Here is a 576716-nt window from a genome sequence, read left to right on the forward strand (position 1 = left end):
GGCATAGTATAGTAGATACTCTTAAGAAGATTCTTGCTCTCACGTGGTTGGAAATTTCTCTGGAAATGCTAGTAAGGCTTTATTCTCTGAAATGCAAAGTCCACGTACGAGTTCTTTCTCAGCAAGAACAAACTCCAGCATTGCTCCCTTTTCAAACGCTTGGCCTCTGCGAGTCACTTCCAGTTAGACACATCAGTGATGTATTACGGGTTTTTGTTCTCCTCTCATTTTCTTCTGACAGTAATGCCAAAAAAGGCTTTTTCAGAGTTGGAAAATTGTTTCAATCATCTTTTCATTCAGTTTTGTGGTCTCTTTCTTCATTTCAGTGATTAAGGACTTGGCAGCGCTGGACTTCTTTTTTGGTTTGGAAGATAGCTTTGGTTTGGAACATCCCAAAATAAATGATGTCCAAAAGTTTCCTCTTTGTCTACTGCGATTTCACAGCAATTTTCATGGCTCAGTTCAGGACTGCCTAATAGAAGAAAATGGAGCAATAATTACTGCCTGCAGAGCTTCTAGCACAGCAGTTATTTAACTAGTTGCAAAATAATTTAAGGAACCAGCAAAAGTCTCTTAGAAAATTTCTTGTTCTATGAAGAACTGCGTACTTTGAGCCAACTGGTAATGTAATTCCTGCGGCCCCAGTCTGCCAGGCGTGGGATGAGCAAGGGTTCACACTCCTGCCTGGCCGAGGCATGAAGCTCACGCCCGTCAATGCTGCCTGGCATGCTATGTGTCATGCCTGCCCGTCGCTTCTGGAAATTTTATCTGTGCGTTCCTTTCAAACACTCCCAATGGCTAAAACCAATATCGGAGTACTCATCCCTCTGGGAAATCCATGGTGCTCACTAGGTTCGGAGCTCACTCTTGGCCCAGCTGTGCAAAGCAGACAGAGTGCTGCCCTAAGGCAGCGGCCAAGATTCCCTGCTCATGCGGGGTACATCTCGCAAGAGGCACCCCAGCACACGGCCGGCAGCCGGCGGCACAGGGAGCAGGGCATCCGGGAAAGCGGCTCATCTCTGCCCTGCACCTCGCTGCAGGCAGCTCACTGGTGCCTGCTCAAAGAGGAGCTCGGGAGTGGGATGAGAGGCTTCAGTCAAGGCGATTTAAACCATTAGCTGAAATAGCTTTGACTATATCTGGTGATAACTGACCTCATTCAGGCTGCATTTTCAGGAGTGTGGAATTGTGAAGCAGCAGAGATTACCTAGGCAGTGCAGAGATCTACAAATGGGCTTTGTCAGATGCCATGGCTTGCAGAGCATCTCCTTCTGTTTTACAGGTGTAGCCTCAGAAATCCAGACACTGCAAAACAAACTCGTAACTAAGCTCTCTGGTGGGTATACGACTTAACTTGCATAATTTATTCTGTTGATTAAAAAGAGCTATTCGTTTGCTCAGAATTAAAAATTCATATGCACATCTGTAATGTTCAGGTCTAACGTTTTCTTGATGACTTTACTTATTTTAGTTAAAAGCCAAAATCCTTGCCATTTCAGGGAAAGAAAAACCCAGTTAGTGGTAGTCATTAAAAGTTATTTAGGCTTTCAGCACATTGAAAAAACTTGACGTGTTTTGGAATGAGGAGCTAATGGTAGTCTTGTAAGCCCAAAGGGAGTTAGTTAAGAGTGAGGCTTCCTAGAGGGTCTGAGGGCACGCTGGCAGGGGCAGGTATGACAAAACCTGGTTCAAGCCTTCTCTGGCCATAGGCTGTCTGTCTGTCTGTGGTCTGGAAGCCAAATGTGAGGGTTTGCTCAGGGTGGTGAGAGTGCTGCTATGCAGCTTCTGGACTGCAGCTGTGTTGCAGCTCGAGGGAACAATGCCAAAGCATTTCCAGCCTGGCTGCCGTCTCAGTCATGGTGACCACCCATGTCCTCATGTGATTCAGGGCAGTAGAAGCCACAGGCTGCCAACTCTAGCCTATGGGGGAGTTTAATCAGATGGAAAGTGTTTAGTAGGTGGCAAAATGGGACATACCAACCATAGCACAGATTTTTGATGGTGCTTTTGGTGTCCCAGGGGGTGCCATTATCCCAGTAAAGATGTTAAAAACAGTGGTTTTCCAGCAGAGAGAGATTTTATTAACACTCGTGCAATCTTGTATGTAAGAACTTAAATTCGTCTAATTATGGAATTTCTTAAGGGGTCAGGTACAAAGCATCCATGTTAATCATTTAACAGGAAACGACAAAGAAACAGTGACTTGACCCATTCGTTTGATCTGAAGTGAGGCAAATAAATGTAAAAAATAGTGACTGTGAAAAATTGTTTTGTTTCATTTCTCTTTTGGTTTGTATTCATTCTGTATTGGGAGCCTTCACAGAGTACTAAGGAACTCCTTTTTAATTTTGCTAAGAATAAACTGTGTCTTCTTCCACTGCCTACCCTTAAAATAAGAAGGCTACAACAGCCTTTCCACTGATAACTATTTTTGCGGAGTGGTGAGTGCTTTCATTTTTAAAGTGTTTTGAAGTGTTTCCAAATTGCCTTCGTCCAACTATCATATTATTTCACTCCATAAATAATGCCCCTATGATAGAAGATGTTATTATTTTCCCTACTGAAAAGAGTGAACCACTCTACTAATATTACTAACACTAAGCAAGTTGACCAAGTTTATATGTTGTGATAACGCAGGAATCCTATTTCCTATTCTAACGCCTATACTGACAAACTTGCTGGAAAAGTACTTCTGTAACTGCAAAAGCATTAGGCATTGATGTGTCTAGCCATTAAACAAACCTATGCCAATACATGAGAATGAAACAGCACTGAAAAAAACAGCCAGGAGTGAAAGAAATAAACAGAAAGACTACATAAATAAACAGAAAACAACTTGTGTTAGGAGTGACTGACTAACAACTCACACCTGCCTTTGCAGAGGATTGTCTCATGCCGTTGCCAAAGGTTTCTGTCTTGCACAGGCTTTTCTGTTGCTGATGGTTTTCTTTTTTCCAATTCTCTGCTGCAGTTAAGAGAGTTATGTTGGGAGGGTAAATTGATTAGTATAATTGTTCATTAATGCACTCTTATTTAATGTACTTTTAGAGGTTATGTTCTTCAGAATGATGATAAATTATGGTAGCTTCAATTAATGTCACTGAGCTAAAGGGATGTCAGCATTTCTATTAATACAGTGCAATTTTCTGAGGTTTTATAATGAAGCTATAAAAAAATGCTGAAACTTAAGATACAAGGTTCCAGTGTATTTTGTGCACACAGTATTCCCTTGAATCTGATCTAATCAATAGATATATTGAGTCTAATGAGATAAAAATAGGGTGGAATGAGTATCTCCTGAAGATACAGATCCCGACTTGTAGAAATGGAAGTATATAAAGGGGAACAAACTGCTTTCTCTTTCGTTTAAACAGGAAGGGAAGGACAGAGAATGGTGACACTGAGACAGTCAGGGGACCTGCGGGGTTGCAGGACACAGGCACATTGCCTGGAGAGCATCTTGCACCCCATGCTCACCTGTTTACCAGATTGCCTGCTGCCCTCTGCCCTGGTGCATCCCTCCCATTTTCTGCATCTGGTGGCCCGGATGTATGGTTAACTCCGTGTAGCAAAACAGTCTTGAATTTCTTAAGATATGTTACAGTGCCTACCACAATAGGGCTTTAATTCTTGGAGGAGCTCGGAAGGAGCTTACACATAATAAAAGGCAGCTGAACTTGGAATAAAAATATGCAATCTAATATTAAAACCAGATCCCAGCCTAAGGAGCTGCGGGTAGAAAATGCTGTCCCCCCTTTAAAAATTGTGCTAGGGCTGATTTTGAATATTTTGGTATCAGTTAATTAGTTGAACAACAAAGATAACTCTAAAATACTGAGATTACAGCAAAAGAAAGGAAAAGGAACAAGCCAAGTATGTCTGCCCAGTGTACTGAAGTCTTTCAAAGGTACTGCCAAAGGAGCTGTAGATAAAACCAACCCAAGGTTTTAGAAAAATTGGTCATTTGCCTCACGAGAGGAACATACAGAGAGAGAATGTTTATTTGATATGTCTTTTTATATATTTTCCTCCTCAGATTAGAGGTAATGAAAATAGTAAGGGACTTGTACTAACTGGTTAGTGCAGTATGTCAGTACCAAAGCATCAAGGAGCTGTTACTTGAAGTCAGATGCAAGTTCTGCAGGAAAAAAAAACAGTCTGCTGAGTAACAGCCTGCCTGATCTGTTAACTGAGTGACAACACCATGGGCTGCGCAGAAAGGGACAACAAAGATACTCCGCTTGCAAAGCAGTCCATTTGGTATCTCATGTCTTCCTGAATATGGAATTGTCTTCTGAAATCATGACAGAACATTGATGAATGGGCACAGGCATTATTATAGCAGTCAATCTCAGGGTAATGAGATACGTGAAATTCCTAGTTATATCGTAATCCTATCGGTTATGTGTATTCTAAAAATAGAGATGCTAAGAACAAAGAAAAGACAAGGAGACAAGGTAAGATGAGCTCAGAGCCTCACAACAGCATTGTTTTCATGCACTGAGGAAGAAGGTATTTATTTACTTTGGTCAAAGTTCAAGGGCTCCACATCTTCACAGCCCATTTCTTCACTGTTTATTTTTCTGGGCTCCCTTTGTCTTTCCTTTCTTAATGTTATCCAAGAGGTTCATAGACTCTTCCTTTCTTTTCCTAATTTATTCCACATTATACAGAAAGGTAAACTGTGCCATACAATCCGCATGATATTAACGGTCTGCAGCAACCAAGACATCTGTAGATGAATGGAGGTTTCAGAAATACAACCGGGTGGAGAATTTGTTTTTGACTTTAGAATTGTGCTAGTCATTATTTTCTAATTCTGCCAATCTCTGGAATACAAAATTAGAGAGACCTAAAGCATACACATGTACAGAATATTAAAGATTAGGGTGGGTTTTAGTTTTTTTGTTTCCTGGATGGACTTGTGCCTAAAGACCCAGATATAAAAATTATAGCCCTTGTATCGAGAAGCCTACAGTCTAAATAACTAGCTTGGAAAACTCAGGCTTTGATCAGCAGCTGAGTGAGGCTGGCTCTGGAGAGAGGCGTGTTTGAAACACACCAGGAAGAAAATTCTCCTGCTTCCCTGAGGTAGCGCGCAGGCTTGTTATTCTATTAGCCTTCTGTTGGTGCTCCACAGCTCAAATAAGATAATGATCCTACTTTTGTCTAAAACAGGAAAAAAAAAAAGGTGGAAAAAAGACTAAAAAGGAAATGCTATCAGGTTAAGTTGAAATGTGTTTCTTTTTGCAAAATAATTCCTAGGTGCTTATAGAGCAAGATTATAAAAATCAGGACCTTGGGCTTACACATGGATATTTGAAACGGGATATACCAGCTCTCTGCTCCAGCTTATCAGTTTGACTGCAGCTTTTAGCGATCAAAGTTACTGCTACCTGACAGCGGTCTTGGGTAACCTTTGTGAAATGACTAATTCCCTCATTGCAGCCTACAAAAGAAAGGGCTTTCTGCCATTTAGCAGTCCCTTGCATTAGGCAAGGCAACGCTTTGGGATCCCCAGGCCATGCACCACTGCTAGATACCCTGCAGTGAGAAATGATTTTTGTCTCTGTTGAGTCCTGAGCAGGCCCTGGGTTACACAGATGGGTACGTCCCTCGTTCTGTTCATGGCAGACCCGCTTGAAAAGTGGCTGGGGTACATCTGCATTCTGGGTTTCCAGTATGTAGGGGGCATTTCATCTGGGGCATTGAAAATCCAGCATGCAGAGGGAAGGCAGGGTGGGGTGGAGAAGCCATCTGTTCAATCAAAAGCAGCAAGGCAGGTGCTCTTCTAACAACAAACATGGTGTTCATAGTACAGATTTATCAGTACAAGGTAAACAAACAGGCATAAACATGGACCGTAACTTTCCAACAAAAGCAGCCTACTGCTGAGCGCTGCCCGAGACACAACAGGCATCGACACCTGTGGTTTTGTAGCGATTGTCATCCGTGATCTGCAATTCTCAACAGATTCACAACTTCAGTCATCACGATGCTTTATTATTATCTCTTTACAAGTAGAAACCATTAATGACTTCATGCAGTGGTTTGGATTAAGCAGATCAAGGATGAATTAACTAATTTGCACTGAATCAGCCAGGAAATCTGTTGAGTGACCAGAAATAGACAACTTAATCTTTAGGGCTTCTCCAAAATGCTATATCACATTATCTACGAGGCCCTGCACCCTGGGATGCAGGATGGTAAAGACCCAGTCCCTGTTACACATGTACTGCACAGATCAAAAAGAAAGGAAAAAAATGTTAAATGCAGTTAGGATTAAGATAATAGTAATTTACAGGTAGCTTGTTTGATTCCTTTGAGGTATCTCTGTTTTCCTTGGGGAAACCATTAAGGTATGGGTAAATATCAAAGGTAGCTTAGGTTAAACTACACATCATCGTTATTTATCGTTGGTACCTGTAGTGCCTAGTGAACTCACGAGCTGTATTCCGGTAAGGAGAAACAGTGAAGAAATGGGCTGTGAAGATGTGGAGCCCTTGAACTTTGACCAAAGTAAATAAATACCTTCTTCCTCAGTGCATGAAAACAATGCTGTTGTGAGGCTCTGAGCTCATCTTACCTTGTCTCCTTGTCTTTTCTTTGTTCTTAGCATCTCTATTTTTAGAATACACATAACCGATAGGATTACGATATAACTAGGAATTTCACGTATCTCATTACCCTGAGATTGACTGCTATAATAATGCCTGTGCCCATTCATCAATGTTCTGTCATGATTTCAGAAGACAATTCCATATTCAGGAAGACATGAGATACCAAATGGACTGCTTTGCAAGCGGAGTATCTTTGTTGTCCCTTTCTGCGCAGCCCATGGTGTTGTCACTCAGTTAACAGATCAGGCAGGCTGTTACTCAGCAGACTGTTTTTTTTCCTGCAGAACTTGCACCCTCATTTCATTGTCACCGATTGGTTTTCACGTGGAGGTACAAAATAAGCGTGTTGCCACGCCTGGGCTACTCCTGCCATAAACCGGGCACCTTTGGTTCTGCGGGCTGCTGCCTGGTGCCCGGTCCTGTCGCTAAGGCTGAAGGCCTGGGGCGCTGGGGACGCACCTGGCCCGGGGAGCAGCCGGGACAGCCCTGGGGCCGGTGGCCGCGCTGGGGGCGGCTCCGGCACGGCGTCCGCCCGGGTGCTCCCCGCAGCGCCGGGTCCCCGCCGCCTGCCCCGGCAAACACGTGCGTGTTTACCCCGAGGCTGCGGCGATCAATTAATTAGCGTGAGCCAGTATTTCACGGGTGTGTCCGGCTGCCCATACGGTAGAGCCGAGCAGGGGCACCGGGCGCCGCTCCTGCCCTGCCCGCCGCGCAGCACAGCTCCCGGCACCTACCGGCCGCCCCTGGGGCCGGGCTCGGACGCTCGGGGCGTTCGGGAGGGCTACGTCCTGCTGCTCAGCGTGTCACCGTCCGAAACACCACTCAAGCTCCGCCCGCACCCCCTCGCCGTGCGGCTCCGGTGTTACCGAGGAGCGCCGCGGTGCCCGCCCGGTCCGGCCCGCCGCGCGCTTCGCCCCCTCGGCGCTGCGAGACCGCGCTCAGCCGGCGCGGGAGAGGGACGGAGGCGGGAGCGCGCAGGTGAGCCCGGGAAGGGCCGGCGGGGCGGGGCGGGGCGGGGCGGCCCCCACGGCCCCCGCTGCCGGACCGGCCGCTTTCCCGGGCGGGGCCCGCAGACGCGCGGGGCTGAGCCGGCGGCAGCCCGCGGGCGCGGGGCGGGGGCGGTGCGGAGCCTCGCCCCGCCCCTCCGTGCCCCGCCCCTCCGTGCCCCGCCCCTCCGTGCCCCGCCCCTCCGTGCCCCGCCCCTCCGTGCCCCGCCCCTCCGTGCCCCGCCCCTCCGTGCCCCGCCCCTCCGTGCCCCGCCCCTCCGTGCCCCGCCCCTCCGTGCCCCGCCCCGCCCCATCCCGGCCGGGGCCCGCGGCGGGCGCAGCCCCGCCCCTCCTGCCCCTCGGCGAAGGGGCCGCGCGGCCGGGGCGGCTCTCCCGCACCCGCGGCGCTGGCCCGGCTAACAAAGGGGGCGCGGGGCCGGGGCGGAGCTCCGCAGGGCCGGGCCGGGAGGGGCGGAGGAAGAGGAGGAGGAGGAGGTAGGGCAGGGGCGGCAGCGGCTCCGGCTCGCACAGAAAGTTGTGGGTCCGCCAGCGCACCGCCGCGGGAGTCACCGTTGCCGGGGGACGGGGTGCGGGGAGGGGCCGGGCCGTGGGGAAGCGGGGCTATCGCCGTGCCCGAGCGGTGAGTGGCGGCGGGTGGCTGCCGGCGGGTGCCCCAGCGCCTCCGGGAGCGGGGCGGCACCGCGGCTCCGGGAGCGGCGGCCGGGGAGGGGGGGGGGGGGCGACTTTGTTCCCGGCTCCGAGGCGGGGGATCAGCACCTGCGGGCGGGGCGGGGGCGCCGGTGCGGGGCGGCGGGGGCACGGGCGGGACGGGGCGGCCGCGGGCGGGACGGGGCGAGGAGCGGCCCCGCCGCAGGGGTGCCCGAGGGCCGGCAGCGCCGCTGCGGCCGCATATCCCGCCGGGAGGAGGTGCCGGCCGGCCGCCGGGCCGGGATCCCCGCCGGGGGGAGGCGTGTGCGGGGCCGGTCCCGGTCCCGTGGGCCTCGCCCCCCCTGCCCGCCAGAGTGGCTTCGTGGTTTCGCCCACACGTGGGTCTCACGCTGCCGGGCCGGCCGGAGGAGGACGCCGGCCCCTCGCCCCCTCCCAGCCGGTGGCCCGGCGCCCCGAGCTGTGGCAGCCCCCGGAGCGGGATGTCCCGCTGGCTGCCGGCTGCGTGGCGGTGCCGCTGCGTGGCTGTGTCCCGCCCCTCCGGGGTGCGCGGGTGGGGACGGGGCGCCCCGTCGCCCAGGGGTGGCCGATGCTTCGCTTTCGTGGCGAGGGGTTAACCCGGCCGGCAGCCCCCTCTGCGCCGCCGCCCCCCGTAAGCCGCGTGCACGCCCCTCGGCGGGGGCGCAGCGAGTGGCTGGTGGGGCGGGCACGGCCGGAGCCCCGTCCCGTCCCGCGCCGAGTCGCGCCCGGTGCAGCCCCCGGTGACGGTGCCTCTGCCCTGCTCCTGCCCTGTAGGTGCTGCAGGTGCCCTCCGTGGAAGCCCCCTCCCCGCGGGTGTAGGCTGCTGCCCGGCCAGCGGGCATGGCCGGCCTCCCTGAGCAGGAGGAAGGGCCTGGTGGGGCGCACGGCGAGTTCAGCGACATCATCAAGTCCCGATCAGGTAAGCTGGCCGAGGCGGTTTGCCCGTTTTCTCCTCTTCTCTACGTGTAGCATCCTCCGGCATTTTTAAACACCACGTTTTTCCAACTGTGTTTTTGGCCGTGTATCGGCAGTACAGCCAGCGGCTGAGGCTCTTTGTGCAGCTGTCCTACAATTAAGTAATAGTAATCATACATATCTTTTCTTTTTTTTTTTTTTTGACAGTGTTAGTCAAGTCTGTTTGGGATCTACCTCCTGCATTGTAATTACCTCTGCTTTTGTAAATAACCATGTGCTTAAAGTGCTCTTATGCAACCTAGTGTTGGCAGCTTTTGTGTTTATTCTCAGATGCTGAAAATGGCAACTGTGGCCGCAGTCCTGTACCTCCTGAACGTGCGTCGCGGTGGTGCTCGTGCAGTAAATTAATGTGCTTCCTCCTTAATGTAAAACAGTTGTCTAAGGCTACTCGCTGAGGCATTTCCTCCAGCAAAACAGTCATGAAACAGATCTGAAGGTTATTGGAAAAACATGTTTGTTTGTTTTTCCCCCGCTGTTGCCTTCTGAGGTGGATGCTGGGGAGGGTAAGGGGGTACTCTCATTTTAGCAGGGGGAGAGCAGAGGCTTTGGAGGGGCAGAAGCAAGTTGTTTAAGCCTTGAGAGAAGTTTGCGCTACATCCAGAGGCTGGATGCTCGCTTTTTTAGCCTCAGAGGAGCTCTTTTCTCTCTTAAATGCAAAATGCTCCTGTTGTCAGAAGAGTTTCCTTCGATATCTGCAATCTAGCAGTGTGTTTTTAAAATGTGCCATACATGAAAAACTGTAGTTCTTCAGTTGGTGGTGATTTGATATGTCGGATTGTGTAGGATGCGGATTTGAATCTGGATTCCATTGGTGTTTGAACAGTCTGTTTCTTAGACCTCCTCTTTCTGAGCCAGTCTTCCTCTTAACTTCCCTTTCATAAACGGCACTTCCAGAAATGCTTGTGTTTTTCCCATCTTGAATTCAGTAGTGCTGGTTTACATTTTCTGCTGTTACTTTGAAACCTCTGGACATGATTTGATTGTGTCTCGCCAGCACCTCTAAGGGCTTTGAGTTTGGGGAAGGCTTGCAGACAGTTTGTATGCATGTATGTATGGAAGTGCTACAGTTTTATAAGAGGTCTGAGGAACTGCGGCTGTATTTGAGGTTTTCCTTGGATGAACAAATTGTACAGTAAGTATTGTTGTTTTGGTTAGGGGAGATGATTGTAAGTCTCCTGTTACAACAGTTTTAACTTTCTTCTTTGTTAATGAGAAAATGATGTATATGCTAATACAAGGCTGAAAGACTTGTGCATTAAATTAAAAATAGCAAGTGAAGATTGGTCTTAAATAATTCATCTTTTCTAAATAGTACATGGGTTTGGATCTGGATGTGCGATTCCGTCAAGTTAATTACGTACTACATAGCTCTGATCTGAACCATTCCTTACAAGTAAACCTGTGGGAGGGATTCCTTAATGAAAGGGCTGAAGTTTCCTGAAGTACAGATGGCAGCAAATTAAAGGCTAGTTGTCAGGACTGGGGAAAAAATATTCTAAGCTATGCTTCCATTTTTCCTAGATAGCTGGAAAAGAGAATGATATTTTTGATACTTAGAAAGGAAAACAGAGTTGCTTTTTGCTGGGAAGACTTCTTCACAGTATAAGTGACTGGAGTAAAGTAGAAGTATTGCCTTATAACTTACTAGTATTTGCGGTAGCTAAGGGTCCGTCTGCATTTTGAGGCTACAGAAAGCAGAACCAGACAAGGTTTGAGATCTCAGTTTACTTCTGTCGCAGAAAATGAGTGGTTACTCTGTTTCTTGCTGCTTCGTAAGTTCATCACCTGCAATACAGGAAATCGCTCACACTTTGATCAGAGAGCATGCAAATATGCATTTAATATTTTCATTCTTAATAAAAGTAGAATGCAAACCCCACTTCTTCTAGGTGGAATTCTTTAAGTGTTTTAATATGTCGTAGTATTTTTGAGTGTGTATTATTCCTATGGATTTTTAAATAGAAACACTGGAAGCAGTTGATCCTATCCTTGTTAAGTAAAAGGAGAGAGAGTGCTGTAGTGTCCTGCGTAAAGATCACTTTCTCTTTCTGTGCTTTCCTGGGCAACTAACTGTCTGTCTGTCTGTCTCTTTCAACATGTTTTTCTTCATCTGTCTGGAACAGATCACCAAGCTGTCAGGGTATCACGTTTACTTAAAACCAATAATCTTCTTAAAAGTGATGGTTAAGATACATGGCTGAATCTTATGTTTTGTTCTAACTTGGAAGAAAATTATCACTTGGAATGCCAGAATCTTTCAGAGCTCAGGCCTTAACAGAGAGTGGTGCTAGTAAAAATGTTTCTAAATATTTGGATATAAATTTAAACTTTAGTCTTTAGTTTATATCTATATCTGTATATATAAAAGACAATATATCAAACTGAATATATTGTCTTTTTTTGTAGTCATCCCTGCTTTTGTTATCTTACTTTGGAAAAGGGGGAAGCAGCTAGAAGGCTGTAAAGGTGGCACTGTTAATGCAGTGATTGGTTATTGAAGACTTGAGCTTTGATCGAAAGTTTCTCCTATGAGACTATAATAAGACACATGAAGCTTTATGTCTGCTCAGGGCTGTGTGGTGCCCATCTAAGCTTGTTCTGCTCACAAAAACAGGCCATGTATTTTTTTATTAATTACTTGTAATTGGGAAGCTACTGATGTACCATGTGAAGGATATAAGAGAACTGCAGAAAATCATACATTTTTTATAGAGCAATCAAAATAAATTAGCAGTGGGTTGGATTTCTTGCCTTCAGTGGTCAGCAAGAAAACTTTCTGTGAATGTGCTATATGCTGTAGCTGTCGTAAGGGATAACTGCTTGAGTTACAACTTGAGTAGTTGTGTCCGTCCACTCCCCACTCCCCCCCCCCCAGTAATCTTGCTTTTGTGACTTGTGACACTAAAAAAGAAAATAAGACTTCTGTTGTCCAATTAGCATTTATTATTTTCTGCTTTTGATGTGGCTTTTCTTTTATTAGATAATTTGTTAGCACTAATCAACATGTAGCTACAAGTTATTTTTGAAGATCTTCTGCACTTAGAATAGAGTAATAGAGATGGTGACCAAAGCTGCTTTTAAAATATCTTTAATTAAAAAAATATGGTAATTGCAAGGAAAGCTGCCTTACGTTAGTAGAAGTACCAAGTGTCTTTTTGCCTCCCTTCCTCCTGCACCAATGGTAGATGCTGATGGTGCTGAGTGTCTGATGTGTAAGGGGTAGGATACTTCTGAATGTTTGTGTTGGGTTTAGATACTTATAATTAACATTTATTTAGCATTATTAGCCTGTGTGTCTATATGATTGCTTGCTATGCAAAAGCAGTCTTCCCTTTTTTCCTTCCCTATAGTATGAATTACTGGTGTGTGGCTGATTGTTATCTTTGAAAGGTATCTTGTGCAGATAGGTGTGCTTTTCTCTTTCCAACAGCTTTCAGGAAGGAATGTGGTGGGATGATTGCCTTACAGTGGTGAAAACAGCGCTGTCATCACTGGGTTTGAAGAACAGATGAGTCCTTGCTATGATTAATTATGGAAAAAAGACAAACTCACTTAAAATCAGTCATGGTAGCTTGGAATGGTAATATATAATTAACCCATAAGACGTGACAGGAAAAACATTTCTGGAAGATTACTCTATGCCTCTGGTGCATTTTAAGATATGAGTTCCTGTCTAAATTGAGGGGAACTTAATTCTCCTCATCTACCTTTCATTTTTAATTACGTTAAATATATTTACTGAAAGACTGCTTTGAGAAATTGTAACTTATTTTTGGAGTTCTTGGGCAAGGTTTGTTCTGGGAACTGCTGCTGCTGTCTGTTGGTGCCGATGAAGCAACGCTTACTTGGCCGGCAGCCCCTTTGCTCTGGGATCTCCCTGCCCCACGGTGCCACATGTTGCCTTTGGAACCAGTTCCTTCGGTCATGCTTCTAGCTGCCAGATTGCTGCGGGCCAAACACGCTGCTTCTCGTTTGTCATTTTGGCTCCACTGGTGTGAAATGGCCAAGAGTCATAATAGTTGCAGGCAGACCCTCAGCATTCCGCTGAGCGGGCGCGGAGCTGGCTTAGCCAGTTTTGCACTGTGTGAACTCTTCAGGGACGTTTGTGCAGGGTGTGCGTGGACAAGGTGTTAAAGGCAAGTGACAGATTTGGTGCTCCTAATTTCTCGCCACTAAAATGACTGTTTTTCAAAACTAAACCTTTAGGCTGCTGTAGCCTGGCTCCTTTCTGTCATTTAAATTGCTTCCTTTTCTTGGGCTGTCTGCTGGGGGCAGGCTGGATGCTGCAGTGAAGACAGTTCTAGGGTATTGCCTAGCATTTATGAAATGGCAAATATACAAGTACCAGGCTGGTTTCTTCTAGTCCCTTGATTGGTGGGTGCAGAAATAACATATGCTGCTCCGTGTGTTTGAAGCACGACTTTGCCTTGGAATAGAAATTGAGGCTCCTCAGGGAGAGAAAAAACAACCTACCCAACCTCAAACCATAAAAGCAGCCCATTGATTTGTGTGTGCTCTGCCAGGAAATGAGGATGTAACGCTGGGCAAGAGCTGCTGTGAGAGGCAGCATGTGTAGTGTTTCTAAAGAGGTCTGAAAGTTGGGGTGTGGAGATGCAGCTGCTGGTGGTGTGGGAGCGCTCATCGCTGAGGCTCCCATGGAGAAGGGGTGCCTAGGTGAAGGGCAGACCAGGAACAATGTGAAGTTCCTGGCTCTACCTCCCCCAGCGCAATTTGAGGATCTGTCCCCCTTTCTTCTCTCAGGTCAGGGGGAAGAAGGAAGGCTCATCATGAAAATATTTGCACATGCAAAGAAATTCTCAAGAGTTGACAGCATTGGGCAGCTTAGCAAAGAATTAGCTATGCTGCCTTTAACACATCTCAGTAGCCGCTCCTAATTTTCCTTCTCGCCTTGGCTATTCCTTCTAGCAGAATCACTTGTCCATGGTGTGTGTGTTGGGGTTGACTCTTGTGAGCAGGGAAGAGTAAGGCAGTATGGTCATTAAAATCTTCCAAGTGCAAGTAAGTGGGGAGGAGGACTGGAGTAGGCAGATCAGTGTAGGTGCAGAAGGGCAGGGGAGAAGCACGTGGGCTGGAGCTGAGGTCATGTTTCGGGACAGCATAGCTGCTGGGCTGCCAGGTAGCAGCATGGGTTGGTGTGCTCAGAGCCCACACGATACGCTTTTCATGTGTTGTATGGTATCCCTCCTTCTAAGGAAAACGCACAATTAGAAGAGTGCAGCTGTTCCCACCCATCCTGGGAGCTGTGATGCCCCTAGCACGAAGCTGGGGGGAAGTGCGTTTATTTGGATGCCTTAATAACAGTCTGAAGAAGGAATAACAGGGTTTAAACATCATGAGGTGGGAGGGAGGAGATGCATTTTCTGACTTCCTATTGTATTGATGAAAGAATAAGTTTTAGTGCTCCATACTTTGTCAGAAGTCTGTTTTATGTCTTCCTCCCCTCCCCCAGTGTATTTCTGGAATGAAATGGGGAAGCAAGCTGAGCTGTAATTTCAGAAAGTGACAGTATATTCTCAGAAGAAAGCAGGGAGTTTTAAAGGTAGCAACAGAAATAACAGGCTAAGGAAATAGAAGAGCCCTCTGGCATCTGTGGATTTGACAGAAGACAATGATACAAGACTGTTGCAAGCTGTAGTTTTGGGAATGAGGCAAGAAACTACTGACTTGTAAATATATACAGCTGCAAAGTTAGCAAAACATTTGCCATCAAGGAGGAGTCAGAAACTGCCATTTATTTATTCATTAGGATGTGATGTCTTTGTCTTCAAGCCTTTTCTTTGAAAGGACATCCATACCACCTGATACTGCCCTTGGAGACAGTAAAAAGAAAAAAAATTACTTGTATTATTGAACCAAAGTTGGGCTCAGCCCTGAGTGGAGCAAAAAAAACCCCAAAACCCAAAACCAACCCCCCCTGAAATACTAATACTTGCAGTTACGTTTTGTAGTCGCTTACCTGTGGGACCAGCAGGTTGGGGCTGGTATGGAGGTGCTGGCCATGCCTCCAGGTGCATGTCCCAGTAGCTGGGAGGCTGGCATGGCCGTGGGTGGTGCTGGCAGAGGCTGGGGCTGGGCTGGGTGCTGGTCCTTACTGGGGAGGCTTCTGGGAGATGGTCAGCTGTAAGGGGCAGGGTGCGGGCAGTCACAGCTCCTTCTGCTGAGGGCAGGGTTGAGTCTGGCTGGTGCGTTATGGGCTGCGTCTTCCCTCTGACTGGCTCTGGATATGAAGCTGCAGCAATGCAGGGAAGGCTGGTTATCAGTGGGGACCCATCTGCCACCATGTCAGTGACCTTCTTGTGAAGGTTTCGTAAGCTCAGAAATGTGTTCACTCTTTAATAATTTGCATTTTTAGGTATTCATTAAGCATGTTGAGATGCTGGGGAGGGATAACTTGAACATTGCCTAGCTTCATTGGTAGTTTCTCTTGTAACAAAGCAGCTTCTGTGCCAGGGAGTTCTTTAGCAGCCTAGCCCCTTTGCAGGAGTGGGGGTCTCCTGCTGGGCGGGGAAGGAGTGGTGAAGAGCTGCTGAGCTTTTAGTTGGTGGGGGATCGGGTGACCGTGTGTTTCAGTAAAAGACCAACTTCGATCTCAAAAACGCTGGATACATGCTGGTAGGAAATGGTATGGCTACATGACAGATACGCATTCTTAAGGTTATTTTGCTTATAGGTTAGGTGCAGCAATACTTTTCAGCCATAAATTATTGGTAATGAAGGTCCTTTCTCAACCTCAACACCTTTTCCCCTCACGTTGTGGAAAACCAGGAGGCCCCACCACCCAAAAACTCTGAGAGACTTTGTAGAGGAATTAGATAAGCATATAAGGGCACTCACTGGTTTTGCATTTAGCTGTGGAGAAACATGCACTTAAGCTGTGAAAGAGCATGCTTTGATGGGTCTGTATAATTCATTCCACAAATAAAGTTATTTTGTTTCTTTGTACTCTGCTTTTATTGCCTAGCATCAAATGTGGTTTTTGCTCCCCTCCTAATTTAAATCATGGCAGAGGACCAAAGGTGGAATTTGTAACAGCCTTTTAAGAGCATATTATTGATCAAGGGAAAAGTGGTGTGATGGATAAGTTCTGAAATGTTTTGCTAGCTTTTTTTTATTGTTGTTAATTTACCATGCTATCCTGGATGAGCAAAGAAGAGTAGTCAGTGCATGAATAACAAATGGTGGAGATTTATTTCAATGTTTTATGGGAGCATGCTGGGAATAGCATGAAGCCATTTGGTTTCTATGTTATTTTAATTGTTATATTCTAAAATATGATTGTATTCAAAGAAGAGAATAAATGAAGTGGTATCTAAATGCCTTCAGACCAAGACCTTTCTGTTCCCTCTTTCTAGGCTTTTACTTCTGTTGTAACTTAAAAATGAACAGCAGTTATGGTCAGCATAAATCACTTCCAAAGAGAGTTCATTGCTCTTTTTTTCTTTTTTTTTCTTTCTAGTTTCTACATGTACATCTTGTTCTTGGATGAGGCTTCCCGTGGAAATTCACGGGAACACATTGTGTTAATGCTGTGCCTCTTTATTGAGAAAAGACTGGAAGTTGAAAGTCTGGTAGTGTCCTTCTGAATATAGTTTTGCTCTCTGTGGGATAGTGGCGCATACTCTTTCTGCTCTGGATGCTTTTCCTCTGTGTGCAGGAATTTTTCTCTTGGATCTGGCTGTAGTGCCCAGTTTAGAGCTTGCTGGTTTGATTTACTGAGCTTAAAAATAAAATAAAATAATATCTAGCTAATGTAACACACTATTTATTCACAATAGAGTTTAAGTTTAATCTCAGATTCATTAAAGATCACAATAGAGTTGTGAAGTATTTGCCCTGGTCTTTCTACTCAAAAAATATATCTGCACACTTTATGATCTGTGCAGGAGGATAGTCTGTCTGGCAGAGTGTCAGACTTATGCAGTGCCCAGGTACTTGCAGGTGAGGATGCCATTTTCTCCCTGGTGCAGAGGATGGGAACAAATGCCTCAGGCTGCTGCAGGTTCCCAGTGGTCTGTGGACCACGAGCCCTCTTGCATCTTTGGGACTCTGTGCTCCTGCCTCTGACTGTTGCCTGGGTGCATCAAGAGAGGTGTGGCCCCCCCCCTCCCCTCCCCCCCCCCCCCCCCCCCAACTTGAATGTTATTGTTTGAATATTGAGATAATTCAGGACAATAGGACACTTATAGAAAATACCCAAACCCCCACTTCAACACCCTCCTCTCCTCAACCCACTGTTCTGGTTTCACTGGATGTTTGAGCATTTATTAAAGCCCTGCAACATACTTTTGGAAGATTATATTGCTGTCTTGATAGGATAAGTCAAATGTTGACTGTTTATATTTATGTGGAAGTGAGTTTAATACTGCAGTGCATGACCAGCATGTCCAAAATTGAACAGAAGAAAGAGGAAGGAAGAGTTCAAATGGGGTTGTGCCCATTGTCACAAATGTCATACCATGCATGTGTGTGTGGTGGTGGTGTTTGGTTTTTTTTTAAGGCTATTGAAACCCAATTAAAATTCATTATTTGCCTTCGTAATGTTAAGAGAAAGTTCATTCTTGATTACAGGAAAAACAGTATTAAAGGAAAGGAGATTGAAAGTAATCTCTGCTGTCCATAGTTTTATTGAGGTAATTTATAGAGTCTCTGTAGATACCAGGCTCCTCACGTGATGTTCTTCACTGCTGCCTTGCCAAATCCCCACGTCCCTCTTCTTTTCCCCCTGATGAAGAGCAACACACAAAAAACATTGAGTAGAAGTGCAGTTTTAGCAAATATACTCCAGCTCTAGCAAAAAGCTTCAAATGCCCAGGTGCATCAAACCACTACAGGGAAAACTCTTTTCTTCTATTTATGGGTATTGGGGAAACTGATGGCATCAGATAATGGCATGTTTCCATGAAGATGCTTTTCTTGTTCCTTTCAGATCTGAAGGAAACTAGATCAGTTGGGACTTACAGAGCTGTTGAGATGCAGGGGCGGAGTGACTGCTGCATCAGCTGCAGGGGTGTCTGTTACTTCTCAGTCCTCCAGCAGAGCCTCTCTTTGAATGACACCTCTTCAGAGTTTGGAAAAATGCCTTTCAGTGCCAAAAGGATTAATCCACTGTCTGCATCTTTCTTACACATCCATGTGTGCATGGCAGGAGGGAGTGTGAGAAACTGATATGAAGTCTCAGGACTGACTTTTTGGGGTCTTTATGTAGACCCCCCTCTAGGGAAGTGAGGCATGGACCAGAGAAGAACCAAAATTTAGTTTATTATTATTTTTTTTAATCTAAAGCAGCTGTTTAGAAAGGTTTTCATTTAGGCTGTAATGAAATTAAGTGGTTCCTAAAACTTAGGAAACTTAAAGTTAATGAATCCATGTAATTTGTATTTTGTTGTTCATGTTTGTTTAATGAGTGGAAATAATTTCTGTACTAGGTCATGAAGGCTATTTGTCTTGCCAAATCTGAGCTAAGAATGTCCTGACTACTTTGAGGTCTTCTCTTCTACTTGTAACCTGCTGGGGTGTATTTTCTGTCACTATATAGTAATAACCTCCTCTTCTCAGCAGGCAGAGTTAAATATTTCATCATTGTTTAAGGATAGTAGTTACTTTGCTTACATAGTGACTAACAGTATTGGGTGTGTTCATCTCAATGGAGAAAATGCAGAGACAGAACCCACCTTTTTTGTTTTTATTTTTTTTTTTAATTAAGAGAAAAAAACCCCACCAAACAAACAAGGTCTTCCTGACTGAAAATACTCAGATTCTCTCTGGTTTAAAAGATGAGTTGATTTTGAGTGAGGCACACAACGCTGTTGCAGTGTGACAGAGCTCTGTGTGTGTCATAGGGTACCATACCTGTGAAGAAAGGAAATGGTATTCACTCAAATATTTTTGCTTACCTTAAGTGAGAGGGTGCAGTGGGAGGAAAGAACAGTACCTGGTCTCACAAAACTGGTTGCTTTTGGGGGGTGATTACTCCTTGGTTGCTAGTTTGGGAGTTGTATTTCTTCTTGGAGAACAGGGAAGTTAATGCCGGGAGTGCAGCAGGGAAGGTGAGGTCCCATGGACTGGCCTGTCCGGGGCATCAAGTGGGACAGTCTCAGTGCTACCAAGTGCCATTCTAGTGTGTCACGCAGCATAAACAAAGCAGCCCCCGGAACAGACAGACCAAACTGGAAGAGCATGCACTCGACAGAAGCAAACTCTGCTCACCCATCTCCTCTTAGCGCTAATGCTGCTCTACTGCCAGTTGTGAGACTAGGGTATTTATACTTCTCAATTTGAGCTTCTGCGTCATTAACATAAAATATGATAGCCTGCTCTCTGCCGGAGTGTATTAACTTGCCTGGATATATACACCTGGTTGAGCTGGTGGAATTTGGAATGGAAAGAGGATGCTTTGGAGTAATTGGAGTTAAAATGTGGAAACTTGAGTCTGGTGAGATGTAGTCTGTTTTACACAGGAGAAGTGTTGTGGCACGTACAAACCAGAGTCATGTAAACCATGATGATGACGGAGGGTGGCAAACCAGGCTAATTTACAGCCAAGGTGACTTTGTAATAGTTTGTGACATCAATTTATTATTGTTTTTCTTGTCTCTGGGGATGACTTGTGACTGAACGAATAATATTTAAAAATAGATGTCCTGTGCAGTTCCAAGTATAAGGATCGTTTTTTAACTTGATATGCGGTTAAAAATAATTATCCAAAATAGACTTAAAAAGTCTCAAACCTTCCTTCTTGAAATATGTACTTCCGCTCTTCCCAGCAGTTGTGTGCTCATTTGTGTGTGTGTTTGCGTGTGTGTGTGTGCTCTGTTCTTCCTCTACCTTGCTCAGCTTCGTAGTTTTTCTTCCAGTTGGATGAAGACCGCAGTGACTGCCTCAGTGTGTGCTGCACAGTGTGTGTGTGGAAGAGCAAAAGAGCTGGAGAGGCTTTTTTCCTTCCTGCTGTCATCCCGGTATGAGGGAAGGGTGGAAGGATGGACGTGGCAGTGCTGGCTCCTGCTGCTGTGGGACGTGTCCTGGCGTGTGGCAGCGGTGCACTGACACCTGGGGACCCCGTGCTCCTGTTTGTCAGGCAGCATTTCCTCTGTGCTGTGGACAGAAGGCAGTTTGAGACAGTCTAAAAATCTAGTGAAACGGGTGGAAAAATGTTGTAATACTTTTTTCCTGCTGAACTCTGCCGTCCTGGCTTTGCCTCCCTGGCCTGGCAGGCATTTGCAGGGAGGGGAAAAGAGCATTCCTCGAGGATTTAGCTGCTGCTCTAGATCATTTTCACAGAAGGTATCTCTGCAAACAGTCCTGTCTTCACTGGAGTTATCTCTATTAATGTTTGCACAGGGAAGACTTGGTGGAAAATGAGCTGAGCTCATGAGAAACTCAAGGGCCTGGTGCTACCAGAGCAGCTGGGTAGGGGAAGAGACCTTGGCTATCTACAAAGGGCCTGGACATGATAAGGCATCTTCCTCAAAACTGGAACGGCTGCCGTTAGCCGCTGAAGGCGCTGAGCAGCAGGTGCCGGGTGGCCACAAGAGCAGCTCCTCGGCCATCCCAGTGGGAAACCTGCCATGGCTGCTTGTTCCAAAACGCAGTCATGGGGGGTGGGGGGGGCAGGGGTTTGGGGTGGTGCCCATCTTTTCTGTAATTGCCTCTTAATTAGAGCCCTCATGCAGACTTGTCGCTCTTGAAGTGCCAGTTCAGATTTTCAAAGGGGTCGAACCACTGGCCATGACCCTGAGCACCAGCCGCGGTGTGGGGCGGGATGCGGCCCGTTCCTGACACGTCACACAGAGGGAATGCCTGCCAGGAAGACTGTGAGGGGCCAGGGAACGCTGAAGGCATTTCTTGATGTCAGGCAAACCCCAACACGTTCTGGGGGAGAGAGCGTTTGTATGCATTTCCACACCAGAGCTATACTGCTTGGTGATCACATCCAAGGCTGAAGGCCAAAAAAAGGCGTTAGGAAGCGTGACCACGTGCTGAAGCAGACACTGAGGGATCACTACCAAAACTTGGTGCTGAAAGATGCTGGTCTAAGCTGAAGAACAGACTTGCAGGGAGCCTTGATATTTTTCCTGGGAGAAGGACATCATAAAGCCATTATTAATCAAGGGCTAGAGAAAAGGCACATTGCTCTCCTTTTCCTTTCCCAAAAATAGAACAACCAAAACAAACCCTTCTGTTGCTGGTATTAGCAACCACCCCGGCCACCACTTCTGTTGCTGGTGACAAGAACATAGCGTTATCATGACAAACAGCCGTTCTGTCCTGTCCACAGAGACAGTTCTGATAAATTCTTGAACAAAATCCCACTGCAGGAAAAAGGGATTTCATTGCTATAATTTATATGAGATGAGATAATGATCCTGACAAATCTATGTCAGAGTCCAAATAACTGGGATGGTTAAAAAGAAGGGGAGCTTAGGGCTGTACATAGAGGGGAATTATGTCACCACATAGACAGTGGTGGATGCCTTTGACAAGAAATCGAGTCCGACCTGTTTCCTTGGTTTGCCTGGTGCTACCAGTGGGTGCTGAGCTGTGATGCAGGGTATGCACAGTACAGAGCGTGCTGGTTCTGGTGCTGAGGTGGCAAGGGTGCTCCTAGGGGCGTTATGCAGGGCTCTCCTGCTCAAGTGCCTCCAAGCTTTGATCTGTGCTTTACGTTTGCGCACGTGGTGTAGCCAAGGACATGAAGTGAGCAATGCATCATGCTGTGGTTGGCAAGATTGAGGTCTGTTTTGCGGTGACTTCTTGGGTGAGGTTGCTGTCATTTGGGGCTTCTGAATTCCCACAGGAATCACACGCAATGTGTGTTGTGTCAGATAAGTGCAGCTGAGGAAGGTACTTGCCCCACAGAGGAATGCGAGTCTGGTACTTCTGCTCCAGGGTGCTTTCATGCTGCAGTAGCTCCTGCTTCTTGCAGCTACTTTATGTTCCTCTTGAAACTGTCTCTCACTGGTTCACTTGATGCTACACTTAAATTAGGGGCTACTGGGTTAGGTCAGGGATCACTCTAGCGTGTAATCCCCACTTCTGAGGCAGAATAAATTTTCTTCAACAGGACCTGGGGTACTGGGAGCGCAGAATACCTGGTGGATCCAGTAGTTTGTGGCTTTATGAATAGAGGACATAATTAAGTGCCAATGTATTTATGGTGTTCTGGGCAAAACAGACAAAGAAACCACAACAACGCATGTGATACTAACTGGGCAGGGTGCCTTTAGCACTGAAAACACTGGCATGAAAGCAGTGAAGGGTCCCAGAAACCCTGACCTATTGCAGGCATGTCAGATTTGCTTGTACTCCCTGTCTCTTGCCAATATGATGTTGAGAAGATCTTGGGGCTGTTGTATTCACCCTTAAAGGGTTCATTGACCTTAGTTCAGCTGATTAAATTTAGTTTCAGGATTAAATCTGCAGATGACAGTAGTCTTCTGAACTAGTCCAAATCTGTTGAACAGCCTTTGGAGAAAATAAGATTCACTGCAAATCTTGCCACTGGAGCTGGCTAGGAAAAAACAGTTCATGTTGGGTAATGTACTTGCATGGAGGTTTTGGTTCGAGGGTGATTTTGGCAGAAAAAATGAAAGCTTTGAATTTGCTGCCCATTGTTGCCTCGGAAGTCCTGATGTGTCCTTTCCTCCACAGCACTGCCCTGCTGCCGTTGGGTGGGGCAGCTGGGATGGAGTGGCAGCCATTAGCCAGGTGGTGAAAATTGACTATGTCAATTTATCTGAACAAGAGAAATGAAGACTGCTTAGAAATGTTTTGCTGATTTATTTTTTTCTAATGCTAATTCTCACCAGGTTTTGTTTCAGCTTTTTATTTTGGCCCTGCAGTCTTTGGCTTTAACTTCTACTTGTGTCCCCATATAATAAAAATACATGAACACTTACTGATCAGCTGAACTCCGTTTTGCTGCCTGGGTAAAGAAGGAAGGGATTAAAGAACATGAGTTCTCCTGACATACTGCACTGTTGAAGGATGCTAATGTACTGTACTGGTCATTTGAAACAAAAATTTATGTGTCTTAGGGCTAGTGCAACCTGATTATGAAAGTATTCAGCATAATTTGTGTGGGTATGGGAAGGAGAGAAACTGTGAAATGAATTGTAACTTTTTATATTTGTTTCTTACAGTCTGAAAAGCCTATTGTCTTATGGATTTGGGTCCTTATGTGCACTGAACTGACGCTTTTTTTTTTTCCTTTATACCAAAATGCACACAATTGTTTTTCTACTCCTAGTGCTTCGAGGACAGAAGGCAGAAAAAGGGGTTTTGTTCCTCGGAAGATATTATGTCTGCTTGTTACTCTCATTTGCAATAAGGCTCCTTTCATACTATTCCAGCACTAGTAAAAGACCTTAACTTGCTATCCTATTAAGAACCTCTTGTGCTGCCAGAAAAATGTAAAGAGGCTGTAGACGTTTGGGGCTCAACTCTCATCTACAGTACAATGAAGAAAAGGCAGTAATACATTCTTGGCTCTCCTGAATTTAGCAGAGCCGAAAGGTTATCAGCTGACAGAGTAGATGAGTTGTAATTATGATAACTAATATTAGTGGAAGTCTTTAAAAAGCAATTGAATGAATTATGTTTAATCTTGGTGAGAATCTGCGGCTGTTGGGATGGATTTTGATCTGGATCTATTATCTGGGACGTGGTGTGGTATAAGTGGGGGAAAGATAATGTGTGTGAATTGTGTGGGACTCATCTTCTTATGTACTTTGCATCTGTATTGTAGCATACTTAATAGAGAATTACACACACACCCCGCTTTCTTTTTATTCCTCTCCTTTTTGGATAAATAAATGGAACTCTTCTACAGTTTGGAATCTGCAAGGTATCACAAAAGCCTCTTTTGAAAGTCTGGCAAATTGTAAAATCTAATTTAAGTGAGAATTGGTGTGTGATATAGCATTTGCCCCTTCTGTGTGAAGTGGTTATAATTAAAAGAGTTATAAAAACTATTTTGCAGACTATTATTTTTAGATATAAGTATTCAATTAATGCATAAAACAGGAACAGAAGAGAATTTCTGATTAAATTAGTATTTTTTAAAAAAACTAAGGCATTCTTTGACTATCTTAATCAGGGAGGACACGATAAATTTTTCATTATATATAGAATTCCTTCCTTAATGGTCTTTAAGACATTTTTTCCACCCTCTTCTGCAGGATTTGAATTGGCTGGAGTACAGCTGAGGAGTGGGTGGGTCAGCTATATGATGCCTTCCAGAGTCATCCAGCTTGTTACAAACAATCATATGCTGTTTAATTAAATATTGATAGCATAAATGGGTAACCTGCTGCTCTACCATTCCAGTACAAAAAGTGTTCTGCACTTTCTGCGAAGTAAGAGCAAGCAGGTTTCATTATACCTCAGTAGTGAAGGGTAGTGTACTAATACAAGGTGAGTGGATTTTCCTTTGCTAAAAACTTAAGAGCTGATCCAATGATTATAATTTTGTCTTTTTTTCATAATAAGCCAAACTAGTTAAACAAGTCCTCTCAGCTTAAAGTAATTCCATAAAGTCCTATTTCAAATTTCCCCCTGTAGAATAAACTAAATTAAATATGAATAACCACATATTTAATTTTGAAAAAGATGGTTTATTTAAAATTCCTGTTCAAGTAAGAATTTATATGCAAGAGAGACTACTTCTAAAATGACATGCTTGAGTATATTTATCTAATGAAAAGGTAGGTGAAATAAGTGTGAAATACAGCCTTGGCCTTGAGTTCTTTGATTTGTAATATCTAAAATGAGAAATTTGCCTCTTGACAACGGATGAAAAAGTGAACAAAATGGCATGTGATCTTACTTTTTTTTCATTCTTGTTTACTCCTACCTCCAAGACCTTCTGTGTTTAGTGTAAAACAAGCCTGTCTGTTCCCAAACTTATTTTAGCTTTTTGCTGATGTGTATGTAGTGCTTGACCTGGTCGTCATCAGCAGAAGATATGGGTGGCTATCTTCAGCTTTGTTTAGCTTCCCTGCTTAGCTGGGATGTCACGTCGTAAACTCTCATGATGGTCTTTTGGTGTTTTTGTCAGTTTTTGAGGGATTTTTGGAAGTATAGTGTGGTCGCCTTTCCATCTGTCCCCTTGCAATTATTCATATAGAAACTAATGCTGACATGAATTTTTCAGGTCTGTTTGGATTGTTGAGTGAAAAATGTGGAAAGATTAGCCAAAGGGAGCTTTGTGCTCCATCTGCAAGGAAAATTTTGGGGTTGCTGCTTTACTCTATGCAGCTAAATAACAAGGGATAAAAGTGTCCTGGGGTGACCAATATCCCTTGCTTTTTCTTGGGATTTTTTTTTTCCTTGTCTTAGTGGAAGTTTATGAATTCTCAGTAAAGTTTGTAGAACCTGGCCTCAAATTTTCATCCCAGGGTAGAGTGTTAGTGTGGTGAGCTAAGCACGGATGTGGCCGTGTAGCTATAGAGGAGTGTGTTCCCTTATGGCAGTTACTCAAGAATATCTTTGAATATTTATACAGTAAATTAACACCATAGTGTAGAGGAGGTTTGGCAGAAAATCTTTCAGGATCTTGCAAGCTGCTCCATGTGAAGTTAGTGGTTTCTTTGCAAAAGTGCATATTTTTTAAAAAACATATAAAATGTGCTGAATAAGGATGTTGAGAGTTGAATCTGGCAACATGTGATTCTGCAAAGGCATCTTGTGTTACGGATTGTTTTTTGTTTGATTGGACGTTTATTTTAGAAAATCACTTATATGGGGGGGAAGCTTTGTACCTGCTCCAGTGGATATCTGTTTCACTGAAATTCAAGTAGTTGTATTTTGTAGAACTTATTAAAGGTTTTTCATAAATTGCAAGTTGACCTCAGCTTTGATAAATTTGTTGGTCTGTTCTGAGTTGTTATTGGCATTAATGTGCTGTAGAAGGAAAGAGTCTCACTTTCTAATTAAAGTGGAACTCTTCATGGAGTGATTTGAAGAGCTCTCACTTCCTTTCCCTAATTTTTCTGAGCTGGCTTTCCTTTTGTTTTCCCATAGCAACCTGCTGGGGTGGAGGAGGAGCCTGTATTGGGGATGAGGAATAATTCACTTTGAAGAACAAAGTTTGACAAATCTAGGAGAGTGATGGAGATCGTTAAAAGTCAGAACAACGGGACTGGCTTTTAGAAATTACTAGATTTACAGTGGCTGTAGCCTTGTCAGGTGGAATTCTTCAGCTGGGTAAGGGCAGAGTAATTCCAGCTTAACACCCACCTCACTCCTCTGTGTGTGGGTTGCACCTGACCCACTGCTCCACTTCACCCACTGCAGGGTGCATGGAAGCTAGCTCATAAGGTTGAGGGAGAAATTATCCACGCGGATCTTTTCAGGTAGGAAGGTAGGACTGAGCTTAACCATCTGTAGGCACTTAAATTTCATGACAGAATGTCAGGATATTATACCCTTTGCCAGTCATTTCTTCATTAACCAGACATATGCAAATATAATATGGTCTGTTAAAATTTAACCCCAAGAGATGACTTCTCGGCAAGCTTTCTAGCCCACAAGGATCAGCATTTATGCATAAAAAGGGGAGTAGGTGGAAATGCTTGAAATGCCTTAGAAGCCTCTTCCAAATTAATACAAAAATACAATGGCTGAAAAAAAAAAAGCAGTTTCTACACATACCATTACCAAGTGTTTAGTAAGCAGTTGTGTCTAGCAGGTGTTGGGCAATGGAACAGGCTGACAGAAGCTGTGTGCTTGTAGTGTGTTTAAAATACCTATTAATGAATTCGGATCCACTTTATTATTTAAGAATCACCTTGATTTGTTTAGCAGTTAAATCTAGTCTAGCTACTAAATCATAGTATGGCTAGAGTTTTGTTTGGGGTTTTGTGTGATGTTTTTCCATCCCACTGTGGTTTTGTCCTTCCCCTGCCACCTTGTTATTTCTTACAGTTATTTTTGTTGAGAGGTGGTAAGAGTAAAGAAGCAGCTGTAACTTTCCATGTGTTTAGCCTTTCTGAACTTGGTTCCCTGTTGGTGGAATTTCTCGGGTGACTGAATTGCTTTAAAAACCTTATTTCAGTTGGGTACGGTCTGTCAGTAGAGCAGATTGCTTTACAATAGTTCATCTCTCCTGTTATCAGTCTGAGCGCTGTGTCTTGCGTTCCTTCAGTGAGTGACCCTGTACATTTCAAAGGTTTTAACATTTTTCTTGGCTATGTTTTTCAGTCTATGCAGCCTAACACCAGAGCCATCTTATCAAAGATCTTTTATCCTGTTAAGGGAGGGTGTTCCTTAGGATGTGCATCCAGCTGAAATTTGAAGTGCTGGAGACCTCTTTATGCTATAATCTTGGGTCATTGTGTCACAGTGGTAGTAGCTATTGATTTTTAAGGAATTGTTTTTCCTGCAGATGAGGTCTGTTTGTACTGCAGAATAGCAGGGTGGGTTTTTTTCCTTTTCTTAATTGGAAAGGAAAACTGTAAAATAGGTGTTGTCTTTGCCTCCCTGATGCACTATTAATTGTCACAGACCTTGTGTTTGACAGGTGCGTGTAACATTCAGGTTATCTATAACTCAGATTTGTGCCTTGGTCAGGGGAAATACCAAGAAGATCTAGGAAGATCAGCCTTGATCTTTAGCACTATAGCCTAGTCTTTTTCCAGAAAACAAACAAATCATAAAAGAAAACCTACAAAAAAGGTTTACCCTGACTTCCCGCTCTTTTCTCTGTTTTCTTGCTGCAGATGTAGACTAATGCCTTCAAAACTGAAAGATGGCAGAGCTTTCAAAGATTAGTATGTTTCTATAACTTGGTTTTTGTTATAACTAGTAATTGGGTATGTGGGCGTCACCTGTGACTAACTTTGAGAGAAGAGCAACAAGATTTCTGCTAAGTGGCAGAAATGGCTCAAAATATTGAATACTAAGTATGTCAGTCTGGGATAAGCCAAGTGAGGGGTTGTACCCGCTGAAGTTACTGTAGGGGTTGGGGAATGGAGATGAGTGAGTTCCAGGGAAGAAAAGGCTCTTCCTGAAAACACATGCTTTGTGAGTTTCAGCCCTCAGGGAATGACATATTTTTAAAAATGCTCCTGTTCCTCCCCCTCCCCCTCCCCCTCATAAAATGAATGGTAAAGTAAATAGAAATGTAATTACGCACCTCCAGCTTGGATGTTTCTTCCTGATGTACAAAAGCACAGCCACAAAATAAGGTGGTGTTTTTAAGTGATAGAACAAGGTGCAGTGGGGTTGGGTTTTTGTCATCTTTGTGTATGCTTAAAGATAAAAGAGACAAAAGTATATATAGATGCATATGCCTGTGCGCACATATATGTATATACACACACACACAGAGCTATATATATTTTTCCTTCAGGTATTTCCATTTGGAAATGGTGAAATTCCTGAGAAATTATGCAGCCCTTTCAAGTTGAGAATAATTATACAGCGGTGTGCAGATCTGAGAATGTTAGAAGCCTGTCTTTAATGAGGTGTTTCCAGTTGGTTGCTCAGGAGGATGGTAAATCCTCAGTTCGTACTAAAGCTTCTTCCATCACATGTATTTTCCTCCAGAATGAAGAATGCAGTGTGGAGAATATGTATTCTTCACTTATTTTTAAAAAGCAATGCCATAACTGAGCTAAAGGTACATCTTTAGAGTAATCCAGAAAAAGGCTTATAAGGGGGAGAGATTCAGAGCAGAAGTGGCAGACAGAGGATGTTCTTACCGCTGAAAGCTAACTTTGTGTGGTCAGGGACTTCATGAAGTAGGTACAGAGAAGAAAGAATGCATCTTGGGCAAACAGCTGAGGGAATTCAGAAAACAGCTGGGAAATTCAGAACATCTTGGGAAAGCAGCCTTGGTGGGATGATATTTATTATTGCTTCTTTCCTGCTTCCCTTCCACTCTCGACCCACTCCCATTTTCCAGGCCAGCTCTGGTATCTCAAATGAAAAGCAAACTCAAACTCTTCTTGCAACTATTTCTGGATGTTGAGTTCAGCTACTCTGTATGCTTGGTGTAAGGCTAATTCCCAGGATTTCTCATGGGTGTTTTCATTTTCTGACATCTCTCAGTTTCTCTTTTATGTGTGCAGTGTCTGGACATTGGCATCTGGACTCCGGAGACACAGGTAGATTCACTGCTCCCTTCTGACTCTGCTGGAGAAAAGCTGGTAAAAGTGTTTCTACTTGATTCAAGATATAATAATCTCTTTCGGTGGTCAGGGTCTGAATTTGGGAATTCCTAGCTGTATTTCCCTCTCCCTGTATGTTTATGACGCTTTCCTTGTCTGTCCACTTCCTTACTTGTGTATGCACGTGTGAAAATTGTGTTTGAATTGCCCGACTGAATGAGCAGGGGTAGTGGTGGCTTCATGAACTTGGTAGGGATGGTGGGGAATTTTGGGTTTGCTCTCAGCCCGAGGTCCCCACCCAGCTGGGCAGGCTTGTGTAGCTCCGTGCTGGTGGCTGTGCTGGGCTTGCTCCTGTGAGCTTGCCTTTGTCACTCAAAACTTAACAGCCTTTGAACATCATGTATATGGTTTCCTAGTGCTTTCTGTTTGTACTGTGTTGTAAGATCACCACCACGTGCCCAGCTTTTTAGACAAAAGAATTGCTTTATGAATTTTTTTTTCCTTCCATTTCCTGCATGCGTTGCTCATAAATCCTAGACAAAGGTCCGGCAATAACTTGTTAATGCAAACATAAGATGCAATTGTTCTAGTCTGCCTAGCTTCCACTTTCTAATGGATTTTGTATATAGGCACAAGAGATACATATGTGTGGTGATCCATCCCTCCCCCTCCTTCCTTGTTGATCTTTTGCTGCTGTTGGCACTGTTGCAGTGCCAGAAACAGACTGGCTATAGAGGGCTAACTCTCGGCAGTGCTTAGCTGGAAGGTACGTGGGTATTACAGTGATGGTGTCTAGAAGATCTTTTGATGACGGAGATCTTGGCAGTGCATGTTTTCTAACCTAGGTTACATTAAAAGACACTTGGCTTATTCTGAAATAATTTTGGAGAACTTCTGTTCAGGGTGACAGTGCTGAAACACTTCCACTGTGTTTCTGTGAAGCTGGTGTGGATGAGATCACTATTTTGTACTCGCAATGTTTACCAAACCTTTTGAACATTGTATTTGGTATGTGTGATGTTTTTCTTCTTTTTCTAGGGTGATACAGCACTCTTTAGTGTGGAATTTAATATCTGTTAAATTTTTTACAGATAGTGAAGAAAAGCCTGTTGCAGCTGGCTGTGATTATAGGCTACTGCCAGCATGCTGGAATAGGAACTTAGGGTAGAGCAAGTTGAAGCAAATGAAATGCAAACTTCCTTATTTTTAGGGTGGTATTAGCCATGAAGCTTAATTATGAAGCTTGGTCTTTACCTTTAGAAAAAGGTAAAGCGTCTGGGCTGAAGCTGTGAAACTTCTGATTCTCGCAGAAGCTCTGTATTGTTTCTGCAAGCAGTAGGCTGGATTGGATAGCGTGTACTTTCTTCTCGATTCCCACCTCCCAAGCCCTGCATGGTGTTGAGGTTGCTGCTGCTTGAACCTTCCTGCTCCCCAGCAGCAGCAGAACCTGGCCATGCCTTGTATCCTCCCAAATCATAACAAACATCTTGGCTTTTCTGTAACAGAAGGTGGGATTTAGGGGAGGGGAAAATCCACAAAGAAACTCTGTCATCTGCTCACTGTGTCTGTGATCCGTCCTTGGGCTTTGGGGGACGGGCAGGCCATAGGATTGGTCCAGATGCTGTGGTTCGGAGGCAAGACATGAGGAATTCCCTCCTGTCATCGCAGCAGCCCCAACACAACATCCCAGCAGACTTCCTGGTTGGAGAAGTGGTTTCAGTTTGGAAGCAGGCTGTTATTGACACTGGCTTTCTGAAGCAGTGGAACAAATGGCAAACCGACTGCATCATCAGAGTGCCCTGGGTGGTTTTGGCCGGATCTGGCAGCTGAGGGCATGCGGGATTGAGTGAGTGGTCGTGATAATAATTGATAGGAGCTCCAGCTGTTCCTGTAGTAGTCACAAAGTTCTTGCTGTCTACAGCTTGACGTGCACCCTCGTACTGTTCTACCCCTTCTTCACCAGATACTGAAATACAGAGTTTGAAATGTGTCGGAGAAATTCCATGCAATTCTCAGGGGAGGCGGTGAGGGCTGGGGCAGGTCCTTGGCACTCCTCTGGGCTTGTTTGTCAAATAGAGCTGGCAAAGTGCTGTGGCTCAGCTGGGCTTCACCAGAAACCATGTGTTGGGGGTGGCTATGAGTCACGGTCTAGCTGGCTGCTGAAATGCCATCGTAGGGATGCATACAAGTTAGATATATTGTGTAAATGGTCTCCCCCCTAGTGTTTGCCTGTACCTGCTCTTGTGTGCTGGTGGGAGTTCAGTGTTTGCACGTGGTGTGGACCCCTGGGCATCCCCTGTTCTCTGCTGCTTCTCCATCCCAGTTGCCTGATCTTGCATGCAAGAGACAAAATGGGGGGCATGCAGTATTTATTTTCAGTATTGGTAGGAATTTATGCTCCCTTCACTGGGATTGTACAGGGATGCAATGAACTGGCCTGCTGCACCTCATTGAGTTTTGGCCCTACTGATGGAGGGTCAAAAAAATGCTTAGCAGCTGTATAGCTTGGGGGTAGAACAAGGCAGGGAAGATGAAGTTAATTGTGGTGGAATGGGAGGTACAAGATTGTTAGGATGACAGCACCTGATGATCATGTGGGATTGAGAAGACTGAATGAACTGTCTTGTGATTTGCTTTCAGAGCTGATTATTTTTTTTCTTTCCTTAACAGTAGTGAGGTTTTTTGTTGTTTGTAGGAGGAGTAATTGAGTGTATGGAGGCAACTGGGGAGAAAGGTGGTAGAAAACAGCAGGGTTTGGGCAGTTTGATGTAAAGGATTTGTGGTCAAAGTAGACTTCTAAAAACTGCTGGGTAACGTAGCTTCTTGACTCTTTGGTTGTTTGCCTGCGTCCATGCTAGAGCTAATTTTCAGTGACCCAAGGCTTTGCATACACTCTGTAGCAGGAGTTTTACCAAAGGTAGATGGTTGTAGTTTTTAATGTTATTTAATAACAACACAAACAATTTAATTGCGTCTGTATGAAATTCTGTTTCTGAACATTGTCACCCTTCTCCTAAACTGCCTTACTTATCTCGTGATCTAAACTGTAAAAGTTTTTATTGTAGGCATTCTCCCCCTTTTTTTCCCTGACACATTTATGAAGATAATATGTAATGGGGGGTTGACTTCTTCCTGTGGCTGACCTGAAGTAATTCTGTGATTAGAAAGTGATTTTTTTTTTTTTTTTTTTTTGAGAAACTTTGTTGTAAGGAGTGGAATGTGTCAGAGCTCAAAGTGAGTTTCAAATTGATCAAACAAAAGCACCTACAAGGAGACTGAAAAAAACAAAAAGGTTTAATTCTGTGATCATGGTACAAAGTTAAAAAAAAAAAAAAGCAAAGCAGCTATGAAGTTTTATAATACTTCATTCATACAGCTGTCTTAAACTAGTACAGTTAGAATGAGGAAACTGCATAAATAACAGAGAAGTGTATATAACAGTATAACTGTCTGTGGGAATACTACAGTTAGATATTAAATTATTGATAATAACACAGTCTGTCTGCTTGAATACAGGTATTATAGCAAACTGCTCAAGTCTAGGACAAGCTGAAGGCAGAGTAACAAACAGCCTGGAGGGCTGCACACTCGTGAGTGAATTACAACTGCCATCAACTTGTTTCTGTGTTTTGTTGTTCTCCTCCTCCTCCTTTTTTTGTATTGGAGTTTTACCAGTGCATAGAGACTTCTCTAAATAAAAAAAAAACAACAAAACAAACTTGTCTAAACAAGCTTAATGCAGCTTGCCTCAGTATTAGCTTGTGAAGTTAAAGCGCCTTTTGCCTGTATGTGTCGACAGGCCTGCAGAGAAATGAGGCACACTTTTCAGTAGCACCCTGTTGCCACTTGAGAGCGAGAAGTTAAGCTCCTAAGAAAGTAACCTGATGAGACAACCTGCTCAGTGCTTGGTAGCAGCAGCAAAAGCCAGTAGGATAGAAGGAAAGACAAGACAAAGTAAGGAACAAACCGCAATTTGGAGCACTTTGCTTCATGTGCGAGGCAGGTTGTGGGGTTATAAAAGCCCACCTGCTGAATGGAGTGAGTGTTCTGAACACACAGGATGGTGTGCAGTGTTTCAGAGTCTCAATCTATCCATTTTGGTGGAAAATCCTTTCTTCCAAGTTGCTTACATTACATACTCATGTATTCGTAATCGTGAGTGTACGCACAATATACATATTTTTAAAATACATGAAAGCCGTCATCGTTTAGTCAAACAGGGAAGGGACAAGACAAAGGGGAAAAAAGAAAGTTTTTAAAGGCTTCAGCTTTACAAATGTTTTTGTAAAAGTAACATGAAAATTTTTTGAGCCTGTCATAAGGTTGTTGCAGTAAATGTCAGATGGCTTCATAACTGATAGTACAAAGTGGTGGTGGTGGGGATGAATAGCAGAAAAGCTGCTGCTCAGACCATGGATGAGACTGTGCACCTGCTCACACTTCAAACTTGAAAGTGTGATGCTTCAGTAAGGTGATCAATAATGTTTGTATAGCACATACATCTGTTCTCCACCCTCAAATTGTTCTAAAATCAGCTAGTAAATAATATATCGTTGACACTAAATATTTATGTGGGAATGCTGTGTTGCATCACAGTAATTGTGAAGCAGGAATTGTGTTTTGGGGCTTCATTTTTCTGGCTTGGGAATATGTGTGATTTGCCAGTCAGTCTTGCACAGGAAGACTTCTTGGAACTTACTGTACCTGTGGCCTCTATGTCAACCTTCACATCACTTGAGCTTTAAATTCAACTAACACTCAGCTACACTGGTGACAAAAGCCTTACTGGTGGTGGCAACAGTAGCAGTTCATCATTGTACCGCAGTAGTTTGGGAGGTACAGATGGAGTTTTTGAGACGGGTACTGTGTGTGATTGCAGGCTAACTTCTGATCAGTGTATGCTAGCTTCACTTTGAATGTTTCTGGGAGTTTTTATTATGATATCTTAGTGGGTGGTGGCATTTGAAGAATAAAAGAATGCGATCCTTCTGTCCAGTGGAGCTTTGGTAATTACTCCTCCACACACTTGAGCTTAAATAACTGAGCCCAGTGTTTTCCATTTGACCTGGCAGAAGCCTGCAAAGTAGATGCACAGAAAGCTTGCTAATGTTTCTTGAAAACAAGTGAAGGTGTAAACACGCTACCATTTGCCGGCTTGTGAAATGGTATCATTTACTGCCCCTCAGCTGCTTGCTGCTGCCGGGTCCTCTTTCCATCACACCTCTGCCGATGGTGCACACTGCTGGTTTGTGTGAGCCTTCCTCAGCTAGTGTGGAGCTGAGTGAGGTGCCTGATAACCCAGCTATTACTTAACCGCTTCAGCTGGTATGGGGGCTGGGCTGGTACCCGGCCTCTCCTTGAGAACCTGAGCAGGTGGCTCGAGAGGGTACGCTTTATTTGGGAAAGGATGTGCACATATCTTTCCGCTGCTGTTGGATCTCTGCTTATGAGTGCGTGTGTATGGTTACCTTTAGAGAGGCTTGGGGCTTTTTTGTGTGTTTAGTTGTGTGGGTTTTTTCTTCCTCTAGGTAATGGTTCAGTTGTGCTGTGTGCTTTGTCTCCTTTCTGGTCTTCTCCTTCCCCTAGTCCCTTGATACACAGAAATGCTGTGTTAAACTGAAGAGCCCTCCCTCCGAGAGCTTTAATTCTGTTTCTGAGGCCCTAAGAAAGCAGGTTGATGCTGTTTGTTACTTTGCTCTTTGTTCTTATCTGTTTCCCATTGCTAGTTGGCAGTGCAGTGTGGTGGCTTGATGTTGCTATAGCTGCTGTGTGATGGTCCTCTGTAAACTGACCTCAGCCTCAGACGATTTTAATAACCTGTTATTTTGCAGGTTCTGGTAGATTCAGTGTTTAACAAAAGACATGGTTTTACTTCAATCTTTTTCTTGCTGTGCTAATTGGTGAGGGAGGAGAGAAAGAAGACCATTAATTTTAACAATAGTTTTAATGATGCACTTTTAGTATCTGACAACTGCAATGCAACGATTTTTTTTTTTTTAATACAGTCTTTGTAAAGTGTTATACCTACCAAAACATCTAATATTGGATTATCTTTTGAAATATACTCTCTGGCCTGGTTGCAGTCTTGGCAGCTTTAAACAAACACACAATGATTTGCAATTTGTAGCTGTTGAAAGCAGATCAGTTGCTAAAGGTTGTGAATCAGTGTGTAAGCTCTTAATAGTGAGTGCAACTTAACTGTTGGGACAAATTAACAGGAGGTATAGTAAGTCTGCAGTTAGCTGGAGGCTTTAAAGAGGATTTCCCTGGAGTGTGTTTTGTGGGGCGTTGTTTTTGGGTGGGTTTTTTCTTTTTGTAAAGGTGTCTTTCATGAAAGTAAAGCCTCATACTGTGGCAGCAGAGTAGGTAATTTTAAGATGGGTTTTCTGTAGTTTGAAAACCTTTGAGGTGTGACTCTGGCTGGGCACAGCAGAGGGAATGGTGCAGCACCCACCCTCCTCAGGCTGGACAGTGTGTGGCCCCAGGGGCTGTGGTGCTACTCCAGGACACTGGGCTGGGTACGTGCACCCAGGCTCTGCTGTGGTGCTGAGCCAGGTCCTGCACACCCAGTACAGCTTTCCCCTGCCGAGCTGAGTAGGCATCTTTAGGTGTGGGTTTTTTTGGTTTGTTGGTGTGTGGTGGTTTTTTTTTTTTTTCCTTCCCCCCCCCCACTCTGATAACAGCGCTGCTGTTTCAGAAAAAGGGATGCTTGCCTTAGGTTCTTGGCAGGAGACAGGTGTATCCTCTGAGGAATGGAAAGTTCAGCTGTAGATGTGTTGGGTGTGTAACTGTCCTCTCTCTGTAAATGCTGTATTTAGTCTTAAAGGACTAACTCCAGTCAGCACAAAGGAGTCAAATTTCTCATATGTATTTGTTGGATGTGCTAATGGATCAGAAGCTGCTTGCAGGAAGGCTGTCTCTGAGCTGCCCACAGTCAGCTACAATAACTACAGGGAACAGAGTTCCTCCTCCCTCCCCCTTAATTTCAGGGTGCCTCTGACGGTTTCTTACTGACTTCTAACTTTCTGGTCTAGGAAAAGGCAGCCTGTTTAGCTTGGGGAGCTCTCTATAGTACTCTTCCTGTTCAAGGAAGGAATGGAGAGACTCGGGGCTTGTAATGCAGACTGTTTGCAGATCCTTCTTTTCCTGGGAAGCAAACCTCCCCATCCTCAGCATGGTGACTGTGGGAAGTCCAAAGGCCACCATTAACAGTTCCCGCAGAAGTCAGAGCAGCTGTGCACAGTGCTGTCCCTCCCTTTGCCCTCTATAGCTTTTAATTTTGGAAAAGGATGTATAAAATGGGAAGTAGACTGGCTCTGGGTGGGAGAAACTGAATGCTAATTTTGAGAAGACTGGTAATAAATAAGTATACTTGTGACAGCCAAGTGGCAGTACACAAATAGCGCGCTGTAAATGGTACAGTTGGAGAGTTAACGTCTTAGAGGGTGCTATCTGATCACTCGCGCACTGTCCCAGGACATGAAAAACTTCCAGATGTTTGGAGCGGCCGTTGTTGGTGGCACTCTGCTAACTGCTAATGCCTCAGTCATGGCTCTGACTGTGCTGCTGTCAAAATGCACCTGTGAGAAGTTTAACTGTGTTTATCTCCCCTCCTTCTCCCCCAGTGGTAGGAAATGAGGGTTTTAGTTTTCAGGATGAAGGCTGTAGTTGCAGCACTAGCTGGTAGAGGTGTTCTCAGCGAAGGTCTGAAGGCTTTGGCAAGCAGAGGGCTTTGTGCTTGCTCCAGACCTGCTCTTGCTGCTCTCCAGGCTTCCTTGTGTGCTGTCCTTCCTGCCTGCCCAGCCTGAGGCAAACCCCAACGCCTCCGCACAGCCCTGCTTGGTCTGTGTGGGGAAAGCTGTGAGGGTTGGCTGCTCCTGTTGGCTTAGTAAGGTCTGTTGCTGTTCAGACTGTGTATATATAGTGTGTCTGTGTGTGTATATATGTATGTATAGGTAGGCTGCATTTAGAGCTTTTAGCTCCTCCTTCATCCCATGTTGTGGTACCTAAAGTTAGAAGGTGGTTAGTACTTTGCTGCTGTAGTTGGTGGACAGGGAGGAAGAGACTCCTTCCGTGTAGGAGCTGTATCCTGTGGAGCTCAGAGTATTTAATACATTGACCTACAGGCTTTGGAGTACTCTGGGTTGCTCTTTTGCTGTTGACAGGATGATTCTTATTCTTTTATTGATGTGTACCCTGGCCTGAGTTTGTTAGCAGAAGTACATTTAACTAACAGAAGCCAGAATGGATACCTACTCAAGTGTGCTCAAAATTAACATAACTGCAACTAAAAATGAAGTCCTACAGGTTTCCTGTTCCTCCCTCCTACATCTTCTAGTTTGAAAGGAATGAATCAGAAGACACTTACTAAGGAAGAATCCCTGTGCAATTTAGAAGGAAGCTTTGGGACATTTCTGTTCTTGGAGGCACAAACCGATGCTTACAGTATGAGTGACAGGAAGAGGTACAAGTAAACTTTTATTCATATGCTTAAGTAAGTCATTGCTTCCCAAGCTTTGGATTATGGCCTGGCATGTGGAGGACAGAGGAACAAGATGAGTTTTGGAGGAGTGCCTTTTCCTACAGCAGTTAGTAATGCTGCAGGGTCTGCTGAGGGCAGTGTCCTGTCCTGGTGGGCTGAGCCCAGGTTCCCCAGCCTGTCCCACTGCAGCAGGGCAATGCCTGCGGCCTGGGCAAATGGTATTGAGAACTGTAAACCACAAGGGTGGCTGCTTGGAGGAGCTGGGGCATCACATCTCTCCTGTGCTTGGGCTTGCGTGCTGCCACTTGGGGGTCAGCACAGGGCTTCCACTGAAATACACGTTACACCCCAGCATACAAGTACACAAGCGTTGAGCTGTGCATCTGTCACACATTGACTGGGACTTGTTTAATAAAGGTGCCCACAAATGGGCAGCAACCTTCTTTCAGAAGGTGTGCTTAGCATCTGAAATGAGAAGCAGAATGCAGAAAGCTCCTACATCTCCTGCAGACCTGCTGTCACTCCTCTGGGCTGCTGGCAACAGGTGGCCCAGGACATTTTGTGAAAGGGGAGCGCTGGTTGTGTGTTGTGGTTGGGTTTCACAGATATGACTGTAATGTAAACAAAGCTTTCAGAAAGATAATGTGCTCCATGGGTTTTCTCAGTATTTACATTCAAAATACTCCCTTTAGTGTCTGTACAAGAAGGAAAAGGGATTTCCCCCTCTCCAAAGATAAAAAAGGAACTTTGAAAAAGAGTAACTAAACCTGTGGAGATTCTTGAAAGGTGTCACAATTTGTTATCTACGGTTGCTGCTGTTATTTCTTTTGCAGGATGGCTCAGTTATTTGCAGCAGCCACAGACATGCTGTTTTACAAGAACCATGTGTCAAGCGCAGGGCGGCTGAGGCACTGCATGCCGGAAGGGTTTGGTGTGTGAGCACTTAGGAGTATTTGTATGTTATCTGTATGGCAGTGCTCCAACAGCTGCCATACTCAAAACTGTGTTCCTCTTCCACAGTAGCGGGGGCCATTACTGTACTGCTGATCCTTTTCCAGGAGAAAACTTTTTGCTGATATGAACCTGCTGTGTGAAAGGAGGTTTAAATAACCAATAAATAAAACGCTAAAAACTTTGTTATCCATCTGAAGCTGCTATTGCTGTGGGTTTTCCTGGAAGTAGGGGTTAACAAACACTTGAAACATTACATTTGGTTTAATTCCTGTCGTTGCCTTTTCAGCATCCTTCTCCTTAGCATTGCTCTCTAAGCTCTCTAATTTGCTTGCTCAAGTTGCGTGGTCTGCTAATTCAAAACATGTTTGTCGGGCCAGTGGAAAGAAAAAAAAAAAAAAGTCCTGTCATGTTGTTGTGGTGAAATAAAACATCCTGAAGAAAATTATGTGGTGTTAATGTCCCACAGCCTGAGAAGTGCTTATCCAGAAGCTCAATATAGCAGTGTTATAAAGGGAGAGGTAGTGCAGGAACCCTGCAGAAGCGTGTTCCTCCTCCGGGAAGGAGAAGGCACTTGGCTTGTGCATGATGGAGAAGGAAAGCAAAGGCAGAATTCTGTATCTCCTTGCTTTGATCCCATAAGAAATTCTCTAGGTTGTTGTTTGTTTTTTTTCTCATCCATAAAACATGCCTTTCTCTGCAGACTTGTCTGGAAGAGTGGAAGTTCAGGGCAGGATTAACCAAGGCCTATGTGGAACAAAGCTAGAAGGAGGGAGGCTGTGAAAAAGAAGCCGGTTTCCTCTTCTCAGGGTCAAGGCATTCAAGGCTCTTGGAAGGCTCCCAGAAGGCAAAGAAGAAATGGAAACCAATCCCATTCTAGATTGCCTTGCATACAGGGGATTTTTATAATTAAAGGATGTTGCCCTCCAGTCCCATTGTTGTTTGCTTCTGTGAACTTTAATTTTACTTTAGACCTGGTGCTGACTTCATACGTGTTGGTGCTGTGATAGAGAAGTGATCTTAAGTATTTATGAGCTCACCTCCAAATGAATGGATACAGTTCTCTGTGGTTTTTCCTCCCCTTTTTTTAGTTTTTTTTCTTCCACCTCTACACTCTTTGATCTTCCCGTTCCCTGCTGCATGGACTGAGCTATGGATGGGTTCTGTCTCAGATATGAGGGGTGGCATTCAGACTTCCTCTTCTATGAGGACTGAGTTGCCATGTAAGCTCCAATTCTTCTGAAAACTGTTAAAGTCAGCTTGTCATGTGTTGAGCCTAGCCTTGTTCTTCTCCATGCTTTGTAATACGTGGACAAGCATAAAACCATGTCATTTTTACTTACTATACTTCTACTTCGCTCTACTTCAGCCTTCCCACTGTAGTTTCAGCTGGTCTGTTTGACTGGTATTTTTTATCTTACATGATGATAAGAAGACTAGGCAGCCAGCCAGCTGCTGTTGAACTATAATAGAGCCAGTGGTATGTACAAAATTTGATTACTGCTGTCAACACCAGAGTGAATAAAAGAGAGCACGTACTGCAGTCAGAGAGCTGCTAAATAAATGGCCTATTGAATTCAGTAGTAGTAGGAATAAGGCCATCTTCTCCTAACAAATGAAGTGGTTTATGGGTAGAGAGTGTGCTAGTGTGTTGAGCTCTTGAGTTTGTTTAAAAAAAAAGCAAATACTCTTCCTATGCCTTCTTTGAAGATTACTTTCCCCAAAAGCTTCCATTTCTCTGTTGCTTATCAGCTTTTGTGGTTAACGCATGGATTTCACACCTAGTACTTCAGATTTTGGCAGAGGCCATAGCTTCACTTTTAAAAGTTTAGCTTAAGAAATAAATAAAAAATTCCTGCCATCCTAAAGCTAAGTTCTTTGCAGACAGGTTCTGATATGATACTAATAATTCTACATCCCTATTGGTTTAGTATCCTACATGATACTAATAATTCTATCCCTATTTAGGCATGAGATACGCTATATTTAAATTAAAAAACAAAACACAAACCCACACAACAACACAACTCCCCCTTTTTAAGTTAATAAATACTCTCAGTATCTATCCTTATTGAAATGCTGGATTTTCAAAGTAAAATTTGCTGTTAGATAAAAGTTGTTTCTCTAATGTACCTGAGGTAGTTGCTGATGGCGGGCAGAGCTTGAGAGCTAGGGTTCTCTGGAGAATGTCTGGGGAACAAGCAGCTTCCCTCAGACCCTCTAGCATCTTCATGTTGAAGAGCGGCGGCTCAGAGGCTGGTGTTTCCCTTAACTGCTCTCACTCCCCCCACACCCTTTTATCGAGCGGTGGGAAACCCAGGAGTGTTGTAACAAACCATAGCCAGCTCCTGAGACTTGCACATACCCTTCAGGCTTGGCAAGTGTCCGACGGAGTCTTAATTTGTTTATATACGCGCCTTACCTTGGGGTGGCAGGGCCCGAGGAGAGATGGGGAATTGGATCAGTAGGAGAGCGCTCTTAGGGAATGCAGACCGGTCTCATCAAGACTTGGAAAAAATGGGGGTTCTGGGTGCTGTTCTGGTGTACCTGCATGGCCGCCCGCTGTCATCTTACACCTGGTACAGCTGGCAGTGTCTTTTTGGTTTGTCTTTGTGAAGTGCTTGGCACAGTAAGGTTTACATTTGTGTTTGCTATGGTAAAATATGTCCTGGTTGGTTGTTTCTAAAATAGGAATTTTAGCTTTAAAACTTAATTACCTTTCCACTTCACTCTTGTTTGTGTGGTCGACAGAAATGTTTGGATAGAAATGTCTGATTTAGGCCCCTGAATGTACGGTTGTCTTTATTCAAAGAAACAAAACTCCTTTTGTGTGCGTCTTTCAGACTTCAACTTTTGAGGAATTCTTAAAATCAGGGAAAAAACCCCCAACCAACCCAAAACAAAGTAAGACAAATTCTTGCCCCCCTCCCTCCCCTTGATTTCCCCCCCACCCTGCCCCCTGCCCCAATAGTGTCTGTCTGGTATGTGGCACAGTAAATTGTCCCAACTGCATATTAATGAAGAGATCAGAGCTGTGTTTAGAATAGTTCTCTGAGAGCATAATAACAATGAGACAGACAAATAACATCTTTCTGCTTTTAAAACCAATTCTCCTGTGCATAGTTCCTTTCTGGTTGTAGTGCTTGTACTTCTGTGTTACAGTTAATCTCCTCTTGTGTTATTTTTTTGTGACTACTGGAATTCTGTACAGTTCAGTATCCGAAAGCGTGTAATCTGGAATTGCACATCTCTCATAACTACAGAATTTGGAGTCCTCCCAATTTGATTATAAAGTTGGCAACAGGATGTTGAAGGTCGAGGGACTGGATTTGCCTTCTGTATCAGCGGTAAACCCAGTTTAAAGGCCTGCTTGTAAAATAACTCTGATGCTAACATAGCCTTGCGTTATTAACCTTCTGCTTTGCTGGGCTGTGGTCCATCTTGTTTGCCATTTCCGCTGTGCAGTAATCCCATGCCTAATCAGAGTCCATAATTTTTTGACCTGAAGATTTAAAATTGTAGAGATTCCTATTCATGCTAAAATCTTGTGTTAACGTTTTTTGTGCTCTTTTGAAAGGCCATTAAAATGTTTGGATGCTCACCTTGCACAATTGTTCTGATTTCAAGTTCTACCAAATGTATGGAAAAAGTGTTGTGCCAATACTTGCAAGCTTTTTGCAAAGTAAATGCTAAATATCTGTAGGATTTTTAAAATTAGTATGATATTTGACCAGAGAGGTTGATCTGAACAGAAAAGGAGAATTGCTGCCTTTCCTGGTTTTTGTATGTAGAATTCACCTTGCCGGTGCTTTGAAAGCTGTTTTCATAAGGTGTAGCAAAGCAGCATATCCATCTGTTTTTAAAGAGAAAAATCATCTCAGTTAGCTTGAAGCCTGTTACTTGTTTGTGTGCAGTCTTTCAAAAACTTTGTTTCCTGAATGGTTGGTTTTGTCAGTCACCATGTGGCTGAATGTGTCGAACCCTCTGAGGAAAACCAGTGCTTCCCTCCCCCTCGAATCCCGGCATGCAGTTCTTGCGTGGGTACTAGCGTGTACTTCCTCTGCATCTTCACTTTCCTGTTTTTCAAAGAGTGAGCTTGATCATGAGCGTTCACACAGCCAGAAAAGCTGTGTGGAAAAAGTACAAGGTTGCTGCACCTCAGGATGCCGACACGCAGACCTGTTACCCCTCGCCGGGTGAGTGCATGCTTACCTAGGTTTTCAAGACTGTGGTGGATAAAAGGATGCAGTCATGTTGGTCTGTGTTTATCTTCTACATCTGATGCAAGCTGATTTTCTGAACTCTATTTGAGTTTTCTGACTCTTAACAGGAGCAGGTTGTGGAGGCATGGCAGGAAACAGTCCGGGGAAAGGCTGTTTTCTGTGGCACTGCTCCATTGCAAGCGCTGTGCGAGCTCTGGCTGCACTGTACCTGCGGTCGCAAGATCCTCTTGGTAGTGCTTGTGTCGTAGGCTTCCTTTTCACCTATAACGTGTTTACTTTTTCATGGCGTAAGCTTATTGCTGTTCCATCTGACAATCTTTAATGCCCCCAATTTTCTTAAACTATGTATTGTTACAGTGGTTTCAGTGTTTAGTTACGTTTGGATTCTGTACAGTTCTTCTTACTGCGTCTTCTGGGACTATTTAATATATGTATTTATAGCAGTGCCTTCACCCCTCACACTTTTTTCCATTTTGGTGGTATCTCTAGGGAGCAATATTTTCTGTAACTTGGAAAGAATATGTTTTGGGGAGGGGTGCTTTGGAGGAGAAGAAATTGGGGGTATTTTCTTTCTGCCATCCTTTCTTACCAGTTCCAATTGACATCTTATGGATCGACTCTTCTGCTGTTTTGTGACCAGGACCAAATAATACAGATTGGCACAGAAAAGGCAATTTGAGGTTTTCTAGTACCTATGAGTATCCTGTTTAGATACAGTAATTGGCAGATGGAGGCTGATTATTTTGTGGAGTCGTGGATGCAGAACCTGCTGATCAATAGAGAATTTGGTCCATTTGACTTGTTTGATGTGGGTTTTTTGGTGGATAAAGCTGGAGTCTGAATATGGATTTTTAAAAAGAGAAACAAAAATCCTCTTAAGATGTAGCAGCATAATGGCTAACTTAAGAATAAAATGATGGGCTGGGACTCTGATCTCATGTATGTTTGCTTCTAGAACAATGAGGTGGATTTGGATATATGCCAGTTTAGTTAAGAGCAGGAACTTTTCCTTTATGGCCCTGTCTGAACTGACAAAAATGTCGAGAAGACTCAGTAATGTGAGTGAAGTTGCTTTTAACTGACTCTGGAGAGCTTGCTAAATTATAGGTCGGAGAGATCTGGTGTTCTTCAAAATCTGCATGTGTTCAGCCTGCTAAGAGGTACAGCTGCAGTTGATCACTCTTGGAAAGTTAGAGGTAGGAGAAAATCAGTTTCCTTGGTTTTCAGCCTGGGCCATTGTTCAGGGAAAATGTTTGTTCTGGCTCTGTGTGAGTTTGAGGACTATATATTGATTTTTTTTTTTTTTTCTTCTTTATCATTGTATTTTTAGAAGAGTATAAACTTGGGGCAAGTGTTATAATCAGCCATTCAATTAACTGATGAACACTTGAGTTGTGAAACCTCTAAAATGTTCATCTATGGGATAATAAAGGGGTCGATCTCTCTGAGATTTTCTGTTTCAGTCCTTCAGGTGTTTTTAATGTGTAAGTGCCAGTGTGTGTAGGTAATATTTGGTGATGTTTGCATGTCTATGGATGATTTCTCTGATGGTGCCTGTCCTAACTGGGACGAGGCTAAGATATAAATTGTCTAGTTGAGTAGCAGCTACTTTATTGCTCAGGTGCTTGGTGTGATTGAGCAGAGTGTGCTTAGTGACTGTTCCTTAAGGCCTGTTTAACTCCCTGTGAGCTGAGAACCCCCCGTTTTTAAAAGTGTGCTTATCATGGCTGGTATATTGCAATTATAATTTTTCTTAATCAAACAGCAGAATTTTCCCAGGGAATTCCTTCCTAAGTCTTCATAAAGTGTAGGACACTCAATTTGCTTCCCAGGAGAGTGACTGTCTCAAATGCACTGTAATCTGCTCGCTTTTTTTTGTACTATGTATTTGGAGGCTGTGAGGGACTGTGGCTTTGGACACTCAGAAGGGCTGGTGTTGGAAATGCACAGAGAAGAGGAGAGCAAAAGATCTGAAAAAAAGGTAGCAGGTTAGAGGCACAAGAGGGAAAATGAAAGAAAAACTGAAGGTAGAGGAAATTAAATTTGCGGGGGGAAGACTGAGGGGACAGAATTTTTGTTGATGCAGTACTGCAAATGTTCAAGCAGGAAAAAAAATGGGTGGAAAAACTGGGAGGGCTATATGTGTGCATAATTGTTTGTTCTTCATGTCCATTGCTTTTCACACAAATCCAGAATGTAAATATCAGGGAGGCTTTTGAGAAGCGTAGGAAGCCCGTGCATGCTGGCTGGAAGGCTTAGAGGTGATTCTCAGCCTGTAAACATTGTGCTGCCAGCAGAGATGCAACTTCAGTTTTGTTGGTCAACTGCTTGTTGTGAGGACTGGTGGGGGCTGGAAGAAAGGAGGAGGTCGGAGCTCATATATGATAGAAGTATATGAATGTAAATTAATTGGTTTAGGTGAAAACAAAATGGGGAAGACTCTTCTGTCCTCTGAAGCCTAAACAACATGAGCACCTCTAGTCAGAGCAATCTTTGTTTTTAGGCTATGTTTATAGCCTAAAACTTACAAAACAGCAATTTAGCTCATCTAGTGGGATGTCGTCTTTATAAATGTCTCACCTCTCTTAATAACCTTTTAAGTTCAGGTCGGGGATGGATGCTGGCAGCGTGGTGGCACTGGTAGGCAGTGTGGTGTCTAACTGGAACCAAAGCTGGCTCTTTTTCTGGAAGAGGGAAAAACAAGGGATCTCTTACTTTCTTCACCTGTTCAAACAAATGGGCTCTCTTCATTGCTGTTCCATGGCATGGGAGATGGTTTATACTCTTGCAGGAAAACTTCTGAAACTGTTCCAGGAAAGCTACGGGGCTATTTTGTATTTACATATGCATACCTTACTGGTGTAGCAGTATTTGATGTGAATATTTTTAATTTTTTTTTTCCTACCTCGATTGCCTCATTACCCAGATGTATGTCACCCTGTCATTTGAGGGGAGGATTCTTACCCTATATTAAGGAGGTAGAAAAAGATGCCAGTACTGCAAAACCTTCCGGAAGAGGTTGCCCTGTGGCACTGTTTCTATAAAAGGTCAACTCTTAAAGCCAATAAAGCACTCTGCAATAATTGAACAATCTGTTAGCATTTTAACAATATGCCACTAAATATTATTACGTTAGCTTTTTCTTCTGTTGACAACTGTATTTAAAAGAGATCAATTTACATTTTGTGTGAGCTAATTATTGTGCAGCTTCCACCCCAGTGATTAAAAGTGTTATTTTTTTTTTTATAGCAGTAGGAAATAATGGCAATTACATGACTGAGGCATTTTGCAATAGTTCCTGGTAGTTTTGCAGCATTTCTTTTGAAACTCTGCATTTAGCTTCTGTTATCATTTTGAGTCTCCCCTTCTGGCTCTGATAGCCTACCTCTGGAAATCCCAGGAACACTAGCCTACAAATGAAAAGCTTCCTTCCGGGTGGGAAGGAATTTATTTGTGTTCCCACAAGATATATGCAGCTTGAAATTATTCAATCATGAGCCCATAGGCTGTTACGATAGTAAAAATATTTATTGCATTGTTCACGTTGCTGTAAGCCCTGGGTTGGTTGGTTTGCTTAGTAGAGCTGTGCTGGGCATCAGGTTTGTTTGATTTGAAACAGCTCTGGCTTTTTAAACACGTGAAAAAGGTATGCTTCCTTTTTGGCAGCAGGTGATGAAGGATGTGTTCTGAAATACAGCATTGTTGTAGATGAAATGGGTAAGAACAGATTACATAGAATTACTATTGTATTATGTATGATAATTTGAAGAACTTTTGGGTCTTCACACAAACTGATTTTCAGGTTCTGAAGGACTTTATATTTTTTTTTAAAACTCTTCCTATGTATAATAAACTATTAAATGCACATGCATGCTGAGAAAGTAGAAAATAGTCTTCTGTTGTCCTGTAGTACAGTCCCGTTTGCAAACTGTCGGGGAGCGTTTTGTGGCTGGGAGCAGACTGTGCCCCTCCGCACTGCGCCGGACTGAGCGGCGCCCGTGACTCACTTCTACCGTGTGGAGAAACCACGTTCCCTCTGGCCGGTGAATAATCTGCTGCTGGTTCACTTTTATGTTTTCGCTAAAATGTTCTGACCCTTAACTGGAGGGTTCCATATGCTTCCTGCCCTCGTCCCTGATGAATAGGGCAGGAATTGGCAGCGGCATGGCCTGCCTATGTGACCTAATTTGTGTGGAGTCTGGGTGGAGCCCGCTCTAATCTACTAATCTCTAATGAGAAAGTGAATTGCCGTGGTTCCCGGCCTGATCCTTCTGGTGGGTAAAAAGTGTGCTTGTGCTGCAGGGGAAAAGGAGATGCCTTGTGTCGTGACACTTGTTACACACTGAGACGGGTTTCTAGCTAAGTGTTTAGAAAAGCGGCAAACAAACGGTTCAAGGGTCGCCGCAGAAATTCAGAAACGTGGTGGCTGGCTTCAGTGCTGCGCGGGGGGACAGTCGGCAGCTTTCCCCTTGGGTCTGCCTGCATCAGACCTGGCACGCAGCAGTGTGTACTGGCAGCTTTCTGTGATGTTTGACAGTTAAAAAAGCAGTTAGTGTCGCTTGTGCAGATGGAAGCAGAATCGTATCTGTTTTATCTGTCTTGTGAAATTTCACTACAGTGTGGATTTTATGCTGCTGTTATGAAATATCTCCTCGTTATTGAGACAAAATATTGTTCAGGCATGCTTAACTGTTCTGGGTCCGATTAACACAAAATTAGAGCCAGAGAAATACTAACTTCCAGCATATAGGTGCAATATTCAGTTGTATGCCTGGGATGCAAAGAGGGCTGGGCTGATACTGGAACTGTGACAATGTTGACCATGTCAAAGATCACGCATTTCCCTTTGTGCTGGTAAACTGGCTAAAAGGCGTGCATCAAGGTTTTTAGCTATAAGGCTACTTTTTAAAGAAATAATGTGTGGTGACCTGGGAGCTCCTGTCCCTGCTTGACCCTCTTGTGCTAGTGACTGGTTACAGCCCAGTGCTTTTGCGGGTCCTGAGCTGTCCCCCAGCACCAAGGCTTCAGGACTGCCTGCCTCGGGTTGTAAGAGAGCATCCTGCTGGGCTTTCTGAGCTGGTGGTGTGGAGCCTTTAATATAGCTTCTTTTTCTCTCAGCTATATTTTCCCCTTGCTAGAATTGTACAGCTCAATCATTTTAAGCTTCAGATTATTTTAAAAGGTTCTTAGCTGGTTTTAATACCTTGTAATGCAAAATATTTTTAAAGCAATTCATAAAACACTGTGTGCAAACCATTGAAATTAACTTCTGCTCCCAGCTCAGCTATAGTAAAATCAATATTTACTTAGCCTGTGTGACCCGAGTCTTTTTATATATAGGAAAACGTTTATTTTCACTGCTGCTTTTAAGGTAGCAAAGAGATAGTAAAGCTGATACTTTCTGAAGGTAGAACAATAGGTCCCCTCTAAAGCTATTTTCTCTCTTATACATACAGTCTGCATGTTTTTTTGTCAAATTCGTCAGGCACGCCCCTTTCTAAAAAAGTTAGTTGCTATTTTCACCACTTATAATGCAGAAAGCAAATAAATATGATTATGATCTTTTTTGTTGCTGAAATAAATACAAACTTGGAACTGAGTATTTGAAAACCAATCTATATAAATAGCATTCACTTTCTTTTCTCTAATTTTTTATAATCTGTCTTGCATTATATTTTTTTGACAGAATAATTTGTTGCTAAATCATGTGGTAGCTTTCTGTTCAGTGAACAAGTTCTACGCTTCAGCTTGCTGGTGACAATTTGAGCCTGAAGGTTATACACTGGGATTCTTATCACTATGTACAAGAAAGGCAGAAAATGCTGTCACCTGATGTCTCACCATCATTCCTGTATCTGTTGCCATGAAATCTCAATCAAGCATTTCTTATCTAATCTGCAGGCGGTAACTCCAGTAGCTTAAAAAGGTTCCAAGTGTGGGTTACACAGATAAAGTTCTTGTGAGGACATGCCTCGACCTTATGTTTAGTAGTATTGAATGCATGTAGAGACTCCCACAATGATCATGCTCACATCTCTAATAAAAATGAGATAAAGTGTTGTTGATTAACTTCACTATCAGTAAGTCATCATTTGATACTGTACTTTGCTGTAGTAAGCGAGCAGTAAATATGCTGGGCACTTAAATGGAAGCAGGTATTTTATCCTTTCTGTTTTTGACCTGTGGACAGAACTAATTATACAAAAGTTAGTTAGCAGCAAGAATTGCAAGTGCTGGTACCTAGACAGGATTAAACCAATTGCAGAGTACCTCATGGTTTTTTAGTTAATTCTGATGTAGTTTCGTTCTTGCCTTTAATATAGTCAAATGGTATGTTCTTGAAAATAATCAAACAGTCTGTTATTCCCACTTCGATGTACCGCGGCAGCCTTCTATTGCAGGTGCTTTCGGTTTTGAGTAATTTATCTGTCAGTGACTACGGGAGAAAAAAAAAGCGCTTCTTTTAACCAAGTAATTTTATTGGCTTTGGAATTGAAAGAGAAACCAAGATATTGCTGACAATGCAAGATATGTTATCCTTCTGAGATACTTCATTTTGGCAATGAATTAATATCAGAAAACAGTGCTGTTTCAAGTGTTGTTTCTGAATGAAATGATTTATGACTGATAGTGTACAATACCATAATACGCTTTCCTTGTATGTAGAGCATCCATTGTTTCTCTGGTTTGGTTTTTTATGTATTTGATGGTTTGCTTGTTTGTTGTGTGTGGTTGTTTGGGTGTTTTTTTTTTTTTTTTGGTGTGTGGATATTTTATTTTTTTTTTTTTTACCAATAAAAATAGCTTCAAGAGTTTGCCCTCAGGAGTTGAGCTGGAATTATTTTATGGCCAGCTAAACTAGTTTGCTATCTTACCTGACGTTGTTCCCTGAGCTAAGGGGAAAGATTTTTCTGCATAACTTGCAGTAAGTGTGCCTTATTGCAGTTAATATCATCTTTATTGACTCTACAAAACAGGTTTGGTGTTCAGCCCCTGTGGTGGATTGACTTTGGTAGCTGCCAGGTGCCCACACAGCTACTCCTCTCACTCCCCCTGCAACTGGCCAGGGGGAGAAGATAAGGTGGAAAAAGCTCGTGGGCTGAGATAAGAACAGGGATATCACTTGCCAATTTCAATTGTGTTGAAAGCAGACTTGATGGGGTGGGGATTAATTTAATTTATGTCCTATTGAAATAGAATAGGATAGTGAGAAACAAAGACGTAAACTAAACCACCTTCTTCATACCTCTCAGCTTCTTCCCAGGCTCAACTTCACTCCTTCATTCCCAAATCCTTGCCACCCTCCTGCAATGGGAACAAAAAAGCCTGCTTATTTAAGTTATATCTTCAAATAGTATTGTTTCTTTATTTGTGTGAGAAGCTGGCTTTTCTTGGCAGACGTGCAGTCAACCCTCAGCAAAAGCATGAGTTTAAAAGTCCAAAAATGTCCGCATGCTAAAAATGGACTCTTGGTCTGAAACAAACTTAAGTATATCTGAAAATAATTCAAAATACTATTTAGCCAATATGCTAATGCTTGTGGGAGCAAGGTTTGGCTGACAGTGTTTCCTTGTACCTTCCTTTATGGCGTGTGGCTCTAAAACCAACAAACGAAACCCATGTTGAGGCAAGCAGACTTGCATTAAATATTTGCAGCATCTTGGAAACACTCCTGATCGGCTGCTAAGCAAGTGCAATGTTCTGCTGCTCTGAGTGTAAACATGACTCTTGTTTTTAATGGCATCAACTGAAGTAGCCTGCAGGAGCGGTGAGGCTGGTTTACAGCCAGTATAAGCAGAAGCAGTGGATGTTTTATAGCCTCTTTTCCTGACGTCCTGGAATGGCGTTCTATATTCCTGCACAGTACCCTGTCTCCCATCCCCTCTGCAGCTTGCACAAAACTGCATGCCTTGAAACTATCACTTTCCAGAGCGATAAAGGGTGACTCGGGTCACAGCGGCAAAAGGTACATGTTCTAATAGCATTGTCCTAGCAAATATCCTTGAACATTACGCACAGCAGAGTCATCGCAGGTAAATAATTAGCTGTTGTTTTGACAGTGTTAAGGTGCTCTTAATCTGTAAGATAGGAGACTGTTTGGCTAGCCTAAAAAATATTCATTCTAGCCATTTGGAGGAGGGAACAAACAAAAAAAAGCCACCCAAACCCCACCAGAACCAAACATGAGTGTGTACACAAATTACCAGTTTCTGGAGGAATTCAGACAAATAAGTGTTTTTCATCAGTTTGGTAGTTTAGCGTGCAGCCCTGCGCAGCCGCTGCTCCCAGTTCAGTTAAAAATCTGCTGTAGCACTATGAATAAATCTGTAGCCATCTTATTTTTCATAGTGTAGTTTGTGGGAACAGAGCAAAGTTGATGCTGGAGTTAGAAGTTCCAGGCAGCCTACAAAGCAACAATTGTTGTGGGAAACGCTTTACTGGTGTACAGTAGCTCTTGAAGACTTTTGAGGCAGCTGATCCGCTCTGATTGACTTTGTTTTATTATTGACTGCTTTGTGGTGGAGGAGTGCTCTCGCATGCCTAGTAAAACATGGAAGCTTTTTTCTGGTTTCTCTGTCTTTGTGCATTCATTCTCCTGTCGTGTTCTCATGGGAACATAAGTGAATTATTGAACCTTCGCCTTTGCAAGAAACAAATCACATGTATAGTTAAGGAAGAGTTAAAACAAAGCTCTGAAATGGTAACTTACCCTGTCAAATAAATGTTTGTTTTGTGGGGGAAACTCCCTGGTATAGGTAAAGTGTGGTGCGTTTTTAACTTTGCACAAGTATGATATTGCTAATAGTGTGGCGTGTTTTCTGTGTGTGACCTTCACCTTTCCTCCTTTTCTGTCATGCTTAAATACTTCTTTGATGTTCTGTGATATCTTCCATTTCTCAGGCTCTTGTTTCATTCGCTCCTTCCTGGTGTTACTATAATAGGACACTTCTGTGTTTATCTCTTAACTCTGTTTCTGTGTCTTAACTGATACCTGTTTTCTGTCTCAATCTTCCCCCCTCCCCATATTCCTTTCTGCTGTCCTGTGGTTTGGAGATTTACACGATCCAGTTGATGAACTTGTGTCATAGAGTTGGAGATGATACGATAAATACAGATACCTGCGTTTCATCCTTGCTCGCTCTTCATTTTTTGCAACTCTTCATCTCCCAAGAATTGAGTGTCCTCGCATACTGCTTTCTTGTATGGCTTTTTCCACTCTGCTAAAGGCAGAGAATAAAAAAGAGAAATAATTATTTTCTGGAAGATCCGATTTTTTTCCGTAATGTTCATGTCTAGGAGGTGCAGGTAGTACAGCTTGGCAGCTGGAGTTCTGGGTTATCTTCTCCAGCTCCCTTACTGAGCCCAAATTACATTTTGCATTTGAAGGGCGAGAAGGCTGGTAGTTGCCCTTCATTGCTGTTGGTTTTTGCAGCCATGTAAAGACTTGAGGAATAATAGTGAAGTGTTGTGCTATGAACAGAAAGAGTGGAACAATGTGACTCTGGTTGTAGACCAGACTAAACGTTCTGAGCTTTTATTTGGTTAGTTTTTGGAAAGTTGTTGTGTTTTTTTCATTGTATACTTATCTCTGCAGGACTGGAGACAAGGCTTTTGAATGCAGAAGGTTGTAATTAAACACACCAAGATTCAAACTGGCATAATAGGTTGCTAAGTCAGCTCTCAGTCATGCTAATTCTTTTGAGAGTAAAAATCATCACATATTTCTTTTCCTAGCCTCCTTAGAAGTCCTCTTTGACACTCTGGTGATTCTTTCCTTATGCTGTTTCCTTTCACTCAGTTTTCACTTGTCATCTACAAAATTTGGGAGTTCTGTTTCTGAATAAACAGTAGTCTGCAAAAGTCTTCTTGTGAAGCCAGTCATGCCAGTTCATAGTTGGACTGAAAAGATGCTGAAGGATAAAGCTAGGAAGCAGTATTCTGGTCCATACTGCCTTTTTAACACTTTGAGAGCCCTCATTAGCTGGGCTGTGTAACTTTGAGGGGGATAATAGGAATATTTAGTAAAATAACTGTATAAAAAAGGGAAGACTGGAGCTTCTGGCCACTTGAGCTATCCTTCAAATGTGAATTTTCATTTCCAGACTTACTGGACAGTGATAATACTACTTGTGCTGTTTGAGCAAGTGGCAGGTAGGTAGGTACCGTGACGTTCAAAATGCATTTGGTCCTGCCACACCAGCTCACAGACATGCATGCAGTTGCAGGAATTCTTCCCTTGCCACTTTGATGTGGTAGGCTTTGTGCATACTTGGGTTTTGTAAATGATCCTGCTGCTGCCACAGGTTGGTCGTATGTGTCAGCTGGGGACAATCTGAAATATAAACAGTATATTGCAGCTTGCTCTGTGATGCTTCAGCCAGCAGTGTGCATGAGTTTGTGTGGCCTTCCATACATCATTACTACTGTTTCCAATTTCCTTACTCCTTTGCAGCTAAAAAACATATGTCCTTTTTTGTACTGCTGCTTTGCCTGTATGTTCTGATTAACAAAATACTCTGACTGTTAAAGAGTAGCCTTAATACAGCAGTAGTGTGGAAAATCAGACGTGGTAGGCGATAACATTAACTTAAATTAGAGATCTTCAAATACGAAGATCTAACCCCTGTTATGTGAGTTAAACTTTTTGTATTGTTCTGGATGAAACGTTTGTGGTGTTTCTTAAAATAAGTGGTTTTGTGATTTAGTTTTTGGGAACGAACAACCAGCTGTAGAAAAACCTTAGAATAGCTGCTTAATATTAAGCAGTTCAAGGTTTTCAACTGTATTCATATTACAGTGGTTAAAGATGATATGTTGAAGCGGAGGTTAAAAGACCTGTGTAGGTTGGAAATGGAATCTGACTAAATTGCAGGCATGATAACATTGTTAAGCATCACAAGTGTTTGGCAATTACAAAGCAGCCAGACGCTCGCTGACTTTTTGAACATCTTGTGTGTCATATCCTCCTCCCTGCCTGTCTTTGAAGGCAAAAGTACTAGCTGTCCCTACTTGGCCAGTTTAATCAACCAACTTTTGCCCAGTGAGTACAGCTGTGTATTGCTGCAAATTCACATTGCTATTAACTTGAGTAGCATTAAGAAAAATGCCTGCTAATGAACTAAAGAAATCACAGAGTATTCCAGACTCACTGTGCTGCCTTTCTGAGTTTAGGTGGAGGGAGAAACCTTGGTGAAAGCCTGATTTAGGGCTAATATGTATTCAGTTAAGGTTCTCTGACCTCTTGCCACAGTAAGACCATGTGGAGAATGGCAGTGTGTGGTGAACTTGAAATTGATCAGGTGTTAACTCAGAGTGCATCTGCAAAACAGAGTGAGATGTTCCAGCTTCTAGCAGGCTTTGTCAATTGTTGTGTTCTTAATTTTGCCTTGTTCAATGCAGGTAAGACTGGCAGAAGTACTCAAGTTACTTGTGATAGTTAAGAATGCAGAATGTTGGGAGTAAACCTTTTTTTTTTTTTTTTTTTTTTTTTTTTTACTTGTGTAGAAAACGATCTAAAATTGAGTTAGTACTTTCTAAATGCATTCCCAGTTTCTGCCCACACCTAGTTTGTAGCATACCACACTAAGATTCAAAGGCAAGTCATGTGAAGACTACAGAGTCTTTAGCAGATCACCTGTGATTTCTCTTTTGTAGTTGTGTTTCACCTTGTTCATACCACTTTTGTGTTTCACCTTGTTCATACCACTTGTTCTTTCTGTGATGTTAATGTTGTTTTAATGTTTCAGAAATAATAATCTTCCTTTTTATTACTTCCATTAAGGTGTTACTTCTATTTGCATAACCCAAAGAGTGTGAAATGTATTGTTGTTGGTTGGTGGTTTGTTTTTTTTTTTTTCTTTTACTACCAAGCTTTGAAGTTTGTCATCCAGTTAAGTGCATAATTTTATTGAATCTGAAATTCGGAATTCCTGTACACGTGTATGAATTTCATTTGTTATAGTAGGTTTCTCACTCAGAGAAGAGTGAATAGGTCTTAAACATAAAGCAAGTTTCTCTTAACCCCATTGGGGAACTACTTCAAAAGAGTTTTGCTTTTCTTTGATAAAGAGCCAGTCTTTTTGCATGCTTCTGGAATTGCATCCCTGCCTTTATCCACATGTCCTTTCTCTCCCACATCTGACCCTTCACCTCTGAGCAATTACACACTAATCCAGATCCTTTGCAACCTGCTCACATGTGATGGAGCAATTGGGCTTTGCTTCACCGGAGCTGGCTGGTACTCGGGAGTATTTACATGGGCAGGTCTGAAGAAACTAACGTGTGGCTGGCTCTTGGGAGAGCTGGGGAGGTGTGGATAAGGTGTTAACAGCCAACCTCAGACTGGGATGTTATAGTGAACCCTGCCTTTGAACACGGCTCTTGTTCTAGCTGTGCTTATATCATGTATTTCTTTAGGGAGAATTGGAAAATAATTGTTTAGTATTCATTATTTATAATAAGAAACATTATTTGACGCTATTTGGAAATATTTTTTCTTTTTCTGGGGTGAGAGAGGGGGTGTGAAAGCCTTGGAAGACATTTCCCCTTGCATTATGTGACCCAGCAATGGTGAACTTGTCCTGGCTTTTTCTAGGGTGGGGGTTAAGTGTTGCTTTTACTTTTAATCCAGTATGACACTTGAAAGGCATAGGTATTTTTATTGATTAAAATATCTCAGACCAAAAGCTCTGCGTTTCAAGATAAACCTTTGAACCGAGGAAATCGTTTTGTATTGCATCAAATGCTTTTGTCTGCTATAAGAGGTTCTACATTGTGTTTTGATTTTTGCAGTGCAGCCTCTCTTTCTTACTGGCAGAAAAAAGCTGATCTGCCATGTAGTTATACTCTCTTCCTCAAAACAAGGGAATTAAGCCAGCAAAAGGTGATCTTTGACACAGCTTTGACTATGCCAGAGGAGGTTTTGTTATTCATGATGTCCGTGTGCATTTTTCATATACCAAACCAATGTAGTTATGCCAGCAAAACTCAACAGCGTATACCTGTATTCAAATGCTGACTTTTTCCCATTGGTGGTAAAAACTTTTTTCAGACTAAAGCTCACAGTGTTTCTTCCTGTGTTGCAAGCTAGTTTTCATTTTAGATGTCATTCAAATATACAAAGGCTTTCTGTAGGGGGGAAATTCCTAAGCGTTTGATTTTAAAATGTTGCTGTCTAGTTAAGTCAAAGGTGCATCACAGGTCTAGTTTTAAAAGGTCTTGAACGCTATTACTGAACTAGTCTTGTAATAATCATCTGTGTTGGCTTGTTTCAACACTGAAATTGGTCTGATGGTTTGTGCTACTTGTATCTCTTCAGCATGGATGTCTGGATTCACAGTTCCTGTTGGATTTAGCTTAGGTTGCTCAGGAGAGTGGGTTACCATAAGGTGGGCTATGCTGGCTTTAGGCTAGTGTGGTACCAGTGGTGGTGTCCACAGCTGGATACCATGTCCTTGTGCTTCCTCCATAAGCACATCTTCAGTGGTGTTTCCTCTAATATACCTTATTTTCCAGTGATTTGCAGTTCAGGGACTTTATAAATTATATCCATCTTTCTGTGGACTCTTTAATTTCATAAGCTTATCTATGCTTCTTTTTTTTTTTAGCCTATTTATACTAGTGCCCTCATTTGTCTTGCTTCCACTGGTGGTTATTGTCATTAATTTTGGTACTCAGGCTAGCAATATTCAGGCTGCAAACTCTATCCTCACTGAGGCATGGACACCACCTGCTCTGCTGCAGGGATATTAACCTTTGGCAGAGGGCAAAACAGAAAGGGGCTTGAAGCTCTCGAGCTGCTTCAGCTGGGCAGCTGCCCACTGGGCAAGGGCTGTGAGTCCTGAGCCTGCACGGTGCCTGACTCCTTAGCACCAGGAAGGTGTGCAACAACCCTTTCTGAAAACACCCAGGACAGGATTACACCTGTGAGTATGACTGATGTACTGGAGTTGTTGCCCGAGGCAGCAGCAATAATCTGACTTGTAATTATCTGCTTTCATTAGGTGATCTTTCTTTTTTGTATAGCCAGTTTCTAGGAAGGTAAAGGTGATGTGTCTGTTCTGAATTTTATGTGCTCTCACAAAACCATTTGATGTGTTAGCGACAGTACTCAAACCCCACATTTGCACAGGTTCCATCACAGTCGTCCTGAAAGTTGGTCAATAAATAATAAAAGCACGGGGATTGGGATGTGTACATGTAATCCTTTGCCTAAACAATTGACTGCTGAAATCCCTTGGCTCAGGTTCTGCCAAAGGCTTGAGAGGCTTTGAACTTCGGTTGCTCTCCTTTTGAGTGCTCTGTTGCTGTATCTTCTCCAGTTTTGGTCATGCTGTTTGGAGTGGTATATCCTGAGGGAGCTTTCTGTACTGAAGTGGGAAGTCTTCTGTGAGCTCACACTAATAGTGATCCGTGGCTTGCTTGATTACATAAATACGTATTTTAATGCATTCCAGATATTTATTCTGCAATTGTCAAACAGAATTTATGTATTTCAGAGCAGTTAATCAGGGAGGGGGTTCAGTTTTAGGGCCTAATTTATGACTAAGCCAGGGAAGGAAATGTGAATTTAATTAGGATATAGGATTAGCAGTGCCTCATCCTACTGCTGTTGTGATCAAATGACAAAAGAAAATTCTTATGTTTGCCAGAAGCCATAAGGCGGCACCATTCATAATACTTTACTCCAATTTCTCTTTTTATTTTTTCCTCATTAAAGTGTCTCACTAAATACGTGAATTGGATAAGACACCTTTATGACTGTGTTTCTTCTTGCCTCTAGAGAAAGAACAGTAATTTCGTTGTGGGCAGAGCGCTCAGAGCTTCACTAAGCATCACGTTTTCCTGCACAAAGGTTCCCCCTTCCCCAGTGGTGCAATATTTCTTTTCCTTGGCCAGCAAAGGAATGTGACTAGAAAATGAAATATTCCTTTTGTCTCAAGAAATGGACTTGCCTTTTGCTTAATCTTCCTTACTAGTGCTGGATGACAGTACAAAACACTTAACATACTTTGGGTAGGTTGTGTGGAGCTAAGTGCAGGTTAACTTACAGTGATTGTTTCTGTAGTGAGCTTGCTGGTGTATTTTGGGTATAGAAATGAGATGATCTGGTGTGGTTTGTGCTAACAAATATTTTGCATTTAAATTCATATTTGCTAGTTTTTGCTTACCTCTCCTTTATGTTTATAGCACTCCTATACCACGAGAATTTTAGGGGCTTCCTTTAAACCTTCTATATTTCAGGTTTCATCTTGGTAATTACAAAGGTTAATAGACTGAGGTAAATAATTTACAGGCATCAGAGTGGCTGATCCTTGACAAAATAGTGGAATAACTAATGAAGCTCAGACTTAGCCTGTCTGGAAACAAAATAAACATCTTTTTTTTTTTTTTTTTTTTTAAAACCAAAACAACAAATCCACTTCTATATATCTGTTTGATGATTTCTGTAAAGACTGTGCTCAACTTGGTTGCTGAGATCAGTGTGTAACAGTTTGAGCTGAGGAATACCTGGTATTTGGGCTTGCTTCCTCCTGCTTCTGTCTTCCAAGTGCAGCCTGCAAAGGGATTCGCAAGGATAACAAGATTTTATGAGTCTTGGTTGTAAAAAATTTAACTATGTTAGTTTATGGTTGTAAGTTGGCCACAGAAGAGTGTAGAAGCTTTCCAGTGTGTAGTCTGTTATGTGAAATTGTGTTAGCGAGCAGCTTTCCAGCAAGTGACTTGATGAGCTTTAGATGCTGGCAAGTTTGTGAAACAGGAGCTGGGCTTCCTTCCTCTTTTGTTTACCATGAGCATGCTGCATGTCCTTGGGCATGCTCCCCTCTACTCAGCACTGGTGAGGCCCTAGCTGGAGTATTTGGTCTTGGTCCTTGGTTCTGCGAAGGGACTGGAGCATCTCTTCTATGAGGAAAGGCTGAGAGAGCTGGGACTGTTCAGCCTGGAGAAAGGGATCAGAGAGATGCTATCAAAGTTTATAAATACCTGAAGGGAGGCTACAAAGAGAATAGAGCCAGGCTTTTCTAAGTGGTGCCAGTGGAAGGACAAAAGGCAGTGGGAGCAAACTGAAACACAGGAAATCCCATTTCTACTTAAAACACTGGCATGGGTTGCCTGAAGAGGTGTGGAGTCTTTGTCCTTGCAGGTGTTCAGAATGTGACTGGACACATCTATGGGCAGCCTGCTCTGACTGGAGCAGCCAGCTTCCATGGGTGCTTTCTGACCTCTGCCACGTGGTACTTCATGTGGAAACACTGTAATGCGAAATTCTACTAAACTTCTTGGGAGCAATGCAAAGAGCAGTGGATTTGCACAGGTGGTGAAGCTTGTAAGCTTAATACTTGTAAGATGGTTTGAGGCGTTCATATGAAAGTGCTAGAAGACTTACTGATACTGCAGTGATTATAACAGTTACAAAATTGTAACAGGTATATAAACTGTATGTGTTCATTGCCTTTGGGTTTTTTTTGGGGTCCAGAAATCTTGTTCCAAGCGACAAAGGGAGCATTATGACTTTTTAAAGACACTTCTTTATTGTTCTCTTAATTTCCAAGTTAATTAACACTGTAAAGTTTAAATTTCTTTTCATTACAATTGTATTTCATCGATGGAAGGTATGTGTGCTGAGGTTTTTTTGTCTTATAAGACTAGATTTCTAAATACCATCAGAGATTTGAGGCAATCAAGCCCAGAAAACTTAATAGCTTGACTTTGCATAACTCAACAGCTGAAGTTGCTATGTTATGAATGTCTTCTGTACTGGACTGCTAGGAAAGACTTAAATTCCATGGGGTTATAAATTCCATTTGTTTTTAAATAACTCTAGTCTGCTGCTGTCACTGAAATGGCACCCATGTGGTCTGTATTGGGAGGTACTTAGTTAACTTGCTAGCAGAAACATTTAAATAGCATTTATGTTATTTTAAAAATATGTTAACAGTGTACACATTTTTGAAACTGATTCATTGTTTTTCACGTGGGAAATAGGATACTCTGATTATGCTTGTCTTTCAAATATTCCGCCCCCCCGCCCCCCCAGCTGGTCCAATTTGGATTAAGTAGTAGGAAACTTAATCCAATTTCATGTCATAAAGCTAATTAAATAGCTACAGGTTGTGTGAAAAATCCGTGGCTGAAAGAAGAGTCCCTGAACACAGTGCCTCCACTACAGAAGAAATAAAAAAAAAAAAGAAAAAAAAAAAAAGGATGTTTTTCCTGCTGCCTGATGAATGGCTTCTCAGCATCTGCATGTGAGGTACAATCTGGTGCATACCCAGCTACCTATGGCCTGTACCTTATGTGCTGGGATGGGGTGGGGGCTTCCAGTGAGAGAGAGGGCAGAGTCGTCGGGGGGGGGCTGCCACTAGTGGAGCATATACAAATACATAGGAAGCCAAGTGTTATTAATTTACTTCTTAGGAAACTGGAGCATGTAGGAACACGTAGGAGCCAGGTATTATTTGTTTACATCTCAGGAATTGGCTTCTCTTTGTGAAAAGCTTTTTACCTAGAGAATTTTAGGGCAGGAATGATGATGGGCTGCGGTAAAAGATTTGGGACAGGTGGGAAGAGATGGATGGAGATGGATGGATGGATGGATGCCCCGAGAAAAAGATGGGCAACTCTGAAGAGGATGGATCAGGAAAGATTTTAATATTTGGGAGTGAAAAGACAGAGAATAGGGAATGAGGAAGGCTTGGGATTGCAGCCTTTGGGTTTTTGGAAAAGGAAGATAGGAAAACCTTTGGCTGAACAGAGCTGGGATAAAAGAGACTCTGGAATATGAGGGGGCAGAAGCTCAGTGTTGTGAACAAGAACTTCGAGGGTGCTACTGTCTTTACTGCCTGTCACAGCGAACAAAATAACATTACGCCTTTTGTACTGTGAACATTGTTTCCTGAAGATTTTCAAACAAGGTTGTTTGATGTCTGCCTGATTTGAAACTCTGCCATAATTAGCAGAGAGAGGTACTTGCATATATATGGTTTATGGCTTGGCTTCCTTCTCTGCCCAAGCAATATTGCTTGCTTGGGCCTGCACAGGGTCTCTGACATCTGTTGTGTCTCTGCTTCCTTCTGGTATGCAGATGGGCTTTTTGTGGGGATGGCTCCAGCCTTATCCAGGAGATTACGCTAGACTAGATGATCACAATGATCCTTCTGACTTTATATCCTGTGAATCACCTCCACAAATGCAAGTGAGCCTAATAATAGCTCTAATTTGGGCAGAGAAAAAAGAACAGATGGCTAAGGCCAACTTGGAGAAAGCAATTCTGTTTTCATTGTAACTGCTCAGAAATGCAAAGACCTAATCTGTGTTCATAACAAGATGTGCTGTACTAAGTTTAGTTTGTGATTCCTACCTTTTATTTGTATCTGCAGATTTACTGTCTTTAAGTGCCCTCCTATTTGTATGTTTAGAAACATCTTAATCCCCAGATTTTGTGCAGGAATTACCTGCCTTTCTCTTCTCTTTGCATGCCTGATGTGTTAGCTGGGACTTGAGGAAGATGGCGAGGACATCTTCCTCTCCCTGTGTGTGAAGTTTGTCCTTTATCTGTAGGGTCCATATAAGCCATCGTCGTAGAGGTATTTGTGGTACCTGTGTTTCAGGGTTTTTTTCCACAGTGCACTTGCTGGTAGCTGAAACCCTTTGCTCTAACCAAAGATTTTGGCAGAAACATTTCCAGCCTCAAGCCTTGGTGCGATCACTGGCAGTTTGTGAAATGTGCCCAAATGTACTTGGATCGTGCAGAAAGGCTTCCCAGGGCTGTCTTCCACTGGGAGCTGATGCTGTGTGGTTTGACCAGAAGTTAGCGAGCCACTGCAGGTTGCTGGAGCGAAATGTGGGGTTGCCAGGCCCTGGTGACCTTCGGGAGCAGCCCTATGTAGGTGTCGGGATCCTGCCTCCAGTTCTTGGTTTCACACTGTGATCCCGTGAAAACAGCAGGGCTGCTGGCTGACCAGCGTGGGCCACCAGGCTGGGTGCGTGGTGCCGCAGCGTTATTTCTGTCTCCTGAGAGCTTGCCTTTGTCTCTAGCTTCCTTTTAAACATCATTCCAATGTGCTGAGACTGGCAGTGTGGAGTGTTAGATAGGTTTTGCTGTGAGGTACGGAAACAGCTATTTTAATATTGCTTCAGCTGTGAGGATGCCTTCTTCTAAGTTATCTGTTGCTGGGGGATTTTTTTTTTTTTTTTTATAGTGACGTAAATTTAGCTTAGACTCCCAGCACACTTTGAGAACTGGGGGCTTGTCCTCATGACTTCTCCGTGGTTCTTGCTTTTATGGTGTCTACTGTTGGGAGACACCAGGGAATGGGGTGAAGGGTTGGTTTTTTTAGTTTTTTTTTTTTTTTTAATGCTTGTATCTTACGGTTTAGTTTATACACAGAATTTACAATCTGGGCAACTCTGTTTTGTGTGGCAGTTGCTGTAGGCAGGTGTAATTACTTTTTTTTTTTTTATTTGAGCCGCTATTAATATAACTGGTTTTGCCCAACTGCTGAAGTTGGATTGAGAGGGAAGGAGAAGGAATGAAGGAAAACTTTGTGCTCACCATTGACTGTAGAAATTAAAATTGTAGTGTGAAGGTGAAAGCTTACAAGTCAATTACATGTTGCTGGAGCCATTTGCCCTACTATGGTGTTGCAAGAGAAGAGGGAATCTGCAGGATAATCTCAACTTTTGCTTTAGGTTTCTTTAAAAAAACACACCCTCCAACCTGCAAATCCCAGCCCAACCCAAAACCTCAAGGTGGCTGATAAAGTTTGTTCTGTGTTAGGGAAGTCGGGGCCCAGCAGTCGCGATGAACATCAGAGGTTCTGCAGTGAGCTTGGCGGTCACGCACGTGGGTGCTTTGTGGCTTGCTTGGCTTTTTACCTCTTGCTTGTGGGATGAAAACCACGTCTGTTTCCATCCTGAAATTTTAGATGCTTTTTTTTTTTTGGTCTCTTATATATATGAATTAGTCTGAGTTTGACAAAAAGATAATTACTTCCAAAATGCTTTTTCTGCCCAGAAAATCCTGCACCTAAGAACACAAAACTTTCCCGTCTTTTTGTTAAGGTGGTCAGGGTCTCAGAGGCATGCTAGCCCTGGGTGGGGTGGTATCTATGAGTTTCTTTTGCTTGCCTAAAGGCTTAGGCAAAGGGATGTTTCTAACTTCGTTACATTCCAAGTGTCTTAATTGAAAGCCACAGGCTAATTCCTTCTTTTATTTCTAAATTCCTTTGCTGAGAGCTTAAATAATGAGGTGGGGAAGGGAAATTTAAATCTTAAAACATGAGATGACCCTTGGTAACTTGTGCTGGAATGGTTGGGCAATTTCTGTGCTTTATTTGCAGATCTCATCTGTATGCTTCTCCAGGGCACTTCCATTACAGTGCTGCTCTGCCAGCTGTTTTGGGTGTGATTACTTTTGTCTTTCACAAACCAAATAACACAGTTCTGTCATGTAAGCATGTAATGCATTTTGGGGAAATAAGAAAGCTGGCTCTCAGTATGAAGCAGAGGTTGAGGAAAGGACAAACCGCAATCCTTTGAGGCTTTTGTTTTTACCTCTGTTTTTAGATCATTTAGATTCCTTTTTGCTCCTGAACATGATATTCACAAGATAACAGGCTGGAGTTCAACTGTGGTTTCATGGTGCCCCAACAAAATTAAGGGGCAGTGTTGAGGGTGGCGGAGGTATGTAAGGCTGTGAAAGCGGCTCTTGGGGGTGGCAATGCCAGGACACAGGCTGGGCATCTGGTCACAAGAGCTGCTTGCTCTGAGCATACTCCAATTGCGCAGACACACATCTTCTTCTATAACAGAAACAGGCTTCAGCAAACAAGCATCTGGGATAGGAAGCATTTCTTCTGTCCATTGTCATCACGAGAGTTTAACTTTGTGTGTGTTTAGGCTTCTTTTTATTTCCTTTTAAAAGAACAAACAGTTCTGACACTGGCCATTACAAGTCCATTAAGTGACTGGAGGGCAGGCAGAGCCGTGGAGGGAGGAAACAGTCAGTAGGTATTGAAGCAGAATTTGGCCCCAAGTCAGTCCTTGGCTTTTATTGTCAGGCTGTGGCAGTGTGAAAGGAAACACAAATGTTTTAGCAACGTGGTGAATTTGTTTCTCACTGGGCTGTGACTTGCTGACATTTTTAATGCCTTGTGTGAGAAGTTGACTGGCTGGAGTACTGTGGGTTCTGCTGAATGGTGATATTGTTTTTTAGACTGAATGTGGCTAACTTGTTATCTGAATCATAATGTCGGCCTCTGGGGATTAGCTTTACAGACTCACAGGAATCTAAAGAAAATTAATTTGAGGGATAAAATAACAGTTGGCGCTGTTAACAAAGCACCAGCATTTGAGTTACAAATTTATTTCCAAGGACTTACAGTAGAAAGCTTGACACAACGCTAGCTATAATGGCCAATTACAGAAATCCTGGTTTCAGAGGCTTTTAAAAGCAAACATGAAAGCGGAGTCTGAATGGGCAAGTTTATAACTGAGCAGGATGTTTTCTGAAGATGGGAGTTGGCGGGTTCAGATTCCTTGCTTAACTGCCATAGAAAGGATGCCGTGATATGGGCAAGATAGTAAGGGTGTATACATTCATATTCTTTCTTTCACCATTAAAGACAAATGGTTTGTGTTTATCAGTCATGTATGTTTTGGTTTGTCAGTTTGGTGTTGTGTCCCCCTCCCTACCCTGGGAAACACGCTTTTAATAAAACTCCAGCCCCTTTCCCCTCTTTTCAAAAGGTCACGTAGCGGGAGTGCTTACACAAATGGGACCTGAGGTCAGGGGGAGCTGAGATGTGAGGCTGCCTGATGGGTACAGCCCTGGTGGGCTGAACCTGGTGTAATGCTGAGAAGACCTGTTGCCTTCTGCTGGGCATATGCCTGTGAAGGGGCTTAGCCCCCCCCACCCCAGAGTGGAGTGCGTATTGCTCCTTGCACACAGGATTTATAAATCCTTGACCTTTTTCATAACCACTGTTATCCTTTTAAACAGTCGATACAACTATTTTGGCCTCTCTTTGTGCTTTGTCTTCAGCATCTTTAGTAAGCGTGTTAAAAGAAAGTGAGATCTCAAACTCTGGGGTTACTCTTGACTGTCACGGAAGCTTAAGGAAGGAAAAAGGCAGACTGAGCCTTAGGAAAGCATCTAGGTGTGTAGGTGTGTACTCAGGCATGTTGGCAGAAAAGGGTCAGAGATTACTGAATAATATTTAAAGACAGAGAAGGATGTTTAAATATCAGTACATTCAATACAAATAGCATTTGCAATGAATGTAAATGGAAAACGTTATTAAGAGTTGGACAGAGTCTGGGATTGAGTTTTACACAAAGCTAGCTTTTTGGTCCAACAGTAGCAGTTAATCTAGTCAGTTCCTTCTCCTTAAAAAAACAAAACAAAACAACAATGACAAAGCCCTGCCAAAAAACAACAAAAAACACTTGGAAGGAAAAAATGGAGTAAACGTGTTCAGTATATTTAGAGTTTAAATCTTGACCCTGCCAGTCTTCTCTGAGATGGCTACTTGGCACAGAGTGACCTGCTCTGGTGGATCCTGTCTGTCTTCGATGGCAAAGCACTCTATTTCACTGAGGGAAGAGACCAGGGTTAATGAGATCTTTTAAGTAATTGTATTCCCCCGGAACACCACCTTGAATTTCAACAAGCTGTTTTAAGCATGGTCTGCTGTGCATGCACTGTAGGTATCTTCAAGCTCTTTCAGAAAACTTTTTCTGCATTGGGCTATCTGATTTCTGGCTGAGCTCAAGGTGTGACTGAGGAGTGGGCTGTATTGGGTTCGCTTGGGTGACAAAGAGGAGAGGCATGGGAGGGTGAAACAATGGCTGCGGGCTGCCACATTGCAGCAGATGTGCGCTCTTTGGCATGCCCTAAGCAGGCTTTTCAGCTGTAGCTTAAAAGGAGCCCAGAACTGAGGTTTTACTTTAAATTGATATAAACATTTTTGTAAAGTTCATCAAGTCTTTTAACTGTTGTGACGTCTCATTTCTTACCAAAGTGACTTCTCTTGTCTGGACTGGGCTGTAGCCACTGTTCGCTTGTAAGGTGAAAGAACACCTGATCGTTTGTTCTACTGCTCCAGTGGTCTGTGTGTGACAGATTTATAGCTAGATACATTAGACATGAATGGCATCGATTTCAGATACATGTTGGGCCAGAAACAAGAAATTTTGAGGTCATCTACCTGAGGTATCTTCTGATAGTATGCTGTGATTTTTTAAAAAAATAATTAACATCTGGGTTTTGTAGGTAAAACTTCATTGTAACAACAGTCTCAATTACTGCTGTCTGAGGTGTATGGTCTTGTAAGTGGTGCCTTTTAATCATAATTTGGTATCTCTTCAGACTGTATAATTTTTTTTGCTTTTCATAATTTCATGAAGTAGAACACCTGAGTTTCAATCCAGTTTTTTCTATGGCTTCATCTTAGTGTGGGGACAGATGGTCTGAACACCATGGTGGTAAATGCTTTATTGTGGTAAGGGGCTTGGAAAAATTGGTGCCAGCTGCCACCAGGAGGTTCTGCAAGAGAATATCCCAGGCAGCAGCATGGTGTGGGAGTCTGCGTATCTCGAGGCTGGCATGTCAAGAAGCTCATGGAGTCTTGAAGGCCTCTTGGAGATTATGATCTGGGCTGCAGCTGTAGAACATTTTGCCTGGTGGAAGGCACTGCCTGCCTTGGCTGTGCTCTGTTGCAGGATTTGGAGGTTTAAAGCCTTTCACAGGCTGTGTGGTTTAGTGGTGGGCTTGGCAGTCCTGGGTTAACCTTTGGACTTGATGATCTTCAGTCACAGCCTAAAATGGTTCTATGATTCTTGGCTGCAGCAAGCAGTCCTGAGAATCCATGGTGGGCCAACTTCCTTTGCCTGGTCTGTTGCCAGCAGGTAATTTGCAGTCATTTAAGTTTAGGTGATAAGGCATACTCTCACCCCTAGCACTGCTCAGCGCAATTTACCCTGCAGGTATCTTCTCATATGGGCAGAGCTGTGTTGGAGGTGACTCAGCCTGGTTTAGTGGGAAGGACGGTAAAATTGTAGGTGTCTCCCAAGTGGCTTCCTTAAATTACCTGGGAAGCTATCTTCTTTTTGCACAGCTGGAGGCCACTGTGCCTCCCTCTGCTTTGACCTGCGAGTGCTTCCTTGGCCTTCCTCCTTGTCCTGCTGGGTCCTTCTGGGCGTCTCCTCCACCCTAGGTGGTGGTACTTCTTGGTTCCACACCAGTAGAGGCATCTGAAGGAAAGGGCCACTGAGCCTTTCCCACACTTCAGTTGAGCTTGACTGACTGATCAGTAACATAGTTCCTAACCCAGGTGTGAAACCAGCCTGAGGGTGGGTAAGGATGCAGATGCTTCCAGGGTTATTCCAGCAGCTTTGCTACTACAGTTGCTGTGCCCTGTACTGAAGGAAGCCATTATCTGTGTCAGAAACTTGAGTAAGGACCTCAGCAGCTTTTGGAGCAGTGCATCTGGGTAAAAAGGCGTTGGCAAAATCTGTAGATTAAAAGTCCAATGGTTCCATAGGTTGCTTTTCACCAGATGGGAAGCCTGTGAATTTAATGCATTGATATCCTGCCCAGGAGGTGCTGTGAGGCTGGTTCTAATGCAAAGCTGTGGTTGCTAGCAAAGCTGAAACATTTGTTTGACTCTGCAAGTACCAAAGTCTTGTAGAGGTTTGAACAGCTTTATTGACTGATTAGGCAAAAAATTATCCCACCAAGTCAGGGTAGTGTTTAGTATGACCTGTTTTGAGCAATCTAGGGTTAAGAAGAACGCATTTTCACTCATTGTCATTTTCTTATTTTGTCTCTCCAGATGAACACAATGATGTACAGAAAAAGACCTTTACAAAATGGATAAATGCTCGGTTTTCCAAGGTAATGTTGTGTTGCAAGTACTACTTTAATTCACTGTTTAGATCAATATTGGTTAAATATACCATGCTGTTATTCTTGTAGAATACTTCTAGTAAAATGTGTCTAAATGTGTAATGAAAACAGATAACACTGTAATGCTTGTTCCCTCTCTTTCTGCGTGCACAAAAAACATTTGATGCTAATGTCTTAAGAAAAAATGAAAGGTTCTATTTAATATATTAAAATACAGTTGTGTTTGCAAGATGGTATCTGTTTGGGTTTTGGTCCTCTTACTTTATACAGTTTATTTCTACATGCAGTTTTCTGAGTGCATTACAGCAGGTTTTGAGCCTTAGTCACTGTGTTTACTCTCAGTGCTGCTGAGTCAGCTTTGCTCACCCAAAATACTCTGCAAACCTCCAGCTGAAGCCACCTGGTGTTGCTACTTGGGTCTTAACTGAGATTTTGTGCAATTACTTGCTCATTTGGAATTTTTCTCTGTTCTCATGCTGTATGTTTCTTGTTTTAATTCTCTTTACTGACTTGAAACTTACTGAGGATCTTTGGTTTTGCTTTGGGATGAGAAAGGAAGTGGTGATTGCTTTGGGATGCTATTTAAAACCTGCTTTTTATGCTGTTCTGCTGATAGTGGAAAGTGACACTTTGGCCAGCAGTGTGGTGGCTGTGGGAAGTTTCCCTACTTTTTAGTTCCAGTGTGTGAAGGAACCTGGGCTATTATTAGAGAAAACTCATGGGGTCTTTTTTTAGCCAGTATGGTGCTCCAAGTGGGCTAACTACTAGGTTGCACCCCGTTAATGAAAAGGGCCGTGCATGTGAAATCCTGCACGTGGGTATAAATACAGAAAGAAGGATGTGTTTGTGTGGGTGGGGTTGGTTTGGTTTTCCTTTGAAATAAAGTGAGGGCAGTGCTGTAGCAATGAATGGCTGCCTCTGGAGCGCTGCCCTTCTGAAGTTCTTGGTCAGCAACGTAAGAAATTTTTACCTTCCCTCCCTTCCTGTGCAACAGGACACTGGGCAACGTAAGGCTTGTGGCCTTGGTTGATTCACTTTGGCTTAAATTTGTTTTGGATGAAAGCTGATATCCTGTACTCTTCATCCGATGCATTCTTGGCTAGTTTGCTCTTCAGGGGAGTGTGCACATGTAACTGATTGCTCTACGCTGCTTTTAACTGCTGCAGAGGGTGGACGGTTCTGCAGAAGAGTGAGGCAGGGCAGGATGACGCAAAGAATGAAAATATGGTGAGAAAGGAAGGCCTGTTTTATACTTACCCTAGCATAAACATGGCACGAACACTGGAACGACAGTGATGCTGTGAGAATGTGCTATGTGTGTACATGTTATAGACATTGTATTGAAACAGGTAGAACTGTTTTCATACTTGTACACCCATGGATAAATTTTTATGAAGTGGCTTTTCCTTTTAGACTGCGTATTTAGCCAGATCCCGTTTTCCGCCTGGATTTCCCTGCCACAGGGTATGGTCAGATGCTCATTGGATCTGAAGTAACTCTGTAACTTCATGGCCCATTAAACCACCCAAAACTATGAAAGCCATGTTAATGATTAAAGAGACTCACATAAAAGGACATATTCCTGACTGCTGCACGCATCTAATTCAAACTTGAGCATGACTTCTTTGCCCTGACAAGATGCAGATTTATGAAGACTGGCATGTTCAGATTGCAAGGAAATTGCTGGTGTTCAATAGAAATCACCTCATGTAAGAAAGTCTAGTTTCAGCTGTGCCTTGAAAATATAAAGAGACTGATTTTGGTCTTATTGAAGTTTTTTCATTTACCAAGTCATTTGGGTTGTTTAAAATACCTTTTCTGTAAACTAGATTGATTCAGCTGCTTAGGATACAGAAATTTTAGAGGCTAGGTGAATGTAATCTGATTTACATCAGAGAAAACAAAATGGTAACTGAGGAATTTTGTATGGAATTGTAAAGTTCAGTCCAAGAATTTTACTTGTCCTTGCATGTTAATTATATTGTAGTTGCCCTTCATTTAAACACATAAATAAAAAATAAACAGCTGAGCCTCTGAACTAGTTTGGCATACAAACATCCTTAAATTGCAATTGCATAGTGTACTCAAAATTGCTGAACTTGATTTAAATCAATTCAGTAGGGTTTTACAAAAGACTTAGGAAGAAAGCAATGTCTTCTCATTCTTTTATAAGAGAATAGGCAGGTGAGCAAAGCACAGTGTCTCAGGTATGCTGTGAGGTACCCCTATTTGCTTTGGGCACCTATTCAGTGAGATAGTTCTTGCTCTAGTTCACAGTACAGTAACTTGTGTTTGTGCTCTTCATTTGAACTGTGCTAGAGCAAAATGCATGTTTCTTGCATGCACTGAAATGAAGGCATAGACACATATAAAGTGGATTGAGTCTTAAGGTCAATAAATGTACCCAGCCAAGCCTCAGTGCTTGCTGTAGAAATTTTTCCTGTAGCAGAGCCATATGTGCTACTCACAAGCCTATGATGCTTGTGTAGTAAGGATATTTTGTTAAAATTAAAGAGGAAAAAAATGATAATCTGTTTTACCAAGCTTTAACCAATAGGGAAGTTTGCATTCAAATAAATACTGATACAGCACAATTCATCTTTATGTTAAGCCATGTGATTTTTTCCTGTTTGTATGGGGTTTCTTCATTGCTCGGTCCAGTCTGATTTCAAGAGTCAGACTTAGCTGTTTTCATGTGGTATAGCCCAACAATTAAGGCACGTATGGATAGTTAATGTATGCTCTTCAAACTCTGAAGAACTGTCTTCTATCCTTGTTTTTCTATCCCTTTATCCCTTTCTATCCTTTTTTCATTTATACTTACCAGTCTGTAAGTATTACCGGATACATTTCCAGAACTCCTTTCTGCCGTGCAATAGTAATTACTGTCTTCTGTGTTACAGCCATTCCAAGTAAAGGTGGATATCAGAAGTAGCTACTAATTTTGAGTGACCAATCTGAGATTTTGGATGGATTATCCAGAGGATTTGACATTTCTGTAATATCTTCACATAAACCAGAGCTCTTATTGAGTCTTACAGCAGAGCTCAGAGGGTTCATCTCTTCTGCAAACTCAAGTAAAGCCATCAAAAATTCTAGTTCTTTTTCAGATGGAGCTTGATCAGCATGGAGAAGGGACTTCAAAAAGATGATGCCCGTGTTGGCGAGGGTTTAATCATCTAAGGAAGCCTTTTAATCTGGCATACAGTTAGTGATTACCTGTAAAAATGTGCTTTAAATGATTCTGATTAGTTACAGGGGAATTCTTGGTGAAAGGTAGAGTTTGATTTCAGGTCCACAGGGTAACTTACTGCTCTGTTAACCATACATTGTTTGTTACACATAAGTAAAAGGGGAGTGAACAAAGATTTTGCAATCAACCCTAGTTTTGACTTTTCCAAAATTCTAAATAGTTTCAATCTGTATCTATTTGCTTGGCATAACAGCGGGCCTGGGATTTCTAGATCCATCATATAGACTTCTGACACTTCAACTGATAATTACATAGCATAGTGGCTAGATACTTGCACGTGCAACTCTAGAAGGTTTTTAGAAAACTTGATAGGCATGTTGAGGGATTCAGGAGTCTTGTGTCCCACTTTAGACTCTGGAAGTACAGGTTTTTTTCTGCCCTCTTTACTTTCTTTACTCCTACTTTCTGGCCCTGTTCCCTGCCCTTACTATTACACCCTCTTGTGTCAGAAAGCTTGCCTGCCCAGCAAATCCCAGCAAATCTGGAGTTTTGCTCACCCTGCCTATTTCATTCCCATTTCTTTGTCACTTAGTTGCTTACCTAGCAAGACCCAGTTTTTCTTGTTAAAGCTCCAGACCTGCTCGGTCTGTCCTTCTTTTCCCTTCTCCCACTCTACATCTCTTCACCTTCCCAGCCCTTACAGGATTTGATGCTTGTGTGTTTGGTCCTATTTTTCCATCTCTGTCTAAGCAGTCTTAGCCTTGCCCTCTCTTTCTCCTTGGAGTCAGTTTTTGCTGGCTTTCATGTTCTTATTTTCCAAGGTACTTTTCCAAGTTTGCTTTCAGATGGGTTGGTTTCCTCTTCTGCTATTCCTGAACTTGGCAGGTAGGACCCAGAGTCAGCACAAGAAACATGATGCCCTGACTCTAAATTTAGACCCATAGAGTCAGATCTGTCACAGCCTGTTGGAGCTTAGGGCTGTCACTCTAGATGAAGTTCACAGATCCAGCGTGGGCAAACTGAGGCTCTTCCTTCCCCCAAAGAATCGTGTCTTCATTACATTAGGGAAGTTTTTCCCACAGGGATGGCAAAACCACTTTATTGCTGGGAAGGATGTGCTCTGCAAGAAGAACATAAACCCCTGGAGATGTTCGTGTGTTTCAGTGAAAATAACACTGGATTTCCCTGCCCCCTGATCATAAGTCTGGGGAGGGATGGCTGCTGAATGGAGCCAGCTGGGGGCTTTGTTCCAAGGTGTCAGGAACTGCCTTTAAAGTCCTTGCATGCCCGAGAGCTGTGCCTCCCTTCCCCTTTTGTCATGGTCTCCCATCCCTTTCCAATCCAGATTCTCAGCTTCAATTTTCTTAGTCTTATACAGTCTCATTTCTGCATTTGCAGTGTTCTTGTTCCTGATCCTCCAGGTCCTGTGCTGGTGCCCTGGCATTTGCACTGGCCAGCAGCTGCTGCACTGGCAGCACTCAGAGCTAGGACCTGCCAGTGTGGGCGAAGCCAGACCTTCCATGCTTTTTTGTTTATAAGCTCTCTCCTGCTTTGCAGTCTTCCAAAATGGGTTTCAGTTTAAAGAGCAAAGAAGAGGTTGAGGCGCAGTTTGGGAGCAGATTGCATCCTCCAGGGCTCAGCTCCAGGTTAGCCTGTGAGAAGGCAAGTGCTTGGTGCTGGGGCTCCTGTGCGTTCCCTCTCCAGGGCTCTGACTGGTTCCTTCCCCTGCAAGGACACCAAATAAAGTGAAGATGGGAGAAGACAGGGCAGTAGGCAAACTAGTGAGCTGTGCTTGGAGTGCTTTGCAATGTGATGGCTTTATATGTATCTTAAAATTAAGAGTCCCTCCCTCATTATACCAGGCATGGATTCATTTGCTAACTGAAAAGTCATATCTGACTTTCTGGGGTGTGTGCTGTATAGATCTTTACCACCGTTTTTTTCTCCTTAATTTTCTTCTTTCCTCTAAGGGTGGTTTACATAATAGTAAATGTCAGACCCCATACTTCTGAAGACATTTTGCTGCCTCACTGCTGACTTTTAGCAAATGTGATAAATCTTTTTAAAGACAAAAGCATACCTATTCAAGCTAATTAATTTCACATGACCTGAGATACCTGAGGCCAAAGACATTTCAGCAGGGATATTTTTTTGGAAAGAGAATTATGGAGTTCAATTTATTAGTCATGCAAGAAGAGAGATCAAAAAGATTGATTTGGCAATTTTAACTGTCCAAGGCGACATCACCTAAGATGATCTGTAGTCCTTTTCCCAGTTCAGTTTCTGTGGTGCAAGCAAAGAAATACTTGACTGCTAGTAAAATAGTCTCCAATCTAATTGCTCCTGCTGCTTTCCACTGCTGAATTAAACTGTAAAACTTCACTCAAAGACAGCCAAAGCTTATAAAAATTTTGGCCTTAACCTGAGGAGCAACTTGGGTGGAAAAGAATTAGTGTTTGCATGAACTGGCCTTGAAGAATTCAATTTTAGTCTACTTTTTTTCTTTAACTGTATTACTTAGTCTCTTTTTCTGAGAAGAGGTCAAATAGGACGTGAATTAACCAAGATGCAGGAAAATAACCTTTTCTTCTTTAATAGTTTCTGAGATATTGTAAAGATGACTAATCTCTAGCATAAAAGCAATAATATACAGCAGTTCACGATCTCTCCCAGATTTAGCTACAGCATGAGAATTGCCAGTTTCCTGCCTTCCTCTCAATTTGCTGCTGTTTTCTCCTCTAAGAACAGGGTACGGGCAGCATCTTCCTTACTGGACTTCAGAGCTTGGTATAGAAGTGTGGATTGTAATTACTTCTGGTTTTGGTTAATGCTCTGGACTTTGGGATAGTTTAATTCCTGGTCTTGGCTATCATCCCCATTGTTGGAGTGTGTGTATTTGTGCTTGACCTTCTCGGGCACTAGAGCTGAACCCGGTAGAGGTACTGAAGCAAATCCATCCCTTTACCTGTTAAGTGCTAATGAGAACAATAGTCAACTTGGTCAGCAGGATATTTTTTTTTTTTTTTTTTTTTTTTTTAAGGAACCAAGTTACAACCTGAAGTTAGCTGACTTGGGGCAGGGGGAGGGGAGGGGAGAAGATAACCTTGCAGTCTTGTAGGAGAAATAACTGACAGTGACAAGAAGCGTGGTCCTAACTGCCCCTGCAGGTAGTGATACATAATGAAGCTTAATTGCAAGCTGAGGTTAGCACTGTTACATTAAACATAATAACAACATAAGCTTATGTAAATTCATTCATAGATATGCTGGGGAGAAAAATAACACCTCACAGAATTGCTGATGCCTTGTGTACGTTTTGCTGCCTTGCTGAGTCTAATACTTGACTGACAACATGACAGGAGGGAAAACATACAAAAGCAAATATGTAAATCTGTGGATTGAGATATCGTAGCTTTTCAGCTTTGCTGCACCTTAAACTCATCTCTGCCATCTAGTATAATCAAACTTTTCAGTGTAACTGTGATGAGTCTTACTTTTTTCTCTGTTAGTCTGAAGTTGTAAATAGCTACTGTATTGCTTGTAATTATTTTATTGTTAAGCAGTAAAGATATTTAATTCAGTCTATAAGGTGTTTTCCTCCTGTGATTTTAACTTTGGTTTTTTTCTTACTGGGTAGTAATAGTTGAATTCCTAGTTTTGGTATTAGTGTCATGTAGAGATGCCTTAACTACTTGGGCATGTTCAGCTTAGGGTAGAGCATATTCAACTGCAATACATGTCACAGTATAGCTAGTGTTTTTATGTGCACTGTCCTGTAATTCCTGCATGTCAGTGGAAGAAGAATGGAAAAGTAGTATCACATTTTATTAAAAATACTTCTGTAAACAATGACTATGGTCTTAAATTAGAAATTGGCAAGATTGTTTGTTGACATTAGTTTACTTTTTGCAATGACCTTTTTGCTTTCTGAATTGTTTCCCACATCGAGTTCCCATGTACTTGCCTCATGATGCAGCAGCACTTGACATGTTTCTTACTCTCTACTGGTCATGGCAAAGTGTAGCCCCTACTCCTTGTGTTGTTTGTAATTAAGTTTAAACTAAGTAGGTGGTTACCATGAGTTCCCTACAAATGTACTTGAACATTATGGATGGTTCATGTCCTAGGTTAAGAGCCTGTTCAGTATTTCCCCTTCTCAAGAAAAAGGGGAAGGGTTCTTTGCAGCTCTACTGCTATTTTGACCTGTTTACTGAGCGTCTTATTGGATGTTAAAAACAGTCATCTCTTGGTCAAAAATAATTAACAAAAGACAACTCTGACCTTCATATAAGTGACATTGGAAGATCAGAAGAATTTGATGGAAAAATCAAGATCTACTGCTTCCTGTATCTTTTCAGGGTGTTTTGGTGTTTCTGACGTGGCAGGTGATCTAAATGGCAACTAGGGCTTTTCCCAGCACTGTTCTGAGCAGCCAGAACTTGTCTGCTGCATTCCCTTGGTGGCTGGTGAAGGTCATACGTATGCTTTTACAATATGCGTTACTTCCCCGGTGACAGCCAGTGTGCATTACTGTGAAACTGAGAGGACCTTTCATCCTGGTTTCAATGAAGTCACTAGGAGGTCTGAATCAATATCACTGAGGGGGATGGGAACTAGGGGTGCCTTATCTCTTACTCTCAAATATCTTTGGCATTCATTTATTGGAAAAGTTAGGTCTAATAATGTACCTTCAGTAATTATTGATTTAAAGAACATGTAAATTCTCTGCTACAGGTAACTGGTGACATAAAACTGCATGTTTCTAGTTAAAGAACTGGATGGACATTAAAACTTCTTTAATGGTTAACTGCATATAATTTCATGTTCAAGAACAATATACAAAGAGCATAAATGGTTGTAATAAGATGATAAATAATTTGTGTTAAAAAAAGAGGCTTTGTCTTACTGGGAATTTGTGACTCCCTTTAATTCTCTGTAACTTGGCTCATTAGTAATAAAGGGATAGTTAAGAACGTTCTACTGTGAAATATATTCAAGGAAGATTGCTGCTTTGCAGCAGTGTGTGGCTTTAGTAGAACAAACTGTAAATGTTGATGGATGATGTTTCTACTGTCAGTTACACTGGACTGACTCTTTAAAAAATCTGCTCCGGATTTTGTTTATGTCTTCCTCTATTTCCTGGGAATGCTTTCTGGCAAAGAGAAGGAATGATTTCTGCACAGTCATTTTGGCTGGCCTGGGTGACCCTTCTTTGCAAGTAATGCTAGATGCACACAAGGAAGTGTGAGTCACCCTTTTAAACCTGATCCAGGTAGAGGGGCTGAAAGTCTGCCAGCGGGCATGTGAGGGCTCCTGTGGCTGCAGGGAGATCGCTGTGCATGGGCTCTCCTCAAACCCTGCTGGTGTCTCGCTGGAACTTGCAAAACTGATGTCCGCAGTGACTGGCCTTACCACATATGGCTAGCATCTGTTCTCCAGCTCCAAGATCCTTCAGAAACCGCTGCTGCTGCTGCCCCATGAGAGATGAATCAACAGAAAAAGTGTTTTCTGCTGTGGGATAGCTAGCAAATGTTCTTTGTCTCTTTCCTCCCCTCCTCATGTTAGCATAAAGGCTGGCATCAAAATGTTTATTGGAATAAACACAGCATGGTTGATTAGATCTGGGTCCGATCCTTGTGTGTGAGCCCTGTGGTGGGTTAACAACTGTGTCACCACGCGAAGCTTATAGCAGCCTGAGCAGGCCTAGAGCAGCTTATGCACCGACTCCAGCTTGTATTTCTCTACTTCCCTTTCTCTTGGTCTGCCTTCCTTTCGCTTCCCTCTTTCTTCCTCTTTTCCTTATGCCAGTCCCCGCTGAAGTGAATCAGCTCCTTTCTTGCTGTCAGTGCCAGTTTAAAGCACTGGGGAACCAACGTTGCCTCTGTTCTGTTCTTTTGTTTGTCTTATCAAGCCCTTGTCTCTGCTACAGCAGCCCTGTGTGTGCAGCTCTGCTGGCAAAGCCCTGTCAGGCAGGCTGAGGGAACGAGGTTTCTGCCAGTGTCTTCTTGCTGTCACAGCAAATGTAAGCAAAGCTGAGAAAAACTACCTTCTGTTAACTGGTAAGTGTTCAGCGTGGGGGGTGTGAATGTTTTACACCCTGAGTCGGCACAGTTCTCCTGGTACGCAGCGTGTCCTTTTATACTATCTTTGTACTATAAACGGGACCCTGTTTTGTCCTTGACCCATTATCTGCCTCGTATTTGTACAGTGCTTAGCACAACGTGGGCTGCTCCGGGAGTACTTACCAACGCAACCGTGACCAGCCGTTTGCCCTTGCTGAAGGGCTCAGCATGGCTTGTCACTGTCACTCTTAGAAGGCAAATACTTGGATTTCTTGATCCATTATGCTCAGCGATGGACTGCTGCTCCTTATGGGATGCTGGCGGAGCCTGAACTGCTTTATCTTTGTGTAGTCTTTAAGTATGTAGAAAGTGAGTAAAATACTGTCAGTTCTGAAAAGGAGAAATTGAGATTGGTTTAGCATACTGTATACCAGGCAGGACTCTACGGAGAGAGAGAAATACATACACTGTTTATATGCTGCATGTATACATACATTTATTTGTGTGTGTGTATACCTGTGGGTACAGGCTCTTTTCAGAAGGCCAGATTGCTTTCTGGAGGCTAGGAGTGAGCGGTGTAGGTGTGGGCAGGGATGGCGGGGGAAGCAATACGCAGAGCCCCGTGCCTTACCCTGGATTTCTGCTCCCTCCCAGAGCCCTGGCTCTTGCTGCAGCAGTCTGCCCCAGCATAGAGCTGGTCCCAGTGCTGGCCGCTCCGTCCCAGTGTGGCTTAGGGCAGTCCTGCCTCCATGGGCCCATCAGGTGCCCTGTGGTGGGTCAGAGCCAGGGCTTGGAGTGTTCCTGGCCCTGCTGGAACTTGGTTTGGGTTAGGCTCCCTGACTAAAAGCTCAGGTCGTGCCTTAGTGGTCATGTATTGTGGATCCCAGGTTGCTTCTGCGCTGCCACAGCGGCCTGTCCCTCTAGGCTCAGTGGTGGGTGCTACATGCGAAGCTATGGAGCTCTGCCTCTGCTTTTTCACAAGCAGATGGCAGTGACGGCAGCAGCCTGGCCTGGCTCTGGGCTGGCCCGTGCCTCTTGCAGGAAGTCATGCATAGCCGTTCTACCAGCATTGCCCCAGAGCTTTTCCTTGTCCACTTTTGGGAAGTGGATGTATGGGTCCATCCCTTGGGCTGCCATTTTATAAAACTATTTTCCAGCCCCTTTCTAAGCTTAGTGCACTTAACAAATCGTATAGGTGTCGTAAACTGGGATATGTAGTTGCTGTGTCTGGAAAAGGAAATTAAAAGACTTCCTGAAGCACTGCATCCCAGGAAAGCAGTGCTTTCACTGCTGAAACGGTTGGTCACGGTTGCGTTGGTAAGTACTCCAGGAGCAGCCCACGTTGTGCTAAGCACTGTACAAATACGAGGCAGATAATGGGTCAAAGACAAAACAGGGTCCCGTTTATAGTACAAAGATAGTATAAAAGGACACGCTGCGTACCAGGAGAACTGTGCAGACTCAGGGTGTAAAACATTCACATCCCCCACTGCTGAAAAAGCAGTGCTTTCAGGAAAGCTACACCATGCACTGGAGGACAGAGCAGTGATGTTCCCGATTGCAGACGTGTGGCTCAGACAGCAGATGCTGCGTGGAAATGTGTGTCCAGGTGTTGAGGAAATGCACGGGTGGGAGGAGGCAGCGTGAGGAGAGTAGGGTGCAGCCGTGCACGGCCACTGCTCCCACTGCAGCAGCAGCACTGTGGGCTGGCTTTGTGCCCTGATGGGACAGCTGGGGCTGCCTGGGTGGCCACTGCCACCAGGTGCCTGCATGTCCCTCAGGTGGGTGTGGGAAGCTGGAGGAGCAGGTTTCTAGCTTTCCTGACAGGTATGCTGCTGTGGAGGTGGTGATGGGCTTGGCGGGGTGTGTGCTGCAGCCCTTAGCCAACTTCAGTCACCTTGTGCTTGTGGAAGTGCTTCATGTGAACTGCTTGGCTTCCCACAGAGAGCGTTGTGCTAGGGTTCTCTAAATACTGAGGCTTTGCATGTTGCTGTGTCTCTGAGGATAGTTGATACTTTAATAAACTTTAATAATATTAATAAATTAATAAATATTTAATAAAATACCTAAGGAGTAGCTTAGGTTGTATAAATGATTTAATACTCTTCTGCTGACTCTTTAAACTGACAGCAAGATGTGGTGCTCTGATGGCCAATGAAATTGAAAAACCATTCTCCTGAGAAAGCGAATCTGAATTATTTCCACCATCATAGCAGGGCACGTTGCGTAGGGCTGGAACATACCATGACCTGTTCAAATGAATGACTGAAAGCAGGAAGTCATTCAGCCTGTTTTCATGCTTGTGAAGGGATGGGAAACGAAGAATGAAAGCTGTATGCTCTTGACACCCTTGTTGTACTGTATTAAATGAGGCATCTTTCTGCTTTTTCAGCAGATTCAAATCTTTTCTTTTTTTTTTTTTTTTTTAACCCTTCTGGTCTTAAGGCAGCAAATTTATTGAGGCTATATAGCTATTACATTCTCAGTTTTGGTATTAAGTCTGTTACATGTGTGCATTGTTTTAATTGTATAAATAGAATTAATTGTAGAATTAGAAAGGCCTTACTTCTGTGTGGCCTTTGACACTGTCTCCCACAGTGTCCTTGTCGCTAAATTGGAGAGATGTGGGTTTGATGAATGGACTGTTAGGTGGATAAGAAATTGGCTGGATGGCTGCCTCCCAAGTTGTGATCAACTGTTCGGTGTTTAAATGAAGATCAGTAACAAACGGTGTCCCTCAGGGGTTCATGTGGCGACCTGTAGTGTTCAGTATCTTAATCTGTGACATGTGGTGGCTTTGAGTGCACCCTCAGCAAGTCTGCAGATGACACCACACACTGAGTGGTGCAGCCAGTTTGCAAGAGCGAAAGGATGCCACCGGGAAAGACCTTGCCAGGCTTCAGGAGTTGGCTCATGTGAACCTCGTGAAGTTCAACAAGGCCAAGTACAAGGTCCTGCACCTGCGTCAGGGCAATCCCCAATATCAGTACAGATGGGGGAAAGAATGGATTGAGAGCAGCCCTGCAGAGAAGGACTTTGGGATACTGGTGGATGAAGAATTTGACATGAGATGGCAATGTGCGCTTGTAGCCCAGAAAACCAGCCATATCCTGGGCTGCATAAAAAGAAGTGTGGCCAGCGAGCTGAGGGAGGTGATTCTCCCCTGTACTGTGCTCTCATGAGACCTATACTTGAATGACTTAACAGGTCTTTTTTGGCTTTCACAATGAGTGTTTGAGACATTGCATCCAGTGAAACCTGTTAGCTCCTCCTGTCTGCTATTCTGGATGCATGAACAACGGCCCCATGCCCTCGCCAACCTACTTCTAATGTTTTCCTTGTGGCGATGCAAACAAAACTGGAACCAAATTTTGCTGGCATCTGGGGTAATTGCACTGTGGATCATCCCCTCCTGTTATACACCATAGACTGTACAAGAGGTTTCCCTTATCTACTTCTAGGTATTCCCGTTCTGCTCCAGCATGCTCTAAGGGTTTGGTTAAGTTTCTGTGCAGCAGTGAAGCATCTGAATCATCTGTGAACAGTGCATGCGCTGTAAGGAAAGCCTTGTTCCTTACTGTGCTAGAAGGGCTATAGTTGGGCTCGGGAAGTGGCAATATGTCATGGCAGAACGTTAAATATCAATGTTCGATAACAAATAGCCCGATTTTGGTATTGGTCTGACAGCTGCATAGCTTTCCACACCCTTTACCTACATATATGTCAACATGTGCATATACACATTTTTAAGCATGACTTGTAAAAGTAATTGGAGAATAAATTTTCCAGAAAAATTAATTGAAAAACTAATTTATTATCAGACACTGGGCTAATATCTGTGTATTTTTAAGAAGTGACCTTAGTTATATGATCATTCTCACCACTGTTTAGCTGGCTGATACACACATAGGTATGTTTCTGTACAGGAGATTAAAATATGCCTTTGCAGCTATTCAACTCTGATTTCTTGTGAATAGTTTTAGTAATATCAGCTCTAATAATTAAACTGGACATCTAAGAAAAATCCATATACATATTGGAGAAAAACAGGTATTTGCCAGTAAATGGGGTTCAGTGGGCAGTTCAGCTCTTTTTTTTTTTTTTTTTTTTCTGATTTTAGCCAGTATTTGGCAATTACTATCAGCTGTCAGGGCAGGAGAAGCTAAGTGCAGGCAGAGGAGATCTATGCCAGCTAATTCATGTCATGGAAGATAGGCCTTGGACAGCCTTCTTTCTGAACAGCAGTGTTACAAAGCCAAGGTGATAGAAAAAGACGATATTGGAGTTTTAGTTATTTCTTAGAAAATATCTCTTTTTCTCAGATTGGCACTTCAAAGGGACACCGAAAGCAGTAGCTTAATTGATCTTCTGGCAGGCAGCAAGTGAATATTACAAAGGAAATGCATTTACTTTGTTGCTGGCTGCTCATGGTTTTGCCTCCTGCTCTGTAACACTTTCCCATGTTAACTTTCTTAGAGTCCAAGAAGTACTGAGATTAAAAGGGAGCATGAAAAAGATTAACGTGATTCTCCTGTCATCTACCACCATTCTTGTGCAGAGTCCCTCCACCTCCAAAGACAATGAATATTAGAAATGTATGATTTAAGGTAGCTCTGAGTTTCACATTTTGCTCATTTTTCCAAGCTAGAGAAAATAATTTATTTGGTTCAATATATATTATACCTTTTGACCTACTAATCTGTGTAAGAGAGCACCAGCAGATATAAAGGAAAAACTACCTTTTTCAGGGAGGTTTTGCTTAAACACTGTTTTTATTACTGCTTTTGTGTCTTTGGCAGAGTGGGAAGCCCCCGGTTAAGGACATGTTCACAGATCTGAAAGATGGAAGGAAGCTTTTGGACCTTTTGGAGGGTCTGACGGGGAAACCTCTGGTAAGAGAAATGTGTAGGAGTCATGTTCCCATTTACTAAAAAAACAACCAACCAACCAACAAATAAATGAAACACACAACCCTGTAGCATGTCATTTTAAAAATTATTTTAATTTATTTAAAAATCTATTCTGCTCGTAGTGTGTTCTTGTTGTCTACAGCTCCAGTGAAAGTCCCATGAACTCCACTAATGGGATATAGGGTCAGGCTGAAGGTAGCTGTGTAACCCTCTCCTGAGGGTTAGCACACTGTTCTGAAAAGCACATAAAACCAGTGGTGGTGTTCATGTTGTGTATGTTTTTAAGAGATCTTTTAAAGATCTGGATCTGGATGATCTGGAAGAGCAGCCTTCAGCTGGATACCTGTGGACCTTTCCTAATAAGCTCCTGAAACATCCCATAAAGAAAAAAGGGAACAGCTGGTAGGCAATGCAAAAGTCTACATCTCCACTGAAAAATCCTTTGTGATTTAGATATAAAAGGGCTGAAAACTCTTCCCCTGCTAACACTGGTGCCTCTTCAGGAAGATACATGAGGCATGGTGAAACCTGTGCCATCACTTGGGATTAAATTCTTGATTACACTATTTATAATAAAGCTCAAATTTGTTTATTGACCTTATGGGGAACCTTCAGCCTTTTAAAATTTCACCTTGCAAGCTGGCCTTGCTTTTTAAACAGATGCGTTTCACTAGTACTTCTAATGATTTGTCGTCTGATTTGAAGTATACTGAGGACAAAAGGCGTTTTTAGGTTTCTAATTCTGTTGATTACAGTGTTCCAAGTTCAGCTCCATGCTTTTACAGTACGACCATGTTCTGCTACAGGAGTTAAATTATGGTGATTAAAAGCAAATGGAGTGGCAGGTATTGTCAAGAGTTGCAGTGGGTCCCCCCCCCCCCCCCCCCCGATATTAAAAGGAAGGGAAAGTCAGGAAGTATAACTTCTTCCCAGTATGCAAAGGTTTAGCAGGCTTTCAGTGCCAGAAAAACAAATTGCTGCTTGTTCCCTCTTGGGAGCCAAAAAATTTCAACTACTCTGGCAAGCGTTCAGAACCCTCAGATTTTCCCCAGGAACTCCCACTTTGCTGTTGTATTGCCAGTTTATAATTCTGCAGATGCTGGGAATAAAAGTTCTGGATTTACCAAAGATGAACTGAAAAGCATTTTGAATCCAAGGCTTGTCCTGTGCCTTGAATTGAGGAATAATGTTCTCACCAGTCTTAATTTTGACATTGTGGGTGAATTTGTCTGGCTTTTATTCCTACTTTAAAAAAAAATAATCTGGAGAAAATTAAGACAGATTTCCTGTTGCTTGCTTTATCACTTATTTCGTTTGGTCTGTCAAGTTAATTCTGATGTGAACAGATTGTAACTTTTTCTTTTCAGCCTAAAGAACGAGGTTCCACACGAGTACATGCCTTAAATAATGTCAACCGAGTACTGCAAGTCTTGCATCAAAACAACGTGAGCATGTTTACCCACAATTTTTTGACTGACAGTGAAATTTATTCCTGTGTGTAAATGAGTTCAAAATGCAGAGAATAAAGATTTTTTTGGTACCTAAAATGAGATTTCAGTGAGATGGGTAAATTGTTCTCAGTTTTCCTTATCTAATGTAGAATTTTATTAGTTTTGTGAAATCTTAAAATGCTAACTTAATAATGATATTAACTACACTGTTTTGGTGAGATGTGTTCAGCTCCCAAAAGCAAAGGTGGCTTGAAGCTCTTCTATGCATAGCTCGTGAACCTGGCGGGACAAAAAAACTAATTTCAAGTGATGATGCATAACTTGTGCAAAAATCTGTAAGTGTATGACAGGTCTTGTGTGTCTTTTTTTCTGTGTCCTGCTCTCAATGTCCAGGAGGATCTTTCCTTTGACATGACAGCTCTGTGTCAATTCTGTATTGCGTGTTTCTAGTTTGAGGTATGGTACCTGATCAGATGAACATACAAGCAAACAAAGGCCAATCCCTCTTTAACAAAAATGAGAACAATAATAGTTTACCTGGAAGCCAGTAGTGCTGGAATAAAGCAATATTCTTCCTCTGAAGAACAATTCCTGAGAAGTATACGTTCTATAGTTAGCATTTCTATTTGTGAATGTCAGGGCACTAAAACAACTTAATAAAAACATTCTGGCAATAAAATACATCTAATGCAAAAAGGCATTGACATAGTTATGCAAACTGTGGATTGAAGAATGATTCAAAGGTGCTGTATGATACTGCAATTTCCCCTCCATGTTGGTGGACTACTGTCATATTTCTAGGAAGCAGCCAAAGTGGTGGGTGTTTTGGTTTTTTCTACTTTGAGGTACTGTAAATGCTAACTTTTTTTCTAAGGATAAGTAATGAGTCTTTCCAGCTTGAAATTATTTTATTTTATGAAGATAATGAATGAAACAACGTTGAATTATAATTAGTTCATCCTTAAGCTGGCAGGATCTGAGTTTCTAGAAGTAAACAGATGGCGATAGTTAGCTGAAGGTTAAGGTCATGTACATGATTTACACCTACTGCTTAACTTTGTTAGAAAGTGTGTATGTGTTAAGATGAAAAGGCATCCACTGAAAAGCAGTTGTGTTCTGTTGCCTGAGAATTTGTGGACTGTATAATGTTCTCAACTTGAGAAATAATTTATAAAAGTGTTTAAATATATTATTCAAGTATCAGACAAGTCTAGGGTGTAGATGTTCAAGTGATCCTGTGAACCTCATCTATCTGATGAGCGGAATGGTTCTAAGTAATGAATTTCAACTTTTTTTGATTTGTGGACCAAGCTTTAAATAATAATAATTCTGCTGGAAGTCATTGCATATAGCCAGTATCAATCTTCTGTCAGTAGTACTCTGTCTACTGTCAACTTTATTTTATTAATTGTCTTTACTTATGTCTCAGTCATCCACTCACCATCCTAGAGGAGTGCAGTTGCATCCTTTAGAGCACTGGTTTAGCTCAGAATCATTAAAATACAGAAATGGACATGTGGATTATTTTCTTTTATGTATAGTGTAGATAGCAAGAGAAATGCATTATGGTTATTGATGTGCAATTAAAATGTGAAGTGTTTATTGTTACCCATTCTTAGGACTGTTTTTCTTCTATTACAAGTGAAAAAACATCTGGCAATTTAATTGTTTTATTTTTGTGACCTTGACCTTTAGTCTTGCTTTCTGATCCTTGTGTTCTAAAGCACTTTCCAGTGTGTTGCTTAATGGTCCACACTGGTGATTCTTTTGGCCTGTATAATTTAGTTATCTTAAAATATATGCTTTGTATTTGCAGAGAGTATTGCTGTAAGATTCTGTTCAAGCTACTGTAAAAATAGGGAGAGGACAATCCACAAATTCACAAGCTTTCTTAGTGTAATTCCTGTGAAGTATAATTTTTTTCCATGTTTATCTTGCAACAGAGTTTTGATTTGATTCTCCTAACCAAGAGACCTATGGGGAACTGAAAGTTGTCAAGATGATATCAGAAAGCAGTGGGGTTACAAGTACATTTTGCAGAATTGTACCTATTCCTGATTGTGTGCTAAAAGGAAAAATATTAATGGAATACCATTATATACTTACATGTCAGCAATAACCTCTAAAACAAAGTGCAACTTTGTTCTTGTCTATTTTGTTGTTACAGGCTACATCCACTGAGAGCCAGAGCATGGGCTCCTTTACTGTCCTGTGGGTTGTCTGTATTATTTAATTGCTAGCCAGCTCCTTGGTACAGGTTTTGTTTCTGTGACCAGTTCTGATCCCAAGCAATGCCCAGATACAATTCTTAGTGTAAGCTGGGAGGTGTTTATGGTAGGCACTGTGGATAACACTGTTTTGGAGCAGGGGTAAGAAAGGAATTAAAAACTTCCCCATCAAAGTGAAATGCATTGTGTCACTTGCCCCAGGGCTGGAGGATGCTCCTGGCTCAGGTTATTTGCAAGAATGAAGCCCTGCCATCTGCCCTGCGTGGGAGTGTGTTGCGGCACCTGCTGTATGTGTACATACACCCAGGGAGGTACCCGTCTCACCTGCCACAGGCAGCTGTTCCTAGCGCCATCTCCATAGGTGTGGTGGTGACTGATGCACTGTGCTGCTGTTGGTTCCCCCCAGAAGGGGGTTCAGTGCCGCTTGCTGTGTTGGCTGAATGGAGACTTGATGCCCCAGTTCAGTTCAGACTCTAAAGTAGCACCGAGTGAGTATTTGGTAGTGTGCTCTAAACTTTGCTTCTGAGGGCTGAATACTTGATGCAGAAGCAGGTAGTGTCTCCTACCTTATTGCTTACTAAAGTAATCTCCTTGTCTCTCTGTGTTTTTATCTTTTTAGCGATCTCAATTAGACCATCACAGAGTGTGTGGGGTCCTATGCATATAGGAAATGTGAAAATTTTACTTTTTCCCTTGAGCTTTTCATCTCCTTGTATAAACTTGTCCCATTGGGATTGGGATTGTTGGTTCATGCAAAGGACAAACCTGTTCTTAATTACAGAGTTTTCGTGGTTCTATAATATCTCTGATTGTGTCTGGGAGCAGGACTGCTTAACTTTTGTTTTTATTAATATTTGACCCTTCATGTCTGCATTTCTATTGGCAAGTTGTAACTGCCGGTCTGCATCTGTATATCAGAGGAGAGGATAAAAACTCTTTGAGTGGAGTATCTTCTTTGGTGCCATCTTCAGTCGTGTTATTTAAGCAGTTGTTGTGACAAGTGCAGATATAGTACTCTGTAGTCTCCAGTGGTCTCTTTCCAACTACTATTTGTATCAGGGTGTTTGATAAAATGTGGGTAGACAGCCAATAAATGGGGTGGGGTTGTGATTTGAAGCTGTGATAAGTGTTTAATATAGAGTTGATCCAACCTCTCCAGGTGGAGTTGGTGAATATTGGAGGAACTGACATCGTTGATGGAAATCACAAGCTGACACTGGGGCTGCTGTGGAGCATTATTTTGCACTGGCAGGTGAGAAGCTGCTGTGAGATCTCTTCCTTTCCAGGAATAGTGTGCATCAGTCTGCAGGGATTCTCACAAAATTTCTTGGGGTTTTGGTGATGGAAAATACTGCTTCTATTTTGGGCTGATAAACAAAGGCAGGCCGGTGTTTGGTTTCTAATCTTTGTCTATGGGCTGCCTCCCGCGATACGTATTCTCGTATATGCTCAGTTGTACTCAGCCTCTTAGTTTAGTTCTTGCAGGTGTTAATTACAGAGAGGCTTTTTAGGCTGAAGCATTTTGTGTTCCTTTCTCAAGGCTTTTTTGCACTTCTGTTAGCAGGTCATTTTTTACTGTCCAGGTAGCCGTGTTGGGCTTGCGTCTTACATGCTCCTTCATAGGTTCGTTTCTCAGTCTTACAGATTGAATTGCTCCTGATTTATCCAGGTACCTGGGAGGATCATTGAATTCACTTGGGGAGACTTTGTCAGATGCTTATGCATAGTACCCCAACAGTAAACTACTTTGTTGGCTGAGCAGATACCCTTTTTTTGCAGAAAACCGTATTTTTTAGGTTTGCTTACTGGTGGAACCGCAGCACAGAGCAGTGAGAAATACTATACTCCACACTTACTGTAGGCAGCACTGAGAGAGGGGGAGGATTGTAATGTAAGAGTAATGTGTCATCATTACATGAAGCATTACTGGTTCTTATAATCAGTAGAGTGCAAAGATGGCCTGAAGGCTCGTATTGCCAAATTTCATGTGAGGAGTTAGTTTGATTCATAGCTTTTCATGGGAAACACCCTTTCATGATTTGTGAAATTATTGCTTCAAATGTTTTGGGAACGGGGAAAAGTAGAGAACATGTCTGTAACGTGTAGTTTCTGCTGTCTTGCAGGTGAAGGATGTCATGAAGAACATCATGTCAGATTTGCAGCAGACCAACAGTGAGAAGATCCTGCTGAGCTGGGTTCGGCAGTCCACAAGACCTTATAGTCAGGTCAATGTTCTGAACTTCACCACAAGCTGGGCGGATGGACTTGCCTTTAATGCTGTCATCCATAGACACAAGTAAGCAGCAAACAGCTTATCTTAAACCTAGTGAAGTAAACAGCTTTTTCCCCATGTTTTCATGCTTGAGTATTTGACAGCTCCTAGCCTGTTTTGCTGATTCATGTGGTGTTTTTGGTTTGGGTTTTTTCTTTCGGGTTTTAATTTTTTTTTTTTTTTTTTGTGGTAACGATAACAGTGGAGGGATATTGCCAGAGCCTTACAAAGGATGGAGCCAAGGCAGCAGTGTAACACTTGGTTCCTGTACGTGCATACACACTTGCTAATTGCAGTGGATTTACATCCCACTTAGTATGCATTACACAGCAAGCACACTGAACGGGTCTCTGCAGGGGGGGTTGACCACTTCCGCCCCGCTGTACATCTTCCTGCCCTCCCTCCTCTGCCAAAGGAAACCTTTCTTCAGTCAGTTTGCCGTATTTTGAGTAGGAAGATACAGAAGCTTCAGAACGAAGAAATAAGACAGACCGTACCTTTTCTTAGGTTTTTAATATACCGTGCATGAAAGGCAGTGTATACAGTTTTCAGGACAACCGTTGAGCAGAAGAATCAAAGAATAATAGAATTCTTCAGGTATTGTAGAGTATTCGCTAGTTTGTTCATTATACTTTATAAGGAATGGTGCTAAAGCTTCTTTGAAAAGATCTTTTGTGTTCTTTCTGATTTTGTAGAACTCTTTGGTAGTTTAAAGAAATAGTCTTTACAGATTCCTATGAAACTTTTATACCTACTTACTTTACATTTTTTTAAAACTTTTCTTTGAGGTCTACTTCTGGGTGATCCATTCTAATCCAGCGTACTTTAAGAGAAGTCAGCTCATTGCTTTGCAAGGGCTGGCTGTTCTTAACCGTAAATAACCATTTTAACACTGTAATGGTATGATAACGTCTAGAATTTAACCAGACCCCCTGGCCACCAGATATCTGACATGGCAAATGCTTTACAAAACACCCTGAATATTTATACCCAGCAGATATGAAGTGTTCGCAAAAGCATATGATCACTTTGAGCCTGCTGTTCTCTGTTCTTAAGTGCCTATTTGGTGGTCCGTGCTGACTGAAATGACAGGCTCTGTGTCAGGCTTGCTGGCTTCAGGATGGGTCTGCCCTGACACCTGTGCGCCTTCTAGACCAGAGCTGGCTTGTGTTCAGCCTGCATGGATGCATGGAAAATGCCTGCACCACACTGAGGACCCCTGAAAGTTTGGAAGCACTGTTCTGTAAGGTCGGAGCAATACTACCAAAGGTCTCTGGAGTTTAGCAGAAGCATCTTCTCTGAATGGTTTATGCTGTACTGGTGGTTTTCATATTGGTATAATTGGCTGTAGTGGCATAGCTCTGCTGCTGAATGTGTGAAGCTTTATGATGGAGAGAGGGCCAGCTTTAGAAGCACAAGAGATCTAGGTGACCTGAGGGAAGCAGGGGGAGAGAGTTAGCAAAATTGGCTTCAGGCTGTTTGTTGTCCTTATGTGTTGTGACTATGTGCTTGGGCTTTGTGGGATCTGAAGAGCTCTGCCCTCTTTAGAGCACTGTTAAAGTAGCAAAAGCCCCTGCTGAAAACTTTAACCTAACTGAGTAACTGTGCTTTTGTCTCTGGCTTCCCAAAATTTCTGTTACCTGGTTTTGTTGATCTTTGAGCCTTTTATTCCCTCTTCCTGGGAGCCTGGCAGCTGCCAGCACATCAGAATTCAGCTTTGTGGTCCCTGGGCACAAGCCCTTTAGCCAAGGAAGCACCATTTTCCCTACTCTTCTGAGAAATCTTGAGCTGGGTTTAAATTTAGGTTGGCTTTGAAAGAGATGCTTTAAAGGGCATTTGTGAGGAACAAGGTGTTTGAGGCAGGTTGCAGAAGTGGTAGGACAACAAGGCTATTTTGCTTACCCAGGCACTAGTGCTTCCCTGCCTAAGGGTCTTTTTCAATATTGCTTTTTTAATTTAGCTTAATATGACACATCATATATGAGAATTTTTGTGGATCCCATTATGAGGTTTAGTAGCTTGCTTTTCTCTTTATATATCTATCAACAATTGTTAGCAGTGTTACCTCTTGGCTATAGTATCTATTAACTTTGTAAAAAATTCTGCTCTTTGGTACAGTTTTCTTGGTCATAGGTAAATACCTAGATTGCATCATATTGAAATTTGTGCTACTACGGCAGCGTGCAGGTAGTGCGTATGCAGTATGCCTGTTGCAATGTCATTTTCAAAGTGAAGAGTCTTTGCTAAAGCTTTATGTGAATCTGTAGTTATCCTTGTTGCTTTGTGCATGGAGGTACAGTATTCTACTAGCTTCTGTATGGTTCTCTGCATATCTCTGTTCGCTGCTCACTGCACCTTCCTCTGGCTTTTTGTTTCTCAGACCCTGCTGTCTTATGGCCTTCCTGTTTCACAAAGTGTAATGACTTGACAGATTTAATTTAAAAGATAATCTCAGGTCAATTTACAACTGAATTAAGTATTAAAAGAATTAAAGGCAAGCCCATATCTTCCTCCCCAAGTTCTATAAAGCTCAGAATCAGTAGCAGTGTTTTAATGAGAAGCCACTGTTAGAAGGGAATGGCAAGTATTTTAATGGCTCTATAGTCTTCCTGCTGTGCTGCTGCTGCGCTGGGCTGCTCATGCCCTGTTGGTGTAGGTATCACTGCTGACTCTGCTTCCTGCTCCATGCTCCTTGAGACCTGCCAGAATGTTTTGGGTGCACTGGACTGGAGATTTGGTTTGGTTAATGCTGGTGTGAGATGGAGGCTGCTGACACTGTAAACTGATCAACTTTTTGGCCTTATTTTCATCATGGCTCTTATGAGCACTTGTGATGGGAATTTTTTTTTTTTTTTTTTTTTTTAATGGGGAAAAAGGTGGTGTGAGCGAGCAGGGGTGGAGACTGCTGCTGCTCCTGGCTCTGATGGTCTAGGGTGGTCTGCTGAGCCACATCACAAGTTTGGAACAAGTCTCTCCAGGAACAGAGTGACACTTGATTACCCAGGATAGCCTGATGCAGAAAGCATGTAATAACAGTAATGCTGTGAAAGAAACAGCTGAAGAAAACTGGTTCTGGAATAAATTTTAAACACAGTTTATTTTCTTGATAGTAGTATTTAATCTCCTCTTGTAGTCAACGTATGTGTAGAATACATACAACAGAAGGGGCATGTTGCTGCAGATACGCAGTCTGGTAATTTATTTGTGATTGCAGGATTTTCACTACTAAAAAGAAAACATATATTTATATTTATGCATTTGTTTATATGCACTTATGTTTATATTTTGTGTTTGTGCATGCTTATTTTACTTAGGTAGCTACCTTCATATCCATAACTTCATATTCTGCGTGGTAAGGAATTTTTTGTTCAAATAAAATTTACTGTTTTCTTTCCTGTTTTGTCTTTACTTTTAGACCTGAACTTTTCAGCTGGGATAAAGTTATAAAGATGTCCTCAGTTGAGAGACTGGAACATGCTTTCAGCATAGCCAAGAACCACTTAGGAATTGAGAAACTGTTGGATCCTGAAGGTGGGATATGGATATTTTGATTGACCAGAAGCTTTTTTTTTTGAGCTCTTTTGAAAGAAATATCTTCTATTCATATTTACTATGAACACAAATTCCAGCAGTTTTGTGCAGTGGTTTTCTGGTTCAAGCTCTTAAATTTGTGTTTAAAAGAATATAACTTGCAGGGTTAAGGGTATGTCTGTGCAGGCATATGCTTTGGCGGCTTGAATATTAAGGTTCAGAATGACTTTACCATTCAGAAGCGGTATACAGAAGGTGAAGTTGGTTCCCTGGCTTTGTTTTATTTTAGGTAGGTGTTCTTACACAAGGGTCTGTGTTTTTCAGGTGAAGTAGAGCATTATGTAGAGCGGAATACTGTTAAGAGCTCATGATCTTTCGTTTTTTCTACATACATTGAGACACAGTAGCTGCTGGTGTTGTGAGTGCATACCATGTAGGAATGCTTACCAGGAAAATTTTCTGGCTCCTTTTATAGTTCTGAGCTGTCACTCTGCTTTGAAGTGAGCCTCCAAAGATTCATTCTGTAAGACAAGATCTCAGACTTTACAGATTCAAGCACCATCTTCTTTTTTTTTTTTTTTTTTTTTTAATTAAAGAGTTGAATGGGTAGCACTCATAAATAGAGAGATAAGTTGGTGAAAATCTTCCATATGAAAAGTGAGGAAATGAACTGACCAATGCTGGGAGTGGGGATAGAGCCTAAGTGGAAATGTTTGTTTGTGCAGGATACTGTCCCTGGACTGCATTTTTGCTTGGGAGATGCTCCAGAATAATTTTCCCCAAAGAGTTTTTTCTTCCTTAGTAATTTCAAGTTTGGGCTTTTCAAAAACATCATGCCTTTTAATGTGAAAACATCATGCCTTTTAATGTGAATTCACCTCTAAGTGTAGAGATCCTATTTTTAAATTTTTTTTCTTTCATACTACCTTCAACGTCTCAAACCTAGCCTTTTAACTTAAGCTTACTCAAGGCTACTTAACAGAACCTGGGGTTTACACTATATGTAAAGTCTTAACTGCATTCTAATTATTGATTTAGGAAAGCAGCAGCTTCATTTATTTTCCCCATATTTTATCTTTTTGATGCAGATGTTGCTGTACAGCTTCCAGACAAAAAGTCTATTATTATGTATTTAACCTCTTTGTTTGAGGTCCTTCCTAAACAAGTCACTATGGAAGACATCCGGGAGGTGGAGACCCTTCCCAGGAGATACAAGCAGGAGTGTGAGGATGGAGAGTTCAATTTGCAGCAGGTGTGTTTGTCAGCAAAGTCTGCCTGGCATTTCTTGACTTGTATTTTTAGCTGGTCTTCAGGCTTGTCAGTTATCTCTGGGACATGTCTTCTATCTTGGGCAACACAGTTGGGAAAATAGGAAAAAATTGTAGCATATTCTTTGTGATTGACTTGAGTAATTCTGTCTTCCTTTTCCCCCTTTCCTGATTCATGTACAAAATCCTGTGTGCTGAGGTATAAAGTTCCATCTGTGCTGTGCTTCCTTCTTCTGTTTCTTACTTGTCTTGGCAAGCTGGAGAGGGTGGCCCAAAATCTTTAACAGAGTTTGCCCCAGGACTTGTGGCGGTGGTAGTGATGGGTTTTTCTTTGGATGTGAGGTCCACTGTTAAGTTGTCTTTTCTATACAGGTTGGTTATTTTAAAATGAAAGTTCAGTAGTGGTGACTGTGGCCCTTCTTGTTAAAATGTACCCAGTGATTACTTTTAACATTTTTAGGAAGCATTGAAAGGGATCTTAGCTGTTCTGTTTTTACAATCATTTGGGAAGGAATCTTCTGTGCCCTTCTAAGACATTGCTTTTCCCTTGGCTGCCTAGGCTGTAGCACTTGAAGAAGAGCAGGGCAGATCTAGAGCAGAGACTCCCAGCACAGTGACAGAGGTGGATATGGACTTGGATAGCTACCAGGTTGCTCTGGAAGAAGTTCTCACGTGGTTGCTGTTGGCTGAGGATGCATTTCGGGAACAGGAGGAAATATCTGGTGATGTTGAGGAAGTCAAAGAACAATTTTCCACCCATGAAGTAAGCTTCTCTTGAAAATTAATTTGTTGTGGTGTGGTTTGGTTTTTTTTTTGTGTATGTGTGTGTGTGCGAGCTGCAGAACTTCCTAGTCCTTATCCAAAATCTGCCATTCTGTTTCTTTTGATGTGCTTTTTCTAAATTGAAAGCACCTCTGAATGTATGTGGTGGTCGTTTGTGTGGGGTTTTTTTGGTGTGTGGTTGGTTGTTTTTTGTGGGTTTTTTGTTGACAAAGAATATCTTCATGAAGGTGAATAGATCTTTTTAGGAGACCTTACAGTGGAACATGCTTTGAAACTTTAATGTATTTTTTTTTTTTTTTTTAATCAGCTTTCAGTGGCTGGCTCACTGGTGTCTATAATACAAAGAAAGTCTGATCCAGGCTGATTTGTGCTTCTCTTCTGCCAACTACTAAAAAGCCTGGTCAGCCTTATGTCACTTGCTGTTAAATAAGGGCAATGCTGAAATTGATATTCATGTCAATTTAATTTAGTGGTCTCCCAGTCATGATTAGCATACTTTATTTCAGAAATATGTATTGTTGCTTCCAAATTATTCTTGTTTCCAAATTATTTTGTTTGGGTTCTATTCCAAGTCTGAACAAATGTTCTAATGTTGCTAAGATTTTCAAGTGTCATGTTAGATGTTTTAGTTTTCTCCTGTGACAGTTTACTGTACACAGCTGAATTTAAAATCTGAGTGCTGATTAATATGAAGATATTTTTTCCCCTTGTGCTACAGTTTTTTGACACTGGGAGCCAAAGGAAGAGGTGTTCTGGATTTATAGTAAATGTGTGAATTTTTAATAGTAACTCAATTAACTTTTCTTTGCTTTCTTTTGTTTTAATAAAACTTCTGTTTTATTTTATTAACACATTTGTTCAAAGGCTGTCTTATTACAAACAGCTTTTTCTCTGAGGTAGTTAGAGCCAGTTGAGAAGGAAAAGCTATTTTTACTGGCTCCAAAACTTTTGTAGGTCATGAAGAATCTTCTGTCATAGAGAGGAACAGGTCTGCCATGCTTGTGTGTGTTTGATGGTGCCAGCTCATTCTGCAGCGCTGTTTCAAACATGACAAAGTTTAGGACATTTACAAATTCATAAACTCATGTAGGAGCTCACAGATCACGGTGATGAGGTTGGTTGTACCCTTTCCAGGGTTTTATGATGGAACTGACCGCACACCAGAGCAGCGTGGGCAGTGTTCTGCAGGCTGGAAACCAGCTGGTGGCCCAGGGAAATCTGTCACCTGAAGAGGAGTTGGAGATCCAGGAGCAAATGCTGCTGCTGAACTCCCGCTGGGAGGAGCTCAGGGTGGAGAGCATGGACAGGCAGTCCCGGTGAGTCATGCTGCAGGACTGACCTCTGGTGCCTACTGAGTCTCAGAGGAGTTGGTTTGCATCCATTTATAATTTTTTTTTTTTTAAAGATTTAGCTCTTTAGTTTGTGACATGAAATCCACCTTCTTCATACTTTCCAATGTGAAACAAAGAAATGAATATAAGTGGCATTTCTTGTTTCTTATATGAAAGTGTGTTGTGACTGTTATGTTATGTAAATGTACCAGACTAAATTTGTGGGATCTACATGCAGTAGTTACATAAATGTGCTTTTAATATTGTTTCAGTAGTTTAAGTTCATCAAGAAAGTATTCGGTAGATGTGGATAGCTATGTGGGTGTACACAAGTAAAAAGCACTTAGAAGATTTTTTTTCTCGCCTGTGGGTTATCAAGCTTAAGAGCTGCACACCAAGAGAGAAACTGCATTTTGTTGCAGCTCTCAGCAGAGTCTCTATTAAAGGCAAATCCCTGTTGCAAGAAACAATCCCTGATATAAATTGCATGATTCACTAACTTTTGAGAAAGATATGAGGATACTTAGCTGTGTTCCTTATTTGAATGGGGAATGTGGTTTTTTTTTAGGTTTGGTTGTTTGGTTTTTTTTTTTTTTTTAAATGATAGCAAACTGGGTTATGAATGGCCTTGCTTCTTTCCTATAGGAACTGGAACTTAGTCTCTTTCCTTGGGAAAACTGTTTCTGAAATAACTCTGCTTGTGCTTCCCCCTGCAGTCTGCACGACATGCTGATGGAGCTCCAGAAGCAGCAGCTGCAGCAGCTGTCCGACTGGCTGACGGTTACAGAGGAGCGCATTCAGAAGATGGAATCTCAGCTTTTAGCGGAAGATTTGGAGTCCCTTCAAAAGCAGCTGGAAGAACATAAAGTAAACCTTTTTGTCTGTGATATAACACACGGGAGAAATATTTGAAAGATGTGTGTGTTGGTGGGTTCCTTAGCTAGAAACTCGATTGTGCAGGAAGTCATATGTGGCTGTATGCTGAGGGGCTGCATCTGATGTTTGGAAAAGGATGATGGGGCAGAAAGGAATTGAAAGTTTCTGGAAGTGCTTTCTGAACTGAACGCTTGAGCACTGATGACTAGAGCAGAAACTGCTACCTTTGCTTTTGTGCGGGAAGCAAATCCTGTAGTGGAAATTGTGTTGCCCTGACTGTGCAGGAAACAAGGCCTCTCTCCAGGTCTGAGGGACAGTATGAAATTTTCTGTGGACAAACTTGCCTTTAATGACTGGCAGGCATTTCTAAAGCATGCTTCAGATTTTCTGATTAAAATAGTGCAGGAGGTGAAACTATCGTGAAGGGCCTCCCAAGCATAGACAGTGCTGTCTGATGTGCACAAAATTGGAAGTGGTCTGTGTCTCAGTCAAGTTTCTGGATGTGAATTCAGCCTTTCTGGCCTGCAGTGGTTTTTTTTTATTTTTGAAGGGGAAAAATGGCCTTTTATTGCTTGTCATGGTTGCAGCTTTGGTTTTTGTACTCAGTACTGAGGTTTGACCTTCTCCCCAGCATGGGACATACCTCACAGGGCAAGAACTGCGGAGTATTTATAGTCTGTGTAATTTCCTGTCTTACATTTGCATTCTGTCTTCAAAGTCTGGGGAGTTTGAGGTGTGTTGCTCGTGGAGCAGCTCAGGATATTCTGGGATGAAAAGTGATATTTACAGTACTGTAAAGGCATATTGATCTTGCAGAGATATTTCAGAAGTAGGCTTTAACATGGAATCTGTTATTTTAGAAGTTGTATGAATATTTAAATCTACAGATTATTTCAAACTAATGGGAACTGTGTGCTTTCTGCAGATTTTGCTATTGTCTTTGAATGTAATGATCAGTTATAGCTCTGTTGGTATTTATGAGAATTATATTGTCAACTATTAAAAGGCAGATGTTCTTTAGTGATTTTTTTCCCTGTTTGGCATGCCCTATGATACTTGCTTATTAACAATAATAGATTTTTATAGAAATACTTAAACTTTTTTACATATAACAATAGACATGTAGAAAGTCAATGCAGTTGTCATGATTCTCCTAGTTAAGTATGACGCATGCCGCTTAAAGCACTCCTTCATGCATTCCAGCATTTTAATAGAACAGTTTTAGGTTCGTTTCTAGCAGTCTTTTGCTTACCTTTATTTAAATTCTGCAGTGATTCCCAGTGGTAAAATCTGTGCGTAACTGTTGAATCTGAAGTACTTTGCTACAGCCGTTGTGTTAGTCGCTGTGGCCGAAATAGCAGGTTAGCAAATTTATTCAAAGTTGGTAACCTCTGATTTGTTCTTCTAGAGCTTGCAGAGTGACCTAGAGGCAGAACAGGTGAAGGTAAACTCCCTGACGCATATGGTTGTCATTGTTGATGAAAATGGTGGCGAAAGTGCAACAGCTATTCTGGAGGAACAATTGCAGGTCAGAGCTCCCCCCCTTTTTTTTTCTTTTTAACTGTAGTAGAAGGCATTTAAACCTTTGCATTTAATTGGTAATCAACATTTTTGTGTTTAAAGACAATTTATCCTAGAAAGTAATTTAAAGTAATTATTTTTTAGAAATGATATTAATGTAAAGAATTAATAAATTTGCTCAGGGTAAAACCTGCAAAAGGCCTTTGACTGTCAAGCTCAATTGAGTCAAGGTGTTTGCATTCCCGGTGACTTAGGCGCTTTTGTAATGTATCCTTTCAGCAGTTTCATTAAAGTGGGAAGATGCACAGTAAAACTCTGACTTCATGTAAGTAATTTTCATTAGGAAGTTAAAATCTGATGGGAAAAATATTTGAAGTCATGAGCACAATTAATCTAGGGAATATTGTGTGAAGTATTTTCCCATTTTTGTCAGGAGCTAGACTGTAACCTGAACTATAGGGAGCGTGAAACAGAATTTATTGAAACGGAATTCATGCTACTTTGTTCGCTCTTTTTGAAGTCAGTCAGATAGCTCGCTGACTTCAGCAAGAGCAGAGATAAGGCTTTAGGTGAATGCTCTTGAAAGTTTTAACCTCCAGCTTTGTGCAGTACAACGATGATTACTTGCAAGGAGGTAGGTAGCTATAATGTAGAAGGAGATTATTGTGAAGTAGAAATTATGCCTTTGAATAGCTGATTTTTGAGCTTCCTGTGAGGCTCATGAATGTTCATGAGTGTTTCTTGCTTTTTGTAGAGGCTTGGCGAGCGGTGGACAGCAGTTTGTCGTTGGACTGAGGAACGACGGGTCAAGTTGCAAGAAATCCAGCTTTTATGGCAGGAGCTGCTGGAAGAGCAGGTTAGTAGCTCTCCAGTGACCCGGTGACTGGTTGATTTGTGGAGGGAAAACCAACCAAACAGAAATCCCCAAATCTCTTAATAGTGTTTAACAGCTCTCAGAAAAAAAAAGCCTTGAAAAACTAGATTTTGTGTTATTGTTTGGGTTCCCAGCATTTCTTGAGGAGTAGAGTAGTGCAGCACAAGAGAAGTATTTTCTGAGGTTTAGGAAAGAAGGTTCATAACTCCTTGTAAAAAAATTTCCAAGGTAGGTTGTAGCGAAGAAGTGGGAATATTCATGATAGCAAAATGACAGTGAATCACAAAATATTTGGTGGTGTGGTAATTACAGGAATTTTCCTAATTTATATGGTATATGTGCTTCCAAGACGGATACATGTACACAACTGTGCAATCACCTAATCAATAGATACTGTTTTCAAAATCAGTAACATAAAACACCTGGTTAATATAGTGAAGCATGCAGCTTGTCTCATTTTTCTGAGTTTAGGCACACAGTTGAATTGTGAAGAAGATAGTATTGTGAGTTTTTCTTGCTTTGGTATTGTGCATTTTACATATATATATATATATATATATAAATATAGTGCTCAAACACAAGTTAACTAAAGGCATAAAAATATGGTAACACAACTACATGTGTTAGGTTTGCATGCCTAGCGCTAGAGCTTGTTTTATGTCTCAGCCTAAAATATTTGATGGCTTTTCCTTTGAAGGTTTTACTTAAATTGTTTTGTTTTCTTAAATGGTTGTACTTATCACTGTAAGCTATTGTTTAAACTCTGTGGTACACACAGATTGTTTAGACATTTGAAAGAAGTAGAATGGTGCTGGTGTAGCCGTTGCTGTCAGTTGCAGCCTGGTTTCTTTGAGAGAGCTGTTTTGTCTGCATCTTTTGAGTTGCATGTGTGTTTCTCTGTGACCCCTTCAATATCTATTTGTAGTATATTGATAAGCTGTATTTGCAGTTCATGTGATCTTGTTCATGTGGACCCAAGGTTCAGATTCTGGTTTAAGCAATATCAAATATCTATATTTATATATATTTCTTTAAAATACGGCGCTGGCGTTATGTGTACACGCATACAGAACGCTGTGGGCTAACACTTTCTGGAAGCTCTTCAGCAATATAAGTCTCTGAGTTGAGAAAAAAGGATTCCTCAAAAATCCTTGCTCTTTATGTCAAGGTAGGGACTTAAGTTCTCAGATGTCAAAACAGACATCTCAGTTTTGATGACCCAATGTAAACATGTTTCTACTTTCTTCCACCTTTGTATTTGTCTGGGGAGTGACCACTCATTGACTATTACAATACTCTTACGAGTGTCATCTTCTTTGAGTTGCTTTGCGTGCAGCTTTTTTAGGTTTGTATGTAATTATGTTGCTCTGTAAAAGTGAAAAAAATTAATTTGTGTTTATTTAATGTGAAATGTCAGATAGCAAGTGATGAGGAAACAAGTTTATTTTAGGTGGTTTAGATCGGCCCATGTTTGCATTCATTGTTCAACTCTGAACAATGCATTTCTTACTAATAGGTTTGAATTACAGTTCTCTGTCCTCAAGAATTACCAAGTGACCTACAAAAATTACAATTTGAAACTAATTAAAAACTTCAATACAAACACTTTGTTAACACAAAAGTAACTACAACATTTAGGTACTAGCATTTTCCATTTCGCCAACCAGATGGAGAGAAGAGCAACAGGCTTTTTGTGGCTGCCTATAAAACTTTTGGAAACCACACTGCCAAGTCAGCACAATTCTTACCGCTTGGGAAACAAATTTCTCAATCAGTGCCAGATATTTCTTTGCACTGTGATAATTGTTTCAGTTTTCTAGGGAGGCTTATCTTTGACTGCTGATTTAGCAGAAATTAATTGAATATGTTGAAGAGATTTTAAGCTCCTCTTATGCATAAAATATGTTGGCTGGGATGCCAGCATTATTTTTTTCAGAGACTATATGTGGTGGTATAACTTTCTCACAGCTTTATGACATTTCCACCACCATCCTATTTGCTGTCTGTATGTTTCGTGTATTTGTTTACATTGGCAATGTAAACTGCCTTAGCTCTTTTGCCCAAAGGTTGCTGTAGTGAGTTCTGGGACAATGCCAAAAATGCACAGTGAGACTGAAGAGCCTAGTGGCTGTTGTAAAGTGTGTTGTTCAAAGAACAAAAAGCTCTGCCTTGCTGTATCACTTCATATTATTTTTTAGATAGAGGAGTAGCAGTGCACCAGTGGCTATGCAACCGAGCCTGATAGACAGCTGCGTAATCCTAGTCTATGGAGATGGCTGTGCAGCGGCAGCAATATGTTGCTACATTATAGCAAATGTATAAAATCCTTCCTGATGCTTGATGCCACTTATTGCTGGAGTTCCCACAGCAGTATTGCGTGACTGACAAGAAGTAAGACCTAGGACAGGTTTCCTAGAAAAAAAAGTGGAAAAAGTTCAAGATCTTTGAGTTTGTACTATTCAGAGCAGACCACTCCAGCTTTCAGTAGTTAATGAGATAGTGTTTGCTGACGGTATTTCCCAATTAAAAGTAGGTACAGTAAACAGGGAGGTGACTAATTTTGACTTTTTGACTGACTGCCTGAACTAAAAGAGCTCTGAATTGCCAGCGCTGTTGCTTCTGTGAGAAAATGTTTGTAGTGGCTGGTTTTGAATCACAGAGAAAGAAGGGTTTAGAATGAAAGAAAGCCTATATACCATTTCAAGATATTTAATTATAATATAATTTGTAAGTCCTGTGTCAGCTTTGTGGTGGATTTCTGGTTGCTATAAATAACTTATTGTGTGTGTGCGCTGTGATATATCGGGAAATAGTTTTGTTGAAATTGTTTTGATGGAAGGTATTACTTAGTTCTCTGATACAATATTTTTTGTCCCCTTTATGTATTATTTTTGTTAATGCCAACTGAAATTCCTGCATATAAAGACTATAGAACTGTGCTTTGAATGCAAAGATCTTAAAGAAGGAATTGTCAATACCTGTTTGACAAACTTGGTATTTTCCTGTGCTATTTTTGTTATGATCTGCAGTGCTTATTGAAAGCTTGGTTAACTGAGAAAGAAGAGGCTTTGAGTAAGGTACAGACAAGCAACTTTAAAGATCAGACAGACCTGAGTGTGAATGTTCGAAAACTAGCAGTGAGTATTGCTATCCTGCTCTGTCCTGTCAAATCTCATAGATTAAATAAATGGCAAATTACTAGTTTGACCCCGGTAGGCGCTGTGAATGCATGATACCTTGGAAGCCAGGCCAAAATTCTCTTCTTGCCAGATTCTTTCACTTGAATTTTAAAAATGTTACAATTTACTCTGTGGCCATTCCAGGTGGTTGCGCCAAACTTTGGAACAGCTGTGCTGGGTTTTTGGTAGAATTTGGAGTTTATTGCAGGCCACCAGTCAGCTGTGTTTTTGAAAGTGTAGGTCTGTTTTTGGTAGTGTTTTTTTTAAAATGCATTGGTTCTGCTTCTACCTGAACTAATGTAACTCAAGAGATACTGCAAATTGCTCTAGGAGCTGTTTCAGGGTAAGAGTGTCTTAGTGCTGCTTTGCCCAAAAGAACTAGTTTGAAAGCTGTGATGCATCTGGCTCAGGTAGTACATTTTCTTCCCTTCCCAGCACTGTGCCTGCACCCCCCACCCCACCCCGCCCCAGATTAAAAGCTAAGGGATGGCAGAATACCTGATCTCATCTTTAATGTTTTTGTTTTGCTGCAGATTTTGAAGGAGGACATGGGTATGAAACGGCAAACACTAGACCAGCTGAATGAGCTAGGTCAAGATGTGGCCCAAATCCTTGGGAAAGGCAGAGCATCCAGTAAAATTGATCAGGAGCAGGAAGAGCTAACTCAGAGGTGGGACAGTTTGGTTCAGAAGCTAGAGGATTACTCTAACCAGGTACTTAAGAAATGTTTAATACTTTTTAGCTGTTTAGATTCTGTATGTATGCGAACTGTCAGCAAAATTGCCTAGGCAAGTTCTTGGCATGAGGCTAGAGAGAGGCAAGTGCTCTTTCACGTGGGGCTGACTTTTATCTGCTGGCAATGCTGTCTGCGATTTTTGGTCTTCAAATCCCCAAGTTGTTAACCTGACTAGTATTACTCCTTTCTCACACAGATTAAGCTTCATTTTTCTGATGAGTAAAGCAGGCTTCCCATGTACTATCAATCAATGCAAATGCCTTTAAACATTGTAAGAGTGCTGGGACTGGATTAAAACTGATACTAAAAGAAAACAAAGAAAAAACCCCAAACCCAGAATAGATAAATAAATGGGAGTCATACAAGCATTTATGCTCTGTGAGTATGATTTCTCATCTGTTGAAAATAGAGTAGTTGTTTGTTTGGTATGTAACGATGATAGCCAAGCTGGATTGTTAAATGTTTATTTTAGTATTTTGAGTGCTTGGTAATGTTTTTATTTAGACACAACTCCCATTGGCTTCTGTGAGAATTTTGTTTGACAGTTTTATGACTCATATATCCCTTTTTTGTGATATTAAACTGTTATTATGGTGAAGGCTGTGGCACTGATTCATGATCCATTTAGTGTGTAGTGAATGAGTTGTGCAGTCTGAGTAGGGGTCCTTTTCAGCCATGTGGCTTTAATTTGTTCTTGCATTTGAGGCAAAAGCACTGGAGAGTGCCAAATCCTGTCTTCATCCTTTCACTCCCCCTAAATATCAGGCACATACTTACAACTTACAGGTTGATTCCCATGGGACTTACTTTATAACCCGTTAAAGAGTGTGGAAGGTTTCTGTTGACCTGAGTGAGTTTTTGGGTCAAATCCACAGTGTATCAGCTCTTTCTGAGATCTAGACTTGGGTTTATAAGGTATGAGTATAAAATACAGAATTGTGTGTTAATAAACCCAAAGGACCTTGGTTCTTCCTGTGAACCAAGCAATTCTGAAAGAAAATACGATGCTTATTTTGATGATTTCAGTTCACTTGGACTGACATGGAATTCTAGTTGAATTTGAGAATTTTGATGCTTGGTTCCCATCTGTAAAATGAGAAAAATGAAGTTTTGTCTCTGGAGTGCATCTGTGATAAAGGTGTTTCATCACATGTAGGTGTGACCATTTTTAGAGTGAATGAATGGGCTTTGAATAAAATTAACTAAGCAAAAGCAATTAAATTGGTGTTAAAAATGGCATTTAACCATTTTGCTAAATTATTTTGTATAGGTAACTCAAGCTGTAGGAAACGTAGGGATGTCACAGGTTTCACAGAAGACTGCTGCAGAAACAATGCTGTTGAAGGAACAGGTAGTGGTTAAACAATCCAGACAGGAGTTGCCCCCACCGCCACCCCCAAAGAAAAGGCAAATCCCAGGGGACAGTGAAGCAAAGAAAAAGTAAGTATATGTCACTGCCATTTCCCCTTGCTCACTAGAGACTACAGACTCATGTCTCTTGATCTTGGCTTTTGATTCTTCTTTGATGCAAGTGAGGAATACGAAGTTGCAGTGGTGAGGCTTGGGGAACAGGAAGGGAATGTTATGTACAGCCTTGTTTTCAGAGCGACAGAAAGCCTGCAGCTTCCATTAATTTCAAAGGGAAATGGCAGTGTGTTTTTCTCAGAAAAGCGGGTCTTCAGTTCTTTGTACCTCAGCTCCCTTGCTGAAAGATAGAATTAATTATATTTGCTTTCTTTTGGAAAAACATCTTCTCATCTTTGGTTGAAAAGTGTTGTGAAAGTGCCAAGTAGTTTGATTGATTGATTTATTTATTTCTAATCTCCATAAAATAAATGGGACGAATGGGAGAAACTGCACAAAAGAGGCTCAGAAACCTGTACAATCTCCCTGGTCTTTAGTAATGAGGACAATATTACAGGGGTGTCTCCTTTCACAAGCATGTCTGGAGTGGCTGTCTGATTTGCACATGTACAGTCATAGAACAGTTTGGGTTGGAAGTGACCTTAAAGATCACCTCGTTCCAATTCCCTGCCATAGGCAGAGACACCCTCCACTAGACCAGGTCGCTCAAAGCACCATCCAGCCCACCCTTGAACGGTCCCAGGGATGGGGCGTCCATAACTTCTCTGGGCAACCCGTTCCAGTGCCTCACCACCCTCATAGTGAAGAATGCCTTCCTTATAACTAATGTAAATCTATGCTCTTTCAGTTTAAAACCATTACTCCTCGTCACTACTGTCCCTAAGTGAGTCCCTCCCCATTTTTCCTGTAGACCCCCTTTAGGTAAGGTCTCCCTGCAGCCTTCTCTTCTCTAGGCTAAAAAATATTTAATGGCATGTGTTCCGTTGTCTTTATTAAACAGCATGCCTAAAACTAAAGGAATTGTTTCAAGATAAACTAAGAAAGTAAATGGTTTATACTCACCATTTTGCTTTTTGTGCTTTCCTGAGAAAACAAACATTTTTGAAGTGTCACTAGTTGAAACCTTTCGCAGGTCATTTAAAGAGAGGGTAAAGGACTGTGTCAAGAACAGGGAATTTGTGCGCTAGGTGATGTGGGTTTGCACAGCGAAGAAGAGTTGTTCTCCTTGTTTTTCTGAAGGAGGAATGGAGGTTTGAAGGGCTGAGGAACCTGCCCAAACCCTGTTGAAGACCCTGGTCAGACCCTCCAAATTCTGGTGGGGGGTGTGTGGTTTTGTGCATGTGGGTGTCCCAGGGCAGTAAAGCAGTCAGCAACCCATCTGCCCATTCTATCTGTCTCATGAGTCGCGGAAACTATTTTGGACTTTGAAAGCAAAAGTGATTTGATCTGTTAATTTTTTCCTAGAGTTCAAACTGTATTAAGGACAGGGTCAGTTAAAATAGGTTGACATTTCTGATGCTTTTGCCTTATCCCAGTTACTTATGTTGAAACCAACAAATGACCAGTAACTAGAATTTTGCAGGTTTTCCCATTAAAACTTTGAGTGACTAACAGAGACTTCTGCATTTGTTGGTAGGTTGTTATTCCATGTTAGGATTTGCATTGTGTTACGTAGTTTAACTGTAATATGGCCTGACTTGTGGTCTGTATAGCGCATCTGTCCTTGTTTCGAGTTCTGTACAATATTGGTTAATTTGGAAGTTGGGTTTTTAGTTTGTTTATTTTAGTTTTTTGGTGGTGGTGGGTTGTAGCTTAGAGGTTTTGGGCATAAGGAAGTTACATTAGTATAGACATGCCCACTGTAGCCAAAAAAATGAAGCTGTAAGCTAATCTTTAGTCAACTAAGCATTCAGAAAGTTTTTTTTCTTTCTTACAAAAAATTGTACACTGCCACTGCTATGAGTGCTTGAGCTGCTGGCCTTTTCTTCAGACTAAAGTGTGCTGCAGACTTTTACAAAATCTAGAACTGCAATTCTTATTTGTCTTGTTCCTGAGGTTTATTTTATTACTTTCAAAATAGTTGGCATTGAGAGATCTTTTTTGTGACACATTAAAAGAAACAGTACTAGTTTCCTTGAAGATCTGTATTAAAAAATTAAGAAATAAATTGCACCATGCATTCTCAGTTTGCTCCCAAAGGCTAATACCATGGACATGATTTCTGCTGTGGTGGGTTTTGGAAGTCTGTCTCTGTCCTACCACCTGTGATTAGTAATATGCGAAACATGAATCTTGTGTGCAGCCTTGCTGTTCTGGGACTGAGTAATGTGCTGAAGTTAAGACTTCTGATTTTTAAGACAGTGACTGAACAGGGAGAAATGACAAAAAAGAAATAATAATTGTCTGACGCTTTAAACCAGGTTTGATGCTGAAAGTGCTGAGCTCTTAAACTGGATTTCAAAATCAAAATCTGCCATTCAGGCCACAGACATCAAAGAGTACAAGAAGATGAGAGAGACTTCAAACATGAAAGAAAAGTTGAAGGTAAATTGGGGAGATAGTGTTCCAGTGAATAATATATTTTGTCTCTAAGCTGGAGATCTGGACTGATCCACATGCTTCATGGGAATTAAGTCCTTTAAACGTTTCAGAACTGGACATATGTGGAAATTTCTCAGCAGCTAGACACAAATCTTTGCTTGTGTTGGGGTTTACAATCTACAGGAAATTTTAAAAACACGTATTATGGATGTCCTCTTTGGAGTTCTGCTAAAATTTGTCTTCGGGATGACTGTCTTTCCACTAAGCAACATATTTTGGCTTTGTGTTTCATAGTTGGAGATGCACTTGATTGACACCACTTTTATAATTTTGGCAGAGTTGGGCCACTGGGCTGCTTGGAGACCCCTCGAATCATACTGTGGCACTGCACACACTACCACCCAGGGTCCAAAGTGGTTTGCTGTTATAATGTTTGGACATGTTCGCTCCATTAATTTTGGAGAAAACGTGATACTTACAACTCATGTATGGTATTAGTGACCTGCAGGACAGAATACATAATTTTACAGGATCCTGTGGGAGCCATGAAGTAACGATTTTATCTTCTATTTCTTCTGTTTCAGGAATGTATTCTTGCCTTTTATGGTCCTTGAGCGTGCTTTGCTAATGAAGGCTTACTGGAGCTTTAGCAGGACCTGAACCTGCCTTTGAAATCAAAGACAATACTTAAAAATATAAGGAGACTTCTCAGGGCTGTAGTGAAAAATGGTGCCAGTAGGAATGTTTGGAACAGCAGTACTGTTGGAAATAAAAACCAAAACAACCCTCCCAATAGGTTATTTTTAGATCTTTGTGAATGTTTGTAGCTTTTATAAAATAGGCTCAGAGATGAACACCAGGTTCCCATGAACGACACTTTTTAAATGATTGGGGCTTTAAATGGGTAGAACAGTGTGTGTTCTTCCCAACTGCACAAGTAAATACATGCTGCTTCTGAATTTAGTGTAGCCAGTCTAAACCAGAGTAATGACCTCGGACATAAGTTTTGAAAATATTTTAATTTGGAGATACTTTGTTGTAATCACAGAGGATGTTTTGTGGCCTTGTGGCTAAGGAACTGACTTTTCCTCCGTGGATGTATTCTGCCTATTGGCTCACACAGGAACATTCACTAGTATGTATGACTTGAGAGAGGATCTTCTTTCTCTGAAGGTTTTGGTAGTCACATAGGATTTCCCTTACTGTTTCTTTATGAAGGAGAGTGAAGCACTAGAGCAGTGGATTTCTAGTGTGCTATAGTTCTTGCCATTTGGACTTCTAGGAAGCAGGTTGTTATTCCCTTCTATTCCCTTCTACTGGAAATCTCAGTAAGGAGTGTAGAGGCAAGGGGTCCTTTTTAAAAGTCTTTTCATCACTGGTTCACATCAATTACAATTTTTTGATCATAAGTGACTTGGTTTAGCTGGTGTCCCCATATCAGATTTCACACAGGAGGATCGTCAAACTTTTAAACTATTTTATTCCTTATGTTGTACTGGTCTCTTGCTTGCCTGGGAATTGAGAGCTAATTCCTTTTGCATTTGTTTTCCAAGCAAACAGAATGAACGTGCCTCTTAGAAGGTGCTGTATCCAAGAAAACTGGAATGTATTTTGAGTAATAGGTGAAAATACGTGTTACTGGGTTGAGGTGGGGGTGTGCGTAAAGAAAAGTGACCTTCTCTGAAACTGTATTCTTTTGGGGTTCACTTTGTAGATGATTGAAAAAGAAAGAGTTGAAAAAAGCCAAATGTTAGATGAACTGAAACGAAGTGGACATATTCTTTTGGATCAAATGGGAAAGGGTAAGCAACTTTAAGGTTTTTCTGTCTTGTGATTTAATCAGATGAGTTGCTGGGAAATAATACTGAAATACGCTGTCTCCTAAGCATTGCAATATAGTCCTTCCCTCTCCTTCTGTTTTCTTTCCTCCAGAGACACTGGCCATTGTTACTGTTATTAGTTATTGATATGTGTTTTGGTTTTATTAAAGCTTATAGAGAAGCAATATTAATAGTCTTTGTTTAATGTGTGTGTTCGTTTGCAACCTTTTAAGAGCTGTTTTTATTTAAATGTAAATAATTTCTTAAAATAGTAGTAACATACTTTTGGGGGAAGGAGGTTAAATTGTGTGTAGATTTTAAGTACAAAATTTTGAAATACAGCTTCCTTGAAGTAGAAATTTTTAAGCCAAGTGTAAGCTTGATAAGTGTGTATATATCTCTTTATTCATAGTTTTCTCTATTTTTGTAAAAACTGTCAGTTATATTTTGATGACACAGTCACCATTTATGTCTCAAAGGCAAGAGAGAAGCCTACATGCTTGACAAAATGATTGATTGTCAATTAAAACACTTATCACTGGAAACTTATAATTAACATCAGTGAAAGTTGAATCTTCCAGCTTTGCCAAAATCTTGTTTCATAATATGACAGAACTCCATAGTGAAATGTGACTTTCTCCATAAGAGCTGTTCATATCATTCAGAGACAGTCTTTTAGATCTGCTATGCACTTGGCTTCTGGTGAAGTTTCTGTGATTGGTAGCATTCAGACAGGTGAAAGGATGGTATCGCTGGCCTCATCTGTGATGACTGGTCAGACTGACATACTAACCAGCATCCGTTTTGGAAAATGCTGATTTCCACTGGATTTCCCAACTGTCACGTTTTTTCCAGCCATCTCCTTTACCTGGATGGCCCAGTCTGTTAAGCATTCTCCAATCCTCCCCTCCTTGCCTGTTTCACATATGAAGCTTTTTATGGTGGGTAGCTGATAGCTGGAAGCCACTGCTTTGATCTGGAGTTTGCATTGTAAAAATTTGTAGCTGTTCCTTGTCTTCAAACCTGGACAGAAATCCTGCCTGCCTCCTTCTCTCTCTTTTGTAAAGTTGTGATAAGTCATGGCTATGAAACGGGTATTTGTTGACCATAACAAGAAATTCATAGTTAAAAAACTGCTTTGTATCAGGAGAAAATAAGGTACAGAAATGCTTCCTAACTGTTTGAGGTCTTAAAAGTTGGGATGTATAGAAAATAACCAATCTACAGCCCCTGGCTTCATTAAAGTCTGCTAGTATGTTTTGTTCAGCTCAGAATGACAGCTTTTCTCTTGAAATCCAGGCCCAGCTACACCTGTGTGGAATAATGCACAGGACTGGCATGCATGTGAATACATCCATTTCTATCTTGGGGCATGTGCAAGCAGTGCCGTCATGGCAGTGCCCGATTGTTGCATGCACGCTCCTCTTATGTGGCTGGTTGCAGCTTCTGTATTGTTGATGCGCCAAGTGTATGGCCGGTGTGTGAAGCACAGGGAGGATCTGTGGAGCAAGCAGAGCCTTCAAGTGCCCTTGTAGAAGCTGGCTGACTGCCCTCACCAGAGCTCTGGGCTCCACTTATGCTGAAGCAGTGCGGCTAAAACTGCTCGTCTATGACTCTCCTCCTTATACTCAGATCTAGATGTCAGGCCTGTTAATTCAAATGATGCAAACATGTCTTATATAAAGAAGGTGATACCTTGAAAGAGAATCTGCATCAGAAACTTGCAATGGTAAGGAAGTACTGTTGAATGCACGTTGCACTGAAATTTCTTCCATGTATAGCCAAATCATCAGTTACTTCTGGCACTTGAGGAAATAAAAGAACAAGGAATGAGTAGGAGGTCTGTTCACTTCTGCTGCTGCATCCTCAAGTAATGCATTGAATTAACAAAAAAAGATGGTGTAGCATGTGCTTCACGTCGTCGCTGTGAGTGTGAAATAATCTCGTGTTTTGTTGTGTTGCTTTTGTAGCTGTTCATATTACCTAGTTATTAAGCATATCTGTGTGCAATGTGACATGGTTGAGCATTGCTCCCTGTCTCGCAGGCTGACTGGGTTTTCATCTACCTTTTCAATGAATTTATTGCTGCCTTCCTGCTTGCTCCAACTTGCTGATTCCCGCTTCCTTTGTGGAGTCTAGAATCATTAAAAAAAATAAATTCACTGGAACCTTATTTAAATAAAGCTTATTTTATTTAAATCTACGTATCAACATTTAGACACAAATCATGATGAAGAGAGTCACGATGGTCAAGATTCAGCTCGTTGTTACAAATTCAAAAGTTATCGAAGGGAACAAATGGAAATGGAATATCTCACTCTTCATTTTACCTTTGATGAAATAAAAAGCTGAAACACTGTTAGTAATAAATATAGTTTTATGGACAATGGACCTGGAATCAAAGAATTTTGCATATTAATGCAAATGTGCTCCTGTATTTAAAGATGAAAGGTTAAATGCTTATTAATCAAAATGTGTTGCAGTTAATATAGCTATAACATGTAATCTTTTTAGAGGGACTTTCTACAGTGGATATAAAAACTGTGATGGAGAAAATATTGTCAGGGTGGAATGACGTGGTTCAACATCTGGAAGAAGTGGCCAGAAAGATAAAGTACCAGGAAGATATAAATGCTTATTTTAAGGAAATGAGTGAGCTTGAGAAGACTGTAATTGAGAAGGATGGCTGGCTTAAGAATGACGCTTCTTCAGCATCCCAGCCCTCAATGGTCCTGAAAGACTTATGTCAGGTAAGTCTGGCAAAACTTGCTAATTTTGATTGGAAGCTGTTAGAAACACAGATATCTCAGAGGAGCTTAGCCTAGTTAGTAGGATAACTCAACATTCCTGAGGCATCCATGGCACCCTATTTGACTGGAAGATTTTGGTAGCTGTGTCACAGGAGTACTCTAATGTTGTTGCCCTAGTAATGTGGTGGAGCTGTGCTGCAGTAGCTTACTAAAATCTTTGTGTTAACAAGGCAAGTATGAGATTTGGTTTTGTTTTCAATCTTCCATAGCGGGAGTTAACTCATCTTGTAAGCCTGAGCCCACAGCTGGAGCACCTGAAAGCCACCTGCAAGGCACTCACCTCTCAGCCCATGTCTCCAGACTTCGTTCAGGAGAGCTTGAATGGTTTTCTGGATCACTTCAAGCTGACTCGTCAGAAACTAGAGGAATGTCACCAGCAGCTGAAGAAAGGTAAATACATACATATAAACATACATACATATATATATATTTTTTTATAAGCCCTCCTGTTACTTATGTTCTGCTTTTTTTTTTTTTGTTGTTTTGAGCTTGTTGAAAACTCACTGGATTCTGGTAGAGTTTTCATACTGAATCTGGGAGGCTTTGGCTCAAGCTGACAAAATCTTTTGGTTCACCCAACAGAGTATTTGTATGACCTTCCCTGTGCACACTACAAAGCATAATGTTCCATGGTATTAAAAGTGATTATGCAAGGATGCAACATTCCTGAAACTACATTTAAGGAATTAGCAAAACATATTTAAGGTGGATAATGTAATTTGAAAAGCTTTGTGTCTCTGGCTCTTACAGAAATTAATAATAATACTAGAAATGCAAAACGGAAGATTAGGAGGACCTTGTAAAATTGAAGTGCACATGTGAAACTTATTCTTTTATTGCTTTCTTAAGCACATTAGTCATACATAATTACCTTTGGAAATTTCATCTCTGAAGTGATTTGGAGTCTGGCTTGCTTTTCAGACACTTTCTGCTTGAGTTTTTTGTTGCATTAGAAATTTCATTATGAGTATTCAAACCAGTCACGCTGGCTTCTAGAGGATTTTAAATGTAGTGCACAAAATATGTAGCTCCGTTAGTATTTTACAGCTGAACAGCAAGAACACAGACCTATAAGGAGATTTTTTTTTGTTAGTTTTCATTTTTTTTCTGAAGGAATTCAAAGAAGCATTTCGCTAATGGCCCCAAATGGAAGAGTATTAACACTTTATTCTGTGTGTAATAAAGAGAGGCTCAATTACTAAATTGTTAGGCCATCTATATAATGTTTTGCACCAGCCCTGCATGCTTTAATTATATCCATGGGGAAAACTGTATGAATAACATATCTACCACACTCAAATTACAGGGTACGCTTCCATTCTTATTGTGAGGAATGATTATTTCATGACTGTTCTGATTTCATGTACTTTTGAATCATTTTGTTGGTATTGTGTATGTTGTTAATTATTACATGGTGTGACAAAAATACTCCTTATTTTTTCATGCCACACATCACTTGAGGCATTATTAGTATATTTGAACCAGATACTACTTGGTAAAGACACCTTACATATTGTAATATGTTGAATTTGTATTTGTGTATTTTTGTGAGTGATAATTTCTCTGCAGACTGTATTGTTAAAGAACAGAGAGAAGTGTCAGTTCAGGGTTTCGGTTGTTTATTTATGGAATGGTTTGAATTGCTGTAAGGTAAAAGAACTTCCAGAGCTGTATAACTGAGAGAAACAACTGGTGGTGGTACTTCAGCGTTTGTGATCTTGGCAGGCTTTGACAGAAGTCCAGCTCCTTTCATGGCTCTTCCTTGAACCTCTGAAAATTACCTCAAGAAGTGCTGCTACTCAGTCCTGTCTCTATAGACATTTTTATGGGAATTGTGACTTAATTTTTTTTTGTCAATGGGAGGCTGTTTTAACGATTTCCTTGTCCTTGAGGATTTGCTGTAGTTTAGTGACAGTGCACCTACCTGCCTTTTACTGAATATCCCCCCTTCCCTGCCCTTACATTGATCCTGGCTTTTTGAGAAGAGGAACCTAGACAACTCCGACTCTGTCTAGCAATGTTGACATATTCCTTAGTTATAAATAGTATGACGGTTCCGACAGTAAGCTGTTGAATAGCTGGCTGGTGAGTCAGAACAAGGCTTAGATTAACTTTCATTTGTGGCAGTAATGAAATTGCTTAGTAATCCAAGGCAAGAGGATGTGCCTACCACAGTATGGGTCTTACAGCTGAAATCCTGTTTGTTGCAGTTTTCTAAATCTGACATTTTCATTCTGAAATGCCAGTGAGGTGCTGCCTGGGATTCCGCAGAGGATTGGCTTGAGCAAAATCTGACTTGCAGTCAAAGATTGCAAGCAGATGCTCCATCCAAACTTTAATTCTCTTTTCAGTCTTCCTGTATAGTGTGTCTGTTTTGGCAACAGGCTGAAAGCTACTATTTTTATGTGTGTGTGTGTACGACCAAACCCCCAAACCCTGTTACTACACCAATACTTAACTTTATGTATGTATGTTTATATACATATATGAAAACACTAGCTTATATATTTACTGTATGCAGTGTAGATATTTAACTTTGTGTAATATTTTATATATTATGCACATATGTAATACATGTGCTATACTTCATATTCTATATATGTAGTAGGTATCTCTGTGTGTATTTGCATATAAATACCAGATACGTCTAATAAAACTTTCTTATAAAATGAAAAATGCTAAATAGAAGGGGGTTAGGCATGCAAAAGCCCAAGGACCTTTGATTACTCCACCCTGCCTGCCCCAAGAGATTTTAGGTACTTAGGGGTATAAGAAAATTCTGAACATGGGATTGAGTTTTAAGTATTTTTTTTTGGGGGGGGGGTGGAGGTTGTAGTAGTATATTCATTATATTCCATATAATATATAGTATATATTCTTTCATATTTTTTAAAGGAAAATAAATTTGACACCAGCCGAAGAGTTTTAGCTCTTAGAAGGTCTTGGCAGGATTAAACGTACAAGTATCTCTCTCGTGATTTCTTGTTTCTAAATGATGCTGCTAACTTTATGTTCACATTTCTCCTATAGTTCAGATTTTGTGTCTATTTCCTCACCTTGTATTTTGTTCCATTACTCCCTTTAACGGTACCAGAGATGGAAAGCCAGCCAAGCCAGGAGTATGTGGACTCACTGCAGCGGCTGAAGGACATGCTGGGTGAGCTGGAGCGCAAGCAGCAGGCCATTACCGGTGGGCTGAGTGAGCCCAGCAAGGTTGAGAAGGCCCTGCAGCAGGCAAAGGTAACTCTTGCCTTTGCACCGGAGCAAGGAAGCTGCTTATTGATCTATGCCGTCCTCATTTCTCCTGCCTGGTTTTCAGTGGGATAACTAAAAATTTGCTGAGCTGGAGGTTGATAGAGGTGTGGAAGGGTGGAAGCAGCCTTGGAGGGCTGGTTGCTGAGAGCTGGGTTAGCGCAGGCTGCTGCGGGATGCATCCAGGTGAGGGCTGAGTTATCTCCAAGCCTACGAACTTCACAGCTTCTCTCACTGCCTGTGCCAGGAGATGAGGCTGAGAGGTAGGACTGCTCAGCCAGGGGAAGGGAAGGCTCTGGGGGATCTTCTCTGAAGTGCTGCAGCACCTCAGACTACCTTGGCCACGTCCCCAGCTCTCTCCAGGGCGTCTGTCTCTCGTGCTGAGGAGCCCCAAGAGCATCCCCTCCTAGGAGCTCGGTTGGGTCAGGTTGGTGACCTGATCCAAGGTCTGCTCCTTTGCCCCCCGAGCTCTGGCTGTGAGGAAAGCCAGGAGCCAGGGCCTGCCCTTCCTTCCCTGAGGACCTGCTTTTCAGCTCTCCCTGCCTGAGCCACCCTGAAGCTGCCTGACAGCTGTGCCCATACCGGGCCTGCTCAGGCTTGCTGTCCTGGGGCAGCTGCGTCCCTCCCCTGTGGCTGTGGGGACTCCCTGACCCTGCTTCTGCCCTCCCGGTGAGGCCATGGTTTGCAGGCTTGTAATCCTCTCATCCAAGCCCTGGGTGTAGCGCGCCCAGCCGCGGCATGCCTGCCTGTTAAAAACTCTCTGAGGTTCACTGGTTAACAAATCCATCCCATTCCATCCTGTGGCTGTTAACAAGAGTAACTGTACGGCTCTGGCCTCAAGATTGCCTTTCAAAGGGAAACAGTGCTTGCAAGCCATAGAGGTAATTGATGCACAAATTCTGTCCAGTAGAAGTGGTATTTTGTTTCCTATTATGAACCTATGAAGTAGTGGAAAATCTATGAATGACAATTGCTTTGTAAATATCAGTTACTGCCGTGGGGCTGGAGTGAGGAGGGAGAATCATGCACCTCCAGTACCTTTTTTTTTTCTTTCAAAAAACATAGACAAATACTTGCTTGCTGACCTGGGATTGCCCAGCTCCTCCTCCTGCACTGTAGCAGGCACTGGTAAGTGTTTCAGGCATAGATCCAAGCCAAGGATTGCTTCAGTCCGTGACCCCCTGCACAGAAAGCTCTTGTTTGCACGCCCCTCTTCAGTCTCATTGCTGCTTCACTACCTATTGTGTTAGAGGAAATGGTATACTTTATCCTGTTTCTTTTCTGTAAATACAAAGTAAAATTGAGAATGTAAACAAATAAATTGAATGTTCTTCCTTAGTAAAATATATGCGCATATGTCTCACGTACAAATTAAATGTATATAGTAGCAAAGTTAAATTAGTGAAATTAGTAGTGGTTTCATGTGTTCATTCCAAATTTCTTCTAGATTTTAAACAGGATAAACAAAATGGCCAGTTTAATGAAGTGGCAGTGTTTTTCATGTCTTGGCTTCTATCTTCAACTGTTACTTTTCCTTAATATTAGGAAATTAGCTATTTCAGCCAAGTTACTCTTCATATCAGTAATGCCTTAGTGAATATATTCAGATTGTATCCTCCCTGTATTCCAGTTGGAAGAGTAGCTTTCAAAACTCAAGTATCCAGAACTTTCATTGCACCTAGACATTACAATAATTTTACTTTACAGAACTCAGAAGGACACACTCACGCCGTTTGGGCTTTATTGTTTGGGGTTTTTTTTGGTTTTTTTTTTTTTTTTCCTTTTAAAAAAACCCAACAATCTCTGGAGGGAATGAAAGAACTGAGGTCTTGGTATGTCTACATTGCAGTTTCTTTTGTGACTGCAGTGTCATGCTTTGTTAACTTGAGTACTGGTATCACACAGCACAGGAGAGGACTAGGTGCGTGGGTGTGTTGAGCTACGTGGCCAAATTCAACAGCCCAGTCTATAATCTCTGCTACTGTACCAGTAGAGCAGCTGAAGATTTTGCTGCTTAAGAGGATGTTTGGACATGTCTGCAGCAATAACTGTGGTAACTGGACTATCACTCTTTACTGAATCTGTGCTCTGCACAACAAAACTCTTTGATGTACTTGCACTTGTAGGGTATGTACCTGTTGTATAGCTAATACTGGAAGCAGACTTTTTTCTTTTTTTTCCCCATTGTAGACTGTTTGTGAGACACTAGAAGCCCAGAAGCCCAGGGTAGAGAAACTTGCTGAAGAAACAAAGGCTTTGGAGAAACATGCTTCTTTGGATGTGAAAAAGGTCTACACGCAAGAGTTCAAGCATGTGCAGGGACACTGGGACAAGTTAAAGCTCAAGATTTCCAAAGATGTTAAACTATTAGAGGAAATTACATCCAAGTTAAGAATATTTGAGGTAAAATTAAAGAATTTTTTTGTGTTACGTTATTCAGTTGTTTTAGAGCCCTTTATGTTCCTGCAGAAGTCCTGATGATACTGATTGAGAAGTGGAATGTTGATTGGGTTCCTAGTCTGGCAGAGGCTGGAAGCATATATAGTGTATTTGTAGCAGGGTAGCAGAGGATTTTTGACATGCTCAGGATATTATTTTACCTTCTAATAGAATTACTGTTCACTTGAAATTAGCATTCCTCTTTCAATATGGGAAGCAAAGGTTACACTGAAGGTCAAGGGTATGTCAGCTGTGCTGTTGAAGGCTTTATCCCACCAGGGGCTGAGTGCCCTCTATTGTGGTTGGTGTCAGGTGCCCAGTGCCTTATTAATTGACATCTAAAATTAAAATTCCATACCTGCTACAGAAAACCTGCTCCTTAAAGTTGAGGTTTCTGTCAACAGCAATAAAGAATTAGTTCAGCCCCTTAAAAAAGGAAGTAAAGAAAATGTTTAGGTATGGTGAGTTTTCTAGTTCCAACAGGTGGCCTCTGAAGTGTGAAGAAGGAGAGTTAAAGAATTAATCTTAATCTTATGTGTTTGTATGTCTGTGTGTATATATACATACACACACACACACAAGCACATATGAAATCCTGCATGACAAAAAATCCCAGTGCTTTAAAAATGAAGAGATTAAAATAATACCCTTTAAGATATTTAGATGTTTAACTGGCTTATAGAAAGGGGAGAGATAAGTGCTTAAGTAACTTAGCTGAGGTTGACTCAGTATTTACTGGTTAGATGGGTGTGTCTGTGTTGCCTTTAAGTCCCTGCTCTAGACTTTATATTCCTCTGGGCAGAGGAAAAAAATGATGAGAATTAAATAAATCACGATTTAGCCCATGGCAATATTATTGTGACCCAAAAGTTAATAGGCAGTAACAGTTCTTTAGTATCAGCTTGAAAGTGCAAGTTGATCAGAGCACTATAAAAGCCCAAATATTTTGCTGTTTCTTTTTTTCCTATAATAATGTTTAAATAGACTTTCAGTTTCATATTATTTTCGTTTTCCTATTATATTTTAAACCTCAAAAAGCAAGAAGTGCTTTTAGAGATTCTCTGCCTCTCAGGATGAAGGCACACGTGCATTAGCTAACAGAAATCTGTATTTTTACATGCATTAAACATATTTTAATATGTGCAATTGCTTGCATTCTTTTCTGTTTAATAGTGTATGTATCACACAACTTATAAACAATAAGCAGTTTGCTGTGTGCACCCTTCTCAGAACATTGGTACCATGTGTGCACAGCACCACTTTTCCCCAAAAGTTTCTTTTAGTCTTGCTCTCCTCTCCTTCTGAAGCAGAAAACTGTTCTTTTATTTCAGTGGATTCAAACGTCAAGCTGTGTGTGTGATTTTTCTTTTTAAGCTAGACAGGTTCTTTAATGACTGTTTGAGTATAGGAATGTGTGTTTAAACTGTAATTTGTATTAGTAAGGTGAGGTAATTGACTTGCATGACATTGCAGTGAAAGTTGGACAAGGCATTGCTGATTATGGTTCAAAGATAGTGAAAGCCTCAAGTCCTGTGTGGCCTGCCCCCCCCCGCCCCCCCCCCCAGTCTCCCCGCCCTGGCCCCCAAAACCTGCAAGAAGTCATAGTTGTAGTAGGGGTAATCATGGAGTCATAGTAGGGGTAACACTGTAAGTAAATGACAAGAGCAGAGTGCACTTCCTTGCTCCCATGAAAAGTCGTACTTCAGGGGGGAAAACTGCTGGAGGGAAAAACTTGCTCCTGCTTGTAAAGTGTTATTTAGTAACTGTTCCTTTCAGGACTTGGGCTGCTCCTAGCAGTCTGTGTGTGTGCAATGTGTTTGTATGAATAGCATGAGTATGGTAGTCCAGTCTAGGCTAGTGAGCTTGTAAATGGAAGCCACAAAACACCCTATGAATAGGAGGAAGAACTGCAGATTTTTGGAGGGAAGATGTGTATTTCTTTTGTTAGGCTGTATTACCCGAAGCATAAAGACAAAAGCTGTCCCTGTCTGCCTCGCTTCCCCACTAAAAAACATGTTCAGAAAAATGTGTGTTTGTGCACCTGTGTTTGAAAGAGTTTCGGTTTTTAGTCTGGTTCCTTCGAACCCATCCTTCCATAGCTACTTGCAGCAGCCTGTGAGGTGGTGTGGAGCTGTGGAGGAGCTGATGCTGGTCAGTGGGAGCTGACTGCCTAAAGTGAGCTGGCTTGTACAGGAGTCCAAAAGAAAATAACTTGTTAAGACTCAGCCAAGGCCTTGGTGATTACTTTCCAGCAGTCACATCCTCATTAATTTTTCTTCTGACTTTGGCCTAAACGTACAACATCCTGCCGTGCCTCATTCTCTTCCTTTCCCTTTCTGGTTACACTTACAAGTTATTTAGCATGACAGGGTAAATATTCTGCATGTAAGCCCGCCTCAGCATCATTTGTGCAAAAACTTTGTCTTGTTCTTCAAGTGACTGCAGCTTTCCAGTTCCCTTGATTATCTGTAGCTACACTGAGCAAGACCTACTGACCTCATCAGTTTTAGCAGCATTGTTTTCTCCCTTAATTTCTTGTAAGTGCAAAACTTTTTTTTGGCACTTCAGTCATGTTCATTTGAGTGGTCTGTACATGCACCTACTTCCCTAAATTGCACCTTTAACTGGGTAAAGAAAACTGAAATTCTTTCATGCCTAACTGTGAATGTAGGGTACATGTGTGCAGTATTAGCATGGCAGGTTTTTATTTAGTAATGAATTATTCAGGTTTTTTTCCAGTCAGAGTTTAAGTGCCTTGTTCTCTGTGGCTGTCCAAAGTGATATGGTGTTGGTATCACCATGTCTATGAAGCACTCATTAATAAGGATTTTTATGCCCATAGGAGTTTTGAAGAGCTATGGAGAGAAGAGCATTGAAGTTGCATGCTGCTATATAGATCTGAGAGGAGAATTTTGTTGTGAGCGAGATGTTAAAAACTTCCCTGTTACCTTAAAAAGGAGTACAGAAGCTGAAAATTAAATTAAAGCAGAAGAAACAATGGAAGTAGTTATTAAATAATTAAAAATGGAAAAAAATGTAGTGGTGCTGTCTGTAGAAATATGGGACTTGCAGTGGGGGTGTTTTCTTATAAACTGAATTTTTCAGTACACAGTTCCTCTCTTTTCTAAATGTTTCATAAAGCTGTCGATGGATGGACAGTCATGTATTTATAGTCTCTGATTTTTTCCTTTTAAAGGAGTGGTATGATTTTATACAGAGCTATTTGTAGGCTAGCACCGTATGGATAAAAATGAGAATGTGGAGCAAGTTGAATAAAAATATTGTGGATGGCATTGAACCGATCATGGTGGAATATTCACCGTAAGAAAGGTTGATACGCGAGACTGGGTATGTGGTCCTGGTGCAGACACTGAATGGGTTCGTACTGGAGATCTGATACCAGAGACACCAGGATTAGTTTGGAGAATGGCTGGGCTCCTTGGTTGAGAGACGAGGAAGCATCTGGCTGTTAAAGGAGGAAAAATAATATTTAGAAGTGGGGAAGAAAAGGAGGGGAAAAAGTGAATGACCACCCTTGGAGAACATGTGGTCATGTGCAACTACACACAGGTGTTGGTTTATTTTTGATGTTTCTTTTTTTCCTAATTCATCTTTAAAATAGTTTCCCCAAACTCCTCATGTCTAGGATTTTAAAAAGAAATCGAATATAATTATTCTCATTTTAACAGTGAGCAGACAGGAGAACAGTGCTTGAAATGCCCTTGTTAGTCTGACGAGCAGGTCAGTGGCAGATCTGCCTGTGGGGTCTGTTGCTCAGGTGGCCCTTCTGTGATTTGTGATGTGACAGAGGCTCCCCCAAGCTGACAAAACATGCATTAGTAACATCATCTGTGTTTCGCTGTGAGACTCTAATACTCATGTTATGTGAAAATAGGCAAGGCTCATTTTAGTAGTTTTACATCTTGTTTTTGCTAGAAGAAAATTTCTGTATCTTTTATTCTCTGTTATCATACTGCTAATAATGCATGGCTTGCTGCGTCTTTCATTATGTATTACCTTCAGTTCTTTTTTCTACTGCATGACTGTATGTCACGTGATTTTTCTAGGAGTGAACAAGTTAAAATTCAGCACATTTGACCTTTGTTCTTGCCTGGAATAAATTTTAGATAGTGGTCCAGTGGTTTAGTTATGTCTAAAAATTGTGAGCTCTTGTACATCAACCTACACTGGGTATTTGACCATTGGTAACTATTTACCAGTGCAATGCAGGAGCGTTCACTTCATTAAACTTCCTATAGACTTGACTGATAATTCAACAAGTTATTTAAATGTGTGCCTAACTTTGTGAGTAAACCCATTTAATTCACTTCAGCTACCTGTGTGAGTAGCTTACTGTAAGTGAGCTAAATTTGGTATATGCTAAAATGCCTTGTCCAATGGCAGCCTTTGTAAATATGTATTATCTTTTTTACATTAAGGCGTGGTTCACTGTTAAGCCTCCTAGGGTCTGTTTTTTTGAAAATTATTTCAGCCTAATCAGCTGCTGGAAATTCCCCCAAAATGGAAAGTGAATGAAAAAAAGTGTCGTGGCTTTGTCCTCTAATGGCACCACTGGCCTAAAAAAAAATGTGATCTTAATCTGATCGGTTTTTGTTAGTGCAAACATTTTTTTTTGAGAAGCAGTGTGTAACGTATTGATTGATCTTGAAAGAACTGTTATTTCAAGGTTTTTAAGGAAACAAAGTGTGTGCTTTCCTCCTCAGTGACATGCAGAATAGAAGTTGAAGCTGGTGAGCTTTGACTTAGCTTCTCAATAACAGTGCTGTGACACAATTGTGTCAGAATAAAAAGATGCTGTCTATTAAAAAACTCAACCAAACACTCCAAAAATGTTGATTAAAAGAAATCAAACTATATTATCAAAAAATGACAATCACATTAACTCATTTGAACCTGGACAAGGAAAAGCTTTTTCCCTGCTCTAAGTTTGTGGTGGTTTTGTTTGTAAGGGTGGTTGGGAACATCCACAATCATATGGGAAGGAGATAATCCTCCTGTCTCCCTCTCAACCTACCTCATCGCAGGATATAAGGCAACTGCCAAACATTAGGCAAAGTAACTCTGAAATTGTGTATGTAATTACTTCTTTCCTGTGCATTGCTATAGTGAGTACAGTAGCTGCTATTGGCCTCAAACAGCTAGATTTTTGTTGTTGTTGTTTTTAGTGGTTAGTCTAATAGTCTGTGGTATTTCCTTTGTATGTCTGTGTTTCTGTCAAAGACAAATGGATTTCCCAACATAGCTTCTGCTTGTCAGGTATGCTTAGCCTTACCCCATCCTCTTCTCACTGCATATATTTCTGTAGGGCTCCCTTTTCCTTGGAGTGCAATATGTCTCTCAAATGAGTGTAGTGAAAGCAGTTGTATGTGGTTTCTGTCATCAGTAAAATGCTAATCCCAGCCTTCAGCCAGGTCCTTCATTTGAAGGGTAACCACATACTACTTGAAGCCATGCTTGCCTCCTTAATTGATCTCGTGTTTCTGTGTGATAGATAGCCTGGAACAGTGCAGTGTCAATTAAACAATGCTGTGGCATGGACAGCAGAATATCATTATTGTGAATTTAACTTTTGTATAAATTTGAGAACAGAGAAGTTGAGGGGGAAAAACCCGCCAAACAACCAAACCCAAAATTTAAACCAAAGGAGGTCTGATTCAAAACCAAGGCAACGCTAGCAGCTTGTAGAATATTCTTTTAAAGCTGCTAGAAGTTGAAATGCAACAGCCATGCATTCTTCATCACAGCACTGTGTCAACTCTTCATTTACTGTATTTGATTCAGGCTGATTCAAAAGTTGTTCAGAAGTGGATGGATGGTGTGAAAGACTTCTTGATGACAGAAAAGGCTGTTCAAGGAGATAGAGAAGGACTTCAAAGACAACTTGACCAGTGCACAGTGAGTTTTACTCTTTTAAGTATTCTTTTGAAATAATTACTAACATCATTAAATATTGTCCATGACATATTCCATAAAGCCTGCCATAAAAATTGTTTTATCTTTCTTCAGGGCATATTTTAATTGGCTCCTTGTGTGCAGCCGTAACACTTTGTACTTTTCAAAGGTCTTCACCATGTTTACAAATACTCATCCACAAGGTGACATTATTTCCTCTGAGAACGTTTATATATTTTTCCCAATCTCGTGATTAGGGAACTGAATCTGTGAGAGAAAAGGGCTTTCTGCATTAAACTCCCAAGGGCAATAAAAATAGCAAGCAAATAACTTTGATTAAACTCCTAGGGTTTAGGAATTATGTGTGCCTTATAAGATTCCTTTCTAGCTAGTGATGCATAATGGTCACAAATACAAGAATTTCATCTTGTATTAAGTAATTACAGTGTACCTTCTAATGTTTGTTTCCAGGGGAAGAATGTAAGTCTGAGGTATGCCAGAAACATCAGGTTATTTAGTGCACATAATCTACAAACTTGAGTTATTCCAGCGTTGACATTTGGCATGTGAGAATGTTTGCTTTGCATATGGCAAGCTGTATTTTGTTTTTCAGTTGCGTAGTTCTGTTGTTTTGGGCCACTGAAGGATTTTTTAAACAGTCTGTTATTGAACATATCAATATGCTTTTATATTTATATTCCAGTTTCTCTGGAATAATTAAAACCTACAAAAATTATTCATTTTCTCTGATATGTGCTCAGATGTTTGTCAACGAAATGGAGCTGATTGAACCATCACTGAAAGAGATGAAAGAAGTAGAGTCTGCTTTAAGAGCTCAGCCTATTGCAAGCATAAATACTTGGGCAAAGTCTAGGCTAGTAGACTGCCAGACTCAATGGGAGAAATTGAGCAAACAGGTGAGTTCTCAATACATTGCCAGTGCGTGCTTGTTACTAAGCTGTTTGTTCAGTTGTGTGACATTGGTAGGATAGTGAAGAGGTGAAGCAGTGAAACAGTGGGACAAGTGTGTTTTTACTTGTTCCACTGGCCAAGTGGCTGAAATCCAACTTTGCCTAATGAACCCTTCAGTAGTTACAAATATGTTGGGGGATACCTGTGCAACAGTAGTTTTGTTTGAATACTTTGTTTGTAACTAAAAATTAATTTGTTCTCTTTGTCTCATGCTGCTCTTTCTGGGGTGGGTGGGAGGGAAGTCTTGATTTATTTTGTTCTGTGTTCCTGAAATCTGGAATATTATTCTGGCCCTGTGTAATTTCTGCCTGCTTCCAAACAATGTTAAAAAAAAAAAAAAAAAGACTATAGGTAGACTGCCTCTTCTATATTTGATAGTTTCTTTTGGGTGGAAGCTTTCTGCTCTATGTAGAAACATACTGTTTATTTGTAACGCCTGGCAAGGATCTGTGCTGGAGAACCGTGCTGTTGATGTGGAATCCAGAATGCATGGGCTGTGGAAAGAAGCGATGCCTGAAGCATTTTTAGTGCTCTGTATAAAGACATACCTAACTATATGATACTTGTGATCACGAGGTGGTTTTCCATCTGACTATTTTTCAGGGATTAGTTCACATGCAACAAGGCAAAAAAAAGGGTCAATTTCCTCCTTCCATCACCTCTAGATTTTGTTGATCTGCAAAAAATGGATCATGAGTTCATGTGTGTAAAAGTCTTATGTTAATTAAAAAGGCCTGAAAATGTTTTGATAGTAAAATACTTTAACAAAGCCTTGTGGTTTTTCACATATGCAAGGACATTTAAGTAACAAAACTGCTGTTTCTTTCTCCACCTTGGATTCTAGATCATTAGTCAGAAAAATCGCCTGTCTGAAAGTCAGGAAAAAGCTGTAAATCTGAAGAAGGATTTGGCGGAGATGCAAGAATGGATGACCCAAGCTGAAGAGGAATATTTGGAGAAAGATTTCGAGTACAAGTCCCCTGAAGAGCTAGAGAATGCAGTGGAGGAAATGAAGGTCAGGAATAACAAGTCATTGTAGAGACCTGCTTAAAGAGAAACAAAACTTAATGGCTTTGGGGGTTGACCTTTTGTGGAATTATTATCTATGTAGAAAGGAGCTCAGGTCATGACAAGATTAGTGGTATTTTCCAGCTTTGCTTTGTGGAATTTTTTTTTTTTTAAATCACAAGCTAGAAAAGCAGATGTTCTATTCGGCCATGAGGGATAGAGGTTTCATAATGAGTAGCAGCTTGCCCAGCTGTTGAGCCAGGCTTGCTAGGTATAGCATGTCAAAGAGTAAGAATATGGAAACTTATTGCAGGAGATGGAACTTGAGAAAGAAAGAAAAGGTGATATATTATCCCTGTCTAAATTAGCAGTTGTGAAAACATTCTCCTGCTGCTAACTGTTGGGCTTCAGTTTCTTGTCCCCTAGATATAGTAAAACCATGTTTAGAAAAGCAGTTTAAAACAGTTCTGTTGTAAGGTTATCTTGTGTTCCTCATCTGTTGCAAACAGTGGTGCTGGTCCCTGCTTCTCTAATTTTGGGACTGGTAGCCAAATAAATGGAGGGGAAGGAGCTATTTTTGTTTCATAAATTACCAGTTGAATAGATAATTTTCTTGAATGTATGTGCAAAGTAAACAGTAATTCTCTCTGCTTTTAAATCTAAGAGTTCAGGCGTATCTTCACAAATGTTTTTAACTTGTGTTCACATTATTTAAGTGAGTATCCACTATGCAGTTAGTCGACGGAGTATAAAAAAATTTTTCCTCCCTTACAAGTGCTTTGACAAATCTATTTGAAGTTTTGAATTGTTCTTCTTGAAGGGCTTTCTGAAGCACTCTTTAACAAGTGTTTTAATATATTCATGTCCTTTGAAGCCATTTGAGATCACGTAGTCTGACAGCCTGCTGAACACAAGCCAAGAAAAGAAAGAACCCTCTTTTCATTTGCAATCTGAGTGACTTTGAACACATTTACCTTTGTCAAATCCAGATTATATTCTGTACTTTTAAATTTGGCAGATGTGTCATTGAACCATTAAGCTTACTGTAACACTTGCATATCTTCTTTTGTTTGTAGTAAGAATATTATGCTGGGACTATTTTAGGACTGAGAGAGAACACAGTCTGTATATTTGACCAGGAGAATTTTTACATAAGGTTTTGAAAAACTTTTGAGCTTGCCTAATTCTGCTCTCATTTGAACAGAGTGGAACTCCTGCTGGCATTTGAAGGTGTAGGTTTAAGATGAGGCTAGGTGTTTTTTCCTAATCCTTCCATAAAATAATGTTCCCCAGATTTTTCCATTCTTTGCCCTTCCATTAGCTGGCTTTTTTTCTGATTGCCTTACATTTAGAAGACACCTTGAACAATATGTACAACAATAATGCTGTCATGTACTGAATTCTACCATAAAGTGCAGTGCTTTATATATCAAAGGTACTTCAACTTCATAAAAACGCCCTTGAATCCTGAAAATAAAGACATATAGGAAAGTCTGTATTTCTGGAGCCTTCTAGTTGTCTCAACAGAGACAGGCTCAGGCAGGTCTGTATGATCCGTCTTCTAGCTATCATGCTTCCCGAATACTGGTTAGGGCAAAAATTAACAGCTGATAATACAATTTCTCCAGGCCTGTGTTGGGAGTTGTGCTGCGTTTATTGTGCATGTTTGTTACCAAGCTCCTATGAGTACAGTTGCCTTGAAGGAATTCTTCTAGTTATCCTTTTTGCATATTCCTCTAGTGCACCCAACAGCTATGTGAGAGGTCCCAACTTTGCAGTTGCACATGTCCTGAGTAATTATGTCCTCTTTCCTAGATAACTTTGGGAGATAGTTACTGAGCTCTGAGACTCATAACCTCTGTAAGATCACCCTGCCTTTTTTCCTTGATCTGCTTGTTTTTAGCAAACCTTTTTTTTTCTGATGAATTTCTCTTTTTCATATCTGTATGCTAGTGCATAAATAGCTCTGAAATTGAACTCTTTTGCTTTGAGTCATGCATTTTTAATGAACAAACCATAAATGGTAAATATGTCTGTGTTTAATAATATAGGATTTTTCAATGCTTACTAACATAATCTGAATTCCATGCAAGTTAGCATCGTATTTTGTTGTGCTCAGACCCAAGGATACTTTGGCAGCAACACTTCCAAGGTTAAACTGCTCATCTTTGGTTTGAGTGGTGAATAGTTGTCCGTATGGCAGTTGAGGGCTGATTGTGTAACATGTTTCTTTGGGCAGAGAGCAAAGGAGGATGTGTTGCAGAAAGAGGTGCGGGTGAAGATTCTTAAAGACAACATCAAGATGTTGGCTGCCAAAGTGCCGTCTAGTGGTCAGGACTTGGCAACAGAGCTGAACATTGTGCTGGAGAACTATCAGCTACTGTGCAATCGGATCCGAGGGAAGTGCCACACTTTGGAGGTAAGAACGATAGCTCTCAGCTTTGTAAAATGGAGGCAGGTGGCACAAGAGGAATGGAGAAGGACACTTAAAAGTCCAGTTTTGTCACTGAATCCAGTACCTTCATTGTAAATGCATTTTGCTGTGGCTCCTTTCCAAGGTTATGTTACCTTGAGATGACATCCTTGGAATCCGTGAGAAACGACTTGACTTGGCTTTTATTATCTGCATTGTAATCAACACTTGTACAAATAAATAACCTTGTCTCACAGCTCTCTTGTCCATCCATGTGTCTTTCAAAATGACAAAAATAAACTTCTCTGAGATTAAAGGTTGATACATGATGGTACTTGGAACATGTTGATTATAGTTTGGGGTTGGTTGTGTATGCCCTGTCTTTCAAAAGGAGTGGATACATTTTGTTACATTCTTAAATTGTTATAAGAATCTGGATGTCAGTGACAATTTCAGCATGAATTTAGAGACTTCTATATGTATTTTGCTTATTACTTTTTATCTTGCTGCTATAGTTGCAGGCTTTCCTGTCTAAAACTTGCTGTGTCATGGCTTGTTTTGGAATATTTTCTACTTGCCTATTTTAGGTGAATGCCTCAGAAACATAACTAGTTTAAGCTGTTCATGGGGTATTTGAGCTACACCTGGCATTCTAAGCTAATTTGTTTTTAATGTTGCTCCTAGGAGGTGTGGTCCTGTTGGATTGAGCTGCTTCAGTATCTTGATTTAGAAACAGCTTGGCTAAACAATCTGGAAGAAAGGGTGCAAAGGACAGAAAATCTGCCTGATAAGTTGGATGCTGTCAATGATGCTCTTGAGGTATTGTAGTCATTCTGTTGGGCTATTAGCTTTTCAGATAGCTCAGTTTAAAACCCCCATATATCAGTATTCTACAGAAGTGTAGTATTTGTGTTGAATATTCTGATTCTTCAGGTTAAATGAACATATTACTCTGAATCTGGAATGGATATTTGTAAGATCCTCCAGCAAAAGCTGAATTTTGCTGTATATAATTGTGTTGCACTTGGTGTCATGGTAAAATTGTATGCTCTCTCCTGTCCTGTGTGAATTGATTCCTTCCAGCCCTATGGCATGAAATGATGTGAATAGGTGAGAAGTGCTGTGAAGTTTAATTATCTAAAGCAAAATGACCGCTGTACTTGCCTTGTGCCATCATGGATTAAGCCAGAACTACTTTGTGCTTTTACAGCACTCTCAAGACATTTGAAGTGTAAAACTTCTGTGCATGCAGCCAGATTTCCACCTCTGAAAATGCAGTAATGTTTAGTGTCTTGACCTTTAAAACTTTCTCTGCTGATTAGTCCCTGGAATCAGTCCTACGTCATCCAGCTGATAATCGAACCCAGATTCGGGAACTTGGGCAGACGCTGATTGATGGAGGGATTCTTGATGATATCATCAGTGAAAAATTGGAGGCTTTCAATGCCCGCTATGAGGAATTGAGTCACTTGGTAAGAATTTGGGGGTGGGGTTGGAGTAGACTGGGTCTTTCAGCTCAGTGGTCTGAAATAATTCCTGTTAGCTGAATTCATAGATGCAGGACTGCAATACAGGTAAAGGAGGAAAAACCTTCACAATGTTGTCAGCTGTTTTCAGTTTGGAATAATGCCCTAAAAGCAAGATGCTTCCCCGCCACCCTCCCGCCTCAACTTGCATCAGGCTTTGTTTTGCACACTTGCACACCCTTGCAGTGCGGGGACCCCCAGTATTTTTCCAGGTAATTTTGACGAAAAGGCAATTCCAGTCTCAAGGCGGACAGCTCAATAACTGAGGTTAATATTCCCTTCCTACTGCCATAAATACTGGTGAGCTGCTCACTAACTGTAAAAAATGAAGAAACAGGAATAAGTGACATTTTCTCTCTTTGAAATGGCTGGGAAGAAGTCACATTGAAATAAGGAACAGAGGGAAAACATTCTTATCATTCCCCATCTGTTATGTTGTCCCCTTTCCTCTTCTCATACTTTAGACTAAACTTTTCCAGATTTAATAACTAGAGGAAGACTAGTGGTATTTCAGGCTGCATAAATTTGTAACTTGTGTTCTGCACCCTGGTAATGCAGGACCCCACCAAATTGTAGGATGGGAGTGTTTTTCTGTCACTGCCAAGGTGTAGTCAGAGGGGATTTCAGTTCATCCTCATTACATCGAGCAGCAATGAATGCAGTGCCCTCACCTGGGGGCTACGTGCTGTCATTTAAGTTAGCATTCACTATTGCTTTTCCTGTTTTAACACTACTTTATTGCCAGATAAAAACTCTGCTGGCAGCTGCAGTGCTAACACACCGGGCTGCTGACAACTTTCCGTGTCTCTGTGTGTGTATGTACACACCCACTGGTCTGTGCATGTGTTGATAGTGGGGAATTTTTGTTCCCATGCTAGTAATGACATTTCAGATGAACTTGGAAGCTTTGCCTGTTGAAAGGAGAGGCAATGGAGGGAAGGAACTGTGAACCTCTGTTTTTACACTGTAACAGAAAGATAGACTTTATCGTTTTGCAAGAAAATGTGCAAGTTTATACATCTAACAATATTGATCTGTAGCGTATTACAAAGTCCACGATTCCCATTGAATCACTGTTTTTTTGAAACTGGTATGTTTAACAGAATACTTGTCTTTCCTATCATATCAGGAAGAATGTTTTCACTATCCTGTATATCTAGCAGCAAAATTCTTGTATGCCACTCTTCGTTACTGGTATGAATCACAGCAGGCTTCAAAAATTGCTGCCTTCTAGGGCTTGCTTTCACTGTCTTTAGATAGATTACTGGATAGGATTTTTTGAGTCTCCCCCACCTTATTTTGAGAAATTTCTAATATAATTCGTATTGAATTACTGCTCCATCTTGTCTTACGTTTCTGTTCCACTCAGGCGGTGAGCCGGCAGATTGCCTTGGAACAGCAGCTTCAGACCATGCGAGAAACTGACCACATGTTGCAGGTCTTGCAGGAAAACTTAGCAGAGCTGGACAGACAGCTGACATCTTACCTGACTGATAGGGTGGATGCTTTTCAGATGCCACAGGAGGCCCAGGTATTCCAGTATAGCTTTTTGCTATAAAACATTTTGAAGTATCTCATGATATTTGACACTGTTTCCCACAGCATTCTTCTGGAGAAACTGGTGGCTTATGGCTTGGATGGCTGTACTCTGTGCTGGGTAAAAAAACTGGCTGGACAAACAGGCCCACAGAGTAGTGGTGAATGGAGTTACATCCAGTTGGCAGCCAGTCACAAGCGGTGTTCCTTAGGGCTCCATACTGGGACCAGTTACGTTTAATATCTTTATCCATGATCTGAATGAGGGGATTGAGCACACCCTCAGTAAGTTTGAAGATGACACCAAGTTGGTTGGGAATGTTGATCTGCTTGAGGGCAGGAGGGCTCTGCAGAGGGACCTGGACAGGCTGGATGGGCCCAGCCAACTGCATGAGGTTCAACAGGGCTCAGTGCCGGGTCCTGCACCTGGGTCACACCAGCCCCACACAGCGCTACAGGCTGGGGCAGAGCGGCTGGAAAGGGCCTGGTGGGAAAGGGCCTGGGGGTGCTGGGTGACATCCACTCAGCATGACTCAGAAGTGTGCCTGGGTAGCCAAGAAAACCATCAACATCCTGGTCTGTATCCAAAACAGTGTGGCTAGCAGGACTAGGGATGTGATTGTTGCCCTGTACCCGGCACCGGTGAGGCCGCACCTGGAACCCTGTGTTCAGGTTGGGGCCCCTCACTGCAAGGCAGACACTGAGGTTCTGGAGCGTGTCCAGAGACGGGCAACGGAGCTGGGGAAGGGTCTGGAGCACAAGTCTGATGGGGAGCGGCTGAGGGAGCTGGGGGTGTTTAGCCTGGACAAGAGGAGGCTCAGGGGGACCTTGCTGCTTTCTTACAGCTGCCTGAAAGGAGGTTGTAGGCAGGTGGAGGTAGGTCTCTTTTCCCAGACAACTAGCTACAGGGTAAGAGGAAACAGCATCAGGCTATGAAGGGGGAGGTTTAGATTGGATATTAGGAAAAATTGATTCACCGAGTGGGTTGTCAATCATTGGAACAGGCTGCTCAGGGAAGTGGTTGAGTTGACATTCCTGGAGGCATTAAAAAAATGTGTAGATGTGGCACTTAGGGACATGGTTTAGTGGTGGCCTTGGCAGTGTTAGGTTAACGGTTGAACTCAATGATCTTAAAGGTCTTTTCCAACCTAAACAATTAAATTATTCTACAATAGTGTTCTGCATAGATTTAGTAACTCATGAAGGCTTCATTTCAGTCATATGCTGATGCACTAGATGATATCTTTTGTAATCTGCATTGTTTTCCTTTTTTAAAGAACGTTGTATTGAATAACAACCTTAACGGCTTTCAATTTAGCAATCTGTCTCCAGAGCCAGAATATTTAAAATAAACCTCGCAGCATTTAACTTTTATATAGTGGATTTACTTCTGATGGGTAGTAAGTGGTAAGCAAGCTCCTCTTCCCCTCTGCAAGAAGTTTTGTACCATAATTTTTTCCTGTTTCTATGATGTGGCAGAAAATTCAAGCTGAGATTGCAGCTCATGAATCCACCATAGAGGAACTCAAGAAAAGTGCTCGCTCTTTCCCTCCTGCTTCTCCTGAATGCAGGTCTCCCCGTGGTGGAACTCAGCTGGATGCTTTGCAGGTAAAAATGAGAGTCGCACTAAGAATTTAAATGTGAAGAGCTTCTGGTTTTTCAATTGCACGCTGCTGTTGTCGGCCTGTAAATTGCTTGGTGCAATCAACCGAACCTGAAGTTAAATAGTATATGCTTTTACATGCTTTCATTACGAAACAAGCAGCACTAGATGAATTGAATAAGGAACTCTAAAGTTCATAAGTATCATGGGATAAATGCTGAAAGTCAGAAAGTCTCTGTTTTAGTAGAATGGATATCTTGAAAGTGTGTGGTACAGAATTACAGTTCTCTTGCACCTCAGGTGAAGATTAGGAATAGATGATGGAATTTGGCTTGGCAAATAGCATTGTCATGTATGCCGAGTTGTGGTGGCATGAGAGGTGAGATAGAATCTGCTGGGGAGACGCTTTAGACTGTTATTTTTTGAAGTGCAGGTATTAATTTAAAACAATCTTTTAACACACTGTTCATTAAAACAGAGAAAACTCCGTGAAGTATCTACAAAGTATCAGCTTTTCCAGAAACCAGCCAATTTCGAGCAGCGCATGTTGGATTGCAAGCGGGTGTTGGATGGTGTAAAAGCAGAACTTCACGTTTTGGATGTGAAGGATACTGATCCAGATGTAGTCCAGGCTCATCTGGACAGTTGCATGGTAAATATGCAAAGTTTGTAACTTATGTTTGGGGGGGGTGTTTCTTGTGAAATTCTTCTTGCTGAAACTCTGTCCTGAGGAAATTTTGCATGAAGTCCTGATGCAACTGTTAAAACTCTGCAAAATGCCAACACGCCAACTGATAACAAAAGTCCTTTGATTCTTCAGGGTGAGAATGTGGACATAAATAGTGGATTGTTGATCACATAGGTGGTGGAAAAGCTGAGTTTATAAAACCTCCCTTCCCTGGATCACCTTGTGTTATGGAGAAGCATCACTCCGGGGGCAAGTTTGCTTGGTTCTTAGTATTTGAACAAAACAAGTACTGTACATAAGATTAAATACAGATCACACGTGTGGTAATGTTATGGAGTAAACACTGCTGATTTATTGGAATAATCCTTTTTTTGGGTGAAAATTAGAACTAGAATAAAATATGGAACATCAGGAGTCTGAAATCTTCTTGGCAGATGCTGCTTTTAATCTATCGCTCAGAGTTTAAATGCAATTGGGTGGTCAGGTCCCCACGTGAAGCAAAGTCTGAATATCTGCACTACAAATTGATCACCAATAAACATATTTGTGTTTTCAGAAACTCTATAAGACCCTCAGTGAGGTGAAATTGGAGGTTGAAACTGTCATCAAGACAGGAAGGCAAATTGTACAGAAACAACAGACAGATAATCCCAAAGGGATGGATGAACAACTGACAGCACTGAAATTTCTTTACAATGACTTGGGAGCACAGGTAAGTAGAACAACTGTACGTGTAAACATTTGTCTGCATATAAATTCCCTTCTGTGTTTTGATGTCAGGTGCTGTTTTGATTCTGAAGCTGATACTGTATAGGCTAGTTGCTACATACAGGAACAATCAGTTGAGAGATTAAAGATTACACATAACAGTCCCTGTAGTTGTGCAAGACCCTTGTGCTCACAGAGTGTTCCTGAAGGGAGAGCAGCTTTGGAGAAAGGAAGGTTCACAGAGCTTTCATGGCTCTAGCAAAGCTGGCCTGCTATTTGCTGAAGTCTTTGAACGCTGTTGTACGTTCTCTTCTCTGGAAACCAGCCTGCAAGATAATTTACTATCAGATTGTCATATGAGAAGTTTGAATTCTTGTAAATTTTTTTAGGAGGTGTCATGATGGTTTCTAATTGTAATCCATCTAAAGGGTTGCAGTCAGTATGAAATAAAAAATGTGGGCAAACCTGTATTTCCCATGAGCTGCATTAAGTATTGATATGAGTAATTTTCTTGGATAAATAGCTATTTAATTACTAAGTGTAGTGTTTACAAATGGTTAAATCCTTAAGGGGGAACAGGGAAATAGGGGATTATTATCCTACCTAAATTAAGACAGAAGTGCAAGCACACTCATGCCTGTTCAGTGCTTTGTGAATGAAGCTATGGGTAAGTGGCCAGATTACATTGTTGGAATATTTTGAAATGGGTCCTAGGATATGTTTTGTTGTTGTAAAGTGGATGACATTCACAAAGGTGTGGATTCTAGTGGAACCTACACATCTATAATGCAGAAAGCATGTAGGCAAGAAATTGGGAAAGGATACAAAGGCAGAATTGTTTGCAATGTAATGTTATGATTTGTTTGTGAGCTGAAACAGAGGGCAATTTTTCGAAATGTCAGTTGAATCTGACTGCTGTGGTTGGATTTATTCTCAAGTCTATGTTAAAGTTTGACCAGACTAATTGTGTAGCTAGTGTGAAATAGAATTGATTATGCTGCAGCAAACATCAAATTTCATATTCACTTTACTGAGCTGTTTTCAAGGGCAGACTAGATTGTCAGTGAAATTTTTCTTTACAGCTTTCTGTTAGACAGGCTATCAAAATACAAAAAGGAACTGAATTTTACCTAACTGGATTCTATATCCCCTTGAGTTTCAGTTAAAGGATCATAACAAAATTTAAACATCAATTTGGTGATTACTAGCTAAAAATAAGTTGGTGTGCAGGTTTGTTGTCTCCCTTTAGGTGTATCTTAATTTGAAATTATATTTTTATATATTCTGCTTTGTATAGTAATATACAGATGTTTATAAAAGATTTTTCTTTTCAGGGTCTTCCCCTAATGCCAGACAGTCCTAAGATGCAAGAATTTCATATATGTGGGTGGATATTTTAGCCAGTTAGCACTTTCATTTTTGCTGTCTTTTAAAATCTGACTTTGTTTTCTTTTTTCTTTTTTCCTTTTTTTTTTTTTTTTTTTTTTTTTGTAGGTGACAGAAGGAAAACAAGACCTTGAAAGAGCATCCCAGCTGGCACGCAAAATGAGGAAGGAGGCCACATCTTTGTCAGAGTGGCTGGCTAACACTGAGGCTGAGCTTGTGCAGAAGTCCACTTCAGAGAGCTTGCTTTCTGATCTAGATTCAGAAATTGCCTGGGCCAAAGTAAGCGCACTCTAAGTGTCTGTACAATACATTTTTAACGTTATGGCAATACTGTGTACAAGTGGCTGTGAATTTAAATCCCGGTAGCTTGTTCTAAAATCTCTCTTACATCGTGAAATTTTAGTAGATTCAGTAGATCATATTCACTACCTTCCTGAGTCTGATGCGTTTCATATCAGGCATCTTGATGCAAAATTAAATGGCCACTGAAATATTAAAGATACAAACTACATATTTAGTAGCAAGAGATAAGTAAGTCACTTGTATATCTATAACACAGTTTAAGTATAATATGCTTTATTATGAGAAAAGATAATTTTGGACTGTGTCAAATATTTTACTAGTGGAGCAAACTTTTGTACATTGATATTTTTAATGAAAAATCAAGTTTTAAAACTTTAATCAAAACAGCTTTGTCTTCAAAATTGTGACTTTGCAAAACAAAAAGAACCTGCAGTTCCTTGTTTTCTTACATCTATAAATTGGAACTTTTTATGGAAGCAGATGAAAGTGTTATAATTATTCTGAAGCAGAGCATCAATCGTCATACACTGTAGAAACTTGGATATGTAGTAGTTGCAGTTAGCAACAAGTGTCAGCTGATACAGTCCAGCAATACTGATCTTTCCAGTCATTATTTTCTGTCACAGTTTACTTTTGGAATAGGTCTGCGTACAATCTTTAAAACTTGAAAACTTGGAAAATTACAAAACCCTCTAATTATAACCTGTTCTCACTCATTTAACTCAGGATTAGCAATTATCAGCACTACGCTTCTGTTGTGGCAGTATCCCTAAGATTTCTTTCCACACATGCTTGTAAATACTTATTGAAGTATACTTACTATGGATGCGTATATGCGAATAATTCATGAACTGTTACGCTGCGCCACCAGGAGGACAAGCCCTTTATGTTCCATGCAAACTTGTTCTTCCTGTCCTAAAGTTTTCTAGAGGCAATTTTAAAGTGTAGTAACTTGAGTATTTATTTCTGTCTCTTAATTTAATAAGTTATGGTAAAATAATAAATTATTTGCTTCACAGATAATAAGATATTCAAGGAGCTTCAGACACTAGTTGTGTCTGACATCAAAAAGTTCCAAATAGCCAGATATTATTAATGATAAGTGATGACCTCTTATGGCAAGAGGTGCTATTTTCCACATGGAAACCATATACTGATATTCAAGAGATGACTTATTACTTGATTTATATGTTAGTATGCATTCTTTCAAAGAAGGTGATGGTTTTTTTAAGATTTTTAAAAAAATTACTTAAAAGCAGACATGACTTGGAAAAAATATTAGTTAGATGCATATATTTACATATCTACATATGGGTAATACAACAATACAGCTTCTGTAATATGTAGCAAGTGAATTCAATATTTGCAGTAATGAGTGGTGGTGATCAAAAAAACATTCTGCCTTGGCCTGTCACTTTACTCATTGCCAACTGTAAAAGTACTTTAATAGGAAAAGATACAGAGAAATCAAATGTGTCTTCTGAGAACTGTGTTCTTTGTGGTGCTTGACAGCGCAAAAAGAACCTTTTAAAATTGTACCTATAATGTGATGTGATGCATTTGTTTTACCTACATAATGAAAAGAAAGTATGAAGATACTACAAAAAAAAATCAAAAAAGGTCTCAAGCTAAGTTATTTGGGACACTTACACGCATTGCTCTTTAACTAGCTGCAGAGAGTATTTATAAACAGAAGGCTTTTACTTGGTTTGATTTTTCTCAAGTGAAGACTATCTATATTACTGTTTGTTTTCTGTGGGGTAAAAACGTTGCTGCCTTACCCTTGTGATTGGGAGCAGTGTGCACTGTTAATGGTTCCTTTTGCTTCAGAATGTGCTGAGAGAGCTGGAGAGGAGGAAAGCTGACCTGAAGAGCATCACTGAAAGCTGCACTGCTCTCCAGGCTCTGGTGGAAGGGAGTGAGACCTCCCTAGAGGAGAAGCTGTGTGTCCTTAATGCTGGCTGGAGCAGAGTTCGGACCTGGACTGATGACTGGTGTGACACTCTGCTGGTAAGTTGCACATGTGAGAAATATTCAGGGTGGTTATCCCTCCACACCCTTGGAGAAGTTGCAGTTTTTACTTGTCTCCCTGCTGTGATGTGAAGCTTCCATTGTGCCTCGTGGACTTAAAGGAGTATAGAATGGATATCTGGTTACTCTGTAGATAGAAACATGAGTCGTAAGGTTATATACAATGAGGAAGGTGGGAGACTGTTTTGCAGGTGGTTTAGATGTGCTCACAGGCTTTGGTGCCACACGCTTTGGTAGCAGTGGCTATTGCTCAGTGGGTAGGCGATGAAAATGCACAGTCTGGATGAGAGTGATGAAACTATGTAAATATCCCAGGCAGACAGTTAACTTGACATAGTGGGAATAACCTGCTTAGTTGTAGAGAATAAAACTAGGTTTAACTTTTTCCCTTTTGCATTTCTTATTCTCCTGGCTTCAGTGCTAGGACTTCTTTTCTGGCTTCTTACTCTCCCAAGACATTGTGGCATAATTCCACTTTTTGATAGAAAATGCAGCGTATGCTTAGTGAAGGACTTTCACACCTCTGCTATTCTAATCTCTTTATCTTTCTATTCTCCCCTCCACCCCTTTATGTACCGTCACATTACATTTTTAACTTTTTGTCCGTATTTACAAATTTATCTGCTTGTACCTCTTTCCTGTTAATGTTTTGGAACTTTCTCTCTTGCTACACCAATAGTGCTAGCCTTTTGTGTCCACTTATTATTTAGCTCTTAATACAATTCTTAATGCACTAGTGTGTAAAGTAACTTTCTAAACTATCCTGACAAGGAGCATCTACTATCACACATAGACTGAGTGGGTTATGTGGCATAGAAGCATTCACAAAGCTGCTAGTGTTTTACTCATTAAATGGTAGTAGCTGATTCTGCTGATTCTGACAGATTAAAATGAGAGGGGAAAACCCCACCAGGTTATGGAAGTGTTGCTTGTTTCATAACAGGTTAAGTAGAGCCCAGAAATCTTGTGTTTTCTGTGTAACTTCCTATAAGCTCATGATTTTGTTGATGTAAGTGGAAAACAAAAGGAACTAGTCCAAAAGGATTGGGTTCCATGAGGCTGCTGTGTGTGCTGCTCTCTTTTTCAGCCTGAAAGAAGCCTCTGTGCCAACCTCAGCATGAACAGAGTGTTTTTGTGTCAATTGATTTCTTTGAGACCCAGATGATGGCTGTTTAATGGACAATTGATGACTTCCTAGTGGTGTTCAGCAAAGCACTTGGGGACAGTCTGTCAGCATACTGCTCTTTCAGACAGCCCATAACTGCAAGTGCTTAAGAATATGACAACTAAGAGTTGAGGTCAACAGTGTCTGTTTGGCTGAGTAAATGGAAGACTAAGCATATTATACAGCCTAAAGCTGCAAGTTTTGCTAAGTGGACATGAAACAGTCTACAGTTAATGCTAGTAGCAGACTGATGCTTTCAGATAAAGTCTTTCGGTGGTGTTCAGCTTATAAGAATCCACCTGATAAGGGCTGAAATTGTGGAAACTTTGGTGTATAGCTAGGTGGTGAGCCTTGTGCCTCTTGTCCAGTGCCTGTTGCAGGTTGTACTGTCTGTTTCATAATGATGTCAATGTTAGGAGTGGTCACGTAGTGTATTTGTGAATGCTGTAATGATGATCCAAAACTAAAAACCTTGTAATTTATGGTAATGTGGGGCGTAAGTATTGTCCTTGTGCAGATTTTAATTTAATCGTTCTTTTCCTAAGTGATTATGTTTCTTGATGTTGATATAGAGACCAATCATAGGCCTCCTCTCTCCTCCCCTCCCCTTGTTTTCTTAGTCTAAAAGATCAAAGTGTAGCTATCCTTTTTATTTTTGGTAAAAAACTCTGTGCTTAAGCAGGATGGTGCTTCCATGAATCTGATAGCTTTGTTTTGGTCACCCAGAATAATGTGGTGTTTCTGCCTGGCACCTAAAGTTGAGATTTCTGACTGCATATGAAAGCAGATCTGTATAACATATCTACAATGCAGTGACTTTTAAGAGGAAGGAATATTTTAATATAATCAGTAAAATATCAAAACTTGACTATTATAATTTGCAGGTTTTGGTGTAATTCCCTTTCAATCAAAAAAACCCACAGCTGCACGTAATGCATACTGTTCTACCTGCCTAATGATAATTGAAGAAATCATGGGTTTTTTGATCAACTGAAATGATGTGGTCTGGCTGTGATGTTTTAATATGTTATCTGTCTTTTAGTTGGACAAACCACCTCAGCTATTTCTGTTTCCCCTTCTATGAATTAGGAAGAAACATATCAAAGGATCTAGAATGAAAATTGAGTTCTTGTAAATACTTACTGAAGGTGAAAGGTACAATCTAATTTTCAATGTTCCTTTCCAAGGTGTATCCATACCACTTTATTCCATTAATCTCCTTTATACTCATACTGATAGTTTTGGCAGGTGGTTTTTTTGTGTGTGTGTTTGGGTTTTATGTTGTGGGTTTTTTTGTGGATTTTCTTTTAAGTTTCTTGCATTGATACTTTTTTTTCCCCCATCTTTTTCTAGAATCATCAGAGCCAGCTGGAAATTTTTGATGAAAATGTTGCTCACATAAGTACTTGGTTGTATCAGGCTGAAGCCTTGCTGGATGAGATTGAGAAAAAGTCAGCAACCAAAAAGGAGGAAACTGTGAAGGTAGGAAATGTTACTGTCAAGTAACCACTTTTGATATCATTTAGTATCCAGGTCAGGTTTGGTGTCCCTTTTTTCTTTTTTTTCTTCCCAATTTTTTGTTTGTGTGTTTTTGGGTTTTTTATATATTTTTTCCTTTCCTACCGTAACCATTTGCATTTTCTTTCACTTAGCGTTTAACATCTGAATTAGATGATGTTAGTCTTCGAGTGGATAATGTGCGTGATCAGGCTATTATCCTAATGAATGGTCGGGGAGTGTCATGTCGTGAACTTGTTGAACCCAAACTGGCAGAACTGAACCGTAACTTTGAGAAGGTCTCTCAGCACATCAAAAGTGCCAAGGTGAGGATAAGCAAACTTGGGAGGTCTGTGCCAAAATGGTGGCAAATAGCTTTAGGGGATAGATCTTTGTGTTAGAACAGTGCTTCACTCCTTTTTATTCTCTTGGGTGTAGATATTTATATGTGAAAAATGGACAGATTGATCTTAGACCAACTGCTTTTTTTTACCTGAGTAGCAGGTGATGACTTGAGTTGGAAGGGAGAACTTATAAATAACTATGTGTTATAAAGATTTAGAAAAATGTATGTATTGCAGTACACATAAGTATGAACTGCAGAACAACAACATAAGGGAATATGACTGGAGGTTTGTTTTTGTTTTGAGACCAAAACGCTCAGATTGTAGGTAGAAGCTTGGTAATACCTACCAACTCTGTGTACAAGCTAACTTTGTGTTAGATCAAACAACTCTTGCAATGCTTTTATGCTGATATCTGATAGTTCTACAACTAGTATGCTTGTTCATGGAGAATTGATTTAAATCATTAAACTGTGTGTTACAGCTCAGACTAAATGTTTGGGCTTGAACAAAGCTCTGTTTTGCTTTGCAGGTGCTTGTTGGACAAGAACGACTTCCTGTCATGTCAGAGACCCTTGAAGCCAGAGTAGCTTTTCCAGACCTGGAAAAATTTGAGTGTGACATACAGAATATGCTAAAAGTTGTAGAAAAGCATCTGGAGTTGAGTGGGGAAGATGAAAAGGTTTGTGAGCAATGGAAGAACTAAGTAATTTGCTAACTCTTTGTTTTGTCCATGTGTTACATTTCTTCAGACTCTGAGGGGGAATTCTTCTGAGAAAATCTTCTTAAGACAGGAGTAACAGATGAAGGGAATTATTAGGTTGTTGGAAACACTGCACAATTTTCCATGCTTTTCCCATAGCTGCTGCCTCTTGTCTAGTGCACTGCAAGTAACTAGTCTACTTTGGTCTGTATTTTATCATGGGTTTATGTAATTCAGGTAGTGAACTTCTATTTTCATTTATCTTTTATATACTTTTCTACTCTGTTCCTTTTATAAGAAATCTTTCCTGTAAATGTAATGAGGTGCAAAACTTTTTCTTTCTTCACGTTTAACTGTCTGAACTCATGTTGAAATGGTTACTTAATGCAGCTGAGACTCTTACCATGTATTTGGCAATGTTGAGCCTCTAATCTATTGCATTAGGTAGACATCTTTTGCACTTTAAACTGGTATGATATATTGAATCACAGTGCACAGGTCAGGTCAATGAATACTTATGACATTGAGGTGTAAATAAGGGTGTTGTAATATGGCTCACAGCAAGTCCAAATAAAGACTTGGAACAAAATTTATCTTTTTCTAGATTCTTACCTAGGCTCTGCTATTCATGTGTGTAAAACTGTCATACTTTTGTTTGCATCTTGTCTGTAATAGCCTTGTTCCTTACAAAATTGGGTGAAGTCCTTCCAGGCCGCCTTATCTGCCTGCCTTTTAAGCATATGAAATATTATAAACAGAGTTGGAAAGCTGAGTATAAGTCTATGGAAAATGACATGTGTGCTACAGAAAACAATTTTTAAAAGGCCTCTATGGAAGGACCTATTGTTATAGAACATATGCTTCCCTTTGTGCTGTTTTTATATTTATTATGTTTTAGTTTTGCTATTCTGCTCTGAGCTTGCTTATTATTGTCAAGGAATGTTTATAATAGAAATGGAGCTGCAGTCATAGCACTTTCTTGCTGTGGCTGCCTGCTGCTGGCTCATTGACTGAACTTGCTGCAGTACATCTCTATGAAGTTTGTAGAATGACCAGGTTGGAGTTTAGGATTTGGTAGTTGTGGGGAAGAATCTCTACTTGAATTTGTTTGGGTCACATCTGGATAACAAAACAACAATTTGGTCCCATTGTTGTTAATATCTGAGCAGGTTAATAAATTTTGGAAACTGTAGCTGAGCTTTCTGTAGATAATACAGACTTGTGTAATTTTAGCTGGATCGAGAAAGAGCTCAGATTGAAGAAGTTTTACAGAGAGGAGGGCAGTTGTTGCAGCAGCCTATGGAGGACTATAAGAGAGAGAAGATCCGCATACAGCTGTTGCTTCTGCAGAAAAAGTACAACAGCGTGCAGGTATGATTTTGGTAGTTACTATAGTTAAAGCTTATTTATGCAGTCTTCCCTTTGCTATCCCACTTACAACCTGATTATGACTCTTGGTGTGTAAGATCCTCTGGGGAGGAGTTAAATACGTGTACATGCAATCTGACTCTCTGAATCTTTGCGATTCTGAAATATGAATTTTGTCATTCTGAAGTTTTGGGGGAGTGGTTTTGATTTTTAAAGTCCCTTTCACAGAGGGCCAGCCTGTATATATTTACACAGATGGGTACAGACGGTTGGACATTTGGTTCGCTTGTCTTGGCCCTCCAGCAGAGGTTTGTCTTTACCACCAGGCTGTGTGAAGAGTGACTACATAGACACATGTATACAAACGTATTCATTGAGCTCTTAGCTGAAGAGGTCTGTGTGAATGAGTCTGCTATTTCATTCCTCTTCCTTCCTAAGAGGGTATTATCAGTAATTGTGGACTCTAGTATGTTGTGGTGCTTTCATACATGTGCCATATTAAAAATACTTTTGTGTAAAGCAAAGGGGACCTGTATTCTTATACTCCTTTTAGCTCATCTGTTGGAATCATGTTAGAGTTGGTAAGGTGAGGTGTAGCTCAAAGGCAGAGTAAGACTCTCAGGCTGTCTTTGATTCTATGTCTGTGCAGATAAATAGAATATAGCTATTTTTGAAAAATAAATTGTTACTATTACATGTTTTGGAATTTGCTTCTTCAAATGAATCACCCAAGTATTTTTGTTTTTCAAATAAATAAGACCTATTCAGTTCACTATTTCCCTCCTCTTATGCTGTATTTTCTTAATACATTGGCTTGTAGGAGTGCAGGTCATTTCAAAGGAGGCAGGTGGTGGAACTCTCTCCCGTGCTTTCTCAGTATAAGAAGGAACATGACAGTCTAATGAAGTGGCTGGATGAGGCAGAGCACCGTCTGTCCGGGCTGCAAGGTGTGGAAGGTGAACAAAAAGTACAGGTAAATGAGACTTTTTTTTTTTTTTTTTTCTTTTTTTTGGGGGGGGCGGGGGGGTGGGGTGTTTTTTTCTTAGAGCAAACAGTCTGAATGCTATGCATGAACTACATCTATAAGATTCATATATTAGGGTTTTATGGCTGTTCTTTGATGCCTTCTTGGAAAGAAGTGTTTTCAAAATAACAACATTCATTTCTCATTAGGAAACTATCTGCATATACTAGTTTGGGATTTCTACGTAGTCATCATACATCCAAAATATCCCAGCCATCAGGCTCAAGTCTTAGAGTGTGATCTGGGCAGTGTTGCAGCAGGACAGTGTCTTTTCCTAGTCTTGCCCATGGGGGATTATGCTTAACTCTTTTTGATGCCCTGGCTCAAACAGCTTAATTCAATGTCTGATAAGATAAAAGCCTTGTTTGAAGCTTAAACTCAGTGCCTCTGCGTCTCGTGGTTGGGATATTGCAACTACTCTAACACTGCTTTTCACTGCCTCAAGTGCTTAGAGAGCGATAACTACCCTCATGTGATTGATATGACTGTACACAATGAAGATTAATAAAAATTGCAAAGATTAAAGTATTTGATAATGTGCATGTGCAGGTCTTGACAAACAATTTCACAACTAATTTAATAGGATGTCAGGGTCTGATGAAATCTACTACCCTGAAAGCTGTATGTCTTAATTGTTGAGGGAACAGATACTTTCAGTGGGGTTTTTATTTTTGTTTGTTAGTTTTGTTGTGGTTTTGTGGGGGTTTTGGTGTTGGATTTTTTTTTTTTTTAAATCTTATTTCTCCTTTTCATCCTTCAACACACTTTGACCACGTGGTAATTATATTAATATTTTAGGCAATAACAGTGAGGAACTTTGTGAAGCAGTAAGTAATTTCTTGGACAAGCTTGGGGGCTAGGCAACTTGTCAAGAAATTCTCAGCTTTTGCATATGAAGCTTCATAATTAAAATCAATCAATTCTTTTTGACTGCTCTGTAACTTTTTAACCCAGCACCAATTAACTTGGAGGCAGGGGTAAAATAGTCTGGTTTCCTGTGAGACTCATGCCACAGTGCCATGATGTGGTGCTCTTCGTTCACAGGGGTAGTGCTGTGTGGCTTCAGCAGCCTATGACAGCTGTAGACCTATGGCAGATGGTCTGCTCTCCGTGGTCACACAGGCTATTCATTATTAGCGATTAAAGTAAACCTTTTAAATCTGCTTCTCTTTCGAGAGACTTTTTCAAATGACAGGCCTCCCGTGCAGAGCTGGGCAGCAAAGATGGTCCCAGGGTCTCTTTGACTGTCTGACATCTGACTGCTCTGTTGGGTCCCCAGCGGTCACTCCTGGCATACTGTGGTACTTGCACACGAGCTTCTTGGGACCTGACTGATGCCAGGGAATTTGTTTGAAGGAGATGGGGATCCATACACATTTAAAGTATAACAACACGATTCAGTTTTTCTGTTTGACCATCAGCTGCTTTGAGTGAATCTATTACTGGATTGAAAAGGGAACAAAGGTGTACCTGAAAGGTTCTTCGCTAATGGGAGCAGTCCAGTTGTGCCACAGACTGGTCTTCCTTGTTACTATTGGTCTTGCTGGATGTTGACTTATCTTCTCTAAGGAAGGCCCTTTGCCTCCTATAAAGCCCTTTCCTTTGGGGATATACTGCAGCTAATCCCTGGTACTGCTGGATCTGTTCCTGGATTACTGCGTCTTGGTATGTGGGTGCTGAATGCAGAATATCATGTAAATATGAATTACCGTAGCAGTTATGATAGACTATTGATGGAGAAATACTATCTTTGCTCAGAATTAGTTAAGTCGTGTAAAAGTATCCTTGTACTTCCAGATACAGTTTCTAGTCTGGCTGAGTCAGCTAGACTTTCAGAAAAGGACAGCAGCAGTTTTCATTACTACTGTGAGACTCTGAAACTGCTGCTTTTGCTTCATGTGCCTGTGCTTCTAGCTTTTGGATATTTGAGTGGTAAGCCAGCTTGTTTCAAGTGACCTTATTTTACTTTTATGGCTTGTTCTTTCACCTGCTTTACTAATTGATCTTGAACACAAAAAATGGTATGAGACCATACTATTTCTGAAGGGAGAAACAGTGTTCTCAAATATCATCATTATTTGATGAACACAGTTGCTCCAGAATCTTCTTGGAGCCACCAGATCTGACTTACCCTCAGCACCATGAAGGCAACCCTAATGCTAAAATTCTGCAACAGAAATTGCCTCGCCCCATTTTTTTACCATCTGTTCTGTGTTTGAACACCTTGCTCCCCCTTCTTTAGTCAGTAGGGATGTCTGATGAAGGTGGGAAAAGGGAAATCCTAGATGTATCCATAGGGCCCCCAGACTACCAACTGGCAAATTGCAGTGCTTTTTGCTCACGTCAGCACAGGTCTGAGAAGCATGAAATGAATTCTTGACCCACTGGTGCACAGCTGGCTCAACCCTTCACCTTGATGTAAAGAAGGTGCAGTGAGCAGAAGAAGAGAAGCTAGTTTTGGAATGAGCAAACAGGGAGGGAAAGAAAAGAATTCAGGTGCCAAGCTGGGGAGTAACTCCAGTTAATGTTTTATGTAATACATTATTTACATTTTTGTAAATGAGTGTGGAGGAGAGGACTTATTTATGGTGCTTGAAGGTCATATATATCTATATATTGATTTGCTGGAAGTAGCTGGATCATAAATATTCCTCATCGTGTGTGCTTCTAGGGATTATGGAGTTAAGTGTCTCTGAAATATTGGTAACCCTTCTGCATCGCTGGTACTTTTGAATAACCCTTGTTTTGCCACAAAGCCGTCAGCTAGAAAAACCTGCATTGGAAGTTTGTATCTCTGAGTTCCTTCTTTTCTAGTCTTGCTATAGTATTTATTTAAAGTGCTCTATTCTGACTTGGCTTGGAATGAGGGAAAGGAAAAATTAAACCTTAAATTGCAGAGGTAATTAGACTAAAGTTTGAGAGATTTTCCCAGGTTTTAGGAAATTGTTTTGAAGTAAAAATGATAATTCTGCAGATGGTAAGTGAATTTACTGTTGTGGGCACAGTGCAGTTTCTCCCATAAACTGGAACACAGATAGCATCTTGAAGGCTTTTGAATTACTCTTCCTGTAATAAAGAACACATGTTTGTTTGCCTGTTGTGCTTTTTACAGAGAAGGTTCTAAGTTACTTAAATATGAACCATGAGCTACATTGCCCACAAATACTGACTGCATTAATTAATCCAGAAGGACAAATAAGATGGACATGAGATTTTAGCTTTAGAAAACCTTTTCCTAGAAAACTGGCTATGAAATATTTTGACTGTGAGAAAGAAGGAACATAGAATGGTTAAAAAAGTGAGCATTTCTAATCGAAAGGACATTTATTTGCAAAGGTAACTAATGTGTGTTGATCTGAGATTAGACTGGCTAAACTCTTTTGGTTAAAATGTTCATGTGGTTAAACATGCAAGGTAAATTATTCAATTTTATATCCATTTCTCAGGTAGTATTTTCCAAAATCCACTTTTGGAAGCAAGTCAGAGTATCTCCTGGAGTTGAATCTTTGATAGATTTTTGTTTGAAAATGAATTTAAGTGTAAAAGGGGAAAGGGGAAGAAAATCTGAATACAAATTCTGAATGCAGGTAAAACTACATGCTAAGTATAGGTGGAAACAAATTTTTATTTGACCACTGAAATAAAATTAGTTTTAGCATCTCTCATTGAGAGGCCTTATTGATAGTATGTACACTAGTAATTGAGTATTCCCCTTTTATCTCCAGTCCTGCGTTTTCCCTAGTATTTAAAGAGAGATCAAATTTAATAAACATGCTCTGTCACTGCTGAAATTAAAGGTCTAATAAGTCATCCAGTCGGATTTCCTCCTAAATATCCTTTGATTAACTTTTTATTTGTGGGTGCTTTAGAAAAAGTTCGCTTGCCTGTTTTCTTTAATAAAAAACAAAACTAAACTCCAGCTTCTGTGACAGATAGGTGTTTGATTTGCATGAGAGAGTTATGTTAAACTTCTGCTTTTCCATTTTTTTATTACGTTATGCTGCATTTTAGAAGCTGCCAGTCTGCTATGCAAGGTAGAGAACAGCTGAACAATTAAAACTTGGCTGCAGTAAAGCACTAATGTGTTTATAATACTTACATATGTTCACCTTTAAGAAGGAGGGTTGTGAAAGTATGAGCCATCCTCTCAGTGATGGGAGGCAGCTGGAGGAGATAAGCAATGAGGTGTGCTGTGCAAGAGCAGCACCAGGAGATGTTCACTGCTCAGCAGAAGAGCAGCAACCTGGCCTGGGATGGTGCTAATTGGGAAGCAGACAGTTTCAGTGTATGTCAGTGTTGGCAACAAGTGGAGAACAAGTTTGCTGCATGCCGGCAGCAGGTGCTGTTTGAAATCTTGTGCAAGTTTTGTCTAATGAGAGGTAAAGCAATGTGTGTGAGGTAGAAAAATAACAAAGTCCAGTGACCTGTTAATTTGGGTGAAGTCTAGATTCTGGACTGTTGCCTGTGTGAGAGTGGGACTTGTGGGGTGATGAAAAATTGAGAAAACACTTTGGGATGATGTTGCAGGAGGCTGTTCTGCAGCAGGCATCCTGGTGTTTGTTCAAACCCTGGTTTATTCCGTATTGCTGGGGAAAAGATACTTTGAGTTGCACAAGCTTTGTCCGATTTCTCTGGAGCTAGGGCCTCTCCTTCCACAGGAAATGGTACCACTATGTAAGTCTTGGGCTTTTGCCCAAGCTTTGGAAGCTGACAAAATATATACAGAGCCTCAAGAAAATGTGTTTGGGGAGCATCAAGTACCAGGATGTTGGATTTGTGGCTAAAGCATATGGAGTAGTTTGTGGGTTTTACTGTGGTGCTTGCTTGCTACTTTTCTGAATCAAAAGCAATGCTGAGTATTTTATGATGCTTGTCTGTAATACTTAGTAGACTCAATTTATGCTTATGTGCCTGTGTGTCCTATTTCTTTGGTATGCAATGAATGAATGAAAGCATACCATTGTGGTAAAGGCCTGGCGGAAGTACAAATATGTCCCCAGTTTCAATGTAGGGATGACTGTCTACTACAAAACAAAACAAAAAAACCCAAACACAAACCAAATAAAATACTCGGGAGCGTTCAGTGCATGAGAAGAAATCCTGAATGGTGAACACGTGAATATACTTTTTTCTGCTGCCATCCTTTTTTCTTTTACACTACACGTGCTGCATATGTTAGATTCCAGTTAATTTGACTGACATATTTGAAACACTCAGAAACATGTGGAGGAGGAAGATAGACGGGTGTTTGCAAACAGCTTTGTTAGTGGAGCTTAATATTTTACTGGTTGTCAGCTGTGCTAGTGATTAGCATGTGTGCATCCAGCCCAGACTAACTGCAAAGTAAAAATCACTGGCTGAAATTGCTGTGAACATACGTTTATTCTTCACACTCTTAAGTGTATACTCAACTGTTAGTACATCGTGCAGTCGAGGATTCTGTCTTGGTTGACTCAGATTCTCTGAGTACAGGATGGTGGTTTAGAAGTTGCTTGAATTTTTCAGTACACTCAGAGGTGGGTTTACTTTTCCATTGCTGATTTCAAAGAACTGGGCTGTTTTCAAAGATGGTCATAGAATCCTGTTGAACAAGAAAACTGTCCAGCAAAAAGTGTTTTCAGTCTTTGGAGTATCTGCTTCACCTGCCTTCCTCGGCTACCTTTGCTGGGCATGGCAGTGTAGTTTCTTGCAGCAGGCTTCCTAACGCTTCAGATTCAGGCCATCATTTTGGTCCAGGAAAAAGCTGCATTAAATTACTGTTCTTGCTTTCTTACCTGCTAACGTGGTACTTGGCTAGACAGCCTCATTTTCCAGCCAGAGCAAGTAACAATTGCCAAGGTCTTGAGGAGTTAGTGTCTCTTATTGCTGCAAAAAAACATATTGTGGTACTGGTAGAGCACTCATTTATTTAAAAAATGGTTGGAAATGTGAGTGGGGCTGCTTATTGAAAAGAATGTGGAGAGAAAAAAAACCAGTCTCCTTCAGTAAATTGGTAACTTCTGGGAGTCCTTGATGATGGCACCAGACAGTGGGTTGTAATTGCAGCTAGATACAGTCTTGATCAAGAAGTGTAACTTCTGGAAGTGGTAAGGATCAAGGCAAGAGAAACAGCAGTGCCCTTCCCACTCTCCAGAGTTTTAATAAAGAATAAGACAGGGTCATTGTGAAGCATGATATCTACAGTTTTATAACTTTTTTTTATTTATTTAAATAAATACAGAAAGAGCTCTCTGCAGGACTTGCAGCTTTCTGAATTTATGTAACCTTGCTAGAAAGGCCTTTGTTCTGTCTTTTAATGTAGAAAAGTACTTACTCTGAATATAGTTTACTGATATAGAATTTTGTAATAAAATTATTTGTTCTTAGAAATATAAAATGAACTTTCATGCTTTTAGGCAATCCCTGTCCAGCAGAGGCTAAAAGGCCACTTTGATGCTGGAGTTAGGACCTTGCCTTTCTTGGCTGAGTACTTGGTTGAAATCAACAAAGTCTTGCTGGCCATGGCTGATGTTGAACTGCTGCTGAATGCACCAGAGCTCAATACTGGCATCTACGAGGATTTTTCAACTCAGGAAGATGCACTGAAGGTACTGCATGTCTTAAGAATTATATTCAGAAGGAAGAAGGGCAGAAGGAAATAGTAGAATAAAAAACACTTTAGAGACTGTGTAGCTCTGTATTTTTGCTCAGGTTATACTGGATCAATATACACTGGAAATGAAATGATGAGACACTTTTGTGGCTAGTTTTCTTTCTATGCAGATACAAAATGGAGCAGTGTGGAAGCTGGGCAGGAGGTTGGGAGAGAAGGGTTGAACTTCTTTTGTTGGAGAAACTGTTGTGGTTTTCTTCATGTAGTCTACGCAATATGTAGAGAAATGCTAAGTCAATCTCCTTATGTTCCTGCTTGGTCTCCTCAATATAGCTGCTGTTCTCTGTGTCATGTGAAAACAATTGCTTATATGGGAAGAGGGAGAAAGGGAGATTCTTGATTTTTGAATGTAGCTATATATGAGGCTGTAAGACAGTGGTACCTGTTCTGATTAGCAAAGCATCGACATGTGCTCAGTTTTAAGCTCCCACTTCTCATTGTCAGCCTGTGGATTTACCTGTGTGATTAATGATGAGGAAGTAGTTAAGGATTTGCCCTTCTTCAAAAGGGGATGAAGAAAGTGTGTTTGAAAATAATGAATCCTGCTGTTGAATGTGAGTTAAGTGTGTAGGAGTCTGAGTCCTGGTTAATTTTTGCGCATGCAAAGGAGCAGGATACAGAGATTCCCTCAGAAAGCATCCACTGGCGTTTGAAATTGCACATTGTGTGGTATAGCGTAGATGTACCTCCGTGGGTTGGGAAGCATAGTGGGGTCTGTGCCTTTATATTTGAGTCAGTCAGGCTTTGCCTCTCACCAAGAGCTAGATCAGTTGTTTCTGTAGCTGTTATACAGGTCCTTTAAAAGCTTTCAGAATTTTAGTCCACTTTCCAACCTGATTTTCTTTATGCTGTGTACATGCTTTCACTTTTTGTATTTGTTTTTTTTTTTGTCATAGTTTTCAAAAGCAAATACGGGAATGATGCCAACCTTTGACAAAGCGCATGAGACTCCTGTTTTGTTTGAGATTCTCTTGTCCCTATTTACTCTGCTTCTGTGCTCCCCTAAGTACAATTAGGAGTGTTTATGTTAAGATGGGTTTGAAATACTTCATTTTGGTGCAGGTCTGTCATCTGATTTTGAAATTTTGATTTGTTCTAAGGATTCTTTCAGAAGCAGCAAGTAGCAGAGCATAGAATTTTTAGAGGGGTTACTGTTTTAAATTCAAAAAGATAAGTAAATTCCACTGTTTGCATGGACTGTTTGTCCTCTGAATACCAAGGCGGTCTTACAGCAGCATCTGGTTTAAAGGTATTTTCACATCATAGTTCAATGGTATTTGAGATTGCTTTAACTCTGTCTGCTTTAAATCTAACACTTTTATGTAGCTTATGCTTTTGAAGTTCTATGCATATAGGAGGTTACATGAAGCATAATGAAGTCATGTCTTGTGGCTTGTTTTTTACATGAGGAAGGAATATGTATAGTGTCTTTGTGACATGGGCAGACTTAATTAGTAATGAAGATACTGCTGTTTTGAGAAGTATGGTGTGTCCCTTTACCTCAGTAACAGATTGGGTATATAAAATAGTTCATATTTTTTATAAAAAAAACTGAGAAGGACACATACTTAAAAAGATGTAATGGATCATTCAGTTCAGTTGCTAAAACTGATTTAATCTATAAACTGCTGATGCTCATTGTCATGCTCTTATTTTAGATACTGATTTTTTGGAACAGTGTTTTGAAGAGATGAGGTTTTGGTTGTCTTTATTTTTTTTTTTTTTTTTTATTAAATTATTTCCTCCTGGTGTTGACTTTACTAATGGCTTGTGTCATTACTGTGCTTGCAGAACATAAAAGATGTTTTGGATAAACTTGGGGATCAAATTGCGGTCATACATGAAAAGCAGCCTGATATTATATTGGAAGCATCTGGACCTGAGGCGATACAAATAGGAGATGCGCTAACCCAGCTGAATGCAGAATGGGACAGAATTAACAGAATGTACAATGATCGTAAGTGGTAAGTCAAGGATGTTTGGTTTCTGTGACCACATGGTAAATACTTTGTGTACTCCAATATATGCATTATCCTAATGATCAAGATAGAGTTTGGGAGTAATCAGCTTTAATATATTAGTATTACACAATAATTGCCAGAATTATCAAGTATTGAAACAGTTAACATGCAAATTGTAGTTTGGGTGTTTTTATGAAGCTGATTGCTTTATAAAATAGAATATTTTGTTTATAAAATATAAATTTTTTGTTTTATAAAGGTATTGCAAAGCAAAATTCTAGAAGAAAAATGTGGAGTAGAACATCTTTTAACAAAGAATTCAAGGCTGCTTATGAAGGAGGGAATGAGTTTGTGAAAGAATGGGGCCTTTAAAATACAACATGTTTTATAGTTGCCAATAATCTTTGTTGAAAGTAATTAAAGATGACCGGATTAGAAAATTTTGTTGTTGAGAGAACAAGAGAATATTGAAATCAGTGCTAAAGAAAAGAGTGTTTCCCATTTCCTTTCCACAAATATCAAATAGCTGTAATTTCACTTATGCCAAAAACATTGGGGAGTGGAAAGTTAAACTAAGCTTTGATTTTCCCCCCACCCCTTACAGAAGATACTCTAAACTGAAAATGCCTTATTACCTGAATCAACTTTAAAGTGGTATTGAGTTTGTTTTTAAACATTTAGTCGAACTTGGAAGTGTGTCAGAAAGGCGTTTGAGGTTGGAATTGGTGAAAGTATGAAGGTATGGGTTCAGGAAGTTACAACTAAGCCGAAGATAATCACACTGCAAACAGCAGCAGGCACTAAGATTGCTGCTATGCAAAAAAACCTTAAGAACTGAAAATAATTTTAAGAAACTTAAAGTTAAATGCAAAGGCTCATACTGTAGTTAATTTGCTTTTAACAGTATTTGCTTTTTAGTGGTGATATAAGGTAATGGTTAATGCAAAAGTTCTGTAGAGCATAAAGTAACGTCTAGCTATGTTCACTTACTTTGTAGCACCAGAAATCTGTTATCAAAGACATTTGATAGTGTATTTTGAAGACATATTTTTAGGAAGAGTGCGTATTACATAAGCTGCTGTTTTCAACTCTTTCTTTGGATCACTGGTGTATGTATAGGAATATGAAAATTGGTTGTTGGTATTGTTTAAGCAGAGACTTCCAGAAGTTCTGGGCCATCGGAACAGTGAAGCATCAAGGTTTCTAATAACTCATCAGGCACTGTTGTTTCACTGTTTTTTCATTTGAAAACAAATAGTGGTGCCAGCTAGATACCACTTTCTGTGCTCTTGCTGGCTGCCTGTTCTCACCTGCTGTATTTGGAGACAAATGTTCCAGAATCTGGTGCTTATCTATATTTATGTGCCTGCAGCTATTTTGTTGTCTTCATAGGTATGATGTTTGCTAAGCTTTAGTTATGCCTTTTTCCCCCCGTAACTGAATTGAAATGCTTTAACTCATATTATCTTTTTGTAAGTATGAGCACAATTTCATTTACTGCTTAAATTTGATTTCATTAGGTAGCCAGGGTTAACGAGAAACCTCGTCTTCCGATTGAAAAAGATAAGTGTATCAAAGAATAAGTTCACTATTTATGATTAGCTGGCAAAATGCAACAGATTACCTCCTCAGTTGGTTCACTGAATACAAATTAATACTGTGCTTCAAAAAGTTTGTAAGGCTGTGCATCTTAATGAGAATAGTACTGGGCATGATTTCCATACAAAAGGGACTACTGGACTAGCAATTTAAGCTAAATGGTATGTAGCTTCATGAAGATATCAAGTGCTGCAATTTTAACAGAAGCATATACTTTGATTAACGAATACAATGTTAGTATCAATATTAAAATGCTGTCTTCCGGCATTAGTATTTTTATATCCTTTCTGTTACTAAGGAAGTTTTTTAATCAAGCTTATTCTTGCTTTTCCTAGTGTTGCCCCAATAATAAGCAAGAAGGCTAGAAGACTCTTATGTCCTTGTTAATCTTTGGCTTTTTTCTGTTTCTGGAGCGGGTGGAGATTTTGACAGAACTAGGAGAAACAGCATCTGAATTTTGTGGCAAAAGATTGATTTAGTTTTCAGAGGTAGTAGCGATTTTGTTATAGTGTCAGTTAAGTAGCTGAACCTTTGAAAAAAGCTCTGATGTAGCCAAGCTCAAGTTGGATTAAACTGTATTTAGCAAAGCTTCTAAGTGTTTAACTAAGTCCAGTTGACTTCAATTTGATCTGAACATATGTGTGAAGTAAAATGTCTGTGTGCCTGTGGGGGCTTAATGCTTAGTTGAGCTGTTTGTAACTATGCTGATTCACTAGTTTTGCTCCTTCTGCCATGGACTTTCCCCCAGTGCTAAAGGTGTTGATGACTTGGGAATGACGAGTGGTTTGGAAGCAAGTGTATTCCTGTGGAGGAGGCAAGGAGTAGCCAAGCCTTGGTTGCTGTAGGACAGGACTTCATTACTTTTATCGGGCTGTAGGGAAACAGCAGCATGTGCATCTGGCTCAAAATCAGAGTCAGACTTTGTCTAGTTGCTCAAAATACTGATGGAACTGTAGGCTCGCAACGGAAACGGCAGGACTTAAAGCTTTGTATCTCAAAGTGTTCTCTTCTACAGTTTAAAAATTCTGGATTCTGAAAAGGTCATGTGTTCAAAACTCCCTCAAAAACTTTCATTTTGAAAGGAGCCAATAAAATATTCTTCTAAACTATTTTAAGTGCTTAGACTATCTCTTCTCATTAAATGTGAAATGAGATACTATCATGAGACAGTGTGTTCAGTTAGACTGAAATGTACCTCAGAAATAAAAGGAGATTGAGATCTGGGGTCAGTCTACAGGTTGGGCTAGTGAATTGAGATGTGTGCAGGAAACTGAAACGGTGGAGCTAGGAGGTAAAGTCAGAAAACTTTAAGTAGAGATTTTTAAGGCTTCCTCCTTTATTGGAATTGGTCCACATGAAGAAGAATATTTAAAAAGCCCTGTATGTGCCAAGAAATATGGATGTCTTGCTAAAAATGGGATATAATTTTGATGAAAATAATCCCACTAGGAACTTAGGGACTGTTGAATTTAATTAGTGAAGAAAATTGATGCAATGGTAGCTCTTTTAAAGTTTGGTTTCAGATATCTTTGTTGTTAATGCTGCTCATTTCATATTGCCTCTGTATATATGCAGTAATGCTGGAATGTCTGCTGTTGGAATTAAGGCAAAAATAATGGGCTGCAGATGAGATCTTTGTATTACCATTTGTAAGAAGGGAAAAAGGAAGACCTGGGAAACTGCAGGCCAGTCTCACCTCTGTGCCCAGCAAGATGGTGGAGCAGATCCTCCTGGAAACTATGCTAAGGCCCATGGAAAATAAGGAGGTGATTAGTGACAGCCAGCATGGCTTCACTAAGGACAAATTGTGCCTGACAAATCTGGTGGCCTTCTAAGATGGGGTCGCAGCAATGGTGGATAAGGGAGCAGCAGCTGACATCATCTGCCTGGACTTGTGCAGAGCACACTGTCCCACATGACATCCTTGTCCCTAAACTGGAGAGACATGGGTTTGACGGACGGACCACTTGGTGGATAAGCTATTGGCTGGATGGTCACACTCAAGGAGAACTAGATGATCTTTAAAGTCCATTCCAACCCAAATTCTGTGATTCTATGAAGTTCTTCTCTGTGACGTTAGGGTGTCCTTTTATTAGCAGGAGACCTGACCTCCTATGTCTTTGAAGACTACTGTTTTTATTAGTTTGGGCCAGGATACTATCCAGTCTGTTGGTGTTCCATGTTGTTTTTCATAAGTCCTGTGTCCTTTGAGGTATCTGTACTATTTGCTTTATAATGTTAACATAAAGTTTGCAATCAACAAATAGAAAGCAAGAGACTTTCTCTCCGCCTTTCTGACATGGATTCCTTGTTTAACGTTCATGGACTGTTTTTGTTAGTTTGTTAACATAGTAAAAGTCTCATTTTAGGTAAAAGCAGCCTTTTGGCTGTGATAATGGAGCCTCTTCCGTGCTAGAAAACGTTGCCCTTCGAGTTAAGCTACACATTAATTTGAGGCTGCAAAGATGATGATAATGAAATGCCTGGTAAATTATTGTGTGATTAAATTGCATAAGACTTACTTATGCAGCCCCACTGGTAATACAGTCAGTTCTATATAGTCAAAATCACCTTCACTTATTAAATTCCAGGCACCAGGACCCTATAGTTTATGAATAAAAAAAATAATCTGAGCAATTAATCCTGGTTCATGTTCCACATGTCTGATATCTGAACTGTTTTATCATAAAGAGAAAAAGGGTTATGCAGACCAATTTGATGCAGCTAATCAATCTTCAATGCGAGTGATAGAAAGAAAAGTTTGCTTAGGAGTGCCCCTTCTGCCTTCAGCTGGAAGTTAATGCCAGGCTGTGCTATTGGCTTTTACCAGTTGCTACTATGTCAGGAAGCCTTCAGTACTGGGTCTTGGTTAACCAGGCAGTGTGTTAGCCTTTCTGTTTGTCAAGGCAAATTTCTGCTCACCAGAGTAGGAGTTGTGGCCTTTTCACTGAAGTGGTTTGGGTAATTTTTCAATGCTTTGCTTTCAAACAGTTGCTTTGATAGAGCGATTGAGGCGTGGAGGCAGTTCCACTGTGATCTCAATGACCTCTCCCACTGGGTGACGGAAGCTGAAGTGCTGCTGGCAGATGCCCGTGGTCCGGATGGCAGCCTGGACTTGCAAACAGCTGGGCTGCATCAGCAGGTATGTGTGATTTGTGCAGAAAGCAAGCAAGCCCGAAAGCCTAGATTTTTCTTCCAAAGTTCTGGTTTTCTCTATAGATATATAGATCTGAAGTTAGGCTGTGCAAAATTACACTATAAAAAGTGGTAACTCTTAAAATTTCTTTTTCAGTTGCAGTTTAAACTGATTCTTGGGGAAGAGCTCAACTGCTTATAGTATGGGGTTTTGTAATGACTTTTAGTTATGGATGGATCTGAGCTAACTTGATAATTCAAATATGGCATACTTTTTGTTGTTGTATAAGTTTTGTTACAGCATTAAAAATACATTAATCAGTTAAGAAGTTCAGTATGTTATTTCACTTACTTTCTACTCATCATAAGAAAAATGGACCCCAACAACAGTCAGTTATAACTTAGCAAAACATTTCTTGAAACTATTGACTTTGCATGATCTTGCCTTGTATAAGCAATCTAGAAAAAGAGAATATTCCAATTAGAGATGGCTTGGGTTTTATTGTTTTAGACTTCAGTTCTGGAATTTAATTCCCTTATGTCTTTCTACCTCATCATTATGAAAGAGCAGGCTTTTCTGTTTAGCAAAACTATTTTACTTCCTTTAAATAAGGAAAACATAACTAAGGATCAGATATTTATTTTTTCTTCCCTTTTGGGAGTAATGGTTATCCAAGAATTAGGTGTGTGTTGCAAAAGAAATGTAAGTTCTGCCTACAAAATACAGTTTTTATTTTATCTTTGTTGCTGTTGGGAGTTTTCTCCTAGGACATTTGCGTTCTCTTTCTTGAGATTTCCTGATCTAGCTGCAAATAATTTTTACTAACGACCTAAGGTTTTTGTAGTGGTTAAGGATATTTGAAGGTTTGATCCTGACATCTTCTGACTTTCTTTAGTTTCATGGATTTTCTGAGATGTCTGGGGACCACGGCAGCACAACCATAATAATCCTAGCTAAAATATTGTGAAGTTACAGAAATAATTAGGGGCATAGGTTATGAAAAGAACTGGTTAAAAAAAGTCATACAATCTGTCAGCACTACTAAAAGCTGCTGTACATTAAGAGGAAAGGAATCAAACATGAGTGTGGACTCTTAACACTGATGGTTTAAATGAAGCCTTGTGATCCTAAGTAGCATTCAGCAGCCTATTCTGTGTCATTATCTTTTTATGACACTCATTAGAAAATTGAACTAGATTCCACAACAGACTCCTAATAACTTAAACCAACGGCATCCAATTTTTAAGGAAGATGTCTTTAAGTGCCTGTTTCAGTAAAATAATAGCACCCAGGATTCATCCTGCATATTATGAGCCACAGATCAAAGTCACTGTAGGTCAGTAATAAAATTCCGTGTGGCTTTTATATTTCTGACAGGAACTTGAAGAGGGAGTCAGCAGCCATCAGACCAGTGTTTCAGCACTGAACAAAACTGGGGAAGGGATCATACAGAAACTGTCTGCTACAGACGGGAGTTTCCTACAGGAGAAGCTGGCGGGATTGAATAGACGCTGGAAAGCAATCACCGTGGAGGTTATGGATAGACAACAGAGGTAATAAAATTAATCAGAAATTTGGATGTCTGATCAGATCCGATGAGGAGAGTCTTACTTAGAAGACTCTGGGAGAGGTTCTGTTGCATGCTGTCATTAATCTGAATTTCCCTGACATTCAGACCTCTGTGTTTTGAACTGTCTTCTAGAACCAATTTCTCATAAATGCACCTGCAGCTGGCTGCTTACTGAGTCTGTGTTTGATACAACCCACCAAATGACAATCACAAAACTTCTTTTCTTATGGTTTCCCTTTGTTTTAAAAACAATTTCATTGCTATGCCAGACTTTTTTTAGGAAGGAATACTCAGCTACTTTCTCTGGCTGAAGCTGAACTGTAAGTACATTACCTTGATTTCTGTTTTTGCTTTGTCCAAGACACATTAACTGAAACACTTGTGTTGTTCTTGAATTTCCACAATACTACAAAATAAGATGATTAGGTCTGTGTTTGCAGCCATTTAGTCCATCTGACTAGATATTTTCTGAAAAAAATGAAAACCCATTTTGAAGTAGCATTGAATTTACTTTGGAAGATCAAAGTGTTCTGAGATAGATACGTGACTTTTCAGCATGTCTGGGAATATAAGGTCTCCCTTCTGTTCTTACTGCTAAAAAATTGTGTAAGAATCAATCCCTGGAAAAAAAGTGTTAATTCTGGAGGCTATTTATATGTTTTTAACATCTCCTGGCACATTTAGAAACATAGTAAGATTTCTTTTGGCTTAGTTTGAGAAGGTCTGTTAAAGCTTTGTGTGATATAGGGAATTTTCCCTTTGAGGGTTTAGAGACATTTCTAATACTTTTACAAACAGTGACCTTGTAGTGGCTTATAATGGTTGGGCCTGAAGGTGTTGTCGTTACTGTCAATTACGTTTAATGTTTTCTGCAGACTGTTAGAAGTCGATTTTATGACGTTGGAACAGAAATTTATCTATTTTAAGGAGGTAGTATTGAATGGCACCATACTTGCAAATTAATTATGAGGATAAATCCTTTGAATACCAAAATGACTCCTTTAAAATGTGCCAACCACTGAAAAACATGTGACTCTTGCATCAGAAGTAACGTAGGACTGATGTGCTGTGTTCATTGCAGAAATCTATGTGAGTTTTTTGTTTTCCTTTCTAAGACTAAAAGGAGAGAATCAGCAGCTGATAGAGTACAGAAAGAAGCTTGATGAGATGCGTTGCTGGTTGGAAAATACAGAAAATGCTCTGGACACAAGATATACCTTCGACCATGAAGAAAACCTGCAAGAATTACAGGCAAGACTGATTAGTGTGTGTAGTGTATACACATGTATGTCTTCTGCAAAGCATCAAGACATGACTTTTGTGGAGGGGAGTTGTCACATTGTAAATAGCCAAAGGAATATTATGGTTGTGTGGGACAGTTTTGTGAGATTACTTACACAGGAAAGATGCATCCCATAATGAATTCGGGTTGAGTTGATAACTATGTCACCTAGCCAGAAGTAGGTGGCTATGTATTGGAAAGTGAGAAATACATGTACTACTGATAAAATTTAGTAAGTGATATTTCACTGGAGGTGGTGTCCCCCAGTCAACTTTATAATTGTCAAAACTTTAGCAAAAAGCTGGTAAGCTTAAAATGGTAAGTCAGTGCCATTGTCCCAGTTATTGGGCAGCTTTAACACTTTGTTACGTGTGTAAGATGTTATTTACCCTGGTTTTTAAATGATAAGGGTTTTGGTCATTTCAGTTAAGTTGGGTGCTTATGTATGTGTGTATTATTCCTGTTTATTCTGTGGCTGGCTTTGACATCAAAATATCTGTAGTTTGTAGGATGTGTGAAAGAGAATGTTTCTGGAATCCTAAAAGAATGGAAGGAATCGTCAATCCAACAAATCTGCTTACTCATTTTTTAAAAAAAATCAGTAATTTTTAGAAAACCAAAACCAACAACCTTTGTTAGACCAAATCAGGTGGAAAGGCTTGAACTTCCAACAAATGTGTATACATGATGTACAGTAGTTGCAGTTGTGTTTGCCTAATTGACTTGTGTCAGTTGAGTATTTGTAGTCTTGACTATCATGAAAGTTTAACTTTTCTTGTCGTCTACCTTTAGTATAGATGCCTGAAGTAAAAGGTAGAACTAGAATAAGGCGGGAAAGAGCAGAATTTGCTAGAAAAATACTGTTAGAGAATTAAGTACCAATTTAGCCCTATGAAAACATGAACATGTTAAATTGTCGTTAAGTATATCAAGGAAAGGTGAGTTTGCAATAGAACAGGTACTGAGTAAGACTGCTGGGCTGTTCAGGAGGATGGAGAACTTCTCGTCTGCAAAGAAACTCAGAGCTTGCCTTGTTTTGTCTCATCAAAGAACAATGAGAAGGGAAAGGATGACGAGATAAGGAAGTATAGGGAAGATGAGCTATTATTAAAGGGAAGAGGGAATAACAGAAGCTAACTGATCAGCTAGGAATAAATACAGGCTGGGAATGGGAAGAATGTTTCTAAACAGAGCTTCTGGAGCAGCCTCCAATTAAAAAGGATGTAATGTGTTTTAAAAAGTAATGCTTTTAAGGTAGACCATTGAAAATTTAGGATGGGCTCTGTTTGGTACAATGCTTATTGTAGCAGGGTATTCTGTTCAGTGATCTCCCTTCCAGGCCTGTGTTCATGTCACTTTACTATGCATACCTCCGTAATACTGGAGTAACAGAGATTAGTGTAAATATTGGGATGGATAAATGCGATGTGTACTTGCTGTTGTAATTTTCTTTTAATTCTAGTACTTCAAAGACAGAATTTGTGATTCCTACTCCACAGTGCCTTGTGGTCTATAGGCAAATAATAGCACAGTTGATTTAAAGTCAGTGGGAATCCAAGCATAAGTTTTTTCTTTTCCCAGGATCTGACCTGTACTTCATTATTTAAAGAGAAAGAAGGCTGTGGGAGGTTGATCAAAATGAAGTTGTAAGGTTATGTTTAGTTTTTTAAATACGTTTAGAGTACACTTCCTTAAGAATAAAGTACTTTGTAGTGATTGACTGTGTACTTGTATAATGCAAATAATTTTTTTTTTTTTTAAACGAATGCAGGCAACAGTTTTGATTCTTTGAATGTTGCCTTTTGGATACAAATGACACATCCAGAGTTGATCAAACAGAAGCATCTTGTGAGATGAGAATCAGTGTGCATGATGTGAGGCGGTATAGGTATCTTGGCTATTTGCAGTTTTGTGTTTTTTTCCAGTTAGCAACAAATGTTGATATTTGAATAAATGTTTTAATCAGTTCTTGACAGAGCATAGAAACCAAAATAGAAAGTTTTCTGTTACACATTTCCAGGAAAGTTTTCTAAATATTGGAGTTAAAGGAAAGCTTCTCCTCGCCCTCCTCTTTACTTGCTTAAGCATGTATGCATTTTGCTTCTGCCTGAAACTCTTCTGCCCCTTTTAGGTCTTAAGTGAAGAGATGGAAGTACAGGGAGACAAACTGGAATGGCTGAACAGAACTGAACCTGAAGTGCTTTTGGATAAAAATGTTGATCTTCAGGAAAAAGACAAACTTTCTGATTGCCTGCGGTCCCTCAATGTGAGGTGGAACAAGGTGTGCGTTTCTTCAGCATTGGGTACCTGAAGTTGAAAATACAGCGGTGTACTTGGAATGGTTGTTTTCCTTTCCATGTACCTGTGACTTATATAAAATCTCTTGGAAGCCATGCAGGCATGGGCAGGAAACGTGCCCCAGTCCACGTCTACATTAAAACACTGGTGGACATTTTTTTTTTAATTTTATTTTTGTTTGTATTGGCTTTCTTTTAAACAGCTGGGACAAAAATATTTCACTTGAGGGCAACGGTAATGTATTAATTTGAAATTAAGAGAGTCACAATAAATCTTTGCTGTATAGGAAAGTTGAATATTTGCAGCAGTTAAGAGGAAATCAAATGAAACTGTGGTAGGGTTTAGTGAGAAAATCTTGCCAAGTGTGTCTGGGATTCTTTTTGAGTATAACTGCTGTAAATTAGAAATTCAACTGTTCATTCTCAATGGCAAGTGTGTGAGAAGAAAAGAACTTTCTGGCTGGAATAAAACCAGGTTTTTTTCAAGCAAAGCCTGGATGCCTAAGTGAAAAAGGAATATAATTGTTTGGGACTATGTTATAGAACAGGGAGGTAAGAGTTCATTGGGAAAGGGGCTTTTGATAGTTCAGGGAAAGAAATAAAGATGTGTTTTTACTTACTCAGCCCTGAAAATGGGGATTCCCCCTCCCTCACTTTGTGTATTACATTTCCATTGCTGCCTTTTAAAAACTTAAAAAAGGAAAGTGGGCAAACTTGCCTTTACTACGATGGAGTTTAATGGTAATATTCTTTCTTTTTAAATTATCTCTGTTGCTCCACTTCCCTGTCACTGACCACATATCAAGCTTTGTATCATCTTTCCTTCAAAGTGTACTCAAATAATGAGTCATAATTTTGATGCTTAGGTAGTAAAAAATTGTGTAAACAACCTGTCTACAACAGTTCATTTATTTCTTTCCAAGACTGAGGTAAGACACTGGAATGGATTGAAATAATACTCTGAATACCTTTTGGCATAATTTTTATTGTTTTTAAATGCTACCTTATTGAAATATATGATATACCAATATTGATGATATACAAATATGATGATACCAATATTGAAATATATCGGAGGTGTGCTGTTGGAGCAAGTATTGTATAGAATATTTTGTCTTCCAATAAGTGATGACTTTTCTGCTGTTAATATAGGTACTCTTACTGTTTTTATTCCTCTCTGTTGGCTGTAGGTGTTCAGAGAAGTGCCTGACAGAGTGAGAGAATTAGAGGCATTTGTTGGGCAGTCTCATCTTGTTACACAGGCAAAGCCTTCTGGTGAGTGATCAAACCTACTGTTGTGCTTAATTGTATTGAGTTTAGTCCTTTTGGTAGTCAAAAATAATCCGAAAAGGAAAACCTTCCCTATGAACTTAGACAATGGAAATGAGGAAACATTGTCTACTGCTGTACTTGGGGCTAACTTCATGTCACTGTGGGAGAGGAAGGGAGCGTTTGGTTAGGGAAAAAGTCACTCTGCAGTTCAAGGTTGGGAGAGCCCTTTGGTATTCCCCTAAGAGTTCTGAAATGGGGGACTGTTTTAGTAAAACTTTACCCTCTTCATCAGGAGCCAATGTACTATACAGAATAAAAACCAAAACAGCTATGTTTGTGACAGCCTGGATTCCTATGGATTTGTGCCTTGTGGTCATGCCTTTTAGTAATTAAGATCCACTAGAAGCTTCCTCTACAGCTAATTATGTGTGAAGTATTCTCCTGCATGCAGACTCTCTGCAGTCCTATAAATAAAGGCCATTCTGCATCTTTCAGCTCAGAAGGGATGCAGACAGGTCTTTCTTATCTGCTAGACACTTACCTTCCTGAATCTTATAGGGGAAGCTGTCTAAATATGATACGGTCTTGTATTGGACCCTGAAACTGGCTGTCTTTTCAATTTGTTGGAGGCAGATCAGCATATACAGACTGTAAACAAGATGCCTAAGTCTGTTAGAAAACTAAATAAAAAAGACATCCCTTGCCTGAAAAGAATTTGAAGCTTAACTTCAGTAAATTAACTCCATTTTTTTTTTAATTTAGCAGCAATAAACAAAATTTAAGGAGGAAAACCAACTTCTGTTTAAGCCTTTCAAAACCTTAATTCAGCTTGTTTTCTTTTCCTACAGGGTGTTTAATTAAAGCTCCTGTATTTCATTGCTTGAAGCAAGTGTGTAGTATTCATGCTGCAACTTGATTTAACTTGATTTTAGCTTGTTTTCATGGAACTAGAGCACAACCAAACATAGCTCCTGGAGCAAATCCTTACTGTTCAGCTCATTCCTCACTTCTTTGCAGTGTCAGGTTTGAAAAGATAGAAAGGATGGAGCTAAACTGGTGGGCATCTCCCTTAAGGCAGTCGTGTGTTGCGAAGTCCATGAAGCATCTATTGCCGTAGCTCAACCTGCTTGTGCTTAAGTGAATTTCAAGCCAGTGTGGGAAAAACCTTTCTGCCACATAATACAAAAGTGAGGAATACAACTTTAGACATTTATCTTAAATGAAAGGATTATGGTTAGTAAGTGTCAATTCTCTTCTCTGTCAGTGTTTAGCCTCACTCCATTATATTTAATGTCATTTTGCCTTTGCAAGTTTTCTTCTTGTTTGTTTTGTATTTAGGCTGAATCATTTGGGTGAGTCTTTGGAATACAATTAAATAATTAATCACCTTAAAAAAAAAAAAAGGCAAAAGAAATGCCAGCTTAGTTAGTTTCTAGGGGTTAAAGTGTCTCAAATACAAATTTTGCTGTGCTTGCTCTGTAGATGCTGTTGCATATTTAAAGGAATTACTAACCTCCCCTCTAATTCCCACAGTTGCACATGTGGGCATGACTTTTTTTTGTCTTAACAAAAACCCCAAACTCTCTTTCAGGTGTCCAAAAGGTGGTGCTAGTATCTTCCTCATTGGAAATTCCTGTTCAGACTCAGCAGGCTTTAGAACTTTCTGCACCTGCTGATCTGGATAAAACTACAACAGAGCTGGGTGACTGGTTGGTATTGATTGACCAGATGCTCAAGTCAAACATAGTCACCGTGGGAAATGCGGAAGAGATCAATCGGACTATCGCACGAATGAAAGTATGTGTTTTTTTGAAAACCAGTGGATTGGAAAATTGGCTCATGTTTTAATAGCTTGTGCAGTCAGTAAAGAAATTACATGTGTTTTTAAAAAAAAAGAAAAAGAAAAAGAAACTGAATATAAACTTGAAAATTACACTTTAAGGGCTGTCATTATTACACTCCTCACCCCTTTACTATTTCCTGTTAATTCCAGTGTCCCTGTGTGAGCTAGGCACTGCAGTTTGTTTTAAACAAAGCATATAGAGAATGCCTTCTGAAAATGACATCTTTTGGGGAACGTATAGATAGATTATGTTGCAGACTTTGGAGTAGCTTCATGTTTGCTTGGAGGGTGACCTTTATGATGCACTCTTTAGTGGTTTCTAATGAATTTTTTTGTGTTGTAGTTAGACTACACTGATTTCCAGAGACATGCTAAAATGATTGAAAGTTGTAACATTGATGTAAATGTTTCTGTTGATAGCTCAGGCTGTATTGAGCAATGACTAAAGGTGGTATTTGTGAGATGTATGCTGCCATTAAGGTTCATGTTATGTGACTTGATATCAATGAACATGAGTAACTGTAGAGCAAAAGCTGCAGGCTAAACAAGTGTGTCTACCATAATCTGGAATTTGAGAGAGTAATGTGATGTACAGTAACTTTGGAAACACTTTCTTTTAACTGTACAATACTTGTAATATGGGCTTCTGGTATATTACCATAGTGAAACAACTACATTTTTTATACAATATATGGTCAGATTGTTCTTCCCTGTTCTTTTTTCTTCTCTCACAGCCTCTCCCCACCCCTATATATAAATGATCAGAGCTTGGTAAGAGAAAAATAAGTTATGAGAGAGTGAAAAACAGATATGGGAAAATATTGTACAATGACTGTAGTAACTGTGTAGTTTGTACAGGTTAATCTCTGGATTTTCAGTAACTGTAATTCAGAATATTTTTGCTTTTAAAGCAGTACTGTAATAATGTGACAGTTCAAGGGTTACAATAACGATGGGAACAGCCATCTACTTGTGGTGACACATATATGTTTTATCTAAAAATATTACACATGATGTTAACTAAATGATTTTTGGACTTAAAAATGATACTCTAATTCTCAACAGATAACAAAGGCAGATTTGGACCAGCGACATCCTCAGCTTGATTCTGTTTTTACATTGGCTCAGAATTTGAAAAATAAAACTTCCAGTTCAGACATAAGGACAGTGATCACAGAAAAATGTAAGTTTCTGCAGTCTGTGTTTGCAAATGCAACGCTCCCATGGCAGTAAAAAATCTTCGTATCTTTTTCTTAAAGTCTTGATTTTGAGCCTAGCTGAAGTTGCCTTCCTTGAAACTGAAAATTTAGCAGTTAAGTGGCTTTCAGTCTAACAGTCTAATGAAAATTCCTGGGACAAGAACTGTCACTTGTTTTCTTGACTGCCCATATTTTCAAGTATAAAGGTAGATGGTTTTGTTGGGATTTCAAAATATCTTTTGAAGAATTTGAGTTACATAATTTGAGTTACATGGTGGCTACAGACCCAGGGATGAGAATTTCTTATTTATTGATAAAAAGGAACATACTCTTTATCCAATATAATAACATGGGTTTTTTAATAAAACCCCATTATTATTTTCTGTTGAGTTACTGAAGCTTTCTTCGAAGTTCTATGACTTACGTGATGCCTAAAAAATAATCTGAAAGTTGCCTGTGGGTTGAAATTGGTGAATCTGTATTTCAGAGTGTTGAGTTTGTCCACCAGTAATACAGTAACTCTGACAAGTGCACTTGCTGCCACAGACCTGAGAGCTTTGTGAATCTAAACAATATTGTTGAATTTATTAAAGTTAAGAGATCTTTTCAAGCAGATCAAGCATAATGGCTTTATATAATTGTAAAACATTTTTTAAAAAAACAAGATTGCAAAGGGTAAAGTTCATTTAAGTGATTATAGCTCAAGCACAATCTTCGGCATTTTTACTTCATGGAAGATTGAAGTGACCTAAATATAAAGTGTGTTAGTTTTCTAATAAAATTGAATGCTTACTGGTAATATATATATATATATATATATATATATGATCTGTTACATACTGCCTACCTGTTGCTGCTTGGAATACATATTTGCTCAAGAAATCCAGCTTAGTATTTTTGTTTGGCTTGCTTTTTTTTTTTACACTTGCTTTTTTACTCTTTAGTTCTAGTTATATAATGTGTCCCTAATAACTGTCATGACAGGTAATAGGGAAACCTGGTCCTAATTCTGTAGACTGTCAAGTAATGTGCTTTTTTTTATGGTCTGCAAGCATTAAGGAAAAGGTATGATGCTATTAATTTATTTCCCAAGGCAGGCTTACTGCTTTCCCTGACACATTGTTTTTTGTCCTAGGCTCTGGTCATGTCTTTTTCAGCCTCTGTTTATTAAAGGTTAAAGCCTGTTTATTGATCATCTAATGTAACTCTAGTCATTGAGAGAGGAACAGTATACTTGAAGGAAATGCAGTGTGATCAATAGCTTCTCTGTTCTGCTGTGTAATCTACATAAGCCTATAGAAACCCCTGGTGGAATGAAAGTGCCAAAGTAGTTTGTTACTGGAGTGTTTCTACGTTGGCCAAATTTGTAGTGCAGGTGCCAGTAGACTGTCTTCAAACACATAGTGGTCTGGAAAGCTTAGGTCACTTTGTATAAACTATCCAGATCTAAACAGTATTTATTTATTTATTCATTATTTATACTGGTTTATGTTGCAGATGCATAAAGATGACTTGGTGGTATAGCAGTCACCCTAAAATTGTGCTCCTTGGAGCCCTGCTGCTGGCATATCTCTTCAGTGCAGCTGTGCCTCCCACATGTGTACTTAAAATGTAAAATAATGCCTTTGAAATATTCCAGAAGTAAAAATTGTCACCTGTATACTGATCCACTTAAGAGATAGCCAAACACTTGCATTTTTCATTTGCTTGTGTGAATGTGTAAACTACATGAGGAACTAAAATACTGAATATGGGAACTACTTTATTTGAGAATGAATTACGTTATTGCTTCGTGTTCTAAGAATTAAGTGGTAGTTATGGCTACTTGTTTGTTTCCCTTGGGTTTTTCATATTCTGTATTGTCCTCCATAGTGGAGAAGGTGAAGAACCAGTGGGACAACACCCAGCATGGTGTGGAGGTGCGACAGCAGCAGCTGAAGTACATGCTGACAGACAGCATGCAGTGGGATGAGCAGAGGCAAGAAATGGAGCGCCTCATGGAGCAGTGTGAGATCCGTCTGCATATGCTCCTGCAGGCCCCAAAAGAGATGCTCGCCAAACAGATTTCAGACAACAAAGTAAGACAATCTACAATTTTTTTTTTCTGTACCTGATTCCTCAGTCTATGTAATGCTACTGGATTCAACTGATGTGCAATATACAATTTAGTTGTAGGACTTACTTGGCAATTCCGTCTCTTTTTGGGCATGATATATTCTAAATTGTCTCTGTTTTTTAATATATCAGACTTGCTAAGAATCACTTTCTGAGAGGGAAACAGGGGGCATGTGTGCGTGTGTGTCCTTTTTAAGTGTAGTTGAATTGAGTACAGTGCAGCATCAAATAAATGGTACACAAAAAGCTCGAACCTCAGGCGAAGAAAAGTTTAATCATACAGCCACAGAATGTAGCATGTATTACTTCATAGGAACCTATTAACAGTATTTTAGTAAATCTAGAAATGGAACAAGTTGTTTAAAATTATCCTGAATTTGACTTCTGATGGGTGCTAGGTGTATTGAAGACTTCCCCATGCCCCCCCCCCCCCCCCGAATTCCATGCAGTCTTCACTGCTTTTCATATTGCAGCAAACCTGCTGTGATAAATAAGTAAGGCTGATGTCCTTTGTCTTGGTGGCTGTCAGAAAAAGGGCAGGTTGTAGATGGCACAGGATGAGAACTAAAGAGGCAAATCAGCAATGAGGGGCTCTTATCAGTATCGTATTTAGAACAAGACTATACTAGAGTTTAAAAAAAAAAGTGTGTGTGTGTGTATATATATACACATATATTCATGAAGGGATAATGTAGGGGTGCAGCTGGGTATGGAAAGAAGCAAGGAGTGTGACTGTAAGAATTCCTTACTGATCCATAGCTATTTTAGTACAGTTTTGAGCTTTTCATTGTCTTTCTCTACATGAGCAGGGGAAAAAGGAGGGCTTTATAATATGTTAAAATGCATAATATTAAGCATAGTCTGATTTTTATTCTGATATCTCACTCTGGATTTACTTTTTAGTTGTTAGTACAGGATTTACATAGAGGTGACATCACGGTAGCTGCATTCAATGATCTTTCTAATAAACTTCTTCGAGAGTATCGTGATGATGATACAAGGAGGGTGAAGGAAACTACTGACCAAATGAACACTTGTTGGGTTAATCTGAACCAAAGGTAATTAAAAGGTTTCACTCTATATGTAAACTGTTTCTGTCTTAAACTTGTATCCTATGTATACATGTGAACTGAAGTCTCTGCTTTACTACAGTGTTCAGGGCTACTGTGCGTAATAAGTAAATTACAGTGAAGCTGTTTTGAGTTTTGATGATTGAAATTCCCACAGTTCATGGGAGGCTTCTGTATGACTTTCTGTTTATGTGGCATTTTGTTAAAGGGGAAAAAAAAAAGTACTTATGTTTGGTCTTCAGTTTGCCTGTGGCTGTTATTCTCTAAGCATCTTTGAACAGTTCCTCTCTTGTTCCTTAACGCTGGTATGCTTTACGTATTTTTGTAGTTTGTTGCTCTGTCTCCTTTTCATAAGGCTGTAAGTATTCGGCTTGGTCTTCCAGTGCATTAATTCATTATGGTCTTTCATCTAATGGAAGCTTTCCCTCAGTGGGGCTGTGCTTTGGGTTCTGGAGTGTGATGCTTCTAGCACTCCCATCTAGAAGATACTTGAGTTATAGGAACAAAGACTTGAAGCTTAGTTCTTTCTTGTCATCCTCTATAAGACATATTTGAAAATATATCTTAATGAAAATATGGTATTTCCCTATGCATAATATTTTTTTCCCTGCAAGGTAGTCTAATCTATGCAGAAATACTTTTTAGTATTTGATAGACCATTAAAATTTACAGTAGTGTCTGACTCAGTGCCAGCAGCTTAAATGGTGTGTTTGGTGGTTAGAGGGGCAGAAGAGAAAATTGATCCTGTGTATTTGGGAGTGGGGGAGATGACAAGCAACCAAAGTCTGTATGTGTGTGTGCATATATGTGCACGTAAAGGGCAACTGCTTTTGTAATGAGGTGTCAGTGAAGGAAATAAAAATCCTAGGTAATAAAGCCTCTGAAGCTGATGTTATGTCCTAGGGAGTGAGAGGAGGAGAACTTCAAAGAATCAGAGAATGTTTTGGGTTGGAAGGCACCTTTAAAAACCACCTGGTTCCACCCTCCCTGTCATGGGCTGGAACACTCTTACATTAGCCCCATCCAACTTCGCTTTGAGCAGTTCCAGGAATGGGTTGACTGCAACTTCTCTGGACAGTCTGTTCCAGTGCCTCATTACCCTCACAGTAAAGAATTTCTTCCCTTTATCTAATCTAAATCTACCCTCTTTCAGATTAAAACTGTTACTCCCCATCCTATCAGTCCCCTTCTAGTCTTTCTGTAGGCCCCTTTTAGCTGCTGGCAGGCTGCCGTAAGATGTCCCCGGAGCCTTCTCTTCTCCAGGCAGAACAACCCCAACTCTCCCAGCCTGTCTTCATAGCGGAGGTGCCCCAGCCCTCTGATCATCTTTGTGTCCCTCCTCTGGACTCGCTCCAACAGGTCCATGTGCTTCTTACGCTGGGGTCCCCAGAGCTGAATGCAGTACTGCAGGTGGGGTCTCACGAGGGCAGAGGAGGAGAATCGCCTCCCTCAACCTACTCATGTAGCCCAAGGTATGGTTGGCTTTCTGGGCTGCAAGTGCGTGCTGCTGGGTCATGTTGAACTTTTCATCCACTGACATCCCCAAGTCATCTTCCTCAGTGCTGCTTTCAAGAAGTAGGTAATGAAGGAAGCGGAGTAGGATGTCTTCTTATCCCTCTTTGGAGGAAAATGGTACTTCTGTCATTTTGTGCTTTTGATGCAGCAGCGTTTCTTGGTGATGTCCATTGAGAGATGAGTTACACCATAGGCAAAATTTTGTACGGTTCGTTCCATGTGATCATTTGAGAGAGAATAAAAATTTGGTGATCTTTAAATGTTTTGAGACAAAGGATTTTTCAAGTAGGTAAACCATTTCATAATTATTCTATGTGGTATGAACTTCTTTTCATGGTTCAGAAAACTTCCAGTAGACTGTGGGAAAGGCTTTGGTGTATGACAGAACTTCCTTGGCTTATTGCTTTTTCTGAACTAGGTCATAGTGATGAGGTTATCTCCTAAAATGGCCCTTCCTGACCATTCATTTGCATTAAGTTTAGGAACTGCAGCATTTTCACCATCAGATCGTACTTTCTTTCCTCAAACCAAACTAATAATTTTTCCAAAAAATACCACTAACTTCATCTGAATGTCATCATGACATCTGGCAATGAAGATGCAGTTAGAGGGTGAGGGGAAACAGCTCCCTGTTGGATTGGTAGTAGCAGTAGACTATAGCTCTGTAGTAGGCTCATTCACATTCAAACTCTGCGGTGTTTTGGCTAGAACCGGCATAAAATTGCCCAGCACTCAGAGCAGGTGACCAGAAAGAAGAGCTCCTGCCTGGAAGCCTCTAATTATTTTTGAATCTGCTTGAAGTCTGGAATAATAAGCAATTGCGTTGTGTTGTGTATAACTGAAACTCCTTGATTATCATTGAGGCGACTGTTTTTGCAGCGTGCAGCCTTAGGAAGATGACTCTCTGCTTTTGTTTTTTTAACTAGGGACAGAATGTAAAGGAGAACTCTGAGCCAGTGGGTAGGCAGAGTGTGGAGCTGCTCAACACAACCCCATGGAGCAGCAGAGCAGAATTAAAAGGGGAGAATGTGCAGTGAAAACACCTTTTCAAGGGAGTGAGGGTTTTTATACTTGCTTTAAATGCAATAACTAGAAATAGTTGTGAGTTTTGAGTGACTAGGCTTGCTTCATGTGGCAGATCTCAGGACATGCAGCGGTTGTATGTGGAGCACACACGTGGCCCTATGGCTTCTATAAGTGCAGATCTGTACTTAGAGCATAATGCTTTAAAATACCAGTTTGTTCCCGTGCTTGGAGGTTGTGCAAGGGGACCTTAGTAATATCACCTGGGAGATTCAGAGTCCTGACTAGCACAAGGACATTAACAGGAAGACTGTAGCCGTGGCATGTAAAGTTGAAGGAGCTTATTTTAAAACTCTTGGCATTAAGAGATTGAAACTCCCCAGCTTGACATTGTCAACTGCATACTTTGCCCACTGGCTATTTATGTTCTATTTTTATACTTTAGGGTGAAAGTGTAGTAATTCTGTGTGGTTTTTTGCTGCCTCAGTAATGGATTATAGTTGTCTGTACTGTCTTGGTGTTATTTTCTGACTTTGTTTTGATCACATTTGTATGCATTACACATTTTTTAGTTTAAATCTGAAAAAATAATTGGGTGGAACAGGAACATGAAACAGTATCATGAAGACTTATTAGAGTTACTATTTTTTTTTTCTGACGTGCCTTTGCTAATAGAATCTGCTTAGACCTACTCCGCTTTCACTGTGTTAAGTGAAGTTAGCTGGATTTGTAAAGGATTCTCTAGGTTCTCCTTGTATTTAATTCTTCCATCCTAGAAGGACCCTCTGTCTCTTGAGGCTGTTTTAATTGTAGTAGAATACTTTGAAAATCTGAGTTGTCTTTTTATAGGATGGGATACTTATTAATTTTCATTTCCTTTCAGTAAAGGCCACAAATGTGAAGTATTTGTTCTGTAAAAGTGTTGCTTGCTACTGCTATACGGGTCCTCTTTAAAAGCATCCGTGTAATCTCAGAACATTAGTTGTAAATCTGTTAATTTATGCTACTGGAATACATATTTAGTAAAAGGATTGAATTTCAGCTTAAATTCAAATATCTTGACAGCAGTGGGACTGTAATAGGATTTCATTCTTTACTTTCAATGAAGCAGAAAGTTTGAGAAATTAAAACTTTAGGCTGAAGGCAACATTTTTCAATGAATGTTATTAGCTACAAAGTTCAAGTTGCCTCAATTCCCATCTAGTACATCAGTACTTAGACTTAGAGATCTAGGTCACTTAGTGTTTCATCCTTTGGGGCTTTTCTTTTTCTTTGGAGGTCACCTTTATTACCAGTGTGTTCTTCCTGTTGTCACTCCTGTTCTTCCACCTTTGGCCTTAACCCCCTGCTAGGGAAGAAGATCCCCGCAGAGGGAAGGGGCTTTGAAGTCAGAGCTCGTAACTGCTTTTATTTTACATTTTTCTTGCCGTTCCTTGGTGTGCTCTAATTCTTGAGCTGGTGCTTGTTATCTTCTCTAGGCAATATCTATCAAACCATTTGTAATCCCTGTCATGCTATTTATTATTTTTTCTTGAGTGGGTGAAGTGTTCCAGAGCTTCAAGTGAGAAGAAAGAATGAAGGCTTCCTGCCCTGCTAGTTATTTACCACTAGCCAAACCTCAGACAAGCATGAAGTCAGAAATAATTCATACGGTCTTATTTTGGATAAACAATTATTAACAAGTGACGTAAGACCTAAGCTCTTGAAGTGGAGGTCACAACACTATCTTTTTGCAAGTAGTCTTTATAAAATTCAGTTGGTTATGCTAATACTTAGGAAAGTAATTCTGGTAGATTTGGGGTTGCATGAGATTTTTCTTGCTGCCCTTGAAGGAAAACAGCTTTTTCTTGCATCTGTCTTCTCTGATGTGATAGTAAACCAGAATGCCTGCTTTGAAACATCATCGTTAACGGTACTGAAGAACTGCAACCTCTTTTTCAAAAAGAATATTTTAACTACTTTTGAAATTTATGATTCTAATCTAAATTCCCTAATATTGCTGAGTAGTGCTGTTGCCACTGGCAAGGAGGAAAGAAAGCCTAAGCAGAACAGGAGGAGGTAGAAGACACAGAAATTTGGGCCTGTCTGGAGAAACTTGTTCAATTCATGTGAAAATATCAAATGCTTCATAATTTCAAATACTTGAAATTAAATATCACTTTACACCTGAAGTCTTCCAATATCATTAATGCTTGATGTGACAATAAAATTGAACTTCCTACTTATTTAGCAGCAGCATTCTGGACAGTAGCTCTGTTACGGATTTCTATACAGTGTACTAGTGTGGGACAGCTTGTTTCTTTCTTTTGTCCTGATTTTGGGAAAAAGAATACTGGAGAATAACATCTTCAAATGGATGAAATTTAGCTTGTTGTGCTCTATTTAACATTGTTAATCAGAGCTTTTAAAATCGTTGACTATAACAATTTGCCATCTAAGTTTCATTTTAATGACAAGGCAGTAGTTCTATTATGCAGAATTATAATGTGATCTTCTTTTTTTTCCTAGGAAATATTTTGAAGTTGCTTACCAACAATATAATCTAAAAGTTTTAAATGAGTTCCTTACATTTTTAAAAATCTTCTTACAAACAAAAAAATTTGTGTTTGTACCAACTAGAGATCTTTTGGATTGATTGGAAAATTTGAGCTATATTCTTCTGGTCTTTTCTTTTTTCCTTCTTTTTTTTTTAATGTAAGCATGTTGAGCATGGCTTGACTGTTATGATGGCAGTGTATTATTCTGTTTGTCTGAGTGACAATGTCAAAAGTCTTGTTTTTTAGCTGAGAGAACTACATATTTGACTTTGCATCCCTCAATACTTAACTCTTACAGATTAAGGGAAATGTTACTGCTCACTGTAAAAGAGAAAAAAATACCCCAAACTCTCAGTGCTTCTACTCTGTATGATTTTTAGTCAATAAGAAGTACTCAGGCTTTTCGCTTATGGGAATAACACTTCTACCATTTGGGACAGCATAAGTCCATGATGGCAATACTCAAAAAGAAAAAAACAAGTTTTTAATTAAGAACTTAGTTTCTTCAACATGACTCTTTAGAAAGGGCTGTGACATATATAACCGGTTCAGAAGACCTGTTCTATAGATATAACCACCAGAGAAACAGTGATAAAAACAATGATAAACCAAGCTGTGACAGATATATAATTTCTTAGTAGGGATAACTTCCAGCTTTTCCTTTAGTAGTTTCATTATGATGTATGTAATGCTGTATGTTATGAGGGTATATTCTGACATTTGGCTTGTTTTCAGAGCTGTTGATAGGCAGAATTTCTTGGAGACTGAGCTGAAGACAGTACAGACCTCACACAAGGATCTGGAGAGCTTTCTCAAGTGGCTTCAAGAGGCAGAGACAACAGTTAATGTTCTAGCAGATGCATCCCAGCGTGAGAACACTGCTCAGGACAGTGCCTGCGTACGGGAACTCAGAAAGCAGATGCAGGTAAGAAACTAAATAATACTGCTGCGGTTCATGTTTTTTCTCAATGGCAAATATAAAAGAAGGTGATCTGCTAGAGTGAGGAAACCTGCAGCCTATTGGAAGGTGTTTCAAAAACAGTGTTTTAGAAGTCAGGTGTGTGAAGGAAGCAGATTTTTCTTCCTAAGGTTTGAACTACATATCTTGTGGACATCTGTGGCATTGAGGGCTCTTAAATGTCCTTGGAGGGTGACTGTATTCAGCAAGCATATTAAACCTTGGAGGGTGACTGTATTCAGGAAGTGTGTACTTTTTTAAACTCAGTCATATTGTGCGATTGTCCAGCCAACCAATGTAATCTACTTCCTTCCAAGTAAGGACCTCCTGGGCTGCACTGTTTCCTATCCCTGTCTGCCACCTTCCTCATGCTTTTCCAGCAATCTAAGAGGTTGTCATGCTTGGATCACTCTTCTCCCTCTCCTGCTGCCCAGCAGCTCCCCAGCTGGCCTTCCTTCCTGGACAGGCCACAGGCTGGAAACCTGAGATATAACTGAGAAGACTAACTGACACCATTTACAGTCTTTTTTTAATACATAGACACCCTTGCTTCTCTCAAATCTAGAAGGGAGATCCCTTCTCCCTGTCTAAGAAGCATGGCCTAGCTGAATATCACATGGTCTGGCTGTTCCTGCCTTTGTACACACTATAGATCTCCTTTGGGGAGGTAGGAGGGAGAGAGAGAAACGGGGTTTAGCCTCCATTAAGGGTACAGTGTATTGAGGGAAAACAGGAGGAAAGGGTGTGGAGACCTGATAGCTCTTTTAAAAAATACTGTCTTTGAGTCTGTGGTAGCAAGAGGTTGAATATCACTGGCTAAAAGGATTTTGTGTTTCTATAATACATGAAATTCTTTCGTACTGTTTATCTGATGTGAACGCTGTTCATGTGTCTTCTTTCTCCTGAATGTTTCAATATATATTTTTCTTCAATTAAATTGTGTCAGTTAGCACAGTTATTTTGATATGCACAGAACTGGGCAGCTTAGATCAGTTATTAAATCCTGCACTCTGGGTTTGGAATAATGTCATCTGTGGTCGAAGTTCATGGGTTTTGAACAGCTTATAATGAAAAGTGCTATTTTTGGTAGTGCTGTTAACCTGAACATATCTACATTGAATTTAAATGAAAAAAGACTTGAAAGTATCTGATTGCAAGCTGCTCACTGTGATCATGAGGAAGACAGCAATGTATTGTGGAAGCTTGTGTCTGTTGTCGCTCACCAATGTTTACATGATTCTGGTCAGTCAAGTAACTCATCTGTGGAGATGTGACTCTGTGAAATGCTGAGACTAGCCTGGAACTGCAACACCTAGAAGTGTAATATACTTTCTATGGCAGTCCCCCCCCAGTCAAGTAGTGTAGTGGAGATGGAAGAGCTAAATCAGGGCCACAGGCAGCTAACAACATGAGGCAGTGCTGTGTGTAGACTTATTTCTGCATTACCTTGCATTCCATGTAGTCATTCACACCAAGATAAAGCTGTTATTTCATAATTTGCTTGTTGGCTCTACACAGCTGCGAAGCACCTTGGCAATGGAAGACTGTTTTCCCTCCTTCATTGTGCTACAGTCTGGTTAAAATTGCCGGGGTTGTGCTGTGTGAGGGGAGAAACTGCTGTGCAGACTGCCTGCTGTGTGGAGAAGGTCTATGATTGGCTCTGACCATGCCCATTGTCCTGGCTTGAGCTTATCCAGCATCCTGTTACCTGATATTCTCAATCTTTTCTGTGACTGTATGCTTCTACACACTGTGCATATGAAGCATAATCACTGAACTTGCCCATGACTTTACATAATATCGTGAGCTTTTTCAGCTACCAAAGGAAGTTGAGTATGTCAAAGACTGTCATAGCATAATGGCTTCCAAAATGTACTTTGTTCCCTGCCGTCTTTCAGCCTTGCTTTAACTATAACTGGAGACGTTCATATCATGACACTGGCAAACCCTCCAAAAATCGTCACATCTGTTTTCAGATATTTGTTGAAATGAACTTTCGAAAACAAAATGAAGCTCTAACCTGTTGCTGTACCTTAAAAAAAATCAAGCCCACTTCCTTGCAAGTTTTTAAGCTTAATATCTGATTAAACAAAGATCACTTCTTGTTCTTTCCATGTTGAGTGGTATAAAATAACAATGTTTTTCTTTGTGCTTCGTTGAATATGCGAAGAAGTATTTCTTCTGAAGGGTTTTAAGAACGCAGAACTTGTGACTTTCTCCAGTCTGAAGATACCTCTGTCCCCAAGGCTTGTGCATTGAGTAAAGCTTTACTATGAGTTTAAGGTGTGATAAATTCTAGATGAAATGTGCGGTACGTAGACAAAACCTGATGATTTTTTTTCTGTTATGTCATGCATTTTCAAAATAGGATCCTCAGTTAAACTGGCATCTGTGTCTGTGTGCATGGGAGGATTATCCTCCATTACACTTTTGGGCTAACTTGCTTGGCTGCAGCTGAAGCTGCGCTACAGTAGAATCAGTGATCTGGGCACCACTGAAGCCTTGTTTTGCCTTCTGTTGTGACATCTGACACTAGCAACAGCACTGTAATGCAAACTTTAAGCACAATATATAATTTATTTTTGAAAAGGAGGAAATTCAATCATATATCAGTCTTTTTAATTCATTCTCTCAGTGTCTGTTGCAGAAGACTTTCTTTTCAGGTTGGTGCTGAAACACTCCAGTCTGTGTTGCAAAATGTTTAGCAGCCACCCAAAAGAGGTTAAAAACTAATTTGAAGCAAGATGCAGAAAATGAGCTAGGAAATAGTAAGAAGTAGCGCCAGCTCAATGTGTGTTAAGTTCTGTGCCTACAGATGCAAAGATGTTCAGAATAATTTAAAAGTTTGTTTTATTGTAAATTAAAATTATTATGACCAGCGGTGGGCTGTTTTTTTGTCTCACTCTTTGATTTAAACTTGTATATTGGCTGGGCAGGAAAAAAGCAGAATTGAAATGAGGTGGCTGTACCCTACACAGAAGAAGTTTGAGCTGTTGCACAGTCATTTCTGAATGCCTCAGTGTTTTCTGACTTGGCTGCTTCATAGGTTTCGTCAAAAGATGTTGGGAACAGCACGTCAGCTAATGGTGGTAGGGTAGAGCTGGTAGATTAAAGGAACGGACCTCTGGTGGGAGCAGAGTAGATAGAAGCCAGGAGCAATGGAGTGCAGAGGAATGGTTCAAATGAGTGGTAAAGATGAGGAAAGAAGGTGAATTTAGCAAGGTGGAGAACACAGGTGGTAAGATTTCTATATACTGGGTGGAATGAAGGTTCTGTTTCCTCAAAACGATGTTGTCATTGGTGCTGGACAGATCAGGAGCAAAACAGTTCGGGTAAAAGCAGTTTACCTGGGAACTGGTAGAAACATTGATTCAGTTCGAAAACCAAGGATGAAAAGGTTGTGTTAGCTGAATTGGATGGCAGGAGTTTTAAAATATCCTGTATGGAGAACCTGTACCTGGCACTCACCCCTTCAGATGGAAAGTGCCTGAGAACAGGCAGAGCAGTGTATAATGCGCTGGCGTCTAAGCTATGTATTATCTAGGATTGTGTGAACTTGTCTTGCTGCCAGTAGTTGGTGACTCCATACCGTGCTGATTGGTGTGCTTGAAAAGGGTATGTACCAGTTCACGTGGCAATATGCACGTTAGATAATACGATTAGTTGTAATAGTGTCTACCTCCTACTGTGATAATGTCCTCCCCGAACCTTCCCCACAGCAACCCCTCTAATACAGGTTTTAGTTGATTCATTGTAGCGCACCTTTGGAAGTAGTAAGAAATAGCTTGTCTCTGGTTATGCTGCAGTATCGCCACACCTAGGGGTATGTTGGCTACATTGCATTGGGAGTGCCTTGCTGGTGGCAAAACACTTCCATGTTCTTGGACATCCTGCTACCATCCTTAGATGGCTTAAATAATTCTGCTTTGTCATGGGAAAAACATCAAAATGACGTTAGCTCTTTGGATTCAAGGATGGCTAGGAAAAGGGGTGATGGTGCAACTGTGTGCTTTTAATTTGTCAAAATCCTATTCTTTCTTGTCCTAATAAGTCATTCAGGAAAAGATTTTAATTGGAAACGACTCCTGAAAAACATTCCTACTTTCTGGCACAAGTGAGATCCTTTGAGATTCCTTTGAGCTTTAAGAGAGTTTTCATAGCAGAGAGGTTTACCCCCTGCAGTTTTTCCTTTTGTATTGGGTAATCTAGTTTTGAGAAGCGCCTCTGTGATTTATTAGCCTTTAACGTATGGCTGATATAATTAGGGCAGGTATCCCTCTGCTCCTCTCTCAAGATTTATAACACGGTCTGTTAATTCACTCACTCTACAGCTCTGCCAGAGCTGCGTTCAGTCTGAGGATGAGAGCATCCTTTCTCAGAGTGAGGGAGCAAATGCTCAGCCTGCCGATAGAAAGCAGCTACTAGGGGAGAACAACTGTTGTGATACACTGGAGCCGTCTTCCTGAAGGAATTCCTTTTTTGTTCCTGCAGCTTTCGTGCTTAAATTAATAACCTTCCTTGCTATTTAGTGCACTCCTGAATGGTGGCAGACGCTCGGCTGCTCAACAACTTCATTTACCCTCTGCACAAGCAGAGCTGAGCAGTACCGGTTAGAAGAATCTGTGAAGGCTGTTTGTGTTTTGTTGTTTTTTTGTGTTTTGGGGTTTTTTGCATTTGTTTTGTGGGGTTATTTTGAGAGAGAAACTTATGCTATATCAACCTCCTTTGCTTTTGAAACATATAAAGCCCGTGGCTAGCAAAAGCAGTCCTGGAAGAGAGCATGCTCAGAAAGCTGGCAAATCATTGTCCACTGACCGGGAGGAAATGATAGTTGCTCTTCATTTATAATGCAAATTCTGAGGTGTCTTCAGAAGCGTGGCAAACTTAAAATGATGGCTGTGGTGAGAACGTCTCTGCAGAAAGTTGTGGTGCTGTTGCATCGTTTACAGAGGATGGCAGTTTCTTCTCCCCGTTACCAGAAGCTTTGTAAGGTAAGAAATGTAAGCCCTAAATCTTGAGTGTCTAATGCTAACTCTGTTGTCTTTCTGAGATGAGAAGAAAGTAAGAATGAGCTGTGTGTCAGAAGTATCTAGGCTATCTAGCATTTTTATTTTTTTTTTTAATCCTGCCATGCTTTTATGTGTTTTTGTTCAATAATGCAATACAACCCCCCCCTGTGTTGTCAATGATACATTTATTTTTTTTTTTTAAAAAAAGATGTGCTCTCAACCTGGCATTTAAGTGTCTGGAAGGAAACTGTTAATGTTCTATGATCTTTTTTAAAATACTGCCACATCTTTTTTAAAGGAGTTGGTTAATTCTTGGTAAATGCAGTACTTCAACTCCTGGGTACCCATTATGTAGAGTAACTGCATTCTTCCATGCCCAGTGTTTTTGCGTTTGAGCTTTATGAAACTTTCATTTAGGCATGAGTTCAGCGGACTTACACAGCCATGAAATTTTGCCTTCAATTGCCTGTATTTATAGAGAGTTCTTTCAGAGTTAAAAAATAAGGAATGGTTGGAGGAAAAGCATGTTTTCGTAGGCTACCACTCTTACTGGTATTTTTGCTGTTAGTGTTTTGGTGGCTGACTATTTTTGCTTCCACTGAGACTGTTTACTTTTTTTTTTGTTTTGTGCACAGGTTCAGTAGTTCAGAACTTTAATTCTGTGGTAATGATCAAAGCTACCTAGTAAAAATAATTTTTTAACTAGGTTGATCACTCAGCAGATTAAAACAACAACAACAATTTCAAACTGGTCTGTAAAGTCTAGGAGTTAATACTGCTGTGGTGTCGGTGCCTGTGTGGAACGGTCATACTGCGGTGTATTATTGAGCTTTCATATAAGGATCCTGCTTTGTAACTTCAGAAAAATAGAAAATTGGAGAGGTCTTCAGCTGTATACTGACAGAACTATATAGAAATTCTGTTTAGTTGCCTTTGAACTTGTTTTTTTATCCTTGCTCCCTGTGATACTTCAAAACTGCCTGTGTTTTTGGTGCCTGAGTTTTGCATACAAAGTGTGTGAAAACCAAAGTGCATGACTATGTCTTATTCTGACAGTGAAGGAAAGCCACTGTAACTCTTCCTACTTGCTGCAATCTGAAATGTGTTTTCTGTTATGAGAAATACAAAAATGACATCAAGTAAAAGAGATCCCACCTCTACAGTAGAGTTTGGAAGTAAGAAAAGGGTATAATGCAGTATCTGGTTCATAATAGTGAAGCTTGTGGAGGAAGTTCTGGCATATGGGGAAAATCACATCGTTTTCAGGTAATTGTTTCAGTGTGTTTCTGTTTACAAAGCTGAACAAGCGGTGTATCTTCATTATGAAGTGATAGACAGTAATACAAGCTGTTTTTACAAACATGCCTCAGTTATTCCTGTTTTTATCAATTCTATCATTAAACAGGCCTGATTGCTTTTGTGAATAAGCAAGTCTTTTTTCATTAATGTAAAGACATGATTTTTAATTCTTTTTTCATAAGTGCTAGGAAATTAAAAGTGCTTTAAAACCTATTTAGTCACATTTTTGTGTATAAGCTTGTTTGCAACGTTTGTCAAGCAAGAACTGCTTAGTGACTCTTGCAGTAATAATTATTTGCTAATTAGCCTGAAAGCCTGGTAAAGGATTGGATACTTAATTTGTTGAGTTTAAATCTACCCAAGGGGTAGTAAAAAAAAAAATCTTCTCAAAGGCTGTTACTAAATTATGTTTTCTGATTGAGAACCTCTGCAGTGATAGCCTTGGGAATTTTTCTGTGGTTTAAAATTACACAGTGTATGTTTTTCTGTTCGTTAAAATGTCATGCAGCTTAGCTCTTTCAGGTATCTGTGGTTAGTTTACTGGAAGCAGAATTAGCGGTCTGCCTGTAGAGTTAAATCAGGCACTGATTGAGGGGAAAAAAGGAATGGTTTACAGTCCCAGTCACTTCCAGCAGGTGTCAATGTAAGGCAATGATATATGAGAGTCTGGTGATGGAAATGTTAATACGTAGATGAGAAAATGGTATGGAAATTACACCTTAAAAGCAGCACTGACTGTCAGGAAGGATTTCTTGTAGTGCTCTGTATACTTCTGTCTTCGGAATTTCACAAGTTCGTATGTGTCTTGCGAACTTTGCGGATACACTAATATAGTTCAGTTCTGCTGAAGAGAAGTCATTTACTAAAGAGTATATGAATTATTGCATCGTGTACAGGGGAGTTGCTTCATGAGCTATCATCTAAATGTTTCATGTGAGGTGTCCTCTGAAGCATAACTGAGTGCCAGTGAAATAAACATTAAAAAAAGTGCCAATTAAATATTTAAGGCAAATTCTTGAAGTTAAGAGTTTGTTTTTAAAACGCACTGTTTACTAAAGAGTAAACAAGAATTTATTATTGAGCTGTACTGGGGAAAGTAGTAATTTTTTCTCTTATTAGCAGCTTCGTATAATAGTAGCGCTCCATGTTCAGTCTTCATTTTGCAAATTTCTTAAAAGCAGAAATGAAAATAAACACTTTGGTAGCATATTACAGCATTGCTGATAAACAGGAAATCCAGGGTTTAGGATACTTCTGCTGTTTGTTCTTTCGCTAATTTTGTTGTACCAAGGTGAGTTTTGCAAGATGTGACTTTTCACTAGTATTGCGGTTTGATTCTTTTACACTGAAATTAGTGGTAAATGAGGGCAAAATATGTACATTTAGCATTTTGTTGTCAGGACACTGTCTAATAAGTTTTGCTTGGTTGTTGTTAGCAGCTTTGTTTCATAACTCTTTTGTAACGTGTTGACACTCAAAGTTAACAACCAGAAAAATGTTTGGTAGGGGCTGTCATTTGCTCTGTGTTCTTGCTAATATGTGATTGTTCGTTAAAGAATGGCTTACTTATATCCAACTAGCTCAGACAAGAATGAATTTAGAATGTCATTGGGAACAGAAAAACATCACAGTAAGGCACAAATCAATAGATCTCTTCTGAGAGACTGGAACAACACTATTACTTATGAAAATGAAGGAGAAAATAGGGAAGCTTTCTTTAACTTCCTTGACAGAAGTAAAAGAATAGTGCACATCTGTCAGGCAGGTAAAGGATTACCTGGAAATACGTATGCTGCTCGTGGAACTGGACTGGTATTTTTGAAACACATTGCTAACAGTCAGGGACTGGAGCATTCATCCACTGCAGAACAGACTGAGGAACATAGCTAGTAGGTGAGAGGGTATTTTCTCATTTCTTTTGCGATGACTTCTTGAGCAGAACCGTCTTTAAAAATAAGTTTCTTCATATAAAATACTTGAAATCTCAAACCTGATCCAATGTGAGTCTTCAATCTGGATGTGATACATGGTAACTTAAATGAGTTCCTGACTTCCTCAGCTGTGAAGATAAACCATGCATCAGAAATATGTATCTTGTAGCTCTTTTTTTATGAATACGTAACTTGAAATGCAATTCATTCATTTACTGCCTTTAATTTTTTTTATGGCTAGTGTTAAATTTATAAAACCACAGAAAGTTAAAAATACAGCGAATGCTGGGGTCAGCCAAAATCCTCTTTTGCTGTGATACTGGTGATTTCATTCCAGAGGATATTTATGTTACATTGAATTTTGAGAGTAGCAGCAAAGGCTCTGTTACTATGAAATTTTGAAAAAAATGTGAAGGTGATGGGGGTGGGGGGTGGGGGTGGGGATTAGGGCAAAAAAAGTGTGAAAGGCTGTCTTGGGAGATGGGTAGGTCGATCCTGGTTCCAACGAATTCAACAAAGTTTCCTGTTCATATGACTTCAAGTTGATTTAGAAAATAAATCAAGTAAATTGATCACATTTGGGTATGAAATGCAGGTAATCAAGTGTGAATGAAGAGAAGGCATTACAGCTGTGATGTAATACATATCTATTGGACAGGAGAAGGGAGAACAGAAGCTAATTTTGGAAGCATGGTCTGAAGTAGAGTACTGTATTAAGCTAGTTGTTGGTTGGAAAATGAAGCAGTGCATCTGTCATCAAAAGCATTGCTGAATTATGCAGATGATTTCTTTTTTTAGATGTGAAAGTTAAGTCTGGGCTGCTCAGTATTGTTCTAGTTGTATGAGGGACATTCTAGTTAGATCTAGGTCTACTATAAAACCTTAAAGAAGGGAGGAGGGCAGAATTAAAGGGAACCTTGGATATAATGACTGTTATCTACTGAAATACAATGAGGCTAAAAGTGCACTGGTTAAAAAAAAAAAAAAAAAGGTGTATTTTGAAACAGGAGATTTATTAAATAATATCTAATGATCAGCATCTTGTGAGTTTAGCTTTTATCTAACAGAAGTGTGTAACCATCCTACTTCCAAACACCCACACCTTGTTTGTGTTAAAAATGACTGTAGAAGAACTGGCATTTGTCGTGATTTCATGAGATCGCATATGTGCAGGAGTGGGATGGAGCATGACTTGGGTGTATGGTAAGCAGAACAGGTTTAACATGCAGCTAATGAAGACTTACAGAGCTTAAAAGTGCAACAGATAGCATGATGGTGTTTAGTGACTGAAATGACAAAAAACCCTTATAATTTGGAGAAACGTGAATAAGCTAAGAATGCACCTAAGTCAGTGATCATTTAAAATGAATGAGATGGACATAATTTCTTTTTGGATATGGATTAAAAGTTGCAATGCTGAATACTGGTGAAAGAGTACTTGAAATGATAGGCATCTGGAAGTCCTGGCAGATGAAAATTGATTTGTTACTGGCATTTATTATAGAACAATCACAACTACAGAAGCAATGGAAGGCTGAAGGGAGAAAGTTTAATGGCTTTAGAAAAATGAGGTAGGTGAAGGCTGAAAATGACTATCCCATAAGTCAAAAGACATGAAAACTGGAAATATGGACAACAAATGAAATTCAGTTTGGAAGTATAATAGCTATAATGGAACTTAATCTTTATTGGTATCAAATTGCACTTTTGTACGAGGTTTACCAGTGACAGATAAGGACAGTTAAGAGCTTTGGTGTATAGGCAAGATGCTGTTAACTGTCAGCATGTTATAGATTGATTCCTTCTGGAATTTTGGAGGGATCTAGTTAAAAAAAATCAGTGGAATAGTGGCACTGTATTTTATTGTTTTCATTAAACTAGAGAGAGATGAGATCCTGAGAATTCCCATCCCCTTCCTGAGGACAGGATAAGCAGATTTATGAAGACAGGTGATTACCACAGATGCAGACTCTCGTTGTGATTGGAGATGGACTAAGAAGGACAGACAGAATTTAGAGGAGAAACTTGTAGGTAAAGTATTGGGAAGACCTCTTGACAGAGAGATTTAGGAGCTAAGTCTTTTTTTCCCAAGAATCCATGTGTCCTCAGTCTTTAAAGAAAATGTTTTTGATAAGTCCCCAGGCAACAGTTTAGTTTAGTAAGCAAGCATAAAAGAACAAGAAGGTGATTGTGAAGAGCCAGCACGGATTATAAGAAGGGTGCCCAACCTGGTTGCTTTCTGTAAGAAAGTTGTTGCTGTCCATTTTGGATGAGGGGAAAGCAGTAGTGTTCCCTGATCTTGACTTTAGAAAGACATTTGACAGAGTCTCTGGTGGTCAAGGTGGGGTTACATGGACAGGATAGATGAGCCAAAAGGTGGGAAGAAAACTGGCTGGGTCGTTGATGTTCCTGAAGGGTGGGGGCTGAGGCTAGTACTGTTTAGCAAAGTTATGAATCCATACAGTCGGTCAGAGTGCACCTTCAGCAGGTTTGTGAAAGATACCAGATTGTGGAGGAATCTTCAGTATGTTCCCATTCACTGGGGCCTCAAGTGGTAGGGATGAGCTGACAGGAACCCCGTAAAGTTCTTTAAAAAAGCAACAAAAAGATCCCAAAGCAAATTCTTGTACCTGAGAAGGGAATAATCCAATTCATTGGTACAGGTTCTTTGAGCAAGACTGTAGCCATCAGACAGGGACAAGTGATTATTCTTGTCTCCTGAGCACTCATAAGATCAAGTCTAGAATACCACAGTTGGTTTCAGGCCCCCAGTTTGAAAGACACTGAGAGACTTGGGAGAGTCCAGTGTTTGGAGGCTGGAGCACGTGACAGGAGTAGAGGTGGAGGAGGCTGGCTTAATTTAATTTGGAGGGGAGAAGGTTCCAGGGGTTTCCAAATGCTGTCACTACCTACCTGGTGGGTAGTTGTTATAGAAGATGGAGATGGAGCCAGGCTTTTCTTGGAGGTGCTCTGTGAAAGGGAAAGCAGCAGTGGGAACAAGCTGCAGCACGGGAGTTGGGCATAAGGGCAATGATTCTGCACAGCAGTTGTAGCTGAGCACTGGAGTGGGCTGCCCAAAGAGGCTGTTGTATTTCCAGCTCTAGAGGTATTAAAAGCTGTGATTGATAAAGGTCCTTAGCAGCCAGACCTAGCTTTGAAATTGGCTCCTGAAATTGGCAGGAGGTTTGACTGTTGACCTCCAGAGATCTTAGAACTCGGCGATTTTCTACGATTCTCTGTGCTGGTGCCCTATTAGCTTATGAGTGAAGACTAAAATAGTCAAAACTATAGTACAGCAGTTTTCAGCTGTGACTGTGTTGCCACTTCCTATCAAAAGGAACTTCATGTTTTTACCCCGTGTGAAAAATTCTTACTACCGTGCTGAATTTTGATCTAAATCTGAGCCTGCTATGAGTCTGCTCTACAGCTGTAGCACGTGTTCATTTGCAAATCCTTTTGCTGAAGTGTAACTTCAATGGTAACAACGTGGTACAGTCAGGCATTTGGTGTGTATCTGAATTTTGTGGCTGTGATGAGAAGGCGCTTCAGGCGCTTCAATATAACATAAAACTTCTTCCTGTCGTCTAACCTGCTGCCCCACCTTACTTTTGCATTTTCAGATGATGTTTTAAAAACTCAAAAAGAAGAACATGCCACTAGCCCCTTTCAAGGAAAAGTTGTGCATGTCCCGAGTGATGAGGCTGACCTAAATGTAACTGTTTTGTTTTGCCATTTGTCTAATCATCAGTGCCAAATGAAACCATATAATAAATGGGTAAATCTTTTTTTACAGAAGACTGCTCTCTAGTGCTCTGTGTATTTATCAGGCTTCTCTAGAAATTGTTGCTCTGTGAGAAAACAAGAAGAAACAAAATGGGAGAAGACATAAAGCTTCATACATTTGGTATTTTTAACTGCTGCACCAATCATTCCTATTTGCAAGCAGAATGCATCTTAACATGGGAAGATGGGTTCTAGCATATAAGGTTGGGTTTTTTTAATAGCATTTCAGTAGTAATTTGGAAGGGAGGAAAGGAGGACAGAGGGTGTGAGGACATGCCTTTAGAAACCTTTTACATATAAAATCTGATGTGTGTGGGTTTTTTTTTTTTCCCTGAAAATATTTTGCTATTGCAGCGAGAATGAAAATGAATATATAATATGGGGTAGTTATATTAAGGCATGAATGTTGGATTAATGGGAAAATTTACTTCCATGAACTTCACGTGTTTACAGGAGCTGGATCGATATTTGATATATGAGACCATCTTACCATAGTATTTTACCACAGTGCTTTTTGATTGCTGCCATTTTTCAGGGAGCAATTTTTTTTTTCCTCTTTCCCTTAGGACTCAATTACCCTGCCCAAATTCATGAAGTTCTGAAGCAGTCGGTGCCTAAAACAATATAGTGCTTCACCAGTTCCCATCTAAAGAACTGACTGTCTTGTCTCCGTCTTCATGCAGATCATTTGAGCTTGTTTTAAGACACCTGCACTCATGATGTAGCTGGGAAAATAGTGCTGTTTGAATCTGTCCTGTCGCTGCTAGTCATCATGGACTTTGGAAGAGTTCTGCCCTCCCTTTTGCCTTCCCCTCTCCTTTTAATCCAGACTAACTGCTACAATACTTCCAAAGTTCCCCTGCAAGGTTCCTATTTTGTATCCACTGCTTGCAGACCTGTGGCTGCCCTATGATGTTTTCATGCTAGGCGGTCTTGATACGCTTTGCTGCAAAGCATTTTACTTCAAAGAAGTAGTAACTTTAAGCAGTTCTGCGTAACTGGGTGACTGAATGTGCATGGAAGATGTCAATAGTGTTCCTGGTAACTGATGTCCTGGGTTGCACTACAGAAAGAAATTCTTCATAGTTGTAATGGAACTATATTTACTGGTGGTTACTGGTGTATAGTAAATATGGTAGGTGCTGGTGCTGCAAGTGAAGTAACAAATTGAAATGCTGCTGCTGATGTAGATGCTTCTCAGTTGCTGATGAGCCCTGTATCTATTTTTTTCCAGTGTTTTTTCCAGTGTTGCGCTAACAGGGGAACTGCTAGCTTCTCTGCACTGGTGTTTCAAATTTCTGACCTTAAGAAAGCATCCTTTCTGGGGAGATGAAGAGACTGGTTTTCAGTGCTTGCTCGATTTTTGGCATTTCTGCTGAGGCTGCTGACCAATTAGTGCTAATTGTGCTGGGTTTTGGGATGTGGTCCTAGAACAGTCATCTGAGGTCACTGCTTTCTGTCACCTGTCATCTTTGGACTCTGTTAGAACCATGCCTGGTTCTTTTCTTCTTCTTTTAAGGAAGAATGCATTATTAACTGTGAACTAATCAGTCACCCTTCATGTTTAATTTTCAATGTTGCATATCAAATAGTATAACTCTCTTGGTTAATTCTCTTATTGTTTGCTACAAAGAGAAGTACTCATTTGCTGCAAGTTCCAACAACGCAAACTAGTTGAAACAAATGCCTTTCTCCTCTTCATGATACTGAAAGCAAATTTTGAACTACAGAGTTTAAATGAGTCACCCACTTCTTAATATTTGGGTTTCCCTGAGGATAGGATGGAAGCATAATAAAGTTACAGGTTACACAAAGTTCCATGTTTGTTCATCTGTTCCCTCACTCCCAACTGCTTAGTATTTCTTTATTAGCAAGCACAAAAGTTTCTGCCCCCTCCCCCGCTTCTTGCTTTCTTTTTGAGACAGCCTCATAAATTGAAGATACCAGCTAAAAGTTATTTTCAGCTATGGATCTATGGATTAGGGTCAATCCACTAAAGGAAAAGTGTCAAGAGGGAAGTGTTGCTCAAACTTAGAGCATGGTTTTATTTTGACATTGCTGGTAAGTGATTGCAATAGGAGGGTAGAACTGTAGCCTGCTTGTGTAATACAACAACTAATTTGGTTTGTCTATGGCTACTAACCTCTTCCTGTGGCATAAAAGATGATATTCATTTGGGAACATGAGTATTTGTCAGTATGTGGGCTGATCTGCAGACAGAAGCAGTGATCAGTAGGGTGTTGCAGTGGAAAGATCTTGTAGTGTGGCTGAAGAGCAACTATTTTTTTCCATGCATTTATAACAATCCTCTGGTTTTAGGTTAACAGGTAATCTTTCAAATTTCTTCCAGTATGAACAGAGCAGTTGTATGGAGATTTCATGCAACAAGTAAACAATGGAAAACATGAAAACCAAATGAAAGATAGTTTTGGGTGGTGTGGTTAATATCTTAAAAGTCAGTTGAATTCAGGAATGAGTCAAGGTTATGCTTCAGTCTAAGAAGACTGTATGCTGTACTGGGTTAAGTGTGTTAATCTTTAATATTCAAGGTCCCTAACCAAAATTTGAGGCGGCAAGGAAGATTTCGTTAGTGAGAAAATACAGACTTTAACATTATTAATGTCTGGTACATTGTTGAGAATGTGTATGTTCCCTCGAGGTTCAAGTTGGTTGTGCTGAAGCTTAATGAACATTATTCTAGAATAAGAGAGGAAGGCTGAGCAAAAATTAAGAGCTGCAAACCAGAAGAAATGAAGCCCTCTGTTACTTTTGCATATTTAATAAACTTGGCTGTCAGCATGCTCGCTATAAGTCTCCTGTGCCAGGTAAGAGCTGCTAGAAATTATGCCAGTCCATGTGTAACAACCTACAGATGCTCTTTGAGGTGTTGATTAAGGGCCAGTTTGAAAATAAAAGTGCTTGACTGTTACTGCACAGTTCTTAAGCTGCAAAAGAAGGGGAAACATGGTCACAAAAAAATATGGAAACCACCAAGCCACAGCCCAAAATAAAGCTACTGAAAAAACAGGATTTCTACACAAGTGATACATGTTCATGATGATACATACATCTTCTATGTGATTGTCTAAATATCATATATATTTAGAATCTATCTTTTTATCTTGTATGAAATCAAGGGAGATCAAACAATTGTGATACACTCTGGCAGATCTAGAACATAAGATGAGATTTTTAAACAGAAACTGTGGAAGGTATGGGAAGGCGCTAAACTATATTTCAGGCTTCAGTCCAGTTGCATCGGACATATGAAAGGGAGCTGTGATTTAGATCAGCTTAGAAAGCCCAGGGCATAAGCAAAGTATAATAATTTGTCTTGTTTAGCATTAATTTGATTATAAACTATGTTTAGATTTTATGACTATTTTGGTACTATCCCAGCATCTTTGCAAGAGATAAGTCTTTGGCAGTGACATTTGTGTAGTAACTTAGGGAAAAATAAAATGAAATTAAAGATACTTCAGAAAGAAAAACAGCTGGCTTACAGTTTATAATGATGGCATGAATTTCATGATGGTGATTTCCTAGGATGGTTTTTGAAGTTAAGAGTCAACACTGCTGAATTCAGAGCTGGCAGTCAGTCATTACTGTACTTGGAGTACTGAGGCTTCAGTCCGTAAGGGAGCCTGGAACTTTTACAGACAAGATGGCCAGAGTAAATGAACCTGTTGGAAAGACAAAAAGGCACATAAAAGAGCACAGCCAGGCAGCAAGCTACAACTGTCTTCTACCCAGCTGATGTAGCACTGTCTGTTTTGTGCTTGTGATGCAACATTTTGGTAGATGAGAGAAGGTGAAAAACAATGGTTTGCTTTCCTTCTTAACAAAACTGCCAAGTAGAGTTGCTCTTTGCTGTAGAAATACACAGTGTCACTGCAGGAGAAGAGAGACCAGGCTGCATGAAGTAACTGCTCTGGAGAATTTCTCAGTTTAGAGAGCAAATGAGCTATAATCCTGAATCACATGTTGACATTTGTGTTAATTTTTTTTTAAACTTCCTCCCCTTCTCCAGACCCTTAAAAGTTCCACCAACAGAAAATGAATGCTTGTTTCTGATAAATCCCCTTTTCAGACTTTCTCTCGCTCTTTTTTTTTTTTTTTCTCTTTTTTTTTTTTTAAAATTTCTGTGATTTGACTGTTTCAAGCAGCAGGGCTGTCAGGCTTTGTGCGGAGTACTAAGAGATAAAAGATGCTACACCTCCTTTTTGTTCACTCTCATGCTGTAAATCTGGGCTGATATGCAGGCCATCACTGCCTGTGGCTTTTTTTTTTGTAAAGGAAAGTACATTTTAATTTCTCACAGTGCAAGAAATCAGAACAAAGGAAAGTGAAGTGCTGTTCCATTTGATATTCTCTGGCTAATTTTATTCTTTGTAATTTGATCACAGCATAGGATTCGGAATGCTGATTTCCACTGTTACTGTAACTGATTCCTGGCAACTTCTTTTGTTTGATTGTTTGAAATTAATTTTCATACATGCTCCAAGGGAAAACAGCAACTCCCTCTTCCCTTTTCTCTCCTTTTCCTTCCCCTGTCACCTTTGCAATTGCTTGCCTTCCAAGTGTGCCTGTTCCAGGTCTGCCAGCCCTTGCTTTTAGGCCTTGTGGTGCTGGCTTCATAGGTTTTGCAGGTTTTATTTATTTCTCAGTGTAGAAGGGAAGGAGAGTGGCAAATCAAATTCAGTGGCTGCAGTGAAAGTCTTTAAAGGACCACCTATGGCATGATATTTGGCATATAAAAAAAAAAAACCAACCAAAAGCTGAAGTGATGCTGCAGTGCTTCCAGGATGCTCCCATTTTTGGGAGGAGTGTTGGTACCTGCACACAGCTGTCTTGCTCACAGCTGTTGAAATTCTGAAGGGTCTTAACATGGCAGCAGTGAGATGAGGTGCTGCTAGATGTAATTCCAAGGTGGAGATCTATACCTCACAGGAGGAAAAATTCCCAGTTTATCCACAAGGCTTTGCCTGTGAGAGAATTAAAAAGTAAATTTAAAAGTGTTTTTTTTTTTTCCTGCTGCCTTTTTAAAGTGAAAATGTTAAACGTATTCATGGCAAGCTGATCTTTGAAGTAAAAATGTTAAACCTGTAGTTTGAGGGCAAGCCAGTCTTTTAACAACTGTTGCTACAAAGCACTGGTGCAGTTTTCACAGTGCCCATCAGCCTTCTGGTGTGCTTATCTGAACCAGCATTTCCTGACTGCTCCAGTCTTTTCGATCTCTAACTGGAGAAAAGCTCGATGGATTCAGTTAAAAATGTGCCACACTTCAACGTGCAGAAGAGAAGAGATGCTACCCAAGATGAAACAGCATCGGCTGAAGTAAAATGCTGGACTGTTAAACCAGTTATCACAAACAGCTTTTAAATTGGTTTTGCATCAAATTTCTTCATGTAATCCAGAGGTTGGTGTTGTGGAGCTGGATCCCCCCCCCCCCCCCCCCCCCAAAAAAAAAACAAACCCCAAAACCAAAAAAAACCCCAAACCCCTAAAAAACCCAACCAAAAAACCCCAACAACCAAACCCCCCAAAACCAAACAAAACAACAAAGTCATAAGTAAAAATCATAATGGTAGTAGCCAGGCAGATAGTCTGATTGTTTCTGTCCCTCACTGTACCTAAGTTACCCTGGTGAGCAGAGAAAGGAAGAAGAGGCAAGAACACTAGTTGTTTCACAGATTTGGTATCTGAGCAGAGTTTTAGTATCTTGAACTGACAGCTTTGTTGTCAATGCCTACCGTTCCCTTCTCCCTCTCCCTGTGCCTTTGGCTGTAGTTCTTTGTGTTCCCCAGATCTCCTGGTTAGTCACCACAGTGGTAAATCTCCTTTCATGTGAAGGAAGAAGTTTTACTTCTCAAGTTTAAGATCAGCTTTCAGACATTGCCTGGCTAAGGTTGGGTCATACATTAGGAAGTGCTGTTATGCAATCTTGGTCACTGGCCCTTTTAAATGACAGAAGTAGGCTCCATACGCTGGGTCCGAGCTTTCTAAATGTACACTTACTGTTGCTCTTCGTAGTTGTTTAATGTATTTGTTTCCCACGTTTAAAAGACCAAGTTGTCAGTGAATAAACTTGTGGAAGTTCTTCCTCAGACTGTGAGAATGTTCTTTGTCAATTCTTCTAGCTCCTCTCATCCCCCATCTGAAAAAGAAACAAAGTAATCCCTTTGCCAACAGAAATTAGTGGTGCCTGTGTTGCAATACAAATGTCTAACATTTGGGTCACTTGCCAAATCTTTCCTTCACCTTTTCCCCTGCTGTATACAAACCAAATCCTTAAAATCTGTCCTAGAGAGGTTGGTAAACTGTTTTAAAGAAAACCTGCTCTACTTGCTAAGATGGGTGTCTTAGTAGTTAGGTGGTATTGCTATCAACACTTACTTTGTTATTTTCAGTATAATACCTTGAGCTGTAGTGTTTACAGCCATGAATATCTACAAAATGATCACCTGTCAGTTAACAGTAAAAGCATTAATTTGCCACCTGATGATTACTGTGCAGGAGGCAGTGCAAACAGTCTGGGTTCACGTATTGAGGGAAGAGGAAGCCCTCTTCCCTTTTCTCCATCAGCACTTTTCCAGCTGTTGCAATGTTGGTGGAGATGTACTTGTAAACATAAAGTAGAATGAAACATTTTTTCACTGTGTATTTTGGAGAAACCTATTCCTGATTTTTCTAATTAAGAAAGTACCATGGCTTCAAAGTGGTGATATCCTATATCTTGTCTACTGTTAGGTTTCCTACTGTCGTCTGGTCTCACTAATAAGTATTCCGAGATTCTGCAAAGTGAATATTGCAAAAGATTTTCCTGTGGTACCACTGATACATAAGTTCTTTTAGGGTTAGACTGTATATAAAGTATTAAATTGCACTGTGCCTGTGTGATTGCAGAGAAGCTGTGCATAGAAAGCAAAGCTGCTTCCTTATACAGTCTGTCATGGTATTTTTATAGGTGTGTGAATGAGGTAAGCTACATATTTCAGTCTGAGTGATAAAATGGATTTGATTTAAAATGAGAGACATAGTGCTATGGAAGTATATGATATGACTGCACCCGAAGAGCCTTTAAAGTTGCAAACAGAATTTAGCAAGAAACCTTCCTAAGAACATCTGCTCCCAATGATAGGGAAATATGTGCTAAATTTGCTACTGGAGTTCAGAAATTCTGCCTTTGCAATTCTGCCCCAGCATTTCCTTTTGACTTTTTAATGCGTCAAATATAATTTTTGTTGAGGGAGAACCCCCAATTTTCTGGCTTGTGTATGGAAAGATAAATGAGCTATGTATGTAAGGGTTGTGTGATGTTACGAATAGCATGGAGATGCACAAATCTGAAATGAATGACTGTGGAAGGTATTTCCCCTGTATTTGGGGAATTCACAGTTGTACATGTGAGTTCACTACAGCAAGATCAAGTAGACATTTGAGGTGATGTTTTATCTTCATGTTTTTCATATGTAAATAAATAACGTGAGTGGTAAGAAACAGTGCAGATAAAAGAGCACAAAGACTGTGTCCCCTAGTCTTAGCCCAATGCTGAGATCATCTACAGCTGTGTCACTTCTGGGTATGTCTGGTCTGTTGTTAAAGACAGGTTTTACAGCTGCTTTTAAAATAAATTGATTCAGCTTTTTTGAGTGTTTACTATTAAAGCATTTTGTTGTTGGTATTTATTTGTGCTGTGTGAATGAAATTTTCTTTTTTATAATTGAGGGAAGTATATTGTAGGGTCCTTCTTCAACTCTCCACATACCTGAACTTACAGTTGGAGAGTATATTCCCCAATTTATATATATATATATTCCCAGTTGACATGTATATATTGGAAGACCATTGTGATTTCTCCCTTTTCATTGCTTTTTAGACATGTCATTTACTCTTCTCTTCCCTGAATAATTTTCTGTTTGTTTAAATTTTTCATGAAACTTGTTAGAACTTGTTAGAAAATCTCAGAACTTGTTAGAGCTTCGCTGAATGAAAGGAGGTGGTGCTTTTCCACACGTTTCCAATTAGCTTTGTTGTCTCACTTTCAGTGTGGGAGCCAGTTGCGCAGCATCCAGATCTTTCTTTGCAGTGCTAGCCTCTTGATCATCACTTCTCGCATTGCATTTGCTGTGTTGGTTGGTGTTATTCAATTCCAGCATGGGACATTTGTCTTAGAGGTGTGCTACCCGTCTCTTATTTTCCTAGGATATTTCTCAAAATTGCCAAGATTTGTTTCTAATTCTTACCTTTTGTCCAGCATCTTTGTAGCTGCTGCAATCTTAGTCATCTTTGTAAAAATCAGTAAGTTGACTTTGTTCTGTTATCCTGTTAATGAAAATATTCAAAAGTACTGGACTCAAGACACATCCCAGTGCAATCTCTCTTTAAATGAGCCATGATAGTGAAATGTTTATTACTAAATATAATTTTTCCAGCTAGGTATGCTTGCATCTGAGACTGTCTTGTAAGTTTTTCTGACAATTAGTGAAGTCAAGATAAATGATACTTACTACCACTCCCATATTCCCAAGTCTTGTTATCCTGTCACTAGAGGAAATTAAGTTAGCCTGACATGACTCATTCTTGAAAAATCATGTTGGCTGTTGATAATTTTGTTATGTTTCAGTTGCTTATGAAGTGCGTACTACTTTTTTCAGAGGAATTGAAGTAAAATTTACAGACAGTGAGTTCCTAAGCACCTCCTTTAATCCCTAATTTAAAGAATTATATTTGCATTTTTCTGCCATATTCTGTTGGTGCTCAGAGATAACTGTTAATACCTCTTAGACACAGCCTATTATTTAAGTATTCTTTGGCAGATTTTGTAAGATCCACCCAATTTGAAAAAGGAAAGTTTACCTCATTACCCTTTGGCCTCTTCTTACCAGTTGAAGCTCCGGTTTTCACTAGTTCATCTCTGTGGTTCAATAATTATTCCTCATTAGTGAGATTGGAAGCAAAGGGAAGTATTGAACATTCCTTCTCAGCATAATTTTTTAATAGCTTTTTGTTTCCAGTCTTCTTACTGGTTTGAATGCAAAATTACTGTTTTCAAAAAGTAACTTCATAGACAAATACAGGAATGAAGATATCATTTATTACCTTAGTCTCTCTATAGAGGAAATTAACTATTTTCTTAGTGGGGTGTTCAATTTTAAAAAAATGATGTAATAAAACTTTTTTTTTGTTATGACAAAACAGCTCATCTTTGTATTGTTAAGAAGGTGCATGTGCAGACAGTGAAGCAAACTTTGTCTGGACAGTATGGAACTGAGTCTAGAAATAACTGCAAACTGTTGTATCTGAGCTTTAAACATGAATTCTGTATTATATGCTATTTTTAATGCTTGAATTTCATATGGTTTGTGAAAGGTCTGAGAGATGCAAACAAAGTAAGCAGGGTAACTAAAAGTTGCTGTTACTTCTTACTGCTGCTTCCTGTTTGTGTAAAGTACTGTAGGTTTAGAACATGGATTTAGCTTTTTAAAATGCATTACTGTTTTGTATGTATACTGTGTACCTAGCAGATTTGGGCAGTTTAGAAGTTTTCTTGCCACCCTCCCCTGCGCTGTTTTTTTTGGTTGGTTTTTTAATTTTTTTTGGGGGGGGTGGGTGGGGTGGGGGATGTGTGTGTTGTTTTTTTGGGGTGTTTTAGGTTTTTTTTCCCTAATACTGAAAAAAGTGAATGCTGTCTTTCGGTGCTTGGTGTCATGCTTTTTTTTTTTAAATTTTATTTTATAACATAGACGTATATACATTACGTATTCTAGGTAGGCTTTTCTGTCACAGTGAGACAGTGGCTCAGCTGCGTGACTGGGCTCCGCAAGCTGCTTCTGGTTCATCCTACTGAATAGGGACGACCTGCAGTAACTGCTGTACGACTGTAGCAATTGCATGAGAAGTCTGTTAGAATTTTTATATTCGAGGTCGGAAAATATCCAGGTAGCATTTTACTCCTAGGAAGGAACAGAAATACCTGGTGATGGTTTTCAAAGCACTTTCAGTCTGCTTCTCTCCTTCTCTGTGAAAGGAAGAGTGGAAACTGATGAGCATGGGAATAAAAATTGGGAGCAGGATAGTTCTCTTTTTGGGTAACTTAAAAATCAAATTATAAGAATTAAGAGTGTTGCTTGGTTTAAATTTATATATGCTATATATGTTTGTTTTCTTCAGTGTATTTTTAATTTAACTGTGTAACCCCCCACGTAACTTAATTTGATTTAGTTGCTAGGTGTGTGTCCCTGCTATCTTGTTCTAATGTACTCGGAATTTACCCGGAATTTAGTATAAGTAATGGAATTAGTGTGTATGATAGACACCTTTATCAGTTTTTGAAGTATCCAATTTAGAGAAGAATGGTTTTATCATGTTGGAAAGCATTTGGAGCAAAGCACCTCTATCTTAGGTCAAGGATTTGGCAATGTCTTCGTACCTCATACTACCTGCCTATTGCTTTTCCAGGAAAGGCTGGTGATATAAGGGTGTCTGTGTAGACCTTGCTGAAATTATAATGCAGTCTCCCATTGGTACTGAAAAATTAGGCAGAGATTGTGCCTCAGTTCCATCCACAATGGGATGTGGATTGACAAAAAAACACTTTTTGAAGAGTTTTTGCTAATTGGAAACAGCATGTCATGGAACATATGTGTTGATAGTGAATGGTATATGGAAAATAGGCATAAAGAAAAAAACCCACACAACAAAAACTCTGTTGTGATCACTTTAAGCATGGAAAATTGAAGTGGAGTGAATTAAAAAGGATTATGAAATTGCACATTTTTACCTTTAAAGACTGTGAAAGGCTTAGCAGTAAGTAGCAAATTGTGTAAGCAGATGATAAATGTTTGAAGGCACTGTATCTTCTTTCAGGTCTGTTTAAAGAAATTTGAATTAAAAAGCTATGTGGTAGTTCCACAAACTGGGTTTTTCTGGAATACATAATACAAATTTGACATGCACAACTATTCAAGAAATTACAAAAAGAGGAACTAAGGCAAATGCTACTTCAATACAGAAACTAATAATAATGAAAAAAAATTGAAGACTGGTTTAAAGATCTTTTAAACCAGAAATACACTTGCAGATGTGTAGAGAATAGCCACCTCTTCCTGGGTAGACAATCTCTTTGATTTGTAACTTGTCAGCTGTAGTGGAAACTGTTTAAATTCAGTCCAACAGTGAAATTAAGGGAAAATTACAGGAAAAGGTATTTATGAGAAATAAACAGCAAAAAGACCCCCAAGATATAAGTCATTAACCTGACTGTGCAAATACACTTAAAACATGCTGACTATTATTACACCTTCCTATTGGGTGTCTTCTGCATCCGTTTCCTGCTTCACAAGCTGGAAGAGAGGTTTTGGTGCATCTCAGAGGAGGGTAGTCTTTGGGTTTTTTTCAACAGGCATCAGTTTAATAAAGGACTATATTACTTTGGAAAAGTTTACGTGTCTAAAATATGTCTGCTGGTAGTTACTGTCATCTCTGATGCTGACTCATACCAATGGTCTCTCTTAACTCTCCCAGTTGTCTGTAGCTGTGTTTTATGTTCTGCTTGGGCTATAGCCTGCCTTCAGCCTCTGTGCTTGCTTTGATCTGTACTTGTGCAGTACTCAGCTTGTTGATGTTCTTGGCTGTGGAGCTCCTGGGTGTGAGGATAACACAAGGGATTAATCATAAAAAGCTGATCATGTTTTGCTGAAGTCTTACATCTAAACTATGTAGTGGTATGAACAGCAAACACCTCTTAAAGACCTTCTGTTGGCATTCCTTTCTCATATTTACCTGTGGTCTTGCTCTTCTTTTCCTTATACCTTTTTTTTTTTTTTTTTTTTTTTTAAATGGTGGGTGGATGCTTAGTGTCTGGCCAGTTTTAAGGCAGTAGTTTTGTGCATTTGTTTTCTATGCTTTTTCTTCCACATATTAATGTATCCATTTATAGCACACTATTTTGAGTTTTCTGTATTCTCAATGGGAGATGACATTTACCAGACTTGAGACAAATGCCATTTTTTTCCAAGTTGAGGTAGTCATCTTTTTCTGCCTGTCTTACTAATTGGCCTTGTTGAATTTTTGGCATCTCCTGTTGGTTTAAAATTTTGATTTGTGAAATCATGATTAAAAAGCTCAGCATGCAGCAGTAACAATCCAATAGCAAAAGCTTAAGAACCGTTTAGCTCTCTTCTCAATTTAAGTTCCTCAGTTTGTACAGTAAGAGTTAATTTATTTTGTTGGTTTCAAATAAAGTATTTATAGTTAGTCATTATGTCTGAACTTGTTGAAAATAAAAATAATAAAGAAGAAAATCAAGTCTGAAGCATGTTTATCTTAAATCAAATCTATGATAAATGCATGGGGTGTTTACTGTCCAGATAGATGTGTTTGAGGTGTTACTGGAGGTCAATATTTAGCATTTGATTTAATAAAATTTACCTTTTTATAATATTCTGTCTCCCTTGGGATAGGTATTTATATTTGTATAGCTTCGATAAAGAGTAATGAATTATTCAAGTCTTTTCAGAAGTTAGGGTTCAGTTGTTCTGTAAACGAAAAGCTTTTCCAAAACAAATAAACAAATCACTGTAAATCATTACTTTGAACTAACTTCGCGTCCTTTCTCTCCCCTTCTATAAATTGTAGCTGTAATGAAGCAAAGCTTTTTTACCAAGATGGAGTGGGGTAGTGGTAGCCAAATGTTGTCTGTCGTGTCAGAGTTCTTCCTGCTCTACTATGGAACACGATGATTTCATACCACAGCAGAGCTGTGATACTGCTCTATTTGTTTGTCAAAAATGGTCAAAAAACCCTCACCAAAACAAAACCACCACCCCCAGAGGTATTGGTAATGTTTAAATATTGAAATTTTTTCATATTTTAAATATGAAAACTGTTTTTCTCATTTACAGCTATTTCCTATCAATGTGTGACATAAATACTCCCCTGTGATCTTAGAAGATATGGATTTCTAATACATGCTCTTCCAGATTCTCAGTTTTCCATTCTTTTTTCTGGCCCACTGTTCCTGGCTTGTGTAAACAGGTTTCTCCTTACGTAAGACCTTTCTTGCAGGCATTCATCATCACCAGAATTGTCAAAATGGAAAAACTCACTACTTGGGCTGTTGTATGAGTTTAATATGTGATAGGTCACCTGCAGAAGAGCTGGAGTTGGGTACAGTCATACCATAGCAGGTGACCTACTAGCCCCTGCAGATTTGATGATAGTGTCACTTTGAAGACTTTGTCCAAGGATTTCTAGGGATTTCCTTCCAATCATAATATAGTAATAGTGTCAGTTGTATCATTAAAGTAATTTCAGTAAACTGAAAGACCTTGGATAGAAATTATTTTCCCTAAAAGGTATGTAAAATTAATGTTTAGGCCAATTTAGTTGGTTGTTGTTTTTTGGTTTTTGGTTTTGTTTTGTTTTGGTTTTTTTTTTAATAATGTGTAGGCACAAAGCATGTGTCTTAATATACAAAACTTAATAAGATATAACAGTAAAGAACAAAAGAAAGATCATCCAATGCCTAACTCTATTAGAAAGCCCCTCTATTCTGTATTGTTCAAGGTGTAGCTGTACACAATCATATAACAGTTCTGAAGAGTTACTGAACTCTGGTTTTGGTATTTAAAATTTTTTTACTACGTCCATGACATTTGAAAGCTAAAGCCTTTGTAATAATAAATAAAAAAAAGGGGGGGGCGGAGAAGAAGGAAATAAGACGTAGATGTAAGTTTGTCTTGACTGATGTTTCCTTTCGTCTCATAGTCTGCTTGCTTCTTCAGGGCATTTGAATGCAGGAAAATCTGTGGGTGAAGGAACTGAAACGAAAAGGATCAGACATGAATGCCTGTTGCATAGGAAGCCTTGGTGTGGACAGAGGCAAGCAAGCAGAGGAAGAGACAGATGCTTATTAGTGATGACCAGGTTAATGCCTGGAAGTCAGTTTGATTCAGAATCTCTTTAGATCATTTCAGGATCAGAACAAAGGGCTCCTCAAGCAAGTATTCCCTTGCTCGTCACAGGCATTAAATGTGGAGTGATTTTGCCTTATATTTTAACTTAGTCTCAGATTAATAGTGTTATGCGCTGAAAAGAGGGATTTTTTTATTCTCCTCTCTGTTTGTTCTTTATATCCCAAGTGTAGCATTTTTAATGTATTGCTGTATACCCGGGGTGTTTGTGCTACTGCATGATGAAGAATGATGGGAGGAAATGTTTCCATTTGATAAGTTATGGAGAGAGTAGCCTTTTCAGACCTCTGCATTCTTGTATTTAGTTTGTAAAAGCATAATGTGAAATTTGTTGCTATCATTTCTGGCTGGACTGGGAAATAATTTTCTTCTTGCTTGTTATTGAAAGATTTTAGTTTTCTAGTGAGTTATCCACAGTAGTATCTTGTCATGTCTTTAATGAGTAGTACTTATTTATGTTTGTCATAAGCTATAAACCCTATCAGAATTAAAAATAGGCTGTCAGAAGGCTCAGGGAAGAAATCGACTGTTGCAAGTGTTCTGACTCTGCCTACCAAGCAATAAAGTTAAGTAGCATCACCAAGTCCTGATCCCTTGAGTTGTTCGGTGCCACTCCTGTGGTGAGAGCGGAGTTGGGCACTGGAATCTCTGATGCTGTCATGTCTTGGGAGGAGAGACATGTGGTAGCCTCCTTCATCCCTCACATTCAAATGATTTTTATTTCTTATGATAAAACCTGATTTGTTAATATAACAGCTTTTAAAAGCAGGTTAATTCTCGTGGAGGAAAGAGTTTCCTTGTGGAACACAGACTCCTAAAGGAAATGAAAATGCTTGTAAGACCTTAAATACATGCTTTATAGTGCGCATGTGTATTTGTTTAAGTAAATACTTAGCCTTTAGCAACTGTGTGCTAGTAAGTGGACAGTTTCTGCCTAGAGGTCTTTATTAAGTGAGTGATGTCTTTGGAAATAAAAATAATGGACTTTTTTTTTTTTTTTTCCCTGCTCCCCTATTAAAAATCAAATTTATAAACCAGTCCAATAATAATTTGAATCACAAAATTTACTTTCAGGAACCAAATGGAGGAAAAATCCTCTGTGTCCGTATGGGTTAATGAAACATCAGTTGAGAATCTGCCAGCTTCCATTTGAAACTTTATTGCTCCTTTGTTTTATCCTAAGTTTAATCACTAATTAAATAGTAAGATTTGATGTCTTTGCCTGTTTCTTAGGGTGAACAAGTTTTAAATATTGTCTTTAAGTTTAAATTAATCTCCTAGAATTGCATCAGGAAACGATATTTTATTTTTAATATGGAGCTGTTGATCAGGAAATATTTTTGTTGCAGTGACCCAAGTAGAACTGTAGTTCGTCTGATTTGTCATCACTGTGTCTTTCTTGACAGAAATGTCAGGTCTCAGTGATAACCCTCACTTTTTTGAGGGAAAGTTTGTAGGCTGCTGTCAGATAAGCCAGTTGATCTTGGACCCTTTTTTGTATAGTGTTGTTGGAACTTGAAAACAATGTGCAAAATTGAGTGCTGTCTGTCTAAGACAGGTAAGCACACACAGAGTAATTAAAGGTGAGAGCTATGTGCAAATAACACAATGTGTATTGTGACAGTTCCCAACATGTACAACACTGGATTCAGCACTTCCACCTGCAAGGAAGTGTAGACTGTGGTGTTGCAGAGCAGGTAACATCAGGTTACGTGTCCTGGTCGATTCCAAGGAAGTGAGAATAACTTTTGATCTTCTCATGTTTATACTTTGTGTATCACATGTCAGTATTCAGAAAAAGAAAATAAAATCAAAATATTTGCTCTCGGCCAATGAGTTGGTTTTTGTTGGAGCCTCCGTAAGGCTTCAGTGACTTCTCTGTTTCTAAAACCTTTCAGTAGCAGAGAAGTCTTTAACATCCTGTTTGCTCTCAGTGCAGCGATATTACATCTCTAAAAGGGAGGTTTTTGCCAGATCCATTTCTCCTGCTCTCTAGTGTCCAGTTGTTAAACTGCATCCATTGATTCTGGGTTTGGCAGCAGCTATTTTAACTGCTAAATTGCTTCTCCTAAGAATTTGTGAAGGTACGGAGCTGTTAGCATTTGGGTGGATTTTTCTACATCTTTTATTGATGTATTAGAAAGGCTTATTCCTGAACTGTGTGTTTTTCTTCCTGCTTAGTGTTAGCACCTCAGTTTAAGTCCTTTTGTCATTGTGTGTGTTTCTTAAGTCTTTACTCTGCTGGGCCACCCCACAACTACTGCTGCTACTCCAGCTTGCTGTGGAGGATAAGACTGGCACAAGAATCCTGTGTCTGTTGCACCTTCCCAGTGACCTGGATTGTGTGAAGTGGTTGTACACACCATCTTTCTTGCAGCTGTCCCTTTTTGTGTGCATCCAGTGCTGGCTGGTTGAGTTTCTTGCCATGTCCTTACAGATCAGCTGACAAGTCAAGGATTGTTGGCAACCTTTTTATCTTGAGAACTGTGTTACTGCAGAAACTCTTTAATTATTGTGGTTTGCATGTTCAAGTGCCATAGATGTGCCACAGGACGCTCTTCAGAGAGTCCTGATTTTTCTGGGCAGCAGACCTATGGAAGAAACCATGACACGTCATCAAGAAAGTGTGAATGGGCTTACAAAAATGAAATGGCTGTTTTAAATAATTTTGTTTACCTAAATATGAAGCAGCTTTTAATTCAGATGTGTTTGTGGGCATATATTTACGTGTGAGGGAATATTGACTTTGCATGCAAGGTAGTCACTCTCACCTGCTTCAGCCCACTGTCTTGGTAGCAACCTCTCTTGTTGGTTTACCACCACCTCATGGGTTTTCTGTGCCTTGGCCTCAGGAAGTTGTTTGTCCTGATGTGTGATCTGCAGTGCAGCTGTGCCTGGCCAGTAGATCGCAATGGCCAAGAAGCCTCCAATTAGCAATATGCTGCCTGGCAGTGAATGAGTGCTATGGGTTCTTGCGTTTAGTTTTGATGTTCTGGGGGCGTGGGGGACACGGGACATTTTGTGCCACCAGCCAGGTATCTGTGGTGTGACCTGATTCAGGAAGTCTTCCACACTGAGATTCCAGAGGTTAGGAGTCTGATAATGGGGAGCTCCTTGATGAAAAAAATGTACTGCTTACAGTGTTAAATATTACTGCAGAGTGTGATGGGCTTATTTTCTGGCAAATCTGTTCTTCTAAGCCTTAGCGACGTGTTGAATTAAATATAAAATTAGAATACAGTTCTGTATGTACAGTTGTGTGTGTGTCTCTAAGACAAGATGGTAAACCTAGGGTATATGTTGGAATAAAGATAAACAAGGGCAAGTGTCTCAGGCACACCTGAGGACCAGAAAATTTAGTATTCCTCAAGCTGTCCAGCTGGATATTAAAGTCCTTTTCTGCCTACTTAGTTTTTCATAGGTTGTCACTGAATAACTTAAAAGTGTTTTGTACAAAAAGTGAGAGTTTAAAGGAAAAGTAACCAGGGAAGACTGGATACTGCCTTGAAGCTTGCTGTAAGAGATGTAATAAGCTGGCAGCAGCAACTAAACATGAGTTTGTGGTCTGTCTCCTGCTTGCAGATTTTACTGCTGACTACTTTTTCTTGAGATTCAGCAGAAGCCCTATGGTGTGCTCTGGTGCCTTCCACAGTGACACCAGTGTGGGCTGAGACTTGCTCTTCTTTTAGAACCTGGACAAGAGCTGATTTAAAATCAGGCTAGAGGTTTATTTTTTTGTTGTTTCATCAGTGTTTTAATGAGGCTTTTGAAACATGCACTTGCAAAAAATATTTATCAGCTGAAGAATGTTAATGACGTTGTATTCGCAGGCACTTGTGGGTATGTGCATGGGGATGTGTTAACGCTGGGCGACTGTACCAAAAGATCCTTGTGTATTTTGGCTTATACCACCATGTATCTGGAAATTGGCACAGAACACTTGCTGTTGCTGAAGGTGTAATGTTTAATCTGTTGGAAAAGCTAATCTATCAGAAAATTGAGTTCTTGTAAATGTTGATTCTTTACAGAAAAGAACAAAGTACTAAACTATAGGAGTTAATCTGGGGGATAAAGAGGAAACAAAACAAACCAATCTAGAAATACAGCAGGCATCCTAGGTATTATTTTCCACCAAATCAACAGACTGTAATGTTTAGAACAAATTAATCTACTTTAATCCAGTTGCAGTTTTCTGTTGGCAGTAGATTAATGGTTTTAATTATCATTATGTAGCATTTATAGTGCATGATAAGCATGGCACTTTACAGAAGTAGAAATCAAAACCTGAAGAACTTGCTCTCTTAATCAAAGCAATTGAAAAAATGTAGTAAAAGGTGATGAGAGAGAATGGGTTTTAAACAAGCAGTGTATGATTCTTCACTAGGTTGCAAATGCATTGTTGGCAGATTTTTTTGGTATTAGCAAAAGAACAAAGACAGATGATGCTAGTAGTAGAAAGCAACAAGTCCCTGGTAGGAAAGCTTAGTGCACGGGAAGAGGAATCTTATCCCGATATCCATTTGGCAGGTAGGTGTAATGCATAAATTGAAGATTAAAGAGAGTCTCCAAACAGTATGGGGAAGGGCTTTGAAAAGAAAACTGAGACAGTCAGTGGTCATGTTGGTTGAGCACTACAAGAAAGAAACTGTTTTCTGCCAGGCATATTGATTAGATTCAGTTGAAATAGGATGGCCAGAAAGGAAGAAGTATTGCAGCTAAGACAAGGAAGAAGAATGATGTAGGATTGTTTTCTAGCAGCTGATGAGGAATATATAGATTTCATGAATAGCCAAGGGGTGGAATAATATTGATTTAAAACATGTCATGTTATAGTACAGTTAACTGAAGGGATGAGATTGTTGTTTATGAAGCTACTGGGTGTAAGTCAGTTGGTCTGCGTAGTGTTACTGAAACACTTTTTAGCCAGAGCTTTGACCACTGTGGTAACTAGAAAATACAAAAGAAGTAACCATTTAAACTATACGACTTGTTAAGAGAATCAACATGAGTGTTATCAAATAGTCTGTTATGGAATACAGTTCTCAAGCCTTTTGTGCTTGAGAACAGAAATTCAAGCTAGCGGTACCTGGCTTTCTGGGTCCCGTTGTGAGTATCCTATGTCTTGCAGCCTCATGTGGCACTGCTACTTTTCACTCACTTTATTTGAAGAATATTTTTCAGTAAATTACAGGCTATTAGCCATTATCCAAATAGTTCTAAGAGCTGCATGTACAAAGGAATTATGCTGCGCTATAAATTAATGCATTTTATTTATCTCACTCAAAGCCTCTAGAAGTAATTACTTCCAGCCCAGGTCAGCTAAATACTGAATTCAGAGCCACTCTGGGAGTAAACAGCTTCTTAAAATTTAGGGTAGTATAATCACTATAGAAGGAAAACCTTTGCCTTTAAAATATACCCATGAAGTTAATGTCTCCACTTTTCTTGCACCAAAATAGTTGGGGGTTTCTGTTTTAGTGCCTGTCTGTTTCTTTAAGTAAACCCACAACTCTTTCAACATTATCTCTGTTTTTGTTTCCCCTTTTTAGTAATAAAGCACCATCTGTTCAGTTGGCAAAAAAAATTGAGGATTGCATATTAACATCCATGAAGAAACTGGGATGTAGGCAGTTATAAAGATAGCAAGAACTATTGTTACTGCAATTTTATTCATTATTAGCTCAATACTTTTTTTTCCACATATAAAAATGACTCTGGCATTCAAAGGGCTAATTTGACAAGTACTGCAAAACCCACATGAAAATTAATGAGTTGGATATAATTACTGCATATGCAAAGAATAACTGTTCGGATGCATGTGGGGTTTTTTTGTGTAGGTGATTGTACAACATTGAAATTCAGCAACAAAAGCTTAATGAATTTCATCTTCTGTACAAAGGACTTCATACTTTTACTTGCTTTATCAACAGAGGAGCAGAGCCCTTGAAAAGGTCTGCTAAGGATGGGAATGATCCTGAAAACTGTGTAAAGTTGGAGGGAGGCAGAGTAGCCGCCAGTCAGTGCCAGTGGGATGTGGTCACCTGCAGCAGCAATTCCATTCAGATCAGAAATGGTCTCTTGAGGAAAATCTCTCAAAGAAAGCTTCTCCCTGCTTTTTGGTTCATATGATCCAGTGGAGTGCAGGAATGGGTTGCTGTTCTGGGTGAAACTGAATTAGAAGATCGGGTCCCACGGCACACCTAATGTGCTCCAGGCACTGGTAGGCATGCAGTCTGTAGGGCCATGTGAGAGCCTGAAGCCCTGGGCACTGACAGGTGACACGTGGCCCTCGGCTCAAATGTTGGCATTCCAGAGGTCTGTTCCTGTTGCACTTCTGCACTTCCTGATGTAGGTGTGGTGTGTATCGTGTTCCAGTCTGCCTGCTACGTTAGTGTGTAAGAATAAGAACATTAGAACCACTGTTCTAGCAGTAATTTTGAAACCATGGAAGTCAGAGGGGAGTGCTGTAACAGCAGTGCTTCTCATCAGGATAGTCTCCCAGAATCCTGGAGTCTTGCTGAGGCCTGAGCTGTGCAAACAGAATAAAATTGTGTCCTCCTCCTGCTAAAGGGCAGAGCAGTGGACAGGTGGATACTGATAGACCTGTGTACGTAACCAGAGTCGTAGGAGACTGAGCAACCTTCCTCCCTGTCGAAGTAGCTGAGTAGGGTAGATAATCATTTAATGATGTCGTACACTAGAAGAATGTCTCTTTACATAGTACTAGTGGCAGAGATCTGTTTCCTGACGTGTGAATATGGGGCACGCTTCTTGTTCACTTGGAGGAACTTCAGAAACACAAATCAGCTGCAAGTATGTGTCTGTATATTCAGTGCTGAAATACTGATGCTCCGTGACCTGCCTTTTCTGTCTTGTGCCTCTTTATTCAAGCTTCGTGCTGATGAAGCAGAGTAAGTTTGGTAGCGTAAGTCTGAGCATCAGCTTCATTTCTTTTGGCTTTGTTGTTGAAAGGAAGACACTATAGAAATGGGAGGACTGCATTTTTAAATACTGATTGTGAACTCTTATTGTACACAAAATATTAGGAAAACACTATTAATATTGTTGAATATTTATGTTGGGAGATGCTACAGTTAAGGTCACTTATGTAACCTTAATTTGCCTCCCTTGTGTGATTGTGTTATGATTCAGTCCTTAATTAAATGTTTCTGCTAGCTTTCCACTCTTTGCTCTTGCTTCATTTAGTGTGCAAAAGCTAGTACTTGCTTAATGAACACCTGCTCAGTGTTTTTTCTTCCTCATTCAACATGTGGCCCCATTCCTTCTTAGATCATGCTATTTGAACTCTGTTCTGTGAGCAGCATTAGTTAGACACTTTTTTTTTTACAATGTTACAGAACTTTTATGTGGCACTATAGTACCTGAGGGTTTCATATATACTAATGAATTTGTCTATTAAGCTGAGTGGTGTGACCTTACCTTAATTTTGCAATTAGAAACAGAAATAAAGTAGAGAAACTGTCCAAAAACTTCTGGATGCTTGAAGTGTCCAAGATACTTTTTCTTGTTTGTTTTTGTTTTAAGTGCTTGCACTGAAGTATTTTGTTCATGGAACAACTTTCATTGACTTCATCTGCAAGTGCGAGCTTTTGGCAGTCTGCAGACTGCTGCCTGGGGTCTGAAGTCTGGCACCCAAACATGAGGAACATGTAACCTTTTTTTTTTTTTTTTTGGGGGGGGGGGGGGGGGGGCGGGGCGGGGATGTGTGTGCAGCATGGGGGAAGGTATATGATGGCTTTTACAAACATTCTACAGGATTTTTTTAACAAAGGTGAAACTATGTATAAATGAAGAATTCTCTTATATAGGGTTTGGTTCAGTTGTTTCAGAGTAACTCTTTTTCTGATGCAAAAGTGGCTAAGAGGTGGGTGCTGGAACTGGTCTCTTGTTGCAGACTTTGCACAGCATTTCTTGTTCATTCACTTCATTTGCAATTCTGCAAATGATCTTTCCAGCCATAATCCCCCCTGTCCCATTTCTTCTCTACTTCTCTCCATGATGGTTGCTTCCCATCACTCTCATCTTCCTCAGCATGTCCAAGACTTGCCGCTGTGGATTACTAATTTGGACTGTTTCTCTTCCAATCATGCTTTTCTCCTCCCTCCATTTCTCCTTACCTGCTGGGTTTAGGTCCTAGTTTCTCTCCAGGTTACTTATCTAGTTTCCATTCTCCCCACCTTCTCTTTCTGTTTTTTCTGTTGCAGTAGTTTCCACAGCATGGTCCAGCCTTTCTTCTGCATGCTGCACCTGCCCATCAGTTTCTAATTCCTTTCCTTGCAAATCGTCGGGATTTCTTTTGGCACTCTCCTGACTTTCAACCTTAGTGCAATTCCATGTGGAAAGCCTGTGCCCAGGCTTGAAACACATACAGACTGGAAAAAAATTTGGAGGAATTTAGGCTGCTAAAGCTTTAGTTTCTGCTGGGAATAAACTGGCTTTCACTTATTTATTTATTTATTTACACCTTTATTTAAATTCTCAGAATAATAGTTAAATTTTGGTGTATTTTAACGGTGATGGTGATCTGGTGGTGTCAGAACGCATAGAGGAGACACCCCCTGCTTCTGAAGCATGCCGCTGTAGTTATTTTAAGTACTATATTTAAAATAGGGTGTAAACATTTTTTTCTTTTATTAGGAGAAGGGAAAAAACCCTATAAAAATGGATCATTTTAGCTTGAATATTGAAAGTCTGGTGAAATTATGAGCAAAAGTAAAAGGTTTATAGTCACTGCAGGTGATGTTAAGAACTGCTGGGTTTATGGCCACACCTTTTACACTAAAATATTGTTGAATAACTCTTAAGATAGCATAACACGATGCAAATCTGGATTCAGCTGGGCTGCGTCAGACTTCCAGAGTTGGGGGCTTTGTTCTAAAATTTACATGAGAAGAAAATATGCAATTTAAGGGGAGAGAAGGTATAGTACTTCACTAATGATTTCTATTGTACAATATTTTTGTACACTGCAATTTTAAGCTGTGTTTCTCTGGTCTGATGTTTTCTTTGAACATGCTGTTACAGCTCTATAAAATACTGTTCTTCAAAATAAACTTTTCCAATACTAGAATGTCATTTGGCAGGCCGTATTACTTCCCTGCTGTTTATTATCACCTTCTGCTTCATCAGTTCATTTCGTCTGAGCTTTAGTTTTTTGCATGTATCTATGTGAAGGTAAATGACTAAATCAAGCATTGGAAAGATGAACTATATTATGAAGACAGTTATAACTTGCATATCAAATATCCCCCTATGAAAATGTTTTCCTTTATTGTAGATTATACAGTGCTATTTTTGAGTGCTTTTTAAGTGGGCATTTTCTAGCAGGGGAATAAGGGAGCTTGAAGATGATGGCATAGTGTAATACTTCTGTTAAAATAACAAATACATTTATCACTATATAATGTGAAGTGCTTGAGGGAAGTGTCTCATTACCAATGTAGAATCACACTTTAAGTAAAGCTTGAAGGAAATGTTTGTTAAATGTTGTCCATCACAATGAGTCCCTTTTGTATGGTTTATATACTGATGCTCTTGTTACTATAGTTCTTAATATTGACTTGGTTATGGAGTTTTAGGGTTTTTTTTTCTGTTGAATTTTGAAGCCTTTCCATAGTCATATGCTTCTGGTGTAAATATAATTCTTGTCCTGGTCTTGCTAGATAAAAATTGTTCTAGGTATCTTTTTAGAAATGTAATTTCTGCATACCTGATAATGTTCCTGTTGAATAATTGCCATTCCCTGTAAAGAAAGTGTGCTCATCTGTCCTTTGAAAGGATTGCTTGGGGTGAATTGGGGAGGGGGGGGTAATTAGGTTTGGGGTTTTTTTTTGTATCTCAAACCTGCTGTTTTCACTGCAAAAGGCACCTGCACCAAAGATCCCATATCTGGTTCTGCCCTAGCTGAATACTGGATATCCAAAAAAGTTTGCATGAAGAAATCTGTTTACACTGTAACATAATAAAACATCTTAATGAGTTGTTTTATTACTTTGCTGTAAGGTATTTTGTTAAATTTTATAGGGCCAAACAAATGGTGGTTTTTGTTTAACTCAGATAAGCATACAGACGTTACTGGCCTCCTGTCAGTGTAGATCAGAGCAGCTGACTTTGCAGACAGTCCAAGCCACATTATTTTGCCACTTTATTATATATACATATATTATATATACATTATATATACATATATAAAAACATATATCTTTTGTCCACCTAGGTGCCATTTGCATACCAGTAATTCATACAGCACTCACTCTAGTGGCAATTAACTGTTATAACCACTTCAACAAGGAAATACAAGCTTAGAATATGTGGTTTTGCCCTGCTAGACCCTAGGGTTTTTTTTTCCTCATGTAGCTTATTATTTACTTTTGTTTGTATGTAGGAGACCCAGTCATGGACTAAGACCCTAGGGTAGAAAGATTGAAGGAAAATGGATCCTGCCCTTGTGCACTTCTGGTGTAGATTTGGGGAATATTTTTTTTTAATCATTAAGTATTTCCTAAGTAAGTTAGGCAAAAATAAGACCTCCAAACAAAACTGAAAAGCCAACCTATTTTAGTGTCTGAATTTTATTTTTGAGCAAGTAAATCATATGTATAGAGAATGACAAGTGTGCATGACAGTGAAGGTCATATCACTGGTGATACTTAAGTATTGTGTATAATAATTGTGATGCTTTAGTTAGCAGAAAATTGTACCCAAGGGCATTGTATTGTTAATGAGAACCAGAGAAGCATCTATGCGCACACCCACCCAACACCCACTCCCCCACACACCCCATGCTTAAGAACTTTGATCTGTGTTAAAATGTGATATTTTTTTTTTTTGTTACACGTGAATACATGGAAGATGTAGGTAAACCTTTGTACATGTTTAATACTTTATTTGTTTCCTCATATGGCTGAAGCGTTTATTAAAATAGCTGGAAGTTATTAGTGGGAATTGGTACCAGAGGTCTGAGCCTGGAACAGGCACAAATGTAGCAAAATAATGTGGCTTGGACTGTCTGCAAAGTCAGCTGGAAGCATCTTGATTCTGCTCTGAAGCAACACTATGCAAAATGAATTTGGAAAACATATGGAAAAGTTTGGGGTTTTTTTCAGAGGCATTCGTTCCTTGTGCAAATACAAGCGGTGAAAAAGTGAATTCTCCTCTTCGTGACACAGACCCTTTGAAGTCAACACTGCACTTGTACCTGATGGTCCACAATTCAGAAATCTAAATCTATTTGCATTTAGTCTGGCCCTATTGTAAGTTGCTAATTATGATATTAGTTCAGGTACTTCTGACTGAGGGCATGTGGGCTATACTGCTGGCTGGGAAGGCATCCAACGATGCAGCTGGTTCGGGAGGCTGGGAGGTGGCATTGCTACCTGTAGCACAGTTGTTCTGTAGCTGAGGACAGCGGTATTCCACAGTAAATAAGATAGATGAGCCGAAGGGGATGGGTGTATCTGTTATATTGCAAATGCTTCTTCCTTTGAAATGAATTCAGTCTGAATTTCATCCTGTAGGTGCAATAGTATCCCATGGACTGTTTCTGTTTAATCTCAGGTTGCCAGTCTCTCCCCTAAAAGTTGATATTGGCAAATAAAAATTATCTGTTAAAATTTGTCTTGATTCTGAGCAAGCCTGAGGGATGCTGTCAGACTGGAATCTGAATAGAAGCAGTTTTACCAAATACGTATTAAAAAGTATAGTAACCAGACTGCTACAATGAGGTATTTTCATGTAAATCTTCTCAGGCATTGCTGAACTGGTGTTTGTGTATATATTTGTCCTTCACTGGTATGCATATCCAGCTATGGAGAGGTGGCACATACTATGATAACTTTTATAACTTTATGATTTTTAAATCTACTCCGGTGTCCTGGAAATTACAGACCAGCATATCTGATTTTCATACCAATGATGCTGCTGAAAAACATGGAAAGGAACAGAATTAGTAGATATTAATTAACTGTTACATATTGAGAAACAGCTTCTGAAGAGGTGCCACACCACAAAAACCGATCAGAATTCTTTAAAAAGTCAGAAGGTCACTGTATAGAGTGATTCAGTCAGCACAGTACATTTATATTACCAAAACCTATTGATGGGTCCCTATATATGTATATATTAACAAAAAAAAAAAAAAAAAAAAAAAGAGGGGGGGAGGAAGCCACTATGGCTGATGTTTATATTTTAAAAAACAACAACAACCTCTCTCAAGCTGTCATGGATTAAGAAGGAATCTTCTTTTGGATTAGATTTTCAGGTGAACTTTTACGTTGCAATCTATTAGTAAATTATATGTGCATGGAGGATGAGTAGTGGGATGTTGAAGTGTACTGCTAGCACATACATATTAAAGAAGCAAAACTAAAATAGGCCATGAAGAGTTGTACAGTTTTCTAAGGTGGTTAAAATGGCATATGAAAGACTATGTCAGAAAAAAACATTCCTAATTATTAATGAACAGTAGCTGATTCTTAATTGTCTACACTCGAAAAAAGATCTGCAGGGTAGTTCTGGGTTTGAGTTTAGTGTTGATTCAGATACCGAGTTGTCTAAACAAAACAAGCAAATATAATTTCAGGAGTTAAAAGTAATTAATAGTTTCTAATAAAAGGAGAGAGAACAAATTGGAAAGCATTATTTGTGCTGTTGCATGCCCTTGGTAAATCTTACTGGGCACTGTGTGGGTTTTTTTTATTTATTTATTTTTCTTTTTGCCTTGTACTCGGAAGGATATAGTTCAACTACAAAAGATACTGCAAATGGCGAGCAGAGCAATCAGGTGTCCTGGATAGCTTTTGAATGAGATGAAAGTAAATAAACCATGATTCTCAATGGGGAAAAACAGTGTGCTCTTACTTAACTTTGAGAAGCAGGGAGAAGATGAAGAGGGAATGATTTGTTCCTTATGTCTCCTAACATGAGAATGAGGAGGTATCTAATGAGGCAGCAAGTTATTAAATAACAGGAAGTACCTTGTCATATGACAGGTAATTAAATTGTAGAACTCCATTTCTGCAAGATGATATAGTGGCCAAATGTAAACCCAAACTTATAGTGTTTGGACAAAATCATGGCAAAAATAGTAGTCCATCAGGGTTATTAAATGTAATGTTTGGGTAGTGCCTGATCCATGAAGCCCTCTGGCTCAATAATAGTTGAAAATGTATCAAGTGAAGGATTCCTGCTGTTGGATGCTGTCTTGCGTTCTTTAGCTTGACCTCTCGCAGCTGTGCTGAAGTTGCATTCTTGGCTGTGTATCCTGTTCTTCGTTTTGAACCATAAGACAGGAGCATCCATTCACCTGTTCTGCCTTTATTTAGAAGCAGAAGTAAAAAGTAGTTTTCTTCTGAGTATCGAGGCTGAATACTTACTTTTAAAGTATTTGGTTGTCCTTTTCAGGTTTCCCATTACTTGGTTTAATTACTTTTAAATGACAGTGTAGCAGTAATATCATAACATCCTAGTTTGATTCTCTCAAAATACAAGCTGTGGAATTCTGCTTTGAAATAGTAATTGGGCAAACTGAAGTCTTTTAGGTTTCTTTTTTTTTTTTTTTTTTTGTTACTATCCTTTAGGCAAGGAGGTTATTTTTGTCCTCTGAAGATAAAAGGTGTTTTGATTGACATCTGTGAGCTAACTACCTGAGAACCAGTTTGTGAGGCAGAAGGGAAGGAGAGAAAGGATTTGCAAGGGTCTAGAAATGCATTTGCGGCATAGATGTATAAAGTGCTTGCACAGGCACACACAAATAATGAATTGTTCACTTGCTGGAGTTGCCCCATTTGTTGTTGTGTACACACTGACTTACACTCAAAGTTACAAAGAACAGCTAGCAAAACTTGTTTGAACTTGCTCAGCTGTTTGCGTTAGCTGGGGTGTTGTTTGTATCTTTTTCTACCAAGCCAAGAAATTTCCAAGTCCTCAGTTGCTAGAAGTCAGCCCAGTGTCTGTGGGTCTCAGAGGACTATTTGGCACAGAGGGGAGAGAGAATGTGTGGATGCGTGCACGCACAGATACTTTTAGTTAGTCCCTTCCTAATTGGGTTACTGCTGAGCTCAGTACTGCCAGCACCATCGTGAGTTTCAGAACATTTGCATTTTTCCTCTGGGAGCATGTTATTAGGTGATAATCTTAGGGTTGGGTTTTTTTATTTAAAAAGTGTTAAGGAAAAAAATTATAAAGGGAACAAAGTGCATCCTAAAAGCCCTTGAAACAGAAGACTGTTAAGCTTTTATGTTTGACTCATGGGTTTTGAATCTTTAGTAGTACTTGACATTTGCAAGCCAATAGAATAACCTCTTTCATTGAATTGCTGGAAATCAAAACTGAAATTGTGGTTGGTAAAAGGGATATTTAAGACAGAGTTCTGGAAATGCCAGTGTTCTCTTAGGCATAATTTAGATTTATATGGATTGTATTCCTATCTTCCATGTTTTCGGTAAGATACCTACTGACTCTTCAGAGAAAGGCAAAGCAATAATTACCAGCATGGGGATTTTTCAGCTATTGTTTTCTTTGTCTCAGTAGTTCAGGCCCAGAAACTCATTTTTAATGAACAAAAGTTCTTCTAATAATCTTCCCATTACAGTTCAGTGCACAGAGAATGTAGATTTTTAAACTCCTCATTTTTCTAAATGACAGCACTTCAGTATTTGGCTAAGATACTGCATAGGAAAGGAATAATGTAAATTAAGTAGATAATCTAAATAGAAATTTTACCCTGGCAAGTACTAGCATGTAAATGAAAACAAAGTCAATTTTGTTTTGGCCTTATGATGGAGCACAGCAACAGTTTTAACCTTGCCTCAACTGTAGACTGAAGTCAGAGACTGTGTCAGAAAAGTTTCCTCAATCCTGATATTTAAATATAAGTAGTTTGTTGAGATCTGTGCATATGAACTACTAAGAAAGTAAAAAGTATACCGAGGTATCCTATGTAGTAGAGGATTTCTTTTGGCTTGCTTGTGTAGCTTCTTGGTGAAATAGTATAACTTTTTTTTTTTTTTTAACACTGTTTGCTCAGATGTTCCTGCCACAATGATCAGAAGACTATGCTAGAATTTAATTCCTCTGATGTTTAGAAACCTAAATGATCTGTCTTATGTAGTTAATGGAAAGGAGCAAGCACCATGAGAGGATAATTCATATTCTGTATTTAGGAGCCCAACATAATTGTTCTGTGTTGGCCTTTGAATTATTATTTCTGTTTCCATTGATTAAATAAATAGGCTGTTGATTTAAGTTTTCAGTGTAAATCCTTTTGTTCTAGCCCAAGTGTATTCATGGCCAGAAAGCAGAGCCATGGTTTCATCAGAAAGATTATTTTTTTAAAAAATAAGAAAACAAAAGGGAAAAATGGCAGGATTTAAACTTGGGAAATGTGATTTTTTTTTTTTTTATATCCACATAGACTTAAATAAAGCAATGAAAATATTATAAGACACTGCTAAAACCCGTGCATTGTTTTAGATTAATAAAATACCTTAAGGTAGCAAGGTATGAATCAAAAGGTAACGATAAGGGATTTTGCCAAAGAGGAAATTATTTGGGTTGTCGATAGTAATTTGGTAGAATCATCCAGGCGATAGTCATGCAGGGGGATAATACTGGGATGGTATGAGGAAATATTTTAATTCAGAACATGGCCTGAAAAGGTGACCATTGATTAAATTTCTTAATGAGACAGTGATAAGAGGTGTTATGAATACAGAGAATTGGAAAATTGTCCATGGGAAAACTAGATGAGTTGAAAACCACCAATGCACTGCTCCAGTTAATTACACATAGTGCAAGTTTTGTGTTCTGGAGGACCAACAGTAACTTGTGCTGGAATCTGGATAGTTGAACAGAAGATGTCAGATGAAGGTGATCAGGATGTTTTAAGTGATGATGTAGCAGTGTGCCACCAGTGTGACACAGCACAGATGAGTGCACTTTTGAGGTGAATCAATGAGAAATAGGAGTGTTTTAATGTTGCTATGCTAGGCACTGCTGTGACTTACTCTGTTCTATAGGTAATTTTTGTTTCTCATTTTAAAGAAAAATAGTCATATTAGCAGTAATGCAGGTAGGAGTTACTAAGCAAGTGAAAGAAAAGAAAACTTGCCTTACAAACCCCTACTTACATGTAACATAAACAGAACAATGTTGACATAAAACCATTAGAAATAGTAATGTGGGCAAGTTTATTGTTATTTTTTTTTAAGCAATCAAAAAAACTATGACAAAAATTTGCCCCTATTGAATAAATACGATCAATCTGCCTCAAGAGCTTGAAACCCAAGACTCTAACCAAACGATGCATGTGAAGCTGAAGTTCTAATGGATGTTTCTGGTGAAGGGTAGAGGCTGATATTATGTGTGCTCTTATTTCACCTGTTGAAGATCTTATTCTGACTTTGAATGTGAGCATGGACTCCTTCAAAGAAGAGATGTGCTTAGGTTTACTTAGTTACTTGTAGCAGAACCTCTTCCTTTCATTGCTGTCGGCTTTCTCAGGATTGGGTGGGAGAAATGTTATGAAAAAGGGTGTCAAGGTATTGAACTATGAAAGAAGAGAGATTGTGTAATATCAAGTTTTGTGTTAATTTGTAAATACTCTGCCAATTAGACAAAGTAAGTGTTTTAATAGGGTGAAATGTCACTTTAGGCAACCTCTTCTAAAAAGTCAGTACGTCATTTGATAATGTTTAAGTCTAGGTCCTGTGGTGATGTGAAACCAATCAAGAAAACACAAAATTCTGTTGCATTAACCTCAGAGAAACCCGGGTGCACGTCATCATCTGCTGCAATATGAATGTGTGAAATAAGTGATTAACATGAAATATTCCAATTTAAGGTTAATGTAATAGCCAGATTTTTTTCATAGCTGTATAAGCAACATAAAAAGGTCATGAAATCAAATTAAATATGGAAATTTGAATGTCTTGATTTCATATTTAATTTGGAGCATATGCAAGCAACTCTTAATTATACACATTGTCGTATTCTGTCTCTTCCTTAAAAAACCATGGATTTTTATAAACTACTTCTATGCTTCTGTTACAAAATTAGCAGATACATAGTAAATAGTGTTTTTCTGGAGTTCATGCTGCCCTAGGCTAATTTCATATCAACTTCCACAAATTCCTCTAATACAGTAGGTAGTTAATACTGGTGGGACATGTAGTCTAGAAGAGATACCACTGCAGGAATTAAGCACCTACGACTCCAGCACACAGTTCATTTGCTGTGTTTAGCAAGAAGAAAATTAACATTATGAGTCTAGGTACAGTGATAATAGTACTTCTGGTTGGCAGTGAAATGAAGATTTGTCCTTCAAACTGTGCAAGGGAGTCACATAGGCGCAACAGAAAAAGGAGTTGAATGCTTAATTACTGCTGTAAGAAATTGCATATCTTGCACTAAAGACTCCCAAATTATTAAATGACTTCAGCTGGCATTAATCATCCCTGCTAGACTGTGACAATTATTATAAATAGACTCTTGGTCCCTTTAGGGGTTTTCTCTAATTTCATTGCTGACTGTATACAGGACCAGTGAGGAAAAGACTATCTGCTTCAGGGGGAATAACAGAACCTTAGTTTTTACACATTGGCTTGAATGCTTTGCAAGTATTGTACATCTGTATATATTTTTTTCAATTGTTATTTTGAAGAGTATTTTAAATGTTTTTTTGGTTTCAAATCCTGACATATAGAAACTGAATGTTTACAAAAAAATGAGTCACAAGAATATGTGTCTTCAGTTTGGTAATGCTTTTGTGTGATTTCAGTAAAGTCAACCTCTGTTGGAATTTGGTACCTTTAAAATGTGGACTTTTATGAAAAGCTTCCTCTAATGTAAGGCTATTGTGAAAGTATGTCAAGGGTTTGTGTTTATAAAGGGATACTCTGGTTGGCTGAGTGGGTGTAAAAGTAAAGAAAGCCTTATAAGATCATGAATTTCTCTTCCTATTTTCCTGTCTTCTGACTTTTCTGTAAGAAAGTCCACCATCTATCAACACTTGTTGCCATATATATGGACGACTTATTCCATGGAAATCCTTTGGCTACTGTCTTCTGGTCTGCTTCCTTAGTATTGGATTCTTCCATGTTTAGATAGATCTTTCAAATACTTGATAAATATAATGAATTTTCACTTATTACTAATAATGATTTTGAAAAAAACTTGGCCTGGATAACTGATGAACATTTTTTCTAGTATGAAACCATAGGCTGTAGAAAATCAGTTATTGACTGCAAAAGAGAAAGAGATGCATGTCTCTAGATAAATTACTGAAACAGCAAGCTAACGGTGAAAAACAAATACACAGTGGTTCTTTGAACAAGAGCTATATTTTTACCATTTAAAGAGTTTTGTTGTTATAATTACTATTTTTCTCCAGCAAAACTATGGCTGAGCTTCCTAAGATCATGAAAAGTAGGCTTTGACTCAAAACACTACTTAAGAAGTTAATGAATACAGGTGCAGGTAATACAGGTGAAGTTCTTTTAAGTCCAGTTCTTTGCTGTGGTAATTGCCTGCTCTCTTCCAAGGAAGACAGTGCTTGCCTTTGTTTGAACTGTTTGGTGTATTTCTAACCTTTGAGTTTAACCTTTTGAGAACAAGCCTTCTCCTCAGAGAGTAGTTGGGCTCACTAGTAGTGGTATGACTGCTAGGGGGTAGGCTCGCTTTATGCCCCGTGCAGGCTAGATTACTGGGTCTCTTGTTGCATCTGGGAGGTTGGAGACTGGGAGCAAAACCTCCCTTTCTTGGTCACTGACGTTCCCCATCCAACCCTGTATGGGCTGGAGGGGAAGGCAGCAGGCATGGCATGTTTGCTCACAGAAGGCTCTGCAGTTTGGTTCTGTGATGTGCTGCTTTCTCGGGGCGCCGTCCTCTTCTGCAGCGGGTGGTGTATGAACACAAGTGTGTGGCAGCTGGAGCTAACCTGATCAGCAAGTCTTGGTGAACCAGAAGTGCTTAAGTGCTCTCTTGACTGAGTAAGACCTTTTGACTACTTTGTAATACCCCCAATTTGTAATTTTTTTTTTTTTTAAAAAGCACATTAATTTGCTGATGAAAGCAAAGAAATCATTAACTGCCTGTAAGTTGGTGTTGCTAAAAGAGTTTTAAAGCAAAATCTACTCCTGCATTACTTTCAATGCATCTAAATTGAAATAATACTAAGTAGGAAGTGCCAAGGCTTTTAAGTCGTCGGTGATAGATTGGGATGTTTATTCAAATATAAATCTTTTGCCAAATTGAATTTACTTTTATGCGATGGTAAAGGCCAAATGAATCACCAAGTGTTGCACTGTGTGTAGTGGTTTTGTTATAGAAACTCATGTAAATGTCTTGGTCTGTGGACAGTTGTTAATGTTGCTATAATCTAGAGGTCTGCATCGTGTAATGAAACAGATGCCTAATGGATGGTGTATTAATTGAAATTCTCCAAGGGCTAGTTTGGCTCTTAGTCTTGTTTGTTTTGGTTTTCATTAGGAAGCTGATTGTGTGTGTGTGTCAGTATTATGAAACAATGTTGTAAATCTCATGTGAGGAAAGCAGCATATACACGTTTTTAGAAAAGTAGTGTGCATGGACAGGATTTTTCCATCTTGTAGAGTATTTTGCAACTTCGGAAAACTACCCACCCCACCCCCACTCCCCCCCAATTTTTGAGGGCATCACGGATCAGCCTAATTAAGGGAAATAAAACTCCTGATATGATAGGAGTGAATTCATATCTGCATAAACCTTCTTTTTAGCTAAGCTAGTTCTGATACTTTAATTTTTTCTTTAATGTCTGAAGGAAATGAGAGGAAAATTAAGATGTCTGATGGTATTATCGACAATATATCTATTAATTCATTAAAGTAGACTTAGCCGACTTATTTTCTTGGAATTTCTTACTGCCTATATATATATTTTTTTTTAATTAAAATGTCTTCACTTCTTTAACTGAAATAGAAAATTAATAACTGGCAAAGAACATGACATTGATTCATTTTGCCCTCTTAGGTGTATATCCCTTCTATACAAACAGGAAGAAAAGGACAAAATCTCTTCTAATCATTGGATTGATATTTTAATATTTGTAATTTTCTTGTAGTATTCTGGCAATTACTGGAGTTTGTAGTGGACTGCCTGAGAGGTTGGACACAGGTAGTGAGTAGGTGAGGAGACCTACTTTCCTTTGGCTCGTTTCCTACCAGTGAAACAGCTCCGGCCTGAACTTGAGCAGTGGTAGAAGCTGACAGTCCCCTTCATTGCTGTTTTGAAAGGAGAGGATGGATTTGTATTATTAGAAGGAAACTTTAAGTAGTTGTTTTGTCTTCTACATGCCCGTTTTTTGAGAGAATCGAGCACTTGCACAGTAGTGAAATATGCCAGAAATCCTCTATGAAAGGAAGGGAACTAATAAGAGACTTATCACGTTGCTCGGCTCATTCATGTTGCCTTCAGTTGATTCCTTCTAGTCTTGTGTGTATTCTTTAGCTTATAATTTATTCAGGAACTCACTTCTGGTACTATATTTGTGATGCTGCATATAAATTACTTGCTATATTTATACCTCAAAAGATTTTGATGCGCTGTAGGCTCTCATTTTAAAGGATTTCAGTTCTTATAGCGTGATATAGAACCACATCACAGTTGTATTTTCTTGCAAGCTAAATTGGATAATAAGAATAAATTTCTATTTAAAAAAACGTTTATTTCTTTGGACAATTTTTCTGGAAAAAATAGTTAAGCATTTTATACATGAGTATTTGATTGTTTTATCTTGATTCCATTATTTGGCTCTTCTGTCTTGATTGTGTTTCTCAAGGAACCAGTAAAGCTTTAATTTATAATATTTTTCAAACAGTATGATTTTCTTAGTTATAAGCACAATATATGCTAATTGCTGCTAGCTATTATTTCTACTAGCAGTGTCTTAACAGCTAATTTTGACAGGAACATGATGTAAAATAGTTCCTATTCATGTTCACTGGAAGTCTTTTTTAAGTTCCAAAATCCTACGTCTACATACTGTATTGTTCTGTAGGAAAGAGAAATTCCACTTAATTTAGAGTTGGGGAATTATTTTATCCAAAATTAAACTGTAATTATGTTTTTGTATAGCAAACTGGTTCTTAATTCATTGGTAATGCTAGATTGTGGCAAATACAAGTTGTTTGCAAAATGAATGGTAGAAGTGGCAAGGCAACTAGGCTGTTACTGTGTATTTTTGCGAAGATGATTTTATATAGCTTGAAATTTCACACATTCATATGCAGCACACTGATTTCACAAAATGAACTATTTCTCTTCATATCTTTATCATCAGAAGAATGGCAGTCAGCGCTGATTTGCCAAGATTTTGGTAATGTTCTTTATAATTGCCTTATAGGATGCTGCTTTGCAAAAGATCATATCTTTCAAATGGCATTTTCCATGGCATTTCATTTGTTAATTGCTTCTGTGTGCATACTCATAATCTTTAAAGGAATAAACATTTCTACAGTAGTTCATATGAATGTATTGCAAGAAGGGGAAGATGACAGCAAATGTCATCAAACACTGCTGCCGTAATTTTTTTTAACTGAAGTTGTTTTCAATGTGTGGTATATTTAATGTGCATTGGTAACAGTTTTTTCATAAAATGGAGAATACAAAATTATGCAGGAAAAATTCTCTGTTTGAGTCATTATAAAGTGCAAATTGGAAGTGGAGCATAGGGAGAAAAAACTGGACTGTGCAATGGTCTGAGCAGTGTAGCTGCGCTTTGAAATTAGCCCTGCCTTGAGCTCTCACCTGCAGAGCTCCCTTCCACCCTAAACAGCTGGGCCACTCTATGAAAACTGAATTTGTTCGCTTCTCCCGAGCACTGCAAGTGCTGTCCCTATTTAATTCTAATGAAACTCCTTGATTAAATTCTATCAAACTGATTAGTAAGTGAATAGTAATAGTCACGCAGCTAGGTTTTAGCACTGGTTAACTGAATTTTTCAGTTTATGGGGAAAACAGAAGTTCTACGTATTTTGCACATGGGGTTTTGCTTTAATAGTATGCTGTCTAGGGTAAGGAGGATACCTGGTCCTCTTGATACAACTTTCATGCAATTCTGCATCCTAGCAAACAGATGCTGTAAACACACTATGGCAGCAGGAATTAAGAAACTTAAAACCGAGGTACATGAATACAAAAGGCAGCTTGGGTGGTTTTTTGCATCAAAATAAAGATACAGCAGAAAGTTGCTTCTGTAATTACTTTTAGTCTGTGTTTACTACTGCCATTTTTACCATTAATACCCTTCTTGTAGAAAGTGAGTGTTATTTCCAAATGTTTATCCACATGTTTTCAAGAACACATTCAGAAAGTGTTGAGAGGTGGTCAATTAGGGATCAATGTGGTGATTCACCACCAGTGATTTTAAGTATTAAAGTTATAAAATAGGGGGTTTTTTGGGGGGGTTGCTTGTTTGTTTGTTTGTTTGTTTGTTTTTTAAACTACTTTCTCTCTCTGTCCACCAGTGTAGATTATTCCATCATTTTGTCTCTTAGGATGTATATAGGCAACCTTACCAATGAAGGTTTTAAAATTCTGTTGTAGAAGGAAAGGTAAGGTTCAAAATGGAGAAAACTGTGGACACTGCTGCTATTTTAGAATAATGACTTGGGCAAGTTGACATCTTAACGTTTTAATTTTAGTCAAAAAGCTGAATGGAAGATGAGAATAACTGTCTTTCTACCCGTTAATAGAAAAATTCACAAGATTGAGATTTTCTGAAACATTCTTCTTGCTAAATGGAAGGAGAACATAGCTATTTATGATGAGAAAAGTTGATTTTTCAGCCATAATCTGCTTCTGCCCATCATGTGAATGCCCATCTGAACTCAGGTTTTATGTGTAGTTGCAATAAAAGTAAAGCTGGTCGTGCTTCATTTCTGGTGTATGTCTCTTATCCCAGTTGTTCACTGTGTCACAAAATAGACTGGAGTGTAGTGCATTGGTTTGGCTCCCAGCACCTGAGAACTTGTTTTCCTAGTCTCCTGCCTGGAGACTGATTTTTGTTTGTATTTTGGTATTGCTTGTTTGCAAAGAGTGCGTACAGTCTCACAGATATATTTTAAATTAATACATAATCCTCCAGACAACAATTGAAGTCTCTTAAAGGTAAGTCAGATATGATCAATTTAAAGTCTTCAGATCAAATGTCAGTCTAAAGGTGTTCAAAACAACAGTCAGAGAAAACATCAGTAAGAATAGTAAAAGTGCACAAATAGATTTTGTTCATAAATGTATTTTTAGGTTGTAACATCTTCGGACTTGAGGCTCTGGCCTTCTTGTCAGTGGGCATAAATTTAGAAGTGAGTCTATCCCTGGAAGTGGTCTTTGAGCTTTATGAGAATTTTTTTCCCTACAGAAGAATGAAAAGATGTTTTTGTTGCCTTCTAAGTCTAAAACCAGAACAAGTAGCCATAGATCTAATCAACCCCTCTTGCAATTAGGGTGTAAAGATAATGGTCAAAAGAAGAATTCTGGATGCACAGAGGAACCGTGTAGCTACATGTTGTCCTGTTGATGAAAGATGTCTAAAAATACTGAATTCAAATTTTCTGTACCTCCCCAATACAACAGAGCCTTTGTGTGTGTGTGCATATGCACACAGTATATATATTATGTATGTGTCTGTATATAAATACATATGTACGACCCTCACGCACACACGCTGGTGTAGGTGCTAGTCGTAGTATCAGTAGGATGCCAAGTGCTTCATGGCACTTCAAAGCCAGAGCTCATGAAGGATGTGCAGAGATACTTGTGGATCTTTATTTCTGTTGTACTTGCACATCAATGTCAGGCAGGAGTTGTGTGACTAAGAGTAGTCAGTCGCATATGCTAAATGCCGTAAGGATGTTATCAACGTTAACTGTTTTTGAAGTTACTTGCATGAAAATATAGTGTGTCTATGCATTCTTATCTGAGCCTGACTGGAAGATTATTTTTTGTTTTATGGTTGTGTTCTGACTCTTTGATATCAGACCTATTCTGTGACATCTCAGGGTACTACACTGTGTTTTCTGATTTAAACATAGTTTTAAATGGAATGACCGATTCTACTCTTCTGCAAAAGTGACCTCCTCAGCTAGCTTACACAGCCAGAGGCATGGTGAGGTATGCTAGCTGAGGATTTGTCTCTCATCTCTTAAACAGAACTGGCGTAGTTTTTAGAGCAGGAGAGAGGAGGATCTTCCCCCTCATGGTGCCAGCCTGGCTGCTGGGTGCAGCCCCCTCCGGTCTCAGCACAGTGGTGGCTTGTTGCCTGGGTGAAGCTGAGCCCAGAACTGCTCTGCAAGCTGTAGCTTGTCTTCCTCCAGTGGGGGAGTGCTGCTGTTAGCAAAAGACCTGCTACAGATCTGGTGCAAAACTGGCTGGTTAGCTTGGCACAGCCACGGACCTTACTGCTGAGACCTGGGGTTGTTTCCAGCCCAGGGCTGAGGGACAAAATGGATTCATTTGTATTAGAAACATCAGCTCTTGAACTTTTGCCATTCCATCCAGCATGCCTACTCCCTCATCTTTGGATACTCATTGGGTGGAGGTGTCTGTGTTTGACATTTCAGAAATATTGATTGTTAGATGCTAGTTCAGAGAGAGAGAGAGAGGAATGAAAGCCCAAGCTGACGCTACTCTGTTCTATGACCTATTAGCTGTGTAGCATAGACTGCTCTAGATGTCTGCCCCGTCTCCTTCCTCTCCTTTAAAATATGATTATTTACGGAAGTGCCAGTTTGAAAGGTGCTTGTAGACAGATGCGAAGAGCAATGAAAGGTTGGTTCCATTAATGAAAGCTATTTTGAAATCCAGTCTCTCCTGTAGAATATCTTCCGTCCAACAGACCAGCAGTGTTGTAGTGGGATGATCAATGCTGCCGCGTAAGGCCCAGCAGAAGCAGCGTGAATTTTACACTCTGAAGGAGACAGAAGACACGTGACTGAAACACTGATTTGCTCCTTTCCAAGGCAGTTTGCTGCTTGTGAGTGAACCAATAACCCTTCTAAAAAATTTATGATCTGTAGATCTTTTTGGCGCAGTATATGACAGAGAAACAAGCCTCATTTAAGAAAAATGAAGTAAGTCTCAGTACCAGAATTAGATGTAGCATTGTCCGTTGGATGAAAACAACCTTTCCTGTAGGTGGCAACCAACTCTTCGAAGATACTGAATGCTCCCAGAGAAAGCTTGAACAAAAATAAGAGCAAATATATAACTTATTCTGAGGTTTCTACAACTTCATTTTTGATAATTCACTATTATTAATATGATTTTCTTGATTAAATAATTAGGCAGTGATTATTAGCTGGGTGTGGTTCATAGTTCAGAAAAAAGGAGCAGCATATTACTTGTTCAGGTGTGCGTAAGGCAATCTTTTGCAGGAGATGCAGAAGTTCTTTTTAAATTTTAAGAAGAAAACAGAAGAGTAAAATACTGTAATTACTGAAACTGTAGCTTCTGTTTGAGGTGATGACACACCTCTGATGTAGTGGACACACTTTTTCTGCCTCTGCCCTGCTAGTGGTGGCAAGGTGGGGTGGGGGATATGTTATCTAACATTGTTAAAGCATACAAAATACAAAAAAACCCCACCCGTCTGGCACAGATGGCACTAATGAAAGGGGAAACTAGGCATACTGTCTAGCCTGTCCTGTTGAGCAAATGGGCCTAGAAGATGGGAAGACTTTCCCTCTAAGCTGTTGTACAGGGTGTCCAGGACTCTGCTGGATTGCTGGACACTACAGTGGGGTGCATATACTAAGGAGTTTATTGTGGAGAAGAGACAGAGAGAGACAGAACTAAATGCTGAGAAAGGAGAAACCAACAGAACAGAGAACAGTACAGTGCTAAATAGCGTTAATGCTTTCCCATGAAATAGGCAACCACTGAATAAATATTGCATAAATCAGGAAACATCAGATACATGATGCATTGAGGACACACTGTTTCAAATTTGGAAGCCTCATACTGGCCTTTTGGGAATTCTATGGATTCAGAATATTTCATAATTGAAATATGTGGCTGTAATATACTGATGTCCATCTCTTGTTGGAATATATGCAATGATCTAAAATAGTAGAAATTGTCTGTTTTTAAAAAGAAAGTGCGAGGAGAAAGGGCAAAAATATGAAACCTTATGTTTAATACATAAAGCATTTATTTTATAAATGGGCAAAACCCTGAACAATTCAAATACTGTATTCATTTAGCTGCATGCTCATATCTGTGAAAGGTGAATTTTAGGAATGGTACGTTGTAAGTAGCTTATGAGCTTCAGAAGATATGATCATATTTCAAACAATGCTTATTCTATGGAATAATCTTCTAAAGCAGAAAATATTTTTTTGTATCACTGGTGGTGGAGACTGTATTTTATGTTCTAAAAGAGATCTTTTTTTATTATTATTCATAAGCTCATGCATGGATTTTCCCCAGTGACAAGGAACAATTGTTTCTATTCACTTTTTCCAGATTTATATTAAATGTATTAGGAGCATTCAAAAATGTTCTCTCTCTCTTTTTTTTTTAATTCCCCCCCCCCCCCATCTGCAATGTAGCTTTGTTATGTAGCTTTGTTTTGCAAGTGTTGTGTTCCTGCTCTGGCTCTTGACTTTGATCTCTGGTATGCCTGTCTGGGGCTGCCTTTGCAGATGCTCCTTGCCTCCATTCTACATCTTGCATTAGCAGTAATGTTTTTCTCTCTTTGCTGGCAGAGTAATTATAACTGCAGATGGCATTCCCCTCAGTTATATATAGGAATGCAAAATACTCGCTCTTAACAGTTTAGTTGTGCTTTGATCATGGGTAACTTTTTTTGCTATAGACATCACTGAATAGGGTCATTCAACTCCTCACAAGGGTTGTTAATTTTCCTGCCCTTCACCAGCCTGTACTGATGGCAGAGGGAGGGCAGGAAAGTGTTTCTGGAGTGGGGTAGGGGTGCTGCTGGGCCGGCAGTGCCCCATACCGTGGTGTGAAAGTACCCAAGTGCCAGTGGGGCACAGAAGGGGCCAGACCAGAGTTCAGCTCTGGTTATATGAAGTTTGATCATGTTCAAGGTAAATAAAGAGAGGGGTCTTTGTGGTGTGGTTTGTTTTTTTTTTTTTTTTTTTTTTTAAGCTGCCATAATTAACATTCCTTCTCCCCCCACAAAAAACACGGCTGTTTTTTTTGGTAATTGTGCTTTGTGCAGTTTTGACCTTTGTTGAAGCTGCTTATCTTGGTGAGCAGCTGATGAGTGCATAGTATAGAAATTACTTGATAACTGATTTTTGTCTTGCTGCAGTGAACCACCTTTGTAGATCTGTTGCAAATTCATACATTTCTTACAAAAGCTGATGTATGATCAGTTCATTTGGCAGTGGGCTTATGGCATTGGTAAATTCACTGCTTCTAATCAGGCTATATAGCAAAATTTTCCAGTCATAAGTGTAATGAAAAACATACTAGAGCAGGAACATATTTTTTTCTTTGTTTTAAATCATTTCCATAATTCATTTTTATAACCTCCCCCAACACAATAACTTGGCTTACAGCGGTTTGCAATGTAGCATTTTATAAAGGTTTGTGGTTTTTTTTTAAACCTTAACCAAGTAGAAAATAATAAAAAAGCCCTCCTCCACTACTATTTCCCTTTCCTTTTCTGTTTTGGATTTCTTCCTCCTTTGACCTTTGTCTTTATTCCTTAAATCAGTATGCTGGCTGTTTCTACTGCTTAATTTGTTTTAAGCATCTTTTGTATTATTTCCATTTTGCTCATCTCTTAATTGTCACAGTGCACTGCACTTCAGAAAATAGCTTATCAATATGTGGAGAAGATGCTTTCCTTGTTAGTTCTGTTACACACAGAAGGTCCTTGAGATGTCAGTGCTGTATGTAGCCTAGTGTTCATGTCAGTGGTTTGGTTGTAGCCTGTAGCTTGCTAAAAAAGGAACCTAATTTGTTTTAAAACAAAAAAGTATGGATGATATTTGAATTGGTTTTGAGTAATATGCTACAATAAAAAGACTTTTAAAACCCATTATAATGTGTGTACATATGTGTAAAAAAAGGGTGCTTAGATTGGGTGGTTAAGACTGGAGAACCCGAACTGACGCTGTCCTTGTAATCTTTTTGTCTCATATAAAACTTGCATTTTAGGGTTTTAGTTGCAAAGAGCTTTACCAAATAAATCTCTTTTAATGAAGATATTAAACATCACAGGTAGCTTTCCTTTGAATTGCTCTATTTACTAATGTCTTCATGATGAGCATCAGTCAGGTGAGGAAGCTCCTCTGTAAAAGCAGCCAGTGATATTTTCTGTAGTCCTTGTTTAGTTGCAGCACTTTGAAGTTGCTGCTGTTGCTTTTCTCTGCAATCAGTTTCAAAGGAGGATGTTTTTCTGAAGGGGATTTGCATCACAGGATCATGCAGCAACTGCAGGACTGATATAAAAAGTCCCAGGGGTCCTCACAGTATTGTGAATGAACGTAGTACTGTAATAACTTGCAGAGTGTGGAGACAGACTACATTTTTTCTGCTCTTTCAAGTGGAAAATATAGAACTGGAATTTCTAGTAAAGAACAAATTGTTGGTAAGTCACTGCTTGTATTGGTCAGACTGAACAGGGAGCATTATTGTACAGCTGAGAACTATTAGGTGGAAATGCTTTCCTCCGAATTAACTTGCATTATCATTCTCTTTTCCTTGGTGTGCTCCCAAACTGTACTGTTCCCTTCAGCAAGAAACAGATTCCAATGCCTAAGTCTGCTGAATCTCTTAAATCTGCAATAATCAAAAGAGTGAAAAATATCTGCATTATATTGTGAGTGGAGGGGTAACCTGCCTTTCTGAAACTCCTTTGAAAAGTTGGTTACTTGAGTAATTCCTTGTCCTCTGTTCAGGGCGCAGGTTTTCTTTCCTCAGTTTCCAGCTGGAGTCATTAGCTGATGGCTAGCTGGTGCCTTGGGCTCCTGCCATTTTGTACTACTTCTTCCCCATTATACCTCTTTTTTAAATATCAGATCATGCTTCTTTTTCTGGATAAGTGGACCAGTGTTCTCCAGAAATAGTCTTGCTTTCAGTGATACTGGGCCGTTGGCTTGAGTTCAGTTGCATCTCTTCTCCCTATTAATTAATCTCACTCCATCTCCATTGTGTCTTGCTTCCAGCAACTCTAAGTGGTGAAGCTTTTAGCTGCTCTTAGCCCACACTTGCCAGATGGCATTGCAAGGAATCACTGTAGGTGTGTTCAGTGCAGTCTTCCCAGTTTCAATCCAAACATGACTTAACTTTGTTAGTTTCTAAAGAGGCGTTTGTATTCCAGCCTGAGGTCGGTAATGTTCCCCAGATTCTGCAGGGTGTCTCTGCCAGGGTCATCCATCACTGCTGCTAAACAAGGAAAAGAACAGCCAAGAAAACTCTCCTCAGTGGACATTGCACAGAACAATTATGTCAGGGCAATTGAGACTTTAAGAAAAATAAAAGCTTAAACAGAAGCTAGTAAGAAAGTCAGGTGTTTCTAATTTCATAAGTAATTTGGAGCTTAAGTGAACTAATTTGTATGTGCCACTTAATCATCTCTGTGTCCTTCTGTCAATACCTGTTCTGTTGTCAGGAGACCATGATTCCTGAACTTTCTCTCACTTGCCTAATTCTCAAATGTAGTTCAGATTTGATGTGCTGCATGGCCTACAGTGTCCTCACCATGTGAATAAGACCAAAAATTTGCTCAGTGCTGGAATAAATTTTAAAATATTTTGAAGTTTGTAAATGTTAAATAACTTTTTCCTTTGCTTCAAACATTACCTTATTTTTTCAATTGTAATTTATTATGTTTTGGAGATTTTATGATTTTCACATCCAAAAAGTAAGACTGGTAAATTAAATACTGCAGAAAATATGATATTACCTTTAAAAAAAAATGAAGCCACTTCTTATGTGTGCATTTGCAATAATGCTACTGTTTGCATACCAGAGTGGATCTCGGATTGAACTTTTTACTTGTGATAGTTATAAAACTTCTCCCCAAAATACACCTTTTCTTCTTGTTGTTTGAGTTTCAAAAGCCTACGTGTTCAGTTAATACTTCACATTGGGAAGTAAATATTTGAAAAGCAATTCAAATAAAGCATCTGGCATGGCTTTTTTTGTTTGTTTGTTTTTGTTCCAAATAATTTTGATAGACTAATACAGTTAACTTAAATAAACACAACTGTAATTTGAAAGATTTTTTTAAATTAGATTTAATGTTTCTTATACTCCTCCAGTCATTCTTCACTCTAGAGAATTTCTACAGAGATTTCCAGTAAGAACTTTCCTCTTCCAGTGCATCTGGCAGCTGCTGTTTCTCAGAGGAGCATGCTTGCTTGAGGCTGCTCAAAGTGATCACTTTGAGCATTTTCCATCTGTCATGGATGAGGTTGACCCATCATCTGTGCTTTCTGATAGCATGAGTGAGCCCTCGCTCCTTCTCTGTTAGAAATGATGGGAACTGGTGGCTGCTTCAGACAGGACATTTCTGATTAACTGAGCGGAATTGGCTTGGGTATGTTTTGGCAAGTTAAGTGTTGAAAGGAAATTTTTGCATATCTCAGATTGAGAAAATTTAAACTGTGTTATATGATGGTATGGTTAAAACTCGATCCAAAACAAGTTGGTTTGATCCAAATGCACAGATAAGAAAGTGCAGTGATGCTGCTGGGGGAGAAGGAGATTAATAAAAACGTTAAGTTCAGTCTACAGCCATGAATAAAGTATTCTTGATGTCATCCAGTATACTTTCTACATGTGCAATGCTTGATTTGGGCTGGTTTTAGCATGCCTAGTGTATACTTTATATGGATTTTCAAGTAGATTTTTCTCAATAACTTCACTAAAGGAAAAATCAAATTGGGAGCTTCTGTTATAAGGCAACTTAAAGCTACAGTCTACAGTCTTCCAGTATTCAGCATGTTGCTGGCGTTAGCCTAATAGGTGCAGATACCCCTGTGTGACTTACTAAAATTCTGTCTGTTACTGAAAATAGTCTCATTAACTGGTGCTTTGGGGAGAGAACCATAGACATAGTGAAGCCTGCTGCAAGTAATTTAGAAGGCACAAGTTGTATTCTTTTATTTCTTTCTTTCATTTATTATGAAGCCTTAGTGTATGCAGATGCTAGTGCTACGCTTGCCAAAATTTGAAAATCAGTTGTTAAATAAAAGATGCTGCAGAGGAGAAGGGAAGACTCCTTTCCCAATTTAAACATATGAAAAAAATGCAAGCAAACCCACTCCTACTCACTTGAACTGGGATTTCAAGAGCAGTTATGGAGGTTGCTGCTTCTGTGTTGGTATAAACCATCACTGAAGTCAGTAATAATCCTAAACAAGGTCCAAATGATGGAAATGGCATCAAGATAATGTAGTTTACAAAAAAGTTGTTTGGCATGATTAACTCAAAGACAAGTTTTATGTTTTGGATGGCACAAATATGCAACCTAGATTAGGAGTGTCCTTTATATTTGAGGTTTATATATTAAAATATCGAGCAACCTATAACAGTGAAGAACTGTGTATTCAAATGCATCTTTGCGGCAAGTGTGATTAAGGTTCAGTAGGACCGATATAGATCTATTGGGACTATACTAAAATGCGCACAAATGCAGTAATGATTATTAGTATTTTTAAATAGAAGAAAAGAATCTAGAGATGTTCAGAGAGATACTTACAAGTTCTTAGAATGACAAATGTACTTTTCAGTGACCACTTATATCAGCTACTGATGCTACTCTGTGTCCGTATATGCAGCTTCCCATTGATTGCCAGTGTGCCTTAAAGGATAGTTTCTTTCTTTCCAGAGTAGCAGAGTACAGTTATGGTACAGCTGATTGCAGACAGTTTCTGCATCATATATTCAATTATTCCATTTCAAATGCTAAAGAGGATTTTTTTTTTTTCAAAATGAGCAGAAGTACTTGATAGAGGCACAATAGTTTTAAAGGTTGCGAGTTCAGCTCTTAGCCTCTGCAGAAAATGCTTTAATCCTTTTTTTACATCATCTGTTTGGAAAATTGCACTGTTTCTGCTTGTAATTTTTAAGTCAGTTTAATTCAACAATACATAGTAAGTAAAAATAACTTAAAATAGTTAAACTAAACTTAATCTGGTTAGGCTGTTAATTATCAGCAGGATTAACTTCAGCTAAAATAAAGGGTACCATTAAGTAGAGTCATGAATAATGAAACCAGTAATAGCAGTGTCTCAGGAATGATTGAAAGGACTTTGTATAAATAAGGTGGCAATTTAACTTCAAGTAAGTTTTTTTTTTAATGTAACATCTAAAATGGGTGAAAGACTTTGTAAGAGCTATCCCTTTAACCTTCAGAATCTGTAGGTGGTTACAATAGATGGAAAGTGTGTGTTTCTTATTTAAAAATAGCAATAATTACTTGATATTTTGCATATTGAAGTATATCACATGGAAATGAATCCTCACAACTTGCGCTACTCGTCAAATAATGCTGTGGTTGGTTTCTGCCTTTGATTCACTACAGATATTTGCTAGGTTGGTGTACTTTTCAACAAGAATTTGCTTTTCAATTTGAAATACTGAAAATCAGTCAGTCAAGTTAGCCCACAGAATGCCCAACAGAGGTTGTTCAGGCATTTCTGTTACAAGGAATAGCATAGATGCTATCAGTACAGTGCTTTTCTTCATAGGTTGAAGGTCTGCCGGCTGAGTTTTATTGCTTTAGTAGCTAACTGTTGGTAGATCTGATCTGCTTTTCCAGTCCTTGTATTGCATACTCACCTTTGATACCTTGATTATGCATTTATGGGGGGTTCAGTGGACTTAATTTTTAAGTCATTAGTTTACAATATCTCAGTTTCTGTAATGCAGTGATAAATGAGAAGTTTCTTGTTGCAGTTGTTTCAGCAGCTTGTCCTACACAGGTTCCCCATTGTTATTAGAGCTGCCATACCGTGGACGGTGTTTTAGGTGAATCTGTTAAAGATGATGAATAGTTTGGGCTGATTTTTGGTATTTTTTAAGCATGCTCCTACCTTGATCTGCATGGGCTTTTATTTAGAAAGCAGTACCAGTTTTGCGGGGTTTTTGTGCATTTTTGAAGGATTATTTTTTTTAATGTTGCTGTTATTCCTATGGGTTTTTGCACAGGGATATTTTGGAAGCCATTAAAAAAAAAAAAAAAAGAATTAAAAGAAATATCTTAATGGTTGTTTTAGACAGGGCCAGATGCTTATCTAGGCATCCAGATCACCAGCAGATGGTGACATGGGAAACATGGTGTTCATTGAGGTTTATGCAGGTTGGGTGTGATATTTGGATGTTTTATTTTCATTGTGACAGAGTAGCTGCATATCAGCATAACCATCTTTTCCATCCTGGGAAAAAAAGCAACAGGCAAAAGGGTCATGTGTGTTCAGTGGGTATTGACTTGCAGAAAATTAACAGTCAGTAAAATGTTATGCATTACTTGCAAAAATATAAAACTGTAAATTAAATGGAAGAGAAAATTGCAAAAAAAAAGAAGTACAAAATTTCCTGTTTTCTAAGGGTCAGGGTATGGTGTTTGGCTTTCATGCGTTTTTCAGAATGCCATTGTTGAAAGGTATAAGTCTTAGTAAATTACATTCTTGTTTGGTAGGTTTTGTTGGTCTCTTCCATTAGAGTCCTTTGTTCTTGATATTAGAAGATTTGTTTGGACCAATTTTGCCTTCTTTCTTAAGTTTTCTACCATAACAACAGCCTCTTCAGATATACCAAATCCCATATAGCAAGTAAACCTAAATTTGGTACCCAAGTCTTGACGAGCATCATGTTCCTTCGTCTCCTTATTTAATAAAAGTAGCAATAATAGTAATTTTTACATCCACAAATGTCAAAGTATTTTGCACATGGTAATTAACTGTGGTAGTTAAATTAGCCATGTTTAATATAGCTAATTCTTGAGGATCAGGGACTGACCAAAGATATCACAACACCTCACAACAAACTGATGTCAAGCACTGAAAAAGAAGCAGGTGCCATTAATCTATCTCCTCTTACCTCCTTTCATCTTCATTTTTTTTCTGCATATCTGCATAGCTTCACCTAGTGCTTTAACTCTCTGCCAAACTGATGTGGCTGTGTGTTGTTTGGGTTTGGTTTTTTTTTTTCTTTTTTTTTTCTTTTTTTTTTTTTTTTTTTAAGAGATGGAGATGTAAATTGTCAGATAGGCTTTTCTGGTGGACTTTTATCCTGGAACCCTCATCGTCACCAGCCTTTCATTTGTAATTATAGACTAAAATATTCCATAATTGCATGTTTTTCAGACATTATTGCTTTGTAGCACAAAAGCTGGTATAAACACAGTTTTTCTTTTCCTGGCACCTGGAAGTGCTTTTCTTATTATTACTACTTGAACTCATCTGGGATCACTACAGCTTTTTTCCACTTTTTTGTTCATTTAAGAGTCATTAAGAGGCAAGAGCTAAAATGGGTATAAAATCTTCTGAAATCACAAAACAACCCTGAGTGTACCTCATAAAATATTGATGGTCCTTTTTTTTTTCTTTTCTTTTTTTTTCTTTCTTTTTTTTTTTTTCTTCCCCCTCCTAAAATTTATTCGGGTTCTCCCTTCATTTCCTTTAGCAGTTTCACCGGTACTGTTACATTAAGTAACAACAAATCTAAAATCAATTTGGATGTGCAAGTACTTGACTTGCCATTTTCTTCACTAGCAAAATGATGTATTTAATGAGGAGGAAAGTTTTGAACTTTCATTGAGGTCGCTAAAGCAGTTACTTAAAAAAAAAAAAGGAGGGTGTGTAGTGATTTTTATTTAATTAACGCAGCCCCTGTTATGGGAGACTGACCTTTGTACCTTTGCGAAGAATACTCTTCCTTGGATGCAGCTGTAGGAAATGCAGGTGTTAATTTCCAACTCTTTTTGCAGCAATTGTTTAAAACTATTTTATAAGTTTAGAGACTACTTTATCATTGTACAAAACTTGGGATATCAGATGTAGTTGAAGAAAAAAGTGGCTGGAAGTCTGTAGGTGCTCAAAATAACAAAGGTAACTGTTATACTCCCTTTATCTGAGGTATGCTTTCCTGATACTTAATTGCATGAATTAGGAAGGTAACACCCACGTTTTGTGCAAGGCCACTTCATCAACTTTCCAGAAGCTGGAAGAATTTCATAGCCAGGCAAGAGGTCATCTGCATGTTCTGAAGCCAAAATAATTTCTAAGTGGTGATAGTGAGAGACTTTGTCCAGAGAAGGGCGAGTGGCTGTGTGGTACTTGTTTGCCAGCTGGGGTTAAACCATGACATTGGTGGAAAAAGTCCTGTGTGTATAGGACAGGAGGTTAAAGAAAACTCAGTCTTATGTTACTAACGAAGGCTGCAAGAACATGAGCTGAACTCCCATCAGGACTCAGGGAAGCCATGTGGAAGTTTTAACTTGAGAGAAATTTATTGGGAGCTATGCATCACCAGGTCCATTGCTCGCAGATCACCTTTACTTCAAATAAGCTTGTCTGCAGATTAAATGAAATTTCATAAATTCCTTTTTTTGGCAGAATTAAGAGCCCATTGACCCTGTCAGAGCATGGAATTTCAAGCCTACTGCTTAGACCACCAAAGTCTTTTTCCGCTTTCACTGAAAGATGATTGTGTGGCTGCAGGTGACATTGTAGAATAGAGCTTAATGAAGGAGAAGAACTGTCCGAGCTCAGCTTTCCTTTCTCCTTTTCCCCCTGCTCAAGGTGATTTTAAATGCCTTTTCGAGTACGCTGTGTAATGGACAAGGCAGCAATTATTCCTTGTCAAATTTATGGTTACTTGATTATTTACATCAGCTGAAAGAGGCCAAAATCAATGGGAGCTCTTTTGTGCTAACAGTGGAACTTCATTTTATCCCTGTCAGAGACCTAATTTGCCTCAGCAACTGCTATTGTCAAAGTAGGGCAAAGCCTCTTTCCCTGAAGACCTTAGACCAAAATCGCTAATGCTGCTCTCCTCTCTGCTGTCCTAGACAGACAGAGAACAGTCATGTAGAGAAAACTACCTTTAAAAATTTGCTACTCATGAATGATGTCTGTTATTTTGCAGTCCTATGTAAGAGAGCTCCGTCTCTGTACAAGTGTATGGGTTTTCAAGTTGAACGTTTTAACTTCCTTGTCCCTCCTGGATTGCCCTTCTGAGAAATTAGTGGTTTTCATGTGTCCCTTATCAATCTTTTTTTTTCCTGCTGTTCCGTAGGAGCCTGCTGTACATGTTAAGCATTAGACAAAAGATTTATCTTAAAGGTATTTTGCTGTTCTGAGGAAGCTTTTTTATATTTTGTTTGGTGAATGTTGTATGCAAATACCACAGTTCACCAGTTCTGTCGGCATATGATGTACCTCTGAACAAAAGTGTTCGTGACCATGTCTGGCAGTGTGGCCTACGTACTACTTCAAGTTATTTGTATTTTAAAATGACTGGCCATGGTGCTAGTTATTTTTTTCTGTTTAGCGGCGATTGTTCTACCCCATGTTGTCATAATACCAGTAGGACCCCGACATGAGCTAGGAACTTCTTAGTTCAGTTTCAGATTCACATGTTCCTTAACCTGTGATGGCCAGAGCCACTGCAGTGCTTGCTCCCCCAGGGAGCTGTGAGGTCAGATGTGGCTTTCATCAAGTGCCAGAGGAAAATGCACAACCCATTACAGGGGAGAGATTCCTTCAGCAGGTGTAGGGTTGGAGTAACAACAGGGAAGGCTGCTTTGTTTTTGGAAGTGTCTGACACGATAGAAAGAAGCATTTGTCATTTACGGTGACTTCTTGGAGCTACAGAATATTATTCTTTGATGGGCTTAATTTCCTTGCAGGCAGCTTTCACTTGTGTTTGCTTTAGCTTTAGTTTTATTAACATTAGGCTTGGCTGAGACGCTTATTGCCTTTAAGATCCACTGTCTCAATGGCAGCTGCAAGTACCCAGCACCCTTGACAGATGATCCAGTATTGTTTTTTAACAAACCTGCTCCTTTACAAATCGGTTTGCTCTTCTCATATCCTCTTTTTATGTATGGGTGAGAAGCACAGAGGGAAGAGAAACCATGTATGCACAAACATGTGGACATTGTTCATTCCTTGGTAGTTACTAAGGAGTGTCAGAGAGCAGTTTGAAGCTGGTCTGTGATGACAGTTGGCACCCATGGGAAGGAAGTGTCAGTGACCTGAAGAACCTATTCAGGGCTGGCATGTCCAAATGTCTGTGGCTTGGTCTTCAAGGAAACAATGGCTAAGCATGAAAGGTCATTATTTTCATCGTACGTTTATAAGCATACAGTCAATTTGTGTGTTTTGCTGTTTTTCTTAAAGTAACCAGGGAACAGTAATATAGCTTAATATGTTGGACAAGTCACTTCCATTAACAGTGTATTTTTGTAGGTGACCGCAGGACAAGCAAAATGCAAAGAAGAAGGGTTTTAGAGAGAAATGCAGCTTGCACATTTGCCTCATTCTTTCTGCCCTGAATTTTTTATAGGTTGATTTTACTAAATATACCAAAGACACAGGGCTTTTCTTCAGCTGAATAGGCTTGGATTTTTTTGCATTTTCTCCTTCCTGGTGTTTCTTCATTTTTGCATATTTTACAGTGAATTACCTTTTGCTGTGTTGAATCTTTCTTACGTTATCACTGAACGGCTGATTACGCACAGATATCTCAAGTGGAAATTCTAGCACCAGGAGAGACCTGTTCTGGGAATATGTATGGCTTTGGACAATTCACTTCCTAGCCTTAATCCCATTGCATGCCACAGGTGGGGGAAATATAAGGGGCAAGTGCCTCTGCCCTTCACAGCTGTTTGAAATATATGTTCCCCATAGGTGCTGCTTGCAATGCCTTACTGGTGCACTTGCTCTTGCTCTTCTGTAGAAAGTCCATTTTAGTACTTATTTATTCCACACAGAGATGAAAATGCAGTGGGTTCTCCCACCCCCACAGCTTAATAGAAATTCTTTTCCTGTTATGTTTTTAAACATAAAACATAACACACACATAAAACACACATATGTTTTATGTGTGTGCTTCCTCTCCCCCTTCTCCTCTCATTGGGACTTTAAACATGCAGAAAGGCCAAACAAGATTTGGTCCTGCATTGGTCAAACGCTAGTGCACACCTAATGGACTGGTATATTTCTTCTTTAAGCAACATGACTGCCAAGTGTATTTTTCCTTGCTCATGCTTTCAGTTAAACAGTTTTCATCTGACTCCTCAGTAAGTGCTAATTTTTCTCTTAAGTTTTCACAGTTCTAGCTTTTTTTTTTAAAAAAAACCACAACATAAATGACAGTAAAGCGGTGGATATTTTTAAAATTATCTTTTCCTTGAATTTTACCGAATGCTGATCAAAATTTTTCAGTGCCAGCCAATTTTTTGTGAAGCTCCAAATGACAAAACTACCTTCAAGAAGTTACTACCTGATTAAAAGCCAAGGTGGGTTGAGTTGCAAATACTGTATGTAAGGTGACCCAGTGTTCCTGTGTCCTTGCAAAGCTTACTGTAACCTTCATTCTATGCTTTCATGTGCAAATCTTCAGCTTCCTTCCTCCAGCACAAACTCCAGTGCTTCTGAAAACTGGGTGAAGTCCTTGACTTGAAATGAGAATTAAATGAGAAATAAAGCATACAATAATTCAGTAGAAATAGGGCTTCTGACCAATGTTAAATAGTGAAAGCTCTGCCTGAATAAATTTAGAAAACCTTTTTATTTCTTTTAAAGTAACTAGTAATAAAATGGAGCTAGAGAAGCCTTAGGCACATTGTATTTAAATAAGCTTCTTGTTCAAGCCAGAGCTAAAGCTGCAGTGGATAATGCAGCTTACATTTTATTTCAAGAGTAAATATTATATTATCATAATTTCAATTGTAGATGCTCTTTACTTTTGTCAACAGGCCGCTGATAAGATCTTTGTGAGCCTCTTAGTTGACAAAATGGCACAGCGTGCAGAAAGATAATAAACCCTCCGTGAGGAAATTTGGTTCAGTGCTTAATAACTTCAATCAGATGGAATGTTTCAGAAGGAAAGCGTGCTTGTAGCAGTAGCATGGAGAAATCCAACGGCAGGTTCTGAGTCCCTCTGTGTGAGCATGCTCACAGCCCTCTGCAGCCTGCAGTCTTGCACACGTGTATGTTCCCCTGAGCACCTTGTTTTCTGGGCTTGGCTTCAGATTATGGGGTGATGGGGCTACCTGAGAGCAGGGCAGCAGCGTTCGTTATGCGCATCGGTGTGTTGTGTGTTGCACAGGGCTGGTGTTGGGGCTGGCAGAGGTGCTAGGCACACCCCGTTTTGGCCTTTGCTCTTTGCTTCAGTCTCGAGCATACGCAAGAGGATGATTAAGGCTTTCTTGTTCCTTCTCTCTTCTGAATTAAACAATTTGCTCCAGTTTTTAAGCCTTCTATGAGTGTGTCCTTTGCAATAGTAATTACTGCCAACAGCTTGTTGAGTTGGAGAACATATTGAGAATACTCATTTTAGTTCTCTTCCTTCAGTCTGCAACAGGTTTGGGGTTCCTGAAACATAAGTAGTTCTAGCAACACACCTATGGCAGACGTGATATTGTCCCCATACTGCTTCCCCCCAACCCCATTTGGGGGTGGAAGGGCTGACTTCAGAACTGCTACAGATGTCAGAGATGATGTCTACAGATGCCACAGACTTAATCTTTAGCATGCATCTGCTTTTCTGGGTTTTGTGCTGAGTAGCCTTTTGCCAGAAAATGTCTGGTAAACTGGCTGTGTTTATTATAATAAGTTATCAAGTAGAAAGCATGGTTATAAACCAGGCATTAAGGCAGACTGGGTTTTTTTTTCATTTTCATCTAACCCTGCTGAGCTCAGAAATATCTCATGAGAATAACTAAAGGTGGAGTTTGGCTGAGTACCTTCCCATGTCTCCTTCGTGTGCCACTGGAAAAAACACTGAAGGGTTGCACAGTATAGTGAAAGGTAAAAATGAATGAACAACAACAAAAAAAGTAACCAAGAAAGCATTTTTTGATAGTTTGGTACTTAAATAAGCAAACACAAATTTGTTCCTAGCAATCACATCTTAAAATCTTAAAAGAAGCTAGATAGAAGCTGTATGGTATGGTTTTGGAAGGTGCATCTAAACAGGTGCTTCTTGCTGAGACTTTACATTCATTTCTCTCTCTGGTAAGTGCTGGGACTCATTTTCAGAGACTGAATTCCTGAACAATTTAAATAAATGAAAGGGGGGGAGTGGAGAGCAGAACAACCTGTCTAAAGCAAAGATGATAGGCCAGTCATTCAGGCACTGGGATGGAGAACACTTCTTGCTGTGGGAGATGCTGGAAAGATCAGCAGCTTGACATGAAGGACTGCTCCCAAATGTCCTGTTGCTTAAGAGCATATGGGTATTCCCTTGGAAGCCCTTAGATAATGGTTGTTGGAAGCTTTAATGTGGGGATAAGATTTAAAATCCAGTAACAAGAAAACATACAGTGACTGGTTCCCTTGATGCCTTCTGAAAAGTGAAGTCTGTTATTTACTGTTCTTAAATTTTAAGGTCTTCATATGAAGCTTCTCTTTGCTCTCTAGTGCTTCATAACTGCCTTGGAAGATCATTTTCAGTCAGAAATAAAGGCACTTTTAAGAGGATCTGTGCAATTTGGACTATACCTTTATTCTTTAACCTGAAATGTTGCATTGCATTTTTTCTCACTTTTGCCTCACTGATTAAAGCAGGATTAATTAATTTCTGATAACATGCTCATATAAAAAGATACGAATAGCAGAACTGTCACTCCTGCATGTGGAGATATCTCTGCTGTTCCTTCCATGTGTTTGAGTTCTAAGCAATGAATGTGAGAATGATGCTTCCCATTTTTGTGTCAGCTACAAAACAGAGTATTTTTATCTTTTAACAGCATTGAGCATTTGCGGTCTTTGATCAGAACTTAGATTTTTAAGGCTTTCTACATTAGCTGCAACACTTACTGATTTATTAAGTATTTATGTAACTTCTTCAGCTTAAAAAAAGAAAGAAATTGTTCTCTGTGTGTGTTCAGTGGAGACAAAGCAAAAAAAAAATCAAGTATGACATAAAACAGAGAAGTTAAATAAGAAAAATCCAGTTATACAGAAGCCCTCTAATTTTCCTCCTTCTGATGCACAAAATAGTTCCAAGGGCTACCAAGCAGATCTTCAGCACTAAAAAATGAGTCAAATTTATTTGCATGTTAGCTACGTTAAAAAATAAAAACAAGACCCAAATTAATTAGGTATAGCTTGTGTTATCTGACAGTTTTAAAAGCTGTTTGTGCTGCCAAACAACTAATGTCAGAATGCATTGACTTAGTCATCAGCTTTTGTCACAAGTCAACCCTATAATGCATATTTATGACTACTTTAAAGCTAATAAACAGATCTGTTTCATGAATCTTCTAATTCTTTACAACCATAGATTACTATTAGGAATGTCTTCTATTCCCTTACGTTTCTGCCCTACTTTTGAGATTCTGACACTGGGGAAGACAAGTAAAAACAATGAAGAGATAACAAATGAGCTACAGCAAGTCTTGCTGTTAGAAAGTATAAATGTATTGAGCATTATGAACATGTTTAGGCTAGAAGATCACCTTCATGTTTATGAGGTATGAGCTTTTGTGACCAAAGATCAGGTGTGAATTTCCTTGTAATTGTAAAAATGTGTATTTCTCACACAGTCCCTTTAATTCTGATAAAGTATTTTAAGTGATACAGTGATTTTGTGCATTGTCCCAAACGTTGCTGCTGTGTGCACTGTATTTGGATTCTCAAATCTGAATTCAGCAGCTCTTTGGAGTAAGGGCACCAGGTGGTCCTGTTGTTACAGAAGAGTTTTTTGCAGAAAGAGTGAAACAAAGTTCCCAAGGAGATACAAAGCTCTTTTCTGACTAATAATCATAGGTCTGCTGTGATTTCATTTTCTGACCCATGATGGTGCAGTGTTATGTCCTAATTGCTTGGTGGTAACCTGATTAATGAAATTTAGCTGTTTTCCGTGTCAGTGAAGTATTTACTGAATTTGGTAGGAACCAGATGAGTTGCTTCCTCTTTATAGGGCTTAACCTTGAAAGAGGATTCTTCTGTGGTAAATATGATTGAGAGCATTCATCTAGCTGTATAATGGACACAACGTAGATCATAAAAGTAAATGGAGACATAGATACATTCTGGGAAACTAAATGGAATATAGTCAAGGTAGTTGGCTGAAAATGCTTGAAAATTCAGTTGTCTCTCCTTAGTTTTGTAACTTGATTTCACTGTAATTCTTGGTAGCTATGCAAATTTTTTAATGCATCCAAATTCTTTTCAGGGCAGAGTAGAGTTGGTGGATATCACCTGCCAGAGCAGTGACTGGGAGCTTACTCCAGGGAAAACATGTGCTAAATATGCTAAACAAGATAAAGTTCAAAAAGGAGAAAAATAGTAGGTATGAGCATACTGGACTCAGTCATGCCTCTCTTGTAGTAGAACTGTGGTAGGTGTGGGGAAGTAGTATGCTGTGGAGCATGGGTGCCTGGAGGCAGTTAGAAACTTGGAAAACATCATGCCTGCCAGGTACTGGGGGATGGGCAGCTGAGCAGAGAAAAGGCTTTGCTGTAACTTTTAAGATGCACTAAGTCTTCTCCCTTACTTGTCTTGTGCAAGATGGTTTCTTACCCTTTCGTTCCCTGTTTTGGAGTGCTTGCTATGAACAGATGAGGGTTTTCAGCAGCACCTACAGCACTGCGTGACTTGCATGCAGGAGTTGGGGACATTGGGTTCTCTGCCCTCTTGTCCCTATTCTTCAGTCTTTGTGGTACATTCTCCCATTCTTACAAGCTTTACACAACTAACTTGAAGCACCTCGCTTCAGAAGAGTCACAGCTACATATCAGAGAGTAGTTCCTGAAACTTTTAATTGCTTCTGTTCTCCCTTAAGTTGTTGCTAAGCAATGATCGGGTGTACCTGGCAGCTTCAGTGCTATCATTGCACACTAGATGTGGTAAAAAGGAATATCAATTGTTTGTTTAAATTACAAAATACAGAGCTCGCTCAGTGGATTGTTACACAGTTAGTGAAAAGAATGAACACTCTTTCTGAGCTACAACATTTAAACCCTAATCTTATGACCAGTTTTTAGGATTTAATCCCATTATTTGAAAATTAATTTAGATGAAGACAAGGTTGTCTCATGGTATCAGTCATAAGGCTTTTAAAGTAAGCCCCCCATCAGATACTACTTTTCTTTCTCCACTCAGAGCAAAAAGTTCAATTTGGTTGGTGAGGCTTTGGGGTTGCTGCTTCGATGTAGTATCCACAGCATGAAAAGGTTTAAATTAAATGTTTGTGGAACATCCCTGTAGGCCAGATTAGTTGATTTTTTTTTTTTTTTTTTTTTGTGAACTTTGAAAACAAACAAAACCTTCACCTTTTTGGTAAATTAGAATGGTGTACTTGGGTATTTCTTGCTGAATTAGGGGATTGGCCTCCTGTGGTTTGATAGAACTATTTAGTAGATGTCCGTTTGCTATATTCGTAAGAGTAATTTTCTTACAGCTGTTCCACTATGACATATTGAAGTTGATATAAAAGCACCTTTCTTTATACATGTTATAAGGCTTCTCATTTCATAGACAAAAAGTTACTTCAAATGATATCAATTGCATACTTCATACTCTTTAAATACAGATGGACAGCTTGCTAATGGGTATACTAGAAATACAAAATGCATTTGTTTTTATATAGCAAATGCTTGGCCAATATTCAAATATGGAATTAAAAGTTCATGTCTGAAAAACTTACTGCTGAAGCAAATTTTCATGGCTGAGGTCAGAGTTGGTGTTGGATGGGGAGAGTCCAGTTCCCAGTGGCTTTCAAAAAAACCCATAAAAGCCAAAAAGAACTTGATCCAGGTAAAACTTCTCCTTCCTGCAAGATAAGGCCACTTAGGGAACTGAGAACATTAGGCAAGGTAGAACAGAAAATAATATATGGGCAGACTGACAAAACCACCCAGTCCTTTACTAATCTTCCATGGCAGTGCAGCATTGCCTGTCACCCAGGCTACATTATATCTCATCTGGAATCCTAACAAATTTTATTCTTGAGATTTAAGGTCTTGTCTTGTACCCCATTTTCTGAGGAAAGCCACAGGCTATCTGTGCTTACCTAATGCACTGTCATTTAGTGTGGCAGATATCGCACAAGGCATAGCACTGTATGTGACTGATCCATGTAAAAATGCCTTCCCAGGAAAACTGATACCCTTTACTCTGAAAGAAAGAAATGAAGAAAAAGTCAAGCTGGTGCAGCACCTTGGCTTTAAGATCTAGGAACTCTGCAAGCCCTTTCATAATCTGCATTGCAATCACCACTGTAACAGAAACCTAATCGGTAATTTGGGCAATCGTTGTTTGTGTGACTTTTGTCTTATCCTGCCACTTTTTCTCTTTATTGTAAAAGCTTGATTTGTCAATCTGACTTGATGAATTCTTGGTCCTTGGGGTACAATGCTACTTGAGTGATTTGGCTTCTGGCACAGGTTATCAGCAAGGCTGTGCTGGAAGACCTCTGCTTAGTGAAACGCTGGTGCTGGGTTCAATTGATAATGAGCCTCAGAGTAGGATCAACCTTGCTGGAGCTGTGTGTTAACTTTGCATTGTAAATGCTGACCTGCTGTAGAAGGAAGAGAGCAGCTCTCCCCCCTGGTCTGATCAGATTGACACCAGGTATTTTGCAAGGCAGGAGAAAATACCATAGTGCTTCTGAACAAGTGAATTTTTTGTGTTCCTGCCTGAAGCTGCATGTCTTGAGTGAAACCAGGATGTATTGATTTGCTGTAACCACCTATTGACCTTTGTGTCCTTTACAGCTGAGTCACACAAGGGAACAGTATTTTTTTTTATCTTGTTACTCATTGTGAGTCACATAAGATATATTAATGCTCTGTGTATAAACAACCTGGTTCATTCACTCTTAAGATTCTTGTTGCTGTTTGTTTTTCCATTTTTCTTCTAGAGAAAAACTTTTCTCCTTTCTTTAGTTTGTATTCCAAAGTCAAATTTTGCTTTGTGTGACTGCTTTCTTGCATATTTTGCACATCATCTCAAGTATCAAGCAAATTCTTTATAGTGTCTTTGCACATACTTGATCTTATTTTGCAGATTAAAGTCCGAAAGACTTCTTTCTTTTCTGAAATTGAACTTTAGGTGTGTGTGGGATCATCTCCAAGTTGATCAGATACTTTTCCTTCTAGCGTCAATGGAAAAACATTTTTCTTTCCTTTTTCTTTACCTAGTTTTGGTTTCATTGATTCTGCTATTCACTTCTTTGCAGTAGCCTAACATTCAGTTACTTGTGGATTTATACTTGATAAAAAGTAGGGTTTTTTTAAATTGATTCTTTACAGTGCTAAGTTTTTAGATGTACAATTCGGCTATTAATTCTATGGTCCCTGAATTAAGTGTCTTGCTAAATGATGAGGCTCTTAAGCTGGATTTGCAGGGCATGCAGTTCAGAACCCACGCCTAAGAACAGTTGCTAACCAATGTGATCATAGCTGTGTATCACGGGCTGCTGTGCTGACCTTCCTTGTTCCACCATTGATAAAAGTGCTTTTAAGCTGATGATCCTTGCATTTTGCAGGCTGCCATTAGTAACATTACCAATGGCTGTAAAGTGCTGTTAGCTGGTTGCATTATTTTTATCCAGTTTTATGTTATTATTTAAGACGTGAGAAAATGCACAAAACTGCTCTGATACCAAAATGTAACAAGAAGTTCCATTGTGTGCCATCTTCAGCAGTGCTTTGAATGCATCAGCAGTACGTTGCTCTCTAGCGTCTTGAATTCCCATTTGTGGATCTTAGTATCTACAAGAGCATTTTGGAAGGAGGCTTTGTTTTAGCACTGTTGGTGTTCTGCTCATCTTTGGCTGAAGGTCATGTGTTTGCATGAGGGCTTACGTTCTTGTAGTGTGAATTTCTTTGGATTCTAGCATTCAGATATTTCATCTGTATCTGTTAGTTTTCATTATAAAATTCCATTTTAATTTCCAACAATTAGGTAGAGTTATTTTTATGGAAAATTATGACAAAGCTGATAAGGAAAACTTTAGTAGAAATGACTAATGTAAAGCTGTCTTAAAATGCATATTGTATTTCTGGAGCTTACGATCCAACATTGTCATGTCTACAGAACTGCTGCCTTTGTAGAGGCTATATTAAATATATGTCAATGTAGAGCTTATTTTGGTTACTTTATTTTTATTCTACAAATTCAGAATTTCTCAAATACTGCAGTGTGTTTTCATGTGAAAGGGCCACTGAAAAAGTTGTTACTAGGTACAATTTCCAAAGCTGTTTTGCTGGAAGCATTGGTCCAGCATTGTGTGTATGCATATGTATTGGATTACCATTCTGCAAAATGGTACCTGTGCACCTCAGAAAATCATTTACATTTGCATCTAATAGTATTGAAAGATGTAGAATGTATGATTTTTTTGATGACAACAGAAAATTGGGAAACAAAGTTACCTAAGTGTGAAGCCTGGGAATAAATGCAAAATTAATGTTCTATATTTGGATACAGTCCTGGAGTTATGAAGCCTCATTATAATCCGGCCTGACACCCATTTTCATTTTATATGCACTAGCACCTCTGAAATAGATTTAAATGCTGTTTTCTTCCTGACTTGCAAGGTGGGGTTTTTTTTCTGCAAGAGCAGCAGAAAGAAACCTTAGTGTGTATGGGAATCAGAATCCAAACTTTGTGTCTGTCTTGCAGGAGAAGAAAAGATGTATTCTTAAACAGAAATTGTTGTTAAATCTCTTGCAGGATGGTTTTACTTTCTCACTCTAACGTGTTGGTTTTTTTTTTCTTCTGTAGGTGGTTCATTTAGAAAAGAACAGTATTTGAACATGACTTTAGATTAATACTGTGGCATTAATAATTGGGCTTTTTGCTTCCATAAGCCATAGAATAAATTCAGACAGTTTGTGCTGACCTGTCAGTTGTGCAGTAAAGCTGGTCTAGTTCTGCTGCCTTTGTTTGGAAAACTCTCAGTTTATTTTGCAAGCACTTCTGTGTAATATGCCCACATAAAAACATACAGGCAGGCAGCAAAGTACGAATAAAATAAGAAATCTTGCTAATGCCAGTGTTATTTCCCTCACCCCCCTCCAGAGTTTATCTTTAAAATCCTGACCCATACTGGCTATATCAGCATAACCCACTAGCTGAGAATTATTTTTAAGACAGTTTTGCCATTGGTGACTTTTGTAGTACTTCATACGACCGTTGGGTGAAATAAAAAGAAAGTAAAGGCAACACGATAGCCAACATGGTCATAGGAGAAACAGTTGTAACGGGTTTTGTGAGTGATGGGTTCTTAGTTTGGTTTTCATTAGACATTTTTCTGACTTGCTGGCAACTATTACTGAAGCTGGTTTTGGCGGTCGAGTAATGTGTGGTTGTACGGAAAGCATTAATAGTAGCTTAAATAGGCCTTCACATGCACATGGGGTTTCCAGTGGGAATGGTTTGGAATGGAGCGATTTCCTAGTAGCCACCCGTGGGGTGTCAGGTTTCCTGCGGGCCAGCGAAGGCTCATGCGGAAACAATCTGCGCAGGGTCGGGTGCATGTGGGCTTTGTGGAGTACCGGGGGCTTTTACAGCCCCAAAACCTGTTCAGTGACGAAGTAGCCGCCTTTCCTTTTGAGGGGAAGGAAAAGGGGTGAGTGAGGGTTTCTGCAGCCTTAGGGGTGGCAGTGGTTTTCCAGCGGGGAGGCCTCCAGGAAAGGGGAGTGTGCTTGGCTTCAGAGCAGCACCAGGGCCGCTGGAAGGGAGGATGCTGATTACAATAATAAACAAATGCCAGGGATAAATTACCACATGGCTGTCAGAGCAGACAGGACCAAAGGAGGAGATCCCCAGCGAAAGCTTTCGAGGTTGCATTGGGGTCCCTTGCTGGAGATTCTCTTTTCCTTTTTTTTTTTTTTTCTTTTTTTTTCTTTTTTTTTTTTTTTCCTGAACAAAGGAAGTGACTTTTAAAATTTCTTTTAATGGGCCTTGGCTGTTTTGTGGCGTGGCATCCCTGGGACAACGCAAAGCGGGCTGGAGGTGGCTTGGTTACTGCCATAGCCGCACCAGCTTGCTGGTGGCGGGCTGTGAGGAAGGCAGGGAGAGGAGACGTGACCTCCTGTCTGGGCACGCTGCCGTGTTCCCTAGGCTGAAGTGTGTCTTGTCCCATTTTGACTTCTCTGAATCGCTGGCTTTTGGTGTTTTCTATAAACAGAAGTTTCTGTGGGATTTTTTTCTTCCTTTTTTTTCTTTGGTATTCTTTTCTCTTGAATGGAGCAGCATGGAAGGACTTGCTCTTCCTCCTCACCCTCTGCATCCATCGTATACCAGGAGAGTATAGCTTATCTTGCTTGGGGTCACTGAGACCAAACGCTGAACTTGAGGTTGCAAGAAGCGCTTGGAGCCTGCAGGCCATTGCTGGGGTGAGTGGGAGGCATTCCTGGTCAGGCGTGGAGGCAAGGAGATCCCCACAGCACCATGGAGCCAGGTTAACCCTGCAAGGAGCATCACCTGCCATCAGCGGCTCACCCCCCGGTGACCAGCCTGTGGGAAGCAGTGGGGACAGGGAGGCTGTGACAATGGTGCTGCGTGAACTGCCCCCGGGGGAACACAGCCCAGGAGAGGGGCGTGCGCAGGAGCTCCTGGAGATCTTTGAGATAGTATAGGTGGAAAAAGAGAGAAACCTTTTGGAGGCTGTAGACCTGACTTGGAGGACGTACCAGGAAAATGTAGGCTTCGGGGGACGCTTAATGATGATTGGTCTGAACTTCAGCTTACGTGAGTTGCTGACAAAATTTGAAAAGGTATGATAAGCACAGTTTCATATACTTATGCCTTTGAAAACTTCACAATAAAGAGGGCAGGTTGATAGTAAACTTAGGTTTTCTGTGTTGCGGTAAGGTCCTCACGTGCTCATGTGACCCCTGTTTGCCTGCCTCTCAAATATGAAAGTGTAGTGCTGCTTCTCTTCCCCATTGCAGGTCTTACAAGATAAGTTTTAGAGCATGTGCTCTGATTGTTGTCATTTATTCCGCGCCCCCCCCCCCCCCCCCCCCCTTCTTCTTCTCTATTATTTCCTTTGGGGGAGAAAGAAGTTTGGACTTTGCTAAGTCAAGGGCATAAGGAGACTTTCCAGGATGCTTGTGACCTTACTTTGCTATTGACATAACAGAAGTGCTCCGCAGTTTACTGTTAAATTTAGTTGAACGTTATCTTAGTCAAATTGGAAGATCTCGTGATGGCTTTTGTAAGTAGAATTAATTCTAACGAAGGCAGCACTTTTCCCATCGTCCCATCTGTTCTTTTAGTCAAACTAGTTATGCTTTCTCTTACCAGGATGTTTTGTAACAGTACTGCTGAGAGGCAGGAGGCTTGGCTTTGCAGTGATTGCACTGATCAGTGAGAGACATGAGGCTGTTCAAAACTGGATTTTTTCATCTAATTGTCAGCACTTCCAGTGAAACCTGGATCATATATTTGTAATGAGCATTAGCCTGGCTTTGCATACTATATTTTCTTTTTTTAATAACACTTCTCCATACAAATTTCCTGTGCCCTGAAGACCAGTCTGTAACAAACAATATAGTAGTCTGTTTGCACATTAAGATAAAAAGCATAAATACCATGGTCTCAAAGCAGGAGAGCAGATTGTAAAGCCTGATTCTGTGTCTTTCTATCATAAAGCTCTAAACTTCAGTATGTTCTTTTTAAATACAAATCAGCCCTGGTCACCAGAACGGTAGTATAATGGATATTATTAAATAAATCTAAAAGTCTCAGAAAATAAATGAAGCTACTATTTTTGTTTGTTTGGGGTCCTCAGAAGACTGTTAAAGTTAATATATTTTGACTTTCCTACAGTAGCAAACTTTGGAGCTAACGAGGCAGATGCTGTTCAGTATCCCATCAGCATGGCTTTTCCCAAAAGTAACTAACAGTAACAACAAAAGCATTTGTGACAGTATTTCTTCACTGTGCAGATCACTTGCTCCTAGTCTGTCAGCTGGGCTTCACTGTAATTGCTGCTGGTAGCCTGTAAAGTTTAGGACACATGCTGGACTCTGAGATGCTTCATGACATGGATAAGACAGTAATTTTGAAACCAATGTTTCTAATGTTTTTTTGAACCATACAAACTCTGGCATTTGCAAACTCTAGGCTCTCCCTTGTGATTTTGAATATTCCGGTGTCTTATTTTGTCTCAAAGGAAGAATTGGTCATAGCAGTTCTCAACAAGAACAAAACTTAGAGGTCTCACAGCTTGGCTGTATGTTTTAGCTTGAATCTTACTGTGTCATTTTGTTGTCTGCTGTACCGAAATTCGTAACACGATGTAGGATGATGCTTTGGTGCTGCAGAAGAAAGTTAACGTTTTAGTTGGTGAACTGCAACCACAAATTCTAATCTGTGCTTGTTTAGTAAGTTTTCTTTTTTTCTTTTTTGAGCAAGTTCCCCTCCTCCCCTGTCTCATCTCTCCCTCTTACGATTCCCCACACACCCATCCTGTTCTTCCTAACCGTGGAGTTGACTGCCAGGAGAAACAGTGTTGTGACAGTGATCCTGGCTTGTAAGCTGCTTTCAGCTTTCTGGATTCGTTAATATATGTTCTAAGGAGAGAATTATGAGTGCTGTTACTGTGTGTATAATGCAGAAGCCAGATGGCATTTGCAGAAGCTTGCACGGCACTCCCTTCCTATGCAGAAGTAGAGTCGTGTTACACTGGAATGGGCAGGGCTCCTTTGGCTTTGTTCAGTCACAATTATGTGACTGCTGGAATTAGTATTAATGGATTTATGATGCCGCTCAGCTGTTGAGGCAATGCCATGCGATGGAGCCACAGAGGTTGTCGAAGGCAAGCTGGCATTCTCAGCCTTCCTAAGTGCATCATCATTCTTGTGATGAAATGAATCTTAACCTACGCCGTATGTCACCTGTTAAGGTACTATCCATTAGGTTTAAGTGTAAATCAGGACAGCTTTTTGGAAACCTGAAGTGTCGGTGCAAGGCTGTTGGTAGTACAAGTGTTTGAAAATCAGATGTCAAAAATATCCCAAAGAGGTTTTTCACCAAAAAAGATGATGTTTTTTTTTTCTTCCTGAAGTATCTGGGAGCTTAAGCAGTAATTAAATTTCTGTCATATCTAAAGCCAGTTGCTTTTGTGAATTACTTTGATCTTATGCTATAGTCACAGTGACTGTAGTGATACCCAGCGTGGTCTGTATATGACACTTTATAGAGAGGTTTAATGTCTGTCTTTATACATACTTCAGACACTGGTGGATTTATGATAATGGCAATTCTGCGTAAGGGTTTTGCATGTGTACTGCTCTCCTGAATATGAATTAATTATAAACTGACTGCTCAACATCAACTGCCACTGCAGGCCTCTGAAACAGAAGATGGGCTGAGCCTTTCTAAAGTTATGACTGTCCTCTGACATCAGAGGAGAGACTCCCTGGGCAAGATAAGTACCTGGATTCTTGAGAAACTTTTCCTTTTTTAACTGTGTCTTTTTAGAGCAGCATCCCTGTCTCCGTGCTACCCCCAGCATTTGTAAGGAAGAGAGCAATAAAAGTTCTGTTTCCCTTTCACAATGGCCACATTCATATGCCTGTATCATGCCCTAATTCCTACTCCCTCCTTAAGAGTCATAAAAAAGTGAAAAGCTCTGAGGCATAGGCTAAAGGGAACATCTGACACAGCAGCATTCCCAGAGACAGTTGGCAGCAGCAGATAAAATGTATCTGGTTCAATACTCAACAATCTGCTTGCCAAAAAACTTCCACAAACAAATAAACCCCCTAAAACAACCAAAGAAAACAATAAAAGAAACACACTAACCCCCCCACCCCCCCACCCCCCACCCCCCGCAAAACCAAGCAAATCAAAACCCAAACCCACAACCAGAAGGACCCCAAAACCCAGAAAACACAAACCAAAAATCCATTCCCTTGCTACCTGCTGGGAGACCTCGGAGAAAGATGTTCTGGCTGATTTCTGTGGCATACAGGTATGTCCTTTGGTTGGCAATGACATTTGTTGCAGCTGTTCCAGCTGGAAGAGTTCTCTGCGGATACTTTGAGCAGTCATCACGTTTATTCCTGACCTCTAAAAGAGACAAGTGCAGCATTTCTTTAACTGTGTCTTTGCTGACTGTAATATTGTCAGTGAAGACAATGGGCGGTCATTTCTGTGGGACTTGCAATTCCCTGTACCTGCACCAACTCTATTGTCCTGTTCCAGTCACAGGCATGATTTGTATTGGATGGAAGCAGTACAAAACTGTCCTGGCAGAATAACCTGGGGGTAAACTTTGCTGGGGAAAAAGCTGTTTTTCAATCATGAGGAGTTAATTTCAACCCTACTAACTCCTCTTAAGATCTTCACATGGTTCAAAACCCACAACAGTCTGCCCGTTCTTTGGCTTGAACCTGGCAATTAAAATTACATGGCAATCTACGCGGCAACACAAGCTACTGCCAGTCTTGTGACACAGCATCAGCACTTGACCTGTACATCTATTTCTGGCAAGCCACATGTGGGTTTTGTGCCATAACTTGCCAGCCCTGCTCTGTTGTCAGATGTTTATAAAAATTCAGTGGAATTCTATTTCCTAATAAACATTGAAGTAGTTGAAAATTGGGGTGTAATACAGAACTTTGCTGCGTATAGTGGGTTTAAAAAACATTGGAGTAAAACATTGATAAATGCTATATGTAACTTTTAGAAAAAAAGCTGAGTTTTGAGTTGGTATAGAATGCTTTTGACCTTTTTTGTAAGTGATTTGAGTTTTGTGTGATATCATAGGTTGTTAAAACTTGATTAAAGGGTCTTGATAATAGAATCTATAAAGTTACAGGAACAGCTGATTATTTTTACCTTATGGAATAAAATAACTTCTCTGTTTTAAATCTTTGCATCCTAAAGCTCAAGTACTCAAGGATTATTAATGGTGAGAATGGAATAGAGGACCATTGGGTGTGTTATAAAATGCATAATTTCTTCCCCTTTAATTTTAGCGTGGAAATCTAAGAGTTTTCTTCCACCAGTCATGTTTTTATCTTCAAGAGAAGAGTTTGAGCCCTTTAAAGAAGAAACATGTTTTTGCCTGTGTTCATGGCAGTGTACCAGTGAAGATGGTATAAACAAATAAAATATGAAAAAACATGAGTGGAAGTGAATATTCTAACAGCTTAGGGGGCTGCAGAATGAATTAGAGGTCCTCTGGACTCATTATTCATAAAAAAGGCACTGGAATGCCCATTGTTATGAGGATGGTGTCGGTTTGGGTTTTGGTGGGTTTTTCTTTTTGTCTTTTTAAGGGAATTGGGGGGGGGGCACCTTTCTAAAGGATTAATAGTTTTCAAAGGACAATTATGTCAGCTGTTGTAACTGTTTGAAATGTCCTTGCAGTCTGTAAGGAGGAAAAAAAAGGCAGAAGTTTGACAGCTGGTTGACCTTGGAGTTGGAGTCACAAAGTTTGGTTCTGTTTGAATCTATGTCATGTATTTTCTTTTACCCTGGGCAAGTCACTCTAGTATGCCTTTGGGTTGTTTCAGTAGCAGCTCCAACTGGAGTCAGCTAATTCTTTGGGTCCATTTCAGAATTACCATCTGTAGCATTATGGAGTGTCACATACCATATTTATGTGTTCTTTAATGGCACATGCTCTTCGGTTGTCGCTATATGATGATTTAGTATTTTATTGTATTGAAATTAAAGCAAGAAGAAAGCTGCTTATTATGGAGGCAAGCTGTAAGATCAGAAACAAGCACAAAAGGAAGGCTTGAGTCCTGCAGGTAAATCATCTACTATGAGAGGGGTAAAGAGGGAGAAAAGCAAAGTCGTCTAAGGTTCAGAATGGAAACAACGGGATTTTTAAATCACCAGACCAAAGTGGAAAAGACAGGCAGCAGTTTGATCTTAATTCTTGAAAAGAATTTAAGGAAAGTGGCAATCATCTCATAGTCTGGCTAGGGTGAAGCAGATATATAAATGTCAACCTAGTTACTTCTTTTCCTTTCTGTCTTTCAAAACGTTGAAACTTGCACCTTGTTTACATATAGGATGAATTCTCTCCTCAAAGAGCTTTCTTTTAATTTAGGACCTTAATCCTGCAAGCACTCGGGCACGTAAACAAATCTGTTGACCTTATCAGGTCAGTCTGTTGACTGATTATCAAACCAGTTTAACAGATACATGCAGATAAATATTTGCAAAATTAGCAATATATGGCATCTCTATAGTAATACCTCCAAAAATTAAGTTGATAAAGCTATGTAACTACAGTTTAAGAACTATGCATTTTTTTTGGCAAGGTGTCCTTCTCTGTTTGCATTGTATTTCTTTAGGTTTCTTTTTTCTTTGTTTTTTTCCCTTCTGTTTTTTTTGCATTCGCTGGGAGAGTACTTCTGGCCCCTTTCCATTGGGCTAAGAATAACAGCAGTGTTTCACGGTTGTATCCCCCTCTTTATATAGCAAAAGCAACAGAATTTTTCCCCCCTCTTCTTCTGCATCCTCCTGTGTGTTGCCCCTGTGACTGGATATGGGAGCTTCCATGTGATAATAGGGAAGTGTTAAATATTTTTTTTAAAGTATAGAAAAACTGAAATTGGATTAACTCTTATTAGACTTTAATCCTGGTTGGGACCTGAACAGGGATAATCAACTTCCTTCATCCCTTTTTGCCACATAGAGGACAATAGAGAAGAATATGAAGAGCTAACAACCAACAAAAAGGTAGGAGAAGGAGAAATAATAGATCAGCATGAACATGAATTGGGATGTGTGCAGAATGGATAGAGTTCTTTTTCCCACTTTGAAATAAGAAATCTTAAGGGAAGGCAACCACATGTTTATAAATCTCATAAGAATTGAAAGATTATACGCTGGAAGTAAAGATTGCTGTAATTGGCAGCAATCGGTAGTAATCTTAGGACAAGATGGGAGCCCATCTTCCTTGTTAGCCTTCCAACAGAGGACAATACCTGAATAAGAGTCTTGAAGATTTTTTGTATCATTAGGGGGGAATGAATAACTTAATGTGCCATTAGCTACCTTTCACATTCCACCTTCCTGCTGCACTACTGCCATGTGCACATTGATGTGGAACATGTTACCTGGAATTCTCTCCCTGTTTTTTGTTCTTTTTTTTTCCTTTTAGGGCTGTGATGCACTCACATTCATTAACTATAATATCAGTACGATTGGTTTATCCATCAGATGGCAGTGCTTTTTTTTTCTTTTTCCTTTCTTTTTTTCTTTTCCTTTCTTCCCTTTGGAAAATGGAAATCAGAAAAAAGAAAGAGGAGTTGATTCTTTGAACTGAGCTGTCACAATATGGCCATCACAGATGGGACTCAAGAATGCAAACAGCAGATTTACTGTGCCTTAATCAATGTAACACGATGACTGGCAAATGCAAGAATCAAACCCATTTTGAATGTAACTTTTTTAAGTGTGCATGCTTAAGTGTCCTCTCAAATGTAATCAAAGTTAGAATGTTTTATGAAGGTTCTCAATAGCTTTAGAAGGAATATTGTGATTGTAGAATAGAAGGTTAGAGATCAGGTGTTTTTTTCTATGAAGTTTTCTTTTGTAGCTTTAAAGAGGCAAAGAAATGGATTTGATGTAACCAGGCTTTTGTAGCACAAATCAGTGTGCAATTCAAATTGTAACTGCTGCATGTGGTTCTATCTCCTGCTGTGTGGACTTGAGCTGGTTTTCGCTGGGTCTACTTCTGTGTTGGAGGCAAAAGGACAGGAGCTGCGAATGTTTCGAGATAAGCATCTGGTTTGTTTTAACTGATGACTGTGCTGTCTTATTTGGGCTTATTGATCTTCGGACACCTCCATTTTGGTTTCTCATTTTAAATGCCACTGCTTGTATCTGTTTTTAGAATGGTGATTTTTATCAGGGTGGTTTAAAGGCAGGAAAAGTGTCTTTTTACCTGTTTTTAAAGCAGTGAAGCTCAGGGCAAATAATAGGTAGTTATCCAAAGTCACATAGTAGCTCAGCTGGAGAACTAGAGCTTAGAGCTTCACTGATGCCTCCCCTTCCCCTCTCTTGCCTTCTGTTCCCTCCCTTTCCCTCTCTGCCTGTCCTCCCCCTACTTCTCCAGCTGCATCCTTACTACTTTTTGCTTTCTTCCCTAACTGAAGAAAGCTTTCACGTTGCCTCAGATTCCTAGGTACTTTTCCACTGTTTCCAACTATCATTTGTAGATGTGCAAGCATTCCAAGATGCTGGACTACATCTTGAGGACAAGGAGGTACAAAAACCTGCTCCTTTCCTGCTCCGGGGAACAGATGGAGATTACGGAGCAGTTTTCTGGAAGAATAAAAACCTTTAAGGGATTTCAGTTATTGAATTTCTTCCTTTGCAAAAGAGCTTTATTTACATCTGCATCAAGTCCCTGTCACAATCTTGGCTGATTAATCCTATTGAGACAGCCAGTACCTCCTGGCTCTCCACACATTTACATTGCTCTATTAATACATAGATGGATGGATGCTAGAAAGCATTGGCGGTGATGCAGGAAGTTTTGTTTGCTCTTATAATGTGTTTTAAAAATAATACTGTACTCTGTTAGATGAAGACAACATCTGTAATGTGTTTCTTGAGGCAGATGGTAGATCAGAGAATAAAATGTTTAATTTCGAAGGGGATGAGAAATGAGTCAGCTGAATTGAAATCACAAGAACTTCTTTTTCTTTTCAGTATTTACTGTGGAATTCAGATTATAATATATCCTGCTGTTTTATGTCTACCTCTCCATATATTGCAGGCCATGGGGTACAGTATTTTTGTAAAAATAGGCTTGTAGGAGCTGTAGTCATTTAACTGTGGTTTAAGGATGTAGGTTTTAGTTAAAAGTTTTCATTGCATGTGACGTAAAGCACTACATAGTTTGAATTTCACTGGGCTGTGTAAAACCTCTGCAATGTTTTATTTCAAAGCGGAAAGAGACAGCATAGCTAAGGCTGGATCTGTAATTTCTGAGTAGGAAATGATTTCCAGTGCATTTGCAAATGCTGCACTGTGTGAAATGCATGGGAGAACAGTAGACAATTTACCTTCAGTGCTACAAAAACATGCAGAGAACTTAGTGTTTGTAGTTCAAAGTCCTGTTTCACAGTCAACGATGACTTTCAAACTCCTTTTCTCACACTTAAAGCTAGACCTTTTGTAATGATGTTAATAGGGTTGCAGGTTTTCCCTCCTCCATCTCTTCAGAGTCACCCAAGAAAGTCAGGCTATGTGCTCTGCCCTAGTGCTTAGGAGTACTATGTGAGAACAAGCTCTCCCTTCCTTTACTCAGAGAACTAAGATGTTTGGACTTTTCTTGCTGGTATTTCAGGACATCCAAGCAGAGATTGATGCCCACAATGACATCTTTAAAAGCATTGATGGAAACAGACAGAAGATGGTGAAAGCCTTGGGAAACTCTGAGGAAGCTGCCCTCCTCCAGCACCGGCTTGATGACATGAACCAGCGCTGGAATGACCTGAAGGCAAAGTCAGCTAACATCAGGTAAGTAATGACATAGTCAAGACACGGATGGGGTGCAATCTCTGTCTTCTAAAAGGCTTGAGAAATATGACCATGACGTTGAAGTGAAAACTCTTATTTTCTTCTGTAAAGGACCCTTGAGCACAAACATAAAAACTTGGTGGACTTGCTCACCGTCTAGGCTTAACTACTCTCACCAGAGCTGCACGGTTGTAACTTGCCAATCTGTACTAAATTTTCCAGAACATATGTTGAATCTTTCCTTATTGTAAATCAATAGCAATATCAACAAAGTAATTCTGTGAATACAGTTACTATGACGAGAGATCAGGGGTTTGTTGTTTTTGATTTTACCACTGAAACTATTAATTTGATAGGACTTCCTTCTTGAGTGTCTTGATCCATATTAGTAATTTTTTTTATTGCTGCTGTTCAATTAAGAAATATTTTTAAATATATACTAATCAAGAATGCATTTTACGTTTTTTTTACCCTGCCAGAGCCAAGCTCACTGACTGTCCAAGTGTAGTCATTGCTAAAGTCTTCGTGATATAATTTTGGAAGTAGATATTACCATATTAATGTGAATAAAATTCCACATTAAAATGAGTTACATAGAAAAGAATTTCTAGAGCTTTTAATTGCAACTGCTTGCCTGTTGATTAAAGGAAACTTCTTTTAATCAAACAGAACAATGTTAATCATTCATAGGAATTTTCTAAAGACCAGAGAAATGAGTTGAGTTTGCAATTTGTGCATAAGAGTTTGAAAGTGTGAGACAGAGGGGAATATGTAACGTTTGCTTTTTATCTCCACTTATCCCATCACCAACCTGCTCAACAGTTAAGTAAAATAGGTAAATCGGCTCCCTGAAAGTCCACAGTCAGAGCTTGAACCTGAGGAACCAAAGAGTTCAGTGTGGGGGCTTGTGTGGCTCCATCACACAAGAGCTGTTAAACTTGGGCTGTTATGAGTTCTACTGACAAGTAAGTCAATGTGAGAGAAAGATGAAAACATGCTCATAAGGTGGTAACTTAGCAACTGTTGAGTTCTAGCAAGAACAATTCAGTTGCTTGGCCTTTACTGGGTTTGATCATACTTTGGGAAAAATTAATGGCCAAAAAAAGGGGCTTCAAGCCGTTTACCCTGGCCAGCTGTGGGTTCCAAGGCAGTAATACAGAGACAGTGATTGTGCAGTGAATGCTCAGAAAAGTGGGAGTACTTGCTCTTCAGAATACGGACCCATATTCACATCTGCGTAGATACAGCATGTGCATCCCATTGGGCAGAATTAGTGTTTGCAATGTTTGTGTTACTCTGCTGGTACCTGCAATGTTTCAAAGCTAAACGTCACTGAGCTACAAGTGGAAGATAAGCAAGGAAGAGACTACTGGACCAAATATAAGACAACTAAATTAAGCTTTCAAACCTCCGTTGCCACTGAAAAGAGCACAGAATTACTGAGTTTGTGTATTCTGCCCTGCTCTTTGATTGCAGTTCATTTTTCTAAGTCATGCAGAGTGCTGAAAGCCTTTTTAGGGAGATAACAAAGCATAGAACTGGTATGAAGTTAGTGTGTTGATCTAGCTGTCTGCCTTCAGTTTTTGCTTTCTTGGTGTAAGTTTTTTCAAGGATGAATTGGAAAGCAAACCGGGATGGATTAGTCTTGAGAACAGCATATAACGCTGTTAGATGCTAGGACCGATAACTGAAAAATCTGTTTTCTTACGGGTTTTAGCTTGGGATAGTGCTTCTAAATTTTTAGGATATTTTAGAATATTTAGAATATTCTCAGTTATGTACATTCTGATGGACTTTTAATTGCTGAAAGTATGGTTCTCTCAGAGGTTTTTCTTCATCATTTCAGTCCTCAGAGCTGCTGGTGCTAGTCAGTGTTGACTTCTTTGCTACTGTGGCTAAAGGGTGTTCCAAACTGGAAAAGCAACACTCTTGTGACACATTTTAAATGCATGGAAACTACTTAAACCTATACTTGTAGTGACTATGAAACCATACTGGAGAGGACTGTACCCCTTCTTGAAATGACTTGTAGACTTATTCATACTCCTTTCTTTTTCTGTCTTTATTATCTTATTCCCAAGAAGAAAACAAAGCTGCACATTTGTGTAGCTCTGCCTTTTAAAGCCAAATATGTAGGTGAAATTCTTTTCTCCCTGGGGCAGGAGGTGTGAGAGTGTTAGTGTTTGGGGGATGTGTGTGAAAATATGGGAGAAACAGAGAAGGATTCTCTATATTTAGACCACCCACCGATCTTTTTTGATTCCATGTGTTCCCTTGTCGCTCAGCAGGAAAGTGTTACCTCCATAGCAGAAGCAAAAGCTGAGTAGGTCTCCAGCTGTGAAGAGAGCCTCTTGGGTCAACAGAAAGGGGAGTTATGTCACTTGCTGTTCTTCTGGATTATTTTATCCAGCCTGGGTGGAGGTGGCAGGGATGCTCTCAGTCTGGTCAGCTGGATGGGAGCATCTGGGCCGGGGGTCCTCAAACTACAGCCCACAGGCCGGATACGGCCCCCCAGGGTCCTCAATCTGGCTCCCGGTATTTACAGACACCCCCCCCGCCGGGGGTTGGGGGGGGGAAACCAAGCAGCTGCAGATGACCTCCTGCCACTTCATCTGTGCCAGCCCCCTGGTTAAAAAGTTTGAGGACCTCTGATCTGGGCTTTTCAGGCTCTCTGGGATTCACTCAGGAGAGCTTCTGAATATCAGGTGGTTGCTGCTAGGGAATATTGTTGCTCCAAGCCGTGCTCAAAACCAAACAATGATCTATATATATGCCTTGTATTTTTATTACAGCAGATTCTTAAGCCACCACTTTGAATTGGTGAATCCTTGGAGACTGCCTTTTCATTTGTCACGTGAGCACAAGCACCTGAAACTTCGTTTCCAGCTTGTGTATCAGTTGAAGTACCAATTCCAAAACAAAGGCCAGAAATCCTGTCTTTAAAAGCAAAGAAGCCAAAGAAACATTGCAGAACTATAAATGTAGTTTATTGACTCTCTTTGATAACATCTGTATGACAAATGTAAACATGGTACTAAAACTTTCCACTGAAATGCAAATTGGAGCATACCTTGGTTCCCTTGCTCCTGTGCTGCATTTGCTTTGAATGGGGTTTACTGAATGCATGTGTCTCTGCTTCCCAGAAGAATTGAATGCTTGTGTCTACTCTACAGCTGCCACTGCATCTCACTTTTATTTTCAGTATTTCTTTTATAAGATTAGAAGGGTAAATTCAGGAGAAATCCAGGCTGATATAGTATGTTTTGCACTGTGTATTTTTTTCTTTCCCTTTAATGTCTTTCTGACATTTCAAGAGAGGTTAGCTCGGTTCGTGTTAGAGAAGAATTTTCAAGTTTCTGTTAGTGTAGGCCATTTCCTCCCCACCCCTTACTGCTCTACCCCCACAAGTTTAGCTTGCACGGAACCTGAAACCATGTGCTAGTGATATTGTCCTCTGGCATGATCTGGCATACACATGGATGCTCATTAGTAGTAGATTACAATGCATTTAATCTTGTCTCATATGCCACATCATTCACATTAATATCAAATTAGTTTTTTTCACTATTGATTTTATTGCCCTGTATATTAAATGAACAGTGAGTCACCCTTAAATTGTCTTTTAAGTAGCTACAGGAGTGTTTATCCCCTTTAGAGATTTCCAATTCATTTTGTGTACAAGAATTCCACTAAATAACTGGAGTGGAATTTTGAAGCCTCACAGTGTCAGTTTTTAAAGGTGATAGCCACTTATATGTGCTAGATACAGTAATAAATCATGATGAATAGAGATTTCACTATCAAATTTACAGAAGCTATAGATCTTAACATTTTAATTGTGGTTGCTTCAAGAAATTCATAGAGATGCTTTATTTTTGTAACAATCTGAGTCTAACGGCAAAACTGTAAATTTAAATGTAACCTGCCTTGGCATAGATGGGGGAGGGCGGTGCCTCTCCTCTGCCTGATTAATACATCCTAACTTGATTACTGATCAGAGTTGGTGAGACAGAGTCTACGTTCTACATGAATGAAGATACGTTGTAGATACTTCTCCAGGGAGAAGCCATCAAGTCAGGGTATTCTTTAAAATGATAGAAAAAGGTATTATGGAATCTGGGAGTTTTGTCAATTAACCTGAGCGACAGATTCACTATGTTAATTCTCTAGTAACTTACCATTGACTAAAGATGTATTAAATAATCTGTCACTGATATGTTCAGTAGCACAGGCAATTTACTATTGATCACTGCTGGGAGAACTTGTTGCTTTTGCTGCTGGAGAGTCAAGGCCCTGGCATAAAAGAGTTCAGTTTTGTGGTGCTTTAGCTCACAAAATGATGCTTGTACTTTATGCACTGCAGTGGTGGAGTCACAACAAAATACAGCATTTCTTTATGTTGCTTAGGCAGGCAGTGTTCAAATTTTTAGACGAGTTAAAGCATCTCAGGTAGATGGGGGTTTTGTCTGCTTATTTTGAATTGCTGTGCAAAATGTTTTGAAGTGGAGGATTTTTTAACACAAAGTTGCTTTGCAGTTAAACACTTGAAACATTCCTATCTTAAAAATGGAACAATTTCATTTATTTATTGCATTCCCATGCTGGTTTTGCTATTCAGGGCTTTAAATATCCTTCTATGTTCTTTCACAGGGCTCACTTGGAGGCTAGCGCAGAGAAATGGAACAGATTGCTGACATCCCTGGAAGAGTTAATCAAATGGCTGAATGTCAAAGATGAAGAACTAAAAAGGCAAATGCCCATTGGAGGAGATGTTCCAACCTTACAGCAACAGTATGACCACTGCAAAGTAAGCTGGTTAAGTTTTACAGATAAATATTCTACTGTGAATCATAGAATGAAGCTTTGCTTACCCACCTTGCCCAGTAAAGCACAACTGAGAAGCTGTCTACAAAATTTAATCCAAAGGATTTTTGATACATATGTTTAGTCCAAACACATAATTTTTTTAATTTATTCTGATGGTTTTAGATTTCTGCCAGACAGAATTGCTGGTTTTTTCCAAATTAAGGAAGGCATACAAAAGTAAGAACTGAACAAGAGTTGTGAAAGCCATGTTGAATGTAAATTCAATAAAATAAAGTGGCTTTCTACATGTTATTGAATTGACCAGTTATAGAAGCTCCCCCTTGCCCCCCATGCAGATTTATACTGCAAATATTTTATATTTTTGTGACCCAAAACTGTTTTTGAGATTTAAAACTTGTCTTTGCCTTTTTCTGTTGAAACTACAGCAACTCTCTGGTTTTGATAGTTCTGTGCAGTTTTGTACATAATAGGGTATTAATGTTACATAATAGGATATTAATTCCTAAGTATTTTCTGACAATAAAAAACTGTTGCATCTACGACGTATCTTCATTCATGTAGAATGTGTAGACTCTGTCTCACTAACTCTGATCAGTAATCAAGTTAGGATGTATTTGCTGTTGGAAAATTCATTCTAGTAAAGCTGGTTCCATCTTACCATATTTGTTCTTTTGTATGGTGTAAACAGGGAAAGAGAACAAATGCAGCTTTTTATAGCTAATTGCATAACAACTGTGTTCCCCTCTGCCAACACAACACTGATTTTTCGGCTGTGGTGAGGGCAAAAATTGAATTTGAGAAAACACTTAGTAATGCAGAAATACTCACTCAGAATACTTAGAGAAACTACAGAAAACGTAGCCTGGCATGAACAGCAGTTTTGAGAATTAACTTTAAAATAGAAGAGCTTAAGGAGATCTGCATACATTTATCCTTAATTTAGTCTTCTAAAGTAAAGTTATTAGCATAAACTCAGGATCTTTGTTTCTTGAGAGTTCATCTCTTCCTGTTCTTATCCACTTAAATCATCATGCTCTGTTTTTAGGCACATCTGCTGTGAATGTTTTATAATGATGAAATGGTGGATTACTAACGCCAAAGAGCAGTAAAAGGCTCAAACAGATCCATATATGTTTTGAAGGAGGTCAGTGGGAGGTGATAGATCTCTAACAGGTCATTTTCTAAGGGCTTGTTTGTGTCTCATGCTAGGTTATAGTATGTGCATGATAATAAGAAATAATGCTGGTAGTGCCTCTCATATGAAGATCTCAAATTGATTTATAAAAATGGGGTTATATACATCATTCCAAAGCAGAAAAATTTAGGAGCAATCATGCTGGATGGCTCATTTGAGTCACTAGTGAACTGCAGCAGTGTGAAGGACAGAACACTTCTGGGTTGTTTAATCTTTGCCCTTTTATTTAAAGAATAGCTGATATTTTGTTATGTGTTGAGGTTAAGATTCTGGTAAGTGCATTCGGGAGCTTTTAGAGATTATTCTTTCATTTTTTGAAAAGACAATGTTTCTGCAATGTCACTGTATTGGATATAGTTGTCTGAGTCCAGTATTTCATACGAGCTGTGTTAATGGTCTGCAACACACAAAGTTAAAGCAGCCCGGTGCATCACTGTTTTTTGTACACCTATGCAAGCAAAAGCACAATGTTGCATTGCCTATATTTCTTAGCTGATGAGTGGACAGTTATTTTTTAACAGTTATTTTGGTAGGAACCAAGAGATTCCCATATATCGTGTGATGATACTGTGCTGTACCAAGCATGAATTATTAGCACATGGCATTTCACTTTGTATTGAAGTGTTGCTTATTAGTCATTGGCAGAGGAGAGGAGCTGGACCACGGTTGTCTGTTGGTTTGTGCTTCACTGCTGTTTCTTAGCAGGTATTGTTTCTTCCTGGCTGAAGCTGCAGAATACTAATAAACTACATCAAGATGAAAAGTTGTGTTTATTCAGGTAGAAGGTGAAAACTGGAGGAAAAACAAACCAAACCAAAACCCATTGGAGGTGCTTCTTCCACTTCTTCCGCACAGCTAAGTAATGGTCAGTGTGGTTAGGATGTTGAATAAGGATGCGCTTGTTTGAGGAACGCAGGAATTATGCCTGGGATTTTTTATTCTTTTTTCCCTTTTCAAAACCTTCTGACAAATCTGACCTTTCAGCAGATTCTTTGTAAAATAACTTTGTGATTCCGTGCTGTCAGTCTCTCTGTGCCTTGTGGTGGTATTACTGGCTGCAGTCACTTGCTTTTTGCATTTAAGGTACTCTTTTTAGAATATTTATTCTGTGTTAAGCTGAAACTTTTCATTGGAGATTTGAGGTGCAACTGTATCAGATAAATATTGCAGAGACATTATTTGATTTCTCTCACTCTCAGACATACTCCCTTTATTCCACCTCTCATCCCTGGCTGTCCTGGTACTTCTTTCAATGCTTCTTTGCTTATGCTTCTTCAAGTGTTAAACATTTCATGTTATTCATAAGATTTACTTTTAATCAACTGCTTTTTTATGATCCCATATTAAGCTCTTGCAGTACCACATCAGCTGGCCTTGGAAAGGTTCTCCCCAGGTCTCCCTGAGCAAGGGTTGGGTGCCTCTGCTGTCCTCTTTCCTTTAGTTTCACATCTGAGTGTTGCTTTGAAGTTGTCCTCATACAAATTGAGCGGTTCAATACCTCAATTTATCTTCTCTTCTCTGTGATCCCTTTGCTCTTACTTCCAGCTCGCTTACCTGATCTTGTCCTTGATGGTACTTCAAAAATAGAAGTGGTGAAATAGTGGCTCATCTCTGTAAGATGTGCACCCATGATAGTCTCATCTCCTACCCTTTATTTTTCGGGGTCCTCAATCCTCCTTCTGTTAGCATTGCTTTTTGCCTCTACTTGTTCAATAATCATTATTATTATTAACCTACTTCCTCCCTGCGCCCTCCCCCGATACATGAAATGACTTCTTTGCTTCAGCTTCTTGTCACTAATTCTATTCGTCTTTCCCTCTGTGTCTCCTTCACTTGGTGCTTGGCTTCAGCAGTGGTAGAAAAATAAGTACAGTATTATGTGACAGTCTGGGTTAGCTCACGCCATTTATTTGCTGCTAAGGCCTGTTTGGACAGGAGGAAACAAATTATTTGCAATTTGATTTTTAAACTTGTTTGTGTTTTAAATATCAACTATTCTCCTATGCTTTAAAAGCAAACGTTATTGACAGCAATGTTAGTCACCTGAATCAGGGCTACAGATTTAGCCTATATTTCTCAGATTAACAGACATCTTTCAGGATGTAGCAAATACTTTTAAATTTTGGACTGGCTTTTGTGTTTTTCACCCAAACTTCTGTCATCTGTAGTAGTTCATGGTCTTATCACATGCTAAATGCTGAGCACAGTTAAGCAGTGAGAACATTCTGTCTGGGTGTTGAGTTGTGCTCTGTGTTTGGCAGGGGGCAAGGCAAGAGGAAGCTTAAATATGGGAAAATGAATTTCCTATTTTAGTTATTCTCAAAATTTCTTTGTCTTTGTGAGTGGACTGTGGTGGCACTCCCAAGAATACTGGAAAATTCATCAGTGCTTTGGGATGCTGAGAGGAAGTTTAAAAGTACCTGAGTTAAAAAGTGATTGTTATGAAGTGTACCCAATAGCTGAGTCTACATGTATCACACTCCTGGAGTGTAGAAAACTTATCTGCAAAGGTACTGACACAAGGAATGGCTTATAGGGAAAAGAAAATGATGACATCTGCCTTTACAGGGTTTATTGCCAGTGGTTTTTCCCGTAATTCCAGTTTCTTGCTGTTGCTTGTCCTTACCAGCTCAGGTTTTCCCTTTCATTCTGTTCTTTCTCAGTTTTCCTTATGAATGCTTATTTAGGATTTTAAAGTGTGATGCAAATTTTGATTAGCTGCGTAGTCCATGTAAAAAACCCCAAACCCACCCCACAAAACAACCAACCCACCAATACCAACATCAAAAACAACCTCACCCCCGTAATCCCAAAAGACAACCCTTATGTCAATATTTTATTCTGCTGAAAAGAAGAGGTACAAAAGTACAGTGAAAAATCAGTGGGCTGGTTTTGTGCCTATGGAAATAGCTAGTCACACCTGTGTACAAAAGGAGACAACGCAGATTCTGACACCTTGTTCTCTGGAGATGCACAGAGAGCTTTGTATCTTGCTTTTCTGCTGGAAGAGTTCCTGACTGTAGCTTTTTGAAAGTGTGCTTTTGCTAAAATACAAAGACTGCCTATATTTTATAAATCACTGTGGTTTAGCTTTCAGAGAGAGAACAGGACATTTCAAATTAAGCAGAAATGGGTACCCTCTCGCATAAATCCTGTTGGCATCTGTCTGCAAAAATGAACAAATGTCTAGCTAATGCTAAATAATGCATGTGTCTTGGATCACAGAGATGCTTAACTTAGCTTCGTTTGAGCTTGGAATGAATTGGCCAAGGACCTGTGAATGTTTGATTGATAATTTTATGTCTATGGGTAGGTCATTAATATTTCAGATGCTCTTTAAACTTCTTCAGGCTGCTGTCTATGTATTTCATGTTTCAGACTTGGTTTGTTAAAGTAATCAAATGCTGAAAGATGCAAATATTTAGTTCTGGTTTACTTAGCTGTTGTCACTTTTATAAAAAAATGTTATCATAGCCAACGGGAAACTGCTTTCTACTTGTTGTTGTCCCTTCAGGGTGCCTGTAATACCATTGTTCTCTTTACCAGCAGGAAAAGTCTGTGAGGAGAAAAGATTTTTCTAGCCTTAACTTCTCTGTGCTCTTTCAGTGTGCCTGCCTGACTTCAGTCAATGGGCTTATTAAATTAAGTCCTACTTAATTATTCTAGATTTGTTTTTCTTGGGTATTTTCTATATTAAAATCTGCTTCCATGTTAGGAATTAACTGCAAGAATCAAAAGATGAGTATATTGTCATCAGTACTGCCCTAGTCTATGCTCTTAATTACAGTCTAGAAAGGGCTTTATTAATTTGTTATGCTTCATCACATAAGACATGAAGAATGCATATAATTGGTCCTGTGTACAGGTGGTCAGCTACTTGCTGAAGTATAAATTTTGACTGACACGTGTGCTCTGAGGGGGTCAGAAAGGAGAATTAAAAAGTCTGAGGTTGGAAGAGGAGGATCAATACAGCCTTTTGCTTAGAGGAGGAGCTGCAACCTGATCTGATGGACAAGGATGTGATTGAAGCAGGAGCTTGAGCGGTCTCTATCATGTCGTGAAGTGGCCCTTCAAAGTAAGGATGTGTTTTTCAAAAACTATACGCTCTATCAAGAGGGGAAATAGCCTCCCCACTAGTCAGTCAGCATTACTGAATGTTTTGAGAGCTCCTTAAGTAAACTTGTAATGGATAGGAGTTTTTTAAGGACTCTTGGAAGTTTTTAAGTGCGGTGCATATTTGAGAATCCAAAACGTTGATTAATGGTGAAAAAGAGAGATTGTCCAGTACAAAGAATTGTATTGTACAAGAATGGTACAATTAATTGAGCTTTAACTGAGGCTTTTTCCTTTGAAGTGTGTTTAGGAGGAAGAGGTGGAAATTGTGGGTGGGAATATTTTGTTACAGGAAAAGAAGCGTAGTTAATGCCTGAAGTTAAATGAAGAGTTCTCAAGTGGGCCTGTCTGACATGAAGCCACTGCTCACTAAGGATTTACTCAAACTGATTTGTGTATCACGTAAATGAATCAGGAGTGTATCGCTCTGCTCTCCTGGGCTATTTCTCCAGAAGAATGATGTGTAAACAAAAGCATGGCACAAAGAATGAAGTGTTAGATTAGGATGTATTTTTACATTGACAAAAAAATGTTGCTTCTGGCTGTATTTCAGCTTGTTCCCAGAAGTGTGGTTGTCTTCTGATAAGTTAGGAAAGTTGCAACAGATCAGTACTTAAAATAAAAAGTAACTTGGATAACGAAAGAACAAAATATTCTGTCACTGATGCAGAGTAAACCAGATTGTCTTACTGTGGAAAAAACAGTTGATATGCACTTTTTTATAGATAATATTTTTTATATTTTTATATAATTTTTTATAGATAATAAATAAAATATTTCTGTGGGCTTGCCTTTTTGATACTCTCATTTTGATAATAGGTATTTATCAGTATATACATCTCATGTTGCCCTTTTCTGAGGATCTAGTGTGTGTTTTAATCAAAGACTCCTATATAAACTTTTAGGACCTCACTGGGTCTCTTTTAAGCCAATGAATAAAGCCTATTCTTGAAGGTTTATAGTTATCCTCAAATATCTAAGAGGATGTTCTGACATTGCTGTGGAGGGAAATGCGTGTGACACAAATCAGGCTTACTTTGCAGAAACGGCACAGCAATCAACATTTCTGTCTGTCCCTTGAAAGGCTGCAATGAGTCCAGTGTTGCTTGCTGCTCCTTGTCTCACATCCCAAAAGACCACCCTGCTTCCATTATTATTATTAGTAGTAGCCCATCTACTACTAATAAATTCTCAGAACACTTTGATGCACTAGGATGTATCAGACCATCCATTTCCACTCCTGTGTCTTGAGCTGGAAGACCACGACTGGCTGTGGCCTGACCTTCAAGAGTGAGCCATGTGCATAGCCAGTGAAGGTGGTAGAGCACAAACATATCGGTGACCAATTTCCATAAGACAGCTATTGTATTCCCTTAACTACCTCTGTTGTTCATCTCTCTGCATTCACTATATCCTTATGGAGGTGCAGTGGCTGGTATTGCATGTGGTACTTAAAATGAAGTTGCATCAATTTTTTATACTGTAGTAAAACAATGGCTTTTTGTCTTGTCCCTTCCGATGATGTGCAGCATTTTCTTGGCTTCTTTGGTTTTTTGGGATTTTTTTGGTTGCAGCTGCATGTTGAGCAAATTATTTCGGAGACCTGTCAATGAAACTCTCAAGACCTTTTTTCTAAGCCATAACTGCCCAGAAAAGAATTCAGGGATTTCAGTACAGTGTATGCTTTCTTAGGATCAGATGATGTTTCATTTGTATTAAAAAATGCTGGGTATTACCTGAAACCTAAGGACAGCACATCAACAGATGAGCTCTGGGTCACAGAAATGGACTTGTGCACGGAAATGAGAGAGGACATTTCTCTGCATGAAAATATTTTTTTGCTGGGGTCTGTTTTTCCAAAGGCAGAGAGCCAGGAAAAACCCACCAGCACAGCAGCAGCAAATCTGTTTTTCCAACTGCAGAGAACCACTACAGAGCTGCAATAATACAATGGCCATTGTTATATTTTTTTCAGGAGCTTTCATACCCTGTATCAGGTGGAGCTGAAAGTTATTTGTCCTGCTTGTACCTTTCTTATTCTGACACCAGTTTGAGATGCTTTTGGTATAACAACAGAATCTTCTGGGGTGTCCTTGATTTTTCTGTGGTCTGTTTTGATAAATTGTACCAGTAAGAAGAAACATACTATATTTAGCAGAGCTGGTCACTTGTCATTCCAGGTGTGGGATGGAGCTTGCAAGGATTACTCCAAATCTTTTAAGAATCTCTGTGTAACTGAGCCTTTTCCATATGAGTTTTGTGCAAGTGCTAGAGAGTTTTATCCTCTTTCATCCTGTGTTCTCAAAGGGCAGAGTATCCTCTGCATCATTGTTTTGGAGAAAACTGAACGGCAGCATTAGTTGACGATGCACTCCATATTCTTATGTACACAGTAAGAGAGAGGCTGCTGCCACTTTAAAATCCCTCTGAAACTTTGTCTGCATTTGCAGGCATGGACTGTTGAAGAATCAGTTTTATTTTCTGTTAAGGATATCTTCATCTAGATCCTGCTTCTTACTGCTGCAGGCAGACTCTTTAGGGGAGAAGAATATTTATTCCAGTTAACTCCTGAACTATTGGATCCTCAATCCCTTGTTATTACAGCCAGTAATCCACCCTAGGAACATCAGCAATAAATTGGAAAAATTGTGTTGCCATGGCAGCCGCCCACTCCTGTTTTCATGCAGATTCTTGAGATTAAAGGCTAGGCTTCAAAATGTATGTACAAAATAGGGGAGGAAATAGGATTCTGCTTTTTCTTGTATTTTTGTTATTTTTCCCATTTTTTGCTTTGCTGCTTTTTTAGAATGCAGCAGAAATGAAAGGAATTGGTTTAATGGGCAAAGTAACCTTGCAGGGGGTGTTCTGGGTTTTGGGGTTAGTTTGTTGTTGTTGTTGTTGTTTACAAGAGCTCTTAACCTCAGCTATTAAGTTTTCTTAGAAAGTTACCACACCATCTGTATTTTCTGACTTGGCTTTCGGTGGATGTCATTTATCCAGGGTGGGTAGTGTGAGGGGCTGTGAAACTGCTAGGAACATTACTAGAAGCAGCTTTGTTTTCTGAAGTTCTGGTCTTTCAATTTTAGCAGGAAACTGTGTCTAAATCTAAAATGGTGCGTAAAGATTTGGAGCTTTCTTTTTAGGAAAACTGCTGGAGGTTATGTTTATGCTAACATGTTTCCTGCAAAGTAACTTCAGTGCTGTGCTTCAGAAAGGTTTACTGTGTTTAGGATTCCCACTCCTCCACTTTCAGCTGCTGGAGATCCTAACGCACTACTTAGAGATTTATCCACAGTGGTTAGTTGTTATGTGCAAAAGAAGAATGGGGAGGAGTGGGGGTGCTAATCAGATTTGGAACCTGAATCCTCATCTTGTCAGGCCAGTAATGTGGCTCCTTTTCTAGCATCACTTAAAGTACTGTCAGTGGTTGTCCACATCCGAAGACTCAGGGTACTCAGAACATCAATAATTATGTACGATTCCTCTGTACAGGATGTGCGTGATAGGCCTGCAGTGTCTGCATCCATTCCTCAGAGTTACTGAGATCACTTAGATCACTTTGTTTTCATCAACAGTTTACTGAATTCTATTGAGCGCAGTGTAACTTCAAAAGTACTTGCTTGTGCGAAGTGGCTGTTCCTTGTGTGTGTGGGGTTTGGGTTTTTTTAGTTTGTGTGTTGGTTTTGGGGTGGTGTTGTAGGCACCTCTTTCCGGAAGGAGTGTAATGTTGTCACAATCACCCATTTATTACTAACAAATTATTTAACATGCTTGGTTATTCATTGTATAATTTATTCCCCTGTAATGCATGAGGACATTTTAAAAGCATCCTGTACAGAACAAAAGTTTTCTCGCAGGTTCCTTTCTATCTTCTTGTTTAATGATGATGTAACATTACGTCAGGGCTAGTAGTGAAGTGATGGTTTTCTAAAGTGATTGCAAGCACTGTAGATAACTGGCTGTGAAGCTTTGTAGCCTGCTCTGCCAAACAGAGAATAGGCATGCAGTAACTTCTGTGACATGAGCAGCCTCTTCTGGTTCTGCAGTGAATGAAGATCAGCCTTAACTTTAGTTTTTGATTGTCAGAGATGCTGTACTCTTACTGATACATGATTGTGCTCATGATAGATGGCTGTTGTTTGGGTATCCCTATACCCTGTTTCTCTGCAGGACAGATTCAGGGGCATGTAGGAAGCTGCATAGTTCTGCTGAACTTAAATGAACAGGCATAGCCTGAAGTGAGAAAGAACATTTTAAAGGTCTTCTCAAAGAATTTAGTAGCTGCTGATGCTAGTAATTTTATTTTACAGTATAATTTTCATCTTTTAAAGCTTTCTTGTCAAATGAATGTGTAAATGGGGAGAAGAAATACTTATGTCAATTTGATGGTATAACACAATAAACCAGTTATATTTCCCAGATAGATTCATAGTGTTGTTGGCAATTTTGGTTTTGCAAAGAAGTATTTGTAAGCTTGAGAGAGAGTAGTAAACTAAAGCCATAAATCATTAAGTAAATGTTCTAATACATTTACTTTCACTTGTGTTTGAAGTTAGCTTTATACATTCCTTCTATATTAACTATGTTTTAGTCCAAAAGTCCTAATTTAAGTAATGCAATAGATTAAAAAAAAAAAAACCAACCACAGAAGACTTCCTCTCCCTTGAAGCAGCTGGTTGATAACTTAGATGCTTGAAGAATTTCTAAAATCTAAAGTAAAATCCCTTGGTTAATGAAAGGAATATTCTTATGATTTTATAAACAGTCATTAAAAAATACATACTGTTATAAATGTGTGATTCATTTGGGTGTAAATTAAAATTTTCAGTACCAACTGAGACTTCAGTGATTGAATCAAATCATTACTTTTAATGGTATATTTTTCATTAAGTCCGTGAAACAGGTCAGCAAGAATTCAGGATTATCAGTAATAAAAGAGAGAATAGCAAATGAGATAGTTTTAAAGAAATTACTGGAACAAATACATCATTTTTCACTTAAATATTACTTCAGCTCACCTTCTAAAATTTTTATTTTTTTCCCCATTGCTCTAGGTTTTATACAGTCTATATGCATTCACCTTGGAATCAACCTGATATGAAGTTTCATTTTTTTTACTTATTTTAAAGTAATAGCAATGTGTACATTTTCTCTGTTGTGGTTCCATCTTCTTTTTGAGTGATGAACCAGCCTCAGAGGAGATAGAAGTTTGTGTGAGCATTTGCTACCTTAAAGGGATCAAATTCAAGCCAGGAGAGAAAACCTCCAACTGAACAAAGTGCTAAAAATATAACATTCTGATGCTCTGAACAAGAAGAGGAAAGACTGATGTGAAAATATTTTTATCATCAAATAAATGCAAGGGATGGGAAAGGTGTCATTTTTCGGTAATTATTGATGGTGTCTGACAGTTGTACATTCTATGCACATGGTTTTCCATGTGGAGTTTTGAAGCAGAGACACTGTGCAATGCTTCATGCTGACATCGGTGCTGTGGTTAGTGTATGCCATCACACTGGGTATGGATGCTTTCAGGAGCCTCAGTGCCTGATGTAGAAACAAATCCCCAGGCTCTGACTAAAAAGTAGACTCCGATTAACCTTTTTTTCCCCTGCTGTAGTAGTGACTCCGAACCCCCTAAACTGGGAGTTAAAATCATTACTGAATAGTTGTAACCTAAATATTTTATCTGAGAAGTAGTAATTTCTAAGTTCATTAGACTTATTCTGTAGCTAGGTGTTTAGCAACGCTGGCTGCTTTTTGGCATGAATAAAAATTAATGAGAATTCAGGGTGATATATATTTCTTTTAATTGTGAGGATTTATAAAGTTGCTGGACTTTGGTCATAAAACAGGCAGTGCTTCGCTTTGTTACACAGAGCACTATTATCTGTTGATTCATTTTCAACAGTGCTTTCAAAGTGTAGAAATCTACATATTTTTCTAATTAAATACACAGAGAAGGGAGATGTATATTCATCATAAGGATTGGAGAGTTCTGTTTCAATATTTTACAATTTAAGTCTTTTATGCTTTTGACAGAGAATTTATTCCAAACTGCTAATGATTTCAAGGTTGAGTCAAAAAATGTAGCTGACAGAAGCACTGTTTGGTCACGTCAAAAGTGTCAGGAACTAATCTACTCCTGTGAAGTTGACAGAAAATACTATTTTGATTTTGTTTTTTTCTTTGACACTGTAAAGCCTGGTGATGCTCTTTTGGGCAGTTGGGAGAAAAAGAAAGCTGAAGGAGGCTACTCTGAGTGCTACGTAGGAAACTAGAGGGGTAATTGCAAAAGCATGTGCAATTTGGTGGTGTTTTTTTTTTTTCCCAAAGTCTTATGTGGTGAGTGGCACAAACCGTAACATTGAAACTGTGCATTTATTGTTTGTAAATATAAGACTTTATTTAAAAATTATAACAAAGCCTGGAATTAATAAAAGTGAGGGAAAAGAAAGAAAAACAAAAATCCAAGAATATTTGCGTATAGTGATAAAATCCCCTATACAGATCTCTACTGTTGGAATAATGAGTATGCTTATAATATCCTTGCTAAATTAGCTTAAACTGGTGTTTGGATCCAGGTTTCTTTAACTGAACAAGGTGCTTTTCTTCTGCTGGAATTCTAGATGGGAAATACATAATCAATTTCTTTGTGTATTTTGGCATTTTTTCCCATAATTGAATTCCTGGTGTGCCTCAGAGATTTAACAGCTGTTAGCACTGCTTAACCTGCACTGAAGAAACTTCAAGTCTTCCCTTAGGCAAATATCTGAGTACTTTTTTTCACCTTTAGCCAACAGGCATCATGCCCTTGCCCTCCTCTGTGTGTGAGGGACTTGCCCGTATCTTCAAACAGCTTCTGTTCCTGGCACTGCTCTTGTGAACTGAGTTGAAAGGTGTAAATGTTGGATTTGCATGCGAGGCCTTGGGCTTCTAGATGTTGTACAGTCTTACAAAGCCTTATACAGTAGTTTCGTGTAAAGCATGATCAGTCTGTGCATTCTGCTCTGCTTCCATGGCTGTTTTCAGAGCCACAGAGCAAACATGCCATCAGCTGGGTACATGCACACCAACCTTACATGGCAAGCTTCTTCCCCAGGGAAGAAGTAGGAGGCGTAGGAAGCACTGAGAATATGACAGACTTCCAGTGGCAAGGCAAATCTGTAAAGCTCCATAGTGCTAAGTTTTTAAAAAGTTGAGAGGTCCTGAATCCAGACTGAAAAGGGAACAGCATCTTACTGGCAGAAGTATTTTCCCTTGCTGAGGAGTGTTTAAAAAATCTGTCTTTATTAGTTCTCTGTTGTATGTGAGTTCCTGATGATCAAACTCATCAGTAACATCATAAAAAAAATAATAATTCCATTTTTCCTTTCATACATAACAGATAGGTCATGTCTATCTAGCAGTGCAGCACAGATACCTATGCTAGTAACAGGCGAGTTTTTCAGTAAGAGAAACTAGCTTATGCAGAGATCTAGCTGACAGCTAGAGATCTCTGACACTACAGTGCTCTTGCAGCACACACATACTTGGTCACTTGCACACTGCATTACTTCATTCTGTTTAGATATTCTCTATTTAGTTCATTTTTTGGATATGAGGAGGAGGATGACTCCCATACAGAATTTGAAATTCGGTGTTCCCTGGTCTGAGTTAGGTACAGTCGCAATTATGGAAAGCTGGAAGTGAGGCATTTGAAGCTATTTGAGCCCAGGTTCAGAGAAATACTGGGATTTTTTTCCTTCCTTAGTTCAGAAGCTTTCTTTATGGCATTGGTGTTTCATCATTCCCCATTTTAGTGCCATGTTCATAGATGTAGCGTAAGATTTTTTGTTACATTTCCTGAACTTGGAAGGGTATGCTTTAGAATGATACGTCTTTAATGCTTACGAGATAGACAGTCTACAACATTTAAAAGCTAGAATGATTTTCACCCATTCTGTCTTATGGATGTGTTGTTTTTCTTAATCCTGAATAATGATAAAGGAAATACAGGACAAATCTTTCTGTTCATTGCATTTGATTAACATTACTCACATACTTCAAAGTATGAAGGATATTGTGGGAGGAAGAGTACCCAAGCTTATGATCAGGCTGCCATTGTCACTGCAGCAAAAAGCTATCATAACACCTTGGCTTTCTGATTAACTGGGTTTGCATCCTTAATATTATGTGTACTTTAAATGAAACCATTACTTTGGTAGTGACAAGATGATCAGTGCTGGACATACACAATTATAAGCTGCCTGAAGAGATGCTTGTAGAGTTGTGCATACCTAATTTTGTATCCAGTCTTCCATATCAAAGGGCTACACTGAGAAACTGAGCTAAAAGATGGACTATTGTTTGCGATAATAAATAGCCAAGCCCAACCTGTACTGCTTATTAAAGAAAAGTCCTAAAATTTTCTACAGCTTTTCTTCTGTGAGCATTGGTAGAGGTGCCAAGTGATGTGCTATGTGACGGTGCTAGCCTTTCTTGGAGAAAGGAGCCCAGTGAAAGGTTCCTTGAAAACTGCAACTCTGAGATTCAGTGCTTAGTTTTGTGGTGACATTCTGCAAAGATCAGTTCATTCTGCAGTGGTGCTTGTCTGCACGCAGGTGGTATGAGTACTGACTTGTCCAACACCAGCGATGTGCAAGCAATCAGCATTTTTCTCTGTCATGCTGTATTTGTGGTGCTTGGAGCTCAGATGCAGTGGACAGGGCTGAGCAGAGAAGAGGTGATGTGTAGGGGCAGAGAGAAACATGCAGAGGAGTCTGAAGCTACAAGACAAGTCATGCCTGGTTGAAATTACTTTTTCAATAGGTCAGCCTCATTTGCGATGATTTTCTGATGACCTTGTACTCTTCTGTATGAGCATGCAGATAATGGTTTCTGACATTTCTGGCTGCTAAAAGATTCTTAGTCCAGTGAACATAGTTGCTTAGCTGCAAGTTACTCAAACCCTTTTTTCACCCATGTCTTCCTACTTAATGCTTTTCATGGTGGTGTTGCAGCAGCACTGAAAGAGGAGGAAGTTATTTTTCTTAACACTGGATCTAAAGTTGTGGAGTAAACTGAAGGAATGGCTGGTAGTAAACACAGCACAGTATATAGAACAAAAAAAACCCCAAACAAACCACATCAAAATTCCTTGGTTTGTAAAAACAAAGCTACTTTATTATACTGAAGAGAAAACAAAAAGAACATAGAGCAGGTGTGAATCACATTGCTCAATGCTATCCTGGAAGATGTTTGGGTACTAAGATCATGTGTGTGGTCTAAAAGTCTCTACAGCAAATAAACATGCCTACCGTGTTTTAATTGTACTTGTAGATGAAAGTGAAGAGATTTCTAGGCAAGCAATAACTTCTTTCCTGAAGAGAGCACTGACACTAGAGCACCCCATTTCTAAATACAATATAAATGAACTAAATAAGTGAAATTCCTTTACTGTTCTTAAAATTTGTGTTTATAGTATATACTTTTCATTAAGGGTTTCTGGGAACCAGTGTATAGGTGTCTTGCTGTACTGTGTTTGCATGTTTTCACTTTTTTTAATGGCTTTAAATTACTATTTACATTTCCGGGAATTATTGTTATAGATATGTCAGAATATTCCTTGTTACTCCTAATGGCACCCAAACACTACAACCAATTCTAGTTTTTGGTTTTAAGACATTCCTTGTGTTGGTTCTCAGTGTTATTTTTATACCTTCAGCGTTTTTCTTACTGCTTATATTTTTCTCCATACTTTTCCTAGGTAACTTTGCCATGGCATACAGCTTCTTTCTAAGTACCGAGGACTAAAAATAACAGTTTAATTGTATGTATTTCTTTCTGGCTTAATGAGGAATTGTTTATGGTTTCAAATTCTTAGTTTCTAAAAAAAAAAAAAAAAAAAAAAAAAGTTGTCTGTTTAATAGAAGTTGGTTTTACTAAATGTAAAATATTCAAATTCTTTGGCTGAAGAGCCTATAAAAAAACCTCAAACAAACAGACAAAAAACCCCACCCAAAAACCACAACCACTTTTCATAAAGGAGAAACAAAAGAAACAAAGCAGAGAAAGGAAATTAAGTGAATAGGCATAAGTAGTAAGACTGACTAGTGACCTGTCCGATACGTTTGCCTTCTGTGGGAAAGTATTTGTGGATCTGAGTTAACTTTAATATGCCTTGCTTCATAGAAGTATTCTTTTAAGTACTAGGTTTTTTCCCTAATTGACCCCAAATTATTGTCAGTTATATTAAATGACTTTTCTCATAAATGGAAAACCACTTTGTAGTCCTCCAGCAAAAATGGTTAGTGACAACATTTGCAATAAGATAAGGTTCAGTAGGGCCTTTTTTCTTCTTTTGTCAAATTAACAATTAATCATTCTTAAAGAATTACTTTTAATCAAGGAATATAGTTTATGTGAACAGCTATTATAAGAACTTCTGATAAGGAAAAATAAGGCAAAGATTTGTCTTTAATGTCGAAGGATATTTTGAATAATTTTCTGTGGATTATTTGAAGTTCATTTTTTTTTCTACTGAAAAAACCCCAACCAGATTAAGTTAAAATCAAGTAACAAATCAAGTGCCCTCATCTGGATAGGAGGGCACAACCCTGTAAGTGGATGATTTAACACAATTTGCAAAACACTGACAATTTTCAAGCAGGTTTATCCAGTGTTTACTATTAATATATGTATACTGAATGCCTAGCAATGTTGTAATCAGTTTCTTATTGGTAGGGTTGACTGAAAGCAGCAATATATTTTTTGCTTATCAGCTTAGTTTAATCTACAGGTTTGGCTGGGGTTTCTGTTGTTTTTGCAAGACTTTGTTAGATCACCTGTTTGAAAATGCAAAGACCTAGCAAGGCCATTGGGTTGGACAAGTTTAGTTTGCACAGGCAGAAGTGGAACTAATAAACCGATACAGACCACTGCATGTTGTGTCAAGTCTGGATGTTCCCTGTGTGACAAGGGGCTAGAACTCCCAGCTGAAGTAATGTTTGGGGTTTTTTTAAGTGTGATTCATGAGGGGAAGTCCTCTGCTACTTAATAGAAGCATACACACACGCCCACACCCCATAAAAAAAACAGCCCCAAGCCCACCACAACTATGTGGTGATAACTGCTGCATTGCTCATGTGCCATAGAATATGTGACATATAGTTGGGGCTTGCTTTTTTCTTTGCACCTCCCCCCCCTCCCCCCCCCCCCCCTTTTTTTTTTCCAAGTGGTTGCATTGTATGAACATGGCACAGGTGTCAAGTTCTGGTTTTTCATGTCCCTGTAATTTACGATGACATCTAGAACCAGCTGAAGGAGGTGACTAACCAGAGGGAAACAATCTGTAATTTTCCCTTACTCAGTAGATGTTGGAACTAGCACATGATCCAGAGATAGGAAATGTTGAAGAAGTGATCAAAACCAGAGATCCAGTAATCGGTCATATCACAGTAACCAACTATGTGGTATAAGCTTTACAATGACTGTCTTATTTAGATAGTTTTGAAAACGGGAAGCCACAGACGAAAAATGGACAGCAAAAAGAGACGGGGTGGGGAGGCGTAGACCTTGGCTAATGTAAAATAACCAAGAGAGGAATGATTAGGGAATTAGGGAGAGATGGGAGCATGTAATGCAAACCATGAGACTATGGTGCAAGCATAAGGAATGCTATTTTAACAGGGGGAAACTTTCTGAGTTGAGCTCTGTTAATTTTGAGTCTTTTTTTCCCCTATTTTGGGGACCATTTGGTTGACATGGCTTTTGCAGCTGGTGCTGGTGACAGAGGACCTTTGTTCTGAGCCAGTGTAGCTGTGCTTCTGCTGAACTCTCTGGTATTCTGCTGCATAGGGAGAATCCATCAGTAGAGAACAGATTGTTGACTGTTTAGTGATTATTCAGTTGTCTGTCTAGACCATTTGCTTCTGAAGAGAAACCAAAGCGTCTGTTTCTAAGAAAGAGGAGTAATTAGCTTTGACAGGATTTCTGCTTCTGAAATGATTTCCAGTAGCAATCCTTTATTACATATGGATATATGCATACATACACAACTGAACACAAAACCAGAACAGGAACACTCGAGGTAGTCTCAAGTTACAACTAGTCTCTAGCATTTTGCTGCTTTAGCATTCAGCTGGGCTCGGGTGCCTGTATTTCCTTCTGCAGGGGGGAATATTCCTCCCCGTATGCAACTGTCAGACATGAGATACTCCTCTTGAGACTTTTTTGCAGTGATCTCACTTTTCTGATTATTTATAATTCATAATGATGTCATGTAGTACAACCCTTTTTTTTTTTTTTTTTTTTTTTTATGATAGCAGTTCATCAGCAAGGACCCTGATGTACTAAGGAGCCTGATGTTACAGGAAACCTCTCTCATATGTGAGATGTGGGCACGCTCACACAAACGTGTCCTGTTTTCATATACTGAATGAATATTCGTAGTGCTGCGTACTGTAAAATTGCTCTTGACTGTCTGGAGTTTGAACTGCAATTACTAAAAATCTTTCTCAAGACCTTTGCAGTAATATGGCAGGTACCATTTAATAGTAACGTAGCTTATGAGACCAATTGTAATAGACTTGTCCCATTGTTGTTTGCTTGAAGAAATGCAGAGGAAATTTTAATTGCCCAAAATGAGCAAAAGGTGACTTGAGTTTAACTATTCTTAACAACAACAATGCAGCACCCAACTTGTTAATGGTATTACCACTTCAGCTTGAAGCAAGAATCGTATGGCCTGTTAACATTGACAGTTTATCAGTGCTCAGTAGTAATACAGGCTAAGCAAACCGAAGCCTGTCTGTTTCTGGCGAGCAAAGAAAGAGGAATTTATCCCTGTTATGTTGAAGAGGTAGATGGTTACTATTGTATGGTGCAGAGTAATAGTGCAAGACACTGCAGGTATATGTGGTTACTAGTGCTAGCAGAGTATTTGAGTGTTCTTGCTAAATTAAGTAATGAGACATTTAATATGCAGTAGATGTTTTGTGTGTCTTGTGTCAGGCTGGAGGCATTGCATATTTAGGATGCATTACAAAAATAATGCTTTTGTTCTTTAACCCTCCTCCACCTTTCCCTGTGAGAATTTTCTGATATAAAAAGCAGAAGTTATACTAGTTTGCTACCCATGAAGAAGAGATGCTTATTTGACACTCTGACCGTGTTTCCACCATAACCTCATTTCTTGGGGCTTACGTAACTGAGTAGTAAAACTTGTCCAAAGTTATGCTGTTGTATGCTGTGCACTGGAAAGTTGCACAGCTTGAAGCTAATTAGAGTTAGCACTGAGGACACAAATTTCCTTTGTTTCTTCGAAGGAAGTAAAACTTTGATGAAGACTGTGGGAGAAATGTGACTTCTGTTCTGTAGATAGTGCTACAAAATAGTTTCATTGGAAATTGAAGGATCCTTTTTGGATGATACATTGCCTTGTCTTGAAGGTTGATGTTCAGAAAGTATAATCTCTTTAAACACCTTTGAAATAGATTCACCATGATGCTTTATTTGGCATTGTATGGTGATGTTTTCCTATGGCGTTGTTCGGAGGTTTATTGGCAGACAATTTAAAATGCCATTGCATCTTTGCTGATTTCTTTGTGTCAGTCCCCTTTGTCTGGACACCAGTTCTTGTACATATTAGAATGAAGGTTCTGGTTTATCTCTGAGTTTCATGTAAGGGCATGTCTGTCCTTTCTGACAGGAGCCAGTAGCAGAGGCTGAGGGGACAGGCAAAAGGAAATGGAGCAAGTAGAGAGGGTACTTCTTTTCCCACCCTCTGTCAATTAGAGACGTACCTGAATGCCTGTGATACTTCTGTTTGGGTTACAGAATCCTTGCAGACTGTGTATTCAAGACTGTGAAGCTGGGTTCTTCATGAAAATACGTGATGTGTTTTTTCCCAGAGCTGCATAGATATTGGAGTTTATTCTAATTCCATGTACTTCGAGAATGGAGAATTGTCTTAAAAATTACTGAGAATTCCTTTTCATGCTAATTCTACAGATATCATCAAATCACTTTTGTTTTCTTCCACATAGTAAGCTGCCTTCAGTTTGTATATCTTGCCAATATTCAACATTAAACAAATCCTTTGTACAGATAGGAACAATACATGCTTTTCACATATTACACATAAAATGGCAGGTGTCTCATTTCTTTTGGCATACGTATCTAAAGCTGGCTGGTGAACCTTTTCTCCCCTCTCTCTTTAAAACAACCTTTTAACTAAAAAAATATTCAGTGCAGTTCACAGTTGGTACAAGGTTGCTATCTTGTATTTATATAACAATAAAAACCCAACACATTGTCCTAAAAAGAAGAGGCTACTTTGAAGAGGGAGGAGTGAGGAGACTTTTGGGGTTTCCTGCATATACTTTTTCTATGTGGTTGGCTCTGGTTTATGTTTTGGGTTGATTCTTTTTTTTTAAGTGTAGTCCAGAGTTTCTAGATCACACACTAATGTTAGAAGTCCAATAGGTATTAGAAAGTTGAGCTTTTCAAAGCCTTTGTATCTTATGTCAAATTTTTAAATCACTTTTGCCATCTAGCCTGTTGTAAAGGAAAAGCCCTTATTAAACTAGACTCCATGTCCAGCTCAAGTGATTGAGACAGAAATGGTATAAATCGATTTTGCCCTAGGTCTGGTTCTGATCTTTCAGCTAACTGTAAAAAATATATGAATTACAAAATAATTTTGAAGGGATTGCTACATTGCAACCTGTCATTTTTCTAGTCTGCTAATATTAGTCAATGACAAAGCAGTACCTGAGAGACTGGAAATACGTTATTTGTTAAACCGTTCATTTTTAACTTGTTGGATTCTTATGGGAATATACCTCATCAGTATTATTTCTAAAATGAGTAATGAGGCCAAGAATAAAATGGGAGATTTCAAATTGCTGTTCAGTTTTCCTTATCTAATGGAGGGTGCTTAGGTATGCCTTTCCTGAAGTAAGGAGCACATCAGTGCTATGTACCCTCATCTGTCATCAGTGATGCAGAGCACTTGCGGCTTGTCCAGCCTCAAATGTATTTGCCACGTGGTAACTGTAGGACTCAAGTGGTTTCACTGAGCGTACTACTACTTCATAATTCATTGGGACACAGTGAACTATTTTACAGCTGTATGTGCGTGTGTTTGTGTCTTACAAAATACCAGCTATGCAGTCCACAGAAATATTTTTGGGGTTATGTACATGGCCTTTTCTTCTCCAGTTTGTTTTGAACCTTGGCCTAGTGTTTCACTTTTGAAGTGCTGTTATTCGTATCTGATCTAAAAGGGAGGGTATGATCATGTGTGATTGTTAAACACAAGCGTGTGTGTTAACAGCACAACCCACTGGTTAATCCTTTTAGTATGAACTGAATCATAGAACGGTTTTGGATGGAAGAGACCTTAAAGATCATCTCGTTCCAACCCCTCTGACACGGTTAGGGACACCTCCCACTAGACCAGGTTGCTCAGAGCCCCATCCAGCCTGGCCTTGAACACTCCCAGGGATGGGGCATCCACAGCTGCTCTGGGCAACACGTTCCAGTGCCTCACCACCCTCACAGTGAAGAATGTCTTCCTTAACATCTAATCTAAATCTACCATCTTTCTGCTTAAAGCCGTTACCCCATGTCTTATCGTTACATGCTCTACTAGAAAGTTCCTCCCCAGCTTTCTTGTAGGGCCCCCTTTAGGTACTGGGAGGCTGCTATAAGGTTTCCCCTAAGCCTTCTCTTCTCTAGACTGAATAACCTTAACTCTTTCAGCCTGTCTTAATAGAACAGAAGTTCCATGTTTATTTCACTTTCTCCCCTCCAAACCTAGTCATGTCTCTCCTCAGATTAGTTTGTGTGTGTTGTTTTTTTTTAAAAAAAAAAAACCAAGGTCTAGTCTTTTAGGGTTGTTGATACAGAATGGTTGTCATGTTTCCATAGTAAAGGTTGGTGGGATTAATTTTCCTTCAACAAAAGCACATTGTAGTCTTTTGACGTAAAACTGAAGGTAGGTGTATTTACAGGCAGTTTGGCATTTGAAAATTGGTTCCATTGCTAGCAGGATGATTGCTGCTGTTGTGTAAAAGTAAGTACTTTTTTCCACTACCTGAAGAGTGGAAAGCCTCAAGACCTTCCCTCTCTGTAAGACTCTGCACTCTGACTCAGGCATTTTTGCTGTCTCTGGGGTGCAATCTGTATGAATTCTTATATTAAATCCTGATTAGGTATGTTGAACAGATTATTTTCTCTAAAAGCACCTTTATAAACATTACTTATTTTCCTGTGCATAGCAATATAAAACAAGTCTTGTTTAATCTACTACTTCTATGTAGTTTTATTCAAGCCATCAAATTTAATGTGTCTTACGTCCTTTTTTAGCTTTCATATTACAGTGGCTTTAGACCAAAATATGCTCAGTTAGCTTAGAAACTGGCTGGATGAGCAAAAGAAGCACTGTATTCTAGCAGGTTTTGTTTCGTTGTGCTTATATGAAACTTCTATTTATTTTATCCCATTAAAAAACTAGAGCACATAAACCAAAAAAAAAAAACAAAAAACCAACCCACAGGTTGCTGTTCCTTTAACAGTCTTGATCAATATTGTTATTCATAAGAGAGAAAAGCTTAGCCATAGAAAGGAGAACCCTCTCTTGGTATGGAGTTGAATATTTTAAAAAATGGCTTTCTTGAAGAAGGGGAAAATACCCAATAAAGCAAGTTTAGTGGATATGTGCGAAGTGCTTAGCAAACCATCACAACAGGGTTCCACTAACCTTTACATAGAAATTCACAATGGCTATAATTTTAGAGGATTTCAGTAGTTCATTCGGTGGGGAATTGGCGTTAACACATAGAGATTTCTGTCTTTTCAGATTACTTTTGTGTAAAGAACAATAAACATGTATCTTCAGAAAAACTATTTTGAAGATAATGTCTTTTGCAACAGGTCAGGGATGCACAGTGTGGGTTTGTTGGTTTTTTGGGTGTTTTTTTTCCCCAGTGTAGTTACTTCCAAATCATGTGGTTGAGTAACCATCCCTGAAGGTATTTGAAAGATGTGTAGATGTGGTAGTTGGAGACATGGGACTTGGCGGTGCTTGGTTAATGGTTAATGGTTAACTTGATGATCTTAAAGGTCTTTTCCAACCTAAATGATTCTATGATTCTATATTAAAAATAATTTAAAAAAATAGCTGCAAGCATTCTAGGCTTTCCAGTGCCAGTGCCTAGGACTATGCTCTGTTGAGGCTTCCAAACTTCTCGAGGCAACCAAGGCTTGGTTATCATTGACCTAGAAACACAAATAACAAAGTCTCATTTCATTGGGCTAGGAAATACGAAATCCAGTTACGTAAGATTATTGGTGCTGAAAGACATATTAATGACCATCATTATGTCTCTTTTTTTTTTAACTTTTGCTCAATTAAGCAGTCTCTTCATTCCTAGTTGGATTTAGATCCTGTGGCATCTCTAGGGAATGCAGGACTTGCAGCAGTTATTTCTTCAGAAAAGTTTAGAAAGGTTCTTTCTTGGCAAATCATTAACTGTGTGAAAAACAATTTTTATTTTAATTTTTAAGAAAATGTGTAGCCTTGTAATCTTTAATTTGAGAATAGCTTTTAAATTATTTTTTTAATGCAATCTGTATGACAATTAAGCTTACCTCTACTATTATATTGCAGTATTGAATCATTTTCTAGGGCACAAAGGAGTTCTTTCAAAGTCTCTGCAAGATTATTGTAAGTGAAAACTTTCCAAACAAGCTTTAAAACATCTTTTTCTGATTTCAAAGTGCTGTTAGAAGAAAATGAAGAAAATAGCCTTACTAGTTTTAAACTGTTTTAAAAAGTTCAGATTCAGTTACCCTTTCTTAAGGCATCACTACCTAGCTATATAGATGCAGTTTGAGATTTTCAGTTTATTAGCTTTTAAAATGTTAGTAAAAACTTCATATTTCATGTGTATAAGTCTGAACAGTAGATAATAAAGCATACTTTCCATCCTCTGTCTCTTTTGCTGTACTGTGAAGCACTTTGTTTGAGAATTACTTACAGGTGCTTATTTCCTGTAATGCATATATATTAATGCATATACAGAAGTTGGTGATATTTTTGGTGAATAGCCATGAGCACATGCACTTTTCCATAGACCAGAGTGGGAAGGGAAATTATCAAGGGACAAACAACCTCAGTGAAGAGATACCTCTGTTTCTGGCCTAAAGCATCTTTTTGTGATAAATCAAAGGGAAAGTTTTAAGTAAGCTAACATTTATTGGCCTGTGATAAAAGATCACCAGTATGCATAGTCTAATTCATTCTTTTGCCCACATCTGTGCTCTTATATTCCTGCCAGTTTAGTTTCCCTGTGCATGCAGGCAAAAAAGGAGTTTGCTATAGACATGACTTTTCAGGTCTACTCACACACTGAACCCTAGTAGGTGCCACCCTATTTGCACACTCTGTATTACCTCTACAGCAACAGAGGTAACAAGTGGTAGGTCATAGACACAGAGACAATTTGGAACAACGCAGCCTTCACCATTCACTTGTCTTTGGTCCTTTTTGAGACCTCTTTTGCAAGTGCCATGGGATAAACCTCCAAAACTTGAACTTTTTTTTAAACTCTTATATTAAAAAATATATATATAAAAATACACAATATATATTTATTACAGAGACAAACAACTTCCTCTTTTTCCACGCTGATCTTTGCCTTCCTTTTCTTATTTTGGTGTTGGTCACTGTCGCTGATTATCAACATGTAGTACTGGGTCTCATCTTGCTGCATGTGTCTCTGTGTATCTCCAGGTAGTAATGGTTGCATATTAGGCACCATTTTTCTCCTTAATTATTTCTCTTGCCACATAGATTAAATATGAAGTAATGAAAGGTAAATGCATGGTGAGATGCACCATCTCAAATATTGCTTTATATTTGAATGTATTCTATATCAGCTGGGGTAGGTAAATTATAAAACTGACTTTCATGTAGAGATTTGTCCAGGAACAAAGATACTTATTTTTGAAGTTTTACATATATGTATAATATTAAATAATGTCTGCTGTGAAGGGGCAGCTTTTAAATAAGCTATGCTTATTTCCATTCTTGTTGATTCTTTAATGATGCAGACAGCTGGCAGAGACTTGTTTACAACCTTGATTTCTGTGTGATCTTTATAAACAATTCCTTTTTCTATTCTTCAAGTTTTCTCAATCATCTTACTTACTTTCCCCATCCTATTATATGCTACACATATAGTTTTTCCATTTCATTTTAGTGTAAAAAAGTAACATGAGTTTTTTCAGGCACCGGGTGCACAATAAAGATGACTAATTAAATGTTACAGGAGCTGCTGATTGGCACATATAGCTATGATGTGATAAACTGATACGAGTTACAATAATGTGCATCTTTACTTCCTTGAAACAGTGTATAATGAGACCTGATTTAAATATATTCTGTTTTTAAGAAACATCCCATGTGTTTTCTAAGAAATTAGCTTTGCCTTCATCTGTTGGAACTATTAAGCTGATCTGCTCTTTGAATTATTGTATACAAGCCTGTACAATTCAAAAGAGAAAAAAAAGAGGCTGTAAATCAACAAGGCATAATTTTGCAAGCCCGCTTACTGTGCTGGAAAAAATAATTTTAATATGCAATTGAAGAAAATAGGTGCTTACAGGATGCACAAAGCAGTGTAAAAATTCATGAATAGGAATTTTTTTCTAGCTTTCTAATTTTTCACAGGTGGAAAAGGCTTCAGCTACAAAGCATTATCAACAGAAATTTTGGAAGGCCTTGTTTTAGGCAGCTTCCTTGCCTATAAATTAAGACAGTAAGTTAAAAAAATGTTAGCTTGAAAAAAGAGTTAGTTTTCATGTTAGAAATCATAAGCATCTCTAATGGAGAGAGCAAATGGGTTAGATTATCTTGGTATAATAGAATAAATTGTATATAATTTCCAAAGTTACAATGGGAAAGACATATGTTTCAGTTACTGAAAGAACAAATCAGATGGAGAGTAAATCACTGGGAAATAGTTATAAATTATGGACCTAACACATCTTTGTTCTCTTCCTTGAGAGAAGGATTGTGTTAGTGGGTTCCTGGGTTACTCTGCCATTGTCAAGTAACTTGAAGGATGTCCGTCATACCTGCAAAATGGATGCTGTGATGCTGTTCGTAGTTGTTGCTTTGTCTGATGCTGCATAAAACATTTCAAAAGTGTAATCTTGTGAGCCCCTGTCCACCCACCAGTGGAAGAACTCTCTCAGGTCTCAAAGAAGGATTTTTTGTGTTATTCTTGGCTAGTAGTATTTAAGGTTAGCTCCGAAAGCTGTTTGTGTTGACAATGCATCAGCATACCAGATTTTAGGTTTCCAGATGTTTTTTTCCTCCTTTTATAAGAATCGAGAATATCTAAGATTAGTGCTTGTTTCTCCAGGAATCTTTAAAAATCTTTGTCCAGGTTTATGTAGGAAATAAGAATGAATTTGCAAGTTAAAAGCATAGATGTTGGATTCGGTAGTCTGTTGCCTGTCAGATTACTGAGGAAAGTGAAGCCTGCATTTTAAACCATTACCTAAAGTATACAGTAATTGTACAATTTAGAATTGTAGTATGAAATATGGTGGTATGAATTACTGCCAAAGTTTCATACAGCCCCTTTCTACATGAACAATAAAAGTTTAAAATGTCATTGTGCTTTTATAAAGGAGCATCATGTGGGAAAAAAATAATTGTGCTATCAATGTGCTCAGTGTTCACATCTGCATACCCAACAGGACTCAAAAAATACTTGCATCCATGTGTTTACCTTCCTAGTGGACAGTTTTAGTGATAAGTTTTGAGATGCCTTTCCTAAGTCTATTGTCACCTTGACTTATTTCTTTTACCTATACCAAAACCCTAGTATTGCTTTTCTCCTAGTTCTTCACGGAAAAGTATAGCTAGCTGCAGGAAAAGAATTCTCCCTCTATCAAAATGTGTGTGAAGCTCAAAGCTGTACGAATGTCTGAACTATTTTAGTCCTTAATGACAAAGAAGGGGGGATGAAGTGACACAGTAATATACTTCTCTACTGAAAGAGGTGCATCCATTCTAAGAAGCCATGGGGGAGATATTTTTTGCAAAACTCATTAAAACACCAAAATACATGATTGCATTTCTTACTATATAAAAATATATAAACAAATTCAGTATTTCACCTTTTATGTTTTTTTGCTGGGCATTTTATGACTTTTATTCTGTGGTGGTGTTGTAGATGTGATTTTTCCAATAAAATCTTTCTTCAATTGACTCAGGACAGATGAAATTTGAGCTTGACGTTAGATTTATAAGCGGATTTCTTTTTTGTTCTGCTGCAGAGACGTCTGGCTGGAAGGACAAGAGGGTATTATTGATATATTTCCTTATTCTTGCACCATGTACCATCATTGCTGTTGTTGTTTACTAGCAGAAAGAGAGCGACAGGGAAATATATTGAGTATTGCTAAGAAACAAGGAATAAAGTTGATTTTGCAAGTCTGAGTTGGCTGTTCCAAAACCTATCTTTGCATCTGTGGCATAAGAAAAAAAAGTATAAACCATAATGTAAGAGTCTGTGGTGTGCTCAAGATAATCTTCTTTACTACTAAATGATTTCAATATTGTTATTTCATATGCAAAACTTCTTTCATATGAGCTAAAATATTTCTTTGTCAAGATAGATATATTAATAAGGAATGTCATGGATGACTTGGAGTTGGTGAGCTATATGGGCCAAAGTCTTAAAATCTTTGTGTTGTCAGCCTCAATTTGAACAGCTTCAATGGCAGGGATGGTGGAGAATTAAAGCCAAGGTCTCTTAGGTCAAACTTGATTGAAGTTTTATTGAGGATGATCAGGAGAAATTGATGAGCACACTGTGTGAAGGTAAACAGGAGAGACACAGCAGAAAAGATCCATCTCTAGCTTATTTCTAACTGCTGAAATTTCTTAGTGGGCTCAAAAAAAATCTGACATAGCCTCCTTTTTCTTGTATGCTTTGGAAATGCTTGGGAAATTGCATGGAGGGGAAAAAAAAGTAATTCTAGAAAGATTTCCTATTTCACAGTGAAGTAATCACCTCTCTCTTTCTGACAAAATCTTTGAAATTAGAAGTTAAGAATGTACTTTAATGATGCAGCCACACAGGCTCTACTAACCAAAAGCTTTTTAAGTGGGTAATTTCTGAGCCTTAATTGCACAAGAGTGGTAATGGCTTCCTGTCTTCCTTCTTTCCTGAAACAAATTCCTGCATAGAGAATGTTTCCATGATTTGTAAAATATGGATGATTTTTGACCAGTCTTATTATAATGTGTGTTATATGAAATTAAAATATTAATACATGCTGTGCTGATTTGAAGTGACTCTTCAGGAATGTGTCTTTTACAATACTTAAGTTTCTGTTAAAATTTTTTTTCCTGCTGTTTTACAAAGTAGGGCTTGGTTTTTACGCTACAATTTTTGTTTCATATTAAACATGGCATATACTGAATACTGCAAAGAATAGGGCTTAGTCTTTTTATTGCTATAGAAAAGCATGTAGAGAGAATACTGTTCTGAAGAGGGGTTTTTGTATGGAGATAATAGTTAATGGTTACTGAAGATAGGACTTTATAATGTATGTTCCTAAATGTAATGGAGGTTAGCATATTTTCAGTGATCAGGTTTTTTGTTGCATTTTGGGTTGGTTTTTTTTTTAATGTAATTTGGAGCAGACATAGAGTGAGAAGGAATGGAAGGATTTGGGAAGATGAGGAGGATAAAAGAAAAAAGTGGGAGAGAAGGGTGGAAAAATAACTTCTTGCCTCCTGCTAAGCTAAAGTTAAGAGGTACTCTTTGGGTGTTTGTGGCATCAGGAGACTTACTGATGAGAAGAATAAGGTAGCGTTTGTTAGACTTTCATTGTGACTGTTTTCCACAATTTTCTATAGTAGAAAACACTCATTTTGTTACATAATCTAGTGAACACGGACTAGCTGTTTTTCTTGAGCTAGAATGGGGCCTGAGCAGATTGTGTCAGCAAAATAAGCCTTGATTTTTGTTATTAGAGCTAAAAAAGATATTGGAAAAATTAAGCGTAGCATTTAAATAATGTGTAAAGTATCCGCTTTTGTGTTCCTATTGGTAGAAAATAATACAAATAAAACACACAAAGCAGTTTCCTTCTAAGGGGGACAGATTTATACTTAAAATTGAATGGAAGAAAATGCTTTATAAGAGACATTCCATCTAACTACTTATGAATGCTTGTTTTTAGAAAAGGGTGGTTATGCTTAACTCTTTTAAAAAGTCATAATTGCTGGAGAACAAAGTATCCTGAAATTAATTTCCATTAGCATAAAAGTGTCTTAAAGAAAAATTGGTATTTTTCCTCCTGTATATAAGGCTCAATTGTTTTTGCATAATAAGCCTCAAAATATTTCTGACTAATTTTAAGGATTTTTTTTCAGAATGTATTGTCATCACAAAAGCTCTGGTTACGTATCTTCTACATTTAAAAAATATTAATATATAGGAGACAAAAATAAGAGGTATGATTTTCTAAGGAATGTAAAGTACTTCAGCAGCTTTACAACTTAGCAGTTGTAAAATTACCTTCTGAAATTTCAGTAGATGTAATTTTCTGTTATTCCAGCTACCTAAAAAGCTAAAATAGTCTGTTGGTGGTAATCTACTATATATTAGCAATCCTGTTAGAAGCAATAAACCCTTTAATTTTACTTTTGTTTTAAGAAGTTTAATGTAGTGGTACCAGTTTCTGTTAGGTGAGTGTTTTTAAAACCCATGATCATCATCTTCCTTGTGTTCAATTCTTCAAGTGAATTCAATGAAAGTTACCCTTCTAACCTTAATTAATTTGTTGTCACTTCTGTTTTATAAAATTTACATTATTGTCTTGCAGTCTGAATGACATTTTGGCTATTACTCACTCACTAGACAGGCCTGGACAGAGAGGCAAAACCAGAAAAAATGGTATAGTATGTGTGGTTCACAAGATTAAGTTGCAAATGCCATTCTTCTTTCCCTTCCCCAAAGGCACTGAGGCGTGAACTGAAGGATAAAGAGCAAACCATTCTCACTGCTGTGGACCAGGCACGAGTTTTTCTTGCTGACCAACCAATTGAGGGGCCTGAGGAACCAAGAAGGAGCCTGCATTCAAAAACAGGTCAGAAAATACTCTCTTCCAGGAATGGTCAAAAGGAAAGAAAAAAGGACTTGCGTGTCTCTGGTACATATATTATATCCCAATTGGTTAGACTTTAGGATTTTTCAGATCACATCCTGATTGCTTTTATTTCAATGTTTAGCCTCAAAGTATTACCACTTTAAGTTGGAAGAAGTAGAAAAATCTGTATTTCCTTTTCCAGTTTTTGATTCAAAACACTTAACTCATCAGTTCTGTTCTTTATCTTTTTCTTAACATGATAATGAATGGACCTTAAATGTAGTCAGAATACTAGTTTAAGGCTGCACATTCAAATGTGAAGTACTGCAAAGTTTTACTCCACAAACAGAAATAAATGTATTTGACGATGTATCTCATCGGAAGTAAAAGGAATCAGCTTTAGGGAGGCAGTCATTACAAAATCTCAACAATTTGAATGCTAGATGAATCATCACTAAGGAATAAATCACAGCTATCCTAGAAATGGTGTTTGCATGTTGTTAAAGATGCTTGCCTGTATCAGAGACCAACAAGGAGGCAACAACTTTTCTCCACCACTCCCCCCACCACACCCCACAAAACAGAAAAATATACCAAATATCTGTGTTTAAGTCCTAGAATTATTTTTCTAATATAAGCCACAAGATTATAAAATCTTAATTATGTAAGAATTGTTCTTGGAAAGGGTAGTAATCTGCATTTACAGAAATATCAGTTCCTGTAAGATGTGAATAATTTACTGTTCTCTGTAGTCTGCAAAATTACAGTATAGCTGCCTGTATTGGGAGTTAGTTTTTATTTCCCTTACATCTTCCTACACATCTCTGTAGCAAACTTTTAAGGTTTGTTCAATGGAAACAACTAATCTTTCCTTCATCCATACTTTGCGTTATTTCTGTGCAAATTTTTCTGCATTTTCAGATGGCTTAATTCAACTTTGTGATAAAGTTTGAATAGCTGGATATTAAAGCCAATGACCCATTTTTCCTGTGATTAGTTCTGGTACCTTAGGTGCTGTAATGTATCTTACTGCTTCCTTTTTGAACTCCTGACTCCTGAAAACATCCTGTTTGTCTTTACTTTCAAATTTATTTGACATATTACATCTTTAATATTTTATTTGGTCTAACTCACAAGCAACTTTGCGGTTGAAAAATAAGGAATGCTTGCTTTATATTTGCTCATTCTTTCACACAAAAGTTTGAAGTCTCAGATTCTCCTCTCAAAAGCCATAGAACCGCCCAGCACAAATTATGCCAATGCATAAAATGTTACCAGTGTAAAATGCTAATTTTCTAGCAGGGGTCGATACTGATGATCTAGTCAGTAGTGACTGAAAGTGCAAAAGCAAACTTAAGATGATGAGCTGCATTATAAATTCTTGTTGTGCAATCTATTATTATTATTGTGATGATGTGCTATACAGATGGCAGTGATAACGGATTAGCAGGGAATTCGATGACCATGGTGAACTGCGTAACAATAATGGCCAGGCAGATGGTCTGCAAGTGATGTATAAGTGCCTCTTGTTTAGTCATCATATTTGAAAACCTGTAACATGCTCAGACTGGGAAGCTTCATAGATGTGCATCAAACTTTTTTACCTTCTTCCTTCCCCACACTCAGTAATTTCATAGACTTTATGGTTTTTTTGAACATGCGGTGGGTTTGTCTTGGCTACCAGCCAAACTCCCACCCATCCACCCACTCACTCACTTCTTCCACCTCAGTGGGATGGAGGCAGAAGATAGGAAGAACGGGAGTAAGAAGGCTCATGGGTCAAGATGGGGACAGATGCAGATCCCTTATAAGCCACTGTTATATAGACCAAACAGCTTCAGGAAAATAAACCATTTCTTGCCATTTAAAATAAATGTTTAATTACTGATATAGTAGAGGGAAACAAAAACATTAAAATGGCAGCTTTCCTCCCCTCTTTCCCAGGTTCAGCTTGACTTTCCTGTCTCAGTTCCTGTCTCCTTGCCTTCTTGTGACCTCAGGTCACACTCGGCCTCCTCGACAGGCCAAAGATCGGTGTGAGGGGCTGGCAAAGTGGTGGGACCCCGGCCAGCCTAGCAGTTTTTCTGCTGTTCCTTTCTTCTCACATCTTTCCTCTGCCCCAGTGTGGGTTCTCTGTGGGGAATATCTGCCCTGCCATGGGTCTGCTCCTCCTCCTCTGACCTTGGCCATTCCTCCTCCTCCCTCTCTGGTGTTTTCTGCCGTTTCTTAAATACGCTTTCCCTGTGGTGGTGCCAGCATGGCTGAGGGCCTCGCCTGTGCCCTGCGGTGTGCTGGCTGTGTCCCCCCTGCGTCTCTTCGCAGAGGCCCCCGTGCAGCCCCTGCTGCCGGCAGTAGGCACCTCTGCCCCGCGCACAGCCAGGTGGCACTCCCTGCGGATTCATGGACTTTCAGGCCAAAAGGCCTCTTTGATTCATCTGCTCTGATCTCTTATATATTGTAACCTATTAAATTTCACCCAGGACTGAGTCTAGTAAATTTTTTTTTCTGACAAGTAATGCCACCAGTCTCCAGAAAGCTGCGTCTCTGGGTTTGAAGACATTCACACATGCACAGTTCTTCTTCTGAGTAACCATTTTCGGTGAAGGCTGTGGGTGAGGGCTTATGTTTGCTTGTAAAATGTTTATTTTTCTATTTTCTGTCAACCTTTCAATCATTGGTATCCTCTTCTGTAGATTAAAGTTAACTCGTTAACTTCAGTGAAGCTACACTTCATGTTGCTAAAGGGGAAGGAGTGTGGGTTTGGATTGTAAAATGTCTGTCTTTAAAAAATACTGATGAGCAGTACATAGCACTGTTTGGTCATGATTTGACATGGTTTTGGCTGCTTCTATAGCACAAATAGCAAAAACTTTTTTTAAAAAAACTATCATGATTTCATTAATGCAAAATGACTGTTTCTTGAGGTTGGTTCCTATTTTGTGTAATTGCAGGGGTGTTTGAGGGGGAGGGTGAGCTAATAATCCAAAGAGCCTAAAGGTTGTTAAATTGTTTTCTATTTTCTTCAGCCTCTCTCTCTTCCTCCACTTCCCCCCTCCCCCACCATCCTCACCCCATTTCTTTTCATGCCAGAGAGGGCACTGGTCCAAGGACAAGGAATGAGAGCGATTTAGAAGAAAACTAGTAAGAGCTAGTTTTGAACTTGACTAACTGAGACCTGTTTTAAGGGACCTCTGCATACATACATTCAATGTTCCATCCAAAGAGAATATCTGTTACGTAATTTCAAAAAATCACAAGAATGTAAAATGAGGTGGTTCCTTTCCCATCTTGGGCTTAATGCTTCCTGTGTTGGCCTTCTACTGTGCCATGTAGTAACTGGTACACTCAGAGTCCTTCAGCTTCCAAGAAACTTCTGTCGTAAGTTAATTTTATATCCCATCTGTCTTTTCTTCTGATTTTGTTTTGCCATGTTTCCATAGGGAGGCTCCATCACAAAAAAGTAAGCTTCGCACTCTTCTTGCCTTTGAGCTGCTTCAGCATCTGAGTGGAGCTGATTGATAAACCAGCAGACCAGCTGCTGAATTTTATAGATGGACTGGATAAGGAAATTGGAAAACCTCACATTTGTAGCTGCTTTGTCATTTTTCCCTGGTATAAGAGAAAATTTAGACCTAAAAATGTTAGTTATAATTCTCTATGGCATACTTACAGTTGGCTTCTTAGATCCCTGTACTGTTAGTGAGGTTACAGGCCATGGGAAACACAAAGGAAAGCAGAAATAGTATTTTCTGTCACCAGGGTTCTACAAACGGATGATACAGCTTTGCTGAAATTCTGTTCTTAAAATTCCACTGATGCAGTGAGTGGAGATAATTATTTTTTTTTTTTTTTAGAGGATTACATAAACTAACATCCTAACAGATTACCACGGGACACTACACTGATTCTCACTGCAATAGTGAATGTTTCCAGGAGTCTGTGGTAGTGTCAAAGTTATTCAGTAGCTTCTACTTGTCAATCAGCTTTGAAAGCTGCTATTTGGTAGCAAAGCTTGTTGTGACAAACACATCATTTAAATACAAATATTTACCATATGTTACCTCCTCTTAATTGAAAGTGTAGAAAGCCTCATAAATCACATCTATCTTATAAGAGAAACATATTAATAAGTATTAGTGAGTCACATGCATATACTTTATTTAAACTGGTGGACACACAATGTGTTCACCTGTTTCAGACATAAATAAAAGTTGAACTTCTTTGCTTCCCACCACTGAGCATTTTCAGTAAATTAGCTGTAATTTATCTGTCATAATTTTTCCTCTTAGCAGGGAAGATCTGCTGGAAATAAGCAATTTACTGTATAATGTATATAGCAGTCAGCATTTCTATTCCCAACCACTTGTGCCTGTCCACTAGCTCTCACACACCACTGGAACAGGTTTTTGTTCTCTGCTATGCAGGTGAGCTGAGTATGAGGTCTTGAGTGTGAAAATTAAAGGAAGTGCTTAGGAGAATGAAGAAGGTATGGCCCACTGGAGGCCAGTGGAGTCATGTCCAGAAGCTATTTTGAACATTGCTGCCTCTGTTTTAAATGGAGCTCATTGACTTGTGGCTTCTGAGAGTTTCTTCATAAGATGAGAGAAATGTGCAGTTACCCATGAGAAAAACTCAGAATAAATGTATCTCTCCTTTTCAAATCTCTTAGACCCTACAAGTTTAGTCCACCTGCGTGGAACCTTGAAATTTTTCCTGTGGAGTCTACATGGTTGCCTGGTTGGTGTCATCTTAATAAAGTTCAAGGAAACTTGGTTCAATTTGGTGTCAGAGTGCAAAATTAGAGGAGTTTTAAGCCTGAATTTTTAACAGCTGAGTGTTAGAAGCAGGCTGGCCTGAGGCCATAGTAGCTAATTTTAGTAATTTTTTTTTAACCATGAGGACCTCAGGATATAAGCAGAGTTATATTAATTCTTGACCTTTATTTTATATTATGGCCCAGTTTTAGCTGAAATACAGGGTGCTTCCCAGGTGGAAGCCATGTTCTTAAAGTTTAACTGTTGCCATGTTTTAAAGACTCTAGAAACCAGTAAAGCTTTGTCTGCAAGAGAATTCTCTTATGCTACTAGCAATGTAGATGACAGATGGATGTCAAAGGTTAGGACCTTGTTTGAAAGAAAAAAAATTTCTTACATTCTAGAGCAAACAAAACTCAAAAGCATTGGAAATGAGCCTCAAGAAAGGAAATTGGAAATTGCAGAATGTTAAACAAAAATTGTATAAAGGAGAAAACAAGCTGAGGGAACTTACTTAAAAGGTTCAAAAAAGTTCAGAACATGGATGTTTTAAACTCCTGTGTTGTTGCAGGATGCCATCAAGTCAGGGAACTGTCTTTTGTGCTGCCAGACTTGTCTTTATTTTCTGGTTTTGTATTGTTTTGGAATAAAATAGATGCCTTTTGTTTTGTTTTGAAATGCTGTTAGGGGATGTATATCTGTCTCCTGCAGCCTTGCTGAGGAGCCACCTGCCATATGTGCTGTGCCAGAAAACAATCTTTATTGATCTTTGGAAGAAATAAAAGGCTTGTTACAATCTGCAGTTGCAGTGCTTTGGAAAGAAACATAGGATTAATTCCTTGCTTGCCTAGAGTAACTGGGGTACAGTCGTGATAGCTTTCTTTCCGTTGGTACTCTCCCTTCAACAGGAATTGGAAGAAGACACAGTAGCTTTGTGATGCTGTAACAGTACTGTTATATTTGGATTTTTCTCATTTTGTGGCAGGAGCAGGCTCAAACTGAATTTGTACCTGGTTTATGTTCCTTGAGCAACACAAGCTTTGGGCTTCCACTGTGCAAAAGTATTGTGAACTCGCTTTGGATCACACCATTTATTAGAAATTAGTGGCTTGTTTTTACTGAAAAATGTTACATGTGTTTTGATTATACTGACAAATTACACTGGTTATTCCGGGTAAATGCATGGTTCTCAGGATTGCTGTAGCCTTTTTTAGTTTTCTGGAAATAGATGCTGTGGGACAATTTAATAATCTCTTTTAACTAAAAGCTATTTTCTCTTTGTTTTGTCCTTCTGTGTCTTCCCCACCAGCACCCACTGGGAAATATCAACAACCATTAGTAACGGATCTCTATATTTGCTAGCAAGGTTTGCATCTGCCTTTATCTGGAGCCCATACTTCAGGCCCTTTCCAGAAAAGTTTATGAGGTTAACAGCTTTCATTTTCTCTACTTTTGCAGTTCTTTCTTCTGCAGACCAAATGTAATTTGTCTTTTACCCTGCTGAGACTTTTTCCATGCACTTTTTATTTAATTACATTTCTCTGATTTGAAAAACTTTCAGTTTTGATAGAAGAAAACCTAAATGGGCAAAGGTGAAAATGACTGTGCTTTTTCATTGTTTTAACTAAATATGCAATAGGTATTTTAATAGGGAAAAAAGGTGACATACTGGGTTTATGCTTGCATGGCTGTGTGCTTGGAATCAGTCTAATTGCTATATTTCCACATTAACCAGTTGTTGCTTGTTCTTTAAACTTCCTGTTTGTTGACGCAGAAGGCTCGGACACAACTTATACAACCAATGTGATCGAGTTAGTGCCACTTTATTAATAGACTCATGGCAATTTATACTCTACAGCTAAAAATACATACGCTACGCACGCTTTGTTATGTAAAAGGTGATCAGTTAAAACTACTCGTTCACATGTTTCCATCTCCCCTGTGATTGGTCCCGGTGTGGTGCCCACACGCTGCTCCCCCCTTGTGTTGGCATCCTGGTTTTTCTCATCTTTCTGTCCGACTCTCTTATCTCTCTGCGAATACAGTTTCTTTGTCTCCCTTGGCCTTGCATATGTCCTTCACAACACCTGCATCTTGTTACAGCTCTGGCCTGCTCAGCCTGCTATTACAACAAATTTACTTGGTCTGGATTGCTCATAATATATCCGTTGTCTTCCAGCCACTCCACGTCTGTTCCCATCCCATCCCAACTAAGTTTTCTGTTCAGATTGTTAGAAAACCAGAGAATCCTTTCACTGGAGTGATGCTAAACACTTCATCATGGAATGATAGTACTGCTTTTGGTTATTCTGCTTACGAATTTGAGCCACTGTGTCTGTTCAAATGCTCTGAAAGTTTTCATAATGATTACAGCACTGTGTCACCCATTATTTTTTTTGCTGGGAGAGGGAGAGGTCATGAAATCAGCTCCTGTTCTAGTATATTTTATTAAGAATATAGAAAAAGTGAAAGGAAATTAATGTAATTGTGGCAAGATAGTGGGTGACCACTAGTTCAAGTCCACATAATGAGGATCAAGCACAGTGCTTAGAATCAAAACTGTTAGAGCCAGTAATAGTTTGAGATCTAAAATAAATTCTTAAGTAAGAATTTTTGTCACTGGTAACTTTCCTGGGTAAGTATTCTCCATATATGTAAACATGTAAGAAAACTATATGCTGTGAAGTTCATGCTTCAGAGTTTTCCTTCCGTGGCACTCTGTCTCTGCTAAAGACACAGAGAAGTTGTTGATCCTTTCATTGCTTCGTTTGTGAAAAAAAATAAATGTTTATCAACATCAAGTTTTTTCCACTACAGAATCATGCTTATCGTCTGCTCTTTCTCCCTGACTGCAGGGTCAGTTAATAACCTTCCTCTTCGGTAAACAGACCATCCAGTGAATATAGGCTTTTCTTACTTTCTAAGCAACTGCTGAAGTGGAGATACTGTCATAAGTACCATAAAAAAGGGGGGGTGGAGTGGAAGCTGAACATTGAGAAGACTTTAGACTTTATATTTGAACACTGAGAAGACTTCCTATGTAAGGGACAAAAAAGGCAACAACCACTGTGTAGCATTTTTTCACGGCAAAAAAGGAACTCTGCCAGTGTATGTAGTGACAGACTGGTGAAACAAATTCCAAAGTCATAGAAGAAAATTCTCACTGTTAAGATTTTTTTTTTTTCGTGAGTTTTACAATTTTATGCTATGCAACCAGTATCTTGGAGAAGGCATTATCTGCTTGAAAAAAAAGTTGTGTGTTGCTCATTAGTAAGTTGGGTTTTCATGGTGGAAAACATGAAGTTATACAAGATGTATTTCTCACTTAAATGAATAGGTGTTGAATGGTTTTATAGCTCATAAGAATGTGTGTTTTGCTTTATTTCCCTAGTAAATGTCCTTTTAGGGCAAGTTTACAAGCACTTCCAAGGCTTCTGTAAAATAAAAGTCTTGCAATGAATTAATATTTTTCAGGTAAAATATGTGACAGATATCCTTGCATAATGACAGTGATTTGACAAATGGTGTTAAAAGATGTTTCAGTTTTCAATTCTGTTGGGATACTTCTATCACCCCAGTCAGCCTTGAATCTCTTTCCCTCACAAGATGTTGACTAGTCTGTCGTGAGTAAAGCTGCCTTGTTTCATCTGGCCAGACAAATAAAGTCAGGCTGTTGTTCCCCTCTTCTGTTCCTATTTATTGCTACAGCCACTTTTTTTCTTTTTGCTTCTACTGGAGCAAGAAATGCTCATTGAATCTGTTCTGTCGGTATGTTTATGGACAACCAAACAGTTTTGCAAGATTTTCAGCTCTTACTAAAGCTTTCAGCATGTTCCTTGTCAAGTGACTGATCATTTTAAATGACTTGCTAGTAATCTAGTTTAGGACTGTTAAGCCCTTCCAGCTTTCAACTCTTTTATGCAGAATTGCTAGGCTTTGGCTCTGATAACAGGTAAAGGATGATGCAAGCACATGATTTTGGATAAAAATGGCAGATTTCAGCTTTGCATATATGTAACTTCTACTTAGTCCAGGTTCTGGGTATAATGTGCCCTATATTCACATGTTTAAGATGCCAACAAAGGAAGCTTTCCTCACTGGCTATGCAATTTTCTGTCGTCTTTCAACAAAGGTCAGTATTCCTTTTCCTTGTGTAAAGTGTTCCAACTCTAGGTACAAGATGGCCTAGGTACTTACCTCCCTTAATTCTTACAATTAATCTTAATTAATACAACCCATAGCTGTGTCATATGATATAGGATACCTCAGCTTGTGAGCTATCCTGTGATACTAAACTCTGCCATGAGGTGCAGCTTGCCTTCATGCTGCAATTTAGCTTGGCTTCTAGATTGTTCACAGTCCCTTTGTCACTGGACTGTAGTGGATTCTCATTCATCCATCAATGGTATATTATTATTCTTAATGGTGAATAATTCCAAAATTACTTCCAGTAACAACTTCTTTGATATCTTTACATAAGCAATTTGTAGCTGTTGTTTTTTGTTTAAAATATCTGAACAGGATTTTTGCTTAGAACTTGAGCTTTATTTCTTTTCCTTTTTCTACAATCGGTTGCAAAGCTTGGTGTAAAGATCATCCCAGAACTGTGTTGTCCTATGATGTGGTTTATTATACCGTGAATTGCTGGAATTCCAGAGACAAGGTACAATTTATTACAGCATATCTTTGGTCTTCATTTCTATTCTGGTCTATCAGTATTGCAAATTGTAGGTTACTGCTATGTCTATATATCCCAGAGCTACATGCAGAATTTAAATCCCTTCACATCTAGTTAAACATTGCAGGTTTTTGTCACAACTGTTCCACTCCAAATTCCTCTTCTGAAATACCCTCTTGCCATTGCGGTATCTGTAAGGCTTGCTAGCTTCTGCCTTTGCAGGCAAAGTGCACATGAGTAGTGCTCTCGTGTGACAGGCAGCAAATCACTGAAATATCTTGATAAGCTCAAAGTTTCATTTGTCCCTCTTGTTCCCACTCTTTCTTCAAATGGCACTCATTTTTTTAAAAGAGCCTTTCTAATTCTAAAGAAAACATATTCTGCAACCTACAGCCTAGGTACTTACCTCCCTTCCTTTGGTGATTTTGACCTTGCCTTCCCATTCTCCTTTGGTTATCATTCGTCGTACTTTTTTTCTCCCATGTAACCACTTCTTAGCAAGATGCCTTGTGCTTTCAGGCAACACTCAGTCATTTGGAAACATCCTCTTCCCCCCTACACCACCAATTAAAATGCAAAATGTGCACTGTGGGTTGCTTGGTTTTGTGGTGGTTTTTTTTCTTAACCGGTGTCTGAACTGTATTGCTGAATACTCTTCTAGTGTTTGTAGTCTAACATGTACCAAGAGTAACATAAACTAACGAGATTTGAAAAAAACTTCTAAAAAAATAAATAAATCTGTGGAATTGGTGGACAGAAACTCTGGTTTTGATCCAAACAAACTCCTTGTTACTTTTACATCTTGGAAAAATGTGCCTGCTCTTCTCTGCAACAAATTGAATCTATTCTAATAATTTTATTTTGTATTAATTATTTGCCGTGTGCTTTCTGGTTCTGGGTGCTACGGAAAAACAGTTGCATCACCAGAGGCATAGTAAGAGAACTTTTGGAACCATAACAGTGCATTTACTTTGAAATTCATTTAGCCTTCAAAAAGCAAAAACCTTCCTTCCCCCCATTTTTTAATATGTTCCCCTCTTGCCCTCCTCCCCCAAGTTAGCAGCTCCAAGCTTAGTCAGTTGTAATGATTTTAAAGACAGTATATCAGTAAATGGAACATTGTATGTCTCATTTGACTTCTGACAAAAATGGTGCTTTCATCTTTGCATGATTGCGTATAATGTATTCATCGATAACACTTGAATTCTAATCACAAGAATACTGTGATAAACCTTTTCCAAAGGTTTTATGTAGGAGTGAATAGGAGGCCAGTTGGCTTAGTTTTGGTGTATGCCATGTCTCTCCCTCTTATTTTGTTCTCTGGTTCCTGCATTACATCTTTTCTTCTGCTTGCTTCTCTGCTTGCAGAAACCACCAGTTTATTATGTAGAAGGGGAATCCTCTGAGACTGACTTTGTCATTACTGAAGCAATGTTTCCCTAGAGAAGGAAGCAACCCATGACTTTTTTCAGGAAGGCCCCTCTGAGCAGTAGACAGCAGAACCTGCTGGGGATGTCTTAAGGTTGTTTTTTTTTAGCTTACTGTTTGTCTTGGTCTTGCTCAGTCTCAAATTGCAGACTCAGGAAAGGTAGGAGGTTTGCGTATTGATAGACTGCCTAGTGGGTTTGCAGAAATCATCTGTTGTGGAGAAGAGATGCCACCAGCTGACTCAGCTCTTGTCGAAGAAGACTGAGGTATGTGTGTGGTGTGGAGTTCTGTCTGATGTCCTGCAGACTTACCAGAGACTGGGGATTTAAATATAAACAAGTTACTTGAAATAATCAGTGTCATCTGCTGCAACTACATCCTGAGGTTGTGTGTGTGCCCGCTTTGGCTTTGCTTATTTAGTGGCAGCTGGTCTTTGCTAACATGAATGGGATTTCTACGGTCACTGGGTTGTGTGGGATTTGGACTCATAAGCCTGAAGTTTGTGAGAAATAGTGCACCATAACTTTTTTTTCAGTCAACAGGTTCATTGAACATCTTTAGATTTGCAAAATCTGTTTAAACCGGACTTTTAGGACTTGGGTGTTAACACAGAAAAATGGACATAGAGGTGCAGAAGCACTTGCCACATGGTACTCAGTACGCCTTGGTTTTTGCTAGTGAATAGGAAGAGGAGACATCCTGGTGGTAGTAGGGTGAAAGGTGGTGATGAAAGGTACTTGTTCTTTCTTTATGAAATGGTCCCCAGATTCCCTGTTGGGGTTTGCAGTAGGAGAGGAAGATCTTTTATTTCCTCCCCCTGTGCTTCCAGAAGTGACAAACCAGCAGTAAGCTGCGTTTGCTTTGCAGATATCATAATGCATGGAAGTCAGGAATAGTTTCCTGTCTTCTGATCAAGCTTTCTTCTATCATTAGAAGTGATTAAAGGTTTATTTTATTTATGGAAAGGTGGACTTTCTTCTGCCTTGTACCCACTGAAATAAATTGTTAGTTCATTCTGGACTTTCTGATTGTCTTGAGCTTGTACCTCAGGAGCGCTGTCTGTTTAACTAGACATTAAAAAGAAGAAATAAATAGTCTCTTCTTTCCCTCTGCAGAGCTGACACCTGAGGAGAAAGCCATGAAGATTGCCAAAGCTATGCGTAAGCAGTCATCAGAAGTAAAAGAAAAATGGGAGAATCTAAATGCCAGTGCCAGTGTCTGGCAGAAGCAAGTAGACAAAGCCTTAGAAAAACTGAAAGATCTGCAGTGTGCCATGGATGACCTGGATGCTGATTTGAAGGAGGCTGAAAATGTGAGGAATGGCTGGAAACCTGTGGGAGACTTGCTCATAGATTCATTACCAGATTACATTGAGAAAACTACAGTAAGTGTGGAACCCCTGGGAAATATTTAGCCTGTGCTAGTGAGACCCCTCTATTCTACTATCCCTAGTCATCTTACATATGTAACTTAAATTCTTATGTACAGTTTAAAGTGCTTTTTAAAGACTAGATCTGAGAAGAAGGTCCAGTGCTGTGCCGCATTTAGTCAGCTGTGATGGCATAAGCATATGTGATCAGCAAGCATACAGAATATAGCATTCACTAAATGAAAAAAAAAATGTGTTTGAGGATTTAAATATGTTTCTCCTAGAAATACTGTCAAATCCATAGCTAGGCCATGGGTGTGTTTGGAGCTTTCCCCAGGCACTGGATTATGAGCAAGCTGAGTCAGTTACCATCCCAGCAGTTGATGGTAGGCTCCCCTCCTTTTTTTAGCGGTGCTCTCAGATCTGATTGGCCGTCATGTGTAGCTTTCTTCATAGAAAAACATTTAGAGCTTTTTCAGTCATATAGAAGTATATACATAGTTCTAATTTCTGTTCCTTAACTTTCGCAGTCTTCATGTCTGTCTATTTTAGCTGGTATGAATCAAAATTTGTATTTGCTTTTACATTGGCCTGGCTTCTTTTCAGAATTATTTCAAAGTGAAGAACACATACTACAGTACAATGTTATCATGGGCCTACCAGTTCTTGCAGCCAGGGTTCCAGGCCACCCATGCAGGGCTCAGCACTTGAAGGCATGCCTGCTAATGATGGGTAGTAGTGGTCCTCTGCTTAGCTCCATGGGCTGGGTGGGGATCCAGTAATGCAGAGCTCCCTAAAGAAGGAATACCATCTGGTAACTAACATTATCCAGGAAAGCTGACGAAGTAGCCAGTGCTTGGGGGAGTGCCTGGGTATCAGGGATTCCAGGAGAACATGTGAATATGCACATGTAGGTAGAGAAGATTGCTGTTTCAGGCAAATCTAGCAGTTATGACCAAGCTTCTGTTTCAGAAATACAACTTTTCAGTTTTTAAGCTCAGGAATTAATGTAGCAAAACATTAGATGACCTTGGGGTCATGTACCTGACAACCTGTGTCTTCAGCTTGGGACACTGGTGTTACAAGAGTTAAGGGCTGTGGACTGCAACCAGTTTTCTGCAAATACTCTCTCTGTGTATACACAACCTGTGGACTCATATTTAATTAACACAGGACTGCATTATTTCACTTGTATTAATGTAAGCATCCTCATTCTCTAAATTTTGTTGTTACTTTCAGATTTAATGGAACCAAACCCTTTAAAACAAAGGCAGTCTTAGTTGAATTATATCCAAACTGCTGTTGATTTGAGAAGAGTAATGCATCTTCTCTTCCCCTTCTTACATTTTAATTTAGATACTAAAGCAAGAAATAAGATGCTGATGCTGAAAAGCTCTTTGTTCTCATGTTAAGCAATTTGTCATATCTTCATGGCTTTTTCTGTAAAGAAGTGTAAAGCAAAGACTTTTAGATTTTCATTGCTGTGGAAAAACTGAAACATCTGCTGAAGTAATAGGGGCCTGCTGGCTGTCTAGAAGCCAAACGCTTCTTTCTTGCCAGTAGGTTCCTTCTGTTCCTGGGCATGATGAGAGTGACTTTGAAAGGAAGTAAATAATTGAATTGTCCAAAGAAAATCTTTTTTCCAGTTGTTTTTGGCTAATTTCATGATGTTTAATCAAGCCATTTATAGAACTGAACAATTAACTGCTTGCAGCAAGAAAGACATTTGATGCATCTCTTCAACTGTAACTAAAACTTGCATCAATTTTGTCTTAATACTGTATTTAGATCCATGTGATTCAATAAACGTTTTTCTTCTTTTTAATCATTGTAATAGTTTTACTCTACAGTTCTAATCAGGTAAAACATTGTACTGCTTTTCTTTAGAAGATACATTCCTTCATGCTTTGCTAATTCAATAATAGTTTTTAAATTGAATTTTTGTCAGCTGCTTAATGCTGGAAAACTGTAGTTACTGAACATGTTTTTTTCTTAACAGCCCTTGACAGGCTATATACTGCGAAAGCTCCTGATAGAGCATTGTGTATTTCTTTGGAAAGAAAAGCTTTAAAGCCATATGGCACCACTTAAAAAACTGATTTAAATTGGTTTAGGGCTGCAATTTGGATATGGGCATTTGAGTAAATTCCATAGTGGTTTTCTTTAAAGATGGGTACGAAGGAGTTAATATTGAAGTGAATGAACATTCTTTGCTAGAGAACTGAGTTGTGTACAGTTGTTTAGCATAAACTGCCATGTTGGGCAAGTCAGCGCCATGTTGAGTTTACAGTAGCTGTTGTGCTGCTCAGATGTCTGTTGAACATGAGCGTATGCTTCTTACTCTTCTAGGCTTTTAGAGAAGAAATTGCTCCCATCAATTTGAAAGTTAAAACAGTGAATGATTTGTCCAGTCAGCTCTCTCCACTTGACCTTTATCCGTCGTTAAAGATGTCTCGTCAACTAGATGATCTTAATATGCGGTGGAAACTTTTACAGGTATTCTGCTGAATGTGTGCAGTAGGTGTGTGGGAAGAGATGCTTCTCACTCTCTTCTGTTCTCTTAGAAGATGCATTATTACCATTTGTTCGTTATTTTTTCTCTTTAAGGTGTTAGTCTAGTGGTACCAAAGCAACAAAGGGAGCTGTCTTTTCTTCTGTAGCTTGACCAAAAACTTTTCCTTTCAGGCTGTCTCAGCAGTCTGGAGACTAGTGGGAACTATTGCCGTGTGCTTTTTTTGTGTCTTATAGCAGTATTTTTACTGCATAAATCATTGTTACTGAAAACTGGTGTATATACCTCCATTGTGTTTCCAGCTCCTGTGAAAGCTCTGTTGGTTTTGAATGTTCAGTTTCTGCAAGGAATTTCACTTCAAGTGACTTAGTATTGGTAGAGCTATAACAAGATGTGAGCAATGTCACATTTAGCATTATAAAACAGAAGAGGATATGCTGTGAGAGAGATTCATATTGCTTACTTATGATTATTGTACTTAAATGGGCTGAGAAAGGCAAATCAGTGTGGCTGATTACAGTTCAGACTCATGCACAGTTTCACAGTGAATGATATAATGAAGTTTCTCACATCAGTTAAAAGTTCATTTATCTGTTTTTGCACTTTCTCACTTTTTTTTTTTTTTGTTTTGGTAGGAAATACCTACTGTTAGCTGCTATTTAGTTATTTAGCTGTCTTGTAAGGGTGATATTAAGTGTGTGAAAGAATTGTGGGAAGGAAGGATGAAGGATCTGTCACCTTTCTAGCTGAGGACAGTGGGACTGAATTTTCAAAACCTGGATATCAGTTTCAGGGCTAGTAGTTTTGAATCAGTTGCTCCTGAGAGGCAGAATATTAATAAGTCATATCAGAACTTCCTTTTCTGAATATAATTTGGTAGTGTGGTGTGTGGTGGTTTTTGTTTGGGTTTTTTTGCATTGTTTTTTTTTTTTTTTAACGTGTCCTCTCAAGTTAACCAAGCTGCAAAACTGCTGCTGGGTGTGCTAGTACAGTTTCAATTAATAAACCAGGGCGGATTCATGTCAGCTAATAAAGCAGTATCTTCCAAAATGGTTCCATGCTGAAGAGGCAGCTGTGAGATCAATACAATCAAACTTAGACCTGCTGACTATGGAAATTTAGACAACAGAAGACTTGGGAGGAGATCAGAAACTTCAGCGGTTGGCTATAGTCACCATGAAACTGCTGTTGTCCATTATTGATCTGCGGTACTCAAGGGAGAGCACTGCAAGATACGAATGTGACTTTCACCAAGCAAATGAAAGTAAAACAAAGTAGACTTGGATAGCTGGATGTCAAATAAGTGCTATGACACAAAGACAACATAAATGTATTTAACTAAAAATTAATGTAAGCAGTGTTTTATTGTCATGGCCCTGATGTTACAAAGTGAATGCAATGTATATTTTGTGTGTTTATGTGTAGGTGTCTGTAGAGGATCGCCTTAAACAGTTACAAGAAGCACACAGAGATTTTGGGCCTGCATCACAGCACTTTCTTTCCAGTAAGTTCTTTGAATTAATATGTGCATGTTAGATACGGTAGCTTTCTCAAACAGTGACTGCTCTTTACGCAACGTTTCCCTCTGGCTTGAGGAACAGGAGGTTCATCTTCCATGTTGTTATCTACCTCTCTGGTTTTGTAGGGGTCTTTCAGCTTCCTAACTCCACTGACATTCTCACTGATGTGCTTCCCACTGCAATATCTTGTGGAGTTACAGATGCATTCCTGGTTGCTTTATTCTTTGTCCTCTGTTTGCTGCAATGTCTGACCTGTGGCTGTTCCAGACCCTTTATGTGTTCATAACCACATCTTCTCATACCCTGCTACCTCTTTCCTCAGTTTTCTTTCACTTCCACACTTGATGAGATGACACAAAGGACAAACTGCCTGATTTTTGTGGGGTTTTTTTTGGTTGGTTTGCGGGTTTCATTGGGCTTTTTTGTTTTTTGGAAGGCTTCATGTCGTACATTCCTGGAACTTCAAATAAAGGGATGAGGAAAGCAAACCTACACCACTTCCTCTGGAGACTCCTTTCATCTTTTTCTATTTAGTGAAAGTTTTAGAGGTATAAGGCTACAATGTCCCATGTACTAAGAGGGCAAAAGCAGATGCTTTTCTCTCGTTCTCATTTGACTTATTCCTTACTGATGGATAGGTTGTGATATGAAGATCACAATAATGATGATTTTCTGACATTCTAGCCTATCTGCCATCATCAGAGCTCATGATACAAAGTGTTAACCCAATCAACTTTCTGGTTTTTAACTGAGGGTTTCAATAATAAAGGTAAAAATATTTCAGGAGTGGAGAAGTAAACATAAAAATGATCAGCTCTGTCCCAGAGATTCTTAAGTGCTGTATGTCAATGTAACAGCTAATATAATTAAACAGCTAATATAATTAAAACAATAAACAAATCTTATTGCTTCTTGAGTTACGTGACAACCGTTTCCTGTTTTAAACTGACGACTAGTTCTTCAGTAAACATCATGGTAAACAAAGTGCAGTGTATTTAAAATATTACAGCTGTTATGCAAAATAATGATTCCTGGAGCCACTTTGTCCTTTTTTAAAATTGACAGAACAAAGAACTTTAAAAGTATGTGATTTTGTTTTGTTTTGTTTTTTAAACCCCATTAGAAATATTGTCTAGTGTTGCCAATGTGGTTATGTAGCTCTTCCAAACTTGAACTTGTAACTTTGACCTGGACAGTATGCCTATGGAATAATTTGCTAAAAAGAATATAGGTTAGTGGTACCTTTGGCAGCGTTGAAAAATACCAGATTAACTGTTTGGTAGTCATTCTAGTCTAATTAAGACTAGTAAGTAACGCAGAGAAGATGCAGTTTTCCCTACTCTAGCTGGTTTGAGAAGTTCCTGACTTTGCTCCTGTGTCACTGTTAAGGCTGTTCACCCCTCCCTGCCTGGACCAATGCAAATGTTCAGTGACTGATGGGGGCAAGGTAACAAAAAAAAAATCAAAAAAGCAGTGAAAGAGTCCACATGTAAAACAAGGAAGCTTGCCAGGCAAGGTTGGCTGGGTTTGTTTGCCTTGACCTGGATAATTTCCTTGATTTGGCTTACAGCATGCGACAACAAATAATTGCGTTCACAAGACTGAGTGGTGAACTGGCTTTGTGCTGGATAAAACATTCATGGAATGATGTCCAAAGAGACTTTGCCTTATCAGTATACCTCAGCCTTGCTTTGGGCACCTTCTTCAGTCTTAAGGGGACATTCAGGTTATATTACATACAAAAGTCAAGAAGGGTAAGTTTCCAGAAAGCATGTTGGTAGATACCGTAAAGACCTATAGCTATGTACCAGAGTTCTGCAAAAAAACAATAATATGCAGTTAACCATTTAAATTATTTGTTAAAAACAAATGACCTCCTTCCCAATGCAAACTACAGCAAAAATGTCTTAAAAAAACCGCAAACACCAGAACCAATCAACAAAACAAAAAACCTCCCAAACTATTTCAAGAGCTTGAACTAGACAGAGCTACAGAACTTACAGAATACCTATGAAGTCTGTTAAATGAAAGTCAGGGACAGTAAGTTCAAAAGGAAAGTAATAATAATAAAAAAATCATTAATCTGGGAAAATGAAGGTTTTATCCTGACAGGTTGAAATAGCGCATATTCTAAATCAAGTTTTTTCAAACCTTTTTAGCAGCCATAAATGACTTCTGTGAGGAACAAGTGATAGTCTGAATAAAATAATCTCAAACTCCCCAAACTGAGATTGATTTCTATTTCTTGTGCAAATCTTTGTCTCCAAAGTTGCACTTCTGAATTAGAGGGGAGGTTTTTACCTGTGCTCATTTGACAGCAGCTATTTTAACTTTACCTTATCTACCTGTTACTTTCCCTCCAAATCCTAACAAAAGATCATAGCTTGCCATCACGCCATTTTCAGCTGACTAGCTCTTAGTTGTCATTTAATCAGTGACTTGTGCTAGGAAAATATATATTTCTACCTGTTCATCAGATTCATAGAATAGCCCAGATTCATAGAATAGCCCAGGTTGGGAGGGACCTCAGAAGATCATGTGATCCAACCTTTCATGGGCAGGCTGGTTGCAGCCTCCTTAATCCAGTCATTTCATCTCTGCAGTGGCTAGTAACATTTCCCTACTAAAAAGACACAGTGCAGTGTTTAATACTGCTGTTAAGAGTTCTTGGAACTCATATTACATGAATTCATCCAGACCATCACTAAGAAAGCGTTTCGGATTATTTTTGAAGACTAGCAAACAATATGACATTGGCCCTTCCTAAAATGTCCTGCAGTAGGAAGCTAAAGTAAAGCAGTATTAGTAGGCCACTACAATCTATAATCTCTCTCTTTGCTGAGCTAGTTTTCCCCTCCCATCAGTGGTAGGCAGAATTTGATTGCTCTTTTTTTCAGTGCTTGTGAGATGGAAAGTAAGTGCCTTGCAAGTTAGTTACTGATCAGTATATTTTACACATCTCTAATACAGATAAAGGTGAAGAATCCTTATAATCTGTTATTTGCAAAAAGGTTGTTTTGCTGTCTCGTGCCTTTAGAAACAATAACTTGGGGTTTTTTCTGTATTTTTTTTTTTCGAAGGCCCACAATCCGCTCCTCTCTGTTGTATTTCTTGTATGGTTTCTTAGAAGAATCCATAAACATCCATGGAACGCTGACTCCACATGTTCACTAACAAATAGTCTAGGTCTTCAAGTGGCCTACTCAAAGCATCTCTGTGCGGTGTCCAGCCTACTAATATCTGCAGGCCTGTTAGTGAGTGCCAGAATCAATAACTACTCTGTTCAGTTTTCATCAAGAAACTGATTTTTAAAAAAGGATGGGAATTGCATTTTGCAAAGTTTCATGCAGCAGAGAACTGGCAATGTTTTTAGAAAGGTTGTTCCCAAATAATAGAGTATTAGTTGGTCATAATTTATTAGCTTGTTTAGTCCGTATCTGTGTCCATGCAGAATATCTATAGTCTCTTATAGTACATTAATCATACCTAATCAAACTGTGACAGGATTTTTCTTTTTAGTTAGCTGACATAATTAGTGTGTAGTTGTACCGGAGCCACCATAAGTGCCAAATTGCAACACTAAAGAATGAAACTCTAAAGCTGGTGGCCACCTTCACCTGTCTGGATGATTTTTTTTTTCTTTCCTTTTTTTAGAGTTATGAATGCTTAAGGATTATTTTTTATTTTACTAGGTTTTTTTCTTTGCTAGGTAACTACCTATCTCTATTACAAATGTTATTTTCTTCTTTAAGTAGTGATAGGGGATTTTCTCTATTTTTTTCCAGTGAACAATGTAGTTTACTTGGTTCCTGTACTTTCCCAAATATTCTTCCCAGTTAATCTATTTTTCAGTACTTGAATGTTGCTTAAATTGTAAGCCATGAAGTTGTGTGGTCATGGAAGAGGTCACAGCCATTAAACCCCTCATGGAACAGCTGTCTGGGAGCAGGCAAGACTTGCCTCTCTCTGCAGCATCAGCCTAGGGGGCTTACATGGCTTGTAAGTCTTTGCAGAAGCCTTGAGAGATCATAAGGGAAGAGGAGAGTGTTACTTTACAATTGGAATGTGGTTTCTGATACATTTTTTTTTTTCCCAAAAGAAGGTTAAGCTCTGAAGCGGGCCACGCTTGAAGAAAATTACATTAATTGAGAGTTTAATTACTTAAGATCCAATGTGGATCAAAGCTGTGTCCCATTTTAGCAGGTTTTTAAACACAGTTGTTAGCACCTGAGTGTAGGGACTCAGTCTTGGAAGTGTTAGCATATGTGTACAGTATAATTTCATTCCATTGTGATGATCCTCTGTTTCAGTCTCTGCTTCTACAGTGAATCTAGTGAAGTGAGTTTCTTATATGATAAAACCCTAATTAAGCATGCACTAATCTGATAATTTCTGGTAGGACATATACGTACCTATAGTTCTTCAGTAAATATCTGCTTTTAAGTTGTGCACCAGAAGTCTCTGTTGGTATTGGCCTTCCCCTTTTGTCTCCTGGGTTCTTTAGATAAACAGAGTTGTAGTGTCATGTATGACTTCATGCCTTTGGCAACTACTTAGTGTGCAGAAGGCTTCTTGGTGTTATGGAGGATATTTGTTGATGTATCAGACGCATAAAATCTGCAGAGATCACTGCCGTTCAGCAAGGAGTGCAAAGACAGGTTTTAATGCCTTTTCTGTTGGCCATACAGTGTTAATCAATGTTAGTTTGAGTTGCAGATAGGAGCAAAGGATTGTGACTAATAAAAATAAGGTTGATATTTCCTCTCTTTGTTCTGTTGCAGAGCATTAATTACAGTAGTGCATTTATTTTCAAAGTTTATACTGATAATAATTCTATCAAGGTAGGAAAACCAGTCTCCATTTTCTTTGGATGGATAGCTTGCTCAGAATTTATTATCCTTCTTTGAAGTAGAATCACCACATTTGTTTTATTTCCAGCTTGGCATCAAATAGATGCCTAGAATCATCTTGATAGATTACAGTCATTTTCTCCAGCTGATTTTCTAATTACTGAAAGGTGTCTGTGAAATTTTAATTGTTCCAATTTAATTTATTATAACTGTTTTAATTGTAAAATAAATAAATAAAATATAGTTGGATTTTTTTGATAGGCGCTTTCTAATAATTACTGTCTCTTTATTTTCTCAGCCTCAGTACAGTTTCCATGGCAGAGATCTGTTTCACATAACAAAGTGCCCTATTATATCAAGTAAGTTTGCCTTGATTCTTTTTTCCTTAAGCATAACAGAGGGTTTTATTACCGTAACCTGGCAGAACAACATAGGTACTAAGTAGTAATTAGAAATGTTATCAAGAGTTTCTCTTCACAGTGTTATGCTCATATACTACAAATTTTCATGTTTATTGCTTTGCATACTGTATAATTTAGAAATACGTAAAAAGAAATCAATGACAAACCTAGCTAAAAACCCACTTGAACACACAGGGAACAGCAAAGATGCTCCGGTGGAATACGGTATCAGTATTCCGGTATCCAAACCAGGCTTGTTCTTATGTGTGTGGCCCATCCAGAGTATAAACTGTAGAGTAAATGGAAAAAAGCTGAATACATAATGTATTTTAAAATGCAAAGGTTATAACCCATAGCAGAACAGTGGTGACTAATATCTATAGAGACCATTCATCATTTTGTGCAAAATTCCTTCAGAAGTAGACACGTTGACTGTCATTTACTTTATAAACATTTTTATACTGCTTGATATTAAGGAAAATTTAACATTAATGTAAATATTGACAAAAATTATACAAATACCTTGTTTACCAAGAGGAATAGTCAAGATATTTATTTTGAAAATAAAAATAAATACCGAGGTATGGAGGTATGGAGATTTTGATATTTTCTACTCGGACAGTCCTTAACTTGGGTTTTCTCATTCCGTGTACTGTTTGCCAGTACTTTAAAGGTCAAAGATCGCAGCTTTGAGAGAAGTATAGCTTTTTGCCAAAGAGGTAAATGAAATTTTAAGAACGTACAGTGTATACTAAGCCAAACCCAAAGCAGTTCATTCTTGGCTGAAGGAAATCTGTGTTAAAAAGTTATCACTTTAAGTTTGGGGGAAAAGTAGGTGTTTTAAATCTGTAGGATCATAGAATCGTTTAGGTTGGGAAAGACCCTTAAGATCACCAAGTCCAGCTGTTAACCCAGGACTTCCATTCCCTAAGCACCACATCTATGTATTTTTAAAACACTTCCAGGGATGATGATTCTACCATGTCCCTAAGCGGCCTGTTCCAATGTGTGACCACACTCTTGGTGAAGGAGTTTTTTCTAATGCCTGATCTAAACCTCCCCTGGTGCAACCTGAGGCTGTTTCTTCATGTCCTGTTGCTTGTTACTTGGGAAAAGAGACCTATCCCCACCTGTATACAGCCTCCTTTCAGGTAGTTGCAGAAAGCAAGAAGGTGCCCCCTGAGCCTCCATTTCTCCAGACTAAACACCCCCAGCTCCCTCAGCCGCTCCCCGTCAGACTTGTGCTCCAGACCCTTCCCCAGCTCCGTTGCCCGTCTCTGGACACGCTCCAGCACCTCAGTGTCTGCCTTGCAGTGAGGGGCCCCCACCTGAACACAGGGTTCCAGGTGCGGCCTCACCGGTGCCGGGTACAGGGGGGCGATCACTGCCCTCGTCCTGCTGGCCACGCTGGTTTGGATACAGGCCAGGATGCTGTTGGCATTCTTGGCCAACTGGGCACACTACTGGCTCACAATCAGCTGGCTGACTACGAATTGTACATGCAGATAATTAATTCTAAAAGAACATCAGTGAGGATTTTATACTATTGCATATTGCTCTGTCATAAATCTGACTTTACATTTTGTGCCTCAAACAATTTATGAGTGCTTGAGAGCTTTGAAAAGCAGGGTAACGGTAAAGCTATGTCAATCAAACCTGTTGCCATCATTCTTGAGGTGTGACGGTTGTTTTTAGACTATGATTTGAAAATAAATATTTTTTAAGGGTCTGAGTAAGTAAACAGGAAAAGAAAAACCTACTGTGAAGATCCTTGAGTTGTCTATAAAAGCATTTGTGCCTCTGCTGAAAAGTTTTGCAGAAGGAGACAGAAAGCTGTGACATGCTGGAGGAGAGGTTCTTCCCTCAGCCCCAAGTGTAAGAGGAGAGGATGGATCACACCTATAGCAATAATTCAGAGAAAATGCTGAAGTATCAAACTACAGAGAGCAAGAGGAAACTACCTTGAAAGAGTTTTTTTCTTGTGGGTATGCCTCTAGTAGGCATTGAAAGATGGCGATTCACGTTCATGCTCTACCTGATCAGAGCTGGTAGCTGAAGTTGGGAGCGTTTAATGGATACAAGTTTGCCTGCAAAGGAGTCTGTGAAGCTTCCCAGTGCATTCAGAGTTGGAGGATAGAGATAGGATGGATAGTCCTAGCACCACAACAGATGGAACTGACCAGGATTAAAAGCTTATCTGTGCTGAGCAAAGCAAAGATTTTTAACTTTACTATTTCACATGTATATCCTTTTTCCATACTACATAATCCCTTTTTTTTTTTTCTTTTTTTTTTTTTTTTCCTAGTTTCTGGGCATCTCCCTTGCCTCACATCAGCCAGAGTTCAGTTTTTGAGAAATCTTTTTTTTATCATGAATAGTTAAGAGGAAAGTCTTTCCTGTGTGCACTAGATTGCAGTTGTGCAAGCACACAACTTGGTGGCAAAGTATCCGCTGATAACTGTGGGCTTGCTTTGATAGTAGTGTATTGGCTGCCCTGCAGCTAGACTGGGGAATGAAGCCAACTGGGCCTGCAAAATAACGCCCAGCATCTCTCAGAATTTGTTTCAATGGTCTTGCACAGGAAGTTTGATAAAAGGGCAGAAGAGTAGGGCAAGTTCTGTGAGGGTCGAGGTCTTTATAGAAGCAGAGACCACTGGGTTGTTTTGAGGATGGCTGTAATGAAGTCAACAGAATTAACTAACACATCTCAAAGGTTACTTTTCCAGTAATCTTTCCCTGCTTTCAACATGATACATGATGCTGAAGCAATGCTTTGATTCTTGTGTCTTGAAAGAGAATAGTGTTACATGTAACTGTAGGATTTATTTATTTCAAAAAGCTTGAGGAGGAATACTGAATTTCAGTAGCTCCACAGTCTGACAAGCAGACTGACCTTGGCAGTTTCCTTCATTTCTTATTGCTTACTGACCTAAACTTCCATGTTGGCAGCAGCAGCTAGGTAAAACAGTTGTAGAAAATAAAGCAGAAAAGAGTTGATTCTGAAATTCATTTGCTTTGTATGATCAGGCTGGAGAGTCTTCTTAGCTTTAAATATCCTTTTAAATCTTCATCTAATCCCTAATTTCAGCTATAGTTTAAAGAAGGGAGGAAAACCATGCTGACACACAAACTTATTTGATTGGACTGATTGCATGAGCTTTTGTAATACAAATCAAGACAACAGTCAACAGAATCTAATGGTGGTTGTTTATATGGAAAGAAATTCTGGGAAAGAGGCAAAGATCAACTTAATTTTCTTTTTTCTTTAATTGTACTAACCTCTTTGAACAAAGTTCCTTTGTAAAACACAACATGAGTAGAAGGAACAGTTATAAGTCTCAATAACTATACATTCAAAAGCAGTTATATTTACTGTCTTTACAGCAAGACTTGTATGTGCAGAGAGACGTTTTAAGGTACTGGTTTTACATTTTATGGGATAAGGAAGAAAAACAGCAGAACAAGGACAACAAAAGTATGATTCAATGATTGGTGGCTGAAATTGAGATTTTTTTAAAAAATTAATTTTGAAAGGGAAATAAATGCTAGTTGAAATCAGGGTACTTCAATTCTTAGTAAGAATATACACTGTTCTTAGAAAACCATAAATCATACCTTTTCTTCATTTCTATTGCTTTTTGCAAATGTCCTTGAACAGGAAATGTAAAATAGTCAGAATATGACATAGGTGAAGATGATGAGGTAGTTGTACCTCGGTTAAGAAGAGTATTTAACATAAAAATACTGCACTTTTTGTGGTTTTATTGCACATGGAGAATAGAGTCTTTGTAAAAAAATTACGGTACTGCATCTGAGAAGGTAGGAGGGAGCATTTTAGGTAGCAGTGAATCTGTAAGGAGAATGTCAAAATGATGCAAGATGTCTGTATTTTCAGATGAGCAGCATTTATTCTGTTTGTTTCATGATCCCAGAAGTAACCTGCATTTACACACACAGAGAGAAGTGTCTTGGGGAAAGACATGCTTAGTGTGCCAGCACACCATGGTGGCTTTGGAGTCCAGTTTGCTTTCTGCACCCCATTTGCTAACAGTTGGCATGTCTGCCCTTTCTGGGGTTGTATTTAATCAAGTAGCAGAAGCATGTGAAATATTATAAAGCCAGTGTACAAACTCCTCTGCCCTCTAAGTTCAGAGAGAAGCAGTCTGGTTTGGGGGCATCTTGGAAAGGAGTCGTTATTCTGCTTGGCTGGAAGAAGAATTTATAGTTCATTGAACCTAGGTTTATCAAGGTGTGTGCGCCCTGGGCTATGTCAGATATTTGGTTGAATCAAACCTACTCATGTGATTCAGCCTGTCTCTTTTCTCCTTGTGAATTACCTTACTATGTAAACCAAATTTGCCAAATGGCTCTGCCTCTGTTGATGTGATTTTATTTAGTCAGTTTTGCTTTCTGTTTGATTTTTTTTCTTAATGACAATTCATAGAAGTTTTTGTATTTTGGTAGTCTGGGTCTTCTCTTGTCGCAGTAGAATTCAACCAATGAAACCCAAATCTGTAAAATCTCAATGCTGTAAAAAAAGCTTAGTCTTTCATACTTTATAGATGAGAATGGGACTAATGAGCAGTATGGAGGGGGATACAACACAGCAGGCACAGTATTTACTATTGGTAATAAGTGTGAAGTTTGGACAAAAGGTTTGTCAAACTTGAATACATATTTCATAGATTGGTTTGCAAAGATTTGAGATTTAATTAAGGAGAGTTTTCTGCTGCTCATTTATAACTATCTGAATCACAGAGACATGCTTGGCGTCTATAACAGAAAATGAAAAAAATACATCCTATATTAATACTTCAATAAAAATATTCTAAGGAGAAACAGAAGAGTAAAGGAGACTCTATGTATGATCAGTAAAACATCTTTGAGGAAAACACAATGAACTGAAAGGCATGTGCAGAAAACATAATTACCCAGGCATTTCTCACTGTTGTCCCTTTAACTAGTTTAAGTGTTCTTTAGCTGTGTACTTTTCAATGCTATAAATTATTAGATATTTGTACTGTGCAGAAGAAGCAAAAGGGTAATACAGAAAGGGTCACAGTGAGTTTAATCTCATACAGGGCGTTACATAGGGAGAGCAATTTCTTGGTATAATCATTACATTGATCAATATCAAACTCCATAGTCGCCCTGGCTACTTTTCTGTAATCCTGCAAAGAGTCTGGCAGCACCAGCATCTTGAGAATCCCATTTTGTCACCTTCTGTATCATGTTCAACTTCATGGGGGATGGGAATAAAATGCTTTCTGCTTCTCCATTTTTTTTCAAGACTCTTCAGGAAGTCTTTCGGGATGTTTGGTTTATCCCCCTGTATGGGGAAGAGGGGCAGAACTAATGGAACTGGGAAACTTAACTTTTTTTTTTTTTTTTTATTCTAGTTATAACCATAATCCCATTCTTATAAGAATTATTTCCCTTAGAAGCGAAAATAAAATTTAATTTGCAGAAAGACATAATACAGGTTTCAGTTTCTGAGAATTTCTTCAATTACCAGTTCCTGTGCTGGTCTTCATTTTCTATTAAAGAAATGTAGTAGTACCTTTTCTCTGATGAGATTAAAAAAATATCTGCATAGAAAATTGGTCCACCAACCTCTTAACAGACATTACCCTTGCAGTGTGTTACGCTCACTCTTTTTTACCACAAACTAGCATTTTCTAATGGATGTAAAAAAAAAACCCAAAAACACACTATCTAGATAAAGCAGCATAACTTATTTATATAAAGTGGGGATGTTGCTATGCCATTTGAAATTTGGCAAGGGCAGCAAAGTCAGAGTTCTGAGTTCAGGTGATGTTTTGTGCAGATGACTACGGGAACAGAAAGCTGCTTAACATAATGCCAGAGTACTGTTTTAGTGGGTGCTGTTGTGGCGTTTGCTGGTGATGATCAACACAGACATAGGCCTTGTCTGTGCTAACAAATGATAAAAAAACCCACAAACGCGTCTCTATTTTTCTTTTTGTAGACAAAAAGCTGAAAAAAAAAATTCTCCCCAGCTCCCCACCCCCCAACTCTTTGGACAGCTTGAAACACTTGGAGATATACAACTTACTCTACTCATTTCAAAAGGACTGTTCTCTTATTTCTAGAGATCACAAGTTTAATGACATGCTAACTGTTTCTCATCTCTTTATTTACCACCAGAAAGTGTTTTTAACTTGCATTATCTTTGCCAATTATAATTAGAAAGCTGCCAGCAAACATAATGGAAAAGAAACAGATTGCAAGAGTAAATGTCATTTAAGCTTTAGAGCAGTTCATTAATATGTAGTTCTTTAAATTTGGAATATGTTATGGTTATAATGTTTCTTTTTAGTTTGTGAAATTTGCACAAATGCATTTGGACTTTTTAAATTACACTGTTTTGTCAAGTAATCTATTCATGGATGCATATAAGTTTTGGCAGAAAAGACCTAGGAGACTCTTACTGTGAATAACTCAGTCTTCCAATACTAACAATAAAAAAAAAAGGCTGAATTAATTATCTTGTGGCTCAATCAGTGAAATGCTTTTAATTCTTCCCTGACTGAACCATATGGGAAGATGTAACATGTTCACACCATTTGTGTTACTGAGGTGTAGACCACCTCACTTCTGTGGTAGCAGAATTGCATCTTACACTACCTACTGTGCAGAATGAAATCTCGATCTCGTAACCTAGGCTCCTGTAGACCTTGAAAAGTTCTTTTTATCCAGTGCCATCTGCATGAAAGATGAACTTGAGCCTAACTTGTTCACTTTCATTCAAAGCAAATATCAACTCACTCTACAACTTCTTCCAGAAGTTAGTAGAGTACTTGCAAGGGAAGGTGCTCCTTGGCGTGTCACTGCAACCTGGGACAGAACTGCCACAGTAGTAACAGAGAGGGAAGAGTATAGGTGCATCTGCTCTTGGTTAAATGCTTGGTTTGAGTCTTTTCAGAAGTTCAGTGAGATGAGTAAAAATTATGAAGTCCTCATGTATTTTCACAATTTATCATGTAAAATTCATTTTTTCTTCCATCTAACTTCAGCATCACTCCAAATATAGATTTCCATTAGCTTCTTTGCAAGCTTAGTTTTCCATCATTGGGAGTTACAGATTGTTTTCTACAGAAAAATACAGAAAAGCATTTCTTCACATTCTTAGCAGATACTTGCTAGTAGGGCTGAATTTTCTGAAGTCTTCCTCTTGTCTTTCTGTGGTAAAAACAATCCATCCAGTTCTACCTAATGGCCTTCTGGGACTTAAAGTAAGTTATGGCCTCCAGAGGAATCAAGTTGGAGGTCTCTTCATGACATATTGAAATTATTTTGCCTGGTAATCAAAATGACTGGGGTGCTTCTGTGAGTGAATTGCATACTGCTTTATTTGCTTATATTGTTTTCGTAACTCTAGTAACTGCAATTTAGCAATCTCTGGTCCTTTGCTCTAAGGATGACATCTTTCACATATACATGTAAAATAAAAGTGGGTAATCTTTCATTTATCAATTTCCTTGTTCTTGTAGGTCTCATGCCTTGTATGTTATTTGTGTTTACTGAGCAAAGTATCAGAGAAGCAAGGGAACATCCAAGTCTGCTTTTACTCTCTGGGCAGTAACTGACTACTGCAGTGTGTATTTTAAAATAGGTTGCTATTTTATGAACTTGCATAAAAAAGAACTATAAGATCCTGGTCAGAAAGATCTCCCCCAATTTCATCAAGTTGGCCTCATTTCTTACAGACCCTCTAGTACTGCAATTTTCTGAGAGCATTTCTCAGTGCTTGGTCTGCTTGTGTTAGTATTGCATCAATAACACAAAAGCTACTGTAGGTACAGCAAAGCAAGATGAATCTTGTTTCAAATTGCTGCTTTACAAACCAAATCACCGGAAAGCACTTTGTCTTGCATTTGTCTCCTGTTTGGAGCGCCTAATAAAATGACTCCTTTCTCTGACAGTTTTATTTGTAGCATTGGAAGGTTATCTGCACACCCTTTTTTTTTTTTTTTCTTCCTGTGAAAATCTATTTGTGTCCGTATAAATGTCCCTGCATATTATGAAACTGTTACCAAACAAAACTCTGCATTAAGAAAAGTCACTGCTGAGACTGATTCTTCCTGCCTCCCACAGTTTGTTACAGATCTTTTTAAATTTACAGTCACATTTTTTTTCTCCTCAGCTCTGTCCAGAGTAGTCTGGCTGTGATGTCTTCTGTGTTAAATTAAGCTTATCCATGGAATATATTCAGTGGAAGTAGCAACGCTGCCCACAGCAGTGGAGTTGTTACCTCCTTTGACCCGAACAGACTGTTGAGCTGGCGATTCACTCACTCTGAGCCCATTCCTTTTCTCTGCTGGATCTGTGTACGAGATTGCTCAGCTGTTACAGATGGTTTCTTGCAGCGTGTTTTGGGATTAGGCTGGCACAGTCATGTTCACCTTGTGTAGTCATTCAGCAGCTGTCAGGTAGTACTGACTTTGGTAATTATGGACAAGCCTGGATGAAGGGATTCTCTCTTGTCTTCAGTTCCACCAGATAATGATCATTGGGCCTCCTTTCTCATATAACCCATGTGGCATAAGAAAGAACTGTCTGGCACAAATGTATGTAATTTTCAAATGAAAATAGAGAAATAAAAATATTTTCTGGTTGTTATTTTATTAGGTATAAATGTAATGTTCTGTGCCTTTCTGTTAAAGAGAAAGTTTAGTTGTTCAGGTATTTACTACATTAAATAGAAAAACAAGATGACAGTGCAGGACACACAGATTTTAATAACTCCTCCACTTTCTTCTGATTCATGTTAAGCAAAATAGAAAAACTAACATTTTGTGCATGGTATGATGTCACGATTAAAGCAGTTTTCAGTCTTTCAGATAAAGCTGCTGCTGAAACTATGTACTTAAAGGATACCATTTCAACAATGAAACTGTTGTTCATTCTTAAATCTTGGAAACTTGATTTAAGGAAAGTGTTTAGTAATATCAGCTGTTATTCATTGCATATGGGTTTATAAATTACTTAGAAGCTGGAATCTGAATTGCAATTAAATCTGCCCACATCCTAACTAAGCATTACAGATGCGTAGTGGAGTACATCACTATATTTCTGGAGGGGAGGGAGGGAACAATTTATCCAAGTATTTAACTGTTTTTTTCCTCTTTTTTTTTTGTTCTTTTAATAATAAAAAAAAAAAAAAAAGAGAAGGTATCTGGGCCTAATGAAATTTAATGATTTATTGCTAAAAAAGAAGAGTTTTAAATCAACTTCTGCTATTGATTCATTCTTTGTGTAGGGAGGCATTGGCTGCTGATAAAGCTTTGCACTTCTGCAGCACTTCCCAGGTGAGATTCTTGCAGCACCCCACAAGTAGGAAATAGATTTCTTTGTGGAAACAAATTTTTTAATGCCGGAAAATAGTGAACTGAGAAATAAAGGCTGCAATTCAGCAAAGTCCTTTACCATCACAGCTAATTTTGACATGATAGTTTCTAAGGCTGTAAATAGGATCTGACTCAGCTAAATTGCAGGTTGTTTACATGCAGTGTTTACAATAATATTTCAGCATTTTAAACAGTGAAATGTATTTTTACATATACACATATATCTAAAGTTTCTGTCACAGTACTGCCACCTACCTTTACTTTTAGCATAGAAGTTCAAAGGTGTTTAGAGTCTTTTCTCAGAAAATCCTAAGAAATCTTTTTCACTTATGATGTTGATAGTAAAATCACCAGTCTTGGTCCTGGTTTTTTTGTTTGTTTGTTTGTGTGTGGTTGGTTGGGTTTTTTTGTTTTGTTTTGTTTTTTGCCAGGGGGGACAGGGTTCTTGGTCAGGGAACTTGAGGTAAAACAATTTCCTTAAAACAAGCTTTATTAAACTGATCACATATTGGATCCATTTCTGTGGGCAGTTGCAATGGGTTTTGTCAACAGAAATAAATTCTAAATGGTCAAGATCATAATGACACCATCCCATTTAACATGATGGTGCAGGTATTTGACAGCTACAGGACTAGTTCTGAGGTTATTAAATAAGTTGATCAGTGTGAACTATTACATTTTCTGTTCCTGTTTACAGAAGATGTATATCTTCTCCTTCTTCTAGTATGTAGCTTTTTTATACTAGGTTTTTTGAGAATGCTGGACAGTCAGTTGGCTTTACCTTGGCACAGCACCAAACCCAGATACATCCTTTTCTGTTGTTGGCTTCATGATGATTTATTGGTGTGCCCCTTCCAAGGAAATAATTGTCAGGATACTTGTTTTTCAAATGACTTTTCTGGACAAGGATAAACATAGTGCTGTTTTAAAAGTGTCTTTCCAGAAACTGCACAAACACTGATTTAGATACTAGTATTCCTTAGCTTTAGAGTTCAGAGCTTTGACTACATAATTTGGAATTTGATATGTGAACGTAATTAATGGGATATTATTATCAAACTGAAACCAAATAAGCGTTTGAGTTCAGGAAATATGTGTTCATATGTAAAGATGTATTTCCATGTTCTTCTGAAATGGGGAGGTTTTACCATGGTATTTCAGAGTTGATCAAGGTCTAACAGAAGATGTTTTCATTGCAGGTTGTATAAATCTCTTTAGTTTATACGTAATCACGTGCAGGGCCTCTCCCTCCTTTCAGTCATCTACCAATCTACTAGGGAATAATCGCAAAGAGGGAAAATTAATAGGAATTACATATTTTGTCTGTGACCTTCCACGAAAACCATCTCACAAAGTTGTGATGGTACCAGATATACAAGTGAGACCTATGGCAGAGCGTTAAGCCCAATGACAGGGAGAAGCTGGTCATGGAGATGTAGACCAGACCCAAAGCTGGAAACATCATGCTGGTGCAGCAAACATAAAGTGGGGATCACATCCCCTGGGCACAGACCCATTGCACACATTTTCCACTAGTGTACCTTGAAGGGTAATGTGAAGGGCCCTCAGCACCTTATTTGGAGCCTGCCTTCTCATTTTAGTACCTGTCCTGCCTCTGCAGCACTTGGGAGCAGAAACATTCTATCCCTTACTTTTGTTTTTATTTTGTTGGTTTGGTTGGTTGGGGTTTTTTTGTACCACCTAGCATAAAAGGGTTCATTCTTGGTTGGTTTCTCAATCAAAAAAAAAAAAAAAAATATCGGTGATAATAAGCTATTGCACACCGACTGAGGTACAGCAATTTGTATATACCAGCTGAATATACAGTCCAGTACATTTAATGGCAACGTGCCGTTTAAAGACATTATTTGCAACCAACTATACCGGTATGGGGGGGGAAGTGCACATTAACAATTTTTAAATAGAAACAAAGGTTAAATAAGTGGTATTCTCTGCTTATTGCTGTTAGATTTTCTTACCTAGCATAATTTCATTTTCATTATTAACTTTTAAAGGGAATGCTATGATCACAACTTCTCTAATTTTCTTACAAGTCTACTTCAAATGTAAATACTTTGTGAGACAAGAATGTGTAATCATTCCAGCAATTAATTTTGATAAATACAAATAAAATGCGGCTTGTAGACCTGACATAATGTATGTTTTGACCTCTATTGTTGCATACTTGAAACCCTGGTGAATCGAAGCAGCACTGCTAAAAGGTGGGTTAAGCAATGCTGCCTATTGAAATCTCTGTTGTGTGAGAACACAAACCCTGAATGAAGATACCTATCGGTTGAGGGTGTGAATATCGATCAGGCTTTCCACTGGACTTGATCTTCAAAGGTCTTTTCCAAGCTAAATGATTCTATGATAAATGTGTTACAGGTAAATCTTAAAATCGTGTGTTCAGGTGTGCAACGAAGTTTGAAATAAAACCTCAATGCCTTTTATTTTTAAAGTGTTTTAAAAAATATTTTGATTGTGCTACAGCAGTGAAATTTTGCATTTTTACCTTATTAATGTGCCTCTTAGTTGCAGGGTCAGAGTTCAACTGATACAGTCACACTTAGAATCAAAAGTAAATATTTGTATTTTTTCCTAGTATGGGTATGCTATTGTCTATCCAACTTTGTGATTAAAACAATCAAGGAGCCATGTGGCCCAAATTGTGCATTTTAATTAAAGAGATGAGGGATTTTTTTTTGCCACTTAAACACAGAAAATCAGAATATCTTTGGGGGTTTGTTCTTTGGAAGTGTGTGTGTTGCCTGAAACTTTTATTACCTCATTCCATTGTAGTCATGAGACACAGACAACCTGTTGGGATCATCCTAAAATGACTGATCTCTTCCAGTCCTTAGGTGAGTGAATTTCTTAAAGTAAACTGTTGTGTAATGTTCATTCCACTAGTAAAATCTGCATTTGTATGCTGACCGTGTCAGAGTTGCCATGAACTGTAACAGAGCCTTTCCCACTTTCTGATGAGACACTTTGCACAAAACTCTACTGCCTTGATCACATCATGTATTGCCTTTAATATTAATTCTGAACAGTATGCTCTGACTCTATGCTTTAATGCAGTATCTTGTTTATTTCTTTTAAATCCACAAGGGACTGTCCAATGATGCAGGCTCTCTGTGTGTTTAAAGCAGGATGCCAGTCTGCAGGGAATTAATTTTTTGTAATAGATCAGAGCAGTTATACTATCAGTAAAGTCTCAACCATATTATTTTACAACTAGTTCAACATGCCCTGCTAACATCTACGTTTACGGTGAAATCTCCTTTTCTAAGGAGTGAAAAGGGTAAAGTACTGTTAAATGAGGAAAAATGTTACTATACCTATCAGTTTCTAAAATAGAATTTATGGCTCTCTGACTGTCCCTTTAAAAGCACTGTTTACAAAGTCATGGCATAGAAATTATAGCTTAAAAAGCCATTTTTCCTCTGTTGCTGTGACCTTTGCTGCTCTGTGTTGTCCATCAGAGTTGTAAATTATTGGAGAAACATACTGTATTTGAGCACTTGTCTGGAAACTACTTAATGCTCCATAATATGTATGTAAAACTCTATTATATATATTGATATGTATTACATGTGCCAAGATAGTGTCAGGATATTTCTGGTGTGCCAATCTGTGAAGGCCCTGGACTGTCAGTCAGGAGGGTTTCCCTGCAGGTGGCTTGGGCTGAGGTCCCAGCTTCTCAGTTTGTTTTACTTGTTCTGATATATCCTATGAATTCATTGCAGAGAAGAGGAGGGATATCAGACTTCTTCCAAAATGTGAAAATTTATATGTAAAGGAAACTTACGGACTCTATTTTTAGCGCTGCTCATATTTCTTTTCTGCTGTTTCAGCTGACTTGAACAACGTACGCTTCTCTGCCTACCGTACGGCCATCAAAATCCGAAGACTGCAGAAAGCACTGTGCTGTGAGTTTGGCCTTTGAGACAAATTGTTTCTCTACAGTACTTAGGGAAGGGAGGGTGAACTTAAGTCTAACAACATTAACGTTTAACAAGGAACTAGATACATCCTTGACAGATCGTCAGCCAGCAAACTGGCAGGAAGAATTGCCAATAGTAGGTGTCATTATTGCAAATAAATGAATTCAATTAATGAAAAAAGGAGTGTAGCAGGTAAGTTGAAATAATATGCCCACTAAGAATACTTTGAGAAGTGATAGGAAAATAAATTCTGGAGCTCTCAACTTGATTATTGCATACTGTTCTTGATACAAGCTGATACAAACCAATGTAAAATTATATGAGCTAAAATGCTGACCTTTGACGTAAACTCAGACTTTTTATTATATTTTAGAGTTCTATTCCATTTTTTGTGTGTGTTTACTGCTGCTAGGTATAACTTCAGAAATATTCCTCCCTCTCAGAAAGAATATCTTGCTGTGTGAATTCCAGTTAAAGAAGAGTTCAGACCACTCAAAGTGTGAGGGTAAAGGATACAGATCTGTATAGCTGGTTATAGGTCGTTGGTGTTGCTGTACATTTTAATCACAAAAAGCTACTAGGAAAAACCAAACTACTAGTATTAGCAATAATAGTATATGTGTGTATATATATATATATTGGGAATCTGAGGAAGGGTCTTAAATTTAGGTAGGAAATAACAATGCGTTTAATGTGCACATTGGATATTCTGCCCAGACCTGTGCTGGCATTTGTCTCTGGTTTTAAGTGATCTAATTCAGCCACAGTCCACTCTGAAGAGCAGATAGGTTTCATCAGCAGGAAAGGAAAGGATCTACTGAACAGCCTCGGCTGTCTAAACTACTTAATTTCCAAGGTTCCTGTATGTTCAGTGTTCATGCACACTGATATTTTTGCATCGTACTTGAGAATTCAAGATGAGAATAAGAAAGATGATACTTTATTGAGGGAGCAGACCTATATTGTAACTGCTCAATGCTTATTTTGGAGAAATGGGATTGACCTAATAGTTTGATGTAATGCAGAAATGGTTTACATTATAGAGAAAGGCAAGATATAAAGTCAAGGAAGATAACGGAAAGAGCAAAAAAGGTATTTTTTTTTTTTTTAAAGTGAGATTTTGTGAGAAGGCAGAGAAGAGAAGGTGTGTGGAAGAAAACTAGCTGGAACTGGGGAGACTAAGGTGTACAAAAAGGAAGGAGTGCCAAAAATTGGCAGAGATTATGGGGATATGGATTTTAAAAGTTATTAGGACTATGAATGGAAAAGAGAATACATAAATCCACTCATCTGCCACCAAGTAAATAAGAGTGAAGTAGGAAAACAATGGAAACAGGACAATTTTGGAAGGAGGTGTTGGTTGTGAATGAGTGTGAAGACCACAGATTTTTTGAAAGACCTTTTGAAAGATCCTAGTAACAACTGGTATGCAAATATTGTACAGCATTACTAAATTCAGGAGTCCTTGCTGTGAAAGGACTTTTCAGCCCTGAAGGGTGAGTAGGAACTGCAGTCTGATTAGGAACACAAGAAGTGCAAAGCCATCCTAAAGATGAAAGCAAGGAAGGGGTTGCGCAAAATTGCACAAAAAGGGGTCCCTTTCTACTCTCCAGGTCTTTAGTTTTCTTTCCAGCCTAGAAAAGAGCAGTCAGATCTTGACAGTAGCTTCTTAGCTGAACTTCAAGTGTGCATTATACCAAATGAAACTGTGCCTGAGATGGTAGCTAGCTACTCCAGAAAGCTAGAGTGCATCTGTGTAACAGCACAGGCTCCTGGGAGTACCTCTCACCACTTCTTTATATGCTGTGCTGGCTTCTTACAAAATTTCAAATGGAGTTCAAGATCCTGGGGGAAAAAACCAGAACCTATCCTTTGAAGGTATTGAAAATCTGATGGTATTGAAAGAAAAATTGTATTTCTTTGGCATAGCCTAGAGCTTCTCTGTGCAAGAGATATGGTCCCACCAAAGCCTGTAGTTTCATCTATAGTTTACACTAGCAAGACTAAAGAGCATTATGAGCTTCCTGCTTATCAGTGTGCAGGGTATAAAGTATGCATCAACATGTACCTAAAAACCAAAAGGAAAGCAAAATTCTCCTTGTGTGTGCTGCTCCCCAAGGAAGAGTGAAAAAGCAGACTGCACGTGATGGATGCTAATCATGCTGCCTATTTCTGACAGGCATACAGATTGTCTAGCGATCCGTATAGAACAAACTTTGCTTTCACTGCTTCTAGTAAGCTTTGAGGAGGAACATCCTGCTCTTGCTTTTGCTGCAAAATATATCAATTCCTGTCATAACTGCAATGGTTAGCTCTCATCATTCATAGGTTTCAAAAGTGTCCTCCTATCAAAGTGAATATTGTCTCCAGTTTCAGGGCAGGGGCATGGAAGGAGGGCAGAGGGAAGTAATAAGAACTAAAGAGAATATTCCAATTTGAAAAAGCCAGGAGTAAAACTGTCATCTCTACAATCCAATCTGCCTCGTTATTTATGAAACTATTTGCTTGCTTCTCTGCCTTATGGGAGGAGACAACAGCCAAAAAAAATAATCTTTGTCTTTATTACATGGACATATTTGACCAAGGATTGGTGTAAGAATGTTGTGAGAACACATCATTATGGCTTTTTAAGAAAGATATTGCAGATTACCCACAAAGCTAGGTGTTGCAAGTATTTTCTGTCTCTGAACAGGAACTCATTATGATCTGGCACAATTTTAAGACCACTTTCAAAAATGTAATCAGTGTTGTTCCTTTTGTCATGGTTTGCTTAGCTGATTATTTCTTGTCGGGGAACAGGTCAAATTCCCTTTGACTGTGACAATTCTTGGCCTGATTTTGTCCTATGAATGGCTTCTGAGATAGCCAAAACACAGTATGTGATAGCACCTCTTCTCTGAGGAAGGGGAGAGGGGTTAAGCCGTATCTAGAATTTGTTTCTTGACTTTTATTTGTTGATGTTTTGTTTTAAGGTAGGGAAAGAGTCACCATTTGTGCCCTTGCCACTCATTCTCTGGCCTGAGTTACTTTAGTCTTCCGTTTTATTTCCTGTAATTTTAATTGTGGGTGGGTTTTGAAGGTGTTTGGATGCAGAATGCTTCAGAAGGGCTTATGTGCTTAAGGCAAAGAAAACGTCAAAGCAAATCACTGGAAAATGAGGTCATTGTAAATTAAAATGTGACACATGGCTGTCACAGCCGCAGTGTGTGTATACCTGCAAAGGCCTTTTTAGGGAGAATTCCAAAGGCACAGCTGGAGCAGGAGGCACAGTCCCACTTGCACCTGATACTGACTTTGCAGTGAGGAACAGTTTAAGTGCTATACAAGCAGGTTCAGGAGTATGTAATTTGAGAGCTGTGCTTTGGAAAACTGCTGATGCCAGATCTCTCTTCTGAGTCTTTGGCCTTGCTAAGTGTCAAAAATGGTTCTGGGGAAGTTATTCCCTCCCACTCCCCCCACCCTCCTTTACAAGCAGGAAAGTAGAGTCATGTTTCACCTCGTATATTTTGGAAGGTAGATGCCTGCAGAGACTAATTTGTGTGTATGTACCTATGTGTATTCATTCTGCAGGAAGCTGAGAATGGTTGCAGGTTGGAAGAAACAGATTCTTAGCTTCTCTGTCGCAGGTTATGTGGGGCAAACATACTGAGAACACTTTGCCACAGTAGCCGAAGAAGAATGGGGCCATGGAGAATATCCTATGTCGCAGTTGTACTGGGCAGCTATGCAGCAGCAGGATCTGACTATAATACTTAATTCTTGTGCAGCATACTGTAGCTTATTTTCAAGAAATGATGTTGCCCCAGATACTGAAGTATAGTACTGGAAGGGAAAAAGGGAACAAAATCACCATGTATATTCAGAATTCTGTCACTGAGCTCCTCTAGGTGATGTAAAACTTAAGAATGCTAGTAAGAATATCAGCTGCACAAGGAATGAACGTTAAGGCATGCCGGACTAAAACCAAAAGTTGTGTAGACTTGTAGACTTCAGACACTTAGTCTTTTGCAGGAACTGCTGTCATTCACAAGGTCTTTCTAAAACAGAAGTTCCATGGCAATGCCTGGCTATTTTCTGTGGGGTTGCAGCAGCCTCCAATTTGCCGTAAGTAGCTGTATGTAGTTACCTGCTCCTGAGTCAGTCACTCACATCTGCTTGAACCACGCTGAGTGATGTGGTTTCTGTTTACAGTTTTCCTTTCGGAAAGTCTCCTCACTGCAGAAAGGAAAGAAATGACCCTTGTGTCCATTTGTTGGTTAATAGCAGAATTGGTCGTTCAGCACATTTGAGCAGATGCAGAATGGTACTGCAAAACTTCACTAAAAGCTGTGTACAGTAGATGATGTGCTAGCAATGGCATGGAGTCTTAGGTTAGCTTTTCCGCATCTGCATAAACACGGTTTATTTAAAAACTTTCAAAAACGGAAAGTAGTGAGAAATGAGAAAATAATCCCTTTTTACATCAGCCCGATCCAGGGGAGCTGCTAGTGGGTAGACCTTACCGTGACAGGGATAACTGAACCCAAAGTTCATTCAGACAGGTGAGTGCTGAAATAAGCAGGGATGGAAGCAATTTCCTCTGGTTATTCTCCATGAATGGTGTCATCCAAAAGAGTATGTTTTTCTTAATTTGTATTAGTACATTAACAGAGTTTAATTTTAGTATGAAAATACTGAAAGTACCTCTCCTGATTCCCTCTAGAATCCTTTGGCAGAAATGTGAATGTGAGATCTTGGTGCCAGCAGATCAAGATGTGAAGTTAGCAGGCTGACACTCCAGTGTCTGTTGAATGGCCATTTTCAGTGCAGGGATAGTTTTGTTAAGCCAAAACCAAAGGTTACAACTTCCTACCATACCAAAGCATTCCAAGTTTTCACTGGCTTTAAAAAGGGAAAGTTTGGGGTGCTGTCAGTCTGGTTTAGGAAGCTGCTTACCTACTTTTAGCCAATTGTTAAGTACCTTAGAAAAAGAGGTTGCAGGGGGGATGGGGTGGGGGGAGGGGGAACCAAAACAAAAAAACAAAAAACCAAACCAGCAAACTGCTGGCAATCATTTTGAGGTTTTTTCCCCCTCTGTAAGTCACGAAAGAAAAACATGAAAAGTGGCCATCTCTCCAGAGTACAATATTTATGTGATTGGATAGCATGTTGTAGTTTTGCACCTAGTTTCAACCCCCTCCCTCCACCCCTCAAAGAATTAGTCTGTGTTGCATTGTGATTGAGGGGGGCATTGGTATTGTTTTGATTTTAAATAGGGCTGTGAGCCTTTTCCAGTGTATTACATATTTTCCAGCTACTGTAGGAGATTATGCTGCAGTGTACTGCCACATACTTGGGCTCCTTCAAGTCAAACTAGTGGCAAGGTGTTTTGCTGCAATTGGCAGTCTGCCTGTTTGGTAAATACATGGCTGGCATTCGTGTGCAAGCTGAAGAGGTGGGCTTAAAAAAAAAAAAGTGAAAAAATGTAAAACCCCTTCAAGTCTGATGCTGTAAGGTTAGAATAGAATGTACTGATGTCAGTGAGGGAGAGGAAAAGCAAGGGCGGTAAGGTACTGTTTCTCATTTTACAGTGCTATGAGGAAGGGTAGACTGGGAAAAGGGATTGGGAATGTAGCCTTTTGGCCCATAACCTTTATATTTTGGTAGAAGTTCACTGAGTTCTTGACAGAATTGATCATAGTGGTTAGTGTTGTCCTACTCCTGCTTTTTACTGCTGTACTTACTTTCCAGACCAAGCTAGACTTCCCTGATTTGCACAGCCTGCCCTTCCCGGGTCCTTGTTTAACATTATTGGTATAGAGCAATTTATAACACATCTGAGATTGTCATGTTTCATTTTGTTTGAGAGATGACATTTATAGTGTAAATGTGTTCCTGGCTCTTCAGAAACAGTTCTGTATGAGCTTGGAATGTACCTCAACTTTGTGGTGCATACATTGTAGCAAGTATAATAATACATTGCAGCTTCCCCCCCATCCCCCGTAAAATCCTCACTTCTGTAAAAAAATGTCACTGAGGATTATATCACCCTTTGACTTAAATTATTCTTGCTTCTTTTACACTATTTCCTCCTTTTCCACTTTATTTTGCAAAAAGAATTAGAAGAGCTCATTGACAGCTTTTTATTTTCACTATGCAAACCCCAGATTTTCAAATGATGTTTGTGTGCTTTGGGGAGCAAAACCCTTTTCACCTGTAGGATATCTGTAGCATCACCAAATGATTATAGAAAGAATCCTTTAATGAAGGAGATAAAAATATTTTTCATGAAAGCATAACTTTTAGTGTGCTGGAAAACCACAATAAATAATTCCCCTGTTTCCCTCTCCCTGCTTTCTTTTAAGCCCTAATTTAGCCAATGCTATTCAGTTAATCAGGCCTCAGTACATTACTACAGCTTTGTTTTGCTTTATATTTATATTTGGTTTGCTTTATATATATCAAAAGTCAGAGTTATTTAATGGGATTCTGCTTTATGGTAAATGTAAAGAATCCTCTAAGAGTAGTGGACTCCCAGTGTATGCACATCTAAAGTTAGTATTATGTAATTACACAGGCTACTTCAGTGGCTTTTTGAATGTTCTGATCTGTGCCGTTGTCACCATGGTGTTCATGTTGATTCTGTTTCTTTAAATATACAGTACCAAAAGTTTGTTGACTTCTCACAGATTTTCACTAAGTGGAAGCTAGGTTTTGGCTAATTGTCTGCAGTGCTTGCTACAATATGCACATGAACAATTACGGTGAATGCTATGCTTGGGCATCTATGTTCACACCTTTTTGTTTATTTTTATTTTTAAATCGCCTCTTGTTAGTGGACCTATTGGACCTGAACACAACAAGTGAAGTTTTCAAACAGCACAGGCTGAGTCAGAATGACCAACTGATTGGTGTTCAGGATGTGATCAGCTGTCTCACTACCATCTACAGTGGACTCGAGGAGAAACACAAAGACATGGTGAATGTCCCTCTCTGTGTAGACATGTGTCTTAACTGGCTACTCAATGTATATGATAGGTAAGTAACAAGTATTTATTCCCAATGTGTACCCTATGAATTTCATGTTGTATTAAGCAAGTATAAACCATGGAAACAGAACTGGTAATTTTTGCATGTGACATCAAAAATGCTAGACTTGTACAATTGTTTTATATTTTTTCTGAGTTACTTTCTTGAGAAAGTGACCATGATAATAGAAAAATGGTGTAAATTTAAGTTCTTTAAGAAAAAGTTGTATCTTTTGATGGTCATGACTCAGTAATGAAAGTGCAGTTGCTTGCAATTAGATGTTTCTCATGCTGTCCTGCTTAGAGACACTGAACTAACATTACACTGCTTTTATACTACTACCAAAGAAACACTGAAAGGATGAAAAGATTTCAAGATATGTATACATGAGTAGAGATCTGGATACACTGCTTTAAGCTGTGTTCCTACTATAAATGTTCCAAATTGCCTAGATTGTTTGCCATTCATACCAGATGTATAGGTGGTGACAGTTTTGTTATTTATTTTACACTTAGTTACTTGCATGCCATAATCCTGCCTGACCTCCCTGTTCCGAATCCTCTGTGTAGTGGTGGTTTTTCTGATCTCTGCAATAAAGCCTGTCTGATTCTGGAGGGTCAGCAATGTCCCGGTCCTGGCTCACTTCCAGCAGGTGCAGCTTCTGCCTTGTACCAGTTCTGAATACTGGTGCTATGTGATCCACCTGCCCTGGTCCTGGCAGCAAAGCTGTGTTTCTCCATTGGATTGTGGCTTTTTCTCAAAACTGTTTCGGTATGCTTACAGAAAGAACTTGTGCATTTATGTAATGCATGTCTGCTGTTTCCAGAGAGAGCACTGAGTCTCAGAGGACATAAAAAATCCACTCCCAGCAGCCTCTCTTTTGGTCAGTCCTTTCTGAGCCCCCAGACACGTCTGTCTTCTGCTGCATGTCAAATTCTGCCCTCTCTGCCCTGCCATGCACTATGTCAGTCTGCATGACCTACAGGCTCTATGTTTTTATTTAGATGTGCTTTTGAGTCATGAGTTTGTTGCTCATTTTTCTTAGTGTGGTTGCTATTCTGTTCTCCCTTTTGTAGCAAAAATGGGGAAAGGACTTGGTTTCAATCAGCTGCTCTATTCCCTACAGTGCATCTCCTTACATTGCTTGAGCAAAGGCATTTCAGGACTCTTCTGGAGCTGAATAAAGACAGTATTGCAATACACAGGTGGTCGCTTCAGTGTGTATAATTGAACAGATGCTTTAGTTCAGACTTAACACAGATCAGAATTTCTAAGCAGCATGAGGTTAGTTTTAAAATTTCTTTGCTTTCTCCCCATTTGAAGATGGAAAGAGCAAAAGTATTTCTTAAATAATGACAGAAATTCTTATACCTGGCTATGCAAAAGAGAGTTCTTACTTGTTGATGTATGCATTATCTTCACTGTGTTCACTCACTTAATCAGTGCCAAATTCTAACAGTTCATAGCTTTTTGCTTTTTCTCCCTTTAGAGGACTACACACCAGCACTCCTATACTTTGTGGATCTTATCTTTCATTTTTATTTTAAATATTGTGGTAGGGGAGAGGGAAGGGGGGAACAGAGTATATATGACCATTTATTATCTTTTTGCTGACTACCTATTATGCTTTGACATTCAAATATTGCTGTTCAATATTGTGACATTTCTGTTAGTTGGACTCCTTATCATTATTGCTGGAAAATGGGAGAGCATATCAAATAATGACTGGAAGTTCTTCCTCCAGTTACTTTTATTTTGCAGAGCTCTGTATTGTGAGTGAGTAAACACATCACGTGCAAATAGAGCCGTAGATTAAGTGGGTTGCTTGACTTAAATGTTATTGGTTATTTAGAATAAGAGGTTTAAAAATGTCAGAATTTTTTGTAGTTACTAGTTGGTGGTTTTTTTCAGTTTGATCACAAATCCTATGTATTTTCTGCAGCTTACCTTTGCTTCCTAACTTCAGTTCAAGTCAGTTGTTTAATCTGTTTATATTTAAAATGCACGTAGTAAGCAACAAAACCTTCTTTCAGTAGGATTCCCTGTTGCTCCTATTTCCCCTTATTATTATGCTGAAAGCTTTAGTGTAGGTAATTCTTCAAGCTGATGAAAGACTAATCTTTAGTCAAAGTTTGCAAAATGGAGAATGAAGGTTTTCTGAGATAAAATTACCTCTTACAATGTGTTTCCTTGCTCCCTTTTCAAATCCACTCAAAAAAAAAATCTGAAAGAATAGGCACCCATTTAAAGCTGGGGTTTGGGTTTGGGTTTTTAAATTGGGCTTTAGAAAAGAGCTAATTTGTGTCTTGGCATTTCCATTGTTTATTGCACGGGTGTTATACATATACAATGTTTCAAATCGTTAAACTGCCTACAAAAAGCATCTGTTAGGCGCATGCTATTAACCTGAGATTTAATTACTGATTCACAGATTGATAGCAAACTGAGTAGTTCTTCAGACTTACCTACAGATGTCTTTGGCCCTTGAAAAGAAGCAATTTATTTTTAGAAAAAGTCTGTTGTGTTCTGGTATTTTCTGACAGATCAGGAATGATTCATTCTTCAAGCCGAGGAGAGAAACATTAAATTTACTCATGAGTTTAACTTCTTCAAGGACTCAAAGGTTGTTCCAGGCAGCAACATCTGCCCTATAAACTTTTTCCAAACTTAGAGCTCTTTGTTTTGGTTAGTCCAGAGTAATTTTTTTAAAAATAAAATTAAAAATAAATGCATTGCAATTTACAGTGAGAGCTGTGAAGGAAATGGTTTGCTCTATGAAATCATTTGGCCAGGCTTACCTATGTCTAAATCATCCACAAGCAATAACCGGTGGTTATTGTTCTAGGCTATATACTGGTCACATTTGCTAAAATCTCCAAGTGTCATTTATATGCAATGGACTGATAGCTTTCAGTACTAATGGAATAGCTTAACGCCCCTTGAAATGAGTTGTTTCAGCTGTTTTAAAGTCTGTCATACATAATAAAGAGTACATGTACTAGTTGTGGGTGATGGCTCATTATTTCAATCAGAATTACCCATAAAGAAACTTACATGCACTGTTTTTAATGTCTTCCAATGTTTATCTGGGGTTTTTTTTTGTATTTCAACTTCTAAATTGTCTTGGGTTATTTGATATTAGGATACTTTCAATAATGCCTTCTTTTGAATTTAATTTCTTTGGTACATTAGTCTAGGAAGGGTATCTATGGTATGGCACTTACGCTAACGTTTTCTATATGGTCAAAGCTGTCTTTCATGATCATTCTCTATGACCCAGCCTTCCCCTGAAGATTTACAACTTTGTTATTTGTTGTTGCACTCATATACCTGGCAAATTCTAACACCAGGCTCAGTTAATATCCCAGGCTTTAATTTCAGCAAAATCTGAACTTCTGAAGAATGAGAAGGATGAGAGGCCTGCTCAGTCAGCCTTAACTTTATGCCCTGGTTTTGACGGTAGCTGATGGAAATTTTCTGCATGCGCTCCAGTTGCATTCCCTTGTGTTGGTGATAGCTGTCTTGATTCATAGAGGACTCTGCAGGAGTAGCTTAGCAGGCCATGAATAGTACTAAGCACTCTAGAGAGGATATGGCCCTCTGCAGGGCAGGAAAATGAGCTCCTTTGTCTGACCTCTGTGGCTGATCAAGTGGAGGCATCTATGGGGACCTTCAGAGACCTAATAGGCTGCCTTCTGTTGCTGGGTAATGTAGATAACTAGTAGCGACAGTCCTTGGTAGTCCTTAGCCGCAGGGTCAATGTTGACTAGGCTTGAGAGCTATTTGGCAAGAGAAGTCTGAACTGAAGTGGGCTTATCTTTTTTTTTCTCCAGTTTTCCGTGCTAGTGGCTGATGTTTTTAGGATATTGCCCCCTTTCCCTGGGGGACATAGGGTTCCTCTGGACTTGATATTGCGTATCTTGTTTTCTGTTGTCACTCATCCTTAATTATGCACTTAATCTTGTTCTCTGGCAGCTTTTTGTTACCTGGCTAGCCATCATGTGCAGCTGTACCCATCGCTGTTTGCCCCTTTGGTGTTCACATAATTCATATGCTTATGTAAAATGCTTATATATTACCTCTGTCTATGTCATCACAATGCTACAGAACACTTGCATATCATTGGTAAACAATAGTTTTATTGTCTCATATTCAGCAACCTAATATTCATTATGTCCTGAGAACTCCCTTTATAATTTACTTAAAGAAGTGCCACAGGCCTTCGTTTTGACTACGATGTAGATTGTATTTTCTGTCAAAGAAGTTTTGTGTTAGGAAGTTACTTAGAGAAAGGGATGAAGTTTGCATATGACAGTTGCATGATGATAGAAAGTATTTGTAAAGTTTGCTAAACTCATTTTCCTGGAAAGACATACTCTCAGAAAATTTTAACTCTGCCTTAATGTCTGTAGTTGAATATCCTAGGTGTTTGAGCAGAAACAGAAATGCTATTTTTAGGATTTAGCACACTGTTTTATAGCTGACATGTTCCTGTGTCCAAGTAGTGCTAAACTGTATTATATGATTCCCAAGTGCTCCATGCAGCCTGTGCCTGATGTAGTGAGGTTGGGATCGTAGTAATTTCATTTGTCTGGAGTTCAGTTGTTATAGGATTAGCAAGGGAACTCATGAGGCATGACTCATGTCTGTTGCCGCTGTTACCTGTGTGTTACCTGTTCTTCCCACCCTCTCCTCTTCTGCATCCTGTAGTTCCAGTATCTCCTGTACTAAGATACAGGATAAAAGTGTTCATTCTTTCTCTTCTGACACTACAGCACTCTAACTTACCCTTTTTTCCCTCATTTGCTTATGTTACTGTACAGTAGTGACAGTCATCAGCTTTATATAAAAAGTAGCTTTTTTTTATTCTCTGCAGCTGATTTTTGGATCTCTGAAACAGCTGAATGGTTGCTCTCTGAATAGAGAGCACAAACTATGCAACAAAGACAGATCATGTGCTCTGATCCCAATCCAGCCTCTCTAGGTGTGCAGTATGGTACCCTCCTGTGCCCTTGCCCAAATGATCTAGTTAGCCGATTCCCCACTAAAATAGTCCTCTCTGTAGTATATGCTTACAATCCATTCTCCTGCCATGCCTGGAACCAATGTGTACCTTTTTTTACCGCGTATTTTGGCAGGTTTAAAAGTTGAATTACTTCTGGGTTCTGTGCAATCTCCAGACTGGCAGTGGATGAATGTGCAACAGTGGGATCATACCTGAGGCATATGGGCCAGAGCCTGTTGGTGCATAGCTAGAGACAATGGAATCACTGACAAAATCAAGGATTTCTTTATTTCCTCATCCCCCTCACATCTTTTTCCTCTACCCTTCCCCGTGAAACAATACAAGTCCAGTTCATTTGGGGAAGGAGAAGAATGTCAGCATCACACTATAAGGGCAATGAATCTTTAGACTTTATCTGAGTCCTCTTTTTTTCAGGCAACACAGAGGGACAAATGGACTTCAGTAAACAAGAAAAATGCTCCTGACAAGCAGCTATAATGGTTTTGCCATTTTCACTTGAAGATAGGTCAGAGGTCAATAACGTGCCATTTTTGTACTGCCTTTCACTGTTGTATTGATGGAGAACAGACAACTTTGCTGTAAACCGGTTAATAGTACAGTGGTTCAGGCTTACCTTCATCAGGAGCAGAGCAAGAAGTATCCGACCTGCTTAAAGTGGTCTCATCAATTGATTTTGTAATGACAAGCACGCTTGTATTGCTGTAGTGAATCTGAATAGTGTGCTGGCACTTAATTGTAAATACCCATGAATTTTGTATGTTTTCAAGCATTAAAAGGTTTCCTGAACCTTCTCACTGTAAGGCCTTGATTTTTAGGTGTTTGTACACACAGCACAATTAGTTGGTTGTGTTGCCGTTCAGAGGCACCTTGACAGGCTGGAGAAAGGGAAAAACAGGAACCTCATGAAGTTCAGTGAAGGGAAATACAAAGGCCTGTCCCTAATGAGGAATAACCCCATACACCAGTAGAGGCTGGAGGATGTCTGCCTGGAAAATAGCTTTGCAGGAAAGGCCCTGGGGGTCCTGGTGGACACCAAGTTGAACATGAGCCAGCAACATGAGCTTGTGTCAAAGTAGGCCAACAGTCTCCTGGGCTGCATTAGGAAAAGTCTTCCTAGCAGGTCAAGGGAAGTAAGCCTTCTCCTCTACTTGGCACTAGTCAGACACATCTGGAATGCTGGGTCCAGTTCTGGGCTCCGCAGGAGAAAAGAAACATGGACAAACTGGACCAAATCCAGTGAAGTACCATGAAGATAACTAAGGACTTGCAGTATCTGATGTGTCAGGAGAGGCTGAGAGATCTGGGAGTTTTTTAATCTGGAGAAGTTTCAAGGAGATCTTATCAATGTGCATAAATACTTGATGGGAGCAGTAGAGAAGATGGAGCCAGGCTCTTCTCAGTGATGCCTGTTGTCCTGCCACTGGGCAGTAGGCATAAACTGAAACAGGGAATTCTGCTTTATGATAGAGGAAAAAGATATATATTTTTTTTAAGTGAAGGTAATCAAGCGGTGGCACAGGTTGCCCAGAGAAGCTGTGCAGACTGCATCCTTGAAGATATTCAAAACTTGGAAGATATTCAAAACTTGACTGGATATGATCCAGGAAAACCTGCTCTGCCTGACTGAGCAGGGGCATTGGTCTAGATGATCTCCAAAGTGTCCCTCCCAACCTCGGTGGTTTGGTGACTCTCTAAGCTTTTTGACAGACTTAAAACATTGAATGAGAGGTATCAATGCTACAAAGTCTATAGGTTTAGGGTGGTGGTAGTGGTGTTTGGGTTTGGTGTGTTTTGTTTTGTTTTTTTTATTGTGTATCTTATTTCAGTGCTAGTATTTAGCTGTTTCCAAGAAAAAGGCTAGGGGGAAATATGTTGCTCTTTAGGAAAATGTAATATTGCAGGCTTTTTAATTTTCTTTTGTATAATTTATTAAGAAAATGCTTTTTGTGCAAAGGAAGTTTTACACATTCCCCATAGCAATCTGCTGAATTCTGGAGAAGTTTGAAGCCTCCACATATGTGCCCTGACCTTTTAGCTGCAAAGCTTTTCTGAATTTCTGCCTTTAATAAACAAATGCTGTGGTCAGTCCTGAGTTAAATCAAGCCCAAATGAATGTCAAGCTTTGTTTTTCCATTGAATACAAAGTTAAAACACAGACAACCCTACACAGGAAAGAATGGGGAAAGAACCTTATCAAGGTTGCAAAATGAGCCATTAACATGTTAGAGTATGCCAGAATGATGTAGTGTCTGTGATTGAAAGAGGTAATTTGAAGCTAAGCTTGAATATATAAAATAGGTGGCACTTTTATAACATTCTGCAAAACTGAGTCCTGATTTTCAAACTAGGCAGTAAAAGTAATGGGTGGTTTAGATTAATTTGGCAATAATTTCTCTGTACCTCGGTTCCAGCCTGTGGAATGGAGAAGATAATGCTGTATAGTCTCACTAGATTAGGTGATGGTTGTGAAGACAAATGTGTTAATATTTGTAAGGTGCTTAGCTAATTTACTGAGAGCCCAGGAGTAAATTAATAATTTTGTATTCAGCACAACATTTGTGAAGTAAATCAGACAGCAGACCATATGTTGAATGGGTAAGACAGAAAGAGATAGATCTAATAACCCCTCCAGAAGTAATTAAAAGATATATCACTTCTACATGACAGAAGGGACCAAAGTAATGTTTGAGTTTATTAATTTTAGTATTATCTTACTTGCTGGTGAAGGACCCAGCTAACCTTGAATGCAGGGTTTGTGTGAAATATATACAGTTTATCTACTATTCTCATTTTTATTTTGCCGTGTCTCATCTAAAGACAAAATTGTGTCGTCTTTTTTGGTCTTTGAAAGAAGAAATCATCAGATCTTTTAACAATATCTTTTGAACTTAAAATTGTGCTTTTCCATGTACCCTGGGTTTATTGCTTAAGTACATTTTTGAGCAGTGTCTTGTCTTGCAGTTTTCAAATCACTTGCTTTGGTACATACTTACTTTTTCTCATGTTCCATAAGGTTTTTGATGTATGGTTGTTGGGGGTTGGACATGTTTATTTTTTTCATGTTGGCAAAGCTGAGCCTGAAGCATGTTGCTTAAAGAAAACCAGCTCCACATCATTTAATTACTGCATGTGGTTGGCTATTTATATCCTGGTACACATGTGTATCAGAGCATTTTAAACATAAAAGGAAAAAATGAAGTGAAAATAATCAATTAGTTACTGTGATACGAAAACTTGGTTTTGTTTTGCAGTCCTTGTGTTTCACACTGAGTAATAGGCTTTCCTGCTGTCTACTGGTGTATTTTTTCTGTGTATATCACATTATTAAATCATGTTGAGAGTTTTACTGAGCTAAATATCTGCCCTTTTGGAGTAATACAAACTGTTTTGACATGTAAACTGCTTAGAAGGTGAGCTGAGCTTTTATAAGGGAAGAATTCTTAAATTATTTGTAGCATTAATTTGTTTTGAGATTTGAAGTGTATTTGAAGTAGAACTCACCAGCGCCTTTGCATTTTTTAATAGACGAGTTGGAATGAGATAAAATTAAACTGTATTGAATTGTCTTATCTTTATAATTTCAGTGGCCGAACTGGAAAAATTCGTGTGCAGTCCCTGAAAATTGGCTTGATGTCTCTTTCTAAGGGCCTTCTGGAAGAGAAGTACAGATGTAAGGAAGAATGTATTTTATAAAATGCTTACTTTATGTCATTAAGTCATGTACAATGACAACACATGTAGCAAAATTTGTAGTAACACATTTCTCATGCCTGTAGCAAGACAGTTTTCTTGTTAAGTGAAATAAAATTGTTGTTTCTATTCTCATCAGTGACAACAGAGAGAGTAGGATTTATATCCTGACTGGAAAGTTTTGATATTAATTATGCATCAGCATAATGCACAGTATTGCACTCTTCAGAAGCAAAGGAGGCTGTAGCCACGCAGAAGCTGGAGAAGTATTCTATTTGACTGATTCTGTTCTTGAGTATGTGTGTATCTTTACAGAAAATTCAAGCAAGTCAGTGTTGATTGGAACAGATCGATAAGTCTGATAAAGCAAAGAAATACATCAAAATCCAGTAATTGTATTTTATGGTCTATGAGAGAGGTGATCTGAACTCTGAAAATGGTTTTCCAGTATATGTGCTTTCTGCCAGAACTGTACAATTAAAGTTTAAATTATGTTGATTTAAGTAGTCTCACAAGCTTGAAAAACACGGAGTAGTATAGAAATATTTCACAAAAATAATTGCAGGAGCAGAAGAGAATTGAGTAACTTTGTAGCAAACCTGCCTGACAAATACAGAACCAGAGATTAAGCACTATATAAGAGCATCCTAGGTGATGTACAGGTATATACTGTGCACATACCCTAAAAATTGCTATTGTTGCAGTAGTTCCTTGATACATTTTGGAAACCCACGTAAAATGTAAAGGACTGTATTTGTCACGTACCGTTGAAGCTCTGCAACAATTTCTGCTTTCCTTAGAAGCATTTGTAGGTAATGTAATCTTGGTTATTAACATTGAGCAAAAGTACAGGTATCTTATGCATTGGGGCATATTCTGGAATCTGAGTGGCATACTAAGAAGGCATTGGGAGTTTTAGTTTCCCTATGTCATTGGACATATCTGTGGATCAGTCCATAATTAAAAGAGCTTGGTAAACATAGCTATGTTCAGTAGTGACAATTCAGGGGGTAGTCTGCCATTTGGTGTGAATTAAGAAGCTTTTGTAAAGTATAGGAGTTAGACTGCAGATAATGGTAACCCTATCGAAAGATGCTTTTAAAAAACTAAAACCTGGGACTAAACTCACATTAAATTGCTATCAGTAACGAACTACTACACTTACTGTTTACCAAATACAGGCACTGAGGCAGGAGGAGGAAATTACTAGGTCAGATTAATTTTTACGTTGTTGCTTTGTGTCTGCTAGTAAAATAAAAATGGCAGCTGATAGTGGCTGCAGATTTCCAAATCTGTTAACAAGGTGGGCTTTTTTCTGAAGGTTGCAGTGAAGAGTCCTAAAAAGTTAGTACAGAAAAGGTCTCAGGAGACTTTTGTACCAAGTGACCGTAACTTCAATATGAAATACATCTGAAATTGAAATAGTTGCTCAGCTTCTTGAAACAGAGAATTAAGATAATACACCTTTTTTTGTTGTTGCTGTTGTAACTCCTGTTCTGATCAGTGGGTGAGGCTTTGATATCTTTATTGTCAGCTGTATTGTCCTTACAAACCATTAAATTGGCACAAAAAAACTTTTCAATCTGAAAGAAATTTTGTCAAAGGAAAGAAGTAAGTAATAGTGTCAGGTACTGGTTGTTGGCCTTCGGTGGCTTTGCAGACAGCTTTTTGGGGTCCTTGGGCACAGACGGATCTTTGGTGAGAGCTGTCTTGTTTGTTTTGATTGTAAAACAACCTACTCATTGCCTGCCATTGTGAGAAATTTTTTCATTATCTGTTGAGCTTTCAGGTCCTCCAGTGAAAATCATAATGGAAATGGCAAGTATTTTCTGGAAATTAAGTCACTTGGAAGAAAGAGCGGTAGAGTGTTTAGTACAAATTACCTGTATTCTGATTTTTTCCCTTTCTCAGACCAGCTCCTGACAGTTGCTCCTCCTTTTGATCATATTTCTTCTAAGCATTTCTGAGGCGTTGTTGATCCCAGGCTCCTCTGACCATGGCAGTCATCATATGGTTGCAGTTGGAGCCCTTTGCAGAGCACAGACCATGTCTTAAATGTTGTAGTCTGAGAGGCATGCTCTTCTCAGAGTAGTTGGCAGCAAAATGGGGAAGTTTCTTCTTTTAAAAACTTCCAGATGAACTCTTCAATCCTTTGTAAAACTTCTAACCAGACTGCTCAGGTGTCTTCTACCTCAGCCTTTCCAGAGACTAGCCTTTTGGGGATTAACTTGAAGAAACATCATTTCTGGGCTGCTGAGACATTGGGTTTATGAAATAATAGGGTAAACTGACAGGGGACAAAATTTCAGTCTACCAGTGCAGTTGACCTCCATCTTTCTCACTTACCATTTTGGTGAAATGAAGCTTTTGTTCTTTTTCCTTTCTTTAATGTGAAGCGTTTTTCTCTTTCTCTTTTTTGGTTTTGGTTTTTTTGAGGTTTTTTTGGGGGGGGGTTGTTGGGTTGGTGTTGGTTGGTTGGTTGGTTAACAGCCATCTTAATTCACATTCATTTCCATTGAAAATTGTTAACTGTACATTATTTCCAGTATAGGTAGGATGTCCTCACTTGATACATTTTTTTAAAAACTGTTTTGCCAGAGAAACTTCTGTGATTTTTTTTTTCTTTAATTAAGCTTCTTTTTAAGATGCTAGACTTCAGGGTTGACATGAGAATGGATCTTTAATTAAAAGTCCCAATTACTTTAGAAGAAACATTGAAGCCTCAATTAAAGAATGCATATTCTTGAAAATGTTTAAAGACATGCTTAACTTCAAGTACACACCTGGGTGCTCCTGTGAATAAAAATGGACCTGCAAATAAAAGTTGCCGTGAGTTGGTTACACCTATGCTTGTAGGGTGAATAGCCTAGGGCTGCTTTTCCAACAACCTCATCTGGCAGTATCCATGTTATGCTCCCCTTTTTCTCCAGCCCAAGGGGGCCACGTGTGAGCTACCTATTGTAAATGACTCCAGACCCTACTTAACTCTCACATCATTCCTGGTTATTTTGTGGGAGAGTTAGTCAACTTTGATCAAAATCATAATGGGTATAGTGGCTTAAAGATAGAGACAACAGCATTCCAGTGCTTGGGTTTAGACCTTGGTGCTGCGGTTCAGTTCACTGGTATAGAAGTAGCCTTAAAAAATGGAAAAGAAACAAAAAAAACCAACAACATGCACATGACAAAAGTTAATACTAGTTTAGTTCCAAAATACTCAGCAAAATAAACAAAACACTTTCTATTTACCATCAGTTGTTCGTACATTATTACAGGACTTCTGAATGCTGTGGTAAAAATGAAACTTTTTTAACCACTCAATTTTAGTGTCCCAAATGTTCTAGGAAGGTAAATTTAATCATATCAGCAAGTGTTAGCAGCAGTAAAAAAAATGATTTTGCATGTGTGATTATTCACAGCGGGTTTTATGCCTAGTTGTGCAATCAGGAGAAAAATTATGTCTCAGAGTATGGATTTCCTGAGGGACAGCAGGAATTTTATCTTCCCTCCCTTTTTTTGAGTTTTAGAAGTGGAGAGAAGTAATAGCACTGTATAATAACTAGGAGTACATTTGTGTGCTTTTCACTCTTACCTGAGCTCATTTTTAACACAGAAAGCCCAGACTGGCAGCAGAAACAGAAAACACATGTGGAGTTTTATTTAATGTGTAGATTTTCGTTCATATAATTTAATACATAAAAACTGTAGGATCTGAGGTGAAAAAAAAAAAAAACCTACTTGAAAAATCTCAGCTGTGAAGCAGTTCAATTTTCAAGTGATATACATCATCTTTGGAATGTCTTTTTTTCACTCTTATGTTTATGTTGTTAATTTTCAAACCATTTGTAACTGACACTGTGATAGTTTAAAAAAGAAAAAAAAAAAAGAGAAGAAAAAATATGCATCCTGTTTGTAACAGTGCAACATAAGATGTGTGTCATGAACATCTTACTACTAAGACTTTTATTACCATTTTGGTAGGAATTTAATAAACTTTTCAAACAGTTTTAAGTATTCCCTTCTGTACCAACAAGGACACTTCTTCAGGTTGTCCAGCTAAGCTGCAGTTTTGAGCCCTGCTGGATGTCATCCTCAGAATACTAGTGTGAGGCTGAATTTAATTTAAGATTAACTGATATTTTTTTCTTTTTTAATTGTTTCTGTTTTTTTCCTGTGGTTCAGGTCTGAATAATCTTTTTTTTTTTTTGCTACCCCAATCATTCTTCTTTTCCTTTTGGTAGAGTCTCTTTTACAGTTTGAGCTTTATATCAATGTATTTTATGTGTAAAGTCATAAAATACATGTACATATTAATAAGCTCCATTTACAAGAGCTTGTGGTTTCTGACATTGCTGATGGGTGATGTACAGGGTCCCTTTGCCCACTGGCATGGGTGTGGTGTTGGGGTGCTCCCTGTCAGAGCTAAAATGACCCCTTCTCCCATATGTCTACCACTTGAGAGCTCTCTCACCATGCCTTGCTTGCCCGGGAGTAGCTTGTGGGTTACTTTAAGGGGATAGCCCAGGTAGCGAGAACGTTTTGGCTTGCCATACCTTTACTTTAGGGGCTTCTCCTCCTGTGTGTCATATCACACACACACAAAGGCACTGAGGGTTTGGGGAGAAAAGTATACCATGCATGAACTCCCTTGCACTTGGACACCCTTTGGTTATGGCACAGCTGCTAGTGTTAAGCATAAATTTTTTTTTAAGGGAAGTGTTTTGGAGAGTTTGAGCTCTTCAAAGGTATTTGCTGATTTCCTATTTGGTTCAACCCTAGCTAATCATTCCCTTTCCTGCCACATCATTTTCCCTCTATTTATTAGCTCCCCAATCAACTGAAGTTTTAGGGCTTAGGAATTCACTTCATCTTCCTCACACTTAATGCGTTATTCTTCTTTTAGTGCCTGTTTCCACTCAGAGTGATACAAACAGAAAGAATAAAACAGGCATTTTAAAAATTTATTTATTTTTACCCTATCAGATTCCTTAAACGGACTCTTAGAAACTGGAAAACTGTCCCAGCTGCAGCTGGAGAAGCTAGACAGGATCTGGGATTGCCAAAATGAGCCTGCAGCCATGCAGTAATAGTTCTGTCACTGCTGTTGTCTGTGGAGTTTTTTTTCTCACCACTGAGTGCTGAAGATGCTGTAGTATTTGTTTGACTAAGTAAGAAGGGGCAAGAAAATGCAAGAAACTCTAAAAGTTAATTCGGTCGTCTGGATTTCTGTTTTGTGCAAATCCTTTCTTCTGACTCAGCCTCCTTTGCCAAGACAAAAAGTGTGACCAGGCTTTCTGAAGCACACTGACAAAGCTTGGCAGTTGCTCCAAATGGAGGGCAAAACAATTTACACAGTGTAATAACAGAGTTTCTCTTGAGTGTTTCTGAACAAAGCTTGTCTGTTTCTCAATCAGAAGTGCAGTCAGACTGAATTTTCAAATTTCATGTATTTCTAATCTGTTAATGTTTTTTCTTGTGGGAAACATGAAAAGTAGAAGAATAGTATAAATTGATTTTGTTATATTTTTTTTCTTTTAAGATTACTTAGAGCTTTAATCTAAGCCAGCCACTTGAGTGCAAAAGGAAAATGTAAAAGCCAACTGGAATTAATACAATGAGTTCAGTTCCATTTCTTCTGTAATTTGTACCAATCACAGAATTCTAAAATATTTCTGAGATTCTCCTGAAAATATCTTAAACACTGAATTAGTTTCATCTTGTGGGTAAATATTAATGTACACAGCTACAAAGTTCCTAAATCAAGGATTGTTGGCAGAAACATGTTAAAAAATTCAGCTGAAAGTTTTAACAATTAAAAATGTTCAATCAAAAGAAATGTGTTAAACACTTAAGAAATATTATCTGTATTGCAGATGGACCTATTAATTCAGTGCTTTACTCTTAAGTAGGTACAAGCAACGTCTGTCTTTGCAGTGTCTGTATTTGGAGCAATTTTCTTGAATCCCTTTCAGCCTCATTTTTTTCTGTCACTGCAGTCTTCCCGGAAGGTCTACTTACACTGCGTGGCCTCACACCTATCTTAGGAAAAGGGAATCAGTAAGGGGAAAGTACATGGAAGCAGACATGGTTATCTGGGAAGTAAATGTGATTAATGTTAAGCTTGAATTGTCTTGCTGGCTTCTGCTTTAAGCTATTTCACGTGGCCAGCTGTGACTCGTGGTAATTTGTAGCCTCATTTCAGAGCAAATGTGCTTCTGTCCCCAGCCAACTGAAGGGTGGCATATATTTTAGCATAGGATACAGATTTCTGCAATATTATTTCCTTCTTCATAGAATGATAGAATAGTTTGGATTGGAAGGGACTTCTAAAGGTCATCTAGACAAATCCCTCTGCAATGAGCAGGGGCATCTTCAACTGGATCAGGTTGCTCAGAGCCCCATCCAACCTGACTTAATTTTTTCCAGGGATGGGGCATCTACCACCTCTCTGGGCCACCTGTTCCAGGGTTTTACCACCCTTGTAAAAAACTTCTTCCTTATATCTATTCTAAATCTAACCTCTTCTAGTTTAAAACAATTACTTCTTGTCCTATCATAACAGGCCCTGCTAAAAGATTTGTCTCCATCTTATAAGCCCCCTTTAAATACTAGAAGGATACTGGAAGATTGCAATAAAGTCTCCCCCAAGCCTTCTCTTCTCCATCCAGGCTGAACAACCCAAACTCTCTCAGCCTTTCTTCATATGAGAGGTGCTTCAGCCCCTCTGATCACTTTTGTGTCCCTTCTTTGGACCTGCTTCAACAGGTCCATGTCTTTCCTGTGCTGAGAACTCCAAAGCTGGGCACAGTACTGCAGGTGGGGTCTCACCAGAGCAGAGGGGCAGAATCACCTCCCTCACCCTGCTGACCACAATTATTTTGATGCAGTCCAGGGTACATTTGACCTTCTCATCTGTGAGCACACATTGCCAGCTCATGTCCAGCTTTTCATCCAGCATCTCCTCAGGGCTGCTCTCAATCCCTTCATCCCCCAGCCTGTATTGATACCAGGGGTTGCCCTGACCCAGGCACAGGACCTTGCATTTGGCCTGGTTGAACCTCATGAGGTTCACATGGCCCCACTTTTTGAGCTTGCCCAGGTCCCTCTGGCTGTCATCCTGTCCCTCAGGCATCTCAGCTGCACCACACAGCTTGGTCTGCAAACTCGCTGAGGTTGCATTTGATCCCACTGTGTCACTGATGAAGATGCTAAACAGTACTGGTCCTAGTACGGCCCCCTGAGGGACACCACTTGTCACTGATCTCCATCTGAACATTGAGCTGTTGACTGCTACCCTCTAGATGCAACCATCCAACCAATTCCTCATCCACTGAAGAGTCCATCCATCAAATCTATCTCTCTCCATTTTAGAAGGATTTTGTTGGGGGCCATGTTAAAGGCCTTACAGAAGTCCAGCTAGATGACATCCATAGCTCTTCCCTTGTCCAGTCATGTAGTCAGTCGCTCCATCATAGAAATCCATTAGGTTGGTCAGGCAGGACTTGCCTTGGTGAAGCCATGCTAGCTGTCCTGAATCACCTCCCTGTCCTCCGTGTGCCTTAGTGTAGCTTCTAATAGGATCTGTTCCATGATCTTTGCAGGCACAGAGGTGAGACTGACAGGTCAGTAATTCCCAAGGTCCTCCTTTCTACCTTTTTTAAAAATGAATGCAAAGTTTCCCTTTTTTTCAGTCACCAGGGACTTCACCTGACTGCCATGATGTTTCAAATGTCACAGAGAGTGACTTGGGAACTACATCAGCCAATTCCCTCAGGACTCTGAGATGCATCTCATCAGGTCCCATAGACACGCATACTCAGGTTCCTCAGGTGGTCGCAAACCTGATCTTTTCTTACAGTAGGAGAGGACTTTGTTCCCCTGGTCCCCATCTTGCAGTCCGTCCTCTTGAGAGGTGTGGGAAGAGAGGTCGCCAGTGAAGACTGAGGCAAAAAAAATTGAGTATGTCAGCCTTCTCCTTGTCCGTTGTTACCAGTTTTCCAGTCTTGCTCATCAGGGCCAGTATGCTTTCTTTGACCCTCCTTTTCTGGCTGACATACCTATAGAAGCCCTTTTTATTATTCTTTGCATCCCTTGCAAAGTTCAGCTCCCGCTGTGCCTTGGCCTTCCTGACTCCATCCCTACACAACTGGGCAGATCCCTATACTCTTCCTTCTGTTGCCTATTCATTTCCTTCTTGCCCTTTAGTTTGACCAGCAGGTCTGAGTTCAGCCATGCTACTCTCTTGCCTTCCTTTCCTGGTTTCTTACACGTGGGGATTGAGAACTCCTGTGCTTTGTGGAAGGTGTCCTTCCCTGGTGATAACATAGAAAACCTAATATTAGGGGGGCAACATGGTAATGATGGAATAGGACAGAAAGCTGTTCTGATTTTGTGATGTGTCTTTGTTTTGTCACACGGCTGCTCCTAGGTAAAACAGGAGCTGCCACGTACAGTTTTATCACGAGATGCCATAAAAAACCATAATATAGCTCCATTGATTTGGTGTTACTTTTCTCATTTGTGTGGTTACAGATCAAGAAAACGTAGTCAAAAAAGTCAAGATTAGATGAGGGTAAACTATTGTAAATGGGACTGTGGCCATCTGTAACCACGACTAAATTACAGAAGTTATAAAGCCTGAGCTGCAACATTACTGAATAGAAGGGGGTGTACATGGAAATGAAATGAGCTGGTGCCTCTTGTCGGTGTTGCAGATCTCTTCAAGGAGGTGGCAGGCCCCACAGAAATGTGCGACCAGAGGCAGTTGGGCCTGCTGCTTCACGATGCTATCCAGATCCCACGGCAGCTCGGGGAAGTGGCAGCCTTCGGTGGCAGCAACATTGAGCCCAGTGTGCGTAGCTGCTTCCAACAGGTAAGATAACAAAGACTTTTATGTGGAAAAAAACCTTCTATCTGAAGTCTTAAGATTCGCTTCCATGTCGTGTAAAAAGAAGAGAGGAATTTATAAACATCCATTGAATTTTGAAGAGAAATGAATATGCTTCTGCAACTGAATGTGGGAAGTTATTGTGAAAATGCAGCTATAAAAGATGGTTTATGGTTTAGGAGAGGATCAAACAAATTACCTTTAGCAAAAAGAATATATAAACCATTGTGATTTTGACAATACCGGCCTGCTCTAAAAGCTGTTAAAAATTTTTGTAGCAGCCAATTATCCTGCTTTGCATCGTTCCAAGCAACCTGATACTGTGAGAACAACGTGCTTTTCTCTGCTGGAACAAGACATGATCTCAACAGAACAAGAGAATGATGTTGGTAGTAATTTTTGACCTTGTGCATCAAGAAATTATTTAACATTATTTTACTGGCAAAAGACCTTGCAGTTGTATGAAACGTCAAGCATAGACATTTACATGTCATAAGCCTTTATGCAGCAGATCAGAACATGGAATAAAGCTGTCTTACAGCCTGCTGTTCAGCTCCACACTACATGCAGGGGGTTAATGAGGCTGCAAGGAGCGTCTGTTTAAAGAAGATGAGAATTAAAAAGAGGATGTCATAATGGAACACAGCCTAACTCAGACTTTGTCAAGGATGCCTAGGGCTCTGACTGTTTGCAAATGATAACTATACTGCTTGAGTGTATTATTTGAAAGTGGCAGCATTGTCAGAAGTTCTATATGGATTAAAAATTCACTATGACATATATAAAACTACTGGCTTGAATATTTCTGATTTTATTGAATTGAACAGTAAGTATTATAGTGAACTTCTAGAGCATTTTTCTTTTGCCATTCTTTCATAGACGTTTCTACGTCTTCATCCAGTGCTTTGAAAAATTCAGTTGTGCTAGCTTTTTTGAGAACTATTAGATCTATTTCTGGACTCTGAGATGATTGGAATTGGAAGAGAGTCTGACCAGATCATGAATAATTTGGTAGATACTTATGGAAGTTTGTTTGCCCAATTAGCCATGTAAGACTTCTCCTGCTGCTTCAGACAGTAAGGGATGGTGCTTGACACATCTATCACCGATCTTGAGTTGTTCCAGTCATACTGAAATAAATTATTAATTCGTTAGTTGCAGACTTTCCTGTGACAGAGGAATGATCTTTATGTCCCTCAAGAATCTGCCCTCTCTCATGTTCAATTATGGGTGAGGGGTGCTAGCAAGGTAGAGTTTAAATATTTGATGTAATATTATGAGTATACCAATGATGAGGTTGCATCCCTCATCTCATATGAATAGCTCAAGTTCAGGCCCTGGTTGTTAAGAGAGCACAGAGAAAGCAAGCAGCTGCATGACAGTTACCTCAGCCTAGTGAAAACAAGTATTTTGCTGGTGGGGAAAGAGTGTTACTTTCTTTTTGTTGTGTGTGTGGGTTTTTTTTTTTTATCCTGTTCCCTCTTACTGGTAAAAATCAACTTGGACTATGAATAGATTAAGAAACCTAGTGTTGCTTCTCATCACGTGTTACTGTTTAAGAATAACTTTTGTTTTAGGTTGTTTTCTGTTGCTTCCAGTGAGTTCAGAAAGATGACCTCTGTTCTTACTGCTGACAAAGTTGATGAATAGAATACCTTTACAGCTAGGCTTCTCTGGTGGTTACAGCTCAAAGAGAATGTGGAAGCATGTTTGTTTGCTTCTCAAAACAATCATGTTAATACTTGAGCTCTGCTGTATTCTTGCAGTGATTGCCTATAAATGGCAGATTTCTTTCTCTCATTACTTGCTTATTCACCTGTTTGTTTATGCGTGTGTTTCTTTAATGTGCTAACTTGAAACAATACCTTGGGGTCAAAACACAATTTAAAAAAAGAATTGCATGAGTCTCATGGCAGTTAGTAGATACATGCAAGCACTACTGACTTTCAGTGGTCTGGCATTGATCGTAACTCAAAAGACGACCATGTCTTTAGCATGTCTGAACCGAGCCTTTCATGCTCCCTTACTTCTTTCTCAAGTCTTTTCGGTTCAAAGATGGCTTTACTATGGACTCCATTACTCCCTTACTGTGCCCTTCATCTTCGTTACCATCTGTCTACTCTATCACAGCTGTTTAGTCCTCTGTCTTCTTATTAACTTGTTTTCTTTATTTGCATTTTAATCGAGGTTATTTCTTGTGTCCTGTAACTGGTTTTACATTAACCTGACATGGAAAGGGCTGACACTGGTGGTTGGGGCTTTTTTAGTTGAATTCTAAGGAAAAACCACATGTGTGTGTATGCTGGGTTTGGTTTTTTGTTGTGTTTTTTTGTTTTGGTGTGTCTTTGTTTTTTGTTTGTTTGGTTGGTTTTTTTAATTTAGGTGTGGGGTTTTTTTCTCTCCACAGAACCACAATAAGCCGGAAATAACTGTAAAACAATTTATAGATTGGATGCGCTTAGAGCCACAGTCTATGGTATGGCTGCCAGTTCTACACCGCGTGGCAGCTGCAGAAACAGCAAAACATCAGGCCAAGTGCAACATCTGTAAAGAGTGTCCAATTGTTGGCTTTAGGTAAGAGGACGGGAGTTGGGTGCAAGGTTTCTCTGAAAATATATGCATATTTTTAAGTCTTCCAAAAAGTACATTTCTTTGTTTGTTTTTCCACTGTTTCCCTGCTTTAAGGTGGGATCTGCCACCCACGGTGAGGCCACAGTATGACCTAAGCCAGTGCATTTCTGGCTCCTGCAGTACAGCTGTTAGACACCCAAGGGTGCTATAAATTACAGGTGTGTAGGGTGAGTGTCACTGGGAGTTTTAGTATTGGTGGATCCAACAAGTAGCAAGTGAAGTATAAATGCACCCCATGTATTCTAGAAGCACAAGGCAATAGGTTGCTGATCAGTAAGAAAAAATGCAGCTGTCTGCCTGCTGTCCACCATAAGGCTTGGGAAACTAACGCAAGCCAGGCAATATTAAACACCCTTCAACAGCAATCTTTCCTTGCTTAAGGCAAACATAGATACGTTGCTGTGATGAGACTTGCACAGTTTCTGTCTAAAACATTGAATGTAATCTAACTTTTGCCTGTTCAAAGGAAGCTGTGAATTCTAAAAGAAAAAATGGCACTAGGCATATTCTCCGTGTTATCCTCCTAAACTGTATGATTTTACTATGAATTATCATTACGGGGCATGGGATAGTTGGTACCCTTAGTGAGTACTGTTACAACTAACATGGATTTGTGAATTGATTGCTCCAGTGTACAAAATGATGGAGAAAAAAGAAAAAAGAAAAAAAAGAAAAAAAAAGTAGAGACTAAACTTAACTGGCTTTTTCCTCTGCTGTGGTCATGAAAGATTATTTAGGAATGATATAAAGCAGTCTTCCTTCTAAGTGATTCTAAGACTTTTTTTTTTTTTAGGTATCTAGGCAGATGAGTAATTTTTGCTCCCCATGCTTTCTGTTGTTTTAAAGGATAATAATGGGAATCCTGAGGTCAGTTTCATCTCACCTAGCTTTAGGCATGCTGGATTTAGTCTTATGAGATTGAGATAGCAACTCTCTTCTTTTACTATAATAAATATATATTTATATTTATATATATAAATATAACCTGTATAAATACAGGTATGTGAGTGCTTCCAAAAGTATTTAATCTGATCAGACTTTGTGGTCTGTCTTAAGAGGAGAAGAAATTCCTCTATAATGTTCCTATTTTTCTTAATTAAAGCTTCAGGGAGTGTAGGGTGACAAAGCTCCAGCTCAGATATCTTTTAGATGCATAAGTTGGGGCTGCTGAATCTTGTCTGTACTGAAATATTTTGTGTGGAGAAGGACATAGAAAAGAAGAGAAAGGAAGGCAAAGGAATGGCTCATTCTAAGTAATTTCTACAATGAGATCTGCAGCAACAAAAGCATCTAGCATCTTAGCAGAAGGTAGATGTGGCCATTTAATACACAGGCTCTGAGTAAAGATTATAAACAGTTCCATCAGCAATCTTAAAAGTGAACCTTCACATTTATAGACACATATTGTCTTGCAAAACAAAACATAAAACTCAGCAGGGAAAAATGTGTATTAGTGCTGATACTGCTCTCAGAAAGCACTTTAATTTAAACTTTACCTATTCAGTAGCTATTCAATTTGGTTCAGTTAGCTCATTCTAGTTTCATACAAATTATATAACCTCAGCCATTGAGAACAGCCGTACTACAAAAACCAGTGGGTGGAATCCGGCATTGAATTGTCACTTTTTGGTTTCAGTTAAAAAAAAAAAAAAACCAAAACAAACAACAAAACAAACAAAAAAACCAACCCAAACAAAAAAACCCAAAAAACCCCCCAAACAAACAAACAAAAACATGTTACTGGTAGCTATATTTAACACAAGGGATACTGTATAAGTTTCTTACCTTGTTTATACATATACATGCTCTTAAAACAACAGAAGTAAATCAATCAATGCAATTTTTCAACTTGAATTTATATTATTTTTATAATTCATGAATTCTCAAGAGTTTTGTTTTCTGAAAAGTGTTTAGAATTTTTGAGTATTAAAATTATGCACAAACTTAAACTATCTGGTATGTAAAAACATATAAAATTAAAAGAAAAATATGAAGCTGATGACTAAGATTTTCTGCTTCAAAGTAACTTCAGCAAGATGATTGACATTGGCTCTCTACCTGGCTATAGGAAGCAGGAATTTCTTTTGAATATGCAATGAGGTGACCTGTGTAGTGTAGGAAGATTGTGTGGACTAGGAGGGCTGTGGGTTTGCTGTGTCCCACGCAGCTGCTGTGTTGGCACTGGTGCCCCTGGATGTGCAGCTGTGCTGAGCGTTGGCTGTGCCATGTCCCGGTCATGCACACCTGCACACTTCAAGGTGCTTTCCAAGCTAATCCCAGCAAACTCACCCTGTCTTGTGTTGCTGCTGCTGAAAAGCAGGTGACACCATTTCAGAGAACAATTTGCCTCATGAGGCTTAATAGAAAGTCAATATTAGAACTCAACTTAGGAAACTCTAATCACTTTGTTTAATGTCCCCGTAGGTACCGGAGCTTAAAACATTTCAACTATGACGTCTGTCAAAGCTGTTTCTTTTCTGGCCGTACAGCAAAGGGGCATAAGTTGCATTACCCAATGGTGGAATATTGTGTACCTGTGAGTACCAACTTACTGACTGTTCCTAAGGGATTGTTTTTGCATTATTTGAGGTCTAAACTTTTTCATAGTCTTTTGTCACCTAGATATTCTGCCAGGTTTTCTTTTTCATATGTTTAGTAGGGCCTGTGTTCCTGCCTTTCTCTTTGGAAGTCACCAGGGACTTTGCTAGTACTGCTGATTTTATGTGGGCGGTGTTTGGATTCTGTAGAAATAAGTATAAGTAATCACCTCTGAGAGAACTTAAACTTCACTTTGGTTTTGTAAAAACAAAGCTGGAATATTAAATGTAATTGCAGTGCTTGTACACGCAAACACATGTGCACACACTGTAAGGGTGAGAACATGTCAGAGGAAAGGGACTGACTTTCCTATTACTATACTATATATAGTAAAGTATATTTAATATTCTAATAATGCACTTTAATATATGTAAAGGTGCATGATACTTGTTTTCAGGTCCATCCAACGTTTTGCTGGATTTGTGAAAACAGGGTGGGAATATGTCGCGTTTCATTCTGCTGAGTAATTGCTTTTACTGGGATATTTAAAAATTGGTCTGTAGCTGGAAAAAAAACCTTAAACAAACCAAAACAGAATTGACAGTTTCTAACCAAAAACAATGTGAGAGGTTTGCCTGCAATAGCTAGAGAAAAATTAATTTTATAACACAGTATTTTCCTATTGAAATTTAAACACAGTTTTTCCACGGAAGGTTTTAGGAGACTTTTTTAAGTGGAAGACAGGGTAACTTCCTTCATACAAATACTGCTTTCATATTTTTTTATCATACAGTTGTTTACATTCTGAAGAATTTTAATTCAGCCACAAATGAATTAATAGGATAATTGGCCTGTAATTTAAACAACAGTGGCAAAAGGTCTGTATGCTCAGAAAAACATATTCAGGCCAGATTATAACTACAGCTGATGAAATAGAGCTGATTTCCAATAGTGTTACAAGGTTCTGTGGGTTCTTTGATTAGCAAAGCATTGTTGACTTATTTGGCTGTCTTTTGCTGCAGTAGTTGGACTTATTACCTGTGTTTTCCTCCTCTTTTCATCCAATGTGTCTCCTTTAGCAGAATTCAAATTCTATTAAGTAGTCTTTTCACTTCATTGTCATCAGAAGAAACCATGAGTTGTGTTAATTTGTTTTCATTAATTCTGTAACCTAATGATAGGAATTGATTGATACATTGGCATGCCAGGCTACCTTCTGAAGACATTTTTAAAGTAGATTTGTTGTTTTCCAGCCATTTCTAATGTTTGTTATATTCTGTAACTGGTTTTCTCTTTTCTTCTCCTCTTTTCAGAGGTCATTTTCTGGTTTTGTTTTATACTGGTTTTGTAGTATGACATAGGCCCAGTTTTGCCCATACTCACATGATTCTTCTAACCCTCTGGATCTGGACATCTATGGTATTTTCTTTCCTTTATCAGACATCATTAAAAATATGGTGATACTGGTATTTTACTTGCCTCTTTAGCCAATGTAACTGAAACAGCCTGAACATGTCTGAGATGTATTTTTCTTAGATTTGTTTTTTTAATTTTTCTCCTTATAAAGTTCTCTCAAACCTCATCTTTACTTTATATCATGCTCATGGAACAGAAATGTTCTTTGTTAATGCCTATAATATACAGAAAATTCAGAAATGAATGTGTAAGGTGTGTCAAAATAGATAATGCTACCAGTCCACGGAATAAGATACTCATCCTGTTGCATTAGTCAGATACAAATTACATCTGGTATCGGGTATGGTACTGTCTCTAGAATAGGATGGTATGTTTCTGATGACTTCCAGGTTTTGTCAGAAGCAGCAGATTTGGTATCTGAGAGAAATTTTCAGTTCTTGTTAAACATGTTCACGTTACATAACTGTGAGACATGTCATTTACAAGTGAAGACTCTCATATCAAAAAATATATTCTGGAAATGGCTGGAATCCCTACTACCCTGGGTCTAGGGACACCTTGTTTTATAATGAAGATTTGTGTTACCACTGCAAAAAATACAATTTTAAAGCATTATTAAGTGCAAAATCTTTCCATGAAATATGGGAGGAGTTATGTGAATCTACTATGAGATAATAAAAGGAATACAATTACATTCTTGATTAGAGTGAGTGAGGGAAGGTAAGTGTGTAGGAGGTAAAGGAAAGAAATTGGGGCAGTTTAAAGTAGAGCAGAATAAAAGAGATGGCATATAATTTAGGTGGCACAGAAAATTAGAAGTCCAACACTGACCTCCGTTAATCTGAAAGCTGAATATGGTGTTTGGAATTTTTTTCTGGTACTGCTGTAAGTACACTCTGCTAGCTCTATTTCTGTTAAAAGAAAGAACCCATTATATGAACAAACTTCTTATATGTTTGACTTCCATAATCAGTACCTACATGCAATCCATTTTAATTAATCTCATCTGAATTAGGTCAGGAATAAAGAATTGATTTCACAAAAAGAATCCAGTGGGATTTTTTGCTGTTCTTTGTATTAATGTACTATGGTGGTTGTACTAATTTGTTGCTAAACTTCTCTACATATTGAACTCATTTAATGCAATATAATGGTCAAGAATTGCAAATTCCTTTGTAGTAAGTTAGTAGAATAGCTTATATGTTTAAATGGAATAATATCTGAAAAACAGCACAGCTGGGTTTGTGAAATAATAAGAAAAAATAAATAAAGAGAAGGTACCAAGGCCAATAAATTGCTCCTTCAAATCTATTATATTACAGTACAGCTAGCCTGAATAGGAAGAGTACATCTACTATACCTTTTAAACCAAATTCAAAGGCTATTGATGTTGAATTGTTACTTTTGTGGCTAGTCTGGCAAAGCAGAATACAAATGCATGTACTCTTCAAACTGCATTAATAAAATCTAGCTTCTCTTTCTTGCTGCTAATGTATATTAATCACTATCATTGAGAATACTAGCAATAATTAAGGGAAAAAAGTGCTTCCCTGGTTAAAAAAGCTGACACTTAGAACTCGAGCTTAGTCACAGATGGAGGAAGGACCTTTGAATTGTCTTTCAGGTAAGCGGTTCAGTCTAGGGCATGAAGGGATTTCTCAGAATCTGTTAATTCTACTTAAATTTAAAATTATTTGGAGAATGGCTTAAGGAGTCTGTTTTAAAAATTAAATTTACAAGGGGACAATTCTCTGTTTCAGTGGGTTTCATGATATTTGCAGCACATGAGAATTGCTTTGTAATTTCAGAATAGGTCTATTTACACCAGATAGTTTTTGTGTCCTAATCTGTAATGCCGTTTAGTGTTCATCCTAGCTTGCAGTTTAGTTTTCTTGATGCTGGAAATGCAAGAATCCATAATAATGAACTTCAGTTATGTGTTTTTTTCTTTCATTCAGGATTTAGAGATGGGTGGGGTAAGGAACTGAAAACATTACCGTCTCTAAGGAGCAGAAATTGTGAAGTTGTTATAGTTATTTTTTCACCTGTAAATTGTTTTTTTTCTCTGAAAAGATGAGAAATAATTTTTTAAATGTAGAGTTTCACACAGAGATGTGTAAAATTTTTTTAAGATTTTCCTAGCATCTAATTCAGGAATAATCTTAAATAAGTACCTATATATGATATATTTTTAGCTTTTTTGGAATTAAGGTTCTCTCAGTAGTGGTGCTTGTGTTACATTAACATGTCTTTCTGTACCAATGGGTTCTCTGGATTTCAGGTGGAAGTAGTTTTCTTTCTCCAAACTGTTTCCACTTCACAACTCCTATTGTCCACAGTAAAATCTTAAAGGCAGCTTTTCTGAGGTAATGTACAAATATCGAATCAGCAGTTCTGCACATTTTCTCATTTGAAGTAGTCTTACTTCTGACCTCTGTGAAAGTGTAATCAGTTTTTGTAGTTCTCTGCCACTATGCTCACCTGCAGGTCCTTATTTTGGGAACTGTTTTTTTTGTACCCTTTCTATACAAAACGATGGCAGCAAAGGTTAGCCCCTTCATCTTCCAGATGACCAGAATTTTATTTCCCTGAAAGAGCTCAGAACACGATAGGCAAGATGTCAGAAATTGTTTGGATGCTAGTGCACCCTAGACTGAGATATTTTTTCCAGGCACAACAAAGCTTATATGCAGTAGTGCCTGTTAAGAGTTCTCCTCTAGGTAAGTCATCTGAAAATTTAATTGCTGCTGACATCCAGAGAAGACAGATACATTCCTCAACATTAAGCGGCCTCAGTGTTTTATAAGCAACAAACTGACATCAGTAAGTCAGCGGTTTCATCTTGACATGCGTATCAATGCACCAAGCATGATGCTTTACAGTTATCAAAATGGGATTGTTCTGTGGGGGAGATGAAAGAAAGCAGTAAGAATGGTAGAATGTGGCTATTTTGCATGCAGAACATCGCTTCCAGCTGGGGAGTTCAGAGATTACTCTTTGCCTGGAGAGGAATAGCTATGTGGTCAGGGTAGCCTTTGATATCGAGCAGCTAGGCAATGTGCTTTCCTCTAGGTCTTACTCTTACAGTTGCTCAGATAGCCAGCTTACATGATCTACTACCATTTTGCAACTTAATTTTTTAAATTCTGTTAAATTCTGAGGTAAGTTAGTTACTCTTGAAATGACAGCTTGATTTCACTGGAGTAAACTGAAATATATACATAATCACTCTTGGTGAGAAACTGCTGTGAAGTGCCCCTATTTGAAGATGGTCGCAGAAGGGTGATCCTCACAAAGTTACACAGTGCAAACGACACTGATGTGGCAGTGACAGCCATAAATACAGTTATTGTACCTTCAATAACCTAATTTTTGTGGTATCCTATCTTATAGCTTTATCAAGGGATACGAGATGCCTTTTAAAACTGTTGGTGCTTTGTTGGATGGGAATGAAAATATGCACTTAAACGTGTTTAAGTTATCGGTTAATTGCATTCTTAAGTGTCAGTTTTAAAAAAATAATTATTAGAGGAATTAAATACCTGTTTCTTTACCCCACTTTTTATGCTGGGAAGTTTCCCAGCCTGTCAGTGGCACCTAGCTGATTGCTACGTGCTCTTTACCTGCACATATGGTCTAAAAATTTTGGTTTCCATCAAGAATGCTTAGTCTCATGGTGCAGATTCTACCAAGTGTTACAGATAAATAAAATGGCAAGAAATAAAAATACGGATATGTAAAAAAGCATTGATTTTTTTTTTTTTTTTTTTTTAATCCAAACCTTAAAATTTACTAAAGCATTTGAAGAATATCATATTCAGCTATCTCTGTTAGGACTTCTATTAAAGAATAAACTAAATTCCTTTTAAATGACACAGATGTTCTTTTATACTGGAAATTTTGCATCACTGAGCATGTAGTTTTATAAAAACCATATTTTCTTGGAACTTGCTTGATTATTTCGTGTGTTGAATGTACACTTCTCCAGCTTCCTCATAACCCATGAATGTCTGGCTGGGGTTAATGACAGCATTTGTTAATGAGTTTCACATCTTTTCTGGGGATCAGTTTCTATGTGTATGTTAGAACAGATCTTTGGTTTTGTGTTAGACATAGTATAAGAAATGTAATTAAGAGAATGATGACTTGGTTGCAGACTAGTCCTTTTAGGTAGATACGTGCAGTGAAAGGAGTGGAAAATTTTCTGGGCTTTCATTATCACTATTTTTTCTTTGAAAAAAAAAAAGAGTGAGAACTATAAATAAATGTATGTTTTAGAAGTATTATGTATTATTTATTCACATATAGGGTTTATATATTCATGTTTATTTTTTATATTATATATTACTTAATTTAGAGCTCTCCAACTGGTTTGTTACATTCTTGGTAGTACTTTTTCCCGACAGAGATTTGTTCCGTTTCTAATATATTAAAAATATATACCAACTGGTTTTCTTTAACCTACATACAAACCCCTTGTCTCAGCATATTCTGGTTCTTCTGCTGCTTTCCATGTAAATACCAGTTTCTTAAATTTGTGTTCATGTACAAGGAATTTTGTCTGGTTCTAGAGTGTGACTTATGACTCCATTTATACTTGACTGTTACACTGAAGTGTGCTATTGCCAGTTTGTCATTTGTTACAGATTTTCTCCTTGAGACCTTCTGCTGCAGGCGGTTTTTTAGTTATTTATTTGTGCCAGCCATGGATCTTAGTTACTCCTTCCTGAACTTTGTCTTGTTCTAAGAACTAATATTTTAAATTGAGTTTGAAAGTATGGTTGTTTGGCTCAAATTTTCAGTGAAGGATTTTTTTTTCTTTGCTTTTGAAGTAGCTCTCTAACTATGGTGGTGTTTGTACTATTGACTTATGTGGAAATAGTCAAGATGTCATGATGTAAGGAAGTGTACAAGCTACCTGTTGGTTTGAATTCAATAGATAGATTCTACACAACAATGCCTGGCTATTCTTTTTCAAAAGTAAAATGTTATGGTACATCTGTCTTAGTGTGATTTTGGATTGGATTCTGTAGTGTGGTTATATAAAAAAAAAAAAAAAAAAAAAAAAAAGAAGAAGAAATACTTCTAAGAGTTGCATCTTGGTTGCGTGTAAATTAAAATAGTTCTTCCAAATCTGCTCAGATTTCACTGGTGTTAGTATTTATTGTCCTCAGTCTGTACACAGTCATATTAGCCTTTCCAAGGAACTGCATCAGGCTGTCATACCAAATAAAGAATACACCAGAGGAAAAGTCTGGCAGCTCAGTAGACATTTATTTCTGCAATGTGTAGGTACTAAAACTTTCATTCCTTGGCCTTGGGACAGAGTTCCATCTGCTGGAGTTACTGTTGCATGAGAACAAGCAGCCCTTTGGGCTGCCTCACATTCCTTGTCTGGGTGATGCAGTCATTGGAGCAGATGCTTTCTGAGAATGATTTTGATTTTGGGACTCCTCTTGAGTTCACCAGTTATAAAATTCAGGGGTTCAAACACCCCTTAATCCCGAATTTGCTCCATTTGTTAACACCATATGTGAGAAACTCTTACCAACATCAGTTTGATTATCTACAATTTTTATTGCTTGTCTAATCTGCATTACAGAGTTTGTAACTGCGTATATTATACATACATTATTATATATATTACAGTATTTTATATATATACATTAAATACATAAATAAATAGATAAGTATTTTTATGTTTTGAAAATAGAGAATAAAATCAGATAGTAGGTTGCCTGACCTGCTTCTAGTCCTCTTTGTAGCACAAAACGGAAAAAATTTGCAAAACTGAAAAGTCTTTCACTCAGTTTTCCCTATGGATATCCATCTGCTTTGGCATCCTTTTATGTTAACAGGGTTCTCCCAAAGCAGAATATACAGAAATACAATCTGTAGTTTGTTGTTACAGGATTTGGGCTGGAGATCTGTAGAAACCATTGCAAACCTTCAGCTAACGCAGAAGGTGAATGACCTCTTTACTGCACTTGCAAGAGGAAATGCTCAATAGTAACTGCTACATGTGATGGGAACCATTCTGTTCAAGTACTCAGTACAGTCTGTAAAGCACGTATACTTTGAAGGCATACTGTATACCATTGTTTCTTTCTGCAGATGTCTTTATTGCCATTTTCACCTTGTTTTTTATGCCTGCATGTTTTGCTTGCATCCCTGATTTTGTAGCAGAAATCAACCGAATAGTATTACCAAAGCAGTGCTGCTTTTATTGTTGTGATTATTTCCCATTAAACTGATTTTTAAAAGCAGTTGCATCAATTTTAATTCTCTCCTAAAGAACACAATTAATTCCATGTCAGGGTGAGGGATGGGGCTAAGCACTTGTCAGGCTGGGAAGAGGCTGCATCGGTGGGAACCAGAAAAAACGGTGCTGGGGGGCTGGGAGTTGCTGGTTCTAACTTGTAAATTTAGCCTTGGAGAATCTTGTGCTATTTTTTATACTAGTCTTGTCCTGCAGTAGTAAGGAGGCAGATAAACATGAGTTTGTTACTTCAGGCACTAATTGTTCTTACCAGGACTGCCTCTGACTGTGCCTTTGAAGTGTGCCTTCAAACAGTGCTAGCACAATGGCTGTTACTTCATCTGTGGGGTTTTTTTGACTGGAATGATATAGGTAGTGGCACAATCCTGTAGGAAGAGATCTGCTAACTTTAGAAAATGCTCATGAAGAATTTGGCCATTACAGCAGATGATTTAGCACATACTGCTCCCATCTTGTGATAAAGTTTTTCAGTTTAGGAGTTTTCCAGAATGGGGGGCAGTGAGTATTTTGTGGCCCTTTGTGAATATAGAGGGCTGTGTTAGCTACTTTTTTTTTCTTTCTTTCTTTTTTTTTTTCCCCCCCCAAACAAAGCCATTGCTATTAGCTGTATTTTTTCAGCACAGTAATTACAAGGTTTTTTGGTCTGTGGGGCGAGTTAGAAGCTTTATGTGTACAAGTACACTGTCAAGCTTGCTTTCAGTGGCAAAGAATATATCCCTCCCCTCCCCCCCCCCCCCCTCCTTGTATCTGGCAAACTGATTTGCCTTTTTTTTTATTTTTCTGAAAAATTAAATTTTTGTGGTTTGCAGGACTGGTTATAAATGTTTTCCTCAAGAGTTGAATCTCTTTCAGTGGTAAATCCAATGCGTTTGTTGCTGGGAATTTGAAGCCTTGCTGTTTTTCTCAGTAGAGGACATTATTATTGTACCATTTTTCAGGACACTAAAAAGGCAATTTTAACATCATTAACATTTTGAGGTTCTTTCTTGTATCCTTTTTCAGGACAGTAGCAGCACTTTTATCTCAATGCTATTTAGCAATGTTCAATTTGATTTCTTTTAACTTTTTAAGACAACGTCTGGGGAAGATGTACGGGACTTTACAAAGGTGCTGAAGAATAAGTTCCGGTCAAAGAAGTATTTTGCAAAGCATCCCCGACTTGGCTACCTACCTGTGCAAACAGTATTGGAGGGTGACAACCTGGAGACGTAAGCTTGATTACTGAGTAATTGTTCCTGGGGTGACTGGCCTATTCTGTTAAAAACAAAGTGAAACCCGAGAAACAATCAACAGCAGCTGTAAAGCCTTGTGCTGTTATTACCTTCTGTGAATTGTTTTGTGTTATTTGCAGATCTTTCCTAGTTTTGAAAAAGTCACATGTATTATACTTTGATTTTTGGAAGCATTTTATCATAAACCCACGGACTTTAGCAGGTAATGTTGGAAGGAGCTGAATGGCTGTTTCACAGAGAACACTTCTATAGCTTTGGGGAGACTGAGCTTTTTGAAACTGCAGTGCTTATTTGGTTATATCAAAGTCACTGGAGTTAGAAATCTCTCAGCTAATCAGGTTCCTACAGGCTTCAGAAATATAGGTGGCCTAATAAAAGAGCATTGTCAGTGTCTCCACAGTATTACTTATGGTGCTGGCAGAATTACTCAACGTTATTTACTTACTTGGTAGCTGTCAGCAAAGGACACTCTTAAAAGAGCAAAATTAAGATGTGTTGACAGGGTGCTAGAACTAGTTTCATAGATTGACTGTCCTTGACATTCTGGAGTCTGCAGTACTGCAGCACTGCTTAGCTAGCAACAGCAGATGTGAAGCTTCAACATATATGCTCTGTTTACATGCAACAGCCCAGTGCCTTTGTCCATGCTCTGTTTTCATGACTGGAGGACTGTGCATTTCATTTATAATAAGCAAACAAACCCTGCTCGTTAGCAGTTTACCAAGTAATCTGAAAACTGGCATTATTGATGGCCTGGCTCCTAAGGAAGCAACACACATTCAAATGTTAAAACGTTACTCACTGGAGCAGTCTTCAGCTGCCACCAACACAGGAAAACAAAGCTGCTTTGATGTGATGAAAGTCTGCCAACGGTGCCAGAAATTGGAATGTCAGAACTGTAATCACAGGTCAGGATAATACTCTCTTGCTCCAGTCATGTGAGAAATATAAAGATAAATGGCCAGCATCATGCTGAAGAAACTGTTGGTATTGGTTTTCTCCCCTGCAGGTGGCAAAACTCAGTAATACATTCCTTAAAAGAAATAAAATAAAAAATCCTAAATAGTCAAGTATCAGCCTGTAATACAATGTATTTACCTCTGATTACTTTTATGCAGAAGGAAAATAACCATTGATAACTTTGACTTACGGTGGGTTTTTTTGTTGTCAGTGATGTTTTTTTCACCCCAATTTTTTACAAAATTATTTTCTAGTTAGTTCAAAATGAAAGCTCTGGTACTTGAGCAGAATTTAAATGAAACTGATCATGGTTGACAAACTGTAGTTCAATCAGTAACATGGATTTGGTATTTTTTTTAATTGATTTTTATTTAGCAAAATGAAGTGTATAAGTCAGTCTCCTGTCTCTTCATGATACACAGCAGTATCTGTTGCTGTCTCTTTTCTATGTCAATAGTTGATGATTCTAATAATGTGGGGTGGGTTGCTGGACAAAATATTTTGTGTTTCTCCAGCTTTCTTTTGCTGAAGTGGTACTAAAGTTTTTGATTCATAGTTTCTTTCTTTCTCTCTCTCTCTTTTCTCTTTTTTTTTTTTTTTTTTTTTTTTTTTTGGTCTTCCCTACAGTCCTATCACTCTCATCAGTATGTGGCCAGAGCAATATGAGTGAGTATGCAGAACCCACCCCTTTGTCTGGAAAGCGTAGTACACTGTTGGCTGGTGGTTTTCTTTTAGCTCAGTTGCAACTAATCTAATGTGTATGAGCTATAGGGCATGACTGACTCAAAGCAGTAACACCCTTGGCACTATTGTGAATTTATTTCTTTGTCATCAGTCTAACTTGGTTTTAAAATTATGTTGTCTGTGTCATTAATTGCTTTGGACACCCCTAATTTTTATTTATTTATTTTAAACTAGTCCTTCCCAGTCTCCACAGCTGTTTCATGATGACACACACTCCAGGATAGAGCAGTACGCTACTAGGTAAGAGATGTACAGTGTCTGTCCAGTGCACTGCATTTTTTGTGACTGATTCCTGCAGATTTTAATATACATTACTGACTGAAAATTATTAAAAAGATACAATTCTCTGTACTCAGAAGTCAGTCAAATGTTTTTAAATCATTAGCTTCTGAATACAGTTGTATTAAATGTAAAATAGATGCATTAAATCTATCATCTATCATACAGAATAGAAACTTGCAGAATTATTTTGTTTCTTGATTTTTAACCTTTGACATAAACTGAACTTGTTGGATATATAACTTTTCCCTGTAGGATTTTAGATCCAGGGTTTTGTTTTCTTCTGTGATAGGTGGGCAATATCCTTTACCACTGACTTTTAGCAGAACACAGAATAAGTACAGATGTGTTATGTTCTGGCATTTATGGGGTCACTCTAGTCTTTTCAGGATGAAATGTCTATTACGACATTTCAGCGCTTCTGTGTCTTGTTGAAATAAGTACCCAAAAAAAGTAACCAGAAAAGTAAGGAAAATATGTAACAAAATATGTAAAAAAATGTAACAAAAAAGTAACCAAAATATGTAACAAAAAATAACCAAAATATGTAACAAAAAAGTAACCAAAATATGTAACAAGAAAGTAACCAAGGAACACAAATATTTAATGAAAATGTAACCAAAATATGTAACAAGAAAGTAACCAAGGAACACAAATATGTAACCAAAACAACTAAGACCACACAACTTCCTCAAAACACTTCTTCCTCTAGTAATAACATCTAAAAAATGAAGACAAAATTCTGTTATCTTTCATGTAATTTTTGTGTGCTTTCTAGTTGGATCAGTTGTTATGTGTATTTCACATGTAAACTAGTGATATTGTTGTTGTTGTTTTGATCTTTTCAGCTAAGCTTCTTTCAAAAAATATTATCAGGCCTTCCCTGATAAGACTGTGCCAAGCAGAAACAGTGTGTTATATTAGGGCTTAAAACCTTTATCGTCACTGTTTGAAGAACATTCCAATCTCAGTTTTCTGTTAACAAAGTCCCCTACCTGCAGTCAAGTACCGTCTCCCCATTCTCTTGTGCTGTGTCACCACTGAGTTGCTTATAAACCCCTTTCTCCACTTCCAGTTTGTATCCTGCCATGAAGGCTCTTTGTGACTCTCGAGTCCCTTCCCTGTCTCCCTCTGCTCCCTGGTTAAGGCTGTCTCCTGGTTCCTCATGCTATTCCAAGCAAATCCTCACTAAATGATGGAGGTTGAAAACATGATGATAATGGTAGAATCTGCATTTGTGTGTCGGGATATCTGTCGCTAGCTAAGAGATTCAGTGCGGGCTCCCCTCTGGGAAAAATACTGGGGTTTGTACTACTTCCCTGTATAACAGAGGGACTATGAAGACTATTTTTTTAGGTTTCATCAAAGACGTAAAGATGCTGAGCTAAGCAGCATTACAAAGGTGACTTGTAAACACGTTACTCACCATGAACTAATCTGTTTGAGATGCCCCAAAGCAGAGATGATCTGAATATCTTTAGTCACTTAGGAGCGTGTCCTTTCCTTCAGGGGAGGTGTTGGAGCACAACACCCCACTGCAGCCCTAGTGGGACAAAGAGATCAAGATGTCATCCTGTATGTGCTTGCACTTATCCTCCAGTCCTGAGGAATATTAACAAATGTACAGATGGGCAACCTTGCTCCATGCTAAAAGGAGACACCAGAGTTCCCAGTTCTTTAGGGCCTTGGACGCTGCTTTCAAAAAGAAGTTTGAAATCTATAGTAATGCATAACACAGTTGCAAAAATATGTGTGAAATTAAGATACCTTTATAGTAAAGGAAAGAGCTGTATTTGAGGCAGTCAAATGTGTGTGCACAGCATTGAGTCTTCCTAGATTTTTATGTATGTGTCTTACATACCTAGGGTGTATCTTTCCTAGAAGCTTGAGTAGACACACAATCCCTGTTGCAATTTTAAAGAGCTGTATGGCCTTACATCTACAGTATAATAATCCAGTCCTTTTAAATTAATTCCTGCCAAAATGAGGAACCATAAGCAATGACCCTGTAATTAGTTTTTTGTGGTGTTTTCCAGAACTTGTCCGTCCACAGTGTGATGTTATTTGCCAAGCATAATTTCAGATGTTACATGTGCTATATTTAAAAAGTATTCATCCTTTTTTGTTAGTCCAGCTATATAAAATTCTAAAAGAAAACCATCCGCAAAAACATCTCTTTGACTAATTCTACTATGAGAGTTGTGGGGATGCTAATGATAATTGTGCTAGAGATAGAAAATATACTTGTTCTAAGTCCTCCGGATTATAGGTTTTTGTGACAAAATTTAGGAGTTTATTCCTATTTGTGTATACCGAGATTGCCATACCTGAGATGTTTCTAAATAGAATTGATCTTCACACTGCCTCTGTTTTAATTGTGCAGCATGTTCTCTGAAAGTTGTGGTCTTTCCTTGCCTTTCAGGCTAGCGCAGATGGAAAGGACCAATGGCTCCTTCCTCACGGACAGTAGCTCCACCACAGGAAGCGTGTAAGTAACTCATAGGCTGCCAGGAACTTTGGTTATAGATGGATGGTATAGTCTTCATAAATTGTAACACAGGACTTAATCTCAGTGGAAGTATATAATTAGTATGACCCCAAGAATGTCTGCATAAATTTCATTATTCCAAGCATCAGTTGTAGAAATTGGAGATGTTTGCTTGATGAACTCTACGTTTATCAGCCATTCTGCTTCAAAAGTGAGGGTATTTCATGTGACTGGAAAAAAGTCACAGCTTTATAGGTTCCAGTTTGTATTTCTTTTCTGCTTTTAGCATAGCAGAAGAGAAAAGAAATCCCTCTGTGTTGAAGTGGACAATGGAGTAGGTCAGAAGCTTGTGCTAACTCCCAGGACAATTTTCTAATTAAAAAAAAAAAAAAAAAATCACCTGTAATTTGAAGGTTCTGCAAAGCCAGAACAGTGTTGCTGCTAGTTGTTTATATTTCAGTTTTCTGGCTGCTGATCCATCTGTTTGTCCTTGGGGATATAAACATACTCCTACATAAGTTTTATCAACACCATGTCCTTTTTTTAATTATATGTGACTTTTATTGTAAAAATCTTCATTAAAATGCATTGATGAACCTGGCAAGCATAGAACCCCATGAATTACTGAGGAATTAAGTAAGTTTTTTTAATGTAAAAATACATGAATGTTTTAACCTCACTGTGTCATCAGTTCTGTTAATTAAATCAGTGTAGCAGGACTGCCTCTCAAGTTATTAATGAATGTCATCAGCATTTTTAAAGAGGAAGCAGTAATTATTCAATTTTCATTAGAAAATGCTATTGTTCTCAATAATATTTTAATTTACTTTTTAAAAATCTAATCATGTAAATATTCTACCTAGGAAGGCTTAAATTTGAGATTTAAAATACTTTGCTTCAGAGAAGCATATGTGACCACCTTCAATTTTTTCTTCTTTCCTGCTTAATTAACTCTATTTACATAACTAATAAAACGTTTTTCATGTGTAACTGTTTTCATGTGTTTCTGTCATTGGTACGCTCACTAGTGAGAGAAATGCAGCCAAAATACTCCCTTTTGATTTGCCTTTCAAAAGAAAAGCAGACATACTGTCATTTGGCAGGAAAGCTGAAAACTTGAAGGCAGCTAAATGTTCATACACTTGATTATTTATTTTGCAAATAATGAGCCTACTCATATACAAAGGCCAAACAACCATCCATCCCGATGGTAAAAGGGGGTGTATATGCTTCATTTTTACTGGTAAATTAGCTATTCATTTTAATGCAATTTCCCAGCTACCTTATCAAAATAACCTTTATTTTAAGAAAAGGAGTGAGGATGGTGAGTTTGTGTGCCAACATGTGAGAGGGACCTCTGTATTTGGGTCTCAGTCCTGTTGTCAAAAGGGGACTGTTACACAAACAAAATTTGCAGAGATTAAGAGACCAATGAGGAAAAGAAAGTACCCAGTGACACCTTCTGTTTTATTTGCAGATAATTTGCTTTCATTAAGTTACATACTGAAGTACTCACAAAATTCTGATGAACTGTGGTTTAAAGTTTGGAGTTAAGCTATTATCATAGAATCATTTAGGTTGGAAAAGACCTTTAAGATCATTAAGTCCAACCACTAGACCGTGTCTCTAAGTGACACATCTGCGCATCTTTTAAATGCCTCCAGGGGTGGTGACCTTACCAGTTCCCTGGGCAGCCTATTCCAGTGCTTGACAACCCTTTCAGTGAAGAAATTTTTCCAGGCATCTACATGGCTATGAAGTTTGGATCATAAGTTGCCTACAGCTGGAGCACTGGGAATTTAGGATTATAGTTCAGCTCTATTCATACTATTGTAGTTTGTCATAGAAATGAGCAGGTTGTTATCATTCTATATAGACTGAATTTGAAGAAACAATTTGAAATGTGGATACACATTTTTTCAGTTCATTGTCCCTGCTGTAAACGTATCTAAGAAGCATCTCGTTCTCTTATGGTATTCAAAAGAATTCAGGAGATGATGACTGGTTTGGAAATAAAATTCTCTTCTTCTCATAATTGGGAGTTACAGTCTGTGATCTTATTTTCATTGGTCCTCAAGAGTCCTTCAGTTTACTGTGTACCTAGAACAGAGGCATAGTTGCACTTAATTTTGCAAGGTTACTGGTTTGATCTTGTTAGGTTCACAAGTTCATCAACAATACTTTTAAAAATCTTCGTGCTCTGAACAGTGTGTGTAAGAAGTCTTCTACATTTGAATGACAGTGAGACAACTTCTGCTGTCAGTTAAACATCATACGGGCTTTTTTTCAGGAATGTTTTGCAATATACCATTTGATTAAGAAACCATTCTTCAAAGAAATTTCTCTGTTTTAACTAGCCTGTTGTCTTGAATGTCATTATGACTTCTATCTCCCTAACTAAACCTTTCTAACCCTCCCCTCCCCTAAAGTTACGTAAATTCCATTTAAAAACGCATTATTCTCAACTGAAAAAAGTAAGTGTCTCTACTGTAGTATGTCCAGCTTCTTAACAAATACTCTCATGCATGAGTTTTCTGGTGTAAATACTTTGAATAAAAATGTTTTTACTTCATATCAGCTCCTCCATACATTAAGGAGTTCTAAACATTTAGGCTAGACTGTTGTGATGCATTTTCTTGGGCTTTAATTCATACAAAAACATCTGTATCTTTAAAGCAGACTGGCCTCTTCACAAATGAAGATGAGCATAAGGAAAACACGAAGTCTTTGCAACAAAGAATGATAAATAGCGTCCCTAACAAAAACCTATGCCTCACAATTTGACAAATCATGGTGTAGTAGAATGAAAAGACAAAAAGATTTGTTAGGAAAATGGGACAAGAATTTAACTCTCTTATCCCTGTAATGTACGAACTGTCCCATCTAGCCCATACTGAAGTTAATTCTGCTAGATGTAGTATAAATACTTTCTGTGTAAATGTTTAATAGCTGTTTTCTGATTAGTGTCATTACTACCAGTTATCTTCATGTCTGCAGCACTGTTGACGCCACCTCACGCTCAACTGAAGGCAGAGTTGGAACGTATCTGAAATGTTATTAGGGAGCTACCCGCTCAGGTGCAGGAATAGGAGAAAGGCCAGTGGTACTTTTAGCTGGCACTGCCGATCAGTCTGTCGTAAGCCAAACGAGCTCCAGTAATGTAGTACCTGAATACTCTGACATGACGTAAGTGGTTAAAAAGCATCTTGTCACAATGAGAAATTAGTTCCATGTGATGATAAAATTAGGAGAAGAAAAGTAAGTTAAAGACAAATAATTTTGGATTACCTTCTTGAACCTTATTGCTTCTTCTATGCATGTATGTTTTGGAATAGGTGGCTTGAAAAAATATATCCACAAAACAATAGGATATTTCAAAGGCTGTTTTCCCTGTGTTTCCTTGTTGGGGTGTTCTTTTCCTTTGATATGTACTACTTTCAAATCTGACCTCCTGCAATGTCATTTTTACTGCTTTCTAGTGTGGTGAAATGCTGAAAAGGAGCTGCAGCCTCTGCGGTTGAAGGACTTGGTGTAGTTCTAGCTTTTTCTCAAAGCATGCAGGGTCTTCAGAAGAATAGCCACCATGACACAATGAGGAATTTATTCTGGTGGTGTGCTTTTTTTTTGGTTGTTGCTGATTGCCATCTCCAGCCAGTTCTGCAGAAGAGAGTCCTGGATTCTCAAAATGAAAGAGTTTGCATTGCACAGAGCGTATGCCACTCCCTTATGTTCTAGGTCATTTTGTAGCCCTGTGCTACTAATGAATCGTCTTAATTACAGTTTTGAGGTTTGTCAGTGCAGGTTCAAGGTTCTGTTGTTTTGAACTAGTATTTTTTGCAGAACAGACCAGAGGTGGAACACATAGTAAACACACACTTCAGAAGACTTCTATCAGGCACTTCTTCCAGCGTGTGAAAAAGCCTGCTGTCATTTGCAACATGTAATGCCTAAAAAAGACTAGTCAATTTTCACAGTCTGTCGTGTACAGTTTCTGAGACTCTGAACCAGTGGGAGAGGAAGGAAATTAATTTTTCTCTGGACTGAATAACTGGGAGAGGAAAATATAAAATTTTCTGCATTTAGCTGTGTTGATCTTGCATACTGGGCCACGGTACAGTCAAAAATATCTAAGCATTTACTGTGTAAACTCTTTCTTTAAAGGGTTTATGAGTTTAATTTAAAAATGAGGTTATACCTAATGCAAAATCTGGAGAGAATCTCAGATTTCACTAGTTCAAATAAGTATAATAAATCCAGATTTACAGAGCTCTGTTAAAAAACCAACCAACCAACCAAACAAAAAACCCCAACACCCAAACAAACAAACAAACAAAAAAAACCCAAACAAAAGCCAAACAAACAAAAACATTTCAGACTACCCAGGTAGTTTGTAAACCAATTCATCATCTTAAAGTGTAGACAGCAGATTTTTGGTGCCTAATTAAAATAATCAGACTAAACTACTTTATCATGTGAATCTGCCTTGACAACACCAACGCCCTTGCACAAAAGAAGGCTGTGTGTCTGTGTGTCGTTACACTGTATCACTTAATATGTAAACAGGTTTTTTGATCCTGAATGATAAAGCTGTCTTCTCTTCCTAGTCGCCTTTAACACTCCATTTCCGTACTTGCTGAAGATGGGACACTGAGCTGCCAGCGCTGCCGGCTTAGTGCTGCCGTGTCGGCCACAGCGAGGGGATTCTGCACATTCTGCAGGGCTGTGGAAGCCCGTTCTGTGCCTACATCACTGTGGCAAACATTTAGTTATAAGGGGTGGGGATTTTTATCAAGACAGTTATAGGATGAAGTACCATGGGGTTTTCATTATCGTGTTTAGGACCTGGTCCAAACGCCATGAAATGCACTAGCCTTTGTGTCAGTTTTACTAACGCAAACTGACAAGGCAAGAGATGCTGAGTTTCTCTGCAATCACTTAAGTAGTGGAGAAGAGAAAGCAGTTAGAGGCTTTCTTTTTTTTATGTTAAAAGTGGAAGAACTTGCTAATTAGGTTCCTTTTACAATTTTACATATAAACTTTCTGCAAATCAGTAGTTAATCACAAAAGATAAGATGAAGGAAAGTGATATGCAACCAGAGCTCTGTGGAAGGGTCTATTCATACCTGTTTTTAACCTTTATTTCATAAATCAACTTTCATGGAATAGAATGCTGTGAACTTTTAAAGTGGATAGAACTGCTACAGGCTATTTTCTTTTTGGTTTTGTTTTTTGTGTGGTTTTTTGGGTTTTTTAGGTATAGTGTTACTTGATGCACATTTGGTTGTAATAGTCCAGATTTTCAAATCTCAATGACAAGTCAGAAAATGGAAGACCACATGCTGACTTTGGGTAGATAGAGAATAGTTATCCTTAAGAGGAAATAGATTAGTGTTGTTCAACCATAGGATTAGTCTTCAGTAAAAAGTTTGACTTAAGCAGTACTACATAGAAGTAGTTTTCTAAGAGAGAGAATCAGTAATCAGGAATCAGTATTTATGAAATCTGTGGTTATTTTGTCTTGCTCCTAATACTGGTGATGCTTTAAATAGGTATTGATGTACTGAGCTACCAAAAAATCTTGAGTCAGCGGTATAAAATAGGGTCTTTCATTACACAAACAGTGTGTTTGCAACTCTTATTTGTTCCCGTCACATGCATTTGCTCCCTTTACCCCAAGAGCTTGAATGTGTTTCTGAGAAAAACCCCAATCCACGTGCATGGCCTGTAAAACACCTGATGTGTTTTACTTGTACATGTGTTTGTCTATAGATTATTTGTCACCGCAGAAATAACTTCTGTTTCTTCCAGAGTATACATTTTTAAATACCTGGGTTTATTATTCATTCAAATGAGAGACTACGTTTGGATCTTTTGTGATGAAAAAGGTTAAATTGACTGACAGGAAATTTTTTAAAAGCCTCGTGCAGAATCTCCATTACACTTTTACTTGGAAAAAAAATAGTTTATGTATAACGAACTTCTTATTTTTTGTATGTGCTTTCAAAGGCAGTGCTTGAGGATACTTTTCATTATGTCATATCACAGTTGGTTAATAGGAGAATTTGTAGCTACTTCTTTCCAAAAATAGGAGGAAAAAGGTCAGCACAAGAAACATTTGTAATGTGAGAAAGTATCTTTTCTAAACATTATCTGTATATCTGTATATATACTACTCGTGTCTTTCTCTCTGTTGTTGACCATGCTTTAACTGTAGATGATGTTTAGGGTAGTTTAGTCTATTCAGGGATGTTCAGTTTGTAGGGACAACACTTCACTGTACCATAACGTATGCAGTCTCTGTTTTGTAGTCAAGCAATGAAGAGAATTTAAAGGGGGTTTTCTTCAGCATTTGTACTGCTGCAGCAATTTCTCTTAAAAGACATGAATAGTATATGTTTTTCTACGGTTGATTTATCCTTCTTGAGTAAGCAAGCAAGCAAACTGTTTTTAGGACATAGTTTCCTTCACTTTCTATCCATCTGACTTATGGAGAAAAGCCAGCAACAAGGAAAGAAAGGCACACTTCCACAAAAGCAAACTCCTTTGAACTTTATAGCGCAATTGAAAGTGCCAGGACTTCTGTGTCTCCTTACCAGAAGCTAATTTCAATGGGAGCCAGGAGGCGGACAGTGTTACAGTTTATTTCTATCCCTGAATCTGTAAGGAGGAGGAGATCTGCTACCTTTGAAGAGTTTCAGTGTACTGCATGTGTATGTCAAAATGGGGGGGAAAAGGTGGAAATACAAGGCTAATTCAAAATCTATAGCATTATTTTTGAAGCATTGTCAGTCCCTTTGTGCAGGGCACAGTGTTAGCTAGATACTTGATGATCCATTACTTTATGACTTCTTGGAGAATTCTGTGGTGATTTTTTCTTTCTGGTTTTATTAGGTAAATTGAGCACACCAAAATTACCTCCTAACTAATATTAAAAATCTCACCAGGAATGTAAAAGGAACTACCAGAAAGCTTGTTTGATTTTATTTATTTTTAAGGCATTTCAAATCAGTCATCTTCAGATTTATGTCTGTTTGGATATTATGTCTGATTCTTGCTTTCACCATTTCTTTTCAAACCACCAGCAGTATTTCTTGTTTATGCATACATTAAAGTAAACTGGTCTTTTATGCTACTACAGATCTTTTTTTTTTTTTTTTTTCCTGTGCATTGTATGTTTATGGCTTTGTGCAGTATATTTTTTAGGCTTATTTCCTGCTCTCTTAGTCCTTTTTCATAAGCAAACGAACGCCTTTAGTTTGACAAATATGTTTGCTCGCATAATGAATATTTTACTGCTCTATCTTTATTTGTGTGGTTTTATTTCTCTAGAGAGGATGAACATGCCCTTATCCAGCAATATTGTCAGACGCTGGGAGGAGAGTCGCCTGTGAGTCAGCCACAGAGTCCTGCTCAGATACTGAAGTCAGTGGAAAAGGAAGAGCGAGGAGAGTTGGAGCGCATCATTGCTGACCTTGAGGAAGAGCAAAGGTCTCATAATCATCCTACCGGTTTCTGACTTGTCACCTCATTGTTGTTTGAGCCATGCATGTACTATGTATGTATGTATGTATGTATGTTGGAAATGAGATCAACCTAGGAGTCATGATTTTAGCAAAAGAAAAAAAATTCAGTCAAGGCACATGTCATGCATAGCCTGACTTTATTAGGTAGAAGAGGGTGGGTCTGTGATAAAATACCTTTGTTTCACTTCTACTTTATTGTTTTATGGTTTTTTCCCATAAACCACAAATCAAGACATTGTCTTCTTATGAGCTACTTGTGTTCTTAGTGGGAGATGATGGTAACTTTATTTCATCTAAGGAAGTTTTTTATTTTAATTTGCTTGATAGTCATCATTCTTGTCCTTTTTTCAATATACCAGGAGTCTACAGATAGAATATGAGCAACTAAAGGAGCAACATCTTCGAAGAGGAATAAACCCTCTTGCATCACCTCCTGACTCCGTTGTGTCACCTCAGCATGCTTCTGAAGATGCAGAGCTCATTGCTGAAGCTAAACTCTTGAGGCAACATAAAGGTCGCCTGGAAGCAAGGATGCAAATATTGGAAGATCACAATAAACAATTGGAGTCTCAGCTTCACCGGCTACGGCAGCTACTTGAGCAGGTAGATGTAGACTGATGGCATTCCCTTGTGTTGTTTCTGCAGGGTGGATTTCTTGGTGGAACAAAGGTATTGGAATTTTACTGCAGATATTTGCACTACACTAGGTTGGTCTCTTGCACTTGGTCATTTCTGGCATGAAAAGATAATTTTTCCTACCCTCTACTATAAGCCATGGTGAAAGCCAAATGAGCACAAAATGACTAAAAGTGCTGGAGTGACCATGATGACTTATGAAACATTGAGAATAACACAAACAAGTGCAATAGCTTTTCATGAATTAAAAAGCAGGGGGTAGAAAATATATACCCTATTCTAAGTAATGGTGCCAGTCATGCCTGTATTTGACTTCACTTTTCCAATCTTTCCTGAAATAATTTGTTCTGTGGTTTGTTTTTGTGTTTTGTTTGGGTTGTTTGGTTGGGGTTTTTTTTCATGGTTAGTCACTGAAACCTTTCTTAGCATGCCAAAGACAGATGGCCAAATGTACATTTAAAATTCAAAAGGAGCAATCAACTACATTAAAAATCGAGAGAATATAGGGTTACTTTGTTGAGGGAAGAAATGTTGATTGGTTTTGAAGTCATCATATGCACATGTAATTAGGAAAACTGCAGCAACAATCTACAGGTTTTGTTAGAGATGTTAGCTGTACTATATCATGTGTAGAAGCTTGAACGATGGAAAAAAAAAAAAGTATAAATCTTTTCTCCTAACTAATCATTACACTTGGGTCAGAGTACAGTAAGGCAGAGTATTTCTGCCTCCCGTGGGTCAGGTGACTGGCTGTACATAGTAGAGGATTTAACTAAGCCAAGAAACAGACCGCATAAACCAAGTATCAGAATGGTGTAAGTTCCTGCTGTAGGTGATACTCTCATTACAGTGATAAAGATACTTTTTGTTTGTTTGTTTCACTGGCTGAATTTGTCATTTTTCTAGACAGTTTTGGCTGAATAGTATTAAGAAGGATCTGTTCCCCAATGGCTTCCCTACCCTGCTAGCAGTCTTTTTGTTGTTACTGTTATTCTAGCATCTTTAATCAGCATTTGAATAGCTTAAATTTTTAATGGAGAAGATAAATGGTGCAACTGTTAATAATTCATGAAGTAAGTATCTTGAGAACTGTGGCCAGCACTGGGTGTTTCAGAGAAGGGTTGAAGATCTGCGAAGAAACAGCTGTAGAATAGAAGCAGAAGTTCTGCCAAACCCACAGACACTTTCAGCTTAGTGCTTAAAGCAGGAACATGTTCATCCTTTAAAACTTTTTTTTTTTTTAATGTAGCTTGTGGATAATCTTGTAATTTTGTAATCTTTTCAGTATCCTTGTAACATTCTTAGTAAGAGCTTTAGGGTAGGTGTGTGTGTTGTGATAAAGTGGACAGGCAGAGGGGCAATAGCTTCTTCTTATCAATTCTGCCCTTGGATTTTTCTGGAGTATTCTGCAGCTTGTGGTTTCTGATAGGGTGAGGCAGAACAAGAGTCAAACTTCTTCAATATTTCTGATCATTTACTATATACTGTTGCTCTTTTGCTTCGTGTCCAAAATCTCCTGCCTCTGTGGGAATCGTGACATGCTTCTGATTGTTCCAAGTGTCTTCTCCTAAGCTGTTCCTGTTTCTCCTCTGTCTTTTAATGAAGTGGCTGGTACAAAGTCAAGTATATGAGAAGGTCTGCATTATTGCTTCTATAATTTATCTATACAATATATCTATATTTATATGAATATATATATATGAAGTGGGCTCAGAAATCATAAAGAATTCAAATTTTTAGTGTAAGTTCTTAGTTCTTCAGTGAAAATTCTTTATATTGACATCAATTCAATTATAAAGCAGCACTGAATTCTATTACTGCCCCCTTAACATTCTGAAAAATTGACCATTCTTCAGCATGTTTGTTTGTCTGTCACCTAGGCCGTTACTGTCTATGAAAGTCTTTATCTCTTTCACTGCTTGGGGAAGGACTTCATCAGAAACCAGCTGGGGATCTAAGTATATACATTTGTTTCTTTTGCTTTTATTGGCTGTCCCAATTATTTTTCACTGGATATAAGGAATATCTTTTCTCATTAATGAGATGGATGACTCGCATGGAAGATTCTCATAAGTCCCAATGTCAAAATAGGTAACTCCTCTGTAATTCCTGTAGTAACAATTACTAGTATTAAAGGACACAACTGTCTTGGAGCAGTTTCTTTGCCATCTCTCTTTCTCTCCTCTGTCAACAGCAAGTCTCTCTGTTTCTCATTTCCACTCAGCCTCCTGACTGTTGTTTGGGTTAATAACTTGTCATTGAAACTAATTTTTTTTTTTTTTTCTGTAAAAGATATGGAGTGAGTCTGTCTACACACAGATGTTTGGGTAGAAAATTAATGAAACTTAGAAACTTTGCTGTAGTAACTGTTTAATCTAGATGAGAGCATTCTAGGACATTCTTTAGAGAGCACCTTTAGCAGAAATATGCATGCATCCTCACTGCACATTTGCCTACTTCAGGTCGCAATTCTGAGGTTACCATACTATTTTTATTTTAGCAAGCCCAGAGGATTGGTAGCTGTCAAACGATGTTGTCATTTTTGTCTGCCTGATTGATTATAGTGCCAAAGAGGAAGGTGAAACAGAACTGGCATGTGACAACTTTGGTACCAACATGTTAATCATACAGAGAAAAGATAAAGAATCCATTTTCATTTTTCTTTCTTCGGCCCCTTTTAGATACTGCACGTGCAAGGTAGAAGTAACAACTATTATGAAGGACATTTAAAGTCTGTTTGGATTTTTCTCTGCTTGTCTGAGCTGCTGAACAGAGGTTTCATATTGGATTTGATACTGAAGTTAATGGGAGCTGAAATCATCTGTCAATGGCTTTATAATCAGACTCCGAGAGTAAATAGGAACTGCAGCTTTCTCTCCAACTGAAAACAGGGGAGCTTTATCAAAAGAGCAGAGGCGGCAGCTACAAAAGGAAAGGGAGAATAAGACTGGAACAAGAAGAAACATTTGTAATGGATGTGGTATGGGAATTGGCCTTTTTTGAGGTTTCCTCTGATTTGAGAGGTGGGGGGGTGGGGGCTTTTGTTTTGTTTTGCTTTTACCAAAAGCAACAGAAGTCAAGGGAGGAATGGGTATGTTTTATCTGTCCATTAAGCCACGGAACACTTCAGGCTCTTCTTTGGGAAAAACACCAGCAGGAAGCACAGTGAAATGAGGCACTGTAGATCAAAACTGGTTAAAATAAATATCGCTTTGAAAATAAACATCTGCTATAATACAGAAAAAAACCTCAATGTCAGAGTTTCCCAGAGAAGAACTTATCAGTCTCTTTGTATCTTCATTTGGTTTTGCATAAAAAGAAAACTCCCAGAAACTCCCCTTCATCCCCATAGAGGTGTGTTCAGTATCCCTGCTTGTATCTATTCAAGAAGAAGAAACAAGCATGTAGTAACATCTAGGGCTATTTTATTATGGTTTCTGGCTGATGGGTTGTCTGCTGAGTTGGTTTGAATAAGGATACGTGAACTTCATGATGCCTGAAGGGGGTTGATGATGGAAGTGATCAGATTTTGCAGGTGTTATGCAGCTGAGGTCAAGTAGAACATGATTTTTTACATTTTTTTTCTCAGGTTCTTTCCCAGTAAAATTGTTAAATCATGTAAATATGTGCAGCTATATCCTCAACTATTTTGCATTTAGCATTTTTCAGTGTCTGATTATTATATTAAGGCATTTATACCTCTACCAGACCCTTCCCTTTCTCCTCCAAACCCCACTCTTCATCTGCTTAACTGTATTGTCCTGATTTTGAAAGAAGAGGGTTTGGGAGCTTTTTGGCTTTTCTTGTTACTGCAGTCACTTGGAACTATGTAGTGTAACTTTTGCCAGTGTATTTAAATAAAAATGAAGTTATCAGACATTATCCTCTGATTAGAAGAGGATGTGGGTTTTGTTGTTTGTTTTTGGTTTTTTTTTTAAATCCAAGTGAAATATTTCATTCTGACTGCTGCAGCAATATAAGGTACATCAATGTAAAGTATTCCAATTATGTTTTGTTTGCTCTGTTTAACAGTTTATCCACTGTTAAAGAGTCCTCGTGCTCTGTGGGGCTTTTTTGTCATTTGCAATAGCACTCCTAAGTGGTACTAAATAACGTTCACTACTAATCCATCATTTAAGGTTGTAGATATCGCCTTTCTATCCTAATTAATCTTGACTTTGCAGTGCTTCACTATCCTTGATCTATCTTATGTGTTGCTGTACTGCAGTTTTGTATCAAGTTCAGCAGCGGTCTTCCTTCTTCAGACACCCTCAGTCATCTCTGCACCATCTGTCCACAGTTACTGCTTGAAGAGGCACAGAGATCCAGTCCAGGTGCAAGTTTCTGTTTTGGATTATTCAAATTTGCTCAGTCCACCTGTCTGTGGGTGGGCAAGCAGCTACTCTGCTGCTGGAGTTAACCTTGTTCAGTAACTCCTCACCCTTAGAGACTTTGCTCATCTCTTTACCACTATAGCTCTAACTTCTTGAACATAGGTTCCTGGATTTATAGAATTACCTGGAGTTAGTTACCCCAGGCTTGGCCTATTTAAAATCACCACACTCATTTTACCTAGACTCTGTAGTAGGGTTGAAGCCTGATACTGAATAGCAAATTACTTAACTACTTGATAGGCATTCATTGTTCATAGGAGTGTCTTGATGGTAAAATCCTTGGCCAGCTTGAAAACATTTCAGTTTGTCTTCTATATGCAGAGCAATATTTCTTGATTTATTCTTTTAGTCAAAGCTGGAAGTTGGTATCGTCATGCTGAGAGAGAGATGGGATTTGGAGGAGAAAAAAGATTTACTGAGTGCTCAAGGGAACATTTCCTTCTATTTCTCATCACTGTGTATGGAAGAAAAAGTATCTTTCATTGTTCAAAAATCTTCGGTTTTGTTGAAGTTTTTTTGTAATCTGGAAGTTGTCACAAAAATTGAAGGTTGCACTTCAGGCTGTGAGCTACAAAGGAGCAAACTTGTGCACAAATGAACTCCTATTCTATATGTTACCTCTTTGCATCGAGTCTTGTATCTGTTCTAGGTACTTGTTCAGTCCCAGTTTCGAAAAGATCTTATAAATAATGATAGTTTCTTAATAATTCCGTATCTACTTTTGACAGATTTATTTAAATAAGCTACTCTTTAAGCTGTTTGGAAGTAATTTGATGATTTGCAATCAAAAAAATAAATGATAGGGGCAACCATTTCAGCTAAGACTCTGTAACAGCCTCAGATGTAAATACTGTTCAAGTGCTTCTGTTTTTTCAGAACAATCATTTCTGGAGCTCAAATACTGTATTACCACTCTCTTCCTCAAAGGATTTCTTACAAGAAAGAAGGAAAAGAGGAAAAACCAAAAATGCCTGAGCAAGATCCCTTCCAATATTTCTGAGTTGTTATAGTGAAGAAGTCTTATGGTCTTTTCTTATTCTGTGTCCATATGTGTATACTTATACCTAATCTCAAGTACGTACATGTATACAACTGAATGTAATATGGAACTTCGTGTTTAATTCTTAAGGTGAATTTAAGAGTCCAGAAAGGCTTGCCTACAACACAGTTTTCAAAGTGTATGGTTTCCTTCGCTTAATTTTCTGGAGATTACATAGTACATAGTTTCCTGACAATTTGGTGCCCTCCACACCATTGAGAAGCAGCGCCAGCGGGAGCGATGGCTAGATACCATTTTTTAAGGTTTAACAAAGTTCTTTTCAATCTTGAGTCTTCACTCAGCTGGATTGTGAAGGAGTTTTGCAAAACTGTTCATGATTGAACAGTTGTTCTAAGGATGATCAGTCACCCCGGGAAAGCTTCTTAGGGGACCTTAGCTGAATGTCTTCTGTGTATATGTACGTATACATCCATACATATATGTACAACCCCAATAATACCATTGTGTAGTCTTTCTGCATAGCTGAACTGAAAGCCTCAGCAGACTGTTAGGGTTGTACATAACACTGTGTTTGTATGGTGTGTGCTCGCAACAGAAGGTTGTTTTTATCAAGATCATTGTTGTGGTTTAACCCCAGCCGGCAACCGAGCACCACGCAGCCTCTGGCTCACTCCCCTCCACCCAAAAGGGTGGGGAGGAGAATGGGAAAGGAATGTAAAACTCAAGGGTTAAGATAAGAACAATTTAATAATTTAAACAGATAAAAAGGTAAGAACAATAACAGCAACAACAACAATAATAGTAACAATAGTAATAACAATAACAGTTATAATGGAAAGATGGGGAAAAGGATAAAATCCAGAGGAAAAGGGAGAAAGGAAACCAAGTGATGCACAGTACAACTGCTCACACCTGCTGACCGATGCCCAGCCAGTCCCTGAGCAACGATCCCCCCCCGCCCCAGCTCACCCCCCGAGTTTATATACCAGGCATGATGTCCCACGGTATGGAATACCTCTTTGGCTAGTTCAGGTCAGCTGTCCTGGCTGTGTCCCTTCCCAGTCTCTTGTGCCCCTCCAGCCCTCTCGCGGGCAGGGCCCAGGAAACCAAAAAAGTCCTTGATTTAGTATAAACAACTAAAAACATCAGTGTGTTATCAACAGTGTTCTCATATCAGAGCCAAGACACAGCGCTGTACTAGCTACTGAGAAGAAAGTTAACTCCATCCCAGCCAAAACCATGACAACCATCAACTGGTGTCTCATTAGAATAACACTTAAGTCTGAATTTTCTTTTACAAATTGTTGGTTTGGGTTTTTTTACCCCAACAGTTATATAGCCCTGAGACAACTTTAGTTAGTTTGGAGAACAAACAAGAGCACATAGAAAAGGAAAGGAGCAGGATGATTGCATGCAAGCCTGCGCTTAGATTCTGTAGATACAATTTATCTAAATTTGGGTATTATTCTCATTAATGTAGCCCGAGTCAGACTCCCGGGTTAACGGCGCCTCCCCCTGTGCTTCACCCCAGCACTCTGTCCTTGGCTACCCGCTGGAGCAAGAGACAAGCTCACAGTTTCATCAGACAGGTAAGTGTTTTGATCAGATAACATGCTGTGTGGGTCTGTGGGTGACTACTGAATAGGTTTGTTGGCATCTTTCTGGAAAGATTTATCAATAAAAAGGAACTGATCTTTGTGATGCTGCTGGGAACAAGACTTTACTGCAGCTGGAGCTGTTGCTTCCCCACACTTGCAAACAGCTGTGGTATCACAAGAATCCACATAACTGAATAGTGGATTTCTGTCAATAGACTTCTTGGTCCTATCTGTTTTGAGCAAGTGAATTTACTGGGCAAATCCATCGTCACTGAAGAGGGAACCAGATTTCATTGAACTGAAATGTTCAACAGCTCTTTCTCCTACATGTGTACACCCAGGTAATCTGTCAGATACAGGAACAAATGTACAAAACATGTAATAGAGGCTTCCAATATCTTTTTTTTCCAATATCTGCTTTAAAAAAATCTGCTGTATCCTTTGCTTAGCGTGATATTTTGATGATCCCACCCCTCAAAGACTTCCCATCTTTAGGAATTCTTTATGTATTTAAGTGTACAGCCTTTGCACATAAGGACATTTCTCGCTTGAAAGACTATTCTAAATTCTCCAATATCAGAACTCATTAATTCCACTGGGAGTTAGCAGAAATAACTACAGACCATTGAATGCTCTAAATTAGGGGGGGAAATGAAAGATTTTTCTTAAATTATCTTATGTGAAATTTCCTCCCTGTTTTTGTTTTCAAGCCTTTGTGTTATAGATTGCAAGTGATTTTATTTCTGTGGAAAATAGGAAGAACATTCATGGAGTCCTTTAGGTTGAAAAAGACCTTAAGATCATTGAGTCCACCACTAAACCACGTCCCTAAGCACCACATCTACACATCTTTTAAATACGTCCTGGGATGTTGACTCGACTGTCCAATGCTTGACCAGCATTTCATTGAATAAATTTTTCCCAATATCCAATTTAAACCTCCCCTGGCACAAGTTGAGGCCATGTCCTCTTGTCCTGTCTCTTGTTACTTGGGAGAAGACATCAACACCCACCTCACTGCAGCCTCCTCTCAGGTAGCTGTAGAGAGCGACAAGGTCCACCTGAGCCTCCTTTTCTCCAGGATAAACACCCCAGTTCCCTCAGCTGATCCTCATAAGACTTGTATTCCAGGCTCTTTGCCAGCATTTCTTGCATACTGAAAAGTTTTCATTCAGCACTGGCATGTGTTCTTACTTTAATTTATCTGGAAAAATGTGGAACTTCTTCCAGTCTCATTTAATGCAATGGTAGATTTATGAGAGATGCTGTCTAATAACAATGCCAAGAACAGAGCCAGCTGTATTCCCTAACCATTCCCTTGGCTAATTTTAAGCAGCATTTAAATAAAAAATGGCAAGAAAGATTTTAACACTAGTGAAATTGCTGGTGCATATTGAATAAAGCCCATCTAAAAGATAAATCTTCTCCCCCCCCCGCCCCCCCCCCCCAAAAAAAAAAAAAAAGAATAGTGTAAAAAGAATAGTGTATTTGGTCTGAAAGTTACATGACTAATCATCTGAAAATGGAACAGAATTTTAATTGAGTAGCTACTGAGTATAACTCCCTCATCTTGTAAGCCTTTTATTTATTTTAACTGTAAATTCTTATATACTGTTCCTTCTTGGCAATTTATTGCAGTTAAATCTTGGGTGCAATGGTTAAGCTTTAATAAAAGAGAAATGAGTTCTTCTGCAAATCAATAATATAACTTTCAGCTCCTTTCCCAAGGCTGGCAATTACCAATGACAGTTCCTGCACATTAAGTTAAAAAGGTTTCAGATAGTGGTTTTCCGTGAAATATAAAGGAGCATTTAACTAGAATGTTGGGTGAGAATGCCTTTCAGAGTGTTGTCGTCTTTTTTTTTTTTTTTTTTTTTGTCTGCTCTCATTACTAAATTCATTGCTCTTTTTTGTTGTCATATCTGCAGATGACTTGTTAGTTCCACCTCATGATACCAACACAGATCTAACAGATGTTATGGAGCAAATCAACAGCACATTTCCAGCTTGCTGCTGTAAGTGTAACAAAATAAGTCTCTGAGAATAGTATTGCATTTGAGGCAGTCTTTTGAAGAAAAAGAAAATAATTCTTGTGGTATTGACTAGGGAAAAAATCTTCACTGTGATGAGATTTCTTGTCAAGATACACGAGCCCCATAATTGTATTCTTTAAAGTTCCTCAATAGACACTATTTGTGAAGGTAAACAAACAAATGTTCTCATGTTTTAAGTGGAAGTGATTCACTGTAAAAAAAGCCTATAGCTCCGTATGGAATTTTCAGCTGTGCCCCCATTAGGGAAAAGAGACGAAGAATGCCATTAGCTGCTGGTACAAACCTTATGTAAACCTAAGTGAATGTAGATTCAGAAGTTTTGAATACTGTTTGACTAGTAAAACTTGGGAAAAAAGGCCTTAGGCAACAGGAGGGGGACCGTAGCCTAGTCCTGACTGCCTGAACGAATTATTAAACTAGTTATTAAACTAACTGACCAGAGGAAATAACTGTTAACGCAGCACATAACACCTTTCAATGAAAGGTGTTATTTTATTCTGTGTCTATTAAAGAGAATTCAAAAGGAAAACAAATTGGTTTCCTGTGCATGGCTTGTATCAACCGACCTACATTTCCACTCATCCCGCTCCTTCCAGAGCGTTACCGCACTCGCAGAAGTGGGGAGCCATCTTCCTGGTTCCAGCAGTATTTTGTACAGATTGCGTTATTCACGTGTATTGTTTTTTTCAAATATGTGCATACATATATATCTTCACTTGCAGCCCTTTTGGCTCAGAAAAAGAGTAGGGAAAACTTCAATACATTCTTAAACTTTCAACAGTTCTTTCAAATGAAATGTAATAATGATGGTCAGGTTTAAAAGGCACAAGTGAGAGGGAGGGTCTTTATGCCCAGGCTTTTTAGAAGCACTGGGAGTGAACCCAGTTCTATTTTGGAAACTTGGTGAACCCTGTTAAAATACCCCTTTTATCTCCTGTATGTACATTGCTTGGCTGTGAAGAACTGCATCACTGAAGATGCACTTTGCATGTTTTGAGAAAGCAAATTAGGATGTAGCAAAAAAGGTCATTTCAGCTGTCCTTTGAGATTTTTCATTGAGTTCAATAGTTCAGAGCCTATCTTTTTGGAGATTAAGGATTTGATTCTAAGGAGCATCTCTTCTTGAAGTCAACAGCTAGTGGGACTACTCAACACAACTCAAGGGCACGTGTGTGTATACGAATCAGTAGTAAATGCAATTCCAGTATCAATTCCTGTTTTTGCAAATTATTGTCTTGCATACTACCTGGTCATTTGGCCCAGATGAATCTAAAGCAAATTGCCCTGTGTCGGGGCCAGCTTGACAATGATGGCTATTCTCTGCAATCAGGAAACATGGAGAAAAACTATACAGTAAACTAACATCCATGAAACTATACCCTGAATGAGACAGGAGGGGACTGCAAGTCAAAACCATGGCCCCACATACTTTCATATTGGGAGATGTATTTGAGCATTTAAGGTTAAAAGAAGTCAGTTCCAAATTTCATGTGATTTTTCCCTTTGTCATGGTCATGCTGCTGTAGAAATCAAATCAAACCATCATGCCCCACTTAGTAGGTACTAATTACATTTGCTTTTCTTCAGTCATTCTATAACATCACTTAATTGGGAGATTTACTAGGCGTACATGTAATATGTAAGATTCATACACTGTTTTAGAAGCCTGGAATGAGGATTTTAGTCTGTCCTTCCCAACAGAGTGCATTAAACTCCATGAGTTTTGCTAAGGAAGGTCCATCATCTTTTCCTGTGGCTGTTTTGAGAAGGATCTGTCTTTCTGGACAGATAACTGTCTAACCTGTTCTGTAAAACTTCCAAAGACGCAGACTCCACAGACTCCCTAGGCAATCTGTTTCAAGAGCACCATTATATTCCTAACCTTAAAAACTAATATCATTACCCTTTTTTAATTGTATCCAAGCTAAATTTTATTGGAACAGCCTTCATGTTCAACATATCATGTCCATTTATTTAAAAAAAAAAAAAAGGGAAAAAGCTATTTTTCTTACCACCTCATCCCTACTAGTCTCTCCTACTCTGACTGCAGCTTTCATTAAGGAATTACTAGCATCTGAGCCTTACATGGATTATTTTTATTCTATCTTGACTGTATAATAGAGCCAATCTTCATATTTGCTATATTTGGTTTTATGGGTTTCAGGTTATAATTAATCTTGAAATCGGTATTTCTACTTACTCCAAATATCCCTGATAAATCAATTATTCCTATAGTAAGGCACTGCTCTTAATGGTGGAGTTTGGGGTGGGTTTTTTTTTTGCTCCCTAGATCCTTTGATTATGCTTATAATGCCTCTTTTCCTTCCTTATTTATAAGATCGGTCATCAGAACTAGGCAGGTGTGCAACACAGTGCAGCAGTCTTGTCTGTGCAAGAGTGAGTTCCAGAACAAAGCATTTTGAACAGACGATATTATAATACACTACTTTATATATAGGTCTATATGGTCGCAAGTAATGAAAAAGAACAGTTCATAACATCTATATATTCATAATGCTATACATTTCTTAAGAGAAAGGTAAACTTGTGAAGTTACGCGTAGACCATTACAACACACTTCCAGTTGAATGCATATGTTTTTTTAAATAATATTTTTGTTCTTCTGTAGTACGTATTTTCCTAATACTGGCTTTGTTTTTAAACTGCCAAGATGCAGAATCATGTACATTTCTAAAGTTCTTTTGTTTTTTCTATTTGCAGCAAGTTTCACTGGCAGACCACAGGTATGAGACATGTTTACATACTTGCATAGTCATTGGAAGCAAAATAAGTTGATAAGTTCTATTAAAACAAAGTGGCTGGATATTTTTCTATATTTTTCCCTAGAAGTCTATTTGGAAGCTAGACCAACATAACAGGAAGACTAGATTCTGGAATATCCCAGTTAATAGAAAATTCCCGCTAGTTCAGCCATTGCCAAAGGTACTATGGTGTGCAGTTCTGGGATGTTGACCAGATGGAATCACCTTGCGTCTATGAGGGCCAGTTAGTTTCAAGCCAGCATCAGCTTGCAAGATCAAAGCTGGTTCTTACAAAGGCTTCCATGTAACCTTGTGCCCTGATGCCTGTAGCTCCATTTTGGGCGCTATGGGCACCAGGGCACAACGATCAAGAGCCACACAGCATCTTAAAATGCTGGATTAAGCTATCTTCTCCCAGTAGGCAACCACTTTACAAACTCAAAACAGAAATTTGGCTACTCTCAAAGTTCATAAAAATGTTGAAAAAAATGTGTTATTTAGATACTTGGTTTGAAAATCTAACTGGTATGAGGGGTCAGTTATTTTTTTGTTGAAAGTAACAGAAAGAAGAAAAACACTTGCTGTAGGATTAGGTTGATATTGGAGCCCATGTGTGCCAAATAAGGAATGACATAATCTTGTGTCACTGCAGAGTTCTTTGAAGGTTTCATTGTTAAATAAGTTTTAAAGACTACCACAAATTGCTGTGTGAGACTTCAGAAGAATTAAGTGGTAGGGAAAGAGTCTATTTATACCCCCAAATTGCTTCATCCTACCCATTAATCAACAGTTTGCAAGGTCAGATTTCCCCAGAATGAATATCTAAAAATTCAGAAATATTACTGTGGAAACACTTTCTTGGACTGTTGGATTGTCTTCCCAAACAGGAATTTCTGACGAGAATGGGATGAATCACGCCCTGCATTTCATTCAGTCAGCTTGGACTGTGTTTCAGTCTCCTAAGTTAAATTAGTGAATTAAACTAGGATTTTTCAGAAATCCTTCCTCTAAGCAGGCATGGAGGTAGCTTTCAGTGTTATCAGTGAAAAACACAAATCTTCCTGAAAAAGCATTTGATTTATTTATTTATTTATTTAAATTCAGGATGATTTCCAAATGGTGTCACTGCAAACTTACCCTTCCAGAACCATTAGAGAAGGCACATTTGTCTGTTCAGGAACAGAATCCTGAAACAGGAGCCTGGAAACAAGCTTCACATGTTAAGGGGCTGAGTCCAAATCCAGACTGTATACTCTCTGTTTTTACCACTTAGGCTTCAGATAAGACAGTAGTTTGCCTAAACAATTTTTTTCCATGGGTTCAGAACACGGAGAAGTCTTTAAGTCATATTTACTGCTCTGTAGACTAACATCCTCTGGACCTTACTCAACAAGAATTTTAAACACTGCAGTATAGTAAAATTAGTTTTCTTTTAACAACATCCCTCAGTGACTTGCTGAGTCTTGGGCCAATACAGCTCAATTTTTAAAATACAGGAGTTTTGTAAAAGGACACCGGAGTCCTTAACTGAACCAAGCCCACAGTAGTTAGAGCATTCTAACGTGTGTGAACACGGTACTGACATGGTTATTTCTTATCATGACAGGCAATGTAAAGAGTTCATTGGGACATTGACCAGTGCTTCCTGATGTGCAGTACAACCCTTTTCTACAAACCACCAATCGTGAGTTCCACTTCATCAGAAGACTGCATGGGACCCTGGGACATGCTGTTCGCTCTGACTGCGTGTTCTACTTGAAACAGTAAAACACTGAATACCCAAAGACGAGGATGTTGTTTTTATAGTATTGCTTTTTTTTTTTTTTTTTTTCTCTCTTCTTCTTCTTCCCTTTCTATGCAACTGTAAATTAATGAGCAGTGGAGTACTTGTCACTGATTTGTATAAATATACAGCCGGGGGAAAAGGGGCAGGGGCTTTATATACGTTCTTTTTGATAATCGTAAAGAGGACTGCATAAGGAGTTTGGAGCAAAATGTTACATTTATACATTCCTTTCAGCTCATTACTTTTACATTGTAAAATACCCTTAGTTATATTCTCATACATTTAATATTCTGTACTGATTATTTATATGCTAACCATCCGACCACACAAATTTCAGAATACCCTTGAATTATTTTCAGGATTGGCATATGAAGTTCCCATAATCTGTATTATTGTTACTGGTTAACAAAAATCGCCACTGGGTGCAAGCTACAGTATTTTAAGTCTATTAGACAAAGTAAACTCTTTTTTTTGAGTCATAATCATCCTCATGCACCAAAATAGTATTCTTAGTTTTCTTTTAGTTATTTCCAGCCAACACACTCCGTTTGGAGGGTTCTTTCTTTTTTTAAGGCTTACTTTACTTTTGAATCAGGAGATAGCTAAGAAGAGGACTTAGATGATAGCTTAAATTGTTTTTAGTAAGGTCTATGTTAGTGTAATTTCTCCAACTTTGTTCAGAGACAAAGCTTTGCTGTTCCCTGCTGTGCCAAACTTGCTTCAAGTTTTGGAATTTACAGTCTGTGAAGTAAAGCTCATTTCAGTGAGATCCCCTTCTCTTGTCTGCCTCTTGGAAATGAAGAGACAATTAGAAAGCCCTTTCCAATACTATTAGTGACAGAACATTCTCTTCAAAACTGCAATGCACTTCGAAATCCTTTGGCATTGTAGTCTTGCAACTCATCTTTATCTTTGAAATCATTTTTTCATGTACTTTAAGTAGGGATGATTACGGGAAAGTTATGTCACTGATCAGCTGAGCTCTAGTTTTAAAATGATCATAAGATATTTTAATGTATTCACAGAGTTTACAATGCTGCATGGACAATTGCTTTAATTTCAGGACATACCTTTAATTGGTAAAACTGCATGCAATATATTTCACGTATAGTAGAGAGAAACAAAACTGTGTTGTTCTTAATTATTACTGAAGAGAAGAAAAATAATAATCTCAAGATGGTATTGGAAGAGTTGCAAATTCTCTACTGCTACCGAAAAATGCTAGAGCACGTTTAAGACAGCAGGTCAGAAATTTCTAGTGTTTTTGTGAAGTGGTGCCAGCTACACTGTCCTGCACCCACAGTATTCACTCCTGTACTGTTGCTGCTCAAAGAGTCATTTGGGCACAGCGCTGACCACGTTCTAATGTTGGCTCTGGTGCCAGTTCTTTCTGAACCCTTTGGCAAGTTATTTAACCACTCTGCCTCTGTTTTCCCACCTGTAAAATGGGGATGATAGTACTTACCTCTCAAAGTTGTTGTAGGGCTTGCTTAGTTAGTGTATGAAAAGCTCTATATAAATGCTAAACATTACTTCTGAGTGGAGCAAAATTGTCAAGGTGGAAAGAGAAGATGCTGGCCTCTATAAATGCTTCATTTATTAAAAATAAGTAGTGTAGTTATTTTGAGGAATAAAACACCCACATTTTACAGAAGAGGGAAGCCGTGACCACCTTTCTACCTCAGACCTATCTTCATGAGTAGTATTGGAAATAGCTTTATATTCAGTTCTCTGCAAAGTATATGGCTTTTATCAAACTACATCATTCTCTAGACAAAGAATCCTTAAAAATACCCCCCTACATAAGTAAAAAAATAAGTCTCAGTAGTGAATTCGGTGGCTTTTATTTTTGTTCTGAATATGAGGTTATGTATAAAGTTGTTTTTCTGCCTGTGTTTGTATGCATCCTTTGTCCTCTGCTGCCAAGTAAATGCTGCTTCAAACACTACATTGTAACATTCTTCCTCTGAGACAATAATAAATAAAAGGAATATATTGCAGTAACATGAGAAGAAGCATGGAGTTCTTTCAAGTTTTGTGGTCTTCAAGGATGGCATTTTTCCTTGCTAAGTGCTGAAAATTTCATTCTGGAGAAGATTAGTTTTAACATAGGAGTGCTGTGATAGTCCACGTCTATATGCTAGCATTTTCGGAGTGTGGTTTGCATTTATGTAAATGAGATTAAGCAGTGTTTTCTCCCCATAAATCTGTGCATATTTTCTCCACTGTTCATCTTGATGCTCTCAAAGGTCTTTTCCAACCTAAATCGTTCTGTGATCTTTAGTGATTTAGTCTGGAATACTTCTCAGTTTTATGACATAATAGGTTTGATCACTGAGAAGCGGACTGCTTTTATTTAAGAAATGTTATAAACACATATTACAAAACAGCAATAAAATAATACAGGAAGCCTTGTCAAATACTAGAACTGTAAATTAGTCTTCAAGTTCTGATGGCATTCAGTCAATGTACTCAGCTGAAGCACAGTATTAGGTAATAACATACTTTCTAGCCCTACCATGCATGGGTTTTAGGCATTTGTATTAAGCTAATGCAAGCTGTATTAATCAATTGTGTTAGAAATACTGTGCTTAAAGGAGGGAAAAAAATCCACAACCCTAACAATTCCATTTCCTTATAGTAACAGTTAGTGCTGTTTTCATGTTTAGTATTTATATTTTTTTTTATTCAAACTCTTAACAAATGGAAAACATAAGTATCAAAGTAATGTCGTTTTCCCTCAGCTTGTGAAAGAACACTTAACGAAGAAGTTGTAGGGAGGAACTGGGTTTTTCACATGGCATTTAAGCGATTCAGCAGTTAACAAGGAATTATAGAAACAGCATTATATTGAGTGAAAAAAGCTTAATTTAGCCAGATTAAAAATGTATTACTGTAATGGGCAAACTTTAGATTTATGCAAAAGACCAAAGTATTCTTTTAAACATTTAAAGTCCAAATTGCCCTTTGGAGAGATTTTGCTCATTACATGCTGTATTTTTTGTTCTCTACTTTAGTATAGAGTTGCCCTAAGAAAAACCTTCATAAAAGTAAATGTTTGCACCACTGAAAAACTGAGTAATGGATCCTGTTTACTGTCACATAGAAATTAAGATGTCATGCCATATGGCTGAGAATTCTGTTCCCACAACAGCAGCAACAAAAGTCAGACTTAGAAATCCAGCCAAGGTGTAAATTACTTACAGTGGGGTATTAAAAAAAAAATAAAATAATTTTGCAGGAAGATATCTGTTCCACCTTACAAGTAAAAAAAGCTCTCAGTAATCATCAGCTATATGCTATGTTCCTCAAAAAACATTCCTGGGGCCAGCAAAGGTGAAATATTCCTTGGCTCACATGTCTTTGAGAACCTATCGTCTGTCTTTAGTGTCTCTTAAATTTTCATGATGTGCCAGCAAAAATTACTCTTTGCAACTTACATCCATGCATTAGAAAGAACAGCTGCATGCAAGCACAGCAGCCGCCTTCAGAAGAGGAAGGTAGTGTTTTCATCAACTGCTTTTTTAAGCATCTCTGTCTGAGACATCAGTGGCGTAGCTGCCAGGAGTGGGCTGATTCAGCTTGTTTTCCCAGGCATCCCAGCACTGCAGCAGACTGGTGCAGCCTATACAAAGGCATCTTTTACACTGAAAACTGCTCTGTGTTAGTATGCTTATTGAAATGATAAACCATGAGAGCTGAACAGAATTCCTAGGTGCCAGTCTTAAAAGATAAGTACGTACACAGCAAAGGAAAAAAAAAAAAACCACCCACACCAAACACCACCACAACATATACACTATATCCTATCTCACTCTCATCTCTGAAACACAGTATTTACGGATGAATGACTCATGCTCATTAGTCACTCTATGTACAGTCAGAGAAGTACTTCAAAAATATCTAGTTTAATGACATCTAATAACTTTTGTTTACCTTGGAGAAACTATACTTCAGAAATACTTATTTCCTGACTATGGAAAGGAGAGCGTGGGGTAACTAGCTCAAAGGATGATGTCTGCAGCTTACAAATCTGATTTCTGGGGATAGATCCCACCTTGGTACTAAACAAAACCATGGAGAATATAAGAATTTTTACAGTGACCTGGTTATAAAAAAAGGATTTAAAAATAAATAAACCAGAAAAAATAAAAATAAATAAACCACGTAGCAACACTTCATCTATCTGTGCATGATTGAATTCCCTTTGCCCCCACGGTAAATGGTACCTCTTTCAATATGATTTCAATTATTTGGAAAATGAACTAAAAAAAGAGCAAGGAATGGACAAGATCCCTTAAAAACATTTTGTGTGTCTCAAACTAGATTTCATGGAGTTATGAAAAAAGCCACATAATCAAGAAAGGCTGTGATTATTCACCTGAATTTTATATGGAAATATGCAACCATTTAATCAAATACAGTAACCTTCCTGAATCCCAGCCCAGGTGACATGGAAGTCCAGGTGACAGCTCACATGACTACAAGCAGGAATATTTGGTGTGTAACCCTGGCCCTGCAAAAACAGGTGGCAAACCCATTCATTTTTCTTCAGTAGAGATGGCATTTTGCACATTGAAGGGCTAATTTTTATGAGCAGTTCACTGCAATTGTGCTTCTCTGTATACATTTTCCAAGTGTGACTGGTACCTAACCCACAAAGGAAGTTTTATGCATTAATAAATAAGAGGACAGAAGATACAATAGTAACCAACACTGATAATCCACATCAATTTAAATGCAAACAAATAGCAGGGAAAGCTAAGGGTTACCCAGATTCTCCCTCCTGAAAACTGGAGTGACATTTACTTTCTTCCAATCCTTGGGATCTTCCTCCAATTCCCATAACTCTCCAAAGATAATCAAGAGGGGCCTTGCAATAGCATCAACCAGTTTGCATAGCACTCATGGGTACATCCCATCAGATGCCATGGACTTATGTATGTCCAGCTTGTTTAAGTGTTCCCTGACCCGATCCTTCTCCACAAGGAGGACGACATCTCCCATGCTCCAGACTTTCCCTCTGGTCTCAAGGACCTGGGCTTCCAGAAGGCTGGTCTTACCAGTAAAGACCAAGGCAAAGAAAGGATTCAGTACCTCAGACATTTGTGTCCTTTGTCGCCAGGTCCTCGTGAGCACTGCACCCACGTTTTCCCCAGTCTGCCTTTTGTTGCTGTTAAAATTGTTGAAGTCCTTGTGGCCTTTCATATCCCTCAGCAGGCTTGGCTTTCCTAACCTCCATCCCTGCAGGATTAGGCAGTGTCTCTGTATTCTTCCTGGTCCCTGAACAGGCCAAAGTCTGCTCTCCTGAAGCCCAGGGGTGTGATCCTGCTTTTTGCCTTGCTCCTTTCCTTTTGCTTGCTCCTCTCCTCTTGGGATCCTGAGCTCTGCCATCTTAGGGTCCCTGCAGCTACAGCAGCCTCCAGCCTTCACACCTCGTACCCATTCTTCCTTCTTTCCGAGTAGGAGGTCCACACAGGGTCTCTCCCCTCACTAGCTCCTTGACCATCTATGCTAGGAAATTGTCATCAGTGCATTCTGAGAAATTTTCCCTCGTAAGTCTGAGGCCAATGCACAATACCCTGAAAAAACCTTTCGTCAAGAGGAGTATGACAGATGAGCAGGGAGGGACCTCTTAAACACAGATGCTTTGGTTGATTTTGTTTAATACCGCACAGTATTTTGGTGAACAGTTGCGAGGCATCTAATGAATGGCTGCGACACACAGACAAGCACACAGGAAGAAAAACTGTCCAGATGTATTTCTGTCTCTCCAGTCCCAGCAGTCCCTCTGGAATGGGAAGTGTAGCTCTGACCTACTTGCTTTCAGCAGGCTGCAATTACAGCGCCTATCAATTTTCTATAAAAATACAGATGTGAACAAATGGAAAACCTGAGTGGCTGAAACATGAGCAGAATAAGAATGTTATTTCATCCCCTAAATCCCAGTTCCTGTAAAGATGATGCTTGCAGGCTGGAAAGTAAAACTAGTTTAAGTAGCAGTAAAACATCAAAATAATGGTTGACTATTATGAAATATGAGCCAGGCTTTGTACACAACAAGATATACCATGGTATCCATCTGTCTGCTGCTTACACTTGCATTTTTTCCTCCCCAAGATATCTGCTTCTCGCCAAGGAAGGAAAATGAACGATAGCTTTAGCAAAAGAGAATTCTTTCTAGTTTTGAACTTTCTTTTAGGTTTCTCACAGTGCAGCTTGTGCTACCCAGTTGGTGGCAAGGGGCTGAGCCAGGCATCCAAAGCTGGACACAGCACCACATCCCCAGTCTCCCCAAATAACACTATTCCCTAGTCACTCCCTTGGTCTGCAGGTTACAGTTTTGCTGGGACCGTGCCCCTTTGCCAGCACAGCACGCTGCCTCCAGACAACATGCAAACCTCCACTGAAAAGGCAGTAGGGGATAGACGAGACCACTGACTTCCAGTATAATCCACTTAATATAGACCTCGGTAGCATTTGGCAAATAAACTCTTCTGATAACTATATACATTTGGTCATTGCAGCATTTTGGTTCTCTTTTCCTATGACTCATAGTACTTGTAACAGTATTTAGAAAAATGGGGTTAGGAGGTTGGCATTTTAGGAAATATTTATCTTGTTTATCTGCTTTTCTTCTAGACTTGCTTTCCCAGGCAAGGACTCACAGATATGGTTTTGGTTGGCTGCTTCCATTCGCATGTTCAGAGATCATCAGCATCCAAACATTAAAATCTCCAACCCAAACCCAGCTTTCCAATTTAGAATTCTGTAAGCCTGTTGATATGGTCGCTCACTTTATTTTTTATGACATCTCCCATACCTTATAAATTACTACCAAGTAGTCAAAACTGGTCCACTTTCCATTTCTTGGCCCAAAGCAGTGCTCCTATTGAAAGCTTCTTGGAAGGTTTGACTTAAAATTACAACTTTATGAATAGTGCAATCTCATTATACACAACTAAGTTACAGTTCTTCAAGGCTGATTACAAACACTCTCAAGCAAGATCTCTTCATGACACTGTTGATTTTAGAGCTCTTTATGATTCAATATAAACCAAACCAGGAAGGCATAACCATGCCTTTCCAAGCTATATGAAAAATTCTTTACCATACAAATACTGCAGTTTAAGCCTGCCAGCTTTGTCTGCAGTTGCTGCATTTACTTGTTAGTTTTTAACCCAGTTGCGAAGGAAAGACAAGGGATAAATTAAGATTATAGCACATCTGTTTCCACAGAGATTGGATAAAATATGGCAGTTTAGTTAATGCAGTAAGCAGTTTAAATGAGAGAATTTTTTTCTCAATATATATTGCCTGAATAGCTGATACAGAGAGATGCTTAAGAAAAGGAGCTGGTTTTGTTCCTAGTTTCTGATAGTAGTAGTTATACCTCTCTCAAACAATATGTACCTTACAGAAGACTTAGATTAAGTGACATGATTAAACCCAAGATATTTCACACCCATCTATTCTCCCCTCCTAGACTGGCAGAAGTGACAAGGCAAAATCAGAAATCTTAATACTATAATGATGCACATTTAAAAGTTCAGTCCTGTGGACTACCCTTCCATTAAGAAGTGTCTTAAGCAGCAATATAGATGATGATATGGCATTATTTCAGTTATTTGGTATATATACTGGAGACAACTGTGTATAACAGAACAGCATTATGCCAACAGTAGTTTAACAAGCATTTATCTATAGTAAAATAAAAATTATGGAACAAAAAATAAAAATCACAGCTGGTTCCTGTTGTGGTTTGACTCCAGCCAGCAACCAAGCACCACACAACTGCTCGCTCACTCCTCCCTCACCCAGAGGAAATGTAAAACTCGAGGGTTGAGACAAGAACAATTTAATAAGTAAAGCAAAGGCTGTACACGCAAGCAAAGCAAACCCAGGAATTCATTCACCGCTTCCCATGGGCAGGCAGGGGTTCAGCCATCCCCAGGAAAGCCGGGCTCCGTCACCCGTAACCGTTGGGAAGACAAATGCCATAATGTTGAATGTCCCTCCGCCCCATTTCTTCCTCTTCCCCCAGTTTATTTACTCAGCATGATGTCCCATGGTATGGAGTATCCCTTTGGCCAGCTGGGGTCAGCTGTCCTGGCCGTGTCCCCTCCCAATTCCCCGTGCCCCTCCAGCCCTCTCGCTGGCAGGGCCCCAGAACCTGGAAAGTCCTTGACTGAGTATAAACATGACCCAGCAACAGCCAAACCCATCAGTGTGCCACCAACAGTGTCCTCACACCAAATCCAAAACACAGCGCTGCACCAGCCACCAAGGAGAAAATGAACTGTGTCCCAGCTGAACCCAGCACAGCTCCTAAGCCAACTGCCTTGGCATGGGCCTCCATGGAGCTCACTCCTCATCATGGCCATCCTCTCCTCGCAGGAAAGGCACCACCAGCCCCTCAAGGCTCCCACCCCATCAACCACTTGGATGGGCCTTGTCCCCCCGCCAAGAAGCAAGGCAGGAGGACATCCCAGTTTGGGCTCCCCCTGCCCAAATGCAGGACCACTTAATATTCTTGCTCAGCAACACTTGAAAAGGAAAGCTGTGTTTCTCTGGTGGATATTAGCATCATAATGTAGATAATTAAGTAATAACCACCTTAGAAATGTGTCCTTATCTTGGAACAGGAGAAAGAACAGAGACTGAAGGTTGGGGCAATTATCTCATCCTTTAGCTCCAGGGAACCAAGCACCAAATAGGCATTCACATCAAAGTCAGAAAATAATTTGGCCAGGTACCTATTCCCACATTCCCATTGTAGTTTCTTGATTGATGATTACATACACTTATATTTAGCCTTCAGCCTAGCATTTACAGTGCCATATAGGAACTGACTCCACATTAAAAATTTATCTGGGAGTTGCTGCTTAATGTCAATATGATCTGTATTCGTGTCTCTGTGAGTGAGGACATGTGAGAAACACTGCTTTACTGTCATCACAAACTGACTTGTGTATGTATAAACACAGGGTCTGTCATGGGCTGATTGTCACTTCAGTTCCCAAAAATCTGTTAATTTACCTGGGTTGGGTAGGCAAATTTAACTTATGTGTTAGTATAGCATCCTGAAAAACAGCTCGCTTTAGAACTACAGCAAGAAGTTTTAACATGCACTAAAGAGATTTTGCTAGAGGTTTCCTTACTGCTATCCTCCTTCCCCCCCAAAAGCCCGAAGAGTGTTTGGGGAATAGGTGGGCATCTCTCTCTGCCTCCTTGCTCCCACAGGGCACAAGAGGCAGAATGCAGCCACTCTGCCCGCCCGAGCACATGCCTGTAACGGCTCCGTCCTTCCCCCAGTATTTCACCAGTGCTATATTATACTGCACATACTTTTAGTAAGAGTCAAGGAACAGATTTCCAAGCCCTCTCCCTGTGACATCTTCAGCAGATTTAAAACTAATGTAGCTGTGAAGGTGTTAGTGATAACCAAATTTCAGGAAGATTAGGTTTCCAGCGAGTAGTTAAGGACATTCTAGGTCAGATTTTTGCCTTTGGTGGTGGTGGCACACAAGAAAATAATATAATCTCTAAATGCAATCTGTTGTTTGGGATTTTGGGTTTTTTTGTTTGAGGGGTTTTTTTAAGTAAATCAAGCACTTTTGATATGGCATCAGACAGACTTTTCAGAGATGCTTTTTTCACAAGGACTCCATAAAAAGCAGAGCTACACTCTGGCTGCGGGTCCTTGCTGTTAAGACCTTGCCATCTGTGGCTGCCGATTTCCTATAACCCACTGACCTAAGGGCACCAGGCTTCATAATGATAAGTTAATTTCTGAGGTATTTACTTCTCAACTAAAAACCAGCACGCAGAAATATTAAAAAAAAAAGCACCAAAGGCTATTTTGACAAGGTTACCTAATCAGCCCCTCAGGGCCCAGAACCGTGGTTCTCAGAGATGCTGCCTATGCCAGAAGGCAGGCAGCATCTAGAAATCCAGATTCATTACAAAATTTCTCACGTGCTTTGAAATCTGCCTTTGGGCCTCGACAAGGGTTTCTCACAATAGCTCTGAGTAGGCGCAAAACTCATCTTCAGACTTGCAGTGGCCAACAAGCTTTCCTCATTTTACCTCATTTGTAGGTTAGACTCCTCAAGCACTCGAAGAGCCTTGCCACCATATCTGAGCCTTTACCAAAGCACCCCCTTCCTGGCACAGGTGCATCTAGCTCCAGGCAGCCAAAGGCATCACCTTTTTATTTCCTTTCTCAAGCAATTCAGGTCAAATTCCATAATACGGGCTTATCCACAGCCACAGATGCTTTGAGGTGTACTTTCTCCGCTGTGGACTTGTCCTTGGGCCAAGAACCCTTCAGAGGCATACCTGCTGCAGCACAGACAAACAGCCACAGACACTTCAAGATGTACCTGCTCTGGTGTGGACTTACCCATGGTCACAGACGCTTTGGGGTGTCCTGCTCCCACACGGGCTCACCCACAGGTCACAGTCCCTTCAACTCAAGTTCACTCTGGAGTTCCAGCCTGTCTGGTACAGCAGCACCCGAACAGCAGCGATGCCCTGGCCATCTGCCAGCCCAGGTGCATCACCATGGCTGCTATCAACATGTTCCCAGGCACAACGCAGTAAGGTGATAGCAGTACAGCGAGCAGCGAAACCAAAAAGCAGCCAGTAACAAGCACTAGACCAACATACAGTAAGGCAAGCAAGCCCCACAGCAAGCACAGCAGCCTGCCAATTAATTGCTAAACAAAAATAACATCTATAAAATTGACCTAGCACATTCCAATCAAATTTGTTACCTCTTCAACCCTTCAAGCCCCACACTGGGTGCTAAAAAGGACTGTCAAGGTTCAACCCCAGCTTGCAACTAAGCACCACCTAGCCACAACCTCGCTCCCTCCTGGTGGGATGGAGAAGACAATCTGAAGGGTAAAAGTGAGAAAACTCATGGGTTGAGAGAAAGACAGTTTAATAGATAAAGCAAAAGCCACAAGCAAGTAAATCAAAACCGGAATTCATTCATCACTTCCCATGGGCAGGCAGGGGTTCAGCCATCTCCAGGAAAGCCAGACTTCATCACTCGTAACCATTACTTGGGAAGACAAACACCATCATTCCGAACATCCCTCTCCTTCCTTCTTCTTCCTCCAGCTTATATACTCAGCATGATGCCATACAGTGTGGAATAGCCCTTTGGCCAGTTGAGGTCAGCTGTCCCGGCTGTGTCCCCTCCCAGCTTCTTGGGCACCCCCAGCCTCCTCTCTGGTGAGGTGGGATGAGGAGCACAGAAGGCCTTGGCTCTGTGTGAGCCCTGCTTAGCAGTAATGAAACTATCCCTGTATTATCAACATTGTTTTCAGCAAAAATCCAAAATATAGCCCCATACTAGCTACTGTGAAGAAAAACCCTGTCCCAGCAAAACTATCACAGAAGCCATAGTATATTTTCTTCAACAGAACTTCATATGACAATATCAACTTATTCATATAAGGGGAAAAGCAAAAACAGAAGAAGAGCCTAAACAGCGTAACACTAATCCTGCTTCTAGTATGCTTTAGCCCTCCAGCTTTTATACACACCTTAGCCTATCTTTAGTAGAAACACTGTAATGTGTCTGTGAATGTTTACACCTGTTAGGGATTCCCCTCCATTCATTGGTAGTGCATGCATACCCATACCTCTTGGTGTTCTCCCTGAAACTGGTGGCACTTAAAAGCTTTTCTGTTGATGAATTAATCTCAGAGGCTTTACATTTCCAGTTTTTCCTCTTATGCTACAAACACTGGAGGATGGAAGTATGACAGGAATTATGACCTTCGTCTATCTGGGAGATATTTTTAGTCTTATCACAGTGACATACTACAGTCTAGGGTTAGCAATCTATGTCAAAGCATTTACAGGATATTTCATGGGTAAGCACTTAATCACTTTGCAAGCAACTAGGTGGAGGTGTAGCCAGGTAATTTAAGGAAACAAAATGACCAAAGTTTAAGACAGGCTTCATTTAATTTAGGACAATTTTCTATTAGCTATACGGCTCATTTTAAAAAACTCACTTATGCCATTAAAAAAATATAAATATATAGATATACAAACTATATTTAAATGACCAAGCAATCCTCACTGTAGAAGTCAACAGCCATCAGGGATGCTCCTCTAACAGAAACAACTGCTAGGAAGAAAGAAGTCTGTTTGCTTCATTTAGAAAACAAGACCTAAAAGAAGAAACCCATGCATCAGGCACATAGACTGAAGAGCACATGCATTCCATGGAAATAAATACAGAAAAGAAGTTACTGTTTTGTGGGTAGTAGTAGACTCTTGGCTGAAGTAGGATTAGTTTATTTAATGCTTCTGCATGTTAGCAGCTCTCTTTACTAGTCTGTTCTATTTTAAGTTAATTGCTTGCTACTTTGTGTCTCTCATACATAATCCGAATCAGATGCTTGGGTTGCCATCTATGCTAGCTTTCACAGCTGTGAACTACCAAGGTACACCAAGATGATCATGGGACTGGAGCGTTTTTCTTATGAGGAAAGGATGAGTGAGCTGGGACTTTTCAGCCTGGAGGAGAGAGGGCTCAGTGTATATAAATACCTAAAGGGAAGTTGCAAAGATGATGGAGCCAGGCTTTTTTCTGTGATGCCCAGTGACAACATAAGAGACAATGGGCACAAGCTGAAACACAGGGCGTTCCCTCTGAACATCAGGAAACTTTTTTACGTGAGGGTGACCAGGCACTGGCACAGGCTGCCCAAAGAGGTTGTGGAGCTTCCACCTTTGGAGATATTCAAAAGCTGTCTGAGCACAGTCCTGGGTGAATGATTCCGGGTGGCCCTGCTTGAGCAGTGGGATTAGACAAGATGACATCCAGAGGTCCAACCTCAACCACTCTATGGAGGTATCACTTAAGATTAAAAAGCTTCCTATTCAGATTATCAGAAGGCTTTATGCTACAAATAAGCCTTTGGACACAGTTAAAAAGTAATGAAGTATGAAATAACATTGTTCAATGAAGTGCTTCCTAAAAAAAAACCAACCACACCAGGCAGCCCTTTCTCCAGTTATTTGAAGCACTGCACCAGCTTTCTAATGCATTTCCTTCATTTTGCCCATCCAGCTTCATAAGGCAGGAAACACAGCAACTTTTCAGCCCTTGTCTTACTTGCTTTTTACTCATGGAAGGTCTTTGCCTTCCTCTTCACCACAGAGGAAGATCCTGAACAACAGCATATGGTGGAAGGGTGGCATAATCCTTCTGGTGCTCATTGCCAAGTTACAAAATTGCTGGTATAATTTTCATTTACCCATTTGTGTTTGGTATGGAGCCTGTAACTCAGATTTATTCTTACCTTTCTACTCGAGAGCTGCACCACTGACCAGCTGGAGGCACAGTGTGTCACACCCCTGTAATTTCACTGTTAATGGCAGTGAGGCAGACTCTTCCAGCCATCTCTCTCTCAACCATTTCAGGTGCAGTAATGACAGAGCTGTAAGTAAACCCGGTCACTCCTCTGGAAATTATTCAGGAGTATATGAGAGGGATGGTAACATAAAAAAGCTAAAATGTTTTCAGATTTTGAGAAAATCTTTATAAGCAGGGTAATAAAGTTATAAAACCAGATTAAACTCCCCAATTCCTACTATAAACATTAGCAATTGTGGGTCTCAGTATTAAATTGATTGACATAAGCTGTGCTAATATGGAATGAAAAAAAAAGGATTATTTTCCAGTCTAGCACCTGCTTCAGGCAGTTTAGCTTCCAGGAAGCTGAGTTATTGTCATGTGGACACTCATATGAGGGAGGGAGGCAAGCAAAAGCTAGGGGTGAGGCAACTGATACAGCCTTCTGCTGCTCTCGGGTCCAAAGCCATGTCAGGCAAAAGCCTGGGGAAGCCAGCTGCATTGTACAATGTCCAGCTGCACAAAACTTCCTAGTCTGAGGGTCTCCTTCTCACCTGGACCCCACAGCATAAAATAACTATTAGGCTGAAATACTTCATTTGCAATTATCCCTCCCGGACCCTGCCAGAATAAACACCCTACCTCCAACCTGAGATCAAGATGCAGCTTGAAATACCTTCCACTGAAACAGCCAGGGGAAAATAACAGCAACGACACACAGAGATATTTTCCAAAGGTGTTACAAATTAAATTATTCCATTTTAAGTCACAGTCATCCCTACAGTTCCTCCTACTCTCCTTCTTGGTTGCCCAACAGCAAGCCAAATCTCTGAAGTCCACTGAGTAAAAAGTTGCTGAGAAAAGTTTCATCAGATTGCACTTCTGCTTTGCTCTTGGGAAACTCATGGCCAGTGTAGCCTCACAAGTTGCCAGATTCACCAGCTGAGAGCTGCAGCTCTCATTTAAATAGAGAAAGAGACCAAAGTTGTAAAAAATTCAATGGAAAAAGCAAGTCCCCACTCTGGGACAAACCGAGAAATTTCACTGAAATACCTGTACTGCGAATATCCACATTCAAATGGAAAGGAGCCAGAAACCAGAACTCTGTCAGGGAAAGTTTAAGAGGGATCAGACCTGACTGCTACAGTACCATAGGTTACATTGAGAGACAGTCTTGTGGCTTTCATACCCTCAAAAGTTCACAGCTGAGTACTCCAGGTGGCTTCAATTACAAGAACGCCAGACTCAGAAAAGGAGAGCTATTCTTACCAGCGCCTTATTTCAAGCCACAGGGTGTTTTTGAGGAAAATGCAATATTCCTAAAACACATGATTTGTTATCAAATCCCAACCCCTACCTATAAATCCAATGTGATTTGATCTTAGCACAGCCTATTTATTTTGTCTCCGTTACTGGTAAAGCCTGGAAGGAATCAGGTTTTGCCCTGCAGCAGTAGATAATCTCTGGAGCCCCCAGTGGTATATCATCTACTTCTCTAACTTCATCCTATGAGACCAAGCAGCTACCAAACCCAGAGTCCTCTCGTATATTAGCAAACCTCACAAATCATTAATGCTGTCATCCGAAGCTACAAAGTACCCACAACCATAGTGGCAAACAACACAGATTTACTGCATTTGCAGCCAACCGTTTTCAGCTTTGACTCTAGTGTTTTAGATAAGGCACATATCAGCAGACACCACTTCCTCACCTTCTCTCTCCTGAAGATAAAGGGGATGATCATTTCCACACAGAAACAACTAATCTTCCAGCTGTTGCACCCCCCCTCCCGATCCCCTTCCAGACAGGGCTGCTCCCCTCCGCCTCCCCCAGCCCCTCAGGCCCCAAGACAACCCCCCTTCCCAACCCACAGCAAGGTGGTAAGGCCTACCTTACCACCGCCATCATCTCCATCCCCACCGAGCTGCTTGGATGCAAGCCAGAGCAGACCTCAGAGCAAAGAAAGAGCAAAAGGAGGCAGCGGAGGCAGCGAGGGGCTAATTGCTAATCAGGCACAGCTGGGAGGTGGCTGAGCCCTGGCAGCTGGGGCTCAGGCCAGCTGCCCTCATGCTGGGACAGCCCCACGCAGGGCTTGTATAAACCATGATGACTCTTATCTGCTTGCAACACTGGTCTTGTCTTTGCTCTTCCCTACCAATTTTTTGCCTCCTGTGTGTTCCTGGCATAACTTTACTGATTTCTGGGGGCAGTGAGAAGCTGGTGGCTGAGCTGCAGAGTAAAGCTGGATCCCTGCAGTGACTAAAGCAAATGAGAGATGTATGATGCAGCCCTGTTTGATGTCTAGGAAAGCTTATCTTGATTCAAAACTCACATTAGAGCCTGCCTTAGAGAAAACAAGGTTTCTGTCTTTCTTGGCAAATACTGGGTGAGTTTTTTTCCACCATGCCAGCACTGCAAGGTCCCTGAGCTGTGTGTTGAGTGTTCCCAACTAGTGATGCTCATCGTAATGCTGCTTCAGCTGGTTAGAGCTGACCCTTAATTTTGAAGAGTTCAGTGCTGGATTTCATTATCTTGTATTTTATCTATGATCTTTATTCCCACGCGTGTTGCTTAAACATGCTTCTGATGATGAGGGTAAAAGACAGCGCTGAAGATGAAGAGATCGTCCCTCATGGATTATGAATTTAATTTAGTGAGTGTAAATTCTACTGATCTAGATTCATTGAGTGTAGTCTAATCAAGTCAAAATTGTTACCTTGGGGGTATGAATGATACATACATAAAGATAGGATTTCATTTTTCAGTTGAAGTCTATAAATGTAAATTATATATTTATGTTTGTGAGGAGATGAATAAAAATTACAGAGATAATCTGAAAGAAGTTCCAAGAAAATGGAACACCTATCATCATGTAAACTATGTATGACATACATCACAGAAAAATATTTGTATTATGGCATTTCCAGTCTGCTGTTAGGGATTGTTTTGGTTTTATTCACTCTGGTTTGAGCAACAGCAGCAGACCAGCAGGCCCTCAAATGTATCAAAAATGTTACAGAAGTGTCCTAAGCAGGGAAAAACTGATCTGATGGGCCACACTAGAGCTGGAATAAAGTGCTGGTTTCAGATTTTTAAAAGCTCTGAGAGGAGCTTGTCTGCTGCTGTTACATGTTGTGCAGAAGCTCAGGAGCCAGAGTATGTGTGATGAATCAAACAAGGACCACCAGCCTCCACTGCTCTGAGTGGTCACTGGACATCTGAACCTGAAGCATGCTATTCAGGTCTCTCTAGAGTAGGAAGTACGAACTAGAGCTTAGAAAAAGCTCTTTTTCCAAGGCAGTAGATAAATACTGGCATTGGAGATGCATCCTCTTGCTAGACATAACCAGCTGTGGCATGCTATCTGCCCTGCAGTACAGGTGGATGGGAACATGCTTTGTATAATACTTGTTTCTGCAAAAGCAATAAAACAAAGTTTAGAAAGGAGTACCACTCTGTGCTCCACTCTGTAAGTATAGCCTTCTAATTTTTTATTAATTCTTTTCTCCTTAACTTAACATCCCCCACACTCCGCTACCCCACACCCCGATTCTAAACATACGGATGGGATCACTGTTCTGCATTAATGATACGCTTTTGCAGGTGAGGTTAGGTCAGTCCCTTTATTTAGAAACCCTGTTAGTCAAGGATTTCTAATGTAGGTGTAATAGATATTTGTGCTAGATATTGTATTAGATACTGTGCTGAAATCCAGGTAGACGACCTCAGCTGAGAGATGTTTTCTGATGAGTTAAAAGAGAAGAAATAAAAATAATGACTTAGGCTTCAATTTGTATTTGGTAAATATACATTCATTACTTTTTGCTCTCTTGGTTATTCACTGTGTATGAGAAACTTGTTCTTACCCATGTTTCATCCTAAACTCTTGAATTCCAAAACCTACTGATACCTAAAATGCTATGGTTTAGAAATTTAGCAAGTGGGTGGGTCAAAGAATTACATGTAAGTTTTGTAGTTAAAAATGAGGAATTACTGAGCAGTAAGTGTGGGTGGTTAATCTGCACAAGAGCAGAGAGCAAGTAGACCAGTTGTGTGCTTGAAAGAAGCTTACTTTTTCCTTGCTGAGAGCAAGGCAGTGCTTGGAGCTTCAGCATCCAGCATGGCTGTAGGGGCACCCACCCATGGTTCATGCCACTGGGTCCATGTCCCCAGGTCTGTATCCAGCAGGCCAGAGCAGAATCAGTCTGAGGAAAGCAGAGAGACAGAGTTGTAACACAGGAACCTGGCAATTGGAAAGGAGCCTGGACGTGTGTGGAGCAGGCATTGACATCTCAAGTCAAAAGCAAAAGCCAAAGATCCAAAATGCTGTAGAGACTGTGCAAGGGAGGACGTTCAAACAGACTTGCTGCAGCCAGATCTGCAGTGCAAATATTACCAGGAGCACCAGTACCCCACTGCCAGCAGACCAAGTCTTTATTAGTCACATTCTGGTTACATGATCTTAGAAGTCCTAGTATCACTGCTCCTTGCTTTCACAACGCCTGCTGTGCCCAGACAAGTATACTACTTTTCTGTGAGGCTCTGGGAATGAAGTTGGAGGAAGGTCACCTCTTGTATTCCCTTAACTCAGCAGAGCAAAAATGCCAGTGAACAGTGATTAGTCACACTGCCAGCAGAAGTCAGCTGGGTTTCCATACTTAACACATTGAATTTTTAATTTTTCGGGGATTTTTACTGTTATGAGTACAGGCAAGAGTCCCATGTGACTTTTAAAAATTATTTTGAAGTCTGCAAGCCTTGTGCACCCCCTTCAGCATAGCTTTGCCCTGCTAAACAGGGCATCAGAAAAACAGCACACAACCAAATTAAGGTAACAGATACAGCAATAGCTACATGTTACCCAGAGTCCTCAGGTGCTTCACTTGTACTGCTAGCATTGCCTCCACCGCAAAGCCAGACGTGATACTTTCTGATGCAACCCAAATGTTAGCTAGATGTCCCAGAATTTTATTATGGTTTCATGATACACATACATAGACATGTGAAAAAATGGTTTAGAGCAAACTTCTTGTGAAAAAATGGTTTGGAGCAAAGTTCTTGTTTTGACTGTCTGGTTCGTGCTGACTCTACTTAATAATAGCAATAGAAGTCCCAGGAGCACTGGTAATGCATAAAATAAGAGTGCTGCTTGCTCAGTGAGCATCAGAGCTAAGCCAATATCCTACCTGGAGAGGCTGTGTCATCATTTGTCTCCCTGCTGATAAGATACATAATACATATTCTGCTTACTCAAGATGCTTGCTGACACCTGTCAATAAGCTATCATAAGAGTATTGCTGTTTCTGCACTGAAACGGCTAACACAGTAACTGCATTTTAAACCAATATTTGTCTGCAATGGCTACAAATAGAGAACTCTGTTACTCCTGGTTTTTGGTTGATGGATACCGCGGTTGGATAGTGGAGAGTTTTCAGCTCTCCTTTGGAAACCGTTTTGCCATTCTCTAGGAACCCTTTGCTGTTGAAGCTGTACAAATATTTATGAAGTATCAGTAATAGCTTTACTGATGCTAAGAGAATTGTAAGAGAGTTGCTGTGCATGCCAGTCACTTCCCTCTTCTATATATTTTTACACTGGTGGAAGGGCAACATGAAGTACAAATAAATTATGTCTCTCTCTGGCTGGCCCAATGAATGACACTGACTGTACAGAACAAGTTGTGAGAAAATACCTATAACATCAGATATAGCTGAAGGTTATATTGATCATCAATTATTTAATTTATGGTTCTATGGGAGTCACTGTTAAGTGTAAGGGCAATAGCCATGGGGAGTGAGATGAATGAGCAGCATGTGAGCTACAAAAGTTAGTAATCTGTTCAAGACACTGTTGTTGCTGTGTCAGGTGAACTGAAGTAGTAAAGACCCTGATGATCCACAGGGTTAATGCAAATTAACACTTGGGTGTGATAAGGCTCTAACTTCCAGATTTTCTAAAACAGAGACTGCAAATTAGATTTACCGGTTACTATAACTATAAATGTATCTTCTTTAAATAGTGCTCACTTAGAGATTATTTTGACTGAACGTGATAGCTACAGAAGACTTGCATATTTACCATAAAAAGTAAAAAAAAATATGTAATTGTTCTTAAAGCAAGTCAAACGTGTGAAAAATATCCCACGTAAGCCTAATTTCAGACAATTTTTTTCCAATTACTGGTATGTATTTAGAAAATATCTCCCCAAATTAAAATTGCTTTAGCCTCTCAGTTCAGTTCTAAAACGTTTTCTGTGATAGCGTCTCTTCATATTTTAATTGATTGGTAAATTAACTCAAGCTGTAACTGAGATAATGGTGCAAAACGATGAAATCAGGAGAATTAAAATCTTAGAGCAAACATGCTAGGTTTACTTCTTACTTGTAGCATGTCTGGCATCAAAGATTGACTCTTTCCTTGTATCATGGAGGGTTTTAGGAGCAGAACTGAGGCAAGGTCCCTGGGGCTCCATCACAGAACACATCTAAATTTGCAACGCAGAGGTGCAGGCCACATTGAACTGTGTCCCCAGGAATGTGCTATAACCACTACCAGGCAGACACAAGAAGTGTGGCTTGGTGACAGTTCACCGGCATGTGCCTGCTGCTCCTGTCTGTGCTGCCACACTGGATGCACAGCCTGCAGAAAGCCAGTGAGAGACACACCTGCAGCTTGGGCTGCTGTGAAGTGGCCTGAAAGCTGGAGCTGGGCACGCAGGAGCCCAGCTGGCCAGCGCGAGTTCCTGTGGCATGTCCGTTTTCTGCCTGATGAGATGATGTCCTGGGGATAGCAGCTGAGGCAATCAGGACTTTCTGCTTGTTTATAGGGGGGAGGATGTGGGGGTGGATTTTCTTGGTTGCTTGGGGGTTTATTTATTTTGCAAAATGAATTATATTTCAGAAAGTTTTGATGCAACTGTGAATTTTCTTCTCCTGAACACAGAGAGGAATCATTCTCTTTAAGGTACGAAGAAGATACTTGACAAAAGCAGGTTAACTCAGAGATTCAGAATAGGCAGTTTGCTGGATTACTGTGTACTGCAGTACCTTACTGAGAAACTCAAGGAAAGGCAAATAGGATTGTTTTTCTTTTTCTCCTGTAATTTCTTCGGTCTTTTATTAAAGTTCATATGGACTGGTACGGTTTTGTATTACTTTTTGTTACAGTACCTCACATTTCTGTAACTTGCAGATAATGGCGTTTCCTACCACAGTATGATCTTCCTTCAGCCAATAGATATGTCAGATCTAAAACTTAAAACAGTTGTTTTTAGCTTTTATTCACTTGGTATTACATGCATCAGAGATGTCTAGGAAGCACTTTCACCTTTTTGCACCATATGGGAACATTGTTGCTATGATGGCACTAAGGAAGAAGTCCAAGTTCAGGGTCTTGTTCTGGCTACACAGTTTAAGAAAACCAGCCTGAATTGCAAATCCCTCTCACACCTTTGTTACCTCTCTAAATGGGATTTAGCAACAATGAAATTTAAGCTGTACTACCTCTTCAAAGGCAGAGAATAAATGAGGGAAGTTCCTTTCTATAAAGGTGATCGTTCATTAACTTGAGTTTGGATGCCCTAGCTTTTGCAACTGCACTGAGCAGATAATGGCGATGATTAAACACATAAATATCCATGCAGCAGGTTATATTCTTTACAATCTAGTTACAGCTATGCATCAGAACTGTCTCACCTGTTAACCTGGTCTGCAACCTGTTTGACTGTGGAGTGACCACAAAAGATGTTCCTATATGTCTTGGTGTCAGCAGTAATGCTCTGCTGGGTTTTGTTTGCTACAAACAAGAGGCCTATCAGAGTTAAATCTTGGAGAGACAATTAAGCTTTGATTGTTTTCCCAGAGACTAGTTATTAATCTTTTTTTGTCATGCTACTGTTTCCTGAACAACAAAAGAAAATCCAAGACTCAGCCCCAAATCCTGCTTTTATTTTCTTTCAATGTTCTCTTTAAAGAAGGATAAACAAAGACATGCCCACTTGTCAGTGTGGTTTTGACAGGACTTTGACTGACTAGGTCCCAACCTTGCACCTAACAGACTATGCCTGTGTCTCCAGGTGTAACCCACCTACCCAATTTCAGAAAGTCAGTTATGGAGTAGAGTAAAAAATACAAATAGAGGAATCTAGAGGAAAAAAGGAAAAAAACTTATAAAATCAGTGAGGACATGCTTAACGCAACGGGCAGAGAAGCGACATCTTAGTCAGTCAGCTACCTCTCTGTGTGCAAGAAAAGAGAAGAGAATGGAGTTCAGGCTTGGTGGGTACTGGTTGCCTTTATTTGAAAGGCCCCTGGAGGAGGAAGACCTCAGGGCCAGGCTTGCTGCTGGTGAGTGTGCTTGGTAAATCCCAGTGCTTCCCCCATGTGTAAAGCCCACATACACTGGGCTGCTCCTCAGTAGTTGTATGTCAGTGACAGAAAAGCAGGGGAACATGGGCGTCTCATACACTCAACACCCAGTGACTTACTGGTGCTTCTCTATGAGCAGAAAATGCACGTCTACCCTGGGACCTTTTCAAAATTAAAACATAAAATCCTTCTGCATTCTATTAGAGCAATGTGAGAGGAAACTTGCTTGCATGTACTCAGGCTGCTCAGGTATGCAGCCATGTGAATGAGAAACAAACAACTTTTGATGCCAACAGTGAGAACTGCCAGCCTCCAGTGAGGCGGGCAAACGTATGATTCTGTCAATCCTGTTCTGCAATGCAGCCAACTTCTTCCCGCACCACCTTCTCACTGCACTGCCAATGCACAGGGCATCTGAAATATCGCAGTCAAGTCTCACACATCAAAATGTGTCATTAATAATACAGAAGATTCTTAGAAGAGACCTAATCCACTGCAACGATGGCAGGGAGTAAGATGTGGGAATGCAGATCTAAGGCAATCAAATACCCTTGGATCTTTACAACAGGGATACTGTGATGAGGGGGGAAATTAAAATTTGTTGTCATCAAAACAAGCACTGCAAATGTTTACTGTGAATTATTCATAATCACATATCACTGCATGGTCTCACAAGCTTTTCAAGCAGGCATCTTTTCCCATTGTTCCATTAATGGACCAGATTTCCAGAAGGCTGCAATTTTGAATTGCTCTGAAGTGATAGCTCTCTCCTTAGCTTATGAATTCATTCTGATCACCAGCTTAATTTATAATATCTGACTTCTGATACACATTGCTGTTCTGCAATACATTCCCCACAGTAATCATCTGTGAACGTACTTTATAAGTGGCTTGGAACCAGTATAATTTAGGGATGAATTTGGGCCTCAATAAAATAAAATAATAATTCTGTTTTATTAAGTGGAGTGTGAGTTTTTATTTGTATAACAGGTCTTCAATAAGTACACTAAAAGAAGCATTCCAGAATCCTGTAGCATTAAAACAGCTGACATCTCTATTTACTGTAAATTACCCAGAAAAACAAAACATTTGATAACCACCAGTTGACCTGGCTACCATTAGTGACTCTGCCACATGCAGTGTCTCACCAGAGATTTATGTTGGTGCTTTTCAAATTGACCTGAATTTTCATATACATAAATAAGTGCAAGCACCGACTTGTTGATATGTAAGAGCACATTCTACTCTGTTCAGATCCCTAAGTGCTAGGCTTACAACCAAGACTTTTATTGTTGGGAATACACTTATGAGTTGTACAGAATATGTTCAGTGAACAGTTGTTTGTTCCAGAAAGCTGGTGTAAAATTGGCACGCTGCTTTAAATATCCCCCAAACTCTTGACTTGATTCCATTTCTCTACTTATTCTGAAGGTCTTTCTAAACACTGGCAATACCTGTCATAGAATTGAAGGTTGCAGTGAAATTATTTTGTAGCTATCAAGTTTGCTTTGCTCCATTTATTCAGAGATAGTTTGATTTTCCTCTCAGATAGTTCTCTGACTCTTGGAATTCTAAGGTGTTGGGTTTTTAATGCATTATTTTCTATAACAGTTTCTAAACAAAGCTAAACCATATAAAAATGCTTTCTCAGCTGCATATCACAAAGCATGTGTGGTGTGGCACAACTTTCTAGAAGTGGTGCTTTGTGACCTGCATTGAGCCTAGGATGGACTGCAACAAGCAAAAGTCAAATCTGTTTTTCACAAAAGATATGATTAATTACTGAAATAAACTACAACAGCAGATTTTCTGTTTTCTTAAGTCTTCAAATAAAAACTGGCAATGTATGTGGAAGAGGGTTCAATGATCTAATGGCCCTTCCTAATATTAAAGTGAGTGCAGCTTCTCCATGCCGGCTCTGTCCTGCTTATCCTTTGGATTACCCTAAAAGCAAAGCTCTGTCTGATCTCCCAGTGGACTTTTGTTTCACTGAGGAGATTTAGCAGACAGAAAATCATGACTTACATGCTGAGAAACCTACGAAAAAAATTCAAGTGCAGACACATGAATTCTGTGTAATACCTGACTTCAAATTAAACACACAGCAGTGCTTGGAAAGCATGATTAATTCAGGCTCAGAGTACAAGTAGAGAAATTTCAAGTGAGTTTAAAAAGTCATTTGAACTAATGCTGTTAGCAATTGATCTAAATTACCTCTAATGATTTGCTGTTAATCTACTCTGGCCAGAACCACTTTTTGCTTCAAAGCGTTATGGAACGAGTATGCTTTTTTTTTTTTTTTTTCTTTCTGTTTCTTTGCTGAAGCAAGTTTTTCTGCAGGACAGATGGAGACTTTTCTAGACCTCTCCTCTCCTTGTCTTTTCCAGTCAACATGTTTAAGAATTCTGGATTTTGTTTTTTTTATTAATGAGGCCTCTAGTGAGGGTGGCATGTTAGCAATTTGAAGCTGCTGACTCTTAACCGGATCATTAACACAGGGATTCATGGTATCTCGACTATTTAACAGACTCTTTGCTTGATCCTGGGCAAATATCACCTCTCAGCTTCCGTCTTGGAAGACCGTAGTGTAAATTCCTATGCAGCTCTAACTGAACTTTCATTTTGCTCCGCTGTCTGAGATGTTAGTATTTGATCATAGATGTGCTGCCAATAAGGGCAGAGGGAAGTTGTTGATGGAAAAGTTGACAGCTGTTTACAGCAAATCCTAATGGTGTGTCCTAGATTAGCAGAAAGGCTTGACACATTGATGTTTAACCCTTTCTCATGAATGTTTCATCACTAGCAGTAATAAGTCTTTATACGTCAATAATTTTCTACTTGATCCCTCTGATTTTCTTCCAAATTAAGACACATTCTCGCCTGTGCTATCACCTAAATGCCAGATGCCTTTTAGGCATCTCTGTGCTGACTGTCACACCACTGGCTTTTAAGGCACCCATATTTTTCAGCAGAACTCATGAATATGCGCTAGGCGAATTGGCTCCAACAGAAATGCGTAGGCAGGCAGGGAAGGGGTACACAGCAGTTGGTGTGGTGAGCATAGCAGATGCCCAAGCAACCCTATAGAACAGACATTAAAGAGGCACATGTGGCTGAAGCCTCGCTGGGCTGCCTGACTCACTGGTGAGTACCAATGTGTGCCTGGCATCCAGAGCTCAGATGCTTTTCATCCTAGAAGCTGACATCCTTTCTTTGTTTGTGGTCAGTCACCTCACCCTTTTTCTTGTACTGCTGAGCTATGTATTGGGATGCAGCGAGGGATTGCTGCTCCTGAAAGGGAGATGGGAGAGGAACTGAGGTGACTAATACTGGTAACACTGGCCCAGGTGGTGGGGTGTCAGGGTTGTCCTCATGTGGAGAGGAACGAAGCCCATGTCATAACACTCACTTGGAGGCATTCTGCACCTCTGCTGGCTGAGAGCTTACAGTTCATAGTTGTTGCCATTGAGTTACGGTGGCCAGGAAATAACACAACACAAACAAAATAGCAAGCAGCTAAAAAGCTTTACCCTTGGTCAAACTCTACTGTCTATGCTGTGCCTCCAGAGGCCAGACCACACTGCTCCTTGTCTCTGCTTCATCCAGGTTTCTTTCCTACACTCCTCAGAGCTATTTAACCACTTTGCTTAGGTAGGCTCACAGCTGCACATCGTCAAAGCAAGGCCACAGCTGCATATTACCAACGTCAATCAACCCACTGTCTTTGTTCCCCTACACATAGTGGAGAAGAAAGGACAGGCAAGAGGGACTGTGCCTCTGCCCCAGTGAAGCTCATGGTAGTCTATCATGTCACCGACAAAATGCACAGTGTGTTGGGGGAACAGAGCTCCACCTGTCTTAAACACTTACGAGGTTTTTTTTTTACTGACTTTAAAATTATGCTCCTTTTTCCTTGGCAGCACCACTTCTGTAGCAGGGGAGATGAGCCTTTCTCCATGCAGTTACTGTGGTGTTTTCTATGGCAGTGCATGCAGTTTAAGGTATTAGACCTAGTGAACAGGACTGCATCTGGGTTCTTAACCAGATGCAAATGACGCAGGGTATTAAACAAAGAAAGTTGTTGAAGAAGGCCAAAGATTAAGGCAAACCATAATTCCATCTAGAATTAGATTTTTTTTCTGGTGATTTCATTTCAAATTTTTCAGTTTAGCTCGTGAATCTTCACATCAGATGAGCATCACAGTTTCCATTTGCTAGGAGGACACCTATCGAGTCCTCAAAGCTAAGAATAAAAAGCCTGAGACCTTAGATGCCAAAGTGCAAGTCTTTCTTTTCCACAAAAAAGATTTTAAAAATTATTTTCACTTCATATAAACTTGTACAGGATGATAGGTGCAGGAAGTGGCTTCTGAATATTTAAAGTACCATTAGTTACTTTTATGTCGTGTACTTGTGGATGTGAAAGTCCAGCTGGTAAAACAAGAGACAATACATGAGGAAGTGTTTAGCTTGAAGACTGAAACTCATCATGGGACTTAGTATGTGAACCAAAGCAGCAGCAAATAGGTCAGCATACTTTCGACACAATTTGGGCTTTGTAAGTCAAATTTAAAAGAAACTTTTCAAACAAGTGGGTATTTATAGCACATGGAACTTTAATTGTAAGCTCCTGTTGCCTGAGTCTGTTAATCATTCATTTCATTTTTCAGTATCATAGTTCCCTCATCTCACCCCCAGGTTCTCAAAGGAATCTTATTTTACAGATAGCATCCACTCTCAGGTAACTAAGCTGTCCTGTAGCTACAGATCACCTTGTGGATTTGTTAGGGATGAATCAATTAATTGTGTCTTTGGCAGGGAAAACTGGCATAGAAATGAGGTAAGAGAGCAGACAGTAGTGGTGGATACCACAGTAGAGACATTTTTTCTCTCTCCTCCTCTGCAGATTTCCCAAGTAAGATGGCAAAGTGTGTGTCAAACTTCCCACAGATTAAGTATACGTCTATTCCTTAGGATGATATATAAGTGAAAAATATGATGATAAACCGTTAAGTTTCAGTAACTTCCATCTACTACAGAGGCTGTAAATGAAAGCCATAAATTAGCCCCCACCGTGCAGCCCTGCTCATATTGCCTCACTTTGTACCTCACTGACCACGACCATTTGTACCAACTCTTCGTGTGGGACAGGCACTCTTGGCGCTCTGCTCTGACTTCAGGGCCAGGCTACTGCCCATCTCTGTGGAGTGAGAGACCCGCTCTAGCTCAGGTTTTCGAGAGCTGGAGTTGTCCTGCTGTTCTTTGCCTCCTGGCTGTTACAGCTGCAGGTAAGGAAATGCCGGGTATTTGTCCAGGGCACCCAAGAGCCAGCCCAGCCCGAAGGGAGGAAGAAGCTGCCATTCAGAGTAATGAAAAAAACAGAAGGAAAACAAGGAAGGATTTGGGGATTCTGAAAGGAATGGATGGTAGGTTTCTGCCCTAAGGACAATAGGTGGGGTGAGGATGAGGGAAACAAGGAATGGGAAGAAGCATGGCGACCCACCCAGGGACTGCGACTGCTACTTGTATTCCACAAGCCCTACATAAAAAGCAGTGTATGATCATATGTTTTCTTGGTTTATTACACAAAGGCCACTAGACAGCCCTAATTAGGATATTTATCATTTCCTGAGGGCCTGATCATCATAACTGAGCTGCAAGACTCTATGAAAATTGAACCCATTATTTAGTGTACAAATAGATGTAAATATGGGTAGGCATATTTTCTCACAAGTAGCCCTTGGCCCCCTAATGACTCTGTCCAGCTGTGTTACACAATGTTTCCTTAATATAACTTAATAATAGTACATTAGGGATGAAAGTGGTCTTTTATAATTACAGACACAAGTAAGAAGCATGCACTTGTGATTTTACCTTCCCTTCTGGGTCCTACCGGTACATGAACTGCTCCCAGAGTCCCTTTTAATTCAAAATGACCTACTTATCAGTAGACAGCACTGGCTGAAATGACTTGGATAAAATGAGAACAGATTTTATTACCAATCTAAAACAATTTTTTATGAAATTTGATTAACTTTTAAAAAAGAAAGATTTTATATGATTCTCTACTTTTGGGCTTTTCTTTAGAAAATAATTAAATGTTGAAAATATTATATTTCTATATCATTCTAAATCCACATGGAATAAAGGCACACAAGCAATCTTGATCATGAGCCTGTCCACATAATTTTTCCAGGCAAAAAATCATCAAGGATAAGCTTTGGAGATATCATCTCCAAAGAAATAAAGGAAATAATTTATAGTTATTTTGAATCAAAAAGTGGAAATGTTTAATTTCTGCAGGATTTGTTCCAGGGGTTTTGACTGTATTTCCATACTTTTTATTTCTACATAGCATTCTTCCTATGGAAAACATTTTGTTGGTGTTTTCTGCTTAATAGTTTGCTGTGGGCAAAGCAATAGTCTTCATTTCAGAAAAAAAGAAGTTTGTTTTTCCTTTTCATTTCAGCTTTTTGTGACAAATATGTGTGATGCCTCAGGATATCGTTGTTTGTGTGACAAGATGCCTGTGTCGCTTTGTCTGAGATGCACCTAATTTCACTTTGGTGTTTCACAGAGCCCAGAAGCAATATTGTTCATGAAAAAGAATAGTAAATAGAAAGGACCACTGAGGACAGCTTACCTGTTCTAATATATGGGAAGGAAATCATACACAAGCATACACTGGTCCTGATGATACCTGGACAAGTTTTACACTGGCATGCTTTTTTCTTTCCAGGGGTGTTTTTTCAGTTGGTCTTAGGTCATGTACACAGATTTCTTATAATTTTAGCAAATGTGGATCTTTAGCAAATGACTAGAAGCTAGATGGCTTAGGACTAATCTTCATTTTGGCAAGTGAGACCTTATCATTCCTTCAAGGTTAGGACCCTGCCAATGGATGCAGTTTGTGTTGGGTATACAGCAGCCACCTAGGGGGTCTTTCCACTGATGGCAGTGGGGGTGATTTCAGAGTTTAGTTCTCCAGTCAGTTTTGTCACAATATGTAAAAATATTTTCCCATATAAAATATTCTCCCATCATAGAAGCTGTGATTCTGCATGAGGTTTTGTTTTTACAAAACTCACCTGTGGTACTGCAGAACCAATATTTACTATAAAGTGGAAAAAGCAGTTATGTAGGCTTTTGTCTTTTTTAAGCTGTAAACTTGTCAATATTAGTCACTGACCAGGTATAAATGAAAATATGGGGAACTCACTTGCACAGTGCTGCCATTCTCAGATAATTAATTTTAAATTTGTAATTAGATTTTCTCCAGCATTTAAATTACTGAAGCCAAGGAAGCACCCATGCTCAAAAAGAAAGATGCAGTAAAAGTCATGCCATTTGCACAACTTACCCTCAGATTGTAAGGAACAATGGAAAAACTTCTCCTCCAGTTTAGTTGATTCTGCTCAATATACAGGGTTCAGCCCCTCTACTGCATAGCCGGTATGGTAACAACTCCCTGCATTAATCGGAAATTAAAACTGCCTCAAGGAATTCAGAGAAGGCACTGGACTGACCCATCCAAAGGATGAAAGAATGATACTGTGAACCTATTCATGAATAAAAATCCCTTTGTTAATGCCAGAAAGTTTTCATTTGCAATAAATGGAGTTTCTTATCTGTGAAAACCTGGGTAGTTCAAAATACTCTTTTTCTGCTCCAGTTCCTAGCACTTAATTCTCAGTCTGCCCCCTGAATGTATTTCATGCAAACCAGGAGTCCTTTGACATTAGAACCATATTCAAAATGGGGTTAATGACTCCTCCGTCTGATCCAATCAGAGGTATTAAATATAATGGTTTATTTTGTAAGGGCAACAGTAAATGTGAACACCTGCCTTATAGCTCCCAAGGGATTATTTTCAAAATAAACCTTTCTAATAGTTGAGACAATCTCAGAGAAGCCATTAACATTTTTCCAAAATTATACTTTAAAGATTACAAAGACCTTTGCAAATCTTCATATTCTTTCTCTCACACATCCATTGGGATCTCAGCACAGAGTACTCTCAGTGGGGCTCTGCCAGAGAGGCAGCTGTAAATGCTGCCCCCTTTCACAGCAGCCCAGGGTGCTCACACAGGTCCTCCATGGCTGAGGAGTGCTGTGCTAGTGAGCTTGCTGTTTCATGCCAGGTCCTGTGCTACATGCACATTGGTCCATGCCTGGGTTGCACCCATGTGCAAAGGAAGTACTTCTTCACCTGGGGAAATCTGGATGAGGACCAGCACGTAAGACACGCTGACATTCATTCCATGAATACAATACAAACACAACTGTGGCCAGGTCTGAATGTGCCCTGCTGTTCCCAGTCCTCCAAAGATGTCCAAGTAAGTCTTCTATGTCCCACACAATGCCCCAGCTGCCAATGTGCCCCATCCTTTGCCTCACATCACAGAAAGCTGGACCTGGTGGGCTTTGAAGAATGCTGTCTCTAGCATGATGCTGTGAGGAGATGTGATGTGTTTAGAGAGAATTAATGGCACTGAATGATACCTGCAGGACCAGTGACTTCTCAACGGACTGTAATGCCACATTTTTCTCTCTGTTATGTTTAAACGACGTTCAGGAAGGATCAGCTACACAAGGGCAACCCTCTGGCATGACTCAAGAATCCAGCTTTAGCTGTCTTAAGACAGGTACCAGTACTGATCATGGTCAAAACAGAGGGGATAAAGGACATACAGACTGTTCTAAGGGCTCCTAAGCTGGCTAAAACAGCAAGCAGCCTTTAGTAGTGAGGAAACGTGGCACCCCGATGTGGAGAGGGATTTCAAAAACACCATGTGCCTTCCTGTCCTACTCCAGTGTCAGGAATGGGGAATTACGGGCTCTGCACAGATCATGGTCCCTTTTCCAGCTGCTTTGTGGAGGAGTAGTGTCTTGGGGACATTCTTGCACAGCAGTAAATTGAAGCCCAGCATGGTTTGCTGAGAGGCTATCAAACGAGCTATTCTCCACCAGGTATCATGCTCACGCCTCCCAGTGCATCAAACATGAACAGAACCATCCATCACCTCTCCACCTGATATCTGCTTGAGCCAGCTGTCCCTACCAGCACTCATGCAGTGCAGCAGCATTTGCCAAGGATGCAAACCTCCCTGCCCCACTCCTCGCTCTCGTCATGAGGCAGCTCTGGCTCTGCAGCCAGCACGGCTAGTACTGCAGCCCTGGCAGCTGGACATCTCCACCAATTTGCTGCTACTTCACAGAGAAGCAGCAGAGAAGCACGGTCAGCCTGGAGCTGGCAGAGGAGGCAGGGGCCTTGCTCTCAGCCTCCTCTGCTTGCCTGTGTTTGCTAGGTCCCAGCTTCTGCCGCACTGCCGCCAGTCCTCGGCATGAAGCCAGCGGGTTATGTGTCAACCAGCAGATTGCTGGGAGGCTGCTCTGAGGGGTGCCTGTGGCCTGAGCAGACCCTGCAGGGCCCAGGGGCAGGAAGTCACCACACTGAAACATGACAAGTAGGAACAGGGATCTGATGAGCATCTTGCCTAACTTACTGAGGCAGAATGCCTGGAAAACATGTGGGAATGGCAGCCCACAAGGGAACCATTTTAGAAGCAACAACTTCCAAGTCAGTCCGGGTCAGTACTCCCACTGCCATCTTCTTGGCTGCACTCACCCACTCCCTGTGCTGTGATCAGCTCTCAGAGGCAAGGGTGTCACAGAGTTTATTTAGGGGAGTTTCAAGCCCTGTTCTGCCCACTGGACATGGCAAAAAGTAACCTACAAACACAGTCCATGTCTGTGTCTGGGACTCTGCAAACCACCACCTCACTCTGCGTGTCAGTAACAGCCCAGGGAAGTGCAGGTGGGTCAGTTTCAAGGTGTCAGGATAGCTATTAAAACATGGTGTGCTTTGCAGCCCTCTGAGTGGGAAGCCATTCAGCTAGAGACATATTTTTGATCCTGTATATGTGCACATTGACACGCTCTTTCTCTAGGATGTTTGCATTTTTCTGGGAAAGATATGACAGGTCTGTAGCAGGAATTGATCAGAAATTTGGAGATTCCCACTTGCATGAACCTGTGGGCACTCCCAGAAGCAGTGTGGAAGAGGCAGCCATTTTCGCAGTACAGGGATGTGGGGAAGGAGCATTCAGCTCTTTTGGGTATCTATAGAATACTAAAACTCAGGGTGAGATCCTAGCTCTTTGGATGTCAACGGCAAAACTTCAGTGATAGGAGTTGGGCTGGGTTCCCCCTGTTCTCAGCTTGGCCTGGCTTGCCTCCCTTCTGAGGAAACTTGATCCTGTTTGGAGACCAGGTCTGAGGGAAGAGCAGTGCCCTGAGCAGGGTGACAGGGCACGGCAAAGGCCAGCTGCTGCCAGAGGGCGGGCCAGCTGAGGTGACCCCAGCACAGACCACCATCCCCCTGGCCACTGGGCTTGGGGATAGAGCTGGGGAGCTGGTAGTACCCTCAGGGCCATGACAAGCAGAAAGAAATCAATTTATGGCCAGGAAAAGCCAGGAAAGATAATTTAAATCATGTATCCTTGTGATCTCTCAGACGATACTATGCAGGATTATGCTTCTCTAAAAAAAAAATAAAAAATTTAAATCCTACCTGGTTTGGGTTTTGCATATGAAATGACGCAGTCTCCAGCTGTGGCTCCTACTCCTGCTTTCTTCTTCGTCTGGGAATAATTCTTTTTCTGTCTTTGTGTTAGCTTGGAGGAGATGCTAGGCTGTGATGAAGTTTCCTCCTGAGTGGTTTATATAGTTACGCAGATCTACCTCCTTTCCTATTTTGTCTCGTGCTTTTGCCTGGTGTGAAATTATTTCTTGGCCTTTCAATTCTATGTAATTTTTCATATTTTTCTTAAATTAAAAAGCTTAAAATTGCCAACAGAAGTCATCAGTCTAAGCCGTGATGGCACAGTTGTTGCTAAGGATAATGAACCTCCTACTGCTCAGGATGGTTTTGAAATTTCTGTATTATCTAGGGTTTCTATATTATCTAGGATTTGCAAAAATTGAGCTAGAAATCCCATCAGACTTTTTTTTACTGCATTTTAAAGTGATTCTCCTATTTTCATTAGAAAGTGCAATGAGGACAACCTCGTCTATTCGGGCTATATCAATTTCATTATTTTGCCAAACTCTTCTTTTCCCAGAATCATGTATTTCTCATATATGTTTCCCTGGCTTCATTACAGATAGGATATTACTCCCCATCTTTAAAGCAAACATTAACGTTCACATAGTTTTATTTATGATTATTAACACCAGATTTTACCCCTATATTTACATTTATGCACTAGAAGTTTTGGGTTCCACAAAAGATATCAGTGCTGGAGAAATGAGAGTCTAATATTGTACATCTTTCTGTCTCTCTATAAAGATGGTTCTATTTGCAAGTGAAAATAAGCTCTGCTGTGTTAACGGAGGGTGCATGAGCAGAAGGTTAAACATAGAGGTCATCCCTAAAACCTGTAGAGGTAGATATGTAGTGGAAATTACTTAATGATTCTTTTCATGATGCATATAAAATATAGTCCACTCATTACAGTGTACTGGAAAACCTGTTGAGGCTTTTGTGTTTGTTCCTACCTTATCAGATTTCATAACTTTTTCAGAATACCTAAGTCAGGGTACTCAGCAGCTTGGAGAGTAGTCTGTTTGGTATACCTGTTGTTGAAGTATGGATGTTACCAGCTCAAAAGCTTTTTGCACAGAGCATTTGCATGTGACTATTTCTGAAACAATGCTTCCCTTATTTCTGAGAAAAAAAAGTCTTCTCTAGGTGATAGACATCTAAAAATAGTTGCAACAACTTCATTTTTAAAGCTACAAAGTTAAGATATTTCCCATAAATTAGAAATCCTTTCAGATATTTCCCATAAATTAGAAACCTTTGTTTCAATCAGTTCTGTCTTGCAAAGCTGTATGAATTTTCTAGGCCAAAGCAAATGATAGTAAATACTTATTTGTATTTTCAGACAAGTAAGATAACCTGTCTGGAGGGTATATTCTGAGTAAGCAAAAGATCTATTTTAAGAGCCTTTACTAACTTCATCAAGATTTTAATATAACATTTTGGAAAAGCCTGTGTTACTATCAAAAGTGCCTTAATTGTGTCTTTTTAGTTAATTTTGAAAGAATTACTTCAGATTAACTACCAAAAATGAACTGTTTAGCAATTTTTTTGAAAGACAAGACTTATTAATGATGTACATAAACCTTAGAGAAAGCATCTGCTGAATATTTCTTATAAATTACAGGTCCATAAGATTTGAAGTCTATTATTTTAAACTATAATGTTGGTGTTTTATTTAATAAATGAAAAAGTCTCTGATAAGAAAATGTGCAGGCATATATGGATGTTAAATTATCCACTGGAAAGATCCTATTTTGTTCTCTAATGCAATGAGAATTGTAAGAATAATACAAATCTGTAAATGTCAAGGCCATAGAACTGGGGTTATTATCTTTTTATGTCTGTAGTGACTTTATAAAAATTTTGAATGGGAATTTATAAGATTCACAGTCTTAGTGTGTGATAGCATAAAAAGCTGTATATAACGATTTAAAAGGCAGATTTTTATTTGCAAAGAATATTCACTACATGACAGCAACAAAAATTACAAGAGTTCCTCCATTTCAAGATTGAACAAAAAACTTTATTGCTTCAGTATATCTGTAGTTTTCTCTCCCTTTTTCCATAGAAAAAAATCAATAGAAGAATCATGACATTTGCTTTTCACATTTCTACCTTACCAAATCTGCTTGGCTTCGGAAACATTATACAAAACTAAAAATATATATATTTAAAATATTTGAAAATAAATTCCCTAAACCATTTTTAGGTTTATCTTGTTACAAAATTTTGGGAAAATATTTAAAAAAAAACTGACTTCAAAACACCACAAAATAATTTTATATCACAAAACTATTTAAAAAAATAAATTGGAGAGACACAGAACTCTAAACAAATCCAGTATTTTAAACTACTCTAGCCACCTGTTTTTTCCATATTTAGACATGGAAAAATTGTCTTTGTCTACCTCTTTCTCTGAAGCAAACTCCTCTTTTCATGGCTTTATATTACAAAATGAAAGAAATAGCTATCCCATCAAGTTCTCACTTTGTCATCTGCATCATTTGCTTTATGTACTGCGCATTTAAAAATAAGAAACAATAGATATAGGTAAATATTTTGTTTCGAACCTGATACCAATTTGTTCATTTGGCTTTTGAAAACAGTTTGCCTATTTTATCCACAAGCGATTATCAGTGTCATGAGTTCCTACTCACATGGAGAACTTCCTTTGCACTGTTATTCTCTTTACTACGGCTCTCCTGTGAATACCATCACCAGCAGGGTCTCACTGCACATAATTTGGACCTGAAGCCATCAAAAAAGGTTGACTGTTCTCTTTTCTATTGAATACTATGATCAGTCTGACCATGCAAAGACCTGCAGGGACATCGATATCTGATGGCAGTGGTTAGTGCTTGCTGCCATTCAGTTTTAGTCTTAGGCAAACCTTGGAGCTGGAATTTGGTAGACTCAAACTTGAATTCCAAGGCTTGAAAATGAAAACTGGAACTCAGAACTGCTGTCTTTCCTCCTAATGTCTTCAGGCAACTGAATTGCTGTATGCCTGTACATACGTCCAAACAATCAGGAGGGGGAAATACAGTTGAAATCACAAATAATTTAATTGTCAAAACTATTTTTTGTCTACACTAGTGTGGTGGGGGAAACACATTTAAATTAGTTTGGCTTCTTGTTTCAAAGGTCTGCTTCGTCTACCCCCAGATATTACCTGGGAACAAAGACAACTCAAGAGTGTGAAATTTTACAAGAGAAGAATTTTGGCTAATGCTTTGAAACATTCAATAAACTGAGAAGATAAAAAACAATGCAATATAAATAAGACATGGAATATCTCAGGTAGTTTGGCAGTCATGGTATGTTTCAACACTAGGAACATGTGTAAAATGTTAAAGGAAAAGAATATATGTTTGTATGAAAAGGCAAAATATTAGCTTAAAGGGTGTGAGAAGGTGGCCACTCCCTTAGGGAAGAAGTCTTAACTAATTTCTTTACATTTAGAAATGAAGTTATATGGGAAGTCTTAGGGCATCTGTAGATGGAAACCCTGGAGGAACACTGTCTTGAAGCTGAAGCCTTTTTTGTTGTTTGTTTTTTTCCCCTGAGTACTTTAATCTATATAAAATAGTTAAGTATTGCTAACAATATGTAATCTTATTTTACATATTAATTGTCTTCTATATAAGGTAAATCAAGTTGTGTTTTGTTACAGTGTAGTAGTAGTATGACGTTAAAGTGAATTCCCTGATTTCAGTTTGCAGAACAATTTTGATGCATGTGAAATAGAGCCATTATAAAGGAAAATAACTGGAAGCTTCATTCAAGATATACACCAAATGTAGTCCAGCCTCAAAGGTGACAAATTGTTCCAAAGCAGAATTTGGTCCTTTGGTAAGTCTCAAACTCCTTGTGTGATGGAGACATTCAGAACAGGCTCAATATAGCAAAGATAAAGCATCGAACTGTGTATAGAATTGATGTAGAAGAATCAGCACTTTCCTGTCTACTTGGTCTTGTTTTTATCTAGTGCTCCACTCTTACAACAACAAATTAATTGCTAATGTAACTGATGAATAATTGTGTCTGTTCCTAATCCAATGTAATCTTATACTACATGAGATAAACCCATGAGCTTCTTGTTCTGCTTGAACAGACTTTGTGGATGTGGAAAAGCCCAACTTGATGCTGGCTTCATATCTCCACATCTTTCTAATCATGTACTCATTAGCAAGGCTAAAACCCAACTTGGCATATATATACTGACTGCATTTCTTACTGTTGTTTTGCTAAGCTCTGTTTATGTTATTTTATAACATTTCTTAATGTTCTTAAAGGTATTTTAACCATTTCCTAATGCCATACCAACCTCAATTTTGTAATAAAAATTCCATAATTTAATTTATACCACTTCCTTATATTGTCTTTCATGTTATAGAATATCATAGGCTAAATTTAATAGGTTTACAACTAAGAGTCCAAATTTCCAAAGATATCTATAAAATTGTCAGGGATTACCAGATAAGAAAGCTTTTTCCTTATACAAGTTAAAGATATTGTCTCTTATAATCTAATACTTTAAATGGATTTGCTCTCAGGCCTGACATTCTCCAAGACCCTTATTTGTTATTGTCCTTGACTGATTTATCAGCTTGGAAGAAGGCATCAGGCTGCCATAATTCTTGCACTTCAAACTCAGGTTAACTGCCTCTTCATTTTAACACAGGCCACAGGCAACATGCGTTGTTTCTTAGATAGCTGGGTCATTAATGCTTTAAAATGTGTTAGATTTTTCAGTTTTTTATTAGCCCTAGTTGCTGGTTTTCATCCTGTCTTCTCTTCCTGGAACATCCTTGCTGAGTCTTTTACCTACTAATCTTCAAATTCTTTCTCAGAACTCATTTCTTTCAGAAAGACTTCCTCTAAAAAACGGTTCAAGAAATGCATGCAACAGAGACATCTTTCATGACATCTAAGTTTAGTGCCCCTTCTCCACCTTATGAGTTTCTGCGCCTTGGGTTTTTGTTTTTTTGGGGTTCTTTTTGCTGAGAAATTATTCATACACCCCGATCAGTTTAAAATTACAGTTGTACATACATGCACATATATAAAATCATAATGGAAACGCTTTATATGTCTTCTGACTAAAGGATGCTCATGTTTCCTTTTGTTCAGATTATGATGTGGCTACCACAGTGCTTTGTTAAAACTAATTTTTTGTTTAGTTCCTAAAGCAATAGGAATATTTTCTTGTCAAATAAATACATACCTGAATAATGAAGAAATAAATAATCTGTTTTATTCAATTTATCTGCAGCATTTTTTTCTAACTTTCCTCATTATAAAATACATATCTTTTAAATTAGATTAGTTTTCTTTACTTCCTGATATGCTGGATCTGAAGGTTAATACATTACATGTCACAACTAGAAGTACCAAATCATTGCAGGATAAATTTTACTCTGTAGCCTTACTAATCTTTTACTTTCTCTGACAGGTACAGAATTCTTGTGTCCTCATTACCTGGATTAATATTGCAAGAATTTTGTAACCTGATCATCATAAATAAATTGAAAAGCTTAATTTCTGATTTTAAATGAATCAAATAGAGCAGAAGGATTTGTGAATTCTACACTAATTTCAGCACTTTGTTTCTTCAAGTCCCATTTTGTAATAATGATTAACCCATGTGTCACCGATTGTCCTGTGATCCGGTTAACCTTTCTTATGCATGTATGTCTTTGGAAATCTTTGTTCTTGGCCTATAGAGAAGGAAAATGAGATAGTGAGGTGAACAGGACCTCTGGTGAGCAATTGGAGTCCTTTGTATTATCAGCTTCAGTAGTAATTGGCAAGGTATAACCTCTGAGCATGCTCAGACCTTTCCTTGCATTCTTCACAGTCTGGCTGGGTTTTCTTTCCACTTTGTCATCCTCGGCACTACTTTTGTGATTGCTAGGCCTTTTCCTTTTCAAATAAGTAAAAACGACTCTCAAGAACCCTTCCTTCCCCTTTTTCCTTTATCTAGTTTCATCTCTCTAATCACTTTCACCCCTCTAATTACTCCTCTTCTGAGCCATGTAGGAAGATTCCCAGAGGCCTTTTGTAAGGCTCCACCTTCCATCTGAAGGTGGGTTTACATGACATTATAATAACAGCAATTTGAGGAATCACTTGTGGGTTGTGTTTGCAGACTTTCAGGTCAAGTGATAATGATTTTGGAACATTCATGAGTTTTAAAATGTTCTGAGTTATGTCTATAGAGCCTTTTGAAAGCCATAGTCTGGAAGCTATGGAGAGAGAAATATATATTATGAAAAGCATAATATATATTTCAAACACTCTTAACAGAACCCTGCAACAAAAACAACAGGAAAATTACTTCATGAACCATGATTTTGGAGAGACTACTACTCACAGTCTAGACTAATTAAGTCTGCTGAAAATAGCAATGTATCTCTCAGCTAGAGTGGTAGATTTTTGTTAATGCTGGGCAAACATAAAAATTTTGTATCACTGAGTACTTTTCACAGAATATAAATCATATTATGGGTGTACACTTAATGTCAATATATGTAAATACTGTGCGACAGTAAATGCCCTGGGACAAAAGAAGATGACTTTCTCAGCCTACTAGTCTTTGTATTTTTTTTTTTTTTATTATTTTTCAAGCAAAGTTAATCTGGTTCCTTTGAGTTTACCCATCTAGTATCTGGCACTCAAAATACAGGAAATACTGCATTTCTAAATTGGTTGCCGAATACTAAATTGGATGATAGTTGCAAATATGACCCTCGTTAGATCCTGCTTAGACATGAAATTTCAATTAATAAAATCCATTATGAAAACAATTCAGCTGCACTCCAAATGCAGACATATTGCTGCTCTTAATGATTGACTAAACTCCATTAATACAGCCTTCTTATCTCACTTGTACTAATGTTGAATAAGTTCCCTCAATGGAGTTCCTCTGATGCAAAGTCAAGTTAAAACATGTCAGACCAATACATGTTGCAGGCTAGTTCATCTGGAATTGCTGCCGTGAACTACACAGTGCAAAATCCCAAACTTGATTTGGTAAACTAAAGTTAAAAATGTTTCCTTTCCATGGAAAGCACAATACTCTTTCTCTAACTTTTACAGTGAGAGGACAGCATTATAAAAGCACTTAGAAAACTGGGAAAAGTGCAACAATCATTAAAATTCACAATGTGTTTTACCAATAGAGTGATTTGTTGGAAACTGGGAAAGTATGCCTCTGATCTCTTCTTAACCTCATGCCTGCCAGCTATCTGATAGACTGAGATTAAAGAAGGTTACATTTATATCTATTAGTTTTATGAGGTTCAAAACTCAGTAGGTGTACTAAGGTTATTCTAAGAAATCACATGCTTAATTAAGCAGGACTCAAGAGCCAGAGTTAATGTTCTTGGTTAGTTCCAAGAAGTGTTTGTAAAAAGTAAAAATATGCCAGCAATTTGTTATCCTTTTCGTGTTTGTACTTTACTTGTCTCAGCAGACAATGGCCAACAGATATAAAATGTACTGCTCTTTTGGAGAACGTGCTAGAGAACTTGGTATGTTATGCTTTTCAGAACCTAAATTATCTAGTGGACAAATTTATCCACAAATATTTCACATAACATTTGGGATACTTACCTATTGTTTAAATGCAAATTCTTTAATGCTTAACTCATCCTGACTCTCGTAACAACCTTAAGGCACAAAAACCATGGATGTCTTCTGTCTGGGAACAATTTGTAACTGACATAAATCACTGCAATGGAGTCAATAAGTCTGATATGATAACCCACATAGCAGAGTCGCTTTTCTCTGAAACAAGGATTCCCATTGCATATCTATTTATGAAAGGGTGGCTGCATGCCTTCTCAAGCAGGTAACCCTTTCCCATACAAATTCTTGTGTTAAGCTGCTAAATCTTCCAGGATGCATTTTTTTTTTTCTTTTTCTAATTGATATTAACTTTATTCATTGTTTTATGTAATATTAAAAAAAGAAAGAAAAAAGCAGCACACAGATGGCTGAACACACCTATTCTCAGTGTGTATCCTGAGAGACTTCTCAGTTCAAGCTTCAGACCATAGTAATGAGGTAGTGATCTGAACTTGTGCATCTGATCAGAGGATGACTCCCTAGTCTTGTGAGAACTGCTGACACTGCTGTTACCACACAATGTTGGAAACATTTGTCTTCTGAATTACAAATTAGTATTATAACACACTCCCAGCAACTAACCAAGCATTTCTAAGCGGTGTTTCCATACATATAATATTTACTTGCTGCAGACACTTAGGAATGAAGACGAACTTCAGATTTTAAACACAAGTTGCTCTTTGAGAGAGGGTGCATGACAGTAGCCATGAATCCTTCAGGAAATTTTTTGCTGGTGCGCAGAAGCATAGAGAGGTTCTTGTTAAGATCAAAGAAGGAAAAGTCTTTTAAGTTATCCCTGGGTTGATAAGCTCCAACTCTATCTCCCCTCTGATAGAAACATTCATTTTAAACAGTAGCAGAGGAGCTCTGATGGTTCCCTGGCCTGTTCTTTTTGAAAGACATGAGGGTTTGTTCTTAATTTTGAAAATTTGTCCGTTATTTTCCAGTGGAAAAGGGGTTGTGAGAGCTGAGTGGCATGATCCAATCACATGGCAGGCAAGTGGGGCATGAAGATGGCCACTGCATATGCCACTCACAGTAGTATACTACAAACTTGCAAGCATCCATGTTTTTAGTGTTTCAGCTCACTGGAGTGTCATTACCTACAAATACTATCTACAAAATGGGAAAATCCAACACATTCTCCTCTGTACTTTTTGTAAACAAATTACTTGAGTCTTAGGAAATTTCAGATTTTTTTCTGTGTAGTTTGCTTTTTCAGCATTTTTCAGCTAGTCTCAATTCTCTTACATTTCCGTCCTTCAAAATACATGATCTAAAATAAAACCAGACAATTAAGAGTTTTAAAAGCTTCACATATTAAGCATTTATGCTTAACTAGAATCTGCTAATAAGGGACAGATTAATTTGGTTCAATCCAAGTAAAAAGACACAATCTGCAAAAAATATAAATAAGTATCCTATTCCGATTTCTCCAAAGATTTCAGTGTTCTAATTTCAGTGAGAAACTCCAGTGAGGAGTCAGTGTCAGTCACTCAGAAGAAAATCCCGTTTTTATGTGATATTCAGCTCTAGAGATTTTGGGAGTGGTTCTGATTTTAAATTATAGATTAAGTATTTCTTTGGTAAATGTTCCCTGATATATTAGGCATAAAAGAGGAAGTAAACTTCAGATCTTAAATACTTCCTCCAGAAGTATATTCACTTCTTTGTATGAATCCATATGAGTGTTTGTTTTGGACAAAATTGATAACATAGTGAGAGCAATGAAAGAGAAAATTGAATACAGTGATGGATCAGTTCAAAGATAATGTTTTCTGATGTCTTCATTTTTCTGTAAGAGGATGAGCTTGAGACAGGCTTGCAAATAGGAGCTATATATTTCAGAGAACATATTGCAGTCATCTCAGCACTGTGAAAGCAGATCTCAGTAGCTTTTGCTGAATCCCCTTCTCCTCTCTGGAAGACCACCCCAGAAGGTAACCAGTGTAAAAGCAAGCTGTCAGCAACAAAAGCCAATAACCATCCACAAGACTGGCAGGAAACACTTTATTGAATGATAAAAGATTAAAGCAAACTCACAGTGGTAACTTACTGCTTTAAATGCTGAAAAGCAACTCAAGACTTTGTTCAAGTCTCAGGCTCCTAACAGAGGATTATTTTAAACACTTAGACAACCATCTCCTTCTGCAGATTTGGGCCATGTTATGCAGATATGCAAAGTGTGAATCCTTCTGAGGGTGAGACTGGGGCCAGGTCAGAACTTTAAAAGAGAACAAAGACTGGTTTCTGCCTGGAACTACTTTTTGGACTAGTGGTTAAAAGACAACATATTTTGTCCAGCAGAGCCTTCCAGATGTGTACCAGCTTCAATATGTATGTCTGAAAAAACAGCATCAAAGACACATCCAATGTAATACTACTGATGCACAACCCCAAATGGCAGAAGGAGCTGGACTGCCATGAAACACATTCTGTTATTTATAGTTTTTTAACCCCTCTACTTAATTTTCTACATTGTCTGTGTTTCTTAATTGTCAGTACAGTCTACAAACCAAACCAGGCTGGTCAGAGCAGTTTCAGTGTCTGTAGGGTGAATGTACAGCTGGACTTTACGGATGGCTATCTTTAAAACACAAGAGAAATAAACAAAATGTAACTTTTGAAATGACTGCAGAATGTGGTTCAAGCTTTATAAAAGGAAAACATACATTCCACTGAGCAGAGACTAAGGTTGACAAGAGTAAATCCTGAAGTATTTGAAAACATTACTGAAAGGGGAAAACCTGTGTTAACTTTGGCTGCTACTAATATTTGTATTGCAATGGAAACATGTCCGCATACTGGAGCATATGCTGATGTGAACTCCATCTAGCACAGTTAAAACATTGGTTGTGTTCTGTAGAAACAATAATGAAAACCAGACTAAAGTAACTTAGTTAATATAAGTAATGTCTAGCAGTTCATATACTCCTGTATAGAGTCTGTGGTTAGTTTCTGCGTTTCCTTTAACACAAAGAATCTGTAAAGAAAATCAAGTGGGAATGAAAGTTTCTATCACTGTTCCCTCAAAAAGACTTTGTGAAATGCATTGAGGGAGTAACGTCAGGTGTTAAAGGTATAGGCTAAGTAGATTAAGTATTGAGTGGAAAATACTCTGATAATGCACACCTTTGATCTGCAGCAGTGCCAATGCTGGCAGTTCCAACCAGAGCAGGCTCCAGTGGGAATTTATAGATTCCTGTGTGAGAGCTTAGAAACTGATATCTCATTTATTTTTGATCAAGGGACTTAAGCAGCTGCTTAACTATGCCTTGAATTTCTCTAGTGAATTGAAGTCCTGAGTTCTGAAGAGTAAAATAAAGCTGGAGACACACAGTACTCCTGGACAAAAAGGCAAGGGACAATTGTGTTTGTCATAGGGAATGATGGGGTGTGTCTTCAAACAACCAGTTCCTGAAGTCTGTTGCACTGATCACGTTTTTGCTTGGAACTGGCATCAGAAGTGGCTGAGTGCTCTGGGAGGTCACCTAAGGAGAAGAAATTTAGGCATTTAAATTTTGCGACTTTGTCTGAAGCTGCTGAAAAAAAAATATTGTTTAAAGTGATGGGGGTTTTAGGCTTTTAAGAGCTGTGGAGCTTAATAGCTCTGTACAGGCCTGTTTGCAATCCACCCAAAGAATGACTTTTTACTGGATTGCAGTCGCAATGTTGCCTTTTTTTCATGGCAATTTTGCTCACCCCTGCCTCAACATAAATATTGGATCTGTGTGTGAAAGCAGTTGTAATTAAACAGATGCAATGCACAAAGCTAAGACTCACATTCCCAGTGTCTGTCTCTCTTTTGCTCACTCACTCACTCACTTGTTCACTATCTCACCCTTTCTTTCTTCGTGGCTGCTTTGTTAATATTGTCTTGTTGCTCAGTAAACTTGAAGACAAAATGAGAAATGGCGTCAAAAACATCTATAATGTTGTGCATGTTCATAATGGTGAGCTTTTTCAGACAGTTCAGAAACAGAGGTATGTTAGTCTTGATTGTTAATGGCTTAAAGGCAAATAGATCAGCTTACTGGGGAAAAAAAACCCAAAAAGCAACAGAAACATTACTTTTGCAGCTAAGTATACTTGTATTTTTTTATGTTAATCCTCTTGCCAAAGGTCAAGCAGATAGGTATGTCAAACACAGATATTGTTCTGCAGTCTGAGTAATCTGATGTGTCAGTATTTCCCCACCAGACTATTCAGTTCCTTTATACTTATGATTATTGACTTATGTTCTGGTGTTCAGTGTTGTTTGCATAGACACCTTCCCTTCTGTAAAGTGCAGGTGTGAATAATAGCAGAGGGAGGACACCCCCTTTCCTCCCACCCTAAGTAGCAACATCCAAAAAGGCAGATCTTCCCAGGTATTTAACAGGGCAGTGCCACAGCCCTTTTCTTCCTTCTCCTCCATGAGATATGTCAGACCCAGAAGTAGGCAAAACACCACCAAACCATAATCGTGCATTCACTCATGGTGTTTTCAGTCTTTTCTAGACAAACTGCACAGACATAAATGGCTATTAAGGTGCAAGGCAGCAGTGAATTAGACAGTAGCTGTTCGGTGGAAGAGCTGCTCACAGCAGGAGCCACCCAAGAATGGCTGCCACCCAGGGGTGGCAGGTGTTGCCTATCATGACAACAGTTTTATCCTAATGTGAAAAATGATCATGGAAAATAGACAATGGGGAGCACTGGAAAAACATTTTTTGTTAGAACTGTGGGCTTTGTGTCTTCTCAGATCTTCCCCCCGCCCCTTTTTTCTTTGACAGTGCTCTGCATTCACCTAAATTCAGAGAAACATACATCTGACCTTACTTGCAGATTAGAAGTTTCAGATGTATGACAAAGTTAATGTAGTTAGTACATTCTACACCATAACAGATGACCTATGCCTCAAGCAGTTATTCTTTTCCTGTCTTTGATTTCTTATCCTCTATTTTATGCTAAGAGAGACTGTGTTACTGCCCTGCAATTTCCAATAATTGTATTATGCTGCAGAGGAAAAAAGTCAATTAGTCACCTAACAATGAGGAACATGTCTTTGCTGGAAAATGAACATTCTTTTCATACTTTTCTCATATTTTTAGCATGCAGTTATTTGTATGCACAGATAGATAAAACAGAGTTCATGAATACAAATGTCATTTCCTCCTTTCAATCAGCTAGACTTATAATTATCTGATTATGTTTATAGCAGACCCATAAGCAAAACTAGAGTATATTTTCTGCATCACACAGTACAAGCAAGAACAAAGTGCTGTAAATCATATTCACACTCCTGAGTTCTTGGTTTAGCCCCTGGTCAGCTGGAAGCACCCTGGGGTTGCTTTACATTACAGTTTGCTCCAGCATCCTGTGTTGGGGCATTTATCAGCTGTGAATGGCCCATACAGTGAATTTCACTTTCCTCAGTGGCACTGCTGCCTCTGTGTCCACTGATGGGACTGTGTAGGAGGTAGTGAGGAGCTATTTCTGAGCCTGCCCACCAGTTACAGCATATCCTTCATTATGACTATAGATCACTGCTTGCAGTTTCTGTTAGTGACAGACACATAAAAAACCCTTTGGTAACTGCTTCACATATCTTCCAATAGCAACTTTCCTGATATCATAGATTCTTTTAAACTGAACTTCATTTACTTCTGTGAGTATTAGAAAGACAGGATAACAGGAAACAGCACTAGACATAATATTTTGCAAACCATTTGAGGGAAATGTTATTAAATTCTAGCAGTTATTTACAGATATCCATGTAACACCAATTTTGGAAAGATGACTACTTCCCTATAGAAATATTTTTAGGGTTGCACTTTCAAGCAACATCACCCATTTCCTGGGAATGAAGTCTTAATGTTCCGTTACAAGGCAACTGTGTTTCTCTTCAGCTTCTCTTGACGCCTTTTATTTTCTTCTTGGAAGTTAATTATGTAATGGGGAAAAGCACTGAGCCAAGAGGAGAAATTTTACATGAACTTGCTAAAAGAAAAGGATGGATTCCTCTGTGTGTGCTGGTCTACACTGAGTGGTCAAGCTGAGAAGTTTCTGTTTCAAATGGAACAGAAGTATTGTGCTGGTTTTAAATTGGATTTGACTCCAGTTTCTGTTGATCAACCTCTTGCATACTAAACATTAAGTAATTGTATGGTTTCCAGATGTTGATTGCATAATAAGTAGTTATTATTATGCGAATATGAAGCTTTCTCCTTAATAAGACTGAAGTCCTTTTTGATTCATATCATATGTTCGTACTAATATGAATGATATGCTAACTGGAAATCCCATGGCTGTGATATACTATCAGAATTGTTCAAGGTGAGACCACAACTTTGTTGATTATCACATTACAGAACCAAGCATAAAGCTAAAGGATGACCCTCATACAAGGGCAATGTGTTGCCTTCTTCTAATTATTTAGGATAATATCTAATTAATTAGAAGAGTTCTAATTCTGGTTACAGCTAACAAAAGTTACAACTGGTGATGTGCCAGTAGGCCAGGTCAAGGAAGGGTTTTTCTTATTGCTTGTCTGAACCAGTACTGCTTAAACAGTGGCCTGTTTCCTACACATAAAGCTGTCATAACTCTTCAGGAGATGGGTCAAAAATGATTCCAAGAAAAATAAAGATCTTCATTATGCACAAACCCCTACTTGCAAATATGCTAACAAAATGGGTGGTGGGGTGTGTGTATGCTAACAAAATGGGGGTGGGCTAGGGATGGGGATAAAAATAGTAAACAGATTAAAAAAATCACCAAACTGTTACTAGATTGTAACTGAAAACTGTTTTGACAATTTGACAGGATGACCTTTGGTATTTGCTGAAAAGTTTTGGAGGTTCCTGGATCCTTTAGAAAAATGCAAGGGAGCCAGGCATTAAAAGGGCTGAGCAGGGCAGAGTGAGAAAGTGATTTATGCTTTCATAGAGTAACTCCTCTTGCAGTTCTCTGCTAGAGAAACAGAGTGATTGTAATTAATGTGAATTACCATACTAGTTTTTGTTGTTTGTTCTAATTAATTCTCTTTTTATTGCCTATTGATCTTTCTTGATTTAGCTGTGGGTTAAAAATACTTCTGCATGCAGACAAGGATGCTGGAATCCAGACTGCAAGTCACTAGTTGGCTTTCTGAGTCATAGGATTTCTTGTGGTAAGTAGCATCCTTTTGTGACAGAGCACTGAATGTAAATCACAGGAAACAACTCTTAGTAATATGGTTTACAGAGAACTTTATCCCTTCTCACATCTTGTCTAGTCACTTAACAGAACCTTCCTGTATTTATAACTTTCCTCTTTCCATTTGTGTCTCTGTGTATTAATTAGATGTACATTTGTACATTAACTCAAAGAGATATTTTTTTTTTACCTTGCTATTGCATTGTGCTTGCTTGAACCAGCTTCAACCAGTAAAAAATCAGAATCTGAGAACATTTTTCTGAGGTCTAACTTGATTTCTGGTTTTAATCGTCTGTGGTGCTAAAGCTGAGCAGAAACCTTCCAAAGGGAAAATCAGGAAAATGACACACTATGGAAGAAAAAGCAAGTCTCTGTTAGGATAGGTAAAAACTGTTATCCTCCTCATTTGCTTTCTGAGAGCTGAAAACCTTGTCCACCTTCCCAAATTATTTCATCTATTTCCATAGAACAGGGGTCCTCAAACTACGGCCTGCGGGCTGGATACGGCCCCCCAGGGTCCTCAATCTGCCCCCTGGTATTTACAGAACCTCCCCGCCTACCCCACCCCCCCCTGGCCGGGGGCTGGGGGGGAAACCAAGCAGCCGCAGATGACCTCCTGCCACTTCATCCACGCACCGGCCCCGTTTAAAAAGTTTGAGGACCCCTGCCATAGAAGATACTTCCCACTACTTCTCCCTACAAGCCTCACTTCTTTTATATATCAGAAGAGCACTGTTACAATTAGAGAATTCAAAGGACATTTTGGCATCATTATCTAAAATCATCATTTACTTTTACTTGAGATATTCTGGCGGAGATAGTAAAGATATTTTGTAGCAAGTTTGCAGGTTACTACAAACATTTCCATGTTATGACTCCGTTCTAGTTTCAACTGACAAAATACCTTTGTGAGAAATAGCTTCTTTATTTCCTTTGCCTCTATTTCTTTCAAAAGATTTTTTTTAGGTGATTCTCATCTAATAGGTAGGATATACTGTATAATGGAAAGAAACCTTTGGGATTTACTGTAATAAAACTGAAGACTTTCAAGTGCTTTGTTGTTGAGGAAAGGAATTTGTTGGAAAAGAGATATCCTCTGGTTAAATACCTAAACATAATGAACAAAACCTTTTTAAGGTCCTCCAGTGATTCCAGAAACACAGTAGAGGTAATCTTGGACAGATTTTTTTTTTTTTATTAGAAAGAAATGCCTCCTGAGAAAAAGTACCTACATGTGTTTGATTTTCTGTAGAAGCCCGTAAGAAGAATGACATGCTGGAAATTGCAAGACTAGTCTTGATGGTCAGATTGCACTAAATTATTTAAATTCTAAAAAATAGCATAATGATAGAGACAAAAATTTTCATATATTCTGTATATGAATATATACTCTGTGATGCTATGTCAAGTCATCCCATCTTTCTATAAATAGGAGTATCTTAAATGATATGTGTGCTTAGTCAATGCCAAATATGAATGGTATTATTGTCCAACAACTGGGGCTGGCAGAATTCCCTCTTTTCTGTTTGCAAATGTTTCATGAAGCATTTTGCATTCTGCAATTATTTTCATTTCTAGATATCCATTGGGCAGCAGGGGTAGATTATTCATAGGCTCTTTAACTGTTTAGTAAGCATTACATATGATATGCATCTGGCCATGAAAATCATGTGATGTATTTTCTCTCCCATCACTTGATGAATGAAACCTTAAAATAAAATAAAACAAAATAAACAAGAACATAAGCATTAAAAATATGGCAAGAATTTTATGTTTTCGTTTATTGAAATCAGTTTGGATTTTTGGAAAAAGTTCATTTTTTAATAAGATCTAGTTTCTGCATTAAATATGTGTATTAGTGAGAATTTAAGTTAAATTGTGGTACAGAAATTTAACAAAGGTTTTACTAAATGTAAATATGTACAATTAAGGAATAAAGAACAGATCTTTTTGGTTGCCTTTGCTCAGCTGGACTTCTGTATTATGCTATGAAGTTGCAATGTGACAACTAGCTGGGAAGGATTAGAAAAAAAATAGAATTATGTAAATACATAGTAAACTGATTTTAAAATGAGATAGATGCTCTCTTAACGTGTTCACCTAGATTGCTAGAATATAAGCCCAAATATTTCCTTGTCCATTGGCTCAAGGACACCAAGTGCAATGTTCCATGTGACTGAATCACCTGAATATTTTTTCTTTCACCAGTCAAGGCAACTTTGAGGGAAGAAACAGTCTCAAGCATAACCAAGAAACAGGTCAGCTTTTCCTTTCCTCTCGTTCTTTAAACTTTAGGAAGTGTTCTCTTTACCTAAAACTTGCCGATAGTAATTTAATAAATTTAATAAATTTAATAAATTTAATAAATTTAATAAATTTAATAAATTTAATAAATTACTGTGCCACTCATGGTATGAGAATTTATTAGTATCAACCTGCTGACATCTATTATGGTAAAAAGAGTGGTAGAAACCATTATGTCTTCAACCTGTCACAAACAGTTGATCATTACTAAGGCAACATGTTAATTAACCACAGCCCTTACCTGAAATGTAAAAAATGCAGTAACCATAATCTTCTGTTAGTAAAGCCACTTAGCAGGAACTGAAGGGAAAAACAACTAATGGAAGGTGTTTAAAGTACGCACCATTAAATTCCTTGGGACTTCCCATTCTTTGTGGAAATACAGAGAAATGTTTAGATGTATTATGTGAATCATACTAATTCCAGGCCTGTTTCTTAATGGATTCAGTTCTGTTGGTGAATTTCCAAATATATACCCTGTGCTTTAATTTTTCATTTTTTTCTGGTTGGTTTGTAGAAGAGTAACTTTGCTTAAATGATAACTCTGTTACTAGATATTTTTTCCCTTCCCTTAATATGTGATACAGAGGGAGAACTTCAGGTTTTTGAAATGTAGTTGATATAAAAGTAATTTCATCCTGAGAGAAATGAGAGAAATACAAAAATAGTGAAAGAAGGAGAAGGAAAGAAGGGTTTATAGCAAGAAGCTAAACACTTGCCAGCAATATTGTGTTTTCCTATGGTGGGGGAGGGACTAGCTGCACAACTGACTTAGATCACTCGTATCCTGTGACTATCCTATGTACTAGACATGCCTGTTACGCCATCATCTCAGTCTTACGGTGCTCCATTTGTTAAATCTTTGATCGTGTGCTGCTGGTATGATTAGCCCGACACTGAACAGAACTGAGCAGCAGCTTATCAGTTCCCAACCATCCTAAATTGCAATTTGAAGTGGGTTGAGTGGGACAGCACTGCTGACTGTAAGAGTGGAAGATTATGTAGAAGATTATGAAGATACTGTCCTCGGACAAAAGTCAGTGATGCTAAAACCAGCAATGATATAAGAAGGCATTAACAAAGCAGAAAGCACATGCATAGGTAAAAGTATGTGACTGGTCTCTGATGCTTTGTTCAGTATGCATGGCCGTGGTATGCTAACAGTAAATAAAAAAGGACAGTTTCTAAAATGTTTATGTAAAAATAATATAAAGTGCAAATAGGAAGGCTTACATTCTTAGTGCTCTATGAATTCTGTATTGGATGCTATTTGTCTTTATGTGTAGTATTCACACCAATTTTAATGAATTTCTTTTGCATGTTTTCCTTCTTTTTTTTTACTGTTTATTATCCATGACCAATAAACTGTTTCTCTTCCTGATCTCCCTATGGCTTTAAGTTTTTTTCATTCTGCTTTTTCATTTCTAGCCATGTCACTGACGCTCTGGTAGCTCTGCGATTTAAACAGCAATATATGCCCCCTTTATGTTTCAAGTATTGTTTTACTCCACTTCCAATAATGAAAGCAAGTCAAAGAAAATGTCCCTGGCTCTCAAGTCAATAAAATTGCAACTTATGGGAAGTCTTGAAAAAGATTAAACTTGTAGCAGGTCAAGTATTACTGAAGTGTTTAGAATTGCTTGTATACTGCCATCCTGCCTAGTAAAACTAGACTCAATTCAAGTTTCCAAAACCTTCATTAAACAGGTCTGTGTTCTGCAAGAAGCTCAAAAATTCACCTCTTAATCTGCCACTGATAGTTAATGACAGCCCTTTTAGGAACAGAACCCAATACCTCCCACCTCTTCTAGATATACCCCAGCTAGCTTGAAGAAGTAGCATAAACATCAGAGCTAGAATTGACAGGCAAGACATCTGCATATTGAGTGTAGATACAGCATCATTCATATTGCTAAAAACTGGTTTGTCTCCCTGCTATTCAGGCACCAGATTTTAGCCAGGAAGGGTGAGATCTCCACAAAGTAAACCCCCTGTAATGTGCTTGAAGCCTTGACATTTCAAATGAAGAGTATTCAGCACTGAGACAGCAGGTCAGGTAGACCTTCGCTGTAAAAAGCTGCAGTGGCAGGCACTGGATAAGAATTAATAACTCTCAGGGTACTTTACTGAAGCCTCTCCTAACAACCATATTTGAAATAAGTTGATGGGTCTCCTTAGCTCTACCTTTGTTCACAGGCAGTGGTTCTGAGTATCAACACGTGCTTCACAGTCTGCACTAGAGTGGATTACCAAGAAGCTCCCAGAACCTGTCCTCAGGCATTTGGGTTATCATTTATTGCTGGATATAAGATATTTTTTTTGTGCAGCTCTCTTGTTAATGCCATAGTTGATGTTAGCGCTGTGAGAGCCAGCATTATTGCCTGAGGTATGTTTAGTGTCATGTGCTGTGAGATGGAGCTCACCTTCACACTGTGAGCTCCATCCCCACCAATGTCAACCTCTTCCGGGGAAATTTACAATGCTTCTATTTGTCATTATTTGAACATTTCCAGTCACTTAAGAGGAACAGGTCAAAGAACAGAGTGAGTGAGGCTGTTGCTTGGACACAAATGGCTGTTGCTTGGACACTGATAGCTAGAAGAGTACCAACCCTATGACTCTCACCTTTCCTGCTTTATTAAAAAAAAAAAAAAAAGCGCCCAACAAATACCTCAGTTAAAGCTAGTCCAGAAATCATCCAAAGGCTAAGTTTTAGAGAAACAAGGCAAGTAGCACTGCCATTTCTTTATATCTCCAGTTTGGACAAATCAGAGACTTTGTCTTTCTCATCATCTTTCTCCACTGCTAATTGCCTGGACTGAACGGGGGTTGGGGGGGGGGGGGAGCAATCTGAAGTGGAAAAATTTTAACAAATCAGCAAGACTTTTCTCATTGCCACGTTGCCCTGCTGTTATTGTATGTTCTGGTGGTTACGGGGATCCACCATTTCAATATATAATTTTATCTCCATCTTGAACTTGAAATAGCAAAAAATAAGCAGTTCCTTTTTTCCCATCCACAGGATTTTTCTGAATTCTAACTTCATCACTGAGCAAGTCACGTATTTGTGGTAGTTGTGTTTTTAAAGGCCCTCAAGTTGTGCCCTTGTGCTTCTTGCTGTCTTCACATGCATGCCAGCAGTTTTACCTGCTGAAGGGCCTTTTGGGGAGACAGAACAGTATTTCATATGTAGAGGTAAACAGGCAGCCATGTACACAGCTGCATGTCAAACAGCTGTGTCAGTCTAAAAAGGGACAGCAAAACATAAAATTCTTTAGCTCTATTGATTATTTTGTTCTTTAATGTATTACTTCATTACCTCTTAATGTTTCAGATGATTTAGCAGCTTTGTGACCTTCACTGGAATTTGATGTTTCGTCTTACACATTCTTAGCCAATATCTCATCAGTATTACCAACCTGAAGGGTTAGGCTTGGTGAAAAGGATGACTTAAAAATTTTATTTTTGGAAAGCACAAAGTTCCAAAGTATTTCTTTCACCTTGGTGTAGCGGTGAAGTAATTTGCTGAAAGTTAAATGTACATAATGGCCTGAGATACTGGGTGCCATGCTAGACTGAGAAGATCAGGTGACATTTTTATGGCGGACTGCTCTGGTACCATTAACAAAGGAAGTGTGTCATTACTGCTGTGACTGTTCCACTGCTTGAACAGAAAGGGTCAATACGCTCTTCCCCAAGCCCACAGAATAATTATGATACTCTGAGTTATTTCTTACTGTTTCATTATACATCTGGAAGAGAGAAAGGTGTCAGGAATCCAAGCTTGCTCTTTCTTTCTCATTCTCTGCTGGAGTAAATATCATGAGGAAAAATTCTGCATACAAATATGGCATATATGAAAGAATTTTGCTAATGGGACTGGATTGTACAAGCTAAATAGCTGTTTCAGAAATGTGTCAGCTTTTGTACTTCACATTTTAGGATAATGGAGAATATAGTGTAGCCATCTGTAATATAGCCTATATAAGAGGATATAATGCAATATAGTTCTTGTTAGCCTAGGATGTTATATACTTTATAATAAGAAATAGAAAAAAGCCCACATATAAGAGTAACTCAGGCACTTCACATATTGCTGTAATGGTGCACAGTAGTTATGCAGTATTGCCTGTGTCGCTTTCTGTAAATAAACATATATAACCCTAGTTACTTCCATGCTGTGGGCAATTTTAGCAACAGGCATTTTTTTGTGAGGATTTAAATCCTTTTTGAGGTTTTAGAAAGCAATCTTTATGAAGACATATAATTCTGCACTCTCTTCTGTTTGTGTCTACCTTCTCTACACAGTGATCATCTGAGAGCCCTGTATTCCAAGCAAGCTATTGTGTTTAAACAGAAGCTTTCCTCCACGTTACCATTTAATTTCCTTCCCGTCCACCAAGCCTCAGGCAAGGCAGTAGCTGCTCTCTCTTTCCATGGTTCTGTACACCATGATGAAGTATAGTAATTCATGTGACACAATATAGTAATCAGAAGTAAATTACACCCTTCTAAATTACCGTCCCCAATGACAATACCTAAAACAATGTGATAATTGCTGTCATAAGAATGTGGGAAAAAATAGAAGACTAGTCATTAAACAAATACTATAATCGTTAATAACAAGTGCCATGTGAAATAACAATTTTCTACTAATCACTATCCTAGAGCTGTAATGCAAACTGCAGATTCTCTTTCATAAAGTAAGCTGGCTGCATACAGCTAGAAAAAACCATAAACTTGCCAAAATATTTTGTCCATTAACAGGTTTTGTGTTTTGTTTTGTACACTGTATGTTTTCCCACATAAATACAGGTTTCTATATGCAGCAGTTACACAAGCATGCTTAAATTTTTGCTTTGGCTTCTGGTCTCAAGTAAACTATGAAATTCAAGCTGCTGGGTTTTATAAGACTGGTCCTCCTACACATCTGTTTGTGGCTAGTTTTATACTTCACCTCTTACCACATCTCATGACCTCCTTACCACTTGTGTCACTCCTTGCTTTGGTTTACCCTGTAGAGTGTCTTCAAAGCCAATATCCTTTCCCTTGCTGGCCATTTTTCCTTTTTCTCATCATGGAAGTGCACATGTTCTTCTCTAGAGACAGTAATCACCACATTATCTTTCTGTAGAAACTGTCTTTTCTGCCCTGAGTTTTTCAGTAATTTATTTGGGCTGGAGAATACATCTCAGTTGATTTATATTTCATTCCTTTGAGTATTCAAGAGAGGGCCAAAAAGCACCCATGAGCAAGGAAAACTGCATGAATGTGTGGGTCCATTGCACCTTGTTAGGTGGTGTACTTTCTTTTCTGAATGTTCAGCATTGCAATTAGTCATTTCAATTAGCATTTCATATGAACTTTTTTTTTTTAAAAAGGGTGTGGGTTTTTCAATATACATTGCTTAACCATTAGCACAAAGCTCTATTTAAACTAGTCTTTAAAAATTTCGTCAGGTTTTATGAGACTCAGATATGATTCTCATATGCAAGTTGAGTCTCCTACAATAAGCTGTCACTTTTGTGTGTTCATTTTACAAAAGTAGTACAACCACAGGCCAAGAATTAATTCAGTGCCATCTTGGTGAATCCCTTCCACGTGCCTAGCAGATTCTGAGGAAAAAATCCACATTCAGATCTTGATCACTTGCCTTTCATTTTGAAAAAGGAAACTCACACAGGGAAACAATATTACAGTAAAAACAGAAGATGTTTGATGCACCTTTTTCATATTGCTCACATGTTGTTTAGACGAAGAGGAGGAGGTAAAGGAGGAAAGTGGACAGAGAAGAAAAGAAAAAAAAAGAGATACCAGTTAATTTGGCTTGAACTTTGAAAGGCTTTCTCTGATGGGTATAGCCAGGCTACAAAGAAACCTGGGGGCTTTGGTGCCTACATTTACTGTGTTTGAGCTGCTCAATCAGAACTTCAGGAAGCTGAATATCTGAAATCTTGTTATCAGTTCAGACATGGAGAGACCAAGGCAGAGCTGGGCAGCTGTGTGCATCTTCTAGATGTCGATAGACATTTGGTTTTAGAGCCTTAAACCCCACAGTTACCAGAAAATGATACTTACTTGCTTAGATACTGAGGAAACTTTTCCTGTCTGTCTAGCTGTCTAAGTTTTCTGAAGTAAGGGGATGTGGGTTTTTATTCACATTAGAGCACAAGCTTAAAAATAAAGACACCTCTTCTCCCCCTAACAACTAACCAAGTCAACTATTGAAGGTAACAGATGTAAATGTCCAAATATAAATCTCTCCTGCTCAGGAGAAGGTGAACTAGAGTCTTTGGAGCATTCATGAGAAGCATTGCTGTGACTTTTAATTCGACATGGACTACAAGTATCACTTTGTGCCTGCAGAAAAATAGAAAATAGTCTTCAGATCTTTCCTTTTTGATGGTTTCCTTACTGAGAAAGAAGGCTTACACCAGAAAAGTAGTCAGCAAAAGTATGTTTTAGACATTGCCAGAATATTCTTTGAAGGAGGGTAGCAGAGCCACTACAGTGCAACTAAACTCAGGGATGAGTATTTTTATTTTTGAGAGGTTATGCCAATGGTGTTTTTAAAGACAAGATGCTGGAGCATTCTAACCACAGCCTCTTCATAGGCAGAGAGCTCATGTGAAACCGTGGGCAAAGAGGTTAGAGAGTCAGAAGCCTTTGTCACTCAACTCCCACTATTTGCAGTATGGTTATTATTTTCAGATGTGCAGAGAAACAAAATGTACTATCTTCATTTTAATTTCCATCCAAGGGTAAGCAGGAAAGTGGGGATGAATTTTACACCTTTATTTGTCTTTCTATGTCTTTGCATTTTTCCGACAAGATTTTTTCCTTGGAAAACAATCCAGTTGCAAACCAAGCAAATCGTTTTCTCTTTGCCTCTGCTCTAACACATGCAGATCTTCCTCTCTGTTTCAGTGCTGCCTAGACAGCAAACCCACCCAAGAGTAGTAGGTCTGCTGGGCAGGTAAGGTGTATCTCCCATAGCTACCTGCCCAGTTTGGGTGGTAGTGTCAGTTGTGGGAGGCTGTGGTGCCTCTGCCAGGAGGGCCAGTGCCTTCTGCAGATTCATGACCTGCTCTAACAGGATTGACAGGAAGATGAAGGAGACCAATGCCCTTTTTTTGGGGTGTTTTTTCCAAGCTTTTCCAAGCATGTGATACTTGTTAGTCAAAGCTGTCCCAAGGAGGGACAAGGCAATTCAGTTCTCCAAAATTCTTTGGAGACAGATACCATCAACTTATTGGGAACTCACCCAGTTGGGCAGGTGTGGGCAGGTGAACAACCACTGGAAGGTTTATGGCTTACGTGAACATTTCTTTTATTTTCACAAGTTAATCATGACACTGTGCAGAATAAAGCAGTGACCGTGGTACCTACTTTTGAAGTGAGAATGCTTTCATCCCAGTCTTCCTCATTAATTGACTTCACCGGGACAAATGGATTTTTGTTCAAATATGCCAAAAAGTAACTCCTGTTGTTTTCCATTTATCTCTACCAAAACAAATACATAAAAAGGCAACTTAAAAAAGTATACAAAATGTTTATTAACCTGTTATACAAATGGTCCTTGTAAGTTATATGCGTCCAACTAATCTTTTGTGCACTATAAACAAGTCCTAATTTGCTTGCAGTTATTTCTATTTCTTCTTTTTAATGGTGGTTTTCCAAGTTTAAAACAAGCCTGATAGCTACCTCTAATCTTTATAGCAATGGCTTTTAGAATATTCAAACTGAGTCATTTATTTTTTATGATCTGTAGCTCTGAAACTGTTCAGACAATGTGCTTTATACTCTGCAGAAAAATTCTCCTTGGTCCTCAGGGCAAACTTGCATTTATTTCAGGCCAAGCCAATTTTGACAACCAAAATGTTTATTAAAAAGAGGGAGAGAGAGAGAGACAGAGAGAGCAGGGGAATGAGCATTAAGAAAAGTGACTGAAAAGGTCCCTGGTGACATTTTAAAACAGAATACTATTGAGATTCATTTTTAATTGCTTTGCAACCAGTCTAATCATTTGTACCTAGGAAAGGCTGGTGCGAAAAGTTCTTAAACAAGAATTTTCTTCATCATTTACAAAAATGGAAACTTAACACCCTGTGTTCACATATAAATGAAGTCCTCAAAATGAAAGGTGTTTGAGAAAGAGACCTCTAACAGAAACTATTGTCAAGTGCATCTTCTGCCATTAAGAACCTCCTGTTCTAAAAGAAGTTACATCCCACAACATCTTTGATAAAGATTTTGCAGTGAGAGGTAAATTAAATGAAAGACTCAAGTGCTAAAACAATTTTGAAGACTCGAGATGTATGTAATTTCATCCAGGAAAGGCATATATTGTTTATTGAGCTCCTGAGTGGAGGTGTATTTAACTTGTTCCCAAAAGATGCACCAAAGTCCCCTTCGGTTTTCCAGTTTTTGCTGGTCATATATCCTTCACCTTACTCACTGAGACAAATCACTGGACTTCTATCCTTGGTACCTCTACCTAGTTTCAATTAAGTGCGAGCACTGCCTTATATGTGCATGGTTTGTGTACCAGATGGATATGTTTTTCCATGTTTCTGTGAACATCGCCCTGTTCTCCCTTAGCTGCTTGGTTACAAATCTTTGGTCTCATCATGGTTTCAGAAGCAGAGGCACTCTCTGGCTGGGGGCTGGGACGCTATTCCTGTCTTTGCAGGAGGATTATACTTACTGATGCTAAAAATATCCTTCCTTACCTGGAGCCTGGGTTTATTAAGACTTTTTTCAATATTCTCAACATTTATTAGATAATCTGAGTTGATTGTGAGATGAGAGGTCCCATTTAATTTGGTACATTACTGATTCTATATCCTTCTTTTTCCTGCTTTCACAGTTTGATATTAAAGCACCGAGTTTGATACTGTTTGCCACTCATTCCAGACCTCAGAAGGGATTCTTAAACTCTCTGCCCTTCTCTAGGAGATTTTTATTTCATTTAATTCCATGCAGTTGTTTGTGGTGAACTTCCCTTCTTCCTTTAGTCTAGAAGAGATTTTTAAACCAAAGAACTTGTATTTCTGCTCTTTTTGAAAAATAAAGACTACTTTTTCTGTCAGGCTGAGAAACACTTTACTGCTTGTGGCACAGCAAAACTGGACTCAGGGAAGCTGCGTCCCCCTTTTCCTTTACAGTAGGCTTCTGTGCCAGAGAAAACAGCCAAGATTACGAAGCCTAGGCACAAGGATGACCAGGTAGGATTACACGGGCAGCTGCACTTTCTGGCCATTCCAAACAATCCAGACTAGCAGTACAATTCTGGAAGCCATCTCAGAAGCAAGACAAAATAAAGGTTTTTCCATTCTATTCCTCTCCTACCCTGATTTTACCGTTTCTAGCAGTTTTGGTACGTACATCCTGTACATTATGAATAGAAATGCTGTGTTGTGAGATTGTATTTTCTTGAAGTTATAAGAAGTGAATCATGCCGATTTCTTATACAGAAAATAAAACAGGGCTTGGGATATTTAGATAAATTCAAACAGAATAAAGGAGTTACAGTATCTCACCACCTGTTTGGCTTTTCAAAATCTTCTCATTTCAAGATTCACAGAGATAGTAATGGATACCATTCATCAACAGAATAACAAATTAAGCACCAGCAGTGCAAAATATATTTACATAAAAATTATAAAAAATAAGCTGATTATTTTTATGTTGAGATCACAGTAATAATAAATGTGAAAAACAAGTGGGAAGCAACTCAGGAAATCTCCATGTACATTTTTATTTAGGAAGATGTTAATATTTCCACTAAATGATGGAAAAGAACTACAGTAAGAATCCCAAACAAAATTGCTCAAAAATTTCAAGACAAAGCATTTTTCTTCAATGAGAAAAATGAGGAAAAAACTATTTTTTTAGAGAAAAAAAAATTCTGTGAAAGTGTCTTTCATGGGAAGACTGGTACTTTAAAACTGCAAATTTATAAAAAGAAAACTTCTCAGATTTATTTTTTATTTTGCTCTTTCCAAGACAGGGTTTCACTTTCAGGACAATTTTATGCATTCTAAAAAAAATAATTTAAATTTTCTTTCAGTTTGTTATTGTTTATGGTGCTCTAGAGTTTATTTTTGACTAAAGAAAATGCATGATTGCCCTCCCCTCGCTTGCTACTTCTCTCCAAAGTGTCTAGACCATAATTTTCACTGTCATTGTTTATAGAGGCATTAATTTCTTATCTTAAAATAAAAGTTCACAGTTGTCAATGGCTGCTCTCTAGTGACAACTGCAAAATGCCATAGAACACCTGATGTTCTTAAATTAGCTAGTTAAGGCATTTCAAGCTCACAAAGAATTGTTTATTTCTTGGCTGAAGAACATTGAGAATTTTTGAATTATTAGAATGAAAACATGTAACTGTGGTCTCTTGGGTGTGTGAGAATGTATTTATTTTCTTGGAGCAGAGGGAAAACAAAGAATTTATCATCTGGATTTGTGTCATGTTCACCTAGGTGGAATATGCAAAATGTGAATAGTCCATTAGAACTGTCAAAACATGAATGACATTAGTTACAATCAAGAACCAGCAAAAGACAATTTTTACCAACAGTAAGACATAAAATGGGATATGTAAAAATAGCATAATTATACACTGAGAGAGAGAGCTGGCATAAATGAAAGACCTCCCTCTCCACTGTACGAGACACTGACCCTCTCCTCTTTTCAGTGTGTGTCCATGTGTCCACTGATCATGTTCTCTGCTTTGGCTTCCATCATTTTGCCCAGCAAGCAAGCTCAAACTTTCTGGTCTGTAATTTGGGGATTCCTCCTAGGCCCCTTTTTAAAGATTGGTGCCAAATTTGTCACATTCCATTCTTCCAGCACCAAGGCTAGCTGCAGTGATACATCACACACAGCAATTAGTTTAGCAATCGTATGTTCTAATTTCTGTAGACTTTTGGTAAAAAAAAGCTTAGATATTAAGATAAGCTCAGATATTAGCACAGATGCACACCATTTCCCCTGTATTGCTGTCACTTTAGCTTTACCTTACCTTTTCTACAAACTGGTCATCTATCACCCCATCATCTTTTTGGTAGAACTCTGGCCACTGCCTTTAGTTTTCTTTTTTTCACCTTCAATAAGCTGGTCTTCAAAATATTTCAGTCAGCCAAATTGTGGGACGTATGACTTCCTTTCAGCTTTCCCTGTTCGGACATTGTGGTTTGGTTTTTTTCTCCAGTAAGTCTCACTGATTCCTCTGTTTAACCACACTGATACAGGAGAACAGGAGAAGGGAAACCCTTCTGTAGTGGTCTTTTTTAATAGTTGGAATATATCTATTGTAAAATTCAACATAAAAAAAAAATACCCTGTGGATATTTTACCCGTTTAACTGCTCCTTTTTAATATCCTCCTAACAAGCTTCCTCAACTTTATCTAGCTCCAGTTTCTGAAGGTAAGCACTTCCATGCTGGATATTTTTGGTGTGGCTCTTCTTTTCATGACACTGACTGTGGATGATGCCTTATGGTCACTTCTGTGTAACTGCAGGCAGTTTTTGGAAAGGATTGATCTCCAACATCATCTCAGTACTTTCTGCACAAAAATATGATGTTGCTAAGGGCAGAGGACCAACAGTAGCATGATCTTCTCTGTGACAAAGGGGACAATCGGAACCTAGAGATAAGTAGGTGTACTTCCAGATGGCTTTAGCAGTGGAAGGAAAACATGCTGCATGACAGTAGCATAATGGGACACTTGCTAACTATTTGCCAACGTCGCATAGTTGTATATGAAAAATGTGCTTTTTTGCAGATACTTATCTGTTGCAGCACACTGATGCTGTACACAGACATAAACTGCGGTTCCATTTTACATCACTATGTTAAAGTTTTACCAAACATAATAATGGAGTACAAACTTTTCTCATAATAATTAATCACTGAGTAATTGCACAAATCTAAAAGCTTATTGTACTGAAACAGTCATTGTTTTAAATGGGATAGTTGCACTGAGAAATTAAAAAATTTAGCACATAATAATCACACAGGCAAAGAAGAGTCAAGTGGTAAAAAAACCCTTTTTATCAGTGAATTAAAAATCAAGGCAGTGAAAGTTAACAGGAGCCTCAGGTGACCTCTTCGGATGTTAGTATCTACATGGCAGACACCCAAGATTCTGTGACACAAGGGCTTAGTATAGGCAAGCTGATCCAGCTGGCACAAAGCTATGATCCTGAGCAGTTAATGATAACGGAATTTTATGGGTTTAATCTTCAATAGTGCTTACAGATGAAATTATTTATTATTATCTAGTTTCCTCTCTGGGGTTAATTCTGAGCATATTCTAACACTACATGTAATAGAAGTCTGTATATGAGTTTTTAAGTTATGTTAGAACTAATATAAAAATGCCATTAATTTCAAACTTTGACATAAAGTGATTTCCTATGACTGAAAAAAATCATAGGAAAAAGTGTTTTTTCCTGGCAGCTTTTATTTCATAAAAATGACTTCAGATTGCGTTTTCCCAGGAGACAGTATAATCTTCAACTTATAAACATAAGCAATCCCTACTGGGAAAAATATAGTGAGGAGGCAACTTGCTCTGTAAAGGAAAATGAAATCTTTGAGGACCCAGGCCAGACCTCTTCAGGGGACGACAATCATATTTCAGGCTTTTGCTCGTATACTTTGTCATTCCCATTTTTTTTTACAGATTTCCCCCATATTCAATTTATTTTGGACACTAGAAAGAAAAAATCTAAGTGCAGTCCATGCATCTTATGATGTTTCTGTGGAAACCTGTAGCATATTGCTGGTTCAGTTCTCTCACATATTTTCACCTGAGTTGAAGAACTGGGTCCCTCTGTTCACCAGCTAAGACATACTATACTGAGTGAACCATGTCTTATTTACATGTGTAAACTAGAGCATGCTTGTGTGGTCATCCACTTGGTCTGGCTAGTCATCAAGTAAGTGCTTTAATGCATTTGAAAAAATGTGATCAGGTTATGTTCCTTCTAGTTATTTTCATTCAGAAAAGTTCTCTGGTTCTACTGAGGACATGGGACAAAAATGACTGAACATCAGGATAGTAGCTATTTCTATGTAAGAAGGACATGCCAGAAATTATTAGAAAAAAATATTTTCATCTGAGTCTCCAAGACTAGTTTTTCAGACCTAAAAGATTTAGAAAAGAGATGCATTCAAACCTTGTATATTAAACAATTTTTTTCACTCAGATTTCCTAAGGTGTTACTGTGACAATATTTCAGGTGTTCTGTGCTTAATTAAGCCATATTAGCACTCGTGGCGATAAAATGTGATTAAATAATTTTCAGATCAGGTACTCATATAAGTTAAAATATGCAGAATATGAAGAATGATAAATGTTATTTGCTAGACAGGATGAAAGAAGTAGCTAAGTTTGTAAAAATGATCCTTGAGGCCTTGAGATGTGTCTAACCTATTTATAACCCTTTCTTCTCCTCTTAAAAAGCAAATCTTTACTGGAAAAATAATATAATGAAATTCAGCCTGCTGTGAAGAGGTCAGTTTCAGGGACTCTTGTCCCTGCTGGCAAGTGACTCAGATGATAAATTGTCAGTACAAATCATCAGACTGATGCCTGGCAAGAACTGGAGCCGGCCTTGTTCAGTACTTTTTAATTAAAAGAAAAAAGAAGTTTGGGTTGGTTTTTTTTTTATTATTATTTCTAATGGAAGCGTGTTGTAGAAGGAAGTAGGCAGAGGGCACAAGGAAAAGGGGAAAATGCTCTAAAAAGCATCTTTGCATCTCAGCCAAAACTAAGACTCCTAATGGTAATGAGGGTGGGGTTGGGAGGGGAGAGAAGAGAGTGACCCTGCTCGTTTATCAGCCTGGCCATTTTAACACAAGCTTCCAGGTAGCTTTCAGATGCCATTTCCCAGATCTTTGTGCAGTTGTTGTAACAATAAGGTTAGATTCCTCCGCCTCCTATTAGAGAAGGATGAGGGGCAGTCTGAGATAACTTGAAAAAGGAATATTTTTAGTTCAAAGATCTGAATTTAATTCAGGCTTGTAAGTTCAAAAACTTCTTGGGAAAGAGCCAAGGGTTTCAATCCAGCAAAATGGCATCCATATCAAAGGAAACTGGAAACCTTCCAGAGCTACAGGGAAATCCCACAGTCTGTTAAAACAGAAATGTTTTGTAAACATCTCGGCTTTGAGAAACTCTGGTGGTGACACAGCAAAAGCTCTCTGCCAGCTTTTCTAGAGGGCTGCTCTGCTGAGTGTGCCTCCAAAGTCCATAGCCACAGGTCCCCCTGCACACAAGCACAAGCCTGAAGATGCTAGGGACTCCAGGCACGAAAAGTGAAAAAGAAACAAAACAAAACAAAAAAACAACCAAAAAACCAAAGCCACCAGAACAACAACAAAAAAAATGTGTTCTCTATAGCTATGAGAATATCTATCACATGTAAGGGGAGCAAAATAGTCCGATTCCCCAAGCCAGTATTTATTTAGACAAAAATAGTCTTGTTCTAGTCAATAACAAACAAGCTAAAGAGCTTTAGCTGGGCAAAATAATTGCTAGAAGGGTCCTGACTCTTGCTCCTAATAAATAAAGAATATCCTAAACAATTCACCAATGAAGGACAATGGTCTTAGGTAGGTTCTGTGAAACTGAAGAAAACAGTTATCTAGGTGAAATAAGGTACTCAGGAAGCTTTCCTGAGACAAGCAAAACAATAAATATTCAGGGAGGTTAAAGTTGAGTGAAGTTCATCTTTAATTCCACTGCTTCCCTGTCTATGCAGGCTCCCTTACCTCCTGGAGTACACAATCCATTACCCATCAGGCCAGACCATTAACGATTGGAGCTACAACAACCTGTCAGTCTGTTTTCATATACAAATGAAAATAAAAATGCAATTTTTTGGTAGTATTTTGGCCAATTTCTTCAGGCACTGGGTGATTAAAAAGCAGTGCTGAGTGGGATGGTTGCATATTTCTGCTGCTGTTTTTTAATTTGTTCAATTACTGCTGTTGTGCAAAGAGATGAACGGGAAGAGCTATGATGAATGTTGGTTGGTTGAGGGAATGAGTATGTTTTTACTTTCTCTAATCAGGATGAAGCAACTCACTTCTTCATTACTTCACTGTGAGATGATGTGGTTAGATTCAAATCTAGTTAGTAATATTATTTTTATTAACTTACTTGAATGGATTATTTTGTTTTATTCTATTATTTCAAGCTTATACACAGGAAGATAGTATTTCTTTCTCACTTTGGTAACCATATTACTTGATTTTTTTTGCTGGAAGATCTCAGAAGATCTTCAATGTTAGATTTTCAACTTTTCCTTCTGTTCTGTCCTTTTTCCAATATGTCCTTTGAGCTCTGTCAGTGTTTAAAAAGAGTGAGAATTTTGCTTCAAATGTGTCCATTAAGAAAGTCTTTCAGCTTTAATATGATTTATTTGAAATATATAATTAATCCTTAAAGAGAACTTTCAGCCTTGATTTGTCACTGCTCTTTTTAAAATATTGTGAAGATCAATCTTACATCCTTTCAGTCAGAACTTAGAAGTTATATCAAACATATTATATTTTTTACAGTAAAAGATCCTATGCATACCAAACTGGTATTTCATCCTATAATGAACTTAGGCTTTTGTCAAGAGCAGAATGTGAGATATTTGTAAAATGGGGAAGGTATACCTGGGCAGCGCAGAGGAGGAGGGAGAGACTGAAAGAATACTGGCTTTTTCAGGACAGTCTGCTACTGCTAGCAAGGAGAATATGTCTGATAACAGAAAACATCTGAGAGTCCTTTGGGAGATGTCAGGAGCCAGAGTGCTCTTACCAGGCCTGAGAAGACTCTGGTTTGACTGTGAAGACTGCAACATGACCAAGTGCTGGCTGGTGCTGAGTAGAAGGTCACAGCTACTGTTCTCTTTGAAGATCTTTGAAACTACAAAGTGTTCCCCTCTATACAGCTACTAGCAACTTCTATCAGCTTTCACTGTTTGATAATATCCAAGTGAGGATCAGCGACCGAGATCACACACTAAAGAAAATGAAGAACTATATTTGAAATGAGCAGATAAAAATTCCTGTGATGCCAGAGGGATATAAACTCCCCACAAATGAACTGAAGAATTAAATTGTGTCTATGTATGTATGCCTATGCAAATGTGTCTTTTACACCTCCTCCTCTGCAAGGTTTCCAGGGTCTTGTCCAATCTACACTGGCTGTTGGAGGAAAGAAGACACTATTCCCATAGTATTTACTTGTAATGTACTTATACTGTATTGCATGATATTACTTTATATGGTATTAATATTAATGTATATGGTATTAAACACCAATAAATATATAGCGAGGCTTGGGGAATGAGCCAATACAGTCTCCTCTTCACAATTCCTCCTAGTTTTGTTTCCAGCAGCCCTGGTATAATCATGGTAGGTCCATGTTGTGCCACTCCTGCTCATTTATATCCAACACCACACCTAGGGACCACTAGGATAAAAGGCAGCATCTTTCCGGAGCCTAACACCTCTGTGAGGAGACTAGAGTTTGTGGGTTCTCCATAATCTCCATAAGCTTTTTCCAGGGCTAGTGCTGGCTCTGCCTAGACTGAGTGGCAGAGGGTGAGATCCTCTTGTCCAGGCAGGGGACCTGGCTGGGATGCTGTGTCTCACTTTTGTCTTGTAAAAGGAAGCCACAGTAGACAGTGGGTGCTGGTACAGGTGCATCCCTCTTCCAGCCAGTGTCCAATAAACACTAGTGTGCAGAAGTGCAGAAGTGCTCCCTGACCAGGAATTTAATTTTTTTTTTTTTTTCTCAGAGCATCCAAGCTAGATTCCTATTGTCACTGGCTGGTGTAGTAGGTAGAACAAATACCTATGGTTGGGGCAAATGTTTGTAGAAAAAAGATACAGCCTCATGACCAAAACAGCCAAATGTCACACCACAGAGTTAGTTTCTTTCCCATCCCTGGCCATGGACTTCATATATGACACCTATGGCCTATGTGGCTTCTGATGATGTATCACCTCAGTTTCTCAAGTTCCCTAAGGGTGATCTCTGAGACCAGATTAAGTGGAATTGCTGACAGCTCACAAATATAACTGACTTCAGTGGCAGTGTCTTTCATACCCAGAAAGAAGGGGGGGGGGGGGGGGGGGGGGCGGGAAGAAAAAAGTTAAGTGCTCTGGAAAAATTAAGACTGTGTTTTCAAACTTAAAGGGCACTTTCAAGAATGTGGGGAGTTTAAAAGCCCTCTGTTGGCATTTCAGTTCCTTGGCTGTGGAATGGGGTGGTTCACACTGCCTAGTTTCATAAGACAAACACTTTGATATTTATGAAGCACTTCAGGTATTTCCATGAAGCACCACCCTGCTACCGTTAGCAAATACATGTGGAAAGCCCCCATGGTGAAGGTTGCCAGCTCCCTCCAACGTAGGTACGTGCAGGGAAAGGTAACTTTCTGTTCTTATAAGGTACTCTGTTAGCTCAGGGGGGCACAGGTCTGTGAGACAGATGCAATATGTTCAACCTTGCTGATGGCATATGCAGGCACATCTATGATGCCATGTGATAACAGTTCTGTTTTTTCCCCACTGTAAAATTATGCATTAGACATATATTGCTAAAGGACTTTTAACCCTCCAAAATGAAATGTTTGCAGGCTATGAAGAACTAGAATTAAAGTTTCTAATACAAGTAGAGAAAATAATTTGAAGCTGTGATTTGAATGGATTATTATTAAATATGCTGGTAAAGCCAGGTGTAGTTGGGCACTAAAAATCAATGGGCACATTGAGTTGTTTGAGTGTTAATTTCTTTATCGCTCCCTTACCTATCTATAAAATGGTTATGTTGCCTAATCTCACAAACATAGTATTTATTGATGATTGTGGTACATTTTTAAACAGCCTGTTTAAACTGCAAGAGGCTTCCATACAGAAATTAATCATTTTTCTAGGCAGTTTAGCCTTAACTGATGTGTGGAGAATAAGACCAGAGGCTATACCATGAATAGCAATGTTGCATACAGATTGAGTAACTCCTTGTTCATTGAATGAGACAGGAAACAATAAAATATGATAATTTAATTAAACCTACATCACAGTGCAAATGCACAAGGGATGAAAAGTTCTGCATAGTCTAGCTTAACTTCTAAAACTTCCTATTTTTTATTTTGCAAGCTGAATATTCTTCTAATATTATGGGGACATTATTGTACCTTTTTTAGCTCGTGTCATTATTACTTATTGAACCACAGTTTGTGTCTTGTGCTTATTAGATTGTCCTCAAGAGCAATCCCTGTGGCTTGCAGCTCCAGGAATTTCACAGCTAAAATGGTGACTCCTAAGAAAGAACAGGTATGACACTGCCCACAGCATCCCAGCTCTTAATGGGCAAGAGCAAGGTGATAAATACTTCTATAGATAATTCAAGACAGTGAAATACAAGATAGTCAATGTAGCTGTACTCTAAAAAAGCACTGTAGCAACAACATCGGGGCACTCTCAATTGTGTGAGTCTGTTTTACCTGACAGTAGGCTCTTTTTTAAAGAAGCTATCAGCACTAGCCAGTGATTGTGCTCTCCAGTGCTATTTAGTCTTGACTGCACTGGTGAACTGATGGACATGATTATTGGCAGTAAAAGAGCAAGTAAACACCCCTCCACGCTCCCACCCCCCCACCCCCACCCCCCACCCCCACCCCTCATAAACCCCAAGAACCAGAGTTAGGTCACAGCCACAGCTGATGGTAAAAAAAAAAAAAAAAAAAAAAAAGTCAGAAATAGCCTCTGTGTCTTTTCATCACGTCAAAAAATTATTCAAACCATGGAAACTACATAATCAAGCTTTATGGGATTTTTATTTTTTTTCACTAAAGCTTGAATTTATAAAAACAAACTGTTTGAGGATGGTATATTAGTATTTCCTGCCCTGAAAAAAATCAGATCGAGCCAGATTGTCTACCTGCTTTAAATATATCCAGTGGCTTAATGGGAAGGGGAAATATAACCAGATTATTTAGGGAATAATAAGAATGGAACAGTATGAAAGAACTCAAACCCTAGCAACTGGAAATAATGTGACAAGATAACAGTGGCCAAGAAGCCAGAGAAAAAGGAAAAGAGCAAGGAAGAGACAAAGCCATCTCCTCTATGTTCCTCAGAGATTCCTCTGAGGTGTCGGCTTCAGAAAAAGCAGACAAGGTAGGTGTACAAATGAGCTAACTGCACACTTGAGCTTTCCTTCCTTTTTGTAAACAAGTTCCAGGGAAACTCTGGTCTGAGGCTTCCAGCTGTTACAGTAATCTGCCGTAGCAGCAGGCCACCAGGAACAAGCTGAATTCTGTTCTCTGCTACTGGTGACCACTGCGGGAGTGTGCAAAATGGTGCCAGTCTGCTGGCGCGTCCTCGTGCTGGTGGCAGAATGTCAGCCATGCGATATTCTTGGCAAAAACGCACAGCCCTCCTCGATGGCCCTTGTATCTTACTGAAACTTGAAGCAGGCACTCCTGGAGCATCCCTTGGGAATTAGCTTTTATTCAGGACAGTAATACTGTTGTGGAGCAAGGATCTGAGGTTGAAGATGCTTCCTGGGAAACTTCTAGGTAATGTACTCACTTGTGTTAAAAGGCTGTTTATGTAAGAGGCAGCATTTACTGTCGTAAAGGTATTTGACATATTATAGGACTTACTGGACTCTATATGTCTCCTTGCCACCTGCTTTAAATTGAAACCCAGACTAATTTAGAACTTGAGATCAAGAATTTCTGTTCATTTGTGGAGAATCCATGGTGCATTATTTTTGTCACTGGTTAAACACCTGTCACTTTAAATCCCAGTGAAAATGAAAAGAAAAAAATTACTACTTCTGATTGAATGGGATTTATCCACAGTAATTACTTATGTTTAACACTTCAAGATATGAAAGATAAGTTACCTTTGAAAGAAAGTTGAAACTTTCAAAATCCCAATAGGTCTTGCAAAAACATGATAGGAATTCAGGTAATGTTACAGTACTAATACTGTGGGAAGATGATGTTCTCAAATACCTTAAGGGGTCAGAGAGAGAGAGGAAAATAACAAGAATATTCAAATATGTGTATCTCTCAGAAAGCAAAGCTCCCTAAGAGTAGCAGACGGCTCTCTATCTTGGCAACCCACCAAACAATTGCAATTCAGTTGCAAGTTTTGCTACTCCTGCCCTTCAGTGGGACATGCTATAGCAACGCGGGGAATCAGGCTAGAGGAGAGAAAAAGAAATGTGATTTAGCATGACTGCCATAGGCTTCCCTAAGCTCCTAGCTACCTCAGGGACTCACGCTCAGCTCAAAAGAGATGGTTCTTGTTGAGAAACTTGCTCATTCTAGCAGCTGTATCTGACTCATTACATATTGATACCACCTCCTGTTTTCTGGTAAGGCCACCCAGAGGTGTCTTTTTGTGTCTTGTCAGATGTCTGCAGGGAGCTAAGGGACTGTTCTAGCAGCAAAGGATGTCTCATTCAGACAGTTCTTGCTTATTGGAAAATACCTCATCCTAAGGTGACAGCTTTTTCTTTTCATTCTGTTTTTACTTGAAATCTAATCCCTGTTCATTTTCTGCCCATGGATTATCACGTCAGAGCTCAGTGAGACTGAACAGCAGTCCAAATTATTTTTTGTACAGTAATCATTCATAGGCACAACACTGCCATTAAATTCCCCAAGCGTAACAATTCTGACATCAGTCCTATCAGACTTACACAGGTTCCCAGGTCTGATAGGCAACTGATTATGTTATTTCTAACTTCTCCTGTTTAACCATTCCACTGTAAACAGCGTTTGCAATCCTGCTGGCAGGAATCATGTATGTCATGAACTCATTTCTCACTTTTTCATGCTGTTTATCCATATCGACATCCTGCAAAACTGAAGACAGACAAGATGTTATTTCAATATTTAATCTTTAGATTTTGGAAATCTCTAGCCCAGCTCTAGCTGAAATGAGTCCTCATAGACCATTCAAACTTCCCAGTGTTCTTTTAATTGATATGAAGTAGGAAAAAAAGTCTACTCATGAAGAATATTGGTGGTTGTGAGTTCTCCAGAATGTCTTCTTCCTTATGTGTATTCTCTAGGCAGATCCATGCTTCATCAGGTGTTGACAAGGATTGTCAACTGGATTCTCTTATAATGAAAAACGTATTTTTAATGTGTTTTTTTCTGGAAATATGACTGTTCTTCATGTATATATATATATATATTTTTTATGTATCATGAAGGGGAAGAAATAACCACAGGAAATTTCCTTGAAGTCCACATTCAAAACAGCTTAAGAGAGGCTCATTTTCAGAAACCCATGTCACTTTCATTTTCATCTCACTCGAAAATATGAAATGAAATCAAAGGTCCGTTTGCACCGCTACCTTAACCTGGCAATTCACTGCTCATTGCTGAATGTCTTAGAATTCATCCCTTTTATCTGTTCCCATTTGCAGCCCTTTGTACCCAATTACCAGGACCATGTGTCAGGATGTTACTGCCCAAAGGGAGCTGTGGAGCTCTGCCGGTCTGTCCGGAGGGCTGCAGCATTTGCAGCAGAAGTGGGTACAGTCAGTCTTTAACAAGGCACAAAGTCGAGCTGTTTTATGCTAGATTAGCTTCTAGAAAAAAAAAAAAGGTTTGCAATGGAGCAGTAAAAGGCAAGGTGTGTGGCACTTTTTTCTGTCTTAAGTTCTTTTAAGAAAACTTTTCTGTGATGCTTTTCCTTTTTATAAAGATTTGAATTTATGTATATGGGGCCCAACAGTCTTTGGCACTTGCAAGGAAGGCAAATGCTGCTAGCTCTGAGTAGCTAAAGTTTATACTTAGTGAAGGGAGAATTTACAATGGCAAAAGTTTTGATAGCAACTGAAAAAAACTGTCACTACTGTGACAATGAAATGACTAAGCATGAAGAAATGGCAGTCACATACTCACAAGGAATCATATGCTATTAGCAAGAAAATGCATAATTGTTACACTATTGAACAGAGTATTAAGTAAGTAATATGTAAACAGCTGTTTAAATTACAGCAACGTGTACATATGGGACACGGATCTGCTTCTGAAATCAGCCTCTGAATTTGTGGCTTTAACTGTGTAATGGAGAAATTCAAACTCTTCAGTTAACAATGTCACTTCCATAGCATCGGCTAGCACTTTACTCCATGTAATGGCACTAACTAACTGAAAGGCTTGAATACCTATTAACCGTACTCAGGCTTGTGGAAGGATTTGTGTACATTGATAGAAATATGATTCCTGTGTTATTTGCACTGTAGCGTATATATTTTTCTCTGAAATTAATGTTCCTATTACAAAACCTCCTGCATGTCCCAGTTTCATCAGGATGACTTTTGCCAGAATTTTATCCACATCATTCTGTCAGTGACATTATTCGTCTCTGTGCACACAGAAGACCATGCTTCCAACCTTGTTCAAGCCTACAACTTACTAGAGCATTCCTTAGCATATAAAGTCACCTGGAAAGAGTGCTTGGTTGCACAAGTGCTGCTGAGAAAAAACAGTGCTCTCACAGTGTGTATTGTAATGTTCAGTGCAACACAGTCTCACACGGAGCTTCCCCTTTTAGCTATTGTTTCCCATTCTCATTTGCCCTATGGCAACATTGAACAGGTTGTTTTATAAGCTGTGCTAATGGGACACCTTTCATAGGTTTTGACCCTTCTGTACCCAAAACAGTTGAAGGCAGAAACTGAAGGCGCAAACAATCATTGAGACAAAATTTAGTAATTCTGTATTTATTTGTACCAAACAGGTGGTTGTTAGTTCTTTAGGGGTCATCTTTATGAAGGCTGGATAATTATTTCCTCTAGCTGCTGCTTCATTATTTCGCAGTTAGTATCTTTTCATCCTCATTCCCTCTTTTGTAATGGGCAAAGACTCTTTTCTTATCATATAATTTGTGATTACAGGCTAGTTGGCAAGTTTTGGATAGATTTGAGATGACTGATGTCTTTCATATTCATTTCAGAGCTTCCTAAATGACACTCAGGTTTCCATCTCCATCTATGCAACTGTAACTTTTTTTCTGCAGATGCAGTGTTTATCACTCAGTATCACCTTTGAATAAGGCCGTCACAATTATTTCTATATGATCAGAGTTGAGTTGTGTCAAAAATACCTTAACAATCTTCAATATATATCTTTATATATATATATATGAAAATGACAAATGTGTTACTCAGGAAGTGCTGTAATGACATCTGATGTGGTTTTTCAATACAATTGTCTAAAAAAGAAATCTATAACCTGAGATGCACTCTATATCTTGCAGTAGGCTGGTATTATGTACAGTGTATACAATCTAATATGTATGTAAAATGTTCACAGAATTATCCACCTAATCCAAACCACAGATATTCAAATATTAAACTTCCATTGAAAAGATATTTTTGTTCTAACATCCTGATTTTCAATGCAGTCCCTATAGTGGCAATTAGAACAGTGGATTTCAGTACTCCCAGTAATTAATCTTCAGTCTAAACTCCTTCTCTTGGAATTTAAGTGCATGTCTTGTCTTGTCTCCCAAATGAGCAGAATTGTGTGAGAACAGGGTAATGTCTATCCCAGGCTGCAAACTGCTGAGCATGCCAGGAGGCAATGCACGTGATATTGATGTATATGCAGTCTGGGAGACTGACACAGTAGGTTCACGTAGAAGTGGGCTTTTTTTTCATGATGTTTTGAAACTGCATGGCTATACTTAAAGTATTATCGTCATTGGCTTTTATATAATGATGATTAACAGAGAGGCCATGCCCCACTGTGCACAGATAAATTTCAACTCTTAGGGCTAGTTGTTCTTAGCTCAATTTACTATACAACTATCTTTTATTACAATTATTTCTTAATTTCAAATTAGGCTACAGCTATGATCCATGAGAAAATAAATCAACCTGAGTTTTTGCTGTGTCTCCTGTCATTGTGTGAGAAGGAGTAACGTGGTGTTATTTTTACAGAATACTGCAAAGCCTTTGGAAGTCTTTACACCACAAAAGGTCATCCATCTGCCCTTCTACTCTTAAGCCACTGAGCCCCAGAATGTTAATCCCTGAGAAATTTGTCTTTGACAGTGTGTAAATAGGAGAGACTTCAGTAGGTCCATTAGAGATTTCACCATTGCTTTTGAGTCTCTGTGGAAATTGTTTCCATGATATGTGGATGGGATGTTGGAGTTTTTTTGGGGAAAAAAGGAAACAAGGAAAGGTTTGTAGAGAGACAATCTTTCTTACTAAACCAGATTACTCTTCAGATCAGAAAGACCTCATTTTTATCTAACTTTTTCCTGCTTTTTATTGATTTGCCTTATAAAAAGATATGTTCTCTCTACAAATCCTGTCTCATTAGGGCAGGAGGCAGTACGAAATCATCACATAGCTGGAACAGTGCTTCTCATCTGTTTTTGTCTTAAATCCAGTACTGGTGAAATGTCTTTGTAGCCCTGAAGAGTGAAACAATTTTCTTACCAGGGAGAAGCAGTTTATACTTCCACTTACCTCTCCTGGCTGACACGTCTCAGCGTGGAGCAGAAGGGTTTGCTTAGTCGGACAGAATGAGAAAAGGGCTCTGAGGTTATTTCCGAGAAGAGCCATTGCTGTTGGGGTGGACACCTGTGTGCTAGGAACTGAACAGGAGAAATAGTTCAGTTCTTACCAGTTTTGTGGCAGCATTTTCCTTTTGCTCGGACAACCCTGGTCCTTTGACTGAACTTTTCCTGCCCAGGCTTTGTTTATGGTTTCTGTCAAAATATGATTGCAGGTAGCTCCAGCAGACATCAACCTTTCATGTAAATTATGCATAACATTTTATTGCCTCCCTGAGCTTTATCATAAGACTAACAAAATCACTGCAAACCCCCATTCAAATGTTACTTTCAGTGACTTGTACCAGATTATTTTACATAATCTTTAGGCACAGGTTTCCCTTTTAAAAAGCTTCCATGTATAGAAATTAAGAACACCAAAAGAGCTGTTAATAAGGTTATTTATAGTTAGAATGAGTCCTATAGACCTGACTAACAATTAGCAAGCCAGACAATTAAGAAATTGAAGTTGTAATAGAGTGCAGCGAGGAACAAAAAAACCCAAAATCAACAAAAAGCCAGGCCATAAACTCTAAGGGAAGATTTAAAGATATTCTAACGTTAATCACAAGAGGCACAGTTGTCATTGGTTATGCAATATAAAGCTGCTCTTTTTTTTTTCCTTTCACTCACCGTGGAAATGGAGCACAAAGAAGTCACTTTGGTTTCTTCATCAGCAGTTCTAAATGCCTGATCAAACTAAAGAGATGTGAGATACTGTCTTTTATCCACATCCTGGCAGTTGCAGTGGTGCTGTGTTGGTCTGTAAGCCTTCTTAGCAATTTCTTTCCAAGTCTGCCTACAAAAATTGTAGTGCAGTATGTACAATTCCAAGGATGGTATGAATATTTGCTGTGAATATATTATCTACAGACTTCTTTCTGCATGCAGTAGGGAAAATTCATCATTCTAGTACATAAGCAACAATTTTCAAACAGAAGGGGAGAAGGCAAGAAAAAGTGAGAGGAAACAGATATTCTTATTCACGTATGATGCAATGATTTCTCTACAAAAGAAAAACAACTTTCTTTGACACCTAATTTTCTATTTCTGCCTTCAATATAACATGAAAATCTATAAAAGAAAGACAAAATATTTCAGAAAATATATATCCAGGCAAGAAATAATTACCTGTCTCAAATGTATTAAACAACATCTGGGAGAGCGGGATTAATTTTTATACATGTACATAGGCACAACTATGCCGTATGGGAAATGTAAACTTGCATTTCTCTTTATAAGAGAAACGCTCATGTTTTCTAAGAAATTTAGGATCCTATTAGTAGAGGGGACCATATCTTGGAAGACAGTTAACCTTGAAAAGGATTTAAGTATTATAATGGGGAAGCAATTCAACCTAAGTCCTTGTCCAGTGCTGTAGAAAAGGTGAACAAGAACCTTGGCTATGTAAAGAGGAGACTAATGAGTAGCAGGAGGCACACGGGTTTACTTTGGCAAGTATCATTAGCAGCAGTAATACTCTTACACTGCCTTCACCTCCTGAGCCCACACTTGAAGAGGGACTTTGAAAAATCTGAAATGGGAAATACGAAGACAAAATGAATCATGAGCTGAACAGTGTGCCTTATCTCTCAGTTGCACAAGGACATGAATTTGGCACAAACCAGAGTGCTGGCTGAAAAGGGCAAGCCTACCTTTTCCAGACCTGTAGCCTCTGCATTGTTTCCTCCCTTGATTCTTTTCTTTCTTTTGGACCAGGCTGTTCAGACTGATTCACCACCCAGCTGCGCAAATACCATGTAGACAGAAAACAGAAGGCAGCCAAGGGACAGGAGGTGGCCAGAACAGTTGGTCCGATTGCTTGTGCTGTCTCTGCACTCTCAGGGAGCTAAGACAGGAAAGTGCTGGGCACTTGAATTTGCTTAGTTTATCAACAAAACTGAAATAATATATGATTAAGTATCGCCAATTGGACGCTCAGTATCAAACGGTTCTTCAGTGTCTACAAAGAAACAATAGCTAAGAGCTGGTCCTTGGCTCCTGTTCAGAAATGTAGATGGGAAAACAGAAATTAATGGTGAGAATGCTTAAGAATTAGAAAAAAAAAAAATCAAGAAACTTCTGGGTGTTGTCTTTTATGTTTTCAAATCAACAGTAATTGCTTTTCTGGAACACATAAATTACACACTCAAAGACACAATGTGTCAGGTTCAATGGAGAGAGAAATGGGTGATGTGTAGTGGCCTGAGATATATGAGAGGAGATACTAGATGGTCTAGATACCCCCTCCCGACCTTAAGCTCAGTGAAATAACTGTGACAAGCTATGCAATTGTTTTTAAAGATATATGCAGAGTTGCAAAAATCTTTCACTTTCTTAGTTTACCAATGGCAGAGAATTGGTGCAAAAATAATTTGATTCTTATTTGAAACAGTTTTCAAAATTTTTCTGAGCAAAACCAAAATGAAAAGAATATGAGTAAAGCTGCTGTAAAGATACTGAAGAGATGGTGGATACCAGAGAGTGATGGGAAGTCTTTTCTGTGGATACCACAGTAACTGTGGATGGCCTATTTCAGAGTCTACTTGATGAAGTTTGATTAGTTAGTGCTCAGTGCTCTGGTGACATTTCCCTGGTCTGTTCTTCCTTGCATTCACCCATATTTTTAACATTTATTTTATTATATCTTGGTCAGGTATTTAGCAAAAGACAACAGCCCTGAAATAGAAGGCATCTATTTGTGGTAAGGAGCAAATGACTTTCCACAAATTTCTCCACGCACTTAATTTTTGTTAATCAGTGTCAATATTGGTGATTTTGTGGCAAAAATACAATGTGACTTGTATACTACTACTTCCCACAGCACAGCATATTGTGGGTTGTACTCAGTGTCCAATGTGACGATCATTAAGCCTACGACTGGAAGATCATTACAATTATTTGAGGCTTTAAGCTATTGCTTTTGCAACACCTTTGCAATGGGGTTTGATTTACAGTGCAAATCAGAAACAGCTTTACAGATATGTTGCCATTAGACTTACGGAATGCTGTGCTGAAAGCATTGGGTCTTGTAAAAGAAACTCATGGGGCTCCCAGGGGTCCCAACAACGTAGATTGAAACCCACCAGTCTATGTGATGATGCAGCCAGGTCAATAAAACTAACTTTGTTGCAGTTTTCCTCTCTGAAATACGGGTTACCTAGGCATTTTATGATTTGACATGTAGGAAGTCTTACTAATGAAAGAATTCTCTTAAAAACATTCACAGTTTTATTTTCTCTTTAATAAAAATAAAGCACTAACGACTTGCCAATGGCAATGATAGAAGTTTTATTAACTGCTGCAGTAGTAGGAAAAGTAATGGCACCAGATTTAAAGTGTGAGTCAATTACATGAAGTTTATAGCCATTTTACAAAATAAGCTGAGCAATTTTGAAAGGGCAGACTTTATAATCTGCTTTAAAAATCCCTCTGTACTTTCAGGGAGGGTTTGCCCTCTGAGCCTGCAGTAAACTGTGGAGCACCCGTGAGGAGTGCATCAGTCAGCCCCTGCCACTGGCAACCATGTGAAAGTGTCTGTATCTGCATCTGCCACTTGTCCATAAACTGTGAAGGTCTTTCTCTTAAACATTATATCCTTCTGTTTTCTTGAGCGGCTAGAGAAGTTTGCATCAGGGAGATGGGAACACAAGGTTTTCAAAATGGGAAAACCTATCTTTTCCGTTATTAAACATTTGTTTCTCAAATATAAAAAGCTATCCCTTTTATCATTGAGCTTCAATGGATTTTTACCACTGTCTCAGGTGGAGTCAACATGTGACATAAATGAAAATCATTTACCCACCTCTATGATGTAGAGATTAATTTAGTGCAACTTAGGGGTCTAGGTACTCTCCAATCAATGAAGAGAGAGAAACAACTCCAGGAATCCATTTGTCCCTTCCACACACAAAAGACACACAAGTCAATGCTTGGAGATGCTTTTTGCCTCTCCCCTATGAAAACAGACTGGCAATATCACTTAAATTGTATGTATTTGAAGTCACCCAAGGTGAACCCCACTTAAAGAACTTGTTTGGCATAGGAGACAGGGAGTAGCACAGAGGATCCCACCAGGTCTCTGGATCGCCCCTCAGTACAAGTGATGCATCATAATAACCACTTGGGTTGTGCGCTGTTATCTGAAGTCCTGGTACAGAAAAGAAGGTGAATGCAAATGTCCACTAAGGCTACAATGATGTCACGATGCTATACACTCATATACATCCTCTACAAGTTGCAGGCTTGTAAGTCTGTCTGTGGTTGTACTTGCTTTTCCAACAAGAAGAAATATCTTTGCTGTCAGCCTCCGTACTCAATACCAGGCCATTGTTGATGAAAACACTTTGATTAACAGGAAATAAGACTAGATGAAATAAAAATTGATTTTTAACTGAAACCGTATGTTAGAATTTCACAACTGTTTTTTGTATTTTAGTAATCAATTTTTCCAATTATATTTCCATTTCTCTGTGTTTTTGTCTTTGTACCTACCTCAAACTCTGCTTCAGGGAGTTTATATCAAATTCATATTATCAAAACTGGATAAGAATGAGGCTCATATTTTAAGTGAGAATGAAGCTTGGTAAAATACCAGCATACAGACTGGAAATTAACAAGTCAAATTAGCCAATGCAGAAGGAGTGCCTACACTTGGAGAAATCTGGTAAAATCCTAGATCACTGCCCAAACTTTTGGGCTTATTCAAAAGAAATTGCAGTCATTTTTTTAAACTGACTATCCACGTAATTTGCAGGTCTAAATATTACATGCAGGTGGGTTTGAGTCATATGCCTCAGAGCTAGCATAGGGGGCATGCTCAATGCTGCAAATCACAGCATGCTCTCATATTTATGGGCCATCAGATCTTGACCATTCCTGTGTTTCAAAATAGAGGAAGACGGTGACTTCCAACCCTACTGCACATGCCCAGCTGTGAGTAGACACGCAAAAAATCTACCTGTAGCTGGGAGCTGCTGTTGGAGCACGGGAAAGGAAGGTCACACAATGGGTGGACTCACCTCTGGTGGAACAGCCTGGACATCAGCTAAAATCTCAGCATGCTAATGAAACGTCTGTATATACCTCTGATCTAATCCATGGGGATCATATAACTTCATACTGTCACTTATGCAGGAGCAGGGTGCTTTTGGGATAGGTCTTTTGTCTCAGCTGAGCTAAGGCAGTGATAGATCAGGTAGATGCTTGCCTGTGATCTGTGGGATACACATTTTAAGTTGGTAGAGTCTAAAGCTAATATAAATTCTTTGGTCGCCATCTGATTTCCTGCTTCAGTAGCTTGATTTACTGTAATGAGTAAAAGTATTCAAGCAGTCAGAAGCTGGTAGAGCAGGGAGATGAGCCAAGAGGGGGACTTGTGTCTGAGGACCATGGTACTATGCATCAGAGGGTTTGCCCATGCATAAAGAATTACCCTTGGGTGAATAAAGCTTTACTAAGCCTTGTAGCAGTGGTACAAAATAGGTAAAATCTTGGTCCAAAATAAATAATGACCTCTAACTGCTTTCTGTGGGTTCAACTACTTCTTCTGCTCACTGTTGAGGGCATTCAAGGCAAAAGGTACTCTTTCTGCTTTTTCTTTTTCTAAGGTTTCAACTCAGAAAAAATAGCTCTTTTTCTCTGTGCTAGATGCGTATTTGGCAAGAAAAATCCTGAAGTTTAGCATATGTAGTTAATGAGAGAGGAATGTCCCAGCCCAAGGGGACAGGAACAGAGCCAGCAGGGTCCCTGGTACCTGTTCACTCGGAGACCTGACCGTGGCTATACTCCGCCACCCCACTGGGCGAAGGGAACCAAGGAGGGCTGCTGAATGTTCCACAGCCAGTGACAGATGTGCCCTTCAATTAACATTAGGAATGCTTCAAATAAAAATGGTTTAGCTCCCCCTTCATTGACTTTGTAATCTTTCTGTGAAATTGCTCATTCACCTAATTGGCTGATGAAATAATTAGTTGACTCTGACATGCATTTGTACGACTTCTAATTAGAAACTTTATTCTGTCAGATGTCATGTCAAAATAGGTTTCTGTCAGAATTTTCAGGACTTATTTTTTGCTGTGTAAATTTCTGAAGTATTGTCTATCTCTGTTCATAAACAATTACCGAAGTTTTTCTTTTTTAACTTTCTTATGATCAATTAAACTGCTGAAGATTTGGATTTTGTTGAATATAATTAATTATTATTTTATTTAGGCTTTTGCCTATAATGTTGTAAATCAACACTTAAGCCACTTTCATCTTGTCCCAAAATAGGCAAAGCAGCATTTTAAATTAACATCTAAATAGCTTTCAAAGAGCTAAGATTAATCTGATATAAAACTATAATTTCCTTATTAAAATATCTCAAAAAAATTAATCTTAACATTACCTCCTATTAACAATAATTTAAAAATCACCTTGGCAATGCAAAAGCCAATAGCATCTTTCAGAAATATTCCTCAGCAAAAAAAAACCCAACACCTTTTGGTGCTAAACTCTCTAAAGATCATCACCATTAGTAACTGGAAAACTTGTAATACGTCTAGTAATACTTTTGCCCATGGGCACTGAACTGTACTGCACAAACCCCAATTTATAAATGTAAATGAACTGTGTTCATTTTAGTTCTACACAAATGTATATCCTTCTGCCTGTGGGACAGTAGAAAAATGTCAGTGAAAAAATTATTTTTAGGTAGTTAATGTGAATGAAGTTGCACACACATGAGTGGGAAGTGAAGCATCTCTGAAATAATTCTTACGTGAGCGATCTACTTCCCAACTACAGCCCAGGGAGAGCAATGCATTTTACTGCTCATGGCAAGTGTTTTCTCAGAAGGACTTTGAAGGCAATGTTGGTTGCTCATGAACCATAGAGAGTGGTAAGTTAATTGTGTCCCTAAAAATATAGGAATCGAGGCTTGCTCTTCAGAGCTTTGTAAATTTCATATCTGGCTGAAGTTATGCTCTTAAACTAATTTTATCCTGCAGTATAACACTGGATTTTTAAATAATGCAGCAATGAAAGAAAAGCACTTCAGGTAGCCTGCCTAATGCATTTGGTTAATGGTCATGACAGCAAGAAAAGATGCCTAATTTGTACATTCCAGCGCATTTTGCCAAGATGTGTAGCAACGGTATGAACAGTATTAGAAAAAATACAGGAAGTGTATATATATGTAATTTTCTGTATTTTACTGTTTGGGGCTGCTAAGAAATAAAAACATGATAACATAGGATGATCCTCTCAATGGGACACATTTTCAAAAAGCTACTCCTGTGATACCATTTCTTTGCAAACCCATTTCATGCATGGAAAAATCCCTCATGGAGATTGGTTTTGTCCCCTAGGAAACAGAACTGTATGATAACAGGGTAGAAATAAAAATCTTATATTTTTCGTGGGCTTCCATTCCTATCTGATGTGTGTATATGCCAGCAGGACAGAGAGAAAGAAATACTATTTGGAATGAAGCTACTACGGAAAGACTAGAGATACTTTATGATACTAATTTTACTTATTTTTCTACCCTCCATTTTGAATTCTTTTTCATTCAGCTGTCCCCCTTCACTTCTGCCTTGATCGGTCTTTTATACCCTGGCTTTTTAAGTCATTGGTTATACCTTTACTGTGGGCTTATGACCTGCAAGTGGTATGAGCCATTGCCTGCCTTGTTTGCTGATATTTTTGTTTTGCCTGTCCCCGAAAGACAGCCAGATCCCACCGCTGCGGTGAAGGTTTGATCTGCAGAGTGCTGTAGAGTGGCTTTGCTGTTCTCTCTGAAGCTCAGGGGCGAAACACTGTGAGGCAGGGAGTTCCCTCCTGGGCAGAATCGGAATCTGTAACTGATGTACTGTTAGTTTTTAGCCTCGGTTATGTGATACCTGGTACCAACAGCTGCTGAGCTGGGGCTTTGAGAGGGGGAAATTCTTTGTTTGTTGGTTGGTTTGCTTGCTTGCTTGCTTATGTGCTTGTTGTAGTACTGCTCTAGCCTGTCAGTGCACACAATAAATTTTTCCAACTGTTACTTTATTTCCCACCTCCCTGCTCTTCAGTAGGTACTTGAATATGTTTGCACTGTAGAGCTTGCATGTGCTGGGAGCAACCTCAAGATGCTTTTGCGTGATTCAGAGCTTCTGTATATGGAGAGCTGCTGCCTCTTTCACAGGATACACTTAATGAGTTATTTCATGTTTCGTGTTTGTGCACTTACCTTTCTTCATTATTTTTCCCCCCTCTGGCTCAACCACACAGTTTTCTGACATGTAAGACTGATACTTAGATTCCTCCTAAAATTTGTGCCCTTACTTCAGGCACCTACAATGGTTACATGATTTTTCTTCATTCGAGGGGACTGTGTGTGTATACCTCTCTTTCTCACTTGAGCAGGTGCGGTAAGCTCACTTGATCTTTTTTTCATTAATTTCTCTGTCTCAAGGGTGACTGTGAAGCAGTTGCTTTTCTTTAATTACTGTCTCTCTTCTCAGTGCACAGCACCTGAATAACTTCACTGGACTGTGCTTGTTTGTTTTGTTGTTTGTTTTTTTATTATTATTATTATTCAGCCTTGGTACGGGTGTCATCTGGGCACAGCTGGATGGAACCAGAACAGCTGGAGATGTGAACATTTCAAGCTCCCCAACCTGATCTTCTGGAGGCTGCACCATACAAGGTGCAGGTTCTGTACCATTGCTGTCTGCAGCCTGAGATAAGAAGGTGGCTCTAGATGGCTGGATTGACTTGGGCACACCGACAAACATGATGCAACGATTCCAGACTCACCCTCTGTGTCATTCGGCTCTCATTGCTCTAAGGACAGAAACTGGGAGCAGACACAGAGGGCTGGAATTCATTGAAACTGTTTCTCTTCAATGCCCAAATATTTGTGTGCACTGGTGTGCTCTTGGTTTGCTTTTGAGCGTTACTTATTTGAAATTATTTTTTTTAAACTGATGGTACCTTTGTCTACACTAGTATTTCCTTGACCATGATACAGCTGAGCCAACAGTAGTGCTACTAATAAATTTAAAGAATAAATGACCATGGACAAAGCCTTATGGGGCCAGATGTCATATTTTTCTTTTAGGGGCTTACTTAGAAACGTATTTATATATTTTTTTAATTTTTCTAAGTTGGAAAGAACAAAGCATGCTAGTAGGACATATGATGTACTAATAACAAATGCATTGACTGTATTAATTTAGAATTGGGTGAGACAAGCATGGGTTAATTAGATCTGACCAGAACATCAACCATATAGTGGCTAAGTATAAATCCTGTTAATGTAATAGTCACGTCTTTGCATGAAAGTGTTAATTCTATAGAATCTGTCACAGGAGGCTCAGACTGATAGTTTAAGATATCTATAGTAGCCTCTAATGAAAATCTCACTAGTTACACCAGATGACCTGCTAGGAGAGTAACAATTAACACCAACATTTTTCAGGGACCTGAAGGATTTGTTTTGTCAGGAATACAGCCTGTCTAATTATGGCACCTCTTTCTGAGGCAGGTCATTGAGAGTGGTAACTTAGAGAGCACACTGGAATGTACAGCCTAACTGGAAGGTATGGTTGATGGGAGTCATTAATGGACTATATCTTCACAGTCTTCTTCTGGTTTTAGGATTCACATTAATAGTCCCAGACCATTCTTGTGAGTTTAAAACATTCCCCTTTTCAAAATAAAAGTTTCTGTTTTCAGTTGATTTGCATAGTTAATTATCTTCTTAGGAGCTAGTACAGTGCTGTGTTTTGGCTTTGATGTGAGACTTTTCAGCTCCTCAGGCCTTGCTAGCAAAAAGGCTGGAGGGACACAAGGAATTGGGAGGGGACACAGCCAGCTCCGCTGACCCAAACTAGCCGAAGCGGTATTCCATACTGTGGGACGTCATGCCTGGTATATATATACCAGGGGGGCTGGCCGGGGTGGGCAGATCATTGCTCGGGGAGTGGCTGGGCATCGGCCGGCAGGTGGTGAGCAGTTGCATTGTGCACCATGTGCTTCTTCCTCTTTCCCTCCGGATTTTATTCTTCCCCCCCCCCCCTTTCATTATAACTGTCATTGTCATTGTTGTTATTATTGTTTTCTCACTTGTATCCTATTTCAATTACTACATTGTTCTTATGTCAACCCTCAAGTTTTACATTCCTTTCCAGCTCTCCTCCCCATCCCTCTGGCTGAGGGGGGAGTGAGCGAGTGGCTGTGTGGTGCTTAATTACCAGCCGGGGTTAAACCACAACAATAGCTAAAAAATGCAAATGGCAACTTACTGCTTGTGGATTTTATATTTCATTCTCTGGGTCTCCAGTTGTGCTTTTCCACAGCAATGTTCATTATTGACCTTGTAAGTGACAATCACATGCAACGTTGCAGTGAAGTCACATAGTACCTGACAGGAGATTAAAAAAATAACTAGGGGAATATTAACAGAAAAATAAATAGGGGAATCCAGATTACCTGAATTCCCAGTCTGGGGTGCAGGCATGACATGTAGCTAAACTAGTTGAAATACAACTGCTCTGTGAACTGTTGCAGGATAGTTTGTAGCTCTCCAGCCTGAAATATACTGCTCCAAGGTGACTGCCAAGCTGCCATCCTGGGACGTTGTATCAGAGCTCACTGGGAGGGAAAGAGGGACAGCCACAGGCATGACAGGCAGAAGCAAACAGAGCATCCCTGTCTACCAACTCAAGGCAAGCACAGCCCTCCATGGATGAGACCCTATAAAAGACATGCATAGTGGGAAGTGCAAAACATAGCAAGATTTGAAATTTCGATTTAAAAAAACTCTCCTGCTGTTGCCCATCTTCTTTAGGAATGACTAAGAATGAGGAATGAGAGTGAGTTGTGACCATTTATGTAATAAGCTGTAGGAATACCAGTTTATTTATCATTTAAATATTTTTAATAATTTTTTACCACATCTTCTCTGAAATCTGAGTCCCTGAACAATTTCAGAGGATTTTTTTCTCTCTTCTTGAGTAGAAGTCATGTTACTGCAGCATGGTTTCTATGACAGTATCAACAGAGATTATTTTTTTAAAATGGAGTGTAGAAGGGGACAGAAGAGAGAAAGTGAAAGAAAGAAAGAATAAAGCACTTGATAAAACAAGTAGAAATTCCTTGCTTTTCAGACTGGTCCTTAGGAAATTTTTCATAATTGTTTGTTTCTTTACCTCAGTATGTATTGTTCAAATATTTGCAATCTTGCCACAATTCACCTTAAAACCATGAGTTTCTGTTTCGCTGGAGAGAACTGAATAATACCTCTTGGCAGCTGCTTTGTAGGTAATTGTATAAGAAACCACACAAGCAAAGCCCTGCAGCCATGTTTCCCAAGTTGTGCTCAGCCTGCTTCATTAGCAAAGGAAATGAAAGCTGATGCTTTATGAAATTTGGGTGGGTGACTGTCTCCAAAGCAGCTTTGAAACTCCTGGGAGGACTTCAGGTAAAACTTCCACCTTGTTCCAAAAGTCCCTCTCAAAGGACACAACAAATGCAATGTAACTGGTATTGCCATAAAGTTGACAAGAGGTTTTCCAAAAGCATCTGCCCTGGGTGGGGAACTGGGAACAGCCCCCCTTCCCCTTCTAGGGAGCTGGGGCCATATGTTTGAATTAGAAAGATGTAGGGAAGAGTAGAGAAAGAAGCATCTTTTCACAGCTGGGTAGTCTGTGTTCGTGTCTGGGCAAACAAGACCTACAGAGTATCCAGGATGTTTTCCCCAGAAACAGTATCTTTTGGGAATTACAGATAACATCATTTTCTAGTTAACTGTAGAAGAATTTCCATTTCCTCTGCATGTTACCTGTAATTCAGGGTCTTACCAAAGAGTGACAGGATTCTGCAGGGATGCTGTTTTCATTCCTTCCCTGTGGTCTTTAGGTTCAAGAGTAGAGCAATTCCCACAGACATGAAAATACCCAACAAAACCAAAAGCATTAAGATGAAACTGTGACACAGGGTGTAAGAGTTGGTCCAAAGAGGATGATATTGTCTCAACATTGCCAACAAAGACCTGGACATGGAATGTGGTCCTCCTGGACACCAAGACATGAACACCCTGGGAAGGAGAACTGCAAGGTACGAGGAGTACTATGCCGCTCCCTGCTATCTGGGACTGGAAGGAACAACTATGATAAGGCCGCATAACCACTGTCCAGAAGATGGATCACAACCACTGTCATAGCAACGAACCAGAAAACTTGAACTTCAGGTGAACTTTCTTCATTATAATATCATTATAATACAAAACCACACCTCCTGGTCTGAAGTCACCCGCCTCTAAGGCAAACCACACCTCGGGCACTCCTCTTTGGACATGCATGGCAGCCTTGCTCAAGAAGGAGGAGACTGGCAACAATCCACGGGCCAGAGGAGGAGCAAGGTGTGTTGCTTGGCATAAAAGATGGCTCCTTAGCAACTGAGCTTTGAAGATCTTCCCCACCAAGGGTCATGATGATCAGAAGGACTGGTGGGACACTGCCTGGACCTGGGACCATAGGGACACTTTGGACCCGTTGTGGTAGCTATAATCCTCTTTTCTTTTTACTTTACCTTTTCTTCCCTTCCTATCACTCTATCTATCACACACTGCTTTACAGGCAAACAATAAAGTTGTGCTGTTTGATCAAAAAGCATAACCCCTTGGCGTGGTCACCTTGATTTTTTTTGCACTTCGAGATCATAGTAAGCGAACCATCACAAGTCCACTGAGTGGACCATGAGACAGGGCAATGCCATATCCCCATGTAGAGGCTTTGATATAAGAAAACATGTGCCTTCTCTCACAGAATGGATTGCCAGAATTCTGAAAAGAAGTTATAATTCAGGTTTTCACAAGGGTAAATATTTTTAAGCAATTCCAAATTTCAGGCAGAAAAAACATAGAATTCTTCTGGAAAGCTAAGCCCAGAATATTTTCTTGCCTGTTAACTTATAAACACAATCAGAAGATTTTGCATTCCAAAATATTGTGACTGCTTTACCATATGTTTCTGGGCTTACTTCCTTGTCTCTCAATAGAAATCATATCATGTAATTAAACAGAAAAAAGTCAGCCAGAAAGGCTCCGTGATGTGTCTTGGTGTGCTTCGAGTGTTGAACTACTTTTGGATGAGCAAGTATAGCTTTTCCATTTTCTCAATTTACATGGACAAACCTAAAGGCTACCCTTGTTTCCAGGTCTAAAACCACACTGGAATTACTACCTAAATGTTTGTTTGACTTACAAAGGTTCTTGGCAATCTGTGAAGGTGGTATACTATTTATTTCTTTGATAGCATTATAGGTGCTAGAAAAATGCAACTTTTAGGAAAAAAGGGACAATATTCTTGTTAAAATTCCAAGTTTTCCCACATGTAATAATTTACAATATTGTTTTAATATCTCCTATTTTACAGTATGGTAATACAAATACAACCTGAAAGCAGTTGATGGAAATTCATGAAAAACTGTGATAGAATTATTAATGAAAACTTTTTTCCATATTAGTCATATTCTGATTATATGCAAGTGAAAAATACTGGAGTCCTGGAGCTGGCAGTGCAGGAGCAGTATTTTTTTACTAATTGTCTGTTCTGAATTAGAAAAAGCTGTCACTATTTCACTATTCTTTTCATTAGTTATTGTTACTTAGATATGTTTTTCCTACATGCCCTTCTGATCATCTTTTGGGGAAGAAAGCAAGCCAATTATGGTGTCAAAGCTGCAATGGACAGGAATTCTTTTCTTTCAAAATATTGTGGGTATTTTTTCACTATCTTTAAAATAATGGATACACAGGAGGTATCTAAATGAGACAAAAAGCTTTTTTAAAAAATAATTAATCATAATTTCAGACATATTAAAATAATTAACTACTGGATTATTCTATTTTTATATATTTGAATGAGGATTAAAATCATTAAATTCTGCAATACCAAACAGCTGAAGTGGATGAACAAAATTGGTGCTATAAAAATCACTAATTTTATATGTCTGTGTAATAAATGATAATAGACAGAAAGGGAAACAATGCATTGGAAAATAAGATTAAGGTGGCTGCCAGAAAGTAATGGTTTGAGATCACTAAGCTTTATAGGAAAAGTTGCTCTTGCAACTTGCTGTTATCATTCTTTGCATGGAGCAGATTTTATAAATTAAAATTGGAAATTATTCCCCTTAGTTCAGTGAGAAGTTTCATTCATGTTAAAATACATTTTTTTCAGTTTGTTTGTGATTTTCCTTTTTTATGCTGTATTTCTTGCAAAAGACATCCTTTCACTCCTCCATCAAATATCAACTTTTATTCTGTGTGGAAGGTTGAACATCTTATGGACTTATGGTTATGCAGCTATACAGATTTTGTCTGATACATCTTCTTCCTAAATATGTCTTTCCAGATAACAGAATATTTTAAAAAAAACAAACAACTCAGACCTGGCATAAGTAGCACACAGTTGATTGTTAGGTTTTTGATCAGAGGTTTCTTTCTCAGCCTGAATAATCCAGTTTCCTTGGTCACTAAATTCTGTTCCAGAAGTGCATAAATACACATAATAATGATTCCAAGAAAGGTTGTTTTCTGAAGCTGATTTTTTACTCATTGTTAATTGGACTGGATGTGGGTTTCTGGGGTTTTGGGTGTTCGGTGTTTTTGGTTTTTTTTATTGTACCTGTATCTCAAACTTATACACTTGCTTTATTTAATTTCTTATTTCAATAGCATTCCATAATTAAAATATCCAGGGAATTCCCCCCTCCTCCCCTCAACAGTGGAGAGCTGGACAGGAGATAACATGGAATGTATTTGTTTCACAATTGCCTCTTTTTTGCTACCGACTCTGTTCCCTTTTTATTTCTGGGATATTACAAAATGTGGCTAGCTTTCCACAACTCGTTCTATTTGTTTTGCTTCTGGAAAACAGCTAGTTCCTTATCTGAGTGTTTGCCTCTGAGGTGTTCATCAGTGGATGCTGCAAGATGACTAAAGCCATTCCAGAATTTGGACCCCAGCAGCAGAGAAACATAGAAGCATAATTCACATGGTCAAATATTATATCAACTTCTTATCATTTACTGTGGAAAACACTATTATCCCAAATAAACAATGGATGAATAAAAGTAGAAAGAAGCCCTCCATCCTTTTTCACATTTTTAGTATGCATTTGCTTCACCCATGTTTTGGTGTTTCACTTGCTGTCAATATTCTATCAAATGAATTCACTGAGCAGCAGGTCTATGGATTTTTGAAGACTGCAGGCTTTCTACAGGGAATAAGAACCCACACCAATTTGATTAAGATCTGAAATAACCCACTGTGTTCAATATACATAGCTCGTATTTCAGACATTAAATATTTCAAATGCTGCCAGCCTCAAATGCTCAAAACTTAGGACCTCAAAATACATGAAATCTAAATGAAATGAAACATTGAATTACTTTGAAATTGTCCAAACGTTCAGCTTTGCAGCCGGGATAAGCAAAGATACTACAGCTGACCTCCTGGTTTAGGCACTTACACCAAATGTTACACTACTTTAACCATGTGGCACCTGCCCCTGTGTGGTGATCCAGAGTGTCCAGGTCAGGCACTTAGATTTCTGCAGAGGAGGGTTGCACGGTGCTGGCTGCTGCTTGACAGAAACCTCACTGGTGACATACTGAGCAGTTTACTCCTGAGAAAGGCTCTGTGCCAAGGTATGTTTGAGCTCTTTACCTTTCTGGCACTTAAAGACCTGAACGAGGATGAAATTCTGGTGCCATGCACCTAGTCCTAGTCATCATTGAAAATACTTTAATATTTTTATAGGGGGAAAGTAGGTGGCAAACTTTCCTCAGCCCAGAAGGGTATGAATGACCAGCTGTTGTCCCGACTGGTGTTCTGACGGAGGGTGAGTGCCTGGTACTCCTCCTGCTGAACTTTGAGCCATTCTGCATGGTGGTCTTCAGGTATCCTAAACCAGAAGGAGAACTTCCTTTGGTCATTGCAATGAAGTGAGACATTAAGATATGTAGGACAATTATACAAAAGTGTACAAAACATAAAAAAAATAAAGGAAGACGAGAAAAATGGCTAGGTCAGATATTCAGGTTTTGGAAATTGCTATGGCTGTGTATAAGCCCAAAGATAAATGTATTATTATACCTGCTGAAGTTCTGCCCCATAAAGAAGAAAAAGGTTCTTCCATGTAGGAGGCAACATATCCAGATACATTAGAATGTCACTTTGTCTCACAGCATGCTACCAGAGCATGGGTGTTAGAGTAACATGTTCATTAAATCACACTGACATAAGAGTCCAGACAGTACAGACCTTCTCATCTTTATCCCTGTGTCTTTCACAGCCTTCCAAGAATGCCAATGTGTATGTTTGTCTATAAGAATAAGTCACTGATTCAATTAGAGTGATAAGTGGTGTGTCTGCACTAGGGCAGAGAAGGTACACAGCACCAATTCAAAGTGCCCTTGAAGACTTTCATCACTCATAACCTACTCTTCCCAGAGCCCTGCAAAAGCAGCTGCTTTTCTGTATGTCATTATTTGGGCAGGAAGGTCGTATTTTTGTTAGTATGCTACTTAGGGCTTTCTGCAAGCCATAAAACATTTTGGTAACACAAAAGCTATTGGATTTTTTTATTTTTTCTTTTAGCTATATCATAATGAACATGAGCAGATTTCTCTGCCCCTGGCTTAGTAAGAGACAGACAGATGAGTGATAGTGGCTGGCTGCAAAGTTAGATTTAGGGATGAGCAATCAGGGCAATTGCTTGAGATAACAGAGCCTAGTGGGGATCCCTGAGATCGTTTTGTAGTTCTGCAAGTCACAGTAGAGTTGGACAGAAAAGGGGAAGGCTTTTTGCTTTAGCTCACGCAGGGGATCCAAAAAGCCTAATGCCAGCTCTGATGCACAGTGTACGTTGGGAAAGTGCTCAGCATCTCTTGGCAGTGATTTCTACATTTAGGAGCATATAGTCACAGGTAGCCCCAAAACAGTAACTCAGACTCTGTCCTCAAGACACACAACTGTAACTGGCTTCGTTGAATTTGACCTTGTCCTATTAGGGGTTTAACATTCCTCAGAAAGTTATGCATCTAGTACCCATCAGCCCCATGTTTCCATGAATATCTCAGTGGGATGGCACTTAAGGATTAAGAACCTGCTGTTGGCTGTTTGCAGTCAGTTGGGTCATCTCCACTCGTACAGAAAAGGAGCTTTAAATATTGTCTTGCTCAGAACGGTTTCACGAGATCCATTTTGCACAGCTGTTAGGAACAACAAAAGGTGAATGTCAAAGGAGGAGTAGTATGATACTGCTGCTGGGCTGTGTTAGCTCTCGACTACGGATTAGCAGCAAAATAAAGAGAAAGCTAATATAAATGCAGGGAATGTGCTGTTCAGTACTTGATCATCAGCTGTAACAGAAGAGTAATTATACAGTTTTCCAGGGCTCAGGCCCACCTTCTATAGTGATTATACTAAAAGTCTGAGCTCAAATGTAAGCAGACAGACTCAGTAACAGGAAAGGAGAGACCTACAACAGCTTCTCATATCCCATCACACTTGTGTATAAAAACAAAGTATGTACTCAAATCCACCTTGTAAACCTGCTGCATTCATGAGGGCAATGCAGCTGTGATTTTACCATTAAAACAGACCCTCTATGTCATTCTTGCTCCAGAATTCACGGACCATGTCGCTCTTGGACTGTCCTCTAGTCTGTAATATAAAGGCTTTAGGTAAAGTTAGATTATTATTTTTGTAATTCCTCCAGACTGTCAGCATTAACAAAATCAAGAATGATGAGATAAGCCCACCATGATCAGATAAACAGAAAACTTTATTTTTTTTATGATCTTCTGACTAGCCTCTGAGTACAGAACATCAGTTTGAAGAGTTGCAAACTCTGAAAATTACTGTTGGTTTTATTGCAGCTAGGTACTAGGCCCTAGCCCAAATAGTTGGCAATAGTAATGTGTGTAGAACTGCACTAACAAAGATTCTTTTATTGCTTGTTTCAGGGAGTATGGACACTTTTTATTATTATTAATTCCATATAATTACCCTCTTTATCTCTACACCTATAGTAATTATATTCAGCCCTCTACTGACACCAGTGCTGTATATTCTCTGTTCTAAAGGCCTGGAGACTGAGTATGTGTTGCCCAATGTTGACATTTACGTAGTTCATAAAGAATGTGCAATTGCCTATTGTAGTTGCTCAACTGTGCAGCAAATCGAATGCTGTAACCATAATCTTTCCTTGACCCACTTTAAAGGAATATCCTATAAAGCTGGGGTTTGTACTTATTTAAAATTCTTAGACTGTACACAGGAAGTCTAAATCTGCAATCCCGTCAATTCTTTGTTTTGGTAAATTCTAAGATAAAGCCATTTTTCACCAGAGAATTCTCTTGCTGCTAACACTAATCAATCAAACTCCGGGAATTGTCAGCTAGAATCACCCAGAAGCAACGAATCAGGGTCCCAGACAATAACAGGTGATGGAAGAGCAGAAGTACCTTTTGTAATAGTAATGTCAAGCCAAGGAAAAGCGGATATTTTATACAAAAGTTCTGATTTTTTTCTTTGGGTTCATAATCTATTATGTTCTCCTTAACATTTTCTTTTCTCCCCTCTATTCCCTATTATCTGTTCCCTATGACAGGTGAGTTTTGACTAATGATGTGTTTTTTGTGTCATTCTCCAGGGGAAGCTTTCTCAACAACAGTGAATTAAGTGGGCTCTTAGTGTGGTTGAATTTTGTTTCTGGCACTGAGGAGCTAATTCTTTGCATTTCCTTAAACAGCCTCAGTCATTCAGCTCAGCAAAGACCCCTTTGAGGCTTCTTTCCATTCCTGCCTCTTTCAGGCTGCCAGTAAGCACTGCAGGAACTTGATGGCACTGGGTTTCTCCAGCATAGTTGTATTTAGCTGAGTACGAGGAAATATCATGTGGTGTTTTTGACAGTGCTAGACCCGTTACCTTTGAACATTTAGTGCAGGGGTCCTCAAACTACGGCCCGCAGGCTGGATACGGCTCCCCAGGGTCCTCAATCTGGTCCCTGGTATTTACAGACACCCCCCGCCCCCCCCCCGCCCCGTGTTGAGGGGGGAAACCAAGCAGCTGCAGATGACCTCCTGCCACTTCATCTGCGCGCTGGCCCCCTGTTTAAAAAGTTTGAGGACCCCTGATTTAGTGAATCAGCAGACTAGTGTAGTGGATTGAAGTGATTTGAGAGCAATGGGAGCCTTCTATGGTACAAAATAGCATCTTCTGGCAGGTGGGAATTTAACCTAATGGGGATGGATGTTTGTTGCTGGAGATCTTAATTTTTATCAGACAAATTTCACTGTATTTACTTTGTTGGTGTTCGGGGGCGGGGAGGGCGGGGGAGGGGAGATCTGATGGAAGTTCTAATTCTCATTGATTAGTGCAATGCTGAGAAATGTCTCAAACTTTCTTGTGGTGTGAGTCACTTTATTAGGGAAATTGCTTTGTTGACCTTCATCTTGTCTCATTTGCAAGACATGGACTGCTTTTTAAGCTGTTCACATTCGTGATGTCAGCTCATTCTACCCTTTGGGACATCCATGGCAACCGTAGTAGCTGCCTACCTGGAAAAGTAACAAATACTGATATATATTTTGCATGTCTTTTATTAATATATAACATCCAAATCCAGGATAAGCTAATACTGTGCGGGGAATAATTTCTTCCTTGTCCTCTAGGAAACCATTTTGTGAAATCACTGTTGTAAACAGAAGTACTATAGGAACATCACTGCAGTAATAGCTATCTTTCTGGACCATCCTCCTGATCTGCCTCTTAGTCTTTCTTGATACAGGTAAAAGCCCACCAGAGCTGGAAAAATGACCTTGCTCAGTTTCACAGTGACTTTAAATGCATCTGACCTGAAGGGTATGTTCATGTTGTAGTTCCCTAAACAGCCTCTCTCTTTCTCTTGGTATGCTTTTGTTGTTGTGTTTGCTGTTCAACTTAATTTGATTAATCTTCCATCCTGGTTTCCTTATATTCTTCAAATGATGACCTATTTCTTCACCTTATTTGCTTTCCTCTACGTCCTCTTGTATTTCTAACCGATTGCTTCTCTGCTTCAAAAAGTCATACCATTTAACTCTACACAATTCCTCCTGAGCTAGATGTTTAATTTTTCTGGTATCAAGTTATTTTTAGCCTTTCTGCAAGTCTCTGTAATACTTTTGTTTTATTTCTCATTTAAATCATGCTACAAAATATGCAAATTTTTGGTAAAACTTTTACACTTACTGTAGTATTGCTGTTATGCTGTCTCATTCCACTGCTAACACTTCGTTAGAAACAGCACTGTTGCTGCCACTTCTGAAGGGCATACTTTAAAGAATTTGCACTACTTTTTCTCACAAATAAATCCAATTGTATTGAATAGTTCAGCAATTTTTCATACCGCTTTCCAGTATTATTGAATCAGCTCTATTTATAACAATACATTTTCCTTCTAACTAGGCTGTTCATGAGAATGCTCATTTCATCAATGCTATTTCAAACTAGAAAAACCAGTCCAACCTTTACAACCTTTTTTTTCCCCAGTGTATTTAGTGTCATCTTTCCACAGGCTTCATTACCCTCATTCCTACCATGAAAGAACCGAAAGCACAGTAAATCTCTAGAAATGAAATCTTTGCCCTTTTTCATCAACAAGAGTTTTGCTGTGACCTCTGTAAAGCCAACTTTCAACACCAGTGTGTGATATGTTAAGATAGCTCATTGGGCACTGAGCCTAAATTCTTTATTACTTTATATAGTTGTCTATGCCTATGTATATAGCGAAACAGAGGCAATTTAATGAAGTTTCAGGGTTGCCTCCTCTGGATAAAAGTAAGCAAAAAACCAGACCCGTGTTGCATTGTTATTCCCAACAAAATATATTTATCTCGGCTTTTACAAGGCCCACTTCTGGATCAATATATCTAAAAATTTCTGAGTGTGACATTGACCTAAGCCCTACGCCAGTCAAGTAAAACTATAACAAAAGTTAAATGATGGTGGTTGTGACCAGTCTATTTATGATCTCAATGTTCTTACCTCTGGTGAAGCTTAGAAATGTTGCAGAATTGAAACATGCATATAGCAAAGCTCCATGGGGCATGAAATGCTTTGGTTTCTTTGGTCTTAGTAGCAAATCTCTGGTGAGTCTTGCCTTGCCTTATCCCTAATGAACAGGTTTTATGACATTACAGAATTACATAGCTCATATACTGACATGCCCATTATGAATAATGTACAATACTGCTGTCCATATATCTCTGTCAGTAAATAATTTGCAATCTACAGACATTTCTTTATTATTAATATGTTAGGTGTACCTAGACAACCAGACCCATTGTAGTCCACCACTTTGAAATCTGTATAGTTGTCTTACAGGATGCTGAACAGCCCCAAACAAACAAGCTTATATTATTCTCTTCCCAGTTCCTTTAGGTTATGTCTTTTCTTTCTAAAAGTCATGCAGGCTTTTCTGAATGTAAGCAATGTTTGTTGAATATTTACCCTCCTGTATAACCTTTCGGAGCATCCAAGGAGTCACTCTGACAGTAACTTACCAAGACATTTCCACTACTGCATCTGAACTACTGAGTGGATTGGTTCTTTAATACATTTAGCAGTTTTCATAGACTTGTGGCAGCAACATGGACATAAATGACTTAGTCAACATATTGGTTTGTATCAGCTCAGTCAGTTAACAGTGACTCAGCATGGGTTTTGACATTGACAGCAAAAGCACTAAGTGGCCAAATTCTATGGCAGCTAATTTGATACTGCTTACGACACTCTTCCATAAGGACTATTTATGTGAAGATGTCATGATTTTCCAGCAGTACATTTATGAGAAAGTTTAGAGGACACAGGAAAATCTGTTCTAAAAAGAGAAAAGTTACAGATTATGCATTTTCATAGCAATCTTCAGCAGAGGTTTAGATACCTTTGCTTCTCTGCGTTTACTATTTTGAAACAAGGTACATTATGGGTTATGCAAACATGCACTTTTACTCGAACCAGCTATAAACTTATGATTTAATTAAATATGGGAACAGAGAATAATTTACTTAACTAGAGGCACAATCATGTAAACACATAGTTGAAAGATCTTTTGCCTTAAGTAGACTGTTAGATCTAAATTTCAATATGTAGTTAGGTACCTAAAAAATGACATAGACGGTCAGAAGAATTTCAATGTGCTTACACACCTTAATCACATTGTAATCAACAGGGATTAGACATTGTGGCATCTTTGAATATCCCTGCAAGATATTTACCTAAATGTCTACCCATCTTTATATTTCCTCTCTAATATCCTGACTATACCCATCAAACACAACCTGTGAGACTAGCTCTACTGCTAGCATGGACATTCTGATTGAAGAGCGTAATTAGCTGACCTTGCAGTGACTTCCTACATTGAAACCCCTCCTATGGTTTGAAAGCAGCAGAAAGCCAGTGCTCAAGTGTAAAGAACAAGGGTTCACATTCACCAAAAACATTTACCAGACAGAAAATGTCTTTTCGTTTCCTTCCTAGCCTAGCAAAGCAAGCAGTCACGTTACAGTTCTACAAGTTTGCCTACTATGCTTTCCCTACCCCTGTTTTGTGGTTGCATCATACAGTTGAACAGGATGTGTGTTCTCTAAGTTTAGAGTAAAAAAAAAAGTTTGGGTTTTTTTTCAAGCAGGCAGCCTTGGATGAAGTCAAATGGGATTAAAATGGTCTGAGTGCAGAACAAGCTTCCTGCACAGATTTCACTAAGCAACAGTCTTCATCCTTTTTGTACACCTTTGACACAGAATGCTTTATCTTCCTTTTTTACAGGCTCCAGCCTGCTCTTCGTGAGCTAGTTTCAGAGGAGAGCACATACCATGGTGCATCGTGGACAGGGAAAAGATTGTGGATGTAGCTGTTTCTGACCCGCTGATGTGTCCTCATTAAGGCCCAACTGGCAATACAAAGGGTCTTGAAATGTTGACCCTGTTGCAGAGAGAGATGGGTGGTGAATATCCTTGCAAACTGAAAAGCCAGCAATTCTTCAACAGTCATCTGCAGTCAGAATGGGTTACAGCAAGGGCAAAGGAGGTATTTATAGCCATCTTACAGTTTTCAACTACAATCCTTGAAGCTCAGTTATCAGAAACCTCTGAAACTCATCATTAATCACTGTGTGATGCTTCCTGACCTTTCTGACAAAGATTAATAAACCTGCATGATCATACAGGGTACCAAAGACTGTAGGAATAGGCAAACATTTCAGACCCATGTCTCCACTGCCTTGCATCTGAAGTAATCATGTACAGTTGCAAAGCATTACCAAACTAGCAGGCAGTAAAAGTTTCATCAAGGAGTAATGTAAGGACCCAGCCTTCTATGTGTTTACTTCTCTGAAGACACTTGATGGGCAACGCTTATGAAAGACAGATGTACAAGACTGCAGGAAGATTTTAAATGTCTCCCTCATCCTGCTTGTGCAAGCAAAGAAGAAGCAAGACCCTGAACAGGCCAGCTTTCCAGGTAACAAAATACTTCTTCCTTTAGCCGGGAACTTGAAAGAGCTTCTTGTGAGGCTGAAAGCTTCTTTTATTTTCACTTACTCATCCTGAAAGTTGAAATGAACAATGTCCATATTCTTGGGTTAGTCCCTTCCCCCTCCCCACTCTGCTGTTGTATGTTTTAGACTATCCACTCTGATTACAGAGGGTCTGCTTTCCTCCACTGGGCACCCGATTTCCTGGCTTCATTTATTGACAGTAGGTGGTGCAACTTGTGATTCAGTCTCAGCGCTTTCATTAACATACTTTTTCAGCAAGTGGTGCCTGCTCCAGTCTGTTTTTTCTTTTCATCTTTGGGTATTTTCTTTCACTGTTATTTCAGACCTGGTACTGAATGGCATCCTGGGTCATAGCTTAGCTTCTTGGTCCTTTGGTTCCCCTAGGTGGCACATCTGAAGTACCAAAGGACTCCTTTAATCTCTCTTCTGAGAGGATAAAACCTGTGCCATCATGCCATCAATATACATAATATGCCTCTACACAAAACCTTATACATCCATTTGCCAGTTGCATTCAAATATGTGTGGCAGCTGTCTCAAAAGTAACTTACAAATTTCATGCAACCAGAGAGAGAGAGAGAGAGAGAGAGAGGATCCTAGAGTGTCTTTGGTGTTAGGAGGTACCAGTGAATCCATAGAGGTGATGTAGCTGTAGGAAACCAGGCTTCATTGCTTCAGCTGCTCTGGGGACCACGTTGTAAATGTGTCAGCATTAAAACACTGAAGTATTTGCTGAGCTACTATAAGTGGCAGGGCGTGGGTGGGCTATAAGTGTGTTATTGTTCCCTGACCTTTTCTGTACAATACAGGGTCCATGCCAATGTTTTGGGAATGGACCAAAAGGACTCAGAAAGGAGTGTGAGACCCCTACCCAGCACCACCCCAAGCACTGCAAAGCTGAAGTGTCACAGAGCCCCAGGTAGGCAGCAGGGCAGGGAGCCTGGGTGCCTGCAGACGGCTCCTGAGGCTGCAGCTGCCAGCTCAGGGCATCCCGCTGGGAATGGTGAATCCCACAGGGAATGATGAATCCCATGAGGGTAAGACTTTCAGAAATTTTTAAAAGATTGGCCTTGGTGTTTCTTTTACACAGCGACAGTAAAAAGTAAGGGTAGGAAGGTTTAATTTCACTGAAAATAAGCAGGAAAGTCATAAAGAAAAGCTACTGAGAATGGATCATTAGTGATGCTGTCACAGAGATGGAAAGCCCTTTGAAAGCTTCTAGATAATCATAATTTTGTCTTTTTCGTTGGTTTTAGTTGGTTTTTTTTCTTGTTGGGTTTTTTTTTGGGGGGGTGTGGGGTGGTTGTTGGTTTGTGGGGTTTTTTTTTCTGGAACCAGATGGGGATGTAAAGATTAGTGTAAAACTGCTGTTTGGCCTTCTGAAACAAAGCTTTGGATGAAGGTTTCTTTCCTTTTGGAACAAAGAATGGATTGGGTTTTCTTTTGGAACTGGCCTGGCTGATTTTTCTCAGCCTCCTTGGAGGGAAGGGTCTAAAGCTGTGGCTGGCCTGAAACTGCACTGAACACAAAAGTTGTGGGGGAAGAAGAAACAATCTCTTAAGCACTAGTCCAGTGAACCAAAGCTGATGTTTGATGTAAGATCTCCTCTGCTAGAGGTTGTACGAGCTCAAAGACACAAATCTTGCTATCTTTTACTTAAGGCAAGGCAGAACAAGTGACAAGCAATAAAGTGTAGAGGTAAGGTGAAGAGGAGACAAGAACAACTTTGAGATTATTCTGACGCTTCAACTGACAACACACAGATCCAAGAAATTCCAGATGATGAATGACAATTCCTGGGCACTTCCACCTTAAAACAGTCAGCTGACTGTCCTGTTTTGGGGGTTCTTTGGAGGTTGTTTTTTTTTCACATGTAAGACTAAAGACTAACTGGGATATAGGTATTGGCTTACTCTTCCTGCAAGTCACTGTCCGGCACATGTGTAAACACTCCCATGTGAGAAGTGAAACACTTCCTACCTACAGTAAACTGACACCCTTAAAAAGAAATGTAATAATTGAGGTTTGTATCTCATTCTATATGTAAGCTCATCTGTATGTATATGTAAGCTCACTCTGCTCTGGAATTTGTGGACAGTGTTTATGCATTAGTGCAGAGTCCTCCCTGTAATTCTTGGTAGTGTTGACTATGACTGCTGACACTGCCCAGTCTCAGTGGCCACCTCCTTCATGTTGTCTGTTATCTTAAGTGCAAAGGACGTCAGACACCATGGTCCAGGATCCTTCCTGTTTGCATGCACGTGCATCACAAAGGAGCAGTTTTCTTCTGAAACCACAGCATCACAATTGCATGAAAGACGTTGGATACTGTTGTGTCCTCTGTAGCCTCAAGGATGTTGGTTTCCAATCTCTCCCATCTCTTTTTGGGAAGATTCAGTTATCACTCTCCCAAATAAACTGTTGAGGGTGGGGAATACAAATGAATTAAGATGTCTTAGCACTGATACAGAAACTAGTGTTTTCTGTCATGTTTGTTCCCCTGTACTTCTCAATCATTCACATCTGTTTTTTGGTCAAATCATATCTGAGGGGACAACGAAGTCATGGTACAATTTTTTTATTGCAAGGAGTTGCCAAATAGACCAGTGTAGCTGAAGGTTTAGACATAAAAAGTAAAGGTTAGCTAGAACTCTGTGAAATTGGGGTGGTTTGCAAATTAAAGTCACAGCTTGTTTTTCAGGCAGCACAGGTTGTGGTACACAACACTAAAACACGTATAACAAAGACTCATGTTACTGAAGAAGGAAAGTTTAGAGCTGCCTGTGCTTTGGTACCCCTCTCTGAAATTAAGAAAACAGTATCTTATTTGGATTTCTAACTCATTACTATTGGTAAATGCCTGGAGGTTAGCTAGTCTGTGGAATAAAAAATATCAGAAGTTTTACTGTGTTTACTACGACAATCTTATTTTCTTATTAGTCATTCAAATGGCTCCCACTTGACAGCAATTTCTCACGGCCATGTGTCAATGAATTTCATATATTTACAATCTTCATCCTGCTCAATATAAACTATAAGAGCAGGCATGCCATAGCAGCATGGAAGCAGTGTTTTGGTAAGCTATGTTGCACGAGTTTCTCCTGTGAATTCTTGATATGATTAATATTTCTCAAATTCTGTATGCCCAGGCTCCCAATGGTGACATGTATACAGCATGCAACCTTCAACACCTATGCTCAGCAAACTGAGAGGTTTATTAATAATGACTTAGCTCTCATCTGAAGAGAATGGAGGCATGAATTTGCATGCTTTGATGTTTAAGCCTCGTTCATCTTGTGTGTGCAATTTGTCTGTGAATTGATTGTTCTGTGAGAGTCAAGGGCAAAATGCCTGTTGTCCCTTTGCTTTTTTTTTCCTAGCATAAATCACCGAGTCCAAATATAATACTGGGTATATTTCTCAGAAGAAAAGATTGTAACTGTTATCTTGTGCCTCTACTGATAAGGTTTCCCATATCATGCCAGGTTGTCAGAAAATGAACAAAATAATCAGAGAAGAATATTTAAAATTCTACTTTGGCCTGAGATTTGGAAACTACCCTGTTTATAAGGAGCAAAACTACATTAAAGGAATAACTGAGAGTCATCACATATTGAGATTTATATTTAGGGTTTCAGTTTTATATTTGAATGAAGAGCCACAGCAATGAGACAAGCCTTCTTTTACAAAGCCTGTGAGAAGTACTAATCAATGCAGTCGCTTTGTCAGCTCTTTTTTTCTGACAAAAATGGCCTTGTGATCTTTTGGTCTGTGACACTTGGACTGATCTCTGTGACTATCTATGCCAAAGGCTCCACACATATCACTAGTGCATACAACAGGTCAGCTTGCACCTAACCTTCCAAATCTCCAGGCAAGCTTGTCCTAAGGACTTGGGCATCTTTTGCTCCAGATCGTTTAGCTTTCTGAATTGCTTTTGGTTTATTTCTTGCCATGAAAATTTGAGAAACTACTTTGACCTGGAAAACAACCACCTCAGCAGGTAATATGGTGAAATATATGCATTTAAAGAATGCTTTGATGGCACAGTTGGCTGTTCAGGTCAAAAAATAAAAAAAGATTGAAATGAGATAATTGTTGAGTTTTGGGGTGAATGAGAAGATTTTGTACTTATAAAGAGATGGGCTTATTCAGTCACTAAGGAGCACCAGGCTGTGGTTTGTAACCAAGTACATATTCTTGGATATTTATTGCCAAAAGACCTGCTTATAGTAATCTTCCTTGGCCTTCCAGTTCATCTCACATCTGTTGATAGTTCTGTTACTGATCATTTTGTGGTGAAAGAACAGATGCAAGTCAGGGTAACAGTTAAAAAAAAGGGGAGAAGAGTTTTTAAGAAAATATTAGTGCATCACTTAGTCTTCTAGGAAAACAAGGAACAAACAGGTCTTAGATTACTTCATATTTGGTGTATATATTGGCATATTTTTCTGTGAAAACAGAATAGCGCAGGAAAAAAGAGCACACTTGTCTAGTTTTGCTGAATATCCCACAGTCACATCAGTCATGGCTCAAATCAGTCATTTCAGTCAGTTTGAGAACCACCCTAAACAAAACATCTCTGGGGGAGCTGTAGAGATGCAAAATGAATTTTATAATGCCCTCAGAAATAGTAATTTATTTACTATATTAATGAAGAATACTGTTCAAGAGAAAAAGGTAAGTTCAGTATTTTCAATAAGTTTTATTTGTGTTATTTAGATTATGGCATTGGCTAAAACTGTTAACACTTCCAAAACAGGTACTAGATAGCTATCGGGGTGTGGGGTGGGGTATTTACCTGTAATGAATGAAAGCATTAATAAATTGTAAAACTGTGTTACAGTATCACAGGTCACTATAGAACATGTTCACAACATTCGCCCTATTTTATGCTTTAGGTTTCCCTCAGGAACATTTACCTTTTCTTAGACAACTGGGAAATGGGATATTACAGGTAGATGGAGTAAAAGCCTCCCTCTCTCCCCGATCTCCTTTTGTATCATCTGGGCCAGTTTGTCACTTCATGTCATACCTTTCTTTTAAATGAGAAAAGCATATCATTATGACATTTTTTATGCAAAGTTAATTTGTAGTAGGAATTCTTCAAAATATCTGACAAAATAATAAATGATAGGGGGTTTTTAACAGTGTCTTGCTTTTGGGAAGTAGCTACAATATCTGATGATTATTTATCAGAGGGATGTCTTTATATATATAAGTCTATATAAGACTGAAAAACTTACTCCAATTTGGAAATTTGAACTTTGGATTTGAATTTTCATAGACATGGGGATCACATTGAAGAGTCCCATAGGAGAACGGGACTCAAAGAACTGGAATTTAATGAAATTGTTTGCTGCTTAGTCCCGAATGTATCTGCAGGATTAGTTTGTTTGATTCCTTCTTTTTACATTCTGGTACTCAGCAACAGCTTGACCATGATTAGTTTTTCATTTCTTGTATTATTGAAAACATTAGTAAAATATTCATTAAAGGAATTCAAATAACATCAAAATGAACTATGAAATTTTTCCATCTTAGTATTCAGTTATCATTATTTCTCTCTTTAAAATAAACTCTCTGAATATATCTAGGATATTAACTCTTGTCATCAGAGTTTCATTATTAGATATTGATATACCTTACTAAATCTTGTGGGAAATCAATATGCTGCTACATCGAAGTACTTTCTTTTTTACAGTCTTATAGTTGATTTCCCACTGACTCCAGCAGAAACTTTTTATCTTCAGCAGGTGCTAGAGATCACCAATGTCATTTGCAGTTCTTTTTTTTGTCCTTATAAGAGAATTCCAGTTTATAAGGAAGTCTTAAATGTTTAAATATTGTAGTTTACAGTATAAAATTTGCAAGGACTAGAGTGACTTCATGATTAATTAAAAAAAATGAGGGGGCAGAGACAAGTTTGAATTTCTAGTTTGTATTGAATAAAGCACTAGAAAACCAAGAGTGTGTTCTCATTAAAATAATTCAATACTCGGGAGAGTAGTCGCAATTGCATTTGAATCAAGTAATTTGCAACACATTAAATGAAACCAGATCTATACAGAAGTGCATAAGATAAGAAGGCCATTATTGGATCCAACCAGCCAAGACTTACTTTGCCAGGTGTTTATGGGGGGGAAAGCCAACTACTGCAGAAATGGTACCCCAGTTCCCAGCGCTGGCGTAACTTAGTCTGAGTCCTGAGCAATTACAGTTGGTAAATGCTGTTTCCCTCTGTCAGAGAATGCAAGGACACAGTAGCACTTTGGCTACTCCAAATTTTCTGTCATTTCCCCCTAATCCCTGTGCATAAAATCCCTTTACTTTGCCTGGGCTTAAACATGCTGGGCAACAGGGGCAACAAACCACAGTAAATACGGCATCAGTGACTAAACCAGGAAGAGGAGCTGGAACCCAGATTCTCCCATCTTCCCAAATTAGCTGTGAAACAGAGGAAAACTGGTAGGCAAAACACTTTCTGCTGTCCCAACTTATGGTCCACACTGGTATAAGCTATAGAAGCAAAAGAAGTGACAATGATTTTTTTATTCTTAATAATTACTTTTATATCCCAAGGCTTATATCACTGTTTGTAAAATTTTGGTAATCCCTAGGGTCAGATGGCTCTCTAATTGGTAATTTCAGCTGCTTCTAAGCTCTGGATTGCAAAGAAGTATCTAGATGCTCACATGTGACAGCTGGGAATAGTTCTAGTTTGTTTCTGCCCTTCTTACAGAGGAGGAGGAAAAACAGGATCAGTGGTCTACCAGCAGCCATCCGAAAGGAAATGCTGACGGGAAAAGGACCAAAGTCTCTACAACATCATGCCTTAAGGCACAAGAATAAGAAAAGGAGCAACGTGCTGAAGGAATTGTTGAGGGACACAGAGCAAGGAGGGCATGAGTTAGAAGACAGGAATAAAGGAACAGGAAGGAAAAACTGACTGGTAGAGAAAATTGAAGAGGAAAGCACACAGCTATTTTTGCAAAAATAAACAGTCTTAGACAGCTGCAGATGAAACCCTTCTTTTTCAGGCTATTGCTGGAGTTATTATTGTTATTGAATGAAAAAGCCCTATGACAATCCTAGGTAAACATGTGCAATGTGCTATGTAAAGTGCTTTGAACCTTTTATGCCTAGAATACAGATGTCCAGATGGGAGATGTTGGATATAATGCCTTTATTTAACATCTAACTCATCTTGTGAATATGGTGTGATTTCAGTTTCCTGCTGTTAGCTCACAGTACTCCCTCTACAGACTTGGCTTGCGCGCATTCTGCTATCACATCATTTTGTGTTGCAACATCAGCACAGGCTTTGAATAGTTCTGTACTTGGCATTCTCAGAAGTTATCTCTTAATACATTTTATCGAGTACCTCTCCATCAAAATCAGACATAATTAGTTACTGGCATCCTTAGTTTGAGTATAAAAATAAATCTGCCATTTTAAGCAATTGTTTGAATATATAATCTGCATATAGAGTGCTCCCTACAATAAAAAACATTCAGTGGAAGGTCCCTGCACATGTGGTCCAAGCCATGATTTAGGGTAAGTGACTTGTCCTTAGAGGAACCTACCAAAGGCACCTTTTAAACAAAGGCAAAATAATCCCATTAATTCAGCAAATCTGTTTCTAACATTTAAGACTGACCCCTGAAGCAAGAGCTGGTATAGTTAGCAGTGTTTGCAAGTACAGAGTGAAGTCTTCTGTCTCCATTGTAACTCTTTCCTCAGGTCCTCTAACTGGTAATGCCTAGTTTGAGGCAAGTTAAGAAGTCTGTAAATATTGAACTGCAAAGATAGGAAACTCTATGAAGAACTTAGGGATGATAAAGCAAACAGGATATCATATTGTATTACTTATATGGGGACAAAAATGTTTAGTTCATGAAAAGAATTTGAATAGTACCTGCTAGAGGAAGGAACATTAAACTTAAAGCAAAATTCTGTTTCTCTCTGCAGCAATGTGTCTGAGAAATCTGTTCTTCAGTATTTCAAATCTCCAACCTTCAAAGCCTTGGAATATATACCTAATTCAAACTAAAACAACAATGGTGTTTCAGTTGTTTGGAATGTGTAGGTTCTTTGGGACATGGCTAAATGTTCAAAAGTTATTTCCATTATCTATTTGGTGAAAAATGGGAGCAGAGAACTGAACAGTAGTTCCTAAACTCAAATTTCACCTCTATTAAAAACTCCTGCTCTGACCTTGTGTGATTTTCCTGCCTTTCACCAGTCTCAGTTCCCCTATAAACAGGAAGAAATGAGGTGCTACATCTCAAATTGTAATCACTTGTATACATACATGTCATGACATGGAGTTAGTTTTTCAGTAAGGGTCTATGATATTATTTTTTTTTAACTGAATATATGATTTTATAGTATTAAACTGAATGATAATGTTTTAAACTTCCTGCATACTGCATACCAGATGTGGCCAAGTAACATGTCACCGACTAAAGTGGCAACCAGTATTTCTGCAAGAAAACCTCCTCAGTTTGTCTGTGCAATAAATAAAAGCAAAGTAGTTATTTTGTATTCAATAGCTCATTGGTATGATTTTTTTCCCCCAAGGAAGTTTTCCTATTTTTTAATTCCCTATCATTTATGACCTTATTTCATGTAACACATCTGTATGATTAAATTATAATTTAATCTATTAAAGGCCAAATTTCTGCGTAGTTTAGGACTAATATTCAATTAGCATACTGTAATTAATAATGACCTCTGTTACCTTACTGTGAGGTCAATGTTTTTATTTAGCTAATGTTATGTGAGCTTTTCTTTCTAAGGAAATGTGTGTGCATGATTAGTATGTGCAGATAGTATCTCTTGTAGTATCGCAATACATGCCAGGAACTGCCTGTCAAAGAAAGTCAAAAGCTGCTCTTGGAGACAAACCAGTATTTAAATATACAGTATATTAATAGCTACATCTGACATCAATTCTTTTGGAATTAGAGTCACTGTCAGCTGGGTGAAAACAAAATTATGAGTGAAGAGAGTGGTTCTGCTTCATCCAAACTGCAACCTAATAATGTTTCAGCAGGATGAGAGGTATTGTCGGAGTCAAACTTCACCCTCTTTTGGGAAGGAACCTTCCTCTAGACCTCAGGATTTTACTTCGTGTACCTTTAGGGTTGCAACTGAAGCTGTGCTTGTTGAAATGTGACAGCAGCTCCAGAACCCTACTGATCGTGTGTCTGATGAAAGCCTAATCTCCACTGAGAGATTTCTGTGCTTTACAAATGTGGTAGACTTCACAGATGGTCCAGCAACCTGGAATGTCTTCAATCCCAAAGTGAGAGACAAATGAATTGGAGCAGGCACAATGTGTCAGGTTCCCCATCTAGCTTAAGCAGATGGTATTGGGCTGCAACGTCACAGGCAAAATGTGAGACCCTCAGATATGACGCATCTGGAAAATAGCATCAGTCCCACTGTGAGAGCAAGGGGTTTGTTTCACAATGAAGTAACTTCACATACTCCACTGAATAACTGAAATCCAGGTGGTTTTGAGGTGTGTTCAGATGTCCTTATCCAGTGCCCAGGGATATTTAGTTACCTGTAACAGTATTTCCACATTTACATTTTTCTGAGCTGGAATGAAATAGGAAGACTATGTCTATGTGATTTCACGTATTGCTGAAACATTTTCACGGAGTTTAATGGGGACTACCTTTCTCTGAGGGCTACATCTTTGGTTGCTTTGTGAGGGGATCACTGACGTAAACACGATTATTATTTAAGAGACATAGAACACTAAGCTTTTTTATTTCCTCTTTTGTAATAATGCCACAGTATGCACAGTTAGATGCCTGAAGGTGAGATCCAAGACTATACTTTCCTAAAGGAAATGGTAGACAATGGAGCCGCTTGGGACACAATAAACTCCTCAAAAACCTTGGAGAAAGAAAAAACTCCAGAGGGGGTGTTCTGTAAAGACCTACTTGAGGCGTGTTTCTCTAATGGAGTATATGTAACAAGCAGTGAGGAACCACCTGCTTGGCAGTTTGTCGAGGGAAGCGGGTACCACCACAGCTTCCCTGCTGAACCCTTCCTATCACCACAAAGGCTAGGAGATGTTTTGTGAGTGGATCTCCCAGATGGATTTTATTCTCTTATAAGAATGACTAAGCTCCAGACCACATTTCACTTTTGCACTGTTTTCTAACATGTTAGGGGAGAGATATTTCTGTTGATTCGTAAGATCAGGAGTTGTATATATGGTCCACCACGGCAAACCTTTCAGAAAATGGTCTTATAAACAAACCCCTTGTTTCTTCTAGATTCTGTGTGAGTGACGCTGCCTGTGGTCTCACACTGGCAGAACAGTTGCTGTTCTTAGACTGCCTTTTACTGACTTTCTTTTGAAGTACTGAAGCATTATCTGTGAGACCATACTTTGAGCATGATGTCTTTAAGAAGAATTGTCAGCAGCTTGTTCTGCTATAAGACAATGAGTTCTTCTACAGACTTTTTCAAGGTGATTTTTCTCCTATTAATATACTTACTCCATCAGGCCTATGGACCCTTGCCTGTCCTATTTCGGAAAGTAGTATGTAGCTTGATGAGTCAGGGAAAAGAAAAGAGGAGCTTTGCCTCCCTAGGATATTGACATCAAATTATGGAACAACAGGCCCTGGTGTAGTCAACCAGCCATGTCAAATACTTCTTGGCATTTGCCACCTTTTATTTTAAAGCTATGAATAGTTTTAAAGCAGACTTTTTGCATCTGTGTATCTATGGCCCTGTGTTCCCTCTGCATGTGCAGAATACTTGGCTGTGTGTATAGCTCTTCCACCAATGATCAAATGGTAGATGTGTACCAGGTAAAAATGTGTATACTTATAAATGTGCAAAAGGAACTTTGAAAACTGGATTTCTGTTCACTGGATGCCTAGACAGTGATGTAGCAAGCAAATTAAGTTCAGAAACACAGGAACTAATGTAAATTGCACACGTACCTTATTTTGCAGACAGATAACACTAACTTCTGTTTATTTTCCATTTTCAGATTCTTATCTGTTACCAGACAGGCTGAAAAAAAGACGTGTCAAAACACGGTGTGAAAAGGGCTGTTCTGTTGTATTTCTAATCGGGAAGGCACAAGACAATATCAGAAATCTAAAAATAAAGCTTATATTAATGACATTGTCAGCCCTTATGTCAAAGATGTTTGGATATATTTCAAATAAGCATTTGTGGGTTTCAATTTTGTTTGAGCTGTTAAATCTAGCAAGGTTCATGGACTGCTTCATAATAATTATCATATTGCTGTGGCTCTGCATAGTCTTACCAGATATGAGGCAAAGCTATTAGCTAAAGTGAAATTAATGTTATACTTGCCATATATTTTAGATTTCATCTTCACTTTTTATTTTCCTCTTCTTTGTTTTATTTGCAAATTAGTATAGGGAAAAAAAAGAAAAAAGAGAAGAATGGAAACACCTAACTGCTTAGGCTACATAGAAGAAGTTGCAGGCTTGTGATAAAAGGAGGTCATCTGACATACATGCTTTTATACATTTAATTTTTCCCTGCAGGTGTTTACTTTTGTAACAGATCCACAACAATTTTGAAAGTAATATGTGAAACTTGGAAACTGCTGACTTGAGTAGTGATTTGTCTCCATTCCACTTAAATCCCTCTCCCAATTGTCCGGACACAGTTTAGACATTACTTCAAAGCTTTTCAGCTGTCACAATTCACACTTTCAATTGCTACCAAACATTTATGCAGCTACAGCTTGGCTCTGAGACTCTCTGGTTTCTTTTAAGCTAGCTGCTTTTCCTCCTTTGCTGCTTCATGCAGTTAAATGCCCTGATAGCTCGATGGTGTAGCAAGAAGAGGCTCTGAGTCTGTGGCAGAGCCTAGAAGTGCATCCTTGTGTAGAATCTCACACCAGAGTTCTGTGCACTTGACCATTTATACTTTCACAGCTTTCTGAAAACTTAGTTTCCTAGGAGTGTCCTTCCAAGTTTTAAAGAAACAAGTAAGACCCTGCTGAATAATGTGTTACTATTTGGAATCAAGTGAAAGATCTATTATTTATAGGCTTGGGGTATTTTTATAAAATTTCAGAGATGTGCTGAAGATAATTATTTGAAAATACAGTCAATAAAAACAGGCTAGAACAAACAAACAACCCTCAAAATATGACTAATTAAATAGATGACACTATGCAGATGAAGAATCTGCCAAACACACTTAACAGCCCCTTTCAAGTTGTGCCTAACATGAAAAGCTTCCTAAAATGTGCATACATATACATATTAATATTTGTATATATACATAAAAAGACAATAATGAAGACATCAGCCATTAACATTTAACCCCAAGTCAGTAAGAAAAGTCTACGTGCTACTGCTCCATTTCATAGCCTTGATTGGTTTTTGCTGTCCTGTGATGCTTTGTCAACCCGACACGTTGTGAAACGTCCTTTGCACCAACCCTAAACTGATGTAAGATGTTACTAGTTCAAAGCAGTGATATTTTTGTTCCATAGAAATGATTACATGAGGACAAGAGCAAGGGCCAAGTTGTCCTAAGGATGGGCAGCATTCAAAAATAAAAGCCACTCTGAAGCATTGCAGTGTTATTTCTACCTGTTTCTTCTTTAAGCAGCCATCATGGAAAAAGCTAGATGGCATTTAGAAAGATAATTTAAAATAAATATTTTATTTCCCATGGAATTACTGAAGAAATATTACATTACATTTCAAAGGAGTTTAACATGTTTAAGTTGTTTTACTTTTTGTAAATATGCAGGGCTGTTTCTGCTTGGAATACAGCATCTCTTTCAAGCCAGCATATTGTTCAATTTCCTGGCTGTGATGCTGCAAAAATACGTTGCCTCTCTAACTTTCTGCAGACGTTTATCTCAGTAATACCAGCTGGGGGTTTTATTTATTTCACCATGCCAAGAAACTTCTCCTTTTCCTCCATTAGAGTATTCATTTTTAAGGTGCTTATTTTTCATTTCAATGCTATTGAAGCTCATCCTTTTCAGAAAGGCCAATATGAAACTGTAGGTCTCCTTTAAACTTATTTTGAGAAAGTAAATGGTGCATTGACTTTGCACTGGCCTTTGGCAGATGGCTAAACTTTACCTTCTGCTTCAGCTCTCGATTTATGAAATGCATTTTTCAAATGTTGCATGGCACTCGGATAATAATAATGGCTGTCTTATATTTTCTTTAAAACCCAGGCAGATCACTGAAGAATTACTAAATGATTCACCAGTGTGTTGTATTTTCTTTCCAAGGCAACAAACAGGCATGTTGCAGCAACCAGGTGCGGTGCAGCCACCCCTACCCATGGGCAGGCACTCGGTGCTGGGACGTTTGGTGGAAGGAACCCTTTCCACATCCCTCCCTTCCCACTCCTGTCACTGTGCTCCGGGGTAGGTGTCCTGGCTCAGCTGGGACACAGTTCATTTTCTCCTTGGTGGCTGGTGCAGCGCTGTGTTTTGGATTTGGTGTGAGGACACTGTTGGTGGCACACTGATGGGTTTGGCTGTTGCTGGGTCATGTTTATACTCAGTCAAGGACTTTCCAGGTTCTGGGGCCCTGCCAGCGAGAGGGCTGGAGGGGCACGGGGAATTGGGAGGGGACACGGCCGGGACAGCTGACCCCAGCTGGCCAAAGGGATATTCCATACCATGGGACATCATGCTGAGTATATAAACTGGGGGAAGAGGAAGGAAGGGGGCGGGGGGACATTCAGCATTATGGTGTTTGTCTTCCCAAGTAACGGTTACGGGTGATGGAGCCCGGCTCTCCTGGGGATGGCTGAACCCCTGCCGGCTGGTGGGAAGTAGTGAATAAATTCCTTGTTTTGCTTTGCTTGTGTGAGCAGCTTTTGCTTTAACTATTAAACTGTCTTTATCTCTTCTGATCCTGTCCCCCATCCCACCATAGGGGGAGTGAGCAAGCGGCTGCATGGAGCTTAGTTGCCAGCCAGGGTCAAACCAAGTAAGGACACAAGTTCAAAACCAAGGAAGGACAGATTTGCTCCCACAGGGAATCTGAGGCACAGATCCAGGCCAGCTTCTTTTCTCATGCTGGTTTCACCTTGTTCTAGATCATTCTTTGCAATAGATAGTCATGGATCCTTCTGATTTTCTTCACTGCATCCATGGAGCTCCAAAATAACTGTTCAGCTTCCTGAGGTTGCTCTGGATTTAAACAAACTGTGTAACTGCTGTGTCAGGTTTGGCATTAGAGTGAGGAATTACCTGCAACCTACTAACTGCAGCTCACAAGGGCCTCAGTACAAGCCAGCTCCCTTTAACTGTGAAGATGGTGTCATCTTGAATACTGAGGAGGAGGAAGAAAAGGAATAAAAATAAAAAGGCTTGAAAAAGAAACATTCAGTGTGTTTTAATCTTCTCAGAGCTCAGTCTGTAACGCAGTGCACGGGGACTTCTGTTCACAAATCCTGTTAGCAAACAACAGGATTTACGTATGTAGTTCCCAAGGCACCACTTTCAAAATTGTTCTCCTTACGATTTTGCTGCAGCAAAATCAGTTCACAGTTTATCAAAATTACTCAGAGGAAAAAAAAATAATCTTTTGGGAATATCAGCAGTGCTTTACCACTTTACGGTCTTTTTCAAATAGCTGTCTCAGAAGAGAGTTCTCTGACTTCTAAGACTCTCTGTCACTTGCATCCTTTTTCTGAGTAAGCAGTTTCCATTTCATTTCTCTGTATTTACATGTTGGTTTCTGAAACTAGCTTAAATCCTCTGTTTCCTTGAATATTTTTTTTTTATTTACACAAATATTTTTTCAAATTCTAAATCCAGTTTTCTTTTGTATATATGAGAACTGACAAAAAATGAGTTTTACCAAAAAAAGTAATTCAATTATGATAATAGGAATGTTTTGGTCAAAAAATGCTTATATTTACTGATTAAGGAGAAAAAATATTAATTTTTGACATTATAAAACTAAACTTCCTTTTTAATTGTCTAGAAATTAATCTTTAATTAAGAGTACTGCTTTCTTCAGTAAGAACCACTCCCTTTAAAATTTAAAGTAATTTTAATAATGAAAGCAATTCTTGTTTCTTTGAAATTTGTTTATAGAATGCTCTGCAGTAATTCTCTAAGTCAGTGCTTTCCTGTCAAAATATGGAAATAACTTTGTTTTTGTGACAAAGCCTCTTTTTCATTTTATTTATACATCTTTTCTACACACATCATGGTTCAATCCATTCCAGTTCAACTCACTCTGAAGAGAGTACTGATGCAAAAAAATTGCACTAAAAACCGTTGCCTCTCTGTGCTGAGCCAAGAAGGCAAGATGTCTGAAGCTCTAAATACCACAGGAATAGTAGAATTATTCCCCCATATCATATTAATATGGTCCAATAAAGTTAACATTCACCAACAGTTACTAATCGTCAGGAAATACTTAAGTGGTGAAAGATGTGAAGGCTTTTGTGTTAGCTGACAGGAGACCTTAGCCTCAGGTCAGCTATTGATCTGCTCTGTTACCTTTACTTCTGACAAATAGTCATGTTAGCACACCATTACTGACATCAGAGGTGTCAATAAAACAGGAATAAATAATATTATTCAGAACTTTCTGCCCCTGAGCCAGCATCCAGGGGACCATGTGGCTACTCCTGATGGAGTGTCAAAGGCTGCCCATGGCCAGCTTCCTCCTTGCAAGGGCATGTTGCAATGCTGGCTACAAATCCAGACACTGAATGAGAAAACCAGGTAGCTTTGGTTACAGCAGTGACTTGATGCAGTTTTTGATGAATGAGGACAGATAAGGGATTATACACGTATGGGGTTTATAGCTGCATTGGGATGGCTCTAAGCCATTACTATGACACAAGTTTTGCTATGGGGCATCCACTTTTCTACTTGAATAGTTGCAGAGTAAGAGACACCTCAAAAAAAATAATGTTATAAGCATTGTAGTGTATTTTAGCTGAGACAAACCCAAGGCATTTTTAGGAAAACAAGCTGGAGCAGTAAATCGCAGAGGATCTCATAAATATAAATGTAATGCTGAAAGCTTATCATTTACTTATTCTCTCTCCTCTTCTTTCTTTTTTTCTTTTTTGTATTTTTTTTCTTCTCCAAGCAACACTTCATATGAAGCTTCACAGTATATTTTCTTCCAACTAATAATTAACTTACCTCTGGCTAATACATCTTGCAGAATGACAGCATGGGGCTGTTAACAGTATCTTAGGAGGACATAGTAATGGCATGGTGCTTGAGGTTGGGGATAAAGTTTATGAGTTTGACGATCCCTTCAAATTAAACATATTAATGCTTGCTTGTAGGGGAACAGGTATGAATATTTAAACAACTAAATGCATTGCTGAATCTATTTAGAGACCTATTAAGAAAACCAGGACATATATCAGATGTTCTACCATTGATCACAGTCTCTGAGCTCACAGCTGCCTGCGTCTGATTGATCATGAGCCCTTAAAAAAACAATTTTAAGGCAGATGTAGAATATTTTTTTATTAACAAAAGCCCATAAAATATTTAACAGTTTCTGTTGGCTGGATTTACAGGGGATTTCATGGGGTAAGGAAATGTCTCTGACAAAGAAAGGCAGCATAGAAATTGGCAGAATTTGACAATCAGACAGATTATTTGATTTGTATTGGAGCTGATGGTATTGAATGATAAAAAGAGTTATTTTAAGATGTAAAAGACTTCCTATGTTCATTGTTTCCAAGGAACAGAAAAAAACAGAGTGGCAGTTTGTCACAGAAAGTCTAAATAATAAGCCTGAAAAGGAAGAACCTTGGAGTTACCATTTCCCTTCCAAGCTCTGGAGCAGCATTAATCACCTCTTCATCTTGTTCTCATGGCTTCATATATATCTGATTCCTTCTCCAGCTTCTTTGGAAGATCCCTTTGCTTGAAAGATCAGAAGTGGGGAGAAAGTCTGAAATGCCAAAAAAAATCTTTAGAAAAATTTCCTCATATCTACAGGTCTTCTCATTATCCTTCCATTCCCAGGCAATTAATTTCCCATTTCGATTTTATTTTTCCTTCAGAAATATATTATGAAGAGAGGCAGTTTCTTTAAACCTTATTCTAAGTTCTCAGGAGCAAATACTAACACATTTCCCCATCTGAGGATGTTTTGTGTTGGTTAATGGCCCTCTAAGAGAGCTCCTGAAAGACACTCCATGTCTTCCATTCCCATCCTTGGCATCCTAGGTCTGGCTGAAATGTGAGGACCTTTATCCATCCTCTAGAGACAGCGCAGAGATCTGTCACTGATAGACTGAAACTGGGGCCAGACTCTGTTAGTTCTTATTAACAGTGAGAAGAGTGGAAACAAACCCCTGGGCTACTATAATGCCAAGTCTTTCCTTGCAGCTGCTTGACCTATTACCTTGGCATGAACCTATGCTACAGTGTATCTGAAAATCTTTGTTTAAGAAAGGACATAGATTACACTTTAAAAAAAGAACACATGGGTCAGTGACTCCAATTTCAGTAGGCTCCTTAATGATTTGGATCCGCAATTTTTTTTAACAACTTCAGTGTTAAAAGTAGCCAGTCCTCTCTGTTACCTCTTATTTACTAGGTACACTGAAAAAAAACCTGGCCCTTTGTGAATGGCTTAATCTGAGCACTCCAAACACAAGGTCATATTGGAAAACTTAGGCCATAAATTCTCCATTGAAAATATTTTACACTTTTGCTCTGTACCACCTCTTCTACAACTATAATAAGAATTAGGGCTTTTGACTGAGAAACAATTTCCTAATTATGAGTTTCACAAATGGCAATTACTTTAAAAATAATTAAAGCCATTGACAATATTTTTTTGGCCAAGAAGAAAGTAACTTCTTCGATAGTGGGGACAAGCTGGGACTGGGTGTCGAATTGGACTGTCCAAGGCATGAGAGTGTGTATCTAGAGGAATGGTGCTGAGCTGAGCCCTAGGGCCAGGAGGTGTGAAGATTAAAGCAATATAGCTGGATAGAGAGGAAGAAGATTAAACTTCAGGCCTTTCTTTCTTTTCTAGGATTACTAGTTGTTATTACAAACTAAAATTTAAACTCCACTAGGGATTGAATCCTTTTTGTTTTATGCATTGGTTCACAGGCTAATTCATGTCACTGAGGATCTCAGGAGGTCTTTAGTGCAACCTCCTGCACAAAGTGGCATCAGCACCTAGCTGAGACTGGGTTACTCAGGGCTTTACCCAGTCAGGCCTGGAAAGTCCAGGAATGAAGACTAGGACAGAGATGAGGATTTCTGGTTAAAATAATAGTAATCTTCAGATTTACACTTTTTTGGTCTGAACAGAGATTTAATTTACTTTTTCTTCATTCTTGGTGTACATGTGTCTGTCAGGCAGGCATTGCCTCATTGCTTTATTTCTAGCCTCTGGGTCCTTGTCAGTCAGAGGTCAAATACTTATTTGAGTGTGCTTTTCGACTTCTGAAGAACGTTAACATCTTGTCTGCTGAAAATGGGAGATAGATTTGGCTTGATGGCAAGCAGTTCTTGAGTAAAAGGAACACCTGGAATGTTAATGACAAAAAATGACACTCCAGGTAATATGCCTGGAGTGGAAGGTTCACAGGAACAGGTAAAACACACATGTGATGGGGTGTTACCATTTGCATTGACTCAGAAAGAGCCATAGATTCTAAATGTTAGAAAGAACCTGGGACACTTCAGGAGTCTGAAAAAATAACTTATTTCACTGTTGATTATTCTGTTTTACTAATTATCTGATTAACAGGAGAAGCAGCAAAGAATCACGGTCTATTTCTATATCCTAATTTGTCCTACAGGTTAGCTAGTAAACTGAGGGAATATGTCAGCCCCAGGATCATGGTTATGAGATTCCACTTGCCCTCTGGATCAGCAATAAATCTATCCCTCCATGCCCAGATGCATCACCAAGTCAAAAATTATAAGAGTGGTGGATAATCCTTCAGAAAAAAAAGTTGAGCTCCTAGCTAAGCTAACTAATTTATACCCACAGAACTCCTGCACGACAGTGTGCATGCTGGGGAAATTTTAATCTTGGCGGGCCCCTTGGAGAAGCTTAAGTATGTAAGTTAAACAGGCTCACAGACTACCACGATCTTCCCTAAAGGGAAGCTGCAAGATGAAGGCCTTACAGAAGAACTAGATTCCCAAAGAAGTTGAGAAATGTCCTTGACAGATTGCTAGCTGAGAGATGCTGAGTGTGAAATCACTTAGAGCTTGTTCAGAGTATCAGTAGTTAAACATCAGTTATTTATATTTTTCTCCATGAGCCACTACAGAATTATTTGTGAATAGTTTGTGTGTGCCTGGACTGTATTAATTAATTCTTCATTTTTACCTTTATCTGTGCTTGTGTTAATAGTAATTTTAGGACATCTGGCAATCCCTGCAACATTCTGCTGCAGGTAAATAGGTATTGAAGTACTCTCACAGTATGTACTGCTGTAATACAGTACCACCAAATTGCTTGGACCAGTTAGTAGTTGGCAATGCAGAGTGTATGTGTAATGTTTTCCAATGAGTTGTATGGTCCTTGGCAAGCAGCAGGACAGTGGAGATATTGTCTGAACCCAAGCATCCCCTGGCAGAATTGTAAACAAGGTGTTTACACCTTGTTTTGTTCTCCCTTCTTTGCAAAGATAATACCTTTTTCTAGCCTGCAGCAAAGATAAACCTTAAAAAACATATTGAAATATACTATCAGAATAAATGGTAGGACACCAAGCTTTGCCCTTAATAAAACATCTGAAAAGCCAATATGTCCATTATTTCACTGTCAGCTCCAGCACCACAAATAAGGATGCACAATATTCCTGCATACTGCAGTTTGTATAGCTGTTATTAGTATTGGTTTGACAGTTCACTTTCTTAATTCCAAACTCAAGAGATTATTTTCAGTTTCATGAAATGGTAATTAATAATCCATGTATTGTTCCCTAGGGCATATCAGATGGGTTTTTTCTGAAGCCTTTCATATATGAAAGCTATAGGGTTTTTTTTTTTATGGAGGTTCAGAGTTACTTAAAATTACATCCAGTACAGAAGGAAATATGCAGCTGCTGTAGGATTCCGGCAGAGATATAAGCTGTCCACATGAGATTTTTCTGAGTCTGTTAAATTAAAAGCCAAAGATTTATGGGGAGAGGCCTTTGCTGCTGGAGCTCAAGTAAGAGAAATAAATTTTGGTCCTTCCCCAGGTCACTTGGTACCATTTGCTGTTACAGGTATAATGGTGTCTTAGTCAGGGCAACTACAAGCACAGGAGACAGTGTGACCAAGAACGCAGCATCCACAAAAGGGAGGAAGAGGGTTTTACCCTACTACCTATGCTGATCTGTGATCTTGGTCACATCACAATTTTTCTCCTTTTGGTCCTGGAAAAAAACAAGTCCTTGCCTTGCACTGAGGTGTTGGGTATTTGTAAAGTGTTATGTATAAACGTTTCAGAGAGACATGTTGTTGTGATGGGGCTGAAGAACAGTGGGACATAGGGGAAGCTGAAGAAATGAAGCCAGATAATGTAGAAATAAAGTGGGTGGAAGAGAGGAAAGGCAAGAGCTGGAATGAACATAAGGGCAAACCAGTAACAGATGACAGAGGAAAAAAAAGAGGTATTATTTAACAGAGAATAGAGTTTAACTTCTTAAATGTAGATGAAGAAATTAAGGACTGAAGTGGAAAAATAAAATGAGATGGAAATAGCCAATAAGAAAATAATCCAGAGAGGGAAAAATAGAACTAGGAAAAGAAAGAGAATGTATAGTTTAGTGTAATGAAACACACATACTATTTATTTTACATGACTCTGCTACTTATGCTAGGGAAGAAGGAATCTATTTTATACAAGTACATCATAGCAATATGGTAGGCATCTCTTGACTATTGCCAAATGAGTTTAGATGTGTTGTAGAATGAACTTCGAGTTTTCCTTATGATTCCAAATTCCTGTCTGGATTGGAAAATTGTTGGGGTTTTTGGTTTTTGTTTTTTGGGTTTTTTTAATGTATTTGTGACTGTGTGTAGATTGAAACATAAGAAGATAAAGCAGAAGAAAAACTGGCATGTTCTGTTTAAGTCATCTGTGATTTAGAAGGAAAAAGAATAAGCACCTTACCAATGCCTCTTGAATCCCTCAAATAATACTTAACCTTACCATGCTGTTTCTTTCTAACATTCTCTTTCCATCTCTTTCTCTGTACAACTGTCCAGTAGGTTCTAATGGATGTCAACCAAATCAGTGCCAAGCTGCAGACTTGTTTTTAAAGGTGTTATTTTGAAGTGTCATCCACATTCAAACCAAAGAATATGACTCTTACCCTTTAGTCTCCTTCTCTTGCTACTACATAAAAGAAACCAGCAAGCATATAAGTTACATGGACTTAGCTTTGATATTTCATCAAGGAACATTTTTGGTGCTTGCTTCTCTTGCTTCAGCAAAACAACTCTTAACCTTAATAGTGTCATCTTCTTATCCTTGAATCTTTCAAAGGACTTGAAATGCTGTCTTGCAACACTCTAATTACTGCAAGAGGAAACTGTAGATGGTAGTTGCTCCAGCTTTATCCAGTGTAAATTCTTTGTCCTAAACCTTCATCCTACTTACTTCAGTGATCCTTTATGGGAATGCAAGGGCCTCTGTGTCACTGTCAGGCTCAGGAGGAGTTAGGGAATTCATAGTCACTGCTCTGGGAAAGCCAGTAACACCAGCCAAGGGTCACTTCCTACCCAAGTTTGTTCAGAATTTGCAATACTCTTTCCCTTTTTTCTTTCCTTGTGCTACATGCCTAATATTGCACCATTACCTGTAACATTGTGAACCAAGGGCCAGAAGTGGATGGCTTTTTTGGTTTGTTTGGTTTTTTCTCCGGTGCACCATGGACCCAACACAGCAGATCTGACCCATCCACATCGTATATCTAGTAGGAGAACGTTTATCCTCATAGACAACTCATTCTGCTCTTTGCTTTGCTTTGCTTCTCTCTTTTTTTCATATTTATGCTGAATCCAAACCCAAAGGAAAGGCTTACTCTTCAGTCCCAATTAACATCTCAGAAAGACAGTAGAAATAATAAATTTCTGGTATTGAAGAAGCTAAGCGGATTAACCGATACAATAATGTTAAAACTAAAAATGAAAAAATAAATATTTTTTTTTCTCTAGGTGAATATAGTGAGGAAAAATTACAATGAAAATCAATAGAAATCTAGCTCTGCATCCGTACACTAACTTTTAAAATCTCAGATGACCACAGAACTTGCTTAGCTATTAAAATGTCAGTATTATAGAAATAAAGGTACACAAAACCAAATTACTGTTGTACTCTATCCCCATAAGATTTTTCAATGGATTTTGGTGTGGCAGAGAATTCTGAATATAGTATGTTCAGTGTGTGCTGTGTCATATGTGGAGACAGTAAGACTAGGAATTTCAGGTTGCAGTTATTAAAAATAATGACTAGAAGTAATTAAATAATCAGTGGCTTACCATTAATAATTCATAGCATTACTAAATTAATTGTGTTAGGTGCACTGTGTTATTCCCTGTAGAGTATCGATTATTTTCCAAAGTATTTATGTGGCTACCTTCTACATAAAGGCCAAACTCTACAATCCTTGCTTCTTCCTCACAAACTTAGCTTAGTCTTCTCTGCACTTAAGCTCAGCAAGTGGCCTCTCATCAATTCACTGCGTTCCCAGAGCTTGTAGGACACTTGGCAGGTAGTGCTTTTGGTGGCTTTTGCATTCTGTTCACAACTGGGTATTTTCTCCCTGCTGCTTGTACCATAGCAGATGTTTCCTCATCAGCTGGCATGGGGGTTTGTCAGTATGAAGGAACTGTGGAGCACTGGAAGACCCTACAGATGAGAGCCCTGAGGCTGGAGGAACAATAAACACCAGTGTTTTACCTAGAAAACTAAGTAGTGGACCTAACTGATACTTAGCCACTTTTCTTCACCTTATGAACAACTCAAAGGAGCTGTATATTTTTGTGATAGGGGGAAAAAAAAGTACATTATTTAGGTCAACAAGAGTTTTAAAACTAATTTACTGTGCTTTTGCAAGGGTGAAAAAATGGGCATTTTAAGCCTAATGGTAACAAGAATTCTTCCACATTAGGTACTTGTTCTCACATCTTATACCATGATTTCTGATCTTAGATTTATGCTACTATTGTATAGAAACCAGTAATTTAGAGAAGGTTTTACTGGTTTCCAAATTTTAAGAGTTATAATTATTCCTTCTCTCTCTTTAAGGCTGGTTCTATTATCCTTGCAGACACTTCTCTTCCTGTCTTTTTATCTGTCTTTGGTTTTGAAATTACACTTTATTCTTTCCTTTCTGAGAATGCAAGAAGCATCATGCAGACAGCAGAAACTTAACTGAAGTCAACATGATATATAGAAATATAAAATGTGAGAAATGGTTGGAACAATGGCAAAGTGCCCTGTAAATCTGTATAGAATATCTGTCATGGACCTGGAAAACAGCCCAAGCCATAAGACATACATCCTGGCTTGTAACTTGATTAAAACTCTAATGGCAGAAATCTGTTCTCAGAACTGAAAAATAAATTGCTTTTTGTTGGTGTAGCGTGTTCACTGCACAATTCAGGATTGCACGTCAAACCTGAGGGCTCTGATGGCTTTGCTGTGAAAAAGAAGATGCTTTTCTTTCACCTGTACAATAATGTTGACTTCTTTGGAAGCATGCACAAACAAGTTCAGGCCTCTCCTTCTCCTGCAGTGTAGCACTTTGCCAACTTCTGTTCCCTTTGGTTCTGAGATCTTTCTTTCAATGCACTGGATATGTTGAAAGAACATGTATTGAACAGGGTGTGCTGCATTTGGTTTCTGCTAGCACGTGGCTGGCTGGAAAAGCAGAGACATGTTCTGGCATCCACGATACTGTAATAGAGTAACTCCCTTATGGTTTAACCTTGAAAACATTGCTTATATTCCTGTGCCTCCCTTTCCCTTTCTACAGCATGAGTGTAACAATAGGCACCATTTTTCAGATCAATGGCTGAAAAGTTTTATAGAAGAGCTCATCTTTTTCCAGGTTAAGAATCCCATGCTGTAAGGGATAAATATCCTAAGTGCTCTAACATCCCTCGATTCTGACTGTCGAGGTTGGCTGTGCAATCGAGTGAGAAGGGTTCAATTTTTTAAATTACTAACTGAAGAACACTGAGAAATAATTGTTGAGCCTTGGGATTAGTCTCCTTCTTTTACAGCCTAATCCTTTAATGTTAAGCATGAAAAAAGTCCTTCCTCAAACTTATTTATGTGAGTGAGAGCCAAAGCATCTAGTCCCAACCCCTCTGAAACAGTTGCTCAGAATTGGCACTCAGCTATTGTACCGTTATCTTAGCAGAGAGCGTAATTGCAAGCAAAGCCTTCCTGGGACCATCTGACTTCCTCGAGTGAGGGAAAACAGCCAGATCTTTCTTACTGAAAGCAGAATGATATCCTTTATAGATTACCAAACAATATCATCTTTCTGATGTTTAGCTCTTCTTTTTCATGTAGGAAAGTAGCAACAACAGCAAAGGCATTCAAAAGCCAGGAAAGGATTTTTCATGAGGAATTGCAGAGACTTTTTGCTGCTCACATCGTTTGTTTTTGCATACTAATCTCCATGACAAACTGTGCTTGATTCTGCTCCCGTTGATATCAGTGACAAAACTCCCACAGATTTTTGCTGGAACAGCATCAAACCCTGTTTTGCTGATGGTTTGAAAGAAAAGTCATATTTTCTAATAAGTTTCATGTATAATTTCTTGACCCCTTTCCTTCTCTGCCTCTATCTAGAGGTACAGAGACCTTGTGGGAGCTTAATTTATAATATCCCTGTTACTGTCACAGCAACAAATTACAATGTCAAAATCCCAAGGACTGTATTGTTACATCTCACAAACAGCTCTCAGGAAAGAAGAATACTACTACTAAATTTCACTGAAGGCATATGACAGATCATGAGGAATGGCATGACAAAAGAACATGTCAAAATGTCTGCCTTTGCATGTGTTTTCTGCTCCTTCCTTATATGTTTGAGCAACCTTTGGTCTTCAGAAACCATTAAATCATTGTCCTGTGCCTAATATTTCCTTTGGAAAAGTGTGCCAGAATATGGCACAGCTCAAGTCTCCCTTTTACCTAAACCTCAAATTGCACCTCCTATTGTTACTCTTTTTTTCATCATTCATCATGGTTGCTGCAGGGAATCTAGCTTCAACCTTAAGTACCGCAGGGAACAACTGTAAATGCTCCATCACAGAAAAATCCACCAGCCTGTAATTCACATTTGCAAGGCAGGCAGTGTGCAGAAAAATCCCTGTACCTATTGCTGTGCTGACAGAACTTCATAAATTCTTATGTAGCTAAGGACACAGACACAAATTCATATATGCACTATGTATGTGAGTTACAGTAGCTTCATGTTCCTTCTGCAGAAACAGTTCCACAGGAACATCAAAACAATACCTTTAATTTTAAAACCAGATTCCCAACTTATTATGTTATAAGCCCCATTGGCCTAACACGTGTGAGTTCTATGTTCAATTTTTTCTATATAGAAAAATTCTTGTAAGGAGGTTAGTGTGATGAGAATAGTTTTTTCTCACTCAGATGAGCTGGGGAAGCTGACCATACATGTCTTTATTTTACAGAACAGCAATAAAAGGTGAACAGTGATCACAGTCATTCTCTGAGCAGCACTTGAAGAAGGGTGATAGCTAACTCGATGTTTCAATGTTTTCATCCTAGAATAAAAGTACCCTTTTAAAAATTAGATCTTTCTAGTCTAATTAATATAATCTAATCTATATTAATTTAGCCTAATTTAATTTAAAATTAGATTAACTATGTAGACAATCTTTACAAAGGTGTTCATGCAGAAAGTCAACAAGAAACATCTGTTCCAAAAAAAATGTGCTGTGTAGTTAAGTCATTTGATACAGACTAGTGACCACAGGGTGACTGAGCAGCTGCAGCAAGTTACCTCTGCAATCACGGACATGCACACATCTTTACACTGAGCCTGCTGCAAGATGAAAAGGGTTATCTTACCTCCTGGTAAAGGTGGTGTAAGGTCATGCGTTTTAGCTGCAGCCAGGGTAGCAGGGAAATTGTGAGATGCACATACTGTCCGGTAATGTGATTTGACTGAAGATCAGCTCAGCCCTAGTAACAATTGCTAGAGACTGCCTGGCCACCACCCTGGCATCTGCAGTGCTATTACATTTTCTGTGTTTGCTTTCATTTTCCCTCTGAACTGAAAGGAATTGTAAAAGGCCAACATCTCAGAAGATGGCCTCTGAAATGAAGTAAATGGAGTTTAAACTGGGTTCCTCTGGACTTTTCAGTGAAGAAGTCTTTTTTGGGGATTTTGTAATTATCCTTTTCCTCCAATTATCTAACTAAGACTCCAGGTTTACATAGCTGGTGCCTTGAATGAAGTTATCTGAATAGACAGGCTCCCAGCTATGCAGGCAGAAATATCCTACTGCTGTTTTTACTGACATGTGAAGACATAACTTAGAGCATTTATCAGATGTTTTCTCCATGCTCCAGAAAAAAAAGAATAAAAAGCCACTTTTTTTTTTAATGTCAAGATTAACTTCTTCTCAACAGATCAAAAGAAATTCTCTCAGCCTTATAGTCTGAGTCAGAACTGTAGCAGATAGGCTGAAGGACTTAGCAAAACAAACAGAAACACAACAGACTGCTATTTAGCAAGAGATTTCAAATACTAGGGACAATTGCCAGCAGCTAATCTTTTATTTAGAGATGGCTTCCACCCTAGCTGGTTACAAAACCATTCTACTTTTTGAATCAGTCTTGTTCAAGTGTTCTGAATGATGTGCCAAGGATATTTGACTGCTGTCAACACCAGTCTTGTTTCAGGGTGGACCGTGAAAGAAGTAAAATAGGGTTCTGTAGAGAAAGGGGTTCATGTAAAATAAAAGGAATCAAGGCAAAAAGAGATCAGCTACAATGGTAAATGATTTGGAGCAGTTAAATTATTCTTTGATGTCTGCCCTCTTGAAGCATCTCCACCTACTGCATTCATCCCATACTGCCTCAGCATGGCTTCCTTATTCTGTGCCTGGGAATGACCTGCAATGTTTTTCAAACCATGATGGTTCCCTTTGTACACAAAGTAAGCACAGCCCTAGCCATGCAGAGTTCAGTAGGTGAGGAGAAATGCAGAAGGTGGAGACACATCAAGAGAAACCCGTAGAGTCATTTTTGTACTGGGTGGGGGAGGAGTTGGAAGGGAAAGGTGGGATTCTCTGTTTGCACATCCTATTAGGTAGCAGAATTGCAGGAGGACTTAGGGTCTGTTCACAGTCTGCAATCCAGTAATGTTGAAAGACAGCCAACTTAGTCATGGAGCTAAAAGCAGAGGAGTCAAAGCAGAATGCTGATGTGCCCAGGCTAAATTAAATTGTTAAGAAAATAATGAGCCCTGGTGGAACTTGGTGCTAATGTAGCTATGCTTCCCCCAGGCCAGTGCTGGTATGTCTGCAGCACTTCACTGAACATACCTTTATAAATCTCTAGGAGATCCATAAATGTGGAGTTTGCTCAATTAACTGGAATAAGAGAGCAGATAACAAGGAAATGAATCTCTTTTGCTCTACAAAACAGAATGATTGGCTGATGCTGTAGTTAAGTCCACCTTAAAGCTTTTCACATGTGCTTTATCACTAGCCAGCCACTCAGCAGATCCCATTCCTCAGAGAGTTGTCTGATGTCCCCATACTGGTCCTTCTTCTGATGTGGCCCCCAAATTCATACTTCTTTTCTGCAAACTGATTAAATCCTTTGGGGTCATTGTTATGGATAGGCAGCTAGTATCATTTAGGTGAGGTGAGGTGGAAAGTGTGAGATGGAGGAGGTTCAATGGAATAAAGTGCAGGTAGGGAGCAGATGTTTTAAACCAGACTGGTGCTTATGTTGCAAAGGAATCGTGTAAATAGTACAATCAGAAAACACGAGCCTTGGAATGGTAGGATGATATTAGAAGACTACAGAACATTGAATTATTCTGCTCAGATTTTAGTTTGGTTTAAAGTTCACTGGTATAATTATAGGCAATGAGAAGATAAAGCTTTTGTATCAGGATGTAAGGAGACATTGTTTTAAAAAAATGGTTAATTCTGCAATGAAGATTTACCTTAGCATTTGGGACAGACTCTGTGTGAATGCAGAGTTAGTATTTGCATTAGAATTTATCTCTCCCTGCAGAACATGTCACCCTTGTAATTATTCATTCCTCTAAAGTCCCATTAAATTAAACAGTTTATACGAATTGTCTCCTATGCAATACAAAAAGTGCTTGAAACTTGAAGGAAATTATCTCACCAACATAGGGAAATGAAAGCTAACTGGATTATCCAAAAAGATGTTTTTTAATTAAAAGCAAATTTCTACTTGAAAAGATGAGTTCCTGCATCTGTCACCAACGTAAGAGACACAAGGAGTAACTTTCTCTGAAAGAGTCAGTGTTGGCAATGCTGCTTCCCAGTCTGAAGGGGAGGGCCAAAGGGCTGCTTGACTTACCAGAGAGGAAGGAAAATGCTTTTAAAAACTTCTTTGTATGTCTACCTCCTTCCTTTTGCATTATCTGCACTACAAGACTTCAGAAAGCAAAAGATATATTCAGATTAACTTAGTACTGAGACTAATGGGAGTTGTTTTGCTTTTACTGTTTCCTCTCTTATAAGCAGATCATCTCTGAAGTCTACTATTTGATTATCTGGCTCTATCTGAGAAACTTGTTCTAATTTTGGAGGACTCTCATGTCTACACATCTGAGGAATCTGTGATGTACTATGATATTATCCATCTGTGAGGACACAGTAGAAATGCTGCAGTTAGGGTTCAGGGAAGCGGCACCTCCATAAAATCAGTTGACAGGGAAAATCCACCACTTGGCAAAAAAATGTGTTGGGGCACGCTGGTCACCAACAGTATGGCTGAGGCATAAGGCAGTTTTGTGCATTTGCCAGCTGTGCATCCCAGCTGTGAAATGGTTGAGTTCCAGCTTCAGATGAGTGGCACTCTGGTTTCCATAACACATTCTATTTTCTTTATAAACCTGACCTGGCTTAAATTGTAACACTAACTGTGAGCTGTAAAGTGGTGGTGACATTATGCCCACAGGAAAGGCTGAGCCATTCTACTGGAAAAAAATATTCCCAAATATCTAAAACACCTTGAGAGCTCAGGAGTCGAGTCCTCAGCTGATATGAAGAAGGATTGCTGCATTACTGTGTCTGGAGCTCTTGTTCCCCTAGGCTCTTGCTCCCCAAGCAAGCTTTGGCTTTTGTGGTAACAACGGAAGCTTTTTCTTACTTTTGTTTTTTGAAAATAGGCTGCTGTTCTGTGTGAACTCTAAATTGTATTTCTAAAGTGCAGCATTGCTCACCTCTAAAATCACCTCTGGAGAGCTTAATTGGAATCCCTTTGGCTGAAGCATTTGACTTAGCTCTATTTTCTCCTGCTGTTCAGCTCAGTGATGTATTTCACAGTGGCAGTCTTGCAGTCAAGTTCCTTTCTTAGGTGACTATCCTTATTGGGAACCCAACCTGTACAGCATGTAGAAAGGTGAGAACGCTCAGAACTGAAGCCTTCATTGGATAATGTACATATCCAGTTAACACTGAAAGTACATACATACAAAACATACATACATAATACTGAAAGTACATACATACAAAAATCATACTCATAAGAGCTAGGTTTTCAAATGAGCAGACTGAATCAGATTTTTCAGCAGCAATGAACACGGTGCTAGATGGAACTGTTGTGGTTTTAAATTGTGTTAAAATGTGATGTCTGAACACAATAGATGGTAGTTACCAGGAATTACCTGTTGAACTGTAAATTGGGTTCCCAATTCATCATCCTAGTTATGTCTTCACTAGACTTTTTCAGCAAGTTTGGGGTTTTGTGTTCCGTTGTTCTCTAGGACAATGTGCAGCTTCTTCCTCTGCTCCCCAGATACAATGTATAACTTCTGGGCATATATCAATCTTGTATCAATATGTAGCAGACATATCAGGAGCGACAGGTTAGGTATACCTGGATTACACAGAATAAGGATCATCTGCGATGGGGAATAAAGAAGAACTAAACTGGTATGAAAGAGAGAAGCACATACAAAACACAGTAACATTCTTCCACACTTTTTCTGGTTCATTTGTAGAAAAATTGAAATAAAACTAGAAGCTCTGTTTCAGAATCTTAATAAGCTTCAGAATATATCCAAAGGGTAAGAAAACACCAAACTTTTCCTTTCTGATTTTCCTGCAGAGACAAGAAACTAACATAAATAGAAGAGGTCATTTTATTTATAAATGTTTGACAGATCATTTCTTCAAGATCACTGTCTGGCCTCAACAACCACCTAAATGGATAAGACTATTAAAAAGGAGGTGGGATTTCAGTTTAGGGGTTTTACTCTTTGACTGTCAATCAGAATGAGAAACACAAGAAAAGGAAGGAGGAATGAGTTGAAGCAAAATTTGAGGTAGTACCTCATTTGAAGAAAAATGTAGCAATCCTACAAAAGAGTTGATCTGCTGTCATTCTCATCTATGGACCACTGGTGTTATGTTCTTTATTTACCTGCCATTAAACACTGAGCTGAGATTATTGCAGGAAGAAAGCAGGTGGGAATTAAGGTCAGAAATCTGTTGGAAAGGAGGTTTCTGCTGCTCATGAAAATATTTACAGGGGGTTTTGTTTGCTTATTCATTTGCTTTCCTCTGTAGCACACAGCTTTATTCTTAAAACAGTCTTTCTCCAGTGTTGGTATAATATGACATTTAAATGCCAAGGCACAGTTCTGAACTCTGTCATGGTTTCTTCATCTGTCCCAGCTGGTGAGTTAAATCAAATTAGTAATACTAGTAGAGTCATAGTAATAGAAAATTAACCCCATGTGTAAGATTCAAACTATAAAGAGTGCACGCTGCCATTTACATATTCTCATACAAACTGTTAGATGCTTGTCCCTTCTGAGAATATAGGTTCAGCACTGCAGTGTGTGAGTCATATGTTATTGTGGGTGAACAAAACAGTTTCATCAGCAAGTTGGAAGGCCAACTTGAAGGTATGACCAGAAATCTTCATGTCCAGCTGGAACTAGCTTGGAACTGATAGGAAACCATTTTTTGCTTAGCCTCCCTGTGACAGGGATCTGGGAATAAATATCAGAACAAAATCTCCAATATGGTCAAGTATGCTTTGGCTTTTTAGTAATATCACATGTGATACTGGTAGGAGAAGGACATAAGAGAAACACGTTCTTCTGCTTCCTGCATGTATAGCTCGGATACCGGACTCTAAATTCTCCAGGGTCTGCAGTAGTTTCTTTCATTAATTGGAAGAAGCAAAAATCTTCAAAACTGAAGGTATAGGAAAGGGAAAAGTGATATGATAAAAGATACTGTCTAAAACAAGATGCCTCCCAGTTAAGTTCATTTTGAAATAAAAAAACTCTCTACTGCTGCAAGAGATGATCTCCTTCTGGTTAGACAGCAAAATAAGAAGCTGCTGGCCAGCACTTAAGATTAACTATTCAACTATGATTATTATGATTATTATGATTGTTGTTGTTATGATTATTATTATTTAAAATTATTAACTCTTCAAACACCTATCCTTTGGCATTATTCAGAATTCCATAATGTGCAGACAAAGTATTTTGCTTATCCTGTTTACAGCAGCATTGGTTGTTATCCATAAGTTTTCAGGAATGATCACTCAACATCCTTTTAATCAGCTCTGTTCTCTGTTTTATTCCTTCAACATATGAAATTTAAACTGTGCTTCTGCTCATTTCTCTTTGTAATTGTTCCCTTTTCAATTTGGCACATATGGTGTTTCTTCCATTATTAGCTTTGTTTACACTCCTGTGCTTTCTGCACCTTTTGGATTAAAAAAAATCTCTTCCAATTGGATTTAACAAAAACTTCCTCTGGCTTCAGCAGAGGGGCAGCTCCATTCTCAGATGTAGCTAAGGAAACGTGCGTGGTGTGGATTTCCACCATCTACAGCTTACTCCTTTATCTTCTTCAGTGTGATGACAGTAGACAACTTTTTGTTATCAACGGTATTTTAGTTGAATTTTAAGTTCTCTTTACTGTTACAGAAGGCTTTGAGAAAGAACTTCATGCATGTATTTTACTGAGGTGCAGGCAGACCAACCTCAAAGCTACAGCTGCTTCTGGATCTTGATGTGAGTCCGATGCCTCACTCCTCTGCATCAAATATCCATTATTCACTAGAGTTATTAAAAAAAAATGCCTTTTTTCAGAAGCACTTATGGCTTTTAGGTCATGTGTCCATTGACCTTTAACATGCCACAAGCAGGACTAGTTACCACTGTTTTGGCATCCTGGGTGAATTTCCAGATCCTGACAGTAAATTGGTAGCCACAATGGTCTGTTAGTACTTGGTGCCTAATTCCCTTTAGAAATGCTGTCTTTCTGGATCTGCCAGCTGGGTAAGCTTATTCAGAATTCAGTTCTTATTCCTAAGACTCAAAGCTTTAAAAAAAAATTTCTTCTGCTTTAGAGGCTCACTAATATTATTTATTAAGTATTTTTGAGCATTAGGCACTTCTTAGCATGGCACTAGAAGGAGGTGATTAAAATATGCAGACTTTTCCCAGACAATGCATTGTAGCTCAGTGACAAACTATGCCTGAGTAAGGAATTTCTGGTTAAAATTCTGTGGCCTGTATAGTGTGGGATGTCAGACTAGTTATTTGCTAAGATCTTTTAAAATTTTGACAGTATGAACAATGCAATATTCACTGGCCCAAATTTCAGCAGTAACAATGATCTCATTATACCTAGAGAAGGAAAGGCTGTGTTATTTTGTCATAGTTGTTAATTTTACATGAAGCTTATGTAAAAGGAATAAAACATTTCATCATGAAAATTCTATTTCTGATCCAGTTTTCAGGCAACTTTTTGTGTTGTGTAAACATAAGTTAATCTTCCTAGCGTAAGAAAGGACAAAAAATTGCGTAGGAACAATGTTAACTCTGCTGTGTGAATTTTAATACTACTATGATATAAAGCACCTCTTCACTTTATTCTTCCATCTTGCCCTAGTGACGACATGCACCATAAATCAGACTTGCTGGCTCATGAATTAACAGGCCGCCAAGCATATACTGACAGTACAATTAAATGGTCCAGAGAAAACTGCTTTCAGCCCTACACCAGTAGAGGAGGAGAGGAACACAAAGAATTTATGGTTCCTGTGAAGAACGTCTGGTTGACTCAAAGTGCCTTCTATCAATACCTAATAATATCTCTGCATCCAGTGATGGAGACCATGACATTTTGCTTTTAGAGATACGAGTGTTGTTTAAGATTGCCTGATACATGAAGTTAGTCACATGGTAGGGTCAGAACCAGGTCTTAGAAACTGCAATATCTGAAGTGAGCTAGAGTTCATGTCAGATTTCAGCTTGGTTATGTATGTCATATTTGTAGAGTCTGGATTTCCTGTGATTACTAGTAAATAGAGTCACTGATATACCCCTTACCCCCAGATTTCCCCTTCCACCAAGCATCTTGTTCCAGGAATTTTTCTTTTGCCATTATCGCTCACATTTTGAAAAGTATTAAAGTGACAAAAACAAGCAAAGCTGTGCAGAGAGCTGAGAAAGTTACTTAAATCATGCTTGACTTTGGTTTCAGTAAAGATTCTGCTGAAACTGCGTTGTGAAGAACTGCAGTAACTAGCAAACATGAGAGGCTTTAAAATGGGGTGTTACAAAGGATTTTGATGTTACAAACATTGCTAACTCCCTCCCATTACTGTGTCACCCACCACATTGAGCCCTCACCATGCATAGCAGACCCATGTTTAAAAGTACTAAAAAAGAGAACATGAGTAAAGAGTAAATATTGAAAGACAGCAGCATAAAAGGATAGAAAGGGCAAAATGAGAGCCACACCACTGCCTTACTGCTGGCAGCTGCACTGATGAATCATCCATGCTTGTATGTGGATGCCTGTAGTGAAATCTCGCTTATATTTTAATTCTTTCTAAAGGAAATATGGAATTATAACATAATCTCTTAGTCTCTTAGTCACTAGATGAAAAGTTGAGGAAACACTGTGGCTTTTTATCTCTGGACAAGATTTAAGTCCAGTAATCACCAAGTGATTATCTTTTAAAATGTCCACGGTTCCTGTTTTTCAAACTTGATAGCTACTTGGTAGCTACTCCCACTGAAAATCAAAGATGTTCTGATTAATAGTTTTGCTGAATTGTTTAACCATTTCACTAGTTAAAATGACCTTCTATCCCTTTTAAGGCTTCTACTCAAACAAAGCTCCCTGGTAATTAAATACTTGCTAAAGCATGTTAACTTATGTCACCTATGCTTCCCCTGTGCTGCTCCTGTCCCTGCTGCCCTTGCTCTGGCCTGGAGCCAAGCTCAGGGCTGATGCTCTCGTTTTGCCCCAGGGCATATCTGCCACCCAGTGCCACAGAGAGATGAGAGGAAAGGTCTGCTCGGGACAATATGGCTTTTTTGCCCACCCTACCCACCCCACAGGAGCCCTGCCTGCTAAACTGCTCAAAATGGTCAGCCACCAGCGGAGTGACCCTAAAAAAATTCCTGTCTGATTGCAATCACAAAAATGGATGCTTGAGTCCAATATCTGTTGGGTTTTGTGAGAGGAAAAGGAAGATCTATGTTCCTAGCAAACTTGAGCTGTGCCCGGAAAAGACACGGAAAAAAAATTATAGATCTGCAGTGTCGTAAGTTGGAAAGTCAGACAAAGGATGTGATATAATAAATACCTGCGCTCATCCTCCTTTGCTGAAGTTGGTTTTCATCTTGAGTAGTGATTTTAAAGGGCTCATTTCTTAGTTTTCTGTTTTACCTCTAGGAAGGTTTTCCATTATACAGTTCCTATAAGTATGTGAAAAGAGAGATCGCAATAAAGCAATATATTTACTGAGACTAGAATTTACTTTCTTCTCAAATGAAATGATGCTGGTGCTATAAACAGCTGAAAATATTTTACTGAGGTAATAACAGCCTCAGGATCTGTATTAATGATGAGCTTGTTAAGAGTGTGAAATGCCCTCTGGCTTTTCTCCAGGGTGTTTAAACTAATCAACTGCTAAGAATAGGGGAATATTTTTCCTTTCACTCTCACGTTGAGAATTCCACATTTTCACTGACTTTACTGACATCTGTCCTGCTTTACACTGGTGCAAGTGAGAGAAGCACCAAGCCAAAGTCCACACATAGCAGCAGGTCTGAAGGATGAGCTGGAAGTAGTATTATTGACAAAACCCAATTTCTGAATGATGGATTGCCAACCTGTAACATGATGACAAAAAATGCATCCTAACTATAAGTCTTTTCCCTTCATTTTTGGTGCCTGTGTAAAATTAGCTTTTTCAAACTGGCACTTGGCAATTCTGCATCAATTAAAACAAACAAAAAGCAAACCACAATAATCACACTGACAAATCACAAAATGTATATATTTATTTCTTTTTGTTCTGAGCTTGATAGCAATGATTGATGTATTGCTTCAAATGCTGATTGTTTTTGTGAGTTGTTTTAATTTGGGGAGGGAAAATCTGCCCAAGTATATTTTTTGTATTGAAGACAGGTTAAAAGATGTAAGATACACAGTTTTGTAATTCCTTTGAGCCACAAAATAAATAAAAAAAAGAAATTACCCATGAGAAGTTCAGATGAAGCGTCTAAAGGACCCCACAAAAGTTACACATACCAATTCTCTAAGCCTAATCCAGAATCTTAAATGGAAGCCTTAACTGTTTGTTTTGATATGTGCATGATTGTGCCTCGGAGGTGACCATCTGGTGTACAGCCAAACAAAATGAGGGCTGCTGGGCACACAGTGCTTTTGGGAAGGGAAGTTATCTAGCTGCCAAAACAGAGGACCATACATTAAATAATAATTAAATTAGTCATGAAAATAAGTTGGTCATCCAGTTTAACCCCTTGCTTAAATCGGGGCGAAGCTCAAATTGGGGCTAGGTTTTTTCACTTTTTCAAGCAATTTGGCTTAACATTTTGTGACTGACTTTGCAATGTATTTGCTGTTTGCCATTTCTGTCAAGTCACTCTGTAATGCAGATTTCACATTTGTGAAACAGATGCTAGCTGGATCATTGAGGGAAAGGCATTGACCTGAAAATAGTTTTAAACGTTGAACTTACTGGTGTCCCTTTGTGCCTGAAGAAGGAAGGTGATTAGAGATGTCTGTTGACACATCACAGATGTGAAAGACTGCAGCAGAAGGATTCTGGGGTTTGTGAAACTCGGGACTGAGCTGGGAATCAGCATCCTGGCCTGCAGCACCCCAGCCAAGGTAATGCTCTGAGGATGAGCAGTGCCCTATGGAGCAAAGCACTGCAATTGCTGCCGAGCTTTGTGAGCCAAGCACAGCATTATTAAAAACGGGTCTTAACCACTCTCACCTGCAAGAACTGAAATGCACTGAAAGACCAGAAAAGATGAACAAGGGAGAACTCAAAATGGTATTGCTGAACACTTGAACAGAGTTGACAATAATGGGAAAGCACTGGAAATTAATATTACCAGTATATCAAACCTTTTAAGCTTTCGGCTTCCCATCCACTTGGCATTTTTAATAGTTCCCTGGCTAAAGGGTGAACCGTATTGTAAATGCTCTGGAGTCATAGGTCATTTGAGCAACCGCAGTTTGGGCATTATTTGCGACTAATTTTACAAGAGTGTGTGGAATGAAATAATTTTAAAATGACTACATGAAGCATACTTTTGATAATCACATGTTCTTTCTAGTCATGCTTGAATTTATTGTCCCAATCATCTTTATCAACAAACATTTCCAGATTGCTTCTGACTTCTCTGTTAAAATATACTTGGTGCTAATCAAAACTGTGTATAACCTACTAATCATGCTGTCAGCTGCTACTAGCTCTACAGAGATGGCAGGATTCAGGGAAAAATAAAATTTCAATTACATGGTTATCTAACCTGGTATTTGTGGATGGGCTTATTATATACATTCTAAAAGGGCAGTGAAAAAACGAATAAGCTTAGGAGGCTTGGACAGAGTTTACCAGATGCTCCAAAACTGTGGTCAGGTTTCTAAATACTTGCACATGAGAAAGAGTAGGAAAATGCCCTTGCAAGACATGTTCCAGTGTGCTTTTCTAAGTGGGATTTAAGCAATTAATTTCAATTTACACACAGTGAACAACTGCATGTAAATCAGAAAGCAGCAAATGCAGAACTGTGTTGCAGTGTAATAAACAAAAAAATACCCACAATTTTTGTTTCACTTGAAAACATTTTCTACCCTCCTGAACTTGCTGTTTTGTCTTACTGAGGTATTTCATTACTATTGACTTCCATGTCAGTAGCCCCTTAGAGAAGTCTCAGGCAGTCATTTGTATACATGATCATGCAGACTCCCCAACACATAATCTTGCCTGAAATGTTCCAGGGGCAGTCAACAAGGCAAGAAACACCATTATTGTTTTTATTCCTTAGCCTGGAAATTAAGACCTGGAGAGATGAGGGCTGTCAGGAGTTCTGCAGTTCGTCATGCACAGGTAAACTGTTACAAGCACACAAAAGTCTTCTGTTTTCAGAGGGACTTGCATGAAGTTTGTGCAGGCCTGCATAGAACAGGCTGCACAGCCAGATCTTAATTTATCATTTAATGATGCTCAGAGACCTAGCTGTGTGCACACAGGGTACGTCCAGCAACACTAGCCGATTAAAGTGGCTGACAAAGAAACAGGAGACATCTTCAATGTTGGGGTTTTTTTTTTCATTCAGCAGTGCATGTCTCACTAGTTAAAATACTAAAATTCTGAAATAATGGCATAGTGCTTGTTAAATGCATGACAAATTGGGAAAGTGATAGCTTTCAAAACGTAGCCATCAATCAGCATGGAAACAGCAGGGTGAGGGGGTGTAATAGAGTTTCTCATTAGGTCCTCATGCCCAGGCACAGCTTGTGTTGAAATCAAAGATCAAATACCTTGTTCTTATAATAATCACCAGCTGCAGTGGAATCATAGACCAGAGGAATTTGTTACTTAGATCCATACTTCTAAAAACTTCTAAGCTCTTTCACAATTGCACAATTACAGTTACTAACCACTGGTGCACTCAGACTCTGGTTTGCTGTTGTTCATGGAGTGAATGGGAAACATCTAGAGGTAAGAACCTGCTTCAAACCAATTTACTGCCCTGTTAACAGGTGAGAAGTTGGGATTCTAGGAATGGTTAGAAATCACAACTCTCACATACATATATATATATATATATAAATACATATAACTCTAGCTATAGCCCACATGAAGTTAATCTCTCGTTCTTGCCCCGTAGTCAGTGAAGAGGGAGTATCGGGTACCTCCCTGGAAAGGAGCTCCTTTCTCTTCCCCACACATGCAGGCAAACAGCTCCATATCTCTTGTGGATACACCCTATGTGTTGTTAAGGACACAGATTTCTAGTGAGATCTGTTCACTTGCATCTATTTTGTTCAAGACACCAAAGGTTTGTAGCAGCAAGGCTACGATTTCACTCATATGCACCGAGCAAATGAGTATAAAGTTCAGTGTGGTGTATACAGCTATTTCTAGGAAACAGAAAGAACTGAAAATTCAAGTCATTTACCTGAACAAAAAATAATCAGAAGACAGATACAATCTCAATGTGGATGGTGATGAATACAGGTAGAAAACACGCATATCCAGTTTCCAGGAGTGCCAGTGCCGTGGCTATAGCTGGTCATGGTAAGACAGTTAAACGAAAAACATTCTATTAGGTGCATATGGAATGCACCCTAATAATGCTGGTAGGAGAACTGCAGAGCTCACGCAGCTCTGAAGCTCACCAGAAGTATGATACTTTACAAACCAATGAAAGTCATGTTTTTTTCTCCAGAATATGGACATACACATCAGCAGGATGCATCTGTCTGGGTTGAAAAAAGCCAAATCATAACACATGCAGGATTGTGAACAAGTACTGGAGGAAAAGGAGCAACAGTGCTAAGGTATTATGAAAGATACAGGTACATAACATATTAAGGATTAACTTTACTTCTGCCATCCTTCATATACTAAATACAAATATATGCAAACACAGAGGTACCAATGACATTTGCTATTCTCCAAATGGCTTTGTGGAATGATAATACAGACTTTGGATGATATTAGAAGAGCAAAATAAATATGTGCAGTGGCTTAAGATGAACTTAAGAAAGCTGAGATGTCTCAAAGTGATTGGGAAGGTAAAGATGTCATCTGCTGAGATAGAATTTAACTGGAAATATGAGACAATCAGGTATGAGGAGTCTTATTTGTACTATTGTAAAACTCATTAGGCTGTAATCTAGTACAGGAAAAAAAGCAACAAGAATGGTAAATGAAGATATTTGCTTAAAAGCAGGGGAAATGGGCTCGTAAACAAAAAATTGAAGAGGAATCAAGGGAAGGGAAGGATAATTTGGACAACATCACAGCTTTAAAGCCTGAGGAGGAAAGATGTTTTAGAGGCACAGGAGCTAAAGGATGAGAATGGAGATTCAACATCAGAGTTTGGAAAGCAAGGGCATGTTGGGGTTATTTTTGTTGCAGACAGGCAGCAACACACAGTAGGTGAGTTTGGCTTTCCCCAGATCCATGTGCAATAGCAACTGGAAGGGATGGCTGCAGGCAGCTGCAGCACCTGATCTCACAGCAGAAGGCAAAGAGCACCACAGATTTGCGTGTGTGTTTGTCATGTGTCATACTGGGGGGATCAGCATGCTCCATTCCAGAAGCTGACCTCAGTGGTGCTCTGAACAGGCTCAAGAGAGGCGCTTGTGAGCAAGACACGTTTGTTCCCCTCCCAGGGCTTTTACATTCACTCCTGCCTTCCTCTGGAAGACACCTCCATCCACTCAACCTCCTACCATCAAAGAAGTTTTCAATACCAGCCTCCGATCTCCCACCATATTAAGTGGGGGCTCTTCTGTCCGTTAATAACTGGACTTAGCCCAGATTTTTGTCTGCTTTCTTACCTAGGGGTCTCGTTCCTTGCAATCTTTTCCAGCTCCTGGCAGAAGACTCTTCTTGCTGTCTCAAGGGTTTGCTCTGCACTGAACCATTTCTCTGCTGCTTCACACACAGTAGCTGCCCTGTCACTAGCACTCTGCCTTTTAACCTTACTATTACTGGTCTGTTTGTTCTTGATTTTGCTCAGTCCTTAGGTCCTCAAGCCTTTCACTCACTTTCACATTTCTGTCTCTGAGCCCAGGATGCTCTGGGAATACTGGTCTCATACATCAAAGGAAAACTGGTGACTTCAGGACAACGTACAGATACAGATCTTTCTACACTTTCACCAGTTTAAATGCTTCTGATCACTCCTTTTCTAAAATTGTATGAGTGCTCCAGTTGTCTTAGTGATAATAAAGGACTTCTGACATGTGCTCTACTGGTGTTATATTTGCATATATTAATCTTTGGGTCCTTTGCACCCTCTCTGCTCCCGCCACCCTTCCAGCTGTGTTTGGGAATAATGAGTCCCTCACCAGGTTGATTGATTGGTTTTGTACAGATGTTCTGATCACATCAGTTGCAAAACTTGAGAGGGACAGGGCTTTTACCAATGCTGCTAGGCAATTCCAAAGGTTGCACAAGGTTCCAAATATCTTTAAGCCTTGAGAATTTACAAAGATCCAGTAGCTCTATTTCATTAGTATGTGTAAGGTCCTCTTTCTGTGCTGGCATTGTAATACAGTATTACTGGCTGGAAAAAGAAGTGCAGATTTCTTGATAAGCAGGGGAAGATGGGAAAGCAGCCAGGCTGCTAACCTAGGATTTGGATATTTCAGTTCAAATCTTTTTAAGGCACAATGTCCTCTGTGACTCTGTGTGAATAATGGTGTTTGTCTGTCCTTCCATGCAGTATAAAAGGAGTGAGGTGGTTTTCTTCCCTCGCCAAAGTGCTGTAAAGATGATGATTACTTTGGAGGGTTTGAAGGGCTCTGTCAGTACATCAAGTGTGGCACTGTAGGTGCCTAAGAAAAAAGGCTATTTATTACTCTTATCCCAAATGCCTAACAGCTTTCTGGTGGCATTAAGCAGACATGTTTTCAATAACTTTGTTTAGCATATATTCTTTTTTTCTTTCACATAATAGTTACATTTACATATTCCCCATACTTAATTACAGTATCTGATGGGATGAAAAAGGCTCAGGTTCCTGCATCTCAAGCAGTCATTGGAATGATTTAGATTTTTTTTGGCTTTAAATAGGGCTGTTGAATCTATAGGTAAGAAGAACATTTTGTAAACATCATTCATATTCTGAATGAGTATAAATATTACACTTTCGAGTATCCTGATTTTCTTTCCCCTCAAAAAAATGTGAAGTGTGTGAGATCAAGAAAACACCTTGGGCATCACTCCAAGTCCTTGTATACTTTATACAAACACTAATTTTTGCAACTGCTATTGGGACTTCATACAGGTAAAGGGGCTTCAGGGCACTGGTGGAGGTCACACTTTGCTGACAACTTCTTGTAAACGTTCCTAAGAGGCTACTGGCCTTAGTCCAATACCTTGATTAAGAGACTTGTCATTTGGCTTCACAGCATTATGGGGGATAAATCACCCTTATAAAGAACAGGAGACCAAGTTAAGAACAGTACGGGTTCTTGTCTTCCTGTACTTGGCACTGGTGAGGCCACACATCAAATCCTGTGTTCAGTTTTGGGCTCCTCACTTCAGGAGGGACACAGAGGTGCTGGAGAGTGTCCAGAGATGGGCAGCGAAGCTGGTGAAGGGTCTGGAGCACAAGTCTGATGAGGAGCAGCTGAGAGAACTGGGGTTGTTTAAGTCTGGGGAAAAGAAGGCCTTGGGGAGACCTTATCGCTCTCTACAGCTACCTGAAATGAGGCTGTAGGCAGGTGGGGGTAGGTCTCTTCTTCCAGATAACCAGCCACAGGAAAAGAGGAAACAGCCTTAAGTTACGATGGGGGAGGTTTAGATTGGATATTAGGAAAATTTCTTTTACTGAAAGGATGGTCCAACATGGGAACAAGTTGCCCAGGGAGGTGGTGGTATCACCATCTCTGGAGCTGTCTAAAAAACACATAGGTGAGATGATTAGGGACGTGGTTTATTGGTGGACTTGACAGTCCTGGGTTAACGGTTGGACTGGATGATCTTAAAGGCCTTTTCCAACCTAAATAATTCTATGATTCTTTGCCTCGTTTCTGAAGTCTTAAAACCAAACACAAATACTATTTAAAGCCTTTCTCTAACCTTCACAACTGTGTATATTTTCCCCTCAAGAAGAAATGGAAGGGCTTCGGCATTTTCCCAAATTAAATTAATGAAAACTTTGATCGTGACTTAATTCACTGTGGGTGATTGCTATAAACTGCTACAGATTTATTGCTCAAGGTGCAAGGCACTCATTTAATGTACAGAAGTTGTTAAGATATTGCAAATGGTCAGAAACACTAAAAATCTGTTTTGCATATGATATCTGGCAACAAAAAAAAACAGTGCACACCATCAAAAAAAAACTCCTCACATATCCACTTTTCTCAGTGTAGGGATGCTGATAAGTACAGTTGAATTCCTTTTAAAAGCTAAGAAAAATGAAGGAGCACAACTTTCCCAGAACTCTATGGTAGTTTGTGTTTATGCTGTTTTTTCCCTGATGGTCATGTGGAAGACTGGTAATAAACTACAATTTCTTCATAAAACAATTTTCATCACAACACATCGCTTGTTTTTCAGAAGGACTGATGAAATAAAAATGAATTGACTGTTCTTGATAGAAATCTATCAGTATAGCATATCAGAAGGATTTTGAAGTGCATTGAACACAGAAAATATGTCATACTTTGAATCTGTTAGCCTTGAGAATGTCTCTAATTTTTAGCCACAGACATTTTAGCACAATGGATAAAAACAGATATTGAAGTAACATGAAAAATCATCTTTGTAGAGAGCAAGTCTAGGCCATCTGTAATCATAAAAAATGAAAGCAGTGACTTCTCCAAAGACTTTGTAGATACTGGAGACTTGCAGCATTTTGCATTTTAATCATTGTCTTTCATATTGCAAATCCTCTGACAGCTTTTTTGGAAGCCCTCCCTACAGCCTGCCCCTGTCCCACAGCCCCAGCAGAGGCTGCCTGACTGCAGAAATGGGACATGCTGCCAGTCAGGGCTGCCAGTGGCCAGAGGAAATTTCCGGAGCATCCAGAGTGTCTGAAGCTTTTTGACTTGGGCAAGGGTGGGGGGGGGAGTTGCCCCTGGAGGAGCAATTTGCTTTTTAAGTCTTTCAAAATTCTTAATAAGAAGGTTTAATCACATCATTTGGAAAGATTTAGGAAGAAAGATGAGTCTTTGTAACAGCTTAGCTTCTAGATGTCCAGTTCATATAGTGCTTTGGGTATCTACAGTTTCATAATATAAACGGAACTGAAAATGAGGCAGGGACACCTTTCTGCCTTTTCCCCTTCTCTTTTATTCGACAATTAAGCCTAAAGACAGGAAATTTATGCTCCAGGCTTTATGCCCTTTAAGTTTGCTCAGCTCCTAGCAAAAGCTGCTACATCTGGACAACCCCTACTGATCTCCTGGCTGCCCTTTTCTGCCTTTGAACTCTGGGGGGGGAAAGAAAATCTCCCTGGCTCCCGCTGTCTGAATGACCTGTGCAACTACTCCAGCTCTCCCAGGCACCCCAGCATCACCCAGAGGAGCAGGTCACAGTTTTAGCACTTTACTCCCTACTGCCTGTCAGCTGTGCACACAAACCATAACATTCTTGCATATGTTGCTATCACAAACTCATCAAGTTCAGACTCCCCCCCATGCACACTTTTCCTACCCCACCACCAGCCCCACCACTTACACTTACCCCAACAGCCCTAAGCATCCTCTCAGAACTATATCTGTACTCAGAACTGGCAAAGTTTGTGCTTCTCTGTGTCTTCCCCTAACGCTGTTTGTGGAAGGGCAGATTAGCCATAAACTGAAATTAATTGGCATGTAAAATTATTTGAAAAATGCAAATTAGTCCATTAAATCATTTAAAATGTCACGCGTAGTGCAGCACAAAATTTGGCAGAGAGAAGGGGTGATTATCACAGGTAGGCATGCCAGCAGATGGCCAAGTGCTTGGGAACACTGCCTGTGAGAAAAGGATATTGTTCATAGCTCCTGGACCACCTCTTTCCATGTTAATAAACAACTGCTAGTACAGTAATGGCAATGCCTATAGCTCTTTTTGCTATACTGCGGAGCCCATTAACATAACACCAATATTTGCATAACCACACTGCTACCACATGCTTATCTCTGCAGGGTCAATTTAAATTTTATACGTTTCCAAAGCTGATGAACAGAAGCTGGTAAAGTGAGTGATGTTTTTAGTGAGAGAGTAATGATGCCCATTTAGTTCCACATTTAATCTCCTATGGAATATTTTCATAAATGTTAGTTTTAGCTAGATATCATGGTGAAGAATGTTTCTGTACAGATGCAATTGCTCCTATATGTTGCACAGTAGTTCAGGTGGACTGCGAGATGTGGTTACATTTCACCAAACTTTTTGTTTGTACTCTTTGCTGTTCCTTGGTGATTCAATGAACCAGGAAATATTTTAACTGCAATGAATTTTACAGTTCCTAAGGGGATGGACAGTGCCTGTGTGGGAATGTGCAGTGTCTGGTTAGAGAGCTGTGCAGTTCCTACAGTGCAGGAAAAGGAACCATAAGCTATAACCAGATGGGATCAACCTCAGAAAAGAAATTGGGGCATTGAGCAGGTGGCAGATGGAAACTGCCTGTGTAGGAAAGTCCAGATGGTCAGAGCTGCAAATACACTGTGCTGGGAAGGCTGGACCTTCATTCCAGGACCCCTGGCATCTGTATTTCTTCTTACAGTCTGCCTGAATTAGCCTGGGTTCAGGCTGCCCACAATAATCTCTGGTCCTCTTCTGTCCCTCCCACAGGTTTCACCAGGAAGACAAGGAGATCTTCAAAGGAAAACCATGGGTCCTTGTGACTGCTTGAGACAGCGACCTCAAAAATAGGGGTGAGGAAGCTTTACCAGGAGGAGAACTAGGAAGGAAGTTTGCTGCAATGCTGGTCCCCACAACACCCCTCCTGCCAGGAGAGCAGGCAGGCAGCAGTGTCAGGTTGGAATGTGTCCTGTGGATCAGACCACACTCAGAGCAGACACCACTTAGAGGAACTTGCTAGGGCCATGCCTGATGCTGGCAGAAACTACGGTTGCATCTGAAGGTAAAAACAGTGTTGCTTGGAGGCAGGAGGATATGGTGGAAAACAGCCAAAATGAGGGGTTTGTCTGAAAGGGACAGTGCTTGGGTCTCCTCTGACTATTAGAGCGCACATCCCACAAGGCAGATACCCAGTGCAATGGTTACCACATTACCTGGGGTAACCTTCCCCAGAGCGGGTGCAGTATGTGAAGTCTCTTCAGGCATTCATATCCATTGATATCTGTGGAGACACGCAAAACCTGACCGGACACAGTCCTGGGCAACCTGCATTTGGTGACTCTGCTTGAGCAGGGGGGCTGGACTATGTCCTTCTGACCTCTGCCTTTCTAATTTTTAGTTTAGAAGGAGACGTAAGGTAGAGTGACAAAACACCACCTGCAACTTTTAAAAGATCTCGAAAATGCTTTGAAAAACAGAGTAGACGAAATGCCAGGTAGTCAGCATGATATTGCCACAGACTAGGTTTATGGCGTGATATATCTGAAACCAGACTTCTCTAGGTCTGCCTAACTGACACTACCCGTTCTGCCATCAAGTGCTCTACAAAAAAGCAAATTGCTTTCTATGGCACAAAGCACGTGATCTTCAAGTTAATTTCTAAAACTGGAATCTTGGATCAAAGGGAATATAAACTTCATGATTTCATCTCTTTCTCAATGTGAACAGAAGAATATTGTCTGACATGCTATCACGTGAAAACTTTGAGAAGTCAGGACTGCACTAATCGGTATCTCCTTAAAAAGGTATTAACAAAAGAATAGCATATTATGGAGCTAATAAGATATGTCAATATAAAATTCATGTTAAATATCATTTCTACCTACACTTAGGATTTATCCTTTCACTGCAGAACATGCAGCTAATTTCTCTTTCTCTCACTGACTTGCTCTGTGATATCCATCATGTAACAACTTCACTGAGGTGAAAGCGACCTAGGGAACCCTGTACATACTTCAATTTATGCATTGTTGTACTATTATTTTTTCACCGATATCTAATCTAGAAGTTTATCTAGTTTCATAGGCCTTCTGTAAGTGTACTTAGTTTTAATTATCAGTATAAACAAAAGGTGACATCAGAGTCCTGGGGTGTTTTTTAGTAATTCATTCATAACAAATATGTATCGTTACATGAGGAAAAGGTCAATCTGATTATTGACAGTTTCTAAGTTTTCTGCATGAAGTTGATCTTAGAAATCTTTGCACAATCTATCTGCGTGCTATAAACTAACATTCTCTAGCTCTTTTTTAAAAGACTTCCCACAGACCCATCAGAGGACTGGTTTTCAGATAATCAGTTTTCTCTCCCTGTGACAATTTCCATTGAAACCTCAAAAAAATACAGGTAAGCAGTAAATACAGATGAAAAAGACAAGAATCTGAGGTACATCTCAAATCTAATAGCATAACAGTTTTCTTTCTTACATGTGACAACATTATCATAACTGTTTAACCCTGACACTCAGAGTTTTCAAAGTGCTTTTGGATTATTGATTGGAAGGCAGCAAGGAGCAACCAATGGTTGAATATGACTTTATTCTGCAAATAGTAACTGTAATCTAAACTGCAACCCACAAATTAATGTGTAAAAAGAGTATTTTACTGAGCAAAGGCTTGCCAAATCAGGAGGCAGCCCCCAGCCCTGCAAATAATTGATTTTTCTCTCTTTGTAAACACTTTTTGTCCCTATTGCTCAGAATGACATATACGATAATTGCTGTCGGGCAATAATGAAGATTCTGTTCAACACACTCCTTGTCATGAGACAGTCAGTGCAACAGCATTTGTCAAGGGCAAATGAGATGCTGCCAAATCCTTCAAGCCAGCATTTGACCTCTTCCCTATCCAAAGAAAGTGAATGAAGGAAACTGGTCTAAGGAAATTGGAGGAGGGCTGGTGCTGATAAGGTCTAATACATACATAATTTTTAAAAGCAGCACTTTCTACTCTGGGTATGATTGCAGTTAGCATTACTTTGGGATTGAGGTTGGGAAATTCAGCTCTTTGGGTGCTCTGTTTATTTCTGAATCCTGTAAGAGCTCTGATGATAATAAGAAGTGTTGTGCATATCCAGGACATTCAATTATATGCTAATTTAAAATGTGATTTCCCTCATTACTTGATTCTCCATTGTCCTTTTAGACAGGAGCAGGGTTTGTGACCGGTAACCAATACCTTCTGTTAATTCTTGTTGTAGGATTAGAGCCAACATATAATTAAGATTAGGACTGTAGCCTAAGGCCTTATGTTCTCTTTTATCATCAATATCGATGCATTGTCTGTAACAAAGCTTAGGCCTATGGGTAAGAGCTAAAAATTCTAAAGTCTAAAAATCCTATTTTATTCTTGGATCGTTCCCAGACTACAGAGTAAGAAGTGATCAACCTGATAAGGACTTCTACTGTGTTTTCATTGTACAGATTCCCTGGCTACGGTAGGGTAAGGATTATGATGTGGAATATAGTTAATACAGGAAAAATCTAAATACACAAAAGCCTATTTTATTTCAAGATTCTCTGGAGTTTCCAGAGACAAACAGAAAAATTGTCACTGTTATTGCTACTGCCTTCTAGTAGAAGATTTTTACCCAAGGACACAAGTTAGAGTTAAGATTGTGGTTACATTACCACGATTTAAGAATCCCATAAAGGTCCAAAAATCAGGAAAAGAACAAATTGGGATTGGGCATTATATTCTCTTTTACAATAGGATTTGACACTCTGAGGGTAATAACATTAGTGCCAAGGATGCAATCAACATTAGTAATTATAAAATAGAAAACACCAACCATCCAATTTATTGAATGGTTCTGCACATTCTGAAAAGATAGAAAGAAAATAAGTATAAGATTAAGGCCAAACCCTTAGTCACACACATTTACATGGAGTGTCTTTAGCTGAAGAGTTCAGAGCCAGGGTACAGGGTTCAGGCTTTGGAGCATGGAGCATGAAAAGCTGTACTTGTTGCTGGGTTGGTTAAAGCCTCTGGCTTTGGAAAGAAAGCTCATAAATGCCACTAATATTTTTAATTTACTATATATTTTGATTTCCTAGGCATCTTGGCTGACTACTAAATAAAAGATCACAAGAGTGAAGTGAAGGTCCTTGAATCACCCCAATAGCTTATCAGCAGCTTTTTAACTCTTTCTTCCCCTTCTCCAAATAAAACTCTTCCAAGACAAATTTCATGTGTGATTCTAGAGATAGATTACTCCACGGGCAATTTGCCAAAGGGCAGGGTGAGCAGGACTGCAGAGGAAAGCAAGTCTGTCTTTCTGCCCTACACACTCCTTCAAAACTATCTTCTTAGTCTTTACACCCACTCCTGCTTTTATTCCTGAGCACACAACACATGACTTGGATTGCTTTTTTAAAAAAAACAGCTCTAAAGATTTCTATTGCTAGACTAGAGAGTAACAGTTCTCAAATGGAAAGCACATATATGCATGTAATCTAATACTGATGAAACTTTGCTACTAAAATGAGGTCTGCTGCTTTAAATCCCATCTGAGTCATTTGAAACATCAAACATTTTGAAGAAAGAATCTTGGGGGAAAGTTCCTGAAAAGTCTGTCAAATTAATATGAAGGCAAAAGTTGTGTGAAGATATGATAGCTTAAAGTAATTCAATGGAAAGCATGCCCTTAGAACAAGGATGTGACTGCTTAAATTACTCTCTTGGTTTAATAGCCTAGAGCACCTCAGAAATGCCCTAAAACTCAAATTTCAGCAAAATCTTACCTTGCCCCAACAAGTTTATTTTGAGATATCCTGAAGGGCTGAGACAGTGACGAGAGCTCTGCACCGAACAAATGAAAAGGGGAAAAGAATAAAACCTGGAATTATACCTTCAATTCTTAATATAGATGGAAGACCCTGAGGTTACTTAGAAAAAGGCTAACCACAAATGTGACCTTCGTAAGTGCCCTAAATCCTTTCACCTAAGGAAAAAAATCCTGAAATTTACAACCCTAAGGTCATTTAAAAAACAGAGAAATTCAGATGGGTGCCTGAGGTATTTTTCAGCGTGTGATTCCCTTTCTGCTTTTCATAGCTGAATGAGATATTGAAATCACAGAGGTCCAGCTGCAGCAAAGCTGCCCCAGTAGCACTAGCTACAAAACCAACACAATTTATAAATGCATTGCACCTGTTACTGAAATTCCCCACATTTAAAGCAGAATCTAAGTATTTCAGGGTAACTACTCCATGAAATATGTCTTCAAATTCTGTTTCACCTAACTAAAAAGTTGTCTTCATTGTGCTATGTGTGGAAATTGAGCAAAGCTGTTCTTAGTATCTGTGTTCGAAGAAAAAACAACCCAGAAACATTTTTCAGTCAGTCATGCATTTCAGCACTTCACTACCTTTGCAAGTGGTGAAAACTCTTTTTGAGCCACAAGTACAGGCTGTATATCTAGTACCATACACAAAAACATCCTACAGTGGGAGAAACCCACTATGCTGTGATGCCAGACACCATCACTAGCACAATTTAGTGGTGGCAGTAGCAGCTGCTCAGGGGGTTGATAAAGGGAATGCATTTTACAACCTCTTGGAAGTTAGTCTTAAAACACTACATTTGCATAATGACAGAAATTTTTTATCATTGGATGACTGTAGGCTGTTGGTAACATATGTGACTAAGGTTGGTTTTAATGAGTTTCAAATGCCATGGGCCAAAGGATTATTGAGCATGAAGTACCTACCTACCTGGAACCCAGTTTGCAGCTCTTCAGTATCAAAGCTGAGCTCCTCTGACAGAGCAAAATGAAGCCTCTTCCATTGTCAGGTCCTGCAGGACAGAGGTTCTGCAAGTCAGTAGAATATTATGATGGCATAAGGCATTAATTTTAGCTCTTTGTGCATGGATTTCACAATGCATTTGTAGGAATCCATGTTCACAAATAAGAATAGTTGTTGGGGTCTGCAGCGGGTCTGCAGACAAGTTAGTTGACTTCAAAGACTTAGCCGTGTACCTTTAAGACAGCCACAAATTGTCAGGTATGTGAACAGGATGTGAAGAATCAGAACTTAGAACCGCAGCAAACGGGCACCTACAGCAACAGCAAATAGCAAGCAAGAAGAACACAAAAACCTATCAGGGTCTAACACCTGCACTGTCTAAGATATATAAATAGTTTGTATAAACAATAAAGGCCATTTTGTCCGAACCCAGCCACGCAGACATAGTGTTTCTTTTAAGTCTGCCTTGACTTGCGTCACCACATACAGTTATTCTAGTTCTGTGGATATGCTACCGGAGCTGTACCCTATAAGCCTTCATTGCCTATATATGTGGCTAGATGGCTACCAGCTTGCTGGATAAACAGGACAGAAAAAATATCTGTGCATACATAGTCCATAGCAAAATAAGCACATTTTTATGACTTAGTAATAGGCTGAGAAGTCAGTTTTGTACTCATCTGAAACCTTTAGAAATGCTGAGCAAGATGTCTAGCTCTCTAGACCATTTCATGCATTATGAAAACAGCAAAACACGCACCTGCTTGCAGCTGTCTGCATGTCAGTGTGGCAAGTTCACTTCTGTTGCAGAATCAATAAAGGCTTCAAGCACCTAGCTCAGGATTTTTGAGATACACTGTGAATATTAAATAAGCAAAGCATATTTTTATTCCTTTTTTATGAACTGAGAAGATATTTTTCAACCTTCATTACTGCAGCTGCACTACCAGCCACATTCAGAGGCTGTAATGACCCAGCAGAGGATTCGCCGGAGAAACATTTCCATTGTCCTTGTGTGCAGCTCCCATTTCACTCTGCATCGCACGGGAGGTACATATCTGTGGGGGTTTCCCCTGCATCTCTCCCCAGTATGCCATTTACATGGAGCAATAGCTGCCTGGCACAGAGAGGAATTCTGAAGTGTCACAGCAATTCTGAAATGGCTGCTAAATACCATAAGGTCTCGATGTTGATGCATTTTCATATGCCAACCCAACAGTCTACTACATGTGTCCATATTTACCAACTTAGCTACTTAGAATTTTTTTCCTCAGCTTTTCTTGCCCATCTTTTTCCTGCTTTTCCTCTTGCATTCTTTCCTGTAGCCTTCCTCCCCTTTCCCATCTCCTTTTCCCACCCTGTGAAGCATTTCTTTCTGCTCCCCTCAACACACTCTTCATTGTGAAAGTCTCTGACTTCTTAAGTCAGTGTTGCAAACAACCCTAATTCACAAATTAAATTCTGCATTAACTACCCTGAGAATTGTCAGTTCTCAAACTCTGTGCATAATTTCCAACTTTCCTGTAATTAAATGCAATCACAATGTAAATGTTATTCCCACTGTATTTCTTATTTAACATTTTTCCTTCTACCTTAAACTATTATTTTAGGAGGCAGAATACATACAACTTCAACATAATTTATTCAAAAGCTAGCTTAATCTGACCTATTTCACTCATGAAAACCCTCAGTTTTCAGGCAAATTAATTATTGGCTGTGAAGTTCTCTCTTAAATATTTTCCTTAGTAGTGCTGGATAACTCTCTTGAAGCTGTTTCAATTCTGTCTTTATTCTCACTCTTTACAGTTCAACTTTCTATTTTACTTACAAACTTTTTCTATTACTGGTACTTCCTAGTGTGAAACAGAGTCACGGAAGAGGCACTTACTTTCTAGGTATCACCCCCTGAATTACCTTTCTGTAAAGCAACTGTATTTTATCAAGGTTTGGTCAATGCTTTTCTTTCCCACTTTTCTTCTGCTCATGGGGGAAGGGCAAAGAGCAAAACCTGTGTGTCCTTCCTCATGTGAGACACACAGCCATTAAGTTAGTGGGAAATCCTACCTTGCAGGCTTCCCCTTCCAGCTCCTGGCCCCAAAGTTCCCAGCCTAGCCACAAAAGTGACCCATCTTCAACCAGTTTGGCTAGTACTGCTCTAGGGGAAGAGCAGAGGTGGCCATGAGACCATTCAAGAAGACATGGGAAATGAAATTCAGACTCCTGTTTCCCACAGAAATTGTTACTGTTCTATTATATGCCAGGTGGGGGTTAAAAGTGGCCGTTTCTCTTCTTTCCACACTGTGTTCTGTAAGACAGCCTTGGAGGCTACTGGCTGCAGAGGAACTGCAGTCCTATCAGAATGTTCTACATACTTCGAAGATACCTTGCGAGAACATGTTTCTCAGGAGACGAGACCATAATCAACAGTGGTCTACAAGAGGCTTAAAAGCACAACACACTTAAGCTGAGTTTTGGGAATAATCTGACATAATTCAAGAATTGTTCTTCAGTGTTTATTTGCATGCAGCAAAGGAAAAAATAAACCAACAGAAAATCCACACCTCAGGTCTTTCCGAGTTATCAGCCTGTCTAACTGTCCTAGGGTGCCTGCTTGCAGGAAATTGCCTTTTGTCCTTGTTCAAGCTCTCTTCTTCTCAATAGGATGGACTATTGGTTTTGAACATTGCTTTGCAAAGCAAGAAGAGTTTACAGCTATTTTTGTAGTAGTTAAAATAAACAAAATTCCGCTATGAGTTATCTCTTAAATCAAGGAGATAGTCCTGAAGTTTCCAACTTCTTCCTTTATTAAGGAAGAATAATATTTTACCATATGGGACAATGAGGAATGATGTAATTAATCGTACTTGCTTCAAATCAAAGGAAAATAGTTCCACAATCATAGAGGAGGAAATAATTTGTAATTATAATAATTATAGAAGGAATAGATGTAAAATTATACACACGTTTCCAGCCATGTACAAACCCAGTAGGCTGGGAATTTACTAGTGCTATGGGAGACATTCATTAAAACTTTCATGTATTGGTATGATATACCATAATTACTTTGAGAAGAGCAGTACCTCATTACAGATAATTACCCCCATTTCAAGGAGCTTTAGGCTATTGAAACTAGCTAGAACTCTGTGGGTGGTGGGTATAACCTGGTGATGCACAGGTTTCATCACCAGCTGTGAGGAGCTCCTTGGCACAAGTGACCTTATGGCTTTGGGTACCCACTACCCAAAAGAAACTACTGGCAGGGGATTTGGTGAGCATCACGTGTTGGAAACTGATCTGCTTTTTTAATTATATGTTTGTGACAACATCTGATCAGTTTTTTTAATTATATGTTTGTGACAACAGCATTGAATTATCTGTACACAATTGGTTCAACTAATTGTGTTCATAGGGAAAAATAGTCCACAGAAGCTGTTTTCTACCCATGTGCCATTAATAAGCTATGTCTGGAAGTGCATTACTGGGTTTGATGCCATGCTGTTGTTCTAAGGTATGCCCCACTAGCACACTGATAGTACCAGTTTGGATCTTAATACTTAACTACAGCACAGCCACGGGACAGTGGCTGAACTAACTGGATAGTGTTGTGGTCAAAATCTTGCCTCAGCAATGTGAGGTTAATTAGGTCAAACTACAAAGGAAATGAGCCTGATAAAGAAGTATCATAGTTTAAATGCATACTTTTTCTTTAAGTGTAGCTCAACGAGGTTGGCTGCAATCACTCACTTCTGTTGCCTCACGTCTGGAAAGGAAGAGGCTCAAGGGAGCTAGGCATTGCATCAGCTGGGTATCAGGCTGCCTGGATCCCACCTCAGACTTGTTTGACAACAGAAAGCAAACATAAGCATACAGTGCCAAATTTAACAATCCACGAAACCATTCCCATAGGGAAGCAGGCAATGCACTGCCAAATGCACACTTTCTGTCATCCTTGAAAGCCCACCATCCCCCACCACTGGTGTGGGCTAGGAAAACTACTACCTACAAGACTTTTCTCCAGAGACCAGTCGTGGGCTAGGAGAACTGCTACCTACAAGACTTTTCTCCAGAGACCAGTTTCTGTGAGACTTCTTACAGCATATGTAAAGAAAACATTTAAATTACATGTATGGCTACAGTACAGAGAGCCATTCCTATATGAGTCTTGATTTGTCTGTGTTTATAAAGTACCTGGAAATCATCAGAGAAGAATTGTAAGAAGCCGTGTAAGATAATCCCTGTAAGCATTGACAGGGGGAAGGGGAGTCACATTTCCCTGGTTTCTGTTAGAGTCCAATAGCTTCAGCTCACACGTCAGAATATTCTAATTACTCCCACTTAGTTCTTTGTTGTATCATAACAACATAACACATCAAATATTTCAGCTGTTTTCCCTCAGTGTACACCTAGACTCATTTCAGCAGACTTACATTTAATGTTTAGTTTCCTGTTTCTTAAAGGAAAGCTTGCTGTATCTTTTAACACTTTGGCTACACTTACCTCAGTAATATGTTTAAGAAAGTCATCAAAGGGCAGGGAGGTGTCAGATTTATCAATGCAGAAGGCAGTGGATTCAAGGGCTCTTTTCTTTAATAAAATGATATTAAGAGTATGGAATAAATCACCCAGTGGAGCAGCTGTCTTATACTAAGGGAGGCTAAACAGGGTGTTGGTAGGTAGGGATAAATTGGAACTTGATTTTGTGTGAGTACTACCTGCAGAAAAAAAATATCAGAAAAGTGAATCATTGAAACTTCTGAGTCTTGTTGCACTCATTCACTAATCCTGACGGCCTACTTACCTGCAGTGAGAAATTGTAATCCCTGGGGGACAGGAGCTGACCACAGCTCAAGTGCATGACTATATATTCACTGCCTCTAGAATGAGAAGTGGAAATAATATGATTTCCCCAAAACATGCCAACAGTGCTTCTACAATAGGATAATCACTAAACATAGTTTAATTCTACTTCCCACCTGGTTTTACTTGCCGTCCAATTCAGTCTGTGTTTCTTAAGAACATGGTTTCTCTGGTAGTTCTATTAGAGTGGAACAGCACCAGGGACCACTTCTTCCTCTACAGCTGACCAAACCCTGGTCATTTCTCTGGAGCCACGGACCATATCCTGCCCACTCCCACAAAGGATAGGAAAATACATACAGAAACCCATAAAAGCACACTATTACCTGAAATTTGTTCTGTTTTAGAGAATTCTACAGAACATATGTATTTGACAAACAAAAATTGACAGGTTTAATAAAAACGTAAACTAAAAAACAGCAGGAAGCAAACAAACCATGAAGGAAAGAGAGGGCCACCCTCACTTCGCTTTCTGAAGTACAAACAACCGAAGTTGTCTGTGACTATAGACAGGAGAACATACTTGTTTCTTTTCCTGCTGTAATTAAAATTATCAAATTGTAAATAAGGCAAAACTACTACTAAACAAATGGAAACCAGTGTATTATACCTTAATACCCTAGTCAGCCTGTGTGCTTAATATTTCTCCAGAACAACTATATCACACTGATATCAACCATGGAAGGAGATTTGTTAGAGAGCCTGAAATTTTTATTTTTCAAGGTAACTTTGGGTGAACCCATTGTACTCCAAAAAGAAAACTTCACTCATCAATTACTCAATCAATTAATTAGTCATCAATTAATCAGGATTAATCAATGAGTTTGGAGAAAATACACGGTCTTTGGCAAGGAAAGAAAAAAAAAAAGGCTGTGTACAGAAGAAGAGGAGAATCAAATCAGTATAAGAGAAAAATCACCTTTGATTAGTCCTTTAATTTGACTGTAGAATTCTGACAGAAAGTTCCTGAGAGCTGCCAAGAATATAGTTCAGAGAGGTAATGAAAATACTTTCCTTTCTTCTAACTTAAAGTTCATTGAAACAGCTTAAAAAATTAAAACCAAACCAAAATATTTCCATTAAGATCAGTTCAGCCAGAAAGCAACAATTTTTTGCTTTGCTAGCCAAATAATTATGAAAGATTCAGCTGAAATGACACACACCCAAGGAAAATTTCAGGATTGTAACAGCTACAGTTTCTGTTAAAAAAAAAAACCAAAAACCCAAACAAAGAAGTGGCAATGCTTGGGCTGTGGTCCTAAAGCATATTGGTACCATCGTAAAATTTTTTATAATACAGATGATTGAATTACAGCCCCTAGGAAACTTCCTTTTTCAATTACTGGTATAGATATTGCCAAAACATCCAAGGGTTTGCACTGAAGCTCAGTGTTCCAGAAAGGCAGGCTACGCTTATTACAAGGCTGACTTGCTGTGCTAGGATATTACAGTGAACTAATGCATTTGCGTTAAGCACATCTCTGTTTCTTTTAGTAAAGACTCTCAGTGAACTACTAATTCCATATAATCCTACTCATGACAAAAGATTTAACTTGCTCAAAATTAAAGACTCACTTTCAGAGATACATAGGATTTTTTAAAAAGTCATGTTTTCTTCCCCATCCTCTTTTAAATAATGAGATGAGACTTGCTCTTCTGTGGAGTAACAGTTTCTGACATTCTAATATCCTGAAACTGTAAAATATTACATTCTAACATTCATCTGAGCATTTGCAGAGTTTCATCCCATTCATTTCAGATGAGCAGCGTTTGAATCACTTGACTTGTTCTTCCAGTTATGCAGTGTTTATATTCTTCAAACATTTAGTGTTATTCTCCTCTAATAACCAGCTTCTTGGTGTGTGGTTATATTAGTGTCCTATCATGCCACTACAAAAGAACTATTTTGTTGCCCCTCTCCAAAACTGGAATTCCTCCAATTTATTGAAATATTTTTGATGTTAATTTAATTAATATTGTTGTTTAGGTGGGGACTAGACAGACACAAAAAAGTAATTTTCATGGGCACAGAAAAAATGTTTCTGTGAATTCTGTCCAAACTCATCAATTTCTCCTTGGCTGCAATTCTGATACACATTTTGACATCTTTCCTGGTTCACCAAAGATGCCAAATATCTCCATTCTACTCCAAATTTTGAATTTTTCATAGTGACTTCACTTAGAGTATTCAGCAGAGATGTTTTTCTAATTTTGTCATGCTTCTGTCACACAAAAAGTGTGACTTCTTGTCATACTAAAATAAGTAATGTAGAGTTTCCACATGTTCCTTGAAAGATGTTATTTTACAGTAGGGCAGTGTATACATTGGTAGCATATACACTAATATTATGTAATTGTGATTTGGATAGAGTTCAGTCATAGTTTTTTCTTATCTAGGTTTATGTTTTCTTCCATTCTATTTCAGAAAAATGTTATCTAAGCTTTAAAATAAAAACACAGCCATCTGTAAAAGAGCATAAAATGTAACGGTATCTTTTTAGAATGTCTTATTTTCTCCTTCTTCTGTGTATATGTGGGTTTTGGTGACAGATTCCTTTTTCGCTCCTGACTATCCCACAAGAAGAAACAGTTCTGAGAAGAATGTAGTAATTCTGCAGTGCCTGAAGGTGAGAATTTCCCTCCACAGCTCATCTGACCTCTAAAAATAGCAGGCATTTCTATCAAAGATTGGAATTCAGCCTTCTGTAATTTTAGTGCACAACAGTCAGAACACTGCTGATCAATGGGAAGGTCCAGCCATCCCATCATGTCTATGAAACAGAAGAGACCAGACTGACTTGTGCAATTAGACCAAAAAATTGGTGTGAAGGACAGAGATAAAACAGGAATAAAAGCTGGTGCCATTCCCCCTTGTTGCAATTCCCCCACCTCTTCAAAGTTTCTCAGGATGTTCTAAAGCAGCAGCTTAAGGTTAGCTGGCAACCCAGATGCAACATATCTAGTGGGGAGTAAGAAGACAGAAGAGCTATGAGATATGTAAACAGCATGTTTAGATTTCTTGACATGTAAATATCATTTACAAAACTTTGAACAGAAGTTCAAATCCTAGCAAAGGACAGTAATGAATGCCTTCAACAGTGAACCACTAAATTAAATATGACATTAATAAGAGCCATTTAATGCAGTTCAGCTCTGCTTTGATGGCCATTTTAATTAGACCGCTGCTGTGCTGAACTGAAAAGCTGCTGACAGCATCAGAAACCCATGGCTTGCAGTACAGAACCTCATATGATGTTGCTGGATCCCAAGTTGCATGTATAATTAATGCTACATCTCTCCATAGGTACCTCTGACAGGAGTGAAACTCGTTTCAGCTTTTGGGCACACACATGGGTGTTCACTGGCCACTCTCTGGCCTGTGACCTGAGTACAAGGCCCTTTGCCTCTGGTGGGCTCCAGCAGCGGGATGCTGTGACTGCTGTGACAGTCTCTCCCCGATTATGGGGTTAACAGGTAACTGGTCTGCTGATTTAAAAGTAGATATTTGTCCCTGCGTGTGTGGACAAGGTCCGATGAACTTTAATGGCAAGAAGGGGAAGGATTACAATTACCTCTTAGAAGCCATCAAAATTCCAGCAGAACAACAGCCTTCCATGAAATATATTATCCCACCCCATTTGTTTGATCTCATATGTGGAACATCATTCCTTCTCTAGATTTCTGGAGAACTAATGAAGTTATAAGTGTGGCCTCATTTGAACTCAAAAAGGAAAAAAGAAAGAAGAGTAATTCTTCTGTGACTATATTAAATGGGTACTTTTGAATGGTTTTGAAATGATAGGAAAAACAAAACTTAAATATCTCACAAGGGAAACAGCACCATAACTTCATCATTTCAAGTAAGTCTAGTCACTAACCCTCTAGAAATACATACACATATTGCAATTTACTATATAACATTTGACTGTCAAAAAGTTTTGAAGTCAATCTGGCTCCAAAAGTTGAGGTATTAAACAGAATTTGTTCCACCACTCTCTGCTACCTGGAAAGTTCTGGTACCGGCAGTCCACAGGTAATAGCTTTTACTGTAAAGCCCCTCTACTGCAATAAGCACAGTTTAAGGAACTCCATCTTCTTCCACACACACATAGGAAAGCAAAGATCATCTCAGCAATAAACAAGACTGAAAATAAAACAAGTAATTTCAGAACACCATTTGTACCTCCAGTGCTATGCCTTGTACTTGGCATCCAGCCTCAGGAAGGGCTCAGGAGGAATCATATGCAAAGACTTCTGGAGAATAAAGCTGGCTGTGCAGCAAAATTGTTCAAAAAATATCCTGAATGCTATTTCATTAAAAAGAACGATGGAAATATGGCATGAACCGTTCATTCAAATGAGAATTAAGTCCATTTCAAACACAGTATAAATAAAAATAGCTTCAAACTTCTTTTCAATATTGTCTTATGGAAGATACTGGATACAGTGTCCAAAATAAGTATCAACATAGAGCAGTTTGTCTGGAAAATTCCATTAAAGCTGTCTTATGAAACAGAAACAAAGGAAAGGGTCATGAAATTGAAAAGCTGGAAATGAGAAACAATGCAAAGAGGTTGTTGACTTGCTTTTTAAATACAATGTTTGCTTAAGTTGTAGAACACCTTGTCATAAAATGCAACAACCTGGTTCGGATTCAGATAAAACAATGGGGCTTTTGCAGTTAACTAAGCACCTTAAGTCTCATAACATAAATCAGAATAGCATGCCATATGTAAAGGAAAGAAGAAAAAACAGAATAACTGTCCAATATATTTAATAAAAAGTTATCTGTACTATTTACTGGCCTGAGCGACTCATTATTGCTCCTTGCCCCTGAGTAAGGTCTCTTTCTTCTACAAACCTGCATTCAGCAGGTGTTTTCATGTTTAGTTTTTCATTTCAGACCTAGAGTGCACTGCTGAAGCAAATGTCCCCATCATCTCTGCAACCCTATTACACACCTCCTTTTGTGCCTAGTGACACCAAGGCCCTCTCCATTTTTATGGACCACGCTTAACAGCACCTGACTGTGGCTGTGAACCGGTCACCCCTGTTGTAGCTGGAGTCTGGATCAGTTTGTCTCACACAGAGCACCAATTGTCACAGCACAGGCAAGCTGCAAGAAGGCTTTACCATGGGTCAGATCGCACTGTCCATGCTGTTTGTCTATCCTCCCAAGGCCAGACCACACCGCTCCTTAGCTCCATTACACCCACACTCTTTCTTCTCCAGACTCCTCCTCCATCCAGCCTCTCATCCTATACTCCTCAGGGCTATTTAACCGCTTTGTGGGAACGAGCTACAGCTGCACATCATCCATGTCAATCAACCCACTGCCTTCAAAGCAAGGCCACAGCTGCATGTTGTCAGTGTTAACCAGCCCACTGCCTTATTCCTCTACAGTCCCAAGTTCCCCTATCATGTGAACAGACTTTGGATGATAGGAAAAGACATGATGAGGGAGGATCTGCAGAGCAGACAGCAACGGGGCCAGTGAGCTGAACTACTTGCCATGCTATAGGCAGCAGGTTAAACACGTCCATAGTAGGTTATGAAAAATAGTGACCTTTGGAGATGTACTGGGGCAGAAGCTCCAGCTTTTGCACATCCCACATCAAAGATCCTGTTTAGAAAAGGCAACACTGTCATCTTGCTAGCAACTTGCCAGGTACCAGAAGCCTAGTTATATAGTCTATTGGCCCCTCTTATCTACTTTTCTTTCTTCCCTTTCCCCATTCATTGCCTTTCTCCTTGTTCATTTGGACATGCCTCTGCTAGAAGCCTTCCTGTGTTCTGATTTTCTTGCCTCATTGCTTCTGCAGAGATGAAGGAATGTACACAGGACACTATAATGTGACCCTCAGAAAAAAAGGGAAGGATGTAGTTTTTCACTTTAAGAAGGGAGCAGTAATTATTGTGCTGTGAGTAAAACTGAAGTAAGGGTTTGAATTGCCTCATAACCTTTAAGATCAAAGTATTGTGCACAGCAGTTGATATTTTCCTTGGATAAAACCCAAGATACTCCATTTATATGTTTTTGTCTTATATTTTCATCTTTCCAAATCCCTCCCATTTGAGTTCTCCTGGCTTCAGGTCTGTTGGATAAAGCATCTACATGAAGTGCGCTATAAACCCAGCCAAATATTACCTGAATTACTGAAAGGAATAAGATATGTGTGATCATCAGACTAGCAGCTGAATTCACCAGTCAGTTAAAAGCTATGTATATTATGCCAGTGATGTAATTTATCTGAACACTTACATCCACATTTTGACCAGCATCTCAGCCTGGAGGACAGATTGCTAAAGGAGATGAACCAGCATGGGAGCATATTGCATAAATCCTAACATTGTTACAATAAAACATTTTAGATTTGAAATAATCTGTCAGTATCATATAAGAAAAGGCAGAGAAAAATGTGAACACCATGCTACCATACTTCAGATTTCTTCAATTCATAGCTTGGAAACTTTATTACTATTTAATTTGCTTTTTTTTCATTTATATGACAGTCTTTGCATGTAAGGGGTAACTTAGATCAGTGCTTCAGGAGAATATTTTTGCTCCCCTTGCATCTCCTTTTTCCAAGTAGGATTTCCCTCTGTATGCTGTCTTATCTGGAGAAGCTGTGTAACTTGGACTAACCCGATCAGCAACTGAAGGGCCAGGTGGCAACAAGGCAAATGATGAGGCAAGTGTGCTTGACCGATACTGAAGAAGGTCAGACGGTGTAATACCAATAAGTAAAATGACTGACTGTCTGTGGGGCTGGAACAGGAGTGTTAATCCCAAAGTAAAGAATTTACCAACCCTATATGAGTATATAGTCAGAAAACAGGGATAAGTGCACTTTCCATGTCTGGAGGAGAATGGAGGCTAACTGTGAATAACTGGAAGAGGTTTTTGTGGCCTGAAGAAGACTTTCAGAGGAAGTAAGCTGTAAAACAGCACAGGTAGGATCTGGGAGACCCTCTTCAAAAAGCTCACCAAGCATCCTTGTCCGTACCACCCATTTGGTAAAGAGGACTGAAATTTCACCTGCAACAGAAGGTGACCTCCACGTCTCAGCTACCCTTCCTGGCAAGTGCTGACATGTTCTAAACTACACTCCAATAATTAATAATGCTTCCTGAAGAAATGCAGAAGTAGGTGGCCGTAGTTTGTGGGGTTTAGCACTTGTACATTTATTTTAATTGGGTCAATTTTGGAGCATTTGCAATAAATGATGAGAAGTATCTACCTTTGGTGTCTAGCATAGGATCTAACCATGTAACTATAAACTACCAGGAGATGTATACCTGTTGATCAGTATATACATAATCTATATACTTCAAAGCATGCTTTAGTAAGCTGTTTTGTCACATTGACATAATTGGGGGAAGCCATGAAAGCCCTTAGCTAGGAAGTGTATTTTCTGTAAATGCTATAAAACTATGCAAAATTCAAAAAAATCATATATTTTCTAGTCAATTATGGGAAATTATGGGTATTTCACATCTGGAAAATGCCCTTCAAGCTAAACTGTTATCTAACAATTTTATCCAAACTGAATCTGTTTTCTTCTGACCAGTGTTAGCATATTTGTAAATTTAAGGCCCAATATTGCAAGAAGAAGAGAAATAGAAACACAGATGTAAACATCTGTGTGTGGCCCCAAATACATGCGTTTTTTCAGGTCTCAACATTTTCATATGAAGTTTCATGATAAACAAATATATCTTTTTGATGTATATTCGATACCAATACCAATATCAATGGAAGGTCATCTTTAAAAAGCTTTAAACATTCCATTAGTGATGAGTACCTAGAAACTATTGCATATACGAGTATTGAGAGGTTTAGCAAAGAAGACAGATTTAATAATGCCTGTCTTTTGCCACCCCACCGGCCGAGATAGTGACAGGTACATTATGGCTGATAAAGCACTCACGGAATAAAACAACCTTCAGATGGATAGCTCTCTCCTGCTTTTCATCTCTCCTTTACACCTTGTACTCCCAGTGTGGTCCCACCCTGCATTGAGGGCATCCTAGGTTGAAGTTTATTTTTCCTCATGTTGTTCTCTTGTACAAAACCAGTAAGAGAGAGGACAAACCACTATATTGTGTTGATGGCAGCTCAGTGAACAACCAGTAAATCCTAGCTTTGGCAAAGTGGACAGCCCAGTGGAGCCCCAAAGGTCAGTGTCAGACCATGCTTTCTTCACTGCTTGCGTTTGCTTACAAAAGCACATGAATGGGGAAACTTGGGCAGTGATTGTTTCTGCTCATGTATGCAATCGGTAGCAGGCAGAGGACAGCAAATTAAACAAAACGTGTAGCCTATGATCTCTACTCTCTGCCTCAGGATAAGGCTTGCAGAAGGTGTTTGTTGGTAGGGTATATGTACACCACTTTGGTAACACTTTCCTTCGAGCACCTCAGAGAAGTCTACAGGTTTTGATCAAGCTTCATAATGCCCCTAAAGTATCTCAGATGTCTGTTCTTAGGTAACAGATGATTGGCCTGAAGGGCAGAGAGTTCTGCCCAAGGTCATAAAATGAGGCATTAACAGGATTAGAAACAGGTCTCGGGAATCATGGTATGAGTCTTGCTTAAATACACTGCCTTTCGAGAGCAAAAATGCATATACTGCAATCACAGTTCAGATTTCCCAAAGCTTTCTTATATGAAATATTCTATAACTGACACCATGCAGAAGAAAATGTGCAGTATAATGCAGAGGCAGTTTATGAGATTGTGAGAGACTTTCCAGCCCAACTGGTTTTATTCCTTTTAAATAAGAGAGAAAGATCAGCCAAAAAAAAAAAAAATGAAAAACAATCAAGCAGTTCTGTTCCAGCTAATAAACGACAATAAGAATTGGGAAAGGACATGTCGATTTCATCTGCCACAATTTTTCTTTTATTTGCCAAACATCATACCCAGGGAAACATGAATGATATGAGGATATCTATCTTCCTGTTCATGATAGAATTACCTTAGGCAATTTCCAGCTAAACTGCTAGAGCTGGTTGAAATGTTTCGATAAAGAAATTGAAAATGCTTGCAGAATATTTTTAAACCTATATAGAGAATTAAAGTGAATGGACTGTTTTTTCCTTGTCCCTTATACCCTTTCCCCTTCCTCTCTCCCTGTTCTACTTGCAAGTTGGATGACAGAAGATAAAAGGGGTGAAGAAAGTGAGGATAAATAAAAAGATGACTTGGATAAAAAAGGGACACAGGATTTTGAACATTATAACAAGCAGTCAAAAATACCCTCCAGAAATGAAATATTCCAGAAATTAATGTCTTGAAATCATGTTTTTCAATTGCATTCATACTTAAACCTGGCAAAGAGTGTCAGACTATCGTAATCTCAAGGCAAAAATGTAAATCAGTAGTGCTACAAGTTTTCTTTTTCTTGCTATGGAATGTTTCCAGAAAGTGATTATTCTAATACAATAGTACAGTGAAAATTTTGCTATTACCCCTTTCATTATGATTATTGTGTGTTACCCCCTTCTTAAATTTAAATGTAAATTCTTATGCTAAAATGTGCAAAACACATTCTGAAACTTATGACTTGAGAGAAGTTCTACCAATGCTTCCAAGTTTTTGAAAATGATGAATGTGATTCACCACTCCATTAAACCTTTATAATGGAGTGATGAATCAGACCCAGTGTTTTAAATAAGGTACTGATTCTGGAAACTGCAAGCAACTTTTCAGATCTGATTTTGGGTAAGTCCAGTAAGTGATTTCCTTTAGTTTTAGGGCAGCCCAGCCTTTATGAGGGACTGAGTCCCACTGGCATCATGTTGCAGGATCTCTCACCAAGAGCAGCTATTTAGTGCTCCATATCCTCCACTGCTGTCCATCCGTGCCTGGGGAATTCCAAAAAAGCAAGCTGCAGTGTATCAGCCGTGCCATATTAGCTTCATGGCTTCTCACACATAGTACAGGGGAGCAGGTTATAAAGGCTAGTGGGACACAGTGACACTTCTGCTCCCTCCTGTCCTTGTATTTCCATGCCCAATGTCATTATTTGTGTTCTTTCCTATTCCAGTTTGCACAAAAGCACTGCAAAAACAATTGTTTCTATTTTAATCCAAATGGAATAAGGAAATCCTTCTTCACATTACCCAGGCCACTTGCAAAAGACATTTGGGTTGCATTACTTATTTATTGTATCATTTGTGATAAAGTTGTGAGGACCACAAAGAGGACTGGAAGTTGGAGCACATGACCTAGGATGAAAGACTGGGGCAGCTGGGTGTGCTTAGCTTGGAGAAGAGCAGGCTAAGGGCAATCTAATTGCTACCCTCAGCTCCCTAAAGGGGAGAATATGAAGAGTCAGACTTTTCCCAGAAGCACACAATGAAAAGACAAGAGGTGACAGTCACAAATTGCAGAGGAGTTTCAATTGGATGCAAGGAAAAAATTCACACTGAGGGTGCTTCAATATGGGAACAAATTTCCCAGAGTCTGGGTATCTCCGTCCTTGGAGGTTTTCAGAGCTCGACTGGGAATGGCTCTGTACAACCTGCTTTGATACTGAAGTTAGCCCTGCTTTAAGCAGGGGCTGGACAAGATGACCTCCAAAGAGGTCCTTCAATGTAGATTATGCTATAATTATTTTATGGGAATGCACCTGAGCATCATTCTGAAACTGAAAATAAGTAAAGGCAAATACTCTTTTAAAGTCCCATATGGTTTCTGCTTCTACCATGAATAATTTCTTACAAAGAGCACAATAGCAAAAGAACTTATTTTGTAAAGTGTTAGAAGGAGCAATGAAGTTTTTATAGCTTCTGCCTTTATGAAGCCCAAGCATTACCTACGTGGCTTTCAAAATAAAGATTCACAAATCTAAAACATAGCCACTTTAAAACTTCCCTTGACTACCATCACTTTTTATTTCTAACCAACATAAGAAGCTTATCAAAACTTATCAGTAAAACAGATAATGAATCCCCATGCAAAGTATAATGCAAGTAGGGGTTAATTAAAAAAGGAAAAGGTGAACTTACAAAGCTGTCCTTATGGAAATCCATATCCCTGACTCTGTAAATGAGGGCTTCTGAAGCATCACCTGCAGTTTTGGCTGTCAGCTAAGCTGTACACTGCTTTTCAATTATTGCAAAATCTGTAGTCGGAAAGGTTTGGAAGGCAGTGCTCAGCAAGACTTTCTGAAGAAAGAATATTCTGGAACTGTGCAGGGTAGGAGGAAAATTGGGATTTGGATAACTGAGCAACCATCTGTCCCAGGCTGTTAAGAAACACACCTCGAGGGCCATCCATCACAGCCTTTATCTGGATGTTACTGCAAGTGCTCATAGGGAAGAATTTATTCTACTCAAGGATTTTCGTTGCCATTTCTAGTATCGTTCCTGTAGCCAGGAGGTGGCAGGAGATACAGGATATTGTCAGGCAATAATTGGAATATGAGGAAACTAAGGAAAATGGTGTGGGTGGGTAATGAGAATGAGATAAGCTAAAATCTTTGGCAGGAAACTCTGGCAAAATTATTACTTTATATTATCCCCATTCTTAAATAACTTTCAAATGACAGCAATGGTAGTATAAACTATCCTTCCCTCACGTGACATGCTCCTGCTTTCTAAATGCATGAGAAAGTAAGATTTAGCAAGTCATTTTCTAGCTCTCACTGGAGGATTCAGACACTCCTTTCCTCCATTTTACATTAAACTCCTCTGATGTACTAGTTAGAACATGAACAGAAATGTCAAGCCTAGCTCAGGGTTTTATGTCAAATACCGGGCAGAATTGATTGGGACTATTATCAGAAGAAATCCCAGAGACCTGTTCAGTCCCACTAGAAATACATGAAATTGGGCAGCCCCGAGTGTATATATAACCTCAAATGACCTAGAGTCTGCGAAGCTTCTCGCTGACATTATCCCACCTTGATGCAAATCTGTAAACATGGATTTGTGATGTGAATTCATCAGTGACAGTACTGCTGACTTACTGCTGCTTTATGAAAGAAGGAGGGTCCCCAGCTGGATTTAAACAGCATCTAGGAGCTCCTGCTTATGCCCTCTGCTACAGTGCAAGCAGGGTGAGAGTTCTTGGCATCTGTATCACCCTCAGGGGTCAGCAAAATTGAGGGAATATATGAACTCATTTTGTTGCCCAAGTGCTGCTGCTTCTGGTTGAGGACAGTAAACTATGGCCAGTAACTCTTAATCCCCTCTTAGGTTGCTTAAGGCTCTCCGTACCCATTCTGGCTGGAGGCAGGGCTTCAGCGTGGGGGTCATTTCAGCGGGGTATTTCTTTACCTGCAGCAGCCTATACAACCCGGAATTAAATTGTGAGTCCTGCTACCAATTCTACTTACTCAGGTATATTATCAATGTTTACTGTTGGCCTTGTTCCACACATAGCCCACCAACAAGATGGGCTGTTGGCAAAAAAAGAAGTAGAAAAATTGCGGCTTGGGGAAGAGCCCTGTCTCAGAGATATCACAGTCTAAGGAATTATGATTGAAAATGAGTGTTCTTATGACATATAAACTGTTCTATTACATATATATGCATATAAGTACATGAATGTGCAGACATGATGCTTATTCGTTACAAACACTCTCACTCAAAGTCCTGCATCCCTGTATAGCCCTGCCTTTATGCTGCTTTACTCTTTTTCAGTTCCTCTAGTTGATAAAATAAACAGGATTTTGCTAGGCTGATATATGTCACTTATCAATCACCTGCACATAAACAGTTGTCTCCATTGTCATGGGACATAAATAAAGGACTTTGGACTTGTCTTAAGTACCCTGAGTCACAGCTCAATCCGATTCAGTGCTTTACACATCACAGCCCTCCCTTTCTCTGCCCCAGATTTTAAAGTGTTCCCTTCCTAAGGAGAAGCCAATGTTGCCTCAGTACCCGTGGACATAACGGAAAGGTTTTGCAGAGGGTTTACAGCTTGCACTTTAGATAAATTTTCCCAGAGGATTTAATCTTTTTTCATGTACCTCAGACTGCCTTTTTCTGCAGTAAACACCTGCTCGGTTTAACAATTTCCCATTGTTCTGATTTTAGGGATTTCCAAGCAAAGGTGTCTTGGCAAGCCTGCGTACTTCATACACACAGCTACCACCTATGCTTAAAAAATTACAGCTGTCATCCGAAGTCCACCTCTCAATCAGTGCTTGTCGTATAATGTGACAGAACAACTTTGCAGACATTTATCATCCTAATTATTGATCAGTAGTACATTATTCTCTGCTCAGTCTTTTTGTACAAGGGAAAATAAGCATCGTATATTGTGCCTTTCCTTGGGAACTTTAATACTATTGTTGATGGCATGTTTTTAAAATATATTAATGGATTTTTAATTTTTCATACAAGTCTTTTGAATATAGATTTCCATAATGAAGTTTTCTGAAGTCACATAGACAGTGTCAGACAAAAAATAAGAGTAACATTTCTGCTGCCATTTTCTATCCTATTGTTGCGGCAAAACTATGAGGTTCCTTAGACTTTCTGGGCCAAATTTACAGCAGCTTTCTTGAAACTGACTTTGTACAGGTTCTGGGCTGATTTTAATCTAACATTTAACCATTTAGTTCTGATGTCTGCTGTGGAGCTACATAATTTCGTATGGTGGATAGAAGATAGGTCTTTGGTCTGAATAAGGATATGCATTTAAAAATATGGACATGTTAAGCAACTATTAATAGGAGGGGAAAAAGGAGTTTAAATAAACCAAACAAACTCAAACATATAAAATATTGTGCCTGCATGGAGACTTTTGCTTGGACTCCCTTTTTCTTCAAGCCCTCAATCTCTGCAGCATAAAGACCTTCCAGAGTAGTCCATGCTTCTTTCTGTATGGAGACACTTCTGGAAGAAATGCAATGTCTGTAATAACCTTAACAAAGATCTGCATTTCATTCTGCAGATTACATGCCACAACACCAAGACAATAAGGGGTCTGTTTCCTTAAGTCTTACCCCCTCCAAGGGCCTTTGTATGGGATTTGCAGCACTTTCTTGGACTTTTATTTTAATAACTGTCAACAAAATCTATTATGAAGAAAGCTCACATTAAGTATTTTTTTTTCTATTTACTACTTCAATATTTTAAATAGGTTCATCTTTTCATGAAGACTTTTGTATCTTTACGGATGCAGGGGCTCTTGGCTTATTCCAGGGGACATTATATTTGCTTAATTTGCTGTTTGGAGAGGAATCTCATATAATCCCTCTTTAATATTCCAGGAGAGGTTTTAACTGTCTGTCAAGGTATTCTCATCAGTCAAAAGGTCTCCTTTTTTTCTCCTTTTGAATTAACATAACTAATGACAGGTAGCGGCAAAGCTTTGAAGACAGAAGTCACTTCAATCCTTTGTAGTTAACAGCACCTCTCCCTTCATATGTTCATTCATAGAAAGTCGCAGCACAAAAAATGTTGACATCTATAGGGTGTGATTCACTCCTGGCTCCTGCCCTGATCAGCTCTCAGGCTCAGAAGATGTTTGCACCTGTGTCTTTCAAGACACAAATTAGCTGCAAAAGTCTTTACCAGAAACTCCCAGCTAAGAGGCCAGAGAGGTGGAGGGGCTGGGCAGGGAGCATGGGGCAGAGGGGCTGGCGAGGCAGGGGAGACCTGGCAGGAGACTGGTGGCTTTTAAATATCGCAGCTGACTGGGGGAAATAGTAGATAACAAATCACTCTTAGATAACTGCATTGTTCTCTCCAACCAGCTGTTGCTATAACTTTCTTATTGTTTGAAAAAGTTGGGAAAAGTTCTTAAAACTTTGTATCTGTTAACAAACAATATAATGTATGTGTCTGAAGTCAAGAGTTGTGCCAGATAGTCTCGCCAGGGTATGTCTCTTAGTGCCTGGTTTGTAATAAACGTGAGTTATTGACACAAAGTATATCCAATACTTTGAAAGCTGCATAAATTGTCCCTTTCAAAAAAAGGAACCTCATCTAAGAAATTTGAAGAAACGGTTTGGAGAAGGACCCTGTAAGAAAACAAAGAGCTAGATACTGCCTGCATCCTCCTTTGCCAAGGTCCCTGGTAAGCTGGGGGCGCTGGGCGAACCCCTGTGCTTTGCTGCAGAAACAAGCACACACAGAGTGTCTCTGCCACAACACTCCCTAGGGCCCACCTGGCTGTGAGAAACCGGCGTGGTGCAGCGTGGTGAGCGCCCGGGCAGGCAAGGCGGACAGATGCTTCAGCTGAGCAAAAGCGCTCTGGCACTAGCTTCCTTACACTGCATTCACCAGCGTTCCTCAATGCCCTCGGACACCCACCCCAAGCAGGGACCTTAGGATTCTTGTCTGTGTAGGCTGTTAATCTATAACAAAATACATACCTACACTTTTTTTTCCCCTTCCTTTCTCTCTCCCCAGGTAATTTCTCTCTTACTTACCCTTTGATTCTTCCTTCACCTCTTATTATTCCCCACCCCCCCAAAAAAAAATTCCCATTAGCAAGTATTCAGCATGTGGCTAGTGTTACCCTGAAAATCGCAAACCCCCACCCAGCAGCAACCAGGTGAAATTAAATCAGGGCAGGCAAGGGAAATGGTGAAAGTTTCAGACAATGAACGCTGTGAGGACACTGCAGAGACCTGGATACATTCAGTCTGAAGAAGAGATGAAAGAGAAAACACAGGGTTTACAAATAAGTAAAGGGATGTTTTGAAAGGAAATCTATTAATCTGTCAAACCAGCAGAACTAAAGCTGCGACCTACATCATCACAAAGAATGGGGATGTTAATATTACTTCAAAGGGAAAAAATAAATCAGGAAAATCATATTCAGGGCAAATCACTTGTCAGAAGCTGGCTCCTGAACTCCCTTTAAGGTAGCAATAGATTAAAATCTTAAGTGGACAGAGTACATATTTGTACATATTTGTGTCTTAGGCTGGCAGGCACTGGTGACCACAGTAGGAAAGCATCAGCCCTTTCTGCAGCAGGAGGTGCTGTCAGTTTTCTAGAATAATTTTAAGCACTTCCACTTAAAACATTTCCTTGCTACTGAAGGAACCTATGACATTGTCAACACACCCTTGAACTATCCTGCCCTGCTCTTTTCCTCTCTGATGCAGAAGCTTTTTATGGCTGAATTAAAGTTTATGTTAGAGTACAAAAAGTATTGTCTGGCTGGACTTCTGAGAGGGAGAATGGGCTCAGTATTCTGCGGACTTCCCTGGACTAAGATGCTATCTACCCCATAGTCATTTGTAATTGTGAGGGACAGGACTGGATAATCCTTCCTGTCTGAAATCCACAGGAGAGACTCATAGATTCATAGAATCATTTAAGCTGGAAAAGACCTTTGAGATCACTGAGTCCAACCGTTAACATAGCACTGCCAAGTCCACCACTAAACCATGTCTCTAACACCACATCTACATGGCTTTTAAACACCTCCAGGGATGGTGACTCAACCACTTCCCTGGGCAGTCTGTTCCAATGCTTGACAACCCTTTCAGTTTTTTCCTAATATCCAATCTAAACCTCTTCTGGCACAACACGAAGCTGTTTCCTCTCATCCTATCACTTGTTACTTGGGAGAAGAAAGCAACCCTCACCTCGCTACAGCCTCCTTTCAGGTAGTTGTAGAGAGCGATAAGGTCCCCCTGAGCCTCCTTTTCTCCAGACAAAACACCCCCAGCTCCCTCAGCCGCTCTTCATAAGACTTGTGCTCCAGACCCTTCCCCAGCTCCCTTGCCCTTCTCTGGAGATGCTCCAGCGCCTCAACATTTTTCTTGTGTATTGGTTTAGGAATGGAGTTCTCATCATCCTCTCCAAGGCTCCTAAGTATACCATTACTGAATATGTCAAATTTTATTGACTTTGTAAAGAGGATCTCTCACCAGAGAGGAAACAAAGACAAAAAACTAATGCAAAATGTAATTCTAAAAGCTGTTGCAATGGTTTTTGATGAAGGTTAGAGTCGAGATCCATTGCATTGCCATGGATTAGCTCACAGGCACACTGGGAAGGACAGAACTAGGAGCTGCAACTTGTGGCATCGTTAATATCTATGCTTGTTGCTCTCACAGGCAGCATTAAGAAAGCAAGACTTCTAAGAATTTAGCAGCAAACATTCATTGCAATTCCAATCTGATAAACAGCTCATAAAAGCTTTTATTAAGAATAGTATGCCATAGTTAAACAGACATCTATGGCAATTTTCTTGCTTTCAGGATCTGAAAGTCACTACCATTTATGTCTCTACATGTTTTAAGTTATAAAAAGGGAAATATTCCCCAAGACTGACTGGTAATCAAACATTTTCTGCTTGCTATACTATTGTGGAGAAGGAAGAGTACCATAGCTACATCTTAACACATTGAGAAGAGAATGCAAACTTCTTTTTATTTTAACACTACAGATATGAATCATCTGTAGAAGAATACTTACACAGAGAATGACAACATAAAAGATTCAATATTCACTATAGTTTAGTTTTCATTCCATGCATGTTCAAAATCTGAAGTGAGCCACTAGAGGAAGATATGCTTTCATTGACAGATGCCAAAACAGCTCAGGGACCGCCTGAACTTTAATATCAGTGCATATGAAACTTCAGTTACTTGTCATTCTTTGGATGCTTTCCATTTTTTCACAAACTGTATGAAGAAATAATTTGATTTCTCTTTCATTGTTCTGGTGCAGACACTCAGGCTTCTGAAAACCAGTTAATAGCATAAAGCACTTTCTTTTAAGTTCTGCTGCTTCAAATCACCATGCAAGTGTGCAGACAAAAGACAAGACGCACAGAAGACATAGCACACTGTATATTGTGAAACTTATTGTTAAGCAGTATCAACCCATGGAAAGTGCCATTTTGTTCCATGGAGATACTTTTAAAAAAACTTTTATTATCTCTCTTTTTTTTTTGTTTTTAAATAGGTTTCATTTCCAATACACTACTTAGGATACACTGTTTCAAATTAATTCTTTCCTTCCTCCCCCCCCCCAATCCTAAGGTGGTTGTTGTTTTCCTCATAAAACCTTTTCATTTGGATTAACTCGTCCTCTTCCTTATCTGTCAGCATTCATTGTAACAGCTTATTGAAATATTCAGTCCGCTAAAAAATTGGGTGTATAGCCAGAGCTGATCTGTGCTGCCCCTTTTAGTGCAACAATTCTTCAGTACTAGGGTGAAAGGAAGGTTGTCATGGACTGGCAGAGTTTCCCCAGTGTAACCCTGGAAGCTTGTAATGAGCTAGCACTGTGGGTACCACACTACTCAACTTCGGAAAATCCTCTCTCTGCACTGTTGTCATGTAATATGGCAGTTGTCAGAGCATCTTACAGAAGACACATAGTTTTGCCTTGGTTTGTTGTTTCCCTTTATCTAAAATAAGTGAATGCAAGCTGAAATTATGTAGTTGGTCTCCGTTCAACAGAAGAAACGCAAAGGAAGAGAGAAGACGTAGTTGGGCATACAAAGTCACAAAGTGGAACTGCTAGAAGCAGATGAGGGCAAGAGGTTTTAGGGGGGGGGAAAGAAGAAAAAAGTATTTTGTTGGGTCTCTAAGTAGAGCAAGCAGCTGCAAAACTAGCCCTGGGCTGAGGCTACACTGGGAAAATGAGTCAAAGACCCCGACCTCCCACCATCCCATGCCACAGCACCAAAACTTGGGCTTGGGAATCCAGAGAGTGCCTTCCCTTTACCTGCCACACGGACTTGTACAAACTATTTATCCATGAAAATCATATAGATAAATGAGCCACTAAACTCTGACTTGGAACTTTGGGGTGCCTGTGGAATAAGTCAGTGAACCTGGGATGCATGTATGTGGCCAGATTTCCAGAAGGGAAGGAAAAGGTTAAAAATATCTATACACCTACATGTTGTAGTGTAGGAGAAAAGAGTTGGACTTTGGGTTTCCCCTATTCTAATTTATAAATCATTATAAAGAAAGACTAAAAAAAAATTTAGGTTCAGCCTGAAAAGTAAAGAAACTGTTAGAGAGTAGCTGATCAGAGGGGCTGAGAAGTTGCAGTTCTCAAACTTGATCAAGGAACCCAGCAGCACGTCACACTGGAGGCAGCAGCTCCACTGGGGGGAAAGACTGGCCAAAGAGAAGAACGGAATGTGGGTAAAAGTTGATAGCATTTAAAGGTTTCTACAGATCACTGTGTTCAGGAAATAAAAATAAAAATAAGAATAAAAATAAAAATTTAGAGGCTTTCTGAAAGCTTCAGAATTACAGATGCTGCCCCATGTGTTCGACATTGTTATAATGGTGTGAAACACAGAAACTAATTTTAATCACTTAAGTGGCTTTCAGGGATCCGGTGAAGAATTTGTGTATATATCTAAATGTGTGTGTGTGAGAGAGAGAAAGAGACTATTTTTAAGTCCTTTGAAGATCTGCAAAGCAACTTTGGTTTTATTAAGAGGAATTTCTCCCCATTGGCCTGACATTTCAGCTTGCATGTCTGACATCTCCTGGCAACAGGTAGAGCTGGGAACATAGTTGGGGGGGAGGGGAGTAGAAGAAGTACCCAGCACACAGAACAACACAACTTCTAAAGTTAAATGCCAGCCAAGCACAATGTTGGGGAAGAAAATTTAATGCCAGGGGATGTAAGAGTGTGTTTGTGTAAGAAAGCACCAGCAAGTCTCCTAACGGGTGTTTCTCCACCATTTTCGTACTGCAGGGGTGGCTGGTGTTTTGTTCCATCTGTATGGGCCCTCGGCATTGGGCTCAGTCAAAACTCTTCCCTCTGTGCAGTCAGTGGTTAATTCAATCTACGTTACAACTGTTTAGTTATGATGCTGCTCTTGGGACCCACTGTGGCCCTGGTATGCCTGGTGAGGGGAGGAGAGAGAAGGAGGAATGGCACAGCTGCATGGACACGCTTGGCTGCTTTGCGCCACCAGGACCCCATGCACAGCAGCCAGCAGCCCTGGAAAGGAGGGGACTGCAGCCTGCTGGGACCCACTTATATGTATGGTAATTGATGGTTTCATCATGGTTTCCCCTCAAAAGCGTTAGCTGAGTGGCAGCTGCACCACCAGCAGCACCAGAAGCAGCCCCAGGACCTCAGCGCAGATGTGGCAGGCAGGGGCCATGCTGGGGGCCCACAACATGGTCCTTCTGCTCTTTGGTGGCAGAGCTCAGCTCCCTTGTATTCTGCATTGCTTGACTCTTTATGGGTGCCCACGTGCAGAGCGTGTGACAGAGGACAGAGATTTCCACCAACACCAGGACCTTCAGGCTTAAAGCATGCTAGCCTGGAGGTCCCAGCAAAGCTGTCCTCTGAAGTGACATGCCTTGGAAAAATCTTGAATAGATCTGTATTTAATTCTGTATTACATCTAGAATCACTCAGTGTGTAGGGTGTGTGCCAGGGTATGAGAGACACCCCAGATGCAGGTATTTGGGGTAACACAGCAGGCTCAGGGCAGGCAGGGCTGAAGCCAAGAACCAGAGGTGACGTGAGGCGTAGGCACAGGCAGGGGTACAAGGGGGACCAACCCTGCCCAGGGATACCTTGGCCCTGGGGCGAGTGGTGGCCAGTCCTGGGTGCATCTGGGCCCCACTGCTCCTGGGGATACAGCCAGCAGCCATGAACAAGCTGCCTTCCTTTCCTGCACCACTGTTGGGGGAGAAGGGGAAAGGGCTCAAGGTACCAGCAGAAGGGCAGGAACCATAATCTGAATTTTATTGTGCTGTCTTCAGAAAGCCACTGCGTTCCTCAGTACCCTGTGTTGGGGGAGAAGGGGAAAGGGCTCAAGGTACCAGCAGAAGGGCAGGAACCATAATCTGAATTTTATTGTGCTGTCTTCAGAAAGCCACTGCGTTCCTCAGTACCCTGACCTGCAGACCTGCAGTGATGCCACTTACCTTTCTCACTGGAGTGCTACAAAGCTCAATTCATTAGCATTTGCAGCCTATTTTAAAACCCTTAACTGAAATGTGCTAAAGAAGTGAAACACATTAGGTACAAAGCATGCAGATAATATTGATGCTCATACAGAATATGCTTCAATAAAAGCTTAATAACTTACCAAGAGGCAATAAACCCAAGTGTTACCTCAAATGCACTACACATAGCTAATTTACAATTCCTGGCATGTTTCTACCTTGGAGAGACAATCAGCACACGCTATTTCAGAAAAAGGCTTTACAGATAAGCAAAATGAATATAATAGTCTCCTTAGCTGGCATAAATCAGCGTCACTGCTGTGACTGCCAAGCCAGTTTACACTAGCTGCATAGCTGGGCTAGTTTTCCTTGGTGTGACCAAAAAAACCGATTTTGCTCACCTGCTGGAACCCTGTGGCATCAGGGCTCAGAGAAGGAGCTGCCAGAGGACTGTGGTTCCCCAGACAAATGTAAATTACTAAGATAATGCCATGTTTGTAATCTTTTTCTGAATTAAAAGAAATTCTTTGAAAGAGCATTTGGGAATGGAGGGCATGATTGTATTGTGATCATTTGGAAAACTGCCGTAATTACTTTTTCTGTGAAAAGAATCTCCGTATCATACATTGTGGAGCACGGAATTTTTAAAGAGATGAGAAAAACCGACCTGAGTTGATTAAAGCCGAGGGGCAGATTTTTAATGGAATGAGGCAGAACTGGATAAAATGGGTTTACTCTTGTACTGAAATATTCATTGTAGGCATCCCTTTCACGCACTGAATTGAAAACTCCGGGTCTTGCTTGTAGAGGTAGTTCCCCGGTCTCTAACTGCCTCTTGACAGGCGTAAATGAAGGAAATATTTTTCATCATGTTCTTGAATGGTAAGAGGTCATAAATAATTACAAGCATGTTTTGTGAAGTATGTTCAACTAATTGGCAGGAAGACCACCTGAATGGGTTTTTAGCTTGTTTGAGCTTAAAAAAGAAAACCAAAGAGAATTATGTCAATTGTGTCTGAAGATTTTTTATATTCTCTGAGGAAATAAAAAAAAATCGCTATTTTCTAGAGGGGTGTGTGCTCTATTTTACTTTTTTCTTTACATTGTTTTCATTATTTTTAAGCTACATAGAAATAGAGTTAAGGAAACCCATTCAGAAAATTGTTCATCTGTCCTACGCAGACTTTAATACATGTTCTTAACTTTCTGAGCTGTGAGCAAGCCTCATGACTTGGCTGAAAGTTAAGCACATAGGCGGGCACAGCCTAAGCACTGCCATCCCCCTTGTCTTTCTCTCACCCCAGCAAGAACCCTTCCTTATAACTTTATAGGCCCTCTTTTGGATAGCTGCTTTTCTATACACACACAGACCTCCCCACGCCCAATTCCTCTTGCCACACAAACTTGCTTCAATGTCCTTGGTTTTTTGGAAGTTGCTCAGTGAGCACGTCCTGGAGTCTCTTGTCCCAGCATCCTGCTCACTTCCCACTCCCAGCAGCTCATTCTCATGCCCAGACTACCCGCTCCTTGCAGCAATTTGCAGTCACACTGTAAAGTTACTCAGAAAATGAACCTGGCTGAGAGCAAGCCATTTCTTGAGTTATTTTTCAGCTAGTGCAGTACCATAGCTGGCTCATTGAATGACGGCACAAATGATTTGCCAGCCCCAAAGGAAAGGTGATTGGGAAGGGACTGAATGGTAGAACATCTTTGGTAGCACCACTAAGTTATGCCACCCTAAGGTGGTTTTCCAGCTACCCTGGATACAACAAGTGAGGTATCAGTATCAAGCTATTTTCATCCGTCAAAGTGCCAGGTTTTCAAGAAGGAAGATGAGGTCTTATCCAAATGTATGTTTCTCATGCTCCTGTAAGGCTGAATGGCTTGGCCCTGGCATGTGTCTGGTGGGCTGCAGGGGAAAGGGGCTGTCACCATATCCCCGTGCTGGGACTCTCCTCCCTGTTCCCAGCTTTCTATCAGACCTAGAAAACCGATATGCCAGCTGATATAACAGAGACTTAATTTTCTGAACTATGTATACTGTGTGTTTTAATTGAATAAAGCTTGGAAATGGAAGGTCCAGGCTCACACTGCTCAAGAAAGTCAATGGAAGTCACTTTTGCACCAAATTAGTGTTTAAACTGAACTTCATAGGTGATAGGAGCCAAGAATATCCAAATGCCACATACTCCTCTCCAAATTCTTTTTAGTATCAGCTGAGCATTTCATGCTATTTTCCATAAAGATATATTTTAGTCACTGTTAATTGATAAAATGCAGGAACACACCACAAAAAGGAAAAATGTCATTCTCTGAATGTCATAACCCAGCAGGCAAATGAGTAGGATACAATTTAAACTGTGAAGTAATGTGCACACCTACAGTACAGATGTTCTTTATCAAGCATCATAACATCATGAAGTTTATGGCAAGCAAAATATGTTGTATAACCTTTTGCAAATAATGAGACACAAATCCCAATATAAGGAAACAAAAGGATAAGAATTCTTTATTTTCCCTCAAGGCTGATTTTCTGCTCTTTCCCAAATGAAGGAGGGGAGAGGGAAGAAAAGTTCACTGAAAGGATAAAGAAAATTTGTGGAAAGTCACAATAAGTACGACCACATTAAATGAGCAGTTTAATTCAGTGTCCTAATGAATGAATAAATACAAATACTAGCAGCAGATGCTGGAAAGCAGCAGCAAACTGTTGTGTGGCAAGTTGTATCCATTACAAAATAGACAAGGAAAAATAATGGGGTTATTTTCATTTTTCACATTGCTATAATTTTATTCAAGTCATTTGTGTCAATTGATAAAGACCATAGGTAATATGACTGGTGACATTATTCAGCATCTTACAGAGAAGGGGATTTTTCTTACTATTCTTATTACTGTTACTATTAATTACTATTAGTATACATTACTGGCCACAGATGAGCCAGAAGAACAAGGGCAGTAATTGTATGTGCGCATATGTGTGTGTCTTCCTGAACATAAAAACTTACTGCACTTTGGGCCATTTATTAATACCAACAGCTTCACACATAGTAATTAAGCATGTAAAAAAGATATTAAAAAGAATAAAAAATAAATTCTGTGTGTTTTGTTACGGGTAACAAAACTGGTTACAAGAGTGACCTAAAAGTTGGTAAGTCAAAACAAAATTATCATGCACCTTCATCACAGGATGAAGTTCCTCATGTCATTGGTAAGCAAGCTCAATAACTTGTTTAATGAACTCAGTCACAGATGGAGGCTACACTGGAGACTTTTCAAAAGCAATTCTAAGTCCTTCTCAAAAAGTAACTGTGTCAGGCACTCAGGGACTAAAATTCACATAAGAACCCACCTTGAGAGGACACAGAATTGATTGCACGTATCCGTGCCTCGTACAGCTGTTTGTCAAAGCAGAGGGAGCAGAGAGGGGGAATGATGGGTTGCACCCAAAAGGGCACTACTTGTTAATTCCTGCTGGTTTCATTCTGGGGGGAAAAAAAGTCCCCTCTCAGGCAGTGTCCTAAACAATGAGACAAAACTGGTAGTAAATAGACTGAGCTATGGTCCTTTTTTCTCAATAATATAATATTTTTTCTCTATAAACCCCTCTCAAAATGGGCTTGTGGGGAGATGCCCATGCTGAGCTCCCAGCCCTCTGCCAGGAGCTCGATGCAGGAGCCTGTGTTTCCCACTGCACCTCAGCACAGACAGCAAGCTGCTTGCAGAGGAGTGGATGTTTTCTGGACTTTGGGCTCTAAAGTGGGTTTAAGACCCTCTGCAGTCTACAAGGTGCCCCATCACTGGCTGGAAAAGGAGGTGTCCTAGAGGGAGGAAGCATTGCTGTCTGAATGCTCCTATCACTGGCTAAGCTGATGGGCAGGGATGGAAAAGAGCCACTAGCTGTGTTTCCTGCAGGAGCAGGACCCATCAGAGACACATTTTCAGCCATCCCATGACCTACACCCTCAGGGGACCCCCGTGCTCCATGTCCCAGTCCCAGCTTGCACAGAGTTTTGGCAGAGGCCAGGCCAGCACCCTGCTGTCCCTGCTGCAGAGCTGCTGTGGTGCTGGGGGGAGCTTTAGGCAAGCTTGGCCGCAAAATTTGATCTAAACACCCAAAGTCTACTCACATCTCATTTTAGGCTCCCCTGCCTGATACGCTAATCTGAGCCCAGGTCTTTTGACTCCTAGTTCAGCCATCCTTTCTAATAAATTCTAAACCAACATTTGTATTGATGTTGTCATTATTTAGAACGTTTCGTCTGATCCTCACAGTTCTCCACTAAACTTTCATTTCACTCAGTCTTTGAGCTCCTTTTAGCAGCGAAGTTGCAGTTGATGCCTTGTTTTGTTTTTCTTCTTGAGCAAATGAGCTCTGCTCTCTTTTTTATTGGTAAGGACATCCCACATACCACTGGTGACATAGGCCTGAAGTCCACATCCAGCACAGAGAAATGGCTCCAATCCTTCATACAAGATGAGGTTTTCGGCTAAAGAACACTCCACTAAATAACAGGTGCACCAGTAAAATTCTTTTTCTTCTGTGATTTTGCTGCAGTGAAATAATTTTCTCCAGTTAAGAAAATAGATGATGAATGATCAGGTTATTTTATTCTAAATTGTATTTCATATGAGGCAGCCATCAGCAAAGCGAGGGTCCAGCAGTTTCAGTGTTTAAAGCCAGAAGGAATCATTAGATCATCTAGTCAGGCTTCTGAAATATCATAGGCTATTAAGTTTCATGCCGGTATCTTATAGTAAATCAAAAGGCTTTAGAAAAACTAAAGAATTTCAGCCGCTCGCACCTTTTGAGGAGATTAAACTGCATGTTGCAGGCAGAATACCAGAGAGACCAAGTCAGTGCTGGAGGAATCGTGCACAGCAGAGAATTGATTAGGTGCAGGATGTTCCTGGAAAGCAAATAGTGCCCTCATCACTGAAGAAAGTAAAAAACATCTGTCAATCTTCCCTAGGAGTTAAGTTGCATTTCTGACCCCTAGCCTGAGCACGTTGTGGGCAAATAAGCAATCTGTATCAGGGTTAACAGGGCAACCGGGTCCCACAGGCTTGAGAAACAAGGGACATCCCCACTGAGGTCAGCCAAAGTGTCCCACTGAGTCTGCAGCATTCTGTTAAGACACAGCATTAAAGCCTCACTTTCAAGAAAGTTTTTTAGATGATCCTGTTTCTGGTGGGAAATCAAGTCTGCATGAAGAAAACCGATTGAAGGACTTGACTGCACTTTCTCAGCAGCACTGGCTGGTGGGGTGGGCCAGCTTCAGAGCTGACTGAGGCAACAGGATGAGCACACAGTCCTCATCCAGGACCAACAGCCCCACTGGCTGAGTCCTCCTGCAGCTACAGCTCTCCAAGAATGGCGAACTTGGTGTTCAGATCACGCTTTAAAGAGAATCCTGTTCACACTCACAGCTTTTGGCATCTCTGGACTTTGTAAAGTTCAAGATATCTGCATACACTTAACAGTCAGCAGCCATGGGCTGTGGAATAGCATAAAGTGAATGGGAAAACATACAGGAGAATTATTCCCTAGGGAAGGTGGCAGAGAAATGAACATCTTGTTGAAGTGCCCAAAACGGCTACCAATTAGTGTACACATTTATCAAATGTTCATCAACTCCATCCTGCTATAGGCTTCAAATATTTAGCATGGAACTGTACCCTACTTTTTAGTGATTCTGAAGGAGTTGGAAGATGCCCAAAATCCAGAAGACAGATAAGATATCAGAAAGGCAAATGCTAGCCAGATGGATATGGGCGAACCTTCATTATAATCATCTCTCACAGTGAGGCAGCTGCATTCAAGAGAATTGTTCAAGGGAAGAACTGTGAAGAGCTACTTTGTCACTTCACTGCATCGAGACCCATTTTCTTTGATTACAGGTAAAATCTATATGCTCTGCTGATTCAGGAACTCTCAGTGTATTTCTTAAGTGCTACTTTTTGATTATTGATCAAGGAAAAAGTAAACAGTGAATGTTCTTGGAGTACCAAAGACATACTTCTGGATTATAAGTGAGCAGGAATCCCCAACATCTAGCAAGCACCGTGCATAAAATTGAATATTCAATATTCTGTTGAATATCCCCTTGTCTTCAAAGGAGCCTCTTGCACATTTGCAATGGGTCATCAGCCACTTCGCTTCTTGTCTTGAAGCAGAGTGGTAACCCATACAAAACCAAACCACAGCAGGATTCAAGTTCCTGAAAGAGCAAAGGAACAAAGTTTCTACCTGATAAATTGAACACCCTGTGTCTTTACTCAATTAATTTCTCAGAGCTGGCAGGTTGTAGTTTATCCTAGAAGGAAAGTGACCTTAACACCTCTTATCAATGTCTCTGCAGAGATCAGCCCTTGATTTGAACCTTTGGCTCGTTTGTCAGCTTTGTGCATGTTAAATGACTTTGGGCAGTGTACCGGTGGGCTGTGGTATCATGCGAATTCAGTCTCCAAGCTCCCTGAGCAACACAGTGCATGGAAACAAGGATGTGACTGGTATTTGGTTCAGCCTGTGAATGAATAGAAGCAAAATGTCATCCAGTGCTTCAGAAAGAAAGAAAATAATTCCTTTGGACAGACTGCTCTAATTTTATCAGCATTGACTTAAGCGGCAGGCCAGGGTGAAAGTCTTTCGAAATTTCTATGTTGAAGCAGGAGAGATTTGCCAGTCAATACAGAAATAAACTCTGCCCAAGGTTTATCTTCTTTGACAGATTATTAGTCAGTAGAACCCATAGGTGAAATTTCATGGCTTGTGGTATCCAGTAGGTCAGACTAGATGACGATAATGGTCTATTCTGAACCAAAAAATATCCATGGCTCTTATCACAGAGAACAGGCTATTTTAAAATTGATTAAAAAATTGGTGAATTGAGTGAAGGAAAGAATACTGCAGTAAGAGTGGAACAGATAATTTAATCTTTGTTAGGATTTCTCTACTCTCCCCAGATTTTGTCTCTGCTTTGCAAGAGAAGAAAACATCACAGTCCTTTCCTTTCTCCCACACATGTTCTGTTACAATGTGAAATGAAAAAGGGTGACCTTAGTTCTGCACAGCTGGACCCAAGGGCTGGGACTGCACATTGAAAAATCATAAACCAGTAAAGCTGTTTTAGTTGTAACAAGTAAGAAAATGAACAGATTTGAATAGCAATTTGAACTGTAAAACCTCTTAACACCTTCTATATTTTTGCAGAGCTTTGGCTAAATAAATGATGTATTTGATATATTTCTATTAATTCTATTTATAATTTTTATGCATGCAATGCAATCAAATATCGTTTCATTTATTGCCTGAACTGTTTAGAAATATTCATAATGGGTCATTCTTAATATTTATGTGCATACAACTCACTGCAGGCCACACTCAGTAATGTATATATATTCTGAGGTTTATTTCCCTTTCATATGTCTTCAGGGAGTGACTGAACTCCTCATACCCTGCTATTGTGGAGTCAGCACTCGCCTCTGTTGCACAGGCAGTGAAAAGTCCCAGAAGAGAAGTGCAGGGCCATTTCAGAGCTGTTCTTCCACATCCTCCCCCTACCTGCCAAAACTAAGTCCCACGTTGCAGATCTGGCTTGGCATGTGTGAAACTCTCCATCTTCACTTACTGGCTCCAGCCACCCCCAGAGCTGGGGAACCCCTTATCCTGGAGCATTAGTAAAGCAGATCTTAATAACAGAGCTGGTGTAAATTAGAGATTTCTGCAAGCAAACTGTTCTCATCCTAACTTTTTTAGAGTTTCTATGTTGTTTAGAAAGCTACCTAAAACTTGAAAACCAGCATTTTTTTGGTGTCAAGAAGAAAAAACCATTGTGTTCAGAGATCCATCCTTCATGTTTCCAGGTGCTATAACAGCATAGCTTGGACTCACAGAATACCTCCTATTCCGCAGGTGATGAGTGAAAAAATGGTTCTTAAAATAGCAAGTGTAAAGCAATAGCGTATTTTCACCCTGTTCAAAGAGAGGTCTTAAGAACGTAAGACCCACTCCTTGTCATTCCATGCAACCACACAAGAGAGTTCCAGCTTACAGTGGTCGACAGCATCCCTGTCTCCCACATTTATCACCCTTGGCACTGAGACAAACCTCACCAAACTTTGGATCTGCAAGAACAGATCAGAAGCTACTAGGAGAGTGAGTCATAGGAAATAAAACCACCTTCCCCAGTTTCTTCTGCAAAAACAAGCTATGCGTCAAAGCACTCCTCACTCCCTCCAGGTGACCAGCGGAAGCCTTGTAGCAATGGAGAAGCAATGGCAGTTGTAACAGGACAGACACTCCCAGAGCAGTGTTTGATCCAGCTACAGACTGAGGAGCTCAAAGCCAATTCTGTGAGCACAGCTCAGAAATGCTTGTGGTGAACTTAATGAGAGGCTTTTCTTGATGAAAATCGGCAGCTGGTGACAAGTTCAGTGATTTTGAAGAAATGTATTGTGAGGGAACATGTAAACAGCATTAACAAGGGCCTACTCAGTTTTTATGCGTGTCTGTCTACACAACAACCCTGATTAGGTAAAGATAATAATAGCTCCTTGTCTTTGAGGGTACACATCTCTGCTTGGAGCTTTACATCTTCGCAACAGCACAGAATAATTTCTTTTAAGAGCATTGAGCTTCAGTGCTTTCAAAGCTTGAAGAGACAGATAACTATTTACTCTCATGCCACTAAAATGCTTGTGAAAAATTGGTGATGGGTTGTTGTTTTGTTTTTTTTTAAAAGGCAGTAATATATATCACTGATACCACAACCTTAAACTCTCACTCATTTGAAAGGATCCGTTGACATCATAAACTCTAGTAGAGACAAAAGTATCTTAACACACTTCATTTTAGTTAAAGTAGAAAAGCTGCTAAAAAAGTGACAAATATTATGTTCCTAAAATTGGAAACTGAGTCATTTGGACAAACTGTGACACTCTTGTCTCTTTCCCTGGCAATCAAAAGACAAAATGTCAGCTATTTTCTCTAAAAAAGGAACAGGCTGGACGTTAATTCTTGACCCTATGGCTCACCAGGGGTTGTCTTAACTGCAGGTGATTCACATGACAGACAATTTTTATTAGTGTTAACTCTTAAGTTGTCTTTTAGCAGCATGTTGTCAAGGACCAGGATCAAAATTCCACCCTTACTTCTTTTTTTCCTAAACTATTATTTATTCACAGTGTCCTTGGAATAGCCTGCCTGTGCTCCAGAGCAAGGCTTCAAAACCACCCAAGCAAAGCTCACAGACAGCCCATTTCACTTTTACAGAATGCAAGGCAAACTGGGCTTGTTGCTCTCCTCTTCTAGTGCAAAGTGAACAATAAAGATTAGTTAGATTTGATTATGCTGTGCCAGTTTTTCTTAACGACCAGAACTCTCTCTGGTTTCTCATTCTGCGTTTGGAGAAATAAAAAAAAGATACACATAACTGCATTTGAAAACAAAGTTATGTGCTGCTTCGTTCTTTTTTTTGTTCTTTCTATTAGACATTTTACAGTAATTTTGTGCTTTCTAAAGGCTATTATGGCAAGATGTCATGCGCTTTTGAGGAAAGAAACCTCTATACAAAACATGTAACCCACAGAGCATGTATGCTAAGCCATAATCAGAATGTTTTACTTTTTTCATTCTAGCTTTCTTTCTCATAAAGATCTTGGATTGCAGACAGTTTAAAAACAATCAATTTGAGCATCGAAAAACAGAGTGAGCCAAAACCCCAGCAGAGATGATCCCAAGTTGGGCCACATCCTCACCAGTTACATTTCACAAGACTAAAATTTGTGCTAACAAGTTTTAGTTAACAAAAGTAAGGATGTTGTAAGCCAAGAGTAAAAGCAGTCTCACATATGGGTTTATTGTGACTACAGGCTCCAGTGATTGCAACAACACTCATGTACAGCTGAAGTCAGGACAGGTTCTTGTGTCTGAAGGACTTGTTTTAATATTTTGTTCATTTGGATGCTTTCCAGTGGCAAAGTTTTCTCCCTGCACCTGTGGAACCGAGGTCTACTCATCAAAAGCCTAATGAAGAACTTCTGGTGTCCAGCCCCCAGGCTTTTTGTGTGTTTAATGTTTTAAAGCTAGGATTATCGCAACAGGTACACTGTGACCACAGTGGTGAAATGTTTGACTTAGAGGCTTTCCTTTCTTTATTTCTTCCATCAAAGAAATTTGTTTGATTTCTAATGTATGACGTGCCCTATATAAAACCATATATACAACAGCACATTGCTTCTAACTTGAGGTAGCAGTGTTTCTAATCTTGTTTCTATATAAACATCCCCACTGCATGTGAAAGGTGCCCAGCAGTCAGGTGTGTGCCAGATGGGGCCAGTGCTCTCGCTTGCCTGTTCCTCCCCAAAGCCTGCAAACGGGCTTCAGCTGGGGTCTGTAACAATTACTGTTACACCCATGCAGCATATTCCAGATACCTCGGAGTAAAGAGTGACAAGTTTCACACTGGTTTTCCCAGGTCTACAAAAGAAAACTAGGAAAATATGTCCAATGCATTCCCTGTTCAAGCTTCAAGCAAAACAGAGTCTTTCACCAAGAGAATGGCAAAGGCCGGACCACAGCATCAGAGCAGTCCTTCGAAGAGCTTTTCCCGGTTCCTTCTACCCTTTCAGGAAATGAAAAAGCATCTGTATCGGTTTGGAAGGTGGAAGGACACTCATCAAGGAGACGTCTGCTTTGAACCAAGTGCAGGAAAGAAGGTTATCTCAGGACTTATCTCACTGACTTTAGATGCCTGCTTGCCTGGAGGTGAGCTGCTTGCCCTTGGCTCCATTTTCATTCGATGAGATTGTAGGGTGAGTTGCACTCCATTAAGGATGTCTATTTCTGTCACCAGAATCAATTTGGCTCATCCTA

At 39.3% G+C, this 576716-nt stretch overlaps 1 protein-coding gene and 3 long non-coding RNA genes across 9 annotated transcripts in view; 2 read left to right on the forward strand and 2 right to left on the reverse strand.

The window, feature by feature from the left end:
* LOC129736379 (uncharacterized) overlaps positions 1-417 on the forward strand; it is a 4462-nt gene extending 4045 nt beyond the window's left edge. The window contains exon 2 of the long non-coding RNA XR_008732882.1: positions 327-417. This is a non-coding gene — a long non-coding RNA (uncharacterized LOC129736379). The remainder of the gene's footprint in view (positions 1-326) is intronic.
* A 2309-nt stretch (positions 418-2726) lies between these two features.
* LOC114016885 (uncharacterized) lies at positions 2727-3663 on the reverse strand. The gene is made up of 2 exons (XR_003561636.2): positions 3478-3663; positions 2727-2965 (listed from the first exon to the last, which is right to left on the reverse strand). It is a non-coding gene; the product is annotated as an uncharacterized LOC114016885 (long non-coding RNA).
* Positions 3664-8104: 4441 nt separating this feature from the next.
* Positions 8105-394357, forward strand: UTRN (utrophin). 6 transcript variants are annotated; one of them, XM_055714514.1, is made up of 76 exons: positions 8105-8246; positions 9068-9212; positions 67890-67951; positions 82018-82110; positions 83496-83573; positions 86967-87059; positions 87931-88103; positions 91495-91610; positions 92699-92862; positions 93438-93641; positions 94796-94977; positions 95709-95859; positions 97277-97396; positions 98144-98245; positions 101293-101400; positions 101976-102155; positions 103449-103618; positions 105964-106087; positions 107799-107886; positions 110419-110654; positions 110924-111104; positions 113809-113954; positions 116157-116369; positions 122208-122321; positions 123080-123235; positions 124135-124305; positions 126538-126717; positions 127396-127530; positions 128034-128183; positions 129607-129768; positions 131253-131381; positions 131855-132028; positions 132621-132776; positions 134267-134437; positions 136292-136471; positions 139011-139139; positions 139310-139480; positions 140031-140180; positions 141435-141572; positions 142390-142542; positions 148989-149180; positions 151037-151209; positions 155797-155947; positions 157319-157494; positions 158627-158762; positions 160925-161074; positions 162281-162365; positions 163954-164159; positions 165271-165388; positions 167277-167482; positions 168423-168577; positions 174400-174589; positions 258116-258288; positions 262939-263095; positions 292459-292588; positions 304564-304832; positions 307167-307313; positions 308755-308833; positions 313998-314058; positions 326274-326335; positions 327332-327406; positions 334237-334438; positions 343040-343125; positions 351860-352017; positions 354440-354606; positions 357088-357199; positions 365969-366105; positions 367717-367755; positions 368008-368073; positions 370535-370600; positions 377930-378088; positions 378483-378726; positions 385634-385742; positions 387680-387766; positions 390527-390549; positions 392174-394357. In XM_055714514.1, the coding sequence occupies exons 2-76, from the start codon at positions 9134-9136 to the stop codon at positions 392180-392182; spliced, it is 10437 nt and encodes a 3478-aa protein (XP_055570489.1). In that variant the 5' UTR covers positions 8105-8246; positions 9068-9133; the 3' UTR covers positions 392183-394357. The 6 variants fall into 6 exon arrangements, with proteins under 6 accessions (XP_055570489.1, XP_055570488.1, XP_055570491.1 ...); XM_055714513.1 differs by lacking the exons at positions 8105-8246; positions 9068-9212 and adding an exon at positions 42895-43026; XM_055714516.1 differs by lacking the exons at positions 8105-8246; positions 9068-9212; positions 148989-149180 and adding an exon at positions 42895-43026.
* Positions 394358-506577: 112220 nt separating this feature from the next.
* On the reverse strand, positions 506578-524991 carry LOC114016883 (uncharacterized). Its single transcript, XR_003561630.2, has 4 exons — positions 524877-524991; positions 519913-520124; positions 519469-519628; positions 506578-506960 (listed from the first exon to the last, which is right to left on the reverse strand). It is a non-coding gene; the product is annotated as an uncharacterized LOC114016883 (long non-coding RNA).
* Between the last annotated feature and the right edge of the window lie 51725 nt (positions 524992-576716).

Source organism: Falco cherrug, chromosome 6, assembly GCF_023634085.1.
Source record: "Falco cherrug isolate bFalChe1 chromosome 6, bFalChe1.pri, whole genome shotgun sequence".
Classification (NCBI taxonomy): Eukaryota; Metazoa; Chordata; class Aves; order Falconiformes; family Falconidae; genus Falco; species Falco cherrug.

Bases quoted from the DNA above. Each gene is read 5' to 3' on its own strand.
- UTRN (XM_055714513.1), top strand. From the start codon at position 42,933: ATGAGCGTTCACACAGCCAGAAAAGCTGTGTGGAAAAAGTACAAGGTT. The intron at 67,952-82,017 runs GTAATGTTGTGT...TGTCTTTGGCAG, and splicing joins TAAATGCTCGGTTTTCCAAG to AGTGGGAAGCCCCCGGTTAA. The intron at 155,948-157,318 runs GTATGTGTGATT...TATTTCTGACAG, and splicing joins CAGCTGGGCTGCATCAGCAG to GAACTTGAAGAGGGAGTCAG.